General features: G+C 39.7%; 1 protein-coding gene across 3 annotated transcripts; it reads right to left on the reverse strand.

Annotated features, from left to right (window-relative positions):
- Positions 1-6,673: 6,673 nt before the first annotated feature.
- On the reverse strand, positions 6,674-459,196 carry zfhx3b (zinc finger homeobox 3b). Of its 3 annotated transcripts, XM_063067111.1 has the most exons (11): positions 458,986-459,196; positions 354,390-354,501; positions 328,588-331,283; positions 308,266-308,762; positions 201,879-202,110; positions 87,829-87,936; positions 51,961-52,085; positions 49,840-50,040; positions 21,736-21,862; positions 14,013-19,448; positions 6,674-11,456 (listed from the first exon to the last, which is right to left on the reverse strand). In XM_063067111.1, the coding sequence occupies exons 3-11, from the start codon at positions 331,235-331,237 to the stop codon at positions 9,916-9,918; spliced, it is 10,917 nt and encodes a 3,638-aa protein (XP_062923181.1). In that variant the 5' UTR covers positions 331,238-331,283; positions 354,390-354,501; positions 458,986-459,196; the 3' UTR covers positions 6,674-9,915. The 3 variants fall into 3 exon arrangements, with proteins under 3 accessions (XP_062923181.1, XP_062923180.1, XP_062923182.1); XM_063067110.1 differs by lacking the exon at positions 354,390-354,501; XM_063067112.1 differs by lacking the exons at positions 354,390-354,501; positions 458,986-459,196 and adding an exon at positions 456,860-456,935.
- Between the last annotated feature and the right edge of the window lie 117,520 nt (positions 459,197-576,716).

The following is a 576,716-nucleotide window of genomic DNA, read 5'->3' on the forward strand; positions in this document are numbered from 1 at the left end:
CAGCTTGACAAACAAGGGAGGGGGCGCACCTTATGAGACAGTTGGAGACCCCAAGGGATCAGGTCTGGTGACTGGGTGCCTTTCGCCACTTGGTCCATTCTTAACTGAATCACCTCAACCATTTGAATGCCCCCCCACCATGCCGCAAGCAGCTCAGCTGCCTCTCTAGCCGGAAAGTATAGGCAGAAAGTCCCCCCCCCCCCGCCGAAACGTGTTCTGCAACCTCGTCATAAGCTCCATTGGGCTTGCCATCATGCCAAACACATTTTCTAGTGCTCGCATGTAGCCACAGAGGTAGCAAAGGGGTTCAGTGTCTTTATGGATCTCACTAGGTTAGCAGCCAGCCCCCTCAAACTTTCAGTCGATCGCCGGCTTTTTATGTCATCAGAGCACTGCCACTCACCCAGCATCTGAGAGGTCTGTTCCACCCAAGTCTCATAGTCCTCTTCCCCCTCGGGGGTGGGCTTCACCCCTGAGAACATACTCAGCTTTCAATAGCTAGGACCCTCACCCTAAGGCCATTTATTCTCCAGAGAGGTAAAGGGCTGATACTAACTCAGAACTCTCACTGCTCACTGGGGGACTCATTAGACATTTCAAATCAGACGACTCCTTCCCAAAGCTCCGCAGAAATGAGAGCAACCTGTCTTTGAAGCCTCTGCCCCCATCTGTGGGAGACTCGGCTTGCGATTCGATCTGCTCGCCTACGCTCCCCTCCTCCCGGAAAGTACAGCCAGCCCACAGCCCCGCCTCTCCCAGGGCCCCAGTAGTATCAGGCAGTTCCACTGCCGTTACATCAGAGCTAGTCTGAACTAGAACGAAGTCTTTTCCTGCCATTTTGTCAAACCTCCGCTTAGCCCCCACAGCATCCATAACCGCGTATCATAATCACTTTACCGAACAATAGTTTAACACAGACTTAAACGCACAACTCACTGGATCAATGCTCAGTGCAATCACACTGCAACCATCGAAATTGATCCCGGACGAGCCCCCACAATGAAACGCCCAGGTTTCCTTGGCTACGTAGGTCTAGGAAAGACCCTCTCCAGTCCCGCCAAACTCGTGATATTGAGCCGGCTCTCCCACCCCAAACCCCGGTTTGTGTGGACGCCGTGTAATTTGCTACCCTGTTATAAATTAGTGCTACCAAGTAACAGACAGTACATGCATACAATTAAAGGAATTATGTTTATGAATCTTAACTAAAGGGTTAGTAAAGAATAACAAGAAGAAAAGGGCCCATTCTAATTAAACAGTCAAATGTGCACAAGTTGGAGCTCATCTTGAACTTCTCTGTCACTCACGCACTGGGCACTTGGACAGCGTGAATCCCCACACCACCTGCCGAACGTCACTCGCAATCCATCTCGAACAAACGGGTCTCCCACTGGATTGTATGCTACCACTGGTTCTCACCAGCATCTTTTCTCTTCATCTCCTCCCGAACAAAAGCCCAACCTTATTGTCCCTCACCTAGAGTACCTCCCGCTAATTGGGTGGCACACGTTCCACATCATCCCTTATCTTCAATAATAACCCAAACTGGCCGAAGGCACAACAAACAGCTCTTACAGAGCTGCTGAATGAAATACCTACAGCATAGTAGTAAATATGTGAACCAGGGCATTACACAGGGATAAGTGCCAGGAGAAAAAAGTGGGGAGGGATCAATTTTCAAGGGAATCGTGGAGGGGTGGGGGTTGGGTAGCTAAATTATGTGTTTGGTGGTAGAGACACTTTGGAGATGGCAGAAGTTGCGGAGAATGAAGTGTTGGGAGCAGAGGCTTATGGAGTGGTAGGCAAGAACAAGAGGAACTCTTACCACTGTTAAGGCGGCATCAGTGAAATGAAGGAGATGCGGGTGAGGGCACCATCAATGGTAGAGGAAGGGAAACCCCATTCTGTGAAGATGGAGGACATCTCTGATGTCCTGGAAAGGAAAGCCTCATCCTGGGAGCAGATGCGATGGAGACAAAGAAACTGGGAAAAAGAATACCATATTATTAAGAGACAGGGTGGGAAGCAATATAGTCAAGATCAATGTGGGAATCAATAGGATTATTAAAGATATTGGTTGACATTTTGTCTCCAGAGATGGAGATAGAGAGATTGAGAAGGGTAACAGAGAGGTCAGAGATGGACCAAATACAGAGTGTGCAAGAGGTAGAAACTTTGGAAAAGTGTAACTGGAAAATGACCTAAAGCTGAAGAGAAATGGTGTGAGAATTATGGAGTTCAAGGACTAAGACAGATGCAAGTTGTGTTCCTTACCTTAACAGTCCTGTAAGGGTTATTCTTCATCTGCCATTAGACATAGATTGCGGGTAGAATGCCGCATAATTGCTGACCTGTAATGCCTATCCATGCTGACAGAAGTGGAGAAGCTTCCTTCACACCTTTTTGTCACCTTAGAAATCAAAATCTCCTTCATCTTTCTTGACTCTGCAGACAGAGATCTCACAGCAGCAACTGAGAATCAAGAGTGGTAGTGTCTTGCTGCGTTTGGGCTAACTGCCTTCTGTATTGTAAAGCATGGATGTTATTAAGACGAAGTATGACTTGCCAAAGAGTTCAATTATTTTTTAACTGCTGTCACTGATGTCTTATTTCCTGATCCATAATGAAGAGTTGCACTTAAGCTCCAAGAAACGGTGGCAGCAAAATATAACTGAACATCTACTTTATTGCTCTCAGCAATGTCTTTACACCAATTTTCCTCCTTTTTTTCCCCATAAGTTACACTTTCTCCCCAGTAAGCCTTATAAAACTATGTCTACTCTTGTCAAGTTTCATTTTATTGCAGTTCTAACAAAAATGCTCAACTTCGATAGCCAAACTAATTTGAAATCCAGAAGTTAATGTATTATCGCAAACCCGAGGAAATCTGCAGATGCGGGAATTTCAAGCAATACACATGAAAGTTGCTGGTGAACGCAATAGGCCAGGCAGCATCTCTAGGAAGAGGTACAGTCGACCCTTGGGTCTTGGCCTGAAACGTCGACTGTACCTCTTCCTAGAGATGCTGTCTGGCCTGTTGTGTTCACCAGTTAATGTATTATAATCATTTTCAAATATACCTATATTCGTTTTAAGCAACACACACAAAATGCTGGAGAAACTCAGCAAGTCAGGCAGTAAATATGGAGGGAAATAAACAATCAATGTTTCAGGCTGAGATCTTTCATCAGGACTGGAAAGGAAGGGGGCAGAAGCTAGAAGGTGGTGGGGGGAGGGGAAGGAGTACAAGCTGGCAGGTGAAAGGTGAGTCAGGTGAGGGGGAAAGTGGGTGGGTGGGGGAGGAGGATGAAGTGAGAAGCTGGAAGGTGATAGGTGGAAGACGAAAAGCAGTGACGAAGAACGAATCTATTAGGAGAGGACAGTGGACCATGGAAGACGGGGAAGGAGGAGCAGAACCAGAAGGAGGTGATGGGCAGGTAAGAAGAAGAAGTGAGTTGGGAACTAGAATGGGGAATGGAAAATGCTGCTTCATTTGCTGAGTTCCTCCACCATTTTGTGTGTTGCTCAAGATTTGCAGCGTCTGCAGAATCTCTTAGTTTTATCATATTCTTGTTGTTACATTGCTATTTTGGTATTGCTTTTTTGGGAGTAATTGTAAATGTTTAACATGATAGCAGCAATAGAACCATGGAGTCAGGCTGACCACTAGACTATAGTTTAATGGTGAGACCATATTTGTTGCTTAACCTTACCACTTGGTCTTGTGCTTTGTGTCAGCGGACCATCTGCCCAGCTTTTTGAAGAACCTTGTTCTACTGGACAGCTTGGGAACTTGTTCTAGCATTCAGAGTGCACCTTACTGCAGCCACTTTCCTGGTTAACTTGGAAAATGTTTCAGAAGCAGCAATAATGCTTTGTTACTGATAAGGTGTGTACTATGCTACAGCCACCACTTACTATTGATCTGCCCTTTACAGGCACTGATTTAATGGCCTCTGAAGAGTTAGGCAGACTTGCAAATAATGGTGGTATTTTACTGAAAGCAAAATAATGGTGGGAAATGTCATTTGTGCCAATTTCAAGAATTTGTAGATGTGATTTCCAAAAGTTATTCTGGAAGACTGCACAATAACATATACACAAGTACTTTGTTATTGATTTGCTAGTTAATTGATTGTAGTTAATCACACCCCTGAACAATCCATTAAGGGAAAGGTGTCCACAAATTAGTATCTCAGTTTGCCACTTTTCCCAAAGATTTCCGTCACCTGAACGTAGTAATTATTCAGTCCTATTTTTCCTCTTGCTCCATTTTGAAGGTAATAATGATCTCCATATGGTAAACATATGTCATATTGTAATATTACCACATGGACATCAAAGGATTATTAGCATGACAAAAGAGATTGAGTTTGATGTCTACTGGTAAAAACTAAAATAGTTCTGCATATTTTTGTCTTGCAAAGATTGGGGCTGACATTTTCTATTTTATCCTAATGATCAACATATGGTCAAAAAGGGTGAAAAAGTAGGTTTTAGATACAGATGACTTATCTAGTATTTTTATACTCTCAGCAACTGTGAATGTAAACTGGAGTATGGATTTGTGGAAATTGAATACTTCATTTACAAAGATATGTTTTGCATACTGGGGGGGGGTGTAAAAGATTGACAACAAATGTAGTGTAATTCCACTATAAATTGAAAAGTGACTCTGGAGCGGGTCCAATGGAGGTTCATGAGAATGATGAAGAGTATTAAAAGATTTATTGTATGAGGACCGTTTGATGGCTCTAGGTCTACTACTCGCTGGAATTTCGATGACTGAGGGGGACCTCAAAACTTATCGAATATTGAAAGGCTTAGATAGAATGGACGTGGAGGAGATGTTTCCAATAGTCATGGATTCTTGGACCGGAGGACACAAACTCAGAATAGGGCGTCCCTTTAGAACAGAGATGAGGAGGAATTTCTTTAGCCAGAGGGTGGTGAATCTGTGGAATTCATTGGTGTAGATTGCTGTAAAGGGCAAATCATTGAGTATTTTTAAAATGGAGGTTGATAGGTTCTTGATTAGTAAGGGTGTCAAAGGTTATAGAGAGAAAGCAGAAGAATGGGGTTGAGAAGGATAATAAATCAGTCATGATGGACCATCAGAGCTGACTTGATGTGCTGAATGGCCTAATTCTGTTCCTATGTTTTATGATCTTATAGTATCATGACTACATGGCCATAATATTGCTGCATAAGCAATTGCTGCCCTGTCCATGACCAAGTCAACAAATGTATTCTAACAAACACATATGAAATTTCTTTCAACACACATCAAAGTTGCTGGTGAACGCAGCAGGCCAAGCAGCATCTGTAGGAAGAAGTGCAGTCGACGTTTCAGGCTGAGACCCTTCATCAGGACTAACTGAAGGAAGAGTGAGTAAGGGATTTGAAAGTTGGAGGGGGAGGGGGAGCTCCAAAATGATAGGAGAAGACAGGAGGGGGAGGGATGGAGCCAAGAGCTGGACAGGTGATTGGCAAAAGGGGATACGAGAGGATCACGGGACAGGAGGTCCGGGAAGAAAGACAAGCGGGGTGGGGGGGAACCCAGAGGATGGGCAAGAGGTATATTCAGAGGGACAAAGGGAGAAAAAGGAGAGTGAGAGAAAGAATGTGTGCATAAAAATAAGTAACAGAAGGGGTACGAGGGGGAGGTGGGGCCTTAGCGGAAGTTAGAGAAGTCGATGTTCATGCCATCAGGTTGGAGGCTACCCAGACGGAATATAAGGTGTTGTTCCTCCAACTTAAGTGTGGCTTCATCTTTACAGTAGAGGAGGCCGTGGATAGACATGTCAGAATGGGAATGGGATGTGGAATTAAAATGTGTGGCCACTGAGAGATCCTGCTTTCTCTGGCGGACAGAGCGTAGATGTTCAGCAAAGCGGTCTCCCAGTCTGCGTTGGGTCTCGCCAATATATAAAAGGCCACATCGGGAGCACCGGACGCAGTATATCACCCCAGTCGACTCACAGGTGAAGTGTTGCCTCACCTGGAAGGACTGTTTGGGGCCCTGAATGGTGGTGAGGGAGGAAGTGTAAGGGCATGTGTGGCATTTGTTCCGCTTACACGGATAAGTGCCAGGAGGGAGATCAGTGGGGAGGGATGGGGGGGACGAATGGACAAGGGAGTTGTGTAGGGAGCGATCCCTGTGAAATGCAGAGAGAGGGGGGGGGAGGGAAAGATGTGCTTAGTGGTGGGATCCCGTTGGAGGTGGCGGAAGTTACGGAGAATAATATGTTGGACCCGGAGGCTGGTGGGGTGGTAGGTGAGGACCAGGGGAACCCTATTCCTAGTGGGATGGCGGGAGGATGGAGTGAGAGCAGATGTACGTGAAATGGGGGAGATGCGTTTAAGAATTTCTTTGAAATTTCTTTGTCTGCAGCCTTTAGACCAGAGGTTCCCAACCTTTATTATGCCCTGGAGCCTTACCATTAATCAAGGGGTGTGAGGACCCCTGCTTTAGGCCTTCCTACATACAGATGAAAGTGAAGTATATAACTTTACGTTCTCCATTTGTACTAACTTGGAAGTGACACTGTTTTCTCTCTCTCTCTAGTCTGAGTGCATGATGGTGAGATTGTCTATATTACAGCTTTTGTTTGAATGTTATTGTTTTATTCTTTTTATAGTTGAATAATGGCCAAACAACAAAGTTTGCTCATACTGGTTTTTTTTTAATGTATCACAATGAGCAAGAAACATACTTGATGAAGTATTTTCAAAGGAGTATATTCAATTACCATCTACAATCAACTTAACTATGACAACAAGGTTTGTGACAAAATTTTTAAAGTTCGAAATCCACATGGTTGTTAGTTTCCATGATTTTGGTACAGTTGAAATTTTTTCGTTGTTACAGTAACAAAAAAACTAACAAGACTACATTATAGAAAAAACATCAAGAACATCATTTTTGGTTTAACTTGCTCTTTTTTTTTTGTACATTGCAAGGCTGGAGATACCTCTTTCACCTCAGGGTAATGTTTCCAAAGTTGCCCAAGATGTAAAAGTCAATGCTGTTCACAGTGGGCAGTTTCTCCACAAGAACGACAATAATCTTCTTTATTGTCCAAGAACTTAGATACATCAAGTATGCTGACTTGTGTTAATGCTTCTCTTGTCTTATTCTTTATCCCATGCCACAAAAAATGGACACTTTTAATGCGGCACCATTCTCATTGCTTAAAGCTTTGGCCACATTCATATATAGTTAAATAATTTTTTTCAAAAAACTGCTCAGTGCTTTTTTTCCAGCTCCGTGTTTCAGTACTGGTGGTGCCTTTAGATGCAAATATGTTCCGTCCACTTTTCACCTGTACGTCTTGCTACGTTAACTGTAAAACTTGGGTAGCCTGACCCACACAATTATTAGTCTTTGTAAATGGTAGAGTACAAGTGCTACTGAACAGACTTTGGAAACAAAGGTCAGAGTTCCAAGAAAATACAAACCAGAAAATTGCACCTTAAGAGGCCATGTCATAGTATATAAAGATAAAAAACATAAAACAAACCAGTATTTAAAATATAATGCTAGTGTTAAAATGTTAACAGTTAATGAGGAAATTATATATGATACAGAAACATACTAACATACAAATTAACAGTTAAATGCCGAATATATTTCATAGAGTCACATCAAAAAACAAAACAAAAACAAAAACTGTACAACCTTGGAATAAAATTTTTCATCTTGTGGGAGCTATTTTTTCTTAACCTCATTTAGAAAAGAATTTGAATTTTCCGTTTTTGAACGTTATCAGATATCTTTATGTAAAATAGGCCTACTTTTAAATGTAATTTAAATTTCTGTTACCTCTGAAACCAAAGAGTTATACTATCTGCATGTTATTATTACAAAAAAATCATTTTTGCACTGTGCACAAGCCTGATTATGAATATGTACAACAGCTTATTGACTACTTCAAATAAAACAAAACAAAAAAAAACGATATTAAAACAAAATATCAGTCCCTGCAACAAACTCCAAGTTGATAGTTTGGAATGAACTGGAGTTCTGCATTTTTTGTTGGCTTTTGACTAGTAAAAGCATCAACTAAACTGAACCATGGAAAGGTGTATTCACAGTCTAAAAATGTTCCATTTGCAACAGAAAGATGAAGAAAGGAATATCAAAAAGGGGCTAAAACTGATTTATTGGTTTCCAGTAAAGCTTAGCAAAAAGCAAGAAATAAGCAAGCATCTATTGTGGGACTACAACATTTGCAGCAAAAAAGATTTCTTTTTAAAAAGAGTTGACCTTTTTATGCTAATAATGAATTTTTTTGACATTAATGTGACTACAGAGATGTACATAACAAGTGCCCAAATAACAAAGACATTTTTTTTTAAAAGATCTCTATCTGATATCCTTGGTAGGAGCAGTGTCTTCTAACCACCACTGCACTTATTCCACAATACAAGGACAAACCTTTAAGTAAAAAGTTTTTTTTGGTATTTTTATTTGTTTTGTCTTGTCACTCCTTTGCTTGCAGAAGAAGCAATGGCAGTGACCTGGATATTACCATTCCTTTTTTGTTAAATTTTTATTAAATCAGAAGAACAAATTCTCAAGTATAAAGATGCCTCTTTTCACCTTTATGCACCAATGGTGAAAGTGTATGTCTTTGGATTTTGTTAAAGCGCGAGAATTTTTCTCTTATGTCAAAGAAAAAAAATAATTAATTTCCTCCCCCCCTCCCCCCCAAAAGAAAAATCAGACTGCTGCCACACTACACAAAAAAACAAATGTCTGCTTCATAGGAAAAAATTCCACAGCATCTACAAAAGCAGAGAGGTAAGTGCACAAAGGTTACAGACACAGGTAAATAATCATTATGTTCCTTAAAGGTTCACAAAAAAATTGAAAAGGACCCTATCCACAAAAAATCTTTAAATTTACTTTTTTTTCTTCCTTCTATAAAACTAGAGCAAACCACCTTCAAAGAGGAAGGTGAGCATTAAGGAAGGTGTCAAGGTTGGAAGGGGAAGGTGGGAAAGGAAGGAATACGACAGAAAAGCATAGACCAGTAACTTGATTCAATCTACCCTACAGGAATGAACAAGACAACATCAAAATGAAGAGCTTTCTGTTGGACAATACAAAAGCTAATGTACACAAAGGTTTTCAATCTACCATACTGTTTAGGTCATTTCCAATGCAACAAACTACTCAACACCAAAATGTTCATATCTATCATAAATACAGAAAGTTAGTTTTTCTTTTAAACTCATTGTTATCTCAGTTACAAGTCCTCAACACTCTTGTGTTTTGGTGGCAATGGGAGTGCTCAATTATCCCTCAGATTATACAGCAGAAGAGCTATTCTTTGTAAATCCCCAGTTAAGATGTGTTTCGTATTTTTAACTCTTTGAATACTTTCTGCCAGTTTGGAAAAAAAAATCATCTTCTGGAACAAAAAAAAATCAAAACAGAAAAAAAATAAACAAAAGTAAAATATGATTCAGAAAACAGAACAAGGTGTGAGCTATTGACCTGAGAATACAAGACATTACATTTTTTAGCTAGCCATTGGTATCCGAATGCTTACATAGCAAGAAATCTAAACTGTAAATGGTGGATTGTCATCCCATAAGGTACATGCTGACATCTGCTGTGCTATCAACTTAGGACATGTTTGCACTGGGGAAATAAAGGGTTTCAGGTTCAAAGACCACTGTAATTGAATTGAGGCAGTTCATTGCTTTCTGGTTTCTGTCATTGCTCAGCTAACCATAGTACCTTCTGACAACCAGTGTAACAGGTTTAGATGTTGCCAGCATATCAATATGAGACAACAATCCTGAAAGATTTTATTTTTTTTGGTTAGAAGCTTTGGAATTGCAGTTAGTCTTTTTTGAAATTGGTTTGTTTTTTTTTATTAATCATATTGTCCATCTTCAAGCTTACAATCTGAAGGTGTCCATTCCTACACTAGTCAGACTACTGTCTCTGCGGCAGCTGGGATCATTTGGACCCTCCAGCGGGCAATCCAGGCCATCTGACTTCTGGCTGAGCTCACTGTCAGACTCATCTGAATAGCCGTCTGTTGGTATAGAGGTCTGAACCCCTGAGGTGCTGCATGAACTTGAGGTAACTGTTGAAGATGAGGAGAGAGAAGGTAAAGAAGAGGGCTTCCTGACTGAGGCTCGGGAAAGAATGTTAGGCCAAGATTTTATGGAGGCATGGGGGGACAGGCTGGAGGAGGGGCTGTCGTTAGAGTGAGTGGCAGACTGCGAGGTAGATGCGGTGTTAGGATCGGGGAAGCAGGCTGAGTGAGGTAATAAACTAGCGTGCTCTTTGGCGTATCTTGCTGCTCGTTTGATTGTTCTGTGTTTGTGCAAGGTTGACTCGAGATGTTGGCTTAGAGCTTCATCCCCGCTCAGTGTAGTATCACAGGCCAGGCAGTGGTAGGTGCTGGTGGGGACACGAAGCACCATCTCTTGCAGATTTATCACAGACTGACCGAAGAAACATATTGACTGCAGGTGGCTCATGGCTGTCTCTTCATCAGTGAAGACCATCTGACACTTGCGACAGACCAACTTGTACTGCACCTTTGGAACAATGAACAGGTCAAGCGAGTCCGTACTTTTGCTTTCTGTTTGTTGTCGTTCTTCAGGTTTTGGAAGGGATGGTTCTCTGGGAGCACTGGCTTGCTCTTCTGTTTTGGTAGATTCTTTGGCGGATTCTTTGTCTGGGGAAGCTGTTAGTTGTGGGGCGGGGACTTGGCTTGGTTTAGGTTGCTGCTTTGGCTGTTGCTGCTGCAGTTGCTGCTGCTGCTGGAGCTGTTGCTGGAGCTGCTGCTGGAGCTGTTGCTGCTGCTGTTGCTGCAACTGCCTCTGTTGCTGCTGGAGGGCATCTTGTAGACTTTGCTGATATTGCTGATACTGTTGCAGCAAAGAACCTGGTGACAGCCCCATCAGAGCTTGGGACAAAGCTGGGTTGTAAGGAAAGAGACCCTCCATCCCATACATCGGCTGTAGGTATCCTCCTTGAAGGGCTCCAGGAATTTGAGGGGCATAATATGGAGAAAAGCCTGGCACAAAGTACGGCAAGAACTGGCTGGTGAGCAGGGCAGTTGGATCAGAAGCCAGTGCAGTTTGCAGAGCCTGAAGCTGAGCCGGGTCTACCACATACTCCATGCCAGGAAGGGGAACTGATGTACCAGTGCTGTTGTCATTTTTCTCCTTGTTCGGTGTGGGCGCAGGATCTATCTTATCTTTTTCCTTTTCTTTTGCCCTCTCGTTCTCTTTGCTTTTACGCTGTTCGGGTTGTGGCTGCGGGATCGTTGATGCTGGACGTGGAGTTGTAGTGGTAGCCTGTGTTGGGGCCTGGGATGTCAATGAAGGAGCTTGCTTGCTTGGCAGTCCAGTGGTGGGAAGGCCAGGGGAGGGTACAGTTGAAGCAGGAATGCCCAAAAGGTTAGATTTAGGAGAAGTTAAAGCTAAAAATAAAGAAAAGGCAGAAAAAACATAAACAATTACAGGACCACCAAACTACTGAGGAATACAAACATACATATTTCAGTTTATAATACAATATTGTTAAATTTTCATTTAATCGATTCAAATTCTGCAAATGCTTTAAGACCATTTACGTTTGTATAATTTTGAGCTAGCTTTCAGGGGATTGACAAAATAAATAACAAACAATAAGCTGATCAGAGCCACATACATAAGACATAGAGGTGGCTATGGTTTATTTCAATGCTGGTGCCATTTAGTGTTTCCACAATGCTGTTCATCCTATGCAGCATATAAGATTATGCCATTTTATTAGTGAAATACAGTACTTCAAATTTTAACTGTTTGAAGTGCTATTGTCTGTTTTGTAACACCTTAACCAGTTTTGTTTTGTAATGTATCACTTCTTACTCAGTACTTTCCTGAGAGAGCCTTAGTGATATCAAGAAATCTTTCTGTACATGTGCTGGAAGGGGGCTTTCACATAATATTGTGCTACTAGTTGCACACAAATTATTGCCACCAGCAAACTCTAATAAACAGAGGCAAGTATAAACGTGGTGTTTCAGGCTATGATTAACCGTGATATCCCGTTCTCTTTTGGAAAATTTTACAATGGGTGAATTGTTAAGATATTAACGAGCTCAGAGGCAAAAAAAATTAGTGACGGGCTTGAACAGTAGTCTGTGCTGAATCTTATGTAATTCCAAAATGACACGCTGGGATTTGTGTATCATTGGCATGGAAGAGCAACTGGTATGTATTCTGCTTCTGAAAATCATCTGTTAACTATTGCTGGAATTTGATTACGGAGCTGAAGTGAGATTACTTTCAATGAGGAAATAGGGTGCCTGCACAAACAATGCAATATCACCACAGAAATATTCGAAAAGCAGTTTTGTTAATGTGGAATTTATTTCCGGTCTCTCTACAGGTATAAAATGACTAGAACATGACAATTTTTATAATTTTGTATTGTAAATTACAGTACTAACATAATTCAGATCATTGCAGGATTAATGTTAAAATATTCTGCTGGACATTATTAACATGTCCACAGAGGTTATGAACAGGAAACATCGGATCCATAAGCCACACAAAAATGTGTATGGAACCTGCTAGGAGATGTATAATGCTTAAAGCACCTTTAGCTTCAAGACAGAGGTGGCAACTCATGTGACATTAGCAAGCAATATGTCAACATGGTGTATTAAAATAGGCATAACCCAATATAGGCATAACGTCAAAACAATATATTGAGGAAACAGCCAATAAGCTTAAAAGTTACAACTCTACTATGCAGAATTTCAATTTAAATGAGCAGCACTTGTATAATTTGATGGATATGAACCTATCTGGGTCAACAGGCAATTTAAATGCAAGTTGAAAGCTTTAAGTAAGCAGCAATTCTCATTAGTAGTGCAAGAGCATCTTAGAATATTGTTTGAATTGTAGTGGCCTGATAAAGTTCCTGCAGTCTATCTGAACCTAAAAATCCTAACAAACATTTCTTCGGATACACCTGAAGAAAGGTCTATCTCCATACCCCTGCCACTGGGTTTGGAATGAAGTTTGTCTGTTTTTAAATGAGCTGGAGCACCTTCTGTTTAGAGTATTTGTAATGCATTGAACATTAGGGAGCCAACTACATGAAATATCTCTTTTAAGGAATGCAATGAAATATTCTTTTTTAAAAAAGCCTTTTATCATTGTGCACTATAAAGTATGCAGTTTTGTAACTGAAGCACTGGCTATTTATTTTAAATATGGGTAGAGATTGGGTAGATATAATTGAGTATAACATAAGGCAGTATTTCTTAGTAAAACAATGAAAAAAACCTAATTTGTCGTATTAAAAGGAGAGTAAAGCTGTATCAAAAGATTTCCTTCTTTGCAGCCTGTTCCATTCAATATTATACATGCTTTAATGAAATAGTTTTTTTTAAAAAAAGATCATGTAGACAATTTAATTCTGTTCTAAAGTATCAATGATCTTAATTTTATCAATTTTTAAAAATGAGCCATCCATATTCAGGTCTGCTCTATCAAAAAGAATGAGCCTATGTGTTAATTGAGTACTTTTTTCACAAGAGTCAGCTGTTATCAAGGTTACATGGATTATTCAGTAAATATTGTTCCTACTTTAAGATGATAATTGAAGTGATATGAACATGTAACAGGACTGAAAGTTGGTCGTGTTGGAAAGAGATCCTCCCATTTAACAGATAGTTTGAGTGGACCTGAAATATCGTTATCCCCACCTCAGAAAAGATTTCCCAATTCTGCACTCTGCTGCTTTCTAGGTTGCAAAAGAAGTCCTAAAACTTGCATCAACGTATTATTATGCATTTATATTCTCTGCATTTGTGTTAACTACATTGTGAGCAGCCTTTAGAGACAGGACACCTTCATCCTATCTGTTGGGCTGGATTTGATTCCAGGTGATGCATGTCAAATTTGTACAGTAGGCAAATATCAGATTGAAATCTACCAAGAAATCTATGACATATAAACTTAAAACTATTAATGCTACCCACCTGCATTAGATGAAGTAAAGCCAGGTAAAGATGAAGGGCTGCCCACACCTGGCAGTAATACAGGCGAAATCCCTGGCAAAGTTGGGTAGGCAGTAGGAAGATTCAGAGCTTGTACTGGTGGATTATCAAACAAGCCCTGTTGCTGTAGTGTTTGCTGCTGCGTCGCTAAACCAAGAACCTCATTAGCTTTTTTAATACGGTCTAGTTCTTGTTGAGCCATTAGCCGACGGACAGTAGCAGGATCAATATATTCGACTTCTTTATCCAGCTGGCTTCCAATGGTCTCCTTCACTTTGGAGATATGTTGCTGAGAAAAGATATGGTCTCGTACAGATAGCCGGGCACTATACTTGATGCCACACAAAGTGCATTCTGCTTTGGGTCCTTCATAAGTAGTCTGATTAATACCAAAGTGTTTTGCCATATTAAGTTTGGATTTCTTCTCTTTAGCCCGAGCATTCTGGAACCACACTTGAACAACTCGTTTTGGCAGCCCTATTTCATTTCCTAAGACCTCACACTCCAGCATGGTTGGTGTTCGATAATCATTAAAGCAGGATTTCAACAGTTTTAGTTGGAGATTTGTCATCTGGGTGCGGAAGCGTTTCTGTCCTGGACGTTCATTGTCTGTATTCCTTGACACTGAGCTGCTTCCACCAGGGCAGGGCGAACAGGGATCAGCAAGACTAGATGTCTCACTGTAATCAATTGTACATTCATTTTCCATTTCCTTAGCATGATAACTAGGTGATGGACTGACCAAGCCCGATGATATCCTGTCTTCATTTTCCTGTCCTAGTGATGGCATTGTCTTCTGAAGACCCTCTGTTTGGTAGAGGGCCTGTTTTGAGTCTGCCATTAACCCAGTTGCACTGTCATTGTCCGCATTTGCTTCATCTCCAGTTGTAGTGTCAGTAATAGCTGTGTTGACTGATGAACAATCATCATTATCAAGCCTCGTTTGGTCATAACCCAAATTGACAGAAGAAATTGTAGGCCCATCAAATTCTTCAAGTCCTTCTACTTTGATAGATGATGGACTTAGAAGAGCTTTGGGTGAGAATTCCCCACTTTTGTTCACTGGTGAAAGACTTGCACACTGGCTATCACTATTTATTGATGAAAGCTGGGCAAAGCTGGAGCAGTCCATGGAGTCAGCCTTCAATAAGTTTCCCCCGTCGCTGTCAGTTGACAAAGCAGAAGACATGATCAGGCTGTACCCAGCACGTTTCGCTTCATGCCAGTGACGGGATCGGATGTGAGCTTCGAGTGCTGTCTTAGCCTTAAAGAGGGCTCTACAAAATGGACAGCGTCGATGAGCTTGTGCAGGTCCAACTGCTCTAAACTGGCCCTTTCTCTCTCTAGCACGAGTGTTCTGGAACCAAACTTGAACTACTCGTTTTTTGAGGCCTACCTCATGTGCAATGTGATCCAACATTTTCCGTGTTGGGTTTGAATCAAGTAGGTATTTTTGATAGAGAATTTCTAATTGTTCTGGGGTGATGGTTGTCCTTAAACGCTTATCTCTCTGAGGCTCATCTCCATTATTTCCACTATCATTATCCCCAGGACTGACACTTGCCTTTTCTTCCAGTTTTCTTTTCAAGGTGTTCATAGCAGAGTTTGGTGTTGAAGGTGAAGATGAAGAGCTTGTTGGGATCTGAGGTAGAGTTCCAGAAAGTAGCTGACTGGCAAGCAGAGGGTTAGTGGGGTCAAAAAGCATGAAGGGCATTTCTATTGGGCGGTCTAAGAACTGAGGATGGACAAATTGGTTTTGTCCAGACAGGAAGTGGAGTTGCTGATGTTCCTGCCAAAGGTCAAAGGTTGGAAATGCCAGCTTGCATTGGTCGCACTGGTAATGAACCATTTGGGGAGGCAGGCTTCCAAGCTGCTGAGGTGTTGAAGTGTGAAGTGGATTTAAGGAAACATGAGAAAGCTGAGATGGGCTAGTGATGGTTTGGGATACAGAGCATTGTGACTGGGACTGCTGGGGAGATGGGATTTGTGGGGTCTTCTGCTGCGTTACTTGTGGCTTCTGATCTTGTTGCTGCTGCTGCATCTCAGGTTTTGGTTGTAACAGCTTCTCTTGTGAATGCTGCTGCTGTGTATCAGGGGATTCAGGCTGCTTTGGTTTCTCCTCAGAAAATTCTGGGTTAGAAGGAGCTTCCTCTTTCTGAGTTGAAGTGCGGGGCAGATTTCCAGGAGGAACATTTGCCGTTGCAACTGATGATGAACTACAGACAGCTGAGGTCAAAGGAGTGTTGCAGGATGAAGCAGAGGGTCCGATCATCTCTGATGCATCCATGGAGTCCTCGGTCAGACTGTCATATTGACCATCGTCATCTTCATCTTTGTAGCACAGTTTTTTTTGGTGTTTAATGAGGTCAAAGATACGTTGAAAAATCAAACTGCATTTTTTACACTGATAATTCAAATTACTTGTGCGAATGTAACGGTCATTTGACAACTCGCGACGCTCCCCCTCCTTTCCTTCACCCTGATTCTCATAGTTTTTGCGTGCCTTCTGTCGTGCATTTTGAAACCAAACAACTATCACGCGAGTTGGGAGGTTTAGCAAATTTGAAAGTTGCTCAAATTCATCATCTTTTGGATAAGCATTGGCATCAAAGAAATCCTGCAAAACCCGCAACTGATAGTCAGTAAATCTTGTCCGAGTTGACCGATTACTTCTGTAATACTCAGTCCTTGCAGGTTCTGGAGAGGATGGCTTTGAATCTACCTTAATGTCCTCAAGCGATGTAACAGGAGGGTTGTTGAAGTTGTATGGAGAGTCTTTGTTTCGCTGTCGTTCTTTGAACAATGTATTTCGGAACCAGTGCTTTATCACTTTCTGTGGCAGCCCTGACTTGTCAGACATTTCTTTGATTTGATCCTCGTTGGGGGAATTATTGATATCAAAATACCCTCTGAGGATCTTAAGCTGTTCATCTGTGATTCGTGTCCGTGGCCGTTTGTTTTGCTGTTGTTGAATTAGATTGGGATTGAGCTGCTGTTGATAGAGCTGAGCCAGGTCAGTGGGTATTGGGTCCACAGGCGTTAACTGGGAGGGCATTTGTGGCGGCAAAGACTGCAAAGGCATTGACTGCATCAACAGAGGTGAAAAGATAGGCAAGTCCATCGGCATGGAGAGCTGCGAAATCGACACAGAGGGCTGTGGGGTTGAAATAGCAGGAGGCGTGTGAGGTGGGGCCGCTGTAGTTGTAAGGTTCTGAGTTGTAGATGCTGGTGTTGGTGCAGGTGGAGGGGGAGGAGGTGGGGGTGGTGGTGGTGGTGGCGGTTCAGGTGTTTGTGGCCTTAAGGGGTACAGTTTGTCATAGTTGACTCTATACTGTTTAGCAAACTGCTCCAGCTCTTCAAATGGTAAGAACTGCTGATGCACATGCTCTTGATGGCTCTTTAGTATTAAAATATTTGAGAATAATTTACTGCAAGTGTCACACTCTAGTTTGTCCACCTCGTCGCTCAGGCCACTTTTACTTTTCTTTTGAACTTTTTGTTTGTTTTCATTGTACTGAATCACAAGTTCAAACCCAAAGTTTTCCAGCAAGGCTTTAGTGGCATTACCACGAGCATCGGATGGAATTCGAGGAGGCAGCAAGGAGGATTCATTACTGCTCAGTGGAGTTTGGTCTTTCCTATCTTTGGATTTATGTACCTCCAAGGACATTTCCTTGGGCGTCAAACTTTCATCAAATTTTTCAGAGTTTTCTTTGTCTTTGAGCCCATCCCTGTCTTTGTCTTTCACAACCGTTTTTGGTTTCTTGTCCAGCTGCTGGGTTTGTTGCAGGAGAGATGTATGTTGCTGTGCTAGAGAAGATTGCTGCCCTTGTTGTTGAAGTAATTGGTGTTGCAGATTCTGAGTATGGGGTTTCACATCTTCCAGCAAAGTATTTGTTCCTGGCATTGTCAATGCAGCACTGCTTGCTGGTATACTGATCTCTGGGTTCAACTGGAACTCTGTTCCCGGAATATAGAAAGGAAATAACAGCTGCTGTTGTTGGAGCTGCAACAGAGCCTCGGTGGTCATGGGGAAATGTGGGAGCAGGGCCGGATTGAATAGCTGAGGCTGAAAGAGAGCAGTTTGCTGAAGTTCTTGTTGTAGTTGGGCTTGTACCTGAGCCTGCGCCTGGACTTGGGCCTGTGCTTGGACGTGCGCCAAGGTCTGTGCCTGCTGCTGTTGCGTCTGTTGCCGAGATGTTATCATGTCTGCTATCTTCCTTTTGCTAGCATCTTTTTGTTCTATAGATGTGGTAATGCTGCTTGCAATGGAATTGCTGACTGTAGATGTTCCAACGGAATCGGCTGCAATCTGGTTTCCACTTATTAAACCTAAGCCAGAGGTAGCACTGTATGTAACACCACATCCACTGCCACTTACACCAACATCAATATTACCATTACTATTGCCACTTGGACTTGGACTAGATGTTGACAATCCTAAAGTAGTATTATTGTTACTAATGGTACCACTACCCACTGTGCTGCTACTGGCAGCTTCTAACTTTGCTGCTCGTGCTTTGGTCTGGTGTAACACTGAACGCATATGGATCTCTAAGGTCGAACTTTGGCTGTAGGCCACGTTGCACGTGTTACACTTAAAGGGCTTGTTATCTGGGCTGCTTGTTGGCTCAGGCTGACCAGTAGCTGATTCCTGAAGTGCTCGTTTCAACTTGTGCAGGTGAGACACAGAATTATAATGGACAAGCAAGATGTTCTTTTGTGTAAATGACTCCTTACACACTGTGCACTTGTAAGGTCGAGAGGGATCCAGAAACTTCTCCATTGTGAAATTGGGGCCTTTCCTAAATGGCAGAGCCCGTTTTGGCTCAGAGCCAGAATCTTCTTGCACAGATCCAGAGTCACTTCCAACAGGACTTTGCTTCTCATCCGAGTCACTTTCTTCATCTTTGTCCTCATCTGCTCCCAAGGCTTGATCTTCACTAAGAGCTGCGTCACCCAGTGCCATAACATCGCCATTGACTCCAAGTCCACTGTACAGCTGCTGGATGTCACTCTCACTCAATTCTAGATGGCTGGTTTCCAGATGTTTTTTTAGGGCTTGGAACGTACGGAAGCTACGTTGGCACAAACTGCACATGGTGGCAGCTCTAATAACATGATATTGAGAATGCAGCTGTAGTTTCTCAATGGTTTTGAAGGCTAGGCTACACTGATTACAGCGGTATTTGTAGACATGACGATCTGATACTGGTAGCTGTGGCCTTTTTGCATGAATCTCATTGAAATGGGCTTGAAGTGCAGTGGAAGTCTTAAATAACTGGTTACATCCTTTCTTCCAGCACAGGAACCCAGCATCGTCCTTCACTAAACTCTGGTCAACAGAAGACTTTGGTTCCATGCTACGTTCTGTATTTTCTGAAGGTACACTGCTCTTTTCAGGTGGATCTGATGTTTCTAATGAAAACAAATTTAATGAGAACTATCAGTGGGTATTGTAATTTCTAGTCAGCCCACTTCTACTTTGTTTTACAGTATGAAACTTGTTAATGCCATATTGACTAAAAATTTAGATTTACCGTACCATCTCGGTATGTACTCCTGAATACCAAGATATTATAAATTACTATTTTGTTAAACTATCTTAACTGTTTTATGGTCAATTGTATTCAAAAATTTTAGAAATGGATCAAACTTATGCAAGTTACTGGAAAATATTTCTAAATTGATAAATCAATAAATAGAGCCAATACCCACATAAATTCAGGATGCAGTGATGTTTCTGCTATTTTGTCCTTTATTTGTACAGCCATTGAGCCAATCATATCAAATAAGCTGGTCTTCAATATGGTACATTTCATTATAAAACCATTAAAGGTACTTTAATATTAATTTTATTTTTCCACCGTGCTGGAATGCAGAGTAATATGTCTTCACCCAATTCTGATGCACATACTGCATTCTGAACATGGCAAAAAAAAACGTGTTTTAGGAGGCAATGCTGGATGCGTAGAATCATTTTAATTGTTAAAATAAAACTACTTTTAGTTAGCACACCAAATCAACACCCAGGAGGGAAAACATTTCCAAAACAGTGGTGACTCCATAATCTGACATTTGCCAAAGGTAGATTCTGTTGAATTTACAAGCCTGGATGAACACAAATCAGGCAGCCCTTCAATTAATACATGTATAGAAATAGCTATTGCATTTCCCATATTAAGGAGTACATTTCCAATAAGTTCCTTCTACAGATACTTTGTTCTTCAAATTCACTACTGTTGGCTGATTATTTCATTCATTTTATATTGCCATTGAGATTCACTTCCTGCACTCTGAATCCCAAAATAATTACAATAAATGATCCCACATAGTATTTGTGTGGAATAAGGACTTGGCAGAAATGAAAAACATGACATATTCAGTAGTGAAGGCGTTAAAAGGGCACAATACAAATGATGGTGCCCTAAACTAGAATGAAGGTGTCAAAAGCATAAATATTGAACTGCATTGTAACACTGAGATTAGACTGAAATTCAAAGATGTTAGATTACTGAGACTATAAATACAAAATCATGAAAGAAAAATTTAACCTTGGTTACATGTATTTAATGTGAAATATAGTAATGTTTAGTCCTTGAACTTTATTTCTGAAATTCAGTTCCTTTGAAATTAATTTCAAAAGGGAAGTCTAATGGGTAAATGCTACTATATTGCATGTTCAGCCCTTGGGTCAGAGGATAAATTTTTACCCTCAAATTTGCAAGCTTGTAACACACTTGCTCACAGTAATCTTTCAGGAGACAATAAAACTTTAAAGAAAGTACAGATTATGGGGTTCACACTGATAATCAGATGCAAGACTTTACATTGAGGCTAGCATAAAGGCAAATGAATTTGAATGCTCAAAAATAAGGCAGTGCCACAAACATTACATACTTCTTGTAAGCAGTACATGCTCTAAAACAATCAACAAGCCCTGAACACAATACAGCTAATTTTTATTAGGTCTGATGTAAAAGACTGATTTTAGATTGGATTACCATCAAGTGTCGATCCTGTTTCTCCTCACCGTTGACTAAACTTTTGGAATATGCATCTAACATTTAGTTTGCTGCTTCTATAGATGGGTTTTCCATCCAATACATGGACTTCTTTTTTCCATTCTGAATCTTACCCTACTGACACCATGTTCTATTTGAAAAATGAAGGGCTATGCAGAAGGGAAGGGTTGGATTAATTTTAGTAGATTAAATGGTCGGCACAACATCGTGGGTCGATGGGCCTGTACAGTACTGTTGTGTTCTATGTTCTGTTGGAACATTGGAGCAAATGTATTATCACCCACATTAATGAACAGTTAACTGATACATTAAGACAGTCAACAGGAGGAATTGGAGAAAATACACAGTAGGATTGGGTCTTCTTAACTTGCAGTTGCTTTAGCATGGATCTAATCCATGAGTTTGATGCTAAAAAATAACAATTATGGATCACCAAGTTACATTTTGTTTGTTAATGCAAGTTTGATGGGTATGAAATGATGCTTATCCCCCCAAAAATAATTGATGGTTAATGTAGATCCATGAGACATTAATAATAAACAAATCAATATATTTGATCTTTAACCTGATAATCCAGTTATTATACAGCCGGTCATATAGAAATAATAACAACACGTGTTGCAGGTAGACCTTGTATCCAAAGATATATTTTGTATTGGCAAAATTTGTATTCAACATACCAAGTATTTTTGCAGTGTCATCTGTATTGGAGCTTGTTGCTGTCTGTGAGGCCACATGGCTTTCCCTCTCTGGAACATTTGCAGGGAGAAACATTGTGCTTGGCATCATCATCTCTGGAGTAGTTACCTATGTGGAAGTATTTCAGTGATTAAGAAGCAGCACTTCATTCTGTGGGCTCAGCCTGCAACACTCTACATGAAATAATGTGCCAGGAGCACATTTTTATTGTCAGAAAAGGATAAGAAAACACATTGAACCATTTAACACATGGAAGGCACGCATCTTGTTGCATAAAATTCATACTAGCATTATTGGTTCCATTTCTTATTTGTTCATGGCAAGGCCAATAGGTACTGTCCATTACTGAGAAGGAAGTGGTGTGCTGGACCTTCACATAATTGCTCAAGATTCAGCATCTCTGTGCACCTGGATATACAATTAGGCCTGGAGTCCTGCACTGGCCAAACTAGGTAAGGATAGTAAATCTTCTTTAATGAAAGGGATTTGTACATCAGACAGGCGTTCACTACACTTTCATAGCTTTATTGTTATTATTGCCAATGCTTCTTATTCCAGATTGAACAAATTTAAATGCACCATCTGATTTGGATGCAACTAAACTTGTGCCTCTGGATCAACCATCTTGGCCTCTGTTTTCTTATTCAGTAAAATAGCTGCAGTGCTACTATATTTATTAATCAAATACTCAGTCTTTTTAATTTGATGTGATATATATTTAACCTTAACTTCTGTTTTAGAAAGGTGGGATCATTCTTTTAAAGTATAACATCCAACATCTACACAGAGAATGAATTCAATGCAACTTTCCCCCGGTCATTCCAATAATAATTATTACTTGTATTTCATTGTTTTACATTACAGTGAAATCTCAGAACTTCCATCTAAATTCTTAGTAGTTCACTTTATGGGTAGACATCTCTCACAAGTAGCTTTCCCTCTCTTTCCTTATATGACATCTTAAAGCAGGAGTTCCCAACCTTTTTTATGACATGGACCCCTACCATTAAACAAAAGGTCCAACAAAGGTTGGGAACCCCTGCCTTAAAGGAAAACCCATAGGTTCTGACAAGGTCTGCTTCCTGAGAACTGTGCACAAGATGGAAATGAACAGAAACAGCTGTAGCAGGAGAGCAAGGAGTCATGGTAAGAATAGCTGTCAAACTCATTGAGAGAATGATTGAGTCTACTTAGTGCTCCCAACTCTGCTTGGCTTGACCAAGCTCCAGCTCCCAATTGTTACTGTTGGGTGGTGGTGGTTAGGCAGGAAGAGAGGCATGCAGAAATTCCCATTGTGAGAGATGTCTGCAGCCTTACAACAGCCAGAATATCTATCCCCACCCATCCTATGATCTCTCAAATGCTTGTTTGTACATACAGGCTATTCATAAGTTGGGTGTTTTTAAATTGTGGAGGACCTGTGCATGCTGTCTACTTTGTAACTTTGTTAAAATCATGCAGCACTGCAGGATCTCTTTCATAGACCCTTCCATGAATCCAAAGAACACTACTTCCCTTCTCTTTCTTTCTGGAATATAAAGGCCCGTACGATTTTAACTTATAATGACTCATCTTAATGTTTCGTCAGATACCACAAATGTATATCATAAAACAAATACAATGTTATTGCAACAACAATGGTCGTTCCTATTAACTCAGAATATGTTTGAAGTGTCAGGGTAGCATGGCATCATTCTAGCAATGATAATCAAGAATGGAATCCTTTATTTGGCCTTCCACAAGTTTATAAGTAATCCTTCTTAATGGATAATCAATGGCTTGTTGGCTTATGTGGATAAGGATTTGTTAAATTGGTGAAGTCTGTTTAAAGGGAACATTTTGAAGGTGTTAGTATAATCAGGTTAAAGACATAGTTTTCCAACTATAATAATAGAACAATCTATGTTGGAATACCTAGTTCGATTGATTCTTTTCTGAAGTTATTCTACCCTATAGGTACTTTAACATACTGCACTGAACTCCGGACAGATAATTTTCATGACTCATTTGTTTCCTTTAATTAGCTAATGGAAGTACACTATTTTCAGCGACATATACTGTGTTTCCATTGGTACGTCTAGCTACTTGAACCTGCCCAGTTATGAATCAATGAAGTCTGTCGCAGATATACTTGAAGTTAGCAGCGACAACCATACTTTTTTTTAAACAACTTTAGTCATAAAACATCTTTCACACACATGTAATGATAAGACACTGGGAAGAAGGGTACGGACATTTGATTATCGGTAATTAAAATATGAACACATCAGAATTGTTCATGTAAAGTGCATATTGATTTGATTTTGTCAGATATCACAGCTGTATATCATAAAACAAGTACAATGTTATTGCAACAACAATAGTCATTCCTATTAACTCAGAATATTTTTTGAAGTGTCAGGGTAGCATGGCATCATCCTAGCGATGATAATCAAGAATGGAATCATCGGGTTTGAAGAAAAAAATATTTCTTCAGCTCTTATTTATATGGTGATAAAGTATCAACTTTTTTCATACAGAAGTCAGCAGCCCCACAAATTGGTAAACATAACTTTTCTGGGTTAAACGGATGAGTAAGACAGCCTCACTAGGAGCAACCATCTACTGTCTTGTTGAATAATAATTATTTTTCAAAATTCATTTTTGCCAGTGAAGTCTGAATTGAAAAATATTTAGAAATTCTAATGTAGTATTGAAATTAAAAGGTAGCATCAGTTGTCACAATGCAATAAATGACTTTTGTACTTCAAAGGTGAAAACCAGTCGTGTGTGAATGACAGCAAGAATAGACAAAAATTCATCAACTCTGTTATTACACAGAACCTATTTAATCATAATCAGTGATTAAGTTTAGAGAGAGCAGTGTGGCTGTACAGAGCTTGCCATCACTTTCATTCAATTAATTGTTGAAAAATAATAATCAAGTTCTCTTGCTACTCTGCATTTTAATCAGAGGGCACATTTTATAATCATTAACCCTTGTGCAAAGGAATATCTAATAACTGGACAGCCTTTTGTTGACAAGGAAAGAAAGGTTGAATTCAGGGGTTTAAAATGAAGAAAGTGTAAGATAGATACTGAAACATGAACGAAGTGAATCATTACTTTGTACAATTTTTATTTTCACAATAATTGCATGCAGTAGGTGTTTATAATATTGGAGAGATGTTTCAGTTTAAGGAAGCCTGGATCAACCAGTATGAACTGGTGAGTTCAATGGGAATGATGAATTGTAACCCTGGGGGAATGGCAGTGGTCCAATGAGAACCGCAATGATTGCCTTCTCTCAAGATGTCAACACATTTGCTCCTTTTTCGCCCGTCAACCAAGACATCCACTTGTCTTTTATTTGGTTAATATGGAAGTAGAGTGACAACTACAATCTTAAGTCAGGTAATTGCAGCAAGCATAATAGAGTATATCACTGTGTTGCCTTCATTGTACTTGTGAATTTTGCTTTGAATTGCTGAATGCCAGCTGTGGATGACTATAGGATTATTCAGGAATTTTTAAAAAATCCTTTGTATGTCAGCTAAATGCATCTGTGAGGATTTTCTTTGCCGTTGCCATGGGGTTTAGTGGAAGGTAACAGCAATGATCTTCTGCCCTTTTTGCAAGATGGGTGTAGTTTCTTATGAACTCCATTTGCTTTTTTTTAGGCTTCAGGACTGGAATCACACTGTCAAGAGTTAAAGGCACGTATTCAAAGCAGCTTGTATGGATCCAGATGTTGTTGATGTTTTGGTGAACAGGAAGATAGTCCTTTTTCTTTTGGAGTTCCTGGAAGACTGTGATAATGTACTGAGTAGATGGGGAAATAAACAGAATAACCAACCATGGTATTTACATACATTGACTTGGAGGCTCGGTTATCTAGCTGCATATAAAATCAAATAGAACACAGAATATAGAAAACCTACAGCACAATACAGGCCCTTCGGCCCACAAAGCTGTGCTGAATTATAGTCACTTCTGGTCTGTACCAGTGTTTAGCTGCTAAGTACACAAGTTTCATCAGTGACATCTAAATAAGAAATTTAAATCTTTGACACTGATACTGTTCAAATTGTACTTGCCAGTTTTTGGACCAGGTTGGCCTTTATCTTTTGTTCTGGCACCAGTAAATATTTGGAGGTGGTCAATGTACTGCCAAACCCCGCTCACAATGCTGCCACTTTCAGTGATGTTTCCACCCTCCTGTCATCGAGGTGAGTTACAATAACTGTAGTTTTGTGGGGGTTTGAGCTGAATTACCTTTCTTGGAAGTATTGTACTAAGTTGCTTAGGTCTATTTCAAAGCACATCCGTTGCCACCGAAAGGGACTGCTTATTCTACTGAGAAAAGATCATGTACTGTTGTGAATGTGTAGCTTCGTGGATGGCCTGGTGTTCATGTGGATAGAGAAGGGTATATAGTCTGAGTATTAAAGCTTATGGAAGTCTCCTGTAGAGGAATCAGGGAGAACCCTTGGTTCTTTCACCAGTACCTGCTGCTGAATGCCTTCCACGTACTGATGCACAGTTTTCAATCCACCAATATTGATCACTCCCCACTGATAGGAGTCATAGTTTTCATCACCTCCTCTAATAACTAAAATTAACATTGGCACATCACAGAGGCATGGATAATTATTCTCTCCGGGTGCTGGTGAACCTCTCCCATCACAGGGAATCAGAATCAGTTGGCTGAACATCTGTTTCATTCTGTAAACCTGGATCTCCAGTGTCCACGTTAGAACTCTAGTTAGACCATGTATCAGACAAAGGATATTGGAATATCCAGCACAAAGTGAGATTTTTGATCACAGCACTGCATTTCAGAGTTCAGGGAAAAATTACAGTACAGTCATTGAGCCACATAATGAGTGCCAAAAACCTTACCAAACTAAATCATTTCTGATCAGAGGAGAAATTCTTCAGTGGATAGTGTGATACAAAGCTGGTCATAGTTGTTGGAGCCCAATCATCTTAGCACTGAGCCATCACTACAAGAGTTCTTGAAAGCTGTACTATGGGCTCAAATATCTTTCACTGCTTTATTAATTGCTTTTAAGTCAGAAGTGAGGCTGTTTGCTGGTAATTGTAATCTTCTTTCATCAGATACTGAAATAAAGACACTTGCTTCATCAAAGCTGGACAGAATTCACACGTGGGTTTCACAAACGCAAAGCAATGTGCGCCTTTCACAAGGGAACACCTAACAAGTTTCTCTGGACATTCAGCAGTATTAACATTATGATTGTCACCAACATCTCTCACACAGATTCCCATCCACCCGAGCACAAATGGAGTGTAATTGCAGCATGTATATGTCATAAGACACAGGAGCAGAAATTAGTCCATTTCAGTCTACTCCAACAGTCAAACATGCTGATTTATTTTCCCTCTCAACTCCATTCTCCTGCCTTCTCCCCATAACCTCTGATGCCCTTACTAATCAAGAATCTATCAACCTTTGCTTTAAAATACCCAAAGACTTGAATTCCACAGCTAGTGACAATGAATTTTACAGATTTATCACCCGCTGGCTAACGAACTTGCTTCTCATTTCTGTTCTAAAGAGACATCCTTCTATTCTGAGGCTATGTCCTCTGGTCCTGGACTTTTTTATTATTGGAAACATCTCTCCATGTCTTGTAAACCTCCTCTGGACCCTCTCCATTGCCAGCACATCCTTCCTTAGATATAGGCCCAAAACTGCTCACAATACTGCGAAGGTGGTCTAACCAAAACAGACATCCCACCCTGCAAAAACTCATTTCAGGGAGATAGCACCACCGTTTCAGGGAAGTAGCACCCTCGCCGCCCCCCCCCCCAGGTGACCTCCAAGGGCGCATGTATACGGGATATTTGATTATGAACTATCACAACAATTTATTTGACACATTGAAACTATTTACACACACACATATATATGTATATTCCTTGTTGAGTAGTTTGTTGGCAATCTCAATGTTAATGCAAATAGCTTTTCTATTTCTTTTGCAAACTTTCCTTGTACTGTGATGTGGCTCTGCTGAAAAGAACTGTGAAATACTTGAGCAGCCTTCCCTGCAATTAGCCTCCCTAATATGTTGTGGTCCCTAAAAGAAATAAAAGCATAATGTGTATCCTTATTATATTGTCTTATGTAATACTTTGTTTAGTGATTTTGTCTAATCTGTAAACCAATCTGTAATCTGTAAACTGGGTAAATGCAGAAAATATGACAATAAAATATGTACTTACATATTATCATGGAGTAGTTTTTTAATTCTATTACAACTTTAAGCACGTCTACAGGGAGTTTGGCCTCATCACGTAGGACATCAATAGAGTAGCTCCTTAGCAGCTAGCCAGCTAGTTTAAATAACGTTAGCTATGCTAATGAAGGAATGACACCTGTTAAACTCACATCAACATGTCTTTTACAGTCCTAACCCACCATGGGCAATAGAAAAGTCACTGTTGCAAACAGTGCAGCGAGCAATACTGTCATTATTTTTGACCCCTATTAGGCAGGGGTACACTTTAGTGTAGTCTCGGGTCTGGGGTGATGTGCGTTTTATATTTTCTGTTTTTGAAACACTCTGCCATGGCGGTGCAGGACACTAAACTGAACTGATGGAGAGACAGAGGTCGACTGTAAAGCCCACCCACACAGAAAACTGATAGGTCTACTTAGCACAAAGAGAAACCAATCAGGATGCTTGCTCTCGCTCTCCCTCTCATTTCTGGGATATTGTATATAACTTGCGGGCATCAGGGAGCTGCTATTAATATGTGGGAGACTCCCAGAACTTCTGGGAGAGGTGGGATGTCTGTCGATGCCTTATAAAATCTCAGGATTACAACTGGATATTGAACTTTTTGCTGTTGGACTCCGGCCATATTCCACCAAGATACAACACTGGGCATAATGGGAGGTTATTTCTGCCTATGGCCATTGAACTTTGCAGCTCCTCCCATGGAAGGTCAGACACCCTGAGCCAATAGGCTGGTCCTGGATTTATTGCCATCTGGTATAATTTGCATATTGTTGTTTGATTGTTTGTGGTTTTTGTATTGCTATATTTATGCTCTATTTTTGGTTGGTGCAGCTGTAACGAAACCCAATTTCCCTCAGGATCAATAAAGTATATCTATCTATCTACCTATTGAAATCCACTTAAAATGAATGCTAACACTGACTTCTCTAACTTCCGTTAATCCCCCACCTCCCCTTTGTACCTTATTTATTTATTTTTTCTTTTCCCTTTTTTTCTCCCTCTGTCCCTCTCAATATAACTTCTTGCCCATCCTCTGGGCTCCCCCCCCCTTCTTTATTCCTAGGCCTCCCGTCTCATGATCCTCTCCCTTCATCAGCTTCGTATCCCTTTTGCCAATCAACTTTCCAGCTCTTAGCTCCATCCCTCCCCCTCCTGTCTCCTCCTATCATTTCAGATCTTCCCCTCCCCCTCCCACTTTCAAATCTCTTACTATCTCTTCTTTCAGATAGTCCTGACGAAGGGTCTCGGCCCGAAACGTCAATTGTACCTCTTCCTATAGATTCTGCTTGGCCTGCTGCATTCACCAGCATTTTTTGTGTGTGTTGTTTGTATTTCCAACATCTGCAGATTTCCTCGTGATTGTATTTGCTTCCTTACTAACAATTTAATCCTTGAATTAATCTTTAGGGAAAGCTGCATGAGGTCTCCCAAATCACTTTGCACCTCCAATTTCTGAATTCACTCCCCATTTTAAAACTAGTTTACACCTTTATTCCTTCTACCAAAGTGCATGATGATACACTTCCCAACTTCCCATCTGCCACTTCTTTGCCCATTTTCCTAATCTGTGCAAGTCTTTCAGCAGACTACCTGCTTCCTCAACACTACTTGCCCCTCCACCTATCTCTGTATCATCCACAACTTGGCCACACAGCCATCAGTTCAGTCATTGGGATCATTAAAATATAATGTGAAAAGTAGCAGACCCAATACTAATGCCTGCAGAGCACCACTAATCATTGGCATCCAACCAAAAATGATCCCTTTTATTGTCACTGCAGAGGGTTATAAATTTAGTTGGCTCCATCTTGGGTACTAGCCTACAAAGTACCCAGGGCATCTTCAAGGAGCGGTGTCTCAGAAAGGCAGCTTCCATTATTAAGGACCTCCAGCACCCAGGGCATGCCCTTTTCTCACTGTTACCATCAGGTAGGAGGCACAGAAGCCTGAAGGCACACACTCAGTGATTCAGGAACAGATTCTTCCCCTCTGCCATCCAATTCCTAAACGGCCATTGAACCTGGGAACACTACCTCCTGGCACTGTAGGATGGTTGGAGGATGAGGTGAGACTATCCTCCCAAAACAATCCTTTTAAGGACAAATAAAAGTCCAATTTGCAAGTAAAGCATACAGCTCAAGAACAATTTAATAAAAGAAAATCTTTGATGAATTCAGAAGCATTGCGAAGTAGAATGCTTTTTGTCGGGGTTTTTTTTGAAACTATGGCCATATTCCACACCAAGTCATTCCACTTGGGCTGGCAGTCTGCGGTGAATGACTGCAGTCTGGTTGGGAAATAGCAGATCTCATGATCTCATATTATCCATTTGATAACATATAGTGGATGAAAATTCACTGCATAGTAAACTCATTAACAAGATTCATATTTTTTAACCAATATCAATTTAAATTTAGCTTTTTTTAACTGTGTATAGTAAAACAGAACATACTACAAAATCTCCTGGCCTAATATTAAAACTCCAATGTTAAAGAATTTTACTGGAAACGTTTGGAACTTTGGAGTATTCCAAATAAACACTCTCAGGCTTCCAGCCGGGTGCAAGTAAAATTTGATAACTGTACCCGGCTGGAAGTCTGAGAAGAGTTTATTCATCATATATGCCGGGAAAGCACTAGATCCTTTTTCACTTTGGAGTATTCTTATGGAAGAACTACATTTAGGTAGGTTAACTAAACACAGGAAACTTGTAAATCAGCTTCTGGCAGGTTCTGTGCACTACTGGATTAGTGATCAATTAAACAATAAATAAAACAAACCCATATGGCAAATTTCACTGTTGGCTTGTACATGGGATACTTATTCTTGTAAAAGGTTTGGACTGGAAGAAGTTAAATATTTTTCCCACATTAATTTCCAATTTGAGGTTGACTTACTTAGAAACAAAATTGCTTCTTTAGCTAACAGATGGCAACAACCAGAGAAATCCTGAGGTCACTTTTAATTTAGACTATTTAATTGGCAAGCATACTTCAAAATGGCTGTCATGTCACAGGATTCCTGCTTAATGAAGCACAACCATCTTCATTACCTATGTTTGAACTAGACAAAAGAACACCTTTTTGTTTACTTCAGAAAGACATGGCATTCCTTCTTTAGATCTAAAACATGTAAAATATTTTTCCGTATGGACTGTGATGAAGAGATTGATGATTCATTAAGAAGCTTAAGTTTTGCCTGCAAAAATCTACATTGCAGCTGAAAAACAAAACTGATGGTTAAACCTTTCCTTCACTTAGCCTCTCCTTCCTTTGGTGAAATAGTGCCATACATTTCTAAATTTGCTATTCAAATATAGCTGGAACTCAAGTGAATTTGATACGTTTTACCAAAGTAATTTGTCCGTTTAAGTAAGTTGTTTGTGGAAACTCCTGTTAAAAGGAGGGGCTGCAAAGAAGACACTGTATATGTTATCTGTGTGCTGTCTAGGTAAACACACAGGAGGTTTGCTTATGTTCTGTAAAAAAAAATGTGCATCAGAGAAAATAATTTACTTCAGATCTCCAGCATTTTCTTGTGGAAGTTCTTACACAAATTCAAGGTGGAGATATCACAGGTGTTGACCTATGCTTACTTAATTTGCAAAAGTGATTAAAACTTAATAATCTAACACGATTTGTTGCTCAATTGCTAGTTTATTGACCCCACTATGATATCATATTATTCTGTCAAAATCCTAAAAAAAATGGCACAACTGAACTTATCACAAATGTAATGAATGAATTGAGAGGTACACTGTCAAAAACTGATTCCCCTGTGCAGGGACTAACTCATCTTTTTATCGCGATCTTCATGGGCTGCCATCTTTGGAGCAAATTTTCATTATTACATAGAAAATAGGTGCAGGAGTAGGCCATTCGGCCCTTCGAGCCTGCACCGCCATTTATTATGATCATGGCTGATCATCCAACTCAGAACCCTGCACCAGCCTTCCCTCCATACCCCCTGATCCCCGTAGCCACAAGGGCCATATCTAACTCCCTCTTAAATATAGCCAATGAACTGGCCTCAACAGTTTCCTGTAGCAGAGAATTCCACAGATTCACCACTCTCTGTGTGAAGAAGTTTTTCCTCATCTGGGTCCTAAAAGGCTTCCCCTTTATCCTCAAACTGTGACCCCTCGTTCTGGACTTCCCCAACATCGGGAACAATCTTCTTGCATCTAGCCTGTCCAATCCCTTTAGGATTTTATACGTTTCAATCACATCCCCCCTCAATCTTCTAAATTCCAACGAGTACAAGCCCAGTTCATCCAGTCTTTCTTCATATGAAAGTCCTGCCATCCCAGGAATCAATCTGGTGAACCTTCTTTGTACTCCCTCTATGGCAAGGATGTCTTTCCTCAGATTAGGGGACCAAAACTGCACACAATACTCCAGGTGTGGTCTCACCAAGGCCTTGTACAACTGCAGTAGTACCTCCCTGCTCCTGTACTTGAATCCTCTCGCTGTAAATACCAGCATACCATTCGCCTTTTTCACCGACTGCTGTACCTGCATGCCCACTTTCAATGACTGGTGTATAATGACACCCAGGTCTCGTTGCACCTCCCCTTTTCCTAATCGGCCACCATTCAGATAATAATCTGTTTTCCTATTTTTGCCACCAAAGTGGATAACTTCACATTTATCCACATTAAATTGCATCTGCCATGAATTTGCCCACTCACCCAACCTATCCAAGTCACCCTGCATCCTCTTAGCATCCTCCTCACAGCTAACACTGCCGCCCAGCTTCGTGTCATCCGCAAACTTGGAGATGCTGCATTTAATTCCCTCATCCAAGTAATTAATATATATTGTAAACAACTGGGGTCCCAGCACTGAGCCTTGCGGTACCCCACTAGTCACTGCCTGCCATTCTGAAAAGGTCCCGTTTATTCCCACTCTTTGCTTCCTGTCTGCTAACCAATTCTCTATCCATATCAATACCTTACCCCCAATACAGTGTGCTTTAAGTTTGCACACTAATCTCCTGTGTGAGATCTTGTCAAAAGCCTTTTGAAAATCCAAATATACCACCTCCACTGGTTCTCCCCTATCCACTCTACTAGTTACATCCTCAAAAAATTCTATGAGATTCGTCAGTCATGATTTTCCTTTCACAAATCCATGCTGACTTTGTCCGATGATTTCACCGCTTTCCAAATGTGCTGTTATCACATCTTTGATAACTGACTCCAGCAGTTTCCCCACTACCGACGTTAGGCTAACCGGTCTATAATTCCCCGGTTTCTCTCTCCCTCCTTTTTTAAAAAGTGGGGTTACATTAGCCACCCTCCAATCCTCAGGAACTAGTCCAGAATCTAACGAGTTTTGAAAAATTATCACTAATGCATCCACTATTTCTTGGGCTACTTCCTTAAGCACTCTGGGATGCAGACCATCTGGCCCTGGGGATTTATCTGCCTTTAATCCCTTCAATTTACCCAACACCACTCCCCTACTAACATGTGTTTTGCTCAGTTCCTCCATCTCACTGGACCCTCTGTCCCCTACTATTTCTGGAAGATTATTTATGTCCTCCTTAGTGAAGACAGACCCAAAGTAATTACTGTATAATGATAATTTCATGATAAAACATGATACTAGATCTCCTATTAGGGAATGAGATGGGGTAGGTGATAGAAGTTTGTGCAGGAAAACACTTTGTATCTAGTGAACATAATGCCATTAGTTTTAAGGTAATTATGGATGGTCAGGTCCTTGGGTTGAGATGCTCAATTGGAGAAAAGCCGATTTTCATGGTATCAGAAAGGATCTGGCAAATGTGGACTGGAACAGGCTGTTTTCTGGTAAAGGTGTACTTGGTAAGTGGAAGGCCTTCAAAAGTGAAATTTTGAGAGCACAGAGTTTGTATGTTCCTGTCAGAATAAATGTCAAGGATAACAGGTTTAGGGAACCTTAGTTTTTCAGAGATACTGAGGCACTGATTAAGAAAAAGAAGGAGGTGCATAGCAGGTATAGGCAAGCAGGACCAAATGAGGTACTTGGGGATTAAAAGAAATGCAAGGTAACACTTAAGAAGGAAATCAGGAGAGCTAAAGTAAGACATGAGATTGCTCTAGCAGACAAGGTGAAGGAGAATCCATAGGGCATCTACAGATATATTAAAAGCAAAGGATATCAAGAGACAAAACTGGTCCTCTAGAAGATCAGACTGGTAACCTATGCATGGAGCTGAAAGAGATGAGGGAGGTTTTAAGTGGATTTTTTGCATCTGTGTTTACTTGGAAGATGGATACAGAGTCTATAGATGTGAGGCAATGCAGCAGTGAGGCCATGGACCCTATACAGATCGCAGAGGAGCTGTCTCGAGGCAAATTACGGTGGATAAATTCCCATGGCCTGACAATGGGTTCCCTCAGACCCAGTGGGAGTCTAATGCAGAAATTGTTGGGGGCCAAGCAGAGATCCTTAGCCACAGGTGAACAGCCAGAGGATTGGAGGAGAGCTAATGTTGTTCCAGTGTTGAAGAAACAGGGCGGCTGCAGAAGGACTTATTCAGATTAGGAGAATGGGCAAAGAAGTGGCAAATGAAATACAGTGTTAGGAAGTGTATGGTCATTTACTTTGGTAGAATGAATAAAAGCATAGACTGTTTTCTAAATGGGGAGAAAATTCAAAAACCTGAGGTGCAAACAGACTTAGGAGTCCCTAAAGGTAAATTTGCAGGTTGAGTCGGTGGTGAGGAAGGCAGGTGCAATATTAACATTAATTTTGAGATGACTAAAATACACAAACAAGGGTGTAATGCTGAGGCTTTATAAGGCACTGGTGAGGCCTCCCTTGGAATACTGTGAGCAGTTTTTGGCCTATTATTAAAGTAGAGTATACTGACATTGCAAATGGTTCAGAGGGCGTTCACAAGTTTGATTCTGGGAATGAATATGTTAACATATGAGGAGCAATTGATAGCACTGGGCCTCTAATTGCTGAAATTTAGAAGAATGGAGGGGGAGGGGATCTCATTGAAACAAATCAAATGTTGTAAGTGCTAGATAGAGTGGATGTGGAGAGGATACTCCCTGTGGTGGGAGTCTTGGATCAGAGGGCACAGCCTCAGAATAGAGGGACGTCCATTTAGAGCAGAGATGAGGAGGAACTTCTTTAGCCAGAGAGTGGTGAATCTGTGGAACTCCTTGCCACAGGGGTCTGTGGAGGCCAGGTCATTGGTGTATTTAAGGTCTTGTGGTCTATGAAAGGCCCTAAGAATAAGCCAGGAAATTATAGGCCAGTGAGTTTGAATTCAGTAGTGGGAAGGTTATTGGAAGGTATTCTAAGGGACCAGATATATGAGTGTTTGGATAGATAAGGACTGATTAGGGATGTCTAACCAATGTTATTGAGTTTTTCAAAGAAATTACTAGGAAAGTTGAAAAAGGCAAGGCAGTGGGGCTGAGGCAAGGACATTCAAAAGGGAGGTTGGTTAAGAATGTTCAATCGCTTGGCATTCACCATGAAGTAGTAAATTGGATTAGATGTTGGATTTGTGGAAGAAGCCAGAGAGTGGTCACAGAGGGTTGCTTCTCTGACTGGAGGCCTGTGACTAGTGGTGTGCCACAGGTATCGGTGCTGGGTCTGTTACTGCTTGTCATCTCTATCAACGATCTGGGTGATAATGTGGTTAACCGGATCAGCAAATTTGCTGATGACATTAACATTGGGGATAACTGACATTGGAAACTATCGAAGATTTCAGTTAGATCTGGGCCAGCTGGTGAAATGATCTGAAAAATGACAGATGGAATTTAATGCAGACAAGTGTGAGGTATGGCACTTTGGGACGACTAACCATGGTAGGTCTTACACAGTGTGAACAGTAGGGCACTGAGGAGTGCAGTGGAACAGAGGGATCAGGGAATACAGACCCATAATTTCTTGAAAGTGGCATCAAAGGTGGATAAGATCATAAAGGAGGCTTCTGTCACATTAGCCTTCATAAATCAATGTTACAGGGATGTTGCCAGGACAGTACAGTAGTTGGGATGGTATGTGTAAATTGTATAAGATGTTGGTGAAGCCTAATTTGGAGTATTGTCTCCAGTTTTGGTTACCTACCTACAGGAAAGATGTAAATAAGGTTGAAAGAGTGTAGAGAAAATTTACAAGGATGTTACCAGGATTGCAGGACCTGAGTGATGAGGACAGATTGAATAGGTTAGAACTGTATTCCTTGGAACATAGAAGTTTGAGTGGAGATTTGATGGAGGTGTACAAAATTATGAGGGGTATAGATAGGGGGAAAGGCAAACAGGCTTTTCCACTGAGGGTGTGTGAGGCTATAAACAGAGGTCATAGGTTAAGGGTGGAAGGTGAAATCTTTAAGGGGAACATGAGAGGGAACTTCTTCACTCAGAGGGTGGTGAGGATGTGGAACGAGCTGCCAGTGCAAGTGGTGCATACAGGGTTAATTTCAACATTTAAGAGTAATTTAGATAGGTGCATGGATTGGAGGGGTGTGGAGAGTTATAGTACGGGTGCAGGTCGATGGTACCAGGCATATTAAAGGTTCAGCATTGCGAGATGGGCCCAAGGGCCTGTTCCTGTGCTGTAGTGTTCTAGGACTCTATATCTGCCAAAAATTTCAAACTAATCAATAATAATTAATATTAGCAGTATTAAGAACATTAAAGTTACCTGTAGCATTTACAGTACATCCCATTATTGCTTATTTATTCAGCAATTTTGCTGCCAATCCTGTGCTAGAGGCCTCCTTTGTAACTGGCAGCCAGGCCAAATAAACAAGCTGATTCATAGGAAAGTACAGCACAGAAACCGGCCCTTTGGCCCATCTAGTCTGTGCTGAACCATTTAAACTGCCTACTCCCATAGCCCTCTATACCCTCCAATCCATGTATCTATCCAAACGTCCCTTAAATGTTGAAATCAAGCTTGCATCCACCACTTGCACTGGCAGCTCATTTCACACTCTCACAACCCTATAATTGATTAATTTTTCCCTCATGTTCCCTTTAAACTTTTCACTTTTCACCCTTAACCCAAGAGCTCTAGTTGTAGACCCACCCAACCTCAGGAAAAAAGCCTGTTTGCGTTTACCCTCATAATTTTGTATACCTCTATCTAATTTTCCTTTTGTCTTCTACGTTCCCAGGAATAAAGTCCTAACCTATTCAATCTTTCCTTATCACTCAGGTCCTCCAGTCCTGGCAACATCCCTGTAAATTTTCTCTGCACTCTTTCAACCTTATTTACATCGCTCCTGTAGGTAGGTGTCCAAAACTGTACACAATACTCCGAATTAGGTCTCACCAAGGTCTTATACAACTTCAACATAACATCACATCTTTTACACTCAATACTTTGATTTATAAAGACCAATGTGACACCCCCCCATCTACCTGTGATACTACTTTCAATGAATTATGAACCTGTATTCCCAGATCCCTTTGTCCTGCAGCCCTACTGTTCACTGGGCAAGAACTACCCCGGTTGGTCCTACCGAAGTGCAACACCTCACACACTTCTCTGCATTAAATTCCATCTGCCATTCTCAGCCCATTTGGAAGTCATTTGGGATGATCTAAAATCACTAGGCTTGTTTGGCTGTTTGTATTAATCACACATACGAACCTTGGGGGCCTGTTGTACAAATACTGCTGAACCACAGATTGAAGCATTCTAAAATTTAATATGTATTTCATAAACTTTCACTTGTACTTAAAAGCTGTATGAATTTTGCATTACAGAACCTGGTCATTATACTGGTGAGTTCTCTGAAATGCTAGTGACTGCGTCGGCATTATGACCTTACTGCTGTGTACATACATCTACTGATGCTTCTGGACACATCTTCAGTGATGTTCCTGGAATCGTCCGGTGTTTCGGGTCTTTCAACATCATACAACCTCCTCCAGGTGACCCAGCCGGGGCTGATCAGACCCCAGCTTGTGTCCAGATGGCTAGCTACTTATGACACCATGGCTCCCCTCTTTTGAGCCACAGCCATCTTGAGGCCCTCTCTGCCGCATCGGTGGTACTGCGGATGGCTCTCCTCTTCCTCTCTCCCTCGATGCCCAAAATGCTGAAGGCTCTAACTAAAGAACAGGCTACGAATCCTCTACAACCAACCTCCACTGGGAGACACCTCGCTCTCCATCCAGCCTGCAGACAGTTGCTGACCAGTCCTGCGTACTTGGAGAGCTTCCTTTCAAAGGCCTCCTCCAAGCTATCTTCCCATGGGACTGTCAGCTCCAGCAGCACCACTTGCTTAGTAGACTCAGACACTAGGACAATGTCTGGTCGCAGGGTGGTGGCTGCAATATGGTTACAAAGTATATGTGCATTTTATGAACATATACTCCAGCTTTAAAGTGTGCTTATTTGTAGTTCGAGTGTTAAAACAACATAATGGTGTTCCATCTGTTACTCTACTCATCAAAGTGTTCTCCAGAAGAGTGAAATGAACAATATGGAAACAACTTCATGAGTTGTACTATTAGAGAATCTCAGTCATCAGGAGTGAATTAACATACACAAGCCACACGCGTAATAATAGACAATAGGTACAGGAGTTGGCCATTCGGCCCTTCGAGCCAGTACCGCCATTCACTGTGATCATGGTTGATCATTCACAATCAGTACCCTGTTCCTGCCTTCTCCCCATATCCCTTGAAAAAATTCTTGTCCCTTTTTTAGTATGTATTCTAAAAACATCTACAATGTAGACTCTTCAGAAGTGGCAGAAGAAGAAATAATCTCCCAGAATGTTTCTATTATTTTCTTAATAAACCAGAACATGTTAAGCACGCTCTTATTTAGTGGTGTGGTTCAGAGACGTCATTTGAGGGCACTGAGGGCTTACGGGGAGCCATATGGATTAAGTGTACTGCATACTTTCATTAAATGGAATTGAGGACTCTGGTGCTGCTGGGAGCTCTGCAGCATAAGCAAGAAGCAGTAACCATGACGACAACCACATTAGGAGCTCTTGAACACTGACTGCCAAATCAGCAGCTCAGGTATATTCTCCTCTATTTGACAAACACAATGCTGCATTAATTGGTGATGATGAAACCTATATTCTGAATTAAACAGTCACTTGCTGTGCTGTGCTTCAAAATAAGCAGGGATTCCCTTTTATGAGTATGGGATCTTGCAACAGATATACAGTTGATTCCGGTTAATTGAGCCATTGCTTAATCAGGGCATCTGCTTTTTTGGGACAATTGTTAAAGAAGAAAAACAAATCGAGAAAATAGCTGGGATTTCCATAGTTTCTTTAAGACACTATAGCACTTAAATAGGACAGGAGACGGTTGCTGAACAGTTTCTATCCAGTGTCAGTCGCCTGCACTCGTGTGGCCATTACACAGTGCACCGAACTTAGAGCAAACAGTTTTTAAATAGCATCCGTTGTGTGTGTTTGTATTCAAAAAGCAGTGATTTGTGTCACCGATTATGAGCATGAAATAAGTGGTAAGACAACTTGGAACTGTGTTGTTCACCTTGGAGATGCCAGAAATGGCCAGCAGTGAAAATGAAACAATTTCACTTTTTCAACAAGACCTATGAAGAATTTGAACGTATCGACAATCACCTTGAATGCTACAATGAAAATGAAGTTTTTGAGGGTGCAATCGTCGAAAACATTGTATGAAGGTAGTCCACATCTGCACTTAGTGTCTGCACTTATGTTATTTGTTTGGAGGTGGTTGTCTGTCATATCCAACAACAGGGGAACCTGTGCGGGAAAATTTTTTAAGTGGAAAAGCTGTTGCATTGGGGCAGTTCCACTCTCTCAATTTCATAATTTCAATTTCAGTTGTAATAGGGGACTCGACAGTAAGGGGGTCAGATAGGCGATTCTGTGGACGCAGTCCAGAGACCCAGATGGTAGTTTGCCTCCCTGGTGCCAGGGTCCGGGATATTTCTGATCACGTCCAAGATATCCTGAAGTGGGAGGGTGAGGAGCCAAAGGTCGTGGTACATATAGGTACCAATGACATAGGTAGGAAAAGGGAAGAGGTCCTGAAAGGAGAATATAGGGAGTTAGGAAGGGAGTTGAGAAAAAGGACCGCAAAGGTAGTAATCTCGGGATTACTTCCTGTGCCACGCGACAGTGATAGTAGGAATGCAATGAGGTGGAGGATAAATGCCTGGCTGAGGGATTGGAGCAGGGGGCAAGGATTCAAGTTTTTGGATCATTGGGACCTCTTTTGGCGCAGGTGTGACCTGTACAAAAAGGACGGGTTACACTTGAATCCTAGGAGGACCAATATCTTGGCAGGGAGATTTGCGAGGGCCACTGAGGTGACTTTAAACTAGAATGGTTGGGGGGTGGGAATCAAATTAAAGAGACTAGGAGAGAGGAGGTTAGTTCACAACAGGGGGATGGGAACAAGTGCAGAGAGACAGAGGGGTGTAAAATGAGGGTAGAAGCAAAAAGTAGTAAGGTGAAAAGTAAAAGTGGCAGGCTGGCAAATCCAGGGCAAAAATCAAAAAGGGCCACTTTTCAACATTATTGTATAAGGGCTAAGAGTGTTGTAAAAGCGAGCCTGAAGGCTTTGTGTGTCAATGCAAGGAGAATTCGTAACAAGGTGGATGAATTAAAAGTGCAGATTGTTATTAATGAATATGATATAGTTGGGATCACAGAGACATGGCTCCAGGGTGACCAAGGATGGGAGCTCAACATTCAGGGATATTCAATATTCAGGAGGGATAGACATGAAAGAAAAGGAGGTGGAGTAGCATTGCAGGTTAGAGAGGAGATTAACGCAATAAAAAGGAAGGACATTAGCTAGGAGGATGTGGAATCGATACGGGTAGAGCTGCATAACACTAAGGGGCAGAAAACGCAGGTGGGAGTTGTGTACAGGCCACCTAACAGTAGTAGTGAGGTTGGGGATGGTATTAAACAAGAAGTTAGAAATGCGTGCAATAAAGGAACAGCAGTTATAATGGGTGACTTCAATCTACATATAGATTGGGTGAACCAAATTGGTAAGTGTGCTGAGGAAGAGGATTTCTTGGAATGTATGCGGGATGGGTTTTTGAACCAACATGTCGAAGAACCAACTAGAGAGCAGGCTATTCTAGACTGGGTATTGAGGAATGAGGAAGGGTTAATTAGCAATCTTGTCGTGAGAGGCCCCTTGGTAAGAGTGACCATAATATGGTGGAATTCTTCATTAAGATGGAGAGTGACATAATTAATTCAGAAACAAAGGTTCTGAACTTAAAGAAGGGTAACTTTGAAGGTATGAGATGTGAATTAGCTAAGATAGACTAGCAAATGACACTTAAAGGGTTGACGGTGGATATGCAATGGCAAGCATTTAAAGATTGCATGGATGAACTACAACAATTGTTCATCCCAGTTTGGCAAAAGAATAAATCAGGGAAGGTAGTGCACCCGTGGCTGACAAGGGAAATTAGGGATAGTAACAATTCCAAAGAAGAAGCATACAAATTAGCCAGAAAAAGTGGCTCACCTGAGGACTGGGAGAAATTCAGAGTCCAGCAGAGGAGGACAAAGGGCTTAATTAGGAAAGGGAAAAAAGATTATGTGAGAAAACTGGCAGGGAACATAAAAACTGACTGTAAATGCTTTTATAGATATGTGAAAAGAAAAAGATTGGTTAAGACAAATGTAGGTCCTCTATAGACAGAAACAGGTGAATTGATTATGGGGAGCAAGGACATGGCAGACCAATTGAATAACTACTTTGGTTTTGTCTTCACTAAGGAGGACATAAATAATCTTCCGGAAATAGTAGGGGACAGAGGGTCCAGTGAGATGGAGGAACTGAGGGAAATACATGTTAGTAGGGAAGTGGTGTTAGGTAAATTGAAGGGATTAAAGGCAGATAAATCCCCAGGACCAGATGGTCTACATCCCAGAGTGCTTAAGGAAGTAGCCCAAGAAATAGTGGATGCATTAGTGATAATTTTTCAAAACTCTTTAGATTCTGGATTAGTTCCCGAGGATTGGAGGGTGGCTAATGTAACCCCACTTTTTAAAAAAGGAGGGAGAGAGAAACCGGGGAATTATAGACCGGTTAGCCTAACATCGGTGGTGGGGAAAATGCTAGAGTCAGTTATCAAAGATGTGATAACAGCATATTTGGAAAGCGGTGAAATTATCGGACAAAGTCAGCATGGATTTGTGAAAGAAAAATCATGTCTGACAAATCTCATAGAATTTTTTGAGGATGTAGCTCGTAGAGTGGATAGGGGAGAACCAGTGGATGTGGTATATTTGGATTTTCAAAAGGCTTTTGACAAGGTCCCACACAGGAGATTAGTGTGCAAACTTAAAGCACACGGTATTGGGGGTAAGGTATTGATGTGGCTAGAGAATTGGTTGGCAGGCAGGAAGCAAAGAGTGGGAATAAACGGGACCTTTTCAGAATGGCAGGCAGTGACTAGTGGGGTACCGCAAGGCTTAGTGCTGGGACCCCAGTTGTTTACAATATATATTAATGACTTAGATGAGGGAATTAAATGCAGCATCTCCAAGTTTGCGGATGACACGAAGCTGGGCGGCAGTGTTAGCTGTGAGGAGGATGCAGGGTCACTTGGATAGGTTAGGTGAGTGGGCAAATTCATGGCAGATGCAATTTAATGTGGATAAATGTAAAGTTATCCACTTTGGTGGCAAAAACAGGAAAACAGATTATTATCTGAATGGTGGCCAATTAGGAAAAGGGGATGTGCAACGAGACCTGGGTGTCATTACACACCAGTCATTGAAACTGGGCATGCAGGTACAGCAGGCGGTGAAAAAGGCAAATGGTATGCTGGCATTCATAGCAAGAGGATTCGAGTACAGGAGCAGGGAGGTACTACTGCAGTTGTACAAGGCCTTGGTGAGACCACACCTGGAGTATTGTGTGCAGTTTTGGTCCTCTAATCTGAGGAAAGACATCCTTGCCATAGGAGGAGTACAAAGAAGGTTAGAACATAGAACATAGAATAGTACAGCACAGTACAGGCCCTTCAGCCCACAATGTTGTGCTGACCCTTAAACCCTGCCTCCCATATAAGCCCCCACCTTAAATTCCTCCATATACCTGTCTAGTAGTCTCTTAAATTTCACTAGTGTATCTGCCTCCACCACTGACTCAGGCAGTGCATTCCATGCACCAACCACTCTCTGAGTAAAAACCCTTCCTCTAATATCCCCCTTGAACTTCCCACCCCTTACGTTAAAGCCATGTCCTCTTGTATTGAGTAGTGGTGCCCTGGGGAAGAGGCGCTATCTATTCCTCTTAATATCTTGTATATCTCTATCATGTCTCCTCTCATCCTCCTTCTCTCCAAAGAGTAAAGCCCTAGCTCCCTTAATCTCTGATCATAATGCACCATTTTCCTAACACAAAGCCATCATAACTATCTCTTATCAGTCAGTCCATATCCAATGATGATGGAGTATTAGAAGCAGTACAAAAGAGATTCACCAGGCTAATTTTTGGGAAGAAGATGGCTGAAAAACCAAAAGAGACTAAACATTTTATTTCTGCAAATTTAGATGATGGGACTCGGTGGGACTAGGTGAGAGTAAGAGTTCGGCACGGACTGGAAGGGCCGAAATGGGCTGTTTCCGTGCTGTATTTGTTATATGGTTATATGGTCCTTTTAAAGGAAAGATGAGGAAGAATTTCAATTCTTTGGCAAAATCAAATTCTTTGCATCCAGAAAAAAATTTGATTGATGACTCTAAGCAAAATATATATGTTCAAGTCATTATATACAGTTGAAGTCAGCAGTCTACATACACACCAGCCAAATACACCCAAACAACAGGAATTCTGCAGATGCTGGAAATTCAAGCAACATACATCAAAGTTGCTGGTGAACGCAGTAGGCCAAGCAGCATCTGTAGGAAGAGGTGCAGTCGATGTTTCAGGCCGAGACCCGTCGTCAGGACTAACTGAAGGAAGAGTGAGTAAGGGAATTTGAAAGTTGGAGGGGGAGGGGGAGATCCAAAATGATAGGAGAAGACAGGAGGGGGAGGGATAGAGCCGAGAGCTGGACAGGTGATTGGCAAAAGGGGATACGAGAGAATCATGGGACAGGAGGTCCGGGAAGAAAGACAAGGGGGGGGGTGACGCAGAGGATGGGCAACAGGTATATTCAGAGGGACAGAGGGAGAAAAAGGAGTGTGAGAGAAATAATGTGTGAATAAAAATGAGTAACAGATGGGGTACGAGGGGGAGGTGGGGCCTTAGCGGAAGTTAGAGAAGTCGATGTTCATGCCATCAGGTTGGAGGCTACCCAGACGGAATATAAGGTGTTGTTCCTCCAACCTGAGTGTGGCTTCATCTTTACAGTAGAGGAGGCCGTGGATAGCCATGTCAGAATGGGAATGGGATGTGGAATTAAAATGTGTGGCCACTGGGAGATCCTGCTTTCTCTGGTGGACAGAGTGTAGATGTTCAGCAAAGCGGTCTCCCAGTCTGCGTTGGGTCTCGCCAATATATAAAAGGCCACATCGGGAGCAGCAGACGCAGTATATCACCCCAGTCGACTCACAGGTGAAGTGATGCCTCACCTGGAAGGACTGTTTGGGGCCCTGAATGGTGGTAAGGGAGGAAGTGTAAGGGCATGTGTAGCACTTGTTCCGCTTACACAGATAAGTGCCAGGAGGGAGATCAGTGGGGAGGGATGGGGGGGACGAATGGACAAGGGAGTTGTGTAGGGAGCGATCCCTGCGGAATGCAGAGAGAGTGGGGGAGGGAAAGATGTGCTTAGTGGTGGGATCCCGTTGGAGGTGGCGGAAGTTACGGAGAATAATATGTTGGACCCGGAGGCTGGTGGGGTGGTAGGTGAGGACCAGGGGAACCCTATTCCTAGTGGGGTGGTGGGAGGATGGAGTGAGAGCAGATGTACGTGAAATGGGGGAGATGTGTTTAAGAGCAGAGTCGATAGTGGAGGAAGGGAAGCCCCTTTCTTTAAAAAAAATCGTTCAACTTGGGTCAAACGTTCCAGGTGGCCCTCCAAAAGCCTCCCAGAGCAAGCCGCTGGAACTCCGCTCCATTCCTCCAGACAGAACCAGTGCAACTGAGCCAGGCCCGTTCACCAGATTGATTCCTGGGATGGCAGGACTTTCATATGATGAAAGACTGGATCGACTAGGCTTATACTCGCTGGAATTTAGAAGATTGAGGGGGGATCTTATTGAAACGTATAAAATCCTAAAGGGATTGGACAGGCTAGATGCAGGAAGATCGTTCCCGATGTTGGGGAAGTCCAGAATGAGGGGTCACAGTTTGAGGATAAAGGGGAAGCCTTTTAGGACCCAGATGAGGAAAAACTTCTTCACACAGAGAGTGGTGAATCTGTGGAATTCTCTGCCACAGGAGACAGTTGAGGCCAGTTCATTGGCTATATTTAAGAGGGAGTTAGATATGGCCCTTGTGGCTACGGGGATCAGGGGGTATGAAGGGAAGGCTGGTGCAGGGTTCTGAGTTGGATGATCAGCCATGATCATACTGAATGGCAGTGCAGGCTCGAAGGGCCGAATGGCCTACTCCTGCACCTATTTTCTATGTGTCTATATAAGTCCAGGTCTTCACAACTTTGTTCTTCCTTGTTTGCTGTGGATGACCGTGAACTTCTTCTGAGTCTTGTAATGCCCTTGGCTCTCCATGGAGCATTGCTGAACCACCTTCCTGCCTGTTGGATCTCACTGTAGATCTCATCCACCCAGTCCACCAGAGCTGTCTTTATTTACATTCAATCAACAGATGAATTCCTCTGCTGATAACTGTTAGGAACGAATACAATTTTATAGTATTGTAGAGGTATTGGTAGTCTTCTAATTTGTTCTGTATTTCATTTAGCTAAAAAAAAATTGTTACTCAGTTAAATAGTAGTTTGTCTTCTTTCTACCTTTCTAATTATTTCCATGTAATTTTGGTTAATTGGGGCAGCTGTTTAATTGGGCCAAAATGTACTGGTCCCAATGTGCCATGATTAACTAGAATCTACATTATATAGCTTTTTTTAAAAAAAAAAGCAAGCTGCATGTTGCACACACCACCTTTTAAACAAGCAAGATAGAAAATAAAATATAGTGGAAAAAAACAAACACGATTGGTGTCAGAGTGCTAACACAAATGAAATCAAGCAGTTTATAGGAAGTTCAGAAAAGTAAAAAAGGGCATATGAGAGGCAGAGAGCAGGAGAAAAGATTTCTACCAGTCACAACGTGGAATTAAGAATATGTTGCAGGGTTATGAACAGAAAATAAAAATTGGTGTTCAGTGGAGAAAAAGGAACCAATCATGAATATAAGCTACTGATGAATTAACAAAGATGGTTGATGAAGGAAATATAGTCAATGCAGTATATACAGACTTCTGAATTACTTTTGATAAGGTACTACATAATCAGCTTGTTATCATGGTTGAAGGGCATATAATAAAATTAGCATGCATACAAAATCAACGAATTGACAGGAAAGTAGTGGAAATAAAATCTGGAAAGAGAGTAGCATTGAAAGTTGATTCTTAGATAAAAGGAAAATGTGCAGTGAATTTTCATAGAGGTCTGGTCAAGGACCACTACATTGTTAATATGTGTTAACAGACTAAAGTTTGAGTAAAAAGCACAATTTCCAAATTTGCATATATAAAACAACTTGGAGGAATTGTGAAACAAAACGAGAATTATGAAAATTTCTAGGAGGAAAGGCTGGTAGAGTGGATGAAATTTAATGCAGAGAAACACTGTGTTACATTTTAGAAAGAAGATTACGAAGAGGCAATGTAGGCTTGAGGGCATAATTCTAATTGGGTACGAGAATAAAGAAATTTGGGATTACATGTAGTCAATATGGTGTGGAAGGACTTCCAGAAGGCTTTTGATATGATGTCACATAATTATTTTATCAATAAAGTTGAAGCACATGACATAAAGGAAGTATTGACAATATAGATACAAAAATTGGCTAAGTAACAGATTTTAGTAGGTCACGGTGTATGGTAGTTTATTAGACTTAAGGAAGGTGCATTGTAGCATTCCACGCAGATCATTGTTAAAGCCAATGTTTCTGTTAACCTGGCAGTATTGTAAACTATAAAATTGATAGGAAAGAGGATGGCTTAATGCAGCAAAATGTGCGTTATTTCATTCCAAAAGGAATTATGATGAAAGGCAATAGAGAATAAAGGATACTGTTCTAAAACATTCACAGGAGAAGGGGTAACCATAAATCAATGAAAGTGGCAAGGCAGGTTGAGAAAGCAGTTAATAAGGCATTCGTCATTTTGGGCTTTATGAATAAATGCAATGACTATGAATGCAGGGAAGTTATGCTGAATCTTTAGGAAATACTAGTCTGGCATCAACTGATTTTTGTTCTCAATTCTGATCATTGTATTATAGGAAGGTGTCAGAGATATTCCAGAAAAGGCATGTGAGCATGGTTCCTGGGATAAGGGACTACAATTACAAAGGTAAATCAAAGAGGCTTAATGTAATCTTTGGTGTAGACAGGGCTCAAGGGGATATTTGATAAAAATAGAGAAACTAGTGAGGAAGTGGGTCTGATTAGATAGTGGAAAGCTATTCCCTATGATGGAGGATTCAAGGAGAAGAGATCACATAAGGAATGACACAAGGGTGTTTAATTAACCTGCACATGGTTGCAATGGGGAATCCATTGCCTGTAAACTTGCATTTCGGCCTTCAAAAAGAAATCGAATAAATACATGGCGGAGGAAATTTTACAAGGCTACGAAGAAAGAAATAGGAGAAGAGGTAAGACACCTGGTTCCTCAGGCTTCCCCTGCCATTCAATTTGACATGACTGATCTGCCTTAGATTTCAACTCCTCTTCTGTGCCAGTTCCTCACAGCCCTGGATACTCCAATCTATCAAAGATTTCTCTCTTTAAATAGCTTCAATGATCAAGCCTGCATAACCCTAATGGGTGAGAATTTCAGAGTTTCACCACTCTCTGCAAGAAGAAATCCCTACACATCTCAGTTTTTAATGACTACTCCCTTATCTTGAAATACCACCCATTGTTTAAGACTCTCCCATAGATGGAAACACCTCAATATCTCTTCTGTTTTGCCGCCTTAAGACCTCACGTGCCTCAGTGAGGTCACTTTTATTCTTCCAAGAGAAAAAGAATACAGGTTCAGCTGCTCTTGTTGCTCAAGATAGGACAATCCTCTCATCTGAAGAATTTGCCTAGTGAATCTCTGATAATGGGTCGAAACATCTGCACAGCACTCCAGGTGTGGTCTTACCTACGTCCTGTAGGAGGAGTCTGAAAGTTATTCTGGTAGATGTGTTGAATGGCTTTGTTTGGTGCTATAATCATTCAATGATTTTATGAAAGCAGCACAATGAAGTAATTAAAAATAAGCACACACTATCCTACACTGTAAAATAGAGGCATAAAGAGCCAGAGAGATACATCGATCCTTTATAAATCATTGATCTGTGTCCAGCTCCAGCCACTGTACTCTAGGAATAATATTTACCAAAATGATGGCAGATTCAACTGTGACTTTAAAAAAGGAGAAAAGTGTCTAGATGCCATGGGAGGGAGGCAGAGGGATAGCATTAAATAAATTAATCTTAAAAGAAACTGGTATGGACTCAGTAGGCTAAATGTTTTCCTACACTCATTTGTCACTTTGTATTTATTCTTAAATGTCACCATCTAAATGGTGTTAAAAATGTCATGATACAATTTTATGCCTTCATTGTGTGATTCAGAAATTAATCAGACTCTTCCAGATTCTTGTACACAGCTGTCATTATCTTCCTTTTCCATTGTGGCAACAACACTTTGCAGGTTACTGTACTATAGTCGCACATGGTTAGAAATGTAGGATATCGCAAACAGGAAGATTTCTTTTTCACTGCAGCTGTAAAACATCCTTCAAAGACATCAGTTGTGCAACCGCATTTAAAAATGATTATTTATTTAGAGTCCAAAGATCCAACTATCTAGACTTCCAAATATTAAATTATCTTTAATTAAAACATTTTGCACAAAAGCTAACAGAAAGTAAATAGTAATTCACATTCAATACATATTTCCTCAATGACAGGAACACAATCAGGTTACATAGTCCTCACACAGTGTACTTCTCTATGTATGTTGATATTTTCTTTGAAAAGTTGTTTAGGCTAAGTTAACAAAAGGTATATATGGACTCGAAAATATCACACTGCTAACAATGTTGATGTACATTAGACATTCAATCTTTATGCTGAATTAGACATTCAATCATTATGATGAAAATACAGCTCTGATTTCCTCTATTTACAGCTAATAATCTTAAATCTCTTCATTGCTAAGATGAAATTGACAGATATTATAGGTTCAGACAATTGCAATAATATGAAATTGGCTTTTCTATTGGCATTTATGAGTGACTCCAGTGCTTTGTAATCAAATTAATCCAGAGGCGAAACGCTTTGCCTGAGCCAATGAAACCAAGACATAAGATAGCCCTTTCCAGAGAGTATCTTTCATCTATCTCCCCTTCTCCCTTGAATTGTTCTAACTCTACTGTTGAAGTATGGAGTAATAGAGAAATGCACAACTGAAATGTCATTATTGAATAATACTGGTGTTGCATTACTTTGTGCTTTTGCTTATTGCAGATAATGGGAACATCTCATTTCTACTGCAGAAAACAGAAGACCGAAATGTATCTTGCAGTTTAGATTTCCGCTGTTGCTATTAAAGATTTATGTTTCAAAGATTTATCATTTCGACTGACTGCACTAAACATTTTGGTGCAAAAATGCAACTCTGCAGGGAAGCGGAAGTTTCAAGTCTCATATAATTGAGGCAATGTATCATGGACTTGGCACTTACCGCCATGATGAGTTTTTCAACACAGTCAGGAGCCACACTGTGCAGGTGGGTCAGGTGTAACTGTAGGTGGATCTTGTTGTTCAGCATATCCTGACAGAGAGGGCAGCGCAGCATGGGCTGCACAGAGTGCTGCGACAGTACATGCATTCTGATGCGGTTTACATCAGTGTTACTGTATTTGCAGTATGGACATTGGTACATCTATGGATAGAAGAGAAAAGAAAGTCAGAATTTTCCACAACGCTATTCCAAATACCATCAAACAGCTTTTCCTTACAATGCTTTATCTTACAATATTTGATTAACGCAACCTTTTTCCTTCCTAAAGCCATCAAATTTATCCACCATTCCCGTTCACAGAGAAAATAGACAATGTGCTTCTAGACTCTAAATAATGCTTGTTTACAGACTTCTTGAAAGACTGTCAGAGAACCCCAGCCAATCTCCTTCTAAGCATATCTTCCCAATGATAAACATCCAGTCTTGTCTTCATCTCAACCATCTTACCATCTTGGAATAAGATCACGTTATTGCTAATTGCTGCATTATTTACAAAGTGTATTTTGATTTGTTTCTTTATTTTGACACATTATGCTTTCCCAGGTATTTATATTTTGCATTCCATCTACTTCACTAGAAAGAAAATATATTTTCTTTTTTCTCTGCCTGAAAGCTATGCTTTGCTTCCCCTCTTTCCCAGCTGAATTACACTCACTCACTGAGACATTGGTCCCATCTAAATTAAGGCTTAGCATTGACTGAGCTAATATGGAGAGCTCTGGCCTCTGAATATTGCTTGTCATCCAGCGGGTTAAAGCTGCAGAAGATATGGGCTGTCTAATGTGCCACTTGGCCCAGAGGAGAGGTGATGCATTGAACTGCCCTCGGAGCTAAATATTTGATATTGGAAGAGTAGTAATTGCAGTTTTATTCTACTGTTCTAGATTGCTCAGAAATACCTCAGTACTCACAGAATCACAAAATTACATTCATCCTGTTATGGCTGTGCTGGAGACCTGCATCCTCTCTTCATATGATTTCCCATGATTTTATTTAGCTTTCTTCCATATTCCCTCTCAGGGGTTCCCAGACTGGGGTCCATGGACCTCTTGCTTAATGGTATTGATCCATGGCATATAAAGTGCTGGGGACCCTTGCTCTAGATAGAGCAAACTGCTGTGAAATCTACCACTTAATTTGTTAAGAGAAATTCGTCAGGTATTCTACATGCCGCCAAATCTCAAAAATTACAATGATAAATGGTTTATTAATTTGGTTTTGCTGGTGTTAGCTGAGAGAAGAATGATGACTAAGATGCTGAGAAACTCATTCTTCTCTCTCTAATGCAGTGTTGTAGATCATCATGGTACATCCTAAGAATAATAACACAATTGACTTAATATACAACTGCAGGAGCTAAAAGAATGATGAGCTCTTTCGAAGGAGTACTAAGAACTGAATTACTGGGATGAAGAGGTGTAAGAGTTAAAATTCAGCATAAATCTGCAAGACACAGGGTAAACAGCAAGTGCACTTGCATCCTAGAGAGACAGTAGGTTAATGTTCCATTTACAGAGTCTACCATAGCCTCCCATCCAAACTTAGAAAACCAAGGTTATGGTTTATATGTGTTGGATTAAGCTTTTCTCATTCCCCCTTTAGTTACCAATAAAGCCATTACAGACTTCCAGCATTTTGCCGCCTTATTGATAACTGTTAAGAAATGCTTTTGCATTGTAAGAATGAGCTTGTCCTTTGTATCATATCAAAGAATAAAAAAAAGATACAATGGGCATGAAGAAATTTACTTCAGAGACAAAGAAAAAATACCATTTGTTAAGAAGGATAATGCACAATCAACAGAAACCAAATAAGGTACATGTTCTTAAACAGCAAGTAGTGAAGTAAATGCACTGCAAGATGTAGAACTTTCAGCTGGCACAGATAAGGATGAAAGTGTTGAGGTGCTTCAAAATAAAAATAAGGTAAACTGGTGTATAAAAAGACAAATTATAATAATTATACATGGAGAAATGAATTAAGGTGACTCAAGTTCAAAGATTCTGAGATCCAAATGCAATTTGTGATTTCCCTCTGGTCCTTGATATCCTTGATATCTACCTGTTCTGTGCTCGTTTCTTCCGATGACCGAGGCCTTTTTGAAGAAAGAGGAGATTCCATGCTTTCTGATAGTGACGGTCGCTTTGTGGAGGCCGAGTCCAGTTGTTCTTTGTCCCCTACAGATACTGTAATCAAAGACAGAGGTAAGTTTAGGTCCATGCCACTAAACTGATTGATATCTATATTGAAATAGATCTTGCATTTGTGATGTGAGGAGATAAAGACAATGCCTGCAGGATATGAAAAAGGGACATATTAAAAAAAAATCACAATTTAGCTATTTTCAAACAATACTAAACTCTCTCACCAAATATGCCAAAATCCCAAGTCATTTTGATTATAAAACTTGCTTCATCCAAACCAGAAAATAAAAAAGATGCAATTTTATACAGTGAAATTATATGTAGATATGTGTGGCCCCAAAGACTCTAGGCCCTCAGAGAGAAAATATTGTCAAATGTTTATCCTAAATGTTTGTCCCTTTATTTTTACTGATCCCTATTTCTAGATCCTTCCACAAGAGGTTACAGCTCCACATCCACTTTACCTAGATCCTGAGGAACTTATATATTTAAATATAGATCCCCTTACAATCTTACAAACTCTAGCAGAAATAAACAAAAAGCCTGCCTAATATTTTCTCATGACCTTTGCCAATTCCAGTTATTAGTCCAGTAAACCTCTGAACTGCCTCCAAAGAATTTACATCCTTTTTGTATAACGTACACAGAATTCCAGACATGATTTCACCAATGCCCTATATAACTGAAACAAATCCTGCCTAATTTTGAGACACAAAAGAAAGTAGATGCTAGAATCTGGAGCAACTCTCTGCTGGAGGAACTTAGTGGGTCAAGTAGCATCTGTGGAGGTAAAGAATTGTTAATGATGCAGGGTTTTGACCTGAAGCATTGATAATTCCTTCCCGCTCCCCCCACCCTTAAGATGCTGCTTGACCTAATTTTGAAATCATTCCTCTACCAATGAACAGCAACATTCTGTTAGTTCTCATAATTAATTGCTATATCTGCATACTTTTACAACTCGTGTTTTGTTTCCAATTCCAAAACAGAATATTTAACAAATTTGTACAATGTACTTAATTTGTCAACTTATGAGACTTTTTATCCACCCTCCCACCTGACCTTTTGCTGTCATTTAATACATCCCCTTCAAAACTTATTTCTCACCCACCTTTGTTCATCAGCACATATGCTTACTGCGCCATGTTATCTTTATGCCTTCTATCCAAATATCGAAAAGCTAAAATTTCAAAGTTGATAACTACAGTTTACTACAAGCTACACATTTTAACTTTGGTTTACCACAAATGAGGGATTTTTTTTTCTTTCTCAGTGGAATGCATCTACTCTACATATTTGGAAAAATTCACTTAAATATCTGACACAGCATCGTGATTGACTGATCCCTTAACCTGGTTTGCTTGTTCATTTCAACTAATTCTGCCTTTCGTGCCCTCAAATTCCATAATTGTGAATTAAATTAAAAGTTGATTTATTTATACATGCTGAAATTTGACAGAAATTCTAATGCACATATTTACGTTTCTATTTCACTGAAGTAACTTCATATTGATTGATATGAATTACAAGACCTATGATTTCACATACTACAAAATATTTAACATTTTATTATAAATATTCTAAAATATTGTGCTGTGATGAACTGGGGTTGTACTGACAGGAATTATTCCATTTAATGGCTGGACCTGAATTCAGTCCAGTTGTTGATGATTCAAAAATAACAATAAGTTGGAAATCATTTAATTTATTAACGTCATTACACACGGCCATAAAGGATACATGATTCAGGAACGGGCCATTCAGCCCAACCAGTCCATACCTGCATTAATGTTCTACTTGAGCTTCCTTCTGTTTCCATCTGGCATAACCTTTATTTGCTTGCCCAGCCTCCTCTACGTTACTTAAAATGGTTGAAGCAAATTCTTTTTAGATAATAAAATGTCTTTTGAATTCCCGGTTGGATTTTTTGATGACTGTCCTATTTTGATGAACTATGGTTTTGCTGTTTCACACAGTTGGAAAGTTCTGTCTGCATCCACTCTTTTAAAACTTTAAAAACCTCTCTTCTCAAATGAGGCCCAGTCTGTTCATCCCTTCTAGGTAACCCCTCCTTGTAACTCCTGTATCTCCATTTTCATTCTATGCTGATCAAAACTGCAAGCAATATTCCAAGTATAGTGAAGCCCAAATTCAACAGAAGTTTGGTGTATCTTGTCCCTTCATTCCAATCTTTCTAGTGTTTGGTTTGCCATTTTTCAGTGTTAATAAGGTTGTGCCACAAATCAGCATGCGTGTATGAGCTCAGTAAAATGAGCTGACTGATATATGAGACATAAGCAGTACATGTGGTTTCAAGAGTTCCTAACTGACTCTTTCTGAACTAGAAACCACTATAGAAAGAAGTTAGTTACAGACACAATCAACATAGCAACCTAACAATAATAATCATTGCTCAACACCCACGTTACATTTGAAGCAATATTTCCTAACAAATAAGAAAAGTATAATGCAATTACAAATGTTAAAAGTTTAGCTGAGTTACCGGTTGCCACACTTTGATTGCAACAGTGCTGTTGTTACAAATGTTAAAACCACAGATTCACCCCGTTTGGGAGATCGTCTAATTCTGGACCCAACAATATTGTCTCACCATGAGTCTCATTACAGTAATCAAATTTGAATGATAGATGAATTCGCTTCAGTAACATATTTGATCTCACAGACTTGTTATTCTCCCAGGTATTGTTCATTGGGACTAAGTAGACTTAAATGCAAACTTTGATGAATTTTTCTTCATTTTCTCTAGATCATTCCTAGACCTATAAATATCACATATCTCATATCCCATCTCATCATCTAAGATCTATCAGGAGGGCACAATGCATGAAGTCTAAATTGTGCAGACTGAACCCCTTTTGCTTATGGGTTTTGCTGTGGCGATTCTTCTGTTTTAATTGCTTCTCTTTACCTTCTCTTTAACAATGAGATTAATGATACTCATTTGCTTTGAGTATTGAATTTCTTAGCATTTTGCTAGGATTAAATTCTCTTGTATAGAGTGGCATTCTTCCGTAGCTTAAGTGTCGCAACTTGATGTTTCAAGCAACCTTCTGTAATCTTTATTGCTTCCCTTTGGACCTTTTCACTGCCTCAAGAAATTTAAAAAACTATTCTTAGCTTCCATTGCTAACCCATAAAGTAAAATGACCTAACCTGCGAAAAGGATCTGGTGCTTTCCCAGCATATATGACAGATAAAATCTTCTCGGACTTGCAACCGGGTACACAGCTTCTGATGAAGATGGCAGAGTTTGTCATCAAAATGACAGTTATAATTGATACCAATACTTGGCTGGAAGCCCGAGAAGAGTTTATTCATGATCTAACCTGTGTCCTGATACACTTCAATCAGGATTTCTCTGTTTTGCAAAGATGGACCTTAATTCCTCTACTATCAGCCAGCTGGTGGTGTAGTGGCATCAGCGCCAGACTTTGGAGCAAAGGCTCCCAAGTTCGAATCCAGCTGGCTCCCTTGCACACTTTCCATCCGTGTTGGGTTGAACGTCAAGCTAGCAACTTAGCCTCGTAAAAATAAGAAAGCCTGCAAAAAAAAAACGCCGTCATGACGGCGTCCCGATTACTCCATTCGGAGTTAAGGGCTTTCTTCTTCTTCCTCCTACTCTACTACGTTCTGCGATAATACATGATCCTAAATGCTTGACTTCAAATGGGTACCAATTACCACTAAGAAGTTATCCACTTCCTTTTCACAATAATTAGTAGGCCACTTCTGTGCCTAAAAATTGTGTTCCAACTCTATACCAAATGTATCAATAATCTATAATTTTGTTCATACCAGATTAATAGACAAATCTGCTAGCCACTGCCTCTGATATAAACTATATCAAGTGTTCTACAAGGGGTAGGCTTCGTAACCCTCATTTACAACTTTTGTGTTAATATCTTTACACTGGTAGACAGTGTTTGCTAAGTAATGATTTCATATCTCCATTCAGATATGGTTTTGAATCTATCCATCTGTTTAATCTGCATCCAAATATTTTTTTCTCAATGGAATCTTCCTGCATGACTCATGCTCCTTCTACTGCCTCAACGAGTTTAAATTTTGTTTCCTTATATTAAATTCTTATGAGGTTTTCATTGGGCATTTAAACAAGACATCCATCATGGTTCTTAGCCTGGAAGCTCTGTACTCAATGCCATTGCCATATCAAGACAAGAAAGGAGTCCCACTTCTGCATCCGGTTTCATTTATAATCCCTCCTGCATGCTTTTTCTCAACTCTTTGTTGGAGTTTGTTGCTTCGTTCATAAGAATGTTGTCTATTCTCCACCCCATTATATCCAATGTTGGCTTCAGCTGTTAAATAATGGCAGTGGGTCATTGGCAATAAAATGACTTAATATAAGAGATTATCCTGGAGGAAGCACCTCTGCCCGGGACTCAATAGGAAAATGGATTGTTTTCAAGAAAATAGCAATACCAACGGTTTTCTAAGAATGTAACCTCTCTGTCACCTATATCTGACCATATTTCTGCTAACAAGAACAATTTATTATATTTGCCTATGGGCTCATTTGAAGCATTTTCCTCTTCACCCTCACCTTCAATAATATAATTAACACCTATTATTAATTAATAATACAGCTGACCCACCAAAGTAGTCGTATAATCAAATGATGTTCTCAATGTCCGTGACTATTCACTATCTTCATCTTCAGTATACGGTATATGTTCTGTGGGCTGTTAAATCAACTAGAGAATATTTTAAGCGTATGCAATGGGGAACTCAAACCAAGAATTGAAGGTTTTTTTTCATAGGCTGCTTCTGCAATTTTCTGTAAAACACTGTTGCACTCTATAGAGTCGCTGGCCACATCATACAATCTTTACAGGAGTGACAGTCTAAAATAATAATCATTCTTCATGACCACTGCCGCATACATAATATGAAGGTTTATACAGCACGAACTTGAAGAGTCTTCAGCAGCCTTGGTTTTTATTTGTACCAGAGGCCAAAATCTATGAATGCAAGTTTCTCGTTCTACTGACCAAAGCCTATTTACTTTGTTCTGTTCCATCCCAAAGGAATACTTAAGAATAGGTACTTGAAAATATTTTGTTCATATATTGGCATTTTTAGTAAGCAGGGTAGTTGAAAGAACAGGTGGCTTATAGTTCATTGACAGGCTGGATTTGGAAAGGATGTTTCCTCTTGTGGGAACCTGAAACTAGGCGTAACCATCTAACTAGAGGCCCAACATATTAGCACTAAAGGCAAAACTGAAACATTTGCGACTATGTTCAGCCAGAAGTATTAAATAGGTCATTCATTGTGGCTTTCTCCTGAGATCTCCAACATCACAGAAGCCAGTCTTCTGTCAATTTGAATCACTCCACTTGATATCAACACATGACTGAGAACAAAAACAGAAAGAAATGATATCCGTAAAACTGTAAGACAAAGGAACAGAATTAGGCCATTTGGCCCATTGAGTCTGCTCCACCTTTCCTTCATGGCTGATTTATTATTCCTTTCAACTCCATTCTCCTGCCTTCTCTCCATAACTGTTGATGCCCAGGCTAATCATTAACCTTTCAACCTTTGCTTTAAATGTACTCAATGCCTTGGCCTCCACAGCCACGTGTAGCAATGAACTGCACAGGCTCACCACTCTTTGGCTCACGAAATTCCTCTTCACCTCTTCTCTAAATGGACGCCCCTCTGTTTTGAGACTGTGCCCTCTGGTCCTGGTCTCACACATTATAGGAACCATACCCTCCACATCCACTCTGTCTAGGCCTTTCAACTTGATAGGTTTGAATGAGATCCCCTCTCATTCTTCTAAACTCTAGCGAGTACAGGTCCAGAGCCATCAAATGCTTCTCACTTGGTAGCCCTTTCATTCTCATGAACCTCCTCTGGACCCTTTCCAATGTCATCCCAACTTTTCTTACATAAGATATGCTGGCCTTTATAAATCAGAGCATTGAGTATAGGAGTTGGGATGTAATGTTGAAATTGTACAAGGCATTGGTGAGGCCAAATTTGGAGTATTGTGTACAGTTTTGGTCACCGAATTATAGGAAAGATGTCAACAAAATAGAGAGAGTACAGAGATTTACTAGAATGTTACCAGAGTTTCATCACCCAAGTTACAGAGTTGGGTCTTTATTCTTTGGAACGTAGAAGGTTGAGGGGGGACTTGATAGAGGTACTTAAAATTACGAGGGGGATAGATAGAGTTAACGTGAATAGGCTTTTTCCATTGAGGGTGGGGGAGATTCAAACAAAAGGACATGAGTTGAGAGTTAAAGGGCAAAAGTTTAGTGGTAACATGAGGGGGAACTTCTTTACTCAGAGAGTGGTGGCTGTGTGGAACGAGCTTCCAGCAGAAGTGGTTGAGGTAGGTTTGATGTTGTCATTTAAAGTTAAATTGGACAGCTATATGGACAGGAAAGGAATGGAGGGTTATGGGCTGAGTGCAGGTCGGTGGGACTAGGTGAGAGTAAGCGTTCATCACGGACTAGAACCACCGAGATGGCCTGTTTCCGTGCTGTAATTGTTATATGGTTATATGGTTATATAAGGGGCCCAAAACTGCTCAAAATACTCCAAGTGTGGTGAAGTGCTTTATAAAACCTCAGCATTATGGCCTTGCTCTTATATTCTAGTCCTCTTGAAATGAATGCTAACATTGCACTTGCCTTCCTTATCACTGGCTCAACTTGCAAGTTAGCTTGTAGGGAATCCTGCATAAGGAGTCTCTTTGCACCTCGGATTTTTCAATTATCTCTCTGTTAGAAAATACTCTACCCCTTTTTTCCTTCTACCAAAGTGCATGACCATACACTTCTCTACACTATATTCCATCTGCCACTTCTTTACCCATTCTCCGAATCTATCTAAATCCTTCTGCAGATTTCCTGCTTCTTCAATAATATCTGTACCTCAACCCATCTTTGTACCATCTGCAAACTTGGCCACAAAGCCATCAATTCTGTCATCCAAATCACTGACGTAGAACATAACATATACCTGTAGCACTGAAGACCTGCATTCTAGAATGATCTGCACATCCAGCCAAGCAGTTTTAGTACAGTCACAGTTCTGATAACTACACACAATGTGGAAAATTTCTCAGAAGTATCCTCTTTACTTAAAGCAGGACAAATCCAGTCTGGTTAAATACCATTCAATCAGTTTACACTCAGTCATCAATAAAGAAATGGAGGGTGTTGCCAGTAGTGTTGTCAAGCAGCTTTTACCAACATCCTGCTCACCAGTGCTCAGTTTGGGTATTGACGACTTCCAGAGCTAGACCTGATCACAGACTTGATCCAAATGCAGACCAGAGTCCTGAATTCCAGAGCAGAGATGGGGGTGACTGCCCATAACAACAAGCCTGAAACACTTAGTCAAATTTGGCATCTATGAGTCCTTAAGTCAATGGAAATTGTCCCAAAACTGGAGTTACATCTTGCACAATGGATCAAAGTTTTGGTTGTTGGAGTCACAGGGCATCATTGCAAGAGTTTCTTGTGGCAATTTCAGAGGCCGAAGCAGCTTCCAGCCTTTCATCAATGACTCTACTTCCATTATTTAAGCAGATGTGGGCATGTTTGCTGTTGATTACACAATGTTCAATTCTGTTCACATCTCTTCAAGCAAGCAGTACAGTGTATGTCTGCACGCAGTAAGGGGGCAATGTTTAGGGGCAGTGTAATAAATTATAAATAATAATTATGCCACAAAAACATCAGACATTAACCATCAAAACAACAAGTCTCAATCATCTCTCTTGGCTAACACCTCGCACCAGCATCCTGGACTAACCACATAAACAATGTTTACAACAGTACGTCAGAGACTGGGGTATGCTGTGGTGAGTGGCTTACTGCCTTTACAAATCATGTGGCAGGATAGTCATTGAACACTCTCCATCTGGCTGGAGAAGTGCAGTTTCAACAATACTCAGCAAACTCAAAACAAAGACAGACAAGGGCTTCAGGTGCTAGGTGCAACCAGCTGCAATTTCCCCTGTAGGATATGCACCACCCTGACTGGAAATATGCTGCCATATCTTCACTGTCACTGGATCTAAGTCCTGGAATTCTCTCAGTAGTGGTGTGGGAGTACCTCAATAGAGAGGCTGAAGCAGATCAAGAAAGTGACTCACACTGCCTTCTCAAAGGCAATTAGAAATGGGCAATGATTGCCTGCCTAGTCTCTGATGTCTAGATTTTGAAAAATAAATTTTAAAAAGTCCAAAGTTCAAAACTTGATACAGGCTAAATTAACTGTTCCCAGAAATGACAAGGGAAGCACTTCAATTACAGCATTATAACAGCAGTTATGCTACTGGCCAAGTAATCCAGATGCTTGGATTAACGATCTGATGACATGATGAGCTCAGATCCCATTATCGGAAATTCAAATTCAGTTAATTAAATAAATCTGGAATAAAAGTCTTGTATAGAGATTTGCCTTTGCTGCTTGCAGTAAGCATGCACAATGGGGACAGCTGCCTGTTAAGATTCTGTATCTGCAATTTGAGGTGCTTGGCATCTCAAAGAAATGGCATACTCAACTCATGGAACTACAAAGGACTACGTGCATCCTTAACCAGAAAGGACTGGCCCAGAGCTTTGCATATTCAGACATTACTGCCAAGCAACTGGTGGATGGAGGTGGCAATGTTTTGGGTCCCATCTTCAATGGGAGCAAAACACGCATATAAATGCAAATGATAAGGCTGAAGAGTTTTCCTCCCTTCTTACTTAGTGCAGACGGATGTATCATCACAGGTGCCAGCCTTCATCTATTCTGATATACTCCATGTAATGTCAAGAAACAGCAGTGGACGAAGGATATAGCAGAGGCAACTAGTTGTGCCTTTAACCTAACTGTTTCAATGTAGCTACACAGTGATACCTGCCTGACAACATGGAAAGTTGCCCAAGAATGTCCTGTCCACCAAAAAAAATCCAATCTGAGAAATTACCATCCCGCTAGATAACGCTGTGTAAAAAAAATGATGGAAGGTGGTAGCAATAGTGTTATCATGTAACACTTATGAATAATTAACACTGAGTTCCGCAACTATATCGTTCAGCCCCAGTTTCATTGTAGCCCTGGTCCAAATACTGCCCTTTTGTTTAAAGAAGTGAGTTAAGAGTAACGGCCCTTGACATCAACTCACCATTAGACCAAGTACAGCATTTAAGGAGCCTAAATAAATTTAAGTCAATGGAGTCAGGCAGAAAACTCTTCTTTGGATTGACTTACACCAAGTAAGAAAGAATTAGACAAGCCACGTAAATAACTGGCTAAAAGAGATGGTCAGAAGCTCGGTGTTCTGCAGCGAGTGACTCACCTCCTGACCCCCCAAAGGTAGAAAGTCAAGAGTGTGATGAAATATTCTCCACTTGCATAGATGAATGCTTGCCACTTGACACCACCAGGGTAAACCAGTCTATTTATAGGCAATCCATTAGTCTATCCATTCACCCATTCACTGGCCGTGTGGTGTTCTGGAGAACTATTTGTTTCAGAGACACTGGTTGTACCACCTATGTATGCTGGCATACTCGTTAAAAGTTTCTTTGAGAGGACTTCAGCATCACCTTTGAAACTTGCACTCTCTACCATATGGACAAAGAAAACAAATACACACAGGATTACTACTATCCCTCCACTTACCAACAATTAACACAAAATCTGACCTATACTGTAAATGTATTGTATTTTCTCCTATTTTCTTATAAGGGAGGTGGCCATTTGGTCCAATATGACGGTGTTGTTTTCAGACCATTCCCATCAATCCCAATCCCCCACTTTAATCCCTTTATTTTACATCTTTGCGATGTGCCTGTCAACTCCATCCCCATTCCATCCATCTGCACTGGGAGTAATTTGGTGTAGCTAATTAATCAACTTATCATCACCTGGTCAAAATTTTGGAAAACTTAATCTGATAACAGTGGATGAGTACATTTATTGACCACAGCAGCACAAAGAGGCAGTTAATAACTATAATCAGAGGAGCTGTTTGTGGTCAACCATTTGTTTCCCAGCAGCACCTAAATCCTGCGAATGAAGATAAAACTATTGACATGGTCAGTCTGGACTCTTATTCCTGAAAGCTTTTCAATCAAAAGGTGCCACCTTATGTCATTGTTCGAGGACATGATAAAAAGTATATTGGATTGATGTAAGTATGCTAAATATGGGTTGTGAACTTGCATGCTTTTGGTCTGTTCACTAAACTACACAATGTGCTTCCCAACACCTACCACAGGAGGTTCAGAAAGGACCTTTGATACTTGAACACATCTTTCCTTCTACTTATATCCCAATCACTTGCTCAAATCCTGTACAGTTCTTTGGTCTGTAGTTTTATTTAAATATTTTTTTCAATCCACTGATGATTTTGCTTGGCCTGAACCCTCACCAACTTTTTACTAAATAAGATTTCAACTATAGCTTTAATTGGAAACACTTAAATAATTGAGAAGGAAAATTATATTTTTAGTTAAATATGTAAAATTACAGAATGTATCCCCTGTGACAAAGACTATAATTCTTTACAATATCAGCTTGTTGCCATATAAACCAAGTAATAGATTTGCCCCGAAGTTTCACTGAGAAATAATTCCATGGAGATACTCAGCGAAGGCAATTTAAATTTTAACATTACAAGAAAGTTTTATAAAACCATTTTGCCACTCATAAAATGGGATTATTTGTTAAATTCAGTACTGGTTCATTATATCATAAATAGACTATCCTAGGGCTCAGGCAATTCTTGCGGAGATTGGACACAATTGTGCCATGAGTATCAGAAGCATGGAAAAATGAGCAAGGTCTTTTTTCTTCAAGCAAAAGTAGTATTTCAGTCTCCCTGACACCCTCAATCTGCCTGCCAACAAAACAGTTCCATGGCTGATGCAATCTCCCTGGCCCCTAGACTCATCTCTGGAATATTTGTATAGTAAAGACACGCATCAGCTTACCATAAATTGACTACATTTCTACCTTCAATATTGTAATTTCAACCAAACTGATCTCTAAACTCCTAAGCTTAAGACTCAATACCTCCCTTTGCAACTGGATCCTTGATTTCCTGACCAATAGGCCACAATCAGTAAGGATACACAACAACATCGTAGCCATGGTTACTCTGAATACTGGTGCTCACGTGGCTGCATCCTCAGTCATCCACTTTACTGCTAATTGCATTAACAGTTTGTAATTCCATCTACAGACTTGTGGAAAACACCACCGAAATGGCTCAAATCTCAAATGATGAAGAGTTAAGAGTTTGGAAAGGAGATGGTGATTGTAGTGTCTTGGTGTCATGACAACAGCCTTTCTCTCAATGCCAGCCGGTCATTGAAGACAGGAAGAGGGGCAGTGCATATGGTCCTGTTTACATCAACAGCTCTGAGGTCGAGAGCATTGAGAACTTCAAATTCCTAGGCGTAAATATCACCAATAGTTTGTCTTGGTCCATAAAATGTCCCTGTTAATCCTCACTAATCTTTATAGATGAACCATAGAAGGCAAACGATCCAGATGTAATAGGGCAACTGCTCTGCCTGAGACTGCAAGAAACTGCAGAGTTGTCGGCACAGCTCAGCCCATTACAAATATGCGCCTTCCCATCATGGACTCTAACTACACTTCTTGTTGCCTCAGTAAAGCAGCCAATAGAATTCAAGCCCACCATGGACGATCTCTCTTCTTTCCCCTCCCATCAAGCAGAAAATACAAAAGCCTGAAAGCATATACCACAAGGCTCAATGACAGCTGCTATCCCACTGTTACAAGACTACTGAATGGTAAGTTCCCTTACATGAAAAGATGGGCTCTTAAGCTTAAAATCTACTTTGTTAAGGCCTTGCACCTTATTGCCTGCCTGCACTGCACTGCACTTTCTCTGCTACTGTTGAATGGATGGCATTCAAAACAAAGTTTTTCATTGCACCTTGGTATTTGTGACAATAATAAATTTACCAACTTATTCCACTTTAAAAAGAGTCAGCATTCTTAATACATCTTTATATATATTTAGTTCCCCAGTAGACTATTCAAATGATTGTCTGCAAAAACCCCTTGAAGCATCTGGCTTAACACATTTAAGTAACAGTCAACTTATCACATTAAAACAAGCAGCCAACTTGTCTCCATCATATTGTTATTTTACAAAGTGGCAAAATCAGGTTATAATCTACATTACATTTTTCACATTTTTATTAATATTCTCCTTTCCTGTAAGTCACCTCGAGTTCCTAGTGGGTCAAAATATATTGGGTATTTCACTCAATTACTATTACTGAGATATGGGTGTTGACAAAAAGAGTTAGCATGCTATTTACTGAGAACAAATCCATGTCATTCCTACTTTCATCAGGACTACTTTCATGGGGTGTATGGGGTGTCAGGGAGGGGCAGCACCTCTAGTGGGGGAACATGTTGCATCCTTTTCAAGGTGGTTTGTCCACCTTTGGTCCCCACCTGGTACTCAGCTCTCACGTGTGGCTCCCCTTAGCTGTTTGCATGCGACAACGGCCACACCCCGGGCACCGGCTTCAACAAGCCGGCAAACCCAGGTGAGGGTAGCCGACGGGTCTCAAAGCCTCGGTGAGATAGGGAGATGTCTATCCCAGCATGTGAAGACAGACTCCGGCGGATTGAGCAGACGAAACCAATGGATGGTCCAACGGTCAAGAAGGCGGTCTCTGCAAGCGTCGTGGAACACGTAGAGCAGGACAAGACACAGAAGACAACCTGGTCATCTACTGAGTCTAGTCCCATCTGCAGCCGTTTCCACTCTATCTTGCCACTGGATCCAGATGGGAATTGGGAAGAGAGAGTGAGGCTGATGCTGCGCAACTCTCCCTCACTTAAATCCAAATCACGCGCTAGTCTCGACATCATCATAATGGTGTCGAGGTCCCTATCGACGCTGACGATGGACGAATGCTTTCATCGAGACTACTTTCAAGGGCTTCTTGGTAAATGCTAGGAGTGAAAATTCTGAAATACTTACTGCTCCAATACTAAATTTTAACTTCTTTATAATGGCCCCGAATGAGACCAGAAACTTCAAAAGGAGAGTTGACTCTGAAGTGAAACATTTATGGCTTGTTTTTATCAACGATTCACTGGATAAACTTCCTAAACCATCTGAGGTCCGATCTACCAATCTCAAGGTTCAGTAAGTGTTGGGATAATAATTTATAATTACCATTTAATTGTGATTAAAAAGAATATTCAAATAAATTTCTTGTACAAGGAGATTTCTTTAAAGAACGGCAAAATATCATATAACAGACATGCCACCCTGCAAAAACTCATTTCAGGGAGGTAGCATCCCCGCCCCCCCACAACCCCATCTTCCCACACCCCCCACCCCCACCGGTCGACCTCCAAGGGTGTATGTAATACTTTGTTTAGTGATTTTGTCTAATCTTTAAACCAAGTTGGGTATATGCAGAAAATGTGACATTAAAATATGTACCTATATTATATTATCATGTTTATTCTATTACAATAACGTTAGCTACGCTAATGAACAAATGACACCCGTTAAACTCACCTCAACATGTCTTTCACATTTTAACCCACCATGGGCAATAGAAAAGTCACTGTTGCAAACAGTGCAGCAAGCAACACTGTCATTATTTTTGAGGTCGACTATAAAGCCCGGCCACAGAGAAAACTGATAGGTCTACTAAGCAGGGGACCCCAACCTTTTTTGCACCGCGGACTGGTTTAATATTGATAATATTCTTGCGGAACGGCCGACCCGGGGGGGGGGGGGACGGGTGTTAATCACAACCGGAATATAGGTGATAATTCAACTATAAATCACTTATAAGTGGCTAATACACTCAATTTCGTTTCTAAAAGGGTTTATCCAATGATTTTAATATTAAACACACAGCGCATATTTTCCTCACATGAATACAGTGAGAAGTCAATTATAAGTCATAACATTTTAAGTAACGGTTGGATATTAAACACACAGCACATATTTTCCCCGTATGAACATATAAAATTATTGCAACACACCAATATCGCTGAATTAGTGCGAGCCCTGGGCTTGTTTTCCTGCAACAACACGGTCCTATCGAGGGGTGATGGGAGACAGCGATACTCGAAGGGGGTTCCTTATGTCCAGTCTATTCCACAATTTAGTTTTCATTGCATTCATTGCAGAAAATCCTGCTTCGCAGAGATATGTTGGAAATGGAAGCAACATTTTCAGTGCTTTCGTGGCTATCTCAGGATATTCAGCCTTGACTTTGATCCAGAATGCCGACAGAGATGTTATGTCAAGCATACTTTTCAGCCTGCCGTCATTTGAAGCTTGAGGAGTTGATCTTCTTCCCGCGCTGACATGGATGATGCGTGGGTCATGACCTTGCATGCGTTCAAGTACAACAGTGCGTGACAGGGAATGAGGAAAGGTGCAGCTGACTCATATCGCCAAATCATATCGTTTCCTCGAAGCGAAGAGAGACCAAGCAGGATGCTCGCGCTCGCTCTCCCTCTCTTTCTCAAAAAAATCTATTTCCTGGATATTGTATATAATTTCTGGGCATCAGGGAGCTGCTATCCATATGCGGGAGACTCCCGGAAATTCCGGGAGAGGCGGGATGTCTGATATAATAAGAACAATAGGTCTATATACCATCTGAAGATAGTAATGCAATCAAATGTCATTGTTCTCATCTTGCTATTCAATGACAAAAGTACCCTTACACAATTTCTGTGGATTCTGAGGGTAGCTGACAAAGCCAGCTTGGAGACCCTCACAAATGGGACAGAATTCCTTCACAGGGTGGCTGGTTGGGTGATTTGCGAGAGGAGTAGTTTATGCTGAGCTTCTATCTGCTGCTCAATGAATGGACCAGAGGTACTCAGTGCGATCCTGAATGCTCCTTCTTCACTTTGAATGTTGGTGGGCCAAGCATTCCCATGAATGGGGGGGGGGCAATGGTACACTCTTCAAGAAGGCTTTGAGGAAATGCTTGGATTTTTTTGTAATAATCAACTTAATAATTATTAAGTACCATATTTTTGAAAAAGATTTTAAAGAGAAAAGTTTCTATGATCTACCAATAACCACTGATATGAAACAATTTATTTTGTTTTTTTTCGATAACACAGAGTCCATGGAAAACTCAAACTTCTTGACATGAACAGATTTTTGAATGGTTTCCAAATACAGCATTATGAGAGCTAAATATACTTTATTGAATGTATTCTTAGAATTGTCGTACATACAGAGCTTGCGTAGAATTCCAGAATCTGCATTCTTTGGCAATTTGCACCAGATGTAAATTTTGTTTCACTGAATGGAATAGCCTTTTATACTTATCGATAAAACTTTTCTCCTTTAGAAATGATTATTAAACTAACATTTCTTACATGATAATGCTAGATTCAGTTGCTAGAGATGTTACTCTGACTCTGTATAATATATTCATGATCAATGGTTAAAATCAAGTTCATAAGTGATTGTGGAAACCTGCTTTTTAGTTCATTAGAGCTTATCTTTCAAATACTGAGTAATGATTTCTGCAGTAAAATCAACAAGACTATTTGGTAAAGAAAAACAACATCTGATGAGTTAGAAGGTCATCTATTAAGTTTAGTTAATAATTAGTGAGGTGTGGAAAATGAAAATGTTTTTGTAAATAGGCTCATATCATCATGCAGGTTTTAAGTCCAAGTAACTTATTTTAGAAAATCCAATGAAAAAAATGCACCTTTAGATATTATGAAGTATTTTAGAAACCTTAGGAATTTTACAAAAAGGGGATTAAGGATGTAAAATATAATGTAAATAGTTCTCATCATATATATTTGTACAAACAAGTCATTTTAAAATGTGATTTACTGTATAGAATTTTAAATGAGAAAGAAGTTAAATCAACATTAGCAGCTTTGAGATGGTGGTCAGGAGAAAGTGAAAATAAAAACAAATCACTTTTGAATTCTTTTCTTGTGTTTTTAAACTTGTTCAGATTCTCATAATTGATTTACATCCTCCGTCACATTAATCTGCTTTTTATGCCTCTTGTTTCTTTGACCCTCTGCAAAGATTTATTAGGCAGCTTTTCTCCTGCTACTATATGACCAGGCCAAACTGTACAGTAAAAGTCACACCATCTAACAGATTGCTTTAACCTTAGCATAGTTTTCTTTATTAGCCCTTTTTCATGCCCAACAGCTGCTACAGCAGCGTAGAAGTACTTACATCTGGAAAGAGACTAAATAAACTCATTTTCTACTTTTCAAATTCTGTTTAAATATATAAGAACTGACTGAAACCGCAATGCATTTGGATGCACAGTTCAGATGTTATAATGTACTGAAGAAATTTATAGGGGCAAAATTGCAAAGCCCCCAAAAGTAAGTGCTTGAGGCATAATATGCCCAGCCAACTCATGCTTAATGGCTAGGAAATTTTGTGCTATCTGGTTAATTACAATCACCTCTGCAATATCTAGTACCAAGTGTGGTGGACTCAGAAGAGGGCCAGTATCATAACCTTTGCGGTGAGATGCAGGTTATGTCTGGTTATGTTGCATTTGTGAAATACAATGTGTAAAAATGGCTTATACAGTTCCAGTATAATCTACCCATCTGTCAGACATTACAAGCATGTATAGGTAGGTTCTTTGTGTAGCTCAATGGGGCAATAATCTTTGTTTTTCATACTTAGCAATTCTCCAGCCATCCATATTATTTCATTGGTGGCTTCGCTGCTATCTGTTTGCCAGTCAATGCAACATACAGTTATTTTATGACAAGACAACTGTTTACCAGCCAATCCAACATATTGTTATTTTGTGACAACTGTTTGGCAGCCAATCCAACATACTATGATAAGCTTACCCTAGCGGGCACTTTTCAATCCTCCTTTCCACAACAAATGTTACAACTAATGAGGGCAGCACAATACAGGAACTCCAGGGCAGACAAGGAAAATTGAAAATTCTGAACTTTTTTGGAATGCTTATCTTCTGGTGCCTTTCAAAGCTGTGCCTCAAGTAAATGGCATCCATTGGTAAGGACTCTCACCATTGAGGACATGCCCTCTTCTCATTACTACCATCAGGGAGGAGGGGACAGGAGCCTGAATGTGCATACCCAATGCTTTAGAAACAGCTCCTTTCTCTCCACCACCAGATTTCTGAATGCTCTGTGAACCCATGAAAACTACCTCAGTATTTTGCTCTTTTTGCACTTTTTAAAATTTATTTCATATTATAAGGTATAATAACTATTAATGTACTGCTGTCATAAAACAAAAAAAATCATGACATACGTGAGTGATAATAAACCTGATTCTAGTTCTGTATTGCAATCAAGTGAAACTAGCAATGGTTGGTAGCACAGGTATAGAAACAGGACCATTGGCGAATGAGCAATTGTAGCGCTTATGGATATTGTCCTCTGATGAAATCTTGCATGGCCAACATGGGAAAAGTGGTGTCTTTTCCTTTCTCTTACTCCTCGAGCTCCTATTCTGCAAATGCTTGTAATAGAACAAGACCTGGCTTGGTCAGTACACACAAGAGTGTCGTGCATCTTGGCATCTGTTCTACCAACAATGCATGGCTCCTCCTCCAGGTTTGGAAACTGTTGCTTTAGCACACTGATGAATGACCTGTTCACTCAAGATTCAGGATGGAAGCAATGCTCCCATTGCATGATACACAGATGAATGATGGTCATACACCAGGGCCACAGACCAAAGCATCAGCGTGCTGCACTTGCCATTCAGTCACCAGCTGTAGTTGGTATACAAAAGCATGATAACGGCCTGCAGGACAGCAATAGCTAAATAAGTCATACAACAATTGGATATAGGAGTGCCGTCTATTGTAGTTTCACAAACCAATCTTCCTTCCTTGGACTCACTTTACACCGCACGCTGTCAGAGCAGTGCTGCCAGGATAATCAAGGACACGACCCACTCAGCCAACACACTTTTCGTCCCTCTTCCCTCCGGGAGAAGGCTCAGGAGCTTGAAGACTTGTACGGGCAGATTTGGGAACAGCTTCTTTCCAACTGTGATAAGACTGCTGAACGGATCCTGACCCGGATCTGGGCCATACCCTCCAAATATCCGGATCTTCATCTTGTTTTTTTTGGACTACCTTACTTTCCATTTTTCTATTTATGATTTATAATTTAAATTTTTAATATTTACTATCGATTTGTAATCCAGGGAACGGAAAGCACAGAATCAATTATCACTATGATGATTGTACGTTCTAGTATCAATTGTTTGGCGACTATAAAGTATGTGATGCTCACAAAACAATTTATATACAGTTAGTGGAATCCTTCTGTGGTATGAAGACAAAGTCCGAACAAGTCATATTTTCTCTCTGTTTCCTGGTTTCTGGCAAGAGAGAATGGAACATAATTAGCTAATTTTGTTAACTGAAAATCTCAGTGAGCTCCCTTACATAATACCACAAGATGCTGCAAAAAATCTCTCCAGCACTGAGGAACCTAGAGCATAAGGTTACAGTCTTGTTATGCAGTCCTTGCCCTGGTTGGTGTTGGAAATTCAATGAAGATTTTTTAATTGAAATGCAAATTTCACACTTCGCCAACTAAAACCCAAGTAGAGAGCTGATCAACTGCTATCAAAGATGGGCATAGCCTTCCTCCTTCATCCTCTTCTAATTGCTTGTCCTGCTTTGGGTGCCCGTCACGATTAAGGAGTGCCAATGTGTGGGAATCAGTTTAAGATCTTTAAGGGCCTCTCACAAAAATTCTTGCAGTTATTCCCAATGTTAAAAAAAAGAGCTATAGAAAACACCATACACTTGCTGAATCAAAGCAACAACCACAAGAATTCAATCGGCATCTGGCCTGTTAATCATAGATAATCTCTTTAAATGGGGCCCCATGGGTCCTTTCTGCTACAGAACACACTCCCAGCAGTTACAGTAGTATGTAGCTGGTAGGTACTATCATACTGGAGTGATATATGATTGTCATCATGATCCGGCTGTTTTCCAGACCTACTCAACTGATGTTCATTGACTACATTGCATCCAATGCAACAGAGACATACACACTTGTGGTGCAGACACCAATTTGCAGCTCCAAAAGCACTGAGCTCAATATCTCCCCAAATAACTGCATACTTGCAATGCTTTGAATGAATGGAGCATAAACTGGTTCACAATACGCTTGCTTCCCAACCCCCTCATGCCCTCCCTCGCCAGATTAGATTTCACACATTAATTTCCATCATTGTTAATTGTCATCTGCACAATACTGCTTCATACATTCATACAGGCATAATTTAGACTCAGCAGTTCTGATGTTAAGTAAATATAAAATAATTAGAGATATATTATATGGTGATGTCTGTGGCATATGTTAACGTATTCTTTTGTTCCAATTAGCAGATTGTAAATGGCATCTTTAACACCCTGTCTTACAGCAACACAGCCCACACAATGCAAATGGAAAGAAGCTGGCAGGTATCCAAGAGTGCCAAAGGCATCATCAACAAATTATGGGTCCAAAAAGCTCAGTTATATGATAAGTGTGAGGGTGCAATGCAAACACAGCTGCTTCATATTGTGCAACAGGCTCACTGGGGCAGTCAGAATATGGACGATGGAAAAACAAACAAAAAAAAATACAACTTTAACATTAAAAGAACTTCAGCTCATTTCCACCCATGAATTTGCATATGGTGAGTACAACAAGTTATCTAGGAATGAGAGTGTGCCACACATTAAGAGAGCTGCCACATACAAGCTGTAACCTCCACTTTTCAGCCATAGCTCCTTTGGCCTGGCCAAAATAAAACAATCAGAATTATCAATAGCCCTCAAAACAGAGTTGCGCACTTACGGCAGGATCTGTTAAATTACCTGATACGAGAATATTAAAACAGATCACAAGTATGTAATAGTCTTCACTGATGCAGTACTATAACATCCTTCAGTCTGATATGCAATTATGGCGTCAGAAATAGTTAAATGGTCAGTAAAATGGATGGATTTAAACTGCAAATGGCTGGAAGTCTGGCCTTCTGGAGCCATATTTTGGTAGAATAAAAATCTAGGCTGGAAAACATTAATTGAAAGGAAAATAATATCTACTTCAGCAATGCCTTCCAATGACAGGGCCTCAACACATCTTAAATTAAACAAGGTAGTTGCTGAATAATTGCTGAGAGTATAATGAGCCCTGTGGTACTGAACGAAAATTGTAATCTAGACAGAACAGTTAATGTGGCATCAAATGTATATGAGAAAGAACATATTTTAACATTTAATAATTTAATTGCTTACATGACTCTTACAAGATAGATAGATTTGTAAGAGAAGTATTCTATACTTCTCCCTGAAATCAATATTTATTTTATTTATATTCATTCGGACATACAGCATGGTAACAGACCCTTCAGTGCGGCCCAGTTACCCCCCTGTGGTCAAATACCCCACTAACCTGTATGCCTTTGGAATGTGGGAGGAAACTGGAGCACGTGGAGGAAACCCATGTGTGGTCACCAGCAGTACATACAGATAACGGCAGTAATTGAAACCGGTGCTGTAATAGCTGACGCGGTTAATAGATGAACAGCTTCGCGTACCTTCCCGAGCAAGATTTAAAAGCTCCTTTTCTGACCAGACAGCTTGTGTGTGTGTTTTTCAAAAACAAAAACTGATGGATGACACAATTAAACCCTGATTTTTAAAAGCCCAGTGATGGCATGTTCTGTCACAAACTGCCACTATCACAGCACTGATAACAGATTCAGAATCAGAATCAGGTTTAATATTATTGGCATATGTCATGAAGTTTGTTAACTTGGCTGCAGCAGTACAATGCAATACATGATAAATATAGGAAAAAATGAATTACAGTAAGTATATATAGGTATATTAAATAATTAAATTTAAAATAGTAGTGCAAAAACAGAATTTTTTTAAGAAAGGTGAGGTAATGTTCATGCGTTCAGTATCCTTTTAGGAATTGGCAGAGGGGATGAAGCTGTTCCTAAATCGCTGAGTGTGTGCCTTCAGGCTTCTGTACCTCCTTCCTGATGGTAACAGTGTGAAGAGGGCAAGTCCTGGGTGATGGGATCCTTAATGCCAAGTCTATATGAAGGTAGTCCTGCATCTTTGATCTCGACTCTGGCAGGATTTATTGTATTTATTTTATAATAGGTAGGTTCTCTGTAAATGAGCACCTTTGCTTGTGCGTGCAATAAATAAGGCCTTCTGCAAGGCCACCCATATGCGGGCAAAGAAAGTATAATATTTACATATTTCTGATGATTTGTCAGCAGTAGTACAAATGTGATCAAGCTCCAACTTCTTGAGGTTCCCAGATCATCCAAGAGGTTTGCAAGCGGGATTTTAACTTTATTCTCTAATCACGACATGAAAGGAGAGAACAATACCCTAGATTCATTTTCTCAACCAAATGAGAGAATCTGAAAGCACTATTACTCCAGACCTGGGGGAAATAGTGATGGAGGAAGTGTGATGGTTCTGATTCCTATCATGGACTCAGATGTAGGAAAAGGGAACACAAGCTAGTTAGTGCTTCTGATTGGTAACCAATGGCAAAGTGGAGGAATTTCAGCAAAGGTTCTGTCCTCTATTCAATGAATTTTGCTGGATCAAATGGGTATAGGGTCAAAATCAGCTGTCCGTCTTCACGAGGTCACCTCTCATTCCATTCAGAGCAAGGACAGAATTCCTCATGGTCCCACCTTCAACTCCACCAGCCTCTACGTTCAATGACTCAGCCTCTGTAATGTTCTCGGCCTTTAATGAAATGCCATCACCAAACACATCTTCCCCTCCCCTTTCAGCATTGAGCAAAGACCATTCCCTCAGCAATACTCCTGTTCTCTCTTACATCTGTACTAGCACCTACTTCCTGGCCAGATTTCTGCAGCTATTCTCAAATTTATGTTGGATTAAACTAGGAAAGGTCACTTGGCATCACCCGCAATTATAATAACACTGCAGAAGCAGATTAATTATCCGAAGGGTAAAAATTTGGCAAATGACAATTGTAAGAATAACCTCGTAATCCAGAAAGAATAAAACATCTAAATGATCAGTTTTGATGTTGATACATACTTCTGACTTTGGATCATTTTCAAGAGAAACTAATAAATAAAAAGCTGGACTAAGGTACTTCAGATGGCTGCCAGTCTGGTACATACCAATTTGAGGTCTGAAGTCTCTAGAACTGAAATTCCCTGGAAATCCAATGGTATGCATCAGCCTCATCTATCATAAATCCTCATGCCTACATTTTTAAATGGAAAAAATCCACATAAACTCATCACCCCTGCTGTTCTGTTTAAAGCCATGGAGCCCTCAGTTTCTTAATGCATTCTAAGCCTTTCCATGTCGGAATTATTTCATAACCGAACCTTCCACTTTCCAAAATAAGAAGGTTTAATTTGAATGTATATGTCAAAATATTACATATTTTACTACAAATTATAAAAAATTTGTCCAAAGTAAAAGAAAACCTGCAATCTGACATGAAGAATAGAAAATGCTGGAATGACTAAGAAAGTTAGGCAGCATCTGTGGAATGAAAAACGGAGTTAAAATTTCAGGTCAAAGACCCTTCACCAGTCTATTCTGTCAACCATAACTGTAAATCTGTGTAATTTGGGGGGTGGGGGGGTAACAGACACAATTATTTTATTAGGGATTTGTATTTGAAATTGACCACCAGGCACTTCTGGATCACCTGGATCAAAGGAGAATCTGAAAACGGAACCAATTCCACTCAGAATGAGAGTAAAACACAGTGGGAAGGTACAAGAGTCAAAGATGGAACATTAATGATGCTTATTTGGGGTTTATAGCTCTCTCAAAAATATGGGTTTGCTGTTGTGCTGCAAATTAAATTTAGATTGTCGGAACAATTGGCATATCCAACGGCCCAGAATATATCAGTTCATTCATTTATTGAAAATGAGGAATACTTTCCTTTAGCTCCCTGTATTTTCAATTCAAAGGTTTTCCTAAATTATTTCAAGCAGAACTGGGAGACATATGGCAATAGCATTGCCAGAATGAAAGGAAATTTATTTTGTAAAAAGGCTGTGCACATGAGAGGAAGAAAAAAAATTGCAGCATTCTGGTTGCGCAGTTGTATCTTTTGTTTTATGCTCCATGTACTTCAGTGTGAAGACAGTGATAAACAAACACATGCTAGACACAGGGAGTGACTGGAAACAAGAACATATCTTTATGAAAAGTGAGCTTTATGTTGGAGGAACAGAAGCTGAAATTGTGGAACGATTTGCCTTGCCTGTTTTGGGTGGCAGATGGAAAAGACCGATGTTAATGGCAGAGATGTAGCTGTGGAAAGGACAGGGAAGTACAAACACAATGACAGTTTTGCAGTTTCTTCCCTCATTCTAATGTTTTTTTCAGCTGTGGTCCAAACTGGTCAGAGGCAACAGATCTTACTGGAGGAGGCAGGGGGAGACGTTAGAGCTTGGATGGACCTTTGATCTAAAACTCACCCTCTCAGGGAAGTGGTTTGGTGGGAAAGCAGACAGACAATGCTGAGTGAGGTGAGTGACATGAAGGTGTGGTGGCAAGGTGGAAAAATGTTAACAGCCCAAAAAAGAAATGCCGGTTTGTAGTATAAAGATGAGCATAGGAATACTGAGGAGAAGCAACGGTATGCAGGTTGAAGCCCAAATGTTTAAACAGAAATGAAGCTGCTAAGCATGCTTTCCCCACAAACCCCACAGGTGACAGCTGCTGCCCCCGCAGTCTGGGCCAGGTCATCTATCAACTCAAAGCTATAAGGAGACAAAAGCATATGACAGAGGAGCAAAAGCCGTTGACAGAATCACATGAGAAAAGAGAAGCAAAGTAGTACCAGAGAAACAGTATCAAGAGAGACAAGAGGAAGATGGAATTCTCTAAATTTCCACTCATTAATATACATCTAAAGGATCTTGTAAAACTAATCACTTCAGTCAGTCATTTCTATTATAAACTCCTTCTGGATGTTTATAATGGAAACTGCCTATATGATATTAATGATATTAATGTAGCGTAGTGGTTAGCACAACTTGAAATACCCGCCACTGCCTGTAAGGAGTTTGTACGTTCTCCCTGTGATCATGTGGGTTTCCTCTGGGTGCTCTGGTTTCCTCCCACAATCCAATACGTACAGGTTGGTTGGTATGTTAATTGGTCATTGAAAATTGTCCCGTGATAAGGCTAGGATTAAATTAGTCTTGATGGGCTGGAAGGGCCTATTCCATGCTGTATCTCAATAAATAAATAAATAGCTTGATCGATTAATTAATTATTAGCCCATCCACAGAAATACCACCAGTGGTGGGAGAATTCTTTGCAGCATGATATATTTACACTGACGTGTCCCATTACTAATATAATGGAAATATTGAAGCAAAGTAAATATAGCAATAAAAAAGCAGATTTAATGATTTGAAAAAGACTTAATTATATCGACACACCTTGGTTCAATTATCTTTGGCCTGTAACTCTGTTACACCTAGAGATTACATTTGGCCTTGCTTGTCCATGTCCTTTCCTATCTCTCAGGCACTTGCACATCATCTGTAAATGTTTTCCATGGCGTGGGTCCTAGTGAGTCATGGGACAATGGTATTGCCTAACAGCAGTGGTATTATGAAGAGAGTACAATGAGGAAAATGTGACGGCAAAGTATTATTGGAAATAATTGTGTCATAGGACATGCACACTATGTGACCAATGTATTAAAAAAAATTACAATTTTTCCAAAACTCCAAATTAGCCAAAAAAAAAACAATAACAAACTGCCTGTGAATAATCATGGGAAGATCAAGATGAGTTGATTGAATGTGGCATACCGCTGTGGGCGGAATGAAATCAGAGCTAGATCTTGCATCTGTACCAAGCAAAGTGATGGAATAACAACCAATCATATGGAAATCTGCAGATACTGGAATTTCAAGCAACACACATAAAAATTGCCGGTGAACGCAGCAGGCCAGGCAGCATCTATAGGAAGAGGTACAGTAGACGTTTCGGGCCGAGACCGTTCACCAGCAATTTTTGTGTGTGTTGAATAACAACCAGTAACGGCTTAGGAATGGATCACTTATGAAAATTCCAGTTTTGACAATTCCATATCTTTGCTTAATCATATCAGTTAGTTAGAAATGGAGGGATGCCACTTTTAAGCTTAGGAATTAAAATAAATAATGAACTTAATAACACATCCTCCTTTATCAATAACTTTTGAAAGCAGTTAATTGACCAAAGCCTATTTAACACTAATATTAAAATATTACACCATTTCAATAAATATTAAATATTCTAAACTACATAAAACAAATCCTTGGAGGATTCAACAACTGAATCAGTATTTTCCGGAATATCTTTCCATAAAGGGGGAACCCATAACACTCTCCATATGGGTGTCCTGACTACTCACAGATGGGCAAGACCATGACAAGCCTCTTCTTTCAAAATGAGAGGGACAACTGAAAGGGCATTTTGCCTCCTCTGAAAATCCGTTTCTGCTTAATGATAATTATCCGTTTGCACCTAATAAAAATAATGTATGACATCTGGATATTTCAAATGATGGAGGAGGCCCAGAATAAACATGTGTTGAGACAGTCATACATCAGAAGCCTCAGGATTCTCTCCTGCCAGGAAAATAAATGTCATCATCTAAATACTACTGTATATTCTGGATCTACTTCAGACTAACTGAATAAAATCCACAAACATAATGCTATTTTTCACTCATACCCTTTCAAATTGCACACCTTTTTAGGCAGTTGCTTGAGTGATTGTCATCTGAGTGAATAAATAATAAATGAGAGAAGAGGCCTGAGTGCCAGATGTGGCCGGAACAGGTCAAACAGGACAACAGTTACTGCAAAAATTTAGTGTCAAGGAAACATATGTTGCAGGAATGTGGCTGCAAGTAAAACTGCCCATCTCCATTGATGTGCTACAATCTTTCATCGGACAGCACAACTCAGAGACTATGTTTAAATTTTAAAGTTATATTTTTAATTTACCGCATCCATATGGTGTTCCTGGTTAACATGTCCTCGGAAGGGTGCCTTCACACCTCAGATGGATGCTTTTCTTTAAGTCCTGATTTAAGTTAATTTTCCAATCCTGCTGGCCAAATATTCCACGTGTGCCCTTTTTTAGTGGGTCCGAGGCACACGTGTCTGCCTTTAAAATGATGTCCATCTCCGACCAGCTGACACAGCAAGGTCAGCGTTGAAGCTATGGAAGAGTTTACAATCCTTTGTGTGTGCCAAACTGGAAGTTAATGGCAGCAATGGAAAAACCTTAAGGCCAAGAGAACATACCTTTTTATTCTGTTGGCTTACTGAACTATATGTCAAGTGAGTAAATCAAGCTAACCTGTTGCTTTTTTTTTAAATTGGTGTGTGTCAATCGTACCACAGCACTTTCACTGTACTCTGATGCTATTGCTCTCTTGCACAGCTTTACAACAACAGGACAAATAAGTGACTCCAACAGTTAACTTTTATGACAAAATAAACAGCAGATTTTTCAAAAACAAAAATTAGGAGTGGGCAGAAAGTATGCCACAGGGCTTGGCCAAATATAAATTAATTTTGAATGAAAGGCACCAGTCAATTTATTTGTTTTTTGAATGGACATGCATTTGACAGACTACTTGGACTCCTAAGAACGAGTATAATGGACGGCACATTCGAAGAGCATCTGCACAAGTTTGGTTTTTCAGTTTAACTACTTTGTAATAAAGATCAAAGGGAATACCAGCTTCATTGTACCACTGAGCTTTGAGTATAGCATGCAAACTAGGGAAGGTGCAGTACACATGTTCTCTCTAAAGTACCAGTAATTACACGAGAGCGAGTACTCCTATTTAAGGTACCACATGTCGTATTGGATTGGCCATCATCCTATTCACAATGTTCTTGAAATACACCTCATTCTTTTACTTTACTGCTTGTGCCACTTCAAAAAGCCATCGTCTTACTGGTCCCCAGATCGTAAAGAGTTAAATTTAGGCTGATTAAATGACATTGCTTTTGCAAGTATAGGGAGGTTAGAAACCCAGGTTAACCACATCTGACCTCTTGCACAGCTCCAGACATTAAAGTGTCAGTCTCAATCAAAGATCAGGCGTCAAAAATGATTACATTGCAGACCTGACATTACCCACACATAACAACAATCTGTTGTAGCACCATACATTATACTAAAGCCACACAGAAAACCTACCCAGAACACAACCCCACAGGAGTGTGGGGGTTATTTTTCTCTCTTTTGCATCTACATCAGTCAGCTAAAGTACTTTTGACATGGGCATCACATAAACTTCCATCTCACAGTGAAAAAAAATCCAAGAGCCAATTAGGTAATTATTAATTCATGCCATTTTCCGTAAGTCCCATGTTTTCAGCATCGTGTGCCTATAATACAATACCGTAAACTAATAAACTTTTGTGGCTATAAACTTGCCTGCCTTTCTCTCACTTATTAATAATAAAAATTCACTGCTGTGCAACACTTTAACCTTTTAATCACTGACTGCTGTTATCACTGTGGAGATGCCGGATATAATTCATTTGTTTATTGGCCTCGGCACCAATTCTCAACTAAAAATAGTTCAGGTTGCTTTCAGTAATGGCAAAAAGAACTGAGCTCTTCAAAAGGAAGGCAACTTGTGTGATGACAGCTTACCACAAAACAGAAATTTGGTTGGGCAGACTTGTGTGGGCTCTCACCTTGTACCTCCACAGCATCAGTGTAGGCCAAGTAAGGGGTATGATTTTTGGCAGCTCCACGCCAGATCTCATTTTCGGTTTGAAGGTCAGGGAGGAAAGAAACCACTGCCATATATTGTCCATCTTGTTCAAGCAGACTCTGCTGAAAGGTATGTAAGGTTACCTGGATATAACCTGTTTCATTAAACAGTGCACTCATCTGTACCACTTAAATGTGCTGCTGGATACTCTCGTGGATTAAGTGCTTATGTGGAGAGTATTATAAATGAAGCTTGTTATGCTATCAGATGTTACTTGATGCAGTTACTTGAATGACTGCAGTTATGCAGATATTACATTCCTGTCGAATAGTTTAGGATATGAGAAAATTGAAATTTGAAAGATATTTGCACACTGTAAGTATAAATTTCATGCTGCTATCGTTATGGTTTAGAAGGTAATAATATGGATAAAGGCATCCAGGGATAACCTGACCTATTTGCTTTGGATGAAACAGATGCTACAGAGCACAGAATATGGGCACATGAAGCAAAATGATTTTTGTTTAAAGGTGAGACAAGAACACGCAGGTAATAGAAAATAATGTAAATCATATTCAGACATTTACTCATCACAACTGCTACAGGAGAACTCAGGAAAAAAAAATTGAACACCTCACAGAGAATTTTTTGTATGAAATGGAACACTAAAATTGTAAATGCAAGAGATTCTGCAGTTGTTGGAAATCCAGAGCAAGACACAGTAAAAAAAATTCTGGAGGAACTCAGCAGGCCAGGCAGCATCTATGGAAAGGAATAAACAGTTGATTTTTTTCCATCTGAGACTCATCTTAAGGACCGGAAATGGTCTTTTGCAGTCAGTGGCAAAATCCAATGCAAGAATAAAATAAAAGCTAACTGGTTCATATGGCAAACACATCTCTTTTGCATTTATCTCAACTCCCAATTAATTGCTACCAAGTAGAAACAAATGCTTTAATTGAGTGATTTTTTTTTAAACAAGTAGTGCTGAAGACATATTTAATAGGGGTATTTTTGCCAAATGAAGTGCAGGCCTAAAAATATCAAGGACCTCCTGTGCTCCATCTGTGATTTACAGGAATTACACAACTCATGTTGTGTATTGTATCTCCCATTCCTACTATTACGGACTTTGTTATTTACTCACATGATAGACACGAATTGGATCAGATTGTGGATTCTTTTATGACCCTGAAAATCAATGTTAATGGCATATCCGTCAACAGGCAGTATTTAAACTTTGGAGTAAGTTGGAAATGGGCACATTTTCCTTCCCAACTGGAACATTTCTGCAGCCAATGTATTAGAGATGGTCAGAGTCCAGATGATAGGGCTATTGAGCCAAGAAGTCGCTATCTTTTTTTATACCAATAAGATTCCTTTTTCTAGAAGACTAAGTGGTAACTTATGTCCAGAGTAATTTCTAACATACATGATCTGTGTGTCTATAGTGTCCCCATTACTTTCCAGCATAAGCATTTTGGTTGATTTAATTTTACTCCGTATAAAGCTATGTTTTTTAAATTACATCAAGAATGATGCATTTTTTATGTAATCTTTTAAGACAGAATTTCATCAATCATTTGTTACCTATTGGATTACTGGTATTTTGGTTGCACTTCAAATAAATCAATTTCAATATATGGCAAAAAATGAATATTAATCAGTCAGCATATTTTTATGAGTAGCATTATAATGTGAAATACAAAGATGAAATTCCTGCCATTAAACATGATTCAGAATACCAGATTTGACCAATAAAAGAGATATCTATATCATAAAAGCTTGCTTTGACTTCATATTTTTCCAGGGCATTATCAGCCTGATTGTATAGAATGGGAAAGTGCTGGGAATTCAGACAGTGTTGTATAAAGCCAAAGGTTCAGAGAAAACTATGTCAATCAGGTACATCCTTATTCAGACATAACGCTTTCTTGGATTAAATTGTCTGAAGTGTTTAAAGTTTATTATTTATCTAGAGTGGAAATATTCTTCTCTACCACGCTCCAAGCATTCTACATCATTTATAAAGATGGCAGACCTCTTATTGATGTACGGCACTAATGATAAAAACTCAAACAATCTAACCCTTATGACATTTTCCTTCACGATTCTCTGCCTCTCAAAAGATTTTAGGTATCATCAATTAGGTTAATTTTTGCTGCGGAAATCATCTTGCATCTTTATTTATGGCTCTGTGGAAAAAATTACCCTTGAGTGATTTAATTGAATGTGAAGGCTATGGTATATTAGACAGCTTTAATACTCGTTACTTCTGATTTTGCAGTCTAGGTAGGTCATTAAACAGGCACCAGTGAATAGGATTCAAAAATCATACCTACATTGCATCTTCCTTCAAACGCCTCAGCTGTACAGTTAACTTGGCAATTTATATTTTGTTTTTAAAAAACTGACAGTAGGGATGCTTTCAAGAGGTGAGTTTGTGTCTTGGTAGCTGCAACCTAGGGCTTCTTGCTCCTCAACAAAGGGACCCAATTTCAGATTCCATTTGCAGCTGATTTTCACACGAAAGGTTGCTTACTATTGCTGGCCTTGGCTATGCCATCACCGAGTGGAGGGGAAAATCTGACTGGTGAAATAAGACTGCATGGGATAAGGGGCCTAATCAATGGTGATTCATGCCATATATGGAAAAATCCACAGATCTGATGTTTCTCCTCTCCCTCATCTAAAGTGCGGAGCAGAAGAGAGAAGACAGAAGGGATACGAAGTCTAAAAATGCCACTATAAACAGCTCTCAGTTTATATTAATTTGTTCTTATGTTTCTGCACTGCACTGCATGCTCATGTTGCAAGCAGCAGTCCAGCTTAACATACCATTTGCTGGCATATAAGCAGAGATTTAATGATACTCTTCGCTATTAAAAGATACTGGCTTGGCTTGTTCATTCTCTATGCCATCAGCAGCTGAGAGCAAAGTTAAAAATTCAATTTAGACAGGAGATCCTTTGAAAATAAATTATTGATAATGTATAGATCTGATAATTAAGGAGTGTAGAACAAAACCTAGTTAAAACCATAATAAGGAAGCTGGGTACTTGAAATTCAATTATAAGTATTTAAATAAATAATGCAATATATTTCTTTTAATGCGAAACAGTGATTTTTTATTCCTACATAGTATACTAGAGTGGCTCACAGAAAAAATGATAAAATAGCAAAATATTCTCAGGCAGATGTATTAGAAATTAAGTCTTGCAATGTCTTCCTTTTTTATGCTGGCCTGACAATTAAACTTGGGTCCTTTATTCTTTTCTTCTTTATAGAGATTTTTAAAAAAAATAAAGCTCTGGACAGATTAGCATAAAAAACAACTTTTCTCCCCATCATTTTTTTGTCCACCTTACATTCTCTCTGTCCTTTCAGCTGTTTGTCCAGCCAGTTCATTGTATCACAGATGTATTCTGCACATCAAGCACTCAGAGAAGGAGAAATACTGCTGTTCAAGTAAAGATGCGCATGACCTATTTTTTCAATTTCAGTAATTAGGGAGGCATGGGGCCTGAAGGAATTATTCATGAATGCAGGAGCCCTGCTGTATACATTTATGTTAAACATGTCAAAGCCTATCGAAATCATGCCTGCCAGCACTATACACCATAAACACACTTCCATGACAACTTTCCTTTGCTTGCAGTCCATTAATACCATCTTTAATAGCTATTGCTGCCTTCCTCTCTCTCCAACTCAAATCAGAAACGGTCCATTTCACTAATCGCACAACGTTAGGTGAGCAACTCCAACCTTTAGGCCATGGTTTCATAAATATTTTATTTTTAGTACAGGAACTGGTGGAGAAGAATAGGGCACAGCAATGATTAGACACTTTCAGAGAGAGTTTGCTCTAAGAAACCTCTTTTATTAGTCAAGTAATCAATGGGTTTGCTAGTGCTACTTCCTAGCCTTACTATTAGCTTTCATTTTTCATGTTGCCCATTCATATATTCAGCCCTTGGTACCACTTCTGTTGAAATATCAAATGTGATGATAACCATCCAACACTATTTTAAAATATTAACCTGAAGAGCCTGCATTATTTTGCCTACACTAGCATTTCCTCATTTGTTCGCCAAGGAAATGCATCAGCAAACCACCTTCAAAGGTGTTGCTTGCTGTGCCTATCTATTTCACCTCCCATATTCTGATGCTTCAATCTGATATTCATTGTCCCTAGATAATGAAACACTTGCCATCTTTTATGATTATTTGCACCCGGTTGGTGAATTTTACCCTATTTTCTGACCAGGAAAGCTCACCATCTCCATTTACACACATTTGAACACAACTGCCATCTTTTTACTGAGGGTTGCCCTTTTTTCTCTGTAAAGCAAGAGACCTTGGTGAGGCTGAATTAGCAGTTTGGGTCACCTATCTACAGGGAAGATATCAACAAGCTTGAAAGGGTGCAAGGAAAATTTACAAGGACTTTGTCAGGACTTAAGGACCTGAGTGATAAGGAGAGGTTGCATAGATCAGGACTTCCTTCCCTGGAGCAGGAGAGAATGAGAGGAGATTTTATAGAGATACGCAGAATTATGAGGGGTATAGATAGGGTGAATGCTTGCAGGCCTTTTGCCCTTAGCTTGGGTGAAATGAGAACAAGAGGTCAAGAGTTTAGGATTAAAGGTGAAATATTTATGGCAAATTTGAGAGACAACTCTTCACTCGGAAGGTATTGCAAAAGCATGGAAGGAACTGCCAGCAAGAGTGGTAGATTCAGGTTCAGTTGTAACGTTTAAGCTGAGCTTGAATAGGTATATTGTCTGAGAGGGTATGGAGGGATATGTCCAGGTGTAGGTAGATGATTTTAGAAGACCAGGTCAGTATGCACTATGTAGGCTAAAGGGGCTGTTTCTGTGCTGTAGTGTTCCATGACTCTATAAGTATGAAAAATTTATGGTATGAGATGATGGTCTGATATGATTAACTCAATACACCTAACTGGCATGGTCCATGTCCCTTCCATTCCTAGCAAGTGAAATATTTATCATACTTCATTTCCTTTTTTGATAAAAAGGCCCTATTTTCATCTTTTAATTATTGTCCATTATGTAGAAGTTGACAACATCTGGTTTTTGATTTCTCTGCAAAGGAAATTGTGCGGAACTTCATTCATTCTTCATGAAAAAGAAAGAAGGCGAACAGTGAGATATCATAATTTTGGCAGTAAGAAAAGTTCAATATTTACCTCAATGCATATCAAAGACTCAAAATACATCATGACATTATATATAAAATTTTTACTCCCTAAATTAATTTTAATGATGTAGGCAGGTTCTCTCTAAAGGATCAAGTCAGTCAGCTAACTTCCAAAAATATTCTGTTCAAGTTTACCAGTACTAACATCAGAACCAAATAAAATCTAGCTTTTTGGCCCGAAGCCAGAGTAGCTACTCTGTAAATGCAGCAGCAGATGAGTTGTTTGGTGTTTTATAGACCAGTGCTTTGCTATGTGAAAATAAAGCTGTAAACTTGTGTTAGCTCTCAGTGAACAATTGTTAGATTCATAATTATATTAAGTTGCAAAGCAAAACGCTTAAAAAAGACTTGCAACTTGTGGCTGAATAACATATTATTCAAGGCTGGTATGATTTTATGTAATGCTACTGGTATTGGAAGTTAGATTGCAGTTCACCGAAAACTAGTCCTGATCTCCAGTGCTGAGTAAATCTTAAATCTCTGAATGAAGACAGGAGTAGCTGATGCCTGTGTCTATGTGTCCCCAGTATTTCTGCTCCGTCAAAAGCTAGTCAACAGAGGAAGAATTTAAGAGAGTTTTGTTTGATTGTAATTTGACAATTTGCATCTTGCAATTTGAAAAGTTATGTGAAGAAACCTTGGGCTCCTCCTTATCCTAAAGGGGTTTGCTCTTAAAGATGGAAGCCTTGACTTTACCATATGGAAGTGATCTTAGGTCAGAACCTATGGCGATCTGTTGAGGATAGGGAAGCAATACTAGTAATCAAAAATAATTAAATGAAAATATAATTGATCCAGTAAAAGTATTATGTGTCACTGGTTTTGGGTTGTGAAAATCAGAGATTGTTACATCCTTCACCTTCTCACATGTTACCGCCACTGAATTTGGAATACTTATACAGTGGGCCATTTCATACCATGCCACCTCAGATGGATTCGGGACTTTGGAGCCATATTTAAGTATCCTTATCAGGGGCATACAGGCTACATTTCATGTTCTGACTTCCATATTTACATGCACAGTAATCTCCTCAACCAATCAAATTGTAAATTGGCACTTTTTATGGACTCCTCACTATCAACTGACAAAGGAATGCCTTAGATGACAATTTATGGTATACAAAATGGTTATATACCAAGAAGCTGCTATTTGTATGGTATTGGCAAACATATACATTATTCATGAGCAGCTGAGTTGAATTCGTGAATGTATGGAACAGGGGTAAATTTTGCACTCAAGATGTTAAAAATCTTAAGTATGTAACAAATCAAATAAAATACAACAATATTTGTGAAATTCAAATTGGACTGAAGGGAGATACCAAAGTGTAACATTTTTGTGGCACATTTCATGCAAAATAAAGAATGCAGATGAAAAGACCATCACAATAGTATTGTTTAGTTTATAATTTAACTAATCTTTAAATGCCCTAAAACTTCATAAATAGTTTCATTAAAGTAATGCCTCATTTTAATAAGGTTTTATTCGTTTTTATGGTTTGATAAAGCAATTTTCATCTAAAAGAATTACTATGCAATAACAAAGCATTTTGTGTGAAAAACTAGTTATTATGGAAATTGTGTTATCAAAGAGTAATTTTTTGTATAACAAAATGAAGCCAGACACAAGTGGAAATTTAATAGAAGCGTGGCGTTGAAGTAAGCAGCCATATTACTGAGAATGCCAAGCTAATACTTTAGACCAATTTCAGATAAATTATTTTTTAAATTGATTGGAAATATTAACAAAAGCTGCCTTTATGCAAAATCCCAATCTACTTCAATAATGTTCTTTTGATTTGTAGCCATTCATTTTGAACATAGATTTCATTTTACTAAGGCTACTTTAAATCATATTGACTATGTAGTTATGACACTTTTTATTTAAAAAGTCTCTCAACCTTCCCTATATACATTTGAAACAATGAGCATTTAAATGTTTCATAAACTGAGAATCATTTTAAAGAAGGTGTTACTTTAGGTAATTTTCTGACACCGTGCCCATGATTATTATGCTACAACTGAACTCATCTCCATGTTGTCATGTCAGCTTCCTGAGTAGAATGATGCATCAAGGTGCAAACACATCATTGGCAGCTTTATGGTTTAATTGTATTCCTGTGTACAATGTTATCCATGGAGAAAAATAAGGAAAGTTCTGCGGTGACTGAAATATCTTTGTTTCCAAAACTTCATTAAGAATAACTGTTTCAAGTTAAAGCATAATTCTAACAGCCCTTGCAGATGGCCAGCCTGTGACCTTCCATGCCTAATCTCATCAGTGAAGTCCTTAAAGTCATAACTCATTCAACGTAATACAAAGAACCACATAACTGCTTAGGGGTAAAATGCTTCATTGTCATCTGGCTATCCAACAAGTGACCCCCGTACATTATGAATATCCTGACAAAATGATGAGACTGAATGCATTGGGCTGCATACAATCGAGAAAGTTTTAGATCCAAGCAACTTCAACTTCTCAAGGGTGGACTGGTGTTATTTCAATCATGTACACATGCACTTCAGCCTGTGTTTGTTTCGACTTATAGACTCACAATAAATCCAAGTCTGAAATGCTGGATCGAGTTGTGTCCGTTCATATCAAATGCACATCAGTTTGGTGGGCCGATGCTCTTACCTTTGATTCTGAACCTCTTGTGTCCTTGCATAGGCCTATTACTTATAAGAAAACAAAATAGGCAACAAAAATTGCCTGTCACCTAAGCAGCATGTAGTGCTCTACCTGTTTCTTTGCTGGGTTCCTTCTCACTGCCACTGTCTTTGTCTTTGGTAGAATCTTCTGCTTCCTGTGTGGACTCGTTAAGCCCTTCCACATCTTCATTGTTTTCTTCTGGAGGGAAGAGGAAAAATGTTAATGAAGAGTGTGCTTCTGAAGAACGCAGAAGAAGTACAAAGCACAGAATGGGATATCCCACTTTGGCCACTAAGGGCTCCAAGCTGAACATGCAAATTCAGAACATTGCTGGGAGGACTGTAAGGAGAGCCTAACTGGCTTGTATCCAAAATAATCAACTTACTATGATGTTCATTTATATTTTATGCTGAACCACTGGAAGAGAAAACATTTAAGGCCCCTTTAAAAAGGAACAGTGTGTTCAGAAGAAGGGGATGATATAAAATATGTCCAACTCATCCTGAGTACTACAAGATTTTCAGTTCATGAGGAAACAGTTGTTTACGAGTCTGCCCATTTCCATCTTTGACCTATAGGTGTCACTCTAAGCAAGCAGACGCTTAAAGTCAACCTGTTCCCCGAGACAACCCCCACCACCCCCACTAACCTGTGCACATGGTAATAATATTCCTCACCATGGTGTCTGGATACCAGGCATGATACAATAAAAACAAACTGATTTAAAAAGAGAATCTTATAATGCTTTCTGCACGCACCATTTTGGACCACATCAATTAATCATATTAAAATCTGAGTTCCAGTGTAGGATTCCAATAGGCAGTCCCTGTGGTGACTTGGATATCCAGCTCCGATGGAATCCATCATATGAGAAGATATTTTACCACCTCTTACCCTGCTGTGCTGCATTGATTTTTAATAAGACTTTTCTTACCAAAGTAATCTACTTTGTGGCAGTTCTAAAAAAATCTTTTTTTAAACCCTGGACTTTTAAAAAAAAACAAAGATCAAAGGATGCAAAAAAATAAATCAGGTTTGTAGAGAAAGCTGAGGTACCTAACATACCAATACCATCAAAAGCTAATACTGTATGAGGTAACTCAGGAAGGGCAAAGGTCGGTTGGCATCCGCATTTCATCTTTCGCTCATGCTTGTAAAATATCTGTGCTTCAGCCACAAGCGGGATATTATTCCTGGAGGCCCAAGTTGCCATCAGTCATTCAATTTCATTACACTGTGACAAGAATAACTAAGATCTTTTTGCAAAAAGAAACAAACAATTAACTATTTGTGAAAATAGCGTTTCTCCACTTGTGGATTTTAACTAGCAATTAATTGTAGTTTCAAAGTAAGAGTAATCACCTAATTTTTTGAGAAAAATATATAAAAAGAAATTGCTTTGTGGTTATTGAAGTGACAATCCTTGCGCCTTTTTATTGTAATAAAATGAGAAATGACGTGTACCGCTGGCAGGAGTGCGCTCAGAGACAATGAGTGCTGGCTTTCATGCTGTGATTCTTTCATGCATAGTCCAGGGTCTTTTTTTGATCTTGTGCACCTCTCCACCTCTACATATCTCACTACTGCTGTACCACAGCTACACTTTCTTGTAAAAAAAACTGAGCATTCTGGCTGAACGTAATATACAGTCCCAGAAACTTCACTCTTTAAAAAAATACAATAACCACACAACAGTAATCTGCTGCATTAGGCCTTGTAAACAAGACCTTCAAACACAGGAGATGGAGGAGGAGGTTACTTCAAACAAAATGACCACAGTCTGTTAAGGTATCAAGCAGAAAGACTGTACCCACAGCTCTGGACTCTCTTACTTGCTGGTGCATCTTTTCAATAGTTCCTGGGACATGTTTCAGTTGAAAATAAGAATCCCAGACATGCCTCTCCTTACATCATTACTAAGTCTGACCTTAGACTGACCCCTGGAGCTGTTAGACTAATCTAAATGTGAATGAGCACTTTGTGCCAATGCTGTGAAGGGGCCGAATCCAGCAAACAGCAAAACTTTACACATCAACTTAATCACAAACAGCAGTGACTGGGGGCCCCAGAACAATGACAATCCTCCACTTCCCAAAGAATGAACAGTTTCTTCAATGCTTTAATGTAAGTCCTTATTAAGGACAATATGCAAAGTCAGGTCAGGTCAGGTCAGGTCAGGTTAGCTGATTGAGATTTTTGCTCATTAAGTTCCCCAGCTGTTCGGTGAGAAAAGAAAGTAAGTATTCTTGAGGCTCCTTGGCATAACTTTTGAAGAACTTAACAGCAGCTGCAACAACCTCATCAGAGATAATGTAACCTGTGTAAACATGATCAGAATGTTTTGTCAGACGAGCCATACAGTGAACTGGATGGCCCCAAAATTGTCCCAAGTAAAACTATTTTGCATCTCTCTCTCTCTCTGCAGGTATTTCACAGTGCAGCTTTCGATTGCCCCTTCCATCAGTTTTATCTACATGCTATCAAGTCAGCCGAGCCGTAGACTAGGATGTAGTGGGCATTACATTACACAAAGGCGGGTGGAAGGGCGATTCCATGGTCTGAGAAGTACATCACGAGGAGTAGAGTACGGTGATCGGGAGTGGGGGGGTGGGGGTGGGTGGAGTGTGAGGTGAAAGATGGGGACAGTGAGCTTTATGAAGGAATTTATCACAGGGGCTGGTGAGTGAGAGCTTGTGCATTGATTCACAAATTCTATATACAAGACATTCTCTGTAAAATAAATCATAGGTATGAGGAAGTTTGTATGGATTCACAACTGCTCTGGTGAAAAGCTGACTGGGTTAAGAGATAGATCAATATACTGTACACTACCAGTGAGTGCATTTGAATCTCCTTTTGATCTGAAAATCAGGTATAATTAAACCAAAATATGAATCGAAGTCTGAGAAGGAACATGTTTCATGGAAATGGACCGTGCCTTAAATAATTTAGTGCCTTAAATAAACAGTAGTGTGGGCACAATTCATCCATGAAGTCCAAGTCAAGTCAGCCTCAAAAAAGGTGCAGGTAAAACTGACTTGAGTTTTGCACAGTTTCAGTGCACCTTCCCTTCTGCAAAAGGTGGTGTACTTTAACGACTTGCAGAATTGTTACTGTGCTGGATACCAACACTCAGTCCAATACTGTACATCCGTACCGGCTCCTTGCAGATCAATCCTGCTATTCTGCTATTTCTCAAGTTTTGTAACCTTCAAGTATCAAATTCCTGTTGAAAACCACAAATGAAGCCGCGTGCACTACAACGCCTGTGTAAATGACAAGTTTCCTTGCACCATCCCGAGGGTTTTGTCAATTATTTTAAGTATGTCCTTGACCCCTCTATTAATGGAAGTAGATTCTATGTACCCTATGAACAATCACTTTTATACATTTCTACCCTTTTTACTCCAGGGTAGAGATTCCAGAAGCTCTAGTCTATGATCATAATTGAGATCCCTCGCCATGGAACAAGAGGTGCATTCTGGTATTGGTCACTTCCCCAGGTCATTCTTTGGAGTTCTGACTACAAACATTATTGGGTGGCTTGATTCAGAGATCAAGCTCTCCATTTCTTGAAGTTCTTAATTTTCAGCTGAGGGAGGTGTTAAGCAAGTGTGCAGAGAAGGAGGGAAGTTAGTGTTACAGTCACAGCAGTATGTTGCCGTTCAGGTTTTATTGATCTGGTCCGCATTGGGAAAAGCCCGACAAAAGATCAGCTGCCAACCAGCTCAGTTACTTGCAATCTCTGCTGGAGCCCAGGGTAACAGGAAAATACTAATCACTTTGAAAAGTCGAACTGGAAACCGAATGGCAACTCCCCACACCTCAGTATAAAATAATAATGGAAGGCTTGAAGATTTGCATTGAAAAGCTGCAGTTTAAATGTAAGTAGTTAACCTGCACAACATTCATGCACAGAACAGCAAATAAATATGCTGATTGAGGGTCCCGAATTCGGTATGAATCATGGACTTCACTATACTGTCACTTCTGTGAACTCAAATCCACTTCGTGCTGATGCCAGACTCATAGTTCAATTGCACCTTCAGCTTAATCGTACAGGAGGAATCTCATTAAAGCAGTGGAATAGATGGTAATATTTCAAACAGTTAGTTCAAAAGTCAGCTTGATGTTGGAGTGGGTGAAACATCAACTTTTCATCTCTGCGTCTGTGTTCAAATTCAGCCCAGCTCAGATGAATGGATTGGAAGTACCCAAAAAGGACATGGATAACAAGGTTTTATTAATACTCCAGTATACTTCATGTTGACCTTCAAGAAACACATTCTCAAGTGCAAATCTCAATGCCTAATATCTTTAAAGAGTCAACAGAGTGAACTGCTGAATGCATGAAAGCAAAAAATAGGATACAAATGTACATATAATGCTGTTTAGGATGGAGAATACAAAAGCAAAAAATAACAAATGCACCCAAAACACTGTTCCCCCATGAGTGGCAATATGCACTCTCCCCTTCCGCTATTCCCCACTTTGACCTTGTACTTCTTCTCACAATCCCATTAGGGTCCCCTCCCTCTTCCCTTTCCCTTATTGTCCACTCTCCTCTCCTATCAGGTTCTTTCTTCTCCAATCCTTGACCTTTCCCACCCACCTGGCTTCACCAATCACCTTCCAACTAAGCTCACCCCCCCCCCCCATTTAATTCAGGCATCTCCACACTTTCCTCTCAGTCCTGAAGAGGGTTCTTGGCCCGAAACGTTGACTGGTTGCTCCTTTCTAGAGATGCGGCCTGGCCTGTTGAGTTCCTCCAGCATTTTTTACGTGTGCATATCCAGTATCAGCAGATTTTCTCGTGTTTGTGATACACTCCACACTTCTTAATCAAACCAAGGGAGGCACTTAGCCCATCCAGTTGGTCCCATTTGTCTTATTCTCACCCTTTGGGACGTAGAAGGAAAACAGAGCACCTGGAGGAGATTCCCACGTGGTCTCAAAGAAACTTTGCAAACTCCCCACAGGCAGTATCCAAGGTCAGGTTCAAAACCAAGTCTCTGAGGCAATGAGTTGTGACTACCTTGAGCTTTGTAATTGGAATGTGGTGTCAATTACTTAAGTTTTTGCTGCACAGTAGGTTATTTTATGTGAGGATCCAATAAGTAAATGGATTGTGTCCCCATTACTACAATTAAAAGGATGAGAAAATGGGGTTGGATTCTTTATTTCACTCCCCTATCCAGACACCTCATCTTGCTTTTTACCATAAAGACATTGAATTCATCAGCATAGCTCAACCCAATGGCATCTTACTGTGTCATTCTAAGAACAAGCCCTATTCATTTCTAACCTCTGAAAGACTCACATTTGGGTGCAACCTTTTGGGTGCCGAAGACCCATTGGTGTCAGCAAATTGCTTAGCCAAAGAGGAAATCACAGCTCTGTCAGGAAGGTTGGTGTGATCATCATTCCTGGTCACCTTATTCCCCTTTCTTAGCTGTGTGAGAAACTGCAGCTCACCAAATGTTACCTTTGCTAACTTCTCCTGTCTTTTAGAATGAATATTCTTGTGCTGCATTGGCCAACAGCTTTATACATTCATTAGCCAGAGGAGCCTTGACATCTTTTAGTGGAATTTAAATAATTTAAACTGACAAATTTTCCACTGAAGTGTTGACTCCTTACAGATTTTGTGATGAATAAGCTGACGAGCCTCTAGTTTGAAACCAGCCACAATAACTTCCTCCCTTTTATAGAAAATATCTTGATTGACTTATCATTCCCTGACAACCACATTTCCAGGAATTATATTTTCATGAATGGAATGAGAATTTTACCATCCTTGGGTCACTTCAGCATTAACTTAGTGCTTACTAAACGGACAAATGAGACCACGATTAAACATACAAAATGTACGGTGGAAACAATGGCAAGTGTATTGCAGATGCTGATGTTAGTGTGAAAGTCATTCAGCAAATTGAGGCAAGATTAAGATTCTGCTTGGTTAACTGGTCTAGTGCTGATCAATTTGATCCAAAGCACTATCAAACTTTCAAACCAGAATCTTGACTTCAAACTCTATTATTATGAAGTAAACATACTGCTGCTAATAAAAGTTTTATTGAACAATGCAAGGACCTATTTATAATCTGAATATGTTACTATTTTGCTGTTCAACTGCCTTACATCAACCCAGAGAGTTGTGTTGATGTGGGGGAAGCTGAAGAGCAAAACATGAAATATGAGTCCCAATCCCACAGATCGTCCGTTGCTCTCTAAATAGATCAAGTACTCTTTCCCTTGCTTTATTTCATCTCCAAGATGCACTCTAGTTTTACCCTCTTTAATCCAAGTCAAAAATGGGGAAAGGAGGAACAATGACATTCAATTGTTGAGGGGATACACATTTGGTCCCATGGCTCAATGAGGTGGCATACCCCACCTGGTTAGCTTCACCACACTATTATCATCAGTTGTTGGAAGCTTCAGCCCGTTTCCAACAATTGCGACTAAAATTCTTCAAACCAAATGACAAGATAATATAAAAGATGGGCATGTTGTGAGATTCTCTGCAGCAAATTTTGAGTCATTGTTTATCTTGGAAAGGGGATTTAGAAAGCTGAACTCACACGGACAGTTTCTCCTTTTTTTTGCTATTTGTTTGAGTGCATGCATTGCAATTAAAACTGGTTTGTGGTGAACTGTATCTGCAGGGGATGAGCTATTAACAAAGGGATCTGACAGTTTCAGGTTGATGATTTTTATTCCAAATGAAAAATCAATATGTTTTCTGGGTTATACATATTCAGAATGGGCTGATATCTCCATCATAATGGAAAATTGGTGTCCTGTTACCTCTTTTCTTGCCCTATCTGTACCAGTGCATTTTCCAATCCACTGGCAAATATTTCAACATGATTTGATTGCAGCTCATGACAGTGTTAAATGTCCTCAGCCCAAAGTACACTTCAAGTAGCTGAGCGATGCCAGCCTTTGGGTAGTGTTTCATGCTCATTGTGCAGAAAATAGCCTGCAGGAAGAGCGATGAGATATCTGCCTCACAGTCCTGGAGGAAATGCCATCAACTTTGGTGTATTTTTGTGACGCAAATGTGCACTCTGACCATTTTAGCCAGGGTCACCGTGACAGGTTTTCATCAAAGGCTTTCTGTTATTTGTAAACCATGGGCTTATGTTGTGCAAGGCAGCAGCTTCAAGGATACCTATTTCCTGTGGTATGATGCAGATCTGTGCAAGTGCTATCAAAAGTATACACGCAATGGTCACATTAGTTAGTACCTACAGTACTTAATAAAGTGGCCATTAAGCATATGTTTATATTCTTCTGCTGCTGTAGCCCATCCACTTCAAGGTTTGATGTGGTGTGTGTTCAGAGATGCTCTTCAGCATATCACTGTTGTAATGCATGGTTATTTGTGTTACTGTTAGCTGGAACCAGTCTGGCCATTCTCCTCTGAATTCTCTGATTAACAAGGCATTTTTGCTCAAAAAACTGCCACTCAGTGGATTTTTTTTTTGTTTTTCTCACCATTCTCTGTAAACTCTAGAGACGGTTATGCGTGAAAATCCCATGAGATCAGCAGTTTCTGACATATTCAAGGCATCCCTACCTGGCACCAACAATCATTCATGGTCAAAGTCACTTAGATCACATTCCCCCCCCATTCTGATGTTTGGTCTCAACAACAACTGAACCTCATGACCATGTCTGCATGCTTTTATGCATTGAGTTGCTGCCACACAATTGGCTGATTAGGTATTTGCACTAATGAGGTGTACAGGTGTAGCTAATAAAGTAGTCACTGACTGTACATTTACAATTTTTCTTCAGTAATAATCTATCTGGATTCTGCCCTCGCCACTTTACCTTTCTTTTTAAAAAAGAACCAAGAGATCCCCTCTTTTATTTCCCCCTTATTCCCACTTCCATTCAACTCTGTATATTCTACAACGGCAGACAGACAAACAATATTCTTTCCCTGGTGTTGTGAGCAAGGACCCAGGTGATTCCTCGTTCTACGTCTCTTCCTTCATGAAGGACTGCCCTGATTCTTCCCATTTCATTCATCTTTCAATATTTACACTGATCGCCGAGGTGCTTTCCATTTTTACTTGCAGCACAGTTTTAAGTCTTCAGTGCATTTGGATGTGTCTCGTTTATTCTCTGGTCCAGCTCGCATTCCAAATGCATGAAAAACATTGCTAACCAGCTGAAATTTTAACTCCAATTTATGGTATTTTCATTTTTAGCTTTGCCAACATGTCAATCCTGACTTCAGGCTGGCTCTGTCCATACACAAGGAGAGAAACCCCACCCATGCTGGAAGTATGGAAGGGGAAAAGCTGGACATCTGGTTCATCTACCTGTTGTGCTATCCCCTCATTTTCTGATTTTGTTTGCCGTTTGCAGAAATCTGCTGAAGAATGGCTCATTTAACTCAAGTCTTACAGTTTCTGAATTTTAGTCAATGTTCTCAGTCCTTTCGAGAAACCATTAGCAGCCTTTATTTTTCACTCTGTTGTGCTGGAAACTGATACAACATGCAATCAGATTAAATGGACAGCCTATCACATCAATTAAATGTCATAATCTTAAAACTAAACATGGAAGATGTGCCAATTCACAAGATACCTGCAAGCACTTGCCTCTCATTATACTTAATAAAAGTGTTTGACTAATTCCATAAAATGCACTCTAACCCTTGTTTTTGTTCATTGTGATTTCTTAGTATGTCTGATTAAGTCACTTGAAAATTATCCAACTTAGAGAACAAGGAAACCACCGTAAATAAAGAGGGTACCTGTGTATGAGGATTAGTCATATTTTGATGAAATAGGCCACAGAATTATGGCTGAAAGGTAAAAGGGAAAAGGTCACCATAAACATTTTTGCTGTATACTTGCATGGGCTACTGCGGTCAAATAGTAAGCAATGTTTTTCTGCATATCTCTTGCTGCCTCTCTGGACCCTAGATCACTGATTTGCTAATTTCAGTATCAAGAGTTATCAAAGATGCAATAAATGAATCTGATGGAAATGTTTAAATAGATATTTGATTATGCTCTGCAATTTTAAGACAGTTTGTGTTGAAGGATGGTAGGCCTGGAGAACAGTGACGATTCTGTTTGACAGTTTCAGGAGTTCCTGGTGACATATAACATGACAGAGTTTAAATCCCTACCACTTTGCTTCAATGGCAGGTCTCACCTCAGTCACATCAATACAACTTTTATCCTTCCAAAGGCCACACTGTTTGTGGCCTGAGAGAGTCTGTAATCAGTGTTAGTTTGAGTACAGATTTGCTCTTGGGACTGTTTATACTATGAACTGATCCATTTTCTTATTGGATCATTACAAAATGAAATCTACTGTATAATAACAGTATAAATGCACGAGTCTGATTCTGATTACAGGCTGTCCCTCAAGTAACAAGTGGTTAATATCACATGTCCAGAAGTCAATTTTGTCCCAAATTGGAAAATACACAAAAATCACTCAATATGGTAACCAAACACTTAGTGGCCACTCTATTAAGTACAGGAGGGGACCCTGATTTGGTCTTCTGCTGCTGTTGCCCATCCAGTTTAAGGTTCAATGTGTTGTACATTCAGAGATGCTCTTCCACAGCCACTACTGTAAGACCACAAGGCCACTATTGTAATGTACAGTTATTGTCACCTTCCTGTCAGCTTGAACCAGTCAGGCCATTCTCCTCTGACCTCTCTCATTAACAAGCCATTTTTGCCCACAGAACTGCTGCTCGCTGGATACTTTTTGTTTTTCACACCATTCTCTGTAAACTCTTGAGACCCAGGAGATCAGCAGTTTCTGAGATACTCAAATCACCCCGTCTAGCACCAACAATAACTTCACAGTTCAACGTGCTGTACATTCAGAGATGCTCTTCTGCACACCACTGTCGAAAGACCGTAAGGCCACTATTGTAATGCATGGTTATTCGATTTATTGTCACCTTCCTCAGATCACATTTCTTTCCCATTCTGCTAATGTGGCCACTGAGTGGACATCCATAGTTCCACAGGATTGTAATGAGTGGCATCAAAGCACGTAAACCTGGTAACAGGAATTACTAAAAGTGAATCATTATCACTGAGATACATCATGAAATGTGTTGTTCTGTGGCAGCAGTGCAGTTCAGGACATAAAAATTAATATAAATTACAACAATAAATAAATGAACAGGGCTAAAGAGGAATAGTGAGGAAGAATTCATGGGTTCATGGACTGGTTCAGAAATCTGATGGCAAAAGGGAAGAAGCCATTTCAAAAAAGTTGAGTGATGTTCTTCAGGCTCCAATGCCCCTCCATGATGGTAGTAACGAGGAAAGGGCATTCCTGGGTGGTGAGGGTCTTTCATGATGGACACCACCTTCCTGAGATACAGCTTTTTGAAGGTGTCCTTAATGATGGGGAGGCTTGTGCCTGTCATCAATCTGGCTGAGTCTATAACCTCTGCAGCCTCTTTTGAGAGAACCAGTTCTGTCATCTGCAGGATTGAACCTGTGTGCACACATCAACATTTTGAATCTAATAATATGGAAGCACATTCAGTCAGCTGTTCAGGACACAGGGATAGTCTCTATACAGCTCAATCATCGGCTTTCACTGAGAGACCAAGTGTTTGCTGCATTTCTTATTTTTCACTGTTCTAGTCTGCTTTAACATATTCATTATTTCATTCTATTGATTATTCAATGATGTTGGGCATTGAAGTTTGCACTTGAGAATGTGTTGCTAGAAGATTAAGATTAAGAACACTGGAGTAGTAATTAAACAGTGTGATGGCTGTGTGTACAGTCTTGCCAAACTGAAGACAAACTCGACACATAAGGACAAAAGTGACAATCCAGCTCATATATTACAGATTCTATCATTCAATACTAATGCACACAAGGGGAGCTCTTCTGCTTGCTAACCCACAAATGTATTCTTTATGATTTTTTGAGAATTAATAATAAAGGAACATACTGTTTGTTGCTGCCACCTGCCCAAACCTTTAACCCTTATTTCAGCCCTTAGTCATCCTGAATAAATTAGTCAACAGCTGGGTATTTCACCTCCACATCTCCACCAGCACTGTGCTTCCAACTACCCATCTCTAATGCACTTACACCCAAATTAAGAACCTTGCATGAGGTGCATCATATTATTCCCAATCAGCTCTCAACATTCAAACTGGACACTATTTAACGCAAACCTGTTATATATATTTTAGGAATGCTTGAAATGCTCTACTACTTAACAATCCCAATAGTGAGATTCACTTAAACTTAATGGCACAAAATGTTTAATGTGACGTATAAGCAGTGGGCTGTCATCACCATGGCAACACACTTCATACAAAGAAGAGTGCTTGGTGATAAGGATAATGACACCATACTATTGTTATTCATCTGACTGTGATGCTTGAGACAGACTTTATTTTATAAAATAAAAACAGCACTTGCACTCAAAAACTAAAAATGAGAACGGAAGAAAATTTGGGGCTGCAGCATGTATGATTTCCACTAGGCTGGAATCCTCTGGGGATTTGCTCCTGGTATTTTCAAAGCCAGCTGGCTGAGTACCTGAGCTTGTTCGAAGCTTACCAAGTGCCCCTCTAAAAGGGCAAATGAAAGGTCAGATCACTTGCAGCCACAGTATATCAAAGATGCACTGTTCAAGAGTGGAGGGAAATAAACGGACCCCACTCCAGAAAGAGTTAAAACTAAGATAGTTTTCTTACAAGTGCACAATGCCCACTGTTCTGTCTGTATACCTGTGGGTTATTTTCTAGCAGTTGGTGTACAATGTTTGAGAATCAAATGAAAAAAGAGAAAATAATTAACTTTCAAGTTTCAGCACATCTGTCCAAGTATATTCTTAGTGGAGCAGAGATGGTGAGTTTAGTAATCATATATCAATGTCAAAACCTTAGCAGACAACCCTCTCTATTTTCCTGCTTTATATGACTTATTGCCTGTTTGATAATTTCATCAGATTATAAATTCTTGAGACATTCCAGTGAAAGCACAAGAATAGGAATGAAGCTACATACTTCTCTTACTGATATTTTATGATTTTCAAATTACCCACGTTCATCGTTCAGTAACTTTTGTGTGATCTTCTCATATACAGTAGGTGCTAACATAGCTGCTTTGCGAATTGTCCAGGTATATGCTTCAGCATTACAAGTCTTTTTCCACTGGAACAATGTATACTTGATGGTACTTTGGTCACTTCAAGTAACAAACTTCCAAGATAGTATGACAGTGTCCAAGCACATTACTGCAAAAATAGGATGATCTGACAGCACAATCTAATGGTTCCCCCCACTTCAATATTGTAGAGAATATTTACTCTTTACCTCTCAATGAAGCCCAATCTTAATCACACTTAACTAATGCTTTGTGAATACATTTACAGAAAAGTACCATATGAATTTATCCATTTTTGAAAACAAAATGCAGAAATGATGAGTATTTTTTATTAAATGTGAGAGCTAGAGAAATGTTGATGTTCAAATGGACTTGGGCTCTCTCATACATGCATCACTGGAAGCTCATATTGAGGTGCAATTAGAAACGTAAGTGGTATGTTGGGTTGTTGGTGTAGTGGCATCCACACTGGACTTCAAAGTGAGTGGTCCTGGGTTCAGATCCAGCCAGCTCCTTCCACACCTTCCATCCATGCTGGGTTGAGCATCGAACTAGTAACTTGGCCTCATAAAAAAACAGACAAATGCTAAAGAAACAGCAAAGCTGCCACCCAAAGTGCCACAAGACTTGGAAAGGAACATCAATGACAACAACAAATATAATTCTAAAGACCTTATTGTGACTCCACTCGGACTACAGCGTACGATTTTAAGGCCTTTATCTATGCAAGGATATACTTGCTTTAAAAGAATGCTGCAGCCAAGATTCTTCAGTCTTTTCTTGAGATGTACCTATGATATATCTAACATATTAGCAGCAATTGAGTATGTTAGGTCTCTTCGCTGAGAGTTCTAAAAAATGAGCGGTTGAAACACAAGACTCTTAGAAGGCTCAACAAGGACAATGCTTCTGCTCTCTGTGAAGAGCAAAACTTGGGATCAATGTCAAAATAAAGGGAAATTACTCAGGACCAAGAGGGAGAATTTTTTTCATTGCGAAATTGATCAATCCGTAACTAAGGACTAAGTAGGCTCAGTTATTGAATGCTTCCAAAACAAAGTATTCTACAGATTTTTTGGATATTGGAAGAATCAAGGATATGGGGACAGGAGAGGAAAACAATGATGAAGTAAGAGATCAGTCAGGATCCTGCTGAATAGCAGAGTCGTTGAGGGATTCTGCAGTTACCCTTGCTTCTCATATTCTGAAGTTCCAAAATTGTTTAAAGCCACATTTTGTTTGAGCTGTTTGTGGCACTCATTTCTAACATGCAGTTACAATGTAGATACTGACATTTCAAAAAATAAGCTTGCTGGATTCCTCCAGTTTAGCATTTTGAAAGCTCTTGATATCAGCATCTCTTAGTTAACTCAAACTTCAACACATCTGCAGATCCGCATTATCTTGGGCATACAATAGCTTCCCTAGCCTTGATTCGTTTACATCTAGGAGCACAGCTCTCTGAGATAGTACCGAACTGTTTATTTTTTTTCCTTCATCTTTCAATATTGAGAAATACTGTTTCTTATTATAGTTCAAAATGAATGCAACTTATTACTTTGAACAAAATGTTAATATACGTGTCCTTTCACTTAAGGTTTTCAGCTGTTAAGAAAGAAACTTGGCTCATTATATGACTGGAAATTAAACTCCATCTTGACAAGGTAAGAAAATGCAATTATGTGACAAGTAATGAAGAGTTGGAATAAATATTGTTTTGGATTGGCAGTCTGAACAAGCTGTTTATTTCAGTATTAGTGGTTCAGCTGTTTATGCTCCATGTCAATGGCATGGATATAGTAATCATAAAGGCAAGGTCTAAGTCTGCTGATTTTACAAGCATGCCTGGTATAGGAATGCACAAGAGTGAAAGGGGTCTTTAAAATGATCTAGAAAGGTCAAATGAAGGAGCAAGAAAACAACAGATGGACTACAAGGAGAAGGAATGAGGCAATTCAATAACAACACTTAAAAGACATTTGGACAGGTACATGGCTAGGAAAGATTTGGAGGGATATAGGTCAAATTCTGGCAAATGGGGCTTGCTTAGATTGCCATCTTGATCAGGATGGATGTGTTGGGATGAAGAGCTTGCTTCCTTGTCATATGATTCTATGACTAACTCTTCCATTGATTAGAAAAATATAAATGCGGAGTTTAAAAATATGGATATGAAAAGGGCCTGGGAGATGTTGCACATGAGTCGCAGGTAACAGGGAGGTAACTACAGTGTATCAGCTTCACTATGAAAGGACTACAACACTAGAATAAAGAATGCTTACTGGAAATATAAGGGGCTTTGGCAAAATAACGTGGATTATGAGCTAGGGTTTTAGCAACTCAAAGAATATGCTTGCCTGTGGGTATGCAATGAGGACCAATTTTTGGATTGAGGTGATTGTCATGAGTGGAGAGGTTGAGTGGACCAGCTCAATATTTTCCAGAAAAATTCAGAGTTGATTTCTTCGAAACATAGAATATTCCTAAAGTACAAGGTATTAAGATGATGTTTCTCCAGCTTACAAATTTAGAATTGACTTTATGGTTTCAGAACAAGAGCCATTCACCATTGAGATGAGTAGTAATATTTTTCCTTTGACAATTTTGCTTTTGACTTTTGGAAATTTTCAGAGGTCTGCAAACACTTAATCAACAAACATTTATTCAAAGATCAACAGATTTCTGGACACTAACCGGACCAAGGGATTTGTGGGCTGGGGTGGAGGCAAAAATATTATGATTTAAATCGTATGTTGTAGAAACTCAAATGCCCTGCTTCTGTTCCTATTCTGTATACCTTTTTGTCCATTTACACAACAAAATGAACAAGAAACATGGCCACACAGCATACCACAGGAAGGACCTGTTTTTATCCCACCTGACATTGCATAGCACCAGACTGGATTCTAAACAGAACAATCTAATATGATGTAGTTGAACAATGAACTAATAAAGAGAAATGCAGTGTAAATGACAATAAGCACATTCCAAACAGCGTGCGAAAAGGAGACAATTGAATGAGATAGTCAGGGCTCTAAAAAATGATAAGAGGAGTGAGGGCAGAACGATTAATGCGAAGTTCATGGCTACTTACAAGCTAAGGCATTCAAAATGGTCATGACAGATCCATTCACACCTATACAAGATGTGAAAAATTTAAGCATATATTAAATAGAGGCTATTTTCAAGATACTTTTAATCCAGCCATTAAATTAGGTTCCACTATGGTATTAACAGGCTAATTTATGTTGGAATTAACAAGAAGTTGCTCGTTTTTTTTGAAATTCAAGGATAATAAGCAAATTTCACTATGATACAAATGGTCCTTTTTAATTTTAATAATTTGAATAATTATTTATTCATGATGTTGTACGTTTTTTCTTATACAGTGTATATGGATATACACTCTAAGCCATTTATATGCAAATCTTATCTAAGGAAATTCCAGAGATAAGCACATTTTCACCAAGTCCTAATTTGTTCCACAGAGCCTGTATATCTAGCCCTACTATACGTAAAGCTAATCTGGATATAAGCAATTTATTTTGAAAATCTGTGCCCTGCTGCATATGAAAGGTTTCCATTTCGATGTAAGTTCTGTACTAATTGGCCACAAATAACAAAGGGAGCCAATTTATTATGTGGAATCGTCAGCACACCAAGAAATTCTCTTTCAACAAGCGGCTGTTCTCTCCACACCACCACCGACACCACCACCGACACCACCCACCCCCCCCACACATACACACCTCCTCCCACCCCAACCATCACCACAGTGTGCAGTAGGATTGTGCATTGAGCTACATTTAGACTTCAAATATTGAAAGAACAATATTCTCAGCCTTAAATCCAAGTAATAAGCTTCATACACTATTTTCAACTGACCTGAATGATGTGGGACAGAACACCCAAAGCGTGCAATCCTGTAAGATTAGTTACATAAATAAAATAATACCAAAGCTGAAAATTGAAATAAAAGCAGGAAACAATTAGAATCTGCCAAAACCCCACTATTACTTTCTTTGCTTTACATTCTCATTGTGTTAGTTACTTACTTTTCCTGCCTTCCATTCTATCAAACAACTCATCTTCTGCCCTTTTCTCAGTGCCACACTACCTGATCCAATCCTGATGAAAGGTCAATGACCTGAAATATTATCTCTTGCTTCTTTCTTCAACATTGCCATCAAGGTGTTCTCAGGGTTGGAGGTATACTCCTTTGTAATGAAAGAACCCTCAGTCATCTTTACATTCCTTTCAGATCCCCAGGTAGGCCAAATAGTTTTCCTAAGGATGCAAGTGAGTTGTGCTCTTACTTGATTGCCAAAGACAGGAACAAACTTTTTCTTGCTGGTAATCTCAAATCAGAAAAGGGCAAGTATCACAGGTAAAGGGGGAGAAGAAAAGGATGGGCATTTACATTCTGCATGCACACAAACTTGGTCATCATTACTCCAGATGCCAACCGATTATCACACTGGGAGCACAAAAAAATATGCTTATTTGGAAAATGGCAGAGCTTATAATGTATTTCCTGTTGACATAGACTTGGTTGCCTTTAGCGTGTTGCATTGGGGCAAAACTGAAAATGTTTGAAAATAATTAAATTTGGCAGCACACCTTCCATATATTATTTTATAACAAGTAGTTTGTGCATAATTTTTACTCTAAATCAAATTATCCAAATAGGAGCCTGACCTCAATGTGTTTAAAATAGTGGCTAATTATAAATGTTAAATCTAGGTGCACTTCTATTTTCCTTAAGCTTATACAAGGCTTTCAAACAACCAAAATAACTTTGGATGCAGTGTGAAATATGGATGTGCTATTAAAATCCCAGCCTTTTTTATTTTTTGAAAAGTAAAATAACCCATCTTAATACAATGAATAATTATGTGCCTCGGTTTCATTCCTCCAAAGCCAATAATCAGAAGCATATTTCTCTTAATAATTTTTACATCTGTCAGTTAGGCAGCAAGTTTTATTGCTAAATACGTTTAACTCCTTCATCTAGCCAATAAAATATGTAGTAAGGAGTTAAGGGTAAACAATGGTCATATCTTAATCAATTTGCTGGACTGATTAGGTGCTACCCTGAAATGCCATATATCGCTATTCTTTACCAGCTGTATACGTTTTTTTCCATCGCCACTTAAGCTAACTTATGTGCTTACTGTCTAGAAAGGCTGAATATATTCCGGGTCACAGTGCAAAAAACTAGCCTGGCTAATTGCATTTTGCACTTCACTTCTGCAAACCTTCCATCTCCTACAATAACAGCATGCCTGAAGTGGTAGGAATATTCATCAAGCAGAAAGGCACAGACATCTCCTTGTTACGATTCTGCAAGACCAGTGCCTGCTGCCCCAAGGTCATTTGTAAACCTCAGCCATAACTAACAGCAAAATAAGTAAGTGACGTGGCTCCTCTTTTCATATTAAAATTACACATCAGCACACACACACACAAAAAATTCAATTTCCTAAAACATAGAGAAAGGCTATTCATAACATGGATCAGGGTCAGTAGTCTGGTTGAAAAGCAAACCACTTTCTTTGTTTAAACTATTACTATAGCTGAGAACTGAAGAGAGACAGTAATTTGACCATTTGTTATTTTTCGCCTCAGTCATACATGTGCATCTGGTCAATGCACAAAAATAAGCAAATTCTAATTGCGTAAACCTGACACAAAAAACGTGCACCTTAGAAATGGGCTTTTCAGTATCCTACTGACATTAAAGCAGCCAATGAAAATTATTCCATGCTTCGAAGTCGCAGTTTTGTGCAGCAGTATGCAAGAGGAGCGGAAAGTGGATCAAACTACAATCATGGAAAATTAACATTAGATTCTGTGCTTAGCAGGGAGACCCTACTGCAATTCACTCCAGATCTTTTTTTAAAATGTCAATTTAAATTGCCCACAGAAAATCATCAGAAAGGGAAGCAGATGGCACTGATCACCTCTCAAATCAATTAAAAAACTACCAGTGTAATTGAGGATTGAAATGAGGATACGAATTGGGAGAGTGAAGATCAAGTCAGTATCCCTCAGATGTCTTGCTAATCGTAGACAGGTAGCATACACAGTGAGATGGATTTACAGTGGAATTACCAACTTCTCCCATGAACAGTCAAATTGGGTATTATAATTCAGAATGTGATTATAACTTCAAATTGCATTTCTTAAAGCTGGTTATTGTAAGTAATACGCTACAGAATTAACTTCTGTAGAAGGTATGGTTTTATTGCTTATTAATTTAGCGTGGCTATTTCTCGGGCATACATTTTACTTTGGCTGGGAACTGCCATTTTTCTAGAACAGCAAAGAACCTACAGGATGTCTAAGAAAGCCCGATGCTAACAGGAAGTAGAGTGAAGTAATGAGCCAACATGCTTAAATCTGTCTTGCTTCAGAGGGATGGAAGGATCTGAGTAATTGCATTTCCACTCTCTCCCTCCCCCACCACTGATAATCATTTCAGCAGAGGAAGAATTCAAGCTTCCTCTATTCAACAAAGACTTCCCTGGAAAATAATCATCTGAACTGGCTGCAATTTCAGCCCTTAGTCTGGTGCATTTATCTATCCTAGTGAGGTCACTGATGTCAAGTACATGCTCTTCAATTCTTACAATTTTGCTGTTCATGACATTCATTTATTTGCTTGGCTCAAACACACAATGGGAGATGGTCATTGTGTGAACAATTAAATATATACATCAGTTGTGTGGCTTAAGGAAATGTGCTGTGCTGCACAAATGTGACTATGATTATCTGTTATTCTGTTGTTGAATAGTTGAAAACAGCACAGTTTTTCATTAACAAACCAAAAAGCTCCCATTTTCCTTCCGATTTTTTAATTTAGATTTTTCTTCCAGCAAGCTAAGTGATCAAAACCTGCCTTCTATGCTTTGTGGCAGAAAATGCAGAATTTTGTCAGTTGTCGTTTTTGTGCTTCTTCGAACACAAAGGACAATCTTACACTGCTCACCATCCTCTTAAGAAATTCCTTCAAATTCTCATTCTCAAGTTAGCTTTATGCATTTTACATCAAATGAACTATGGAATTTGAACAAATTGCAACGTAAGGAGCCACAACCAAATAAACCGAGAGTAAAATGTAAATCAATTGTTGAATCGGGCAGAGCTGAATAATATAATTCTGTGAAATTAATGGCAGTAATATTTATTCTGCTGTTAGTTTTTTCATGGGAACAGGAATAGAACACATTCAACAACAGGGGAAAATTCTTGCTTCAGTGGGAAAAGAAAAAAAATTTGCAACAGAATGTATAGTTAGTTTAAATTACTCATATGAATCAGCTTTTCCTTTGTCTCTGTCCAATCCAAAATTGGGACTATAAAACACACCTACAATGCTCTGCGATTGACAGAAAGGAATCTGATTCTATCTAGGACAGAAATGTCAATGGAAATGTTGGAATCCAGACCAAGAAAATGTTGCCACTGGGGCTCTTCAGCGATCTTGTGCAAATCTGTTGCTTGCCATCAGGACCAGGAAATCTTGGCTGTCTTTGAACTGAAATTCCATGTTACCTTCATGAAGTTCAGTGCCACAAAAACAAAGGACAAATTGGTGTTATTATCTCTGTCACATTTGAAAAGACAATTGTTTAAAGGGGATGTAGACTTTCTGGTGGCAGTTCCTAATGCTTTTCAATAATCTCATGCCACAGCATTCCTGCTTCAGTAAAAAAATGCTACAAAATAAATATCATCACTACTGTTTCTGTAATGATCAAAATTAACAAGGATTTTCTTTAAAAAAAAATGTCAAATTGTTGCATACCCACAACTGAACTGGATGGAATTTTGAGAAAATGAGCTCTAGCAGCAAGTGTAACTATTTTAATAAGTAACTTAAATATGTACATGTTAGAGTGTTTGGCACTTCCAAGGGAAAAAATACATTTTTAGAACAACCTCCATAAACAAAGCTTTTCTTCGCTCAGTGATCCAGGTAAATGCATCAGACTAAAGGCTGAAATTATGGCCAGTTCAATCGCACACTCTCTGCAATCCTGTTTAAACACAGCCTACAGATTTTGCTGAGTGTTGTAAAGAATTATTTCCTTCAATTAGGTGCTCATGTGCCCAGTCTCAGTTCATCAGTTCAGTGCAGTAAAGTCAACACAAGGGGTGGTGATTAAGCAATCAGATGCATCCTGGCTTCTGAGCCCTACTTTAGTTATCACAGAAAGACAGCCTCTTTAATAACATACTGGAAAGACTTGGTTACTCCATGACATGGGACTCAGGTAAGATCAGAACCAGGGTCAGAATCAGGCTTACTATCACTGGCATGAGTCATGAGATTCATTGGCTTTGCAATGCAATACATAATAATAGAGAAAAAAATCTGTGAATTACAGTAAGTATATACATATATTAAAGAGTTAACTTAATTAGTGCAAAAATGGAAACAAATCTGGTTGGTGGGGGAGGGGGGAATGAAATGAGTAAAGAGAAACCTCACTTCAGAGGGAAACAGCAGAATGAAAAGTCGAGTCTGAACCAAAGAAAAAGTGGCAGGCAGCAACACAGAATACATTAAGGCTGATTTATACTTCTGGGTCGAATGGACGCCGTAACCTACGCAAGTGGCCTACGCGCGTTGCGAGCATTTATACTTGCGCGTTGGTGTGTCTGCGTCACTCTGCAATTCGGGCACGTCGTGCATGCGCACATACCGGCCCGTGCAAGGCTTCATGGTCATGATAGGTTTTCTCGGGGTAAACAAGTTTAAAGCGAGCGTCTTTTTTTGTAAAAGCGAAATGTGTCCTCCATAATTTCGGAGGTCTGTAAAGCTTCATGGAAAGCATTGCAGCCAGAGTTCCTTCCCTGCCCTTCAGTCGCCCAAAGGCAAGCTATTGCAGCGTAGGAGGTCATGCGATGCTACCAAGCAGACCAATCACAGTTGTTGCGGTCTGCGTTGCTGCGACGCGCAGTTGCATTTTGAGAGAGGTGCACGTCAGGCTACGGCGTAGGGATCCGCGTAGGCTCTGTGTAGGGTTCGTGGCTACGCCGTACCTATGGCATCGAGTTGACGCACAAGTATAAATCAGCCTTTAGTTTTAAACAGTCTTTGAATATACAGTGAACATTAAAACTGTTAGAATCACGTTAGATTTACCCATCATGTTCATTCAGTATTTCAGACACTGGATTATGTTGCAACAATCTACCACTGTGTTAATTACAAACAAGAGGCCCAAAATGCAATGGCATTTCTTTGCTGAAATCTTTCACAATTGTTGTTAATTCATAGTAAAAAGGGAAACTAGGAATAGGAGTCCGCCATTCAGTTCTGTAGGCCTTTTCCACCATTGAACACAATCATACCTGTCCATTCAACACTATTCCTGCCTTTTCTTCCTATATCTTATTAATAAGAAATAAGTCAATCTCCTTCTTGCTTTTATTTAATTCTGGAAGTATAACTACCAGACCTTTCACAGTACATCCCTGAGCCAGTTGCTAGATGGGGTTAAATAGCTGCTAAGCTCACTGCTTCAGAGCAATGGATTCAAATAGAATCATGACCAAAGTCACATCTGTCCACTCAGGGTCAAGTGTAGAAATTCTGCTCAGGCCTTCAGCTACCCGAGTTCACCGGTTGCTTCCAAAACCCATTCCTTTTTGGACAAGGCTCTCAACACAATCATCTACTCAGAACCCAGCTATTAGTTTATCAGTGAGGCTCAATGCAGTACAAGCAATTCCCCAGCAGAAATTCCAGGCCCATCCAGAAATACCATGGCAACCAGTTATGTCATCCCCATAGACAGTCAAACTTGTCAAGGTAGTTGTTTATCTGCATATTTCTACAAATATTAAAAATGCATTAAATATTAAATAACTTCAATGTTTTAAAGGTTTTTTTTAAAAAAAATCCCTAATAAATACTTGTAAATAATTAAATACAGCTAAGCCAAACCAGTACAATTAAAATAATCCTGTACACATTCGCTGTCAGCAGCTGTTTCTTCCCACTGAAGTCAATAGCTCCAACAGACTTGTACCTGGTTAACCTGGGGCAGGCCCATTGGGCAGACTGCTTAACTTTAGTGCCGGGATATCTGTGGGAGACTGCACACCACTGCTGTATACTGAGAAATCTGTTGGTAAGGAAACAGTTGCAATGCCCCTTTGTTCAGGAATCCAAAACATCTGGCCTATTTGCACGTTAACGAAAGTAGTTCTGCTGAAAGCTGATGGCTTTAAATCTATAGGTCTTTCCCAGGGAAGTTTTGGTTGTTATTCTGTAGAAAGGCAATTTTAACAATGAGTCAATGAAACTTGTGTGTAGAATTACATCTGAATTGTTGAAGTTTTGAGATTAGGCCATTTTAGTTTCATGAGTTTAAAAAGCTAAATTTGAAAGTTCTAGAAAATACCAAGGCTTGACCAGCCAAATGCGTATGAATAATATCCAATGATTAATAGGTACTGAGCTTTTCATCAAAATATTCCTGGGATACCTGTGGCTATTTAATGATGTAACAAAATTCTGACTGGAATTTACAAATTAAACATCAATTGAATGATAGATTGCATTATTTTAAGTAAATCACCTGTTGGTGTTGTCCAATCATCAAATTTCTCGTGTGAGACATCACTGGACAACTGTGCTAGCTAGACACTACGTTGAAAGCATGATCATCTTTCCCTTTCTTGTTCATGATAGAGAATTGAAATACTTTGTTGCTGACTTCAACTTGTGTGATTTTCTGTGAGGATGCCCTCAGCCTGTTGTATAAAGGAGTGACAAAAAGAGTTGCCCTTCAGATGCATGAAGGACTTGTGAAGAGTCAGGCACTTGCACCATTCCCAGTGCTTGCAAAGCTTAAGAAAAGCTTGGACTAAAGTACCTTTCCCCTTTCAAAACTGATCAATATCTTTGCTTCTGTCTTGTTTTATTTAGTTTTCTTTTGCTGACAGACATGAACAATTCTCAACTCAAGACCCCTTATATATGAAATCAAACTCTGATGGCTCAGAGGACTGCTACCGGGCATGAGAAGCTTCCAAGTATCTGGTGGAAGGATAACAGATACTAAAAACAGATACTCAAGCTTGCCGTTTCATAATATCTTCAAGTTTCACATAAACAGGACAAAACTCATCTTTATCTTGATAAGGCTAAAGGAATTATTGCCTCCAAGTAAAAAGGTTGTGATTTCAATACCAACAAGACTTGAACTTGTACTTGAGTTAGATAGTCAAGAGGAATGGAGTGCATCTTCTCCCCTTTATCCTAACTCTAAACCAAAGTTTGATCCTTTTCTTCAAGCGGATATATAGAAGAATAGTAGCGTAGAGGTTAGAGTAACACTATTACAGTGCCAATGACCTGGGTTCGATTCCACCACTGACTGTAAGGAGTTTGTACATTCTCCCTGTGACTGAGAAGGTTTCCTCTGAGTGCTCTGGTTTCCTCCCACATTTCAAAGACGTACGGGTTAGTAAGTTGTGGGCATGCTATGTTGACGCTGGAAGCATGGCGACACTCGCCCCCAACACATCCTCAGACTGTGTTGGCTGTTGCTGCAAACGCAGCATTTCATATTATTTTTCAATGTGCGTGTGACAAATAAAGCTAATCTTTGAAGAAATCTAACACAGCATATCAAAGAGCAGGGATTTCTTCAAGTGGATTACCATCCTTTCCTCAACCAAAGCTCCTAAAAGCAATCCAAGTTAATTTGCAGCATTCATTAAGATGCTACCAGTTTACAATGTACCCTGCAAAATTGCCACGAGACTTCAAAGTATGCCACTTAAGTCCAACTTCCTCTCTTTGCCCTTTAAAGCAGGGGTTTCCAACCTGGGGTCACAGACTCTCTTGTTAATGGTAAGGCTTCATGGCATAAAAAAATTGGAAACCCCTGCTTTAAAGGAAGTGTTATTCTCAAAACCATATGTTGCCAAATTATGTATTAAAAATTAATGTCATGCCATCACAAGTTCTGCCAGCTTCAAATCACCATAAATTTGATGACTCTTCTCTTGCCTTACCTGCTACTGGAACTCATCCATGCCCTTGTTACCTGCAGAATCAACTATATTGATGCTCTTCTGCTGGGCCTTCCCCTACTCTCTTTAACCTTGAGGTTTACTGAGGCTTTGCTGTTCATCTTCAACCAGCAGCAGATCCCTTTCATCCATAATGCCTTGGCCATCATGATGCTAAAATTTTCATCATCATTTTCATATTCCTCTAGGGCTTTGACCCTTCCTGTGTCAGCATTCTGTACCAGGACTACCAGCCTCAGGATATATCAATATTCTCCAATATTGCACTCTTCTCCAGGATTTAACATTGCTTCACTGACTTCAATTGCAAGTCCTATGTCCCTTTGTAAAGTTGCTCCTTGAAATATTTCACTTGACAGACTTTGGTCATCTGCAAGGTGATCCGACAGTCCTCTCTTACAAGATCTTGCAATCTTCTGTTCCACAAAAAAAACTCCACGCTTATCAATGTTGTGCTTCAACTCTTTGGGACAACATAGATTTGTTTATCGCATAGTATTTATGGCTGAAACATCATTATTGTTTTCATATTAAAACTATCCTTTGGAAGAGCATCTAGTCAACATCATTGGTATGGAAATAAATCAAAGAATGATAACAAATGCAAGACTGCTACAAATATCCCCCAAAACTGAACACTGTTAGCAGAGATTTTGTCAGAAGTCAAGAATGGATGCATGAAGGAAACTTGGTTAAATTGGCCAGGACAATAGAAGGACTGCTTCAAATTGCATGAGGTTTAGTTGGATTTTTGGCTCTTGATTGCCATCCAGTGATCCTTTTGAAGCATGAAGTGTGGAAAGAAACTGGATTTGAAGAGCTTCCTAATATTAGGTGCTTTGATACTTCCATTGCACATGATACCACTTAGCCAAATGAAATGCCCATCCTGAAAATCATAGACAGCATAAAGATTGTGGTGACAATAAAATCCTGTCAATTTTCTGAATGAAACAACTGCGATAATCTAAAAATCGAGCCCAATCAAACAACTGTTCTTTTCACTTTATGTTTGCAAATCAGAATGGTTAAGGGTATTCTGTTTGCTCATTTTCATGTTTCACTCCAAGTTTAAAGTTGACATGTCAATTTTCCATTGTGCTACTAAGAAAATCTCTCTCCGCAGGTTCTGAGCAACAATGGTACTTAACTGCTCTGAGTCATTAACCTTTAGTGCAGTGTGGTGTAATGTGATGTACTACACTGAAGTCTACTGAAGGGCCCTATTGATCCAGCTGGTCTTTTCCACATAGTTTGTGCCTTCAAAGTTGTTTATGATCAATATGCAAATGACTCACTGCATTGATCCAATATTAATTTTCAATTAGGAAATCCACAGGGGTCTTGAGGGTCAATATATAACAATTCAAAGAAAAATCTTGAGCAGGTGTAGGCATCGACATTCTCCACCGGTGAACAGCTTACTTATTTCACATTTATTCCTTCATTTCCTTTTTACTCTGTCATGTACACTTCAGCACAAAAGAGCTTTATTTCCTTACACGGACATCATTGACACAAGTGGAATATACAACAGCACCATGCCATGCTGTCAGTCCCATGGATATTCAGACACTGCTCGCATATAAATAGCAATGCTTTGAAAATTAAACGTGCTGGTCAACAATCTACTCGCAAAGACCTGGTATTAACGACCTGGTACAGTATCCCAAAATCTTAAATCTTCAGTAACTTAACTAGTATATCTTCTACCAAGACTAATTAGTTTATGGAAAACATTAATTACCATGTTTCTCATTAATGGATGAAACCTTTATTGGTTCCATTGATCAGCGTGACTTGTTACCCATCTTCCTAACCAATGGCGGATATAACAAGATCATTTATTGGCATATCAATTAATGTAATCAATTCTTAGCTAGCGGATGCCATTCGCTGTAAGGCTTGTTTAAAACATACAAGGCAAAGGTGCAGAGATACTGGCTTCAATTACATCGTGCGTGCGCGCACACACACACACAAACACACACACACACACACACACACACACACGCACACACACACACACACACACAGAGAAATCCCAACACATTCACAAGCATCCACACTCACACACATACTTAGCATTGAATCCTTGCTCAATGCTTCCAATTTAGATTTATTCCATAAGGCATTATGATTTAATATTATAGATACCCAGAATTATTTTCCAGGCAGATTATAGCAAATCAATCAGAAAAAGCTTGTCACCGTATTGATCTGATTAACTTTATTCCGATATTAGCATTTGCACAATCTTTAAGAGATTTTCACATGGCTATTTAAAAACCACAAGTCAAAACAAAAAAGGCAGAAATCTAATGTCTTAGCTAATGGTTTAAAAACTTTAAATAAGTGCAGTAATATAGGTTACAACTATTGACTGTGCTGGAGGGGCAATTGTAGTTAACTGCTGACCCAAAGGTTATGCCTATAACCCAAGGGACAGCAGTTTGTCTTATAGTCTGGTAAGTACAGTGAAGGTTAGTTTAATTATTGGATGCAAGTTTATTTAAAAACTGTTAAAACCTTTCTATGTATTATGAGCACTCTGGCACATTCTGACCCTAGTGGACACCAGTCTCTGTTCAATTGGCTGCCACTGACATTCACACATTCATTGAGAGACATTGCCTGTGCAGTTCAATTAGTGGGAAATAGGCAGTAAAAACTGTTGTTATAGGACAGTCACCATTACTACAGACGAATGGCATTGGAAGATCATCACAATTACACCCTTACTTATTTATATTCTTAATTGGTTCCTTAAGGTTGTGATAGCCAGGGGTGGTAGTGGGGACAAGCTCCCACTGCCTATTAAATGCTCCCAGTGGCATGCGCCTCAAATAGCCTCCGACAACCAGTCCAGCTCCTGGCCTTCATGTGTGGCTTAGCTACTAAGCCCAGCGGAACCATTTCTACGTAGGACAAGGGGCAAAGACAGGTTAGTGGCACCTTAAGACCATTCCCTTCAGGTAGATGGGTTCTTTAGCCATGGCTGGCCGCTCATCTAGGAGAAGGAATACTCTGATCACTAACCTCTGCTGCCTTGTGGCTATACTGACTCATGACAAAGGCTTTGGGAGTAAACACTGAGGAAGAACCTGGAGCTAGAGTCCCTAAGGCAGTTCTACATTGAGTTCAACGCTGACTAGCGTATCCTGTGATGCTGTTAGTGCCAAACTGTATCAGTCTCTGCCGTTCCTTTGGGTTCATTAGATGCATGGAGAGGGGGAGTTTGCTACATGGGCAACAGCTTGCTCTCCATGTTGTACTGCCCAGGCTTGCATACCGAGACAGCTAGGATGCAATATCCAATCCATGGTCTTCCCTGACTGACAGATGCCACGCTTAAATTGTTAATGTCTGTATTTTCCCCACAGCAGAATGCAAGTTTTAAACCATTTGTTTGTAAGAAAAACTAATATAAACCAGTCTGTTGATATATGCATTAGTTATTTGTGCACATCAGATAACATTAGGAGATAATGAAAGAAGTATGGTAAAAATATTATTTTACATATGAGATGCAGAAAATATTTATCAGGCTCAGATGTTCTTAGACTCTCATCCCAGGGTAAGAAAGTAGACTACAAAAGAATTCTTAATGCACTCAGCATAATGCCATTTTCATCCATTTTGCTTCCAATAGAGTACATTTTGAAAGTACTGGGACACGCGCGTGGTATTTCTATAGAATTTTAATGAAGTGGCATTCTTTATGTGCCAAAGTAAATGGCAAGAGACAACTAGGTTTCAGCACTTAAACCACACATCATGTCAATGTCAGCATGATTGGAAAAGGAGAAATAAATATTTTCTGTTCTGGGTACTTCTGAGGCCAAGATTATTGTCTCAGGCATCACTTAGGTTTAAAAATGGAATTTAAACTCAATTAAGGCAGATAAATTTACCAGTCCAGAACTGATATTTTGTCCATTCGCTGAACCATTGAGTTACAGCATCTAGAAGGTACAAGATTAACATACATAGCCCCAATGTCAAGTGTCCAGCACGTGGACAAACAATGTACAATTCATTAATTCTTTTTCAAAATGCTGGAGGTACTCAGCAAGTTAGGGAACATCTGTGGTGGGAAATAAACAGTCCACGTTTCAGGCCAAGACCCTTCATCAGGATTTGCAGATTCTGCAGAATCTCTCCTGTTCGTCATTGATTTTGTGCAAGTTTTCACAACACTGAGCTTTCTCAAACAACCAACAATGTAGTTGTGTTCTAACATGCTTCATTGGACCAATGAAGAAATTCATTATTGCAGCATATAAGATATTAGGTCAAACGTGGTTATTGAGGTAGGTTTTAAGGACAGCCTAAAGATGGATCGATAGATAGGGAGTAGTGGAAGCTAGGAGACAGAATTTCAGAACTTGGAGATTTATCAGCTGAAATCTCAGCTGTCTTTGATGGTGTAATAAGATCAGGGATTTATAAGAGTTCCGAAAAGGAAAGTGAAGGTATCCTGGAAGTGGAAAGTTACAGAGATTTAGAGGGAAGGACCATAGCTGGATTTAAAAAACAAAGGTAAGAAGCTTACAATCAATGGAGCTTAACTGAGAGCCAATCCAGGCTAGTTAACAGAGAGGTTGGAAGTGGAAGAAAGCTGATACAAATTAGGACAGGGCCAACAAATTTTTGAATAACCTCTGGTTTAAGGAGTTGAACGGTGGGGGGGGGGGGGGGGCGTAATTACTGAAGTTTCCTGAAACACAGAATGCATGTAAAAGCTTGGCATAAGATTGATAGACCAAAGCTATCCATGATCATTTACCTATTGGAAAATTTCTATTGTCCACAAACATACATTTAAATTTATTCAAAGATGCAACAGTTTTTTGAGTTTTTGAAGTCCAGAGAAGATCTTTTAAATCTTCACATGCAATAACATCTCAAAAGACTCCATATGTTTAATTAAGTATGATATGCTTTTGTGTTGCAACTTCTTAGTGTTGCATAACAAGCTACAAATGGAATTCACATGCTTTGGAAATTAGACAATGAGTATCAGCATTGACTGTGAAACAACTAACTGCTGTAAAACAGTGGATGAGAGAAAATAAACAACCGCAAAGCAAACTTGACAGCAACAGTAATTGTTTTGGAGAAAGATCATTTTAAATACCCTTACTTCTCATGTGTAACACTGACCTCTGCAAGGTCTCATGCAGGCAAATCACCAAAAACCAAAAGGTGACCAACTGCCCAAATGTGATCTCATATGTATCTCTAAGTGGCACGAAACCAAAGGTAATAGCAAATGTAATAGGAAAAAGCCAGTATCCCCTCAATTACCTTGTCTCTTCTGTGTGGATTTGAGCGTGCTCAATGATGATGCACCAGTCTTCTTCAACACTCCCACGCTAAAAGCTCTAAATTATGGACAGTCTCCTACATACTTTCTAAGTGGTTATTTGACACAAGTTCTCTGTTACAATATAGTTTGACACAACAGTAATGCAGAAATAACACTTAAACTGCCAAGCCTTCTTACTAATATCCATTCTTGTCCAAAACAGCTGTTTTATTGTATTTGATAATCTTGCAAAAGGTGAATTAGAGATGCCAAGAATAATGTATTCGGGTCTGTCGCAAAGCTTGTAATGGAACCTTAACGCTATTTAAATGGAACAACAATACCTTTTATTTCAAATTTACAATTCCACCTCTCAAAGAGCAAGCCTGCTACTTCTAGTTGTGACAGGTTCCAGTTTTAATGTTATACTGTTAGAATTCGAGAATTGGGACTTTCAGGCTTAGCACATAATTACCTAATGAGCTATGGTTCATTTCACTAATCTGGTATTTGTAGAAATAAAATGCACTATTATCTGAAATTGATGTCCACACGACAAACTGAATGATGGTGGCGTTCTAAAACTTCTATTACACTTCACAAAGTTTTTGTGCACTGTGCGACTGAAATTCATTCGAAAATGATCACCATTGATGATCATTCCTCAGTGCACATAGTGATCCCACTGCAGACTACTGATACTTACATAGGGCAGTTGCTGAGTGCAGTGGAATGGCATCGAGCAATAAGCAATATTTGTCAGGGTGCAAAAGTGTAGCAAGCATGTGCATCTCAGCAATGGACACAAGAATGGGACGGGCTCTCAAGGAAGGCCTGTTCCAATGTAAGGGTCAGGAGTCCGTACTTGCCTTTGTACTCAACCTGAGTATTTGCACAGATAATCCTAATATCTTTGATCTGGCAGGCAAGATTTCCTATTGCTTTTTGGATGGGGAGGTTATTGCACTAGATGCCTACTTCCAATGGCATGAAGCCCACAGGCATTTCAGAAATGTGCAGTGCCCACTCCCACCAGTCACTGCTGAAGAGAGAGAAGTTGGCCATTGGAAGTGGGCACCCAGTACTATAGGAACCCACCCCAAAGAACGACAGGAAGCTTTGGCTGCTAGATCAAAGACATCGGGACCATCTGTGAAATTGGGTACAATGGTAGACAGTAGCACCTCGGGAAGGGTGGACTCCTAACTTTACACTCGGACAGCCCTTCCTCACCAGCTCCCTCCCATTAAGATTTCCTGTGTACATTGCTGAAATGCACAGACTTGCCAGATGATTACACAGACAGCAATCAAGCATTACATATTGCTTGATACTATTCCCCTGGCCCCAAATGACCCCAAACTTATTAGGGAAGCTTTTCCCTAAATATGCTTGTAAAATTTGGAAAGTCACTTCCCTGTTGGCCATATGAAACTTGTGCATTGCCTTTTCCTTTGCACTTCTGCACATGTAGAAGAAACCTTGTGGCTACCGTTTTGTTGAAGCAGAATATTTCAGCACTGTACACTTGTGGCAACCCACAATTATTTCCAGAGAGAACAGTAAATTAGGTTAGGATTAAAAAAAACTCCTAAGATTAAAATGCTTTAAGAAGTTAATGGAGTCAAAGATGCAATTATATTTATTTGAGTTTCACTTTTGAATGGCCAAAGGAAACTGCAAAAATATTTAATACTTTGCTGAATGCATGACATAATTTTCAGTTAAAACATAAGCAAAGCAATCAAAATAAGCATTTGATGCATCTCTAGTATTCTACACTAAGCTGTTCCACTACCAATTACATAAAAGTGAACAATCCCGATTCACCAAGAGCAGAATGGTAAATAATGCACTAATTAAATGCTAAATTCTAAAAATTTGGGAAGTCCTACTGTTGCCATTTATTCACTGATTCTCACAGTTATCTCTCTCTAAAGTGACAAAAAATGTTTTTTAGACTAAGAGGGATGTTTATGCAGAGAATAAAACTTGCAAACAAGCTTCTTCTATCCATTTATCCAATGGAACGACACGTTTCTTTGTAATCATCAGTAATCAACAACGCAGCTCCCTAGAATTTATAATGACAACTCAGTACACTGCAGAATTTAGTAACAACTGCTTTTACCATTAACTAGCTTAACTGGTGAGTTGTCCTGTGTGAGTGAAGACAAGCAGGCTATTAACACTAGAGAACTTAAAAATTATGCTCACCTTTTATTTCAGTGCCCAGTTGCATGGACTTTACAAAGGGGATATTATGCAGTGGAAATAATATCAGGAGAGGAAACTCAGATTCTTCTCTTAATAGTCTGATACATGAAAATATGGTTAACCCCCATTTGGCTGACACAGCATGAGTTTACCATCAAAACTTGAGCTTAACAGTTCTGTATTATATATTACAATAGCAAGCTATTGTATTTAATTATTTTTCTGATGTTAACTGCATATAATTATTGGGTTCCTTAAATACCTGATCAATAATAATTGATTGAGAGATTCTAAAATGTTGGAGAAGTTTGTAGGAGCAGGGAAGTCATAGTTATGACTGGTGCAATGTCATCATTTTCTACTGTCAGTTACTATTGCAGTAAATCAAAGTCAACAAAGCTTAAAAAAAGGAATGAAGACTGTAGTATATTTAACATTAAATAATACTGTACGTATGTTGTTTGAATAAGAATTCTTTGCTTGTTTACATAATTCTTTATTTATATGTAAGAAGTATGTGAATTGCATGCGTCATTACGCCACCACATCACATCTGAACACCTCACCAAAAGAAAAAGGAACTAAGCACATGTATCCCAGCTCCCATGCTTTTCTTTCAACGAATTTCTGCAGGTACAAAACATAACAGTTGTGACAAGTAAGGTCTGAAATGAACACGAGACGACTACCTACCCACTGAAGCATAGCATACGTTTTAGAAACATAGAAACATAGAAAATAGGTGCAGGAGTAGGCCATTCGGCCCTTCGAGCCTGCACCGCCATTTATTATGATCATGGCTGATCATCCAACTCAGAACCCAGCCTTCCCTCCATACCCCGTGACCCCTGTAGCCACAAGGGCCATATCTAACTTCCTTTTAAACATAGCTAATGAACTGGCCTCAACAGTTTGCTGTGGCAGAGAATTCCACAGATTCACCACTCTCTGTGTGAAGAAGTTTTTCCTAACCTCGGTCCTAAAAGGCTTCCCCTCTATCCTCAAACTGTGACCCCTTCAGAAGGGAGAGAGAGAGACTCACATTGAGTTTAAAAAAAATGCAGTAGGTGTTTCTTTGAAAAGGGAGAGATACAGTTGAGTTAAAAATATAATGGAAAAAGGACGAAATTAACAAGCTACATGTACAACCATGTATTCATAAACAGTGAGTACTGGGTAATAATCATAAATGGAATAAAAGCAGAAATGGCTGGCTATATCGGTAAGATAAATGTGTTTGAGTGTACAACAAATAACTGGATGATGTATACTGAACAAATTGATCAGTATTTTGAAGCAATGAAATAGTGAAAAATGAGTGCCAGTGTTATTGAGTGCAACAGATGGAAAAGCATACAATTTGCTTAGAAGTTGAACTGTTCCACCCAAACTAGCCAAAATGAGCTTTGCCTATATTTTGAACATAATGCAAGGACATTTAGGACTGAAACCATTGTTGATTGCAGAACGCTTTAAGTTTCATAATTAGAATCAAAAAGAAGGAAAATCTATTTGAGCTCATATGGATGAATTGAAGAAATTGCTTAAGCATTGTCAGTTCGGGATGGGTTTAATGATGCACTGAGAAATCATTTAGTTCATGGACTTTTTACAAGAAAGCATTCAAAACGGCTCTGAATTGAAGCACAACTGACATTTAGGGTGAGGGTGAACAAAATGGCAACATCTAACAGAAACCTGCCTGTCTGAACAAATTGAGTTACAGTTGTGGCAAGGGTCACATAAACCAGACCAATGCAGATTTAAAGGTGAAAACTGCAGAAAATACAACAAAGTAGGACACATACAAAGGGCAGAAGTAATAAATGGACTGCACAGGGAAGAATGCTGTTGATGAAAAATCTGATAATGATGAGAGTAACACAGTAGCTTTCAGATTTACAATGTGAAAACTAACAAGAGACAAGCGATATGGCTTACACCGGAAGTGAACAGCAAATTAACTAAAATGGAATTCGACGTTGGCTCGGCTGTTTCCACAACTGTGTTTGAACAGCATTTCAAAGATACTGAATTGAAGCTTGCAGATATCCAACTAAGAATATACTGGAGAAAAGATAACTCCTGTGGGAATGACATTTGTAACAGTGAAATACAACAACCAAAAGGGCACATTAGGCTCGTATGTGGTAAAAACAGGAGGGCCAGCATTATGGGAATGTGAGTGGCTGAGACAACTACAACTTGATTGGAGATCCATCCACTATTTGCATGTCACACACACTGTAATCTAGTCAACTGAAAGTGAATTAAGGAAGGTACTGGATGATGTCACAGCTGTATTCAAGGATAGCAATGGAAAACTCAAACATATCAAGGGTAAAATAGTGTTAAGTGAAAAGTCACACCCAAGTTTTACAAAGCTCATCCGGTTCCTTATATCATCCGTGATAAATTAACCGGTGAGCCAGATCGCATAGAGACAAATGCCAAGAAGAATGGGTCTTTCCAGATCTCTGGTGATTTTAAGGTCAACCCTGTACTGAAATAGATTTTTAAAAAACCCCTCTGCCCAGGATAGAGGATATCTTTGCAAACCTTTCTGGAGGGAAAATATCAGCTAAGTGGTCTTAGCTGAGGTTTACCTACAGATGGAGAGTGAAGAAGAATCCAAAGTGTTTCACACTATAAACATTCACAAAGTGCTTTATCGCTATATTAGGCTTACCTTTTGAGTAGCGTGTGCACCAGCACTCTTGCGGAAACCTGTGCACCAGATCTGCAAGGCTGCCAAGGCAATCAGTGTTATCTGGATGACACCATTGCTACCAGTGAGGCTGACAAGGAACATCTCCAAAATCTCAAGCTAGTGTTAAAAAGATTAGAAGATTATGGGCTCAGAGCATGATGTAACAAGTGTGAATTCTTTAAACCAAGCATCACTTACTGCGGTCACACCATTGATGCACAAGATACACAAGTGTGCTGAGAAAATTCAAGCAGCGGTGGATGCCCCAAGGCCATAGGATCTGTCACAATTGTGGATCTTTTTAAGATTTGTCAATTACTATAGCAGGTTCCTGTCAAGCCTGGCTACTGTGCTCCACTTCTTGAACTCACTACCTTAGATCAGGAAGAATTGGTAATGGACAAAGCAGTGTGAGGTGGATTTCTAAAAGACAAAGGAAATGGTGACGTCAGACACTGTAATCATACATTATGATCCACATTGTCCAGTGAAGCTCATCTGTGATGCCTTGCCTTATAGCATTGCTGCAGTTATGTCACGTTATGTGATGGAAGTGAACGCCCCACTCCTTTGCATCACGTTCCCTTACTGCTGCAGAGAAAAGTTATGTACAGATTGACAGAGACACCTTGGGTCTGGTTTGGGGTGTACAACCAATACATGCATGGGAGAGAGTTTACCCTTATTACTTATCATCAACCACTGATGCCCATTTTCAACCCACAGAACAGTGTTCCACTAACAGCAGCAGGACAAATGCAGAGACGAGCTACATTTGTTGAAGGACACAATTACAAGGTGGAATCCAAAAGGATACCTAATCATGGAAATGCTGATGGATTGTCCTGTTTGTCCTTGGAAAAGGAAATAGCTGAAAAATTTACAAAAAGGACATTCCTGTTGACATATTCTCGCCAATGCAAATTGAATATCTCCCTATTATGGCAGTGATGATCCAAAGGGAATCTACCTATTGATATGCTGAGAAGTCTCTTTTCAAGGACTGCTGTTCCAAAACACTTTGTCAGTGACAATGGACCACAGTTTGTTGTGGAACAGTTTCGGTCATTCCTGAAAATGAATGGAATAAGACATATTACGACTACACCATACCACCAAGCTACAAATGGCTCGGCAGAATGATTTGTTCAGAGAGCCCAAAGAGTGTCCCGCAGGCAATGTCAGCTCTACACACTACACTGAATCAAAAGCTCACCAATTTCCTCCCTGTATATCACAATGCAGAACACCCCACAAGTAACAATTCACCAGCAATGCTGTTCCTGGGTTATCACCTGTGCTCACACTTGGACCTCCTCAAACCCAATCTCAGAAAGAGTATGCAGCGTAACCAGCTGAGACAAACTGAGGACTCCTCAAACAAGGAGATCTGATCTTTAACTCCTGGACAAGCTGTCCTGGTGAGGGACTGCAGAGATGATCAAAAATGGGTACTTGGAAAGATTAAGGACCGAACTGGACCATTCACCTATACAGTGGAGATTGCAATTGATGCCATCTGACACATCTATCAGTTGAGGAGAGCAGAATTAATTATTTGAGAAGAAAGGTGTCCTAAACTGTCAGCTTCACTTCCTGTAGTCCCAGAATCGACTCCACGGACAACGACCCAAAACCTGAGATTGCTTCACAGGCAGAGTAACCCCCATGTCAGGAAAGACATTTATGATAACCTGAGAGCTATGTGTTGCAATGTATTCTATTAATTAAGTTGGAGCTGGTAGCAAAGCAGTGAGGAGTGTAGTGTATTTAATATTTCAGCAATATTTGAGTAATATTGTAAATATATTACTTAATTAAGCATTCTTTGTTTGATTACATAATTCATTATGGGTTATATGTAAGAAGTATCTCATTAAGCCACCACGTCATATTTGAGTGCCTTACTAAAGAAAAACTAAGCAGACAAGTTATCCCAGGCTCCTGTGTTTTTCTTTCGATTAATTTCTGGAGTTACAAAACATAACAAAGACCTGTGGCCGTATATTGATTGTTGAGAGCCCAGTGACAGGCTGGACCCTTGCTTAGTGCAAACTGATCAGATTTTCAGATTTTCCACTTATGAATTACAAAGCTAAACACAAGAGGATTGTTCTTCAAAGAGTCTGATTTGTGATTTGAAAATAATTGGAGAGTTGGGTATTTTCTTGTGGCAGCTTTTTGCAGGAATACGTGCATTTATTTTTAAAGTTGACAGAATATAGAGGTAAATCTAGATTCAGAGAGTTATACAGCACAAAAGCAGGCCCTTCAGCCCAACTAATCCGTGCCAACCAGGATACCTATCACACTAATCCCATTTGTCTGCCACCTACCACCATGCCCACATCAATCTTCTTGTTCACTTCTTTTAAAACCCCAAATCAAATTTGTGAGACACAGTTTTCCATGAATAAATCCATGCTGACTCTCCAATTAGTCCTTGCTTTTCCAAATGCAAATAAATCTTATCCCTCAGAAGCTCTTTCAGTAAGATTCCCATCATTAAAGTAAGACTTATTGGCCATAGCTCCTTGTTCATCCTCACAGCCCTTGCTAAATAAAGGCACAACATTCGCCATCCTTTAGTTTCTGTCACCATACCTGTGGCTAATGAATATTCAAAGGACTCCGCTAGGGCTCCTGCAATCTCGTCCTAGCTTCCACCAACGTCCTATGAAACATCTGAATAGGGACTGGGAATATGTGCTTCAAGACCACCAACACCGCCTACTTTGTAATGTCAATATCCTTCTGAATATCGCTATTCTCTTCTCGGAATTCAACAGTTTCCATGTCCTTCTCCACAGTAAATGCAGATCTTACAAAAGTGCTAAGCAGACAAAATTTACCCAGAGTTTGGTTTTGCTTGACCAGGATGAAATTACAAACCACCACAATATCAGATTAGGGCTGCCTGATTGGGATCCAAACTAAAGCATTTGATCTAACACGGCTTCAGATGCACATACAATGGTGTCAATAATTCAGCACTGTGCCCTTCACCTCTTACTCACTGATAATAGATTTCCCAGATTGAGAGAACAACTGTCACATGATGGTCACACAAGGAGCAAGAACCCACTGAAGATCAACTATGATACATGAATTAAAGAGTCAATCTGTTGTGTACAGAATCTGCCAGCTCCAATTTACAGAGCTGACTACATACATTGCATATTCATCAATGGTTACAGTCCTTTTGGTTAATGCACCTCCTCATAGCACTGCCACACTGATCACCCTACACCTAGCAGTGGCATGAGGCCAGTTGCAGGACAGGACTGCACCAACATACAAGTTCATGTGCAAGGAGTAGGGGAGGGTGGTAGGAGGTGACTGGCCACACAAACAGAAGACCGCCATGTCTCCCTTGTATTCTTCCTCACCTCAAGCTGCAGTAGAGATGGGTTCTTTTTAGATCTAACAATCTTCCTCTGTGATCAATGCAATTGTGAGATTCTTAAACAGGTTTCAGTAAGAAACACATAGCCTGAGACTTCATTTGAAGTCGGAAATTGTGTGATAGCTAAGTTGACCACTATTGTATGCTACATTCTCCACACAGGAATCTCCAATTTCTGCATGAGCATGTATTGCTAGTTTCCTCTTTTAATGCACATTTTTTCATTATTTCTTGGTTTTACTTTTTCTTAATACATATAAGAGGTTCCAGTGTCTAAGTTAAAAAGTGAACTTAAGCATTACTAGAGTGGCTAACTTCACCAGCAACTTTGATGTGTGTTGCTTCAATTTCCAGCATCTGCAGAATTCCTGCTGTTTCAGAATTCTAGGGTTTATTCCCCAATTTGTCGCCTAGTTTACTTCTTAAACATATTTTTCCAGCAATAAAGAATTGTTTCCATTGACAGTTATGGCCACTGACAAGAAAAATTTATTGCCTATAAAATCTTTTAATTCTGTCCCGAGTGATAAGAAACAACTTTTTATCTCCATCACATGTCACAGGGTTTGATGCCATCAGATATGTCACAACAGATTTTTGTTTATAAAATTGGGACACTTTATTAAACCAGCCTGGTTCTTGTCCACAGCTCATAAAAATCAAGGAGAAATGAATAGGAAGATGGACTCTGTGTACAAATTATGAAGTAGGCTATTAGAAAACAGAAGTGAGTTGGCTGTTCTGTAATGAAAAGCTGGCGCTTTTTCTAAGTGTACTATACAGCTTTTAATGCATTAAATATTGGTCTTCAACAGCTGTAAAGGACGAGAAACATCTAATCATTTGTCAGCACAGTCATGCACTAGAAAGAAACTCAATAGACACAGTGATGTTGCTTTCTGTTATGCTCTGTCATCATACGATCACATGCTAACAGCACAGACCACCACAAATTCAAACAGCTGCAGGCCACATCACCAGTATTTACAATCCAACATTTTCTGATATTTTTCCAATTTAATTAAATTGGATGAGTCAGGTTTACATTTTGACAAGGACCACTATCAGATCACCATAAGAAATGATTTAAAGGGGTGAAAAAGAAATGGGTAATACAATTTCTTTAAAACGGCATTTTTATGAAGGAGCCCAAAGACACCGATGTTGAGTGAACAAAAAGTGTCCCTTTAAATATGACTAAGTAATATAGTTTCCACTGAAGTCCTGTTATCGGCATGGGTTGCAATTTAACTCTGTTTTATGAACTAGCTGTTAGTTTGATTCAAGTCAGATCAAATCATCAGCCAGGGACTACCAAACCAGAAGTGTTGACCTTCATGCTCCAAGTACAGTTTATCATGGATTTACTAGTCTATGGAAGAGGGCTGAACACAAGAGGCCCAGTCTACTGAAACATTAATCCACACCACTTCGCCCGTCAATACCAAAATGGATGTGAGGTTAATGAATTTAAAAGAGCCAGAGATATTACACATTGAGTAGAATGAACTGTGTGATCTCATTTTTATATTTCAACACCAGTGACAAGTATCTTCCTTTAGGGCAATAGACCATCAAAATATTCAGTTACCTGGACTACACTGCTAAAATGTGAACATCTTTACTTTACACTAAGAGCTTCTTGGAATTTTTTTTTGGTAGAGTTCCTAATTTTATTTAATCCAAATCTAATAGTTCTCACAGGATTATCTACAATTTATCCACTATAAACCACAAACACTTGGAAACAACTAATTATTCTCTCAGATTCAGAGTGACTCCATGCAAAAAATGTACAAGTGAATCTATTTGTTTACTTCAATGACTACAACAATTTTTGTTTTGTTTGCCTAATCCTTGTATTACTGCCACATTCCAAGGATACTTCCCTATGTCACACGAAGGAGCAGATGGGTAGACGGAACAGCAGTCAATGGAGGCTCAAGATGAGTTAGGAGGCACTTGGGTGGTCTTTTCGTAAACAAAGATACAGCAACCAACACATCACAATTTCTAATGTTACCTTTAAATACGAGTCTTTCCATATGCTTTGTGACATTGGCTGCTGGGAAAGACTTGTACTTAAAGTTCTGACCCATGCTATTAAGCAGATGTACAGAGTATATTGATCTTCAATTTTTTTCTGTCCTCTCTGTGCAGGGTGACCTCACCTTTAATTTATACCCTTGTCCAATTAGAGTAGTGACTCGATTCCAGTCACCATTACTTTGTTCAGTCACATGCAATGGAACACCACCATTTTTCCTTAATTTTCTTATTCTTTCAAATACTGTGAAAATAAAACCAAATAAGCTCCAAATACCACCACCTGCGCTTGGACTAATATCGTTCCATTAGTTGCCAGTACTGGCAAAGATAATCTTGTGCATGTTTTTCTGATCCTTAATATGGTAAGAAGAGATCACCTGGTTTACTGCAGATTACTTTACAATGTAGTAGTCATACAGAATTGATAAACTGATCTCACCAATCTCTCAGCTTTCCTATTTCTCAACTGGGAGGCTGGCCTTGTAGGGCATTTCCTTCATTATTGCTCAGAATGCTCTCACTAGTTTTACCATATTAAAACAAACTGATGTTTTTATTTCCTAACATGAGAATTTTTTCAAAGCAGTGGCCAGCTTTCACAATGAACTGGAAGAGAAAGTCAGACAGATCATGCACATAGAGTCATAGAACACTACATTATACAAATAGGCTCTTTGGTCCATCTAGTTCATGCTACCCTTTTTCTCTGTCCTGTACCATCTATTCACACCAGACTATAGCCCCCTATATCCTTTTCATCTAAATTCTCTCCAATTCCCCTTAAATGTTGCATTGAACCTGTATCACTTCCACTGGCAGCTCATTCCACGCTCACGTCACCCTCTGAGCGAAGAAGATCCCCCTCAGGTGCCCCTGAAATACTTCACCTTTCACCTTTAACTTATGACCTGTAGTTCTGGTCTCACTCCACCTCAGGGGAAATATCCTGTCATATCTATACCTGTCATATTTTTATTATCTCCGCAGTATCTCCCCTCATTCTCCTACGTTCTAGGAAATAGAGTCATAACTTATTCAAGATTTCCCTTTAATGCAGGTACTCAATTCCCAGCAAAATCCTTGCAATACGTCTTCAGATTTATAAAGCACATATTATACTGTGCAAACTCAATGGAAGCATTGAGCATAACTGCTGGCTATGTGTTATCCTTTCCAAATTTGGAAATTCCTTTCAGGGATTCAATCTCTCGCCACCCTTCATGTTTAACTGTACAGTGATAGTTAACAGACTCTGCATTACAAATGAAGACTGGCATCCTCCTGGCAAGCTGTCATCAGGATTAGAAACCCAGCTCAATTTCTACCCTTTAACCCAGAGATACAGGCCAATTTTGCTTTCTTATCACCATCTGTTCATGACAAAATATCCAGCCACAAACTGGGAGCTGTCTTGACAAAATCCAATGCAATTACTCAGCTTCTCCAAAGAAATAAAGCTTAAGGAAACCTTAAGCAAATCATGCAACAGGTTAATCTTGAATCAAAGGTACTACTTTCAAACAGAAGGTAGCAGCTGGCAGTCCTTGTCATACTTCAGAGACAAACACAAATCAAGGCTAATACTTCAGAGCTGCACTGAATGAGAATCTTACCACCCTAGCAGGTACCATCTTGCGGGTGTGGTATTAAATCAAGGTCCTCTTTGCCCGAGATGGAAATTAACATTCTCAACAGCTAGGTTCTCTCAGTATCCTAATGCATTTCTATCACTCAGATAAAACAGATTATTTTATTCTTGCTGCAAAAACATTTTGGCCAAGACTAAAGTCATGAATGTTGATATGCAAGTTGTACTTTTGCTCATCTTTGCTAATGGGATATATCATTTTATTGAATACTAGCTCCAAAAAATGTTACTAATTCTAAAAGGCAAAGTGACCAAGACTCTTCACTGATGATATTTCCAACGTAAACCAGCCACAATTGTAACATCGTTGACTTTGGTCAGCCATAATGGACAGGCAGAGAGAATAAGTGTGTTACAGGTACAGGGACCATGTCAGTAAATGGATCAAGTAAAATCTACCCTGATGTGGAGACTACTATTCATAATGCTTCAAAATCCCTGTTGAGACTTAAGTGGCCTTGGTACAACTCAGATTATGGCCTCTGCGGACTCTCTGTTGACACGCTGCCCACACGTTACCACAGCTAACAGAGAAGAAAGCATTCTTACAAACGGGATTAAAAGAAAGCTTATTTAACCTTTATTACATCTGGATCAAAGGATACACACCAGAACAAAGTGCAAGACTACATCATGTGGCCTCGAACACCAAAACTTCAGGGATAGTTGTCACTGGGTGCAAATAAATCTTATACACCCATTTCACTTTTGGTTTTACCACTCAGTGGATTCACTCAGCAGACTTGATAGCCTATCAATAAATATGCAAAAGTGGGGTTCAATAGCTAAGGATCATTAGCAAATATTCTTCCCATGGTAGATGCATCTTTTCACATGAGGTCTGCAGTCACCTGTACAGAAATAAAGCTTCTTAAGAAATAATTTAAAGAAATAACTCAGCTGAAATTCTCATGGTGATTTTTAGTGACTGGCTACATCCCTGATTTCTGGTTATTTTCTGACACAGTTCTTAGTTGGTACATAGAAACAGACTTGCCGGGTAAGATGACCGAATCAAAAGTTTGTACTAATTTAAACACACTTTCCATGCAGTAAAGCACTCTAAGGTATTTGACAGGAGAGACATTAACAACAAAGTGAATTAGCCACAGGAGGAGATAAAAGGAACCGGGCATCAAGGAGCTGTTTAAAAGAGGAGAGAGTCATGGAGGTTTAGACACACAGGGGTCTACGGTAGATGTTCTAGTCCCTTGGTCCCAGAGAGCAGAAGGCACTGCAACCAATGGCAGAACAACCTGCCAGAGGCATGACAACAGAGATCTGAAGATGATGAAGGTTAGAGAAAGAAAGGTGGTGGGCCGTGTAAGAGTAGGTGATGAAAGACCAAGGAGGGAACAAAAGATAAGATTAATCAGTTTAAATCTGAAGTGGACTTTGGGCAATTGTAAGTGAGCTAACACAAAGCCACCAGTGAAATGAATTTGATAGAACATTAGGTACTGAAGAGTTTTGGACGAGTTTAGTTCCTAGTTTCTTGGACCAATTTAGAGAAGAGAACAACATAAACTCTGGAAATAACAAAAGTTTCAGCTGTATTTAAGCTGAGGCAGTTAATGATAGTAAGGAGGTGGAGGGAGGCACATATAGCAGGTGGTTGCTACCAAACCATGAAACACACTCTAGCTCTATTGGAAGGTAGCATACCCAAAAGAAGAGATAAAGCACATACCACATTCCAGTAGCAACAACTTCCCCAAATATATAAATGACAAGTAGCTCCTCAATTAACTTCCCACCCATCTTGCAGCAATGGAGCATCACATGGTTTAGAAGCTTGTGCCAATGTGAATTCAGCAGGAGACAAGCAGGGTTATTATTGGCATTATCTTTCTTGTCCACTGATACCATTTTTGCTTAGCATTTATGCTCCTTTTGGTTGAAAATGAAAGCTATCAGCTTGAATAAAAAAAACAGATCTTCACACGGTTAAAAATAGTGAGATCTCACTGACACCAATGTTGACACTTACACTACAAGACTCTTGCAAAGGACTCCTCAAAGAAAGCAACAAATAAGATGTTACAATTCAAGATTTGTTTGGAATGTTCTTCTGGGGGAACACGATTGACTATGATGAGTCATTAGCAAGAAGGAGTTCCATTTATTTAACAATTATAACACAGCATTAAAAATGTACCAAGGTGCTTCACAGAAGTGCAATCAAACCATAGGTTGAAGTCAACCAACATGGAAGTATTAGGACAGAAGACCAAAGCTTCCTCAAATTAGTACCATACAGGAATGCTTAGGAGGAGGAAAGCAAACAGAAGATGCTAAGTATGGACAGCAATAATAAAAAAGGAGCTTAGCTCCTTCGCTGCTGAAGGTGAGGCAACTAAGGCTAGGGATAAGCAAAAAACTGGGATTGAGGGGCGCACCTACCTCGGATGATTGTCAGGCTGAAGGAGATCAAAGGTACAAAGAACCATGGAGAAATTTTTAAATAAAGATGAGAGCTTTAAGATTTAGACAGGAGCAGGCATTAAGTCAACTGGCACAGAGATAATGGGTTGACATGCAGCAGGTAAGAACAGGGCTGCCAAGTTTTTGATGAATTCAAGGGTACAACAAAAGACCAGCAAGGAGAGAACCAGAATACTCAGATCCTAAGGTGATGAGGCAAAGATGAGGGTTTCACTCACAGATAAGCTGAGATATGAGGGGAGAAAGGGACCTTGCAGAGGCGGAAGTAAACAGTTTTAGCAATGGCTACAGATTAGAAGCCCAAATACAAAGGAGTAAAAATGGGATCAATTGATGAGTGAAGAGGATAAATGTCATTCTTTACGAAGATATTTTGTAAAAAAAACTAAACAGCAGTATTGGAACTTTGAATCTTCCCCATTTCCACGGCTTGGGGAAATCGCCAGTCTAGGAAAAGTATAGCATGTAATCCTTCACACCTTAAAACTATTTCTCATAAATTAACAAGCACACTGAATAAAACAGCCCAAAAAAATGCAAGTGCATAAAATATTTGCAGGAATTCCATTATAATTGCAGTGGATTACCATCTTTTAGGTTCTTTTAAAGATTGTCCATTCCATCTGCAGTAGATGATTGTCTATGTAATTAAAGTGGCCAAGAATCCTATGTCATGTTCACTTCATGGGGAAAGGACCATTCTGTACTCAGAATCAGGAAAGGGGAAACCTGTTATTTCCGTGAATTCCACCACTGCACACAATTTGCCTTCCACCTCCTTAAACGTTTATTATAGATCTATGTTACATTTTAAGACTCATTGATCTGTGCTTACATCACAAGCAACATTTTTTAAAAATAGCAAACCAATTCTGCTTTCAATACTTTCCACTAGCATACATTATTTACTTTATTATTAACTTGATGCAAAACCTTATCATCTAAACATTCTCCGCATTGATGTATTTGACTATTTAACATTATCATGGTTTATTAGCATTGGTGAAAAGCATTCTGGCATTCTTATAAAACAAAGCAGTAGTTAAAAATAATCATTTGTATACGGCAGGGACCTAGCACTAACATAAGGGTCCTACTGGCAATTTTATTTGCAGGATTTGTCCCTGGAGCACAGCATAAGTAGGCTAAGCAATTAAGAATTTCATGCTGATTGCCTGCAGCATGTTTTCCTATGCTATAAAGATAATAGCATGGACGACTGAGCCTTTTTTTCCTGCATTCATATTAGTACTGTGCTGGATATCTAAAGCCTGTTTGCGCTTTATTGAAGTCACACTCAATTTTAAACATATAATGAAATTTGCCGCTCCTGCAGTGTCTCCCATCACCTCAAACAAACACAAACGTGCCTCAGTGATTTCCACCACCACCATCTTTAGAGCTGTTGCATATACAGTAAATTTTTAAAAAGGGGGGAGGATAAAAGATCTCATGAAATCACCTGCTTTGGGTGAAAACCTAATGATTTCCCTACTTTAGCCAGCCAGTTGAGGCAACTAAGGAAAATAAATTGAACTGAAGGTTTTAAGTATTATGCTCATTCAGAATTTATCCTTTGATCAACACTTATACATGCACACACAAAAACAACATTTTCAGCAAAGCTCCTCTATTTCATTGCATTTACATTGCAGTCACATCACCTCAGAGAGTGAGTGATAATTGTGGCTGGCCAGTAAATTACAACAGCCTCCACATCAATTATAAGCATCACGACTAGCAATGAAGAAAATGAGATCTAGTGACAAATTTCATGAGCCTTGCTACCCAGAAGCTTTCTTAACATTCCACAGATAGCAATTCTTTATCTGTGAGAGGTAATGGGAAGGTACAGGGGGCGAGATGAAGAACGCAACACGCTGACAGTCATTTAATTAAAATAAGGGGGAAATTTTGTAATTTATTTTCAGGTACAGCAATGTAGAAATTAGAAGCATTGTTGAGTACTTTTTTTTAGTAACAGGGTCAATGTTATTAAGCATTCTTCTAAAATGCAAAACAGCAGTTTGGTTTGTTATACAGCAAACAAATCAGAGAGCAAGGATTAAAATTGAGGACGCGTGCTTGGATGCCTTTTTTAAATTTAGAAAATGATGAGAATGCTCAGAATAGCCAGCTAGGTTGTAAGTTAGTATGATAAAAATACAAGATAATGTCGTGTGGCAATTACAACAATCAAATCCAATGCAGACAGAAAGCAAACTTTACATAAATGGCATTTGATTAATTATAACCACTGTCAGAACTCCTTTATAGAAAACATGTGTACACTCACAAAACTAAAGGGTACAAAAGAGCTGCAAGCTAGCCCCGTGCCTCACAATGGCTGGAACATCAAGATGAAACACCCACCTACTCCCACAACAGCAACCTGCTAAAGGCAAAATTGTAGGGAAACATATACCGAAAAATTCCTTTCAAACCAGTCAAAACTATGTTATTCCTGCCAGCTGGTCCCTGTTCTGCATTATGAAGCACCTTTATAGCAAGATCATTCACATGAAGATCTTTCTGTTGAATTACATAGTCATGAGCTTCACAACTGATGCTCCCCTCTCAACGTTAGGTATGCCAAGTCAGTGGTCCATACAAGTCATATCAGATTAGTGAGTGGCACAGTGCACAAATTCAAACTTCACTGTATTATAAATTGTTCTGTGATGATTATTCTGGTTCCAATTGCTGAATACAGAGGAGTGAGGAAACTGGAAAATGGCATAAAAGTTTGGTGTAACAAAGATGCTACAGCATATACAGGAGCCTTGATCAGTATTGCTGTTAGCACCACAGAAAACTATCAGTTGGATGTGTTGCATGTGTCAGAGGATTTTAGACTTGTGAGTCGGATCTGAGAAAACTCTGTCACAAACAGAGCTCAAGACACTCGATACTCTGGATCTCGCCCCTGAAATTTATGCCAGATGTGCATCAATCTCAGCCACATACATTTGAACAGGATTTCTTGTGATCTCATTGAAAATATTTAACAAAGTTTTTCTTTTTCTTTGCATTGTTCTGAAGTAATTCTATGTTTTTATTGTCTACAGGCATTCTTCACTCAGAGAATGGTGTGCACATGGAACGAACTGCCAGAGGAAGTAGTGGATGCGGGTTCAATTGCAAATTTAAGAGAAGTTTGGATAAGTACATGGATGGGAGGGGTATGGAGGGTTATGGTCCAGGTGCCGATTAATGAAGTTAGGGAGAATAATTTCAGCACAGACTAGATGGGCTAAAGTCCCTTTTCTGTGCAGTAGTTCTCTATGATTCGATGCTAAAGAAATTTACATGTTATTGATCAGCAGAGGTTTCGATATGGTAAAACAAGGTTTTGATAGCAGTGAATTGTTTTTTGCTATCAGGGAGTGAAGCCAAAGAAAGTGAATCCTGGTCTACAGTTGTGACACAAGAATGGAATTGAGACCTTGAGATTACTACAGGCCATGTGACTACAAATGGTGACTGTGGCCATACAGCCAGCACAGGCAATGGCTGGGCTGAGTATGATCTGGCCGATCACTGCAGACAGCCAGCTTGTGAGAGGGAATGGGAAATCAAGCCACTGTACTTTGGCTAAGATGCCATTGAAATTATGCTGCATGAAATTAGTAATAAAATTAAAGTGGGGATATTGCTTTTTAAAAAAATGATGGAGACACATTGATTACATGTGTTAATATATTTGTTATGACTGTTTAATAATGCAATTTTAGCTCCACTGTGATTAGTAAGCTGTTCAGCATTTTGGAGGTGATGGAGTAATGTAAGAAGTATGATCTATAAATTAAATATTCTTTGTCATAAACTGTTAACATTTTACAGGTATTAAGAAAGGCTTGAGTTATGAACAAAGAACAAATGGCAAAAAATGCAATGGACTTCGGATAGAAAATCTGAGAAAAAGCTTATTAAGGCTCCACAGATGCAATCTACAGGAGTGAAAAGATTATGTTAAAACACAATGAAAAATTCAGACGGGAAATTAAAAGAAAAACCAGGAAATAAAAAGAAACGAAGCATGTCAAGGCTATAGAAATGAAACGGAATGGGGAAAAAAGAACAGCCAGAGAGCGAGATTGCAGGGCTTGTACAACAGTGAATATATAAATCTGTGGAATGTTCTGAAACCTACTGAACACAGAGCAGTACAGCACAGCCCCTCTGTTCACCAGGTCTGTGCCAACCATGATCCCAGTCTAAACTAATCCCATCTGCCTATACATGATCTGTATTCCTTTATTCACTGCTGCTTCTTCATGAGTCTGTCTAAATGTCAATCAAACATTACCACTGTTATGTGTTTCTGCCACGTCCTCTGGCAGCGTGTTCCAGGCAGTTACCATTAAATGTGTAAAAAAAAAGCATCTTACCTCCAATCTCTTTTAAGCTTACTCCACCTCACCTTAAACCTATGCCCTTCAGTACTGGACATTTCCACCTTGAGGAAGAGATTGTGGCAATCTACTCTACCCATGCCTCTCATAGTTTTACAGACTTCCATCATGTCGTCCCTCACCATCCAACAATGCAGAAGAACCAATTAGTCCTGACAAAGGGTCTCGGCCCAAAACGTCGACTATACCTCTTCCTAGAGATGCTGCCTGGCCTCCTGCGTTCACCAGCAACTTTGATGTATGTTGCTTGTCCATCCTCTCCTTATTGCAAACACTCTCTAATCCAGACAACACTTTACTTCCCTCCACTTCCTCCCCATTTTAATTACTGTACCCCCCTTCTGCCTCATGCCATTGCCAATCAAATCTCCCAGGTAAGTTTTCGAAGTTCAAAGTAAATTTACTGTCGAAGTGCATACATGTCACCCTGAGATGCGTTTTCTTGCGGGAATACTCAGTAAATCTAAGAAACAACAAAAGACTGCGTCCAACAGGACAGGCAATCAACCAGTGTGCAAAAGACAACAAACTGCGAATACAAAAAAAGCAATAAATATCGAGAACGTGAGATAAAGAGTCCTTAAAAGTGAGTCCATAGGCTTTGGGAACAGTTTAGTGATGGGGTGAGTGAAGTTGAGTGAAATTATCCCACTGGTTCGAGAGCCTGACTGTTAGGGGTGAATGGTTTGTAGCTTCGCCTGTAATTCCCCCCTTTCATAACTGGGTATGTTTTAGTGCAGATAGCAGATAAAAGCCCACAGAACATGCCTGCATTAAATGAGAAAATATTGTGTGTTTCTGGCAAAGTTAACAGCAGTTGCTAATGTTACATGGTGTGAGATTCTTGTGTAGTTTCACACTATTGTCTTGTGTGTCTAACTAGCCCAATTGTTGTCAGCTGCTGAGCAACACCCAGCGATCATCAGCGGTGAAGGTTTTGGGCATTTTGTTTTGAACCCTGGCTGTCACATTAACAGTGCTGGAGGCTAAAATCCAACAATAGTTAAGGGCTTAGCTCTACAATCATGGGCAGAGTGCTGCAGAACTTTCTGCCACACAGACTATAAGGAGTCTGAACCGAAGTCAAACATACCTGCAGTGAGCAATTGCAGTCTGCGCAACTTCAGCTCAGAGTCGAAGCGCAAGAGATTGGGAGGCTACTGCATCAGGAAGATATGAAGTTACCTGGGCCTCTTATTCCAAAAGACAGTTACACTCCTGGGATTAAAATGTAAAAGGGACAAGAGGATAGGGCTATGAGTGAGGAAAGCATGGCCTGAAACAGGTACCTGATGAGGGACAAAGCCAGAAGAAAGAATAATGGAGCACAGCACCTTGGTTAAAGTTAAAGCCTGTCACGAGCCTTGTGGCCCATCAGGCCGGTGCTTATGTCAGTTTCCATGGCATGAAGCGACTGAGAGGACAAGACTTCCCCCCCCCCCCCCCGGATAGGACGCCACTCTATTGCAAGGCTAACCCCCAGTATTTTTGCCGGTACCCATTCTCAGCTGGGTAGACTGGAGCAGTGTGTGGTTAAGTGCTCAAGGACGACTCGAACCCACGACCTTCAGATCACTAGTCCAACGCCCTAACCACTTGGCCATGCGCCACACGACAGCACCTTGAATCAGGAGTTTAATGGACTGTAGTAGTGATAGGGAACGCTTCTGTAAGGGGTGCATGCATTGCGCTCTGCAGCCATGAACGCTTGTCTCAAGAACTGTGCTTCTCTGGTGCCAGGATTAAGGTAATTTCCTCAGGGCCTGAGGGAAATTGTAGTGAGACAGGAAAGATCCAGCTATCATGGTCCTTGTGGAACCACATGGAAACCAATGACAAGGATAGGATGAAGGATGAGGCTCAAGGAGTATGAGCTGTCAGGGCTTCATTTTACAAAGCAGAACTATAAAACAATAATCTCACAATTACTGCATGAGTCACTTGCAAATTAACATAGATCAATAAGATCAGAGAATTAAAAGCAACGTTCAAAGACTAGCATAGGAGAAAAGTGTTTCAATCAACAGGGTACCAGCAGATGTGGTAGAGAAATTTGTTCTGGCACTATTCCTAGTCCACTCTGTAGACAGTTGAGAGGGTGGGTAGTGGAATAAGGAGCAGTGGAAATGGCAAGGTAGGATTCTGCTGAAGGCAAGTTTAGAAAGTTGAAAAAATGCATGAAGCAGGAGTTCCTGTTAGCAACATGGGTTATGATAACCCATCAGAAAAGGACAGAGCATACGAACCAAAGAGGAGACATCCACTTGAGTCACACAAGAGAAAACTGGCAAAAGACAAAACTGAAGCTTCATTTGCAAACGCAATCAACATTCATAACAAAGTAGATTAATTAATGACATAAAGAGAAATTAATGTACAAAACCTAATGGCCATTTACACAGACCTGGGTCCAATGTAAGCAATGTTGGGAATTAAATATTGCAGAATACACAACTTTTAGATAAGGTAGGCAAAGGGAGCATGGGATAAAAGTCTGAGAGCTTGGGAAATCAAGAAATTGTATCAATTTGGGTGCAGTTAAAAAACTGCAGGAAATAGAAGACATTACCAAGAATTGTCTGGACTCACAAAGAGTAGTAGTATCAACAGGGCACAGTTTAAGTAAGGAAGTTAGACATACGTGTAAGGGAGAAATAAAATAATCATGCAGGACTTTAATCTACAGCCAGATCACAGAAAACAATATGGAGGCTAGTTCACAAAGTCTACATGGGTTGCTTTTCGCACATGTTGAGGAGCCAATGAAGAAACCGGCTATTTTGATTAAGAATTGTATCTTGAGAATGATTTAATTAATCCTGAGGAAGGGTCCTGGCCTGAAATGTCAACTGCACTCTTTTCCATAGATGCTGCCTGACCTGCTGAGTTCCTCCAGAATTTGTCTATGTTGCCTGGACTTCCAGCATCCGCAGATTTTCTCTTGTTTGTTTATTAATAATCCGGTGGTTAAGGTGCCTTTAGCAAAGAGTAATTATAATCTAGATTGTTTTTGAAAAAGTCTAGGAATTATTTAATTCAATTTGAAGCAAGGGTCTTCCTTCCACACAAAGCAACCTATGAAACTAGGAGGCACACTGAATAAACAAGCAATGGATAACATTTAAAGTTTACAAGCAATACCTTAAGGCACAAACCCCAAACAAGAAGAGTGGTCCAACTAAGGCTAATAAGAGAAGCTATAATCAGTACTAGTTGAAAGAAAAGGGTTTAATAACATTGCCAGAAAAAGCAAGAGGTCTGAGGATTGGAAAAATGTTGGGAAATTGATAAGGGAAAGGAAAGTAGAATATGTATGTGAGTTATCCAGCAAAAATATTTAAACACAAATAATAACTATGTAAAAAGAAAAGCATTAGCAAAAATCAATGTGAATTCCTTATAAACAGGCTTGATGTAAGGAAATAAGGAAAATGGAGATAAATTAAACAAATACTTTGTATCTGTCAGAACACTTAGAAAAAGGATTAGGTTTAGTCAGCAGAGATTAGCAAAAGGAAATCATGTTTGACAAATATGTCAGAGATTTTTGAGATAATGAGCAGAACAGATAAATGGAGGGGAGGAGGAGGCCAGTCGATACAATATATTTCAACCTTATCTGATAAGTTATCAGATAAAATGAGCAGGGGGTTAGTATACAGGCAGGGAATAAAGCTGTGCATGTAAATGAACATTTCTCTCCCCTCAGATGCTGCACGACCTTCTGAGTGCTTCTGGAATTTTCTTTTTTGTTTTAGGCTTCCACTATCTGAAGGTTTTTTTGATCCACCTAAAATAATGGATTGCACGGCACTGTGCGATGCCAAACCAAGTGTAAGGATGTAATTCCTAAGCTGTATCTGGGCTTCGCGAGGTGCATCAGATGGATGACATTGATTCTATTGGCGAATTAGAAGAGCACTGCATGATAGATTCAGGCATTTAAAGACTGAGTTTCCTGAAAATATTGCTTACTCTGGTACTGAGCTCTCTGGGGAAAAGATTGCCAATTTTCAAAGGTACAATGGATTTAGTCCAGGAAACTGCCTGGGCAAATCAACAGAGACAAGGAAAGCATTTAAATACAAGATAGCCAAAAGTATACAGAAAATGGAAGTAACTTTTTTTTTGTTTGGTAATCAGTGCCAGCGTGGAACATTTTACCAAAGGATGGTAGAGCAGAAAACCATGGCAGGTTCTTAAAGCAGAGGAATCAATTAATTCTTGTAGGAATGGGAACACAGTACGATTAGCTGTAGGATCACATTAAGGAAACTGGAAAAAAAATTGAATTAGGCAGTAATTTTGATTTAAGCAATCTTTAATTAACAGCAGTAGACTGTATGTTCCTAATAAAAACTGGCACCAAATAAAATGTCACTTTATGGGAACTGCTGCATGAAAACACACCACATGTCAGTTTTGGCTGTTAAGCAACTAAAAAGAGGGGAAGATCTAAAATATTCAAATTCTGCCTTAATTTTCTAGTTAATAGAAAAGCGCACAGATTAGGTAGTTTACTAGGTTTGCAGAAAAGGTCACTGTCATCACTCAGGAACCCAAACCAGTTTATTGGCCAGATGTGTGGATTTGAAACTTTTTAATATAACCTACAGGAAGCAGTTGAGGGAAGAGCAATGAGAGGTGCAGTGTTGGAACAAGACCAGTGTCACACACTTATTAGCATCTGCTGACAGCAGAAAAATTGTTGCTGCTTTGGGCAGACTGCTTATTTGTTTTTCCTATTTTTAGTGAGTGCAGCCTTGAAAGCTGCACAGGTCAGGGTCTTGATTAAAATTCATTTTCCAAAGAGCCTTAATCAGGAAGGAGCAAAGAGGAGAAAGTAACCTGACTGCCTTAAACTCTTGTAACAGTTGTGTAATGGTTGAGTCAGCTGATGACTGTGTTGACACCAAGGTACTGACATGGTTGTGTTTGACATTCTCTCCTTGGACATTGTGAAGATCAACAAATCATAGATCACTACAAGTCATCAAGAAACATCCAAAGTTACTTTTTTTTAAAGTTTGTCCTTGAATAGACTTAATCTGATCTATTTTTCCAAAAGTTTATTCTACTGGCTGGAAAAAAAATTCTTCCAAATTTCTCTGAGAATTTGAAATGCTCTAGGACCTATGTTACATAGCCAAGTCTGGACATTTTATTTTATGAAATATTTAGGCATTTTTGAAATAAGAAATCAATCAATACCTGGAAACATAAATCCTCTTCAGCAGTGCATTGCTATTATTAAAGAAAATTAGTATACAGCATAAAACTTTCATTGGGCGAACTGTACAATTAATCTCCATGGCAACCCAGCCTCATCCTTTCACAAATTTTTTTTTGCCTTATGTATTTTTCCCAAAACTTTCTTTGCAAGTTAAAACTACCTATTTTTTTTTATTGCTCTTTCACAATTCCGATGAAGGGTCTTCAAATTGTAATGAGAGTTTTATTCTTTCCACAGACGCTGGCCTGATTTGCTGAGAGTTCCCAGCGTTTTCTGCTTTTGTTATAAAATTTCTCAGGTTATCAAAAGTCAATGTAGTCAACCACAATGACCTCAGTCTATCAGTTGAAATGACCTGAAGGTTTTGGCCATGCAGTTGAATGCTACTCCTTCAACAATTGGCCGGATACAAACTGGTACTCCGTCCATTAATGCACGTACTTACAGCTGAAATAGTTCACAAACAACACACAGCAATTAGAAATACCAAGTACATAATTTAATCAGGGTTAGAAGTTGGTTGTAAATTGCTCAAACTTCACTCTTATAGTTTATGATGTCATCTGAACCCTTCGTTTACATTACAGCCTCATAATCACTCCCAGATACCTACTATTCTTTGTTTAATTTGAGTGTTAATGGTAATATTTTTAATCTAAACCAGAAGTTCAAAAAAACGATGTGTCAGAATACAGCTGCAAAGGTTCACTCACTTGCCAGCATTGACTTAAAATGAGTTAGGCGAGTGGAAAAATAACAATCAATATTAGCAAGGCGGCATTCGTTTTCCAAGATTTACAGAAGGCATCTTAAAGTTAAAGATTTTAACCTTAAGGCATGATCCAATGGGAAATGGATGAACTTCCAGCTCAATGTAAAAAGATCAGTAAACAAATTCCATTCTGCAGAGTCTCCCTTTCTAGTATTTCACTGAAAATAATGGTAAAATTAGAGAGGAACAGTTCCCCAGCATGGACAAATTACATATTTACATAGTGTCATCTACATTACTGATAGTTAATTGCAGCCAAATATAATGACATGAGAGCTGAATTTAAAGGTGCATTTTAACACCGTAGCAGTCATTTCTCAATGCTCGCTTATACATTTCATGCCTCGTAACACCATTCCGTCAAGGCAGAAGTCACTGAAAAGCCCTGACTTGTGCCTTGCATGTTGCTGCCTCGGGATTAGAAGCAAGACCAAGTCTCATGGGCTCATCATACATCAGCATAAACACTGATGGTTTTGAAAGATAGTACTTGTTGTTTACTCTGCTACTTTTCCAGATTATCAATTTTTAATATTGATCTGCTTTGATTAATAGCTCTGAGATTTATGTAGAAAGTGCCATAAATACATAGGTTTGTCAACATCTCAGAGAAGGATAGGTTAATAGCCACTCTGTTAGAACTCAGTCATCTTGTAAGGATTTAACTCAAAAGACAAACTTTCCCTTTCCCCCCGAGGTGCAAACCACTCTCATACCCAATTCTAATTTTGCAGGTGCTCTTTAATTATAATAACCTTTGTGACTGCCATTGTAGAACATGTGAGAAATTCAGGCATAGAATGCCAATGACTTCCTGTTCAAAACTAACAGAGAATGACAGCCCAAGCTGCTATATTTTACCCTTTGCTTTAAGAGAAGGGCATGATCCTCTTTTTTGAGGATTACTTTTCCCCAACTTGAAAACAAGATGGCAGGCACTGCAACTGGTATGAACATGCAAGTGTTAAAACATTTAACCAATCATAACATTCCACAAATAATGATTCTTTTGGCCACCTACCTCTGATAGGTTCAGAAATTGATCTGCTCCAAATGTAGAACACCAACACTTTTCAAATTATCAAAGGACTGCAATTACATGCAATCACAAAGGGACAGTTGTTTTCTTGACACTTAAACTGTTCTGTCCAAATGAAAACGCTCAGTATAGTTTTGCACGTTTGCTGACTTTTGGCAGCCTTGACTTTAGATATCCTGCCCTGAAAAAGGGCCTCCATACAGTATGCACCACACCAATGTGTGACTGTTGGAAAATGGCATGTGATAAAGACAGAAGGGAGGGAAAGCAATTGCCCAGATTGATGATCAAGACCATGTAATTTTATTAGAGGGAATTCAGAAGAGATTCTCTTTGCCAGAACGGCCTGCTAGAGCAACAGGGAACGCACTGAAAGGAGCTACAAGTCCCAGAATGTGGTGCAATGCAGGAAGATGTACAATGAACTCACAGAGAAGACTGCCACACTACTCTAGATCTATCTTTACTTTCTGAAATTCCTTCTCCTGTTGAAAGCTCCGAGCAAGGATGCTTTGCCAAGTTTGTTATGTTGTCCAGTAAGCAGCACAGAGGATGATAAATTTGAAGAACCCGTCTGCTGTGCACTTTCATAGTGATGTGGACAGTAAAATCTCACTTTGAGGGACGCACCAGCGATCTCCCCTGAGGCTTTGGTGATGCCATGGCTTTTACAAAGTGGGGCTCAGCAGTAGGATGCGCAGGCCCATAAACAAGAGATGACCTTTACTCCCCCAACATCCGTCCATCAGGAGGTAACAGGTGCAGAAATTCCTCTCAGGGTTGGCAACACTTTGGGCAAGGAGAGGTTGAAGACATTGTGATTAACAAAGAGACTATGGTTCTGAATGAGAACCTTCAGAGTCCAACTGCTAATGGCTGAAGCCTCAGGGAAGCCATCAAGGTTGGCACATCCAAGCTCTGACTATGCCTCGCTCTCTTAACAAAAAAAAAGTAATTTCTCTGAGATTATGGAATAACAGTAACCTAATGAGGTAAGTTAACATTTCAAAGTAAACGAATCATTGAAGTACATATATGTTACCATATACTACCTTGAGATTCATTTTCTTGCAGGCATTTACAAGAAAAAGAACAATAGAATTTCATGAAAAAATATAAACAAACAAAGACTGACAAACAACCAATGTGCAAAACACAAATTATGCCAATAAAAATAAAACTGAGAACTTGAGTTGTAAAGAGTCTTTGAAAGTGAGTCTGGATGTTGTGGATAGGCCATAGTCCAATCACGGCAAGCTGAACCTATTCTGAGATGTGAAGATGAATGTGAATGTGACATGGTGCAAACCTGTGGTCAAAGCCCAGGAGGTCGCTGATTTTTGTGTCTTGGTAAACCTTAGTCTTTTTTATAAAGGACGTCAGGGTAAAGAGTGTAATCCCAGCAGTTGAATAAAGTCTTTGGTAATAAGCCATTGTATGCTTTCTCGTTCAAGGACTATATTCATGTCTGTGGCACAATCAATGTTTGTGATCTAGTTCTTCCATTTTTATGAACAGCAAAAGCAGCAATGCACCCATGCCCATTGCATGGGATTTCCTAGTGCCAGTGGAGATTTGTAAAAATCACACTGTTGACAGGGAGCAGACTTTAGAATCAACAGGCAATAGAATCAGAAGTTGCAAGTGTAAGCTTGGCATTCCTGTAAATTATACAGTAAGTTGATCAAACTACATTGGTCTATGATTGGCCACAGCAATGGAGCTTTGGATAAAGGTGAGCTTTATTTGTCACTTCTACATTGAAAGATACAGTGAAACACATGATTTGTGTCAAATCAAATCAGCGAAGATTGTGCTGAGGGCAGCCTGCAAAGTGTTGGCCACCATGCTCACAACTCACTACCTGTATGTCTTTGGAGTGTGGGAGAAAACACACGTGGTCCTGGGGAGACTGTGCAAACACCTTACAGACAGCAGCAGGAATCAAACCTCGGTTGCCAGCGCTGTAAGGTGATCGTACTAACTGCTATGCTGCCATGCCCTCCAGCTACCAGCACTCAACAAAACTGAAACAAACAAAATTACATGAGGAGCGATGTCATTCAGTATCTGTCCAGTGCTGAAAATATTTCATTTTAGCAAGTCTAACTCACTTTGGAACATGCCCTGTTAACTTCACAGACGGACACAATCACCCGGAAATAATAGTTATCCTATTTTATTCTTGGAAAAATTTATTTCCTGTTGCATAATGTTGATAAAAGTATTACAAAGTTGAATTTCTAGGCCATATTTTAACGAAAGGACAGCTACTAATTATTTGTAGAAGTCGGGTACTAACTCAACAAAATATGTTGTCACAAATCCTGTCGATAAATTGCTGAATCTTACTGGGATTCAATACTCAGAAATTTTCAAATTGGGCAATTTGAAAATGCACCTGATATAAACAACAGCATTGTGTTCAAGGAAGAATGTGAATTAATGTCATAAACCAGATGTGTAAGAAGGAAATTTGCATTGCATAGAGGTACAAAAGAAGTTGCAATGGACTGGAACACAGGAATAATAACGTAGGAATGAAGAAAACATCAACTCTGAGAAAAATCGAGTTCTTGGAAATTCTTCTATATTGCTTAATGATGGTTTAATAAATTCCAGGATCTCACAGTCTACCAGAAGCTTAAACATTGAGACCCAGACCCATACCAGTCTTGTATTAAACTACAGATTATTCAATGCTGTGACATTCCATTGAGTAAGAACTGGATGAGGACTATACTCATTGACTCCTTTTGGGAAAGCCAGAAGTGGAGTTTAATTCAATGTGCATAGGGTGCATCATTTAAAACAGTATCGGTTGGGTTTTTTTTGGAAAGATGGTCACCCAAGTACATCGAAAGGAGTATTGCTTAATGAGTTCTTTTCTATATTTTGAAAGGTAACATCCCTTACATGAATCTGAAGTGGTCTGGCTAGCTGAAGAACAACAGTACTAACCTTGATGATTTCTTACTATTTATAGTACTTGCAACACCATAATTTTTGTCTCAGTACTGAATGGAACAACTGACAAATTCTATTATTGTTCTCAGTCCTGGCTATAGCTCTACTTTTGATACTTTCCTTCTGAACTATTGAATGGGGAGTTTTTAGCACCTGACCTGTTAAGTATTTCCAACATTTTCTGTTCTGAGTTCAGATTTCCTGCGTCTGCTGTTTTCTCGTGTTTGCTCAGTGTAGTCCATGTAAGATGGCAGCATGTTCAAATGTAGTAGCTTCTCTGGGGCCAGAAAAAGGTGTTTTGTTTTATTATCGCAAAACAATGCTAGACTCCGAGGACTTCAAGTACTGTTGGTGTACCCCCATCAGTGAGCTGCTCTTTGATCAGAGTAGCTGGACCGGGAGTCAGAGGAGTCGGCCTGGGTACAGACCGTGATGCTGCCTGCTACTCGAAGGCATCAGAGTTGGAATGCAAAAGCGCCATGCAGTGATCATCTTGGACATTTCTCTTGTGATTGTTTGACCCTGTTGGACAGTGATAATGTAAGACGCCACAGGCCAGTTACCATCGTTTGGTGGCATGACAGGTGGTGGGGAAGTTGTGTAGCCTCAGTTGTAGCGAGTATTGGGCCTCAAGCCGTGGGCTTGCCTGCTGCTGCAGTCCAGGAGGGAGGACGCTTGAGGTGGCACAGCGTGGCTTCCATAATTGGTTGGAGGCCAGCCTCTCCCATCGGTGCTGCCCTCGAGTGTTCAATCAGTCAAAAGACAGGCTGACGATCAACACTGGCGCACCTCAGGGGTGTGTGCTTAGTTCACTGCTCTCCTCTCTATATACACATGACTGTGCGACTAGGCATAGCTCAAATACCATCTATAAATTTGCTGACAATACAACCATTGTTGGTGGAATCGCAGGTGGTGATGAGAGGGCGTACAGGAGTGAGATATGCCAACTAGTGGAGTGGTACCACAGCAACAACCTGGCACTCAATGGCGGTAAGACAAAAGAGCTGATTGTGGACTTCAGGAAGGGTAACACGAAGGAACACATACCAATCCCCTTAAGAGGGATCAGAAGTGGAGAGAGTGAGCAGCTTCAAGCTCCTAGGTATCAAGATCTCTGAGGATCTAACGTGGTACCAACATATCGATGTAGTTATAAAGAAGGCAATACAGCTGCTATACTTCATTAGGAGTTTGAAGAGAGTTGGCATGTCAACAAATACACTCAAAAACTTCTATGGAGAACATTCTGACAGGCTGCATCACTGTCTGGTATGGAAGGGCTACTGCACAGGACCAAAAGAAGCTGCAGAAGGTTGTAAATCTAGTCAGCTCCATTTTGGGTACTAGCCTACGAAGTACCCAGGGACCTTTAGGGAGCGGTGTCTCAGAAAGGCAGCATCCATTATTAAGGACCTCCAGCACGCTTTTCTCACTGTTACTATCAGGAAGGAGGTACAGAAGCCTGAAGGCACACAGTCAGTGATTCAGGAACAGCTTCTTCCCCTCTGCCATCTGATTCCTAAATGGATATTGAATCTTTGGACACTACATCACTTTTTAAAAAATATATAGTATTTTTGTTTTTGCACATTTATTTTTACTCTATTCAATATACATAATTGATTTAATTGTTTATTAATTTTTATTTTATTTATTATTTTTTTTTCCTCTCTGGTAGATTATGTATTGCATTGAACTGCTGCTGCTAAGTTAACAAATTTCACATCACATGCTGGTGATAATAAACCTGATTCTAATTCTGATGGATTGCAAAGGCTGCACACTGCCATGAACTGTATCATCAATTTGCAGGACATGTTGCTCAGGGTCTTGGGTTATATATCTGCTTTTTTTGCGTGACCATGTTTTTTTGCGTGACTGTGCTATTTTGAATGTGCTGTGTTTGCTTTGTACCTTGGCCCCAGTGGAACATGGTTTCATTTGGCTGTATTCAAGTATGTTTGAATGATAACTAAACTTGAAGTTGAATTTGAATTTGAATTTTTTTGAATTTGCATGTACAGTTTAAATTAAATATTTCAAAAGATGATTGAAAGTTCAAGCAACAGCTCACCTGAATAGCCCACATCAAACATTAACTATATTATTTAACACCTCTTTTATAATTCGTACACCTTGCTATTAATTAGTTCCAAAACCAAACTATCAAATAGTTATATTCAATATAATGTAAATGATCACAGTTACTGACATAACCTCTATAATAAAAATGTTTGTAATTATGAAATGCATTTGAAATTTTGTAATTTTGCCACTAAAAATCTGTAACACAACTGTTGCATTGGAATAGATGACATTTAATCCTCTGCAAGACTTCATATTATTCATCACCATTTTGCACCTGATTGTCCATACCCGTCCCTTTAATAGTTTTCGTTGACAAGTATGACCTTAAGTGTGCCCAATATTCCTTCCCAGTAGTTGCATTGCAACACTTTATCTCATCTTGTCATTCAAATTAAGACAGAATTCCTTTACTCTCCATGCACTTATCATATTTCTTCCTCTTCAATATCCAATTTGAAAAGTTAATCTGGCTTTGACTCAAAGGCTCTAGTCAAAACAGAAAATTGGTTTTGCTTCAGTTAAATATTACAAGCAGAAATGTATGTGAAGTAACTTATTTTTTGGAAAGGTGACTACCAAAAGTTAAATCTTCTCGGTAACATTAACTCTATTTTTCTCCACGGATGCTGCATGACCTGCTGAGGTCCTCCAGCATTTTGTGTATTACTCTGGATTTCCACAGCATCTGTAGAATCTCGTGTTCTTTTCAGTAAAGTTGGTTGAACATGTTTGCATCCAGTACTAACAAAGAAGTTTTAGTAAATGATTAGCATGAATCAGTAATTAAATTTGCTTTGCCTGGTCTTATTCGGTAATTTGTAGTGTCTAGACGACAAACAGGGTAAGCATCTTCACTAAAATAAATACTGGAAAACATTTTTTCTTGAACTTTTTCATACTTGTGATTAAAAACAGTAATTAATTCTTCCTGATGTCTGATTTGAGAATGAATTTCAGATTGCACTAGGTTGTCTGGAACTTTTGAAAATGTAAATTGAACTAAACTTACACAAGTGAAATAGAGCCCCTCGTGCCTGCCATGCCATTTCCTTAATATCAAACACCTATCAATCTCTGTCTTAAATATACACAAACACTGAGTTTTCTCGGCCCTTCTGAACAGAAAAGGCTAGAGATTAATTATTTGAATGAAAATACTTCTTATTTCAGTCTTCAGATTTTGCTTGAAAACATCTTATGGGGTACCTTATCAAAAGCCTTCTTAAAGTCTACATACACCACATCCACTAACTTGCCCTTTGCTACCCCACCAAACTCAAAAAAATTCTAACAGATATACCAAATATAATATCCCTTTAAGAATTCACGATGGCATTTCAATTCACAGTTTTTAGCAACAGGTTCTAGTGTTTCCCTACTCTTCACACTCAGCTGCTCAGCAGTTTCCCATTTCCTTTCTTCCTCCTCTCATTTATGGTGGAGTTAATTCGTACCCTGCAGAATTCTAGAAGATGACAGAGAACTGGACAGGTCATTTGGCCCATGATGCTGTGCTGATTAAACGAGTGAATATGAAGTTTTGAAAGTATTGGTATCAGTCAAGAGCATTGTACTTGTAACACCAGCAACGAACTGATCTCACTTCATGCATGCTTAGGATAAGGGTAGACTGCAACACCACTTCAGGAAAAACTTTGGCTTATTGTCATTACTTACGTCATGTACTACCTACATTTGAAAGTTAAGGGTGCACGGACTCACTAGTATACTTTGATTTTAAAAGCCTATTATTCCACTCTGCAGTTCTGTGTCAATGTGAGGCTTTATATGCTCAGGTGCTTCACTCAATACTTCACTTTCTGACAAGATTCAAAAGCAACTTTCAAAAACAGGAGGTTAATAAGAGAACAAGTCCCCGTCAAGCGGCTGAGTCTAATTCAACTGACACTGATGAGAATCAATGTTCCTTTGAATGCATTACTTGGCAGAAACAGGACTTCATCCCAAAACCCAGCCAGTGAAAATGATGCCCTTCAAACATTAGTGAGAGGTGAAAATAAAGAGACCAAATTCCAGTTTATTCTCTTTCATAGAGCAAATGGATTCTGTGCACTTTATACATTAATCAATCAATAACATGGACAGTGCATCAGAAACAAGGCAAAGTTATGAATGACCTTTTAAACAAAAGGACACTCTAATGCTCATAAGACTGTTCATGGATTGGCAACTTTCTGGTTTTTATTCACATGATTAACCCTCAGAGGCATACAGACCTTGTTACTGTAGTAAATAATGTGATGTTTAGCAGTTATTTGTGCTTTTGGAAACCATCAATACTGAGCATTTCTTGCTCATATTCTGATTCCTTTTCAATTATTCAAGGCTTAGGAAACCACTGCCAAATCAGTTAAAGTGAGTACACTATGCTCACTTCTGGAAGCATGAGTGGGGAACACTGTTTCAGAACTTGAACCACCTTCCCAGCATTTCACCGCCTGTTTCATGGCCTGCACTGACACTTAACCCCTATCCCCTCAGCGGTAAATGAGTAAATCAGGATAAGAACTCTGTGGACTTTACACTTCATTAAATGTGGGTCAGCCAGATTTACTGTGCTCCCAACCCGATGTAGCTCATTTCATCGTCGGACAGCACCACTGTCCTCAAACAGCAGTCTGTGGTGACTGTCCTAAGCTCCCGTCTGACTTGTTACCTAATTCATAATCAATCCGGAGAACATCACAGTCTCAACTCTGCCCTAGTCCGAGGCTGGTAAAACATCACTCATGGGAATGTTGACATCCGTGATGACAGGTACCCTCCAAATCAAGTAGCGAGTTGCCTATTTGAAAAGTTACGTTAACATTCGTCAATCTAGCAAAAAGTGTCAATTCTCCACGAATATGCATCTGTTGCTAATTTGCATAAAGAATTTGTAGCATTTATGCAGAGCTGGTTATTATATTGCAGAGCACAAGGGTATACCCGCGGAAGCAAAATCAATATTAGAAGCTAATATAGAATATAGCATAAAAAATCATTTAACTGCAGAGAAGTCATTAGCTAAGTGAATAATACAATTAAAACAGTATAAAATATAGTGCAAAAAGCTTTTTAATAGATCTGAGCTTTCTTAAAAGCCCTTAAGCAAAGAGATTGAACATGGTGTAAATATATGACCCTGGGTGATTGACGCAAATCACTGTCCTCAGTCACATGAAAGCTAATGAAAGTGGGCCACAGTAATGAATTTCAAAGCCAATGAAGAAAAATGGACATCTGCTAAGAGTCATAATGCTCATTGTCCTTCATCCTTTGTAAACCAGATGTAAACAGCATTGGGAAAACTGACTGAGATGCCAAGGTAAATTCAGCAACTTTTCCTTTCTGACTTGGAGTCCTCCCATGCTCCATAGAGAAAGTACACTGCAGGTTAAAAAAAATCAGTTGCAAGATCGTATGAGGTCGATTGTGAGGTCAAGGGTTCATTTTATCGTACCAGGGAACAGTTCCTATCGTCAGCAGAATAGAAGCTGCTCTTGAGCCTGGTGGTAAATGCTTTCAGGCTTTTGTGGGGAGAAGAGGAAATACCCAAGCTGGGTGGGATCTTTGATAAGGCTGGCAGCTTTACTGAGGCAATGGGAAGTGTGACAAAAGTCCATGGAGGGGAGACTGGTTTCTGTGGTATGCAGATCTGCGTCCACAAGACACAGATGTAATCGAGGCACGAGTGGGAACAGAATGCAAGTACCTTTACTCAGTATCCACACAGAGAATATTGATACCGACACCAGTTATTGACAAGGAAAATGCTTCCCTTAGCTTGGCAAACATAAAATTTGCATCAAAACCTTCAAGTCCAATGATTATCAGCAAATTGATTACAGCTTTCAAATAGGCACTGAATAACTTGTCAATCACAAAGTTGCATTTATCTAACATCCTTAATGTAAAGTGATGATGTATATTGACTATTGCAGAGAGAGATGAACAGAAGAATAAACTCTGCTTTAAGGCAAAGATTAGGAAGGATGTCCAAGTGGTTGGTTGAAGGGATGGGTTGTTTTGAGACTTCTAATTGTGAAGGGGGAAGTACAGCGGTTGAGATATCTGGTGATATTAGTTCCAGAGAACATTGTCAAGTTGAATATTTTGACCTTGTTAATGTTAATAGGTGACAGGAAGAAAAGGCTTTAGAGATCTCAACGGGTCTCAGTGTTCATGCTAAAATGGAATGAATAAAGGGCTTTGCTAAAGGGTGTTACTTCATTCAAATACATTGGATTGCAACTATACAAACATTTATCTATAAACTCGTGAAGATGGTGAAGAAAAACCACCTCAAATACTCCTAAAAAAGCAAATGTTCAGAATCAAGCTCAACACTAGCTCTAACTGGTCAGAGTTAATGTTTAGTTGGGTTCGGGCAGTCAGAGGTGCCAACACTGGGCAGGGGATTCTATTGTAATATTTGGTGCAGGCCTGCCACTCAGATGTGACTGACAATATTAATGTTCAGAAAGGTTTTAGAGCTGTGAAAATACTTGGAGAAGAAACAGTGACTAAACTGAATTTAGAAGGAAGAAGGATGATTCTAATTGTAAAGGAGGGACTATCAGTGAGCACAGAACTCGAGTGTACAAGTGGCAGAACGTCAGATGGGGAATGCTGCAGAGGAAAACGTACAGATGACACTGAAGGAAAGAGTAAATCAGCCGGGAGAGCAGTTAGGATATAAAATGAGTTTGAAATTCAGATTGTTGGGGGGTAGGAAGGTTATGGAGGGAGAGGAAGAGTTGAATGAAATGCAGCAGAGGCAGCTAGACTCACGGCTTTAAACCACATTGTCAACAAGTTAATATTTAGGATAATTAGAAGCAAGATGGAATTAGTTTAGGGAAATAGAAAAATAAGTCTCTGTAAAATCAAGTTCATGAGTTAGATTTAAATTCAGAATGGTTACGACGTTTAGAAGGCATTCTATCCTTAATTTCCATGTAACTTTGCAAGTATGATAACTTAATTCTAGGAAATTAGTGAATGATAAATTAAGTGAATTTTCTTTGATTATTTATGTTTTGTTTATCTGTTTGCCTTGTGTTCCAGCTTCTAAACCACACTTTTTACTATTATCCACTGTTCTCCTCGGTGGGAATATGGCTAAAGGCTGCATATTTGAGAAAATCTGTTTAAGAACAAATCACAAGAACACACTGTTATCATTTGGGCACATGGATTAAGTTACTGTTAATAGTACACTTCTGTTTTCAATGGACAACAATCCCATGTTTCATCTCAGCTTTGATACAGTTAGTGGAAACATCAATAAAAGCACACAGAAGCTTTAAGCCTGAGTAATGATGATTGTCCAGCACTTGTCAAGTGCTCAAAAATTGGGGTGGTGGGTAGGGACGAGGCAAGATGAATAAGTAAATATTTTTCCCATCCACTCTGCTACTAAGAAGAAATAGCACAGTCCGACCATCTTTCATCGGTTCTGCTTCCCAAGTATAGCCTGGTCACTAAACGTGTGAAACCCATAATGAAGACTATTAAGATCTGGCTGGAGGGGGCTGACTCTGCTCTTCAGCACCAATTCCAGTACACAGACTGGAGCGTGTTTGCTGCCCATGCCACCACAGACTCTCAGATTAACATTGACTTCTATACCAACTCTGTCCTTGAGCACATCAACAAGTGTGTAGATAGAGTGACATCACAAAATCAAATAAAAGTTTTCCCCAATCAGAAACCATGGATGAACAGAGAGGTTCGCTTTCTGCTCAAAGCCAGAGATTCAGCCTTCAGGTCTGGAGACCAGGAGGCTTACAGCTCAGCCAGGGCCAACCTGAGGAGGGGCATCTCTCAGGCTAAACACATATACAAACAGAGAATTGAGGAGCATTTCAACTCCTCGGACCCCCGGTGCATGTGGCATGGCATACAGGTCATTACAGACTTCAAACCACCTAGTACTGTGCCCCCTTCCAGCTCTGCTTCCCTCCCCGATGTTCAATTACTTCTACGCTCACTTTGACCAAGAGAACAAGGAGGTCACCCTCAAAGCAGATCTCCCACCTGGTGAACTGCCTCTCTCACTTTCCACCTCTGATGTTTATGCCACCCTGAGCAGGGTGAATGTACGGAAGGCAGCTGGTCCGGATGGAATACCTGGCCGTGTGCTCAGAGTCTGTGCAGAGCAGTTAGCTGGGGTCTTCACGGACATTTTTAATCTGTCCCTGGCCCAAGCATTTGTCCCCACAAGCTTCAAGATCGCCACCATCATGCCAGTGCCGAAGCATTCCACTGCCATGGGCCTGAATGACTTCCGCCCAGTTGCACTCACCCCCATCATTGCAAAGTGCTTTGAGAGACTGGTTCTATCACATCTGAAATCCTGTCTGCCCTCTACCCTGGACCCCCATCAATTTGCCTATCGCACCAACAGGTCTACAGAGGATGCCATCTCCACGGCACTTCACTCTGCTCTGACCCACCTGGACAGCCCCAACTCTTACATCAGAATGCTGTTCATTGACTTTAGTTTGGCATTCAATACTGTGATCCCCTCCAAGCTGATCACCAAACTTCGTCAGCATGGTATCAGCGTATCCCTCTGCAAGTGGACCTTGGACTTTGTGACTAACAGACTTCAATCAGTTAAGTTAGACAACCTCTCCTCCTCCACTCTCACCCTGAACACCGGCGTGCCTCAAGGCTGTGTGCTGAGCCCTCTTCTGTACTCCCTTTTCACCTATGACTGCGTTCCTGTACCTGGTTCTAACTACATAAGCAAGTTCGCAGACAACACCACGGTGGTTGGTCTGATCGGGGGGATGACGCGACAGCCTACAGGGACAAGGTCCAGCACCTGGCTGCGTGGTGTGCTGACAGCAACCTGACCCTTAACACCCAGAAGACCAAGGAGATCACTGTGGACTTCAGGTATGCTAGGAGCCACACTCACGTCCCCATCTACATCAACGGAACTGTAGTGGAGCGTGTATCAAGCTTCAAATTCCTACGTGTCCACATTTCCGAGGATCTCACCTGGTCCCTGAACTCCTCCATCCTGATCAAAAAGGCACAACAGCACCTTTATTTCCTGCGGAGCATGAAGAAAGCTCACCTCTGTCCCAGGATACTGACGGACTTTTACCGCTGTACCATTGAGAGCATACTCACCAACTGCATCACAGTGTGGTATGGCAATTGTCCCGTATCGGACCGCAAAGCACTCCAGAGTGTGGTGAAAACTGCCCAGTGGATTATCGGCACCCAATTGCCCACCATTGAGAACATCTACCATAAACGCTGCCTGGGCAGGGCGAAAAGCATTATCAGGGATGCATCTCACCCTAACCATGAACTTTTTACTCTCCTCCCATCCGGTAAGTGCTACAGGAGCCTCCGCTCCCGCACCAGCAGGCACAGGAAGAGCTTCTTCCTTGAGGCTGTGACACTGCTGAACCTCTCATCACAGCGCTAAGCAGTATTGCATCCGTATTGTACTGTCTCAGTACTTTTATATTTGTGTGCTGTAGCACTTTTTTTATTCGCAGTTATTTTGTAAATAACACTATTCTTTGCATTTCTGGTCAGCTGCTAAATGCATTTCATTGACTTTGTATCTGTATTCGGCATAATGACAATAAAGTTGAATCTAATCTAATCTAATCATAATTCAGGAGGATTAAGGGTCCTGACGAAGGGTCTCGGCCTGAAACGTCGACTGCACCTCTTTCTAGAGATGCTGCCTGGCCTGCTGCGTTCACCAGCAACTTTGATGTGTTGCTTGAATTTCCAGCATCTGCAGAATTCCTCATGTTTAGGATTAAGGAATGCAAGCTTTCAAAGAGTGGCCTTAAACTTGCCCTTTCAAAATACCTTGTTATCACATTGTAAACAAAAGAAATCTAGCCATTAATCTTAGATCCTGTGCCTTTTCTTGGAAAAGAATGCAAAGAAAATTGAAGAAAGACTAGCCTGCTGGTGCATCAGTATAATGATGCATCAAAATATTGCAGCATGGGACAATGGCACAGAACAGCAATGTGGCCTTTCTCCATGGGACAGAGGAAAGATATGGTGCTCTCTGGTACTTGCTTCCTGTGGTCCAATTATCACCTGTCAGCTGAAGGATATCAGTTTGGGGGGTGGTTGGGGAATGGTGGGAATTAAGGGAGGCTTGAACCAAGTTATAATAATGCACATCTTTTTGTTGCCATTGTAATCACATTACATGAGTCAGTCAAACTGCACAATGGATGTCTAACTTGCTGTTGCTATTTAATCATTTATTTTAACATTTTTAGCCAAAACGAGGAACTTAAAATGCAACAAATGATGGGCTTGCATCACATTGCATCCAATTGACCAAACAAAGTATTTCCATCCAAGATAAATAATATAATAGTGATCCCACACAGGAAACCGACAACTATAGATGATAAGCGGAAGTGGTAGAGGAAAAGGGAAAGAGACCAGGGGAGTCCAGAACATAATATAAACAACTTGCATTTTACATCTTGATTGCCTGAACCAAATAACTGGTAATAATTTTCTTTTCTCCAATCTGGCACTACATACATAAACAATCCATGATATTTTTACATCTTATAGCTTTAAGTTATGCAGCTGTCTGCTAGTTATTTCTGCAACCCTACTGCCCATAACAAAACATTTCAATGCAGTATCGCAACTCTCAACAATGGTTGCGAGTTAATAGGATTTATTACAAAAATATAGGAAAGGGCTTTTGAAAATTCAGGACTTGAGACAATGGAAAGGAGCAGAGATTGGTGAAACGAGTGCAGATAGCTAGCATTTTCCTCCTGGCTGACTTAGGAAGTGAAGTGTGAAGACTGAGTGGAACGGACAGGCTCTGCACTATGATAACTGAAAGGGAAGAATCAGGTTAAGAGCAGAAATTAGTGCTATTATGTGCTCACAATAGAAACTGCCCAATGACTGCAACCATGAGAAAAAAAAAGAAAGATGGAGTTTCTTATCCATTAAGAACAGGCTCCAACTGTATTATTTTTTTAGCAAATGCAACTACCAACATGTTTGCGACAATGAACAAATTTCTGTAGTTTGGCTGGAAGATTACTCTGATTCTGTTCTGGGACCAAGCCCTGAAAGTACGACCATCTGCAGTGATTCTCAGCTCCACTGATCTTGTGGCTTGATTTATACAAAACAGAGTTTTTTTAATGAAGTAATCTTATGACAATACTGTGGTTACAATTGAAAAATAAGCTCTATTTAATAACATCTGTTTTTCTCGCTTCAAATAAATTCAAGAATTACTTGTCAAACTAATATAGCAGTTGCAGAAAACCTATTCTGCAAGATGGTCTTCAGAGTTGCAGCTTGCAGTGTTACCGCATCATGAAATACATTTTTCTGAAAGGGTTTTCGAATGTTTAAGTTGACCTCTCGGAAGGGCATTCAGTAGAAATGAACCCAAGTTTTTGGTGATACCATTCATCATTTTTGGCGACTCGGGGACTGATTTGAATATTTGAACAGTTTAGCCACTTTAATATCTAAAATCAACATTATCATCAGCTTTTGTGGAAGAGAGATAAATAATTTGATCTCACAGTCTAACTTAAAATTTGATTCTTTGGACTCTATGACATTAAGGTCAAGTGTCCAACATATGAGAAATGAAATAACCTTTCCATTCCACACAGCCCTGCTTTTCCCTTGCATATGCTAATTGTCACATCAGCTTTCAGACAAAAAAAACAAAGACAGATGTGAATCACATTGCTGTCACACCTATTAATGAAGATACAAAGATACTGCAATAAACCATGATCACATGTAATGGCGCATTCAGAAAACACAACATCAAGACATACCATTGAGGAACAGGCATTATATTTCTGGCAAATCTCTATGGAGCTTAAACTGCAATTAAAATATGCAAAAATGCTCAGCTGCCATATAGTAAAATTAAGGTAGGACCACATATTTTATTCAATCACATGGACTATCAACAAATGCACCCAACTGGTGCAAACTTCAATAAAATATATCTGAACTTGCAATATCCTCTGTTCCTGTGAATGAATATTACAATTATATTTTTGAAACTCATTTGAATACGAAAGGCCCTTGCTGCTTTCAAAATGAATGCCTTTCTATCAAGATTAGGTGTAAAAACACAAAGCTGCGAATCCTGTTTGGTGAATGAAACAAACTGAGTTTACTTAAGTACCAAGAGCCTGCGACTATTTTTTCATTTTGAGAAACAAATCTGCTTGAATATTTCTTAGAGTTAAGATAGAGAGGGGAAAAAATCCTGCAGTCGTTAAAAGGTTAATGCGACACTGTTGGAATTCTGTAATTTGCCCTTAATAAGGTGAAGGAACAGTTTCCTTTATTATTCTGGAATTATCAGTTACATTGCATCAGTTTTTTTATCGTGTAGTGGGTGTGAGATTACTTGATTAAAGATTCATGGAATCATATTTTTCCTTGTTGCTAGGCTGCCTTATCAGTCAGCTACTTATTCATTTATTGCAAAAATCAGAGTCAGTGGTAGCTGATGAGGGAAAAAAAGGAAATTTGTGCATGATCTGATCTCATTGGTGCCAGAAGTTACAGTTGGGGGTGCATTTACTGCTCTCTACTTGAAGAAATCAAAAAAAAAATCAAGACAACACCAGAAAACATTGCGTACTATTTCCACTGTCCGACTGCAGCTGATCACTGAGCAAGAATATACAAAAGTATAGGGTGGTCTGTGGAGTATAAATAAAACAAAGACACCTTATGAAATATGGCAAGCATGTAAAACCGTATCTCAAATACCTAGAGGCAGCCTTTATTGTATTGTAAAATGAAGGAAATATAAAAGCGACTCAACACAGCTTACTCCCATCATTTCTGAAAGGTCACTGGGAGACGGCAGCGACCTTGAATCTGCACCTTTGCCTGATTAGTGACTCAATGGAGTGTGCCAATCTCTGGGGTCAGACAGACAGAAATGAAAAATGGCCTGATATAACCTCATTTTTTTTTATTTTTAAGGCTTCATCATGCAACTGGGAAGATGCTACAAGCAATACTCTGTTGGATATTTTATGCACCTTCAGAATGGCTCGTCAAGATTCTTGGTAGGCGTGCATGTTTAAATAAGGCAATGTGATCACAAAGATTAAAAAATTATGCCACCTCCTGACTTTAATCAATAACTGCAGGGTTTCAAATATTATCTGTGGTGTCCTCGATATTATCCAAACAGTCAAGAATATTTGTGTTTCAAAAAATAGAAAGAGGTTGATTCAAATCGGATTTAAATGAAGGAAAACAATGGGCCCCTATTTATTTTGAAGTGAATGTATCGGAATTTCATTCCATTTATTTTGAAAGAATTTATTTGATTCTATGGTTGAAAGTATTCTATTTGTTCACTGAAACCTGCATAGAATAAAATTGTGAATATCATTAATTTTCTTTTATATTGCTTAAGATTGAAAAAACTGAGAAACCAATTAATGGAATATTAGAACAGATCACATTTACTAAATATTACTTGCAACACTATCTTTCCCAGTAAACAGATTTAAAATCCCCATTGACTATTAAACATTACTGTGTTTTTAAAGGGACCCCTTTTATTAATCCTATAATTTCCGTTACAAGATAAAGGTAACTTTCCATATGATGTTAGTTTTCAGTTAATAATTATCATGCATGAGAATCATGGAGCAACAACCTGATCCAATCTCTATCATCACAAATAAATGTGAAGACCATTTTATAAATCTGCGAATTTCACAAAACTCATGCTCCCACCGACATAAATGCCTTCCGTGAGACTCACTGTTTTGCCAGTTTGGCTTTGGAACTGATGACAAACCATGAAACCACCAATTCTTTAAACAGTGGGTTATATTTTTATTTGCTCATCAACATCAAGTGACTTCAGCCACAGCCTTGGGATTGGGTGGGGTGATGGGTGTGGTCTTTCACGAATGAACCAAATGAAGGGGTTCAGGATAGCGAAGACCCATTTCATTAACTTGGCAACAATCAGACAGTCCAATTGCAGGTTTATCTTGAAAAGGCCTGCAATAACATAGAGGCTGTCCTAGGGCATCAGCAATTAGCATCTTTGTTTATTTTTCCTCCACCACATTATAGATTTTGATTAATTTTTTAAACATCTCAGACACTTGATAGGGCTCCATTCATTTTTGTGAACCTTTATGCAGCTTCCTAAGTTACTTAGGTTAGCTTCCTAGATAGATTAGGTTAAATCTTTCTTATAACTTTTTTTCCCTTTATTGTGTTTCAGTGTAGGACCTTTGGTTTAGCACGACTTGCATTTTTGTTACTGAGGCTTCATTTTACTAAAGGCAAGTGCCTTACAAATGGGCATCAACTAAATTTAAGATTGCATTATTATTGGCAGAATTTCTGATGGTGACGGGGAGGCATACAGGAATGAGACAGGTCAGTCTGGGTGGTGTTGCAACAACAAGCTTTCATCCGATGTCAGTAAGACCAAGGAACTGATAGTGGGCTTCAGGAAGTGGAAATCAAGGGATCGACAGTGGAATGGTTGGGTGGTTCCAAGTTCCTGGTGTCAACATCTCTAAAGATCTATCCTGGACCCAGCATGTGGAGGCAATTACCAAGGTCGGCACAAATAACGGATATATTTCATTAGGAATTTGAGGAGATTTGGTATGTCGCCAACGACACTAGCAAATTTCTACAGGTGTACTGTGGAGAGCATTCTAACTCGTTGCATCACCGTCTGGTGTAGAGGGGCCACTGCACAGGATCGGAAAAAGCTGCAAGCTCCATCATGGTCCAGGACATCTTCAAAAGGCAATGTCTCAAAAAGGCAGCATCTATCATTAAGGACGCCCTATCATCCCATTCAAATTCAAGTTTAAACATCATTCAACCGTACACATGGATATACCCAAATGAAAGTGCGTTCCTCTTGAGCCAAGCTGCAAAACACTGTAACAACCATCAAACACAGCACACAGTGCATATCGCACATACGATTATGATAGCAGATAAGATAGTTACGAGAAAACTAATATAAAAATAATAACGGAGCCGAAGTCCCTGAGCGTCATGGCCAGGAGAGTGGTTCTGCAAGAAGAGGCCTGCAGCGCTTCCTCACATCACACAGTACAGCCGCAGGTGAATGCACCCAGCTTGTCTTCCACTGAGCAAACACTGGAGAGCAGGGTTGATGGGAGAGGCCAGCCCCCAACCCAGGGTGGAATCCAAAGTACATATATGTCACCATATAGAATGTTGAAATTATTTTTCTTGCAGGCATACACAGTAAATCCAAGAAAGGCAATAGTATCAGTGAAATACTATACCCAACAGGACGGACAAACAACCAACGTGCAAAAGACAACAAACTGTGCAAGCACAAAAGTAAAAAAAGAACTAATAATATTAATAATGATAATAAATAAATAAGCAATAAATATTGAGAACATAAGATGAAGAGTCCTTGAATGTGAGTCCATGGGTTGTGGGAATAGTTCACTAATGGGGCAAATGAAGTTGAGTAAAGTTATCACCACTGGTTCAAGAGCCTGATGGTTGAACCTAGTGGTGTGGGTCCTGAACAGTTATTACCCCTCAACCATACCTCAGCGGTCACATTGGGTAAGCCTGAAGCATGACAGCCACAACTAAGACCACAAGTCTCCCCCTCCATCTGTCTGCCAATGAACCAGTGAATCGAACTCGCATTGCCAACTTCCAAGAGGGTATTGTGACCATAATAAAAATGTCTGAGACAACGCTGCCTGTTGGAATGCACACCATCTCTGATGCCTTTTTCCCTGGGTGGCTGAAACAGGCTGAAACACGGTGTGCATCAAGTCCAGCTCTACTGCTATCGAACAATTTACGAGTGGAGTAAACCGGAACTACCTGATGTCCTTGATAATAACCAACAGTGCCTTACGATTAAGAAAAAGCCATGAAGGACGAACAATTACACCCCTTGGTTGGACCCAAAGAGGGCAATGCTTCTGAATGCATTGCCATGTTACTGGAAATCCCCATTGCTACCTTCAAGAAAGAGGTTCAAGAGCCTGAAGACAGACACTCAATGCTTCAGGAACAGCTTCTTCCCCTTCATCATCAGATTTCTGAATGCACAATGAAATCATGTACACTACCACATTATTTTTCTTCTCTTTAGATACTATGCATTTAATATATATTTCTTCTTATAATTTATATGTTTTTTAAATTTATGCACTACACTGCTGCCAAAAAAACAAACTTCATGACATATGCCAGTGGTGTTAAACTTCACTGTGCATACAGAATACTGCAGACCTTACAACAAAAAGTACTTGAATGTTTAGTCCATTAATATTTTTGATGGAATGGAAATCAATGCTTTAGTGAGCATTCCTCCCTCAATTACCCTGTTCAAAGGCCATGTATGAAAATAATATTCAAAAACATTTCATATCTCGGCATCCAGTCTCACATTTTTAAGTTAATGACCTGTGTGTAAAACTATGATAAACCTTAGAATTGATGGCAGCTGTAAAAAGAAATGTGTTCGCAAAACATCATGTTTTTTGAGGGGCTCTTTTGTTCAAGGATTTTGAATTTCCTATGCAATTTTGAATAGTGATACTGTCCACCCAAGTAGTGATCACTGAACATGTAAATGGCCATCTTATCGAGCACTTGTTTGAAAAGGTACAACTAATAACCTTGTTCTTGGCAGTGGAGTTCTAGGACATTAGAGGAAAAGATCTGCTCAAAGCAGAATTTTATATTTTGTGGGGGCTGACAGTGAAAATAATTCTTTAAACTGAACCATGCCTCCTTTTATGCAAAGTGATGCTGTGAACAGCACAGACACAATAAATTGTAGCATCTAAATTCTACAATATCCCACTTCGTTAGAATTAAACACCAGCTGGTCCTTTCCTTGACAAATCTCAGATTCCAAGCATCTGATTAAATATAATAAAAACTTGGTCACAAGGAGGAGGAAAGTAAGGTATGTTTCTTCTCAATAATTCCCAGGTTTGAAAGCAAAATTAGACTCTCTTAACTCCCTCTTTCTCTCATTTTTGTACACTATTCATGGTGAAAAATGCCATGGTCCTAGAAAACGCAAGTTCATCCATCATTTACGTGACATTGAAAGTTAAACATAACAGCTTATGTTTTGTTTAGTGCAAGCATAAAACATCTGCTGTAGATTGTGGAAGAGTGACTGACAGTGGAAAGGACAGAATAGTTTAATTGCTTTCATTTATTAACAAAGAGTACATTGTAGTCTATGCACAGTCTGTCTGTAGGAGTGTAGAGGGTGTGCTTATGAGGGGATAGGCATGATCTTCTCTCATGTTCTCCATATCACAGGTGTAAAACCAGATCACGGGTATTCAGAAACAAAACTGGATGATTAATTTTTGACTCGATCCTACAATCTTGGGCCTGATAAATGAAGCAAGAAGAGATTAAGAAGATACCTTTGGCATCAGAAGAGTAAGGTCACTCCAAAAGAATGCAAGAAATATTATTAAAAGTTTACTTATGGTATGTGATAAAGAGCAAATCACAGGTATTGTTGGTAACACGTCAAAAAGGCCAGCATAAATTAACTGTTGTCATAAAGTGCAATTTAAAGGCTCCACTCGGCCCTTAGTGGGTTGAAGTACAAAACCCAACTGTTAAGTCATGATTAGTAGATCAAAATTTTGAAGCCAATTTGATCAGATGTTACTCTTGTAAATAGCGAATGGCTATTTGCTTCTGGTGGTCTATCAAAGCCACATGTGATCATATTCTGTTGAACAATACTGAATCACTCTGACTGGTCAGAATGGCCCAGAACTCAATGCAAACAATACAAAGATTCAAAATATCAAAACATCAAAGTAAGAAACTAGTGATTTTCTTTGTTTTAGTTTTCTCATTGTCTAAGAGGGGAACTCACTGAGTTTGAGACCTATTCTTAAATCCACGCAGGACAAATAGGATAGATGTATTCACTGGCTCCAGATGGTTGAACTAAATTCAGAAGGCAAAACCTTTGTCAATAACCCAGTGGCCAATCGAAATAAACATTAAGATGCCCGTATGTTCTGAAATTGAATCCCCATCTCGGAAGGGCCCTTGGGTTGTACTCCTGGCCTCTGGTTATACTCATGGATGGGAAAGTCACATGGTAAAAACAGAAGATGTACTCATTTAGATCCAGTAGATCCTCACTATTTAATACTCCACATCTATTGAATATTAAAAGGCCTAGGTAGATTGGATGTTGAGAGGATCTTTTCTATAGTGGGGATATCTAGGACCAGAGGGCACAGCCTCAGAATACAAGGACATCCCTTTGGAACAGAGGTGAGGATGATGAGGCTGGTGGATCTATGGAATTCATTGCCAAATGGCTGTGAAGGCCAAGTATACTGGGTATATTCAAAGCAGAGGTTGATACATTTCTGATTAGTAAGGTGTCAAAGGTTACATGGAGTAGGCAGGAGAATGGGGATGAGAGAGATAATAAATCAGCCAGGATTGAATGGGAGAGCATATTCGGTGGGCTGAGTAGCCTAATTATATTCCTATATCTTATAGTCTTATACCAAACACTTCCTAAACCTCCATTTCACTCCATTTATACATTCCTTCACTACTTTCTTTATATTTATCCAGGTTCCCCTGGAGGCATCTGAAGTTACACTCTTGCCTCTGATTTGGAAGCCTCTGAGTTATGGGTCATGGTCCAGTGCTTCTGCTCAAAGCTATGGATTTGTGGCCTTTTACGAAAAAAAATGATTGCATTGCCAATCTGACAGCCAGCAGACCAGGCAATGTATGCTCAGCAAAGCGTCAATGGTGATGGAAAAGGCAGAGGGAAACCTGATAAGGCAACAAAAGACAAAAACACCAACAGAGAAATTGTCTTCATTGAATGAATTACAACTCAGACAGACATCTCACAGCCTTAGCTCAGTTGAAGTATTTTTCACATCTTTCATGAAATTTTCCACCACCAAGCTGTGCCGTAGACAACAGGCAAGGTACTAAAAGAGTGAAATCAAAACATTATGGGTTTGAAACCCGTTATATGTGTGTGTAATGCAATTTTCTCTGACACTAAATCCAATTGGAATTTACTTTAATAGAATACTTCATATTATTGGTAAATGTGAATGCAAAGCACTGTATTGAAATGAATGCACACGTAAGACCGTATTAGAGTAATTTATTACAAATAAAAGGAGATATAGCTTGTTCTCAGCCTTGCGACCTCCATCATTCAACTAATATCGAGTCAAGTGTCATTGATTCCATTTGGGAGCCTGGGGCAAGAGGAATGAAAGAAAAATGAGGGCTAAATTGTGTAGCCTTGGAACATGGGCTTGGGGTTCACAATGTGCAATTAATCCATACCTGTTGATTGCAATGCACGGAGCACTCAGAACCTCATGCTGCGATTACATTGAAATGATTTTAGCATGCTAATACTAGCTACACCTTTGACTGGCTGTATTCATCAGCAGGATACCTGATATCATTTAATACTGGAATCTGTTAAAACTAATACGTATGGATGGAACCCACCCCCCCCCCCCAACTCCTCCCCTGACTAGGACCGGGAAACAATGAAGAATTTGACACTGCTATGCAAGCGGTTTTAGTGAAGAGGTGGAGAATAGAAAAGGTGTCCCGCGCTCAAGGAGGTCAGAAGGTTCCCAAGCTGCCTTCAAGAGAGAGGAGGAAAGGAGAAAACGAATGTTGAGGAGCTCCAAGTCAGGAGTACAGTCTGAGGGTCAGGATGCAATGATTACAAACCTCTCACAAGTGGAAGCAAACCAAATGCCGTATTCTGCCAACTGGCCTCAGATCCGCTAAGTTCTTTGCAAACACAGCACGTAGTGGGGGCAGTCCACAAGTGTCGCCACACATCCCAGTGCCAACAGATGCCCACCTTGCTCAGCACTATCACACAGAACACAGCAAAACAGAAGATACCAAGAGACAGGGCAACAACTGGCTGCGCTTCACCTACCACCAATAAGGACCTATGACCAACAGTCACAGACTTCACTCTCACTGCATCTGACACAAATGGAAGCTTCAAACAAACATCGCACAGCTTGCACAGAAAAGGCTGTAATGCAAGTGGCCGTTGGCTCCTGCACTGAGACATACTCTCAACTTTCTCACTGTTTAGCCTCTTGCGATAACTGAGATAAGGAAGACCCATCGATCTACTGTCAATTACAGTAAGAGGACTGGCACAGAGCAGCATCAGGAGTGGACAAGGACATGAGGAATCCTTGTACAACTCTTGATCTATGCACCAATACTGGGGATCTTCTGCAAAAGATAAAAGGGGAGAAATTTACTGAGGACCACACATGCCAAGCACAAACCGGTTTCTGGCACCTTCCCCCTTCCTTTCCAGTCCAGATGAAGGGTCTTAGCTCCAAATGTTGACTATTTATTCATTTTCATAGATGCTGCCTGGCCTGCTGGGTTCCTCCAGCATTTTGTGTGTGTCGTACTCACCTCTTCATACCTGCTTAGAGGTATTAGATGCAGTGACCAAGAGAATCCTTTCCAGCAGTTTAAACATTATTGCTGGCGCTTGATTGACTCCTCACCACCGGAAAGTTATCAGTTCATTTGTCTTCAGCTACAGAACTGAATCCTCCACATCTGATCTTAACTGAATTGCCCAAGTTCCAGACAAACGTCCACCAGTGATATCATAACAAAAAAAATAAATCAAAATATGGAAAAGAATGTAGCAAATTGAACACGCATGTTGTTTCAAATGATGTATGAAGAGTACCTGATGGCTCTGGACCTGTACTCGCTGGAGTTTATAACAATGGCGGGGGGGGGGGGGGCGGGGATCTCATTGAAACCTATCGAATATTGAAAGTCCTAGATAGAATCAATGTGGAGAAGTTTTTGAATAATGGAAAAGTCTAGAACCAAAGGGCACAGAACAGAGATGAGGAGGAATTCCTTTAACCAGACGATGGTAGCTGTGAAGGGCAAGTCATTGGATATATTTAAAGCAGGAATTGATAGGTTCTTGATTGTAAGGGTGTTGGAGGTTGGGGGAGAAGGCAGGACAGCAGGATTGAGAGGGAAAATAAATCAGTCCTGATCAAGGATGGAACATATTTCATGGGCCAAATGACCTAATTCTGTTCTTATGTCTTATGCAAACAGCTTTGGGTGAACATAGACTCCAGCAAACTCCAGATTCTGCCTACAAGAAAGGAGCATTTCATTTGGCTCCCAAAGGCTTTAGAAAGTTCCTGTCTCAAGAGTGAATGAAAATATTTTGTGTAGTTATTTGGTGCCAGCAGTGCCAGAATTGGCATCTGAGATGGCCAGAGGATTATGTTGCAAATGACATCACATTTTGTTACTTTGCAAACCAATCCTAAAGGGCAGCACCCCTTCTACTGTAAAGTAGAAACATCTGTAAAAGATCATAGTCCCAATCTAAAGACTCACATAAAAAGATATTGAAGAATATACTGTAATTAGGCTACACGTTTCTCTGTCATTTTACCCTCTCACCATAAAAGAACTTCAAAAATCATTCACAACATTTCAACTCTTCTTACATTTCAGCATATACCTTGATCGGCCGAGTTTTATGCTGACCTCCAGTGTGGTCTTTGCGTAGAATGCATGCTCTCCCCATGACTGGGTCAATTTCCTCCGGGTACTCCAGCTTCATCCCTGGCTGGCAGGGTGATATGTTGTAAATCACCTCTGTAACTGAGTGGCAATTATGGGGAGTTGATAGACATTGTAGGAGCCATGCCTCAGTTCTTAATCTGCATTGTTGCGCTTACTCATGCTTTAAGTTTCATCGCTTCAAAATTGTATGTTTGCTCATTCCTAATAAAGAATCAAATATATATCTTCGACTTTTGGAACAATCATCATTGGAATGACTGGAGGGTGCATCATACAAGTATTGCAAACCCGTGGGCGGGGGGGTACCAGCAGCGACAATTGGTTTGTTAGAATTGGCTGCTACAGAGTATACATTACCGCAAGATAATTGAGGGACTGGCACTAATGGGAATGCTCCAAAAGGTGAACGGACACGGTCAATCATATGGCCCCTTCCTCTGTTGCAAGATATCTCCGAATATGGAATAAATGTAGCAAACGAGTGCCCTGATATCAAATGCATCACCTTCAACACATTTGACATTTAAGACTCTCTATACCATGGCACTATTATATACCATGTGAGCAAGGTGTCCTTAGCATTTGGATGTCTACATTAAAGATGATGCAATCTGCATTTAATTTCAATAAAACATCCATCTTGTGATGTAACATTTCTGTGCCGCTCACAATATACATTTTACCCAATGTACAGAATAAAATGGAAACATATAAAAAGAATATCATATTCCCTGTCTAACCATTCACATAAAAAGATATCGAAGACTAGACTGCACCTTTCTCTGTTACTTTACCTTCTCTTCATAAAGGAATGTGAAAACCATTCACAACACTTCAACTCTTCTCACTCGGTTCCTATTTTTCACTGATTTCTTGCTCATCAACATCACTCAAGTTTCCAAATGGACATTATCAATACCTAACCTGACCTAAAAATTATTTCTCTTCAATTCAATTCCCTCCAAATGATATTCAGTGCCAACTAGACAGAGATAATTAACAAGTAATTATAATTAAGATTTGAGCTACTGCTTTTGGTAAGCCTCACTAATGCTGTTCGCTCTCCATCAGCCCCATTCCACTCGCAGACATCCATTCAAAGCACTATCGGCCGTCTCACAGACGTACTGTCATGTTTAGAGGCAGCACAAACACAGCATCATCTTCATCTAGATCACCTACTTCAAAGCTCACATCACTAAACTCCACACGATCCCTGTCCCTCTATCTTTCTGCTAAAGCTTTCGTGGCCCTGTCCCAACTTACACAGTCTCATTCAAACCTGCCCCTGTATTTACTGACCTCCCATTTATCACAATCTAAATTTAAAATTCACATCTTTAACATCAAATTTATTTCCGTTCTGATCCCTTTCTATGCCTAACCTCCAGAAAATCCACTGTAATACCTGCACTCTTCCATGTCTAGGCACGTTGGTAAGCCAAATTTTATCATTCCATCACTGGCAGCCTCATCCTCTACGCCATGGTTTTTGGACCTCTTCACTGAATCTCTCTGTTTTCCCACCTCTCTTTGATAATGTTTCTGTGAACACTCTGTCCAGGAATGTAGTGCCAAGCAGTACCGCTCCTGTTGCTGGATCTAAACTTGCCTTCTTAGTTATAAGCAACATAATGCTTTACATTGGCTCTACGCCAGTACCCACAAAGACTTTTGTAAAAATGTTATTGACCTATGTTGGTAAAAAAAAATTCACTTCACAACTGAATGTATAAACTATTCAGCTCTGATAAATAGAAATGGTTGAAAATGTAGATTGAACTTTATAATCTTCAATATTTAGATTGAACATTATTATATTAGTTATTATTTCCACATGCAAACATTCCCCATTGGAAAACTCCTCCACTCAATCCAACTGCTATATCCGATGCCTTTCCTGTATTGTTCATGCACCTAATGCTATTACAAGTCATACACCACGCATCCCTTCTATAATTACATATATCACACCCTTTGGGTGAAACTGCAACCTTTGTTTTGCATTCACAAAATTTCTAGGAGCACCATGCACTTAGATCAGCAAGAAGAAACTGACTGAAGTGTTTCTATTCTAATATTTATACCTTACATGCACCATCAACTAACCCATGTCTTCAGTGTTCAGGACATTTGGAATCAGAATCAGGTTTGTTGGCACTGGCATGTGACATGAAATTTGTTAACTCAGCAGCAACAGTTCAATGCAATGCATAATCTCGCAGAGAAAAAAAAATACAAAAATAATAATAATAAACATTTAAATCAATTAAATCATGAATGATTGCACCTTCACAGATTTCAGCCTCATTTTGCTTCATTGATGTTTCCTCAACTAGCAGCAGCAAGAGTGGCAACTAGGACCAATGGTTATATGCTGACATTCCCACACCAACAGAAAGTCAACGTTTACACCACTCTGCCCCAATCCCTAAGTCTTTTTCTGTCATCTCTGCAGCAGCTGTTCTGAAGCTGTTATGGGGAAGAGTCTGACGTCGTAATCAGTGATCAAGATGGTAAAGAGGGTGCTTTTCATATGGATCTGGTCAGGAGATGCACTCTGCTCTTTTTTGAGCATGTATCTGAATATAAACCATCCCAGTACAGTATTTGCTGTCACATATATATTCGTGATCATTTTGTGTTAGATCTGATTGGATGTCAGAAGAAGCACGTATCCAGCACATGAACAAAGACTGAAATCTAAATTGTATTCTCTTTGGCTCTTGTCTACATGACTGAGTGAAATGGATAAATGGTTTTGTGGCTGAACCATATCTCAATCTACCAAGTGGCAGGAAAAGCTTTAAGGACTAAACTGGTTGAACACCAGCTTTTTTTTCCTTACACTCTTATGTAAAATTCATTTTAAAATAATCTAAAGCAGAAAATATATGTGCAATGTTTAAAGTTTAGTTTTGGACAAATGTGAATCGTTTAGCTTTAGATGAAATGCCATTGCTTCAGTGGAACATAACTTATATCACAATTAATTCAGGTACGCTTTTGCAAGAGGCAAATACTATATTTTAGTGTCTGAACTTTGGTAGTAAAGAAGTTGTTTCAAAAAATACTCAAGAATGGGTTCAAAAGCTGAAGAGGAGAAACTTGCTCACACCCTGATGCCACTATACAGGCAAGAACCTATTTTTCATACATACACAGATAAAGATAAATTTAGCTAATGACTTATTTTATCAAAAAGAGCTCTCTGGCTTTCATTATCTATTTAGAAACACTTTGTGCTAATGACATTGGAGACTAAACAACAAGCAATTCAAGAAACAACTTTAAAGTGATGGTTTATGCTTTCAATTAAAATCACTCATCTTTGAGAAAATAAATCTGCTCCTATAATAACATTCATTCATTAAATTCTTTGCATATTTGGGAAATACTTCTGTATAAGTGAATTGGTTCAACACGAACAGGATTTAAAAACTGCCATATATAATTTTGGGATTTTAATTACCATTTCATTCCGATGACAAACGCTGAACAATACATGCTTATCTATTCCCCAAATTACTGCCACATTCTGGAATACATAGACACAAGGTCATTCTGAACTACCGCTGCAAAAAAAAATCAAACAATTTCCTTTTGAACAGACGTGTTAGATTAAGAAGGATTTATCTGGACCACAGTTGTTTTTCATTTCAAAAAGAAAGCAGGATGACAAAATTTAAAAGATATTAAAAGTTAATTTCTTTTCTTTCTAAGTCCTTCAGGCAAAGATTTATAAATGGCCCTACTGCATGTACTGTGGTTCTTAAAGAATTTCAAAATAAAATTACTCAGCTGTGCATGTGATGGGAAACAATCAGAAACGCAAGAAAATTTAGCCCACACCGCCCTCCCCCATTTCAATTCCAGCATCCTCTCAGCAACTCCAAGTACGAGTTTTATTTTCAGTTAACGTCTTCCTTATGTTGAAAGTTGTATTTATTTTTAACTGAACTGAATGATAATTACATTGAAACACTATAGAAAAATCACTCCTTGAGCTTATAAGAAATGAGAACCAGATAACTTTTAAATACAAAGAAAATGTAATAAAGTCAAATTAAATTTACGAGATTTATGAAGGCAGTTAGCTAGAATGCAATGAAACAAATGTATAATTCTGATCTTGTGATTAGCTCCTGTTTTGTGCATTAAAACCATAATGATTTAATTTACATCCTGTGTTGATGAAATGGAGCAAAGTATCAGTGTGTCTGCACATGTGAAACATTGGTCATCTCTCATGAGGCAGATTAAAGTTTGTAGCTCTAACCATATTTTGGATTATTAATGCCTTTCAGTACCACCTTCTCTTGTGGACAAAGATGTTGGCCCAGTATGGCACAATGAAATTGGGCTGTGCAATTAAAATAAGATGTAGTCAGTAAGCATTGCCTTGCCAATGTTGCCTGCATTTCATAGATAAATGGACCCATATCATAGTTAGAAATTGTGGTACTTCCTGGCTTCAGAAGGGAGACAGTGGAAATGCTTGGACAACAATTTTAAAAAATTCTTAAACATGAGAAATTCTGCAGATGCTGGAAATCCACAAAAAGCTGAAGGAACTCAGTAGGTAAGGCAACATCTATAGAAATGAGTAAGCAGCCTTCTTCAGGACTGGGGAAGGGTCTCAGTCCAAAACGTCGATTGTTTATTTACTTTCACAGATACTGCCTGACCTGCTGAGTTCCTCCAGCATTTTGTGTATGTCAAAATAAAAAAAAACACTGATGGATTTTGCTAATAACAGCCTGGTAAGTGATTACCAGTAGCTACATAAGATCCTCATCTTTAGATGCTTGCTTCTATCTAAAGCAGTTACTGAAGGAACCAGTGCTGGTATAGTTGGAGGAATACAACAGTGAGTTGTGTAATTTACATTGAAGGAGTGGGTAATTTGTTATAAATCTGCACAGTTTGCATTTTGCAGGTCTCCTAAGAGTGTCCTCACAATAAGAGAGATGTAATGGCTTGGAATCTGGCTTTATAGAGTCGGAACAGGAAGCCAGAGTCAGTCTTAGTGCTGATCCTGGGGAAAGCTGCCAGCAGCAACTGTTGACCTGTTGTAGAACATTGTTCAGCATATTGTGGTCAAATCACTATTCTATGACTAATCAGTACAAATAGATTCTATAAAAAAAACTCACACAGATTAATACATTCACACTTCACAATAGTTTTAATTGCACAGGTTGGTGTCTGCAAAGTTTAGCAATAATTCCAGATCATTTTAAAAAATAAAATGGGAAAAAATACAACCAATAAAGTATGAAATAATATGAAAAATGAATGAGATAATCAAAATAGGATGCCCACTTGGAATTTCAAGTCAACTCAAAGGGGAATGCTGGTTTTATTTAGTGCTAAATAAAAAGGGATAAAACATTAGAGTGCACTTGAACTTCAGTTCAGCAAATAAACAAGCTGCACCCCGAAAACATCAAAACTAGACACTGTCACCAATTCTTGTGTTTGAGTAACAGAGGTAGCTGTTTCTAATTCTTAGGAGATGCCTGTCTGCTTTTTTTTTGTGCATGCAAGTCTATGCATTATGAAAAGGAGACAATGCTGCCTTCTCTCCAGCCAGCTCAATGTCTTCCAGGCAGACTGGGATTTCCTAAATAGATACCAAAGACGTTACGTTTCACTGATCAAGCACAGCAGCTGTCAAGGAGGGGTAGGCTGCAATTCAAAACTTCCAGTAATCCAAATTACACATCATCGCAAGCCCTATAAAACTAGCAACAATCCAAGTATTTAGCATTTCAGTTAGTAACTAAGACTAGAAAAAGGTAGAGACTGATATTCAAGTTAAATGGAAAACAAGCCTCCCAAGGGAAGACAAAGTAAGCCAGAAGCAGCCCATTGCATCAATTGGCAGAAGAACTAAAGAACAAATATGAACTAAATGACCAATAAAATAAGGATACTTAAACAGATCAACTCTTCTCGATGCCTTGGCAATATATTAACAACTACAACACCAATGGAACATTCATTCTGATGAAGGATCATTGAGCTGATACATCATACTGCTTCTCTCTCCGTTGAATGCTGCCTGACACGCCGAGTATTTAAATCATTTTATTTTTATTGCATTTTTTTTCATTATCTGCTTCAAGAGCACGTGTTTCAGCGTCATTGTTCCAGAGGCACTAATATGTTATTAGCATTTGGTTGTTTTATTGAGCTGGAAATAAAATTCATGACTGCATGTTATTCATCAAGTTTTAAATAAGTACAGAAACAGGAAAGAACAGAAAGATAAAGAAGAAAGAGAGATGGCGGCAGGCAGGAGAGATGGAATAACCAAAGGGTCATTGTTGCAAGCTGATGGGGATGGCAATGGGACAAGCAAAATGCACAAGATTGGCTTAAATAACTTTAAATGGGAATAAACTTGTAACATAAAATATGGCAGATGCTGAAAGTCTGAAATAAAACAAGAAAATGCTCAGCATATGAGGAAGGTTCTGTGGAGAGATGATCAGAAGTAATACTTCAGATCAATGACTCTTCCTAACTCGGGGAATGATTGAGAGAGAAAAAAATAAACATGCAGAATGAGGGCGCTTGTGGGGTGGGAGGATGGTTTTGGCTATTTTCCACAGGTCTCCCTACAACAGGTAATCTGCTTCTCATCTGTTCCACATTACAAAAATCTCTACATTTTCTGTATTCCCAGTGGAAAGGGAATGAAGTTTCTGGTGCGGCAAAGTTAACAAGAAAATAACTGGCAGAATGGGATTGATGGGGACTGCTCTGACAGCTGACTTTGATTCAATAAAATGAATGGCCTCCTCTCTCACATAATAATGTGAGATACAAGTAGATAAATAATAGGCAGTGGACAGGCAAGATTAGCACCGAATTATAACTGCTCTACTGTATTCCATGAGCAAAGGAATTGTTCAAAGGCTGTACTTGTCACAATCACAGAAAATACCATTTTAGTAGGTGAAGAGGGTGAAACTCTCAGGTGAGGAGGCAAAGGAAGCAAAGGGGACTCAGAATGCTGGAATTTAGAGCAAAAAGGTTTTGCTGAGGAGATCAACAATTTGTCATGGTCCCAGGACACACTACTTGAAAAAAATTACCATCCTGGGTTTCCTAACATTTTGGATCCACTTCCTGTCACCCACTCAGGCTAAGGTTAACAGGGCACGACTGTGTGCACTCACACGAAATGTTAAAAGTTTCACCTCCACCAATATTAATTGCAGACTATTTTAACAAAGAAAATGATCACTCTGAGGTAATGAAAGTCTGTAAAATAATATTCCGATTGCATCATGCAGTAAAACAGGAAGCACCTGCTAATATTGGGGAGAAAAGAAAATCATGCCCAGGAACTCTACTGTGGCATAAAAGTTGCTCTATCTAGAGCGTTACCCACCCTTTCAACCGTGAACCCATCAATGCAATTTTTTCTGTGCTGTTTTGAAAACTGTGGCAACATTAGATTTTTTCCCCTTCATATTCAAAGCTCAAAGTAAATTTATTATCAAAGTATTTATGTTACCATATACTACCTTGATATACATTTCCTTGCAGGCATTTACAAGCAAAAAGTACCAGAGAATTTACCATCAGCCCAGTAGGAAGGAGCACTCATGTGGAGCAAGAGAGGCCATGGATCAGAGACCCAATTAGTGCCCATGAGACCACTGCATGATTGGGCCTGGAAGGGGTATTCGAGGACAGGACATGAATCACTTGAAGTAGACTAAGTGTGGAATCAGGAACACAATTAGTCCTCACAACAGGAAGGGCTGAGTTGAATTTTCCAGAGTGTCATGGAACAATCTAGAAGGTGTTGTTAGCTTCACTTTCAGCTATGTAAAGAGTATCACAGTACATGATGAGCTTCCTCAGCCTCAGCATTGAGGGTATAGCCCCTGATTGAAGTTTAATATTTTACTGACTGTTGCTAGATTTCGCTGTTTTCATTTCATGCTTTGGCAACTGCTTGCTAATTAAATCAATATGTTCTCCAAACTGGCTCGCCAATGATGTCATTAGTACTTAAATAATGGAGACTCAGAAAAGAACAAAAGAATGGTCAAGTTCCCAAAATTAAAGAGTATCTGTGTTTCAAAAATAATCTGTTTATGGAGTTTGAATTCTAATTGATGTCAATGGATATACACAAATTTTTTAAAAAGAGGGCACTGCCAAACAGTATCAGTCGAACAATGTTGAAAGCAACGTGGAATACAACTTGACCAGTATGTCATACATTTTCATGATGGTAAATTTATTTGCCAAGTCAACAGTTATGAAATTCAGCAAACAATACTAACTGTTTACAGAACAATGCGCTTCAAATAATGACCTTAGAAACATGGGGGGGGGGGGCACAGTAGTGTAGCAGTCAGCTCAACACTATTACAGCTCGAGGTGTTCTCAAGTTCAGAGTTCAATTCGGGCACCGTTACGAAAGGAGTCTCTGTTCATCCTTCCCTGGGCTCTCCTCAGGGTGCTCCAGTTTCCTCCCGCACTCCAAAGACGTACTGGGCAAGTAAACTGGTCATTGCAAAGTGCCCTATGATTAGATTAGGGTGAATCAGGGTAGTGGGGTTTCTAGGACAGCATGGCTAGAATGGCCAGAAGGGCCTACTCCATGCTGTATCCCAAAATAAAATAAATAAATAACTATAACATTTCTGAATGCTTTTCCATGCTTGATGCACTTGATCTAGGCTGGCAATTCATTGAGTACGTGAAGTGTTAACTTGCCTACCTGTTCCAGTGGTTAAACCAGACACCAAATACCTCATAGCACGATTTATGAGGGGTGATTGATAAGTTTGTGGCCTAAGGTAGAAGGAGTCAATTTTCGAAAACCTAGCACATTTATTTTCCAGCATAGTCCCCTCCTACAGTTACACACTCAGTCCAGCGGTTGTGGAGCATACAGATCCCTTCTTTGTAGAAGTCAACATCTTGGACCTCCAGAAAGTGGGCCACGGAAGGGGTAATTGATAAGTTCGTGGCCTAAGAAGGAGGTGAGTTATACAGCTCTAGTTACATGCACCTGCAGTTCAACTCTTTGCATAACTATGCAGAAATCTTGAAGTTAATAACTCATCTCCTTCTACCTTAGACCACGAACTTATCAATCACCCCAGCTGTGGACCACTTTCTGGACGTCCAAGACGCCGACTTCTACAAATGAGAGATGTGTATGCTCCACGACCGCTGGACGAAGTGTGTAAATTTAGGAGGGGACAATGTTGAAAAATAAATGCGCAAGGTTTTCTAAAATGGACTCCTCCTACCTTAGGCCACAAACTTATCAATCACCCCTCGCAGAGAACACCATGTTCTCCTGGTGCTCTGACCCACGTTTGTACCTTAGATTACACCGTGAGAAACAAATTCATCAGTCCTTCAACATATTGCAGCGAGTGAGATCCTTCCATATATAACACGGATGCCATATTTGCAGGAAGTCACTATTTTGATTCAAAAGAATTAATTACTGTCTGCATTTGAGATATAGTTCAGGGGCTAAAAAGTAGGGGTTTTTTTACACGTAGTCTTTTTCTTTTCACCAGGTTATGGTTAAAGTAATTTACCACCAAGATAATAAAAACTAATAGTCAAATAAATTGTACAATATGTTTGTATATTTTTTGAAAATAGTTTTGAAAGTAATGGACTCAAGTGTGAGTACAAATTTGTATTTGTCTAAGTCATGTTTCTTCATAATTGTATCTAGCATAATTCCATGCCCAGTGAGCAGCATGATAATTCATAAAACATACAACAGTACACCACTCGACAGGCCATATAGTCCACCATGTTGTGATGACTTTGATGCCAATCAATACTAAATGTCTTTTTTCCTCTGCATCTCCCATATCCCTCTATTTCAAGAGTGTCCAACCTGGGGTCCACAGACACTTTGGTTAATGGTAGGAGTGCATGGCTTAAAAAGGATGGGAAATCCTGCTCTATTGCCTTCATATTCATGAATCGATCTTAAACTCCACCAAATTGATTCTACTACTACCCACATAATTTACTCCAAGTATCTATCAATCTCTTCATAAAAAAATGTTGCCCCTCACGCCACCTTTAAACTACCCCCCCCCCAACCTTAAAAGCATGTCCTCTGGTGTTTGAGAGAAGATTCCGACTGTCAGCCCTATCTATGACTCTCATTATTTTAAAAACCTCTAGTAGGTCACTTCTCAGACTCTAGGGAGAACGACACAAGTTTGTCAACCTTTCCTTATAGTGCAGACCTTCTAATCCAGGCAGTATTCTGGTAAACCTATTCTGCACCCTTTCCACAGACTCCACATCCTTCCTATAATGGGACGACCAGGACTGCATGCAATAATTCAAGTGTGGACTGACTAAGGAGTCACACAGCCGCAGCATGCCTTCCTTATCTTACACTCAGCCCTCCTCACCAATGAAGGCAAACATGCTATATGCCTTCTTTACTACCTTACCTACCAACCTGCAATGAGGGTCCCATCAAACATTCATGCAGATATCCTCCACTGCCCTAGCCTCATCAAATTCTTTTGTCACCTCCTCAAAATATTTGATCACATTTGTAAGGCATGATCTGCTCCGCACTAAGCCATGCTGAAATACCTTCTGATACACCATTGTTTAAATATATAATATGGAAACCATGATGCCTCCCTAGCAATGTGAATCGCTAAAGCACTGTTGTTATTGATGCTTTACTGTCATAAACTCTGGTAATCAAACCACAGTGCAGTTTTTACCAATTTCATCCATTTCTACTCCACACACCCAAAGAATCTTTCCTCAATAAGGAATGTCGGGTGGCATTCAGCCTCTGTAATTTGATTCACTTTTATGATTGCAGCCTGCTTGTTGTCCCACATATTTATTGAATGAGATCTCCCCTCAATTGCTGTTATTTGAGCAACACAGGCTGAAATTAAAAACCGCCAAAACTTCTTAACAGAAAACATTAAAAAGGAGCTATTTTCCCCTATGGCATTTCTGAAAAGTTGTCTATTTATATAAAAAAAGAGAATTCAAGCCCAATCAGAAAAGATGGCTGGTTAGCATTCACCGAATGTAACATCAATTTTAGTGTAATAATTTAAGATATAAGTCAAAAATTATGTATTGTGCAATTTAAATGAAACTTGGTCCTTGCAGTCTAATGGCAAAGTAGCACATTTTGTAGTAATTAAATGCAAAAGCGTGCTTTTAGAAGACTAATATTTCTTTGGGAAATTCATTTATCTCTTATCATAGCTCCCTTGATAGTACAGTTGAAGGCATCGGAATGGATATTTGGAATAGCGAGGATGAACATGGAAAGACATATGGATAAGAATTCTCAGCTGACACCATTTTCCAACCTTCTTCCTGTTCCAACAAAGAAAGCTTTGAGGAAACTTGGCTTTGTTTTTTAAACCATTCAAAGGCTTCTCATTCCTGACATTCAAAGCTGCAACAATGACTTTGTGTGTTAGACAAAAATGGCTGCCAAAGTTTTTGCAAAGATTAGCATAAAACGATACGTCTGCCATGAAGTTCTGCTAAAAAAATTTAATTCTTCTGTAAGACTCAATTGCAAAAGGCCTTCTTAAATCTCATTTTAAAGAAATTGTAAATATGCGAATCATCTTTTTTAAAAAATTAAAGGTAAAGACTGTGCAGTAATATTGTTTTTTTGGAAAGCAACTGAAACCTCATTTGTACATGTATGGGATCACAGCAAAATTTCTATGAAGAAACAGAATTGTGAAAAAGGATCTATGCTTTCCTGGCGTATATGACAAATAAACTCTTCTCAGACTTCCAGCCAGGTACAGGTATCGATTATAAACAGAATTGTGCGGCAAATAATATTTTATCTTTTAAGGGTTGACCAGACATGACAATTTGAGAGAAAGGACAATTATCTGATACCATTTTACACTTGAAATCTAAAATAAAGCCATTAGTTAAACTGAAAGCATATGTCTGAACTGAAAAATATGTCTTAATATACTATAAAATATACTATATTAATATATAGTAATATTCTATATTACTAAGATAGTATTATCCCAGCAATATAGAAACACTAGGCTTGTGTCAAAGAAAGAAGAGCTTCTTTTAAACAAAATGGTGATAATTCTATTTATCCTGTTACTGCTTGCCCACAAGCTATCTTCTCACTTGTGCACACAGATAGAACAGGAATGTAATTAGGTAAACTGTTTGATGCATCATTTCCAAAAGGATACAATAACTATTAAGAAAGAGAAAGACAGAGCAATGCACACAAAATTGAGGAGGAACCCAGCAAGTTAGGCAGCACCAATGAAAGGGAATAAATAGTCGACATCTTGGGCTGAGACCCTTCATTAGGACTGTTAAAAAATTGGGCAGATGCCAGAATAAGAACGTGGAGGGTGCGGGGGAACGAGCCACAAGCTGGCAGGTTACAGGTGAGATCAGGTGAGGACAAGCAGGTGGGTGGGTGAGGGTGGATGAAGCAAGAAGCTGGGAGGGGATAGGTGGAAGGAGTAATGAGCTGAAGAGGAACGATTCTAATAGGAGAGGATGGTGACCCATGGAGGAAAGGGGAGGAGAAGAGAACCCAAGAGAGATGATGAGCAGGTGAGAAGACGAGGTGTGAGAAGGTGATTCCAATGGGGAATGGAAAAAAAGAAAACGAGGGAGGGGGCAAAATCAGTGGAAATTAGAGAAATCGATATTCATGCCATCAGGTTGCAGGGTACTCAGAGGGCATATGAGCTATTGCTTCTCCAAACTGAGTGTGGCCTCATCATGATAGGTGTGAAGGCCATGGATAGATGTAGCAGAATGGGACTGGGAAGTCAAATTGAAATGGGTAGCCACCAAGAGATCCTGCCTTTTGTGGCAGACAGAGTGTAGGTGCTCTATAGGGCGGGTCTCACCACAGTAGAGGAGGTAGACAGCATTCTTCAGAACAACATCTTAGTACACTCTGCTGTGATTTGTGAATTATGATCTGCAGTTTCACATTTTTTGCCTCACAGAACATAAAATGCAGGGAGGGTGAAACATTTTCTTCACAGTTGTGTTTATAATTGGGGGAAAAAAAGAAAACAGATGTATCTGTCTGAAATAAGCACAAACTGCAAGTGGAATTTTAATTCCCCACCCCTTCCTGATCTAAACTGAGCAGGAGGCCTACTAACTATCACACTACATTCAGAAAGTCAAGCAACATCTGTGAAGAAAGCAATAAAGGGCACATTAAAAATAGAACCACATACTTGCCCACTGGTTTGCCATCTGGCTGAATGTAGTTTTTAAAAGGACAACAACTCAAAGCCAACACCATCCTTCTTTAAACATATAAACTGGGTCCTAAGATTGCCACTGCAGTGGAATGTGATGGGAAGAAAGTGTGAGCTTCCAACAGGGAAGCCAGTTGGCATTTCAGGATGAGACCCTGCTTCAGGATTGAGAGGGAAGAGGGAAGATTGACTGCGTATACTGTAACTATATGAAGGAAATGGGCTGGGATAGGGGCTCATGGGTAAAAGGTGGAATCAGATGGGGAGGGGATGATGGGCTGTTGGAATGAGGTGAGACAGGGGTTGCTGGGTAACAGGTGGAGCACGATGGGGAGGGATTGGAACCAAGCGGGAGGAGGGGATGGGAGGTATGAGCAAAGGAAGAAGAAATTATGTGGAAAGATGTGTGTGTGGGAGGGGAACACCAGGAGTGTGGAAAGATTGATGTTCATACATTTCTACTGCAATCCCAATGTAGTACATATCTAAATTTCACAAGGACATCTTGCAGCTCTTCTTTCCACTCTCAACTCTAAGAGGCATGGAGTGATACAGAGATAAAGCAGAGCCAACTGAGCTGGTGTCAACCATCAAATACACATTTCTACACTAAACATTCTCTAACCTCAAATGCAAACTCCTGCTCCAGATTCTACCACTCATCAACAAACTAGAGGAAACTTACAGTGGACAATTAACCTATTGACATTTTTGGGACACGGGAGAAAACCAGAAGGGACTTGCACAGTCCCAAGTGAGAACATAGACATAGAAACATAGAAAACCTACAGCACAATACAGGTCCTTCGGCCCACAGAGTTGTGCCAAGCATGTCCCTACCTTAGAAATCACTAGGCTTACCTATAGCCCTCTATTTTACTAAGCTCCATGTACCTATCTAAAAGTCTCTTAAAAGATCCTATCATATCTGCCTCCCCCACCATTGCCGGCAGCCCATTCCACACACTCACCACTCTCTGAATAAAAAACTTACCCCTGACATCTCCTCTGTGCCTACTCCCCAGCACCTTAAACCTGTGTCCTCTTGTGGCAACCATTTCAGCCCTGGGAAAAAGCCTCTGACCATCCACATGATCAATGCCTCTCATTATCTTATACACCTCTATCGGGTCACCTCTCATCCTCCGTCGATCCAAGGAAAAAAGGCCGAGTTCACTCAAACTATTCTCCCCAAGGCATGCTCCCCAATCCGGGCAACATCCTTGTAAATCTCCTCTGCACCCTTTCTCTGGCTTCTACATGAAAACTCCACACACACATAGCACCAGAGGTTAGAAATGAACTCAGGTCACTGGAGTTGTTAGGCAGCAGCCATAACTAACTGCTTTCTTGACATATCTCTCATCTGATAACACTGCTGGAACCTCACCCTCCAGACAGTCACCTCCTACTGCCCAATTTTACAGCAAGGCAGCCTACAAGCTATTTCTACAGTCAACTGAAGCAATGTTGATAATACCTGTCTGATAGCATCTGTCCCTGATAGTGCCCTTGAAAGGGTTGACTAGTTACTAGAACGAGTCCCTGTCTGGGATTTTAAACTGACACCAATATATATTTTGGTTTTATACATGAATAATCAGATAACAAAAAACCTTTCACATAATAGGGAGGAAATTAGTCATTTTAAAGATACAACCAGTTGAAAAACTGACAACAGAGGAAACTAATTGAATTGCTTAATGTTTACTTTCTAGAAAAGTTTACTGAGAAAGAAAATGCTTATTTACCATCCAAATACCATGGTGCATTGAACATCACAAATTGCATTACAAATGGGTAAACTACAAGTTTAAAAAAAAGAGTTGAACTCTAGCAAGTCTCCTGAGCCAGGAAGAATACACCGGAGTGAGATGGGGGTGACCATTTGTAGAACTGGAAGGGCACTGGAAGATTTATCAAGTATCATATAGAAACAGAGGTGGTTATAAATATTCAGTGTCAGACATATCTGTGCAGAGGGAAACTGTGATAACTCATGACTATTCTTCAGAATTATTTCTCTCTCATCATGTGCTGCTCGACCCACTAATCATTTCCAGTATTTTCATGTTTTATTTCAGGTTTCCACATCTTCCATAATTTTGATTTCATGTCAACGGCTGTGGTGAATTTTTGCAAACAAGCACAGCAGGTTTAAGTATGTGGTAGATCTGATTCAACAAGAATAAATCCCTTGGCCTTGCATTAATTCTCAGGAAGACAATGGAAACAAAGAACAGTTATAGGGTCACATCTGCTGCAGAGGCTTAACAACAGTAACAATTAATTTCTCCTCACTTGCTTTGAAGATATTATAAGGAAAACAGACAATGAAATCCCAATGGTTCACTTGGACGTAATGGTCTTTTGAGAAGATCCCACATGAAAGGGTAATAATTAATTTTAAATCCATGGGAATGTAGGATAGAGGGCAAGACTAGATAAGGAACTGTTTGAATAGGAAATGGCGCGTTTGTATACGAGGAATAAATATCAATTTTTTACAAACACACACTCCCACAACCAAACAGGACGAATCTTGGCAATTTAACTTCCTGCAGCTCGGGTGTATAGCAGACGAATCAACGTGTGGACCCCTGCATGTGGTACAATCAGTTAGGCACAAAGTTTGGTGAAACATCCCCAGTAGTATCAGCATTGGTCAGCATAAAGTGACACATAAATCAGCGCTTGATACTATTTTAATCCACATGGATTTCCCCATTTGCAGAGAATGCATGCAAACTTGTCACATTAACAAAAAAAAGAACACTTAAACAATGGAGAAAATGAAGGCTTGCAAACCTTGTGGTATTAGGTAGACAAATGGCAATATTCTAAATGCAAAGTACAGTGCCTTGGAAAGGTACTCAGCCCACAACTATTTTCACATTTTACTGTTTCATTTTCTAAATTTAAAATATATTAATGTAGGATTTTTGAGCTAATCTACAAAATATTACGCAGCATCTAAACAAAAATTACAAAACCCTGTCAACTATTAACTAAAAATTAAAAACCAAAATTGGGAAGCTGAAAAACTATTCATCCCCTTTATAATTATTACTTTCCTCGGATCCAATATTGTATATTACCTTACCAACTCATCCAGTTTGTTGATGTAGAAAATTGGAAGATCACCTGTTTTTTTTAAATAAATTCATAAGATTAAATAGCCCCACTCTCTGTACGGTCCAACAGTATGGTAGCTTTTCAACAGACCAAACTAAAATGAAGACAAAACAGCATTCAAGACAAGTCAGGGAATATTAATAGAGAAGTACAAATCTGGGGACAAGTAAGAGACTATCTTAAAGGCACTGAATATACCTTGGAGCTCAGGGATCCCCACACTGTTTCCAAAATTTTCTAATGATTAGAAATATTTTAAAACATCAGAATAATTTAGATAGTTATAAAAATAAGTACAGTATACTTATTCTAAAACACCAACTGTTTTTAATTAGGAAGAAATGCGCCATTAAATAAAGAAAAACAAACATAGTACCAACTTAAACTTGTTTTCTAATAAAAGGCAGGGACTTTTTTTTAATCAAATAGTTAGACCAGCTGTGACTGGTATAGAGCTGAGGGGCCAGATAAACACTGTGCTTGGTCTCCTGACTCTGAAACTTGTGGAACATTCCCAGATACAATGGATTTGTAGAGCACAGGTGTAGAAATCTGGACCTACACACTGTGTCTCACACACACACACACAGTGGCTGAGGCTTCCCAAAGGAGTTGTTGACTCAATGGTCATTATGTGCTAGCACAGTGGCTTCTTTCTTCTGCTATTGAGTTGGAGGAAATTTCTGGTCAGCCATTACACGGTGCCTGACAACCAGGATAAGGTGAGGACATTACCTTGAGATGTAGGTGATGGAGAGCAGAATGTTGTGAGAGCAAAGAATGGCAGGCTACAGATCAGAAATAAGAAGGGGTGTGGAGGAAGAAGACTGCTCCTTGTAGCACATCAGAAGTAACAGTGTGACTGCAGAGCAGAAGTTATGTGCTGGCATTGGATTGGGTCAGAGGAGGTTTACGAGAATGATCACAGCGATGAAAGGAGGTGCGTTTGATGGCTCTGGGCCTGTACTCACTGGAGCTAAGAAAAATGATGTGAGGTTTCCTACTGTGGGTCAGTAGGACCCAGAGGACACTGCCTCAGAATACAAGGATGTCCCTTTAGAAAAAAGATGAGCAGGAATTTCTTTAACTAGAGGGTAGTGAACCTGTGGAGTTCACCACCACAGATGACTGTGGAGGCCAAGTTATTTATTATTTAAAGGAGAGTTTGATAGGTTCTTCATTAATAAGGGCATCGAATGTTATGGGGAGAAGGCAGGAGAATGGGGTTGAGGGGGGAAATGTCAGCTATGATTGAACAACAGAGTAGATTCAAAGGGCCGAATAGCCTATTTCTTATGGTCATTGTTGGTAGTTTTGAAGCTTCAATTGGATGGACTGGAATGGAATCAAACAAGTATACAAACATTGCCAGAAGAATGAACAGTTTTAATATACAAGATCATATGCTTTATTTGATGTGGTGAGAACTGACAGCAAATAACTAAATTGCATGTCACTATATCCATTAAGCTCTGCGCTCCTTGAATATCAGAGACCAGAGATGTAGAGACCACTGGATGAAGAGCCATGGTGAGAAAGAGAGTAAATTGGATTGGTCGTGATGAAGGGAAATGTGGGAGGAAACTGATATGGAAATGATAAGAGAAGGCTTTACCCAAGAATGTAGCAACAGCAAACGGATGAACATGTTCCCAGAGTTTCTAAATAAGGACATATTTTGTAGAGAAGAATAAATAGTGGTAGGGAGCTCGAAACAGGCACTCAAGGCTTCAGAAGGACTTGAAATGTTTATGTTTTAAGCTGCTGTAAACATTTTCATTCACACTGATATCAAAGAGGAGGTGAAAACCCAACCTGAATGTTAATATTAACCTTTCAGTGCACAGAATAACTTGGCTTCTTAACTAGAATGGAAGTATGGAAAATGTCTTCACAACAATGCACCAAATGTTTATGCTTAATTTTTATTAAAATCAACTTGACTGCTCACTACTGTTCCAAAGGGTTAGGACTTGTTGGCATTATTCTTTCATTGTTCAGGTTGAACAATTATCAGTTCAATTAATAATAAATTTTTCTGCTATGTTAAAGGTGCTGACTTGCAATGGCGTATATGATTTCACAGTTGCCAGCGGGCCTCAATTAGCTAATTTCCACATGAGACCCCAGGTGGTGAGTGGTAGCATTTCTTTTGAAAGTGGAAAATATTGCAGCCTCACACCATGCAACTTAAAAGTAGGGCTCACTGGGTCAGAAGCAGTAAGCCTGGCAGTGCATTCTCCCACATGCTTAAGGGCTGACTGTAGTGATTGTAGTGTTTCCTTGGCTGAGACTCAGCACAAAATACATTGTGAACCAGTAATGATTTTGGGCACTGGGGCACCAAGTAGTAGTGCAGATACAAAATAAGTAACCAGAGATTGAAAATCTAGCTGAGTGGTGCCACAACAACTTCCCACTCAATGTCAGCAAGACCAAGGAGCTGATTATTGACTTCAGGAGGGGGAAACTGGAGGTCCATGAAGCAGCCCACATCGGATGGGGGGTGGCAGGGATCAGAGGTGGAGAGGTTCAGCAACTTTAACTTCCTTGGTGTTATCATTTCAGAGGATCTATGCTGGGCCCAGCACTCAAGATGAATTACAAAGAAAGCATAGCAGTACCTCTAGTTCCTCAGAAGTTTTGACAGAATCAAAACAGAACCAAACAGAATCAACAAACTCATCCGTAAGGCCAGTGATGTTGTGGGGATGGAACTGGACTCTCTCACGGTGGTGTCTGAAAAGAGGATGCTGTCTAAGTTGCATGCCATCTTGGACAATGTCTCCCATCCACTACATAATGTACTGGTTGGGCACAGGAGTACGTTCAGCCAGAGACTCATTCCACTGAGATGCAGCACTGAGCGTCATAGGAAGTCATTCCTGCCTGTGGCCATCAAACTTTACAACTCCTCCCTTGGAGGGTCAGACACCCTGAGCCAATAGACTGGTCCTGGACTTATTTCATAATTTACTGGCATAATTTAGATACTACTATTTAACTATTTATGGTTCCATTACTATTTATTATTTATGGTGCAACTGTAACGAAAACCAATTTCCCCCGGGATCAATAAAGTTTGACTATGACATGACATCTAAAAACTAGGTTTGGCATGACAAACCTCGATGAATGTGTGGCGGAGAGTACATTTATTTGTTGCATCCCAGCCAGATATGGAAATATCAATGCCCTTGAACGAAAAATCCTACAAGAAGTAGTGGATATGGCTCCGTCCATTTCGAGTAAGCCCTCCCCACCACTTATCGCATCTACACAGAGTGCTGTTACAGGAGAGCATTATCCATCATCAAGAACCTCCACCGTCCAAGTCCATGCTCTCTTTTGACTGGTGCCATCATGAAGATTCAGGTCCCACAAAAGGAATACATCTAATAGGATGCAACCTTATTTGCCATGGTGAAAAGCTGCTGAAGCCATCAGACCATGCTCTCTTATCATTGCTGCCATCAGGAAGGAGGTACAAGAGCCTCAGGACCCACACCACCTGGTTCAAGAACAGTAATTACCCCTCAACCATCAGGCTCTTGAACCAGGGGCGATAACTTGCCCCATCACTGAACTGTTCTCATAATCTATGGACTCACTTTCAAGGACTCTTCATTTCATGTTCTCGATATTTATTGCTTATTTATTTATTATTACTTCTTTTTATTTTTTGTATTTGCACAGTTTATTGCCTTTTGCACATTGGTTGTCTGCACTGTTGGTGCGGTCTTTCATTGTTGCTATTCTGGTTGTTGGATTTATTGAGTATGCCAGCAAGAAAATGGATCTCAAAGTTGTATGTGGTGACATATATATATATACATTTAGTTAATGAACTTACTTTGTACTTTGGTATATGCACACAAATATCAAGATTGGAATGTGCACAAATATCAAAATTTTATCACCTCAATTAATTTAGTGTCTTGGTTTTGCTGTGCCGACATGCTAGCATTTTCAGTACAAGCACCATAAACTTCAGGACTCAGGTGCATCTGAGGAAGTGCCAAGCTTACTGTGCAAGCCCTGCTGTCAGTTTCCCAGGTGTGGCCTCCTGCCGGTTTCCTAGTGGAGTCCAGCAGAGGAACAGGAGCTTGCTGAGCTTTGCCCATCACTTACACTTGGAAGTCTGCCCTCAGAGCTAATTGTTAGGTTCAGCTTGGCATGGGATCCGGGAACCTATTGGTTAGAATAAGAATGGTTGGGCTGCAGAGATGAAAGGCAAGAATGATTGGAGCAAAAATTTTAAGCTATATGCATTTTGTTTAACATCAAAAGTGTTTTAATTTGATTGTTAAGTAAGAATATTATGAAATGGTGTTTGTTTTTTAGTAGCTTTCAAATATTTTATTGGTTTGTCCATCTGTTTAAAGTTTTTCCAAAGGGGGTTGTGGACAGATCTAGATTGGGGCTCTCCAAGTAACAGCATTATATCACTTGAACACCTACCACAAAAGAAATCTAGAATTGACTGGGCTAGTGAAATTAACTTACCAATTCGGAGAAGCAGCTTCGATGGACTGGAGAGAGTAAAGGGAAGCACAACGGGTTTGACTCAGGAAAATCCCAAGTCAGTGTTATGTAAGTCTCAGTTTTCTGCGTTATATCTAAACCAACTCCCAATTATATCAGCCCTTTAAGAGAAATATATCCCAGTCAAGGGAAAGGCAAGAAGGGTATCCATAAGCCTGTCTGGAACAATTGTATTTCAATGCAGTTTTTAAAAGGGAAAGTTGAATAGATGAAAGCGTTTGTATGGGGAGGAGAGGAAATTCATTTAAAGGTGAACATAGGAGGGAAATATAAAAATATGTTCATCTGACAGAAAGCAGAAATTTAATTGACATTAAGCTATTTGGAATCATGCTGTAGTCCTTCAAACTACAGTACACATTCCAAGAACTGAAGCCATTTGTTTTATTATGATAAGTGAAGGTTGCTTTCACTACTTGTAATAAATTCAGTCTTTACCAATTACTCAAACATTTTTATACGATATTTAAGATTTCTTTTCAAACAGCTTTTGAATACAGTACCTGCTGCCCTCAACAGCAATGTCATCAATAAAATCAGCAAAATAATAGTTTGCATTGAAAAGTAACAATGTCAGTCCCTGCACTATTAATAGAACTAAGATGATTGAAGCAATGTATTTTTGCCAGTGTTGTTTCAAGTGAGACGTTGCTCTAGCTTCACCTGTGCATAGTAATATTAGCATATTCCTAATGGACTCTTGTTACATGCCTGACCAACTAGCTGCTCATTAACATTTCCCAGGAGGAGTTGGGGATGGACCCAAATCTCTTCCAAGGTTGAATTTAGAAGTTTTCGATGGGAACCAAGCAGTAATTCCAGGAATTGTCAGCTGGGAGCTCCTGGCAGGAGCTAAGAGTAGGAAAAGGGCTAGAAATGGCTTTTAATTTATGCTGCAACTAAACAAAAACCAAACTTTTAAAGTTTTGGCTTGAGGAGCAGTTAAATTTAGTTTTGCCAACAGATATCTTACAGGAGTAGCTGTAGGAAGCGTTAACTGGCTCTCAGGCTTGTTCCCCATTTGAATCTAATACCTACTGTATATTTTAGTGGGAGGCGGGATGAAACATCAACAACTATTATTTTCAAGCTTTTTGCACTTTTAAGAGCACAGTAACTTCTGAGAACTTACTGCAAAAGACACTTACCTTAACTTTTAAAGTGCATACTCTTGGTTCTCTCTTGTGACAGTACTAAGATTGCATTTCTTGATCTAGTGCATGGGAGACACCCTGTTCTAACCCACCATAACAAACTTAAGTGCTTCCAATAACTGTTCTTAATTTACATTGAAATTAACTGATATCCAGTATAAATGGTTGTTCGTTAAATCTGCTATCACTTTCAATTCATCACAGAGGTTGGAAAAGATTTTCTTTCTTCTAAACCCTTTATAAACTGGTTTACAATTGTGTTCTCGAGAGTATACAGGAAATCTTCCAGCATGGGCCCAGTTGCACAAATTAAATTGCTCATAGTTCCCAGCAAATAGCATGTGCAATTCCAAAATTCCATAGAAGCTGTTTAGCTGCACTGCTTTGAATGTTTTACAAGAGGAAAGTGGTGAAGTGGGGGTGGTCAATTCATTTTTTAAAAACTAATTTAGTACCATCCATCAGGAATGCATAGCCACAACACAATTTCTGGGAATGTGATTTTTTTTTGGTTTAAAAAAACAAGCACTGTCTTGTTTCTCATTATGTAAAGAATCAATCCTTTAGTGGCTTTCTCTTTAATGTGCTTGCTCTATGTTAAATGCAACAAAGTGCAATTTTTAGCAAAATTTCTGCCACTGGTAGAACAGTTTGGTAGATGAGTAAAATATCCTCTATAATGGAAAGAATATATTTTACAGATCTGGCAGAGCCCTTGACCATATCTCAGCTATTTCCATTACCCACTCCCCTTATGAATAGAGCAGGAACAGAGTTCTGTTTTCAGTTTTCACACCAGCCAGCCTCCACATTTGGAGGATTGTCCTCTAGCACCTTCAGTGAGGTTCACCACCAGAAATTTTCCCTTCCCGTATCCACATTGCAAAGGTGCAATCTCCCTGGTTCACTCTTCCTCCCCACCTGTCACTCCTCTTCTCACATCACTTTCCCATACAACTGCAGGAGACACAGCACCTGCCCTTTTACCTCTTCCCTTCCCACAATCTAAGGACCCAAACAATTCTTCCAGCTGAAGCAGTGATTCATCTGCATTTCTTCCAACCCAACATACTGTATCCCCTGTTCACAATGCTGGGTCCTCTACACTGGAGAAATTTCCAGCTCAGACAGGGTGACAGCATTTCAGTCTACAGAGTGATAAATAGTCTGATCACTTTAATCCTCCATCTTGCTCCCACACTGACCTCTAGGACTGTTGAAACAACGAGAACTTGAGGAGCAACATCCCAATTTCCATCTGGACATATTGCACACTTTCTAACTCAGCAAAAACTTCGATGGTTTCTGGTGACTGTGTACATCAGAACAGGCCAGTTCTACTGTCACTAAATTGGATTCTCTTTCCATAGTTGCTGCTTGACCTGCTGGGTGTTTCCAGCAACTAAATCTTTTGAATTTTCTTTATAGAAGTGATAACTGGATTGAGCAAATTAAATGCATATACTCCACTAATAATGTTAATCACTAAACAATATCAACTGGCAGACAGACAAACAGCACACCAAGTTTTCTTTTAAATCTCACACAACGTGGAAGAAATTTCTTAAAAACACCATCCTCTCTGTTGTGTATTTAATATTTCAGTAATATTTGAATAATCTTGTAAATATATTGTTTGATATTTTTGTTTGTTTAAATATTTCTTTGCAGGCTATATGTATAAATGCATGAATTGGATACTTCATCATGCTACCATGTGATGCCTGTGTGCCTCACTTAAAGTAAACATGAAGTTAGACTCCCATTTTCGGACTCCCATGTCTTCCTTTGAATTAGTTTAATGTTTTTAAGTTAAGAAAACGTAACACTCTCCCTGCCAGGAGGTATTCTTTTTACTGTTCCAAGCTTCTATTTTTATCACATCTGTTTAAATGTGGCCCAAGATGGACAAATGCAGCCTCTGGCTTGTCTAGAACTGAGCTAGTGAGACTGTATTATCCCAGGACTGTCCAACAAATGTCACAACATGGACAATGTGGTCTATTCCTGTGATGCTCCTAAACAAGAGCAGTAGGGGAATGACATCATCCTTATGCGTTGCAACAAGGTAACAGAGGTAAGGCTAATAAGAGCAATTCTTGCATACTGCTAATACTTTATAGCAATTACACTTGGGTAAGTTAATGCTTTTATCTAGTATGGAAACATAACGTAGAGATTATTCCATTTGAAGCACCTCTGCCAGTTTTGCATTCTATATTATAAATTTACTGCTGCAGACACAATCTAGTTGTTTTGCTGTACACTTACAGTACATGGGGCCAGTGGGAAGTCAATAAAATGGCTGAAATGGAAGGTGGCTGGTGATACAGGTGACCCGCATGCTACAGCTGTTCAGGCTATGGAAATTCATCATTACTGAATTCACAATTCACTGCCCAAAAATTTGAGATCTGGAGTAGAACTCAGAATTTATGTGAAAAAAAAGTAAATAAGTCAACACAGCAATTTTGTCTTTCAACTTGCATTTCTTGACATATGCATAGATGACACAGTGTAGCTTTACAGGAAATTGCACTGCTGACCCATTTCTCAGAATACAACTCATCCTCATTATGTAGGGCTCAAACCTATGAAGGACAGGTGGTGGTTGAAGAATTCATACTGGACTAAATACCACTCTTCACTCTGGCCAGCATCGTCTTGTTATCCCAAAATAAGCTCTGACTCTCACCAACGCCATGACAACGACGACCTGTATCCCCATCTTCAATGAGGCCTTGCTCCTCTGCTTGTCTGATAAACTCTTATTCCTGCTTTCATTACCTCGACACTCAATCCCTCCAATGCCCTAACTTCTCAATCTCCACCTTCCAAGAAACCTCTGCTGCCGATATTCCAACTTATATTGACCCATCGTCCAATTGCTCATCTTCGCTAACCTACAGTGCACTGATTCCCAAGACCACCAACAGTTTGATTTGATCATTTTTGCTCTTGAACTTCTCCATGATCTCCTCCTCAATTTTCTCTGTGACCACTGTCAATGTAAATTCTTCCAGTCCTTCTGATCTCCAGTAATTATGAACATCCAGTAGTGGCCCGCTTTAATTGATCCAACGAGACAAATAGATGTACATTGAACTTTCTGGGACTGGAAATGCCCTTCCTCTATCTCTCAGCCAGTCTTAAGGAGACTGTTGCTCAGACCATCTCTTGGTCCACTCATGTATTAGTTCGAATTGTGGTCTGTATGGGGTATATTTTGCTGGCTTGTAAATCTTAAATTCAAGGTGTTGTTGTGCTCTATGTGGATAAAGAAGCTTGCCTTTTACCTTTTTGCTATTCCAAAAACATTTAACATTATGGGCAATAATAAGCTAAAAAAAATCTACTCCCGTAAGTAGAATCTGAGGACAACTGAATCCTGCACCGATAAATACCTCCTTGACACCATTAAGGTTAATTTTAACACTAGGCATCCAGAAAAATTAATTGCACATTATAATTGGCATGATTCAATAGCCTTTTGACGCCAAATACTTAATTTAAACACTAACTCAGTATGATAAGTTACTAAATCTGCATAAATTTATAAAGATACTGAACCACAGTTAAAACAATGAAGAAAAAGTGATGAAAGTGTTAATGAAGCACACAACCAATCCGTGCACATTCTAAGCATTTTCATCGTACTTGATTCTTCCAGAAAAATCACTCTGGTGCTGACCCATAAATCCAGCCCATCTCTGTTTTAACAAGCAAAAGACCTTTGGCTGCTTTATGGCAGAGCCCCAACCACAATGAGTCTTGAGTTCTAACTGAAATCATAATCATTATGAGGAAGGAAATTAAACATAATATCAGTGGAGAATATTTTCATAGCAGAAACCTTTTGAGGCCCATTCCAGGCCAACTCTGCCAGCAGTGCTTACTAATGTCTTTGCCCTCTGATGGGGCTTGGTTCATTATCAAATTAATCAAATCAAGATGCCCAGGGAATGTGCATCAGTACTCCCTGTATGTTACAGTGAACTTCTGCACAGACATAACTCTTACGTACAGAATTATTAAAAAGGCAATATCCGACCTCTGTGGTAAAATATTTTTAAACTCCCCCAAAAGCAACAATATGAATAAAATATTATTAAAAAGATACATTAGCAATTACATATTTATTACAGTGTTCCAGAGAAACGCCTAAAAGGATTTTGAGCAACTATTTATGCAAGTACTCTGTAGACAACCTGTAAAGTTTAGTTTTAATTCTTGCCTGCACAGGATTTCCTTCATGTAAAGATTGACTCAAATCCACGATAGAGAAGAATTATAAACAAGTTAAAAGATGCATGAATATTAATGAAAAAGAATAGCCAAATAAAATTTATCAACACTAAAAGTGTTAAATTATACTAATTTACTAAATAATCATTTTCAATTGCAGCTAAAACCCTTTAAGCATGTTGGTTAGCTTTAGCAAACTTTGTAGTTGTTTGTCAGATCTGTGGCTGATTTCTGTAATCAATATCGTTACCCCGTGCTCAGGTTTCAACATTTCGTAGTTCTCAAAAATTAGAGAACTAACCTCTCTTGTGATCAGAAGTTCCTTCTTAAGAATGCACCTTGCCATCTCATGAGTTGACAGTAATTACTGATTCAAATCATATGTGACTGGCTGCAAGAAATAAATTTCATTTGAACAATGTTCAAGGCTGCACAAAATCAACAAGTTTTCAAATTATTTGCAATGATTAATTATGAGGACTTTCCTTCAGAGATGAAATGTTTAGCTGACACTTGTCAGTGGTTTGTTTTTTAAAGCAAATTCCCCAAGCTAGAACCCAGGCAAATTGCAGTTCAGTCACTTCAACTTTTTAGAATTGATTCATTCAGGAAGTGGATATTACTGTCCCCTCCTACTTGTCCTAAAATAAGGAGGAAGTTCAGATTCAACCACATCTCGAATAGCCTACCAGCAAATAAGGAGCCCACTTTTGAATACAGCATGATGCAAACAGTATGGGCTGATAGATGACAAGTACTATTTGTGCCATAGTAGCCAAAGACCCTCCTCCATCAAGAGAATACTCTTGCCAGTCAACTGCATTACCATTGCTGAATTCTCCATCATCTATATTGTGGGGGATCATCACTGATTAGTAACTCATCTGAACAGGCCCAATAAAAAAAAATACTCTGCAGATGCTGGGGTCAAAGCAACACTCACAACATGCTGGAGGAACTCAGCAGGTCGGGCAGCATCCGTGGAAACGATCAGTCAACATTTCAGACTGGTTTTTCACCTGGAACCTACCAGCCTTCTCCTTCTCAACCTCCCTCCACTTTCTTTATAGGGCCTCTGCCCCTTCCCTCTACAGTCCTGACGAAGGGTTCCGGCCCAAAACGTTGACTGATCGTTTCCACGGATGTTGCCCAACCCGCTGAGTTCGTCCAGAGTATTGTGAGCCCAATAAATAACATGACTCCAAGAGCAGGTCAAAGAATGGCTAATCCTGGGACAATCCCAAGACTTTTTCACCATTTACCTGGCACAAGTCACAGCAGAAAAAGAATCAGCACTAATTTCTCTAACTTCAGGTAACCTTCCCCTCTGTTTTCCTCCCTCCACCCCCCCCATCTTTGTTTTTCCTCATTCTTGTGTCCTTTTTACTCCTTCTTATCCCCTCATCCACACAACCGGCCTATCACATCCTCTTTGTTCCCCACATACTTCCCTTTATTTAATTGTCTACTGTCCCCTCTTATCAGATTCCGTCTCCTTCGACCCTTCACCTCTTACTTCCCAGCATCTCACGTCATTCCCTTTAAACCCTCTGTCCTCCATCCACCTGTCTTCTCCTTCTGACCTGGACTCACCTATAACCTGTCACCTTATGCTCCTCCCCACCCCTTGTTATTCTGGCTTCTGCCCTCTTCCTTTCCAGTCTTGATGAAGGATCTTGGCCCGAAACATTGACTGTTCATTCCCCTCCAGAGGTGCTGTCTGACCTGCCGAGTTCCTCCAGCATCTTGCTTGTGTTGCTGGTACAAAAGTATACTCTCCACTTGTCAGGATGAGCGCAGCTCCAACAGTTTTCAAAAAGCTCAGCAACATTTAGGACAAAGCATACCGTTTGATTGGCACCCCTGGTCGTTGCCCTGAACATGTATTCTCTTCATCATTGGTGAGCAGTGTGCACTACTTACAAAATGCAGATAAATCCGATTTGGAAAAATATCACCAGCCGCTCATCATTGCCTGATCTAAATCATGGAACTCCTTATTGAAGAAGAGCATGGGAGTAATTTTATCAGAAAGACTCCGGTAATTCGGGAAGGTTGTTCACCACTAGTTTCTCAAGGGCATCTAAAGGTTGGCAATAATTCCCAACCTTACAGTGGCACTAGATCTAAAAATGAATTTTAAAAATGGCAGTTTTTTCTCGCTGAAGGAGAGTAGGAAATTGGAGTGTATTTTTTTTTTAAATATTATTTCCACTGGTTTCATCATTTCCATTAGCAAGACTTCTATCTAATCTCCATATTTAATTACATGAATGTAAATTCCTTGTTTGGGGGTGAATTTCAACTCTGGGTCAATGACCCACAATAGGACTGTACCTTGGGTTGTCCCTGGATATTCAGGTGAAAGGTTGGTAGGATTAGTGCCAGTACTGGACTGGCCCCGTAATAGGGGAAGATTTATTAGAGATGTGCAGAGAATCTGCATTGTCCCATATTTTTTTTCTGATAGTATGTTAGTTGGCACAGTAAATCTTGATGTGTTCAGGACCATGCAGTGGCAGGAGAACTCAAACCCTCAGCTTCCATGCCTACAGTTGAAACCTAAGTGACACAATGGGCTAGACGTTAATTTCCCACTTAAAAAGCTCATTGAAAATCAAATCTAGGCAAATTAATAAACTTTATTAGATTCATACAGGACAGTCTTGAACCATTTCTAGTTCATTACAAATTGATAGTAGCACTTGGGCAGATCTAAGAAGATTATAGGGAATGGATAACAATTTATTACATGCAATGGATGTTGTTTGGACATCAAAATTGCTCAAACAAAATCAAGTGAGTTTGATTATATTTAGCTGACCTCCATTACCCGACAGTGGCACTGGATGACAGAAATCGAAAGGCTGTCAACCTTCAGTATTAATGTTGGTCAACTTAAGAAACTGGAATAATTTGGGATCGGGAAAGCAGAATTGAAAACTACTTGTTTTGTGAACTAACAAATAGCACCATGAATGTAGATAAAGGTAAATGCAGGATGAAATGTTCCAGCCCCCTAACGAAATGAGCTTGGCTCAAGTAAGGACAGAGTTGCCATAATGACTCTGAATTGTGCACTTACCATTGCCATACCTTTCACACAATGTCTCATTTATAGAGTTGTGTTGGTTTCTATGTTTCAGCAATTTTACTGCAATGTCAGCTTTTTCAAAATCTTCCAAAATCCATTTCCATAAAGAAGAGAAAACCAAACTGCATTAAATGCCTTGATCAGCTCTCTTAAAAAAGTTCAACCACAACAGTCACACTAATATACAAATTCGAAAAATAGTTTCAGGTTGATGTAAAAACTTCCATGCCATGAAATGAAGAGGGACATGGGAATTTTCAGGTTTCAAAGCATGCATTTATCTCTTGAGCAAAATCCGTCTCACTGTGATTTGTGTGTCCTTGTGGTGTGCAGTACTTGCAAGATTTGCCCACATTACATAAGTGAATACACTTCAAGAAGTGCTTGAGGACATCTTAAGAATAGAGTATCCTTTCTTCCTTATCTCTGTGAAATAATACAGGATAATCCACACTCAACTAAAGTTTCGCCTGTCAAAACACTTAAATGAAAGCACATCTGTCAACTCTTAGGCAGTTGAGTCATTTTCAGATCTACCATTTACATTGTTTTAAAGATAAAGCTGTTCCCAAATGAGCAATTGCCCAGGCTTTCTTTTCCATTTCCAATTAGGTCATCTGCTAAATTACAAAGATTTTATAAGCTTGAATTGCTGAGAATTACATCAGAAGTGCCATGTCATAGTTTCTCATGAGGGAAATATATTTAAGATATTGCTGCATTTCTCACACTGGGCTGAACTGTACTTGGAACACTCGAGTTCAAATATTGAATAGGTTTTGGACTTGCAATGCATATACAATGCATAGAATCATAGAGACCAACATCAGAACCCAGTCTTACTGGGATTCCTCAGGATTCCTGTTGGTAAATCACCCCTCGGACCCTGATAATGATCTCATTTTCAATGATAATTGCCAGAAGTAGCCTGAAAATCAAAGGCCAATTACTTTAGTTATTTATAATTTGGCTTGATGTCCTCACTGAGTTGAGAGATGCCACTGGATATAGAAATAAGCATTTCAGCATTCTCCTGGCGCAAAGGGATGCAGTTTGCAGATTATTCTCTCCTTTGCAGACATGGAGATGCTACACAGCAGCAGATGGCTTCCCAGCCTGAGCATGGAGATGCGTGTGGGATGGCCTCTCACGCGGGTTCAGTCCCATGCCTAATGTTCCACCACCCATACCTATCTTCATCATCAGCAAAGTCCTACTCCAATCATGCAGGGAACTGCTTCCAAGTAGAAGGCCGCAGACAGCACATGATCAGGGTCTGACAGCCAATATTAGCTCCAGGTCTGCAGGATGAAACGATGGGGCAACTTTCTGCGAGCCAACAGATATGGAGCTACGCTTACGCTATCCCAAGTGGATGGCGATCTCCTCCCACAGTGTTATCACTTCACCTCACACCTCTGAGCAGTCGCTGACTGAAGCCAACCCATGTGGCGTATGCATCTTCTGTGTCATCAAGGACAATTATGAAACTTTATTTTTTGGCGTCTGCGTGCATGCATGCGCGTCTGTGCGTGTGTGCGTCCATGCACGATGTTGGCGGGACGATGTCTTTTTCATGCCTTTACTAGGCACAGATCGAGAGAGAGACTATGTGGCACACCATTCCTCACACAGACACTCACACAGACATTTCGCAGTATTTTTCCGTTTATTTTACGAGGTCGAGTTGCGATCTCGACACTCAACCTGGCACGGATGGAAAGCGTACTCGGGAGCGGCTCTGACTGGATTCGAACCCGGGAACCTTCGTTCCGGAGTCCGGCGCTGATGTCATTGAGACACAGCCGGCCCGACAATTATGAAACTTAAGATGAAAATCAGCCTTGCAGCATCCACACTTTGGACAATGTGACACAGTATACAAGTTTGTGAAATGCCTAAGGCATAAAGGTGTTTACATGGCACCCCAAATGTTAAGAATGTTTTAATCACTTGGTTTTGTTGATGTTATAAATGATTAATGAACTCACATTAAAGACTTCTCTTCATCTCACATTCTCAATATTTATTGCTTATTTTTTATATTGTTTCTTTATTTTGCGTTTGCACAGTTTATTGTCTTCTGCACTCTGGATGAAAGCCTTGGTTTGGTGGCCGTTCATGGGTTCTGTTATAGTTACTATTCGGGCTGATGGGACTCGTCAACCAAGGTTGGCAGCTCATCTGGAAGGAAAACTCTGCTCGCAAACCTCCTCTGCCTTGCAGATATACCCACTCGTGGGGAAGGCTTTGGGAGTAAACCCCAATGGAAAAAGTCAGAGCTGGAGTCCCGAAGGCAGTCCCACATTGAGTTCAATGCTGGCTGGCAATTCCTGCAACGCTTCTGGTAACAGACTGTATCATTCTCTGCTGTTCCTTTGGTTCATCAGTTGTGTGGAGAGGGGGAGCTTCCTACACGGGCAACAGCTTGCTCTCCATATCGTACTGCCCAGGCTTGCATATCCTGACAGCCAGGACGTAATATCTATGGTCAACTTTGACTGTCGGAAGCCCTCACCTCACAATTCCATAGATTTGTCGAGTATATGGTGACATATTATGTACCTTGATAATAAAATTTACTTTGAACTTTTGAACTTTGATTTTGAAGACAGCAGCACCATACAAATGCAATCATAATTAGGACAACTCACATTACTCCTTGTCTCCTTGTGAAGAGATAAAATGAAACTCTGTGGCACTTATAGCAGACCCTGCCATTGCCCAGCTAGAAAGATTAATTAATGGAATGCCACCAGTGGTGTGGAGTGAGTACGTCAGCACTACATGCTAGGGAAAGCATCCTCTATTATTTGAGCACTCTCCATGAACTCCGAAGGACATAGGACATTCGAAGCTGTTCATTCAGATTTCCCCATTGTTAGCAGTGTCCCTTTAAATAACAAACCAATGCAAAGCAAGACTGTCATAGGCTGACACTTTTGAGTGATAATTCATCACACAACAGGGGGAAATGGCTGTTGTGAATAGTGTAAACTTAGTGTGTGCCTGATGCCAGTGAAACACCAAGTGTACAGAAGTGTCTAGTCCAAATGTGTGATGGGCACAATTTCATCAGGAAATAATTACTGTGTCAATCGCGCACTAAACAGTGGACATTAATCTATCAAATTTCTTGTGGTCCATGGCTTCATGAAGATCCATAGAACTATCTCAATTCAAGATCTGTTACATTTTGGGGGGAAATAGATCTCAGCATTTGTTTAACAGTTATGTCCAATGACCTGGATGTCCACATCTTAAATCATCAAAGAACTACCTAATGCCATTCTGTTGCTTCTGGACTTCTTGTTCTTACTTACCTCAGGACATGAGGGGCACATCACTTTGCGTCAGTCTGCAACCACAGCTACACTAGGCTAAATAGGTCCAGCCAGTTTCATTTCCGAAAAGACATGAGTAAACCAGCTTGGATTCGCTGTAACCGGGCAATGTTTGACTGAGCCCAACCCACAGAGATACATTGAATCCAATGTCACACTTTTCCATGGCAAGCTTTGAACTTGCAGCTTCTATTTTGCTTTTTAGTAGCCTACAATCAGAAAATTCACTAAAGGGCTATTTAAAAATACACTTAATGGCCCACACTACCAGGTAATTCAATTATTTCTAGCTTTCAGCATTTGCTTTGCATTGTGTTCCTTCCCTTTGCCAATCCCCCTTGCGAAACACTGTTCAAGTGCATTCATTTCAGCCTGATAAGTCATTAATGTTGTCATGATACACAACTTTTGTTGCTGATATCTTTGTTCACTCGATGGCCACTTTTCTAAGTACTGACAAGTATGGTAGAGCAAAATATGTCCTCCAGGTAATGTCATAAAAACCTTTTGTTGTTGGTAGAATTAAGGCTTGCATTTTATTTTTTTAAACATATTTTACTTCAATATTTTGCACACTTAACCAAAATAAATTTGGCACCATTATCCTGCACAAAAGTCATTATACAGGAAGCAAATGGTAAGGCTTAACAGTGATCAGTTATTGTTTTATAATTACCCCAAGACTATAGGTCTATTGTTTTACATACAAGAAGCATTCAGCTTCAATACGTCACTGGGTCTCACTGCTGTAATTACTGTCATTGGTGCCAGTACCAGTAGAAGGTGAGACAAGGGTAACAGAATCACATTGAAGGCCCTTCTGCTGGTCCAGAGAACAGGAATATCAAATCATATGATGTTCGTGGCTTTGTAAGAAGATTATTTTTAAAAAGATGAGGCGATTACCTCAAGATTGGTTCCTATTTTTAACGTGCTCTCCATAAAAGAAATAAAATCTACTGTAGTGGTTAAATTGATTTATTCCCTTTGGAATCTACATCAAACATATTCCACTATCTGAATTATTTTGATGAATTAACTCGTGTCAAGAAACAATTTTCTTAAATGAGTTTATTAACCTCTAGACTTTGGCAGGTCAGTGAAAGAGATTTCGACTAGCCTTGCAGGACTTGTGTTGAAAACCAGTGGGTACTCACCATTCTCAGCAGCAGGACACTTGCGAATGGTGAAGATCTGCCCCAGGTCATCGTCGTCCTCTGGCAGACCCTTCTGCAGCCGCTGTAATTTGCGCAGGCTCTCGCTGCGCTGGTGTTTCATGGAGCGTACGTGCTGGATCAGGTTCAGCTTTGCCTTGGTAGAGTAGTTACACAGTGAACAGTGGTAGTAACACGCCTCCGCCTCCACCGTGCTGTCGTGCTGCTGCAAGTGCTAAATAACAAAGGAGGAAGAAATAGTATTTAACACCTTTCATATATACCACCATTTCATTATGCATTAGAAACCTGCGTTTCTTTCTGTATAAAAGACCATTCTTTCTTCAGTTTCCCCTCATGGGAAAGGCACTGAGGTACAGAGACACCATTTACAAATAACTTCAGTCCAGGAAGCCACGTTCCACAGACCAACAATGACCAAAACATGAAGTGTCCATAAGCATTTTCCCCACTTTCTCTTCTCAAGACAGATCTCAACTACACCTTCCATACTGAAGATTTATTCTCGACTCTAGACCCTCATTTACAACAACTGGTGTTTAGACAGCTTGTTTAATGCAGCAATAAGTGCCAAGGTGCTTCACTGAAGCATTCTCAGGCAAGAGGGCTCAGCACTGCCATGAGGAGGGATGATTAATACTTTGGTCAATTGGATTGCTTTTAATTAGCATCAATGAAGGCACAGGAAAGGTGCTCACAACTTAATGCCTTGGCAACTGATGCCACAGCTATCAATGGTGAAACAATGACATCCAGGAATGATTATGAGACATACAGTAGATATTGTAAAAGATTGAAAAGCGGGAGGTGATCTCAGAGACTAGTAACGAGCACCATGGCAGGACATGGATAAATTTTGAAAATCAAGATGCTGTTTAAGTGGGAACCTGTGTAGGTCAACAAAAAACTGGCAATGGATGAGCACGAAATGAGAGTTACGACACAGAATCTTGTCCTTCTACACTATGACCTAAAATGCTGTTGAGTCCTTTGTATCTAGTCAACGAATTCACCAAGAGTGTTGAAATAAACTAGAGGCAGGCCAGATTGTAATTGACATATGGTTTTGCTTTTATAGGGGTACTGATTTCTTCCCCTACACTGCTGCTGGATCTCAGGCTAACTTATCTTTGCTAGGTATGTACTTGAAGCAGTATTGGGGAAAGGTTGGAAGAAAGAGTTAAAATATCTGATCAGTCATAATCTATCTGGATGCCTGTACATGCTCAGAGGTTCGAATAGCCTACTTATTTTTCTACTTTTCTACAAGTTCCATGTGACAACATGGTTTAATTTACTTGAATGTTATTCAATTCCATTCAGCCAATGGCTGAAAGGGAACATTATTTTTTTAATCCTTTTACAGACTTCAAACATCAATTTTTGCCATCGCACTTTCATGTTTTATTGCCCGTTGTCTTGATGTCCTAAATGAGTTTGAATTTAGATGCAAGCTTGTCCTTCTCATCAGTGCTTCACACTTTGTTGACTGACTATCTTCCATATCAATTCAAGTGCTGTTGTTTTATTCAGGACTACCTTCTTCTCTTTCAGATAAATGCACTAAGCTTACACCAATTTCATCTAAATACCTCTTCAGAAGTACCCCAATACTCCTCTTTTCAATGTGGGAATCTTTCTAAAATCTCTTACTGAAGTTTAGTAAGCTAACACTCATGCTCTGGGCTTTCTCTTTCCATTCACTATATCAAGGGACCTCATTGACCAGCTGTCCGCTCACCCCAGCCTTCACCATAATGCACATACGTGCAGCATTAGGTTTATGCTGCCAACCTTTACCATTTTCAGAAATTCAAAATTCCAAGCACACCCAACCTCCTTTCAAGGTCTAAACTGCCCATTTACTAAACATTGCCATTGCTGACGCCTTCCTCACTTCCCTGTGAAATGTCTGATCACTATCGGGTGTTTGGTCTGAATGTCTGCAGTAAGCTACCACCAGCAGCGTTCCCTCATTTTAGTACATCCCAAGTGAATCTATCTCCCCTGAGACCTCTCTGATGTTGTCTCTTCCCGGACCTTTATGTTTATTTTTTATGTAACTCCGTCTCTATGCAAACATCTTTCACGTCTGAACTGTTTCCAGCCTTGTGAGTCCACATGTGCTCTTTCCCCTGCTGCTAGATTTCTAGCATTTTTGAACAACCTACTCCATTCACACACTCCCCATTTATGCTAGTCTTTTAAACTCATTCTTGGGAAGAGAACATTGCTGGTAATGCAGACATTTATTCTCCAACTGTAGATACACCTGACTGGTCTGATATATGATCCAGATTAGCATGGAACAAGTCACTGGCATCCAGAGATTTGGCAGCACTCAATGTGCTATATCGTGGCAAGTGTATGTTTAAAACTGCTTCCAAAAGTGTATTACAGTGGAATAACATACTACATAAACATCAGAGGGCAATGGGTAAGGTAAGGTAAGAATTGCAGTTTTCCTTCCTTTTAAGATATTACTGAACTAATTAGATTTTAATTAATCTACCGCCTTTATAGAACATAGAACAGTACAGCTCAGGAACAGGCCCTTCGGCCCATAATGTTTGTGTCCAAGATGCTGACAAATTAGATGAATCTCTTGTGCTTTCACAAGATGCCTTTTGCTTCATCCCTTGCACACTCATGTGCCTATCCAATAGTCTCTTCAGAACCACAATCATATCTGCTTCCACTGCTACCCCTGACAGCTCGTCAAAATACTTACCACTCTGTGCAATAAAAACATGCCCCGTATATCTCCTTTAAACTTCCCCATAACCTATGTAATCTCCCCTACTGATACCGATTTTGTTTCCAGTATTTTCAAAAATAATTTCTCGAACTTCTGTGTTGAATTGTATCTGAATTGAAGTTCTTTGGATTACACATTCAGTAACACAATCACCACTGTACAACATCCTTTATCGTCTGTTTCGTTTTAACTAATGTTTTATTTTAGTTCAGCAAGGCCTTCTTCCTTCATCACATTAACCATCTTTTTTATACCCCTATTCAAAGCGTATAATACACACACACACTAGTGTAAAACTTTTCATCTTCATCTTGGTAGCTTATCAGCCATCTCTCATAAACAGAACCATATTTTGAGTATATTAAAGTTAACCTTGTTTATACAAAGTGCAGTCACTACCAACTTATCAATGAATCCCATTCCAGGTTTTGTTACTTTTTCTGGATGTGGGCTTGGTTCCTGTGGCTTTGGTCCCTCCCCGAAGCTTTTTGCCTGAAATTATTTTTGAGGATTTTTGGGATTCTTAAAGTTTGATTCCAATTCGTAGGTTCTGGGTAAAATTCAATTTGAAGGTATTACAATGGTGGCAATATGGGTGGGTAAGAGCATTAAGATAGGCCTCTTCACATGATTACTGAAATTTTTAGACAGCTATGCAAGAAGGCACTGGCACTGATGTGCATGATAAGAGATTAGATTTTAAAAAATGCAGGGAAGAACCCAAGCTCATCCTGAGTGGAAAAAGAATCATAACAGACAAGGGCACAATTCTGTCATCACCAGTTTACATTCAAAATTTGACTGAGACTATTTACCACAAGCTACAACTTCTTGCTATAGAATTTGGATTCAAGATCTCTGCAGCCAGGAAATTTGTATGAAGCAAATTCTAATCTGAGGCACATGACAGGTTTGACACAAGTCAGTTCTTGAATACTCAGCTTATTTATATAAAATCTTTGGGAAACTGGATAACTGTGACATGATACACAAATTTGCAAAAAAAAAAGTCATATAGATTATAAACTAAAAATAAATGTTCTATTTTCCCACACCAGCAGTATCTTTATTAAAATACAAAATGGCACAACAAAATGCAGAAGGAACTCAGCAGGTCAGGTAGCATCTTTGTAGGGGAATAAAGAGTCAATGTTCTGGGCTGAGACCCTTCATAAGGACTGGAAATGAAGTAGCCGGAAGCCAGGATAAGAAGATGGGGGAAAGGGGAAGTCCCCACTTTCTTATTCTGGCTTTGCCTTGTGTTTATTGCAATTTTAAAAAAACCTCTGTATGTCAATACCAAGAATCAATATTCTACAGTACACTGGCCAAGAAGTATTGAAATATTTAAAATGAATACCACTCTAGCCCTACTGTAGCCTTATGTTTCAGCATCTGCCAAATTGAATATGGAAATATTCTAAAATTTGGGAAAGACACTCATTTCAAATTGATTCAATGTAAAAACTATAAACTAAAGGGCTGGTGTTTATTTACTGCCTCAGAACCTTGGCAATGGTTATGAAAGAGATAGATTATTGCACGATAGGACATGCAAGGATAGCAGAGGGGACAGGACAGGAAATTAATGTATAAGGGTATCACTAAATAAGGTATTTTCAAAGCAATTTCCCTGCCACTCATTCAGACCTCCGCTCGGTTACATTTTCACTAACAGCAACAAGCTAATGAACAGTCCATCTCTCTAGCTAGAGCAATTTACTGGTAATTGGTAAGCTAGGAGTTGAGAAAAAGTGGAACAGTTACTGTTCTGACATAGAAACGGCATCTTAAGGGAAAAGTCTAAATAATATATAAGAGTATCAAGCTTCCGAGTGGAGGTGAAGAAATGTTGTTGGAGTTGAACAAAATGATCAACAGACCGTTGGTAAACTCTGTAGGGGTGGTTCCTGGCAGTGGACATACACAGACATATGAAATAGGGGAATAATTGAGTGTTCGCTTTTATTTTGAAGAAAAACTGACATCAAAATGCATCAGCCATGATCTACACATACCTAAACAGAACAAAAATCATTTAAAGTTTATTCTTCTTGTAACAGATGATACTGCCATTAGTTTGAAATACTTTAGATCATTTTGTGCGTTTTCAGAACTACGCTGAAGTTGGCTAACAAGCTTAAATAATTTGTTATCAGCTTCTCAATGTACAAGAAGTTTTAATGAATTAAATATTTCAAGGACAGCACCTAATTTTATTACAATTCTCTTTAAAGGGTTAGTTTAAAAATGTCAGCTTTGATCTAACATATCTATACTCGTGTTCATTAGTAATTGCCCAATGCAGCATCCTATAAACACAGTGGTTACAGTTTGCTCAAGCCCAAGACAAGCTTTAGGCACAACATCCCCTTGAGCTACACACGATATTCATACCAGCAATGAAGAAAAAAACAAATTCAATTTGTTTGATCTATTTGTGGCATTGGGGTGGTTTAGAGTTGTGGAGGGGTGGATAATTCTTCAAGTCTTCCCTTTCAGCTGGGGCTTAATGTGTAATTGCTGTTAGTTAAGGCCTCAGAAATTACCATGATGAGATTATTTAAAAGAATGCTTTATATCTATTTTGACTTGTGAAATTTTAAAAATTGCACATCATTTGTCCATTCAATGTAGGACATTGTAGGACTGATTCACATGCACTGTTCCCTTAGTTTATATGTACTCAACATGAAATAAACATGCTACAATAAAATTGGGTCCAAGCTAAATACACTCACCTTTGATAAATTTTGCCCATCATTTTACACATAGGGTCACACATACAGGGAAATGCACAAGTTATTTCAGCTACAGCAAAAAGGTAGATACAGGGGAAAAAAAAGAACCACAAGATAGCATAACTATCCAGCAGAATTATAAATATTGAAGTAAGTTTACTTCCGTCTAAATGCACCAATCTATATTTTTTTCTTCTTTATCAATGTTAAATCAAACAGCATGAAGGCTTTTACGACATGCCATTTTTCGATAATTCACTTCTTTGCACATTAAGATTAAAATATCATTCACAAGCAAGGTCATGCTGCTTCCTTTCTTCAGACATAATTATTATAACAGTTCCCACCAAGTCCCTAACGCCACTGCAATACATTCTTTCTTTATGATTTCCTTAACTGATGTTGCTTTCTTCCAGCAACATTAAATGTTCTTCCATGACCGGTTTTAAATCTGCATTAACAGTTGGATGAGAATGCAGATTAATCAATTCACTTTCTCATTTTACAGACACTACCTAATCCGGATTTCAAGCCAATAGATTTGTGAGCTTTGTCTTCTAACTATGCACATTTTGTTAGTAGCACAAGCAAGTAGATAGCATGGCCAGTGTGGAACAGACGTTCAGTGTTGCCTGATCATTTTAACCTTGGCAACTGGCTTGCAAATGATGCTGTGTGATGCCAGTTAGACATTCGTGAAAATATTTTTTTATAAACTATGCAGAGCTTTAATTTTACTTTTGTACCTAAAGAACAAAAGGACATTCATCGAACCTCCAGTCTTATTCACTATAGTCATACCGGAATATACATAAAACAGGGAAGACTGGGGCCTTACAGACATCCACTGGGATTTACAACCCAGCAAAGGTTACTTCCGCATGCTGTTCAAGTAAAATTTTAATTTGAAGTTGGCAAATGTAATTTGTTTGTATGTGCACCCCCTGCACTAATTATAATGTAATCATCAGGGATCAAAATGTATTAAATTAAACTCACTACAAGTGATTTCCTTAGTCTTCTGAGTGCGGACACCTCATTTCTGCACTCAGACATCTCGTGCAATAAGGCAACCATTTTTAAATGTATCCCACAGAAGACCAGTCTTCAATTAACTTTAATTTTTGATCTGATTACTTTTATTCTCATTACTGCTTTAATATTTTTACATTATGAAAGCTACCTTCTATCAGAATTAGTATTGTTGAAACATAAGAATAGATTGTCCATGATTGCCAGTTAAAGACTTGCATTTTCTAGATAAAAAAGAGTTGCATTTATAATTTGTCTTTAAAGACTTCAAAAGGTCCCAAAGCATTTTACAGCTAATGGAATAGCTTTGAAGAATATTCACTTCAGGAATGTGGGTAAAGCAACCACTAGTTTCAACGACACAAGTTCTCAGAAACAGCAATGTAACAATGGACAAATAACCTTGTGTTTTGGGGTTTTGGTTGAGGGAGAAGGACTGAATAGTGGTTTCCCCAATTTTGTAACACTATTCTGTTATAATACCTGAGAGCCTCTCAGGTTAACATAATCGCTGAATGACAGCACCTCTCCAAAACATCAACATCTCAAAACTTCAAAACTCAGAGGTTTGAATGGCAAAATTGACACTACTTTCCCATTGCAAATTGTTGCAATAGTAGGGTTGGGAAGGACACTTTATTAACAGTCAACTGTTTACCACAAAAGGGAAGAGGCAAATTTCCTCCAAAGCCCTCCAGTGCTGCAGGTTAAGTCAATACCAACACAATGGACCACCACACAAACATGTGCTAGATGACACCGTTTCATAAAAATTCAATAACTTCACTTAGAAAGGCAACATAAACATCAAGAATGTTTGATGAAACCAATCGTTGTTGCCAGGGTCACATTGCTGTTTAGGAGTTAACATTAAGTGTGTAAAACCTAAGAGAACCAATAGGTATTGCATTGAACCAAGGCCAATTTGTTGGGACACAATCATTAGCATATTCAGGGTCACAGAATACCAGGGGTGTTCATTACATTGGCACCACCTCCAAGCAGGAACTGTTCCCATTTCACGTGCAGATGATGCAAGTACCTTCTATGTAGCATTCTGAGTGTTGATTAAAGTCCTCAAAACACCTTTGTTACATGGGATCTACTCGCATGTGTAATGGATGGAATTTGCAACACACTCCGTTAGCTCTGCCGATTTAGCATAGGGGTGGTTAGATGGGAGATTAGATCTCACAAGGATAAAGGGTTGACGATCTAATTTCCTGCCTCAACAGAACTCCAGCAGGGACAGGTGTCACCTGTTTGGCTCCATTTACTAAGGGATGCTCAAGGAATTGGAAGCGCAATATGTCAAGATTAATATTAAAACAAAAAAAATGAATAAATAATTTAGAATTCTTATCTGTTATTATTTCTCTTCTTGGATCCTCACTTCCTTTGTCTCTGAGTAAGTTAACTGATAATCTGGTAGTTAAACACACTTTGGGAATTTGGATACAATTCCGAAAATACTTTGGCTTATTGAGATTTTCTCTTTCAAGTCCCATTTTTTCTAATTTTTTTTTAAACCCTCTATGATTGATGTGGCTTTTAAAGAATGGGATAGATTAGGTATTAAATGCTTTCAGGACTCGTTTGTAGAGGGAAGTCTCTTTTCATTTGAACAACTGTCAACTAAATATAGTTTACCCAAAACTCATTTTTTCGATACCTACAAATAAGAGATTTTTTACAGTCTCAAATAAGTACATTTCCTAAAAGTCCTGATAAGAATCTACTAGATGTAATTTTTAATTTGAAATCTTTTTATAATGGATCTATATCTAATATTTAAAATATGTTGCTGGGAATGAGAAGTGTTCCTTTAGATAAAATTAAAAATCTTTAGGAACAAGATTTACAGACTTCAATTTCTGAGGAAATTAGAAATCAAATTTTTAAATTGGTCAACACTTCATCATTATGTGCCCGCCATTCTCCCCTACAATTTAAAGTGGTCCATAGGGCCCATGTGACCAAGGATAAGTTGTCTCATTTTTATTTAAATATATCTCCGTATTGTGATAAATGTAATAGTGGAGAAGCTTCACTCATTCATATGTTTTGGACATGCCCGAGTCTTTGAAAATATTGGAAAGAAGTATTTCAAACTTTCTTGATACTTTTCAAAGTAAGCTTTAAGCCTAATCCTTTGACCACTTTATTTGGTATTGTTGGAGGAAAGGATATTATTTTGGAGCCATCTGACTTGCAGATTTTGGCTTTTATTTTTCTTACAGCCAGAAGGACGCTTTTGCTTAAATGGAAAGATGCGACCCCTCCCATTCACACTCAACGGTTATGTGATGTCATGTCATGTTTAAATTTGAAGAAGATTCGATGTTCAATCTCTGAATCTAGCCAAGACTTTCAAACATTGTGGGGACCTTTTTAAAATTTTTTTCCTTTTTTTCTTTACTAATCAGCTTCGGGCTTGGTGGTAGGTTAGCTAGATTTTTTTTATATAATAAAATTACTATATTTCAATGTTACGAATTAATTAATCTGTGTGAATATAGGGTAAGGTGTCTTCATATGCGATTTAGTATAATGTATTGATATATTTTTTTCATGTACTCTGTATTCTTATATCTAAAATTAATAAAAATATTGGAAAGAATTCTTATCTGTGTTTGAGTTGGAGTAGAAAACATGTCAACAAAGTGCATTTTGGGAAACTAATTTACCACTATCCCTTAACATTTATCACTTCGGAACTTCATTCAAATAGACAAAGACATCTTCTTTAGTACTTCAAGTACGTCTGTCAACTATTGAACAATAATTTACTTATTATTTGAGCAAGGCATCAGCTACTGTGCAATGCCAGATCCACACTAAATGTGGAAGGGCTCTAATGTAGGAAGATCTGTACTAGCAGTAACCCTGCTGTAAAAGAAGGTATCTGTATGGCTTTGATAAGCCGACACAAAATCTATGTTTGTAGCTGGAAATCAGAGATGTGGCTGTGTGGCCGGTTTATTTTTAATTACAATTGCTCCCTATACTTTCCTTTTTAAACAAACCTGTTGTGAGAATGCAGAAGATTAGATTCGACCTCTGCTTTAGAGCAGCAGTTTGACTAAATTATTATTAACTAATTTTGAAGATAGACCTTCAGTATTTGAAATCTGTTTGGGTGGGGGGGGGGGTGAAATCTCGCAAGGCCCAGAGTTGACATGCAATATTTGCAAGTGATATGTGCAGACAATGCTACTCTGCACCATGAGTAACCCTCAAATCCTGGTAAATCCTTCTATTCACATTCGCTGCAGTGCAACAATTTTTCCATAAAAGGCCCTTAGTGCTCTTCCTCTCATAATACTAATCACACATTTTGAGGTACAGCAAAAAATTCTTCAACTCAAGGCTGGAAGGGTTCCCATGATCAGCTTTGCAACCAACAGAAATGCAGATCTTGCCCTGATTTAATTTCCATACACACTGCCCGATCTGTTGAGCATTCCCAGCACTCTGATTTTGCTTCAGATCTCCACATGTACAGTTTTTTTTTTAATTCTGTAGTTATTCCTTAATTAGAACTCAGAACAGAACAAGAAATGGTCCTTTAACCAACAAAGATACGCTGAACTTAGTAAATTAATACTCAAAAGCCCAAATAAAATCATCCATTCTGCTTTCCAAATGTCCACATCCTTCCATTTCCTGCAAATTCATTAGCCTATTTAAAAACTTCTTGAAAGTCTCTGTTGTATTTGCATCCAGCAACACCCCAGGTAGTAAAAAAATTTGCCCAGCATATCGCCCATGAACCTATCCCCTCTCACCTAACTTTCAACACTAGGAAAAAGACACCAGCTGTCTATTCTATCTATGCCTCTCGTAATCTTATAAACCTCTATCAAATCTCCCCTTAGCTTCCACCACTCAGGAGAAAATAAATCCATATTTATCCAACCTTTCATTATAGCACACACCCTCTAATCTGGGCAACATTCTGCCACCCTCTTCTGCACCCTCTCCAAACCTTAACACCAAGTGCCAATGAAACGACCAGAATTGAACATACTACTCCAGATGCAATCTAACTAAAGTTTTATAAAGCTGCAACATAAGTTCCTGACTCTTGAACTTAATTCCTTGATTAATAGAAGCAAGCATGCAGATGTCTTTTTTTTAATCACCCTATCAACCTGTGTAGCCACTTTTAGGGAGCTATGGGCTTGGACCCCAAGATCCCTCTACACATCAACACTGTTAAGGGTTTACCATTAACAGTGTGCTATCCCTTTGCATTTGATCTCCCAAAATACAACACTTCATGTTTGGCCAAGTTAAACTGCATTTGCCATTTCTCTGCCCATATCTGCATATCATCTATATCATTTGTCAGTCTTCACAACACCACCAATCTTTGTATCATCTTCAAACCTACTTAACCCACCCAACTATAATCTCAGCCAGGTAATATATAAATAATTAATCACAAACAGCAGGAATCCTTGGATGGATCCCACAGGAATACTACTAGTCACAGACCTCTAGGCAGATAATTCCCACTGCGCTCCACCAGGTCTTCTATGGGCAAGCAAATTCTAAATCCAATGTATCTTAACATTCTGCATGAGCCTCCCATGAAGGATTTTGTCAAATGCTTTACTAAAACCCACGTAGGCCATATCCACAGCTCTACCTTCATCTATCACCTTCACAAAAACTCGAAGCGAGTTAGGGAGTTTTCCAAATGCTCATAATCCTCTCCTCTCCCATAGGTTACAAAGCATTGTGAAAATGCTTGAGGATGTGAAAAAAAAATCTAAAAATCTGTTCTCTTTCTTGAAATCTATCTGTTGTATGCAAGTTTGGAACATGGCTATTAACACATCACCTTTGTTGACAGATTATTACTGTTTAATATTCAAATTACAGTGAAAACAGGAAACTTACACAGCAAGTGAAGCAACTATTCACTCAGAATCTAAAACTAACTTTTTTTAATCGTAGATTTGAACTGTCATGACAATAATTAAGCTGTTATCTGGAGCTGCATCATTCTTTATTCACCTTCCTAAAGAGAGCCAGTACCATCATCAAGCATACATTCCAACTCTTGTTGTGACAGCTACACTATTAAACAGGCCCACTTTAACTGCAGGATTAGCTGCTGAGTGTGTGTGCGTGCATGTGTGTGCATTTATGTTTTATTTTTATTAAGATGGGAACAGGCCCTTCCGGCCCCTTGTACCATGCCGTCAAGCAGTTCCCTGATTTAATCCTAACCTAATCTTGGAACAATTTACAATGACAAATTAACCTACCGAATGGTATGGCACGGTAGTGTAGTAATTAGCACAACACTTCCCAATACAGACTACCCTGGGTTCAATTCCAGCTGCTGCCTGTTAGGGGTTAGTACACATCTTTGGACTGTGGGAAGGAACCTGATCACCTGGAGGAAATCTACGCAGTCACAGGGTGAACCTACAAACAAATTACTGACAGTCAGCAGCCTAGGTTGCCTGCCCTGCAAAGCATTGTGCTAACCACTACATTACCATGGGGTGGGTGGGTGGGTGGGGGGGGGGGGGTAAGTGTGTGCGCGCGCACGCACGCGTGTACGCGTTTTTTGTATAGACTTACAATTACAGCCTACTTAGTTTAGATGAGTCTGTGCTAATTTATGAAATACTAAGGCACCACACTCTGGAAAAATTTACAGATTGTAAATGCCTTCTGCTGTGCAATGTCTTCCGAGTGACAGACAGCAGCAGGTTCAGAGTTAGCCAATTAGTTTCCCAGAAAGCCAAAATACACATTTAGCAGAAATCACACATGAAAAAGTCAATTTTTTTTGGTAAATTTATATATTTAACTAAATTATATGTTTCTTTCAAGTATTGATGCAACATGAAATAACCGGTCAATTCCATGATCATTTTGTCACAAAAGATGTTCCAAAATTCTATTAATGTAATTTTATCATCTTGTTTTGAATGCAAAGTGTTAGTGGGAGAGTGAAAATTGGACATTAGTAATGTAATTCCACACACTTTCGACTCTTTCTGCTATTATGCTTTGGCAAGTCACAAGAAAATAAATGATGAAAGGAAGTTGGCAAAATTAACACACATAAAGCAGACGGTATTATTTACAGGTGGAACTTTTGCAGATTCTTTATACAATTGGGGATTTTACTAATTTTTCCAATCTCAGGCATGCTGCGATGGGACATTATGCACTTTTCAATGGGAAAACTCAGGTAAATTTCAACATCCATAAATTTTTAGAATAGCACCACTGTGGTGCTAACAATAATATATGTAATTTGTGAAACTTTGGAAACTAAATTGGACAGAATTGGAAAATGGGATCACAATGTACTGCCCACGTGATTGATCACCTCTGTACCTTGCCAGAAAGTCTAATTTTGTAGTGGAGAGCATGTTTAAGCCAGTGTCTCCTTATGAAAACTATTCTATAATTCTTAAAGGGGGGATGCAGTTGACTTCAATAGCTCAGGGAGGTCTGAGAGAAACCATAAAAGAGATGGTAGGTACAACATGGGAGAGAGGAGGCTCTGTTGGGACAAAATGTGGAAGGATTTCTTGTATCCATAAAAAGCCAGCATGCCCCACGTGATTGAAAGTGCATTGGGGGAGAGACAGCCATGGGTGAATGGCAGATACCAGCCCCTTGATCCTGGACACAGCAGTGCAACAAGTTCAGTGCCCCTTATAGTTGCAAAGCCAGAACATGCATCATGAAATACTGCATTCCATCAAGTGCACAACCAAGTTGGACTAGTACCCACTCTCTTACACTGCACCAAACCTTCAAAAACTTACCACTAACTACTTCTTCCACACACCATCAGTTATTAATTACAAAAACTGTATCAAAGTTACATATGGCTCAACTCTCATCAATATACCTGAACTACAGTGCACAACCCCGTAGCAGTGGTGGCAGTTTGGTGGCAGCCAATGAGGCTGCATCACATTATCCTATGGCAGGGGTTGCAATCCTATGGCACAAGTGTCCAAGACAGCTTATGAAAAAAATTTGTCAGCGTGTGGCATGTGGTTCCACCTTGAATCTTTAAATCCCACCCACAATAAAAAGGTACAAGATGATTATCATCACTGCTAAATGAAGCAGCGAATGATTTCCTACAACCCGAGTGCAGTGAAATGTTTTTACAGTAAACATTTCATGCCGGTTTGGCGTCAGCTTGATGGTTTCGAGAACACGTGACGTTGGATGATATGCTTTGAAATCCTCGCAGACCTGGACATCGGTATTTGGCTAGAAAACGACTGAGCATTGGCTTCGCTCTGTTTATATTTCTCCTTCTGTCGTTTGTGAGTGAACTATGAATATTCAGTGAGAATAACAGTAAGTACAGCATGTAGTTCATCACCTCCATGAATACTTATTTTTCAACTGTCTTTTCAAAAGATAGATATTGATAATTTTTGAACAGGTTTTCTAAAATGCTTCATTTATTTCAAATCATCTCTGTTATGTATTTATTAATAGTAAAACAATGCACTCACTTAAATAAACAACGGGAGTCATCCTAGTCCCTTAAAAATGTCCACAGTTACCATTACTAATTCATAAATCAGTGGCAATCTCGACTCAAAATTGCCGTGTCATGCAAGAGAATTTTTTTTAAAAAGAAAATTATCACCAGTTTGGGAACACACTCTCTAAAATTGGGGTTCCCAACCTGGGGTTCACGGACCCCTTGGTTAATGGTATCAAAAAGTTGGGAATTCCTGCTCTAAAAAGTCGTATCTCATGTCCTACGGGATACGAGACAGAATCTCACCAGGACCAAGATGATCATAAATCAGAATGCACTCATAATTAATCCTTTTTCATACCCCTACAATCATTCTGAGCTACAAATAGGGCAACCATGTATACTGTTCCAGCAGCACAATGTTTCCTCTTAACCACTTTCAAGTGGCTGAGGATTACAATGTGGCCTGACAGTGATCAAAGAACAAGTCACGGGAAGGCATGTTGTCACTCAGTTCGACACCTATCGCCACCAACCCTGGTTCTGACACTTTGCTTAGAGATGGGATTTACTACTGGTCAATTACTGAGCACCAATAACCTGTTGCCTAGGTAGGCATCCGGTTAATCCAGGAACTGGCTCTACTGAGACTGAGCTCAGCGTTGGGTCCCAAGAACACAGAGGTAGCATAGCGCACAGCTGGTACAGCAGCTCTGGAGACCTGCATTCAATCCTGAGTTTAGGTGCTGTCCATGTGCCACTTGTTTATTTCTCCCTGTGACTGCCTGGGTTGAAGAATGTTTGGAACTTTGCTCTTCCATGGAGGATCTCCTAGCTGCACTTCTAATCAATACTTGTGTGTCGAAGACAAGATAACAACTACATCGTTGAGGTCCTGTTCAACATCTGATAATATGGTCAACACTTGTTCACAATTCTCATATGCATAACAGATTTACTCAAGTGATCACTGTGCTAGGCAACCATTGACTGAACGTTTGTATGTCATATTTAGCTGGTCGTTGATGTTTCAGCATGCGACTGCAAGCCCAAAACTGGCATGATAAGGCTTTAGATGAAACTCAGACAAAAACACCGTGCTGCAGAAAATATTTCTAGGCCTTAGTTTCCGCTACACCATAACCTGCATGCCTCACAGATGGTAATGAGGTCTGGGAAAACCAAACAACAGTTAGTTCCAATCACCCAATCCAAAACAAAATCAATCAGCAGGAAAACCCACAAATAATTGCTGACTTTTGTTTTAAGCAACACAGGGTGAGTGTTAGGGATCCTTCCTGCTAAACTTGTGAGTGGAACACATGATATTAACTACATCCTTTAAGTTCTATTCAACAGATCTGATAAATGGTCAGCACTGCACAGTAACTGATGCTGTCAGTTCTGTACTCAGCGTACTCATGCTGTGTGAGAATGTCACTGTCTGCCTTCCAACATGGCAGCAGTACTGAGTTATGTTACAAATGTACGTGGATGCAATGAACATTAATCTTCACTCAAGTGATTCTGCCTAATTTCACCATTTACTTGTAAGGGATGGAACAGCCAAACTTAGTCATTGCTCAATTTTCAAAAATAAAATCCTTTCTACATTACAAAGCAGCGGCTTCCGATTGCCCTGCGTAACACGGATTGTTGGTAAATGGGCTTGTGGTACATTTGACATATTTGGAAACTAGCCTTGAAGACACGCTGCACAATATTACTACATTAACCCCAAATACAAATGTATTATGTTATTTAGATACTATCTTAATGACTTAATGGTATCATTAGTTTATTTGAAGTAAATGCTAATTTTGTTAAAATGGCAAATATGACCAATAACAAAGACCCAGCAACTGAAGACAAACGACATTAAGCAGGTGTTTCCATTCACATTAACATTCACTTAATTTCAAACTGAGATTATCAATCTACTTCTGACAAATACGTGTTAAATATTTGTTAAAGGTATTGAGCATCTATTAATATAGTAATGCTCTTATTTAAATTTCAGATGAAGCAACATTATCACAGCAAGATCTATGAAACAATCATTTCAGTATGGCTACCAGCAAATGAACATCAGGAGATGCTTGCCTTACATGCTCCAGCTTAATATTCAGAATGGTTGAGGTTATAAATAAATTTCATCGATTTTTTTTTCAAATGGTACCCTGATCAGATAGCTCACTTGGATCTATCATTTATGTGGGATAATGGCTGTTTCTGTGGGACGACGGGAGAAAATGTTTGGTGGGTGGGTGGAAGGAAGCATAAAAGCTAGCAACATGGTGGGGGGGGATAGAAATCAATTTAAATATGAGTAATTTGTTTTTGAATCTTTCATACATTTCCAATTTTATTTTGTTATTTGTCCAGGGAATGCAAAATAATGGTGTATTTAAATTCATAAAATGAAGAATCTCTCTCGTATTAACCCTCAAGGGAGTATGTATGTGCTGTTGGTTTCATTACTACACTGAGTTCAGGTTTGAAGCCCTCTCTCATGTAGTCAAGGATGGTCGTAAAGCCCCTCTGTTGCCTCTGCTCTCGATGTTATTACAAAATTATTTTGCTTAGTTCCAAAGAGAACCTGCAACCTGCAAAATCACACCCCATGAGTGGAACATAAAGTAGTGTTCCTCTCTCACCTCCGACTGTCCCAGACTGTAGATGTTCAATCAACCACTTACGCTGGCGAGATATTTAGACTGATCATCTGACTTTTGAAACAGAGTCAAATGCTAAAAAGACTAATCCATTAGAAATGGACCATTAAAACTTCTGTGTATAGGTCAAGTGGCTGTATTGTTAAACCACAGAGTGCTGTCGTGCACGGTATCTGACAGATCTAATATTTTATTCCCCATTGTATTGTCAGAACTGTGCACAAACTGGAGCTTGAACGGTGTAAATAGGTACCACTGAATCACATGCTAGTCTTTGAGAAAATGTAAAATAAAGCACTGCTGCTTTCTCTAGGGCAAAATGTTGTCAATGGTGATAAGATTGTGGTATCGAACCCGACAACATAGTCAGCACCAACTCAATGATTTGACCACACTTGTTCCTTCGGAAATGGCTTGCTGCAAGATGGTTGCCACAAAGTAGAAGTTAGATTTCCACCGAAAGTAGTAAAACACAATCAGCTGGTTTATCATGAACCTCAAAGCTGCAGGTAGATCAACACCATTAACTACCTGCTGAAGAAACAGTACACAGCTTCCTAAACTCCCTCCATGGATGATTCATAGTGTCAATTTACTTTCCTTAGCTAGATGACCAACATAAGCTATGAAAGTAAGTTTCCTTTACTATCATTTAGAATGACGAATTTTCTTCTGCAGATATTTGGTTAAAACTGCAGTGAAGCTGTTAACTTTTTGCAATAATTTATTGTGAAAGTCCATTATGGCTCTAATTCATTAAAGTACTCTTTTTCACAAAAGTGTATCTTTACTGATTACAATGGAGTCTTATTCTGGCATCTTTTACAATAGAAGATTTGCATTTTCAAAAGTTCTATCATACAACATGTATAGGAATGCAGTAATATGGACAGTATATTTCTTTTAATTAACAATGCAACCAAGGCAGAATCACAATCAGGTTTAATATCACTGGCATATGTCAGGAAATTTGCTGTCTTTGTCGCAGCAGTACAATTCAAATACATAGTTAAAAAACTGTGAGTTAAAGTGTATATGTTAAACCATTACAGTAAATTAAATAGGTAGTGCAAAAATTGAAATAAAAAAGTAGTGAGGTGATGTTCATGGGTTCGACGTTCTTTCAGAAATCAGACGGCAGAGAAGAAGATGATTTTCCTAAATCGTTGACAGAGTGCCTTCAGGCTTCTTCCTGATGGTAACAATGAGGACAGCGCATGAGCTGAGTGATGCCCATTTTAAAATTTAACCTCCTTTACCCAGATATAAAAAGCTGACATGATAATGAAAAAGTTCCAGCTTTTCCCTTTTGCCAAACAGCAAAAGGTCTTTTCTCAATTTTTTTTTTCTCTATCATAGTTTTCTTCTAGGTGTCCCTCATTTCCCTTCTGACCCCGTAGACAGAATACAACAGGTTCAGGTCCAATTCCAGAACTTGAGCATGTAACACAGGTTGGTATTCTAGTCACAAACAAGAGAAAATCTGCAGTTGCTGGAAATCTGAGAAACACATGCAAAATGCTGGAGGAACGCAGCAGGCTAGGCAGCATCTATGGAAAAGAGTACAGTCAACGTTTAGGGCTGAGATCCTTCGGCCGGACTCAAGAAAAAAAAATGAGGAGTAAATTTGAAAGATGGGGGCAGGAGAGGGAGAAACACAAGGTGATAGGTGAAACTGGGAGGGGAAGGGGTGAAGTAAAAAGAGCTGGAAAGTTGATTGGTGGAAGGGAACAGGGCTGGAGAAGGGGAATCTAATAGGAGAGGATAGAATGCCGTGGAAGAAAGAAAAGGGGGTGGGGGGAGGAGCACCAGAGGGAGGTGATGGACAGGCAAGGAGATCAGGTGACAGAAGGAAAAGGGGATGAGGAACGGTGAAGGAGAGGAGTCGGGCATTACTGGAAGTTTGAGAAATCGATGTTCATGCCATCAGGTTGGAGGTTACCCAGACCTGGGAATATAAGGCCTATTCTAGTACTGGACAGAGGCTCACAATCAACCCTATATCTTCCAATTCCAAACTAAAAATAATTCACAGTAAATTCTCTTGCTTTTCTCTGACTTCTACAGAGAATCTTTCAAAGAAACAACTCAACCAGCACTAGAAATTACTTGAAATTGCCCACAGAAATGGAAAAATGTAAAAATGAATACAAATTACATGTTCACACAACAATGTCCTCATTTTTCTTCTATGACTGTCTCCAAGCATTGTGCCAAAATAAGACAAAAGCTAAGAAATATCTTTAGAATAATCAGACACTTAAGTGTATTTTCCAAGTGTTTCTTAAAATCAGCAGTGTTGAATTCAGAAAAAAATAGGTATGTGACTTAAAACGGGATTGGTATACTTGCTCAATTGTTTTAGTGAACTTAAACCACCATAATGTATCATGCAAGTCACAAATCTAATTCCATGCTTTTCAATCTACTCTGTCAATATTTACTCCATTTTAGAGCATAAAATCTAATTTTACTTCCCAATTTTTTTCTCCCCGCAACTTTTAATTATTTCCTTCAATTGTTCACCTAGAATGCTGCAATGAGTGCAACTTCTACAGCCCATTTCTGCTACCACATTCTTTATTTTAATAGCCGTTGGTATGAACATTTCTTTCAACTTACACCATTATTAAATCTGAACTACTGCTTCCTTGTTAAACTGATGCACTGAATAAAGTGAGGGAATGTGAAAAAGGTGCTGGTATCCTGGAGACTGTGATCATGACGCAGCTGGGCACACGCCCTAACTCATATCATGTGCATTTGTGATGACTGCAACCACTACAGGCCAAGTTCTACGATCATGCAATGGGGCGTGTCACAAGACACTTCTGCTGATCATATGTGAAGCTGAGTATAAAGTGACTGGAAATCTCCTGTTGTTGCTTCAGTGATCAAACCAATTCTCGTCACTGCAAAATTCAAGTTGAAACATCATGAAATCTTCTCAGTAAACCAGCCACGATCTCAGAACCTCAGCAAGTCTATTGAACACGGGAATTTAGTCTGTGTAACATTTCCCAACACTGCAACTCTGCCCTGTTGTTAGATGAAAAATATGCAAGTGATACCATGATGACTTATTTTCTTGGGTTTGGTGGGGGTGGTGGGGGGGGGGAGATAGCATTTTTAATAAGAAAGCAATGGAAAAAAAATCCCTCAACATTTCCAAGTGATAATTATTTTTACTGGAATAGCTTTCATGATCGGATCAAGCAGCTTCAAACTGTGAGGATAGTTTTCTTGCCTGCTTCCTCCCTCAAAATGAAGCAGATTTTCTCTCACAGCTGAACCCAACGATAAATTCCATGCATCACCTTTGCTCACACCCGACCCAGCAATGCATAGTGACAGCACGGCCTGCAATCCGTTTTATTTCCACAAGGACAGGTGTTGAGCATGTAGCATCCACTGGTCTGGTGGACACTTCAACAGCTCCCCCGCACCCCCTCCCCCCCCACCGTTGTTCTTCACGAGCTTCGGAAAATCTGCTAAGGTTGCAGGTGTGGAAGAACAATGCGACTGGCTGAGCCAAAACACGGATGGACTTTTATGGACTACACAAGATGAAGCATTACTGGCCGCCCACTTCAACATGAGGTTTTCGTTAAGGGTCTGAGTTCTCTTTTTTTTCCCTCTGCAAAGTTAAACTGATTTATCTTTACAGACTTCTTAAAGTCAGAAATAAAATGAGGAAGCACTGATCTGTTGCCAGTCTCATGCAGCGCCTCCAGTGGTCACGGTTTAATGATACACATGGTTCCACGTAGCACTGCTGAAGCTGTAGTGCACAACAAATAAAAGGCTTTTTGCTCCTCGTATTTCATGCTCCAGTTATATTCACCTCACCGTATAAATTAGAGAGTAGCACAACCTGTGCTCTCCAACTGGGCAAAGCAGAATCTCTGGTTGATTGCTTTAAAATACACACATCTAGAAAACTACTTCTGAAATTTCTATTCACTAAAACCTCTGTGGCTGTTGGCTCTGCCCAGACGAGAGAAATATGAAAGCAGTCTGCCTGAATACTTCATCAAGGTAATATTTTCATTTTTGGACGTTAGGTTTTGTGGCAGTCTTCAATTCTGGACAATTTCAAGTATTTTCTAGCATGTTTCTTTCAAAGATTCCCTCTAGAAGCCTAAGAAGAATGTGGTAACCTGCCTCAGTGACTATTGTCCAGCAGCACTTACATCCACAATGATGAAGTGCTTTGAGAGCTTGGGGAAGAAACATATCAACTCCTGCCTGAGAAACTACTTAGATCCACTCCAACTTGCCTACCGGCGCAACCTGCTCTCAAAATATACCATCTCATTGGCTCTTCACTCAACTCTGGAACATCTGGACAGCAAAGTTGCAAACATCAGGATGCTCGTTATTGACTACAGCTCAGCATTCAATACTATCATCCCCTCAAAGCTAATCAATAAGTTTCAAGACCTTGGCGTCAATACCTCCCTGTGCATTTGGATCCTTAATTTCCTCACTTGCAGACACCAGTCAGTTTGGATTGGCAACATCTCCTCCACAATCTCCATCAACACAGGTGCACCACAAGGCTGTGTGCTTAGTCCCCTGCTCTACTCACTTTACACTCATGGCTAAGTGCATCTCCAGTGCTATATTCAAGTTTGCCTACACACTGAATCAAAGGTGGAAAGGAGGGAAAATGAAAAACTGATTGAGTGGTGCCACAACAACAACCTCTTACTTAATGTCAACAAGGCCAAGGAGCTGATTATTGAATTGAGGAGGAGGAAACCAGAGATCCACGATTCAGTCCTCATCGGAGGGTCATCAGCGTTTATTTTCTTGGTGTTATCATTTCAGAGGACATCTCCTGGGCCTAGCATTTACAAAGAAAGCAATTACAAATAAAGCACGGCAGCATCCCTAATTCCTTAGGAGCTTGCAAAGATTCAGCAGGACATCTAAATCTTTGACAAACTTCTATAGATGCGTGGTGGAGAGTTTGTTGACTGGTTGCATCACAGCCTGGTATGGAAACAACAACGCCCTTGAATGGAAAATCCTACAAAAACTAGGGGATATGGCGCAGTCTACCACTGAATACATCTACATGGAGCGTTGTCGCAGTAGAGCAGCATCCATCATCAGGGACCCCCACCACCCAGCTCATGCTCTTTCATAATAAATTTATTTTGAACTTTGAACTTCAGATTCAGAGAATAGAGAAAGAATCCATCCTGGATTTTTTTATTTAGAATTGGAAAATATGGGGTTGATTGATGAACCTCTGTCTTGAACTGGTGTCACACGTTCATGTTCTGGAAGTGGACCTGAACCCATTATATATACCACTTTGCTGCTTGTATACTGTTTACGCTGTGAACTTCACGAGAAGGAATTTAATTTCAGTCTGCTGTCTATGACAATAAACTAGTCGGAATCTGAGAAATTACCAGAATCCAATCAATGACTGGAAAGCTCACACTTCCCAGTAACATCACTACCTTAACATTGTGAATTCTGAGATACTGTCCGACTGTTAGTACAAAAGGCAGCATTGATGCAAAGTTCAAAGTAAATTTATTATAAAAGTACACATAGGTCACCATATACAACTCTGCAGGAATACTCAACACATCCATGATTGAATAATAACCATAATAGAACACCAAATGAGCATTCGGCCATTGTGCAAAAGACAACATACATACATACATAAATAAATAAATAAGTACACAAGCAAACAAGTGGTAAATATCGAGATCATGAGTTGAGTCCTTGAAAGTGAGCCCATAGGTTGTGGGAACATATCAGTGATGAAGCAAGTGAAGTTGAGAGGAGTTAACCCTTTTGCTTCAAATGCCTGATGGTTGAGAGTCCTGAGACTCCTGTGCAATCTTCCTGATGTAAGCAGTGAGAAGAGAGGATGACCTGGGTGGTGGGTTAATCTTATCAGATATGAATTGGTATTATCCAATATTCTGATAAGATTAAATGCTTTCTGATCTGAAACAGATTATTTCGTTGTGATGCTTGCTTGAGTTTTTTTTTCTCAAGCCAGCTTTGGAGTTTCCTCCATTTAACTTGCTCTCACTGTTCAATTGACAATGGCAGCAGCAGGTTCTCTTTCTGCACCTTGACTACTGGCAGGGTATCTGACACTGGGTAATCTCTTGTCCAAGTACATAACTAACATCCAAACACATTTCCCCCTCTCGTTCACACCATTCCTGAGTGAAGGCACGTTAAACCTGGCTAAAACTGGTTTCCAAACTGGGAATTCCCCAGCCAACATTAGACACAGTCAGATTGCTCCATCTTGAAATCAGAGACAAACAAGTCTCACAAGGGAAGTCTCACAAGTCACCCAGCAGATACTGATGTACTTCTGCTTTGCTGATAAAGTATGCAGCTTTTAAAACATTGTTTCCTAATGAAAGGAGGCCAAGTTTGAATTTACCCACTTGCTAGCAGTGGCTGTGTTCAAAAATTTCATGTTGCTATGCTGTGCTGGGGTGGCAGCAATCATATAACCCTGCAGTGTGCCTTGAAGAGAGCCAGTAAAAAGATGGCACTGTAATGCTGGAAGTAAGAAACAACTGTAGCATGGAGAATTAAGAGCGGAGATGAGAAAAATGGAGCTTATTAAGTGTGCACTTTTTCTTCTGTACCAGATGGTAAGGAGCAGGTGCATGATCAAAGGTTCATGTAGAAGGAAGGGGTCATATTCTTATTTTGTAGGAAACATTTGCTTGTAATTCAAGAGCTGGTAAACCAAATTAATTCAGCAGTTGATAAGGGGTCTTCATGTTGCTTGTCTTTTGCTACCTCTAATTATAGTAGAACATGGACAGATGAACAGAGAGGGGTTGGCACATTACCATAATATGATTTGCAACAAAAAATAAAATGCTGACAGCATTCTGCAATCTGTAAAACCAATTGAACTTACTTGACTCATGAAGCCACCTACATTTGCCTATTATTTACTGACTACAGCTCCACCTTCAACATCATAATTCCAAGCATCTCCAAGCCCCTGGACCTTTTTCTGCAACTGGACCCTTGACCTCCTGCTCAGCAGACTACAATCAATAAGGACAGGGGGCAAAACCTTTGCTATGATACAAGTGTCCCACAAGACTGCCTCCTTCGCCACTTACTCTACTCCTTAGATACCCAATATTGCATTGACACATTCTGCTTTAACTCCATCTGTAAGTTTGAAAATATACCACCGTAGTAGATTCTGTCTGTACCTCTCAATGCCTCAGTAAAGCATCTCGCACAATCAAAGACCCCAGCCATCCTCAACATTCTCCTTTGAGCTTCTTCAGATTGGGCAGAAGATACACAAGCCTAAAAGCACATGCTACCAAGCTCAAGGACTATTGATCGGTTCCCTAGCACAACCTACCTTGTTATGACCTTGCACCTGCAGTGCACTCTCTAAATGTTACACTTTATTCGGCACTCCGTTTCTATTTTATCTCATTGTACTGTTGCAAAGAATTAGTATGTACAACTGGTATGTAAAACAAGTTTTTCACTATACCTTGATACATGTGACAACAATAAACTGATTTATCAATTTAATTTGCCAAATTGACAACAATGCTTATCCCTAAAGACAGAAACTGACTGTACATAAGTTCAGGTAGCAAAGTACCAGGTATACTGGAGATAACTGAATGACAACCAGTGGCATTGGAGAAAATCTTGACTTAAAGGCAAATACTTATATTTGTGCATCCATTTTAGATGTAGAAATGCATTCAAAGAGGCTTGACTACAGCATTAACTTGACACAAACTAGGCCAATAACTGCAATAAGAAATGCAAAAAGAAATTCTGCAGAGCTTCAGAGAGGCCTAAGGAAATAAAATGGACAATTCAAGCACAATACATAAAAAGGTATGACTCAAAGCAAGGTCAAAGTGATTCAGTTTTAAGGAAGGTTTCAATGCAAAAGGCATGAAGAACAGTCCAGTGTAGAGATATTTAAAAGCTAAAGGCTGTTGTAGCGTGGATGAAATTATCGGCCAGAGTCACTGGTAGATACAAAGCAGCTTCTTTATTCAACACAACAAGGTACAGCAGGCATCTTAACGGATGGAGACGCTTTCCGCAGAAAGGTCTGCTAGCTAAAATGTGGGCTTGATATTTATATGCTAAACACAAAGGCAATCGCTACTTAAAAAGTTACAGACAATGCTTCCTTTTGAAGTTACATACAAACATCACACCTTCGGATTTCATCCTTTCCTACTGACGCCAACATGTCTATGTTGGTATCCACAGCCTTTAGTTCAATCCACAATATATTTATTTGGCATTTTACGTGCTAACATCGAAGACAATTAATATTTATAATATATAGATAAGACTGTCTTCGAAACTACAGCATCAGGCACCAGAAGCATTTGGTATTTACACCTTTTAGGAAGCCCATTGTGGTGGACTCAATCCACAGTCCTTTGCCAAACAGTTAAAATAGAAGTCTGGTGGCCAAAGTCATTTACGTGAAAACAAATCATCTACCTAAAAAGAAATCCACTCTAACAAGGCAACTTTTAATGACAGAACAAAAGGATGGGAAATGTCTATGACCCTGTGGTCAGAAGAAAAGGAAGCTTAGGGGGAAGGTGTGAGGTTTCTTTAGGTTGGGGGAGCTGATGGATTGGGGTGAGGATTGTAATGTAGGAGGCTAGAGAGACATGAGATATTACTACGCTGTCTTTGTCAGTGTGCTCCTATCCCAGAAGCAAATTTATAGATAGATTGGGATGAAGCCAAAACAGGATTTGAAGAGGATAAACAACAGAAATCCTGCAGATGCTGGAAATTCAAGAAACACACATAAAAGTTGCTGGTGAACGCAACAGGCCAGGAAGGGTCTCGGCCTGAATCGTCGACTGCACCTCTTCCTAGAGATGCTGCCTGGCCTGTTGCGTTCACCAGCAACTTTTATGTTTGAAGAGGATAAACCGTATAAACCTGAGATGGTGAGATACCAGGATCCAATGCAGTTGAATGCAGATGACTTTGAAGTATAATCTGTGTGACGATGTTTTGAACGATCTGACTAATACAGATGACGGGCGGATACATGGATAGAAAAGGTTTACCGGAAAATGAGCCAGATGCAGGTAAATGTGATGATTTCAGATAGACATTTTCATTAGACAGACAATTTTGGCCAAAGGACCTGCTTCTATACTGCATGACTCAATGACTCTCCAATGGAATGTAAAGATCTTTGCTGGAAAATGGAGGAAAGTGAAGAGAGTAGGATAGCAATGAAAGGATTATTGTATTGAATTAAAACTACAGGGACCAGAAACTCAGTGTGAACTTTGTGGACAGAAGAAAAAAAATTGTGCATGTCGTCACCAAAGTTACATCTGATCGCCCTAATGCAGAGGGGAGTTTATCATGAGCAGCAAATACAGTAGATTAAATCGAAAGCAGTACAAGTGAAACACTTTTTCAACAAGAATATACTAGGCAGCTGAGAGGATAAAGACAAAGAAGCAATTGTTGCGTGAAGAGGTATTTGAAAATGGAAATGGGAGTGACAGATGAATGGGGGGGTGGGGGGGGGGAATGCCATGGAGCAGTGGATCCTTTGGAATTCCAAAAATGAAAAAGGGAAGAAGATGTAGCTCAATGGATCAGAAATGGGAGAGGACAATCTACTGAATGTACGGACTGGTAAGGTGGTAAATGAAGTTGGGGTGGGTGAGTGTACGGTAGAGTACAATCAGTAAAAAGTGGAACAGAATGAAGTTCTGTCACAGTGGAATGCCAGCCAAACTTGCATCCCTTCTTAGATCTTCTTCAACCTCAGTAAACAGTTCTTTTTGCCTCTGAAACCAGTTTAATCTCTAAACATTTTCTCAGAGCTGGAGAAAGCAGTGACATGATGCATTAACTTTGCTTGTCACTCTGAAGATCCTGCTTGATCTGCTGAATATTTTCAGCGTGCTCTGCTTTCAATTCTCAGACTAATACCTTGCATCGGCATTTTCAGTAGTCAGGTACTAAAAGTACTGACAACAGGATGTACTACTTGACTGTTTAATAATGTGCTATCAACCATTTTTTCCCCAACCTGCTGCCAACTCGCTTAAAGGATGACCACATCGCCTAAAATGATAGATTTTCATATAATTGTGATTAATAACTGCTTCCTCACAAAAATGCCAATAGTTAATAATGGTTCAACTGTAGGAAAGTTTCTTTTAAGATGTAACCCTATTGCGTTAGGCATTATGAGGCAGAACAGGAATCAGCAAATGTAGGTAGAGGCAATAGCTTCAAAAAATCATTGTTTGTTACAAAAAAATAACGATAAAAGACCTTTCAATGTTTTTTTTAAAAGTCTTTGAATGCATTCCAGATAGTTCCCACTGCGTTTCACCATGTAATTATGCTCTTTTCCCCCTATCTCACAACCATTAGGTACTGAATACTTAGGATTACGTATCAGCAATGGTATGTAATTCTGTTGCTCATTTTGCACTTGCAATGGACCAACACAACTTTGGCTATGTTCAGCTGTAAATGTGGTTCCAGGCTCAAAAACAGTAATATTATAGAGACTTAAGCAATTCAGCTTTGAGACTTTTTTTAAAAAAAAAACTTCTGCTAGGATCACTAAGCCTTCCACACCCTTTCCCTTCTAAAGATGTGATGATAGAGTAGGTTCTGGAAAATGTTCAAAAAGCAGTAAAAATGTCAAGAGAAGAAATAGTCTCAAATAGAATAGTTCACAACTTGAAGGGGTCACATTTTAAAAGCTGCAGTACGGGGTAAATCCTGGGTCATGTTTTGGGGTATTCAAGCTGATTTACAGTTTGGATATGTCTTCTCAATATTTCTGTGCCTGTGCTGAGTGTCTAATCAGATATGGATTATGAAAATTGAATCACACCCACAAGTAGCATTAGCATTATTCTGGCTAAAAAAAAAAATGCACAAAGTGAATACCCTCTGCCTTACAATTTTTTAAGGTAATGATATTATGGAAGAACTGACTTGTAAATCTGTACAAGAGCAAGCAAATATTTTACACGTGGATACTAAATCTTTGTGGATATACCTCCATTTCTAAACAAAGTATTTTCCAGAAGTTAAGAAAAAAGACATGAATTTTTTTAAAAATTAGTTTTAATAGATGCTCTTAATTCATTAGTGAGCAATTCATTGTCTTCGCTACCATGAAGACATCAAGGGAAATCTAGTCAAAATTTTTTTAAAAACTAGAATTTAAAGGAACATTAAAGTATTGACCAACATTTCTTGAAGGAAGTAATATTATAATTTTAATTTAAAATATTGCTTTGACATTTTGAAATGAAGTGATGCATTATTGTTGAGAATCAGACAAGGAAAACCAAAAAATAAATCCCCCAATATTACATTGCTCTGGCCAAAGCAATGGAATTGAAAATCAACTTGTTTTTATCTCTTTTGAAATAATGATTGCCAGGCAAACTCTTGACAATACTTAAAGTAATTGTCAATACCATTTTTGTTCAATAAATAAAACAAAATACATTGAAGAGAGCTGATATTTCCTCCTCAAGGCCAATAACTGATGGGTAAAGGATTATGTCCTTGCCAACAATGTTTATATCCTAGGAAAGAATAAAAAGAGTATTTCCTCCAAAATATTTATTTCAAAAATAAATTAATTTAATGGGATTGTACAATGTTCCAAAGTTTCATCAAGGTGATGCCATATCTAATCTGGTAATTGTTCTAGAATGAAATGCACAGTTCCTTCACTTTTTCAACCAGTGCAGAAGACTCACTCTGCCAGTCAATTTCCTACAGCAGTCACTGGCAGTATCTTTGACAGCGAAGACCTCACTATCCTCCCCGTCTCCACAGGCGAGAATTGCTGACTGGGTAGTGCTTTGAAGCGGCAATACTCATGTTGTTAATCTGGATGTAATTGGGTTTCAAAAGAAAAGCTATGTAACTGCCTGGTTACAAATCATGGAACTGGAATCACTCCAAGTTCCACAGGAAAAAGGTACAGCAACTTATTAAATATTAGCAACTCTATATTCACAAATTAGATGAATATAATGTGTGTGTTTTGAAGTTAGAGGAAAAAGTTAAGCGTTTTCAATGTCACAGTTCCACAAAAGCAGCTTTGATCTCCGCTCTTTTTATTCATTTGTGTTTAAATAAAAAATTCCATGTTACCACCTGTGTTTATAACCTTCCTGTTTGATGTCACTTTGTGCGGCTGCACTCTCCCAACCTACACTATTTGTTAAATTCCTGTTACATACTGCCATCTGCCATTCCCTCACATCAGCCACTCTCTCAAGCATCTGGCCAATGGCACAAGCACAGTTCTCCAAAACAATATTCCATATATAACTCTCTCTGCATTCAAAAGGTTTAGATTTTATTAGTAATATTTTCCAGAATATTTCAATAGCTGCTATCATGAAAGCTAGCTCTGTAAATAAAAATTGGTATTCTAAGAGATATTAGGCCATTTCCTTAATTAGCTTCTTCTCCAGCTTTCTAACTGCATTAGGCATCTTATTTCCCTTGGGTAAATTTTTTTTTCAAGTTAGTGGACCACTGTTGGAGAAACAACAAAACTTGCACACATTTTCTTACACAAGAAAGACCTGATGACTTTCAGTGGTGAGCTTTTTCAGGACTCACGACGCAGAATTAATGATGAAATAGTTAACTGGATTAAAAATTGGCTTGGCAAGAGAAAACAGATGATAAATGGGGAAAAAGGTCGAAGTGGAGGTTGTTGATGATTGAAGTTTGCTTGCAGCTCCACTGTTCTCCATATTCATAAATAATGTGAAGCAAGGCACTTTTAATAGAATTATAAAATTGGCTCAGCACACGCTGCTAATTTGGTCAGATGATGAATATAAGCAATTTCAAATGCATTCAAAGAGATCTAAACAATTAAATAAATAGGCTAAGGAATGGTGGATAGATTTTAATGCAGAGATACAGGATAAATGTAAGGTAATGCATACTGCAACAGGAAACATATGCCAAGTATGCCAAATGAAAGGATGTCCATTAACAAAGGTGGAAAAGAAACGCACTTGGGTGTGATTATTGATGATTCACTGGATGTTTCCAGTCAGTGGAAAGCTGTTACCAACAAGATAATCAAGTATTGGGATGTATCTCAAGGGCATTTGATTACAATTCAAAACAAGTTATTTTAACTTTATGCAGATCTGGAGTACTGGAAACAACTTCAAAGAACATCTCTGAGAAGAAGGGCACAATTTTTTTCAGGACTTTATGACCAAATTATTAAACAAAAATTTACAGGACTAAGAGAGGAGAATGGAAAGCACACATAACAAAACTCTTGAAAAAGCTGCAAATAGATTATATAAACACAGCCAGGATATCTGATTAGTAACATCAATACATAACTGGAGAACACCCACATAAATTTACGAAGTTCAAGTTAGTTTATAGGTGTGAATTTTCTCCACATAGGATAGAACACATGAAACTCAATCAAAGCAATTAACTCCTTTAAGGAAATAGTTGGAGAAACATCTGGTTTGATGGTTAAGAGTTACATATGGAATGAAAATTGCTCAAATGCTTCACAGAACATTATGATTTATTACTTTCAAAATATCATTTGTGAAAAATTAAATCAAAACTCTGCAGATGCCAAAAATCAGAAATAAAAAGAACAGCAAATGTTGGAAACAGTCAGCAGGTCAGGCAGCATCTGTTATGGCAGGGGTTCCCAACCTTTATTATGCCATGGACCCCTACTGTTTACAGAGGGGTCTGTGGACGTCAGGTTGGGAACACCTCTGTTAAGGTGAAATAGATTTAACATTTCAAGTCAAAGACCATTTAAAAAAAAAGAAAGCAGCTAGGACCAAGTTCCAATGAGAATTGGGAAGCAGGGATAGGACAAATCAAATATCTCAAATTTCACTGAACACCTACGCTCTGTCCGCCAGAGAAAGCAGGATCTCCCAGTGGCTACACATTTTAATTCCATGTCCCATTCCCATTCCCATTCTGATATGTCTATCCACGGCCTCCTCTACTGTAAAGATGAAGCCACATTCAGGTTGGAGGAACAACACCTTATATTCTGTCTGGGTAGCCTCCAACCTCATGGCATGAACATTGACTTCTCAAACTTCCGCTAATGCTCCACCTCCCCCTCGTACCCCATCCGTTATTTATTTATACACACACATTCTTTTTCTCTCTCTCTCTCTCCTTTTTCTCCCTCTGTCCCTCTCACTATACCCCTTGCCCATCCTCTGGGTTTTCCCCCCTCCCCTTTTCTTTCTCCCTGGGCCTCCTGTTCCATGATCCTCTCATATCCCTTTTATCAATCAACTGTCCAGCTCTTGGCTCCATCCCTTCCCCTCCTGTCTTCTCCTATCATTTTGAATCTCCCCCTCCCTCTCCCACTTTCAAATCTCTTACTAGTTCTTCTTTCAGTTAGTCCTGACGAAGGGTCTCGGCCTGAAACGTCGACTGCACCTCTTCCTAGAGATGCTGCCTGGCCTGCTGCGTTCACCAGCAACTTTGATGTGTGTTGTTATCTCAAATAATTCTAGTTTTGGGGTTACCCTGAGAATAATTTGGTCAATGAATTAATGGAAGCTGACGAGAATGAGGATATAGTCCTTTGTTCATAAAGACAGTAAGAGAAGAACCCAGCACATAGATGCAATCACAACTACTCAGAGAATTGTGCTCAGTTCTGGTCCCTCATTATAGGAAGGATGTGAAAGCTTTAGAGATGGTACAGAAGAGACCGAACTTGATGCTGCCGGAATTAGAAAGCATGCCTTACAAGGGGAGGTTAAGTGAGCTAAGGCTTTTCTTTTTGGAGTGAAGAAGGATGAGAAGTGACTTGAAAGAGGTATATAAGGTGATAAGAGGCAAAGATTGAGTGTATAAGACTAATAATTTTAAGGTGATGTGATGAAAGTATTGGGGGAATATCAATGGTAGTTCTTTTTTTAAACACAGAGAGTGGTAAATGTGTAGGACATATTTCCAATGGTGGCGGTAGTAGCAGATACATTAGGGACATTTGAGAGGCTCTGTGATAGACACAGGGATGAAAGAAAAATGGAGAGCTATGAGGGAGGGAAGCATTAGGTAGACCTCAGAGTAGGTTAAAAGACTGGCACAATGCCTTAGGCCAAAGGGCCTGTACTATACTATTTTCTATGTAAAGGAAAACTGTGCCAGTATCTACATTCTTTGAAAGTTTAGGAAGTTCGGTATGTCAGCAAACACTCTAACAAGCTTCTACAGATGTACCATCGGAAGTATCCTGACTGGTTGCATCATGGTCTGGTGCAGCAATTCGAATCCACAGGAACGCAAGAAGCTGCAGAGAGTACTGGACTCAACCTAACACATCACGGCTACCTCCCTCCCCACCACCAGCAGTATCGAAAAGAGACACCTCCTCAAGAAGGTTATGTCTATCATCAAAATTCCCCAACATCAGAGTTATGCCATCTTCTTGCAACTACCCCCGATGATCGTGTGGTTTCAGTTTTCGAGGCTGACGCGCCCCGGAACCCATGGAGAGCAAACAGTCCAGATGGCCAAGTACAAAAGACCTGTGTTGATCAACTGGCTGGAGTGTTCACTGAGATTTTTAACCTTTCACTCTAGCAGTCTGAGGTACCCACCTGCTTCAAGTAGGCTTCGAATGACCGATGCTCCAAAACAACCTGCCTCAATGAATATTGTCCAGTACCACCTACACACACAGTGATGAAGTGTTTTCAGAGGCTGGTGATGAAACAGGAGAACTCCTGCCTGAGGAGTAATTTGGATCCACTTCAATTTGCCTACCAGCACAACAGGTCCACAGTAAATGCCACCTCAATGGGTCCTCACTGATCCCTGGAATCCCTGGACAGCAAAGATACATACACTAGGATGCTCTTGAACAACTACAGCTTGACATCCAGTAAGTCATCCCCTCAAAACTAATCAATAAGCTTCAAGACACTAGCCTCAATATCTCTTTGTGGAAATGGATCCTCAATTTCCTCACTTGCAGACTCCAGTCAGCTCTGATTGGCAATAACATCTCCTCCACGATCTCTACTCATATTACATTTACGACTGTGAGGCTAAGCAGAGCTCCAATGCCACATTTAAGTTTGCTGAAAAGACTACCATCGTTGGCCAAATCAAAGGCGGTGACGAATCAGTATATAGGAGGGTTTGGAAATCTGACTGAGTGGTGCAGCAACAATAACTTCTTACTCAGTTTTAGCAAGACTATGGAGCTGATTATTGACGAGGCAGAGGAAGTCGGAGGCTGTGAGCCAGTCCTCATCAGAGGATCAGAGGTGGAGAGGGTCGGCAACTTTAAATTCCTCAATGTTACCAATTCAGAGGACACATCCTGCTGCCAACACACAAGTGCAATTAAGAAGAAAGCACAGCAGCACCTCTATCTCCTTAGGAGTTTGTGACGATTCGGCATGACATCGAAAGTTTCGACAAACTTCTATATATGTATGCCCTTGTATGAAAAATCCTCCAAAAAGTAGTGGACACAGCCCAGTCCATCACTGGTAAAGCCCTCCCTACCACTGAGAACATGTATATGGAGTGTTGTCGCAGGAAAGCAGCTTCCATCGTTCGCGACCCCCAACACCTAGGCCATGCTCCCTTCTCACTGTTAGCATCAGGAAGAATTTACAAGTGCCTCATGACTGAACACCAGGTTAAGGAACAGTCAGTACCCTTCAACCATCGGGCTCTTGAACTGAAGGGGATAGTTTCACTCGTCCCATCACTGAAATGTACCCACAATCTATGCACCCAATTTCAAGGACTCTTGGTATCTTGTGTTCTTTATATTCATTGCATATTTATTTATTATCACTATTTCATTTTTTATTGTATTTTCACAGTTTGATGTCTCTTCCACACTGGTTGAACATCTCATTGGTGTGGTCTTTCATTGATTCTATGATGGTTATTATTCCATTATGGACTTACCGAGTACGCCTGCAAGAAAATGAATCTCAGGGTTGTATTGAATCTCAGTGCAAATGTACTTTGATATTAAACTTACCTTGAACTTTGAATTTGGAACCACTGGGTAAAAGGTACAGATTCCTGAATTTCCACACCACTGGGCTCAAGGACAGCTATTTCCCTTCAACCATTCAGTTCTTGAACCAACCTGAACAACCCATATACATAAAGTGTAAAAGAGAGCTGAGGGTGCATATCGGATTGCTGGAAAACGATGCTGGACAGGTAGTAATGGGGGACAAGAAAATGGTGGACGAACTGAATAAGTATTTTGCATCATTCTTCACTGTGGAAGTACAGTGGAAGTTCCAGGTGTCAAAATGCATGAAGCGTGTGAAGCTACCATAACTAGAGAGAAGGTTCTTAGGAACCTAAAAGGACTGAAGGTAGATAAGTCACCTGGACCAGATGGTGTACACCCCAGAGTTCTGAAAGACGTAGCTGAAGAGATCATGAAGGCATTAGTAATGATCTTTCAAGAATCACTAGATTCTGGAATGGTCCCAGAAGACTGGAAAATTGTAAACATCACGCCACTCTTCAAGAAGGGAGAGAGGCAGAAGAAAGGAAACTTTCAGACATTTACTCTGACCTCAGTGGTTGGAAAGATGTTGGAGTCGACTATTAAGGATGAGGTCTTAGGGTACTTGGAGGCACATGATAAAATAGGCCATAGTCAGAATGGTTTCCCCAAGGGAAAATCTTGCCTGACAAATCTATTGGAATTCTTTGAAGAAATAACAAGCATGATAGACAAAGGAGAATCGGTTGATCTTGTGAACTTAGATTTTTAGAAGGCCTTTCAGAAGCCCATGGTATTATGGGGATTCCAGCATGGATAAAGCAGCGGCTGAATGATTTGCAGAAGGCAAAGAGTGGGAATAAAGGGAGCCTTTTTCTGGCTGGCTGCCAGTGACTAGTGGTGCTCCACAGAAGTCCATGTTGAGACCATTTCTTTTTATGTTATGTGTCAATGATTCGGCTGATGGAATTGATGGCTTTGGTGTAAAGTTTGCAGACGATATGAAGATAGGTGGAGGGGCAGGTTGTGTAGAGGAAGTAGAGAGGGGTTACAGATGGACTTGTACGGATTAGCAGAAAGGGTGAAGAAGTGGTAGATGGAATAGTGTGTTGGGAAGTGTATGGTCACGCACTTTGGTAGAAGAATGAAAGGGTTTGACTATTTTCTAAATGGAGAAAAAAAAATACAAAAACTTGAGGTGCAAAAGGGACTTGGCAGTCCTTGTGCAGGGTTCCCTTAAGGTCAATTTGCAGGTTAAGTCTGTGGTGAGAAAGGCAAATGCAAAGTTAGCATTAATTTCAAGATGATTAGAATATAAAAGCAAGGATGTAATGTTGAACCTTATAAAGCACTGGTAAGGCTTCACTTGAAGTATTGTGAGCAGGTTTGGGCTGCTTATCTTAAAAAGGATTTGCTGAAACTGGAGAGGTTTCAAAGGAGGTTCATGAAAATGATTCCAGGATTGAATGGCTTGTCATATGAAGAGCATTTGATGTCTCTGGGCCTGAATTCACCTTAATTCAGAAAAAATTAGGGGTGACCTCATTGAAACCTATCGAATGGTGAAAGGCCTTGATAGAGTAGATGTGGAGAGGATGTTTCCTATGGTGGGAGAGTCTAAGACCAGAAGACACAGCCTCAGAATAGATGGGCATCCTTTTAGAACGGAGATGAGAAGGAATTTCTTTAGCCAGAGAGTGATGAATCTGTGAAATTCTTTGCCACAAGCAGCTGTGGAGGCCACGTCTTTATGTAATTTTCAAACAGAGGTTGATAAGATTCTTGACTGGTCAGGGCATGAAAGGATATGGGGAGAAGGCAGGAGATTGAGAGGAAAATTCAATCAGCCAGGATGAAATGGCAGAGAAGACTTGATGGGCCAAATGGCCTAATTCTGCTCCTATATCCTATGATCTAACCCAAATCACTACCACAGTATAGCAATACCATGAGCTCTTTGCACTGCAATAGACTTGCCTTTGTTCTAATTGTGTTCCTTTGTGTAAAAATTGTTTATCATTTATGTTTAATTTATGCTTTTCCTGTGAATGTTGTGCATTTGCTGCTATGCGGCTGTGACTCTGCTGAGGGTTTACCATCGCACCTCTGCATACAGGTACTTGTGCACATGACAACAAACTTCACCATGACTTTGAAATGAGGATAGTTGGGAGAGTGAGAACACAAAGGAATGTAAGAATTGTTAAAGCAGTTAAGCAGAACATCTGCAGCATTAGCACAGGCTCACTTGCTGTGATAATAGGAAGAAAGGTGTACTAAATTTTCATCAAACTTTCAAAGTGGGACCAAACAGCAGATGGATACTTATCCAGGTCCCACAAAGAAAGCTCTGACTTCCGCAAATCTGAACTCCGTCTTATTTTTTTAATCACCATATTCTTCAAGACGATTCAGCAAATCAATGATGGCATATCGATACTGTTCCTACAACCCCAGCAACTGATTCCTACCACTTTATGTTCTCTTTTGAGCAGCCATACCTGCAAACTTCAGGTCGAACAGCACTGCTTGCTCCAAGACAGCCTGCGAGAGCTGCTGGGATACATTTTCATAAAACAAAGTCGAGCAGCATCGAAATGTTTTCCACTTAACATCTATCAGTAAAGGGGTACGAGAAAAAAATGAACGCACCTTGCCTTTTGTAGGTAAAGAGCTTGCATGTAATGTCCGCAGAAACCTGGGCCTATACTGGTGTGCACAGCCCAATTTAGAATACTACACATTTCAGTGGTCTCCTTACAAAGAGTCTGATGACCCCTGTGCACAGTCTGTGTTATACAGATGTCCGACTGATAGCATAACTTTTGCTTAGCACATAAGTAATGACACTTGGCATTACTTCTATTCATTGTCTGACTCTGTTGGGCGCAGCTTCAAAATAAAAGCTATGCCTGGTGGGCCATTTATAAAGAAAATACTTGATATCAAATGCAGCTTGGATAACACAGCTTATCTGGAATCATTTGCCACTAGGGAACCTTTCTGTTACAATGTCACAATGGAGACAAAGTGGAAAAAGTCTGTTTTAAAGATAGCAAAATCAGAAGTATGGCAGAAAAGAAACAAATTGCTACCTTCTATTGGAGGTTGAAAACCTGGTGTTTGGGTTTGTGAGAATTTTAAAAGCCTAGCAAAATGATGCTGAAGATTACATCAATAATGGTGTTTATTTGCACCACTGTTTACTGCATTTCAGAACACTAGTAAATATGTCTCAGTGCAGGAACGAGTTACATAACCAATCATTATTTATGTGCCTCTTTACTGGTACCAGATTTTAGATACCTTTACATCAATTAGATTTAGATTGTTTTGAATGGTCCTTTTAGGGTAAGTAGAAAGTTACATATGCAACACATTGATTTTAAGTAAAATGTAAATATTGTACTATGATGTACTATATCAGTGGAGTGAAGTTGGGGAAGGGAAGGGCGAGGGGAAGAGGAGGAGAGGGATCACAGGAAGGTAATAAGCACATCCAAATGAGACAATAGACAGGTATCTATACTTCACCCATGAACTCAAACAATGGAATATGAGAACTGACTCAGAAAGTAAACTAGACCAATGATTTCAACTTTCAGTTAATGGAAGTTACGATTTGCAATTTTTAAACTCAGACATGCTTCCATGTGACTTTCTGTGCTTTATCTTCTTCAAGCCTTGTTTTGTAATTCTAACTGGTCTATTACTTCTACTAAAATAGACAACAGAAAACTGATTTTTATAGAGAAATGTCATAAATAAACTGAAAGCCTTTGATACTCTTAGGGCTGATAACTAAAATAGCAGAGGAAGCACCAGTATGTTATTTTCTATGTCCACTCATAGTTTTATTTCAGACTGCAATTAAACCTGGAGATGTTATTAAAAATAGATTCAATACACTAACAAAAGCAATCAACATACTCTGTAAAAGAATGGATTTCTATGCTCCAAGGATGATCTGGCTCACTGACCTGAAACGGTAGCTACTTTCCCTTTTGCCTGAGTGTTTCAGTCATCTTCAGTTTTATTTTAGACGTGTTTCAAATCTGCTTCATACAATATTATTGCAACAAAGTCAGACATTCAGAGGAGATAAAGATATTGAATCAGTGATAAAATTTTATGCTTGACAAAGCTAATGATAATATTGGCATGTGCAAAGATTAGGCTAGAACCAAGATCTAGGAAATGTTAACCTGAACTGACCCATCCTTCTCATACAATAGTACTAAAGGACTCAAATATGGACTGAGTTTGATCACCTTTGTGTAAAAGCAGTTTTTAGCACCATATAGACCAACTGTGATATTTAAATAATGGGAGGGCCATACAATTACAAGCACAAGAATTCTATGTAATAGTCACATATAAACTGCTTTATTAATCAAAACATTTTTAAATTAATGTCAAATTCACAAGATGAATAGTGTCTAGACTGCTCTTGTAATGTGACTGAAGCAGATAGCAAATGAAAAGCTGCATATTGTTCTTTGCCTGGTGAAGCCTTTAATAAGTCTGACTATATTTACACCACTGTGGGTCACACCCACAGAAGCAATAGTCTCCTTTTTTGATGTAGCTATTGCATCTAAACAGCCTGAAAAGTAGGAACAGTAAAATGATAATAGGAACTTGCATGGGCTTGAATCTGTATGAAAGGTGGTTGATATAGGTGTAAAGGATTTCAGATTTCCACCAACTCTCTGTACATACAAGGCTTGAGATAGAGCCAAGATCTGGAAGTATTGTTTTAATAACGACTCCTGTACGGTCCACCAAACTTTACTCCACAAATGGTTCCTTGGCACTCTGCACTCACAATGATGACACTTCACAATATTCTTTTTATACTACTTTTTTCAAAATCAGCTTTAAAGCAATCTTTCTAAAGAAGCAGTTGAGCATTGGTCGTCTGTGATTCAGACAATGCGCTCCAGCACAATCTCCCAGCTTCCCTGCTTTGGAGAGCACAGACTGCGATCTCTGCCAAGAACTACTTCTGTTTCAAATTACTATCACTGTAGAACAACACATTCAGATGCTGCAACGCAGCCAGCTTAGTCAGAGCCCTGCTGAAACATTAGCGTCCTTCCTGTCAACTCACTGGGCTTCACAACGTCTGCCAAACGAGCAGCTGTCAACCCACCAATTCAAAGCTGTGGCAACACAGCCTGCTGATTCTGTTCTGATACATTGCAAGGATTCACGAAGACTGAAACTCACTAACAGTACTGCAGTGTATCAAAATATATTTTTGCCGGGTAGCTTATACATAAGCACATACACATTGTCAAGCACTCACAGTAACAAAACAAATTTACTTGATAGGCAAAGCTGGAATTCAGAAGAAAAATTGAACTATTCCTCTTAAAAAGTATCTGTATTTTTGTTTTCAAATCACTTAAAATCAAGGTCTACAATCGCCAACAATTTGAACAGATGCAACTCAAACACAGTAGATTTATCCTATGACTTTTTAAAAAAATGGGAAGTATTTGCTCTCTGCTATTTGATCCAAATATTATTTTGGACAACAATCCATTATTCATCCATACTGTGGTGACTCATATCGCAGCACTTACACCTTATCTCTGGCTTCCTATCAGAAGACAGAGATTATGCTCTATTGGAAGCTGACAACGACACCACAGCTATCTGCCAACATGATCAAAGCGAAAATTGGCACAACTGATACCTCAGAGTCAAAAAGCCAAGGGTTCAAACTGCAATCCAGAAATTACTGTACTTACTACTGTGCAACATTGAGGGAGTGCAGCATTGTCAGAATTACTATTTGGCAAATGAGTTGCAAAATTGCTGCTCGACAGAAAACTACTCTAGCTGCTTAAATGTACTGTGACTTAGACAGGCACTTCCTTTCTAACAAGAAAATGGGAGAAGGCAGACAATATAAAAATTTATTGAACTAGCTGCATAATCAACAGAGGTGATGATGATGTCCATTTTACAAAGCTTCTATTACGAAGATGCCATTGCCCTATCTCCAGGAAGATGGGCGAGAAAGGAAATAGCCAAGATGGGTCAGCTACATTTACTTCAATAGTTTTCTCCATACGTATCTAAAATTCCCACAGACAACAATCTCCAAAAAACATCCATTTGTTTTCTGAAGTTACTTTCCTTAAGTGTTACTTTTATTCTCCTTGTCTTCCTCAGCTTGGCTGAAATAGCAGTAACTAATGGACTAGCAGTAACTAATGGACGAATTCTGAAACTCCCCACCATGCCCTAATGTTTTGCTGCCTTGAGTGATTGAATGAGATTAACTCTACTGGTCAGCAAGATCTGGTAAGGCAACCTACATCAAAACCAGTCAAATTCATGTAAGATATTACCACAGCAAAAACGTCATACGGTCTACGCGAAGAATAAGTTAACCACATGCCAACGCAAGCAAATGAACAGCCTTGATAAAGAGAATGTTTATTCAAGTGAATACTAATTAAAGCAGGTCAAGCCATTGTTACACCACCAACTTTGTTTTACTTCTCACCATGTGAATGTGTCAAACTCCAACCTAAGTAAATATCTGAATCACTTTGACTCCAGCTTTGTTTCTCAGAGTAGTGACTTTATACCAAGTAATATGAGGCTTTTGACCTTGCTGGCGTACAAAAGTGAAATCAGGAAGAACAAACAATTTATCTTCTCAAGCCCTATTACAGGTATCGGCAGACATTTTATTCAATCATATGAAACATTATTTAAACAAACCCAGTTTTGAAACAATCAATTTATTCTTTAAACATATTACTTTAATAATTTTAAATTCCTCAGTGTTGTCATTTCAGAGGACCTGCCTCTGGGTCCAGCATGAAAGTGCAATTACAAAGTAAGCACAGCAGCGCCTCTACTTCCTTAGGAGTTTGCAAAGATTTAGCATGTCATCTAAAACTTGGACAAGCTTCCATAGATGTGTAGTGGAGAGGATATTGGCTGGTTGGATCACAAGCTGGTGTGGAAATACCAACACCCTCAACCAGAAAAAGCTACAAAAAGTAATGGATACAGCCCAGTCCATCACAGGTAAAGCCCTCCCCACCACTGAAGTAGCACATCTACATGGAGTGTTGTCACAGGAAAACAGCACCTATCAGGAACCCCTACCATCCAGGTCATGTCTCTTCCCGCTTCTGCAATCAGGAGGAAGATATAGGAGCCTCAGGACTTACACCACCAGGTTCAGGAACAGTTATTACCTCTCAACCATCAGGCTCCTGAACCAGGAGGGATAATTTCACTCAACTTCACAGAACTGTTTCCACATTTGGACTCACTTTCAAGGACTATTCATCTCATGCTCTATATATTTATTATTATTTCTATTTTTTTCTTCCTTTTCTATTTGCACTGTTTGTTGTCTTTTGCACATTGGATGTCTGCCCTTTTGGTGCAGCCTTTCATTGGTTCTACGTGGTTAATGGATTTATTGAACATGCCCACTGAAAGTGAATCTCAGGCTTGTATCTGGTGACATAACATGTAATTTGATAATAACTCTAATTTGAACTTTAATTAAAATGACCAAATACTCTGATACTATGGACAGTCCCACTTCAAGCCTTTGGTTCCAAGCTGACGATTTCAGATTGCTGATTTAATGTGCACGGTGCTACCTTGTTCCCTCAATGCCCACCAGAGGCATCAGACTGAATGACCAAATTGGCACAAATGCCCAGCTAACCTCATTTTTATATTCATACATTGAAGAACTCCAAGGCTGTAGATTTTATTAGTGGATGTTGAACAAAATCTTAAATTGATCCTGCTTTCTAACAGCACAAATTAATTATGGTAAAAAAGCTTTCAGGACTTGCAGAAAAAGACAACAGGAAAATCACAAAGGATTACATAGGGGAAAAAAACTGCACAGAAATGGACATTTTGGCTCAACTATTCCCTGCTGGTCTTCAATCTGCATTCAAGCCATCTTCGGTCTGTTTTTCCTCATACAAACCCTCTATTCCCATCTCCCATATAAACTCGTTGAGCCTCTGTTTAATGCATCTGTTACTTAAACCACTCCCTCTGATCGGGAATTCCACTACCAGAGGGAGTGGCCTCTGGTTATGCTTCCTCCCCCCCACCCCCCCCGACGATATGAGAATATTCTCCTTGCATACACTCTATTAAACTCCATTGTAATTTTAAAGATCCAAGATTAGTCCAAAACTTACTTTTCTCAAGAGGGGAAAACAACAGCCTATCCTTTGTTGACATATCTGGTTAACAAAGCTGTAAATCTTCCTTGCACCTTCTCAGAGTCTCTATCGTCTTCTTATGCCAAACTTGAGCTCAAGAAAAACAACTAGATTTCAATGAAGGCAAATATGTTTTACGACTAGGTAAGAAACTGGAGCATTGCATAACCAAAAACACAAATTATATTTACAAGTTTGAATGTTTTATTGCATAAATGTACTAGTCTCTGGGTAATTAAATCCATGTTCTGATAAACTGCATTAAAAGTTTGTTTTAAATTATCAGCATTTGAAAATGTACCATCTTCTGTAACCATGTGGGAGTGACATATTTTATAAACTTACTCATTTGACAGCATAGGCTAGTGATTCTAATCAGGAATATAATCTGATTTCTACCACATTTTTATCTACACAAGCCATTAAGACCGAGTCTAAGATTAATGAAAGTCACCATTAAAAGTCCAAAGCCTTGATCATTTGCATCTCCAATCTATTTCAAGATGCAGAATTTGATGATTCCTTTTAATTTTGGTTTTCTCAGCCAGATTTCAGAAATATCAAACACCCTTTTATTAAAAAATCGCTTTCACATTTAGTTTTCTATATATGTGGTCACTGCCTTTTACTCTGCTGGACTCAGAACTGTGTCACAGAATAAGAATTCCTCTTTAATATTTCAAGTTAATGAGAATTTTTCCAGCATTACTTTGAATTCATACCATAATTAGGTGGAAATGGTACAAAATCTGTAGTTCGGAAGATGCATATTTAATGGTCTAAAATGTTAATAAATGCTTTCAATCGCAATTATACTTGCATAATTGATCTTAAACTTACAGAGTTCCCACTGTTTCATATTCCAAAAATGTAGCATATTTCTGCAAAATGAAACACATCTGTGGTAACTTTACATTTACTTTTCTTTCCAATTCCTTCTCAGCACATTATGCAGACCATAAAATAATTCCCAAAAAGGAACTAGCTATATGGAATTTATAGCCACTGTGCACTGCAGATCCTGTGTTTTGCCAGATCAAGAACCTGGACGGCGCATTTTCCAATACACTGCTCCTCCGGTAAAGTAACTGTCCTTACTTGTTTTACTAGCCCCCATTCCGGACAACCAACTTCATACTTTTTGTAATGTGTCCAAGTTTACTGATGATACAAAGCTTGTGAGAAGTATGGGTTTTGAGAAGGATACAGTGAGATATAGGGGAGTATATCTATGCAAGCTAATCGAAAGAGCAGGCCATGGAATTTGATGTGAAAAAATAGAAGGTGAAAGAATTTTTTTCTAAAAAGTCCAAGAGATTGAAAGGCATTGATGTTCTGAAAGACTTGGATGTCCTTGCACACAAGCGATTGAAAGTTAAAATGCAGGCAAAATAAGCAATTAGAAAGGCAAAACATTCTGATGAAAAATTACTGATGTAAAACCTAAACACTGCTTCTTACACAACACTGATATGCTATTGTATTTCTGTTTAAGACAATTATTGCCTTTCACTGCACAAAGATTTAAATACAGGAATAAAGGCCTCTTTGCTCATTCCTTATTGTGCTATGTCATATGACGTAGGTGTCCTGGTCTGGCTCGGTGGGGGGCGGGGGGGGGGGACTATTAATGTGACCTCTTAATGCATTTATATCATGGTGAGACTGAACCTGAAATAAATAAATTTAAAATAGATATCTATCTATATATCTATAAACAGAAGGAACCCAATGATTCTTTGGATGACGAGAGATAGGATGGGGAGTGAGGAGAGAAACTGAGTAATCAAAGTTCATTCTCCATTGAGTAAGGAGAGAAAGATAATCTCAGTAAACCATACAAAAAAAAAGACAGCTCTTTGAAACATACAAAATTCTTCCTTGTTTTGATGTGGTAGATGTAGGGATGATGTTTTCTGTGACTAAGGTGTCCAGAACTAGCAGACTAAAATAAGGACCTGACCATTCAGGATTGTGATGAGAAGAAATTCCTATACAACAGTGGAATGTATGTTCTTAAGGGGGCTGTCAAGCTTCTGTCACTGAGTGTATTCAAGGCAAAGATTGACAGATTTTTGAATATGAAAGGAATCAAGGGTTACAGGGTCAATGCAAGACCATAAAGGGAAAAGATCAGCCTTGAGACTGAGTGGCAGAGGAGGCACAAGGTGGCGAATGGCCTACTAGTGATTCTATTCCTGACGTTCCCATGTCCTCACTTATTGACTTGGTTCAAGGTGGCAGTATATGAAACAAGACAACAGAAGTTATTTACAGCTAAATTGATGCACAGGGAAAAAAAATACCCAGAGAAGCTATAAATTATAAAGTTACAGAAAATCTTTTATGGCCACAAAATGCACAAACAGCTATTATTAATGGCTCATTTTGTAAATGTACTGCTAGTATAAAACACCTTGTAGATGAGGCTTGGAAGGACCGAGATTTGGACAGCATCTGTATTGATTTAGTTCTTCTCAATAGGGGCAAAGCAATTTGTCACCAGACTTAGAAAGGAGAAAGATAACCATAATTCTTAATCTTGATTACTGTATTATGAAGCATGCATTCATAAATGTAAATTGATACCACGATCAGCCTTAACTAATAGTTTCCACTGAGGTGGAGCCAAATTATATTTAACAGCTTAGCTTATATTTGAGAATGGGTGCTCATCAGTGCCTAGTGAAGTATTTCCAAACTTGACATTGGAGCTACAACAAAACTAGAAGGAAAAGATAAGAGAGAAAGAGAAAAAAAACATCTGCAGACATTTTGTAATACCTGTGTGCACTCCTTTTAAACTGTTTTGGATCAATTTAGCTTTTGCCTAAGATCATTGTCAGAGTCTATAGTCTTTGCCAAGTGCAGTAATTATGTTTATTTTAATTATAAAGCTGTAGCTTTATACTGTTTTGTTTAGATTAAATCATTCTGATGTGATTGTGCTGATTACATTGAATGGGAATCATTTAACAACCTGTGTTTTCACAGTCCATGATTAATCTATAGCATCCAATATTGCATTGGTTTCCCCTGGATATTACCCTCTCATTTCTGCTACTTAAAATAGCACATTACCCCATACTTTTTACCCCGGAGAGGAACAGATTTTTATTTAAACTTCAGCTCAGCTGTATTGTATCTGCTGTCGCTCCTCTGATTCTTACTTATATCTCAAATTCAGAATCAGGTTCAACATCACCGGCATATGTCATGAAATTTGCTAACCTAGCAGCAGCACGACAATGCAATACATGATAATGAAGGGAAAAATACATATACAAAAACATTTTATATACATATAAAATCGTTACATAAGTGATACAAAAACAGAAATAAAATAAAAAAAGTAGTGAGGTAGTGTTCATGGGTTCAATGTCCACTTAGTAATCGGATGGCAGAGGGGAAGAAGCTGTTCCTGAATTGCTGAGTGTGTGCCTTCAGGCTTCTGCACCTCCTTCCTGATGGCAACAATGAGAAGAGTGTATGATGTCCTGGGTGGTGGAGGTCCTTAATGATGGATGCCACCCTCCTGAGGCACCGCTCCTTGAAGATGTCTTGGATACAACAAAGGCTCATGCCCATGATGGAACTGATTAATTTTACAATTCTCTGCAGCTTATTTCAATCCTGCAAGCACAACTGCACGAAAAAAGATCTTGCTAAAACTAAAGTGCCTTCCCAGCTCAATTCTTTGACTCCAGCAGAGATTAGTCTCACCCCTGGCCTCTCCTTTTTACTGTCTGGGACCTCGGTGATCACCGGACAGCTACGGGACTTCACGTAAAAGAGTACAATTACCTGCAGCTACACTAACAACTGTCAGATTTGCAACAACTGGCACCAGGAAGAACAAACAACCTGCTGGTAGAACTCGGTGGAACAAGCAGCATCTGTGGGGAAGGGGGGTGGGGAAGGAACTGTTTCAATCGGAAGTGTAGACGTCCTTTCCTCAGATGCTGCACGATTCACTGAGTTCCTCCAGCAGGCTGTTTATTGCTCCAGAGTTTATGCTCTGCTGTCCCTCGTATTTTCCACCCGAAAGAACACAGATTTCAAATTCTGAATTCCCAGCCACAGTTCGCTGCAGTTTCAACAACAGAAGGGACTCATTTGGCCCACTGCATCCATTCCGCATCTCACCTTAAAGCAATCCAACACTAACTCAGTTACCTTGAGTTCTTCTAGTGATTCTGGATCATCAGCAATGCTTGCAATTTCACTTAAAAGGCGAAAAGTCTCTCAATCATTCACTGTGGCAAAACATGTAGTGTTTCAAAAGCAAACCCCCTCCCCAACCAAAACCCTCCCCCATCATCTTAGTTCAGGTGAACACAAAATCATTTTGCTCCAAAGGCAGTGGAACGGTGTACATAGAGCAGCCAGCCTGCAGAGTGCCCCCCGTTGTTCCAGCTTGAGTTCCGCCCTGCCAGCAACACCCTCTGCTCTGTTAACTGGTTGAGAATGCCAGTATTTTGGCATTAATTTGCTTTCTGACCTAAATTGCATTGATATTGCTTTTACAGGGATAGGAAGTGGTTTGTTGATACTGCAGTTCAGGAGAGAGGAAATATGCAAATGTGACTCAAACTGGACCTCAAACCTGAGCTGAGCAAACTTCATATTAGGTAATGTAACAATTATTGAATATCTTCCTTAGCAATAAGACCCTGTAATGTAAACAATACATAATTGTAGAAGGATCAATAGCTGCGATCATTTTGGCCATGTTAATTGTAAATAAAATTGCTATAACATGTCAACCTCATTTCCTTTCTCTCAGCATCATCCTAACAGACGACCATGCCAGGTTCCCATTATGTGCTCGGAACTTTATAGGTTCTCAATCAGACCTGATCAATGTGTCGAGATAATGCACGGAGTAAGTAAGACTCCTTCAAAATGCAACTTTAAAATCAATGGAGGGGACAACATAATGAGTGGTGTCCAATGCCCAGAGGAAACCATACACTGTGCTGCTGGCGATTATATTTTATCATGAACCGATAAACAGATCACTTTTAATGAGTACGCAGCATATGCACGTTACTCAGGTCTTTTAGTTTCCCAGGAGACCAAAGGTATATTAGTGCTGTAAATATCTTGAGTGGTCAGCAGTTCTACAGGTGCAAGCCTCTTAAATCTTAGAAGAATGCCAAAAAAATACAATTTTTAAATCCATGGGAATCATTGACATGAAAATCAAAGAAGTGGATGCATCTTTTTCCAGACGAGCAGCCTTCAATAATCAAATATTTCATTCTGAATGCAATCGTGTTTTGCAGTGTAAGAAGAAACTCTTATGCTCTAAGAAACTGCTTTTGTAGATGAACCCTGGTTTTATTTGAAATGGGGACACATGGTAATAACACAATAAATCCAGGAATCTCAAGTTGAAAGAAATGACAACTGAGGTAAAAAAAAAATTTCCCAATTATGATGTTTTTCACTAGTTAGGTGATTTCATTCTTTGCATTGGACGGTGTTGCTAATGCCCATTTAAGTATCACAGCCCTTCTCAAATTTTGCACACTTTAAACCCACAGATACTATCATCTGGCCTTCCTCATTTCTCTGAATCTTTTTAGCCACAGTGAGGCCTTGATTAGCTCCTCGTCTACCAGATTTTTTTTTGTAGCCAAGGTCAAGACATATCACAGCATTTGATAATTCTGATTAAAATAAGCTTATCTACACAGGAGTTTCTATTCTCAGTTAAAAAATGCTAAGTTTGCCGATGATTCTCAGAAAAGGATTTTTTCTTCTTTTCTTCCGCACCCACAGAAGTGCCAGGATTTCCAAGCAGAAAGCACTGTGATCTCACAACCAAAAACGCTTAACCTACTCCCCACGTGATGTATTGCTACAATCACTCGCTAAAAAATACTGATGTATAAACAAAATTGATTAAGTTAACACTAAAAATTAGATGTTCATGGAATTTTCTGGGGTTAGGCAGACCCTAGAGTAAACCAGTGGTCTAAAACGGTCCTGTGAAGGGTACTGTACCCAAGAAACATTTTCAGTATTGTCACCATGTTGCATTCCGTTTTAATTGCCACTTGTCATTTTTAGATAGCCATTTGCCACCTGGCCACTAGATTTTTATCCATTACACACTAATGAGCACTAAAATGTAAATGAATACAAAAAACTGGACCTATTTAGATAAAGACAATTGCGTTCTTGAGACCTGGGGCAATCACACCCATTAGTCAGTCACAGACACAGTGATGTGTAACAGACATTTGCAAAGACAGGGCTGTGATGCTGTCCAGCTGGGACCAAACCTGCTATGAATTTGGCAGGGAATAAAATTCATGAAGGGTCAGGCTGTGCTGAAAGGCCCTCCGTTTTCTCACACTTTCCCTTTGATTCCAGCCAGTGAGATGGCAGATTACAGCACTTCAGCAAGGACCAATCTGAACAATCTCAGGTCAAGTTCAGAGATGTAAAACACAGCTTTCTCACAATCAGGAGTGATGGGTTTTGTGGCTTACCGTGATGTTATTTATTGAGAGAAAATAATGTAGATAATGACAGACCCAGATAATAAATACACTTCATACATTTCAAGCAAAGACCCGCAATGTCTGTCTTCATTGATAGTCTGCTCCAACTCCGTTGGAAAAGTCTTAGAAGTAATGGATTCCAGGCATTGTTTAATGTCATAGGTAGCTACCAAATAACAAGAAGTTGGAATATGTCACAGTAATTTTAAAGCCATTAAGGTAAAGTTACTTACTGTTGTGTGAACTTGGTGTCACCATAGCCTGTCAAAACTGTAAAATTGAATATTTGGATTGGGGAAGATTTTAAATGCAGTTTGTGGAAGTAAATACTTTGATGCCTCATTTAATCAAAATTATGTTTGAAATGCAAGACATAATGCCGTAAACAGGAGGAAAGTGAAAGACTGTTTTACACCATATTGTGTTTTTTCCCCTACAAGGAAAAGCATACAAGCCTGGCTGCTGGTAAAATGACTTACACTATTGTTGTTTACCATTTTCAAACCATTATCTAATTAAAGGCTATGCAAGTCTGACTTCAGCTTACAACTACAGAACCACAGCTCTGTAGAACTACTCCTGTCAATCAGAGGACAAGGAACAACTGGACTTCTCATAGAGATCCGTTCCCCCGAATAGGAGAGCAAATCAACTGAATCAAAGCTCTTTGAAACAATGCTTCTACAAACAGCACACTTTGATGATAAAACCCTGAAACACTAGTAGTTATTTGTGAATCAGGCCAGCCAATTCAATGAAAGAGATTCTGACCCTGTTCAGAGAAAAGGAGGAGGTGCATTTTAGTTCCTGCACATCCAAACTAGTGAACAGCAACCTAGGACCACAATCAAAGACTGCAGAGGAAAGGAGTCAATTTCCTTCCCAGATAGGGCCTCTCCCCAAGGAATAGCAAAGCCTGTAACTTAGTTAAAAATATAAATTTTAAGCTTCTCTTGCCGTTCTTATTATAAAATGAGGTTGAATATTTCTATATTGCAATTAAATTATGGCTCTCATGTACTTTGACCTTGCTCTTACTACACTATCAGGGTGTAGCATTAAAAAAACTGCCCCTTTTTTTAAACAAAAAAAGGAAAATGACACCAGCCCGACAGTCTGTCATGTCTGCCATTTGTCATACAAATGAGTCACTGGGACAATTGTTTGCATTGACTGCTGGGATTGGCATTAATGACAGATGTGGGCTACACTGTCAAAACTGAACTCGCTATTACAACTGCACACTCCTAATGATTAATAAGCTGCGTGGAAATTAAAGGCAGCACAAGCAACATTAGAAGAACGTCATTCGTCACTGACAATAAATTTTAAATTTTAGTCCCGGAATAAAAAAAATCTGGTTACTTGGTTCCTTCAAACCTCGCAGTATAACTTGTTAAAATAATCAAAACATGGGGGCAGTGAGTGAGAATAGTGCTGGTGTTGGAAAAGCAAGGCTGTTCCTCATCTCCACAGATTCTCTCTGATGGAAAAATAATTCTCACTAGGATTTAACAGAAAAATTCTACTTCAAATAAAGGAATCTAGAGAAGGACAAGCAAATGCATTTTAAATAGCATTGAAAACTGAAAAAAAAACTCTACCTACTCTAGCTTTACGTCTTCATACTTGAACATATTTTAATTGCAAATATTTGCAATAAGAAGTTCAACAGCTTGCCATGATGGGAACATCTCCAATATAATTTTCATAAAAATGTAAATACATTGGGGCTTTATAAACGCAGAGTCTTCATGTGGAGATGCAACACTGCTCCACAGATGGTGATGTTCAGTTTGTTAGCCTCTTGGAAAGTTTCACTTCAGCTGATGTATGACTTGTATGATTTACTTTTCTGTGACCTTTGGGACGAAAGTCATTTACTGATGGCCATCTGGGCAAATTTAAACCAAGCCCTTCACCCCAATTAACGAAGTTTGTAAATTTTTGAAGGTGTACTTGTTCTTTGTTGCGAGATCCAATGAAAACAGGGGATAGATATCGCTAAGTAACTCACCAAACTAACCATCACCTAACACACACACACACACACAAATATGCGCGCACGCAAAACTGATATTTCAAAATGGCAAACTGCATTGGGTATTCAAGAACAACAGAAACTGATGGATCTTGAAACAGTGGTTTTTGTACATTTCACGTCCACAGCCATTGGAAGTATTTGAATTATCCCTGCACTAAGATAACAAGAGTTTACTAATGCGATTTCTCCCTCAAAGAAAGGGTTTGAATTGTTTTCTGATCACTTCTGAACAGATTATATATTAACAAGAAATACTGATGGCAGGAGAAAAGGTGCAATAAATGTTTAAACTGAATTACTAGATTCAATTTGGAGAGATAGTCTTCTAATACTTATTATTTGGAGTAGGAAGTTTAAAGCACTTTAGGAGAGGAGGGGTGAATTGACTGATTAGAGCTGTCTACTGCAAATGTCAGCAATATTTTTCCTATAACCTAATGTCTATTGTCAAAAAATGGAGAGCTTGGAAAAAGTTTTAATAGAATGAAAGCAAAAGCATCACAATATAACAATGTATTGCATTCAGCATAGACTCTGAAGTCAGTCCAAACAGGATACACACAGCACAGGGACTACAAAACAAAAAAAAACTTATTGCAAAAAGTCAGCAAAGCTGCTGAATAAAATGCAGGATAAAACCAGTTCTAAGAGGTTTAGAAATAAGAAAGAAATGTCAGCAAAGCAAAATCTGAACTCTTCTAGTAGAAGCACCAAAATTTACAGGTTTGAAGGAAAGCGTTGCCAAATTCAGTTGTTGTGCGATGGAATTTCTAATCAGCAATACATTTCCTGGTTGCTGTGGTGCAGCAAGCTGTGGCAGCTGATCAGTTTGTTGCCAGTATCTTTGAGAATAAAATATTACAGCGTACGCAAGAAAAGTAAGTTAGCTGAAGTCCTTGCAGGTCATCAAAAGGCACCCTCAACAACACCTGCCATCGGCAATACGCCTCCAACTAAGCATTAGCTTTTTTGTAGTTTTGCCATACAGGCATCTCCATCACCATTAGAGTGTTGGAATAGGGGAGGGAATGTGTCCTGATTGTTCCTTCACGTCTCCTTTTTGTCAAGTCTGATCCATGTTGTCTTGAGCCTCTGAGAGCAGAACTGTGGCCTTGTTATTTGAAAACATAGGTTAGCCAAGCTGCTTGGCAACACAAATTGATAGACAACTGACATTGCCCCAGTGCACTTGGAGAGGAAAGCAGGTTTGGGGGGTGGAGGGGGGGGGGGGATGGCGAAGGGAGGTTTGTCACATGATGACATACAGGACAGCAAATTAGATCTTCAGATATTAAGTGTTCTTTTTCCATAAATCTAAAAGAACCTATTTAAAGAAATTAACATAAAATCAAACGGACCTTTTGTCAACACATAATATGAAACTACATTAAGATGTCCCAATAATTGCGTCTTTAAAAATTGTTAAAATATTCTGTGAAAGGAATATAGCTTCAGTTTAAGTTTTGTGTCGAACACACTTGTAAAAGGAAATGACATAAAGTTACTAATTTGTTCTGAAGCAAATTATTGTTATCTACTAGGCATGGGGTGCAACAATTTTACATAACTACCCACCTTGAAATCTTAATATTCCTCTTTAAATGGCCATCTCATTAAGGAGCTCGATCAGATTCCTTTGCCAAAATAAATATTTAACAGGATCTCAAATTAAAAGCTTTAATTTTATCACTATGCCAACAGTGGAGTGCAAAGCCCTTGCAGAGATCCCATCCTCAAAATGCAAATATGAGAGATTAAAACACAGTTAATATCAAATAAATGAAGGCAATTTACATATCGCATTAATCGTACTGTCATAGTGTATTTGAGGGGATTAATCCTATGATATTTGCAACACTGGCACAATACACAATGGAAATTTTTTTGAAGTTTGCAGTGTTTCACTCATCTTATTGCATTTTAATTGTTTTCATTGGGACAGTAAGACATAATTAATAACTTAATGAAAATGCCAATAAATGATGAAAATTTGCACTGTTTTAAATCAAAATTCATTTTAAATATTTCCTTCCCTTGTGTGCAAGATTAATATCAATAAAAAATTTTTTAAAAACTACTAATACATGTGAGCTGTTATTCCACAGTCCATACTTGACATTCTTTTGGTTTTTCTCATTCATAGACAAACAAACCCATCAATGGTACAGTCATATTTATGTAGTTCTGCTTACAGCTTGGATAGCACAACTTACCCAGGATCGTTTACTCTGCCAAATTCTTTCAACATCTGCTTTCTCGGCTCTCACAAGAAGAAAGTCAAAACATTTCCTCATCTCCTGTGCCTGAATTGTACTCCGCAAAAAGGTGGCAGAATTATGGAAGAAGAAAGAGACCCGTTTTTTGACATGTGAAAATAAATCACACATCAGTGAGTATCCCAATGGATCAATTAGTAATTACTGTGCCCGCTAATAAGATTAAACCACACAAATTATCATCATACAGTGAGATAGAGAATTACCCATCCAGAATTCCAGACTGAGCCAGAGATCCTAGAGAAGGCCAAAGGATGCTGGTGCATTCTTTGTCACAATGTAGGCCGAGTCCTAGATTCTAGCTCCCAAAGGCACGATGAAGCACTGGCTTCATTGCTGAGTGGGCAGTCAGAAAGCAGCTGCCTTAGTGATCAGCAAGCTTTCCTGCCAATCCGACCACTGCCTGATCAGAGTCTAAGTTAATTCTCACCAGTAACCCCATTAGCTGTCGCAAGTGCAGAGGTCAGACGATAAGACTCAAGTCGTCTTATGAACTAAAAGGACATCGGCCCCTGCCGTAAATTTTCCAGCTTCGCACAATATTTGAGAGGAATCACACAGCTAAAGGCAAATTCCCAACTACCAACTTTGATGGGCACTTTTGCCTGAGAAATTAAACCTTACAGAGCCCTATCCCGTGACACAGAATGTAGGAGCAACTATTAGAATTAAGATTTCAAACCTGGCTCCAAACTTATGGTTTAGTGGGCATCATTGACCTCATCCTTCCTTTTTGTTTCTGACACCTGAAGCAGGCATTGAAATGACTGAAAAATTACCACTGATGCTGGCTGTCTCTGCAAAATCTTCCAAGTTCCTTGAAGTGATAAGCAAACCTATGTTAATACCCTTTCTCAACCAACATACCCAGCGTGAGACCCAAAGCTGTGTTGGGAAGACCATGTTGTTTGCAGGCTTGACAACAGATTTCCAAAGTAGACCTTACTCTAAGCTCTGTTATGGAAGGACATTACCAGTCAAACAGAGATTCAAGGATGTGCATAAAGCAGCATTCAGGGTGGCATAAAGAATCTCAAGGTCAGGCAATGGGACCTCACACAGGCCCACATAAACGAACTGCCGACCTGCCCTATCCTTCACCAGCATGCGAGGGCCCATAGTTCCAACATCAGCTTCAATAGTTACCTCAGAACCCACAAAGCCAGAGTGGAGATTCGAGATCACTGATCCCAAAGGACCGTTGAAGAAAGAGAAGAATAAAGCAAGTACACTGCGCAGTTAATTCCTGGAACATATCGGTACTACATATCTGTGCTAACATATTCAGAAAAAACATCTGAGCTACTGAGAAATACAAGGGTATTTCTGTACATAATGTAGCACATCTTATCAAAAGTATAATAGATCAGGCAGAATTTTACTTCCAACCTTCACATATGTATTTGCAACATTAGTAGTGTTCTAGGAAAAATTGATAGCTCAACCTTGCATCCAAAAAGCCACATCTTTGTAAACACATTTTACATTGTCAGCAAGCTTTGCTTTATTTTACAGATGTTACTGAGTACTGAGCAGAATTGCCCCAAGGATTACTACGACACTAATCAAATGGGTATTTGTATCTTCCCAGGTCTGAAATTGATCAAAACGATCAATGGCAGATCAGTTCTACAAGGCCTCATTAGCTTTGTGCAAACATAGTTAACAACTGCTTTTCAACCATTTCCAGAACCCAGACAAAAATCATTCAATTGTGTTCAGTTTTGTGATGCTGAAGTGACCAATGGGCTACAGTTTTAAAACAGGAAAATGAATGCAACACCTGTAGTTTTGTATACAGTTAACAGATCCTTCTGATGATTTCGATACATTTAGAAAAGAAAAATTCATTAACCAGTGGATTAAACAGTTTTTCTCAGGTACCTGATCTGAAATTATTTTGAAATATTATTGCAATCAAAAGTGTTCCACAATTATTCAGCATCCTAAATCCAACCACTGAACAGTGTGCCCAGCGAGGGTATCCTATGGCCTTTTCCTCTTTAGCTGACTGGGATACAGCAGAATTGAAGGAGCATTACAGAACACAGAACAGTACAATGCAGTACAGGCCCTTCTGCCCATGATGTTGTGCTGTACTTTTAAGCTACGTCAAGATTAATCTAACCCTTCCCTCCCGCATGGCACTCATTTTTCTTTCATCCACGTGCCTAGCTAGGAGTTTCTTAAATGCTCCTAATATATGTGCCTCTGGCTGTGTGTGCCTTGCACTTACCAAACTCTGTGTAAAATAACTAACTCTGACATCACCCAAACCATATCCACGCCGACCCTATGATCAATCAACCAAGATGTAATGAAACTTACTGTGGTGAGAAGCCTCGTTGGTACTTTGGAAATAGCAAGGAATCATGCCCTTTAATTCTTCACCTCTAGGGTTCACATGACAAAGACTCATGGTTCAGTTAAATCCAAGTTATTCTCTGTGTCCTTGAATCGCCGGCAAAATAACTGATCCCAGAGACCTCTAAGAAGACTGGAATAATATGCTGAATTTTCTGATAATGAATAATTTTCATTAAGATAACAAAGCCTCAGTTTACCCTTCTTGTCTCCTTAGTTAACTTTTTGATAACCAAAGAATCCAACAGTTTTTGGAGTGCATCCCCCCCCCCATTGATTTGCTTGTGTTCACCATTAACTACCAGCTCTAAAATTTCCAGCTACTCAAATGCCAAATATACCAACAGATTCCTTTCGATATCTTTGTCATCTGTGTTTAAACCATCCCCAAATAAACAGTTTTCCTGTCAATGTGTTGCTCTTGCTTGTAATGAGCACTGCTGCAAATGTTACCAACGTATATCCGGTTTAAATTTCTCCTAGGGATGAACACTATGTGTACAATTCACTCAATTCACTTCTGCCTATTATTTTTCCAATCAAGAACCAAATGTGTTCCTTCTTTACCAAATTCAATATTTCCTAAATTCCTGATGTTTTCAGTTTTAAGTAGCAGTATTTTGCTGAGAACTTTATTGATTTTGTTTTTATCAATGTGGACATCACTGGCAAGTTGACATTTATCATCTACACCTAATAGGTCCCCTCCAAGTCAACCACGAACTTGTCATAGGGTTTGAAGGCTTGCATGCTTCAATGACCTGGAGAGCTATGTTGGCTGGAGTCAGGGCCTTGGGCTGTGGCTCTTGGTAGGGTCACCCATGCTAAACAGGTCAAAGCGTAGAGGCCAGACCAAGAGTGGTCCACCAGTCCTCTGGGTTTAGGGGCTCAGCTCAAAGATAACAACCCTGACTGGTCAAAAAATAATTGTTATGGAAAGAGCAATGAAGAATTGTTTTACACAGACAGCGATGGGGGAACCTGCATCGCTGCCCTCAATGCCAGCAGTGTAACGGCATGAAGTAAGTTTATTGAATTTGTTTTATGCATGGGGATATCACTGGTAAATTGGTATTTATCACCTTAATCTAATAGCTCCAGAAATAAGGAGGCATTTAAGAATCAATCACCTTGACTAATCTTAAGTCACAAATGACCGTATCAGACGAAAATGGAATATTTCCTTGTGTGAAGGGGAAGAATAAACCAAATGGATTTTGCAACAGTCAAGTAGTTTCCTTGTGACAAAAATGGGTATAACTTCTTTCATGCAAATTTTTATTTAAATATTTGAAATTAAATTTCTCCAACAGCTCTGCAGTGATTCCAATGCAGAATCCAGAACCATTGGTCTAGGAATGGGAAGCTCATCGATAAATATAAGGATAGCAATCCTTTGATTGAGTTTACAATTTCCCTACCTGCTAACTGTAAGGGGCAATTACAAATAACTCCAATGCTTGTTTTTAATGGGGCCTGTGGGAGAAAAGTAAAGCTATTGAGTTTCATCAGCAAAACTAAAAGTTAAATGCGAACACAACCAGAAATAAAAAGTGGCAAATCCAAATAAAAATAACAGTGGAATGAAGGGAGAATAAAACAAGATTCAGCTAGGATTAGTGTGAATGGATGTTTGATGATCAGTGCTGACTTGGCAGACCATCGGGCCCGTTCCCATGCTCTGTGATTCCAAGTACATTACCTGCAACATCCTGCCCCACATTAGCACCTGCACAATTAAAATATGAATTTTCTGGTGCTATGAACAAAAAGGACTGAGAGGGGTATTCTTCTGAAAACTGGAGTTAAGGCAACTTCTCAAAGAGTGGGGGCAGGAGGTAGAGGTTGGGGCAGTGGATAACGCAAAATCAAGGGAGCTTCATTCAGTAACAATAACACCTGATTAGGAAGAACCTAATTTTCTTTCTCTCTTCCTCTTTTGGTGCTATCAAGCAAAGGCTATGTAGACCTGATATTAATTTTAGATTACAATTGCATCAATAAGACAAGTCCTACTTTTTACTGTTAAAGAGAAGCACTTTGTGCAGTCAGATTATTTGCAGCGTTTCCACGGTTACACAGTCAATGAAGTAGGCCTTTAACCATGATTTGAACAATTATGGGCAATGAACAGATTTCTTATTGCAGTGCGAAGTACAAAAAAAAAGAATCCCTGAAGTAAAATGGCTGCTTTCACCAATGATGAAAGGTCACTAATCTGAAATGATAACTATTACTCTCTCCACAGATGTTGCCGGACGTAATAAGTATTTTCAGCATTTTCTGTTTTACTTTTCATTTCCACATACTTTCCATTCAAAATGCTGTGTTTAAAACTGATTTAGAAAAAAGGCTAGTGAACAGTGTACATTAATATAACCTTTTCAAGATCTACTGTTCTGTAAACCCTGGCTGGTCTACTGACATTATCAGTGAATCAACAGAAGGCAAAAAGGTTTCAGGTTTTGTCCACTGTGACTGTATGACTAGCATGAAAGATAATGCTTTAACACAACTCAGTGGAAGACCATCTCAGATCAGCTGTTCCTCAGTCTGGGGTTTTCTTCCCACTGCTCATTTTCCAACCCCCAGAGAGTTTGGCATAGTTGTAGTTACTTAAGAGCCAAACTTCTTTTAGTATGCAGTCCAAATGAGTGCAGTCAGCTGCCAACTGAGACTGCAAATCGATTGTGGGCATTGCTAGAAAGCCAGGCATTTCTTCACCACCTCCTGCAGAGGATGGTGTGTGCTGGTACACCATCTCAAACTGATGCAGAGTATCCTGCTGTGCCACAATGCGAGCAGTTCTAGGATTTGGCCCAGCGTTGAAGATGCAGTGATATCTCCATCTCAGGATGTGCAATTCAGAGACGGGCTTCAGGTGGTGAAGTTGTCACACAATTGTTGACATGACCATTAGAAGCTGCCTGTTTGGGAAATGCTTGCACACTAGTGCTCTCAACCCAAGCATACTATTAAAGAAATACTCTGTCACATCACGTTTATGTAAAATAGATGACCTGTGTCAACATTAAAATACATTTGCTGATTCTAACATCTTTAAAATATAATGCATCATATATACTGCTTACAATGTGGTCCATTTTTGTCTCATTAGCAAAGAGAGGGAAATGGCTGTTAATCCCCTCATCTACATCATTTATAATTAAAATAAAGAGTTGACATCTAAACACTAACGTTTCCCGGACTGCCACCATTCACATACTGACAGCTGAGTATCTACCCAATTATCCCCGCTCTGATGCCTCCTGCTCAGACATTTTCCTATCTGGGTCAATATGTTGCCTTCCGTTCCAACTCAGCCAGAAGTCTTGGAGGAGGAACTTTATCAAAATCTTTCTGAAGATAAAATCCATCGACAACGTGACCAACCTCTGCTAATTCATGTTGCCTCTCTCTAATTAACAGTGGATACAAATTATAAACCAGAAATTTCCCGACCACAAATGTTAGTCCATAAGACATCGGAGCAGAATTAGGTCATTCAGCCCATCAAGATAGCTCCGCCATTCCATAATGGCTGATCCTGAACCCCACTCAACCCCACACACCTGCCTTCTCACCATATCCTTTGATGCCCTGACTGATCAGGAAACTATCAACTTCCACTCTAAATATGCTCACGAACTTGGCCTCCACCACAGTCTGTGGCAGAGCATTCCATAGATTCACCACTCTCTGGCAAAAAGAAAAAAATCCTCTTTACCTCTGTTCTAAAAGGTTGCCCATCAATTTTGAGGCTGTGCCCTCTAGTTCTGTATACCTTCACCATAGGAAACATCCTCTCCACAACCACCCTATCTAGTCCTTTCAACATTCAGTAGGTTTCAATGAGATTGCCTTCCCCCCAGCCACATTCCTTTAAATTCCAGTGAGTACGAGCCCAAAGCTGCCAAATGCTCCTCATATCTTAACCTCTTCGTTCCTGGAATCATCCTCGTGAACCTCCTCTGGACTCTCTCCAATGACAACACATCCTTTCTGAGATATAGGGCCCAAAACTGCTGGCAATACTGCAAGTGCAGCCTGACTAGTGTCTGACAAAGCCTCGGTATTACCTCCTTGCTTTTATATTCTATTCCCCTTGAAATAAATGCCAATATTGCATTTGCCTTCTTTACCACAGACTCAACCTGTAAATCAACCTTCTGGAAGTCTTGCATGAGGGCTCCTAAATCCCTCTGCACCCCTGATGTTTGAACCTTCTCCCCATTTAGATAATAGTCTGCACTATTGTTCCTTTTAACAAAATGCAAGATACATTTCCCAGCACTGTATTCAATCTGCCAAGTTTTTATCCATTCTTCCAACTTATCTAAGTACTGTTGCAATCGCATTGCTTCCTTAGCACTACCTACTCCTACAACTACCTTCATATCATCCACAAACTTTGCCACAAACCCATCAATTCCACTGTCTAAGTCATTGACAAACAACGTGAAAAGTAGCAGTCCCAATACTGACCCGAGGAACACTACTAGTCACTGGCAGCCAACCAGAAAACACCCCCTTTATTCCCACTCACTGCCTTCTGCCTGTCAGCCATTCCTCTATCCATGCCAGTATCTTTCCTGTAACGCCATAGAATTTTATCTTGTTAAGCAGCCTCATGTGTGGCACCTTATCAAATGCCTTCCGAAGATCCAAGTAAATGACATCCACTGCCTCTCCTTTGTCCACCCTGCTTGTTACTTCCTCGAAGAACTCTAATAGATTTTTCAGGCAAGATTTCCCTTTACAGAAACCATGCTGACTTTGCCTTATTTCATCATTAACTCCAAGTACCCCGAAACATCATCCGTAATAATGGACTCCAACACTTTCCCAACTACTGAGTGTTAGGCTAACTAGTCTATAATTTCCTTTCTTTTGCCTTGTCAATGGTTTAATTTCTCCACCTTTTTAAAAAACAGTGTGGTAAGTACAATTTTCCAATTCAAAAGAACAGCTCTCAAATCAAATAATGTTTAATAAGGTCCTGTTTAGCTCATCTGAAAAGTTCTCTGTAGCACCCTTTAAGCCGCTGAATGGAAACCATCCATCCTGGGGTTCTTTTAATCTCAAGTGCCTTTATGTTCTTCATAGTGGTTATTTTTCTTATGTAAATTTTCTCCAAGTTCCCTTTCACATCAACGTTGGTTTCCCTGAGAGGTCAAGTGTATCATCCTCGTACTCTACTGTACATATTGACAAAATATGTCCTTATTTTAATCTACAATGTCATTGTTAGCGATTTTCCTGGGATCCACAAAGCTCCTGACCAAACCTCTTTAGAAACATAATTGGAAAAACTTTGTTACTAGTTCTCACAGGTCACTTCAGACACCCTTTACCATCTGATATCTCTCCGTTTTTCTGTCCTAATCACCTTGATCTGCACTGGATTTTGTACCTAGTATACTTTTAATTTCTTGTCATTTCTTACATTTACAAACATCCATGGTTATTTAGTTTTGAAAACTCCTGCTGTTTAAGGTAACAACTAGTTCTTATACTGTTATTTGAATCTGTCCGACAGATTCACAGTTATTTTATCATTAATGGGTCTACCTAGTTAATCATACAAAGTCAGTGAAAATCCAAACAAAAAGCTGCAGATGCTGGAAATCCCAGATAGAAAAACCCAGAAAATATTGGAAACAGAAGATCAGGCAGCATCAGGGAAAACAGAAATGTAGTTAACATCCTAACATCCAAAATACTAGCTCAAATTCTCTTTCCAATGCTGCTGGTTGAAGTACCAAATGCTTCCAGGATATTCTGATTTTACACAATATACCTTCCCTATCTCCGTACTGAAGTCACCCACCTAAATCCAAAGTCTGAGGAGCTATCTTGTGTTTCTCTTTCAAACAGAGTGTTGAGCTTAATCACATTATGATCACAATTAGATAAACGTTCATGCACCATTGGGTCGCTGGTCACATTAAAAAATATTAATATTAAAGTTTAAAAACCATCTTTTACTCAAGTGGTTTGTACAATATAATTATGCAAACATATCTACTATTTTAATCAAGCCAGTAATGTATTTAAAATTAACAAGTTAACAACTATATTAAAATGATAGCTTAAGGAATTTTCTTGGCTTTCAGTGCCCATCTTCCTTCTTGCAATGTAACTTAAAATACAAATTATTGTTTTTAAAATTATAATAGGACAAAATAGCTGTACAACAAAATGTTCAGATATAACCTACCTTCTGATTAATGACAAATTCAAACATATTGCCCTAAAGCCAGTTAAAATTGTTACACAGAATAGTACCAAAAAGTAAAAAAGGTATTAACCACAAATATGCTCACATGAGAACAAGTTACATATATCCTCAAACTAGCAATTGTTGCCAGGCTCAGTTACATAGATGATAATAATCAAGGAACTCCACCAACAGCCCTAGGGGTTTATCGTATGTACAATAACCACAAACTTTTTGAATGACTCACATATTTACAAACCAAAACGTGCCACATACCAGAATATGCATCAACACATCGGCTGCTGCAGTTATAAACCAGAGTACAATGATCTATCCAATACTTGCACTACAAAGCTCTCTACATTAGATCACTTTGAACAGCTTTTATTATCATTCAAAAACAAAGGGCAGCTCGCTTTGACAGATCCCTGAATGGACAGAAGAGCTTCTACTGGTTTCATCTGCTGGATCGCACTGAGAGCTATATCATGCTCCCCAAGTTTAAACAGGAAAAATGAATGGAACCAGATGGACCATGCAAAGTGACCTAGGCAATGCATTCAGACACTGCCCCCCATCCAGTCAAACTTGCAAGGTCATCCTTGTGAACAGTTAGGCACTGGTGTCTAAATTTGGAAACTGTCTCACAGACAGATCAAGCAACTGGCTAACATGGTCATACTTACAGAATCAAAGAATACAGACAATTTGCCAGGTTCTTCCATCGCAATCCCTGGTACGCCATGGCCCGTCAGCAGGATAGACCCAGCTGAGTAGGGGGTAAGACTATAGTGTACATTAGTGGGGTGTATAGTTAGGAAATCTTAACATTGAATCCACACCCTTGGCAGTCTCATGGCTTCAGGTCAAATACAGACCAAGAGACCACCTCCTGATTACCATCTTCCACTTTGCTGGAACTGATAAATCTGTGAACTTTCATGTTGAAAAATACTTTGGAAGTAGCAGGGGCACAGAAAGTACACTGGCTGGGGAGGCTTCAATGTCCTGTGTAGCACCTCAGTGGTCTGAATTGGCTAAGTGCAAAAGGATAAACTCTGCTGCCAGTCTGGGTTAATGGCACATAGTGAGCAAAACTGACAGGAGAGAGAAATTTGCTCGACACTATCCACATCAGTCTTCCTGCTGCATACAGCGTTTGTCCATGACCTCACTATCAGGGGCGACTATTGCACAATCCGTGTGGCAGCAAGTTCAATCTTCACACCAAGGATACACTGCATTTCATTACAATAGTGCCAAGTAGAATCGACTTATAAAAGATTGAGCAGCTCAAAAAATGAGCATTCAGGAACAGAAATGACAGAAATTCACACTGAACTGAGAAGCGACAGTCTGGCAGTTAGCCATACGCGTCACTTAATGAGTTCAAGTTTTAAATAGGGTCTTAAAATAAAGAGTGATAGAGATACAAGTAGACTTACAAACTTCAAGCCACGTCTGAATGCTTAAACTACATTTCAGATTAAAGCTGTCTTCCAACTATCTTTTATTAGGGCAAAAGAAGTTTTCTCACCATTGCAATGAGGTTTAATGTAATGTTGTGCCTTGAAGTTGAAAGAGTGCTACAGGATAGAACGTGTCGAACAACACAGGTTCTGAAAATATATAAAAGTTGCTGGTGAACGCAGCAGGCCAGGCAGCATCCTAGGAAGAGGTACAGTTGACATTTCGGGCCAAGACCCATGCTACTGACGAAGGGTCTCGGTCCAAAAAGCCTGCTGTACCTCTTTCTAGAGATGCCGCCTGGCCTGCTGCGTTCACCAGCAACTTTTATGTGTGTTGCTTGAAATTCCAGCATCTGCAGATTTCCTCGTGTTTGCGTTCTGAAAATATATAATAAGTTATCAAATATTTGACTGCTAGAACATTAATTATCAATTTGATTTGCAATATGGCAGTTAGTTAAAAATATTCTGCTGAACTTTTTCTCATACTGGTATTAGATTGGACCAGAATTCCCTGCCAACTGCTGACATTTTCCCTCATGAGGGTAACAAGTTCTGGACTCCCTCGTGAATGAAGAAGTCCTAAGTGTGTTGGCCAAGCATTGCTCCCAACTTCATGGCTGTATCCTACTACTGAACTTGTAAAGAGTGCAGTGGTGGTGCATCAACATGCTGGTTTGCCTAGCACTTACGGTGGAGGAACTGGACGATCAGTGGTTTCATTTATTTGAATGGATAGGAAGACCTGTGAAGAAGAACGGCCAAGGATGAACTAATTCACACATTTTCCAATTATTTTATTACCTTCACTTTATAAAAAAATTTTTTAAGTGCTTTTAACTTTTTATATATCAAACTATTAAACAATTAAAACAATTTAAAGATTTTTTAAAAGTTATATTTATTGCTTTGAAAATCTTTAAATCATTTTAATTGTTTAATAGTTTGAATTTCAATAGTTTTGTGAGTATTAGATGACAAGACATTCAAAACCATAAAGAAGACGACAGCTGGCAGACAGTAGGACTGTGTATATGGCTTTGCTGACTGTCAAAGACACAGACATAGCCTTATGTGTGGTGCTTATGTTGCTCATAACCTTGACATCATGCAGGGCTTCGAGATTTTGCACCTGGACTCATCTTTTGGAAAATTTCTCCTTCCAAATACAAACTTGGTGACTTTGCAACTGAAACCACACTCACTAAGTGGTAGCGATTGTTACCAGCAATTTAAAAAACCATGGACTAGGATTGCTTGAAGCTGCCCAAGAGCAGTTGCAGGAATTGGCCCAACTGTTCTGACAAAAAGGTCCTGACCTGAAACATTAACTCTGTTTTTCTCACCACTGATGCTGCCTGACCTGTTGAATATTTACAGCTTTTGTGAGTGAAAATATACGGGAGCTGAAATTGAGTTTGCAACACTATCATTCAACCTTTTCCAAAAATGATAGCTTATTCTCTTCTATCGCAGGGAAAATCTTCACAGAGCATGAAGTTGTTTCATCTCTATGGGAGATCAATAAACATAGCAAGTTAAGTCATGTCAATGCAAATTCAAATTCTCTTTGAATGATCTGTTAACTGTTAATTACCATCAATCGACATTGCTGACACTGCAAATTAACTATAACTTGTATGAAGCCTTGCTCTTTCAGATTTTAATTGATGTTGGTTTTTTTTAATGTCAAATGTTTAAAGAAAAATAATTCGCATTTTCTTTTTCTCTTTTCTATCCTAATCCAATCATCCCATACCTTTCTGCACCTGATTCAGCATCACATGGACCAACTTGAACTGAGTCCTTGTGCCTATTTCTCGATGTTTAATGTCAATTGGTTAAGGAAATACACAATTCCTTGTCCAGTTCGCTCAAGAGTCAGAGGCTGTGGTTTCCTCACTGATCAGCGCATTCATTCAGCAACTAGCCTTGCAAAAGAATTGAAACCCTGTGCAAGCAAGGTCTGTCTGCCGAAGACATTCAGCATTTGTTGACCTTAAACCGCACATACCAATCTATGGTGTAAACGCACTATCCATAGTTATTGCCCAAGAATAAGAAAGTCTAACAATTTGTCAATGCATGCTACTTGGTACTTTAAACTCCTCTGCCCTGCATGCTAAATTAACTGATCTGAAGGGTAGTGCAACCCTGGACTCTGATAATTGCCTTTCATTCTGCTAGGTTAATGAGAGGGAAAAGTAATCAAAGGGATTCCCATTACTTACATCTAGATCGTGGGGGAAAAGAGGAAGGTGTAGAAATGCGCAAGTCAGATAACGTTAGGTGAGTTCCTCATGCAATCATGGAATGCCTTGTTCAGCATTGCACAAAGAACGGTCCACACTGCCAGGGAACAGTCAGTGTGTACAGTATGCAATAAAAGAACACAAAACTGAGAAGCTGAAGGTGATCCCTCAACACAAAATTCACTTGTACCCTCTCTGTCTCTCCTATTTACTTACCAACAGAATCAGGTGAAACTATTAAAATTCTGGTTTATTAATGCAGACAGCTTCTATATGGTATTTACTATATCCCAGTTCATATCAAATGGAACAACTTCTGCCTAAGATGCCAGCAGAGGCCGGGACTGCAGAACTACCAGCTGTGTAGATGCCCCAAACTCTCTAACTGCTGCTTCATTACTTGGAAAACATTAAACAACTGTGCATTGGGAGTAGAAAATGAGACTGTTAAACCAACCTGATATAATTCTCATCAACAAAGGAAAAGAGCACAGATCAATTAAGCCTTCACAGTATAGCAATGAAGCATATCTGAAGCTGTGAGACTTAAAACAAATTGACTGCAGAAGACTCTATTGGTCTGAGTACAGGAGCAGAGTGCATAAGGGAAAATAAGTGGCAGGAGATGTGGGTAAGAATGATGGAGAAAGATGAAGACTTAAGAAAAATAGATCTTTTTGATGGCTCAAAAGTCCAAAGACTTTCGACAGCCTTTACTATTAAACCAAGTGAACATGGGGTCAAAAAAACAAGAATATCTGTTATAGAAACAATTAACTAATGGTTTTCTACAATAATCCTTAACTGTACAATAGCCATATATACATGTCCTATACTAACTAAATTCAGTCAATATTATATACACCATTACTATGTGAATTGTAACAGCTCACCTTGAGATTTTCCAATTAATAAAAGTAACCCATTGCCTGAGCAAAGAATGTACTGCTGAACAGTCTATGTGAATAGGCAGTTAATCAAATGACTAATAGATCACCTTGAGTAAATGTGTTCAATAAAATGTTACTCACAGTATATAATAATGCACTCCTGAAAGTAAAGTAAGTGTATCAGGAACACATCTGGAAATATTTCACAGCAGAAGTGCTGATTTCCTGTGTGTGTGGACCCTTGAGAAAATATCTTCAATAAAACATTAGACCCATGTTCATCATAACAATAGCTCCCTGTAGTAAATGGGGTTCACTAGGAAAGTTTCCGAGTTAAAAAATAATGTTTCTGCTGTAATTTTCTTTGGTGTAATTACACAGCAGTTGCTCATAATATACATATACACACTGAATGTGGTTTTAAAGGAACATCGTGTATGCAAAAATATGGAACTTCTGAGGCCTATCTTTTTAGTTTACATGTACAGCTTCCTTGTAATAAAACACTAGAACATCGTAGACTTGGCTTTCTTTTCTTAAAGATCCATCAGCTATTCCTCCAACCTGATCGCATTTTGCAGACAATCCACATCTCTCTGAAAAAGCAGAAATCTGGCTTTTATTTGAACACCAGCCTCCTCAGCATCCAAGGACACCTTCAAAAGCAATGCCTTAACAAAAGAGGACACATTTATTAAGGGCTCCATAACCCAGGACATACCCTCTTGGCAATGCTACCATAAAGGAGGAGGTACCGGAACCTAAGGATACACACTCAACATCTCAGAAACAGATTCTTTCCCTCCATCAGATTTCTGAATGGACAATGAACACTTCTCCATTTTTTTCCTTCTCTTTTTGCACTACTTACTTAATTATAGTTTTTATTATTATGCATTACAATGGATAGTTTTTGCTATTATGCATTACAATGGACTGCTGCCACAAAACATCAAATTTTATGATTTATGCCACTGATATTAAACCTGATTCTGATCTTTTTAGATGGTGATGAAACCGATCAGCTCCTGCCTGAGAAGTGACTTCGATCCATCAAAATTTGCCTTCCAGTGCAACGGATCCACAGCGGAAGCCATCTCATTGGCTCTTCAGTCAACCCTGGATCATCCAGACAGCAAAGATGCATACACCAAGGTGCTCTTCATTGACTACAGCTCAGCATTCAATGCCATCATCCCCTCAAAACTAATCAATAAGCTCCAAGCTCTAAAACCTTGGCCTTAATACCTCCTTATGCAATTGGATCTTCTCAACTTCTTCACTTGCAGATCCCAATCAGTTTGGATTGGCAACATCTCCTCCACAATCTCTGTCAGCACGTGTCTACCACAATGAAATGTGTTTAACCCCCTGCCCTACTCACTTTATACTTATGACCATGTGTCAAGCTCAGCTTCAGTGGCTTATTCAAGTTGATGGCGAAGTTGTAAAAGATATTGGCAAGGCCTAATTTGGAGTACTGTGTGCAATTTTGGTCACCTACCTACAGGAAAGATGTAAACAAGGTTGAAAAGAGTACAGATACCATTTACAAGGATCTCACTGGATCCAGTGGACCTGAGTTATGAGGAAAGATTGGATAGGTTAGGACTCTATTCCTTAGAATGTGGAAGATAGTGAGGTGATTTGATGGAGGTATTCAAAATTATGAGGAGTATAGATAGGCTAAAGGCAAGCAGACTTTCCTCACTGAGATTGGGTGGAACTAGAACCAGAGGTCTTGGATTAGGGTTGAAAGGTGAAAAGTTTAAGGGGAGCATGAAGGGAAATTTCAGGGTTGTGAGAGCGTGGAATGAGCTGCCAACACAAGTGGTGTATGCAAGCTCGATTTCAGTGTTTAAGCGAAGTTTGGATAAGTACATGGATGATAGGGGTATGGAGGGCTATGTTTCAGGTGCAGGTTGATGAGAGTAGGCAGTTTAAAAGGCTTTGGCATGGACTAGATGGGCTGAAGGGCCCGCTGCTGTACTGTACTTTTCTATGGCTCTAAGTTTGCTGACGACATCACAGTCATAGGCCGAATCAAAGCTGGTGATGAATCAGCACGTAGGAGGAAGATGGAAAATCTAGCTGAGCGGTGCCAAAACAACAACCTCTAATTCAATGTCAGCAAAACCAAGGAGCTTCAGGAGAAGGAAACCAGAGGTCCAGGAGAAGGAAACCAGAGGTCCATGAGCCAGTCATTCCCTAACCAATAGCTTCTCTAGCCAATGGGCTTGAACCTACTGCAATCATAGCCGAAACAATTCCATCGAGAACAGGTTTGTATAGCTCACCGACCCACTACATTAGCTCTCCAGTCTATAATTACAACTTCTGCACAGCTTTGGCAAACAGGAATACTGTATTTCAGATCTCTGTACTTCTCAAAGGAAACAGTTAATGGTAATACAAATAGTCAAATTTTAGAAACTACACAGTATCTTTCCATTATACAGCACCATTTGCTCAGGTCACCTGGATATTTCAGATATCTGTGTAGAGATTCATATTAAATAAAAGCAAACATCCAAGGCTATTTCTTTGAATGTGTTTCTTTGATTGAGCTTGTCATGATATTCAGTAAAACTGTAATTCGGATCATTCCCTCATCTTGCCTCGTCTGATACCGAATATATTTGATCTATCTGTTTATCCAGAAGGACATTAACAAGGAAACCGATTAAACACTTCAAACCTTGAAAGAAATTTGAACCTTAACAGCCTCCAATCTGGTAAGTTCATGAGTACAAATACTCAGCAGAAGAGCTCCCAAGGATATCTTTTAAGAGAATGATTTGTGGGAATAAACAACATTAATGAGCCATGTTTATCCAAAGAAATGGGTGCCTAAATGATAAAACACATGCATCAAACCAAAAGATTTTGAATTCAAGAAAGGAGAGAGTTGTCTTGCTAAAGATGAACTTAAAAATGACTCCATTTATCAAACCAATAAAAGAAATCAGCTTTAAAATATACCTTTAGATAGTTGGCTATCAATCATAAACAATTGCATGATAAATCACTAGGCTGTGTTAGTACGTTGGTGATTGGAAGGATCCGCGCATGAACTGCTAGATTTTGACCCAGTCCAGAATTCCAGATGTCACTCGGGGTTGGGTATCATCATGAAGGGCAATTAATCTCCCTGAAAGAAAATGTCAGAAATCCATCTGAGGATTACATGACCCTCCACACTCTGCAAATGGTTAAATTAAGCCACTAACTGCATTCAGCAGAAAGCAGAGAGCCCATTCATCACAGAGCCCTCGTGAGGTACAGCATGGAAAAAGGCTTTCTGAGCCCACCAATGTCCATGCCAACCATTACCACCATTTATACAAATCTAACATTAATCCCATTTTTTTAAAACTCCTCATGCCCCAATCAACTCCCTGGACTCTATCATTACCAAAACACTAGGGGCAATTTAAAGTGGGCAATTAACCTACCAACCTGTGTGATTTTGGGATGTTGGAGGACACTGGAGAACTTGGGGGGAGGCTCATGCTGACACAGAGAGAACATGCAAAGTCCACATCTTCTCCCTGTGACCGCCTGGTTCCCCAACCCCATCCCTCTGGTTTCCTTCTACATCCCAAAGACATGCACCCAGATCTTCTGGGGTATCATTGTGCCACCATGAAGTAATGTTTAAATTCTCCATCTGTTAATATGTAGCTTACCTGAACCAGTGACACCAGCCAAATAAATAAAATAGTGACGCCCAACAAAATCACAATGGAAGTGGCTAAGTGAGTAACAAATGAGGGTGAGTCAGGGAGTTACTTGTTGGACTTTTCTATTTATTTAATCTTCACAACTAAGTCTAACACAGGGAACAAGTAACTAGAAATAATCAAAATAAAGAAGATGCTACAAACAATTCAAACACGTTTATCATTGTTTTAGCTGTGTGTGTCTGTAGTACTGTCTCATATAAAAATTAAGAACCACCAACAGAATGCCAGAAACTCTTCAAGTAATCAGATCTCTCAGCTGTGCTGTGAAAATTAATTATGGGTGTCTCACAGCACTGAGAATTGTTTAGGTGAACATAAATCAACCTACAAGGCCTTTCTAATTCCAGAAGCTTCACTCTTTGAGTTTCTCTACATCTGAGTCATTTCTGTTCTGAGTTGAACAGGTCATTTAAGTTCCACCACTTTGAGAAAGTGATCCGGATTCAAATAATCATTTAGATAATCATTCAAATAAAAAACTCAAAGACTCAGTAAACAGAAACACTCCAGGGTTCAGAGAAAAACAAAGATGATTTTCATGGTGAATCGCAAGTCCCTGTGAATAATGTACTTCCTCTGGTATCCTATCAATCCCAAAGACAGGCAGGACGGTAGATACATTAGCCCAAAAATGTACTGTAGGTGAATGGTAGAATCTGAGGAATAGTTTATGGGAATGTTGGAGAATAAAATGGGATAAATTCGATGATGAGCATGGACACAAGTCAGCAAGAAAACCTGTTTTTACGCTGTATGACTCCATGACTGGAGGAGCCTACTAAGGACACTGGGAGTTGAAAGGCTGGTTCACATCCACGAGGGACAAATTTGATGATTGTGATCACTAGCAAATCAATATTTCAACAGAAATCCTGAAAGTTGTTCCCCATCCTTCTATCACATCTGAGGTATGAAATTCAAGTAGTTCTGGAGGCCTGCTGTGGATGTTGGACAACCAACCGCCCTATCTTACCACATATTCCATGAATGAAGAGGATTTGGAAGTACTGGGGTACTGGCAACTATTGGTCAGTCAGTCACAACTCTACAAATAATCAACAGAAGAAAATAAAACACCGCTGTTTCTAACAGTTCATCCTTAATTTTCCAGTCACTTCACTAATTAAGAAATTAACATCAAGCATTTTTGCTGTCACTCCCCCCCTGTGAACTGTACAGTTGTTGCTGTTCCTGTGATGGTCTGGCATAGAAGAGCAAAGGTCTTTTGCCAATCCTGTTTTTATTAACTTTGCTGAGTTGCTGGGAAGTCCATCCCTGAAGCCTAACTGGTCCTTGAGAAGGTGGTGCTGAGCAGCCTTCAGAAACCTGTGCAGTATTCCCATATTAGTGTTGTGTCGGGTTTTCAGGGATTCAAACCCAGCAACAAAGACGAAATGGCACTGAATTTCCAGTTGAGGATGATCTGAGATTGAGAGAGAAATTCACAAGCCCATGGTGCTCCCGCACACTTAGTGACCTCGTCCTTCTAAGTTGAAAGGTCACAAATTTGGTCAGAAACTAGGGAGAGCAATTGCAGATGGTGCAAGCAGCAGGCACAGTGAAGCTGGCAGTGGTGGAAGTTAATAAGAGAAATATCCAATAAACTGGTCTTAGAGCTATCATGTACTTTAAACTAAATCATTTAAACTTCCACGACAGTTTGGTAGGTTTAAGCTTTCGAGCTTCAGTTTTGGAAATCCCAGGGTTGATGTAGTTAACTGATCTCTAAGGCATTCTATTTGTATGGGCATCAAGTAATGACAGGTCTGAGCTCTACTGCCAAAAATACTGTTGACTGATATTGCCAAGTTCACAGGAGAATACACCACACTTGGCCAAGGAACCATAGATAAAGATTGCCTGTTTTGTGTTACTAAAATGGTAATATTGTCATTGCTAAAACAGAGTATCCATTGTTTGTTTTGTTGTAACTTCAAATACAATATTATGGTGGTCAATAATAATCCTTTCATACCAGTTCCAAGTAACCAAACCCTAGGGTCTGTTGCTTTCTGGTGCCAGCTGACCTTAAGGCACCTCAGCTATACTTTCAATTGAGGAGAAAATATTTTAAAAAGGAGTTACTATTAAATTATTTCTCTCTTCCTTTTGGAGTAGCAAGTACATGGTAAAGGCAGAATTACTCAACCACTTATCAGCTGAATATGGGCCAATCTTGGTAAAGTGTGCCACAACTGCCAGATTTCATTTGGTAATTGAGAAACCATCACTTTCATCTCCTATTTACAGCTTTCCAGTTCTGGGAAACATTACCTCATTTACCGAATTGCAAAAAAAATGTGAAGACTGCATAATCTGATATCCTGGGTCAAAGAAGTGAAAATATTTCTTTCCCCTGAAATCAGCAGCTTTCTTCTGGTGAACAAAAGTATCGATGTGCAGAATATTACTTCAACAAGGATCCAAACCAATAATTCGGGACTATTATTTGCGTAAAATACAATAAAAGGCTATTTTATTTTTTTGTGCTGTCATTATTAAGTGAGGAAAGAGCACATATTACCCCGCATACTCATTCTTAACTAATGCGCTCTGACCTAACCTCTGAATGCTATCAGTTTCCGATATAACATCTCTATTAGGTTGTAAAATAAGTAAATATACTCCTAATGACCCAAGTGCTTAATGATGCTATTGAACAAATCAATTCTCTCATTCCCTTTGTCAGTCGCAATCTCTCCTGCCCAGATTTAGCCCTTATCTAATTCTAACAGCGAGGTAGCACATTTGTAACTTTGTAAACCTGGAACTTAATACACAGGCCTATATTTGAGGCTCAATTTCATTATACATTTAAATAAAATATTACTGTGAAAATGCTGAAGGACATTTTTTTCCTGTCCTGGCTATCGTTCATTGTGTTATTCCTGGAAAATGTAGGAGAATTGGCATTTATCTCTCAAACTCTAAATTTAGAGGCACAGGGAGCAAATTCTCAAGGTTTCCTTTCACAATTAATCCTTAATTTTTTTAATGCTTCTGCTTCTATTTCTGTTGAAGTTACAAGTGGGATTAAACGCCATTATCATTTTGAAAGTTTTCTCCAATCACAACAGTGAATCAAGGAAAATTCAAATTGATTGGACCACACTTGCAACAGGATAATGGAGAATTCAGACCCATTATCCCTTGGATTGGGAATTCTACCCCTCAGTAACACTGTTTTATCATTGTACAGTGTAGTTGGTGGGGAGTGAATGGTTACCTGTGTCCTCAACAGATTCCTTTCTGCTTATCCTATTTAATGTTACTCTCCATGGCTCCCAGAGGAAAGACGGCAACAGGGCACAGGAAGCAATGATTATGGTCTTCCCAAAGTAGGCATGGGCCTTGACTGAGTCACACACCATTTATTCAGGCTCCGAAGGTTTCTCTGCCAATAGCCTTCTTGCCTGAAGTGTTCTGATGGATCATTGGCCTGATGGTTGATATATTTTTTACAAGTTAAGATCCTTCACCAGTTCAGCCATGTCCCCATAATGGTGCTATCAATAGCTTTCTGACAAGCTCCCTCATGCTGAAATATACCTGCTGGGAGATCATTATCAATTGCTCATGAGCCTTACCCTAAAGAATTTGGATAGAGATGGAGAAAGAGCCATACACCGGAATATGATCCCAAAGAGAACAACCCTGGTTATTTCAGGGCATTGCTTGACCAGTACCTGATGCCCACTGGTTCCTCAAGCTGTGTGTAAGATGAGACAGTGCAAACCAAAATCACATTTGACAGGGAATAGGTACCACCATGAAATTTAACATTGAAAATACTAATCAAAAATTTACTTTAAGACAATCAGAAGTAGGAAATTAAGCTGCCGTTCCTCCTGTCAAATGTGATATCCTTTTTTCATTGCCTGAGAACATGCCAAACAGACCAAACAAAGGGAATTATTATAGAGTATTTCTGGCATGTACGGTTATTCAAAAAGCATGCATAAAGGCAGGCATCAGAATTGCCTTTGAAACCTTCTAGAAGGCACATGTCCTGTTTCTCTATGGATTGGGAGTTTCAAAATCTAGTATGTAAACATGGTAATGGAATATTGGCATCTTTGATAAACGTTGTGCTAGTTGAAAATTCCCCAGAGAAGTAAAGCTAATTACTAAAAATGTATTCTTGGGATGCAACTGGAATCTGGTAAGGCCGTTAATAATTCCCATTTCTAGCTTCCCTGAAGACATTAATTTTCCATCACATCTCGGGAACAGAAGCCACAAAAAGGCAATACTGGTTAGGAGTGGAAATTCCCTCCCCAAGAAACTTGAGGAAACCTGCCGGTGCTTTATGGTAATCTGACAGTTTGCAATGTTATTTTACTGATCCAACACTATAAATGTACTGAACTGAATATTTTTAAAAAATCAGGAACTCCAGATTGTTAGTACAGTGAAACACTAGACATCTAACCATGCCAAAACTGCATGCTACAAGGGTATAATCAGAGCAGGAAGGATCTTGGTTATATCAAACATTATTGCTTCAACAAGCATTAAAATTTACCCCTCCTAACATATCTTCTTATACACAAGCAATATATGCCTTCTGAATCATGGCACTTGAACTGAGTATCCCCAGGATAAGAGATACAATACTGATGGCTAATTGATGAAAAATTTGGCCTGGATTTTGCTGTGAAATTTTAACTTGAAACAGACACCAATCCTGGGATTTTCACAGTCACATGGCTTAACAAGGTAAGCTCCAAGTAGCCATGTTATTTTATAGCCTTCTCTAATAGAATCAAAGGGGTCAGCTGAACTGGCAAGATCTTCAGGTATTTACAAAAAAAAAGTTTCCTTACCAAGAATTTCCCTGAAATACTAATGTTTTGCTGTATGAGATAGGAGAGGTTTTAAAGTGACATACTTGGGCTTAGCAAACTCTCAGACCTTAAAAAAAACTATCTGTAAATATGTAATTAGCTCTCCCACATAAACAATTCAAAATAAAATGGGCTTTGAACTAAAATTATGTCATGTGTAGACAAACTGTTTTATGATATCCAGCCTTATACTTACCTTAATTGTGTGTGTGTCTTTCAATCTTTGGGTTAAGTTTTGCAAAATAATGAAACCTATGCTATACTTCTTTCTGGTTTGAGAAATCATGAATGTGATCACTCAGCCATATTGAACTGATGTCTGAGAACAACCAGTGATGAAAAAGGGGAAACCCACAATGCAGAGATCTTTGGATCATTAAAGGGCAACTTTCATCACAGTCAGAGGTATCTCTGTTCCCTGAACAGAAAAGTGATGTTTAGAAGTTCATACTTCAGGGAACAAATCTAAATTTTCATTAGAACACCCGAAAAATAATATGGACATTCATTTCAATCCAATGAGCTCTTCACTAATAATTGATGATTTACAAAAGTACATTAGTTTTGAATATGTTCTTCTCATTTGAATCCCCATTATATTTTTCACAATATTTTTCATTGCATTTCCAGCTCCAATGCATCTCTACAATTGCCGCGAAGCATGCACTGCAGTTTGCGATTGCTCCACTCCTGATTCCCCTCCCTCTATCAGCATTCCAGCTGATATCAGCAGCTCAATGCATGAAATTCACCTACAGGAATCAGCTTCATGCCACTCAAAGGAGCCGTGTTCGCAGCTGCAGTGAAAGATATATAACCTACATAATCAAGCAGGAAGAGGATTAAGTGTAGAGCAAGCCCTTTCCATAATGCTGTCATAAGGTGGCACAGTAAAAGCATGCAATAACAAGAGACAACTTAAAAGGCAATGTCATACTTGGCCCTTAATATTAATCTGTGCAATCCCACAAATAAATTTTCTGCTGTTTTAATGATGTTGTTAATCTGTTTATTTTGATATTAACGCAGTGTTTCTAAATTAGTAAGGGAGCAACAAATCATGTATTTTCCATTTGAGTCAGGAGTGTATCAAAGGAAGTTACAGGGGAGAACAATTAGAAAAAAATGTAGAAACTGACACCATTAATGGGGAGTGGTCCATAAATCTCAAAAATCTATTCCCAATGCTATATCATCAAATGGAAAATAACTTATTTATATTAAGTAAACATCACTTTGCCCTTTCCAACCTTTCTCCAGCCAAGGCTGAAATCCCTTGCTTATTATGACCTTTTAACAATCAGTGGAGCATACAGCTGACCCCCTCCTGTGAGCAATTGCCTTTTTTCATATTAATAAATTGCACAAAAAACATAATCTGCAGTCTGTATTGAAATACAGTGCAGCGCAGCAATTAAACAGGCAAGCAGCCACGGCAGCATCCTCATTAACAGCAGAGCAGGGTCATCCGTCTGCAGCACCTATCAGGCAACTGGACCACAGGCTCTCATCAGTCTTACAAATGCACCTCTGCACTTGGCAGAATTAATGTAGGTATGAATGCTCTAATCACATCACTGAGCATTTCATTATCAACTTTGCTATGGGAAGTAGTTCAGGGAGGTGGGTGGGTGGGTGGGAAGAGGAAAGATAAAGCACGCTTTGTCAACAAGACTAGAAAATCGGCCATCGCAGTTCTATTTTAAAACTGAGCACCTTTTAAAGATAAAACAAAACATTACATTTTCTTTTGCTATTACTGATAAGCCAGCGGCCAACACACGAAAGCGACAAGACTTTTACGATGCCAACTGCACTTTTAAAATAAAACTTTCTGAGCAGCCTGTGCTGTGGGATCATTAGATCCACTTGATAAATTATGCCATGTTTCTACTAATGAGGTCTTCAGTTCATTGTTGGGCACCAGTAGCCTCTCCCAATTACACAAACTGTCTTAACCACACAAGCCATCAGACGGAAACTATTGCATAGAGAGCTGGGGGAGGAAAAGAGTGCCTGTCGTTCTTAGGCCTTGACAATACAAATCTTTCAATAATCAGAAAATGGTTTACGATGAACATTCTCAATTAAGTAAGTAAAATGTGGCCAGTTTATGATGCAGATAAATTGATGGCTTCTATCACTGTAAGAGAAGCCTGACTTTTATTTTCATACATAAATAGCACCAAATATTTGCTAATGAATGTAATTTAATTAACAGTGCATAATTTAACTACAAAAGTCAACCATTTGTTAGGAGTAGGTAAATCTGACACATCTTCAGACGAAAATAAAGACTATGATGATTTTGCTGACACATTTTATATTCCTCAATTACTGCTTGGTATCAACAGAAATTCTACAGACATTTTGTACAAAGTAGCAGAATACCGTATGTCTTCCTACCATTCGTTTATTGCGCGAATGGGTCAATGTCACCCATAAATCTATGGAAAATGCACGCGCTCAAATACATAAAAGGTTCTGCTTTCGGGGGCAAGTGAGGGAAGAAAATAAATCCCAGTGATTTGGTGTTATTCCATATTAGAAAACCAAAACCTTTGTACACCATCCCTTGGGTGAAACTGTGTTACCTGTCAAATATCAGGTTTGCCCACTCCTTTTGATGAGCTGTTAGTTAGCACATCTAATTGCACTGACAAAGCTCAGCTGATTTGCAATTCATCATTAATTTTAAGCCTCTTGTCCCAATATTAAAAATGAATACTGCATGTCTACAGAGGACTGCTCAACACTCTTCCACTAATCTCTGGGCTAATTTGCATCTGGCTTATCTCACACAGACACAGACATACAGAAAGATACACACACACGCACGCATGCACGTGTGCGCACACGCACACACAACATACACATACACGCGTGCGCGCGCACACACGTACACACACACACACACACACACAGAGTAACGACTCACTGAGAAATCTGTCAGTGAGAAATAATTACCCCAAGTATGTCCTTTAACCTCTTTACTGCTAGAAATGAACAATACATTGCTGCATTTTAATCAAAGCACATCGGTCAGTTCACTAAAAACCAGGCACTGGGTGCTTTAGATATGCAAAGGCCCAAAGCCCAGATTTATATACAGAAACATTTCTCAAGAGGCTAGGCTGTATGTATCTCAATTCAAATCTTATATTTGTTTTAATATCTCAATGTATTTTGTCATTGTATTGATCAGTATTTTTTTGCTATTAAACTACTGCAAAATAACACACTTTGCAATTTTGTTCTTCCAAGACATTAGAAAATAATCTTGTAGATTTTTGGAAGTAACTTCTATGTGAAACTTCAAAATGAGTTGCAAAATACAGATAACAGGGAATATATTGAGAGGGATTTGTTTTTCCCCAATTAGTTTTTAAAAATAAAAATACTAGTTTGACCCTCACCCTCTTCCAGCTATCAAATCATTACACACAGGCAATGAAATCCAGTTTATTCTATGCTGTTGCATTGATAAGGAAGTCATAATATCTAAATCAAGACTCAGCGTAGTATCTCATCAAATGTAAGAATGAAATCTACAGGATATTTACTTACTTCTGCATTTTGGACCAAGTTTAAGTTTATGGACAAAAGTTATTGGCATATAATTTACAATACTATTTTACACATTAATATCCTGATTTTTTTTCTTCATAGTCAAAAAGTAAAGATTATTATTTATTTTCTCTGAAATGGTTATTCTTTTGACATATTTATTTGAAATTACTCAATCATTATGACAAGATTTGGGAAAGATCTGCTTGGCGATACTAGCGAAGAATAACTTATTTAGACTCTAGATAAGGGATCCTGTCTCTTTAAATACTTCTTCTTTAAATATATTTTAGGACATGACAAAGATTTCCCTATTTCCTTTTATGACTGCTTCACTGAGCAGTGTAGTTCAGAGATCAATGCAGTGATTGGCAGCTAATGTATTTTCCCTGTTATGTCTTAGTAAATTCAGTCTGACAGCTGTTCTTACTGATCAAAATGGCAAAGGTGGTTTGATTTTTGTATATAAACTGCAGTAAATAGCACAGGGGAGATGTCTTAATTGTGTTTAATGACTTTAAAAGGCAATACCCAGCAGATAAAAGTTTAAAGTTTAGTTGCACTCCTGGTGTCTAGCATTGTGCCCAAAGGTGTTTGAAGTCCTGATGAAGAGTCTCGAACACAAATATCTTCTCTATAGATGCTGCCTGACCTACTGATTTCCTCTGGCATTTTGTACTGTATGTGCTACTCTGGATTTCACGCATTTGCAGAATTGCTTGTGTTTTTGAAAGCACATTGTATGCTAACAAAGTTCTATATACTGAAATCTTTGTAAAAGCTAAATATAATTAAATACAAATTCTTATGATTTAGACAAACTGCTCACAGTTTCACATTCTACTATTGAATTGTGCATGATAACTATTTACAGCTTCTTGTCCTACCCTGATATAATTCATTCATGGGCAGGGTTACTACACAGCAGATAGTTTGAGATTGATTAGTTACACAAACCAATGGTGAGAATATCATAAGGCTGTGGGTTGTTTATATTAGTCAGCCTCCCATAAGGAATAGGAAGAGATCAAATAACATGCTGCGCAATAAGACTAAAGTTATGGCAACAACGGGAATGCAGCCTGAAGTAGCTGAAATCAGTGTTATATAAATGAAATGAAGAGAATTCATTGTTGGAGAGGGAGCAAAGAATGACCAATTCTACCAATGACAACAAGAACCATCAACAGTCCAACAGATCAAAACAGATGTATTACTAAGTATCTGAGAAGTAATTCGGTTTTACATCATAGTAAGTTACCCTGCTGGAGAAGATGAATAAAGACAACTCAGATAGTTTTATATAGAATGATCTGTGCATAAATTGATCAAGAAGAGTGTGATATAGTCATGTTACATTTTAAATTCTGTCGGAACCCAGAGTGAAAAACTTATCTGACATTGTGAATGCAGTGTGACAAGTCTAGTTCATTATGAGTGAAGTAGGTTTTCTTCAAAAGGGTTCTAATCCTGTGATTCTGATGTTCAAAGACTCTAATGATCTGGTACAAACTAGCACTACGCTAAGTTCTCTACAAAGGCTGAAGGGATATCTGAAATGGAAAATAAAAATGCCATACTGGTAGAGCTATAAGGGAATCCCTGTTAATTCTGAATTAAGTGAATGGAGTTGAACTGCATTTTGTGGGTCAAAGTTACAACACAGTTAGCAATGCTGCATTCAACTTGCGAATGATGAATGTTGATATTGCCACTGGACTCCAAAAATATTTTTAATCCCATTCACAAGCATCTTTATAAGCACAAAAGAATTATTTTTCAAATTGCTGCCTCATCATTTGTTGCAACTCATTTTTGGCACAATTTCAATTTAAAATATTGATTATATTTTAACAATGTGATACAATATATTTGCACTATTGATTTTACAAATTATCTACTGCACTGTGATTCATACATTTCATCAAATTAGTTAGATTAGTCATTATATATTTATTTGCATGGAAGAAGTTATGAGACATCTCACTATTATTCACTTGCAAAATGCGAACATTGCTTACTGGCAGTGGCATAGTCTCTTGCAAACCACCTCCTTCAGGCTGGGTCTGCCAAAAGGTAATCACAGTTTTCAAACATCAGCAAACCCGCTGTCGTTAGCATTTGCATTACTTTCCTACAGAATCACAAAGGTGACTTGTAGTACTATTTGGTAGTACAATGTAAAAGTCTGGCTCCACATGGAAGGATCCCCAATTAGTGAACATTTGTGCTAACTAAACAGAATTGCTTTCACAATTATTTCAGAAACACAGGAAAAAACTTATTAATATTGATTGCAAATTCCCAGAGTGTGTTCAAAAAGACAGCAAGTATCAACAGTAAACCTACTGGTTCTTCAAAACATTTATTTATTCTGGTCTTCTCTGAAATCAGCCAGCAGATCTCACACAAGCACATTTGAAGTGGCTACTTTTACTTCACAGAGACTGGTGTAACCTTTTCCTGTTAGACAAAGAAAACCTTACTAACCCTCTGATTTCTAAGGTTGCATTCTAAGTATTCTTAATGGGATTTTATAGCATACTGTAGCCAAGTTCATCAAAATTATCAAGATTATTTAGGGACACCTCTTAATTTCATGCTCATTTCATTTTCTCTCCAAATGTCTACAGGTGGAAGTGATTCAGCTCCAGATTTGCTGGCAAGTGCTGTTTTTTTTTTATTCCACCTACCAAACTGACTGGCTCAAATCGTGGGCTCACTCACGAACTCTGTTCCCAAGTTTATTTTGCATCAGTGGACAGCAAGTAGAAAGGCAATTAATTAGTCTGGACTCAACCCTGTTTTTGAATCTTTCTAACTAAAATAGCCATTTAAACACAGTAAACAAGCACTAAATGCAAAGGTGGAGTGGCTGAAGCATTTCAGGATTTTATGTTTGACTGCACTTTCTCTGTCCACAGGGAGCAATCTTCTCCTACCCTAAGTCCCTTAAAGCCCTTGGCTTGTGAACACATCCCTCACAGAGATGGGCGAGTCTCCTTGCTTGGAGCTGGTACACGGTTTTCTTCTAAATGGTCTTTTAACAAGCATCCAAATGAACCCTCAACGGCCCTTTCATACCTCTTCTTAAGCACCAGGTCAGGATGGGAGCAGCATTTTCAGAATTCAAAAATACCTGCCCTAGTTGAAACTCTGGTTTGATTTAAAGGGACAGATCACAAACATTGGGGTGCCTCAACTACCATGTTTAAAAGAACTCCCTCATTATTAATAATTTAAACATTGCCATAGAATAAAGCAATGAAACTAAAAGAAAATCCTCTAATGCAAAAGGGACAGCTGTTATTTAAATTGTATTTTAAAACCCAGCTATTATCTTGTCTGAGGTTCACAGAAGTTAGGCCACAGGATGCTTTAGTAACCACAGCAGGCACCACAGACCTTAAAAGATAACACAATTTATATTAATTCATCTGTTACCCTGACATTAGTCCTGTAGCTGGGTGTGATACCCAACGCCCCAGCTTCTACGCTTGCTGTCTTGCTCATTATGCAATTTGACCAATTTGCTGCCAAAGGCAAACTCTGCCCTCAGGCGAAGGAGCAGTGGCTTCACACACACAAAAAAACAATGACAACTAAACATAAAACAACAGCGCTCCAAATTATTATGCCCCACTCTATTGTTTGCAGAACTCAGTGAGATCTGTCAGGGGAGGGAAGATGGAGAAAGGAAAAATAAATGGCTTGCACTGATATAGCATCATTTACCTCAGAAGGCCCCAGAGCACTTTACAGCTAACGATGTGTTGTTTTAGAAGTGTAGTCACAGTTGGAACATTGGAAACACTGCAGCAAATTTGCACACAGCAAGATCCCACTACAAATATAACAATGAAAGGATTTTCCTTTAGTGAAGTAGATTGAGGGGTGAAAATTAGCTAAGACATCAGGGAGATTGCCCTCACATTCCTTAAAATACCACATAGGAACTTATACCTCCTCCTGAGAGAGCCTGCGCAGTGAGATACATTCCCAGTAGTGCCGCATTCTGTCAGTGAGACAAGCTACATTTTTGTGCTCGCTTTAAGTGAGAGTTTGACCCCAGAACCTAAAGCTGAGCAACCAGATCAGCCACAATTGACACTGGGAACTGAACTGTGAAGCAGAAGTCAACAATGATGGGTGTACCACCTGAAACTGCAACAGAATGTCAGGGCTCTTCAGTGGCTTCTCCTCATGGTAGTCTGGAAATTAAAGTACAATGAATGGAGGGCACTGTAAGCATGACACGCATCCTAAAAAATGCACTGCAAACTTATTACCTCAAAGCCTGAAAGTAAGAATCCACGCAATTCATGCCCCTGCCTTACATGGACAATCTTCACCTCCCTTTCCTTCTGACATTGCTCCTTTCTTTACTTGCTCTTCAATAACCAATACTCATCAACCACTAACCCCCCCATGGAACTGTCTATCACCGCAGCCTGTTATTAACAATCCCATTAATAAGTGGCATTACCGGTATCCTAGAACTTGTGCTAATATGTATGGCCCCTCAGAGAACCATCTTCTGCCTCTGCACAGGAGAGTTCAGTCAATCTAAAGAGCTTTTTTAAAACAAAGAAACCTTCATGCTGTTAGGCATTGAAAAGTGTTGCAGATTTTTAATTGTAGTCTTTGACAGGATTATTGAGTTTTAGATATTAGCACTGTCACTACTGAGCTAGAGATATAGAGCACAGGAATGGGTCCTCAGTACACCAAGCACCCATCCACATTCATCCTATTTAATTTGCATCACATTTCTCCTAGAAATATTTCTAAACTACACACCAGTGGCAACTTATCGTAGACAGTTGATTTACCAAGCTGCATGCCTTTGGGATGTGAGTGGAGACCGAAGACACTGCCTGAGATGGGATTGAACCTGGGTCACTGGAGCTGTGATGCAGTCACTGTACTATCTGCACGACTTCCCCTGAAGTTTTCCCACAGCTTCATGTAAGCTATCTTCTAGTCAATATGCTGTACAGCTTTACCAGAGGAAGAAGAACATTGATAACATAACGTTACCTTCAGAATCAGACGTACATCAGCTCTGGCACGTTTTGCAGGCCATTACTTCCTACAAAGCAAAGCCTAACATCCTGAATGGTGGTGATGCTTCATTCCCAGATGAGCTCAATGTGTTTTTTTTTAACACGCTTTGAAAGGGTGAATAAAACTACGTCTGTGCAAATCCCTGCAGCATCTGGTGACCCTGTGATCTCTGTCTCGGAGGCTGATGTCAGAACATCTTTCAAAAGGGTGAACCCTCACAAGGTGTCAGGCCCTGATGGTGTACCTGGTAGGGCACTGAAAACCTGCGCCAACCAACTGGTGGGAGAGTTCAAGGACATTTTTAAACTCTCATTGCTGCAGCTGGAGGTTCCCACCTGTTTGAAAAGGGCGACCATCATACCAGTGCCCAAGGACAGGATGAGCTGTCTCAATGACCTTCACCCAGCAGCACTCACGTCTACAGTAATGAAGTGCTTTGAAAGTATAACCATGGCTAGAATCAACCCCTGTTTAAGAAACGACCTGGACCCACCGCAATTTGCCTATTGCCACAATTGGCCGACAGTAGATGCAATCTCACCGGCTCTGCATTCAGCTTTGGATCACCTGGAGAATTGTAATACCTACATCAGGCTGCTGTTCACTGATCACAGCTCAGCTTTCAACACAATTATACTATCAGTTTCTAATCAACAAGCTCCAAAACCTGGACCTCAATACTTTCCTCTGCAACTGGATCCTTGACTCTCTCACCGGGAGACCACAGACAGTATGGTTTGGAAGTAGCATCTCCTCTCCGCTGACAATCAACACTGGCCAATCTCAAGGATGCGTGCTTAGCCCACTGATCTACTCTCTCTACACCCATGGCTGTATGGCTGGATACAAATCAGACACCATCTATAACCCTGTCATTGACACAACTATTGTTGGCAGAATTTCAGATGGTGACAAGGAGGTGTACAGAAGCAAGGTAGATCAGCTGGTTGAGTGGGGTCATAACAACCACCTTGCACCCAGGACATGCCCTCTTCTCATTGTTACCATCAAGGAGGAGGTATAGGAGCTTGAAGACACACACTCAACATTTTAGGAACAGATTCTTCCCCTCCACCATCAGATTTCTGAATGGGCAATGAACCAATATACACTACTTCATTTAATTTTTTTGCTTCCATTTTCTTCTTTTTTTGCTTTTTTTTGTCCTACTTATCTAACTTCATATATATTTCTTATTGTAATTTATAGTCTTTTAAAACTATTATATATTGCAATGCTCTGCTGCCACAGAACAACAAATTTCACCACATATGCCAGTGATGGTAAACCTGATTCTGATGTCCACAATTTTCTTCAAGGCTTTATTGAAATTATTGAAACTAACTGAAGGCATTGGATCATCAATTCTGGTTGCTTTATTAAATGCCATGTGCTGCTCTGGCAAGTTTAAACCAAATAAAACTGGTCTCAGCTGAAGTAAATGGCATAGCTTAAATTCAAGTATTAATATGATTATATAGACCCTTAGCAGAAGTTTCCACGGTGACAACTGGGGTATAATGATCCACAGCCCTATCACAACCTAAACAGCATACAAAGCATTGTGAAAGTCAGCACTGTGTTAGCCTTGAGAAAGGGAGACATTGGCCAAAAGAGGAATAGGTAAATTAGATGACACCTTTAAAGAGTTAAAGGTGGTCCAACAAGGTGGATGATATCCCTTTATCCGATGGAAGTGTAAACATTATTTACATATCGGACTATAGTGCTTACTGTAAAGCACCCTGCTGCTTTTATAAAATGCAAATGTGTGAAACCACTGAAGTGAAAGTTGTCTGACCTTTTTCAACCATCTGCATCTGTAAAAAGAAAGAGAGGAATTCACAAACCCCTTTCTGCTTACCTGCAATTTTAATTACCTCCTCTCTTAAATCAAATCACATGGTTCCTATAAAGGTACTGTATTCATTTAAAAAATATTTAAAAGAATATTTCTTGATGAGAAAACAAGGTGTGAAGGATATTTTCCAGAGCAACAATGAGAACCAGATGACAATCTTTCTACCACAGGAGAGCTTTATTACAAAAGGATGTAATCTTCAAACACTTTTCGGCTGCCTAGGAACGAAAATGGAGAAAACATGAGTGCACAATGGCAGGTGATTTATAGACTGCAGGCATGCACAACGAAAGCAGCCAACAATTAAGCAAAAAAATTGTTAGTATTACACGAGAAAGGCCTAATTCATTCCAAGGACACAGAAGCCCCAGACCAAGAGGGAAAAAGAAGTCAAGAAATTAATTGGCATGGAAATATTTGGTATTGTCATGGATGAAGATGGAAGTAAAGTGATACAGAAATATTTTAATTCTTTCAGGATTTAAATGCATATTACCCTATCTCCTCTTTTCATAAAGGTGCCACAGTACTGCTTTTAACTTCCCTCTCCACCTTTCCTAAATAACGTTATTCAGTACAAAACAAGTTCATGGTATGGTCTTGTCTAAAGCTAAGAGGGACAGGGGAGAGCCTTCTTAGTGGTAAAATATCATTTCTAATCCTCAGCTACATATGTGATATTCTATTTCTTTTACATCTGTGGCATTTCACTGTTAGTTCTGTTGCTTAAAAAAAGGGGGGGGGCACAACGAGAGATTAATGGACAGATCACATTCCATACAGCTGTTATGCACATGAACCAGTGTTATAAACTTGCCTCAAAGGATAACGATTGACCAACCATGAGAGGGTGATAGTGCACAATCTATCGGATACAATGGATTTTCCTTGCACAGTAAACTTATTTTCAAAGGAACTGTTGCATGACTTCATTCTCCTACTGCCTATCCTACCAGTTAGAGGATCGGAAAAAAATATTTTTTTAAGTCTATGGAATTCAAGACCTAACTAAGCGAAGTACAATTGGGAGCATTATAAAAAAAATCAGAGCTTTCCACCTCACTGTGCTCTTGCCAAAATAGCCTTGATGAACAAAGTGCCACATTTATTGATTTTGAAGGAATACTCCTCCCTCAGAATCAGTAAATGTTTTGTCTTCTCTACTTTTCTTGTTCTAAAGGAGTGTGTTCATAGTTGCTTATTCTTTTTTTCCACCACTGTCTTTGGTTTCCATTTTCCAAACGCTCCTCCCTCCCTGAAAGTGCTGCTGATTTTTCACTGTCCGGCTACAATTGCTTCTGCAAACGTTCTGGGAGCCACACGCTATATTCTCTATTCTTGTTCTGCTCTTCTGGACATTGGAAATAGTAAATTTCTTGGATCACACAAGACATCATAGCTGTCTCTCATCTTGTGTTCATCTACTGACTGTAGTTACACTTTCTAGAAGAGGATAGTGGACATTCATCAGGCACATAAATCTGTCATTTCATGTCCTCACCGATTATTAATGACTCTACATCTAGTCAGGAACTAGATCAGATCTATGGTTACTTTTAAAGATAAATTAAGGGAACATACAGTTGGTTTGTTGGCTTTATCTATCTTTACTCCTCCGTTTCCTCCCTTACATTTTAATATAAGGCAGACCTGTGATATCTCAAGCCAGTGGACATAATTGACTCCATTTCTCACCAATCTCGCCAATTAAAGCGTCAAGGAAGATTGAAATCAACTAAGATGAGAGCACAAGGTGCGAGCGTTCAGCACTGTCTGCCTGTGTGTGAGTGGTCTCTCTTCTGCTCCTGGAGCAAGGTACCTGTGTTCAGTCAGTCTCTCTCCCTCTCGCTTGGGTCTCGGGCAAGGTTTAACCAATGCGATTTGTGGATTGGACTCAGCAGTTCATGTTATGGTGTGTTTCTGCTTTCTGGTCACTCCTTTTTTTAAATTCCTATTCTCTACGATTTTGATCAGGGCAGAATGGCTCTGCGGCCCACAGTCAACGAATGACACATCACTAGATTGAACTGAACTGAGCTGGACTGAACATTTCTCAACTGTTTCGATGACTCTGTGGTTTGATGTTTTACATTCTGTGTTTCTCGCTCGTTTTTTTTTGCCATTTGCATGATTTGCTTTTTTTTTGCACGCCGGAGGTTTGATGTCTGCCTTTGAACGGGTTCCGTGTTTTTCTTTGTTTCCTGCCTGCCTGTGGGAAGACGAATCTCAGGGTGGAATACTGCATACATACTTCGATAATAAATGTACTTTGAACCTTTGAGACTGGTCAAAATGTGACTATTTGCTGACCATCTGAAGATGCAGAGAAATTAAAACAATACCTGAAGCAGATGCAGTTGCACCTTACAACCATATTTCTTAAGATTTGGATAAACTACGTGGAACAAAAAGACAGAAAATGTTTAATGCTATACCCTTCTGTACCTCACTGAAAAGCAAGTGACATTTTGTTTACCTCTACTCTGATGAAATAACATCACATATACTGTGAAAATCTTACTCAAAGACACTGAATCAATGACAGAATTTGAAAGCTCAACAAAGAGAAGCTTAAAATTCAATAATCATCTTCATTACAACAATATCCTTGATAGTTAGCAAACACCTAGGGTTGCCAACTGTCCCGTATTAGCCGGGACATCCCATAAATTGGGCTAAATTGGTTTGTCCCATACGGGACCGCCTTTATCCCATATTTCCCCTGATAAGGTAGAGCGTTCCTAAGAAACCGTTCGTAAGCCGAAATGGCATAAAGCGCAAAAGCAATTACCATTAATTTATACGGGAAAAATTTTTGAGCGTTCCCAGATCCAAAAAATAACTTACCAAATCATACCAATAATACATAAAACCTAAAATAACACTAACATACAGTAAAAGCAGGAATGATATGATAAATACACAGCCTATATAAAGTAGAAATAATGTATGTATCGTGTATCAGAATCGGGGAGATTAAGCCAAAACCAATTTGTAGAAAAAAAAATCGGCACATACATGCATGCGCAAGTCATGTATACACACACAGGTGCCCATGCAAGGCTTCATTCTCATGGTAGTCTTTCTTGGGGTAAACACAAGTGTCTCGTATTTGACTGCCACTTTTGTCCCTTACTTGGGAGTGAGAAAGTTGGCAACCCTACATACATCCCCTTGCTAACTAAGCAAAACAACATACTAGAAATAGAGTTTTAGAAAAAAAAATAACAAGTTACATCAAATGTGTTGGCATGATATATAAAAAACACCCAGGCTTCTAGTATGTTTTACGTCAAACATCTTAACGCCAATGTAAGTTAGCTGCAAACAAATGAGTAGATTATAAAGCTAAACTTGTCTCAGTGCAAATGATTGGTTTCTATAAAGTTAGGTATTTATGCAAAGTCACAATTTATTGGAACGTTTTCTGAATGAAATGGTGCTTTTATTTAGTTATTTTTCATTCTTAAAGGAAACAATTTAATTCAATCAAGAGATTGTTTCAATTTATTTTTCTGAGGCAGCTGTATAACTATTAAAAGTGCTCCTAAAATAGACGTAATCTTAAATCTTAGTTTCCTTAAATATGTCTGGTGACTAGTTTTGATGAAGGATTTTCAACCTGAACTATGTTTCTCTTTCTACGAATGCTGCCCTAATCTGCTCAGAGTTCTCAGCTTTTTTCTGTTCTTATTTCAGATTTCAAGCATCTGCAGTTTTTGTTTAGTGAGTCAAAATGTTTCTTTGAGAGACTGCAATATTTCTTTTCACGAACACATCTAGTTAGCCTCAATGAATTTTTTATACTCTGCCTTAATATTTTGTTACAAAAACCAAACGAAGGGGATCATCTAGCTGCTGCATGAAGATTTTACATGGAAAGAACATACAAACCCTAAATATCATATTGCGTCTATTAGCTTTCAGATTCAGACTCTATCACACAGGGTCCTCATTTGCCTTTTGTAATTGAGGTCAATTTTAGGTAATTCTTTTGCAAAAGACATTTTTTGATTAAAAACAAGGTGTTAACTTAGCACATTATATTGATTCCTATACAAACCAACTGCTGTATTCTACTTAGCAATTCTTCAAAGCGATTTTAAAATAAAAGAAGCACATTCATTAAAAATAACACAATACACAACTGCCACCAGAACCGCATGGTTTAATTCAGCAATGCAGCCGACTTTACACCAAAATAAAACTCAATGGCTTTGTGAACTTCCAGGTAATACATTTTTTTACCTGTTTGATACGAAATGATTTCACATCTACATATTGTTTTCATCTATTTGATACGAAATGATTTCACAACTCTATATTGTTTCTTTTTAAGTTCCCTTAATGCAACGTCATGACTTTCAAAACACACGAGGCATGGCATGCTATTGACAAAATGGTGATAAAACTATTTGTGATTTGGATCATAAAAGCCCAAGTCACGAAAAAGTAGTAATATAGGAGTTTTCTGACAGTAGATTAATAGGAAAATATATTTTGATTAGAAAAGGAGCAAAACTGCCTTTTCCGGAACAGTCAACTATAATATTCTTTGTGCATTATCCCATTCACCGGAAGTGAAGATAGTTTAATCTTGAAAGTTAATCTCTCAAGGCCATTTAGATTGCGGAATGTGTTGATCACCTTATTTGAACATTTCAAATTGACGGCTTCTGAATTTTAGGCATGACACCAAAGCTACATTCCCATCTACATTTGCCCCCCCCCCCCCCCGGATAATCCCTGGTATAGGACACAAACTGGGTTTGGGACACTCTGTACTTTAAGCCTAAACTTGGGCTGATCCACTCAACAATACAAACATTCTATAATGCCACAATTAGCTGACAGCAGTCCTGTGTGCGCTGTTCCTTTACAGTTTCTTCAGACAAAGGCTTGTCAAATAGCTTCTCCAGAGTCACATCACAAAGTTCAGAGCTATGTTGAGAAAAAATGTTATGTTGGTGTAAATTTATAGCCACCATGAATTAAAATGTATTCTTGGCCACAAGCTTTGCTCCTGCTTTGATATCATCAAGGCAGTAATTATTACCTCATCTCCAAAACAGCCGTTTATTTACAATTGCGCAAAAAAAGAGATAACAGGGCATCAAACAGAAAGAACATTTTTAAAAACCCTACTATTACAGCACGCCAAATGCAGCACCATCCCTTTAAAATAATTTCATGTCGGCATTGAGTTAAGCAGCAAGATGCATATTATCCAGCGAAATGTGGAGAAACCCAAACAAAGAGTACACACAGAATTAACCCCTTTCACTTTAAACCAATATTCTGATAAAACTGGGGATGTTAAAGAGGCTAATCTCCCAAACACACCCTGAAGCTACCTTTAAAGTACCACATACGTGCCTTAGAATAATGTCTAGACATTCACCTCCGGATCTGTGTTGATGTGTAATGATACTGGCAGACCACTAAGCTGCTCTCTCTCCTCTTTCACAGCTCAGGTTCCAAAGAGACTGAAGAATGCCAACAATAAGAATTAGACAGACAAATCATTAATTTATGAGTACAGTGCATCCGCTCGCTAATTAAAGTATATTTTCAACAAAGTTCCAATTATTAATCAATGACCTCATCCTCAGGCTAACCATTGTATTTGTGTGAAGGTGTCACTTGCAAGGATAGTTTGACTACCCTCACTGAATTAAATTTAAAAAATGATGCACCTTTTATTCTTTCTATAGTACTTTCTTATTAAGATTTGGACCAAACACTTTTATTGCAATTATTTGTTGTTGATTTTAAGAATTTAGTTAATACTTCTTATAGAGAGGTACATTTTAACCAAATAGTTGCCCAATTTAATATTCTTCCCTCTTTTCACAGTAACTAGTTGATTTTGAAGGAGAACACAAACAAACAATTTGAAATGCACTTTGTAATTTGCAGAGAAGAGTGGTTCGTCTAAGGAGTAAATATCACATAATGGAAAGCTGGAACTAAGTTTTTTAAAAATCTTCTGAAGTTTAAGTGCTTCTGGTTCTCGTTTAACCAAAATGGGCATAAAAGCAACTGTTTGTGAACGTTATCATAGGTTAGGCGCTTAAAATGATAAGATGTTTACTTCATTTTTGGCAGTAGTCCATCAATACATAACAGTTTATTTGTCAATAAACAACAGATAAAACAATAAAACAGAAAGGTTACTGTAATCTGCAACTTTCTGCACTTTCATTTGAAACTAATTTGCCTTACCATGCAAGATGAAAGATTTTTGCCAGAAATAAGCTGAACTTGTGAAAAGGTTATGGCTTTCATGCCACAGAGAAGTCTTTCTATGCAATGTGTGGGCTGTATGCATTTTACAGATTATGACAAATAATGGGCAGGATTAGCACACAGTCATCAATATTGCAAAATGTAATAATCATTACTTTATTTTCAATGACAACGATTTTATTTCCTCCATCGCCCACATTCAACACTGCAGCAGCATCCCGATGACTTCCTTACAGGACTGAAAGGGTTACCCAGCTGTCTTACCTTTTAGTTTATCAAGTCTGCTGTATCACCACGTTCACAGCCCAAACCCAATCTCAGTTAAGAAGAAGCAATAACATTCAATGTATCATTGTCACACAGATCTTACATTGGCTGGACGTACTGCTTTCACGTTGCTGCACAATTATACAATGCAAGAATATATGAAGCAGAAACAGTTCTAGGCCATTAAAACCATCTGCTTGTTCCATTCTACAAGATCAAAATTCATTCTTTCGCTTCTGCACCACTTTTCTGCACTAATGTAGCATCCTTGACACTTCCCCTACTATCTAAAGATCTCTTAAATATACCTAGTGGCCCTCTTAAGTGGATAATTCCAAAATTTCTCTGTCCATTTTGTGTAGGAATTTCTGATCTTAGTCCTGAGTGGTTAAGGCCTCTTAGTTTGATACTCTAACAACTGGTTCTAGTCTTCCCTGCCAAGGGAAACATCAAATCTGCAACTACTGGACTAGAGATCGTCGATCGCTCTTCTAAAATCAAAGTCCCATCCTTGGAACCGAACTGGTGAACTATTGCTGCACTCCCTGAATCCCAAGCATTCCATTCCTTAGGTAGTGAGACAACAAATGCAGACAATACTGGTATTTTGGCCTCATTGGAGCCTTATATAATTGGAGCTTTGTGTCTCGGATCTTGTACTTCATTCCTCTTGCCACAGTCACAACCATTTCATCTCCCTTCCTTATTGCCTGTTGTAAATGCGTGCTATCTTACTATGACTTGTGTACAAGAACACCCTTCTGAACATCAACGCTCCTCAATCTCTCCTTGATGCTTTCTATTTTCCTCCTTAAGTGGATGACCCTCATGTTTCCCACAGTATACTCTATCCATTATCATCTCGAAACTTCTTCGCATCGCTGTCATCGCCCAACAGTGCCACACGAATCAGTATTATCAGTAAACATGGATACATTGGGCCTCCTCATTGAAATAACTAACACAGCCTATTAACAGCTGGAGACGCAGCACCAGTCACCGCGGCAGTCCACTGGCTTCCCAACCTGAAAACACCGTGTTTACTTCTACTCTTTCTTTTCAGTTCCTTCACAAATCTTTTATCCACGACACATTTTCCCCACCTGCAAGCACTCTAATCGTATTGAATAATCTCTTCAATGCAGCTTATTGAACCGCTGAAAATTCAAGTATCAGATTGTTTGCACTTATTTATTCTGCTAGTTATAGCCACAAAAAAACTCCAAAAAAAGATTGTCCAACTTAATTCCCCTTTCATAAATCCACATTAAATCTTCTCAAACCTGTTATTATTTTCTACAAGTTACCATTTCCATATTAATTGAATTCAGCAGTTTTCCCACTTTTGATGTTGGGTTCATTGGTCTACAGTCTCCTTAGCTTTGTTACATAGTGGGATACAATCTTCTACCTTCCAATTCGTTGGAACCAAACTAAAAATCTATAAGGGAACAACAAGTGCACCCATTATTTCCATCGCCCTTCCTTCAAAACCCTAGGATGAAGACCACTGGCTTCTGGAGATTTATCACCTTTCAGCTCCATTAGTACCCCACAGAGTTTGAGGAAGAAGCAAGTTAAGCACACGATAACAAAGGTGTTACTCACAAAATATTTGCATTAAAAGTATATGTTCAAAGTGATTTATTGACATTTATAATAAGCAAAGATATGAGAGTCGGGCGTGTGATGAGTGGTTCAGGCCCCAGATGTGAAACAATTGCAAATGCTATCAAAGAAAACTGACATATTATAAGACATGGCATTTAGCAATCCATCATGAGAATGGTTGCATTGGCGCTGATGTCAATTTTATTGCATTAAACCAACTCTAAATAGTCCCGCGACAAGCTTTGTTTCTAACGATCTTGAAACAAAGAGAATGCTGCCATGAATACACGAGACTTGGCTTTTCACAATCGAATACTTGCAGAACTTTTGAGTCTTTTATGACTGCACCTTCACCCCTTTCCAAGGATAAGAATTATAATATTACTATGCCAGAAACACTGCCGTGCAAAGCAGATGTGTTTCCAAATAAAGCAATGCAGAATTTCTCAGCATCTGGCCACAGGCTCATCCATGGATTTTGACAGCAAGACCTGAGGGATACCAAGATGATGAGGGGCAAAAAAAAAGCAATACTTAAAAGTCTGTATTCAATCCATGTGCATATTGTGAGCCCAGAACTAGGGGTCAGGTCGATCAGAGCGAGCACTGTATACAAAAGAGCGAGAAACATTGGCTTAATGGATCTAATCTGCAAGGTGTTAAGGCAGAATGTGGTTGAAAGTTTATACTGAAACCCCCAAGGAACTCAATATCACAGAACTGATGGAGACTTACTGATGCTCTTTCACATGTGTGAGAGCCATTATAATGGCTGCTACTGCAGGAAGATTTTATTTTTAACAGTCTTTAATGCAGAATTTGTGGTCCAAAAGTGTTAGTGTGTAATTGTAGAATTCACAATATTGCAGCAAATAGCTCCTGAAATACACACAATAGACACACAATAACCATTATTGTTCTTCACAATAGAAACATTACCACATTTTAATTTTAGCCAGCCGCTTATCGGGTTAAGCATTTCGAATGAAATCAGCTGTTACTTGCTATTGATATACTGTATTTAATTCAGCTGAAATATCTTGATTGTGAAATATCCCTGATCTGAGCTAGTAATTCATTTAATCAATAGGTTCAATGTAGACCTGGGGCATCACGCAAGCCTGTCAGGTCACATTCAAGCCTTTGATGTAACAAAAGCAATTATTACATTGCTGGTGATGAGCAGTACCTGTCTGCTGTACAACAGAATTGCCGCCTGTATCAACATCCTTTTCGCTGTGCAGAGACCCTCTGGAAAAAAGAGACACACGATATTTCTACCTAAACATAAATATATCCTTGTAGCTGGCTGCCATATCTAAGCAGGTCCTAATAGAAACCACATCTCTCTTATGGTTCATTGCTAACATTCATTTATTTGACTGTCTCTGCATAAAGCAAATCACTCTGCAGAAAATATATATCACTTAAACACGTGGTGGCTTTAGCAGCTCAGAGAGGCAATTTTTAAAATAATTTATATATCTACCTCTCTAAAACCGGTTAATCTTCAGGTTTCTGGTAAAATTAAAATGTACTATTGTTTCCATGGAAAAGAATAACAATGGTTAGTGAGTGTCCATCATTTCAACGTCAGGGCTATTTGCCACAGTATTGTGAATCCTATGATCACACACCAACCCCTTTGGAACACAAAGCATTTTCTGTACATTATTAATTCTTCAGGTTACAGAAGAGAATTCACATAGATCTTTTTTGTTTAAAATGCAGCAGACTATCTGGAGAAGAAGAATTTCAGAGTTGTGTACTTTGATAATAAATAAACCTTCGAATGGAAGTTATAGATGAGACAGACAAAATGTTCCAAAGCAGTGGAAACCAACCAATCACTGAGTAATTTTAGCCCGGGATTGATGAAGAAAGGTTGAGTGGAAATGCAGTGGAGTTAGGATAATACATTAAAACTTTTTCTTGTCTGGAATAATTCAGAAATACTCCCCTCAGCCTAAGTGAGTTCCACACTGAAAGAACTCTCTAAGGGTTAACAAAGTAATGAGAATTAGAAAATTTAAACCACTGTGCCAAAGAATGCATAAGTTAATAAGAGACAATCCTCCCTGCTAACATCGAATCATTCCTATAAATATAGAAAGCAATTTAATTATTTATCCTATTTATATATAAAGCAATTTAATGACGACTTTTAAAAGATATGTTTTCATATAGGAATATTATCATTTAAGCTGGGGAAACTCTCCAGCCCCACAGCCCAAATTAAATTGGTTACTAACATGAATAAACAGAGTAAGCCAACTTCAGCCAATGCAGACAGCAGGAAAAGGGAAAGGGAGTACATTAGAGATTTCATCTGTGATAGGACCCATGCTCACACTCATTCTGTAACTGGCATCTGGAGCAGATTTGCTACAACAGACATTGAAGAACTAGATTACATCCAGTTAACTGAGCTCTAAACTGATTATGCATGTGCCAAACTAATGGATTACATTTGCAAGAGGAAAAATAACATCCAATCAATCTCAATTACGGCAGGACCACACCAGCCCAGATAAACTTGAAAGTATCCAGCAACTACCCACAACTGTCCCTCCTTGCCTTACCAACAGTTCTACAGAAAACAATTGGTATATTCATTCAGAAATAAAAGTAGCTGATAGAGAAATACCATCACAGCAAGGCAGCAAGTGTTAGAGAGACTGTAACATTTTTTTTTGAAGGTTTTCTGGCTCAGTATTTACTAATTTTAGAAAGCATTGGCCTTTACGTCTCCGTGGTTTCAGTTTGTTAAGTAAGAAGCTTTTCTTGATTAATAAGAGCACCAAAGGTTATGGGGAGAAGGCAGGGGAATGGGGTTGAGAGGAGTAATAAAACAGCCATGATGGACTCGATAGGTGAAAGGCCAAATTCTACTCCTATGTCTTACGCTGTAAGTCAACTGCCAGAGGATATTGGGTACCAATAGGGTGAAGTTCACCTTCTATGATGGGTGTGTGGGGTAGGGGAAGTGGTGCTGGGCAAACGAATGGACTAACTGAGAACAGTTTGACTGCCTGCTATTCCCCTGCTTTATACATGAAGACTGACCGTGCCTTATTCCTGCCGCTTGTTTTCACCCAATAGAGTTGGGCTGAAATGTGGTTTTCGGGGATTTTAGGAACAGAGGCTACCAGAGTAATTAACAAAAACCAGGCAAATGTAGTTACTCCCGATTTTAAAATCATACACTGTCTCTGTAATCTCATGTTTTATTGTAAATTCCTGACACCCACATTTGTAACAGGAAATGCCTTTGTAAAACCATAAGGCTATAATTTTAGACGTCTGATTGCCATGGTGTTCCAATGCCTCTACTGGCAGGCCAGTGTAAATGTTTTGAGAAGATTAAAAGACACAGGAACTACATTTATACTGATGTAATTTTATTTATACAAGACTGGCTAAAAAAGTTGGTTTAATGGGATCTAAAATGGCTCCAAAATCAATCATTTTACAAAGAAAAGTAGTATAGACGTCACAGGCAGATACACTGAGTTTTGGCTTGTTTTCCCTTCAAAAGATGAAAATCGACAAGTCCCATCCTAGCCACCAGGAGGAGCAGTTTGTGCTTTTAGAATGCTCAACCACAGGAGAGCGGAAAAGGAGATGAGAATGGTGGAGAAATCCATTTCTTAGACCTTCTCAAATCCTAGAGATCAGAGGATGAACAGCAGATGAAGGGAGGATTAAAGGCCTAAATGGAAACTGTAAAACTTTGAAAAAGTTAAACATTAATAATATGCATAGGTTTAGCAATCTGCTATTTCTTTAACCCTAACAAAACATTTCGAGTAACTTATACAAGAAAACGGGTCAAAGATTAGAGTAAAATCAAAGATCAGAGCTAAAGCATTAGCATTAAATACTAAAGTGAAGTGCATTAAGAAGCAAGGAGTTTCGGCTTATGTGTATTTACATACATATATACACACTCACAAGCCCGTATGCATACGTACACACATGCATGCACTTCCACACACTTCTCCCCTAGCTGTTAAGCAACCCCATCCTTTTCATATCTCCATCCCATTCCCTTGTGAGCTGCCCAGGCTGACACTGGAATGAAGTTTGAGAGATTGTAGATGAACAATATCAACAACCTTTTGTACAAGCACTGAAATAAAACATTCAGATCCTGTCATAGTTATTGAAAGTTTTGCACAAAGTAATAACGATGCCTGTCTTATCACAAATCTTTTTAAAGATCAAAGTTAAAATTCCCTTTCCATTTGAAGCAACAAACCTCCACCTGCTTCCTATCTTAAAACTTGGGCCCTCAGAAAAAATAAAATATTCCATGTCTGCAAAAAAATGAAAAGCTCTCTATTAGATGTCCCAATCTTCTTCTACTCCAAAGGATAAAGGCACAGTGAAGATCCTGATCCCAGGGAAGCCAACTTCATGGCCACTTCATCCAATAATTTCACAAGTTGGCCGAACACCTACTCCAGATGTGGCTTCAACCACAGCAAGATATAATTTCAAAAAACATATCCTTCCAATGATTATAATACAAATCAACATTTGGTTTGCTTTATCACCAGCAAACATGGTCCCTACAATTTTAATCTTTTACCTCATAATATTCCCATTAATTATTTGCTGTTCTCTACCTTATGATTTTAATATCTTACTTCAATCTACTTATCTGCAAGATGAAACATTAAACTCTGGTCCTGTATGTGTATTCAAGTGTATAACCAATGTACTATTTAAACATCTGCTAAGTAGTCCTATCTAATATTTATCCCTGAGCTAATGCAGTTCAATATAGACTACTATTTTCTGATTCTTGTTGGTGTTTCTGTGATCTTATTGTTTGTTACTTCAAAGTTATTTCATTGGTTGCTATGTACTTTCAGATGTCAAGGAATTATGAAAAGAGCTAGATTAATTCCAGGATGTTTCTTTAGAGTGTTTTCTGTGGCAATTATCATTCCACTCACCCGATATACCAACCAGTGCAGAGTTGAGTGATCACGGTCACTCAGTATTTGCATCTGGCTTGTCCAAACTCTGAAGATGTGGCTAAGCCAGAGGCAGTGTGAGCCACGGTGCTTTCTGCATGTCTTAACGATTTCAAATTCAGGCTCTTGGATGAGGGAAGAAAAGGATTCCATTTTATACACAACATCCCCCCTAAACTCCAACGCAGCATTTTTTCCAAGCAGTTTAACTCAGGTTTTTTGTTGGTCCTACTTAACATTATGTTTTGAATTACAATCCTATTTTTAAAGAAGGAGCCATAGTCACATATTCTGACATACGTTTTGATTATTGTGTATTGTTAACAACTAGTAGATGGAAAGCAATTAAGCTCCATTTACTCCAAGTCAGAAAGCAGCAAACAATTAACGTGTTTGCCCACTTTTCTTCCTTTTCCCACATAGCGATAAAAATCATAAGTTGCGAGAGATAGCACTCATTCCATACATTATTTACTAATGTCAATAACTGGTTAGCTGTGGACTCATCCTGACCAAAATCCTAGATGACAAAAGATTGGAATGGTTTCTGTAAGATGTATGCTAAGGCTGCTTCTGCCCACTTATTGACCACAGGCAAGAAGTGGACAAAAATGTTATACAATCTAATGATCTTCCAAATCAATGGAAGTTCATCGATTTTTAAAAGTATGTTGTCCGTTTGCTTCGGCCTTGAAAAGTTTGTTGTTTTCACAAAGTCCATGAAAAAAGAAGAACCCTGTGGGAGGGGGTTGGTGAATGTGTCCTTCTCACCTGCATACACAATGACAGGTTCACATCAACCGTTTCAGTGCCCAGTCTCCATATTTCATGTTTACGAATGGGGTGATATTCCAAGATTAGCTGCTTACTTGGGAGATGCTAAAATCAACTCTACAAATGTGAAACATCATATGAATAAATAATTCACTCTTGTTAACTTAATTCCCGCCATTTGGCTGTTTTAGAAGCAGAAGTGCAAAGCCACAGTTTATTGTACAGGAGATGCATTTGTCATACTTCATTATTTAAAAATAGGACAATTTCTAGCACATGGTAATCTTTGTCAAGTTTTCATGTTCAAAGCAACTTTGTGTAGTCTTTTTTTTAAACGCAAACAACAGGAATTCTGCAGATGCTGGAAATTCAAGCAACACACATAAAAGTTGCTGGTGAACGCAGCAGGCCAGGCAGCATCTCTAGGAAGAGGTGCAGTCAACGTTTCAGGCCGAGACCCTTCGTCAGGACTAACTGAAGGAAGGTGGTCAGTTAGTCTCCTTCAGTTAGTCCTGATGAAGGGTCTCGGCCTGAAACGTCGACTGCACCTCTTCCTAGAGATGCTGCCTGGCCTGCTGCGTTCACCAGCAACTTTTATGTGTGTTGCTTGTGTAGTCTTATACATTTTGCCCATATCTGCTGTAGCACCACCACCAGAGTGAGGATTTCATTGCAGTATTAGATTGTACGAGCAATTTCCATTCTAACATACAGTAGTTGTCTAAAAATCCATCTGTGGTCAGGGGCACCAAGTATGCAATCAGCCCCCAAAATTCATTCCATTCACTTCGATGGAACCGAAGTTCAGATGTAATGTGCAACATTCTGTTGCTACAAAACAGCACGTTTTGCACTACTGTCTAGAGTTGAATTGCTATGCAAAGTGATTTGTAATGCAAAATGAAAATTAAGGCAGGTTGGTTCATTCTAAAATTGGATTTGAATTCCATTTATGATTGTTGGTCCATCATGTGCATCTCTAGTTCCTAACTGTGCCTGCAATGTCAGGATGCATGAATTTGCTCGGGTGGTAACTAAAATGAGAAAGCATTTTATACTCTTCACAAAATTAAGAATTTGCTATACTGGGGAGGGGGGAGAATCATTGCAAATTATTAGATTGCACTATTAAATTGGCGGCAGGGTAGCGTAGTGGTGAGTACAATGCTTTACAGTGCAGGCGACCCGGGTTCATTTCCTGCCACAGCCCATAATGAGTTTGTACATTCTTCCTGTGACCGCACGGGCTTCCTCCGAGTGCTCCCTTTTCCTCCCACACTCCAAAATAGGTTAATTGATCTTTATAAATTGTCCCACGACTAGAGTGGATTAAATCAGGGGATTGCTGGATGGTGTGGCTCGAAGAGCCTATTCTGTGCTGTATCTCAATACATTAAAAAAAATAAGCATGGTGCTTGAATTCAGTACTTGACTCCTGCATTCTGATAATCAAGCCTTTGGAATGATATTTCAAATATGTCACAATAAAGAGCTCTGTTGCAGAGTTGTTCTTTGACAAACTATGCAGTCAGATTAGCACAGAATCAGCTCCCAAAATACAGAGGCTGCTCTGCGATCCAATCTCTGCTTATTCTTAAATGAAACAGCTTTACTGGCAGGAAAGCGGCACTAAAAAAAATGTCCCAAAGCTACTGCCAAGTTGGGTTAACTACAAGTCTGTGCCTGACATTGAGTGGAAGGTAAGTGGAATAAGGCTGGTAGATTTATGGCCATTTGTACCTGATTGTTCATACTAAAGCCATTATGGAATGATTAGAGAAAAAGGTGAAGCTTTAAGTCCAGTGAAAATCAATACAACTGTCTACAGCAATTCAGCTGCCTGAGTCGAGTACCATTAACTGGATCTTTATCCCGTCTTAGGTTACAGGGAGCTGGGTACAAGCTTGCTGCATGCCCACCTGAACAGTTTTCTCAAGTCAGATTGTTAAGCTATTTTTCTCTGTTTTCATAACCATGACATTTTCCTTTTACAGTTGTTGAAGATGTGAAACTGTACCCAATATCACCGAGATTATTTGAAAGCTGTATGAAAACTACTTCTTAATGCTTCCCTCCAATTCCTATGGATCTCTCCTCTCCTCAATATATCATATTTGTCTGTAGCAGAATCTTTACCACGGCATCATAATATTGATATTCTCTGTCCGACACAAAAGCAAACTGAAAATCACACAAAGTATCCTTGAAGAATGTCTGTATATTACACTCCTTATCCATAAATATCAATCATGCAATTTATTTAAGTACCATCAGAATTTTGGTCGTTTGTTTTACTTGTACCTTACAAATGTCAATTCTCATTTCAGCAGTAACGTACCATGGATGAGGTGAGAAGGGATGGAGCAAATATGTTCTCCAAACCAATTCCACTGAAAACTTTTATATCCATTCTCAGATTTCCTACACTTCCTTTTTCAAAGAAATAATCAGTAAGTTGATTAACAGCACAGATCAACACTGCCACAAAAATCAAACAACAAGCATGTTAATACACTCAGTGGCCACTTCATTAGGTACACCCATACACCTGCTTGTTAATGTAAATATCTCATCAGCCAACCATATAGCAGCAACTCAATGCACAAAAGCATGCAGACATGATCAAGAGGTTCACTTGCTATTCATACCAATCATCAGGATGGGGAAGAAATGTAATCTAAGTGACTTTGACTATGGAAAGATTGTTGATGTCAGACAAGGTGGTTTGAGTATCTCAGAAACTGCTTATCTCCTGGGATTATCACACGCAAGAGTTGCTGGAATTTACAGAGAACGTTGCAAAAACAAAAAAAAAAAATTCAGTGAGTAACAGTTCTGTGGGCGAAAATGTCTTGTTAGTGAGAGGGGTTAGAGGAGAGTGGCCAGACTGGTTCAAGCTGATGGGAATATGACAGTAACTGAAATAATCATGCTTTACAACAGTGGTGTGCAGAAGAGCATCTGTGAACACACAGTGTGTCGAACCTTGAAATGGATGGTCTACAGCAACAGAAGACCAATAGGTTCATTAGGTACATTTAATGTCAGAGGAATGTATACAATTACAAACTGAAATTCTTTTAGATATAGAATAAAGTGGCCACTGAGTGTATATTCATGTTTATTAACCCTTTAAAGTTCAGATACAATACAGAGACTTCAGAGATTATGGTCAAGGATATTTACCGGTCCATTTCCAGAAAAGTATTAGAGTGGATGGAGCAACTAATTCTGCAGCTGAGTGGAAACCCTTCCTTAATTTATACCATGTGTGATCTTGAAAGAAGCTTAAAACAAACAGTGTGAACCTCTGGGATTTCAAGTAGGACTCTGCTCCCTTCGGTCAGAAAGCTGTCCCGGACCTCAAAGTCAGAGGTATTTCTGAGAGGTCTGACCTTACATTAGTCAGGAGAATCGTCTCCAAATATGTGGTGCTGCATATTTGTGTAGCCAGCAACAAAAATAAATTGAACATTAGTTGTCTTAGCTGAAAACCCTAACAATTAAAACCTTTATGCCTCATGTTATAAAAGCTGCAACCACATACAGTAACTCTTAAGACCCAACAGTCAAAAATAGAATAGAGTCTGCCACCACATCCCCACCAGGAATTCCACCCCAACTCCCCAATTCACTTATCAACAAAAGGTATGTTAAACACAACTCTATGGAAAAAGAACAACACATTCACACATAGCACAGCATTTCAGGAAAACTAGATCTTTTGGTGCAAGAAAGAGAATTAAATAATGGCATCACATCAGCTTTACGTCTGTTGCCTGAGCAGGTCCACGAGCCTTAGTTTTGTTTAGAATCGAGGACAGCAGTCTGCTAATTTTAAATATAGTAGTATATTCACCCATTACTTCACTCATCAAAATTCACCAACACTGCTATGTTTTGGACACGGGAGCAAAGGAGAGGACTTTTGCAATTTCAATGCACCAAAAAAAAACACAAATCAACATGAATATGTTGACGATGTCTATTTTTATCCTTCCAGAAAGATCATTCCCATATCATGCTTCTTCTCCTGCTTCATTAACTTGATCTGTTTGGTTCTACGATTCTTTTCCATGCAATGAAAAAGATAGATATAGACAAAGTAAAAGACATCAAAAACCAATGGAACAGAACATCATGAACAAGCAGAATAGAACTGCAGGGGAGCAAGTTGGAAGGGGACATGGAGAAAATGCTATGGGAAAGAGGTCAGAGGAAAAAGAAATGGAAGGCATTTAAAGAATACTGCAACAAATGAAAAATAAGGTATCTGTGCCAGAGGGAGAGATGCACCTACACTTTTCCTTGTGTTGCCTGCAAATGATAAACACAAGACATGTCTCTCAGTCAAGCAGGAATATTGGGATTGATCGTGTTTGCCAGGAGGAAGGTGGTGAATTCCAGGTAGATTTTTTTTAAATGTAATTCGGGATTGTGGGTGTCGCCAGCAAAGTTGGCATTTATTACTCTGCCCACATCTTGTAGTTTATGAGCATTTGACTGGCTTGTTTAGTCATTTAATAACACAGGTAGGAGCAAAGTACAATAGTGAGATGGAATTACATACACACCAGATATAGCAAGAAGGACATGATTCAACCCTTCGTGCAGATAATTTACAACAATCTGAATGTTTTACGGTCAATTTTACCAAAACCAGCATCTTCTTTCCCGTGATTCAAGGAATTCTCACCTGACAGTCACGATTTGTACCACTATAGTCTGAATTACCAAAGAGTGCACAGGAAACCAAAGAGAATTAGTATGAAATGAAGACAGAACATCTTGAACTGTCAAGATAGAAAGGGTAGATGTGAACTGCAGGGGACTGCCTGTGAGGAGCAAATCAAAGGGAGTGTTGAAAACAGTAGATATGCTGCAGGTTACATGCTGAAGTGCGTTCATGTTTGTGTCTACAGAAAGTGAAATGGGGCTGAGGGAATGAAAGTGATGCAGCATGGCAGATGTTAGAGATTTAAAAGTACACAGCAGGTGAAGTTATTATCTGAAGGTGAATTACTTGGGTACAAGATGATGACCCAAGCAGATAGGTTCAGGCGATCCTGCTATTACTGACCTAAGTACAAACCCTAGACCCAGAAGCACTAGAGAAGCAATTTACACATGATCGTAAACTGGGAGGGATGGAGTGGGAAGTAGCAGAAACCCTTGCCAGATAGAGCAGTCCACAAATTTCAGAAGAATCCAGACAACACTTGTATTTGGGCAGAACTCCAGCAAAAAGAAGAAAGAAGGGGGTAGAGGAGCCTCAGGACCAGCACCATCAGGTTTAGGAACAGTTATTGCCCTTCAAACCATCAGGATCTTGAACTAGAGGGGATAGCCCCTCTTATTCCATCACCGAAGAACTGTTCCCACAACCTATGGACTCACTTTCAAGGACTCTTCATTTCATGTTCTCAATATCCATTGTTTATTTATTTATCAATTTTTTTTTTGCATATTGGTTGTTGTCTGTCCTGTTTGGTGCGGTCCCTTGTTGATTCTACCGTGTTTCTTGGATTGACTGTGTATGCCCAGAAGAAAACAAATCTTAGGGTCATGTATGATGAAATGTATATATATGTGTTTTGATAATAAATTTAACTCTGAACTTTGAATGTTAAAGTGAAGTAGAAGGTCAAGTGCATTTGTTGAAATGAAAGAATACTCAACTAGATAGAGAAGCGGGATAAGGGAAGGTAACTCAACAATGAACTTGTCTGGGCACAACACAGCTGCAGTCAACAAACCTGATTAATTTCTGAGCTACACTAGTAAATAAGTAGACAATATGTTTGAAGCCAAGAAACTAAAGCTGTGACATTGCTGCCCGTATTGCATTCCTGGGTATCAGGAGAAAGTTTCAGAGCTTGAAGCTGCTACAGAGGGGGGTTAAAAAGGAGGGTTAAATGATCCTCGAGGACTGAGTAATGAAGAAAAGCTAAAACCTGAGAATCTTTCAGAATAGAAAAAGAGACAGTTTGGATATGTATGGCACCCAGCGGAATATGAAAAAGGCAAATCCTAGGTACTAAATCAAGCTAAATGGCAACTTTATGACAAGTAAGCAGTGAAAATTAAGAACTTCACAGACAATGCAAGAAAGCATTGCTTCGCAGTACAAACGGGTGGGAAAGGTGTAAGAGTTACATCAAATCAGATTTCAGTTCCTTACAATAAATGGGTAACGTATGCCAAATGGCCTTGTCTTTTGAACTTTACATTCAAAAATACATGAAGCACATACAGTACATCAGCAAACAGGATTGATATGGGGTAGCTGCGAAGAGAGGAATATGAGTAAGAGTGTCAGAGCCAAACCGTCCAGAGTCAGAATAACATAATGCAATAATAAAAGCAGAGGCTTTTTCCCAGGACTGGAATGGCTAGCACGAGAGGGCACAGTTTTAAGGTGCTTGGAAGAAGGTACAGAAGAGATGTCAGGGGTAAGTTTTTTTACGCAGAGAGTGGTGAGTGCGTGAATGGGCTGCCAGCAGTGATGGTGGAGGCGGCGGATACAATAAGGTCTTTTAAGAGACTCCTGGATAGGTACATGGAGCTTAGAAAAACAGAGGGCTATGGGTAACCCTAGGTAATTTCTAAAATAAGTACATGTTCGGCACAGCATTGTGGGTCGAAGGACCTGTATTGTGCTGTAGGTTTTCTATGTAATGAGGTCACAATGATATGTCATGCTAATCTAACCAATTTCATATTAACTTTATGTATAGTTTTCTATAAATCCTAGGAGGTGCTGCATTGGGAGTCAACATTTGTATTCTAGATTTACTTAATTGACTAAAATGAATCAGAGTATTGATTAATGAGTCAGGCAATCAGTCATGTGAAGCCTGTTGAACAACAGCCTGAGGGGCCAGTCTTCAGAAAGCTTGATGTTGAACCCTGATTAAACAGGAAAGTTTTTCTTTAAATAAAACAAAATAATTTGCTCTCTTGTGTCACTCCCTTATGCTTACATTAAATGTGGAATCCTCAAGCCACCTAACCTTATTGGATCATTAGAACAGCCAGATGAAAAAAAAACAACTTTCGCCAGCTCCATATATCAAAATATTTCTAACTTCAGCAATAATTTTTCTTATCTAAGGACCCTTCTTCTAGGTCCATCATCTTCAATTTTACCTCAAACTTTCAAGGAAATCTGCTACATTCTTGATGAATTTGAACAATACATGTTATTTAATTGCTATTTTTTATAACGTCAAATATATAAAGAAAACCTTTGCAGACAACCTTTCACTGACAAACATTTGCTTTGAAAATAGTATATATTGAGAACATAATGACTGCTATTCACTATGATTCAGAAACACTGCATGGGGAGGATGTTACTCTCCTTACCTTGTATAATTTCAAGCTGGCTTCATGCCTTGAGTTGACAGTGTGCAATCGCAGCTTCTCAATGCTATTGGTGTAGTAGTCGCATGCGTTGCATTTCAAGTGCACTGGGTTCCCAATGGCTACACATTTCAGTCGCCACTCATTGGCCTTCCCTCCTTCCTTGATGTGTGCCACAAGCTGATATTTCTGTACATGCTTATCTGTCTTACAGTGCAACTGGAAGTTGGCCTTGAGCTGGGTGTTGTAACGGCAGAGCTTGCACTGGTAGGAATCACCAATGACAGCCTTCCACTCCTCTTCGGGCAGGTGGCGCTCAATGTTCATGTGCAGACCCAGCGTCTCCAGGTTGTCCGTGGTGAATCGGTTGCAGACGGCACATTGAAAAAGCTTCAAGGAAGGGTCATTCGTGGTTGTGAACGTTTCGCCAAGGTTCATGAGTTCCTCTGACACCAGTTGCCCGCCTCCCAGTCGCATGTCAATAGGAATCTCACCGCCAACTGCATAAAACCAAAGAATAAAAAGCAAGAATGAAGTGCTTGTTTACAGTGCCAGGATGTGATGTCCAAACCCTGAAAGAAAATCTTGAGTGATCAGCCTGAACTCTTCTTCTAAAGCCAATACTGACAATGCTGCGTCTGTTATTAAGGTCCAATCTCCTATCATTGTCTAGGGATAAAATCAGCTGCATGGTAATGCTTTATGCAAATTAATTGGCCAATCTCCTGCAATGTTCAATCCGTAGATATGAGAGTGAGCGATGCCTATTTACTTGATTTGTTGATGGTAAGCCGTGCTTAACAGTTTACTTTATGCTCTTGTCCCTGACTACAAGACTGAGATGGTCAAAACTCATTTTACTTCTGATCAGTTATTAGTCTTCAGGGACAGTGATTCCTATCAGCTAATGCCAAATTAGATTTAAACTTTAGCTTGTACAGATTTCAAAGGTGAGCACGCAGTATGCAAGTAGAAATAGAAAGAAAATCTCTGAATATGGCCAAGCAAGCTCAAAATTGCTTCTATTTGTATTATTTGATTGCATAATTAAGTGTAACACTTTGTTAGGATGCAACCTAAAATGGAGTTTAAAAATATTTAATATTCATTTCAACTCCAAGGATATTGGCAATGGTGACTACTTTGATGTTACATAGCAATAAACCAGGACTGCAGAACACACTTCATACTAAAGTCATTTAAAAGAAACAATAGTTTAGTTCAACCCAGGAGTTGTTTTCTTTACTGTGGATTTTTCCATCTAACCCCCATCTTGGTTGAGGACTGCAAGATTTCCTCATCTTCAATAGGTCAATAGGTACATTTAATGTCAGAGAAATGTATACAATATATATCCCAAAATTCTTTTTCTTCACAAACATCCACGAAAACAGAGGAGTGCTCGAAAGAATGAATGACAGTTAAATGTTAGAAACCCAAAGACCGCCCCCCAGCTCCCCCCTCCCACGCACAAGCTTCTTTTGAAAACTATAGCAAATAAAATGCTGGAAATACACTCAAGGTCAATCAGCATCTGAAGAAGGAAAACACTTTTGAGCAAAAATCCTTTTACTGAATTTCAGGACAGTAAATTGCCTCTTTTTACCAGAAAATGTGGGTTCTAACTGAACAGAAACAATATGTTTGTAACACTGTTTTTATTTCAGACAGACACCATGAGGAATTTTTGGTATCATCTTTAAGTCAAATATTGTCAAGGTAAAATAAGGTTTTTTTCTTAGCCAACCTAACATGTTGAACAGAAATTTAAAACTGATCTCGATCTGCCGATCAGCACAGACAGAAGGAAAAGAAAAAAAAAAGCTCTTAATGATTTTAGTCAGGAGCTGAAAAACGGAAGGCTTGGGAAAAAAGAAGCAAGTTATAGAAATACACTCAATGTAGAAAACTGTTTTAAAATAGCTGCAGTGAAACTTGTGCTACGTCTCAGCAACAGCAGAGGTAGAGCTAATTATCCCATTACTGTGTCAATACATCCATTTAACAGAGTTGTGTCAGTGCCACTGCGATGGGTGAGCTCATCAGTGGAAGGTGAAAACCTCTGTGCTGTACAGATCTGTCTAATGCCTCTTACTACACAATCTTTAATACATCATTGACCAGACAAAACCAAGAGCTGACCTTGTCCAACTTACAGTAAATTAATAACAACAAGATCTTTATTTATAGCACAGAAGCTCTGCAACTGTGAATGGCACTTCCTAATTTCAAAATCTTCAATTCCTATGAAGAGTCAAATTTAAATTCAGTTTATGGTTTCATGCTTTTTACAAAAAGGTAAATTTATTCTCCACCTGATGTCCTCCACCAGCCCTGAAGCTCTTCCTTGCTTTCCAGGCTTTGTTCTCCACAGTAATGAATTTCTACCATCACGTAATCCTCCATCTAGTGGTAGGGCTGAGAACTAGAGGATCCCATCCACTGAGAGCATGCGTCATTTGGATTAATTGTTACACTTAGGATCCAGAACTCCTCTGCAACCAAGGTACTGCTTGATGAAAAGTGAATTCTGGCACTATCCCTAGCATTAAGTATTTATTGGCTCTGGACCTGTACTTGCTGGAATTTAGAAGAATGAGGAGGGATTTCACTGAAACCTATCAAATATTGAAAAGCCTAGATAGAGTGGATGTGGAGAGGATGTTTCCTATGTGGGGGGAGTCTAGGACCAGAGGGCACACCCTCAGAATACAAGGACATCTCTTTAGACAGAGATGAGGAGGAATTTCTCTAGCCAGAGGGTGCTGAATCTGTGGAATTCATTGGCTGTGGAGGTTAACTCATTGAGTATATTTCAAGCAGAGGTTGATAGTTTCTTGATTAATGAGGACACCTCAGTTGATGGGCAGAGGGCAGGAGTATGGGGTTGAGACGGATAATAAAACAGGTATGATAGAATGGTGCAGCAGACTCGATGGGCTGAAAGGCCTAACTTTGTTCTTGTGTTTTATGGTTATATGGGCTTATTAAAAATGCAAATCTGTCAGTAGAATCAGCCAAAAAAAAACTGCACCAGAGGATTATGATGGTAAAAATTAACCCTAGCATGAGATTTACAAGCGTAGAACTATCTCTGCTGAAGAAAGCAGGCAATTATAAACAAAGCCAGCCCTGAGTAAAGCAGATTCAAAGGCTACACAACCTATTCCTGCTTTCCTTTCTTCTGTTTATTGACTACAGCTCAGCATTCAACACAATCATACCCTCAGTTCTAATTTAAAAACTCCAAAACCTAGGCCTCTGTACTTCCCTCTGCAACTGGATCCTTGACTTCTTCATCAGGAGACCACAGTCAATGCGGATTGGAAGTAACACCTCTTCGCTGACAATGAACACTGGTGCACCTCAAGAATGTGTGCTTGGCCCACTGCTCTACTCTTACACCCACGACTGTGTGGCTAGGCACAGCTCAAATGCCATCTACAAATTTGCTGATGACACAACTATTGTTGGCAGAATTTCAGATGGTGACAAGGAGCGAGATAGTGAGTGGGGTCACAGCAACAACCATGCACTCAACTCCAAGGAACTGATTGTGGACTTCAGGAAGGGGAAGTTGAGGGAACACATACCAGTCCTCCTCAAGGGGTCAGAAATGGAAAGGATGAGCTATTTCAAGTTTCTGGGTGTCAGAATCTCTGAGGAACTATCCTAGGCCAAACATATTAATGCAATTACAAAGAAGGCACAACATCGGCAATTTTTTATTTGGAGTTTGAGGAGAGTTGGTACGGCACCAAAGGCACTTGCAAATTTCTACATATGTACCACGGAGAGCATTCTAACCTCTGGAATGGAGGGGCCACTGCACAGGATCAGAAAAAGCTGCAGATTCAGCCAGCTCCATCATGAGTACTAGACCCACGCCCCCCCAGCGTCGAGGACACCTTCAAATGTCGATGCCTCAAAAAGGCAGCATCCATCATTAAGGACCTCCATTACCCAGGACATGGCCTCTTTTCATTGCTGCCTCAAGGAGGAGGCAGAGAAGCCTGAAGACACACATTCTTCATTTCAGGAACAGATTCTTCCCGTCTGCTGCCTGATTTCTGAATGGACAATGAACTTATGAACACTTCCTCAGTATTTTGTTTTCCCTCTCTTTTTGCACTACTTATTTACTTTATTCTTATTGTGATTTATAGTTTTTATTACTATGTATTGTAATGTACCACTGCTGCAAAGCAACACATTTCACGACAAATGCCAGGGATATGAGACCTGATTTGGATTCTAATTCTCTTTCAAAAAGAATTAGGAAAGTGTGTCTTTGCCACATTGCTTATGACCAATGAATGATTCTCTTCAAAAGAGCAGGAGCTGATCTGTTACTTAGTCCAAAGACTTTGATCTTCAGTCATCTGATAGGAAGCCTAAGAGATGACAGACCAAGGTTGATTCACCTTCAACTTTCCCATTCAGCAAGTCCCTATTCTCAAGATACCCTGTGCTACTTCAGAAGTCATTGAGAAATCCACTAAATTTCATAGTGCTAAAGGACCTTTATCAAATGGGTGCACTGCTGTCATCTGAACCTTCAACTGTTCTAAGCCAACAGTATGATCACACTCGTATCTAAGCCGGCCTACAGGCGTTCTCTACAATAATGGTGCCCGGACTTACTGTTAGATTTAGATTCCTTTAATATCAGAGAATGTATATAGTATACAACCTGAAATTCGTACTCCTCACGGCATTATTTATTGAGATACAGTGTGGAGTAGACCCTTCCGGCTCTTTGAGCCACACCACCCAACAAACCCCCAATTTAATCCTCGCCTAATCACAGGACAATTCACAATGACCAATTAACCTACGGCTTTGGACCGTAGGAAGAAACTGGAGCACCCAGAGAAAACTTACATGGTCATGGGGAGAGTGTACAAACTCCCTGCAGGCAGCAGCAGGAATCGAACCAGTGTCACCCTTACAGTAAAGCATTTTGCTAACTACCATGCTACCGTGCCGCCCATATATTGTGTTTCAAATGCTGGATCCATGCAGGTTAATACTAGGCACTTAATAATATATTTCAATTTAATCTAGCCCAGTACTACGAGAAAATGTTGGCTTCAGTTCCAAGTATATTTTATGGGAGTTGTGATCATCTTGTCAACACACAATGAGTCTTGCTTTTGGACACCTTCACTGATCTTGTAGAAATTTAATGAAGTGAGATTTTTTGTATTGTTGGCTCTGCATTTACCTGCTGATTACAGCACACATAGTTATATTTATTTGCTCATGAGGTTCCTGCCAAATTAGCTGATGTACAGTGACATGCAAAAATTTGGACACCCCTGGTCAAAATTTCTGTTACTGTGAATAGCTAAGCGAGTAAAAGATGAACTGATTTCCAAAAGGTACAAAGTTAAAGATGACACATTTATTTAATATTTTAAGAAAACTTTTTTATTTCCATCTTTTACAATTTCAAAATAACAAAAAAGGAAAAGGGCCCGAAGCAAAAGTTTGGGCACCATGTATAGCAGTACTTTGTAACACCCCCTTTGGCAAGCATCACGGCTTGTAAATGCTTTTTGTAGCCAGCTAAGAGTCATTCAATTCTTGTTTGGGGGATTTTCACCCACTCTTCCTTGCAAAAGGCTTCTAGTTCTGTGAGATTCTTGGGCCGTCTTGCATGCACTGCTCTCTTGAGGTCTATCCACAGATCCTCGATGTTTAGGTCAGGGGACTGTGAGGGCCATGGCAAAACCTTCAGCTTGCACCTCTTGAGGTAGTCCATTGTGGATTTTGAGGTGTGTTTAGGTTCATTATCCTGTTGTAGAAGCCATCCTCTTTTCAGCTTTGGCTTTTTTACAGACGGTGTGATGTTTGTTTCTGGAATTTGCTGGTATTTAATTGAATTCATTCTTCCCTCTCCCAGTAAATGTTCCTCGTGCCACTGGCTGCAACACAAGCCCAAAGCATGATCGATCCACCCCCATGCTTAACAGTTGGAGAGGGGTTCTTTTCACGAAATTTTGCACCCTTTTTTCTCCAAACATACCTTTGCTCAATGAATTTTAACTTCATCAGTCCACAGGACTTGTTTCCAAAATGCATCAGGCTTGTTTAGATGTTCTTTGAACCTTTTGAATAGAACTTTTTGGCCGCAATGAGCAAAGGTATGTTTGGGGGGGGAAAGGGTGCAGAATTTCATGAAAAGAACACCTCTCCAATTGTTAAGCACAGGGGTGGATCGATCATGCTTTGGGCTTGTGTTCCAGCCAGTGGCACAGGGAACATTTCACTGGTAGTGGGAAGAATGAATTCAATTAAATTCCAGCAAATTCTGGAAGCAAACATCACACCATCTGTAAAAAAGCTGAAGATGAAAAGAGGATGGCTTCTACAACAGGATAATGAACCTAAACACACCCCAAAATCCACAATGGACTACCTCAAGAGGCACAAGCTGAAGGTTTTGCCATGGCCCTCACAGTCCCCTGACCGAGAATCTGTGGATAGACCTCGAAAGAGCAGTGCATGCAAGACGGCCCAAGAATCTTACAGAACTAGAAGCCTTTTGCAAGGAAGAATGGGCGAAAATTCCCCAAACAAGAATTGAAAGACTCTTAGCTGGCTACAAAAAGCGTTTACAAGCTGTGATACTTGCCAAAGGGGGTGTTACTAAGTACTGCCATGCAGGGTGCCCAAACTTTTGCTTCAGGCTCTTTTCTTTTTTTGTTATTTTCAAACTGTAAAAGATGGAAATAAAAAAGTTTTCTTGCTTAAAATATTAAAGAAATGTGTCATCTTTAACCTTATGCCTTTTGGAAATCAGTTCATCTTTTACTCGCTTAGCTATTCACAGTAACAGAAATTTTGACCAGGGGTGCCCAAACTTTTGCATGCCACTGTATATGTATATGTGAAAAGCAACTAACGTATGACGAACATGGCAGATTTTCTTGTTGGCAACACAGAGGGTGGTTGTTGGAAGACAACTTTGAATTCAAAATCTCTTTGCAGTTGTTTACGACATTTGTCATTTCCTGGCAGATTGTGAACACAATTCGACATGTTTGCACTTATCAAAAGGCTTAGAACACTGGAGGCCTACAAATTGAAAAGCTTAGAAGGTAGGTTCTTTCCAAAGCAATTGGCTGAAGTAAAATGCTTAGAATTGTTTGGTGGAGAAGAATCCTAAATTATAAACTAGACCAGAGAGCCAAGAGAGAAATTGGTGAAAAGGAGATGGAAGTAACATAGGATGCATAGAATGGATGTTGAAAAATCAATCTTCAGCGATCACTCAGTAAAGCAGTCAGCATAATCGAAGACCCTATCCACCCCAGACATTATCTCTTCTCCCCTCTTTCATCGGGCAGTAGATACAATAAAAACACGTAGACAAGGCTCAAGGACATACCTCGCCCTTATAAACTATCAAATGATTCCCTAGTATGATAAGAAGGACTCTTGACCTCCCAATCTACCTCGTTATGACCTTATTGTCCACCTGCAATGCATCTCCTCTGTAGATGTTACACTTTAGTCTGCATTCTCTTACTCGTACTACCTCAACGTACTGTGTAACAAGTTGATCTGTACGCAAGACAAGCTTCCTATTAAATCTTGGATCATGTGTCAAGAAACCTAAATCTAAACAATTTAGGAAGAGTGAAAGAGACAGTTCTGAAAAGACACTTTTGAAGAACAGCAGAGAAAAAGATGAAAGCATGTAACTATATGGGATACTGTCATCACACTACAGACCTTGTACGCTATTCGAATCAATGGAAAGGATTAAATTAGGGGGCAAATTAGAGGGAGTCACAATGGAGCAGTTAGCTCAAAACTGTATTGGACACTGCCCAAGAACAGATTTTAAGCCTTCGGTCTTTTTTTCCCCACCATGTACTTAGCAAATTTCCCCTTAAACACATCCATGTCATGATTTTTGAAAGCAAGTTCGACATCGCTATCACTCTTTGGAAAAGACGTTTCACCTGGATTTGTTGTTGGATTTATTTGGGACTCGCTCATACCTATGCAACCACAGACCATAAGATAAAGGTCCAGAATTAGGCCATTGAGTCTGCTCTGCCATTTCATCATGGCTGATCCAATTCTCCTCTCAGCTCCAATCTCCTGCCCTCTCCCTATATCCCTTTATGGCCTGACCAATCAAGAATCTATCAACCTCTGCCTTAAATGTACATTCAGACTTGGCCTCCACAGCTGCCTGTGGCAAAGAATTCCACAGAGTTGCCACTCTCTGGCTAAAGAAACTCCTCCTCCTTTCTGTTCTAAAAGGACACCCCTCTATTCTGAGGCTGTGTCCCAGGTTTGCTTTCTCTTGCAAGTGGAAACATCACTTTTTAAATCTATCCCTTCAAACTTTTCCATAACCAAAAAGGTAACGATCGGATCATCTCCCGATTTTCAGGAAAGAATCACATCTTTTTTATTTTATAATACAGAGCGATCACAACTGGGCAGAATACCCAGAAGTAGTCTGTTGGAAGTTTAATTCCAGAATCAACAAAATCTTTTGTCTTCAGAACTTGTCAAAACATTTTATGACTTTAATATGACTTCACTATTTTAAGTGACTTTTATTTGTGTCATTAGATCCTTTTGGGACTTATTACCTGAGGAATATTTGACCTTCATTTCTTTTTACCAAACTACAGTGCATTCCATTGTTATAAAGGTGACTCATCCATGTAAGAGAGAAACAAAACACAGAGCAACTTTATCAGAACACACCAAGTCTGCACAAGTTTCTTAAACTTTGGATTTGAACCTACCACCTGCCATTTAATACTCCCAAACCAACAGAATGTATGATGAAGCAAGGAAGAGCTTTTCAATAGTTTGTGAATTGAAGGGTTAAATAAATAGCGAAATCCTGTTCTGCAGCTAATGCCCATTGAAGGCATCTCCAATGTGAATCTGACAGAGAAAGAAGTCCTGCCAAATTCAATAGTGCTCATGTGAAATTGAAGTTCTATAGAAACAAACAGGCCAACATACAAATTATGAGCAAAAATGAAGCAATATTTTTTCCCACACTTTTTTTTTCTTGCACACATGTAGAAATGCACATGCGTGGGAAACTAAGATGGGTTACCGCAGCTCTCCAAGGCAGAGTAAGTAAAAAACATGAAAAAGAGAGAGAACTAAAGAGACTAAACACAGGGACATTCATTTGCTGGCATATTTTCCAGTGAAATATTTATAAATGGTAAGTTGTCTAGAAATCTAAAAAATGTGTACTATTTCCAAACATTTAAGACACTAATATTACACGTTTTGTGAAAAGTATACAGTTGCTATCTGTATGGGTTTAATTCACCTGGTTTGTATAAAAGTTTCAAAAATTTGTTTTACTTTGTACCGCTGAACTACGACTGCAGTAACAATTAAGGATTTGTAAGTGAGAAGAAGAGGTAGCTTCAGGTGACTATTAACATAACGTGGATTTCCCACTTCCCCCTCCATTTTCAATCAATATTTCTTATGATATATCAGCATGCACAAATGGAGTCTGTGGTTTAAAACATTTGTTCATGTTTTAGTGCTATTAGAAACTCAGAAGCTACAAATTTACGAAGAATAGGTTCTGATTATTAGTTCAGCAGGTATGGAAAAGGGAGAACAAGCGCTAAATTCTTGAGGATTTAAATAAGGATTGAGAAGGAACTAGATTGTAATTTGGATATACGCAATCACCAGAATAACTCTTCCCAAGTGGTTAATAAAATATAAAGATAGGTTGGCATATTGAATGGATTTCTCACAAGGCATTTCTCTGGTCAAGAGCATTAGCTTTAACAGAGTATGTTCTTTTTAAAGCAAATATTGTCAAGAGTTCTTGCTATACTATTTTTATTCCATGGAATATGTATTCAGTTTTAGAACACTATGTTCATTCCCATATTTGGATAAAGCAGAATATGCTTAAAATCTCAGTAGTCATTTTTCTTTCACCCACTCATAAGAAACAATTGCTAAATGTTCCCTTAGCAACCAGCTGGTTACTAATGAACCTAACTATATTAACCTTGCAGTCATTTAAATTACAGAAGAAATTATAAGTCTTTTTGATTTACCAACTCATCACTTATATTCTTATTTTCTATCTTATTCTGTGTAATGCTACAGCCTAATGATTTTTGTTGTATTTACTCTGGGACTCGAGTCATTTGGTTAAGCATGGTTACAGAGCAATTATCACTTTAAAGGGACCTAATGCCTCTCCAATTTTTGTCTCATTATACCCTTCTACATCTATACATATGGTTTACTCTGTTTGAATGAGTAGAGAAGGGTCAAATAAGGACAACCTCAAAGATACTGCCAATGTTCCTGTCCATCTATCCGTGCCAGTGTTGAAATGCTTCTCCAACAAAATCTATTCACTAAATATATCTGTCTCACTCAAATTAACAGGAGATTGCATCATTGGCCTGGGTTTTGATGTACTGACAAAGCATTGCTATTTGTTCTTGACCTTAAAGAAATCAGACACTAAAACTTCAGAGGAATCTCTGCTATACTTCTCTCATTTCCAGAAGCCAAGAACCTTCTGCAGGCATCTGTGGAAAGTAGCTACAATGATATCATTAAACTGGCAGCATAGCCAGTCATATACAACAGGAAAACTATCAAATTTTCATCCAATTCTGGAACTATTTAACAAAATCAAACTAGGGATTACAACATTCAAATATATACAGGTGAACCTGAAATATGAAACAACTAAAGTTTATTATAGTCATAGGCTCTATGATTCTACAACACTTTACGATCTTAAATTCACTAAATTCTGACCTTTTTTTGATAATTTTCAGAATTGATGAGGTCAGTCAACAGTATTCATGGTCTACCACACTGCTAAATCAAAGCTCAAAGTTCAAAGTATGTACATATCACCATATACATTTTCATGCGTGCACTCACAGCAGAACAAAGGAACACAATAGTATCAATGAAAAACTATCACAAAGACTGACAAACGCCCACTGTGCAAAAGAAGACAAACCGTGCAAATACAAAAAAAGTGATAATAATAAATAAGTAAATAAATAATATTGAGAACATGAGTTGTAGAGGCCTTGAAAGTGAGTCCATATTTGTGGAATCTGTTCAGAGCTGATGCCATCAGAACATCAGACATCATTTAACAAAAATACAAAAAATTCTGCAGATGCTGGAAATCCAAAGCAACACAGATAAAATGCTGGAAGAACTCAGCAGGTCAGCCAGCATTCGTGGAAATGAATAAAGAGTCAATGTTTCGGGCCAAGATCTTCTTCAAGACTGGGAAGGAAGGGGGAACGTGCCAGAATAAAAAGGTGGGAGGTGGGAAGGGAGGATAGCTGGAAGGTGACAGGTGAAGTCAGGCGGGAGGAAAAGGTAACGGGCTGGAGAGGAAATCTGATAGAAGAAAAGAGTGGACATTAGGATAAATAGAACAGACAATAGGTGCAGGAGTAGGCCATTTGGCCCTTCGAGCCAGCACTGCCATTCACTGCGATCATGGCTGATCATCCACAATCAGCACCCCGTTCCTGCCTTCTCCCCATATTCCTTGACTCCGTTATCTTTAAGTGCTCCATCTAATTCTTTCTTGAAAGCATCCAGAGAATTGGCCTCCACTGCCCTCTGAGGCAGAGCATTCCACAGATCCACAGCTCTCTGGGTGAAAAAGTTTTTCCGCAACTCCGTTCTAAATGGCCTGCCACTAATTCTTAAACTGTGGCCTCTGGTTCTGGACTCCCCCAACATCGGGAACATGTTTTCTGCCTCTAGCATGTCCGATCCCTTAATAATCTTACATGTTTCAATCAGGTCCCCTCTCATCCTTCTAGATTCCAGTGTATACAAGCTCAGTCACTCCAATCTTTCAACATATGACAGTCCCGCCATCCCGGGAATTAACCTCGTGAAACTACGCTGCACTCCCTCAATAGCAAGAATGTCCTTCCTCAAATTTGGAGACCAAAACTGTACATAGTACTCCAGGTGTGGTCTTACCAGGGCCCTGTACAACTGCAGAAGGACCTCTTTGTTCCTATACTCAACTCCCCTTGTTCTGAAAGGGAAGGAGGAGGGAACTCGAGGGGAGGTGATAGGCAGGTGAGAAGAGGTAAGAGGCCTGAGTGGGCAATAGAAGAAGAGGGGAGGGAGAGGAAAACATTTTTACTGTAGATAGAAATCAATATTCGTGTCATCAGGTATTCTGTCTACCCTCTACCCCGACAGAATACAAGGTGTTGTTCCCCTATCCGAAGGGTGGCCTCATCCTGATACAAGTGGAGGCCATGTCAGAGCAGGAACGGGAATTGGAATTAATATGTTCGGCTACTGGGAAGCTCTGCTTTTGGTGGACCGAGTGGAGATACTCCATGAAGCGGTGTCCCAATTTACGACAGATCACAATGACATAAAGGAGGCTGCATCAGGCGTACTGGATACAATACACAACCCCGGAAGATTCGTAGATGAAGCATTTTCTCACCTGTAAGGACTGTCTGGGACCTTGAATGGCGGTGAGCGAGGAGGTGATGGGCAGGTGAGCAGTTTGTCTGCTTGCAATGATAAATGCCAGCAGGGAGATTAGTTGGGAGAGACAAAAGGACAAGGGAGCGATCCTGGCAGAAAGTGGAACATGAGGGAGGGTGGGGAGGTAAAGATGTGTTGATTTATTTATTGAGATACAGCACAGATCAGGCCTTTCCAGCCCTTTGAGCCACACCGCCCAATGACCCCAATTTAACCCTAGCACTATCACAGGACAACTCACAATGACCAACTAAACTACCAATGGTATGTCTTTGGACTGTGGGAGGAAACTACAGCACCCAAAGGAAACCCACACAGTCACGGGGAGAACGTACAAACTCCTTACAGGCAGCAGGGGAAATTGAACCCGGGTTGCTGGTATCGTAAAGGGTTGTGCTAACCCCTGTGCTATTATGTGGCCCCTATCCCTGTAACCATGCTAGAAAAGGGAATCGCATTTTTACAGAAGACAGGGTGGGAAGATGAGAATACAGTCAAGGTGGGAATTGGTAGGAATCGTGCGAATCAGTAGGCTTATAAAGGATGACAGTCGACAGTTTGTCTCCAGATATGGAGACAGAGATTGAGAAAGGAGGTGGAGTTGTCAGAAATGGACCAAGTGAATTAAAGGGCGGGGTGAAGTTGGAGGCAAAGTTGATGAAATTGGTGAGATCAGCACGGGTGCATAAAGCAGCACAATTGCAGTCATCAATGTAGCGCAGGAAGAGTGGGGGGGGGCGTTACCAGGGAAGGCTCAAAACATGGGCTGCTCCACGTAGCCAACGAAAGGCAGTCATAGCTGGGTCCTATGCCAGTGCTCTTGGCTCATTTAAGATTGGGATACACAAATACATTGAAATCTACCTAGAAGTTAAATGGTGGCATGGCAGCAGAGTTAGGCAATTTGGTCCATTGAATCTGCTCCTGCATTCCATTATGGCTGATTTATTATCCCTCTCAACCCCATTCCCCTGCCTTCTCCTCAAAGCCTCCAACAGCCTTACTAATCAAGTAACCATCAAACTCCACTTCAACTACTGTATACCTACGACTTGGTGTCCACACCCATCTGTGGCAATGAATTCCACAAGTTCACTATCTTCTGTCTAAAGAAATTCCTCCTCATCTCTGTTCTGATGGGACATCCTTGTTTTCTGAAGCTGTGCCCTCTGGTCCTAGACTCCCCCACTATAGGAAACATCCTTTCCACGTCCAAACTATTACCAATATTCAATAGGTTTCAATGAGATATCCCTCATTTTTGTAAACTCCAGTGAGTATAGGCCCAGCGATATCAAATGCTCCTCATACATTTCCAGAAACTTGTTTTGGACCCTCTCCAATGTCAGTACATCCTTTCTTAAGTAAGAGGCTCAAAACTGCTCACAATACTCCAAATGTGGTTTGACCAATGCCCTATAAAGCCTCAGCATTACACACTTGCTTTTATAGTCTAAGTGAATGCTTAGACTGCATTTGCCTTCCTTACTACTGACCCAACCCGCAAGTTAACCTTTAGGGAATCCTCATAAAGACTCCTAAGTCTCTTGGTACCTCTGATTTCTGAATTTGCCCCCTGTTTTGAAAATAGTCTATGCTTTGATTCCTTCTTCAAAAGTGCCTGGCCATACACTTGTCTACACTGAACATAGAAGTCCCAGGGCATCTGTATAACTTGCTGTTTCTTAAAGTTTGTCAACTGCAGCATTAAACGCTGCGTCAGGACAAGTTCCAACCAGAATTGAGAATAATAGTGTTACTGATATCATACATCTAACAATGTATGCATTCCAATTCATATGAGAATTAAATAGATGTTAAAAATTAGTTACAGCGATCAATTTTTAATTATTGTGAAGAAACACGGGTTATACAAGCCCATGCAATAACACGTTGGCACTAATCACGTAAACTTCTACAGGCATCTACATTAAAATGTAATTAACTCTTTGTACTCTTGCTAAGACATAGCAACATTTATTACCTCAATTCAAAAAACATTGATAAGCCACCCAAAAGTATAATTATTTCAATCAAATGTGTATGTGTAATAAATCAAAGTACACAGGTTTGAAAGCCCACGAGTATTAAACAGTTACCAAAACTGCATGAAACCACTAAGAATAGAGTTGTTACAAAGTCAAAGTATTTTGGATTTTATTACAATTTGGATTATTTTGCGACCATCTATATATCTGTATAATTTTTTACATTATGCCTAATTAAACCAAGGAGCACCTGAGCCCAATTTTGCAACCTCTTTTTGCTTTCTTTTTCCCCTATTTTGGAACTGTGCCAACTTTACCACAGGGGAACTGGAAACCCCACCAAGCAACATTGGTCCTATTTTCCAGAAGCCCTATTACCAAGAGATTCTTTCTAACAATACCACTGAAAATAAAACAAGAATCCAGATCCTACCACGAGCTCAATGGCAGATGTCATGAGATTCAATGCAATGCGTTAAAATATGCTCGGGCACTATGATCTTTTTAATCACTTTGCAGGAGATTACATTTAATGTATTATAATGTGCTCTGGCAGGAATCCAAGTCCAATATTCTTGTAAGAGCATGTTAATAATACAGGACCATGGCTCATTCTCCCCCTACTGAGAGCTACTGTAGCAAACAGGGGGAAAGCGCTGCGATTATCAGAGGGAAAATTTTTTGAATCTATAAAAAAATGAAGTAGTGTATAATTTTTGAGTTGCTATGTAATGGAATTGGTGGGATAGGGAATCAAAATGCTACAGTGAGGATGGAGTTGTGTTTTTAAATAGTATTATGGACCATATTACTTTTTCCAATAAATTTATGTTCTCTTGTTTTGAAACCTTAACTCCTGGCAAACTCTGCCCCCAACCAACACTTCCAAAATGGATTTTTAATTGTACTGACCTGCCCTAGTCCAATACAGCTTCTATATTCTGTTTTTTTTTTAACTAAATACAACATTACCACAACAGTCACCAACCAAGGACAAATTTTAACTGTGCCTTGGTTAAAGTTTAAAAAAAACAGCAAACAAACAAGTACTTGACTGATAGAACTGGGGGCTATATGGCCAATTTGCGATTTCTTATGAAATTTACTTTTTGGCAAATAAAACAGCTAATTATTAGGAGAGTGGCACTAAATCATTGGGTGAAGTGTTATCTTGATTACAATGAAGGGTGGGATGAAACATCCAGCTTAAGATATAGTTCAAAAGCCTTGCCAGGCACACATAACAAATATTTTAAATCTGAAAATATTCAAGCACTGTACAGCAGTTCCTTATTAAAATAAACTATCAATGCTTGGTAAACTTTCTATGAATTATTTCTAACCCAAGATTAGACTATAAGAGCTTATGATTTGTGCAATATATTAGGAATACACATTACATCGTGATAGTGGCTTTTTGGTTGTACCATTATGGTGCCAGACGTTCAATTAGAGACCTTGACTCTGAAACCTAGCTTCTACGTATTTAACTGGTCCTCAGCCAATCCCTTTGATGGTACGTAGTACACCCTGTCGTACACAGTGCTCCATCCTGGGACAAATGATAGAAATAATAGGTAATATTTCAGCCTGGACTGCTTTACCTCAAATTATCCTAAGTACTAGAGCTGCCAGCTGCTTATACTCTTCTTGCCCTGATGCACTCCATGTGTAAGCACCAAGCAGTTTAACAAGAGGTAATAGTTGCTGAGACAAAAACCTAGAATCCATGTCATATAGCACAGAAAACTGTCCACCCATACAGAATAGTTAGCCTTGGTACAATAATAGTCTTATCCCGTCTGATGGTATCCAGCTCAACTCACAAGACAAAGGCACCATACTAACAACGAACAAGCAGGTGTCGCCATTTTAACTTCAACTAATTCTTTTCAAGTGTGATACCAATTCAAGAGTCTCTTCTCTCAGGTAAAGGTACGTCTTTAATGGTTGCTCCAGTTTGCAAATCAACAATAAACAGAGTAAAACAAATTATCAGGTCTTTTATTTCAAAGCAGTTTGTGGAACCTTGATGTTGTCACCTAGGGTGCTACATATATATGCTTTAGAACAGTGACTTAATGCTGGAATTATTTCATTATTGGTGAAGTACTTAGATGAAAGATTTTATATTGCTTATTGCAGAGATATTTCAATCGATAACAAACAACATTTGTACAAGAGCAAATATCCAAATTATTTGCTGGTCCTAGATAATTCTGCTTTCTGCATGAAACTACACACTGTGCGACATGGAGAATAATAAATAAGCATCTTTACTGCTACCTTGGTATTTAGTAGAAAATATATTCATATGTGTGACTCATTATAGATTACAGTTTATAGAAGTCTGTATATGACCTCTCACTCTCTTTATTCCTATAGTAAAATGTCCTTAAAATTATTGGTTTGAGAGTGATTTCTAAAATCTACCTTATACAGAAACTTGTGGAATTGAGGTAGTGTTTGTAAGTCTACACTTATTGATCATTTCCATTTCTCTGATGATGATGGTAATTTCCTTTACAGGGCTTCCCTGGCTTATGACATTTGAGTCAGTTTAGGTGAGATACAGTAGCTATGGCAGATTCCCTTCCTGAAATTTCATTTTAAATAAACTAAAATGCAATATAATGTATGGCTCTCCCATAGACCTCAATGAAGCTGAAGTATTTTCAGTTTGTTATATGGCCATACTCATTTCCTGCTTCCCCAAAGTTTTCGCGCGTGTGTGTGTGGGGCGGGGGTAAGTAATATCTCTATTTTTAAAAACATTTCTTGTGTCAGAACCAGCCAGTCCTGATGAAAGGTCATCAGTCTGTTAAGTTGACTCTCTGTACTCTCTGTTGAAGCACAGTTCAAACTTTGTTTTTTTTTGTTCTCTCTCCTCATTCATCTCCACTACTTACACCCCTTCCAGCTCAGTGCTGTTAACAAGCCTTCTACAGCTTCTCTCACCTGGTGACAACATCAATGTGTCATCAGTTTCTCTTGACATATATCCTATCATTCAGACATTCTGTTTACTCCATCCTCCACCCCCATTTTGCCACAATTAAAATACACTTGCTTTCTTACTTACACAGAGGGTCATCAGGTCTGAGCCACCGCACAGTGGAGCAATCTCATCAGTTTCATTCTCCCTCTTCATATTTCCTTATAACACTGCAAATTATTCTCTCTCATATGCCCATCAACTCTTCTTTAATTCTTTTCCCATGTAATTACACCAACGGATAATTTGAAAAAAAAATGAATTAAACTATAGCATGCCTCTGGGATGCAGGAAGAAACTGGAGCACTCAGTGAAAACCAACACAATCAAAGTGAAAATGTACCAACTCCAAACAGATTGCAACTGAAAGAATGGTTCTTAACCCCCTCCATCACTATGTCACTCATTGTGACACAGATTCTAAACTTTCCTGATTCTGATTAAAGCATCAACCTGAAATATGAACTCTATTTTTTCTCTCCACAGTTGCTGAGTATTTCTAGCATTTTAATTTTTTTTTTGTTTCTGTATTGCAGATTCTTCTTTTCATTAATGACAAATATATTGACAAGGACGTTGAGGTAACTTTTCAATCCTGTGATTTTTAAATGCTAAGACTTGCCCACAGACCAGTATAAGAGAAAAGTGTGTCTGATCTCTAATATCCCAGCTGTACTTGGAAATTTAATTACTTTGGAAGAACATGGGCGCTTGTTAAATGCAGATACACTTAAAAAAAAGTTAATGATATAAAGAGATGCCATGGATTTGGCGAAGATGTCCAAGGTAATAATGATAATTTAACAAAATATGCAGAGAAAGTCTTCTATTAGATGAACATTTTCTTTTCCCACAGTAGCTCATGAGGCAAATACAAAATCTTGTAATTCTCTCAGACGTTTTTTTTAATCCTTAAGAGAGGAATACTAACATAACAAGGAGGTGAAGCACACCAAGTACAATTTTACATTCACAGAAGGTAAACTATGCTGTACTGAAACTTGCTGTAAAGCCCTTTGTTTGTTTAGTTATTTAGAAATGTAGAAAACCTACAGCACAATACTTCAGCCCACAAAGTTGTGCCAAATATGTCCCTACTTTAGAAACTACTAGGCTTACCCATAGCCCTCTTTTATTATTTATTACTTTTATTTAGAGATACAGTGCAGAACAGGTCTTTGAACCCAATGAACCACTTCGCCCAGCAACCCACCTACTTAACCATAGCCTAATCACAAGAACATTTACAATGGCCACTTAACCTACTAACGGGTACATCTTTGGAATGTGGGAGGAAACTGGAGCACCCAGAGGAATCCATGCATTCCTATGAAAACTTTATACACAGGATGTCAGAATTGAACTCTGAACTCCGACATCCCGAGCTCTAATAGGGTCTTGCTAACTGCTACGTTATCGTGGCAGCCCATATGCATATCCAAGGGGTTAAAATTATTAAAATGTAAACAAATAACAGTGACAATGGAACAGGCTGAAGTGGGCTGTCCAAGTTACTTTTTCCTTGAAAGCTCACACACGAGTATTTTATTTACTGACGGGCTAACTCCAACCATTCTCCATTCTTCATAAATATTGAGAAATACCAAAGTGTAGGGAGGTACTTTCTAAATATTTGCAGACATGTATAAATATCTGGTTGGTCTTTTTTCAGTCAAACTTTTCATGTTCATATAAAACAGCCATTATAGAACTGGCAACAGCACTGGATTGCCAGAGACTGAGGCCCGTTAACTGGTGAATGTACTTTCACCCAAGAAAAGCTGTTGAATGGCATCAATTACAGTCTTGTGCCATAAATTATTCAAACTCAAATTACATGGCATTGTAAAAGTGGATTAGAGCCTGTAGATCAGGTTCATCTCTGATTGGTAGGGCTGGGATTGTTTGCTCAAGGCTACTATCTAAACAGGTCAAAGAGACGCAAAGACCCTTAATAGAATGGCTTCTAATTATTATATTGCATCAATAATCTTTCATTACCAACTCATTCCATTTTATTCCTATGCAGATGAAACATGTAAATATGAAATCTCCAACCACCCCCCTTCCTTTTACACGTTACTGAGAACTCTACTAACTAACATAGCAAGTGATACATGAATGTTGCTTTTTAAATAATATACACATTACAGTGCCACCCAGTCTCATAATCAAATTTCACATTAAAATTAATGGGCAACTTGTTGATAAAGGAAAGTCAGCCTAATTTACTGGAGACACTTTCGGAGAAAGTCTCAGTTACATTACAAAATCTGGTTTCAACATTTTTTTTATAAATCAACAGCTTTTGATGTCATCTTTAAAACATAACAGTTTTTTTTTAAACCTTTGTTATTTTCACTTTATTTCCTGTCTGTCCATCTGGCCAATTTAGATTAAACTGTACAATAGAGGTCAATGTATCCCTTTTTTAATACTGATTTTGGTTTACATCACTGCTATTAATTTATAGACCATAACATCTCATGTTTTTATGAGAAGTGCAATATCTTACTTCATTCTGAATTTATACTGTATAAATTAAAATGCAACCATGGACATGTTCTAGAACAGTTATCACAAGAAAAGCTTTGGAAACTTGCTCAATTCAAGGACAAGGCCTATCAAACCGAATGTTCACTTCTCAGTGAAAACAACCACCTAATGACTTTACTCTCTGTGATTTGTAAACAGGCGCTTGAAAAGCATTTCCTGAGCGATTGAAACAGATGTATTTATATATCAATAGTCATAAAAATTTAAGTGGAAAATACTTGAAATAATGAAGTTATTATCTATTACCTAGTGCAGGTGCAAGTGTTGATACTGCATTTGTTGGGTCCATTTGGAATCCACCCAGCATAAACTGTGTGTCAGTTGCATTTTCCAGCTTTAGGCCCGGGAGGTTCATGTTCTGGGCCAGGTAGTACTGGTAAAGCTCGGCCTCTGCGGGTGCCAGGTTGCTGAGGCCTAAGTGCCTGTTGTGCTGGATCTGGTTCATGTTCTGCTGGAGCAGCATCATGTTGTGCATGTGCTTCTCGCTGGTCATGTGAATGCGCAGGTTCCTGGCTACATTCGTTTCATAGTCACACACCTCGCACCGCCAAGTGGGCTTGGTTTTTGGTTTGGTGGGCGAGGAAGCCCCGCACGAGCTCATATTGGCGGCAGCAGCGGCCGCGGCCGCCACCGCTGCTCCAGCAGAGTGGCTAAAAACTTGGTCGCCTCCGCCGTTCTGTAAGTTCTGCATGTTATTGAGATGCTTGTCGGACTGCATATGAATACTGAGATTGCCTTTGGTTGTAGTGGAGTAGTTACACACCTCACATCGGAAAGGCTTGTAACCACATGTATAACTCTCGCCCCGGGCTAACCGAGGGTGAGGTTGCCCAGATTTGCAATACGCACATGAGCCACCGGATTCGGGGTGCTTTTCCTTCATGTGGGCCTCCAGCGTCTGCTGGTACTTGTAGTGCCAGTTGCACTTTGGACACTTCAAGGTCTTGCACGAGTTCCGAGAATGCATCATGGTCATGTGCCCGCCAAGGGACCGGGAGGAACCCAGGACCGTGTCGCACTTCGGACACTCAACGGTGCTTCCAGATGAGCATTCCCCACCCCCCAGGTTGCAGGGAGTGCTGGCATGCTGGTGATGGGAGGCATAGTTTCCTTCCTCGCCATCGACAGGTTCATTTGGTTCAGGAGCTGTGGCACTGTCTTTATTGGCACTTTCATCTACAAAGTCCGTCCTATTACTCTCAGCATTACCGACACAGCTGTCGCCGCTTGCACTGTCGTTTGACAAGCTCACTGCATTCCTCCCATTTGCACCATCGAAAACAACAAAGGAAGAAGTAGAAGAAGAAGAGGTGCCCCTCGGAGAAGGGTTCAGCACATTAGGCATTAAAGGAGATTTAGAAATGCTTTGGTTTGAGAGAGTGAGTTCCTTGTTGCTACATGCATCAGCCTCAGGGTCTTCCTGGGGCTCATCATCATCCTCATCTGACTCGTTTGGGAACAGTTCTTTGCACTCCTCATCTTCCTCTGCTTGCTCAGCAGAGTCCGCCTTTTCCATGAGGCTACTGTCAGCGCTAAATTCTCCACTGGCTTTTTTCTTCTCAATTTCCATCCCCAAATCCTTGCTCTCTGACGTTTTGGTCGGCCCGGAAGCAAGGTGGCCCAGAGGGACTGAGGTAATTGGGGTCTTTAGGGCTGAGCTCGTCAACCCTCCAAGATTCAACAGAGCACTTTGTGCCAGCGGGATTGAATGAGGCTGCTCAGATGCACTCGCATTACTTTCAGAGTCTTTTAATAAAGCCAAACCAGCCTGGACAGCCTCATCACCATCAACATGGATTCCACTGAAAGTACCGTAGAAATTCTGACCAGGGCCAATGAGGTTAGCTGTGGAAACTAAAGGGTTTTGAAAGTTTTTGTTTTTTGGTTCCAGAAAGCTTATAAGAGGTTCCTTGTCTTTGCCTATCCCTTGGATGATAGCAGACACGTTCTTATTACTTAAGAGCTTGTGCTCCTCTTCACTAAGGGTCATTCGGTGGTCATGCACAGCATGCGTTACAAATGACCTCACATATCCAAAAGACAACTTGCACAAAAAACACATTAAAATCGGCTTTCGTTTGCCATAGAGCACGAAACTGTCAAACTTAGATAAGTCCACATTGTTAGGGACATCTTTGGATACACAAGAGTTTTTGGCAGAGCCATCACTGTTCAGGTAATCCTTGTTGCTTTTGTGTCGCACATCAAAAACACGGAAAGTGTGCAAGACAGGACTGATGCCTGTCAGTGCTGAGGTATTTGGGAATGCCTGGTCAGAACCAAACCACTTCCCAAAAGATGAGGCTATGTGAAAAGTGTTGATGATCTGTGGATAGACCGAAACGGATGCTGCAGAGGTGGACTCCCCTTGCTTATTCCCAGCGTTGGACATAGAGTTCATGAACAATGCTGGGAGAACACTACTGCCACTGGGCCCTCCAGATTGGATACTTTGCATTAACTGGTTCACATTCTCTACAATGTAGGCAGAGCCATCTGGCTGATAGACAATCTCCCCAACCAGGTTCTCCACATCGCTCTCCTCTGCCTCGCTCATTTCACTGTCACTTTCCTCCTGGAGGAGCTGAGGATGTGAGTTCGGGCAATGGTGTTCCATGTACTTTTGTAAACTTGAGAAAGAGGATGAACACTCGTTGCAGCTGATCTCCTTGGTAGACAACGTGCTGTGTGGAACAACAGCCGCCGCAGCAGTCTCTGAGCTGCACTCGTCGAAGGGTGACCTTAGGTTCTCACACGGGATGCAGTTCTCTTGTGCAGACTCCATTGAACCAACTTTATCAGAGACCTGGGGGTTGGATTCAGTCCATTCCTGATGCTGGGAGGTGCTACACCCATCCTCTTGCCCAGTGATGGTAGGGGAGTCACAGGTTTCCATAGTGATGACTACATGGGCGTTTCATTGCATCCAGTCGGGCAGGGGCCTAAAAATTGAAACAAAACAGTAAGTGCCTTGCATAAAGAAATAAACTCTTACATTTGACATTTCACTAATAAATACTTCATAACAAATTGGCCCTTAGAGTAGTATATTCCTTCTACATTTTTCCTAGAAAGAAAATGGAGTATCTACAAAATTAACACTCCATAAAATCTGAAAGTGTGAATCACTGCTGGCAACTCAAGTAGACAAAGGCTCAACTATTCTGTATGAAATTTCTCTGCCCACTTTTTTCGCAGGGGTGTTAACTCCTTTCGTAAATCACTCAGCGCTGGAGTTAGAAGACCAGTCAGCAAAATGTCATACGATTGTGTCAAATCCTCACCCACTAATGGTGCCTGTGATTTCTAAGCAAATACAAACCAGAATCATTCCTAAACTGTTTCTTCAGAGCACCTCCAAAAATCAATAGAAACCCCACATAAGGAACAAATAGTACAGCATAGTCGCCAAACTCTGAGGACCATTTATTATGGCAGCAGGTCTTGGGCCTGTGAGGAGAAAGTGAGAAGGAAGATACCTTGTGTGTTGCAGTCCTGCATTTAAACTATGTATTTGCGCACACCATATGTTAAAATTGTTTTTCTCTCTGCATAGTCCGGTTGCATAGTGTTAAGTTACTGTTGGACTGATATTCAAAAGCCTGGACTATTGATCTGCAGACATGAATTTGAATCCTATTATGGCATCTGGGGAATTTAAATTCTAGCAAACAAATAAAATGTGGAATAATCTGTTAGTATGAAAATAATGAATGTTTTAAAAACCCATTTGACTCATTAATGTCCTACAGGGAAGTAAATCTGCCATCCTCACTTGGTCTGGCTTACATCTGACTTCAGATCCATCAATGTGTTGACTCTGAACTGTCTCCTCACTTTAGGGGCAATTAGGGGGTGGCTACTAAGTGCTAACATTGCCTGCAATATCCATATCCTCCATTCTCAATCCTACGCTATAGTGATCAGTTTAGAGATGCAGCCCTAACAAGCCGTGCCAACAACCTGTCTATATTAAAGCCAGCCTAATCCCAGGACAATTTATAATTGAAACCCACATGGACACAGGGAGATGTATAAACTCTTTACAGACAGTGTGGGAATGAAACTCAAACTCTGACCCTGAAATGTAACAGCGTCGCACTAGCTGCTACGCTACCGTGGCACCCACATGTTGTTACATCCTCATCTTTGAACGGACGAAGAGTCTTGTGACAATTAAAAAGCAGGGAGGTTAAATGGTTTCCAACATTTTCCAGAAGCACAAACCTGACACCAAACCAACAACACGGAGAGTCAATTATCCATCTCTCAGCAAAGAATAGTGATTTTTGCTTCAATATCAAAGCGGGGGGATGGGGAAGTCATTTACAATTTTCAAATTTCCAACTTTGCACGGTCTTTTTTCTGGCAATTGCAGAAAATTGCAAGGCAACAGAAATACTTCTACGCAACCTGGATATAAATGATGTAACTGAGCTTTAGTGTCATTGAAAATGCTGCAACCATTACTGATCAGCAGTGGGCTGGGACTGCTGGACCCTTCTTCACCAACTGACAGCGTGATGAACTAGTGAAGCAAACATTTACTTAACCCAAGTTCAATCAATATACTTTATTCACAAAATTTCCACTCTGGAAACCAGTCCAGCAGGCAACTGGCTGAAGGCTAGGTATGTCTGAAGCATTCTAAGCACATCGCTCTCCAAAATGAGATTATTTTAAAAAAACAACAGAGCAAGTATCACTAATGCAATTACCAATGTTTTTTACAGTCTAAAGTGGATTGTCTGTAGTTCTACCTTGCAACAGGACTGGAACAGTAATACTGTTTGCCCATAGTGCTTTACTTTGACTGACATCTGCTCAGTTACAAGTGCCTAAAATGTCACTAATTATAAATGAGATTTATAGTGCGTGCATTCAGTGCCATGTATGACATTGCAGCTTTCATAGAAGGTGAATATTCTATAGCAATCATTTAAATGAAGCCACAGAAGATTTCAAAGGCATCAGCAATTTCCTAAACTGTTGGAGTTGAATAACATTAACTCTTCTTGGCCGTAACAGATGAACAAACTTGAAACTACCTAGCTTTTATTATGAAGTCTGAACGTTTTAAACTGCTAATGAATGCATTGGATTTAATTTGGTGTTCAGGTTCTTCAGACAATGGGATAAATCAGGAAGTATTCTACTTCGGTTGGTGTTACTTTGGCAGTGATATCTGAAGGGCCCCCTTCTTCAAAATGAGGCACGGGGTCTTTTACATCCTTCCAATCAGGCAGTATTGCCATGCAGAATTTTCAGAAGATGCTATCTCTGACACCATGCACTAGACCTAGATTTGAGGAGGCATCAATGAATCCTGGAATTCAGAGTAATAATGTATATAAGAAGGCCAAAATTTTCACATGGATTTTGTGCTTATCCTTCTTAAAACTAGTTCCTTTAGTCCGAATCCCATTCCTTTCCCATATGCTTCTCTCTCATGTACTTGTCAATGTTGGTAATGGAACTGCATCAACCTTCTACTGAGCAATGCGAAGACCGTGAAAAAGAGTTTCATCTTGTCATAAATCTTTTGCCTATGTACTGAATCTTCAGCTTTCAGAAACTAATTTGCTTTGACCACTCCATTTGAGCATCTCCAACAAATCTCCTCTGAATCTTCTCTGCTGTCAGAAGTACAATCCTTATTTCTCCAGACTATCTACTGATTTTTCTATAATCTTTCATCCAGGAACTAGTCCAGTAAAGTTCCTTTGTACCTTCTTCAAAGTCTTCTGTCCTTCCTGGTGGGCAGTGGAGAATTTGAAACTATATTCGAACTGTAGTCCAACCAGTGACTTTATATAGCTTTATCAAGAATACCTAATAAATACTTTATATCATAAACATGAGAAATTCTGGAGAGGCTGAGCATCCAAAACAACACACTAAAAAATGCTGGAGGAATTCAGCAGGTCAGGCAGCATCTATGGAAATGAATACTGGTTGGTATTTTGGGCCAAAACCCTTCTTCAAGACAGGAAAGGAAGGGGGAAGATGCTAGAGTAAAAAAGTGGAGGGAGTGGAGGAAGGATAGCTAGAAGATGATAGTTGAAGCCAGGTGGATAGGAAAGGTATAGAGCTGGAGAGGAAGGAATCTGATAGGAAGGGAGAGTGGATAATAGGAGAAAGGGAAGGAGCAGTGGACCCGGGGGAGATGATAAGCAGGTGAGAAGAGGTAAGAGGCCAGAATGGGGAACAGAAGAGGATGGAAGGGGGAGGGATTTTTTTTTAACCAGAAGGATAATCATGACATCATGTTGGAGCCTACCCAGACAGAATTGATCCTCCATCCTGCGGGTGGCCTCATCATGGACCAACATGTCGGAACAGAAACTGACAGCCCACTTCGAGAGCATAGGACACAATAGATGACCCCAGCAGAGTCACAGGTGAAGTGTTGCCTCACCTGGAGGGAGTGTTTGGGGCTTATCTACACAGGTCTGTGCACAACCACAACCAGAGTACTGTTTTTGTATCTGCTGAGGCATTAAGTGATTATTACCTCTTCTGACTGTTCTCACTAAAATGTTTCATGTTATATTATTCTGAGCTGAATTCCATCTGCCAGGTACTTTGTTGTTCTACAAGGCAGTTTATATCCCTTTGAAGTTTCCTTCACTACATTTACATATCTTCTGTTCTCTGCAAATTAAAAAAGCTAAGTCATTAACACACATCAAAACCAAAGCACTCCCAGGACTGAATCTTGTAGTGGGCCAATTGAACTGGAAAAACAACTCCGTTTTCCATCGAATGAAGGGTTTGTATTTACGCTCCTACCACGTTTTTTATAGCATGAACTTCAGTTTTGCCAACAATCTGAATGAGGGGAACATGACCAAAACCCTTTAAAGTCTTTAATTATTTACTGCAGAAAGATTTCGAACAGCTGCAGGAAGAACACAATGCAGGAAATATGTGCCAATATCAGTAAGGTTTTGTTGGTTCAAATGTTACTGAGGTTTACCATTCCGGATTTAATATTTCAAGAACTCAAGACATTATATTCATTTATTAAATCCAGTTAAAGCAATGGAAGCCCTTCACGCCCCACAAGTAAAGTGCATTCAATAAATAGACTGCTTACAGGAAAAGGACATGCCAGAGCAGAGTGGAGTTTGTGTGTGGGAAATCCTGTGTCATGAATTTGATTGAGTTTTTTTTTGAAGAAGTAACCGAGAATATTAATCAGAGCAGGGCAGCAGACATTGTCTATAGATGGGCTTTAACAAGGCCTTGGACATGGTTCTGCATGGTACCTTGGCCCAGAAAGTTAGAACACATTGAATCTGGAGTGATCTTATCAAGTGGACATAAAATGGACCTGGTGGAAGGAGCTGTTTTCATATAGGAGGTCTTTGACACATTGTGTGCTACAGCGATCGATGGTAGGTCCATTGTTGTTTGCTATCGTTGTTAAAAATTAAGGTGAGAATGTAGTTGGCATGGTTAGTAAGCAGGCAGATGACATGAAAATTAATGGTAAAGTGGACTGTAAAGGTTATCTAAGATTATAAAGGATCAAGATCAATTGGGAACGTGGGTCAAGGAATGGCGGGTGGAATTTAGCTTGGAGAAGTGTGAAGTATTGACTTGGGCAAGTTAAACCAGGACAAGATTTACACTGTAAATGGCGGGGCCCTGGAGAGAGTTGCGGAATAGTGAACCTAGTGAACATAGAGGTACAAGTCCATACTGTAGTTCCCTGAAAGGGACAATACAGGCAGACAGGGATCTTTCAAATACAGGACCACATCAGAAGGAAGAGATCTATCCTGCTTCTCATCACTGTAATTAACACCTGTATTTTATTGTGTTCAATGCTCATGAAACTGGAAACTCTGATGAACTTTGCAAACTTGTTATGCAGACAGCCAATACCATTAAAAAGCTTAAACTCACTGGCACACATGAACTGATTCTAAAATTCATGTAAACTCAAAAATTTTTGAAATTTCTAATTCTCTTGTCCAAAGGAAACTTTCACATAGTCCTGAAAGAAGCCCAAGCTCTTGTTCAAATTCAAATCTCACCAATGTAATAGAGCTGGCCGTATCACATATTAATATTATGAATTATTTAATTATATCTATTTCATGGTGTGAACAACATTAAATATTTCTTAATACACTACATGCTATCTATATTTTAATACTCCTCTAATGTTCACTAACTGTGGACAAAATTGTTTTAAGGATTTTACTTGCTACCACACCAGCCATCTGAGAGTTAATAACCTTATTGAATAATCAATGCCATAAATGGTTCTCAATTTACAGGAAAATGTGCTCTGCTAGGACAGCTATTGATAAACTGGCATGTCTTTGATTTTGCACTGGGATCTAGTTTACTGAAACTAAGTACAGCAATTCTGAGGTAGAACTGGCATAGTATTTTGCAGAGATTAACAGATCATACTTAAAATCCCTTTTTTTAAATCTGTTATTCTGTAAATTGTCCAAAACTGGGATTACAGTCTTCACCAGCAAGGTTATCTGCCATTTTATTCACTAGTCCCACTTCTCTTCCTCTGACAACATCAACTCCAGTTGAAGTATGGTTGCAAATATGCTGGCCTGCTTTTAGCGCCTGCTCCTTATGAATAATGCAGACAGTGAGTTTCATAGGATACTGAATGAGGCGGGGACATCACATCTGTGACAAAATCTGTTTTCATCCTACATCCACACTACCAGTGAACTGTCCACTTGGCACTCAGCAGCAGCAGAAAAATTAGACACCTCTCCATGACTTAGAGCAGTGGTCCCCAACCACCTGGCCGCAAAGCATGTGCTACCAGGCCGCAAGGAAACGATATGATTCAGCGAAATGAAATGATACGAGTCAGCTGCACCTTTCCTCATTCCCTGTCACGCACTGTTAAACTTGAACACCCACCACTGTCCCCCCCCCGCCACCATCGGCCAATCCACAAGAATATTAAACCGGTCCATGGTGCAAAACAGGAAACTTAGAGCATTTTCTGAAGCAAAATTTTTAATTTCTTTTTCAGCCGATTTAAATGAAATTGGCACACATTTATGATCTCCATTTCACTTAGCCTCCACTGAGAGAATCTAAAATGGCTTTGATGAGGGAAAAAAATTGTACCCGTGCAAGCTTCAGTGTCACTGGACGCCTGCCATAACATCCATAACAGGTCTGAAGAAAACATCATCAAAAAGAAAATGGTTTTAGTTCAATGTATAAAAGTTGTTCTGCCATACAGTAAGCAACTTTACTTTTAAACTTGTATTTCTTCCCCAAATCCTGTGAATCTCTTTAGTTATGGTGTGAGATGTCAATCAATGTCCATTCTAGCAATGTTGCATTGTTTTTTTTTTGTTTTACTTCACATGGTTCCACAGCTGTGGATGGCAACATTAGTATTTACTGTCTTTCCCTATCTGCCCCTAAATGAAAAAGGCAGTTCGGAGTTAACCATATTGACGAGTCCAGAGGCCCAACTACAGGCCAGACCAGGTATGGATGACAGATGGTAAAAACTACACAGGGTTTTAAGACCAGTCTGAGAGCTTCATGCTTATCATTGCTTAGACTAGTTTTAATTCCAGATTTAATTAATTACTTGAATTTAAATTTCCCAAATGCCATGATGAAATTCAAACTTGTCTCTTGGGAATAATGGGCTAGAGCTCTGGCTGATACCTCCATAACTTAACCATTGCACTGCCACACCCCATGCAGTCCAACAGCACCCTAAGCTTTGCCTTAAATCAACTGATAATGGTGAGCACTGAATGTCACAGCATTCAGAATTAATATTTTACAAAAAGTTCCTGTAAATGGTCCTTTCTGAAATTTTACATCTTTGATTTGGATGTTCTAACTTGGTCCGAATGACTATTTCAATACCATTATCCATTCAGTAAATACCATACTCCCACATATTTCTTCAAATGTCTTCCTCTTTTATAATCCGCTCAATATCCCTATGTCAGCTATGCTGCTAGATCAATGCAGATCTGGATTGGGTTGCATGAAGGGAGAAAGAAGAGATAAATAAACAGGGTTGGGGATTGGTAGGAAATGACAGGCAGGGGTGTAGTGAGAGGGGGGAGAGGGAGAGGGGGAGAGGAAGAGGGAGAGGGGGAGGGAGAGGGGGAGGGAGAGGGGGAGGGAGAGGGGGAGGGAGAGGGGGAGGGAGAGGGGGAGGGAGAGGGGGAGGGAGAGTTGGAGGGAGAGAGGGGAGAGAGAGAGGGGAGAGAGAGAAAGAGAGTGGAAGAGTGAGAGAGTGTGTGGAGAGTGAGAGGAGAGAGAGAGGAGAGAGAGAGAGAGAGAGAGAGAGAGAGAGAGAGAAAGAAGATATATATATATATATATTTAACTTATACCCTTTCCCTGTAAATCAACATCCTCTTTCAGGCTAAGTGAACTTCTCTTGAACTTATTTAGAGAGATGAAGTCTCCTGTCCTGTTCTGTTGTAGTAGTATGTGTAATTGTGCCCATATGCCTCTTTTAATGACTGTGCGAATAGATTTTGATTCAAGTCCTGCCTGCTGGATACCACTGAAGTGGTAACAGAGGCTTCAGTCTGAAGTCTTCAGAAAGCGCATCTTGACAGCACTCTCCGATTAAAGTTTGGAAAGAGAAGAGAACAGCTGCCAAACCTCATCCTGGGCAAAGTGACAACTTTTACTCAGTGGAAAAATGAGTGAAATCACAAATGAGAAAATAAAATTAGACAAATATAAAAAAGGTTACTTCTTGCAGTATGGGAATTAACACAAACTATGAACCATTTCTGAAATGGCATTGATTCTGAAAGTGGTTGTAAATCTATGATGAACTTCAGGTGACTTTGAACAACCAAGAAAGAATCTCATAAGCAACACAGGCAAAATGCTGGAGGAACTCAGCAGATCCTTCATGGTCTCGGCCCGAAACGTTGACTGTTTACTCTTTTCCATAGATGCTGCCTGGCCCGGTGAGTTCCTCTAGCATTCTGCGTGTGTCACTTTGGATTTCCAGCATCTGCAGATTTTCTGTGTGTTAGTAATCTCATGATCTGCTTGCTATAACTCCAGGATAGTCTGCCAGGTAACTATCTCTTCTATATCCTCTTGCCCTACCTAGGAAGCACCTTGTTCAAACACCAGTCTATCTGCTAACATTTGCAATGAATTCAACAGCAGGGCCTACCAAAGTGCAAACTGCAAAACAAATAACATTGTGAAGTCTGCCCATGTATTTGTTTGTGAGAATACCACTGCTGGCAGATAATGTCCAGAGGATAAAGAGGTGACACTAATGCACGAAGACTGATAAGAAATGCAAATCAAAATTACCATGTCTGATAGCACTATCCTGTCACCCCAGCATGACATCTAATTTTCACACAGTATGGTTTATCCTAATTACCTTCCTCCATAACACTGATTCCTGGTGATGGAGGATTGGTTTCTCAAGACAAGGATGAGATAGAAACATAGAAAACCTACAGCACAATACAGGCCTTTCCGCCCACAATGCTGTGCCGAACATGTACTTACTTTAGAAATTACCTAGGGTTACCCATAGCCCTCCATTTTTCTAAACTCCATGCATCTATCCAGGAGTCTTTTAAAAGACCCTATCATATCCGCTTCCATCACCATCGCTGGCAGCCTATTCCACGCACTCAGCACTCCCTGTGTAAAAAACTTACCCCTGACATCTCCTCTGTACCTACTTCCAAGCACCTTAAAACTGTGCCCTCTCGTGTTAGCCATTTCAGCCCTGGGAAAAAGCCTCTGACTATCCACACGATCAATGCCTCTCATCAGCTTATACACCTCTATCAGGTCACCTCTCATCTTCTGTCGCTCCAAGGACCACTCCATCTATTCTCATAAGGAATGCTCCCCAATCCAGGCAGCATCCTTGTAAATCTCCTCTGTACCCTTTCTATAGTTTCCACATCCTTCCTGTAGTGAGGTGACCAGAACTGAGCACAGTACTCCAAGTAGGTTCTCACCAGGGTCCTATATAGCCTGTAACATTACCTTTCAGCTCATAAACTCAATCCCATGGTTGATGAAGGCCAATGCACCGTATGCCTTCTTAACCACAGTCAACCTGTGCAGCAGCTTAGAGTGTCCTGTGGGCTCAGACCCCAAGATCCCTCTGATCCTCCACATTGCCAAGAGTCTTACCAATAAATCTATATTCTGCCATCATATTTGACCTACCAAAATGAACCACCTTACACTTATCTGGGTTGAACTCCATCTGCCACTTCTCAGCCCAGTTCTGCATCCTATCGATGTCCCGCTGTAACCTATGACAACCCTCCACACTATCCACAACACCCCCAACCTTTGTGTCATCGGCAAATTTACTAACCCATCCCTTCACTTCCTCATCCAGGTCATTTATAAAAATCATGAAGGGAAGGGGTCCCAGAACAGATTCCTGAGGCACACCACGGGTCACCAACCTCCATGCAGAATATGACCTGTCTACAACCACTCTTTGCCTTCTGTGGGCAAGGCAATTCTGGATCCACAAAGCAATGTCCCCATGGATCCCATGCCCCCTTACTTTCTCAATAAGCCTTGCATGGGGTACCTTACCAAATGCCTTACTTACATGTTAATCATTGCTTGCCAACTATTCCAATTGACAGTGCTTGGAAGAAGATGAAGTTAACTGTATTGCAAAGCAAGGCAGTCTGAGGACCACTAAAATTCAACTCTGTGGTGTTCCTAGGTTCCAGGCAGATCACAGTTAAACTGGGCTATCAAGGGGATAGTTCTGAGGGTTCAAAACAATGATTTGGATGTGATAAACTCACTTCTATGAGTTCAATGTGCCTATTTACTTCAGAATCATTATCAGGCTTAATATGTTGTGAAATATGTTGCTTTGTGGCAGTAGGTCACTGCAGTACACAATAAAAACACTATCAATTACAATAAATAAACATCATTAAATTAAATATCTAGTGCAAAAAGAAAGCAAAAAAAAAGAAAAAAAAAGTGAGGCTTATTGTCCATTCAGAAATCTGATGGCAGGGGAAGAAGTTGTTCCTAAGATACAAAGCCAAGAGATCCTGCCGATGCTGGAAATCCAGAGCAACATGCACAAAAAGCTGGAGGAACTTAGCAGGTCAAGCAGCGTCTATGGAAATGAACAAACAGTCAACATTTTGAGCCACGACCCTTCATCAGGACTGGAATGGAAGGGGTGGGGGAAGATGCCAGAATGTTCCTACAATATTGAGTTTGTGTCTTCCTGTACCACCTCATTTATGGCAGCAAGAAGAAGAGGGCATGTCCAGGGTGTGGGAGTCTGTAATGATGGATGCCAGCTTTTTGAGGCATTGCCTTTTGTATACGTCCTCGACCTGGGGAGGCGAGTGCCCAAGCTGGCTTAGTGTGCAAATTTCTACAGCTTTTTCCAATACTGTGCTGTGGCCCCTCCATACCAGATGGTGATACAACCAGTCTGAACACTCTCCACAGTACATCTCTAGAATTTTGCCAGTGTCTTTGGTGACATACAAAGTCTCCCCAAACTCCAAATGAAATATAGCTGCTGTTGTGCTAATTCTTTGTCAGTGCATTAATATGTTGGGCTCAGGACAGACCTTCAGAGACCCACGAATTTGAAAGTGCCCACCCTTTCCACTGCTGATTCCTCGATAAGGACTGGTACGTGCTCCCTCAATGTCCCCTTCCCCGAGGTCATCATTCTACACCAAAGAAATTTTTCAGAGGGGAAAAGGAAGCAGCCTCCTTCTGAAGTAAACAAAAATAAGGCATTCCCAATGCCCCTCATCTTTCCACTATAGCCCAACTACTTCAACTTCCATAAAATCAAATTACAACCCCCCAGCTTCATCTGCAATAAATAGCACAACAGCCATGGGAAATGCCAATTGACTGTTCTCAGAATTCATGCTAACAGCTTTGGTAAGTATAATAATTTTTTTTAACCCATTTTCAGAGCTTTCTGCAATTTGCACTCCTTGCTGTGGGCTGTTTACAATGTGTCGATATAATGCTGATTCAGCGGTTAACCTAAACCACTGTATTCCAATGATGTAATACTGTAGTAAGCTACACTGATAGCTTGAAATGTTGTCTTCCTTTCTTAAAGATGAAACCAACCTTCTGTAAGGCCTAACTTCTCCACAGAGTAGAAAAGCTCTACACAGTGGCCTAAGCAAATAATAATAGGGTAATTCTAGGGCTAAATTAAGTAAAAATTTAAATACTTTACTACAGAGGACCGAGAGTGACTGCACATTTATGCTTTGGTTTCAGTCTGTGTCCAACTTCAGTTCAACCTTAGTCGGCTGTTTCCTTTGTCCAAACTCATAATGATATAAAGGCATTTATAACTCAATATATTAAATATATATATATTACATTTTACAAGGTTACAAGGTAAAAGAAACTTTTTTAAATGAAAATCTGGAGCCAACATATTTTTGTTTTCAAGCTGAAAATTCATTTAAGAAAATCACAAGGTCTGACAGCTTTAACAAAGAGAAACTTTCATTTTAGAGTTATTGAACCACAAAGCACAGAAAACAAGCCATTTGGCCCATCCCAATGATTGAGTTCCCATCTATAACCAGTCTTGTTTAACGCGAGTTGGTCCGTAACCTTCTATGCCTTAGATATTAATTTTGCTCATTTCTTAGAATGCCATGAATTGGCAATCCTGCTCCAGTTCAATACACTTCTAACTGTGCCATAAAAACAGCATCAGGATTTTTGATTTGTAAATATTCCATGATTTTAAAAATTGATGCGAGCTTCGAAGGTAGATGTGAAGGTCGTTCAAAATCTTTTTGAAGGTGAAGCCACAATAATGGTGAAAGAGATTGTTATGGTTGGTCTATACATGTGTGAATGTGTGAATACATGCATGCAGAGACAGCACTTTCTGACACTTAAGTGCCTTACTTACACTTCAGTGATGTCATGTCATAGTAGAACTCTAGGCTAAGAATTCCTTCAGTAAATATGTGTAGTAACATTGTAAATCTGTCCGTGAAGATTTCCTCTCTTTGGCATCTCTCGCAGATGCAAACACATATTCCAAAAGGATGTGTTTACAATTTCATTGCACAAGGTGACCACAGGAATCCTTACCCATCCAAGTTTGACAATCTGGAGTCTGTATGTTGTGTGGATTTGAAGGGAGAGGGGCTGGGTTTATTCCTTCCTCCTCCAACTCCACAATACACCAGGGGAAAAAGGTGATTTCAATACAGCATATGTGTACATAAACATAGTACAAAGTCAAACTTTAAAATCACTTTATCCTCTACTGGATATATGACATAGAAAAAGGAGGAAGAGCTTACTTATACTCCTGGGCATACTTAAGAGACTCCTGAAGTTCAAGCTGTGCACTGATATTTTGAGGTAGCATTCAGATTGTAAACATCTGTACTCGGGCATGATATTGAAAAACACCTTCAGTTCATCATAATCTTTATTTCCTTAAGTTTTTTTTACTAAAACCAGTGTTTTTTTTTAAACCAACACTGAGTGCATGTCACTAGCTCCTCAAACATGCAATCAGGTACTTGCTTTTCAAAATTTAAACACAAACAACACAGGAAGAGATTGTCCTTTCTGTGACTTTGAGGGTAATGTATTTGGGACATTTGGACTCAGATTCAGATATGTTGTAGATAAGGCTGCTGTCACGACTGCACGAATAAATGCACTAACAATTAGGCAATCTGACATTTTCTGCTTGATCACTCAGAGCAGCCATATTATCTTTAAGCAAGTGTTTTGCTAATGCTAAGAATTGATTAGTGCCAAAACTACCCAGTGTGTTCCAATGCACACACTTCTTCACTCTCAACATCACAGTGGTATCAAACTGAACTCATTCAGGACTCGTTATATTTCCACAACTGCAAACCGGAGAGACTTTCCGCTTTTCTAAAGATATTTTAAGGTCAGTGCAATGCCAAGCCATTTCAAGCTGTTGCTGACCAGTCAAAAGTGGAAGTGAAAGGCCAGGCACATCAGAAGAAAGCAGCACCCATCATCAGGGACTCCGCACCCCACCCCTCCAGGCCATGCTGTCTTCTCACTGCAGCCATTGCGAAGGAGGTACAGGAACCTCAGGTCCCACACTAACAGGTTCAGAAACAATTATTACTCTTCCATCATCTGGCATGGATGACCTTATTCACCTCAACGCTGCACTGATTCCACAAGCCATGGACTCACTTTCAAGGACGCTACAGCTCATGTTTGCAGTACTTAGTTATTTTTTTGGCTTTCTTAATTTGTTTTATTCTTGCTCAGTTTGTCTTATTTTGCACATTGGTTGTTTGTGTGCAATTTATCATCAATTCTGTTGTATTTCTTTGTTCTACTGTGGGCTGTTCTACTGTAAATGCCTGCAAGAAAGTGAATCTCAGGGTAGTATATGGTGACATATACGTACTTCATAATGAATCTACTTTAAACTTTGAAGCCCACTCCTCCTCATGTGTATACAATGTAAGTTCAATGTGCCCTGGAACGTGGTCAGATTTTAAATACAGGCACGGCCCAGCTTCTTAACATGCTTCATTAGTACAAAAGTAAGATGGGAAGAGTAACTAAGTGTAGCAGTAGAGACAGAAGAAGAAGCTGTCAAAGACCAGGGCAGATTATAATGTCCAGATCTTGTTCGATAGTTTGCTTGCATTTTGTGGAGAAGCAGTTTACAATAAAGCAATGTCTACCAATATGGACCTCCTGACAAGAGATCAGAAATACAGATGGAACCTTGCACTCTGAGACATCTGGGTGCAAGTTTCCAATACCATCGCCCATTTAAAGATGATCAGGCACGAAACCAGGAATCGTATGATCCTGGACTCAATGTTAAATGGGTGCAAGTGTGACAGAGACCATAGATTGGGTTACATTCATTGTAACTGTCTCTGGACTGAGTTGAAGTATTAGATCTTCAGCAGCAGTGAAGTGAACAAGGTTGGCCAGTGGAAACTATGCATCTGGTTTCTTTGACCTAATCATTTTAGAGCAATGGTTCCCAACCTGGGGTCCATGGACCTCTTGTTTAATGGCATTGGACCACAGCATAAAAACGGTTGGGAACCCCTGTGTTAAAGCATCTCATGGAAAGCTCACCAAATCAAATGATTAGTGGGAACTTTATGTATAGGATACCACGATGTATATATTCAATTAAACTGAAAAGATCAGAACATGTAAATGATGAGAACTGTGTCCAAGTAATGCTCAACAGAGCAGTTGCTGAGGATAATACTTCTGGTTATACAGTAAAAGGCATTACGCTGGGCATCACTGAAAAGTTTTTCAAGTTCATTAAGAGACTCGTAGCCTGAGGCACACTTAATCCTCGTTCGTGCGGCACTCCTAAACTGGCAAAAATTCCACTTCATGCCACTTATACTTTCTGTAGATTAAAAGATTGCATTAAGTGCAAATGCTCATGAATATGGAGTCTGTTAACACAAGCTTAAACTGCATATAGACACCAGCATCGGTACCTACTTTATGTATCTACAATGCATTAAAACTTGCATCTGAACTCTCTACTCTTCATTAATGTGATGCAGCATTGCTAATGTTTTACAATTATTTTCCTTTTTGGGGATCCAACACTTGACTACTTTTCGCTTAAAAAAAGGGGTGCCTTTTATGAAAATTCTATTCTGCGATTGGAACACAAATCCTTCACATTGTTAGCACCAATCTGGTTTTTCTTTTGCATTCAGTGAGCCACTGAGCATATATCGTAGTTCTATCCCCCGAGAACGAAAGTGGGATTTGATGTTCTGAACAAAAATATGAACTATTCTCATTCCAACATGCAGTAACCCTGCCAAGTGCCAAGAATGCAGAAAAAACATGATGAATTGCCTCCAACAATACTGTGTCCTGCTCAAATAGTGACGGCATGATGGTTTATTTTAAGAAATTAACAGCAGCCCATTAAAATTCTCCATTCTCAGTGTGTCTTATTTTCCCCCAGGGGTAACTTTACAGAAGAATTTCCTAAGCTGCTTCGCACTAAGCATTTGCTTGAAACCTCTCTCTTGCTTTTCAGTCAATACAGGAAAGCAGAGTCAATTCTTACTTAAGAAGGCAAAAGTCAACCTGTTGGTCGATTATTTGTACGTCTGTGAACATGGATTCCCGTAAAATCAATGATCTTCAGTTATTGCTATCAGTCTGTTTCTAAAATAGACTGGAAGCTGTTTAAGTTCATACATGCAGTCAGTGTGCCCAGGGCAACATCAGTCACTTATCTTCCATCCATCTATCCCTCCATTTATTAGAGTCTGTGAGCTCTTACTCAAACAGAACACAAATCTATAATATTAAGATTACACTAAAATTACTTCAGAGAATGACAGCTAATTTGATTTGCAAAAGTACCTGGTATTTAAGAACCTGACAACTCCCCTAGCTCACCAGCACCCGCCCCCAGACTGCAAGTTACCTAAAGAAAGGCTGATTGATTATAGTATAGCTTTGTTTTACAGAGTTACTGAATATTTGTACAAAATTGGATAAAGAACTTTGGGCAGTTGGTGGTGGGGTTGAGGGGGTTGGGGTTAAATGGGGTGGCACGGTTAGCACAACGCTTTACAGTGCCGGCGACCAAGGGTTCAATTCCCTCGCTGCCTGTGGGGAGTTTACACGTTCTTCCTGTGACCACGTGGGTTTCCTCTGGGTGCTCTGGTTTCCTCCCACAATGCAAACTGGTAGGTTAACCGGTCATTGTAAATTCTCCCGTAATTAGGCTGGGGTTAAATCGGGGGATGCTGGGCGGTGTGGCTCAATGGGCTGGAAGGGCCTATTTCATGCTGTGACTCAAAAATAAATAAACAGACGTGGAAAGGCAGGTGAGGGGCATGGGCCTGTGCTACGAAAGAGATATTCACATCTCTCTGTACCTGTTAGCTAAAAGGAAAATGCCGACTACTGTGGATATGATCCTTTTCAAATCGCTTTGACAAATTTATTCCTACATTCAGTAAGATTCATCTAATGTTCCATCAAGAGGCAGGAATGTCTTTGCCCTGCCATGAGGAAGTCCTTTTCTCTGCTGCACATTCAGCAGAAGATTCATCACACCACATCAGGAGATTACGGAAAGCAGGGGATACGGAACCAATGCCCAGAAAGCCAGCACGTGTATGAAAGTGTAAAGAAATTCAGCAGGTATAAAAGTAAAGAGAATATTGGATAAAAAGCTGTGTGTTTTCAATAAGGTAACCTTCATTTCAAAGTACAAACTGTGGCATCCTCTCCTGCCAGTACTTTGTGTCTCACTGTTCAAAATTTGCATTCCTAAACAGAGGACATGTAGAAACACGTCTACTGGTAGACCTGAGCATTAAAGGCTAACTATTTTTTAAAACACAGTGAAAAATATATCATACCACAAAAACCTGTCTGGCAATGTCACTACTGCTCATATTAATGTCCTACTTCTATCACATAATTTTAATATTTGAGCTCCACACACACACAAAGCAAGCTCTGAGGGATTGTGTGTCCCACTGTCATAACACGGAGGTGTCATGTAGGCCTAGACAGCTCCTCCTGAGTATAAACATGCATAGGTTATGACTTCTCAACCCTTCCTTCAGCAGAATATCTTCCTTGGTTGCCCCCAGCTAATTCAAATGCTAATGGGCTATTTCAAAACAAAATCTCAGATGCAACTAATTTCAAGAGGGGAAGAAGCTCCCTACGCTCAGCTTAGATCGGTGCACTTCACCGAACACTGTTTCAAAGTGGCTTACAGCACTGAGCCCAGAGGAGGTGGTGCCTCCATTTCCTATGAATTAAATATTAACAGCACTAGCGTGTAATTTTAATCATTAATTAGCACTGGGTTAATTACGTACGTGACTGGCAAGAGCACTGTAAATGTTGCTGGTGATAAACTAACATTGAAGAAAGCATGAAATTGTAACTGCACTGCAATTAGCAGGAAATCAGCCCCTGTACAGTTAACAGGTAGGCTGAGAGAAAGGCCCTTTCAGACACTCTTTGTACCCTCTATGTTCAGACAATATGGAATTGCAGCCAATTTAAACAAGGATAAGGCAGAAGATAAAGAACAAAACACTGCCAGAGCAGGTGAGAAAACACAAGGGAACAGGATTTAGCTACCTTTAGTTGCTCTGCACTCACCTCAGGCAAGCAGACAGCTTGTCCCTCTGTTTTACCAATGTTTAACAGAATCTGGATCAGAATCATGCTTACTATCACTGACAGAGTGGAATTTGTGAAGCAGTACAGTGCAAGACTAAAATTACTATACTACAAAAATAAATTGTGCAAAAGGTGTATAATGAGGTAGCCATCTTGGACCATTCAGAAATCTGATGGTGGAGGGGTCTTTAGGGTTCAAGTAGCTCCTCCGTGATGGTAGTAATGAGAAGGATGCACCCCAGAGTGCCACCTTCTTGAAGATATCACCGATGGAACTGGCTGAGTCTGCAATTCTGCAGCCTCTTTCCACCCTGCACATCCTCCACATCAAGGAGTTGTGCAATGGTCTCCACCATACCCTTGTAGAAACTTGCAGGAGTCTTTGGTGACATACCAAATCTCCTCAAACTCCCAATGAACTACAGCCTTCTGCATGATTGCATCAGAGTGTTGGGCCCAGGACATATCCCCGAGATGCTGATGCCCGGGAACGTAAAAATGCTTACCTTTCCACCACCAACTCCTGAAAGAGGAGTGTTGTATGTGCGTATTTTAACATCACATTGAACTTAATCACAAGTGTGCTCTACCTAAAAACAGTGCAATTCTAGGAAGTAGACTGGGCATCTCTAATTATATTTATTTAAATACCTGTGATTTATTTTTTACAGGCTCTGTTATGAAAGTGTCAGTTGTGGAAAGAATGTATTTAATTTCTTGAGCATAACCTTCAGTTTATACATGGGCTACAGAACTGTGCACACTTCCCAATAAAACGGATCATGGAACTTCCAAATTCTTAGAGCAATCAAGGGCTATTCTGAACTCAGAATTAGTGCCCTTAGAGTTATTAGGTGAAAGAGGTGCAGATTTGGGAATTGGTTCACACTTGTGCTAAGGTTGTCACTCCTTAAATTTCAGCAAACACACAGTCATGGGCATTTTCCAATTTCAGGAAACATTTTTTTTATTTTTCACTTGCTGATCAAATGAATTTTTTTTGCGTACTTGTGGTAGTGTCTACAGTCTACTAAAATACAGCAATTATACCTGCATCACCAATTTTAGTAATAGTGTGAAGACAAAAGAGCAGGTGTTGGAATTTAGAACTCAGCACAGTCAAGCAGCATCTGCGCTGGCAAAAGTTATAGATGGATGTTTCCGCTCAAGATTCAAATTCAAAACTTACTTGTGAGTTCCATCCTTATGTTAGTGGCTGCCTAATATACAACTATATTTTAACAATTCACCGTGCTGGGAATATAGCTGTTGAACTGCGGTAAATTTTGCATGCTAACTATCTTTGATCCCTTTCCACTTCTCAAGAACATGCTTCCACTTAACCACACCAAACTGAAAGTATAGTGTCGCTTCCCACATGTGTGCTGGCCATGTCCAAATCTGCATGATCTTTAACCATTCCTGAATCCTCCACTGTATTGCAGTTGCCTAGTCAATGTTCAATGCTGACCAACTGCTAAACTGTAAAACGATCTTTTTTTTAATTACCACAAAAAGCAGTAAAAAGTCTGAAGCTAACATTTTGGGTTCCATTAACACCACTCTGTTGCCACTCACTCCATCCCTCTCTGGTGGTCGACGACTTTAAGGTGAGCTTCAAAACACACAACTCTGTCACCAAGGCTCTCTATTTCCATTTCTATAATGTCTGCCCACTCCACTGCCTCATCTCATCTGCTGATAAGACACTCTCAAAGTCTTTACTGCATCTAAACTTGACTAGGTCAGCTGCCCAGCATTCTACAAATGAGGACATCTGAACCTTTACTGTCCATAACCTAACTTGTGACCAGGTCCCATTTATGCCCCTTGGCCTTTGTGAGTTCTTGGTTAAGCAGCCACTACATTTTAAATTCTGCACCTTTTGTGTTCAAATCCCTCTATGGTCTCATGCCTCAATACGTCTGTAATTCCCTCCAAGTATCTGCATTCCTTTAAATCAGGGGTTCCCAACCTGGGGTCTACAGACTCCTCAGTTAACGGTAGGGGTCCATCGCATTAAAAAAAGGTTGGGAACCCCTGTTTTAAATGAATTTCTCATCATTAATGAATCGCCCCACCAATGGTACTGTGCTTTCATCCTGTGAGGCTGAAATTGATCAAAACCTTCAAAATTCTGTTTCACTTTGTTGCATCAATATTTCACCAATGGCAAGTACACATCAGAACTGATCATCAACTAGCATTCATTATGTGTTTTGAATGTAATTTATAATATGCTTTCAGTTTAACAGATAGATTTTGAGAGAACATTATTAAGACTAGGAAATGCAGACAGGGTAATATCCGTAAAGCAGCAAGATACAAGTCTGATGTTCTGATTCATAAATTGCATAACACACCTTTGCAACTTTAATTCACCGCTTAACATTCACAAGAAGCCAGGAATATACAAGCTAGCTCTGACTGGTACACTTTCATAACAGACTATGATCACGGATATCATCTCAATGAATGGTAGCTGCAAGGACATACAGTATACGTCACTGGACTTCATTCAAAACAACTCACAGCACAGACTGCAATGGCACGTACAAAGTGGTGGAACTTGGAGCACCAATCTTAAGCATGTGAGGTATTGCAAGCAAGGCAAGGATTTGCTGACACTGGAGAGGGTCCAGAGGAGGTTCATAAGAATGATCCCAGGAATAACAGGGTTAATGTATGAGGATGCTCTGGGCCTGTACTCGCTGGAGTTTAGACAAATAAGAGAGGGATCTCATTGAAACCTATCAAATATTGAAAAGCCTAGATGGAGAGCACGTGAAAAGGACTTCTCCTACAGTGGGGGAGTCGAGGACCAGAGGGAATAGCCTCAGAGCAGTAGGACAACTAGTCTCGAAGAACAGAGATGAGGTGGTATTTCTTTGGCCAGAGGGTGGTGAATCTGTGGAATTCATTACCACAGACAGCTGTGCAAGCCAAGTCATTGGGTATATTTAAAGCAGAGGTTGGTAGGTTTTAATTAGTAAGGATGTCAAAGGTTACAGGTAGATGTCAGAACAATGGCGTTGATGGATAATATATCAACCATGATAGAAAGGCAGAACAGACTTGATGGGCTGAATGGCTTAATTCTGCACATTTGTCTTTTGTCTTATGTTCTTATGGCACCTGCCCAACCCTAGCTCAGCACCTCAAGGTTGAACAGCAAGCTGCAATATAAAGGAAGGGAAAAAAAACACACATGGAAAACCATTGCTCGTGCTGGCAGTTAAACTAAAAAGCAGGACTATTTATTGCTGCAGGACCATTAGAGTACAGGGATTATCAAAACTGGCCAACAACCACAAAATAAAACATCTTTAATGTGAAAAAAATATATTGCTTGTTGCTCCACGGTCGCTTTCCTATATAAAAGTTGACACCAAGCTGCAAGGAGATAATAAAGGTTGAAGGGTGGGTTCCGGAGGAAGGTGTTTGTTGAGGTTTAAGAACAGAGCGTTCCAGCACAGTACAAGCCCTTTGGCACATGAAGTCTTTTCATCTACTCTAGTATTAACCTAACCCTTCCCTCCATTTGAGGGCAGAAATACCAAGTTTAGGTCATCTGAAGGAAACTCTCACAAACAACAGAGGAATTAAAATAAGGGATTGTCAAGAGGCTGGAATTGGAGGAGTGAAGACAACTCACAGGAATTTCATGCTGGATAAGATCACAGCGATCAGGAGAAAACCAGAGAGGAGTTTGAAAACAGGTGAATGGGTCGCATTGTACGTCCAGAGAACGGGAAGGAAAATTTTGAATGACCTCATAATTAGGGAGGATTGATCATGGGAGACAAGCCAGAAGGCAATGCTCCTTTAAACCACAATTACGTTTTTTTCTAAAGAATAAAACTTCCTTAGATTAAAGTGGAAGTGAAATATGCTAGGCTCATCATATTTGACTGTTCATTGTAGAAGCACAACTGTAAACCTGGGAGTTCCATTTGAAAGCCTCAGTCCCTCTATATTTGAGAAGATCCTCAGTTGTCCTGCTCACTTGGCAAAAAGGTGCCAGCACTGGCAGCATGTCAACATAAACAAGCTTTGCTTTGCACACACTGATTAAAAAGACCAGGCGCTTTCAACACTAATGAGTTTATTAGCATAAACAGCTTCACAACCAGCAGGAAGCCAGCAAACGCCTAGTCTAAACAAAGTAGGAGTGACAATTGAAGCCGCTGGTAAGTACAGTGAGAAAAGCAGGCTCATCAAAACTCAACTTTCTCCACAGACAAGCTTTTCACTTCTTCAAACTGGAGAGCGCACAGAAATAGAGATCGAAGTTTACTGCCGCTGCTGTTCTGTCTGGCATTTGGTAATCACTACTTTTAATCTGGAAAAGTGACATTTTTCAACAGATCTGACAATACGTTGATGCTTGGGCTTGGTGCTGCTCAGGGCTCACCCATCAGTCAATGCTGATATGTAATTAGGCCTTATAATATATACAAACAGTAGGTGACTACAAGGGGGCCCAGTGTCAGGAGATTGATTAATGCTGTTCAACACAAAGGCTTCCATTCACATCGTACCTTTTCCCAGTTCAACAATTAAAAAGCATGGATCTTTTTACTGAGTGGTTGAAAGAACGCCAAGTAGGATTCTCACTTAAATTTACAAATGAATCATTCCCTATACAGGAAAGGGAAGAGCAGAAATGTAAAGAGCCAAGCATGGGGAATAAACGTGTTCCAGAAATGGAACGCGCTGAGGAAATAAAGTGAGTATTTGGGGTGGGGGGGGGGTGAATTGCCAAGCATATGATTGTCAAGATCATTGGACTGCAAGCAATGGGTGCTTATGTGAAAAAAATCTGAAAACTGGAAAATAACAGTGTATTGAATTTGAGGTAGCTGCCAGTTTTTAAATGAAGTGGAACTCAACTAATGCACACTTCAGAAGCTAGCATTAAAGAAATAATTAAAGTGCCTTTTAAGAAACTCTTTCTGTGCTCAAAATGGTCAGATGAATTACTATCCTTTCAGTGATGAGGTACAGATTTCCCTGGTCATTCAAATATATATATTATATATATATATATATATTATATATATATATATATAAAATGGCTTTATTAGGTTCTAAACAAACAGATTGAAACTGCAAGAAAAAGCAAAGGCAATCTGACTCTGTTTGGGCCTGTGTTTCTACAAAGCAGAATGCATATTCTTTCCAGTTATGAATGTAGTTGTGGGAAAAGGGCAAAGAAAGTAGATTGCTCTCCCCTTCCCCTTTTAAATCCGTCTTTCCGGGTTCCATTACTGAACTGTTTGTCATCTTCAATATTTTTCATATTAACACACACACAAATTAAACTCACTGTTCTGATTCCTATCTGGTTTGATGTTAATCTCTATGTTGTGAAACTATACTCCAATTCACATTCCCCATTCCTTAACAGAGCAAAACCAAAGTAAAGACAGAAAATGATGGAATGTGGAGAGAAAGTTCAAAATTCAAAGTAAATTTATTATCAAAGTACATATATGTCACCAAATATAAAAGGGATAAGCAAATGCAACATTTCAGACTGATGAACTTTTCTTAATGGGGGGGGTGATAAGAATTAACTGATTCTAAGCAGGTTCAGAGGCAGAAGGTTGAGGATGGGCTGTGATAAAGAACAAAAACTGGAAAAGTTGGTCAAATGAGAAAGGAGAAGACTGTGCAGAGGAAAAAGGGAAAGAATCAGAGAGGTAAAGTAACAAAAGAAGCATCCAGAGGGACTTCAATCTTAAACAGAAGATTCTTACCAAGAGGACTCATCTCAAAAATGACAATCAAAGGTTATGAACCGAAATAATTGAATGTAATAGTGAATACAGGAGGCTGTCAAATACCTAATCAAGAGATGACTTGTGTGACTCTCCGTTTCCATCCACAGATGCTACCTGACCTGCTGAGTTCCTCCAGCATTTTGAGTGATGCTGTTCCTCAAGTTTCCAGTCATCTCTGGCAGGAGACCCAAAATAAAGAGATCAGCAACAGTCAACCAGGGAATTAACATAGCCAAAAACCAGGGCTGAACAGAGGTCCTTCAGAAAAAGGTCACCAATTTGTATTAGACGTCCAATAAGGATTAAATCAAAAACACAAGAAATTCTGCAGTTGCCCGAAATCCAAAGCAACACACAAGACGCAGGAGGTACAATGCAGGTCAGGCAGCATCGATGAAAGTGAGTAAACAATTGACTGATTTGTTCAGTCCTTCTTCAGATTAGATCATGAGCAGTGATCACAGCAGCTCTTTCAGGTTGTGATACTGCTTCACTTGGAAGAAGAGTTTGGAGCCTTCTTGGAGGAGGCAAAAGGGGTCATTACAACTCTTGAACTAGCACAGAAATGTGCTGTGGCAGAGAGAGTGAGAGTGACAAAGAAGGAAATAACTGGAATGGTCAAGGTGCAGGGGAAGATTTAATTGGTGGGAACTTCTTGCTGGTAATGCCAAGTGCCAAGGGGGTGGGACAGGACAACAGTAAAATTAAACAGAGCACACACGTTTCAGTGTTCAGTCAATTTCACTGGGGATTATTTACTGAATTACTCCAGAAGTGATGTTCACAGGGAAACCACAGCAGTACCGCAGCCCAGCAAACGAGGTGCTGTATTGTTTAAGCCACAATGCCAACTTAGACCAATGTTGCGGTGGTACCCGACGTAAGAAATTGCTCCTGAGAGGGTCAGAAGTTAGGTTAAATGAGTGGAGTTTTAATACTGAGGTGGTCAATTGCACACTGGCAGCTTCCGATGAAAACATCTGGAGAGGCCATGAGACCATGTGGGATGAGAATTCCGAAGCAACAAGGAATTGTTGTCAGGCCTAGATTGAGAGCTGGAGGGAAAAACAAAGGAAGAAGAGCTCAGCTATGTGCTCAGATCAGAACTGATTGAGATGGGTATGGCATAATGGGATGAATCTATGGCTTCACGTGCTTTAGAGGTCAACGAGGAACAGCAGCTTAACATTTACTTGGGCATTTGGGAGCATTCCAAAAGCAATCATTTTGGACCATTACCACTGCTTCCATTTTCTCAGGCCGCAGGAGCTGACAATGAATCTACATCAGCTGTCTTCACTTTCTCTTAATCCATCTCCCATTTCTTTACTTATAGCTTATTTTCACCATGTGCCATCATCTCTTTTGCCATTTAATTTCTCTCCTTTCCACTCCATTACATCTCCTTGTTTTTTGCTTGAACTGCACTGTCCATAGTTCTCTCCACCACAAAATTTACTAAATTAAAATCTTTACAACTTAGATTTTATCATTTCTGACAAAAGATCGCTAACATAAAACGTGAACTATTTCTCTTACCACGGATGCTGCCTGACCTGCCAAGTTTTCACAACATCTCTTGCTCTTCATTTTAAAAGTTACAAGGTGAAAATTTTCCACTTGTTGATAATTTTCTTCTGGCATGAAGCAAAAATCCATGATATGACTGCCGAGAAATTGAATTGCATAGTTGCACACATGGCGAGCTATGTGATCTTATTTCAATGTAATCAAATACAACTGAAACATGGGACTTTTTACTGCACAGTGCGCACAGCTTTTGTTCCATTCTGCCTGATACACCAGCACACACAGGAAGCTCCAGATATGTGTAGAGATATACAAAGCCCAGTTGGTATTTCCATTATTTGCACTATCAGCAAGTCATTCATACAGAAGCTTTCACAGCAGCCATTGTCTACTTTAGTGTGACATCAAGGGCAACTGCCTGTGCAGGTTAGAGTTAAACTTTATTCATTTTCCAAACTATCCCTGATTTACCTCAACTTCTATTGGATCATATCAAAAACCCTTAGCAGTCCTCCATCTTTTAAATGCTGGTACAAATCCTGATTTTGTGCCTTTCATTCCAAGCTTATTTTCCATAATTTCTTTCCTACATACTGAATGCTTAATTACTTATCACAGTGTTCCTTCAAAGAATGCAATTTTTTTCAAATATTCCATGGCCCACATGTTCCAACTTCTCAAAATTTAGCAAATACGTCAGCTTTTCAAAGTTGGTGGTGAATCAAAAGTATGCCTGTGTGTGATTAGAGTTTAATACGAGTAATCTGGACACATACAGCACACACACCATGTACAAAGTGTTTGTTGCTTAAAGTTTGGTCACTCCTTGATTTAGCTCCTTTAATTCCCATGTCCCAAACAACACTCACTTACCGAATGTTTTAATCTTGCTTAAGCAATGACAGCATTTGTATTCAACCTCGCCCAGCAAGCCAACATTTGGGATTTGAATACAGGAACCCAGGACAAGCAATACTGAAGTTTTGAAAGAGTTTCATTGCAATTGTGGAAGAAAAGTGTGAAGATAGTCATAATCACAAGAAAGTCTGTAGATACCGGAAATCCAAAGCAACACACACAAAATGTTGGAGGAACTCAGCAAGTCAGGCAGCATCTATGGAAATGAATAGATAGTTGATGTTTTGGGCTGAGTCCCTTCTCTGCAGTACTGAAAAGTTGCGGCGGGGGGTGGGCAGATGCCAGAATAAAAAGGTAGGGGAAGGTGAAGGAGGCTAGCTGGAAGCCTCCAACCTGATGGCATGAATATCAATTTCTCCTTCTGGTAAACAAATTCCAACCCCACCCACCCCCCGCCACCCCTCTATTCTGACCTTTTACCTCTCCTCACCTGCCTGGTACTTCCCCCTGGGTCCCTCCTCTTTCTCCTCTGGTCCACTCTCCTTTTCTATCAGATTCTTTCTTCTCCAGCCCTTGAACTTTCCCACCCACCTGGCTTCACCTATCGCCTTCCAGCAAGCCTCCTTCACTTACCCCCACCTTCTTATTCTGGCATCTTCCCCCTTCCTTCCCAGTCCTGAAAAAGGGTCATGAAACGTTGACAATCTATTCCTTTCCATAGATGCTGCTTGACCTGCTGAGTTCCTCCAGCATTTTGGGTGTGTGTCATAGCATAATCCAGTAGTGAATGTGCACTACTGTACTTGGGCTCCCGTAAACTCCATTGCTAAAGAACCTCCCAGTCATGCCGCTGTGCTAATGGGGTGCTGTTTTCACAGAATATCTTTTGTTTGAGTGGGGAGAAGGGCCACAACAGGCATGTTTTCATCTTAGAACATGATAGTAACAGAGTTCTAAACAGATATATTTTAGTACAGCTCATGGCATTGTTACAAATACGAGTGGGGAGACATTTGCCGTCTTTTATAACTATTGTGCAATTACAAATCTTGCAGGACCATCTCAATATGCTAGCTTAAACGAATTAAAGTAAAATTCAAATTTAATGCAATTAATTAACTTTATCATGTCATTCCATGGTCCAGTTCTTCATAAAATTTTATGCCACTTCAGTTCTGGCCATACAGAATTTAGTTTATACAACCAATTTCAGGACCTATTATATACAGCATTAATATCAAAACAAAGGATACAGATTTAACATGTTACATTTCAGAGTTTAGCTGGTGTCAAGACTCCCTCATTTGTCACTTAAGATATTAAATGAATCCAGAGCTGCGTTATTGTCTTCTAACGCACACTGCCCTATCAGTAACACAGCGTGCAATACACAATAGTCACATTACCGAGGTAAAAATTCTGGAAGCTGTTTACATTAAAGACACAAATTTATTGTAGTTGAGTGTTGTATTTTCCTTCAGAAAATCTTGTTCCACTCAAACCAAAAGAACAGAATTTCAAAACTCAGTGCACAGCATGGACACTACTGTGTTACCCTTTCTGGCCCAGTGAGTTTACTACATCATTGCAATAATTTACGTGCAGGGCCTTGGTCCACCAACACATTGAATTTAAAATCCTTCTCCTGCATTCTCAACCCTGTATGGCCTCATCCCTTTTTCTCTGGCCCTACAAACCTCCAAGAACCATGTTAATCCAGCTCTGCCCTATTCAACCCTTGACTTTCTTCCTTCCAGGAAGTGGGAGGAACAGGGAGGAGTTTTGTAAAGAATTTTTCTCCACATCTCCCCCTCGCACATAAATGCAGTAACCTTTAATTTGCAAAATTCAAATTATGTTATAATATTAAACCGTCATGTAAGATATATAGATGATATACTTAAAAGGAAAAAGTTGAAAGAAAACTTCACTGCTACCAGCGATGAAATAGTTAAGTCACATTACAAACTTACTGGAACCTCCACCAGGGAAACACTCAGACTCTGTCTAGTCGCAATGAGCAACTGATGAACTAAAGCAATTTAATTTTCATTGATCAGAAATGTAGATCACTGGGTTGTAATGATGGGAAATTCCATTAAAAAGCCACATACACTCCTTGTATGCAAGTATTTTGAATTCTTAATGCAGTTCTGAAATGTGTGAAAGTAGTTTCAAAGCGCTGGCCTCTTTAATGAAAAATCAACATTGTGGATAATAAAAATAGTTAACCCAAAGTGTTATAAATCATTGTTTTATCTACTCACCCCATCCCATCCCTCTGCCCAATTCCAGCAATTTCCAGTGTTTCTATTTACTTTATTTTATTCACACTATTACAGAAGCTTCATTCATCTGCAAAAATAGGTTATCATTCAACATTCTAAAATATTTACATAGCATCTAACCAATCAGAGGTCTTCGTCTTGATGGTTGGGAGATGCACAGAATGTAGTCACCGGGCTGCAGCATGGTGTGTATTCCAGCCAACCAGGCAGAAGTATGCACTTGGCTTCCAGCCACCACTTCATCGTTGGGTAATGACTGAGCTCGGCTGTCACTTCCTTTGTGACCAGTTCCCTTGCCAGTAAGCAGCAACATAAAAGTATTGACTTGTTTTAGTTCAACATTTTTCCAATTTTGGTGGAAGATCATTGACCTGAAATGTTCATGATCTCTCTCTCTCTCTCTCTCTCTCTCCCTGTTTCCACAGATGTTGCCTAACCTGCTAAATATTTGCTGCATTTTCTGTTTAATTTCGGGCATATGCAATGTGATTTTGAAATGAGTTAGCTTTGTTTCAGATTAAAATATGTATATTACCAGGAAAATATGACAAAGTGGAATAAAATACACAAGTTGCATGAGTTATAGAGTATTAGTTGAACTTATAAGCTAAGTTATTACCAAATATGCTCAAGAATGAACTCATCTAGAAAATATCTACATTCTTAACATTTCCGTTTTGGTTCACTGTGATGGGTCTACCATGATACAGAAATAATGTTCTGGAACAGGCATTAAGATACTCAGATCAAAGACAGCAAAACCTGCACTGGAATAAAGACCTACAGTGATTATTTTGGGAGTTGCTGATTACAGAATATATGCCATTATTTGCTGAATATCAGGGCAGATTTTACAGACTGTATGGTCTACTCCGGCTCCTATTTCTTACATGTTGCCCGAGAGATAACTTGGTAACAATCTGATTATAACAGGAATCTCAAATAAAAATTAGAAAATCTTGGCCACAGTCAGCATCTATAGAAGGAGAACTAGAACTGACATCTCAGAGCAAAGACCCTTCATCAACACCCCAACTAAAAGTCTCAGAACTTAACATCTCAGGATCGGATGTTCCATGGACAGATGATTACTCCAAATAACTCAGGTTTATATATTTCAGAATATGCCACTTTGACAAATCTATTAAGTCCCAGGCATAATGTTAGCCAAAAGACCTACTTATCTACATGACCAAACAGTAAACTTAACCATATTACTACAATGAAGAAAGAGATGCAAACATTTTAAAGCACATTACAGCTAATTAAATTTCAGTGTCATGATCTCTGCTATAAGGTTGAATACCTAATAGCCCGTTTCCACACAGGGAGATCCCACAACCAGCAATCTAATAATGCCAAGTTATCTCTTAGTTTGTGGTTGTTATGTCGGGTTAAATGTTGGCAAGGACATTTCTGACAGTGCAGCACTTCCTCAGCATGGCAATGAAAAGTTAGCCAAAGTTTGCACTCTTTCTCTTCCAACAAACTAATTTTATTTTTACTTTTCAATCATTGCCTTCAAAACCCTAATATCACTTTAAAAGTCTTCTTCCTTAAACCACTCCCAACCCATCTTTGTCCTTCACAATTTGCAACTCACTTACAATGGTTTATAATGCTTTAGGGCACTTGCAGTTCATAATGAGTGATACAGAAATATCATCTGTTATTTTCTCATTGTGTTATGTTGGATTAAACATCAATAACATTTCTTGATTTGTTGAAAACAGTGGTCATTTAAAACACTTATCTTCCTTAAACATGCGTAGTAAATAGCCAGATTTTAACACGTTCTTTTTCAACTTTGGCAAGAACAGCTTAGAAAGTATTTTGTGTTTCTGTGTGCCTGCATTTAGTGAAATAATCCTTCACTTTATAGAATTTGAAGCATTCAAAACACGCCTCAACAAATCTGCATATTTATCTTCATATACCACTTTTATAATGTAATCAAAACTGCTTACAGACCTGTAAAGTGCTGCAGTGAAAAACTGTTATCTTCCCTTAGTGGGTCTGTAAAAACAAATTGCTTAGTGACAATTTGAAACCTTTCCAAAGTATTATGCAATCACTGCTAAGACTGCAGAGCTATGAGAAGACTGATGTTGAGAAAGTGGCCCACCTCAATATTGAAAAGCACCAGCTCCAGTACCTTGCCTTAATGTTAGTGAGGGGGCAAAGGAGAATTCTTGCTTGAAAACAAATAACCTATGACTGTTTCTTTCACCTAATTAAACAATGCAAAAAGTGAAAAATTTGAACTAACAGTTTTAAGTAATATAGTCTGGTTAATGTAAAATATGTACCATCCCCCACCACCCCTCTTTTCTCTCTACTTCAACACCCTCACCCTCCACATAAAAGCCAAACTGACTGCACGCTTCATTGAAAAATACCCCGCAAAAGTGATTAGAGAGAGGCATGATCTCATCAAGTTTGGAAGATAAAGTGAAGATGAATACTGTGTTTACTGCTGTGTTAAGTCACTAGAAAGAAAGGGTGGTGAATGAGAGAGAAAGGAGCTAAAGCTACTCCTTTGTTTCTGGAGCTGCAGGTTCTCACAGGCTTTGTTTTATCACAATGAGCTCCTGAAAACTAATTTTACACAACCTTTTGAAGGAAAAGGTTACTTAATCTTCTTGATCATAGATGCAAAGCCATGAGGGTGGAGGGCTCTGCCATCTTCACAATCCAATCTGACCTTTGCACTTAAAAATTCAAGCAGGGTTGATTTTCTGTGGTGCACGATTCACTAACAAGAGCAACTAAAATTTTAGCTGTTACATGATATTAATGAGTATGAAAATACTTCAACTGAAAACCAATTAAAGAGACGGGCAGATTTCCTATGTCTGACCTACTTAGTTTGCACTTGTCATCAGTTAGAACCAAAACTAACATTGTGCTCTTAGTAAAAGATGTTTTCTATGCTCCATTGTCTAATTTCAACTGTGTGCAAAAGCTTTCACTGTCATGATTTTTGGGTTAAACAGAAAGCTCAGTTTTATAGATATTCTGATTCATAACCTTGAAATCGCCCAAAATTCAAACAGAAATTTCAAGAAATAAATGATGTGTAAAGAAAAATAAAAGCAGACAGTATAGTCAGGAACAACAAAAGCCACTCTGCTCCTTCAGCCAAAGTTAACACCCTGTGTTTTCCTGAATCAGACACAGTGGCTTGGATAGTCATGGTAAATGCAGTCGTTTCATTCTCTATATTGGAGCTGCAGTTACAGCATGCCTGGTGATTTGACAGCGCTATGAGTCCTGACTTTACGCTTTCCCCAGGCCCAAACCCCATTTCCAAACCCCCACACAGGCTACTTGCATCCTGCAGCAGGCTGGAGTCAGCAAAGCCAACACACCACCAGCACCCACTTTCAACCATCTCGGTTGTGATTTCAGAAGCTAAGCATAGCTGGCCCCAGTCTATAATAAATGGGACCGAGGGCTACAACATGGGGGCAGGGCAACTGGAAGAGAGACGGACCTTCAGGTGCAGCATTAAACCAAAAACTGTTAGGAAAGATCTTATGGTGGTATTTAAGAAAATGGGAGTTTTTAAATGGTACTCTAGTCAACACAACCCTCCAAAATGGATGAACTGGTGTGTTACCTCAATATTGTTCACTGTAATGTTTGGTTATAGCAAGCAAATGTATCTTGACTGTAGAAGCATCCTAAAAGTAGGAGCGATGTCAGATAAGTGTAACCTTTTCCTTTGCAAGAATGAGCTGATCACAACTGTTCAATCTAAGACTCTTTACATCTGTAGCAAAATGATGAGCAAATCAAGAAACAAAATCATTACTGGCTTGCAAGGCATTCAGTTCCATCTACAGAAGAACTTAACTTAAACTATGCTGAAAGGAATTAAACATATGGAAGGCCCAGAGTAGGCCCTAAAGCCTCTGGTCTCTATGCCTCCATGACAACGATGTCAGAGTAAGAGGAAAATGCTCACTCCATCTCAATAGAATTTACCAATCAGTTAACTTGGAGTGAAATCACAGTGCATCAGGAAAAATATCAAATCTTTTACCCTCTTTTACCCTGGAAGTCTTGATACCAGGGTCTCAATTGGTTTATGCTTCTCTTTCTAGTTGAGAGAATTTTTCAAGTCTAGATTTTCTCAACAGTGCAAACTACTAAATATCAGTCAACCTATCCTGTTGTTCTACTAAGTGACAAACTTACTAATTTCCAAAGATATACTTCTGAAACACAATCAAGAAACTAACTGAAAATCCTGTTTGCTTGCATTCCAAACATTGCTATCCGACAAAAAATTATAGTGAGTACCTTTACACAAAATAGTAAGTAGTTAACTGCAGAAAGAAGAAATGCAATTGTCTTACCTCTGCCTGTAACCTTTGACAGCCTTACTAAACAAAAATCTATCAACCTCCGATTTAATATACTCAAAGACTTGGTCTCCACTGCTTTCTGTGGCACTGAATTCCACAGATTCACCACCCTCTGGTTAAAGAAATACCTCCTCATCTCTGCTCTAAAGGGACGCCCTTCCATTCTGAGACCTCTGGTCCTACTCTCCCCCACTACAGGAAACATCCTCTCTACATCCGATCAATTTGGCCTTTCAATATTCCATAGGTTTCAAAGAGATCCCCCCTCATCCTTCTAAACTCCAGCGAATAAGGCCCAGAGCCACAAAACAATCCTCACATATGTTAACCCTTTCATTTCCAGGATGATTGTCATCAACCTCCTCAGGACTCCTCACCCATGAACTCACATCAGGAGTTAACATCCCATGTTCATCCAGACTGACAGTTCAATGCAGTAGTGAGAGAGTACTTCATGGTTGGTGGTGATGAGAGTACTTCATGGTTGGTGGTGATGAGAGTACTTCGTGATGTTGAAGTGATGCTGCCTGCATGCTTAGCAATGACTTCATTATTTCAATTGTGTCAATAGTAACAAAACTTATTATCTGGTTATTATCATTTTGTTGTTTGAGGGAGCTGCTGTTTGTAATTAGGCTGCCACTCTTTCTGCATTAAATGGTGACAATAATTCAAAATCAGCATATTGGCTGTGAAGCACTTGGGACATCCTTGAGAATGTGAAAAATGCTAAAGTGATTGGCTACTCTCATTCTTGATGCAAGGTCCCAACTTGAAATGTCCACCATCCTTCTCCTCCATAGATGCTGCTTAATTGGCTGAGTTCCTCCAGTAGTGTTTTTGTGCTGGAAGTCCTACAAATCTTTCAATTCTTCAAGTGTATTTTATTCCCCACACTGAAGACAGGATTACCACAAAGTACATTCAATCAGACCTCCAACAGGACCACAACCTTGCCACGGTTTGGAGGCTTGACAGCCTCAATAATTTGGAGAGCTGTGTTGGATGAAATTTTGGCTTTATGCTTTGGCTCTTGGTAGGGTCACCCATGCCAAATGGGTCAAAGGGTAGAGGCCAGACTAAGAGTGGTCCACTGGTCCTCCAAATTTGGGGGTTCAGCTCAGGGCTAACAATCCTAATTGGTAAAAAAAACATTGTCACGGAAACAGCAATGAAGAATCCTTCTACATCTGAGTGCGACAGTACTCCTGAGTCTCCACTTGTGACTTGCATTACTGACAGTAGTGAAAACCAACAGGAAGCTACTGACATGATGAAGGAAGCCCTGAACACCCCCAGAGATGGAGGACCTTCATTGCTGCCCTAAATACCAGCGGCATAACAGGCAGTAAATAAGTACATCCAATCAGAATTAAGAGTAATGCAACTTAAACCACTGGGCCATCAGAAATATTTCAACAATTTATTTCAAAAACAAGAACTATGCATCACAGGAGATGTCCTATTAAAATCTTAACCAATCCTCTTGCTCATTGTATCAGCAATTCTGTGAAGACAAATTTGTTTTCATAAATAATCTGAACAAAGTCATATTGTCTCAGCATAATAGAACCCAGCTCCGTCTCACTCCCTCTCTTAAACAACTATCTGTGGGGCACTCGGAAAATGGTATTGGACATGTTGGATTTGAATATTGGTTAATAACATTTGCCTAAATACATTCCTGACACAAACAAACCTGCATAACCACATATTAACAGGGAACATACTATAACTAAAAACCTGAAAACACTGAAAAGTGACATGGCCTCAATGAACAATCTTAGGCAGCACAGAAAGAGAAAGAATCTTTTGCCTTTCAAGTCTGCTCTTTATTAAATTACAATTTAATCAACTCAAAGCAAGTTTTTTTCACAATTCTCAATGTAAATCAAAAATAAGTTCTTCTAACCTCACCTCAAAATTAGAGCAAATCCTCATCTTCTTCGCACAATCATGGTGTCCCACTGTACTCCATGAGCTATTTGATCATCGTGTCCAACAACCCTTTAACTGGGCTACCTCGGTAATGTTTTTGAAACTAAGCACCAATGCACCAACTATCTCATTTGGGACTCTGCTCAATGCTTCTACCACCATGTGTGAGGAGCATCAATTAGAAGTATGTTAAATGCCAGATATTCAGTTCTACACTCATAATACAAATGTATACAACCTCTTTGACTGACAGCATCAAAACCACTCCACTGTGAACAGCTGAATCAGATGTCTTTTTAAATTTCAGTATCAATTTTTCAGAATAATGCTCTGACCCTTTTAAAGACAACCTTTTTCACAATATGAATTCAAATTTTAAATGAAAAATATTTCCTTATTTTGTTATGGCCTCTCTGTAAAATTCCTGATTCCTGTGCATAGTCCTGAAGCTCAGACGGAGCTGTTTGTAGGATATAGTCAGGTTGACATTAGGGTAACAATGAAAGCTACCATCATGCTCTCCCGTTTCAGCCAGGATGGAGGCCGAAGACTCTCTGCAAGATAGAGGAGAAAGAACAAGAGAAAAGGAAGGTGACAACTAAAGGGAAGCATGTCATGGACTCAAGTTCAATGCGTGTGCAAGGCAACACTCATGATTATACTGGAAGCCACAGTTACCACAAAGGTAAAAGGAGATGGAGCAACACACACAAAATGCAGGAGGAACTCAGAAGATCAGGCACCATCTATGGATATGAATAAACAACTGACGTCTTGGGCCAAGTCCCTTCATCAGGATGGTCTGAATATTGATTTCTCCTTCCAGTGAACAAAATTACCCACCCCCTCCTCTATTCCCCACTCTGATCTTTCACTTCTTCTCACCTGCCTATTACTTACCCCTGGGTCCCCTCCTTCTTCCCTTTCTCCTCTGGCTCACTCTCGTCTCCTATCAGATTCTTTCTTCTCCAGCACTTGGCCTTCCCCACCCACCTGGCTTCACCTATCACCTTCCAGCAAGCCTCTTTCCCCTCCCCCACCTTTTAATTTAGGCAACTTCCCCCCCCCTCCCCCCACCCCAGTCCTGATGAAGGGTCTCGGCCTGAAACATCAACTGTTTACATTTTTCTATAGATGCTGCCTGACCTGCTGAGTTCCTCCAGCATTTTGTGTTTGTTGCTTTAGATTTCTGGCTTCTGCAGATTTTGTCGTGTTTGTTAAGGAAGGGGAAAAAAACTAGATTAAGAAGGTGGAGAGAGGGGAAGGAGTACAAGCGAGTAGATGATAGATGAAGCCAGGTGGGTGGGAGAGGGGGATGAAGTACAAGCTTGGAAGTGATAGTTAGAAAAGGTAAAGGGCTGGATAAGAAGGGATAGGATAGGAGAGGAGTGAGCCATGGGAGAAAGGGGAGGAGCGGTATCAGTGGGAGGTGATAGGCAGGTGAGAGGGGAGCCCAAGTGGGGAATGGAAGAGGGAAGGGGGATGGGAAAAATACTAGAAATTAGGGAAATCAAATGTTCGTGCCATCAGGTTGGGGGCTACCCAGGCGTACGTGAGGTGTTGCCCCTCCAACCTGAGAGTGGCCTCATCATGGAAGTACAGGAGGCCATGCATTGAGATGGAAAGTGAATGGGGATTGGAATTTACATGGTTGGCCCCTGGGAAATCCTGATTTTTGGAGAACAAAACAGTCCCCAGTCTACATCAGGTCTCACTAACGTAGAGGAGGCTGCATCAGGAGCACTGGATACAGTAGACAGCCCAAAAAAATTCACGGGTGAGGTGTTGCCTTGCCTGAAAGGACCTGAATGGAGGTGAGGGAGCAGGCGAGTGGACAGATGGTGCGACACAGTGGTTAGCATAAAGCTTTAGAGTACGAGTGACCTGGGTTCAATTCTCACTCCTGATTGAAAGTTTGTACATTTTCCCCCATGACCTCCCACAGTTCAAAGATGTACCAGTTGGTAGGTTAATTGGTATCAGTAAATTGTCCCGTGATTAGGCCAGGATTAAATGAGGGTTGCTGAGCAGTGCAGCTCGAAGGGATGGAAGGGCCTCTTCAGCACTGTATCTCAACAAGTAAAGAAAAATGAAGCACTTCTTCCGCTTTCAGGGATAAGTGCCAGGACAGCGATTACTGGGACAAATGGACAAGGGAATCACAGAGCGAACAACCCTTGTGGAAAGCGGAGAGTTCTGAGGGAGAAGATAAAGATCGGTTTGGCGGTAGGATCCTACTGAAGATTGTGGAAGTTGCAGAAAATGATGTGCTGGACGCGGAGGCTCATGGGGTGGGAGGTGATCGGTGGTAGGTAACTGAAATGGAACAGGGATTGCCAAATTGGAGAATATTTTGATCAGATTCATGACTTTTTCCCCCCAACACAAAAGATAAAGTAAAACTCCAATCAGCACGCTCAATGGACTCACACAAAGAATGCTCAAACCATATTCTTGCAACACACATAAAAATTGCTGGTGAACTCAGAAGGTCAGGCAGCATCTATATGAAGAGGTACAGTCGACGTTTCGGGCCGAGACCCTTCGTCAGGACTAACTAAAGAAGAGATAGTAAGAGATTTGAAAGTGGGAGGGGTTGGGGAGATCCAAAAGGATAGGAGAAGACAGGAGGGGGAGGGATAGAGCTAAGAGCTGGAAAGTTGATTGGCAAAGGGGTATGAGACAATCATGGGACGGGACACTTAGGGAGAAAGAAAGGGGGGGAGCCCAGAGGATGGGTAAGGAGTAGAGTGAGAGGGACAGAGGGAGAAAAAGGACAGAGAGAAAAAAAAATAATTAATTAAAATAATAAATAAATAAATAAATAAATAGATAGATAGATAGATAGATAGATAGATAGATAACTGATGGGGTACGAAGGAGAGGTGGGGCATTAACGGAAGTTAGAGAAGTCAATGTGCATGCCATCAGGTTGGAGGCTACCCAGACGGAATATAAGGTGTTGTTCCTCCAACCTGAGTGTGGCCTCTTTACAGTAGAGGCAGCCGTGGACAGACATGTCAGAATGGGAATGGGATGTGGAATTAATATGTGTGGCCACTGGGAGGTCCTGCTTTCTTTGGCGGACAGAGCGTAGGTGTTCAGCGAAACCGTCTCCCAGCCTGCGTCGGGTCTCGCCAATATATAGAAAAAACCATATTCTTGTAGGTATTGTATTCAGACAAGTATAAACAGGTTAACACTGTAGTTAGAGTTGATCATAAAAAAGACAATAAACATGTTAAGTTTGGATATGTAAAACCCAAACCTAGAAATTCTTTATCTATTATCTATTAACAAACAATTCACTGGGCTTACAGTAGTTGTAGTAATGGTCTCAGAGTTATTGGCCTTTAATAAAAATAAAATCAAGTTTGTCAGCCCTGTACAGATATTATAAAACTATTTTTCAAACTTTGTATTCATCTTATGCGGCAATCTTAACATTCCATGTTGATTACAAGCATCAACTGGCATGCATTTTATATCTAAAAAAAGTTAAAAAGTTGTCATTAAATAAATTTAAAAGTTCAGTTGTAAAAAGATGCTCTTATATAAACTTAAATCCTTAAGTCTGCTCATATGGCAAAAGTTATTTACCTTCCTTTTAAACTGGAGTTGAATGAGTTTTTAAAAACTGTTACAACACCTGCAAAGTATAAATCATAATATTGTTGTGGCTGGCAAGTCAGGAATTAAGTAAAGCATCACTGGAGAAAATGCAGTACACATGAAGTACAGCCATTTACTAAACCGCAGCATACCAGGCCTGACCCAAGGACTTTTCTTTTCTATCTCTTTCCTTCAGACTCTCCACAATGTGTCCTGCAGATGTTGTGTTAATTCACCAGTTGAACTCCTGGAGGAGTTATTACAAAGCTGAGCACAAATCACAATTATGCAAGACAAACCCACAAAGACACACAAATACAACAGTTTGTGTGTACGCTGACAAACACATACTATTTTGATTTACCCGCAAACATGATTAAAGATTTACAGCTTACTATGCATTTAGCAGAAAATAATAACAGCAACAAATTTGATAATGAAAGGGTTGCCTTGTACCGTAAATTGACAATAAGGAAAGGCTTTGGGGCAACTTCAGACTCAAGTGGGGCAATAATAATCTCTTCAGTTGATTCATACCTACTCGCCACACCTAAACAGGACTCCTTGGGCAAGCTAAGCCAACAAGTGCCTTCAGAAACAACATTAGTGATCTTCCTTGTCTGATCTACTACAAGATTCACTAAACTGTGAGATGTCTTTCTTGTTCAATTTGAGGCAGCAATCCAACAAGTGCTTCAATGGGTTGTAATTACTTTTAACAGTAACTATTCTTTTTAAAAAGTAATACTTCAAATTCATGATCTTTTTTTTCAAAATATTCCACACGCCCACCAACAACCACCCCTCTCCTCCCATTCCCCACCACCCCACCCAATGTATAATAATTTTGACACAGTAACACACCAATTGACTGACACTTTCATCTGAAATATTGGAAGCTGACAAGGGCATGGAAAGATGCATTTTCCTGCCCTTTGGCTCTCCTACTGTTTCTAATAAGGGAGCAAAATCTAGGTCTAATTATAAATCACAGTTTTAAAAAAAAACAATGCAGTTAAAACTCCTGACTTCAGCAACTAAGCAGCTGTTCCTAAATACCTAGCTATTTTTAGATAATAGATTTTTTCTTAAACTACATGCAGCTCAAGAATAGCAGAGTTAATTCAGTTTGGAGGTTTGTTTAAAATAAAAATAAAACTTCTGAAGTTTTAAAAGCAAAATATTGTTTCAACATTTAAACAAACTAATATTCCCCAAATGTACAAGAGATTTTTCGAAATTGCTTTTTATATAAAACCAATGGTCAGTTCACTTATTGCTTACTTCCTCGTTAGCATTTCAGAAGTAAATCTTACTCAGTTACGCAAATCATTTACACAAGTTTATTCTGTTGATAAAGTGCAAGTCTGTGGAAGTATCAGATCGACAGTCCTGTGAACTCTTCTCTCTGCATAATAGGGGTGCAAATCTCCATTAACTGCAGCCAAATTTCTCAGAATACACAAACTCAAGGCTTTCTCTGTTGCAGGCTTACAATACAGCAGGCAATGTTGAAATGTCAAATGTGATGGCCCCCTACTTTGTTTAGGGATAGTCTTATAATAGGGACCTTTTAATCTTGATGGATTTTGTTTACCTGATGAATATTCATTTTAAGGACTTTGTTCTCAATTTACTTCTCCACCCATTGCTTGAGCCCAGCAGCTGAGCAACACTGCCTCACTTTATGCTGAGCCGCAACTGACAGCAATCCTGAAGTGAGAGAGAGATTTGGTAAAAACTGAGCTGGGATGAGGGTGAGGATTGCTGGTCACCCTGCCTACACAAATTTGGGAATCCCATGGGTCAGCAACTAATGCAGCGTGGACACTGCATTCCCAGAGACAGGAGTTGCCTTCTCTGTCTGTCAGCTGTACCCAAGAGCTATGGGACCTCCTGCAGTACAAGACAGGCCGCACACAGTTCAGACCAAGGCACCAGGCACTCGGTGAAAGTGGCTCACTTGAAAGGGGGTTGTTGATACCCAAGAAGTGATGATAACCTGGTTGATGATTGGAGGGGCAGATTCCAAACAACCCCCAGTAGCTGCAAGCCAAAGGTAACCCTGGGAAAGGAAGGAGGTGTGCCAGAAACTAAAAACCTCCATATATGTCCACTGACACCTTGGAATTACAACACCAGACCCAGCTGAAAAGATTTTTTTTAAATCATCCTGAGTCTCCATATTCAATATTAGAACCCAAATACCAACTCTCTTGCTTCGTGGAATGCAGAGGATGTACAGAAATAGAACAACAGAATGAGTCTGAGATTGACCACAGTTTACCAAAACAATTAGCCACCAATAGAGCCTGGAAATGCCCTGAAAGTACTGTGAACAGAGTGCAAGTCCAAGAAAAATAAAAGCTGAACAGGGGATTTTGTGTTTCTTTCCGTGAACAAAAAGAATGCTGCACTATGGTGGATTTTGGTAATAATTAGCCAGACATCCCATTGGCACAAAGAAGGAAGCTCTATGGGATCTGGGACAGAAGAATTTTAAAGAACATAGAGCATTCCAGCACAGTACAGGTCCTTCGGTCCACAATGCTGTGACAACCTTTTAACCTATTCTAAAATCAAGCTAACCCTTTCATCCCACATAGCTCTCAGTTTTTCTATCATCCATGTGTCTATCTAAGAGCTTCTTAAATGCCCCTAATGTATTTGTTTTTTTTCCCCAAAAATACTTTATTCAGATATATTACAAAATAAAAATAATTACATACAAGAAAAGAAAACCATTTGTTGACTGTGAGTCCTTATTCAATACAGTTATTAACAATAAAAATTTTGCGTTGACTCTCTGTTCATTTACAAATGAAAGATGTTTACAGTAAAACATGCGTTTACTCTCAACCCTTGTGTATTTGCCTCTACCACCATCCTCGGCAGCATGTTCCATACACCTACTATCTCTGACATCTCCCCCTATACTTTCCTCCACACACCTTAACATTATGCCCCTTCATACTAACTATTTCCGCCCTTGGAAAATGTTTCTGGCTGGCCACTCGATCTATGCCTCTTATAACCTAGTACACCTCTATCAAGTCACCTCTCGTCCTCCTTTGCTCCAAAGAGCAAGGTCCTAGCTTGCAACTTATCCTTTTATGACACGCTCCCCAATCTAAGCAGCGTCCTGGCAAATCTCCTCTGCACCCTCTCCGCATCTTGAGGTCTCCCTAATAGCTATTTCTCTTAGAGTTTCTTTCCCTTCTTACTTTCTCCTGAACTCACACTGTTGGGATCTGATTTCACAGATCTTTGCAGCTCCCCCATTCCCACATAACTCTTACTTTCGATTTGAAATCTTGGACCTACACTCATCATGGCCACTTTATTAAGGATACCTGTGCACCTGCTCATTAATGTAAATATCTAACCAAACAATCACATGACAGCTACTTAATACATAAAAGACATGGTCAAGCGATTCAGTTGCTATCCAGACCAAGCATCAGAATGGGGAATAAATATGATTTAAGTGACTTTGAAATATGGAATGATTGCTGGTGCCAGAGTCTGAATATCTCAGAATCTGCTGATCTCTGAGGATTTTAATGCACAACAGTTTACAAAGAATCGTGCAGAAAACAAAAAAAAAATCGAGCAAGCGGCAATTCTGTGGGCAAAATGCCTTGTTAATAAAACAGGTCAAATAGAATGGCCAGACTGGTTCAAGCTGTCAGAAAGGCAACAATGACACAAATAACCACACACTACAACAGTGGTGTGCAGAAGAGCATCTCAGAATGCACAACACATCGAATCTTGAAGTGGATAAGCTACAGCAGCAGAAGACTATGAACTTACACTCAATGGCCACTTTATTAGGTACATGAGTGTAGTTCAGTTGAATTCTACCTTCATCCCAAAGACATGCCTTCATGTTTCAACAGGAACAAGAGTGGGAACCATGACTAAATTTCCTTCATCCTTTGCGTAGCCACACGGAGGTGGTCTTTCGTTACTCAGCAATTTCAGCCCAACCTACCCCAGGAATTTTTGGAGGCAACGTTTCTAGAGAAAAGTTTTTACAATTAATTGTTATGTAAGAGCCACAATTCATTAAGCAGACACTCTTGCCGATGACTCTTTCTGCAGGTGAATAGGGTTTCAATTACAGCAGCCATTTAGAAGAAGCTAAAAGTACGCTCACAAAGCAGGTGTGATAAGATTTTAATAAAGTGGATGCGCGCAGGGAAAACGTTCATGAACTGTGATGGTAACTGGGGAGTGATTTTTAAAAAGTATCCAGAGAGGACACAAAAGGTGGAATTTGAGTCACAGAAATGATGAAGGTGACATACAATGTCTTACACTGCATCCAGCGTGAGCGTTGGAAGTGAGAAAGTGGCAAGGCCAAAATGCAGCTGCCAGTCACTCACCACACACAGTTCTCCAACACCAAGACCACAGCACTCAGGCTACATGTGCCATGGTAGCAGGTGCAGGCCCAGTTGTTCACCTGGCTGACTCCTGCCACGTGGACAGTGATAGCACCAACTCTGAGTCTGAACTCCCCCTGGGTATTCTGTGCTACTTCAAACCTAGATACCTTGCTTCAATTCACTGAAGAATCTAGGTCCTTTGAGTTTGGAGAGTGCGCCGACAGTGAAAACATTGGTTCTTGGCTTAATGCAGAGCCTGTTTCTCAGTGGACATGAATCCTGATGGTCAGAACTGCAATCTCAGTGGAGAGTACTTTTGCCATCTGAGGGAGTGGGAACTGATTATAATTAGACACTGACAATGTAGCTAACGTCACAAAGCCAGATATGGTAATATGGGCCTGATTAGAAGTCTGGCCACTAGCATTCACATCTGCCAAAAATACAAACAGACTTGACAATACGGATAGAGATGGGAGCTACCAGCTGTTTTTCTTTAGCATTGCTTTTTTCCATTGTTCAATGTGCAGTGGGAGATTTTTCAAGTAAAGTCATCCCATGATCTCTGAGTCCCATCTCCTCACATCATTAAATCAAACCCAGTCTCCTATCATGTGCAAGCTCTGAAAACTGAACACTTTCACTACCTTCTTGACAAGAAGAATGTAAATGAGCATTGAGAAATCAGGTGAGAGCATTCTATTTCCCTCCAAGTAGGAGAGACTTGAGAACAACTATCAAGACTGACACCCGAGTGCAGTTCTGAGCAAGGCCAAGGAGTTGGAGGTCTTTCCTTTTGCTGAGAGGTTAAACCAAGACCCGTCAGGTGGTCTCTCAGACAGACATACAAGAGTCTTTGCCAGCAATTCACTAGAATAGCAACAGCCTTTTTCCTGGCCAATATTTACCTCTCACACAACATTAAAAAAACAAGTAATCTAGCAGTAGGAACAAGCTATTTATAATAACTTCTAATATGGAAATTGGTTATTGCCAAATTGACATTGCAATGGTGACCACATTTCATTGGCTGTAAAGTGCTTTAAAATTACCTGGAACAAAACATTTTGTATACATGTAAGCCATACTTCCACCTACTAATTCTATGCAGTTTTTTTTTTATTTATTCAGTTTTCAGGACCTATGCATTGCTGGTAAGGCCAACATTTATTCAGTATCTCTAATCAACCTGGAGAAGGTGTTGGGAAACCACCTTATTGATCTGTTGCAGTGCCGCTGGTGAGAGTATCCCAGAATGCCACTGCAGTTCCAGGCTTTCCACCCAGTGGTTGTGTTCCCATACATCTGGGAATTCGCGAATTCAAAAAAAAATTGTGCTTGGTAGTCAGAACAAGTGGCTGAAGTATTAAACAAGCATTCCGTTTCATTATTTTACTGAGGAGAGAGATTTAGAGGATAGTGAAGGCAGAATAGGCATACTAGTTTAATTTTACTTATCTAGATGTACAATGTGGTAACAAGTTCTTCTGGCCCAACGAGACCAATTATAGCCATGTGACCAATTAACCCATATATCTTTAGAAGGTGGGAGGAAACTGGAGCACCCAGGTGAACCACATACAGTCAGAGAGAGAACGTACAAATTCATTACACAGAGTGGTAGAATTGAATCCAGGTCACTAGTACTGCAATAGTGTTATGCCAACCACCACAATACCAAGCCACCCATCACTTTCCTGATCTGTGTTCGAGAAAGGCTTCAAGCTATCAGATGGTGAGTGGTAGACCGCAGAACATCCAACCTCAGACTTGTTCATATGGCCACAATGCTCCTGTGGCTGGTGCAATTCCATTTCTGGTCCTTGTTTACCCAAGGCATGTTGATGATAGGAGACAATGCAATGGTAATGGTAATGGTAATGGTGCAGCAAAACAGCAAGTGCAACGACTTACACTGACAGTAGTAAGATCAGGTTCAACTCCCGTTGCTGTCTCTAAGGAGTTTGTATGTTCTCCCCGCGACTGTGCGAGTTTTCTCCAGGCGCTCTGGTTTCTTCTGACATTCCAAGAAGACGTACAGTCAGGGTGAGCGAGTGGTGGGCATACATGTTGGCTCCAGAAGCGTGGAAACACTTGCCCAGCACAAATCTCATGGATTTGATTTGACACAAATGAAGCATTTCACTGTATCCTTTGATATACCTGTGACAAACAAAGCTAATCCTCATCTTTACCTTCATCTTTGAATGTCAAGTCTGTTGGACTCTCCCTCATTGATGATTATTATTACTTGGCACTTCTGTGGTGTGAACATTACCTATGCCCGTGGTGAACGTTATCCAAATCTTGATGAATGCAGGCTTGCATTGTTTTACTTGCTATAGAGTTGTGCATGAAATGAACATTGAGCAATTAGCAAGCATCCCAACTTCTGATCTAGCAATGGAATGAAGGCCGCTGAAGAAACAGCTAAAGATGGCTGGATCTAGGACACAGCCCTGAGGAACTCCTGCAATTATCCCCTGCATCTGGTGTACTGACCTCCAATAGCCAACAGCTTCTTCTTTTCTGTGAGATTTGACTGGAGCTTTTTGGATTGCTTTCTCCTTGATGTGCATTGAATTTATCAGGGCCTCTTGATACCACACTGTCAAATCCTGTCTTGATGAAAAGCCAATCATTCTCTCCTCATCTCTGGATTTCAGTTCTTTGTTCCATGTGCAATCCACACCTGTCAGGAGGTCTGGAGCCAAAACCTAAAGTGGGCACTGGTGAGCAGGATTTCAGTGAGCAAGTGCCGACTGCTAGTTCTGTCAGCATCTCCTTTCATTACTCTATTGATCAGAAGTCAGGAGTGGTCATTAGGAATGACTTTTAAAGGGATTCTTCGCTGCATCTAGATAATTGAGTACTCCAGGGTATTTGGAGACATTTTCAACTAACAAATTGTGACTGAATGTTTTAATCGTTAAAGATCTGAAATGCTTGAACTTGTTGCTCCTGAACTCACACTGTTCAACATGGTTGCAGTGACGATAATGACTAAACTGCTGGACTTATCATCCAAGGTCCAAGTCTTGTGATAGTCATTTTTATACCCTTGCAAGTAAGTGGCTTATTTAAATTCAGTCAATTAAGTAAATCAAGGATAAATAATTAGTATCACTAGGAAACTACCAGGATGCTAAACACCCATCTGCTTCATTAATGAACCTCAGATAAGGTTCTGGTCTAGCCAAGAGATAACTCCAAACTTACAGCATCGTTGTTAACTCTGAATTGAAACCATTCAGTTCAGTTATGACACCTTGGTCCTTCTTTATCCAGATTATGTTACATGCCAGCATTATCAATAACAGTAACATTTGCAGATTTTGTGTTGGCAATATGTATGATTGAGGACCAATGGCCGGGGTGAAAGTAGATACTGTTCCAGTTCCCACTGGTTGTAATGACAGCTGTTGTGTTGGCTCTAGCCATTTATTGCTCAAATACAAAAATCATCTTGTATGCATTTAATGGGGAAGACATTAAAGTATCTGCATAGGATCTGCCCTCCAACATCGGTGACTTGCTGCTCCAACTAGTCACTGGACTCAACAGCTCTAAGAAAAATTAAGGAGGTCCTCAATATGTCATTAAGTTCTACCCTTAGAATGATTTACTTTACAATAGAGTTGAGCAAAATTACACCTGAGCAGAGGATCCTGTCCACAAACAGGCTGGAAATTTACTGTACTTGTAAACACTTACTTCATATCAATTGCATTTACTCACTAGATTCTGTCATAGAAATAGCAGCACAATGAATGATGACAGAATAAACCAGACAGCTGCCAATCATGCACCGAGATGAGACCAGCAGCAAAATTAATTCTTTAATGCCACATTTTATTCTGCTTGCTAACTTACACCGATGTCAATAATCTGGATTTCTTTACTAGAAAAGCCGCTTTTGACTTCTTGTCTTTATTGTCCCTGCCTTTCCCTTTCTCTGTTCTGACTCTGAACTGTTTGCTGGTCTCTCTTCAGGTGCAGTTGGAAGGCATACATGAAGAAACTGAGATGAATTGTCTTCCCTGGGACTCAATCAGAAGCCCTTGCTCCGCAAAACATGCATTAAAATCACAATCCCCTGCCCCTCCCCCATCCAACAAGCACAATTCTCCTCATTTCTTTGTGGCATTAACCTTTCTTTATTGAGAACTCTTCATTTTCAATCTCCGATTTTCCTTAATGACCTAATTAGGATGTTTCCATTCAAAACATTCTAAACTAGTGGCCTTTTGTACAATCGGTCAGCTTGAATATACTTGTAGTATGCTTGTTATGTACTTTTTGCCCTCCTTATAACTTCCACTTGTAAAATGCAGTACTTTTATTACCTGAGACTTGGCTGCTCTAAATCAGAGGAATGGAAACATCAATGAATATCAGTCTAGATTTATCATGTTTGGAAGGCAGGCTCTCCATTCCAATGCTGTCTGTATTCTCAGCAATTTTACAGCAGATTTTTAACACACGACTGCCTTGAGGAAGAATATGTGTTTTATACAAATGACAATAAAGACCCCATTTCTCTGAACAATGAGGAACAAGTGCATATGTATCTATGAAGGAGAAGGTGATCACATAAATATACACCAAAGCCTGTCTAATTAACTTTTTCAGAAGCTCAATCTCTGCACTTAGTGCTTTTGACTGCTGCCCCAGGCCATCACAACTGCTCCTATGCAATTACCTAGTCTCTCAGCCTCATATTGCTATGGAGTTTATTAAAGCTTGTATTAAAAGCAGCTTTGCGGAAAAAAAGATTGCTTCACTCCACAAATGATGTTTGTTACCGGCTGATTTTTGTTAAAAGTATCTTTCAATTTTCTTTATGCTCTAAGGCCTTCCGATCAGCCAGCACACTTGCCCTGGCAATGGAACATGACTTGACACTGTAAAGAGGTTACTTAGGAAGGGGTGCAGCGTGACCTTTACTGAAACAGTGAAACATTCCCATGTAAACCGAGATAAGGCAGTAAGGAGTGTAATTAGCTGCAGGCAGTAATTGTGGCTCAAGATTGCACAGGACGAGTAATGCAAGGATTGCTACTAAGGCTTTGAAAGGTTTTAACTTACTGCCTGAAGTACTCGCTGAAAAGGAAACATTTGGTGACTTTTACTTCATTAACCTCCACAAGCTAATCAAGATGCTTTATACTTCTAATTCATCAGACCAATAACGTTTAAGTTTTTGTACTGTGTGCATCTGCACTGAAGGAAATCCATGGAGACTAGAAAAAGTCTTTTGGATCCCAGAAGACAACATCTGTTCACTTTCATGTGACTATTATTATTTTTAATTAACAGTTTCCCGCAACTCAGCAGATTATATGCGCTGAGAGATTCTATCAGTTCCACTAACAATTGAGGAATAATTGCAACTTTTTGGTAAACTGCTAAGGGGGGGGGGGGTGGAATATCTCCTCATAGCCAGTACTGTATTGAGTACAGTCATTTTCTACCTGGTCCTTATGTGCCAAGAAGGGCCCACAGTTAACACTGGGCTGAGACTGTGAAAAGGGCTCCGGCCAGGGTTCCAGTCAGGGAATGAGGGTGTTACTTGCTGTTTTGTGTTGATAGAGGAAAAAAAAAGACAATTTGGCACTTCGCTACAGCAAGTTCACAGATAGCAACGTATGGATATGATCTCATAGCTATTACAGACACACGATGGGTGACTCGGACTGGATATGTCATATTCCAAGCTAAACAGCATTCTGAATTAACATGCCTGGAGGGAAAGGAAGTGTGGTACCATCATTGGTCAAGAAGGCATTAAAGCTGTATTGAGTCATGATATAGAGGCAGTAGATAGTAATGTAGGACTGGTTTGGGATGAATTTAGGAATCACAGGAGAAAGACACAGATGTGTCCTCTCACTAAGACAGAGCATAAATGGGGAAATATCTGAGGAATGTTTGAAGGGAATTGCAATTATCATGGGAAATTTGAACTTACATATTGAATGTATGAATTATGCTGGCGAGAGTACCATAGAAGAAGAACTTGTGGAATGTGTCAGAGATAATTCCTTAGAAGAATATGTAATGGAACTTAACCAGGAACAGACATTATTAAATTTGGTCACGATTAATAAAGGAGAATTTGCAAGACATTTTGAAGTTATACATTCTTGAGGAGATAGTGGCCATAATATGACAGAATTCCAGATACTGTTTTGAGAGTGAATACCACAAAAACCAAAGCCATTGTCTTCAACAAGGACAGGTATAATTTCATGAAGGTAGAGTCTTTCAAGGTGGATTTGGAAAATAATCTTAGAGACAGGTCAGTCGATGAACAGTGGCAAATATTCAAACATCTGGTCCATAACATTCAGCAGGAGTCCCTTGAGTAAGAGGCAGAATCTATGTTTAACAAATAAGGTCAAGAACTATGTTAAGTTGAAAATTAGAGCATACGAAGTAGCAATGGCTGGTGGTAGGCCAGAGGACTGGGAAGATTTTATGATCCAGCAGCAAAAGACTAAAAAGCTTCTAAGAAGGGAGAAAAATTGATTTTGAAAGAAAACATGTTCAATATCAAAACAAACAGTAAATGTTTCTTTGATGTATACATAGGAAAATGGTGACTAAGGTAAGTGTAGGATCTCCAGAGAATAAAGCTGGTGATTTAATAACAGGATACAAAGGAAGTGTAGATATGTTAAATCAGTTTTTTGCATCAGTTTGTAACATGAAGAACACTGTAAATATCCCCAAGATAACAGATGGGCTAATTTTAAATACCAGAGAGGAAATAGTAAAAATCCCAATTGCAAAAGAAAAAGTATTAGGAGAAACTCAGACAGCTAAAGATGGACAAATCACCAGAAACCAGCAGCCTGTACTCAAGGATTTTAAAGGTAGAGATGGTGGATCATTTGATGAAAATTTTTCAAAACTCATTAAATGTTGGGAGGGTACCACATGGTCAGAAAACAGCCAATGCCATTTCCTTGTTCAAAAAGGGAGGAGGACAGAAGGTGGAAAAGTACATGCCAGTTAGTTTAACAATGATTGTTGTCAAGATGCTTGCACCAATAATCAAAGCAAAAGTAACTAATCATTTAAGAAAGCAAAATATAATCAAACCTAGTTCAAACCTAAAATCTAAATACGGTTTTATGAAAGGTATAGAAAGAGGAGCTAAAGATGGCGCCAGAGGTTTTTGCGGACCTAAGCGACTTCTTTCACTTCATCTGCGAAATAGTTTAAATCTTCTGTTCTCATGTCTCTTTTTGCCTTTTCAAGTGGCTGGGGTCTTGTCGGAGTCCATGATCTACAGCTGCGCTCAAATTACGTTCTTCATGGGTGGAGTGTTCTTGCTCTTTTGAATTCGCCAAGTGGCCTGGCATTTCCGGATCTCCAGAAGCGGCTTGGAAGATGTGTGCCTTCAGAGTGCAGCTGTGGATGACCTGACTCCTCACCAATGTTGCCAACTGAAGTGTTGAGGGAAATCGAAACATCAAGACAGCGGGCACAGCTATCAGAGGCCTCTGCACTCGAGTGATATCTCTCTCTCTCTTTCCTGATTCTCGAGTCAGAGGAACTTAAATTAGCAACACTGCAGAGTGTAACATCAAAACAGCAAGCTGTTAATCTCCCCTCTCATTGTGGCAGAAGCCATATCTCTCTTTCCCTTGTTAGTGAGAGAGAGAGAGAGAGAGAGAGTGCCTGTTGAGATGTCGAAGTGTTGGGACGGACATTCGTTTTTGATGGACTCGCGCTCACAGTCAACGGGGGTTTGCCATTGCATGGTAGGTGGTGGGGGAGCTGATGCTTTTTCTGAAGTGGGGGGAGGGGGAAGGGGCTGGCTGATGCTTTTTCTGCTGCAAAAGGGTTCTAACATTTTTCTGTCATTCATTCTGTCGGATTTATTTTTCTCTCTGCTTTGTGGATGTCTGCAAAGAGTAAGGATTTCAGGTTGTATACTGTATACATTCACTGACATTAAACTGAACAATTAAGACGTTTGTTCAAACTCTTCGACGATGTGACAGGGATAGTTGATAAATGGGAATATGTAGATGTGTTGTATCTAGCTTTCCAAAATGTATTTGACAAGGTACCACATGAGAGACTGGTACATAAACTAACAGCCTAGGATATTGGAGGAAATGCGTTAGCATGGATGGAAAACTGGCTGCAGAGAGAAAATGAGTTGGAATAAATGAGTTACTCTCAAGCCAGGGAGATATAACTATCCACTATCAGTTCCAAAAACATTTGAGGAATAATTGTAACGTTAATAAACTACCAAGGAGGTACATCTCCTCATTGCTGACAGTGCTTTGAATACATTCATTTTGTAGCTGATTCTTATGTGCCAAGAAGGGGCCAGACAGCCTGTGGAGTACTCCAGGTATCAGTACTTGACCTTTAATTGCTTACGATTTATATTAATGGTCTGGAGGAGGGTACAAAATGCAAGGTTTCCAAGTTTGCTTATGACATGAAAATAGATGTAAGGGCATGTTCTGATGAGGATATTGTGATTCTGCAATTGGATATGGGTAGACCAAATGATTGGAGAAAACCTGGCTAACAAGAGTTTAATGTGAGGTCAGGCACTTCGATAAAAAAAATACCAAAAAGATGGGACCAAAATCAAGAAACATTGCAGAGAAATGAAATTCAAAGAGATTTACACGTTAAATGCATGAATTGCAAGTTAGCAAGCATGTCCAACAAGTAAACAGCATGTTGACTTTTATTGCAAAGGAACAGACAGCTTTTGTTGTGGTAGTACAGGGTATTATTGAAACCTTGTCTGGAATACCAGGCATGGTTCTGGTTCCCACACTTAAGAGAACATTGAAGAAAAATCCAAAGCAGATTCAGCAGGTTAATTCCGAGGATGAAAGGATTGTCCTATCAAGAGAGACTAGTCAGTTGGGTCCATATTCCTAGGAGTTTAGAAGTAATGGGGAACTGGTACAGAAGTTAAGTTGATGTCAAGCACAGAGAGGCCTAAAGGCTTACTTCTGCTTCCTATTTTCAAGTGCATGTGTATTCAGTGCCAATTTTCAGTTTCAGAGTTTGGACAGAATAATGGCTACCAACTACTGCCCATGAAACTATACTGACTAAGGAGGCCAATGTCCTCTGAAGAAATGTAGTCTTTAAGTTTTAAAAGAAAAAAAGTAGCCTTATCCATTTCATTCATGAAATCTCTCTTCATCCCTCTACCTCACCAAATAAATCTCTGGAATGTTAACCACGTCATTTTAATAAAATCACTCATTTTATCCAGTACAAGAGGCTGGTTCTGCAATGACAAGCATCAGATGACTCAAGTGCAACCAAAGAAGATCTAGTTTAATTTGGTAGTGAAATCAGAATATGCAGGAAACACTCAACAGGTTGGGATGCCTCTGAGGAAACAGTTAACATTCCCTTTCCTCAGATACTGCCGAGTGCTTGTTGCAACTTCTGGGTCTATTTCAGAATTCCAGTATCTGCAGATTTTTGACTTTCATTAACTTAATAGCGATTGTTTTAAATTAGTCACAATAAAATCTAATTACATTCAGGAATGAAATGGCTTGCATTTATACAGAGCCTTTCACATCCTCTTTAGCATGTCCAGAACACATTACAACCAATTAAGTACTTTTAGACATATGGTCACAGTTGCCGGAAGTTCAGAATCTTGTTCATGGTCTAAGTTATACTGGCTGGATTGATCAAGCAGATGACAAGGGCTGAGCCAAGACATACAGTTCAAATACGAACAGCAGCATCATTTGTTCAGACTGGCATTAAACTCACTGAAATCAACAGACAGTTACTTAAATTCATCACACCCAACAACTGATTTGAGCTGCTTAATCTTTTCAGGCAGTTGAAATCAGAAATTAGTGAGGAACCTCCATCAAATTTAGTTAGTTAGCTCCTTCAGTTGGCAATATTACAGGAAAGTGAAAACTGCATGTTACACAATAAAATGCACAAGTATTTTTAAAGTTTAATCATTTAATGACGTTCCAAGTCAACTGCAGGTTTACTTGCATCATTGCAAGTGCATTTTCCCAACCTGTATTACAGGACTATCTGCTTGCACTATAATAACAGAGCACAGAGTGCACTGGAGTCAGACCCAGCAATCACCAGTGCTGGATTCCCTCACAGCAGAGTACTTTGGTGACTCCTGCCCATAAAAAGCATTTGCAGAATTTGAAGATACAGATCAGAACTGTGAGACCCGACCTATTTTCAATAGTAGGCCATACTTGTAGCTGTGTGGAGTGTTCCCACACAAATTCCTTCCCCTGTGTCCATTAAAAAATAGTATCTGTTATCACATGGGCTACAACAGTGTAGTGAATGAACCATATACAGACTTGTCCATGGGTTAAGAGCCATGGGAACTGTGACATCGAGGTCTTGCATATTCCTTGTGTTCATTTCAATAATGCTGCATTTCACACGGCAACCACCACCACAACAAGAAATTGACAACACCGAGCAGCAACAGCCAAAATAATGCCTTAAAGTACACTTGTATGTATGATGAGTGAAAAGCTGCATCATTGCATTAATCTCCATAGAATTTGAGGTTAACAAGCCAGGAATCTTTTCAGGGACAGGTGATAGAAGCTGGCATTGAAGCAATGCTCAACTCATGAGAATAATCATATATTTTTTAAGAAAGGCAGCAACTGTATATATTCCTCATCCATTTTGCAAACAGCAGCAGGGCTTGACTCGAAGGGGAAATAATTTCCAACTAATACCATGAAAGAACAGAATACAAAAAGTAATTAAAAGGCAAGTCTATCACAAATGGGCAACGTTTATGTATCACACACAAAAATTCTGGAGCAACTTGGGAAGTTCGGCAGCATCTATGGAAATTAATAAACAGTTGACATTTCAAGCAGAGGCCCTTCAAGACGTAATGAGTAACAGGAGAGGGATTTATGGAGAGGGTTCAGGATGGACAACAGATTTACAAGACAAGCAACTGCAACACTCCGGATCTCTGGATGTCAAGTTGCTCAACTGGTAGCTTCTCCTGAGTCCAAAAAAATAGGAACTTAAGTTCACTCTTGACTCCCAAGTCCTGAACACAAAAATCTGTACGGCCACTTCAGTGCATTTCAGAAATTCCCTGTCTCGTGTACCTCCTTTCAAAAGGGACATTAGAGCAAGACCATGTTTGTTCCACTGAGTGGATGTAAATGATCATACAGAACCATTTCAAGGAAAGTTCTCCTCTGCATCGTGATCACTATTTTTTTCAACTAATATCACTGATGATCTCCTAATCAATTATCACACTGCTGTTTCAACATTGACAACAATTCAGAAGCATGACATTTGCTGTGAACCACTTTGGAGTATCCTGAAGTCAAGAACGTGATTGTAAAGTGCAAGTCTTTTTAAAATCTAATTTTGGGACATACACAACTTTAGTAGGATGATAAATGAAACAAATCTAGGCTCTACTAGGTCAAAAAAATGCTGAAATGACGCACTGCAGATTCATTAGTAAACTGCTTAGCACAAGAAAAGAACACAAAGAAAGACTGAAAAAACAATTTATAATAACAAAAGAGCAATAAAGGAACGTGGCAACAAAGTAGTGATATAATTGGCTGGAGGATAAATAACATCACTGGTTGGTTAGGTTGAAAAGCCAAATCCTGTTTTGCAATTTCAATGTAATTCTTCATAGTTAGTGAACTTGATGAGGTTGGTTTGATTCACTAAAGTGGAAAGTAATGGTGCCAGAATACTGCCAGAATCACTATCCTCCAATACTATGAAAAATTAAATTGACGGTGACCATAAAAAGGCCTGTCATATTCGCAATATAAGAATCAGTGAAATTGTTATGTTACTAACTAATCTGAATATTGATTGGTTTATTAGATAATTTATTTTTATTTGTTTTATTTAGAGATACAACGCAGAATAAGCTCTTGCAACCCTTCGGGACCTGCCACCAGCAACCCCCAATTTAACGCTATCCTAATTACGAGATGATTTACAATGACCAATTAACCTACTGTCTTTGAACTTTGGGAGGAAACTGGAACACCCGGAGAAAACCCACGCATTCCATGGGGAGAACGTACCAACTGCTTAGAGAGGACGCTGGGATTAAACTCTGAACTCTGACTCCCCAAGCTGTAAAGTGCTGTGCTAACCGTTACGCTGCCATGGCCCCCCTGGCCTTTGTGTAAAGTACATGGACTTGTATTGGACATGATGCCTATCCTGTACTGGAAGGAAGCACTGAGCAAAAATAAACTTAAGCACCCAAGTAAATTTGTCTCCACACCATGTTGCCAAACCCTAATGACATCCAAAAAATGCACCCTTTTACCAAGCAATCCCAAATCAATACCATTAAAATACATTTGCCTAGAAAACTGATTTCTTCCATAGCTACTGCACTAAGCAGATCCTACAGCAGCACCAATGTCACATCAAAAACCACCAGAAAAATCATGTAAGCTGGACATTTGTACTTTGAGATTTTGATATTGGGGTTCACTTTCTATAAGAAATGTTAAAACCCAATCTTTGTGCTTCAGAGGAACTGCTTTAGCTTGGAATGTAGCACCAACATCATTAGGGAAACGTGTCAGCTGTGTTTAAGTGATTTTAGCCTGAGGCTGTTATAAAGAGGTCAAGTGTGAGCTGGCCAATAGATAAGGGAGATACACCTGACAACTGGGGCGGGGAAGGGGAAACAAAGGGACCTTGATAATGGCAACAGGTTATCCTGTAAGGAATCTAATCCTGAGCATGGAGTGGGTTGATCGCACCCTGTAAGCACTGACCAGGCCCCACTGATCAAGGTGAGCACTGGGTCACTATTTGAGGGATCTGTAGCTCTTGATTAGTACAAGTCTGCTGGCAGTAAAGTTTTATATCAATAATGATTGCAGGAGATGCTTTTAAGCTGATAAATTGCTATCCGTGAGGGACATTTAAAATCATGTATGTTTCACTATTTCAAAGTTCAAAGTTCAAATTACATTTATTATCCTAAGTATGTATACATTAACCAACCTTAAGATTCGTCTTCTTACAGTCAGCCACAAAACAAAGAAACCCCAAAATAACCCAGAAGAAAAAAGACCAATCAAACACCCAATATGCAGCAAGAGAAAGAAAAAAAATTGTGCAAACAAGAAAAGTAAGCAAGTAACTTCACAACTGGAGTTTTACAAAAGGCATGAAGCCAGGTTTTCTGACCAATAGACTCTTTGTGGACACAGAAATTAATCCAACGAGGTGATGACTTTTTGATACAGTTTGTTGGTAAGTAATTAATGCTTTCCAAACGGTGCTAGGTAAGTAACTAGTGGACCCGATAGGTGTGCTGATTACATCACGTGTGCAAAATCCAACAGGTAAATGACAACAGTATCAGGATAAATTGAGGGAGGAAATGACCAGCACAATATCCCCATGGAAATGGACACAACCTTGCTACGAACCTGATGTACACTTTGGGAAAATGCAAGGTCATCCACTGGCATATTTGACCACACTACAGTTGACAAAGGCAGAAGAACGTGCATTATGTGCATAGATCACAACATCCCAGTGACAACCATCGCTCATTACGGTGATCAGCAAAATCAGCACATATTAAACATGGCAGAATGGACTCCATTTAATTATTGTGGAGAATGAAACAAAGGGGCTACCAAACTACTGAGGCAGATTCTGTTCTTGCAGCATGAAACTACAAGCTCAACCAGTAACATCTAAGGCTAAAACTGATCCACATATTAACAGCACTCAAACTGATTTTATTTTTTATATATAGTGACACAGCATGGAGTACACCCTTCAGGCCCTTCAAGCCATGCCGCCCAAACAATTCCACAACCCCAATTAACCCCAACCTAATCACGGGACAATTTACAATGACCAAATAACCTATCTGGTTTGTCCTTTGCACTGTGGGAGGCAACTGGATCACCCAGAGGAAACCCACACATTCCACGGGGAGGACCAACAGAGACTCCTCATAGAATGGCACCTGGACTGAACCTGAAACTCCAGAGCTGTAACAGCACTGCACTAACCGCTAGGCTACCATGGCGACTGTGATTTTCTTGTCATCTAGACAAGAATTACTGGAGCTAGGCAAGGCTGCAGTTGCTAGAATCTGGAGCAACACACAAAACACTGCTGTGTTCTTCTTCCAGAGTTTTGCGTGTAAACAACAATTACTGTTGTTTTTGGGAGCTCTGAGTGCACAGATGGGCTTTTCCATTGTCCTACACAGCAGTGATGCTTCAAAGGTATTTTATTGGCTGTTAAACATTTCAGCATGTACTATATTCTGGATAATCCAAATTCTTCCTTTCATTATTATGATCAATATAAAGATGAATAAATGGGATTTTTAATGGAAATAATTGGCCACAGTGCCTTTGGTCTTTTCCCTTAATTATAATGCAATAACTGTTGCCAAAGAAGATTATGGAACGATTTGGGCTGTATCTGCTGCCCTCTATAATCAAGTTGCTGACAGTTAATATTTACATGGGCAAAGTATTAAATGTCTATCGGTGACTAAAGAACCAATGAATCATTTCTTTCGGAGGAAAGGAGAAATCTTATAAAAGTGTAGCGGACTCATGCCCCTCATAACAGAAAAAGCAAAGTTTTATTGACAGCTGTTATTTCTGCAGTCAAACAATACAAAGTTCATTGGATTGCTGGTCTAAATTACAAACATGTTGCATCACATTAAATAGTGAATTTGTGCAATATATTCTAGGATATGATCTAGATATTTATTCTAGATCTCTAAACAGTGCCAGCAGTACAGCCTAAAGCTATGCCTTGGTCTGATCTGCTCAGCTCTCAGTCAAATGTAAAAGAGCTCCTCTCTTCTTCAGCTCATGCCAATGTCAAAATCTGGCTCTGTGCCAACCTAACTTATTTTCCAGTGTTCCCACGTTGTCATTACAAAATACTCCAAGCTGGAATCAAGGAAAGCCAGTGTTCTGTTTATTTTACTCAGACTGTTCACACCGGTTTAGTCAGGGTTGGAGTGGGGGAGTTTGGAGAGAAAGGGACAAGTCAGCGAATCTGTTTTAGATTTGTGCTGAATTCTGTCAGAAATATTGCAAAACGGCTGGAAAACTATGCAGAGGTTTCTGTTATTTTCCATTAGATTTTTTTACCTCAATGTGGTGATATATTGACATGGATTTTCTCCACAATATAGTTCCCAGATTGTAGTTTGCACTGCAGCTGAACCAATGTATGAAAGGAATCCTGGATTTCTCTTCTGTCTCAGGCAATGATTTCCAGTATTGAGGCTGCCACTGAAACTTTTCACTGAGTCATAGTACTTTCTAAATGTTTCTGTTTTGCCTGATCCTGCAGCTCAAAAAATCCAAGTGAATACAAAGGTGAAGTGCCAATAGTTTTTTTTCTGTCTGCTTTCAGATCCAATCACCTCCCTGGCACAAAAATGCAGAAGTAGTTTTGCATCAAAAAATATTCTTTGTACTCTGTTTTGTAATGAGCCTGGCATTCACAGAGCACATGCCATTCAGGATAGCTTATTACTTGAAAAGCCTCCTTGAGGCTATAATTTCATCAGACATGTTAACCATAATGTCAGCATATTTTTTAGATAATCCAAGATAAACATCTGAAGGAAATTCTCCTGATGTTTCCTTTTGTTCTTCCATGACGACCTTAAACTTGGATTAGTAACACAACCAAGGAATGAAAAGTTTTACTTCTCAAAACTTTTTAGTTTCAAAGAGTAACCCTAAACCTTATGTCCCTTTTCTTTATCTTTTCTCTTCCATTTGGCTTTGCATATTTCCAAATCACCTGTAAACTGAGATGTAACAGTCCAATGAATCAATCAATTTAGGTTCCACCCAAGCACTCTGCATGGTTTAGCGAAAAACACAATGTTCATGATAGCAGAAAATTCTGATGGCGGCCTAACACACAAATTTGAAGAATTTCATTAAATTAATTAATTAATTTTGATGTTCAATCTATGTTGTTCTGTCAGCAAAGAAAGTAGTCAACTGCATACACAGAAGTCAGACAAAGAACAAACAAGAAGAATGACTAGTTTTGGTCAACTTGACTGAAGTGACTGGGACAACAAGAAAGTATTTCTTTCTTCTACCATTACATTTATGTGCAGAAGCATATCTAATTGTTGAACTGTTGAACTGAGCCGCTGTAAGATGGCTTTCAAACACCCAGAACCATTGGCTTCTGGGCTTTTATAGTATTCCCCTTTCCCCAGAGATTGCCAGCGTTTCCATCTACATTATTCCACATGGGATTCAATCAGCAAATGATCTTCTCTCTTGCAAAAACAAACAAGGCATGGACAGCTGGTTAAAAAGAAGTCCCACAATCTGTCAATCTGAGTGGTCAGAGTTAGAAGACGTACAAACAGTTAACAAGGAGCCAGACCACTATGTCAATAATATTATGCAATTGATAAAATATAAATAGACAATATATCAGATCTTCCATGGGTGGGATCCATAACCCACATCTGCTCCTGTTGGTGTGTTTGAATTACTAAAACCTTACTGTAAACCACTTACTAAATGGACTACTGTATCTTGTATAAATATCTATGGAAACACACATACCTTGGCAGCTTCAGAGTTAGAAATAATTACTATTTCTATATAGTCTGAGTTTCACAAAAATATTAAAAGGGGTGGTTTATTTCCACGCAAATGAAGAATTAAAGGTTTCCATAACTTCATAGCAAATGCACTGAGGAAGTTCTAAAGACTTGATGAGAAAAATGGCTCCTTCTGTATTATATTGATGTTATAATCCTACAAACTAGAGATTAATGCACTTGTATATATGATGTGTATGTGTATATATAAACATATATTATATATATATATATATATATAGTAATTTTTAAACTTTTGGTAAAAATTTATACCATCAACACCGCCCTACTTCTCCCTCACACTTGGTTCCTTTTAACAATTGTAATCCTGTCCTCTGTTAAACAGCAACACACATAAAAATCGCTGGTGAACGCAGCAGGCCAGGCAGCACCTATAGGAAGAGGTACAGTCGACGTTTTGGGCCGAGACCCTTCATCAGGACTAACTGAAAAAAGAGATAGCAAGAGATTTGAAAGTGGGAGGGGGAGGGGGATGAAAGTCAACGTTCCAGCTCTTAGCACCATCCCATCCCCCTCCTGTCTTCTATCATTTCGGATCTCCCCCTCCCCCTCCCACTTTCAAATCTCTTACTATCTCTTCTTTCATTTAGTCCTGATGAAGGGTCTCCGCCCAAAACGTCGACTGTACCTCTTCCTATCGATGCTGCCTGGCCTGCTGCGTTCACCAGCAATTTTTTGTGTGTTGCTTGAAATTCCAGCATCTGCAGATTTCCTTGTGCTCTGCTAGAGAGTATTTGTGAGTCTGAATTGTTGCACTCTCTCTTCCCACGACTACCATGCTAAGTGGTTAGTATTATTGAAGAAGAATCACCAATTGACTGAGATGAGAGCAGGTAATGATCTTCAAAATGGGTTCACAAAAAAATCAATGCCTTTGGGGTGGGGGGAGAATATTGCTGTTGAGTTCCATTCTTGGACCGAGCATTAATTTTGGAAGTTCTCAAAAAAGGAGTTTTGCATGGAGCTACAGCAGGAAAGGTCTAGAAATTCAGGCACTTAACATTGTCTTTTTTCCCTGTCTTTTGAACTTTGGGGAATACGGTCTAATCTGCTTAATTTCTCTTCTGAGTTTGACCATATCCCCTGAAGATTCCTTACAGCCTCCTCACCGCCCACACCACAAACTTGCATTGCTTTACTGACAAACTTGGTTATGTTATCTCTCATCAAGATCAGTAATGTGGATTGTTAGCAATTGTGTCCTCAGTGCTGGTTCCTGCAGCACTCCACTAATCACAGCCTTCCAATCTAAAAATTACCAGTTACTCGTAATCTGTTTGTTAATCAAAACTCAGTCTATGCCAATATATTAACCTCAGTCCCATGTTCTCAATTTTTGTTTAATAACCTGTTATCAAGAACCTTCTGAAAGTTCAAATGCATTTTGTCTATTAGTTCCCCCTTATTTATTCTGCTAATTACTATTTCAAAACAAAAATTCTTACTGATTTGTAAAACATGAACTCTCTTTCATATGGCCATTTTGATTTTGCCTAAGCACATTATTTTCTACATGGCTTGTTACCACTTCCTTAATAATAGATCTAAAATTTTCTTTGGAATATAAAACAGTAGAGCACAGAAACAAACTCTTACCATTGATGTCAAGCTAACTGCTCCCAATTTCTCAAAGGTTCAAAGGTACTTGCTCCTTCTTTTCTTAAATAGTGGGGTTCTATATTACCATCCAATATGTGGGAATCTTTCCAGAACTTAGAAGAGGACAATCAGTCCACCAGCTCCAACATCACCTCTTGAAAAAGCTTGTGTTGCAGGTCATCAGGCACTGGACAGTTATTGGCTCTCAGCCCATTAATTTCTCTAATGGCTTCTTTCCATCTACTACAATTTTTCTTCAGCTACTAAGCTTTTGTTTCAGTCTTTTTCGTTCTCGAGTATTTCCTTGAGGTCTTCTGTGCCTTCTTCCATAAAGGCAAACATAAAATATTTATTTTAATTTCTCTGCTATTTCCTTATTCTTCAATATAATTCCTCCAGGCTCAAACTGTAAGGGTCCCACATTAACCTTTGCTAATCTTCTTAGAATGTTACCTTTTATATGAAAAGGTATTGTATACTCTTACGTGTCTCACTGATGTAAGCTTATATTCCACTTTCCCTATGCCTCTTGTCCTCCTTTAACTAAATTTGCAATGTTCCCAATCCTCAGTTTTTTTCGCAATATTTTCAGCTTTTTCTTCTGAACTTGAACTATGCTTTGATTTATCTCTTCTTATTGGGTTTTTGTGCTTAAGGAACAGAGGCAGGAATTAGCCAGATGGCCCCTTGAGTAAGATCATAAATGATTTAATTTTATTTATTTATTCTAAATGTTGGATTAATTTGTTACATTTCAGCCATTTCATATTTGTTATCATACTTTTGAATACAGATTCCCAATCTACTTTAACAAACTTATGTCACTGTAGTTTGTTTCATTGGGACTTAAGACTGAAGTAAATCAATGTTGTTCATAATTTAATTTTATCCATCATATTAAGATCACTCTTCTTAACATATCATTATGAATGATCCTTTCTCATTGGGCAAAGTAAGCAAAGAGCAGGTTTTACTGGCCTTTACTTTCATTAGCAATAGGAATCTTTTGAAACACATGAGTTGGTTCAACATGATAGTGAAGACTAGGTCTGAAAAATCTCGTTCCTTGATTGGTTCTTCAACATATTGATCAATAAGTTCATCCTTCATGCAGCAGCGGCTGGTTGGAGGCGTAGTGGCATCAGTGCCGGACTTCAGAGTGAAGGTTCCTGAGGTTGAATCCAGCTGGCTCCCTTGCACACTTTCCATCCATGCTGGGTTGAGTGTTGAGCCAGGCACTTGGCCTCGTAAAAATAAGAAAGCCTGCTAAAAAGCTCGGAGTTAAGGGCTTTCTTCTTCTTCTTCATGCAGCAGCAAAATTGTCCTCTATACTATTATTGTTAACTGTTTGCACAATTTAATTTAGACTGAAGTAGTATTACCCTTGCTCTAAATTCTTGATTTATAGTGCACCTTGCATTACTACTTCTGTTTCTGGACCAACAAACAATTCCCACCAACCCCTTTAGCTCCTTGTTGTTTCCTACGCTGATTTTGAGCTGACATCCTTTTTTCTCTATTGCCTTTCGCTCATTCTCTATAATCAAGATATCCATTTTCTCCTAGAAACGTTGTTTCTTGTGCCTTGTGAAATATCAGGCTGCAGAAAGGAAGAAGAACAGTTTGTTGTTTCTTTTTTTTTTGGAGGCTGAGTTGCTAGTTTGATGCTCAACCCAGCACGGACGGAAAGCTTGAGAGAAGCTGGCTGGATTTGAACCCAGGACCACCTGTCAGATGCCACTACACCACCGGTCAGCTCTGGAATATTTACTTCCTAATACTGACCACTTTACAAATATATCTCGGAAGTTGTTATCAGATCATCCCACTGATTTCCACAGTGCCATTAACTTATCTATCTTGTTATAAAGTCAGAGAAAGAACATTTAGTTTCGCCTTCTTACCAATTTGACTCTACACAAAATAAACCAAGTTTATCTTAACTCCTAAAATGACATTTTTGCTGTGGTAACCTCAATCAGTTTCATTTATTTGGGGTTAAATAGCCTGCAAAAGTTTTGTATGAGAAAACAAATTTAAGTTAATGAGGATGCTATAAACATTTCCAACAGAAATACAAGGACCAATGGTCATTGCACTTTAAAAAAAACATAAAATTGTGTATATTTCACTACTAATTAAAGTAAACTAATTTATTTCAAGCAAAAATTATCCATTTTCCTTGCAATTCTGTTCCAGGTGTGATGACAACAAACTGAGCCTTTTGACATGTACAGTAGTTAAAAATCAAAGTCAATCGACAACTTAATCCAGGTGGAATTCAAGAGGAACACACTCCTCTTGGTACTGAATGAGACTACCAATAAAAGCTGCTCATCTCTTAACTCTGACAAGTAATGCAACAAGCTTTAATGCTGCTCTGAGTTCCTCTGAAAAGGATCTGAATTTTGAAGAAACAACAGTACTGTATTTCTACTAAACAAACACAAAATGCTTCATCACACATTAGGTAGAAAGGCTCCTACAGAGCTGCTATGGGAAACAATATTTTTACATCATTTCAGACTTTCCCCAAATTACCATATAAAACTCATTCCCTGAGCCACTGGATACTCTATCACATATGGGCACTGTGTTTAAGTAAGCAAGGTTAATGGGGGGAACGTTATAAAACAGCGGTCCCCAACCACCGGGCCGCGGACCGGTACCGAGCCGCAAAGCATGTGCTACCGGGCCGCGAGGAAACAATATCAATCAGCTGCACCTTTCCTCATTCCCTGTCACGCACTGTTGAACTTGAACATAGGGTTGCCAACTGTCCCGTATTTGCCGGGACATCCCGTATATTGGGCTAAGTTGGTTTGTCCCGTATTTCCCCCGCTAAGGTAGAGCGTTCCTATGAAACCTTTCATGCCAAAATGGCGTGAAGTGAAGAAGCAATTACCATTAATTTATATGGGAAAAATCTTTGAGCGTTCCCAGACCCAAAAAATAACCTAACAAATCATAACAAATAACACATAAAACCGAAAATAAATAACACTAACATATAGTAAAAGCAGGAATGATATGATAAATACACAGCCTATATAAAGTAGAAATAATGTATGCACAGTATAGTCGGGAAGATGAAGGCAAACCCGATTTGTGGGGGGGGAACATCGGCACATATGCACATGCACCCATCACATGTGCACGTCACGCATGCGCACACAGGTGCCCGCGCAAGGCTTCATGGTCATGGTAGTCTTTTTGGGGTAAAGTGTCCTGGAATTTGACTGCTACTTTTGTCCCTCATTTGGGAGTGAGAAGGTTGGCAACCCTAACTGTAAAAGATATGTTGAGGTGAGTTTAACCCTACCTGAACACCTCCCCCCCCACCCCCAGTCGGCCGGTCCGCAAGAATATTGTCAATATTAAACTGGTCCGCGGTGCAAAAAAGATTGGAGACCCCTGTTATAAAATATTCAATTTATTAAAACTTGCTGAGATGACAAATGGAATATCTTTTCAAATCTTATTTATCACTACTTAGGAAATAATATATTTTATACCACTTGAGCCAAGAGTAGTCACAAACGAAGATGGTGAGAAAGTAAGATGATGCAAGGCCTTGTACCTTGCTGGTTAAGGGAACAACCTGTAAGAGTTTGCGAATAGTCTGAGCCCTACCCTTGTTTGTCATCAGAGCAAACATCCCACCCTATCTTACTACTACCTGAGAAGGCTACACTGACAGGAGGAGCCTACACTGCTCCAAGCACTCTCTAAAAGAGAAGAGTAATACTATAACACAGTGTCCTAGATTTTGTAATTTGCTATATTTACACATTATCGCAGATCCTTAAAAGAATGCTTTTCCGGCCCCAGATGAAACCTATCTGGAAATAGAGAAAGAAAAAAAAAGCAAAATTATTTAAAATTGTGAGTGTTGCTTTTCTTATCCGTCAAGTTGCACCACCTTGTAGTGACAAAAGTCAGCAGCTATGCTTCCTGAAACTAATGCGAATGATTCCGAAGATCAAGTTGAAGGACTGCAGTTCACCAGAGTGTGATTGCCTGAATAAAGCAGGTTTGAGTCCTTTGAAGGCCACTGATTCAGCTTAGTGGTCTCTAACCAGTTTGTCCCCAGGGGCTTAGTTCTGATCTGTGCACACTCCTCTTAGTTCCTGCTCTGCCACATTCATCTCAGGTGACCAGGTTTCCTGCATTTTTCCGGCCTTGACTCTAAAAGCCATTCATTAAGGGGATCCAATTCCATGCACACTGAAGAAAATAATGTCTTGTATCATCTTAATGGGGAATAATTATAAGGTATATACTCACAATAGGGTAGACCAGAGGCAAGGAAAAAAACACACACACAGGGGAAGGAACAAAGAGGCCTATAATTATCAGTCTATTTTTCCAAATATAATAGACTGCAGCATTTGGTTACCTGCATGGGATTAAAAGTCACCATCTTTCTTTATACTTTTTGTTATACTATATTGTCAGGGTGCTGCATTGGCTTCAGTTACACACAAAAGTCCTTCCCCAATAGAAATAAACAAAAAGGAAACTCAAAGCCAAGGACAGTATCCTGTAGTTAACACCTTCACAATACTGGGTTTATCACCTGCTCAACTGTAAATTTGTACAGCAAGATCGCAGCACCCAACTTCTCAGCCACATTTCTCGAGATATCTTGTTACACAGTTGCCAAAGGTCACAACTGCTGGTTAGTTTAAAAGCTCATTTGCAGCTGAAGTAGGAAAGAACCGTCAGTACATGTTGGAGTACACTTTCACAAAGGTGATTCTGTCTGTGCTGAGATTCCTGGATCTCCACTCTATGTGGTGTATTTATTTATTTACTGAGATACAGTTTGGAGTAGGACTTTCCGACCTTTCGAGCCACGCCGCACAGCAAGCTCTGATTTAACCCTAGCCTAATCACGGGACGATTTACAAAGACCAATTAACCCACAGACCGGTACGTCTTTGGACTTTGGGAGGAAACCAGAGTGGCTGGGGGAAACCCACGCAGTGATGGGCAGGGGAGAACGTACTAACTCCTTACAGGCAGCAGAGAGAATTGAACCCAGGTCACCTGTACAGTAAAGTGTTGTGCTAACCACTACACTACTGTACAGTTCGACTCATAGTGTACCAATGATCCACAAACCTTTATCACTGTTTCCTACGTTAGTAGTATTTCAAGAATGTCTAAAGATACCTGAAAAAATGGCAAATTATTGCAAGGTGATTATACTCCTATTTTTCTTAAAATCAGCCTAAAGGGCCAGAGTTGGTAATGGGCTGATGTCCTATTAAAATGTTGATATAGTTTCCCAGTGTGTCCTGTATCTGCACTCTGCAGAGGATAAACACTGACTAAATCATTTGTTTGAGGCTGCAATGAAATCCCTGGAGTAGCTTAAACGTGTAGTCTCAAAGCACTGGAAGGATGTTTACCTTCACAAAACAACCAGCATATGACTAAGAATGAAATCTCTAATAATGAGCACCATTTATCCGAAATGCCAGGTGTCGTGTTTCGGATCTCAGAATATTTGCATCTATATAATGAGATACCTTGGAAATGGGACCCAAGTCTAAACATGAAATCCATTTGCATTACATATACAGCTTATACATATACTCTGAAGGCAGTTTTATATAACATTTTAATAATTTTTTTGCTTGCAAAAAAATGTGTACACTGAACCATCAGAAAGGCAAGCTATTACTGCCTCGGCCGCCTAGGTAGACTGTCAGCAGCTGGCATCACCATCATTCCTCACTCTGAATTTATGTGTTAACGGTAAGTAGTCTTTGTTTTACACTTGTTCATCACACATAACAGTGCTTATAAAAAGTAGTCCCCCCCCCTCCCCGGAAGTTTTCATGTTTTATTGTTTTACAACATTGAATCACAGTGGATTTAATTTGGCTTTTTTTGACACTGATCAACAGAAATAGACTCGTGTCAAAGTGAAAATAGACCTCTAAAAAGTGATCTAAATTTATTACAAATATAAAACACAAAATAATTGATTGCATAGTATTCACCGCCCTTTAAAATGACACACCCAATCATCGCTAGTATAGTCAATTGGTTTGAGAAGTCACATAATTAGTTAAATAGAGATCACCTGTGTGCAGTCATGGTTCTTCAATTGACTGCAGTAAAAATACCTGTATCTGGAAGGTCCAAATGCTGGTGAGTCAGTATCCTGGCAAATCTACACCATGAAGACAAAAGAACATTCCAAGCAACTCCATGAAAAGGTTATTGAAAAGCACATCAGGAGCTGGATACAAGAAAATTTTCAAGTCACGGAATATCCCTTGGAGTATAGTTAAGTCAATTATCAAGAAATGGGAGGAATGTGGCACAGCTGTAGATCTGTCTAGAGCAGGCTGTCCTCAAAAACTGAGTAACTGTGCAAGAAGTCCTGGCTGAGTTGGGAGATACTGGGTATACAACTGTTGCCCAGGTGCTTCACCAGTTGCAGCTTTATGGGTAAATGACAAAGAGAAAGCCATTACTGAAAAAAACTCACATGAAATCTTGGTTAGAGTTTGCCAGAAGGCATGCAGAAGATGCTGAAGTCAGCTGGAAGAAGGTTCTATGCTCTGATGAAACCAAAACTGAGCTTTTTGGCCATCAGACTAAATGCTATGTTTTATGTAAGCCAAACACCCCGTATCATCAAAAACACACCATTCCTAATGTGAAGCATGGTGGTGGCTGCATCATGCTGTGGTGATGCTTCACTGCAGCAAACTCTGGAAGGAGGGTAAAACAAATACAGGGAAATCCCAAAAAAAAACCTGCAGCAGTCTGCAAGAGAACTGTGACTTAGGAGATTTGTTTTCCGGCAAGACAATGACCCCAAGCATAAAGCCAAAGCTACACAGGAATGGCTTAAAAACAACAAAGTTAATGTCCTAGAGTGGCCAAGTCAGAGTCCAGACCTCAATCCAATTCAGAAGTTGTGGCGGGACTTGAAAGTGGCTGTTCACTCACGATCTCCGTGCACTCTGACAAAGCTTGAGCAGTTTTGTAAAGAAGAATGGGGAAAATTGCAGTGTCCAGATGTGCAAAGCTGATAGAGACCTAACCACACAGACTCAAGGCTGTACTTGCTGCCAAAGGTGCATCTACTAATTACTGACTTGAAGGGGGTGAATGCTTACACAATCAATTTGTGTTTTATATTTGTAATTAATTTAGATCACTTTGTAGCGATCTGTTTTCACTTTGACATGAAAGAATCTTTTTCTGTTGATCATGTCGAAAAAAAGCCAAATTAAATCCACTGTGATTCAATGTTGTAAAACAATAAAATATGAAAGCATCCAAGTGGGTGAATACTTTTTACATCGGCACTTTATGTGCTGACACAGCCATTCAGCATGTTACATTTTCATCAGAAACAATTTTGGCAAACTCATCAATGATTTTCTCTGCTGCTTTGTAATCAGAAGATGCTTTATCGCCATAAATCTTTCAGGTTAAAATGCCTTGCCTTTTCTTAGATTTCTGCAACCATTCTGCTGAATATTTACAATTACCTTCAATTTTCAATTCATTATGATAGATCTTTGCTTGTTTCATGATCAACCATTAAGTGGCATATGTTCACTCTGATGCTGACAAATCCACTCTTTCAATACATAACCAAGATCTTCATTTTTCACTTTCAACAGTGTTTCTTTATTTTTCATTAACTTCTGTTTATTACGTACATGAGGTTACTTCTCAGAACTGTCTGTGGTGTGCAAAGTCCTGTGCTTCACCTCGGAACATTCCCAATGCCCTGTGGAATTTTCCAATTGTGACGTCATGTCAGTGCTCAAAAAAAGTTTGGATTTTGGAATTTCAGATAAGGGGTGTTCAACTTGTAGCACTGTAAGTAACTATATTTGGAATGTGCCTTGGTAACCATCTGTATTGGGCAAGGTATAGATGGAAGAAACCAAACAGAAAAAAAAAGTCATCTCACTTTCTTGGCTGTGTGTGAAGTACAGACTGCTATCAGGTTGAATTATTTGCGTACTAAGCCACAAATTGTACAGAATCTGACTCAATCTGATGGCAAAGTGCATAACAATGATCCCAAGTCATTCAGTTAAGAACAATTTCACAATCAAGCAAACATAATTAGCTGGACATTTATGTACAAAATCGTCAACTAAAAATATCAAATAATGCATAAACAAAAGTACTTAATACTAGAATGCAGAAAAGGAACTACCAGAACATACCCACTCTGTAGGGATGTTGCTTATAGTTTAAGGATGAATAAGACTGAAGGTTACCGAGAACATAAAGATTTTTGATTGATTGAAAATGTCTAAATTTTCTACAGTGGGCAATACCACCACAATTCAGTTTATACAGATCCTTCAGCATATTAAGGCTGTTAAACATAACAGGAAAAGTGCTGTACTGCTTTGCTGTTAATTGGAAACTTACAAGTGTCCCACAGTAAAGTAAATCACTTCACTGTCTAACACAGACACAATGATGTCACATCCATTATCCAAAACACTCAGATCTCGTGCTGGTTCAATATGAAGCTGGAAATGGAAAAATTTTACCTGTGTTGTTACAACAATTCTACCTTCGATTTGACTCAGCTAATGAATTTATCCTAGGTGCAAAGGAGATTTCATCTGTTCAGTGCTACATTTTTTGTTTCAATAAAGAATTAGCAAAAAAAGTATTTAAACAAAAAAAGGCACATAATAGAATTTTAACTAACCAACTTTGAAGAGGAGTTTCCAAGATCAGCCCATTTTAACTGGTCAGATTCTGACTTTTATTAAAGGAGGTAGCAGGCGACACATGGTGTCTTAAAATAGCACTCAAATAAATATCACAGTTCAATTAAATCAGTGATCACACTCAGCACTTATTTACAAAGGGGCTTTTTCTACATACACTAGATTCACTGCATAACTATGATTGTCCAACTAGGGCATTAAAAGTCTTTTATCCCTATTTGTTGGATACATTGATCGGTTCCCATTCTGTATAGGAAAGGTTTGATTCTGCTTATGTACAAATCCTTTCTTTAATCCAAAAGACAATCAAGGAACTTAAAAAGATTTTCCGATTATGTGCTGGTATTCTGTATAAATAGATGGAATGACACAACATCAGCTTTCTAAAATAGAAGTATGAAGGATGGGACATATGAAGACGACTATACAAAAACATTATAAACGGTTTCTAAAGTTTAAAGCAGCAACTATATATAAATGTGTTATTTATTCCTAAAACGTGCTCAAATCAAAACAGATTGCCCATCATTAACTGGCCTTGAGATGGTGATAGGTACTCTTGAACTGTTGCAGTGGCTATGGTGTGGTCACTGCACCAGTACTGTAGTGAACATTTTATCCAGTGACAAAGAAGATTCGAGTACGCATTCCATCAGTGCCGGGTTGAGTGTTGAGATCGCAACTCGTAAAATAAGGGGAAATACTGTGAAAGATGTCTGTGTGAAGAGTGACGTGCCATACAGTCTCTCTCTCTCTTGCTCCGTGCCTTGTATAAGACATGAAAAAGACATCATCACGGATGCATGCATGGACACACAGACACACACGCACGCGCACAGATTTGCATGCACGCAGGCACACACCAAAAAAAAAGTACATGTTAGGTTGGGCAAAAAAGTATTTATGTACATAGATGTTGGAATGCAATACAGAATTATCTTTTATATAGATCAGTTAATGGAAATTTTTTTTATACTTTCCTTAAATTTTTCAATTTATATGAATGGATTTGCATTAATATTTGAATGAATAAGATGCTCTCATCAGTAAGTGCCACACAGGTTATTATATGAAATATTCATTCTTTGCATCATTGCAAGGCGTATGAGCTATCTTCCAGTTTCTTTGACAGTACCTCCTCAACCCATAACCTCCAGTATCTGGAAGGAAGGCAACACTTGCTTGGGAACAGCACCAGCAAGTTCTCCTTCCTGCCATGGAAATATACTACATTCCTGCCACTCTTGTCGGTTTGAATATCTGAATACTGGAACTTTCTACCAATAGCAGTGTGAGGATATCTTCACCACATGAGGATTGCCGTGGCCCAACACAAAGGCTTACCTTCTCAAAGGTAATTAGAGATGGCCAATAAATTTTCTTCATAAGGGTCTCCCACACTCTTATGAGCTAACACAAGGATAGTAATCATGATCTCTAGCATCAGAAAGCAACTTCCAGAGTTTATCTTCAAATTTCCAACTCTGATCTATTTTATTGCAGAAAGAGAGTGAGATCACACAGTATGAAGTGATTATACCACAGAATGACACAGGATTAGGCCGAAGAGGAGGCTTCTTTTCTGCCTTCTTCACCATTTCCTAATATTTCAAAGTGAGAAAAAAAGCTGCAGGTGTTGATAATCTGAAATTATGAACAGAAAATGCTAGAAATACTTAGCGGTTCAGGTAGCATCTATACAGAGAGAAGGACCTGATGTACCAGATTATCAACCTTTCATCAAGACTCAAATTCCAACATTTTCTGCTTTTATCCTTGCCTTAATGTTGGATTTTATCCACGGGTGCATGAAATGGATGCTATGTTTTATAAAAAGAATTGCTCAGTTGGGACGGCCTCATTTTAAGAAATCTTTCATGAGGTTTTCTCTTGATTTAAAGGCAGTGGGAGGCAGGCAGCAGCTGTGATGCGCTAAGTGCCAGGCTGCCCTCTCATTCACATGCTGCCTGACAGGAAGTAAATCAGTACTGTGGGTGAACGCTCCTGGGATGCCATGGCAATGAAAGAAACTCAAGTGAGGGGAGTGGTGGACAGAAAAATGATGAGGGGACGACAAGGGAAGAGCCATGGCTGGGGGAAGCTAAACAGGGCAGGTGAATGGATATCAGGCCTCTACCACAGAATTCACCATGGCCACAGACTGCACTATCTGGTTCATAAAAGGTAGCTCCTTGAAATCAACACTGGGGAAGTCAGTGAAAATAGAAGTGGTTCAGCAGGGACACTTTAAGTCATGCAGGGTTCCCAATTTGTTGCATGATGTGCTATTATTCAATAACAAAGTTTGTGAGCATTCAGACTGAGTTATAACAGTCTCCGGGTTATGTCAAGGTTCCATCCCTAAGAAGTAGCTAAAAACCAAATTTTCCATGTCATAGGTTCCTACATCTTACCACTCTATATATAGTTGCTAATAATTCTTTAATTTCACTGAGTAATTACCCTAACACTAGCCATAATTAAACTAATGGAAGATATACTGCATCCAGTTGTTAATAAATAGCATGAAACATTTTATTATTATTGTAGCTTGAAAAGTGCTTAAAAATGTACAGGGGTATTTGCATGAAAGTTGGATTTTCAAAAGACAGGTAATTCCTAAAGCAGAGAGCCTTTGAACAGTTGCAAGTCAGAAACACATACCACTTACATTAAGGCCATCATCCCAAGCACGAGATATGACAGAAAAATGATCCCATTAATGACCTATTCATTCCATGACATGGAAAATACATGTAGAAAATAACAACTAACTTAACAAACCGATGAAAACTGACTAGCAAATAGTAAACATTGCTCAACTTTGGAGATGTTAAAACCTTTTAAGTACAATTTGCACAAAATTGTACAATGAATGGTGAGACACTCATGAAATAAGCTAAATGATACTAATGCAAAATTGTTTTTCAATTTATTTCTGTATCCAATGCAAGGTTAATAACAGTTAAATGCCAACATTCATGGAAATCGTTTGGCACCAATTTGCCATGTAGTTAAATTAAGCTTGTTAAAAAGAAAAGTTACGTTTATTCACACCTTTATGAAAGTGCTGAAATGACAGGATGCTTTAAAACATTTGAATAAAGATGGCTACTGAATAAAAGCAAATGGAGCATCACGTGAATGCACGCAATCCACTGGTTAAGAGATACCCAGCGTTGTTCACGTCAAACCAATATGAAGTGACAAGTGTAAAAATGATAATATATCACAAGTTTGAAAACATTTCATGTAAAACAAAACAGCAATTGACTTTTCCGCAGTATGGAACAAAATACTTGATTTAATGTTACAATGATATTGTGTTTCAACCAACACTATTAAACAAGTTTCTTGTTAAAGTTAACTTCATTATTTCAGAAGTTGTCATTAATCCAAAAATAAGCAAATGGATACCATGTCATTTCCACTGAAGGTGGGAAATATTTAGCCAATATACTTGTTCAATTTTCTTTCACAAATATGGTCACATCGTAAATCATCATTGTATTTACATTTTAATGAGCAATGAATATTAATGAATTACAGTTATCCCTTTCCAGAAAGGAACATCTGAAGGCTAATCCAGAAATTGTATTAACAATTAAGATTTGCCAGTGAGGAGTTAGTAAACACTGCACCTAGAAATTGCTTGCACTTTCTATTTGTACATTCAATTGGTGCGATATTATGTCCTAATGCTAAACTAGGGGTCACAAAAAGCCCTATGATATTGGGACATCATTGCTTTAAGAGATCACTTTTGAGGTCTCTGTTGTGGAGGTGTTGAAAGGTGAGCTGCACACATGAAGCCAGCAATTGCAGAGTTTGTTGCCACCATGTCACTTGCAAATTCACCACTGGGCATTGTTCATTAAGGGTTCACAACCTCAAATGCTGCTGTGAATATTAGAGAAGGTGGTGCATCTGGTGGTGAGGGGGTTGGGGAGGGGTAGGAAAGGGACAAAATTGAGAGGGGATGGGGAAAACAGGAAAGGTGGGAAAGTCAAAGGAAGGGCTAAACTTGGGGTGGGGGAAGAGTGACACACAGGGCTCTTGATAAGACCTCCAGCACCATGCTGCAGCAATAGTCCAGCCTCTCCCTGTGCTAATCACTGAAACTATACTGTATGTTTACAGCAATGTGCACTGAGCTTCAAAATACAATGAGATATCAGCTTTCCTCAGTGGTGCATGGGGTGGCCGGGTGGAGATACGTCTCTACGGAAGGAGGTATAAGGTGCTTCTTCCCTCTTGGGCAAGGCATAGAACCTGCTCAGCCTCCCCCCGATCAGGGTCACGAGAAACCACGGGAGCAGGTGGTGGATGCTCGTATGAGCAGCCAGTGCACCTGGTAGTGAGACCAGTAACGCCAAACAGACAATCCCTGAAGAGTTTTGATAAAGAAACTGCCAAACCACTAGCAATGGCAAACCATTTTTGCCGAACAATTTGCCAGGAACTATCATAGTCATGATAGGTGGAAGACCATGATCGTCCACGTCATACGACACAGCACTTAATGATGAAGGTGATGGTTGCTCTATGCACAAGGGCAGCACTTGAAAATGAATACATGTGAGTCAGAGAATTACATGGTGTTCAAAGGAGTGAAGCGTGAAGGTGAAATCACAGCTGAAACTGGCAATTTGAGATAGAATGCGCCCAGTCCAATTTCTCAATGGATGGGACTTCAACAGGATAACCTCATAACCATTTCGAAATAAGCACAAAACATTTCTCAATCATTATTTACACATGCAAAACTGGTACAGATGGGTCCAAGTTCTTGACTCTGGAGTAGCATGCCAACATCAGAACAAGAAAAGCAAGTTAAATAAATAAACAGTTAAAAAGACAGATCAATAGATAGATTGATAAATACAATCACACACACAGAAAACAAGGCACTGACACTGAATACACCAAGACACTTTTAAGTTTCATTTGTATTTTCCATTTATCAGTAGGTTATGGACTAGTTTCTGTGTTTAGCTGTCAAATGAGATAGGCCCCAGGCTTTATAACATTCACAGTTACGGGCTGAGCAATCACCTGAATGGAAGTGGCTCTTTGCCTATCCTTTGTTTGCCCTAGGCCCATTTCCCTTTGCCAATGTTTGTTTCACCTGAGTACTTGTAACCTACACCAGAGACTAAAATAGGATTTGGCATAGAGCCTACTTCAGTGCAGCACATGACTCAGGAAGTATTCTGTACCTTTGTGCAGGAAAAACTCTAAGGAATGTGAGAAGCCCTTGGATGCTTTGAAAATGTATTAAATAGTATTTCCAAATCGTGCTAAAATCTCAACTTTTTCTGCCAAGCTAGAGCATGAACACCAGCTTGTCACCACCTACTCTAGCTAGTCCAACTTGAAGCCCATAAAGAGGAGGCAAGTGAATTGCATTTTAAAATACACAGCTTATTTTATATCTGTGAATTGGGCACAGATTCAAGGCCTAGAAATGAATATATTATAACGCACTTTCACACCAATAAATGGATAACAACACATGCAACAGCAATGACAGATGGACATTTGTGTGCAGCATAAAAGCAAGACAGGCCAGCCCTCTCTTCATGAAGTGATTGAACCATGGTTGACTCAGAAGGACAGCTGTTTATGTAACCTTGGCCCAACACAGAGAGAAAGAAAGACAATCCAGGTTGCTGCCACAATGTAAGGTTGGTAACAATTGGCACAATTTGAAGGCCAAAGTATGTGACTGCTCTTTGGGGCAGAAAATCTAAATGATTATTTCACTAGCCATTCTCAATTCAGTGGCATGTGAGAAATGGGTACAAAAGATATATATTTGCTCTTCAACACTAACAATGACAACAGTTTTTACTGCAATATTACATATATTACTTGGTATATTTTTTAGTTCATTTGATGGACTTCTGCCTATATGCTTAAATTTCCCTCCCCTCCCTCCCACCCCTCCTATATGTTTAAATTTCAAAAGTGGGAAATAAATGGTCTTTCACAGGTTACAAATAGGTCCTTTTCCACTGAAAAACAAGTTTCCTGTGTAAATACAAAGGCTGGTTTAGGGAAATCATATGAGGGAAACTGTGGCCAACCTTCCTTCAATTCTAGCTGATAGAATTTAATATCCTATATGGTGAATGAAAAGGAGAACCTTTAGGCTCCTTCGGGTTGCCTGAGGCTGAAGTGAAAGTTTCTCAGAGGATTAACCACATAGCCATTGGTTGGTCTGTGGATCGCTGAAGGCATGCTCACTGGGTGCCCAGTTCCACTTCCTGATTTCTATCCTTTCGTCTTCTCTTGTGCTCTTTGCCACAAACCAGAAACACAGCCTTGGAAATACAGTACACTAGTTTACAAAACAAAACTGCTATGATTTTGAAAAGCCTTATTGTCTGTGTTTGAAAATGGAATTTCCACATCTTTACTTAAAGAGAGTAAGATAAAACTGGAAACTTATGCAAAAGAAAGATGGAACTGGACAGAACCTGAGTAGCAATACAGCTCTTTGACAGATATCATGCACTATGTGAAGTCCTTTGATGATATTATGTAATTTGATTGGAAATAATGCTATTGCTTCAACAGCTGAAGCTCCAAACTGTACAATTTAAAGTGCGTAATTTGAAATATAATAAAGGTAAGTCCAATATACCAAGATGCAATGCTAACCATCAATACCTTATGCTAACATCTGCATATCTTGATTATCAATTTCACAGGCCATGTGAAACCTTATCTTTCCTTCCCTCAAACAACCTCTCCAACTCTTGCTTAGCATTACTCCTTGTACACGGAGTACGTAAGTGTTCTATTTACAGCATTCCCCCTCATTTGGTAGCTTCCCTGCTCGTACATGCAATATAAAACTCAGAAAAAAAGGCAAGGAATGCAGATACATTTTGGTTTAAATTCTTCCAATTATCCAAAGCAGCAAAGATTCACACGTCACACTAACGCACCCGCAGCTCTGCCGTCAGATATATACTCACAGTGAATGGGTAATCACATAGGGTAAAGACTTTTTCTTAAACCAGTGTAGTGGTTACAGTACCAGTGATTCAGGTTCAATTCCCGCTGCTGCCTATAAGGAGTTTGTACATTCTTCATATGACCGCATGGGTTTCCTCCAGGTGCTCCGGTTTCCTCCCACAATCCAAAGATGTACTGGTTGGTAGGTTGATTAATTATTGTAAATTGTCCTATGTACAATTAGGATTAAATTGAGGGATTGCTAGGAGGCGCCCATACCAAGCTGTGTTTCAATAAATAAATAAATCTGACTTCACACCAATGTTTTTGAGAAGCTCTCATCAGAAAATGATCCCTGTACCATTTTCTGTAGCAAAGCCACTTCCCCACTAAAACTGGGTTCCTAGAAAAGTCCTGTTGGTTTCGTCTGCAATTAACCAGGTAATGAGTTTACCTCAGATAACGAGGTGACTGCCCAGCTTTTCATTTGCCTCAAAATGAGCAAGTATAACGCTGTATCTACATCGAATGGAATGTACAGGCTTGGTCACGATACCTTGTTACATAATCTATCTTGTTTCTTTTTAAAACTGTTGGGACCAATGTTAGGCGGTCTTCCTTTGTGACAGGTTTTACGATACAAATTAGGGCTCTGATAAAGCCAATTCCCCTATGCCAAATAAAAGCTGACCTTACCATGGTTTTTATGCAATTGAGGGCAAAAGTGCATTAAAGCAATTAGACCCAAAATTTGATCCTCCTAGAGCTGACGTTCAGTGGGTGCCAGTGAAGTGGAATGTTGGTTTCTTAAGTCTGAAGATTCAACAGCTTTAAATCTGTCAGTGTTTGGAGTTCTTCAACCTGACACAGATTGCAGCCAACTGCCTATATTGGCCTGTAACACTGACAGCTCTCAGACTAAGTTTCACACAAAGTATCTCCAAAATCTTTTATTCAAGACTAAAACGTGCATTGCATCCTGAATGTAATATAAACTTCAGCAAATTCTGCTTTTTGACAAGGAGAAACTATCAGAGAGGTTGGAAAAATCTACCCAAGATCTAAAGAATGTAAATATAATGCAGCATTGTGCTGTCTTGTGTGTGTACCATACATGTAACATGGTTAATAGGAGGGAATTATTGAACAGAAACAAGCTATTCAAGAAAAGGGGTTTACCCTTTAACTGGGATTCAATTGCTACTGCATAACGTTTGTGTCAAACAATCAAAAGGATGCTTCATTACCAAAATAAGCAGAAAAGTCTTGAGATACTCAGCAGCCCTGTCACCATCTATAAAGGGGAAAAACAGAATAAATGTTTTTGATCTAGATCTCTTCATTAAAATCAGAAAAAGTTAGAGATACAACAAGCTTTTAAGATACAGCAATGGAGAAAGGGAGGAAAGAACAAAGGGGAAAGAGTGTCAAGAAGTTAAAGACAGGAGAGATTAAATGACAAAAGACAAGAAATCTTCTGCCTTGCACACCATCTTTCCAACCAAAAAACGTTTTCTTCCCACCTCCTTTGACTGTATCGTAAAAGCTTGATACAGTATTTTTCCAGTTCTGATGAAACCATTTCATTCTTTACAATTCCTGCTTGACCTGCTGAGTATTTCCAGTACACTCTGCATACCTCAATTATGAGATTAGAGTTATTATGATTAATAACGCAGCAATATTATGATTATTGTAGGGAAATAAATATTTTTCCCAACCAAATGAGTGATTATGTGTAAAGAGACAGCATAAAATATATTAAAGATGTAACATTTGGCATAAACTTTTATTCAAAAGGCAGAGAAAGAAAGAATGCTCAGCATTCTTAACCAGATATTAGCTCTTGCTGTATCCTCGCAATAAAGACAGCATTTTAGCAAACGGTTAATCGAGGGAGAGTAGCTGTGGGGAACCAGTCTGGGATCAGAAAGACTTCAAGATCTCACAAAGTGTTTAAACAATTTTTCATTACTACTTGTTGCACATTGCTCATTTGTCTGTGTGTGTGTGTGTGTGTGTGTGTGTGTGTGTAGTCTTGAACCTCAGGATGGTATATGGTGACATATACGTTCCCTGATAATAAATTTACTTTACACTTTGAACTAAGAATGAGCCCGAGTTGACCACAATCCCAAGAGCAATCAAAGTGATCTGAATGCTTAAAGGTGACACTCAAGACACTACAGTTCAAGTTTGTAATGTTTCTATTTCAATTGAGAGAGATTACAGTTAAAAAGTCAAATAAATGTATAGATTAATGGATGGTCAGTGCTAATTTCTACTCCAGTCATCTCAGTTGTTACTTTACTTAATCGTCATTTTTGGGCACATCGGGACAAATAACAAAATATGCTGCATGACAAAGTCCAAAATAGACAAACCCAATTGTATGTTCTGAGATATTTTTAAATTATGGTGTAATTCGTAAACACGCATATTTGACAACAGGAAAAATACCCAGTAGGGTCATAAAGTCTGAAATCTAAAAACAAATCTGCCTGATAAATGAAATGATCCTTGTTACACTGGACCCACAACAGTTTGGCTTGTATGAAAAGGGAAGATTTCTCCTGTACACACTGGCTTACAATGTTCTCCAAGCTTAAGGCATGTGATGTTATTTAACTGCAGTTTGCTTTTGTGATCAGAAAATGTGACGGCAAATTCCAAAAGCTGTTTGCTAAACAAGTAATTAAGAATTTCTCTTAAAAAAAACAGTATCTGCAGGTCAATGCCATGCAGGAAAAAAAGTTGGTAAACTAAAAAGCAAATTTGTTGATTGCAGAGACCTTCAAACACGAGAGAGAAATCAGGATTACAACACTGATTTTTCATGCAAAATGCAGGTCATTTGTCATTAGCATCAAAAAGAAAATTAGATTGATGCAGAGCTTGGAAAAGACTGTCTAGCTTAATGTAATCTTATACTAAATATGAAATTAGCACAGGTTGGCAAGGGAGAATGAATGGCTCCAGGACCATTTAGGAAACAATAGATCCCAGCAGCACAAGTAGCACTTCATTAATTCTGAGGGTGTGACTATTGGTTGTGTGGTTTCTATCTCATCTTTCCAAAATCAGTGATATATCAGCTTCTCTAGGGGAGAGAGGCATTCACACTTAGCCTCCTTCCTGGGAATGAATAGCAGAAATGGCAATGAGTGAGCTAAATTCATAATTACTGATTCCTTTCAAAATCACCACACATGGCACATAATCCAACTGCGCAGATTCTACACATGCTTCCTCTCTTTCCTTGGGGGGATTTTCATGTCCCAAAACAGGTACATGAAGCACTGAAAAAAGGTAAGTAAATTAATCAGCAGCCGCAAATCCACTTGACCTAAATTAAACAGCAACTTGCATTTCCCCACAGATATAATGCCCAAGTTGTCTGGGGAAATACTGCAAGGAGAGCGACTCAAAAAGCAACAAGGAAAGAGCACAAGCTCAGATTGTCTGCACCTAACCACTGGCACTTGACTCAGAAGACAGCCACTGAGACCTGAGAGCAAATATCCCTAGTGCTCAATTGGTTGGAAGCTGAACAAAGAAAAAGAAAAATGTGCCATGAATCAAAATAAACAACTTTGTTGGACTACCAGGAAATAAATGGAAACACTGACACAAAAGGTCAAAATCTGAAATAAATACCTGAAGCAGAGAAACGCACTGCAATGCCGGCAAAAAGAGGAAACAATAAAGAATGGATGCCATTGTTTCTGCTGATGTGCCTTCACCAGAAATGGGTTTCATTTTACCAAGTATTGATAAAACTGTGGTGTATCTTAATCACTTTCTCTGTGTATTTGAATTAAATGAACAATAGCAATGGACTTAATATTAAGGCAGCTTTTATAGCTCATACATGAAGAAGAATCACCCTTCCCCAATGTCATCAGCGTCACAGTGTTTCAAATACGCGGGAATCAGTCAGCTTCTGTTTCATCCAGTTTGTGAGAATCCAAATTACTATTGGCTTCTCCATAAGAATCTACAATGTGCAACATTTTTACTTGAGTTCTGCTAGTTTTTTGTTTACTCAAAAGAACATTATTGACATCACAATAATGCAATTCAACACAACTAATGCTAACTCCTTTTTCTTCTGGAGCACTTACGTACATCTCTTACTGAGTAGGCCATTTTTTTCCCCTAACAATTTACAGTCAAAAGATTGAAGGTTATTTCCCCTCTCCCATGGTCAACTGGCAGCTTTAATTGTTAATTTATCTTCATTTTTATTGGTTAAAAATCAATAATGTAAAACATAGCCCAAGAATTCAGTACTTTTAATATCTTAATTATACATGCTCAGACAGATTGATAATTTGCACTGTATTTAAAGGAAGTAAGAGAATTGTACTCTTCACATGTTATCAAGCAAGCAGAACTCAGTCACTTGACACATGAGCACATAATTATAAAGAAAAAGATTGACTATGTTTGAGAAGGAACAGCTACAAATCAGCTTTTACACAATTCCATTCGACGATTGATAGTGTTCCATGGAACAGATCTCTGCTTCCCGCATCAACCTTGGTCAGAGTGTGGATGAGAAGCTGGACACATCGTGTCAGCCATTTTAACCTAAGCAACGCCAAAGAAAAAAAAGAGAAAAATAATTGTGGGATTAACATAGTGATCTTATTTAAGAGTTTCATGTTCACTTTCTACTGAATATGAAGGTGGCCTATATTTATTTTCCAATACTGTGATAAATTAACACGATTGCAATGCATTGGTTTGATTTTACATATTCTTTGTGATTGTGCAAAAAGATCAAGGTTTTGCAGACCAGATAGATGCATGTCTTTTCTTTCACATTATTCCATGGACTGCTATCATTCACACCATATATAAAGCCAACAACAGGGCCTTCTCTGTGCTTCCTGACAGATACTAATGGTTGTTGGCCTCTGACTCTGTAACTAAACTGCTAGCTCTGCATTCCTGACATTAATGAAGACTTTTACTTAAGTCTGTACCTCTACAATGTAAACACAATGACTTAAAACTCCTCCTGTAATGTTTCTTAAACACAATACTGTCTAGATGTAAACAGCTTTTGTAATGGTCATTAAAGTTGAGCTACCAAAATATAGACTGATACAGCTTACACGCACCTCTCAAGACAATACATAAGCAGAATTCCAGGGCTATTTCAACATGGTTAATACTTCGGCATTTGATTAAAATATTTAAAAAGTAGACAATTGCTCATCAGTGCACAACCTGAAAACAGTCATTCAATGTTAAACCTGTTCTTATGTAATAGTCAATTGTACAATGTCAGTAAGATCAGTTAAGGATGAAAGGGTGCATTCATTTTATGAAGCAAATCTTTCTTCAAAATTGCAAAGTTAGAAGATACAGTTCAACCCTATATTTTCTACATTGTAAACAGAGTGCTTCTCCTTTTTGGGTAGTGATAGGGGTATAAATGCATGAAAGGATGTGTATTACAAGCAGTAGAATTATCCTGCTCATTGATTTTGGCTCTGGGGTATTACAGAGAGCTTACTCCCGACTTTTAAACCTAAACGAGACTTTAAAGGCTTATCCACAAAAGAATCTATTAAACACAGCATATTTGAACCTTGAGTGTGAGCATTTAAAGATACCATCTTTTGTGATCAAACCACACATTAACATTACTGCTCCCACTTTCACCAGAACCGATCAATGTACACTTAAACATTTCTTCTAAAGCAAGCCTATCCTATACCCTATTCTATTAATTATACAATGACTCACAACTTGTCAACAGAAAAAAATTGTTTGCAATGGACCATATCTACTAAACTGATACAAGTGTACTAATGCCATTTTTTGCAAAATACAAACTCATCAGTAATCTTGATAAAAACTATACCTTCACTACTGCAAGGTTACAGATAGCAACCTTGGAATTCATAAACTATTAGTGCTTACTGCCAATATTTTTTGACCCGAATTGCACTGCATCATAATGAAACATTCAAGACACAAAATTATAGCATTAATACTATTTAAATACTTTTTCTCTCCTTGATATTCTCACTTCCATTCATAAGAATCTGTTGATATCTAAAATGACATTCCATGAGTACAATCTGGGTAATATGGGACGTTATTAACAGTGACATTGGCAGTCACTAAGGCATTTTTCCAGACTGTTAAGGTCAATATGAATATTGCACAGTTCAGTACGGTTACAAAGTTCAGAAAATGTAAGTAATTCCATGAGAAAGAGAATTTTGCCATAGTTTTCTAAGTATCATGGTACAAAGTTCTCACAATTACACCATACATTCTGTGAGAGTAATAAAACATCTGTATAAAGCTCTTCATAGACACAAGAGATTTCGCTGTTGGGGCAGAAATAGAGGGCAGCAATTATCGGAGGTTAGAGAAATTGAGGTTAGTATCAGTAGGCCAAACTCAGGGTGGAGAAGCAACACCTCACATCCCGTCTCGGTAGCCTCCAACCTGATAGCATGAACATCAATTTCTCTAACTTCCAGTTATTGCTCCCCTCTCTTTCCTCTTAACCTCCCTCACCCCCTTTTCCTTTTTTCTAATCCCTGTTCTGGTTAACCTCTCCAACATAACAGCCATTGGCTCAGAATCAACTTTTATCCAATAATTTTTCTGTGATGTGCCTTGGGACAACATCCTACTAAATAAATATGAACGTGCTAATATTAAAAAGTAATGCCATGGTCAATAATTATTCTATATCTTTATATATGCAATGTAATATTGTTGGTTAATTACAATGTTTTACATACTGCCATAAAGAAATCAAGGTCAGTCTAAATTTAAAGAAGATCTGTATGTAAAGAGAAACACACTCTCTTTTATAAGTGCTACCTACATACAAAAGGCTTCAAGTAGTTGGTCATTAATGAGATTTGAATTTGGACCTCCACTCATAGTAGATCTGGAACAGCAAAGGGACATCAATCGCAATCAATCATGTGTCTGTGGACAAGCCTAAGCGATAAGATTGGTTGCTTGAAACTTGCACACTCAAGTCAATGGACTGCAAAATGCTCTTTTGATATTATATATTTTAGATGGTGTCCCAGGCTCCCTGGATATGTACTGTCGCACAGACTGGCAAAATCACCAATTTTCACCTACATTCCATGCATACATGATGACATCTAACTCCTCTCCTCAGGATAAATTGTTACTTGGTCCTAAAGTAAAGTTCAGAAAAGGAATTGGGACCAATGTCTCCTCCTTTCCTGCGAACTTCAGGTGTTAAAATCAGTCAAATTGCTAATAGTACACCGTGCAAACATTTTGTCAACACGTCTGCCTCCTAAGAGGGTGATATATAACATTAATGTATTTCAAGGAAGGATTCCTCCTTTTTTCAGCTTTTGAGAAAAGGTCACTTCAACAGTTGTCATAATTATTACACATTGCTTAGGATAAAAAATTCCTGAAAAACATATCACCAAATCCACCTCCAATACCTTGCCCTGCAATACACTGACAACAGCATGCATATGCACTCGTTAAAACCACTACAGAGTATCTAGAATAGGCTGAAAGCAAGCAATCCATCTTCCTGCTGTCCTAGTTCTGTACAGAGCTCGTTCTACAAGAGGCTTTTCAAATTCTTCCTGCAAGAATAAGTAGCTTTTGAGGATCTCTTAGACTTACAAGACTTTTTGCACCCACACACCAGTGATTTAAAAGGCCCACAGGCATTGCCTTGAAAAGTAGAGGTCAGCTGCTTGATTTAAAAGCCTGGGGTTGCCATAATTTTAACTGGAAGGTATCCAAAGTCCTGGTGTTCTTAGAAGCTTGACTTAGAAAAGACTGTGTCCAATTCAAAACCCTGATAGAAAAACAGTTTTAACAGAAAATAGTGATTTGTTTTCTGAAGAGGAAAATTTAACATAATTTTAACAGACCCAGGCTGTAAAGACTACTGAATTCCCTGCCACCACCGAGGTCTCAACACATATGAAACACCAGAAGAGTAGTACTGTTTACATTTTAAATTGTATCATATCTGCACCTTATTATTGGTCAATCTATTTGTGGCAATATTAATTCATGTGTTACCTGTGTGAGTGACATGTACTGCGTTGCGCACCTTGGTCTGGAGGAATGTTGTCTCATTTGGCAGTATACATGTAAGGTTGAATGACAATGAACTTGAACTTGAATCTGAACAGGTGCACCAGTTAACAAAAGGAGTGGTGGGAGGGGATGAATTGACCCTCACAGAGGGTTACAAACAATGACTGAAATATCACCTATAGCACCCGTGTGAATAAGACTGTGGTATTATCTCATTTAAGACTTGGTATGTGTAAAATTTATTAGTTTTTCAGAATTGTTCAGCTTCAGTTTCACAACTGCTGGAGGAACTCAAGAGCATCAGGCAGCACTTCTGGGGGCAAACTTTTTGGGCTGAGACCCTACATCAGTAAACAAAAATGCAGCTAAAATAAGCATTTTTGTTCTGAAGTTTCATCCTTTGCATCCTGCATCAGTGAATTTTTAGCTCTAACTGACGAAGCAAAGGAGCTCACCACCTTCTTTGTGAGATTGAAGTCTTTCTCCAATCCCTTCTGTTTGTGATACGTTACTGTTCTGTGTTGGAAAAGCTGCAATTGACCTGGATCCAAGGCTGTTCCAATGGACAGGTGCATGGAGAATTTAAACCCCTCTTGCACAGGATTCTACTCTGACAACTTGCCTCACAAATCACCAGTGAATATAGTCTGCTCGTTCAATAAAGTGTCTCTATATTTTCATATTGATAATTTATTTTGCTCTTCTTTTTACTTTGTTGAGATACAGCACAGAATAGGTCTGGCCCTTCGAGCCATGCCACCTAGTAACCCCCGATTTATCCCTAGTTTAATCACAGGACAATTTACATTGACCAATTAACCTGCCAACCACTACGCCTTTGGACTGCGGGCAGAAACTGGAGCACCCAGAGGAAACCCACACTGTTACAGGCAGAACGTACAAACTCTTTACCTGCAGCTGCAGCAGGAACTATGATAATGCCTGATTAGAAAATATAGATAATCAATATGTGACATTTTAATAATTCCATTGTTTATAAACAGCCAATTGGCAGATTAACAGAAATATGTAAATTGCAAATGACATCAGATTTGGTAAAGAAAAAGTTCAACATTAGACTGGGACAGTAGCAGATAGGCCATGAATCACACAATGTCACACACAGTAAGTCATCTTCACATTTTATCAATGAGCTTTGCCACTTTCAGTAAACTATGCGATCTCTCAGTTTTTACACCTGTATGAACTGTGCTCTTTGGTTTATGTTGCCACTTCTCATTCTTTCTACCAATACGTATATGTTGCGTTCCTTAGCATTAAATTCCACCTGCCACCTCTCCACATCAGCATATCTCAGTGTACTATCCTCCTCACAATTCTGTACACTTCCAAGTTTTGTGTTGTATGGAGATTTGGAAATTATGTCCTGTACACTCAAATCCGAGGCATAAACATATGCAACACACATCAAATTTGCTGGTGAACGCAGCAGGCCAGGCAGCATTTCTAGGAAGAGGTACAGATGACGTTTCGGGCCGAGAACCTTCGTCAGGACTAAACATATATATTGAGTAGTGATCTAGTACAGACCTAGCAGAATTTCAGTGAACACATCTACCATTCTGAGAAACAACCTCTCATTATCAATGTTACCTGTCACACATATCGAGTGCAGTCCTTTAGTACTGTGGTCTGAACTTCAATACAAAGCTTACTATGTGACACTTTATCAAATGGTCTTTGTAAGTGCATAGACACCATATTTACTACATTTCCCTCAATGACCTCTGTCATTATTTCATCAAAAAACTCTAAAGACCAAGATTCCCTACCTTTGTTTTGCCGGGGATCCCTACCATTAACTGAGGGATCAGTGGACTAATTGAAACAACTATATTTGATTTGCCATCAACAGATCTATGCTGTTCTTCTCTAATCAAACAATACATTTTGAAGTGACTCCTAATTGAATCCATGGTGATTGTTTCTCAAGATTTCCCTACCTCCGATGTTAATTAATTATTCATCAGTTACTGGGTTTGTCCCTGGACCCTTGCCAGCCCTTGCAATTTTCCTGAACTCTGACAGAACACCTGAATCTGCAGAAGGCTGAAAGCTTGCAGTCAGGGTTTTTGCATTTTCCTTCTGTACTGACCTTGACAACTTCGGATATATTTTGACTGAACCAGGTGATTTATCTAACTAGCACCTCTAGTACTTTCTCTTTATCAAATTTTAGCCCATTCACAACTGTACCTACATCTGCCTTTGCTGAGACTCCAACAACAACTCCCACAGTAAGTTCCTTATGCAATCATCTAAAACCGTGTAATATTATGCAATCTACTGAGACTCATGTTACCATGAGATTGAATGGAATCTACTTATTAGGACCTCACCCTTGCCCTCTGTCCCCTTATGTGAATTTCCATTTTTGGTTTATTGTTGACCCCATTTCACCTTTTCTTCTTTACATTCTTGTAGAATAATTTTGGACTCCCTTTTTATGTTTGCTGCCAGCTTTTATCTCACTCTCCTTGCCTTGCTTACTTCCTTTTTAACTTCCTCTCTGACCTTTTTTCTAATCAATCAGGTTCTCATTTCAAAGAACAACCTAATACCTCAATTTTGTAATCTGTTTTACTCTGTATCTTTCTGTACATTAGGGAAGTCTCTCCACCCTTCTCCATTATGGAAAATTAAATATACTGCAGCTGAAACATCTCCACCTTAACGGCCTTCCATTATTCAATTACTGTTTTGCTTGCAAAGCTTTGATTCCAATTTTCCCAGTCCTGAACTAATCTCATCTCAACAATGTGACCTTATATTCCACCTCATGCATCCTAATGCATGAATAAAATGCAATAAAGTGTGACATCCCGCGATGCCATTCAATGTCGATCAGCTCACACACTGATATCCACTGATACAATGTAGCTCATCAAACCCATGTATCATGCAACACAGCACAGACCATGCAATCAATGATACTCTGTAAGACAGCGACATTTCTCAGGCCCCAAGTTATCTCAGGACCGAGTGAGTCCATCCAGCCATTCTACCACAACATTACATGGCTGAGGAAGGCCAAGCATCGCAAAGGATTTTCTGCTCTATATCCAGCAGCGTCAGTGATGAACAATCTCTTGATATCAAATGTGCTTTTGAGCTTTTTAAACACAAATTCGTGTCTAGCCTTCACTTCACTCTTGTGATATGTTGCAGAAATTGTTTTGATTTACATTTAAGATTATGTACAGAATTTCAGCAGTGCACGTAGAGAAAACCTGCCTGAACTCATTCGAGTAAAGAGTCAATTATGAGGTACTAGTCTAATGTGGGCACCAAATACGCTACGCCACACGCACTGTACCATTTTACTGGGCTGAAGAATACGCAGTCCTACAGTGAGTCGGAGCTGGAGCCAGCAGCGTACCGTATCTTTTCTATGGATCTATGGAGAAGGTTCCTGCTCTCCATCAAGTTAGAATCGTAGGTTGATAGTCACAGAATAATACAGCATGGAAACTGGCCCTTTGGCCCAACTAGTCCATGCTGACCCCAGCATCTTCCCTGCTAATCCCAGTTACCCGTGTTGAGCCCACAACCCTCCAATCCAATCTCTATCCCCTTAATTACCTCTTTGAAAAACTCCAAAAGATTCTTTGCACGTGACCCCCACTCATGCCCAAAACAATGCTGACTATTCTTGATCAGGCTTTGACGATCCAAGTGGTGGTCGATTTTGTCCCTCAGAATTCCCTCCAATAAACTCACTGCAACTTAAGTCAGGCTCATTGGTCAGTAGTTTCCTGGCCCATCTTTGCAATCCTTCTAGCCACCCTCTAGTCTTCTGGAACTTCACCAGTGCCTAATGTCAAAACAAATATCTCTATACCAGCCTTGCGATTTCTTCTTTGGCCACCGATTAGTTCTACAATGAAGAACAAACGACACAGGAGCAGAATCAGGCCATTCACCCTTGAGTCTGCTCTACCACTTCTTCATGGCTGATTCATTATCCCTCTCAACCCCATTCCCCAGCCTTCTTCCTGTAACCTTTGATGTCCTGTCTAATCAAGAACTGATCTACCTCCGCTTTAAATAAACTCAATGACTTCACCTCCACAGCCATCTGTGGCAATGAATTCCACAGATTTACAACCCTCTGGCTAGAGAAATTCCTCTTCATCTCTGTTCTACAGCTGTGCCCTCAGAAATTTTAGGAAACATCTTTCCCACATCCACTCTGTTTGGGCCTTTCAATATTCAATAAGTTACAATGAGATTTCCTGCCCCCCCCCATTCTTCTAAACCCAAGTAAGTACAGGCCCAAGCCTCAAAGGCTCATCATATGTTAAACCTTTCATTTCCAGAATCATTCGTGTGAACCTCCTCTGGACCCTGTCCAACGCCAGCATATCTTTCTTAGATAAGTGGACTAAAACTGCTCGCAATACTCCAAGTGTGGTCTGATCAATGCCTTATAAAGCCTCAGTATTACATACTTGCTCATATACCCCAGTCTTCTCGAAATGAAGGCTAGCACTGCATTTGCCTTCCTTACCACCAAGTCAACCAACAAGTTAATCTTTAGGGAATTCTGCACAAGGACTTCCAAGTCTCTTTACACATCTGATTTTTGAATTTTCTCCCCATTAGGTAGATTACGCCTTTATTCCTTCTACCAAAATGCATGACTGTACACTTGCCTTCACTATATTCCATATACCACTTCTTTGCCAAACTAAGTCCTTATGATGACTCCCTATTCCTCAACACCAACTGCCACTCCATCTATCGTCATATCATCGGCAAACTTGTCCACAAAGCTATCAATCCCGTCATCTGAATCATTTACATATAACAAAGCAGTCCTAACACTGACCTCTGCAGAACACCATTAATCACCAGCAGCAAACATGTAAAGACTCCCTTTGTTCCCATTCTTTGCCCACTGCCAGTTAGCCAATCTTCTATCCATAATGTGGGTGCCACAGTGGCATAGCAGTTAGCATGACATTACTATAGCTCGGGGCGGCGGAGTTTGGAGTTCAATTTCGGCATCAGCTGTAAGGAGCCTGTACCCTGTGGAATGCGTGGGTTTTACCTGGGCGCTACGCTTCCCTCACACAGTCCAAAGGCGTACCAGATTAAGTTAATTAGTCATCGTAAATTGTCCCAGGATTAGGTTAGAGCTAAAGTGGGATTGTTAGGGGTTACAGGGGAAGGTCTCGCTCAAAGGACTAGAAGGGCCTATTCCACTCACTATTACAAAATAAATACCATGGGCTCTTATCAAGTTATGCAGCCTCATTTGCAGCACCTTGCCAAAGGACTTTTGAAAATCTAACTAAACAACATACACTGACTCTCCTTTGTCTATCTTGCCTGTTATTTCCTCAGACAATTCTAACAGATTTGTCAGGCAAAATTTCCCCTTGAGGAAACCATGCTGACGTTGGCATATTTTATCATGTGCCTCCAAATGTCCCGGACCTGATCCTTCATAATGGTCTCCAACATCTTCCCAACCACAGAAGTCAGGCTATCTGGTCTATAAATTCCTTTCTTTTACCTTCCTCCCTACTTAAAGAGTGGAGTGGCATTTGCAATTTTCCAGTCCTCTGGAACCATTTCAGAATCTAATGATTGTTCAAAGATCATTACTAGTGCCTCCACAGTCTCTTCAGCCACCTCTTTCATAACCCAGGGGTGTAATCCATCTGATCCAGTTGACCCAGTTGATCCTACCTTCAGACCTTTCAGCTTCCCAAGCACCTTCTCCTTGGTAACAGTGACAACATTCACTTCTGCCCTGACACTCTCACATTTCTGACATCCTGCTTGTGTCTTCCATGGCAAAAATTATCTCAAAAAACTTAAGTTCATCCGCTATTCCTTTATTCCCCCCCACCTCCCATTACTACCTCTCCAGTGTCAATTCTTCAGTGGTCCAATATCCAATCTCGCCTTTCTTTTATTCTTTATATATCTGAAAAAAAAACTTTTGGTTTCTTTTATATTACTAGCTAGAATATCTTCACATTTATCTTTTCTGTCCTTATGGCTTTTTAGTTGCCTTCTGTTGGTTTTCAAAAGCTTCCCATTCCTCTAACTTCCCAATAATTTTTGCTATATTATATGCCCTCTCTTTCGCTTTTATGCTGTCTCTGACTTCCCTGGTGAGCCACTGTTGTCTCATCCTCCCTTTAGAATACTTCATCTTTGGGAAGTATCTATCCCAGGTGGTCCAAGTTGCTCCCAGAAACAACAGCCCTTGCTGTTCTGCCATCATCCCTGCTAGTGTCCCCTTTCAATCAACCTAGATCAGCTCCTCTCTCATTCCTCTGTATCTCCCTTTACTCCACTGGAAGTCTGATGCATCTGACTTATCTTCTCCCTCCCAAACTGCAGGGTTAATTTTATCATATTATGATCCCTGCCTCCTAAGAGTTCCTTTACCTTAAGGTCACTAATCAAATCAGGTTCATTACACAACACCCAATCCAGAATTGCCTTTCCCTAGTGGGTTCAACTATAAGCTATTATAAAAGGCTATCTCACAGGCATTCTATAAATTACCTCTCTGGGGATTTAGCATCAACCTTGTATCCTTGGACATTACAACTCCCAACTGTCATCTTCTTTCACACACAATGCCATATGTGCCAATCTGTAACTGCACTACAGGATCATATTTCTCATTCTGTATACAATGTGCATTCAAATATAACACCTTCCGTCCTGTATTCATCTCCTTTCTGATTTTGTCCCCATGTTACACTTCAATTCATCCCTTTGACTGCAATTTTGCCCTATCATTTGCCTGTCATTCTACACACACCAACTTCTTGTATACAAACTGCCCCACCCTCAGCCCTATCATTCCGGTTCCTATCTCCCTGGCAAATTAGTGTCACCTCGCCCCCCCCAAGGTTCAGATATAACCTGCCATTTTTGTAAAGGTCATACTTTGCTCAGAAAAGATCCCAAAGATGTAGAAATCTGAAACATTGCCCCTTGCACCAATTCTTCATCCACACATTCAAATACCAAATAATCCTATTCTTACCCTCGTAGGTGTGAGGCTCAGGCAGCAATCCAGAGATTATGACCCTGGACGTCCTGCTTTTCAGCTTTCTATCTAATTCCCTATATTCTTTTTCAGGACCTCCTCTCATTTCCTACCAAGATATATCATGACTTTCAGTTGCTCATCTTCCCTCTTCAGAATGCAGAGGACCCAATCTAAGACCTCCCTGGGCCTGGCATCTGAGAGGAAAATATACCATCCAAGCTGTCTTTTTCACATCCACAGAATCTCCTGTCTGCTCCACTAACTATGGAATCTGCTATCACTACTGCACTCCTCTTCTGCCCCCTTTCCTTCAGAGCCAGACAGTATATTTATTATAGAGTGGAGCAGCCACAGGGCTACTAAGCACTGGCTGCCTATTCCCTTTCCCCCTCCTGGCAGGCACTCAGATACCTGCCTCCTCCAATTTAGGATTACCTCCTTGTAGCTCCTATCTGTTACCTCCACATTCTCCCATGACCCAAAAGCCATCAAACTACAGTTGCAGTTCCTTACAGTCTCCAAGGAGCTGCAGCTCGATATACTTCATGAAGTTATCAGGGAGATTGGAGGTCTCCCAGAGTTCCTGTATCTCACACAAAGAACATACAACTAATTCTAGGTCCATTCTTAGCGCACTATGTACCAATACACCAAGAAAGAGAGAGAGAAAAAAAACTTACTTAGAATCTCTGCCTGTGCTTGCCCAAGACTTTTGAGCCAAAGGCAGACCACTCTGCAGCTGGCCCACTAAGACAATGGCTGCTCTACTTACACCCACTTCTTCTCATTGGCTCAAATAAAAGTCATTCCCGATGAGCCTTGCAATTTTTGAATGCCTCCCACCCGCTCTCTCACTTGCTACTTCAATGTTCACAGCAATTTGAAGGAAATTATGGTTATTACTGCACTGCTCCTAAGGCTGTTCAGTCCCAGGGTAGGTGAAAGAAGTGAGATTAGATTAGAAATACAATTGGGACCTTAACTATTTAAAAACCTTGATTTTCACGATAAACACAGCTGACACCTGAAAACAGGCAGGCACTTCAGTAATCCCAATGCGAAGTCCCTTTCTAAATGATAGCAAACAAAGCTTCAGTTTTAATGGGGCTGTAAATCCACTGCCCTAATTTTAAGGTCACCACCACCACATTAACACCGATTTTGATCAGTCAAAAATCACCTCACACCTCTCAGACATCTTCTTTCAAGCCCCAAATCCCTCCAAGTTTAGTTTATAACCTTGACCTTTACCTGAAGATCTAATGGCCTCTTCTTGCACTGTGTCCAATGCCCGAATGACTCTTTAGTTTTAGGAATGGTCAGAGTGCCCCACGTGTGGACTGACCTACACTTCAGCTCTGAGCACTTTGATTATGCTGTTTTCTTGCTTCTCTTCTGTCATTTTGCCTACAATAGCTCACTATTTCAATGATTTTATTGATTGCCTGTCTACATAAGTTGGAAACATTGAACACTGAAATTTATATCAATTGTTCTTCATCTGGATTTAATGAAATTTGCAAACAGAACTTCAACAATACACGCTGTAGTAATACAGTGGATTCTGGTTCACTGGGCCATCGGTTAGTTGAGGCAGCCATTTATTTGGGACAATGATAACTAAATCGAGAAAATAGCCGTGGTTCCCTTTGTTTATTTGGGACACTATACCGACAATTAGGGCAGAAGACTGTTGCCAAACAGCTTCGAACTAGCAGCAGTCTCGTGCACTTGTGTGGCAGTTAGACACTACACCGTGCATAAAGCAATTAGTTTTTAAATAGTATCAGTTGTGTGTGCTTATTTTCAAAAAACAATGATTTTTGTCACTGCTAGTTCATGAGGAATAAGCAGCAAGACAATTTGGAACTGTTCACCGCAGTGTCAAGCATTCAGTCTCGGAGATGCCAGGAACAGCCAGGAGTGAAAATGAAAGGATTTCGCTACTCAACAAGTTGGGAATACAAATAATTTGAAGGCATCTTGAATGTTATAACGAAAATGAAGATTTGGAGGATGCAATCGTCTAAAGCATTGAAGATAGTCTGTTATCTGCACTAGATGTCTGCACTGATTTTGCTCATTTACAGTCAGTCATTAAAACGCAACAAATTAATTCAGTCAATAGGTATTAGGAACTAATAGTTTTACTGTACTGTAGAGACATTGGTAGTATTAAATACTTGTTCTGTATTTAATCTAAAAATGCAAATTGTTACTCAGTTAACCAGTTGTTTGTCTTTTTTAAACCTTGTAATTATTTCCTGAAAGTTCAGCTAATTGAGGCAGACACTTAATTGGGCCAAAATGTACTGGTCTCAATGTGTCCCAATTAACCAGAATCCATTGTACATGAATTATACAGGCCAAAAAATGTAGAATAAATTCAGCATAAGACTCCACGTTACCCATTTTATTTACTGTCTGTTGTATATAACTGAAGACAAGCTGCCATGTTTGTCAGTTGCTCTGAACCATGACAACATTTTGAAAGCCAATCATTTGCTGTGAAGCAATGAAGGATTCCAAAGGAATTAAATTTTAAATAAAGTCGATGGAGACGCAAGAGAGACTGCGGGTACTGGAAATCTGAAGTAACGCAGAAAATGCCAGAGTAACTCAGCAAGTCAGGTAGCATCTATGGAGGGAAATGAACAGTCGACGTTTTGGCCTGAGAACCTTCGTCAGGACAGTAAAGGAAGGGAGCAGAAGCCAGAAAAAGGTGTGGGGGTGGGGGGGGGGAGCACCAGCCTGCAAGTGAAAGGTGATATGAGGAAGAGGCAAAGTGCTGAAGGAAGAGGAATCTGATGGGAGAGGATCGTAGACTATGGAATAAAGGGAAGGAAGTCGGAAACTACAAGGCGCAAAGTGAAGGTAATAAGCAGTTTGTGAGGGCCGGGGAGGGGAAAGAAAAGGGTAAAGGAGCCAAAAGATAATGGAAAACATATCCCTGTTGGGGGGGTGGGGGGAAGACAGAAAGGAATGGTTACCAGCGGTTACAGAAATTGATACTGTTGTCAGGTTGCAGACCACCAAAACTGAATCTGAGGTGTTATTCCTCTCATCTGTGTCAGATCTCAGCGTGACAGTGGAGGACACCTTGGTGTGATAACAGCCGACAGAAGATTCTGGCTGTTGTGGCTGATGGAGCAAAGGTGCTCGATGAAGTGATCCCTCAATCTACGTCGGGTTTCACTGGTGCAAGAGGGAACACCGGCAGCCCGGGCAGTTTGGGGCCACGGATGGCAGTGAGGGAGGAGGTGGAAGGACAGGTGTAGCACACCACAGTTACTGCAGGGAGATCCGTGAGGAGGGACAAGTGGCCAAGGGAGTCGTGAAGAGAGTGATCCCTGCGAAAAGCAGAGAGGGGAGAGGAGTGGAGGATATGCCTGGTAGTGAATTCAATTCCCCCCCCCGCCCCAAAGCATGAATGGATCAGGTGATCATGTTTACTGCCATCTCTCTTCTGTCTGAAGTGCATCAGATACCACTGATTTGCCACTTAGATCCCCACCCCATAAGAACATAAGAAATAGGAGCAGGAGTAGGCCATCTGGCCCGTGGAGCCTACTCTACCATTCAACAAGATCAAGGCTGATCTGGCCATGGACTCGTCTCCACCTACCTGCCTTTGCCCCATAACCCTTAATTACTCTACTATCCTCATTCCTGTTCTAGCTTATTAATCACTCACAATAGAATCAGATTGCAAGAACATGATCACATTTTCTCCTCCTTACAAACGAGTATTCAAGTGTTAACAGTTTTGGTCCTTAGCCATATCCTCATTCAGAAAACTCCCACCTGACTCTAAATTATCCATTTCTTGTATCTGAAGTCCTCATATTACCTCAGGGTTGCAATTCCTTCACTATTCACATGCCTTTTGCTTAGCATCAGAGTGCTTCTACCTTTGACACAACGAAATCTTTCCACAAACAATTCTTGTTCATTGGTTTTATAGTCACATTTTCTTCCTCTCAGATTGTACTGATACATATATTGACCAGTTATTTCTAAAGCAATGTTATGTACTCAAGTGCAAGGTAATAAGTTACAAATTCCAACATTTTCTAAAGTTAAACATGAAAACAAAATAAATCATCTGCACCAATAAGTGGGGGGGGGGAATAAATTATTGTGTGACTAAAAGAATAAAAATAGGCCTGTGGCTGTGAATTTCTGCGGTGCTTAAGGTCCTAGTGAAGAATTCAACGACTCCAGCACTGAACTAGAGATGGTTAGTGGTCAATGGGCCTCAGAGATTGAGGCCTGAAGGATGGGGGTACCTGGAGTTCAGGTTTGGGGAGTATAGTTAGGAGTGGACAGGTTACTGCAGATATCTGCGGCAGCACAGTAGCATAGTGGTTAGCACAACGCCATACAGTATAGGTGACCCGGGTTCAATTGCTGCACCGCCTGTAAAGAATTTGTATGTTCTCCCTGTGACAGCGTGGGTTTCCTCCGGGTGTTCCGGTTTCCTCCCACGGCTAAAGGCGTACCAGTTGGTCGGTTAATTGGTCACTGTAAATTGTCCTGTGATTAACTGGGGGTCTGCTGGATAGCATGGCTCGAAGGGCCAAAAGGACCTACTCCATGGTGTAACTTAATAAACAGTTAAAAACTTCAAAGAGTAGCACTGTTGGGCTGAGCCCTTATCAGGAGGTCCCCTTTAGGAGGCAGTACTGAAGAAATGGTTGTTTGAGGAGTGATCAGCTGCAGACACACAGTGGAATAATGTGATCTGATTTCTCAGTTAACACTGCTGTGCAGAGAGAATGACATCATGTAGAGCATGGCTGAAGCAAAAATTGCACCACAAATAATGTGTGTGATTTGAAACTGGAATGTTCAGATGAACTAACCAATTAGCACAATTCAAGTTTAAAATGGTCACAAACACATTCTTCTCCACAAACACAATGGACTGGTTACTTAATACTGAAGAAAACTGAATTATGTATCTGAATCTCTAGCCCCAAGTTCTTTCTGCTTTCCATTGCCGATTACTAAGTGTTCTATAGAATACTACACAGACTAGAAATGGTGCATTTCCAATTCTCCACCTATTCTGAATAAGATTGTCACTTCAGGAAAGAAAGTTCTTCTTCATCAGTTAAAATTTCCTTTGAAGAGTGTCCCCATCTTCTCCTCTGCCCCACTTACTGGCCACTAGGGAGGAGACAAAATGCCTTGGTTTTATGCTTTATCCAAAAATATATATCTGTGGTGGTGGAGCACTTCTGCAATACTGCACAAGCCCACATAATGTGCCTAAATCTCTGAAACAGAGATGAGGGAGTTCTACTCGCTGAGTCATAGCTAACAAATAATTTAATATAGCCTACAAATTTTTTTTAAACACTAAGACTGATGTGTTTCTGCAAAGCAGCAGGTCAAACTTGAATTTTAAGTATTGGAGTTTTAGTTCAAGTTATATCTTAATGACTACAGTATTAATTAAAATTACATGCTTTTACTCTAAATCCAACTACTCACTTTAAATGATTCATGTTGATCCATTTTTTAAAGAAAGAATAAGTACATATAACCTAATAGGGATGGTTAAACATGATTATTTTAATGTTAAGTCTTCATTTGAAGCTTACATTTTTTTTAAGAGTCACATCCAAGTAAAATCTTCAGTTATGAATGCACTGGAGTCAGAAACAAATAAAAGCAGGGTAGAAAGGATTTGCAATAATAAAAAATAATGATCCTGTAGCTGCAGGCTCTGTGCACAATGTAAAGAATTGTGTTTCAACCTGTTTCTCGCATCAGCAATTTGTAGTGAGTGGGCAAGGCTCCAGTGCCTTGATATGGGAGACGGGGCAGGACAAGAAATCAGATCAGACAGTACAGAAGACACTCAGAATGTGACAAGACTAGAAAATATCTTATGTGAAAGAGTCACTTAAAACATTAGAAAGATTTCGTAGAATATGAAAAAGAAATAAGCAAAAATATAACATCCCTCTGAAACAGCACAAAATCATTCATTTTCATGAATTAGCTGGAACTTAAATAACACTTATGTAGACAAATATTCAATCAAATGAATTCTGCCATTGTACACAGAAGCAATTGTGCAGACTAATGTAAGAAAAACTGCACCTTGACAAATGTACCTTCTTTTTCACAGCTCTTTCACCACAGATTTTTCCTCATGGTTATAAGCAAATAAAGCAAAAGGTTAGTTGTTTTTGATTACAATCCCAACCCTGGATAAAAGGGCCCAGTTTGTTTCTTACAAGGCTTCACTAGAGATTTGGAGACCACATTTGGTGATCAGCATCCGATTTTGATGAAAACCTATTCGAAGCCCTATAACCACATTAATGCAAATAGGAGAGCTAAAAAGTAAGGATAACAGACTTTCTAGCTGGATAGCAGACAAGAATATATCTACTTTATGGAAAAAAGTATAATGTCAACAAGATAGAGATCTCTTTGCTTATATAAAGAGAATAATCAGGACACATGACAAACATCTGCCATTAAGTACAATTGCACAACACACTTACTAACACACCAGTAAATACATTAATCTCACAAAGTGGAATAAATCCCATTTGTGCTTTTGATTCACCTCACCCCTTTCATAGTTTTTAAAAAACTGTTATTTATAGCTGATTGGACCCTGACTCATTTTTATATTGTAGACTGAGTAACAGTTCATGCTGATTTAAGGTACAGTTGTCTTTTTACTCTGTACTCTGTAACTACTCTGCCATAGTTGGATGCATCAGCAAGGGAGATGAGTCTGAGTACAGGGCTACGGTAGGAAACTTTGTCACATGGTGTGAGCAGAATTATCTGCAGCTTAATGTGAAAAAGACTAAGGAGCTGGTGGTAGACCTGAGGAGAGCTAAGGCACCAGTGACCCCTGTTTCCATCCAGGGTGTCAGTGTGGACATGGTGGAGGATTACAAATACCTGGGGATACGAATTGACAATAAACTGGACTGGTCAAAGAACACTGAGGCTGCCTACAAGAAGGGTCAGTGCCATCTCTATTTCCTGAGGAGACTGAGGTTCTTTAACATCTGTCGGATGAGGCTGAGGATGTTCTACGAGTCTGTGTTGGCCAGTGTTATCATGTTTGCTGTTGTGTGCTGGAGCAGCAGGCTGAGGGTAGCAGACACCAACAGAATCAACAAACTCATTCGTAAGGCCAGTGATGTTGTGGGTATGGAACTGGACTCTCTGACGGTGGTGTCTGAGAAGAGGATGCTGTCCAAGTTGCATGCCATCTTGGACAATGTCTCCCATCCACTACATAATGTACTGGTTGGGCACAGGAGTACATTCAGCCAGAGACTCATTCCACGGAGATGCAACACAGAGCGTCATAGGAAGTCATTCCTGCCTGTGGCCATCAAACTTTACAACTCCTCCCTTGGAGGGTCAGACACCCTGAGCCAATAGGCTGGTCCTGGACTTACTTCCTGGCATAATTTACATATTACTATTTAATTATTTATGGTTTTATTACTACTTAATTATTTATGGTGCAACTGTAACGAAAACCAATTTCCCCCGGGATCAATAAAGTATGACTATGACTATGACCATGACTATAACTATTTAGTCAAAAGAGGCCACTCATACTACCACACAGTTCCGTGGAGGTGATCAAGTGGCAATACTCTTCTAGAGACACATTAGGCAGCTGGAAGAAAAAAAAACACAAAGCCAACTATGCTCTCATTCAAATATGCATACCTTCCTGTTGTAATAGCTGAATACCCATCCCAAGGAGAAATCTCAAGAGAATTGCTCCACTTGTTAGCTCAGGTGCATTGAGACACATGTAGTGCCTCCAGCACACATGAACTAAATTAACTTGACAAAGACCTTGGACCAAAATTGGGGTCTTACTGGTTTGGGCAGTTCAGGCTCCATTCCATATTGCAACATCTCGTGTACTGAAAATCTGAATAATCAAGAGAACAAAGGTAAGAGCTTTCATAAGGAATTCTATTTTTCACGATGAAAAAGTTCAACATTTCCCTCTATATACCTGTCCCACAGTCTTACACCACACAAAGCTGTAAATATTGCTTTTACAAGATACGTTTTTGCATCTATTTTGGCCACTCCTATACACTCCAAAAATCCACTTTTGTCCAACAGTACACAAGTGAGAAGAAGACAGACTAAATGCAGACGGTTTCACAGAAGACATTTGAGAAGAAATACTCTCCGAGCTATTTTAGTGGGATAAATCTAATCAATCTATCCCAAGCATTCTAATGTTGAAGATAGATTATGGTTTCGTAGTCAGCATACAATTAGTTTGAATTGTTCAACTGGACCCATTTCAGAACTCAGTAGTTTACCTTCCAACTATCATACATACATCAATATGCATATAACTATCTTTCTTATAAAGAAATCATTTCACATTCTGCTTAAAAATTTTCAGAACTCACTTCAAATTCACGCACACGAGCAAAGTGTGTAAGATGAATGATGAAGAAAGAGATTACATTGATGTCATGGGTAGTAGAGTTGTAAGCTGTTCTTAGGAAGAGTTCTTTGCATGAATGACAGTGATAGGATGTCGCTGACATTCACCAGCAGAGCACAAAACAGTAGGACAATGAGGGGAAAACTATGATAACATCTAGTGTGAATTTCATTTTACTTATGCATGGGTTGTGGGTTTCAGCAGCAAGTTCAACTTCCCATTGGCCATCCCCAACTCTCCTCACACAATCTGAGAGACGCATTCTTGATTTACTGTATTTTAGTGAATGTACTCACATACTGCTGTGAGGTAGGATTTTGACACAGCAACAACGAGTGGTCAGCAATATAATTCCAAGAGGGATGACATCAGAATTGGCTGTAGGTGTTCCAAGGGCCTTGTCTCTCAAGGTGGTAGATGTGGCCAGTTTGGAGGGCCGAATTATTTTAATGCATGTTGCAGATAATATATTGCAGTTACATGCATCATTTGACAGAGAATTCATGTTTGAGGTAATGTATGATGTGACAATTCAGTGAGTTATTCTGCTGTCGATCATGCCAAGCTTCTTAATTTTTAGGAGAGGTGCATCACCCAGGGTAGAAGAGACTATTTCATTGCATTCCTGACCTGTTTAGTAAAGGGAAAATGAGAAGATGAATTATTTGCCAACAACTATCCAGAATCTGACCTGCTTAAATGCTATAATATTGTTAAGACTATTCCACTTAGGTTTTTGATCCGATGAATAATCAAGCAATCGATGATGGGAGATTCAGAAAAGGCAAAAGTAGTAAAAGTGCTTGGACTATCAGTGGAGATATTGTGTGGTCCTTTTGAAAGTTAATACTCGTCAACCCAAATCTGAATGTTGGCCCTTTATTACCAAAAGCAGACATGTCATGTTTCATCATGTGGTGAGTTGAGAATGGGGCAAGCTTTGTTTTTACCCAGAGAGTGGTGGGTGCTGGAATGCACTGTCATATGTGGTGGTGGAGGCTGATACGAGAGATGCATTTAGATAGGCACATGACTGTGTAGAGAATGGAGGGCTACAGACCAGGTGCAGACAGAATGGATTCATTTGACACGACATTGTGAACTGAATGGTCAGTTCCTGTTTTATGTTCTATACCAGTCACTGATTGGTGTTAGCCCTCTGACTAAAAAGGGGTAATTGAGTGATATAATGGGCCACATGACAGCATATTGTGCTGGAACACAACTTTATTGATGCTGCTGCCATAGCTAACAGTTTGCATGGCCTCAAAGATTTTTCTTTTGAACACTTATAATAAATTAAAACTTTTAGTTTACCAATCATTTCATAAAACATACTGCAAGGGTGTGGTCAATGTGAAGACACCCCTAAAGACAAGGTGATGGTCATTCTTAGACAAATACATTTGTAACAGGTATAATAACATATAATGGAAAATAAGTTTTTTTTCCCCCCACATATTGGTTACCACACCACCTGCTATGTGGCAATTATTTCTAGGACTCAAGCAGTTCAGTCAATGTGATGCTACAAAGATATCCATGCTGATGGGCCGTGAAGCTCCTTTTGCATTTGCAGTTTGTGTCTTTTGCACACTGGTTGAACACCCAAGTTGGTGCAATATTTCCTTGTTCTATTAAGGTTATTATTCTATTATGAATTTATTAAGTATGCCCACAAGAAGATGAATCTCTCATGGTTGCATATGGAGTTATATATGTCCTTTGATAATACATTTCCTTTGAACTTTGAAGTTCCACAACCAATGCCCTTGATAGCCTCATCATCTTTTCCAGGTGGTATTAAACAGAGGAGTGCTGAGCATCAAATGAGGGAAATAGCAGGTTTCATACCCAGATCTGGCCTCCTGCCATGAGTTTTTGTCGGATGCTGTGGATTACCAAGACATTCCTTCCTGAATACATCCTATTTGCCACCGTGCAGTGAGTCTGTCACACAGAAGGGCAAAGGCACACCCAGGAACAGTTCTGGAGGATACTGAGACAGTATTGAGAGGCACAGTTCTATGAGTAAGACTACATTAGGCTGTTGCTCAGTAGTCTGTGAAGAAGCTCTCTAAATTTTGGCACAACTTCACAAATGTTAGTGAGGAGGACTTACCAAAGCTGGCTTCATATGGTGTGCATTTATTTTTGTTTAATCCACTGGTTCCTTATTTTAATTTAGGTAAAATCAAGTGACTTTCCAATCATTTCAGAGGACAGTTACAAGTAAATCGCACTGCTGTGTACCCTGAGTCATACACAGGCCAGACCAAATAAGGCAACAGATTCCCTTCATTAAACAACATGAGGGAACCAGATGGATATTTATGACAATCCAGTAGCTTCATAGTAATGGTACTGATACCAGCATTTTTTTTGCTGATTAAAGATAATTAACTGAACTTAAGCTCCCCAGCTGCCTTGCTAAGTTTTGCCATCCCATTTCCTGAGTATTTTTCCAAGCCTTCACTCTACTGCTCCTGTAACATAACCACCTCGATAAGAGCCAGAAGAATGTGAAAATGATGCAAGCATTGCCTAAAAAATGTAATGCAAATTAATAAACTCATTTATTATTTGAATTATATGCTTTTTAAAAAAGTACTGCTTGTTAATTAAAACTTCCATAGAAATCTTCCATGTCACCTGCTCCATATTGGTAATGAAATTCCAAGCTGTCCCTTGGAGCTTAGATCTCCAGTCAGAAATATGGACAAGAGCGAAGTATGTCTTAATTCAATGGAATGTTCTCACGATTCCATATTAACTTTCACATTTTCTAAATTGGCATCTTAATTTCTTGACATTAATATCTTCCTAGAAATATCTCACTTTAATGATTCTGTAATCACAGAATTTTAACTTGCCTATAGTTCATCAGCATGCAGAAATTAATGTTCCAATTAAGCAGCTCTAACTACCAATCCATCTGTATTGCATTATTTGCTGTCCAAAACCAATGCCATAACAAACAGAAACCATCCAGGGCTTTTATTTCCTTATTTACTCCACCAAGAGACTTGGCACATTACACACAGTATGTGGTCAACAGCAAAACATGAATAATGGGATTTCCATGGAGTTATGACAGGCTCAAGTCTTTCAATTAGTTGGAAATATAAAATGAAGCAAAAGGCAGAACAGTGGAAGAACTTAGTGAGCCAATGTGGTTGATTCTCAACCCAAAACATAAACATACACCCTCTGTCTCCAAATGGGCTGCTTGATTGCTAAGTTCTTCCAGTGTTCTGTTTTTTGATCCAAATCTCAACATCTGCAGTTTCTTTTGTCTTCATAAAATAAAGCAATCATATTGTTAGAATTTGGTCACTGCAGACGTTGGAAATCTGAAATAAAGGCAACAAATGCCATAAATATTCAGCAGCCCTGACATCATCTTTGCAGTGATAGAGTTCATATTTCAAATTAATGACTTTTCATCAGAAATAATTATCAAATCAGAATACTGATGAAAGATAACAGGCTTAAAATACCCAACTGACACCACTAACCCGGGTGGTACCTTGAATGGGTTGGAGACCCCCACCTGTATATCCACAGCCAACCATGAGACAAAAACGTATCCGATTGCTCACCTTAGTTAACCACCAAGTGTCTTAGGCAATCACTTGTTTCCTCATACCTGACCAGGTGCATCATTAGTTATGGTACACCACAACAGAATAGAACATGCAGATGGTGTAAAACAGATAATGGGACCTTGAAACATATTCCAGGCCCTAGAGCAACGAATGTAGGAATGAAGACACACGCCAAGTTTGCTCATTGTCCAAGAGTACAGGCGTACAACATACATTGAATCCTGCCATTGTTTGATGGATGAGGCTTTATGGAAAACTGTTTCTCAATCTATACATGCTACCTGACCTGCTCAGTAAATCCAGAATATGCTACTTTTTTTTTTATTTTCCCTGAATCCAAACATCTCCTTGTGCAAACAATCACCGATAAATCTGCACTAAGTCTTGATTGTTGAAATGGCAACTCCACATTTTCAAATGCTTGATGGTATGCCCTGAACGGTTTCTTTCTCATAAGACCTCTGCTCGGTTCAAACAGATTCTGATTGCTGTAATGACTCCGAGTGAGTGTGTGCCTAGAGTGTTATTTTCACCTGAATATGGCCGATGTTTGGAAGAAACTGGAAACCACCACTGGTTGTATTGTGGAGGTAATTTCTTTCTTTCTCTGTGGTACATCCAATATAAATTGTTCAGTATAGATTTTAGTTGACCTACTGCACAGTATAAAACACCGGTATAAAGTGAGATAAGTTGCGTCTGTTACTGATCACTGGAGGGTTTGATGAAATTCTATAGCTACGCAGAGTATTTGAGTTTTCACAAGCAACGAACTGTTCTGCACTTACATTATATATTTGCTATCACTGTTGACTTTGCCTATACACAGTCTAATTAACTGCTTCTAAAATTTCATTAGGCTGACACATTTATAACCCCATGGACAGATGGAATAAAAATTTTTTTCTATTGAGATAGCTTTAAATTATGGCTGATTTCTGATTATTCCAAAAAAAAATCAAAGTTCCTTTTGGTGATCATAAAAATAAGCAGCAAATTCCTCTTCCTTTCATTCAGAAAATAGTTACAAAAAGAACATTAAAAGGATAATGTGTTGTGCATTCACTATTAGTGAGTGTAAAATGTGATACATATTAGAAGAGTCACCTTAGCAATGGGGAGGAGGGCTTTGCTGCAGTCATCGCATACAGTTACACAATAACCAGAATATGTAATCCCATCCTCGATATTCTAAAATACTATTTCCATTAGCGACCCAAATATAGTTCAGTCATCTCCATTTTATAAGCTTTATCTGCCTCGATGCTGGCAGTAAACTGAATAGCTCATTGGTGATTAGCTGCCAATGTTTTTCTAAATTTGCCGCATACTTCAAAGTTGGATATGGTGAATTTTCAGGAGAGTCGAATGCTTTAGCATGCAATGTTGGCAATTGCTGATGATCAAAGATAAATAATTATTTTGAAATAAGATTTATAAACTGATGTAATACAAAGATGGGGAAGTAAACACAGAAATCACAGTAAAGGGAAGCTGAAACATGATAAACGATACATAATTATTTAAAAATAAGTATTTAAGAACTGTTGTAGTACAAAGATGGGGCAGTAGACACAGAAATCATTGTAAAAAGAAAAACTGAGGCCACTACATGCCATTCCAAGATCTGGGCACTGTACGACAAATGTACATGTTAGCAAACTTAGTCCAACCATTTTAAGCAATGTGGATCATTTTAATCTCCATAGAGACAACAGCCTACTTGCACAAAATGAAATGATTAATCGCTGCTTTGATAACAATGGCGTGAACCAGTGACCACAAGAGTGAGGCACTTAGTACTCTCTTGGGCTGTGTTACTCAGACACACAGTGTAGTATTCACAAACATGCTGCACAGGTTCTCAAAACCATCAAGGATGAGTACAATCTTACAAAAGCACACACGACTCATTAAATGCATATTGTCCATTTCCAACTGATGGCAGAGTCACCATTCCAACACAATAAAAAGAGAATTTCAATCTAAGTGGATTTGAAGGTCTAACAGAGCTTTTATGTTAGGTAGAATCATTGTGATATTAATTAGTTTAGTTGATGAAATAACTGATCAGAGAAAAATATTCCAAAACAAGTACACATGCTGGAAATATTAAATCCACAGAAAAAAAAACTAGCAATGCAGTGGATTCTGGTTAATTGGTCTATTGGTTAATCGGGACAGCCATTTATTTAAGACGCTATGCCCCATATCCTTTAACTGGGACAGGAGACTACTACTGAACAGTTAGTCATGTGAACTTGTGTGGCCATTAGACATGCTTAGAGTAAGCAGGATCAATTTGTGTTCAAAAAAAGTGATTTTTGTCACTGGTACTTGCCGAGAAATAATTCAGAATTGTTTTGCTCACAGTGGCTAAAAGCATCCAGGCTTGGAGATAAAACAAACGACCAGGCATGAAAATGAAATGATTTCACTACTTTAGCAAGTTAAGAACTACAATGAATTTGAAGGTATCAATCATCTTGAAAGTTACAATGAAAATGAAGATTTGGGGGATGAAGGCAATCCATTATCTGCACTGGGTATCTGCGCTGATTTTGTTCATTTACAAAACAAGGCTGCATACACTGGCACCACACATCAAAGTTTCTGGTGAACGCAGCAGGCCAGGCAGCATCTCTAGGAAGAGGTACAGTCGACGTTTCAGGCCAAGACCCTTTTGCGTTCACCAGCAACTTTGATATGTGGTGCTTGAATTTCCAGCATCTGCAGAATTCCTGTTGTCTGCATACACTGGACTACTTTTTCCAACAATAAAAATTAGGAACTAATACACAGTTTTATAGTACTGTAGTACTATTGGTAATGTTCTAAATTGTTCTGTATTTCAATTAAATATATAATTTGTTACTCAGTTAAACATCTTTTTTATATCTTTTTAACTATTTCCATGAAACTTTAGTTAATTAGGACCCAAATATGCTGGTCCTGATGTGTCCCAATTAACCAGAATCCATTGTACTCAGCAGTTTACTGCATCCAAAGAGAGGAAAACAAAGGGTAACATTTCAGGATACTGACTTTTCATCAAAGAACATGCCATGAACCTGAAACATTAACTAACTCTGTTTTTCTCCCCACATTTGCTGTCCGACTATCTGAATATTTCCAATATTCTGCCTAATATCTCAAACTAGTCTGTGAATTCCGTACCTATTCATCCACACCCCTCTATCAAAGCAAAGTATGTGCTTTTGTTCATGACATCAGGGGTTCCCAATCTGAATTGCACAGACCCCTTGCTTAAAGACATTGGTCTATGGCATAAAAAAAGTTCGAAACCCCTGATCTAGATTAACTACCAGGTGTTTTAGGTAATAACTTACTTTTTCATAATCAACAGCTTCCTAATTTGATTACGTAAAATCTAAAGGGGATTGTTCTGCGATAAAATTTCTAGGCTTACTCAGAAATACTTTGAAATACAGATTACAACCTAAAATAATCAGAAAGATACAATCACCTGGAATAAACAGACACATGTCTTGAGACCTGTAGTTGTTTTATTGCTGGAGGGGACTGACTCATGAATAATACAAATTCTGATAAACCAGTAATTTTAAATAGCCCTGCAGGCAGAGAAAGGATATAATTTTGTTTGTGTGAAAAAGATGAGAATGTACCTCTGACACACATGACATATCCTTCAGAGTTTTTCCAACTGATGGGAGTTACTGAACTGAAGAATTAAGGTACTTGTTCTAACCCACAAAATTATATGAAGTCCTGACTTAAACTGAGGGTGGTTGTCCATGTAAATTCTAACACAAAAATGTGTGTTTTTGGTAGAAATTAAATACGGCATCTCCCAACTATATGTGGAATTTGCTCTGCTGAAACTGCTAATGTAGCTACTTTCTCAGTAAAGTTGGCAGAGAACTGCAATTCAGTTCATCTGAGGATGGAAATACTTCTGACTTTCAAAAGTCTAGTGTTAGCACATTTTGCTTAAACCCAAAATATCTCAGTTCAGGATTCCAACATCCATAACTGTGATTAAGAACATAAACAAACATAGAAAAACGGAAACGTAGAAACATAGAAAACCTGCAGCACAATACAGGCCCTTCAGCCCTCAAAGTTGTACCGAACATGTCCCTACCTTAGAAATTACTAGGCTTACCCATAGCCCTCTATTTTTCTAAACTCCATGTACCTATCCAAAAGTCTCTTAAAAGACCCAATCCTATGGGCCTCCACCACCATTGCCGGCAACCCATTCCATGCACTCACCACTCTGAGTGAAAAACTTACCCCGATATCTCCTCTGTACCTACTCCACAGCACCTTAAACCTGTGTCCTCTTGTGGCAACCATTTCAGCCCTGGGAAAAAGCCTCTGACTATCCACATGATCAATGCCTCTCATCACCTTATACACCTCTGTCAGGTCACCTCTCATCCTCCATCACTCCAAGGAGAAAAGGCCGAGTTCACTCAACCTGTTTTCATAAGGCATGCTCCCCAATCCAGACAACATCCTTGTAAATCTCCTCTGCACCCTTTCTATGGCTTCCACATCCTTCCTGTAGTGAGGCGACCAGAACTGAGCACAGTCCTCTAAGTGGGGTCTGACCAGGGTCCTATATAGCTGCAACATTACCTCTCGGCTCCTAAATTCAATTTCACGATTGATGAAGGCCAATACACCGCATGCCTTCTTAACCACAGAGTCAACCTGTGCAGTTGTTTTGAGCGTCCTATGGACTCGGACCCCAAGATCCCTCTGATCCTCCACACTGCCAAGAGTCTTACCATTAATACTATAGTCTGTCATCATATTTGACCTACCAAAATGAACCACTTCACACTTATATGGGTTGAACTCCATCTGTCACTTCTCAGTCCAGTTTTGCATCCTATCAATGTCCCACTGTAAATTCTGACAGCCCTCTACACTATCCACAACACCCCCAACCTTTGTGTCATCAGCAAACTTACTAACCCATCCCTCCACTTCCTCATCCAGGTCATTTAAAAAAATCATGAAGAGTAAGCATCCCAGAACAGATCCCTGAGGCACATCACTGGTCACCAACCTCCATGCAGATTATGACCCATCTACAACCACTCTTTGCCTTCTGTGGGCAAGCCAGTTCTGGATCCACAAAGCAAGGTCCCCTTGGATCCCATGCTTCCTTACTTTCTCAATAAGCCTTGTATGGGGTACCTTATCAAATGCCTTGCTGAAACCATATACACTACATCTACTACTCTTCCTTCATCAATGTGTTTAGTCACATCCTCAAAAAATTCAATCAGGCTTGTGAGGCACGACCTGCCCTTGACAAAGCCATGCTGACTATTCCTAACCATATTATACCTCTCCAAATGTTCATAAATCCTGCCTCTCAGGATCTTGTCCATCAACTTACCAACAACTGAAGTAAGACTCACTGGTCTATAATTTCCTGGACTATCTCTACTCCCTTTCTTGAATAAAGCAACAACATCCACAACCTTCCAATCCTCTGGAACCTCTCCCGTCCCCTTTGATGATTCAAAGATCATCGCCAGAGGCTCAGCAATTTCCTCCCTCGGCTCCCACAGTAGCCTGGGGTACATCTCATCCGATCCTCGCAACTTATCCAACTTGATGCTTTCCAAAAGCTCCAGCACATCCTCTTTCTTAATATCTTAATAATAAAACAAGGAAAGAATGGAAGTTAATCATCCCCTCTGAGTTGCTCTAAACACACAACACACTCAGACATGCGCACATACATGCGCATGCAATATACCTGCTTGATCCTAAACCACAAGCCATTTGTTCTCTTGCCAATGCTTTGTGATTAGAGTACTCCAAAAATAATTGTTTTCTACACAATAGTTATATTCAACTAAAGACTTAACCATACGGCTGCACAGGGCTTTCCTAGATAGACATGTTATACATTTCGCAAATGGCACAGTCATTCTTTTAGGTACAAATCTATTCCACACATCTGGAAAAGTGACTGAAAAACATTTCTTCTGTACCTCTGTCTGTACTTGACATTTGTTAATCTAACATGCATGCTCTCTAGCTGTATGCCGATGAACAACCTGCCTCCATATACATCATTCATTCCCCTCCACACTTGAAGAAAAACTGAATTATGTTCATTCTCCAGCCATCCTTTAATAACAAGTCCTTTAATCAATCCAGATAATAAACCTGATTCTGATTCATTTAAAACAGCATTCATTCAACCTCTGATCAGAATGTCAACTTCTAGTAGCATTTACAAAGCCATCTTAGTTCTGCCAAGTATCCTCAAGGGAGGCAGATTCACAAATGGGATTCCCAACTGTTTCAGCCACTCAGATTCAAAGATAATTGAGGCTTTCCTCCTTACTACCTGAAGAGGTTCTTCAAACCCTCTGAAACAGAAGTTCCCAACCTTTTCTATGCCATGGACCAATATAATTAAGCAAGGGATCTGTAGAGCCCAGGTTGGGAACCCCTGCTCTAAAAGATCAGAGTCACCCCTTCTCTTCAGATACTCTGCCTGACATCGGTACCACAAACATTCTGAACTATAAATTTAAAATAATTCCAAATTTATTATTTGGGGGCTGCAGTGGTGAGGGTGGGGCATGAGGACATGGCCTACAACGTGAAAGTAAAGAAATGAGTGCTGTTTAGTTTTTCCCTATACCATGTGGTAAAAGATGGGAAACAATTAACTATGCTCAATGCCATTCTAAAGGATCTGAAGCCTATCTTATCTTGATGAATGGATAAGATAGACACTGCATGGGGAAAGTACGGTGTAAGGGTTCTGGTTCCACTGCATCACCCAACAGGTTCTACAGCAGATACAAGGCACTGAACTTCCAGTCAGTGAAGGATGAGATCGTTAAAGTTGATCTCTATAATTTCAATAAACACACAATGTAATATGAGGCTTTCCCAGCAAGCTCCGTCAATGCCTGGCAAATAATATACTTGCTGAACTTGCTGTGGTGATAAAGTTTTGAGGAACATATGCAATGGTAAAGACTTGATTTAATTTTTTTTTAAATCCTCATGGATTAACGGAATAGCTAACTAGCTTTTTTTTTTGCAGAATTCTTTCTCCATTTCTAAACTGAAGAATATCAATGGGAAAGAGCACACTAGCAGCTTTGAATGGCACTTCTGACATCTTAGTATTTCAAGGGAGTAAAGCATGCACTACCAAATGTAAATGGTTCAGACTTACTGACAGATTTGGAGGGCTGAAATTGTCAGTTTGCTGGGTTAGGTGTAATACACGATTCAAGACCCCAATGACATTTTGGGGGTTTTAAGGGCTGTGAATTATGAAGCAAATGTTGATGTTTTAATGTTAATTTCGTTCCAACGTTTTGTAAATTATTTATACATTACTATCATAAACACGAGAAAGTCTGCAGATGCTGGAAATCCAAAGCAACACACACAAAATGCTGGAGGAACTCAGCAGGTCAGGCAGCATCTATGTAAATGAATAAACAGTCGACGTTTTGGGCTGAGAAGGAAGTGGGAAGATGTCAGAATGAAAAAGTGGGAAGAGGGGAAGGAGGCTAGCCTGAAGCTGATAGATGAAACCAAGTGGGCGGGAAAGGTCAAGGACTGGAGAAGGGGGAAGTAATAGGCAGGAGAGAAGAGGTAAAAGTTAGAGAGGGGAATAGAAGAGGGAGGAGGGCATTTGTTGACCAGAGGAGAAACCAATTACACTATATTACTAAGTATTTTAGTTAATTTTAATGTTATTTTAATACTTTGATAGTTCTCGTTTTTGATAATTTCAATGTTAGAGTTTTTACATGTGTTTGAGACATTTAAAAACTACAGAAAATCAATCATTGCCCTTAGTGCTGTTGAAGCGAAGAGTGGTGTGGGGTTGGGTGCCACGTTATGCCAGTTGTGAAACACTTCAGAGCTCTATGAGGCACTGGATCGTTTCACTGCACTAGCAGCAGCCGTGCTGGAGTCCAAGATCATTCCAGCCAGCCTGATTGGAGCACATCAGTATGGGCAAATCATGTAAGGTGATGCAATATAACCTAGCCCACTGACTTTATATAGACACTACACCAGTTATGCTGCCTTTTAAAAAAATTAGCCCAGAAAACAAGAATCCCAAGTTCAAGTCTGTTTTAAATGACCATCAAGTACTTTCTCACTTGCTACCTGGTGACTGAACTATCTCAGCCTGTGACTGCTGCAACTATATTTATTGTCGTCCATACTGAGAAAAGTGTCCATCCTAATAACCACATGCCCTTCTTCCAGCAACGTCATTTGTGTCGTTATACTTCCCACACAAAACACACTGGGATTGTATGTGAAACATCCATTTCATTATTTAACATCAAATGAGGCTGATGCCACCAGCAAACCATAGTACAGACCTCCAGCCTACCCCACAGTAGAAGAATGCATTTGGAACACAGTGCTCAAAGCTCACTTTTACATGCAATACACGTAGAGTGCATTTATTGAGCTGAGGAAGACAGAAGAGCAGTTTGAGCCCTACAGATCACAAAAGAAAGATACTATAATTGGTAGGGATGTAAATAAGGTATGTAAGATGTGAACAAATATAAATTATGAAACTTTAAATGAAAGTCAAGACCAAAGCAAATGGACTCAGTGAAAGGCAAGCTTGAAATATGAAGGCTCAGGAAAGCTGTTATACTCAAAGGTGGATAAAGCTCAGAATAATGTCTGTCATGCGCAACAGTGAAAGCAAGTTAAGTGGAATGCTCAAAATGAAGCTGGGTGTTATAAAATGAATGTGAAATTATTGCAAGGATAAGCTTTTGTGGCTTGAATAGCATTTTTCTCATTCTGGATATTCAGCATTGACACCTCCTTCCTTCACTGCAAATTAACATCCTTCCTCTCATTACTTGGCCTGAAACCATTTAGCGTGTGCTAGTGTGGGCGATATCATTCAAGGTTACTGTATACAGGACTTGGAAAATAGCTGAAATCCTTATCAATACAAAAAGTAACCCTGCATGGTCTGACAAGGAAATTATTTACAGGTTTGTAATAAAAAAAACTATTGTTTTGAGTTTTCTGGAAATTATTGGAGTGTAATTGCAACATAATTGACAAACCTCCAGATGAACCATTAACCTTGTTGAACATAATAATATGCTATATTGCCAATTTTATATTGCAAAGAGGCGTTATGCCCTAATTTTCACTGTTATTTTGTCTCCTTTTGGGCTTCCATACACCATCCAAGATGGCGCCCACTCTGTTTCCCATGTCATGTACCCTGCAGCAGTTCCTGCACTTTGGCTCAGATACCCGCTCCGTTAAAGAGGCAGATCTGAATTAGTGTAGTGTAGTGATATGTCCAAGCAAAGAACACTGGAACAATTATCAATAGTTTTATATTGCTTGCCGCATGTTCAAGATCTTAGCAAGAAGGCCGTAACCCTTCTTTTCAAGAAAAGTTAGTTACCCTGGCACTAATCCCTTTCCCCTTCAAAATAATTGCTTAAACAAAAACATGGATTTCAATTGTTTATCGTTTGAATCAGAGTATTTTATAACTGCAATCTATTTTACCACAATGATTTCCTTCACTTTACACCACATAAGCTCGTGGAAAGCATAGATCACTACAAAGTTAAATTTTAAATAAAGCTTTGAGGAGAAGTTTTCTGAAAGAAAGAGTTTCATGAATTAAAACGTCACTGTTTGCTTTACTTTCTTGGTGAAATAAAACATTCAAATTCTAGTCAAGTAGAAAAACGTGAATGTGTTTATTTTAATCATTAAAAAAAAGGCTGGTGATTGTCCAAGATAATTTGCTTTCAGTAAATTTGAGAAATGCTGACCAAGCAGAGAAATCAGATGTGGAAATGCAGCCTAAGTAATGTCCTAAATAACCCTAGAACATAAGGACCAGCACAGGTCAGGCTAATTCTTCACTAAAGTTAGGTACGGTTTATATTTTTGAATACGGATCCGTCTTCTTCCAAACTCACAGCTGCCTTAATATACTGAACATAAAGTAGGCTCATTTTACTCTGGATTTCGAATCAACAGGATCTACCAAAGGCAGCCAGCAGACACTTGTGAGACTGACATTTGCACTTTCTGAACTCTTTCCCTAACCCTTCCTTTCAGAAAACTGCTTTGGCTTCCAATGAAAAACTACTTTTCATTATGTTAAATAGATGCTAACCCCGTCCTCTGGAGAGAAAAAAGGGCCGCTGCAGATGTTTAAAGCACTCTCAGCCCATCCTCAGTAGAACAATTACATCAATTTGCATTCCAGTTGAAGCTGGATTAGTAGTGGAATGCCTTTTCCAACTCTGTGCGGGTGAAAAAGGAGGGGGGGTGGGCGTTACTGCTGAAAGAGCTTATCTTTCTCTACTTCATTCCTAAATCTGAGACGCTATACTTTCATGAAACAAATGCCTATTGGAAACAATTTTCCAGTGCACTAAAGTTAAAAGGGAAAAACATTTCTAAAAAGCCAAGAGGACCTCAAGATCTTAGTGCTTTACCAAAAGGAGTGACTCCTGTTGCTTTGATCCTTCCTGTTGCTACAGAAACAGAGTCCGCTCCTTTTTTCGTTAATCAAAACCAAATTATTTAGGAATGCAGCAAGACAGGTTGGAGTCTCGGACTTCTTTTGTCTTCACAGATTTGGAAGAAAAGTATTAGTGAGAGAGAAAAAAAGAACATAAATGAAAGACTTTCTCCTGGACATGAAATGACAGTGAGGAAAAAATTGAAAACATATTTGTTAAATTTAGTCATCAGACAAATAACATATATCTAGAAACAGAGGAACAGGACCTAACAGTTATGCAGCACTTTTCAAATTATGCCCTAATGTATGACCTTTGCATTAAAGACCACATTTGAATAGCTTTAAATCAGACTTGTATTTCTGATAACAGATGTTTCTGATAGATCAATGTAGTCAATCGATTCCAGAATAACTGCACTGGACAAATGTAGCTTATTAAAAATAAATTCAAACTTTGTACTTTTTCTAACTGTCAGAAGTATTAATGTCACAGCAGGCATAGCTAGCAGGTCAAATTAAAGCAGATAAGGCATAAACATTGGATGATGGAACATTTGCGATTTTATTCATTGAGATACAACATGGAATCAGCCCTTGTGGCCTTTCGAGCCCCGCTGCTCAGCAACCCCCAAGTTAACCCTAGCCTAATCACGGGACAATTTACAATGAGCAATAAACCTACCAATCGGTACATCGTTAGACTGTGGGAGGAAACCAGAGCGCCCAGAGGAAACCCGCACGGTCACAGGGAGAACATACAAACTCCGTACAGACAGTGGTGGGAACTGAATACGGATCACTGGTACTGTAAAGCGTACCTGATGATTTCCAACTCATTTTTATTTAACCAGAAGAAAATATTAAATTGAAGCATTCACATTTTTATTTTTGTGTACTTGAAAGACAGGAATGTCTCCCAGGCTGGCAAGAGCAGGGGTGGCTGTGGGTATAAGGGTCTAGTTTCTGCAACTCCTTGAATTGATGCACCCAGACAACCTCTAATCTGTCCCTCAGGAGACACCTTCAGGAAAAGAGATCCTAACATGGGAAATCCTGCTAGTTACCAACATTGCTTTGAGCCAAGATCTGTTGCTAAATTGTAAACATGCAAAATCTCTCATGTTTTAGGAGCTGATATATTTTCTTCTGGGCAAGACAATTCAAAAAAGGATCAACCTTTATAATTAAACAAAAGTAGCATTCTGTGTAGGTCCTGTTTTAGTAGCTTTGGACAACTTTTGACAGCAACTTGACCTCCTACACCTCAATTTATGCTTGTTGGCTTTATTAAGGACAAAGGAGCTGGCTGAAACAGAAATGGTTATCATGCATACAACAGCCAAACCACCTCCATTTGTGCTCCCCCTTACATATTTTCTGGACAAAGGTCTATTAACAAATCAGTTTAAAAGTTCTATCTCAACAAAACAAGATTTAAGGAAAAGGACGTCAAAACTGATACTAGTAAGCCAGCTTTCTTTAATTAAAGCAATATTAAAATTGACAATTTCCTGATCCTTGGTGCTCAATTAAAAACAGTGCCACTGCCTACTGTTTAAAGAAATGATTTCAACAATTTCACACCTTCCTTTTGCAGGAGTTGTGAAGCCCCACACATGCAATTGGTTTCTAGGTCACATATCCTCACTGGATCTTGGCTGGTTAATTCATTATACTCAGAAAATAATACATGGCTTTTATATCAAATTCAGTGCTTGGGTGAGACATTATTGAATACATTCTTGTATTCAAGTTAGATTTGTTAACACTTGTAACTGTAAACATGATCACAGACAAATGAATGGAACTCACTATAGCCAAAAATACCAAAGGGACAGTCACGTTGATGGACAATGCTTAATTTTTACTGCAACAATTCCTTTAAGGAAAAGACAGAAGGCACAAACCAAAAATCAAAGGTTTATAAATTATATAGGTCTTAAGATTTTCTTTAGCAGTTCTGATTTATTGCCACAATGATATCCTGTCCACTTACTTCAGCTGGAAAAAGTGCCCCTGAAAGAGTTTTACAACACAAATGCTGGCTCTTGGATATTTCTGATACAGTTCACCCTTTTTTTTTCTGTACAAAATGTAGTCTTGCCGTGGGGGTGAGAGAAGCCACTTTAGTATGAGAAAGATGGTGAAAAAGCAACAGACATGCACGTAAATAGACTATCCAACTAGGTGTGAAATGGACAATCTGATTGTACAGCCAGCAAATGGTATCAGGGCAAAACCAAAGTGGCATCTACATAAAATGAGAGAGTACAGAAGCCAGTCACATCGAATTGAAGGAAGGAAGAGTGATATGTGTATGTTGAACACAGGAGAGAATGTGTGAGTGGGACCCACAGTGACTGGCTGCCCTGTGGGGACTTGTGCTGTCTCAGCATGTTTGCATTATGTAAAATGCCATAAACCTTCACATTCAAATTGTGTCATAAATTAGCTTTTCATACACAATTGGTAAACAAAATGTACATGAACAAAGAGAAAATCCAGAAACACAATATAACCTTGTATTTTTTTAAATCCTCTCCCTCAATCACTTCTTCAATCCACCATGAAACCTCCACTCCCCCGAACAGTCCAAGCCTCACAGATGAGACACACTAAAAAAAAGTGTTTTGTCATTCTCCAATTGTTCACTGCTGTTTAGCTCGCTCCATTATGGAGGGCAAGTCTTTACTGGTCTGTGGGATTCAATGAAATTGTCAGGGATGTTCTACAATTAATTGGGTTAATTGTGCCTCTGAACACTAAGTTCTTCTTAAGACATAGCATAACTGCTGTATCACCTGCACATATCTGGTGCAATGAGGGTCAACAAAATAAGACTTGCTGGAACAGAAACAACAAAATATTCAGGATAAAAGTATCTGATACGGAGAAAGAGAACAAAGGTTTACCCGATCAAAACTTTGTCTTGTCAAATGAAGTTTTTAGTAATAGCAAATGTCATCTTCTCTTTCCACTGACAAAGTAGAAAACAAGGAGGAAGTAAATTATAAAGCATGCAGATTGGACTTCCAATTCTCTGTTCCATTCACAAAAGTATTTATAAAATAAAATCACAATGCAACTTTAACAAGATCAAAACACCTGTGCCAGGCAGAAGTTATTCGATTTCCTCCTGAAGCAATGGTCAACTGTAAATAAATTGAGTGCACAAATGGGATTTGGTCAGAATACAAGGCAAAGAAGGATCTGCAGAATATTTGCAGAATTCATCCCTCTCTGTCTATTATGCTACAGGATTTTTACATATGACAATATCCCCTTACATTCCAATGTGCAAGACAGCTGACGTCACTTCAGCTGGATGGCCCCTTTGCAAGCCTGCCAACAATAACACCAACTGTTGAGAGGTAGATATGGTATCAGTGACAACGACCAACTGTTGGTTGAGATCCCATTCAGCATTGGGCAACTTGTGGAGGGGAGAAACATGAAATTTGCAGAAGTATAAGCAAAGCCTGATCTATAAACGTGCCACTTATAAAGTGCACCATATTTCACTGACGGCACTTTGCAGCAACAGACCACAGCAAACTCTTTCAGGAAGTAGTGCGTCTGTTAATGAAAAATTTCACAAATAATACTACAGTTTTTTAAAATCTGGTGGGTTTCTGCACAGGCCCCAGAGGAGGAAACATAATTAAAGCAAACATTAATTTATTCTTAACCTGCCAACAAAAATAACAGCAGTCTTCAAATACTGTACATCAAAAGATCATACCTGACAATTTGAAATACAAAGTCACATACACTGGGAAGTCTAAGAGTTATCTTATTGTGTACATGGAAAGGAAAAAAACATCAAAATGCAGACACACAAATTAACAGCTATATGGTCTCAAATATCTACTTCACAATAGTCTTGAATTGTAAACTATCTAACTTCGGTGTAAATTGCAAATGTCCTTGATCATGTTCAGAAACATGGCAAAGTTAGTGGTAACAGAACTCAGTAATACACCCCAGTTTGCCCATTCACCAGTCAGGAACTGTCATAACCTACAAGCAAATAAAATATAAAAACAGAAAATGATGATAGTATTCAGCAGATCAAGTAACATCTACTGAGTGTTCATGTTTCAGATGATGACCTTTGTCAAGCTGGCTGTTCAATCTCTATTTTATTTTACAACATACAAGTGATCAGAGCACATTGGAGGAATCCTCTGGCCGGCCACACTTGGGACTCAAAGAAAGTAAAAAGGAAAATGCAATTGCACTTAAGAGAAGTGTAAATTTACGAACTAGCTCTCTTGGCATTTTAACCCACTTCTTCAAAGCAAAAAAGGAAAGAAAATACCTTAACCTCTGAGCAGAAGCATCAGCAGTGTTCAATGAGGAAGATGACCATTGCTTGGACACAACTGGCTACTCTGCAGCTTGATATTAATATGTACGTGTGTCTTGTGAAATCCTATAGAACGCCCTGGGCTTCTTCCTTTCATAAGGAAAATCTAAACGCCACACAGTCTTATTCTTAAATACGGATCCCAGGACCTCACCACATTGTTATTCCCAAGTGTAAAGTTCCCAAAACATCACGAGCTTCTGATCATTCTCCTCTGCCTTTTCTCACACCCACATGGACAGTCTGAAGCTTTTTTAATCTACTTCCCAAAATATTGTGAATTGAGGCCTTTCAGGTAAAACGACAACACTTGGAAACACAGCCAACCAATAAAAGTCAGTTTAGTAGCAATCAAACCACAACTTAAAGTTATACCCTGGGATAACAGAGTGCAAAGATTTTTAAAATATGTGAACAAACACCATTCAGGAATAGTCACAGGGTGTGGGAGTAACGAACCCTTCTCGTATCTGAGGTACAAATATGCTCAGCTCACTAACTTGGCAGCATAACAATAGCTTAATGTAATTAAACCAGCTAGCAGTTGTTAGCATTTGCATATAAATGCATGCACAAATCACTGTAAAACAAGCCACAGCAAGTCACTCTATTAGCATACGCAAATGCACCCCGCACAGCCCTGTAGGTAGGTCACAGCATCACTCAGTTGGAGTGAGTGAGCCGACAGCTTCATGCAGGGTCAAAGCTCCATCTGTCAGGAACTTGAAACACAAATATTAATGTTCTACCTGGATACTGGCGCCGGCCATGATTGGCTCTTACACAGAATGAGAAAGAGCATTTTTTTAAAACTCTAAAGGAAGCAATATCATGCTTGAAATAAACGCAGGCAAACCCAGACTATAATGGCTAATCCAGCTGTATAGGTTGTTTGTAACTATATTCCTGTTTCAACTTTTAAAAAGAGAAACAGCATTCCAATAAAATAATAGCAGCATGAGGCTATATTAATGATAACTTAAACTTGTATCAGTGTTTTCAGACACTAATTGACCTCTTTCAAAGGCAGACTAGTTTGATGGTTTATTCATGCCTACTTCTCACCTAAAGGAAGATTAAATTAATCTTTATTTTGCATTGCGAGGTTCTGCAAAATGCCCCTCAAAAACTGAACTAAAATTGACATTAAGAGATTAATCACAACTGTAACTAAGGGCTACAAATTAATTTAGCAAAGCACATTCTTCTCAATAAGGTTCCTTGAAAGAGGCCTGGGGAAAGTAGCAGCTGAGTACACCAATTTCAATTAAATGCAGCCTGCATCCATAATTTTCCCAAACAGCTAGTTTCCTATCTTGTGTGAAAACCAGTAAGAGAAGCACAGAAAAGGGAATTTACCTTTGCCTTCAGATGAAATTGATGAAGAAGACTCCTGACCTACCAGCTGATCACCAAACAGGAATCACAAAAATCTCTGAACAGGCTAGCAGCCTATTCTATGAACAACTGGTTCATTCTATTAGTATGGATATAAATTGAAGTAGAGCTGAAAATATCTATTGCACATTTGGAATTATATACAGTATTCGACAATGATATTTCTTCCATCTATCAACGTGCAACTACTTGTATAGTATTCTCCATTTGATCTATTCTCTCATAAGTAAAATCTGTTTCTGTTCATTCTAACTAGTTATTTTCTACTGAAGCTGTTTATCAAATCACTTTCTTTTTAAAAATTTTATCCCAAGTTCATTTTCTCCAAAGGACATCAATTCAGAACGAATCCACCAACAAAAATCCCACCATATTAATTCCTCCCTTCTTCACAGTGCAACTTAATACAAACAGAGGAATAAAAATTAGTCACAACCTCATCTATACAGATAACATAAGTACTCACAAGATGTACAACTCCATTAAGTCCCCAAAGGAATTCACTCTATTGCCACCCAGCCAACAAATGCATGCACAAGGAAGGCTCGGTAAGTAGAACATTCACGCATAAGAATCCACTATAAATGTAAAAGATAACAAACTGCAAGCAGTAGCTGCATGGCCAAAACTACAATGCACACACTAACAAACATGCAGGCATTGGAAGAGAGAGGCAGGCAGTTCTGGTGCAAAATTCACCAACTCCACTTGAAGCAAGAAGTTTCAACCCAGAGTGGCAAGATCCAGCTAATCAAAATTAAACTAGAAATCCAGAGAACTCAACTAGTTATTTCTAAGTCACAAAGCACACAAGTATGCAATGCAGTTTTATTTCGGGATGCCAAACACGAGAAAATCTGCAGATGCTGGAAATCCAAAGCAACACACTCAAAATGCTGGAGGAACTCAGCAAGCCAGGCAGCATTTATGGGAAAAACAGCTGACGTTTCTGGCTGAGACCCTTCACCAGGACTGGAGAAGGGCCTCGGCCTGAAACGCGAACTGCTTATTCTTTCCCACAGACGCTGCCTGGCCTGCTGAGTTCCTCCCACGTGTGCTTACTTCAGGCTGAGTTGTGTCTTCAAATCACACTCTCTTCATGAAGCTGCAAATCACGGTTAGCTTGTTAATTTAACTGTGATGGACCACAGATTGAATGAAGGAAAACCAAGAAAATAAAGAAGAGAAAAAGAGCAAAAAATTTCCAAGAGCTAAATGTATCACTATTTCATATCACAATACCTTCATAGACTTCAAAACTTAAGGAAAACAACTTTTAGTGGTTGAAACGGGATAATATGAACCAAGGCAACATTTCAAGTGTTATAGGTGCTCAAGTGCACAGTGCTATGACAGTTAATTTCTTGATTATTTTCACATCATAATCATTTCAAGCCAGACAGTAGATCAAATAATATTGTCTGTGGTCATTGCAAAGATGGACAGATTCTGATGATGGCTTCTTTTACTGTACTACAGTACATGCATATTAAAATTGTTTTAATAGTTAACGGGCATTCAAAGAGATTTGCATTGCGAGCAGCATCCAGGTATTTACACTGCTACCCTTATTACTTTTGTTGCAGAATTTTTAAAATAAATCCCGAAGTCTATTAAGAGTCTATCAACCTACTAACCAGAACAGATCATCTGGATCCCTGCAAACTCAATTAAAGCAGTGCTACTACAAAGAAACTGTTAGAGAGGAGCTAAAAATCAGCATTAACAGTTCATCATAATCTTTCCAGCAATTAAGAATACAAATTGAAATTGGCACTTAAAACAACACCAGTGGTTTGTGACTATGGATTTCAATTCACAGTATGTCACTGTTAATTTGCAACAGTGCTGGAAATATCACAGTGGCATATGCCTGTCCACTTCAAGCACTCGTATTTTAGTTACTAGTACTTTTTAAATTTATTTTATTAATCAAAGTACAATGGAAGATTCGAGTTCCACTGCTACACCTTTCACTCTTGTTTCTTCTCCTTTGTTCTTCTGCTCCACTATCTCTAGAATCCTCACTGCACAACTCTTCCCATAAGACCGCAACAGGTTGTGGCAGAAGGTGCTACCAATATTAGGGACCAAAAGACAGGCAAGAACAGATTAGTATTGGGGTTTATCTCCCTGTCAAATGAACCTCTATTTCGTGTTTCCCCAAAATAAGGCTACTGTCCATCTTAACCGACAATGTGTTGGGCTAACATGTGATCCCTTAATTGTGCCATTTTCTCTTTTAGCCCATTCAAGAAAAGGAGGGTACCTGTCTGTGCCATCTTTCATACAAGGATCTTGAATGGATGATTATGCCAGAGTTCAAAGTCGGCATTTGAAGCTAAGGGAAGTGAGAATATGATAAGGAAGCATAATCAAAGTGGAAAGAGAGGAAAAAAAATTGGAGCCTATAAAGATGCTGCAAACTGGTCATGTGAATACTACAGCCATAATAAATGCTAGAGAGAGAGAGAAAAAAATAGAAATGCAGACACAGGCCAGTCTGAAACTACATAGGCCCTTTTAGACTGTGATGAACATTTCTGCACCAATGTGAAAGCAAGTACAGACTTGAGTGTTTACTGGGGAGAAAAACTGAATTCTGGGAAAGTTGATTTTTTCATTCCCTGAGGCGTTTCACAGTATCTATAACTAAACTAATATTTCAGTCATTTTTGTGGCTATTAAGCAGAAACCTGTGTGGAGATTATAAACACCATGAAAAAAAAGATACCCATGCGGAGAAACATTTTACCCAATTCCTCCAATCCCCCATAAGTCTCATTCTTAGAAAACTATTACATCAACTACAAGATTGGTTTTGCAGACAAAAATGAACACTATCCCTAAAGTGTCAGGTATTTTTCTAGTCTTTACATGGTAGTTATATTTTTAAATGCAAAGCTGGCTGAAAATAAGCATTGTCTAAACTGGCTTCAGTTCTCTTCCAACGCTAAGTATGTTTTAGGTGTATGTGCAGAGCTCAAAACCTGTTTAGCATAGTTTTGTCCCTCATACCAGCTCAGTTAGTCAAATGTTGGGTATCCTAGCAGGAAGTCTACACCAGGCAGATGTAAGCTATGCTCAAACTAAAGGCTGCTTCAGCCTATGTTTGTTCCCACCATTCCTGACTTTCCCCACACATTTTAAGCAAAAATGGACTGCAGACAAGGCTTTAGTAATTTCAGTTCTTTATTTTCCACTGTTTAGTTTCTGTTCAGCTCTTTAGTAACTGACATGGAGAAGAGGTAATGAGTGACTTCACTCATCAACAAAGGATTAGTACTACGCAGTTTACCTTATTCCCAGCTGCAGACTATGTATCATAATGTTAAACTCTCTCCACTGATTCAGTCTGACAATATATCCATTAGTTATTTATTGGATTGTCATATCCCCTTTCACAGAATAGAAACCAAAAATATTTTTTCTATTTACAAGTGTGAATACATTGTTTTTTTAGGAGAATTTAGATTTGATAAATGGGAGGGAAGACTAAACACAGAACATAATTCCATGTCCCCTACAGCAATGACCACAGCTACTATACCAAACACAATTATTGTAGTCGGCTTCAAAGCTTATGCAAATTTACACAAACATACATAATGTGCCAGCGTGCATTTCATTCAAAGCCCCATGTTAAACAATGTTCAAGCGAAGGTTAATCTGAATCATTCTGCCTTGCTGCTCAAATCGGCTTGCCGTGCAAAGCCTGACATCTACAGTTCTGTCTGGCATCGTCAAGGGCTGCATCATTTCCCACAGAGCCATTCAGCAAGCTTTCTCTTTACAGCGCAGGTACCTGAAAGCATGCACGGCCCTTTATTCCTGGCTTCTGTGGTATATTTTAGCTCTCTCATCAGTCAATCAGCCAGCCAACCAGCAAACAGAGGATAGCTTGCTACTTGGACGCTTGTCCAGGTTGAATTGGATTTGGCCAAGGAAGTACAAATAATCTACAATTCTGATTAATTGAGGAGCTGCTTCTACTTACTACAATATTAATTTTCACTACATACAAGTCAAAAGTTTAGACCCATTTTCTCAAAAGTTGGGATAAATTATCACATTGATTTTGCCGTGCTTAGTAAATTTAAAGCACATTTTCATAACACAGCAAAAATGATTAAATATATTAAACAGGAACACATTTTTTTGCATTTATCTTCACTAAGCAAATTAAAACCTTCAACTTACTGTATTTCCTAATGAAATACAACAATATGAAAGGTGCAGCCAATTTAAAATACTTCTAAAACAGCAAATGCACAAATACCACATTTGCAATATCATGAAAGCCACAGGCCACGTTGCAAATGATTTTGTTACAACGCTTAACATTTACTGTAAACAATGTACAGATAAGTTCCAATCGCTCCCAATTGATATAAAAATAGATTTTGCCAAAAAAATACAAACTGCTTCCACAAACATTTAATACTGACAGTTGTTGCACAGGTATACACATCACAAAGCATTCCATCAATGATCCACTTAAATCTGTTTTCGCTTGGTGCCCTTCTCTGTTTAGGTGGGAGAAGGCATCAAGCAAATAGTGACTAGCTCAGCTCTGTCTAAAGACAAGACAGCCTCTGAAGGCGTTAGGGATAGCATTGGTTTCTGACAACACTATGTTTTTCAAATACCAAATAGCAAGGAGCCCCTCCCCACACACGCGTGCATACACGTATTCACACACACAATTCTTGCCAATTTAAAATTACCAACAATTCACTGATAAACACTATTGTTCGCAATGAATGTGGACAATAAACTCCTTTACTATTTTATCCAACGTTGGGAACGATGAAAGCCCCACCGTGAGCGGCTTCAATTATTATCTAAAGGCATAAATTAGTAGAATAAAATGGTTACATCTCGGTATGGACAATGTAAGTCAATCGATGGAAAAAAAAGGAAGCCAAAACATTTCCACTCTTTTCCCAGTAGCTGACCCACTGAGGTTGCCCACACATTTGCAAGTGAATTGCCCGACTGTGGATGAGTTTACGGGTTTAAAGGCACCAGCTTTGATGCATAAAAAGAGATCTGAAGATGAATTAACATATAACAATACATACACTGAATAGCCACTGATCTAATCGGCCAGTGCATACCCTAACACTAAATCACAGTCTTCCGAGACACCTAAATGACAAATGGAAACTATCAAGCTTGGCGGGGGGGGGGTGCTGGTGAGGGGGATGGTGGTGCAAACAAACTCCGCTCACTTAAAATTCGTCAATCATTTGTGTGTATTAAAATGAATATAATTTGTCTTAACGTCATGTGTCAACATAACTACAAAACACCATACCCTAATGAAGCGGCATTTATAGTAACTTGTAGTCTTTAATTTTTAATGTCACTTACTTTCAGGTTACACAATCCAAGAAAAAAAAACGGAATATGGACGGGAATGCGTAATTTAATTTACGCTTCTGCGTTGTTTATTAAAAAAGACTAACTGCATACATTTCCATTCCATTTCTTATCATGTAAATGGATATACTGTACGGATCACTTACATTGGCTTGGAGATGCTTGTGAACAAACTGCACTTAAGAACCATTTCAGTCCACTCTCTAAATATTGTAGCTCCAATTAAAAACGCATCAAAAATAATTCTACCGTTCTGTATTGTCTGAGCCGACGACTCTCATTCTGGGACCTTCACTTTAAGAATTACAGGGTTAGGTACACGCACCAAACAGTGCTGATTTAAAAATAGGTCTGGCAAGGTATCTGCAACAGACCGAAATGCGGACGTGTGTGAAGAAGCAGCAACAAAAAAAAATGTACCGCAATTAAAGTACAACATTACAGTTTGGAAAATATAAATAAATAATTGCTCATCATTACCCTGACACCTCCCCTCTATGACCCCCACCCCCTCCCTTCCTCCACCTCCCCTCCCCGTCGTTAGCTGGAAGGACTGGTCGAGTGCGCAGCAGCTCGCTGTGAAATCGCATCCCCGGCGCTGATCGCAGTTCCCGAGCGCTCCCTTAGTGTCTGCGGGCCAGCACCTGACGGCGGCGGCAGGAGGCCGTCGTGATCGCCTCCTGACCCCGCACGGCGCATCCTCGCTCTCCCCTTCGCCGCCATGCGCGCACCTCTCGCCCGCCAGCGAACTCGGGCTGACCCGGCCAGGAGGGGAGGGGAAAGGGGAGGTGGGGTGTAGGGGTGGTCGGACTGGGAGGGGGGGGAGGAAGGGAGGTCAAATCTGCCCCAATCACCACGCAAATCGTCCCCATCCATTCAAATATTACAAAACAAAATACGATAGGGAATCCGATCTTTGGAGCAGCTACATGTTTTACTCTCGCATCGAAAATTTGATGTGTGTTTATACAATATATAAAATAAATACAACTTGCAAGGGAAACTCGTCGGATCTTACTATTCAATAAACTTTGCGTTCCCCATTGATTTCTGTATACAAAAGTAATAAAAAACGTCTTCGATCCGGTATCAGATGAACTGAAATGGTGTGTTTGCTGTACAAATGATATCAATGACTGATGTGTCCTCGTTCCCCATTGAGTCTCGATTATCTGCCCATCTCATTCCCACATCTCCCCTCCACTTCACTCCTGCTCTCATACTACTCGGCTCGTTTTATTTTTATTTCTCTCTCTCTGCTCCCCCTCCGTCTCCTCGTCGAGTCCATCACCTTGTGCCTTTTTATTGGTGTTGCCCCCCGACCCTTTCCTCCCCTGATTAAATCTGCCCGATGTCCCAGTCTCCCTGATGGGAGTCGATCCCATCCTTTGATTTCTCTGCGTTATCTCGTCCCAATTTGGGCTCCCTGCTCCTTGCGCCCTGCGTTGCTCCTTTATCCTCCCGGCTCTGCCAACAATACAGCATCTCACTGGCTCGCTTTCCCCTTCATTCTCCCCAATTTTCTTCTCCATTTCGTCTGTCGCCCTTTGCCCTTTTTTCCCTTCCTTTCATCTCGCCGTTCTCTCCCTCCCTCTCTCTCTCTGTCTTCTCATCTGCAGCTTCCAGTCCCCATTCTTCCTCTCTGATCTCTCTATTTTTTCGCCCATTCGCCCCATTTCGCCACTTCTCCCGGTCTGATCTTATCTCCGTCACTCACTGCGAGAGGTGCCCTTTTTTTTCTCTCTTTCATTCGCTCTATCTCTCTCCTTCCTTCCCTCCCTCCCTCTCCCTATCTTCCTCCGGGATTTCTCTTCCGATCTGAGTGCAGCTCGCTGACTCCCCGGCTCTTTTTAAACACATTCTCCAAAACCGATCGATCACATGTGACTGAGAATCCGAAAATAAAGTCAACACGGGATCAAGGCTTTCCTACACACCGCTCCCTCCACCCACACCCCTCCCTCAACATCCCAGGAACTGAGAAAGAATGAAAACAAAATCCCGAAAAAGAATTATATAAAAAATAGAGAGAGAGAGAGAGAAACAGGAATAAAAAAAATCTTAACCCCGCCGGCTCGCGATCCCAGGACTCAAGGAGGAGGGAGGAAAACAAAATGAAGAAACTTGGAAATCCAACCTCTTTTAGCCTACTGCATCCCAAGTAACACAGCCAGAGGCAGAGAGAGACCAAACGGCACGGAGAAAGAAAGCCGAACCCGGCCACAGCAACCAAGCGAAATTCCCCCTCGCTTCCCTTCCCCTCGGAGAAAGACGGAACCCTTACACCGAGCTCCAGGCTTCATCTCCCGGCTACGACCCCGAGCAGCTGGCGGCACTTCCAACCCTCACTCTCGCGCTCGCATCGTGGCGTATCCACCAGCCCAGCTCTCATCCACTCAATCCCAACCAAATAGATATGTATTTACTTCAACAGACCGCTCGCAAGCCCAAACATTGCGTTAAAACAATGCTCATAGTGGGGTCGGGACTCTGTTGACGGCTGGTCAAGATCAGGTTGGTGCGGATGTAAACATGCAGGTAAAATAATAATAAAACTTCAGTATTCAAAGTTCTGCTCGGATGCGATTGTATTTTGTCATTGACCATTTGCAAATAATTAAAAAAGAAAGTGCAAAGGGGGGGGAGAAAAAGCTAAATGCTGGCGGAGGGAGAGAGAGAGATAGAGAGGGGCGCTGGCGATTTACTATAATTAACACATCCACAAAGAAGAAAAGCAAAGTGGCAAGAGGAAAAAAAAGTTGAAACTTACGATTTTCCACCGTCTGCTGTCTGTAAAAAGGGAATGGTGTAATCCTGATCAGCTCGTAAAGATCCCATACAAAGAGTCCTCAGGGCCGGCGACACTCGCATTAGGACAGGCAGGACATTCCTAGAGCAAAAATTTCAGCGATCGCGGTGGAAAAGAGGGCGAAACTCGCAATGAAAAAAGTCGATGGATCTTTATTCTGCTAATTAGTTTCCGTGCAAAAATGGCTGTGATTAATTCAGTGCGCATGTGCTTCATTACGAAGGCACGACGGGAAGGGCTAATTAGCGACCTCGGATCAATATTCAAGTGACGCTTTTCGGAGTCAGCCACAAAGTCAGGAATATAGAGATATATATTTATAAAATGAAAAAATACTGACTGGTACACAAATGCAAGCGAGAGGGGGAGGGAATAAAGAATCTACTGTATATGTATAATAATAAGGCGATCTGCTTAAAAAACCAGCCCCTCTGCATAGATTCATTAATTCTATTCCTGATTAACAGCAGTCTCTGCTATCTCTTCCCAAGACGTCGTAGCTTTTTTTTACCCCTGCTAGCATTAAGCGATCGCTTTGTGGACAGATGATCTTTAATTTCTAATCCCCTATAATGTATTGTTTTAATTGTATTATCTGCAAAACAATAACAGCACGCGAACACTCTTGGAAGATTATAATTTTAGGGTTTTTTTTCCACAGCGAAATAATGATATTTTGGGGAGTTTTAGCGGAAAATCCTACAATTCAATATGATGGAATTCATGTATTTTTGACAGTTAATGAATTTCACAGAAATAAGTTAATTTAACTGTTTTTAAAGGAAGTTATATGAATTCCAGAGTGTTTATTGAACTCACTTTCCTTAAAATTCCTAGAAGTTTACGTTTGAATTGATTGAATTGAGAAACACACTTACGAAACTTGCGTTCGGCTAGGTAAATATCTCTCCCTACTTCGCTATTTCTTATATATTTTACTAAACCTATGTAAGATATAATAAAATACTTTCGTCTTTTTCAAAATAACTTAAAACTCATTCGCTTATTTGCTTCTAACATATTACTTTCATAGGTTTTTTTCACTCTTGTGTATTACTGGGAAACCACATCACCTGGAAAAGGGGTACACCGTTTCTGATTATTCGCCTTTCCTGTATTATAGGCAATGTTTATTCTGCCAAAAATAGACAGAGTTGTAAAATCGGTTCAAATACAATTTAAACTAAAATTATAGAATATTTTGCATTGCATGTATTTCTCCAACTTTCCCGCTGTACGCATTGTCTTGAGAGAGTTGATCATTTGAGGGGGAATAATAGAGAGAAAGACATTGCAGGGACCACATTTCAGATTTAAATATATCTGATAAATTTACTGGAAGAAGAGACAGGGATATCTGGGGAAACACACAGATTCTAGTCGGAGTTTTCCTATTGCTACTTCGCTTGAATTGGATTAGAAGGTGTTTTAGTCACTGTATTGAGTGGATGTAACGGAATTTGCTGCAATCGATCGGCGATCTTTCGAACAGTTTTCATGCTTGTTTGGAAGTTAATAAAAATAAACCAACAACACAAATAAAAGTCAAGAGTTTGAGCACAGTGTCGAATACTACGCGAAAACCTGTGTCAACCAGTAATTATTTTTTTCTGCTCAGCAATTATATAAAACGCTGGATCAATGGCTACTCTATGTACTTTAAATATACAGCTGGCTACGTGCCTTTAAGTTCAGTAACAGAGGCAGACAGCAAGCTATTGTCACTCAAACCCTGGTGAATATGCTCTGTATTTTATTTCTTACTATTTATACATTTTTAAACAAATATATACTGTTAAAAGTACTGATAAGTGTTTCTTCAGCGCTTGCGCCGTCAAAAAAAATCAGTAGATCTAATGTTATGCATTTCCTTCTTGGTCACAACAGAAATAACGCGTTGAGTTGTAATGTGTGTGTGTGTGTGTGTGTGTGTGTGTGTGTGCGCGTGTGTGTGTGTGTTTTTAAAACTGACTTATTTACAATATACCGTTAACCGCTAAGTACCCCGAGCTTCTCCTAATTAAACTATACAGTGCAGGAAAATCTGGTTTAAATATATGTTAAAATGATCAATTAGTATTTTCTCGCAAGCTTCCTTTTTAATCTATATGTTTAATACATTTTCACGTTATGTATAATGTGGCTTGATGAATAAAACATGAATTGTTCACAGAGATTGTGGATGGGCAAAGGAAAATCACATATTGGGGGGATTGGAAGTTGCTCTTAAAGCGACATGGCGATAGTTACCCAGGGCATTTGTGCTAAGATTTCAGATCACCCCGGCGCTTGTACGGGATAGCTTAACGGGGCCTGGGCTCTCTCTTTCTGATTCTCTTTGGATGAAATGATAGTGGAGTTGAATGAATGAAGGATGGGTCGACGGTGGTTGTGTCTGGCTAGGGTTTTGCAGGTGCAATGGCAGCGCCCTCTGATGTTCAACGCTGACCGCCCTAAGCAATTCTCGTCTCTCCTTCACAACCCTCTCCACACCCCCAGCTGTAAATATGTACACGCAGGCAACAACAAATCTAACATCTTCTTATAAATACGCCCGACTAGCTGAGCTATTACAGGGGTTTAGATTAGAACAGAGGGGGAGGGGGAAGACACTTTTGATTACAAAAACGTAACAAAATAGGATACGAAATATTTTGCGACGAAATAATTTGCAAAATATGTTCCGTTATAACAGCATTCAGTCTGTCGTGTTTTCCAAACATTAAAAAAAATTGTATGGTCGCACCTCTATACATTCAGAAATACCAGAATCTACAAATGTTTTCGTAACTTTCTGAAAACACGGTTTCTTTTTTTTAAAAAAAAGAAAAGTTATTAATTCATATTCAAGCAAATTGTAATACAATTTCGTATACTTCTTTAAAAAAAGAGTTAACATTTCTCGCGCTGTTTAGATTCTTCGCTGCCGCAGTCCGGGCAAGTTTGTATTTTCAGAGAAAAACCTTTAACCAATAATAAATCTTGGTTAATTAATTGGTATAACCAGAAGAATCTTTGTGCATTTATATAGGTTTGAACAAACAAACGAATACTTCAGTGCAAACGGGGAATTTGCGTTATTTACAACGCACCAGCGATTAAGCAGTTTGCTCAAGTTTAAATGATCCTCAACAGTTTTAGAATTTGACTTTGATGTTATAGATAAATGAAATCGAATCTTTACGCAGAAAATCGTCGTCTGCATTTCACAATTGAGGTGCGGGAGTCAAGTGCTACTTAAAGGGTATCTGCAAGTAGTTGACACTCCGTTATGTTTTCGTGTACGTGTTGAAGATGGGAAACAATAATAAATACTTGTGAGATAATCTCCAAAGTCGACTGAGCTTTTCCCTTCCAAAACCGATTTTTAAGGCATTGATGTCTGCTGTACAATTTTGGCAATAAGATTTCAATGATGAAAAAAAGCAGCAGTGTAGAGCGCTGATTCCTATCAATAACATGATGTATGATGCACATTTTAGCATTTCTGTCCAAAACGACTCTTCATTCCTCAAATGAAAAAGGATGCATCTTATAAAACGTTTACCTCGAAATAATTTATGCAAATCAAATCTAACAATTTTACCGTGGAATTAACATGCTTCGACTAGCTGTTGCCCAGAATGATACTATACGAAAACAAAACTTCGAAAGACAGCGAAGACCTGTAGTTATTTCTTATATTTAATACACGAAATCCACTTTCCTTAACTAGCTAATGCACTGAAATCTTCTTCATGCCGTGTTATAACTTATATTTTCATTGGACCTAGTAACAAGCAAAAACCGCAACAGATTCCTAAACTAATAAAAATATATACAAATAAGTATTAATTGTGCTAATTCATTTATTCCGTTAAAATTATATTTGTTTATTGCTGGAGATCAAAACACATGTTCATTCTTCGTCTGCATATCTTAATTATTATGAATACCATCGACTTAACTATTTCAGTAAGGTTGACTTGCGATAAAACGTTTGAAAAAAAACAGTGGACTGAGGGACTCCGGCACGAGAAACAGAGATTTGATTGGCTACAGGTCCCGAAGGTTGCTCTTGAGTTTCCTCAGTGATACAAATACATCGCAGTTTAAAGTCTCACTTGATACCTTTAAGAACACAGCATTTAAGTGCAACATACTTTACAGTATGCCTTTTTAAAGGCTGGGGCGCATGTTGCAAAAATAACTAACAGTTTAATAGATGATAGGAAATAGCTGTTCAGACATAAGGATTAGACATTTAAAAAAAAGATAGGTAGTTGGCTCAGACTCCACTACCATGATCATAGACAGGCAACGCTTGAAACGAGAAACAGAGCCGTGCACACGGGCGCGCACACAGACAGACAGACTAACACACACACACACACACACACACACACACACTCTCTCTCACACACACACACACACACACACACACACACTCACTCACTGAGAGACCTTGATAGAACCATATGATACATGTAAACCCTTCAATCCAATTCATGTATGTGTACACACACACATCTTTAAACATGTAACATACACACAACCAGACAGTAAACCGATTAAAACATTCGCATGTCTATACCGTGTAGATAAGTTATCGAATTGATAAAAATATGAAAATGTGCTACGCAATTTATTTTTAATAAGTGTATTACATGTCTCAAATATTCTTTATTTGTAGTAGCACCTTGTATTAAAGATGATGATACCCACTGAAATACCAAAATAAAATCCAGCCTTTTTGCTATTTGTCTTGCTGCCGTGGGGATGCAAACACACACGGGGAATTCCTTAGGCAGTGCTTTGAAACTGTTCGCTACATACTACGTTCATGTTTTGGTAGACAGGTCATCAGCTGCAAGTTCCCAATAGAGTACAGAGTAAAACTTTTATTTGGACACATCGTATCTCTTTCAGACGATAACTTTGAACTGCGAAGTTTCAGTAATGTGTACTTTCATACTTTATTACGCCAATTTTTACAATTGGCGTACATATTAATTTTAGTATCTTGTCTATTATTTTTTAACAAAATTGCACAGTCTTTCTCCATTTAATATTACTGAATTAGTTCGAAATTATAGTAAATTTCCCAATTAGCATTTTGGAAGATTATCTACTTGGTTACTATCTAAAAAACTGGAAAAAAAATGTCAAGATATAACTATGATATTTTTACAATTGGCGTACATATTTTAATTTTGCGCGGTTATAAATATTTTTACAGGTAGCGCGTGTTTACTTTTAACATTTACATTCGATGTTCGATGTTTCAGAGACTGATGTGCTACAAACTAGTTTTCTTATATATAAATCAAATATCATAAGATGAAAATATACCTTTCACGGAATTTATTTATCAAATATTATGTTGTAGAATCGCACATTTAAAGTATTTTTCTAGAAATAATATGCATCGAATGCAAGCCTTCTAATAACAATATATTCGTTTTTTTTTCAATTACATGCTGCCTTGAAATTTTATACCATATGCCAATCTTATTTATTAAAATCATTAAAATATTCATCCTATTTTAGACCGCAATACAATATGTGGATCAACAAGATAATTTCAAAACAAGCGAATTCAACTTGAGTTTTGATTGCAAAATAATTGAATATAGATAATCGGCGACGATTTGCATATTGCAGTTTGCAAAGCACTGATTGGAGTTAGCTGACCTGTTGCCCTAAAGGTCTATGGCGTCGGTGGTTTCATTGCAGCAACTGAGAGGCTCAGAATAGGGAATTTCCCTTCGCATCGACCTTCTAGCCAACCAACACCTCACCTGGACACCTCACGTGATTTCCCAGGACGGGCATTGTGACGTCTTCCATTGACAGGTGACGCGTTCGATCGGAAAGGTTGTCAAAGGTGCTGTTCGCAAAGGTTTGTGGGTGTTGTAGTTTACTTCTGTGCTTCAGTTACATTTGACTTGCTTGGGTTTCGTCCCAAACAAACTACAATACCCAGAGAAAAAAGGAAACAAACGCTCAGCCAGAAAAGTGCTCGTTTCCAGGAGTGCCTAATCTTTTTCTGTGAATGCACTTTAGTAATAGATTATTGGCTCTCTCTTTCAGTTACTGGTCACCATGCATTGATAATTAACTAACTGCTTGTTTATATACGATTCTTTGCAGTATTCGTTTTATCACCTGAGCATCCCCATCGTAATATTGAGGTCCGCTTACATAGAACGTTTCACTGTCCCTTATTTTATATATTGAATCTTAAACGTTTGAAGATAAATTATTGATAAAGCTAGTACTAAAAGGAAATTACAACGTCAGAAAGTTCAGGATAATTCAACGTATGCATAATACGTAATTTTCTGATTCGATCTGATTCTGACTTGTTACAGTCATGGCCATTTCTGCGACCAGGGACACCTACTATACATTACATCTAGCCTTATTTCATTGCACTTGAATATTTTGAAACTATCTACGAATAGTTTTTGTTGGCGATTAACTATCAATAGGAATCACACGACACTGAACGAAACATACTGCACCGTTGACCCATCTATTAAAATGAGTAACTGGTTTATGGAACAGTCAAAGTGTTGGAGAATTGTCTTTCTCTGGCTTACTAATTGACATCAACAATGTGTAAAATCAAAAGGCATCAGAAAAAAAAGTTCTAAGCTGATATCACGATCGAGAAAACATTTGTTCCGTTGCTGAAACATGTTCTTTTAGCATCTAGCTCCTCGATTTCTACATATATATGTACACAGAATTGAAAATAATAAATGACTCACGCATAAGACAATTATTATTCCCTGCGACTAAATGTAACAAATTTCATTGTATGCCTTACGTTACAGAAGCTCAGCTTGTTCTTGACAATGGTCCTCTGATAGCTAGACAGCAGCTATAGTTGTGAATCAACTATATAATGTTGTAGAAGTCAATCTTCTTCCCACTTAATTTTAAATCACGCTTGATAATTAGGACAAAATTACCATTAAACTTAGATACATCAGCTTTGAATTATTGAATTCTACTTCTCCCTTATATATAAAAAGAAGATAAAAGTACATTAATACAACTTAGATCAGATCTTTCAGATGTGCTTCTGTATGTATTTTGCAAACCACATTTGAGGAAACAACATCACAGTTTAGAATCCAGTTGCTGGGGTTGTTAAATTTGCTTCAATGCTGAATTACTATTATTCACCATTTACTTATTGATAGTTGAGAATGCACCAAAACCACAGAGTTTATGTTTAATGAGTGAGATATTTTCCACTCTTAATGCATATTGTATTAAAATTTACACAATCACGTCAGCTTGGTGATGAATCAGAAGGACACATGTTCAGCACATTATTCAGACTGAGTCTAGTGCTGCAGTGATGGACATCTTTTCACGAGATGTTAAAATGAAGGTCTTTCCACCTGATGAGATGAACATAAAAGACGCATGATACTATTTCATAGGCATGATCAATCTTCTCGAGTCCAATATTATGAAAAAGCAAATGTACTGACCAATTTTTTTCATTACTCTGTGCAAGTTGGATACTACAGTTATCTGAAAAAAAAGTGATTGCTCTTCAAAAGTAGTTCATTATTTTGAATTTCAACCACGTTAAATATATGGAGGCACTATATAAAGCAGACTCTTTCTTAAATTTCAACAGTAACCATATTTCTATATATTTAGAACTGTAACTATACCTATAAATTGAGCGTGCATTGATGTAGCACCCACTACTTTCTCCAGGTAGCCAGAAATACTTTGCAGTCAGTTGCATAATTTATAAGTTAAAACCGAAAATTGTTGGGTACACAACTGTTCAGATCATGCTGTAGAAAGAACAGGAACATTCATGATTCAAATGTATGGCTCCATCGTTAAGCTGCGAGGTATTTACCAATGAGCTGTATTTTTTTTTAAAGAAGAACAGTGATAGGGGACAGTGGAAAGGAAAACATTATGGTACTTCTCGGTGCGTGGCTATGGCAGCACATATGTAAGGTTATGCATGGGTAGAGTTTCAGAGGTTACTCCCACTGCCACTTAATGTTTTGCAAAAATGACCAATTGCAGTTTACCATTTCTCATGTTGAAATTAAAGTGGGAGACTGGGTGTGTCCCTAAAATTACTTTCTGAGTAATATATTAAGAAACTGAATTACATCATTTCCTAAGAGATCATAAAACAATTACTTGAATATTTATTTATATTCCCCAAAAATATTTGAAATGAGCCCCGTCTTTGTCAAATATTGCATTTCTTTACATAGACAACACAATAACTAAAACCACATCAAACTGCATCGCCTTGTCATTTGTGAAAGATGCAATTGTCATAAAAATGACAAATAGCATTTACACTAACACAAAAAGAACACTTTTCTCAGATGTTGTTACTCCTTTACAGTTCTAATTAAACTTATACATGCCATAAAGAAATAGATATGCTATTAATAAATCCATTACTTGATGCTAAACTGAAGTGTTATTGGAATGATGTTTTATATCCATCTATTATATGATGGGTTTAGCGCTGCTTTTAAAAATTGTTAACAATACACTTTAATGAAGAATATTTCCAGTAATATCCACATACTAAAGCTTCATTAAATTACTATGGCATGTTCAGGAGTGCACTTTCAAATTGGAAACAAAAAAAAAATTAACTTAATTTCAAGCCCAGGTATTTTTCCTTTTGCTGAACATCAGTGAATACAGTAAATGTTAGTTTTCCAAAAGGAGTCTTTAGTTTCTAGGCATTCTTAGTAGCTCTGTGACAGTGGTGTTCATTTTCCCACAAGAAAGCAGCTGCTGTTGGCTGTATAAAGAGTCTGAACTGGAAAGGGTCTATTAATATAATGGTATGCAGTTCTATGTGCTAACAATCGAATCTGCACATCAAGATGAAGGAACAATTCCAGTGATACTATATTTGCTTACTGGTTTTTATTTTTTTTCAAAATGATACAGAAATAAGATTTTTACAAAACCACAGGCCATTATAATATTAGAAACTTTTCACTTGAGAGTACAGGATTTTTTAGAGACAATGAACTGACTTTCAGTTCTGTCAGTATAGTTTATTGAATGAATAAAGCCCCTTAGGTAGACTGATATCTGCCACAGGCCACCCAACATTATGATTCCCAGAGATTCCTTTTTTAGGTGAAACTGTCAGAGATACCCTCCCACTGAATCAGTCTCTGGAAATAGTCAACAAGAATCTGGAATAGCTTGGCAGGGATTCAGTAACGATTACTAAATATTTGTTTAAATCCTTCTGTTTTCTTCGTTCCGAATAACGTTTGAGATTTCAGTCTTTACTCTGGAACACACGACAGAGGCTAGGTTGCCAGTTTTCCAGAGCCTTATTAGGAATACAAATTAGGTCATTTTCCAATCCAGTGCAGTACTTAAATAGGATCACAGTCCAGGACATCTTTCATGTATTCTCAAGCTACCTATGGCATCTAACAACCAAGCATACTTGGTATGTAATCATACCTCATAATGATCTTATTAAGATTGAAAGTAAAATTCAAACACTTCTAATACTTTGGCCATAATTTTACCCAGTGCATTTTGCAAAATAGTCCAGTTAATGTTGTTTGTTTTCATGGAGTGAAACACCTTCTTTTAAACATTTATGCTATTTCATTTTTTTCCTTTTAAAGTTCGTAATAAAATCATAAATACAGTATTTGGATCACCACTGCAAACATCATCACTTTTGCTTTAACTACTGAAAGAAACTATAGTTATATGAAAATACATATTTAATTTTGCTGGTCAGGCATCTTCCTTAGCTCTCCCTTTGTAACTTATTCTTGCAACCAAAATCTACATTTGGATAAACCCTAGAGAGAATAGCCTAAGGAACTTGGAATTAGGAATTTAAGCAAGTTTCATACTCTGGTACACAGAATGTCAACACCAATGTCCATTAAAACAACTTCAATATCTTGCAGTTACCTTTAAAGACACGAGAATGTAACATTAGAAATAAAAGTAGGCACTCAGCCACACAATCCTACTCCATTGTTCAGAAAGATACTGTTTGATCTTTTACCTTAGCATTGCTTTCTTAAACAAACCCTATATCCCCTGACTCCCCTAATCTACCATTCAGAATATAATGCACAAACTACACCTCATTTAGCCGTCAGTGATCCTGTGATTAATGCAGAGAAGATTTATGGATACTTCAGTGCATGATGTCGATTTAGAGTTTATCAATTTCCCTCTACATTTGACACTATTTTCATGCTTCTTATTTCTCTACTCTACTGTCCTTGTTGTGCAAGTTTTATTATTTTAATTCACATGGGTAGTCTTTCTCCAGAGAATCAAGCATCTAATTCACTGCAATACTGAAGGAATGTTGTAAAGTTGGCAGTGCTGTCATTCAGATCAGATGCTTAGCGATAATACAATCAGTTTTCTTAGATAGACGTGAAACATCCGAAAGCTTTACGCCAACAATATTAAAAGGTCTAAAGAAAGTGGATGTTTTCAATAGTGGGAGAGTCTAGAACCAGAGGACACAACTTTGGAATCTAGAACAGAGATGAGGCGGAATTTCCTTAGCCAGGGGGTTACGAATCTGTGGAATTCATTGTCACAGATGATAGTGGAGGCCAAGCCATTGGGTAGATTTAAAGTGGATAGGTCCTTGACTAGTAAGGGCATTAAAGGGTATAGTTGAGAAGGCAGGAGAAGGGGTCTGGAAGGGTTAATAACTTAGCCATTATGAAAGACTGGGCAGAACTGATGGGCCAAATGGGCTAATTCTGCTTTATGTCTGATAGTCTTATGCTATACTGAGAGATTCTCCTGATGGCAAAGTCAAAATATATTTTTCAATCACCCATGCCACCATAAACAGGACATCTAGCAAATTATTACACAGCTGTTTGTGGGATATGCGAATAAACTGCAGCACTTATTATAACACCAAGTACAAATCAAAAGTATTTCATTTGTTGCAAAGAGCATTGAGATACACTGAGTGTTAAAGCACAACTTTTTAAAAAAATCTTAGTTTAAATGAGGGGGGGAATAAGAACAAGTTAATGTATGTTGTTTATAGAATTGTGAAAGGTTTTAGTGTAATGCATACGGGCCTTTTCTGGACAGAACCAGAGGATCAATTGCATTACCATATGATTTTATGTACAATTGCCAACCCAAATGAGGTGGCTGGTAGGAAAGGAATCTGAAACTCATCATAACTCAATTAAGAATATTTCTTATTAAGCATATTTGGAGAAAATAGGTGTGTTTGAAGTGGGAAGTCTTGCACCTTTTAAAGAAAGAACAAATAAAGGACAGGATTTAGGAAGTTTGCAGAGCCTTGAGTAGAGAGTGAGGCAGAGGGGATTAGTTTTTTAGTTGCTCTAACAAAGAACATGAAAGGATTGGTTCAGTGATCTATTTCTGCATTTAAATATTTACAGAAATGTAAATAACTAGTTACCAACTTCACATGTTCAATTATAAAACAGACTGCCATCTAGTTTAGTGGATTAATTAAAGTACTCTGGAAAGGGCATTGGCAGGAGAGGGGTAGAGGTCCTGTCCAGTAAGTTTAGGGATTTAGGAAGGAAAGCTGAAGAGCAGGACCTCCAAGGTGGTAATCTCCAGATTACTCCCAGTGCCATGAGCTAGTGAAGGTCAGAACAGAAAGGTAGTGCAGATGAATGAGTAGCTGAGGAGATGGTGCAGGGGGCAGGGTTTCAAGTTCTTGGATCTTTGGAACCTTTTCTAGGGAAGAGATGACCTGTACAAGTGGGATGGGTTGCACATGAACCAGAGGGGAATCAATATCCTGGGAGGGAGGTTTGTTAATTTTTTTGAGGAGGGTTTAAACTAAATTTGCAGGGGAGTGGGAACCAAAATGAAGAGGCAGAGGATTGGGCAGTTGGCGCACAAGTAGTGACAGGTTGTAGGGAAGGATAGGCAGATGATAGAGCAAAGAAGCACTCAGCCAGATGGTTTGAGATGTGTCTATTTTGATGCAAGGAGTATCATAAGCAAGGCAGATGAACTTAGAGCATGGATCGATATGTGGAACTATGATGTTGTGGTCATTACTGAGACTTGGATGACTCAGGGGCAGGAATGCCTGCTGAGTGTGCCAGGCTTTAGATGTTTCAAAAAGGACAGAGAGGGAGGCAAGAGAGTTGGTGGAGAGGCACTGCTAATCAGGGATAGTATCATGGCTACAGGAAAAAAGGAAGTCATGGAGGGATTGTCCACTGCATCATTGTGGGTGGAAGTCAGAAACAGAAGGGGGCAATAACGTTACTGGGTGTTTTTTATCGACCCCCCAATAGTAACAGAGACATCGAGGAGCAGATAGGGAGGCAGATTCTGGAATGGTGTAATAATAATAGGGTTGTTGTGATGGGTGATTTTAACTTTCCTAATATTGGCTGGCATCACCTGAGAGCAAGGGGTTTTGATGGGGTGGAGTTTGGTAGGTGTGCTCAGGAAGGTTTTCTGACACAATATGTATGTAAGCCAACTAGAGGAGAGGCTGTACTTGATCTGGTATTGGGAAATGAACCTGGTCATGTGTCAAATCTCTCGATGGGAGAGCATTTTGGAGGTAGTGATCACAACTCTATTTCCTTTATCATAGCACTGGAGAGGGATAGGAACAGAAAATTTGAGAAAACATTTAATTGGGGTAGGGGGCATTTGCATGACATTCTGCATAGGTATGTTCATTGAGACAGGGAAAGGATGGTAGGGTAAAAGTACCATGGTGTACAAAGGATGTAGAAAATCTAGTTAAGAAAAAAAGACAGGAGTGCCAGCAAGGAGTTCAAGAATGAAATTAGGAGAGCCAGAAGGGGCCATGAGAAGGCCTTGGTGAGCAGGATTGAGGAAAACCCCAAGGCATTCTACAAGTATGTGAAGAGCAAGAGAATGAGTTGTGTGAGAATAGGACCAATCAGGAGTGAGAATGGAAACATGTGCATAGAGCCAGAGGAGGCAGTGGAGGTATGTAATGAATGCTTTGCTTCAGTATTCACCAGTAAAAAGGACCTTGGCAATTGTGGGGATGACTTACAATGGACTGAAACACTTGAGCATATAGACATTAAGAAAGAGGATGTGCTGGAGCTTTTGAAAGGTATCAAGTGAGATGAGTCTCTGGGACCAGATAAGATATACCCCAGGCTACTGTGGGAAGCAAGGGAGGAGAGTGCTGAGCCTCTGCCGATGATCTTTGCATCATCAATAGGGACAGGAGAAGTATCAGAGGATTAGAAGGTTGCAGATGTTATTCCCTTGTTCAAGAAAGGGAGTAGAGATAACCCAGGAAATTATAAACCAGTAAGTCTTACTTCAGTGGTGGGTAAGTTGTTGGAGAAGATCCTGAGAGGCAGGATATATGAGCATTTGGAGAGAAATAATCTGCTTAGGTATAGTCAGCATGTCTTTGTCAAAGACAGGTCATGCCTTACAAACCTGATTGAATTCCTTGAGGATGTAACAAAAACACATTGATTAACACATTCGTTAAAGAACAGATTAACGCAATAGAAAGGAAGGACATAAGCCGCGAAGATGTGGAATCGATATGGGTAGAACTGCGTAACACTAAGGGGCAGAAGACGCTGGTGGGAGTTGTGTACAGGCCACCTAACAATAGTAGTGAGGTCGGAGATGGTATTAAACAGGAAATTAGAAATGTGTGCAATAAAGGAACAGCAGTTATAATGGGTGACTTCAATCTACATGTAGATTGGGTGAACCAAATTGGTAAAGGTGCTGAGGAAGAGGATTTCTTGGAATGTATGCGGGATGGTTTTTTGAACCAACATGTCGAGGAACCAACTGGAGAGCAGGCTATTCTGGACTGGGTTTTGAGCAATGAGGAAGGGTTAATTAGCAATCTTGTCGTGAGAGGCCCCTTGGGTAAGAGTGACCATAATATGGTGGAATTCTTTATTAAGATGGAGAGTGACATAGTTAATTCAGAAACAAAGGTTCTGAACTTAAAGAGGGGTAACTTTGAAGGTATGAGACGTGAATTAGCTAAGATAGACTGGCAAATGACACTTAAAGGATTGACGGTGGATATGCAATGGCAAGCATTTAAAGGTTGCATGGATGAACTACAACAATTGTTCATCCCAGTTTGGCAAAAGAATAAATCAAGGAAGGTAGTGCACCCGTGGCTGACAAGAGAAATTAGGGATAGTATCAATTCCAAAGAAGAAGCATACAAATTAGCCAGAGAAAGTGGCTCACCTGAGGACTGGGAGAAATTCAGAGTTCAGCAGAGGAGGACAAAGGGCTTAATTAGGAAGGGGAAAAAAGATTATGAGAGAAAACTGGCGGGGAACATAAAAACGGACTGTAAAAGCTTTTATAGATATGTAAAAAGGAAAAGACTGGTAAAGACAAATATAGGTCCCCTACAGACAGAAACAGGTGAATTGATTATGGGGAGCAAGGACATGGCAGACCAATTGAATAATTACTTTGGTTCTGTCTTCACTAAGGAGGACATAAATAATCTTCCAGAAATAGTAGGGGACAGAGGGTCCAGTGAGATGGAGGAACTGAGCGAAATACTTGTTAGTAGGGAAGTGGTGTTAGGTAAATTGAAGGGATTGAAGGCAGATAAATCCCCAGGGCCAGATGGTCTGCATCCTAGAGTGCTTAAGGTAGTAGCCCAAGAAATAGTGGATGCATTAGTGATAATTTTTCAAAACTCATTAGATTCTGGACTAGTTCCTGAGGATTGGAGGGTGGCTAATGTAACCCCACTTTTTAAAAAAGGAGGGAGAGAGAAACCGGGGAATTATAGACCGGTTAGCCTAACGTCTGTGGTGGGGAAACTGCTGGAGTCAGTTATCAAAGATGTGATAACAGCACATTTGGAAAGCGGTGAAATCATCGGACAAAGTCAGCATGGATTTGTGAAAGGAAAATCATGTCTGACGAATCTCATAGAATTTTTTGAGGATGTAACCAGTAGAGTGGATAGGGGAGAACCAGTGGATGTGGTATATTTGGATTTTCAAAAGGCTTTTGACAAGGTCCCACACAGGAGATTAGTGTGCAAACTTAAAGCACACGGTATTGGGGGTAAGGTATTGATGTGGATGGAGAATTGGTTAGCAGACAGGAAGCAAAGAGTGGGAATAAACGGGACCTTTTCAGAATGGCAGGCGGTGACTGGTGGGGTACCGCAAGGCTCAGTGCTGGGACCCCAGTTGTTTACAATATATATTAATGACTTGGATGAGGGAATTAAATGCAGCATCTCCAAGTTTGCGGATGACACGAAGCTGGGTGGCAGTGTTAGCTGTGAGGAGGATGCTAAGAGGATGCAGAGTGACTTGGATAGGTTGGGTGAGTGGGCAAATTCATGGCAGATGCAATTTAATGTGGATAAATGTGAAGTTATCCACTTTGGTGGCAAAAATAGGAAAACAGATTATTATCTGAATGGTGGCCGATTAGGAAAAGGGGAGGTGCAACGAGACCTGGGTGTCATTATACACCAGTCATTGAAAGTGGGCATGCAGGTACAGCAGGCGGTGAAAAAGGCAAATGGTATGCTGGCATTTATAGCGAGAGGATTAGAGTACAGGAGCAGGGAGGTACTACTGCAGTTGTACAAGGCCTTGGTGAGACCACACCTGGAGTATTGTGTGCAGTTTTGGTCCCCTAATCTGAGGAAAGACATCCTTGCCATAGAGGGAGTACAAAGAAGGTTCACCAGATTGATTCCTGGGATGGCAGGACTTCCATATGAAGAAAGACTGGATGAACTGGGCTTGTACTCATTGGAATTTAGAAGATTGAGGGGGGATCTGATTGAAACGTATAAAATCCTAAAGGGATTGGACAGGCTAGATGCAGGAAGATTGTTCCCGATGTTGGGGAAGTTCAGAACAAGGGGTCACAGTTTGAGGATAAAGGGGAAGCCTTTTAGGACCGAGATGAGGAAAAACTTCTTCACACAGAGAGTGGTGAATCTGTGGAATTCTCTGCCACAGGAAACAGTTGAGGCCAGTTCATTGGCTATATTTAAGAGGGAGTTAGATATAGATTTAGCCCTTGTGGCTACGGGGATCAGGGGGTATGGAGGGAAGGCTGGGGCGGGGTTCTGAGTTGGATGATCAGCCATGATCATAATAAATGGCGGTGCAGGCTCGAAGGGCCGAATGGCCTAGTCCTGCACCTATTTTCTGTGTTTCTATGTTTCTATGAAGGTAGAGGAGTGGATGTAGTGTATATGGATTTCAGTAAGGCATTTGATAAGGTTCCCCATGCTATGCTTATTCAGAAAGTAATGAGGCATGGGATCCAAGGAGACCTTGCTTTGTGGATCCAGAATTGGCTTGACCACAGAAGGCAAAGGCTGGTTGTGGATGATTTGTATATTGCATGAAGGATGGTAACCGGTGGTGTTCTGCAGGGATCTGTTCCGGGACCCCTCCTCTTCGTGATTTTTACAAATGATCTGGATGAGGAAGTAGAAGGGTGGGTTAGTAAGTTTGCTGATGACACAAAAGTTGGGGGTGTTGTAAATCATCTGGAGGGTTGTCAGAGGTTACAGCGCAGCATCAATAGGATGCAGAACTGGGCTGAGAAGTGGCAGATGGAATTCAACTCAGTTAAGTGTGAGGTGGTTCACTTTTGTAGGTCAAATTTGAAGACAGAATATAATATTAATGGTAAGACTCTTGGCCGTGTAGAGGATCAGCGAGATCTTGGAGTCCATGTCCACTGGTCACTCAAAGCTGCTGTGCAGGTTGACAGTGTGGTTAAGAAGGCATATGATGTGTTGGCCTTCATCAATTATGGGATTGAGTTAAGAGCCGTGAAGTAACATTAAAGCTATATAAAACCTTAGTTAGGTCCCACTTGCAGTACTGTGCTCAGTTCTGGTCACTTCATTACAGGAAGGATGTGGATACTGTTGAGAGAGTGCAGAGGAGATTTACAAGGATGTTGCCTGGATTGGAGAGCATACCTTATGAGAATAGGTAAAGTGAACTTGGCCGTTTCTCTTTGGAGCAATGGAGGATGAGAGGTGACTTGTATGAGATGATGAGAGGCATTGATCGTGTGGCTAGCCAGAGGCTTTTTCCCAGGGCTCAATTTGCTAACATGAGGGGGCATAGTTTTAAGGTGCTTGGAAGTAGGGACAAGGAGGATGTCAAAGGTAAATTTTTCACACTGAGAGTGGTGGGTGCGTGGAATGCTCTGTCAGCGAGTGTGGTGGAGGCGGATACAATAGGGTCTTTTAAGAGACTCTTAAATAGGTACACAGAGCTTAGAAAAAGTGAGGGCTATGTGGTAGGGAAATTCTAGGCAGCTTCTAGAATAGGTTACATGGTCGGCACAACATTGTGGGCCAAAAGGCCTGTAATGTGCTGTAGATTTCCTACGTTTCTAAAGGAATTCCATTTTTTCTTTTTAGTTATAAAGTTATTTTCTTTTTCATCCTGTTCTTGTTGCGCTTGAATTAATGAGAAAGTAGATAAGTGAACTACCCATTCTTATACCTGTAACAATAACTAAGTCCAGGGAACAGAATCCTTTCAGATTAATTCATGCTCTAACTGTCCTTGTAAGTTACCTCAGCCGCTGAATATTTCCTTGCAGTGATGATCCAAAAATGAAGAATTCGCTGATTGTGGGGCGGAATGGAGCTGATGTAAAAGTGTAACACTATTCCATAATATTCCGTATTGGTCCGAATGCAGTAGATCACCAGGCATGGAAATAAAGCAGCTTCTCGCTTTCAAATGGAATGGAATGATTAGTGCCAAAGAATGAAATGGAAGGAAATAGTTTGCTTGGGTTGTCTGAACTCGAGACAATGAAATGAGTTAGATGGAATGAACAGATTCTTCCTATTTAAATCCTTTAAAGTCTTCATTTCTCTTCAACTATGAACCCAGTAGTATTTGCAGCTCTGGGTGAGGAAATGGTGTTCAAATTGTCGTACCAATAGGCGTGACTTTTTCATCTTGCCTATAACATCCAGTGCAGCTTTGATGGTGTACTTAATTCCAGGAAGTTCTGCTAAGAAAAATTAATATGTTTTTCACCTTCTTTGGTTGGATGTAAACATCCCCATGCACTACAATTAGAATAAGCTCACATTTAAAGTGCAACCTAACTATCTTCCCTCCAAAACTTCCTTTGCTGCTTGTGAAGCCATGTTGTATGAAAATATTTGTTATGTTTCCCCAAATTGTTTTTTTTTGCACTATTTATTTTAACTTAACTATTTAATGGACATAGAGTATACATACACTTAACTGTAATGCAGTTTATTTCTCTATTTTCATTTATCATGTATTTCGTTGTACTGTTGCAGTAAAGTTAACTAATTTCATGATATAAGTTGGTGATATTAAACCTGATTCTGTTTCCAAATAAAAATGGAGACTTACTTCAACAACAGCTTCAGAAATGCTGTGGAGAATTTTGAAATGTACTTTTGTAAATATAAGTCTTTCTATTTGTTGTACATCATTTGATTTTAATTATCCATTTGCAGCCCAAGTATGCAGATTTATAGTAGGATGACTTTTAAAATATTAAGTCTGAGACATGGGTTGTGCTGATAAGGTAAGGTGATTCCTGGCTGCCCTTGGGAAGATGTTATGGGTCTTTTCATCAACCGAGGCAGTCACATGCTGAAGGTGCTTCTAAAATGCTTCTGGTAGACTGTTCTGAAGGTACTTTATCTTCTGCATACATCCCATAGGGAACACATCCTACAAACATAGTTCACAGGCAGTACAAGTTGTAGGTGTTTAAGACACTGAAATAAAAAAAATGAAACAAGATTCTGAATTGCTGAATATTTGTTTGCTGTTTGTCAGAAAATGTAAACAATAAGTTCCTCTTTCATTGTCTCCCTGACTGTGGATCCCAGAGTTTTTCTCACCTTGATCTTCCTTGGGTAGTGCTACCTGTCCCTCACCCCCAAGCTTACAGGCGTCAACCAATAATCCCCCGCTACCACTTACCCAACCTACCTCACCCACTAATCTCCCAGCATCACACCTAGGCATGGACAATCTGTCATTACCATCCCCGTTTCTGGCAGTGAACCCCTGATATGAGCAACAACTAACCTCTAACCTCTCCCCAGGGGAATACAGATCACCTGACATGAGCATCTTTGACTTGCTGATCACATACCCTTGGATCACTGAGCCGTCCTACACCTTCTCCCCCCAGACTGATCATTTCAGCCTCCACACCTACCAACTAACCAACCCCTTTCACCAATCCTAGAGATCCTCAAGTCACCAACACCACAACCTTGACTAACAATCACAGACACAGCCATCAATGATAATCCACAGCACCTTTACCTCCTACATCACTCATACCTAAAAATCTATCTCTACATAAATATACTTAGCAACCTACCCAACTAATTTTAGTAGAAATTTGCAAAGAATCGTTACCACTTTTGGAGATTTTTTTTCTCATTTCCATCCTGAATGGCAGATATTTTATTTTGAAACTGTGATCTCTGGTTTCAGACAGATAGAAACATAATCTCTACATCTACTCTGTTAAGACTAGTAGGAATTTTCTACTTTTCAATGAAATGACTTCTCATTTTTTTAAAAATTATTAAATATGATCAGTCTACTTAAGTTCTTCTCACGGAATAAACCCACCAACCCAATAATCAGTCTGGTAAACCTTAGTTGCATGATCACAATCAATGGAATATCCTTCCTTGGGCAGGGAAACCACACTTGCACACAATATTCCAGATGAGGACTCATCAAGGAGCTATATACAAGATGATATTCCTGCTCCCATGCTTCGCTCATCCATAAACTCCTCCTTCCCTGATCCTGAACCTAGATTTACCAGGAATTCTCTGTATTCTCTTCGCTAGTGCAGCTGGTAAAGTTAAAGCCTTTTGTGGTGTGAGATCAGTTCAGAAAGGCCTGACATGGTGATCCACAGAAGCCACTAAATTCCCAAATGACCAAAACAATCACTTATGCATGGATTCTTGCAGGCACCATGGAAATTTCTGATAGCGAGATCAGTTCAGAAAGACCTAGAAAGAGTGGATGTGGAAAAGGTATTTCCAGAAGTGGGAGAGTGTAGGACTGCAGGGCACAGCCTTAGAATAAAAGCACGTCCCTTTAGGACAGAGATAAGGAGGAATTTCTTTATCCAGAGGGTGGCAAATCTGTGGAATTCATTGCCAAAGATGGCTTTGGAGGCCAAGTCATTGGGTATATTTAAAGCAGAGGTTCTTGATTAGTAAGAGAGTCAAAAGAGATAGCAGGAGAATGGAGTTGAAAGGGAAAATTAACCAGCCATAATCGAATTGTGGAGCAGACCTGATGGGCCAAAATAGTTTAATTTTGCTTCTACATCATCTGATAGGAAGTAGAATCATGTCAGGAGATTAAACTCCACAGAGCTCTCAGGCAGAAAATTCCAAAGATTCACTATCCTCTGTGTGAAGAACTTCTCTCTAATCCATAGCCAAACCTTTGTTATGGATCAGTGGCATTAGTTCTAGACACCCCAACCAGGAGAGAAATCACTTCTGTATTTATTCTTTTAAACCTGTTAGAATCATGTATGCTTCAATCAGGTTATCAATAAGGAAAAGGGTAGCAAGTAGATAGGAGCACCACCAGTCGCAGGTTCCCCTCCAAGTCTTACCTCATGCTGTTTCAGTATTTCTGTTACCTTATCATAGCTGGGTGTAAATTGTGGGACTACTTTCATCATAAGGATTGCAGCAATTTAAGACCAGCACCTTCTGGAGGATTATTGACTCAACGTCAGTAAGAGATGAAAGAGCTGACTGTGGACTTCAGGAAGGGTAAGATGAAGGAACACATACCAATTCTCAGAGAGGGATCAGAAATGGAGAGAGTGAGCAGTTTCAAGTTCCTGGGTGTCAAGATCTCTGAGGACCTTACCTGGTCCCAACATATCGATGCAGTTATGACGAAGGCAAGACAGCGACTATACTTCATTAAGAGTTTGAAGAGATTTGGTATGTCAACAAATACACCCAAAAACTTCTATAGATGTGCCGTGGAGAGCATTCTGACAGGCTGCTTCACTGTCTGGTATGAGGGTGCTACTGCACAGGACCAAAAGAAGCTGCAGAGGTTTGTAAATTTAGTTGGCTCCATCTTGGATACCAGCCTACAAAGTACCCAGGACATCTTCAAGAAGCAGTGTCTCAGAAAGGCAGCTTCCATTATTAAGGACCTCCGGCACCCAGGGCATGCACTTTTTTTTTACTGTTAGCATCTGGTAGAAGGTACAGAAGCCTGAAGGCACACACTCAGTGATTCAGGAACAGCTTCTTCCCCTCTGCCATCTGATTCCTAAATGGACATTGAACCCTTGAACACTACCTCCCTTTTTTATTATATATTATTTCTGTGTTTTGCACAACTTTTGATCTATTTAATATATGTATAACTGTAATTGATTATTTATTTATTTATTATTTTATTATTTATTTATTATGTTTATTAACAGGTTCCATGGTTTAATTTATTCTGTACACTATTATGTATTGCATTGAACTGCTGCTGCTAAGTTAACAAATTTCATGACACATGCCAGTGATAATAAACCTGATTCTGATTCTGATTATTAGAATGAACAATAAACACTGACGTCATCCACGAATAATAACATTACCTGAGTACTGTTGACAGGGAATGAAGGGCACCTTGAAAACTGGTGCCCACAAGCAATCTGAATGAGCGGGCTGATCTTGGAGCATCTCAGTAACATAGATGACAATTTCACTGAAACTCCCCACAACATCGCCTTGTATCATTGATGTTTGTTGCATTCTGAGCAGGCTGACAATAGCAAATTACTGTGAAACCAGAGAAACAAAGTAATAAGGAGAGTCAGAATCAGGCTTAATATCCCTGGCATATCAAAGCTCAAAGTGCACTTACTATCAAAATATGTATGCAGTATACAACCCTGAGATTTGTCTTCTCCACTGACAGCCATGAAACAAAGAAAACCATGGAACCTCTTCCAAAAAAATAACCTCCTTCCTGCTGTTACGTACCCCGTAACTGGGTTGCCAAACCAGCAGAAATGGATCACTCAGTTGGAGTCTGGAGTACTAGAACTAAGAAAGTTTTATTAAAGAAACAAGCAACACAGTAATCGAAAGGATAATAAATGCAACAGTTCAGTGATGATAAACACACATGTGCACAGAATTAAGATAACAGCATCAATCAAGCTCTATCGTTGTCTAGGGGTAAATGACCAATTTCAAAATGACTCAAAGTTCAGTCCAGTTTAGTAGTTCAGTTCACAGTAATCGTTGTCATGGCGATGGACAAGGTGGGGAAGAGAGACATAGAATAGGAACAACTCATCATTCAGCACAGCTTCACTCACAGACCAGCGAGATGGCTCACAAACAGCATTTGGGCGGGTCCTTGGTGATGTCACCTGAGGTCACCGACTGTGACCCCTCCTCCAGATGCGGTCGATCCTCTGCAGTGAACCCGGCACCCAGGCAAGGGCGGACACACACCGGGTTCCCGCTGATCGTACCTTTCCACCCTGTGCGTTGTCCGGTTCTTCTCACCACTCGTGAGAGGCGCACCGCTTCCAGGGTCTCGTTACCTCGGGTGGCGTGTGTCTCTGTCTTAGCGAACCTGTCCCTTTTTATCCCCCTGCTGGGGTATCGCCTGTCCATCACTTCAAACAGTTCAGGGCTCAAAGGGGGGAGCCGCTCCAGACAGCTCTTCCTCCCACATCCCTTCATTACACATCTCCAGACGCTGCTCCATTGTTCCTTATCTCTCCTTCCCCTGAGGGCAGGTGGCAGACCAACTGCTGATGCCACTGATGCTAGCCCAGGCCAGCAAACATCTTAATTTTATGTGTATTCTCGTAACACTGCGCATGCAAAAAAAATTGCACAAATGGCAACAAGAACATCCACCACCCCCACCCGCAAGAAAAACAAATTGCGCAGACAGGAGCAAGCATAAGTTATGAAATTCGTTGTTTTGCAGCAGTGTTACATTTCACTACAATGTCTATCACTCCTCTTATTTCCCAAGTGACCTCCACAGAGATGGAGGAAGTTTGTAATGGTCATGAAGGCTTGGTGGTAGAATGCAGAACTTCAGCTGTTGACCACTTTCAGCAGCTGCCCTACTGTTAACATGGATGGCATTGCTTCATGTTGCGTTGAGTGATCATGCAATAACCCTGGCCAAAAAACATATTGTTTCCTGAATACTTCTGGGTGTATCTTATGGATTTTGAGCTATTGATCATGAAAATAACCATGAAATTTCTCAATTGTGCACCATTTTTTTGGAATCACCTTTATTTGTTACTTCAATTCATAATTCAAGTCAATTAAAATGTTGCCCACGATGTGAGCTGAATAGTTTTCTATCTTGTCCAAGCATGCTTGGGCATGTTTTGTGATGCCAGCATGACTCAGAACAGTGGCATCTTTTTATTGATTCTTCAGTGTTAAGCCTGAAGGCTGAGCTGCTACACAATGACAATGTGCACCCTTCAACACCAATTGGCTCTGCAGTACACATGAAAGAAAACTACCGAAATTTGGAAGTCTTGTTGAAACACATACGGTACAGCAACTACAACTGGAACATCAGTGGTGACCTGAAAGTTGTAGTGCTGCTACTAGGAATGCAGCTCAGATATAACAAGCACTGTTGTTTCATTTGCGAATGGGATAGCCGTGCTAAAGAATCTTATTACATTAAAAAGGATTTAATATAAGTGGTTGGTCCTAGAGCAGAAAAGTGAGGCACATAAACCATGTAGACCCAACAAAGATATTTTTGCCTCTTCTTCATATAAAACTGGGTCTTCTGAAAATATTGTGAAAGCGATAAACACAGAAGGTGAAGGATTTCGATATTTACACAGATGCTTCCCAGAATAACTGGTGCCAAGATTAAGAAAGCCATTTTTGCTGATCCACAAACCAAACATTGAGATTCCATCAATGACAGGCAATTCAAAGAATTTCTAGTGGGACGGGAGAAAAGTGCATGGAAGGCATTCAAGGATGTTTTTGAAAAGTTTCTTGGCAACTACACAGTACCAATCTATGTGTAGCTGGTTGACAACATGCTTCAAGCATACCAAACCATGAAGTGCAACATTCATTTCCTGCATTCTCATTTAAACTTCTTCCCTGCACATCTTGGCACTGTCAGGCACGAGCATGGTGAAAAGTTTCACCAAGACTTTGCAGTCATGGAGAAATGATATCAGAATAATTGGAATCCATCAATATTAGCTGATTATTGTTGGTCATTTAAATGAAAAGTTTCAGACATTGAAAACAAATGAAGATCGTCAACAAAACATTCTTAGCTTAGTTGGACAGTTGCAAAACATCTGCACTGTTATGCAATTAAACATATTGTATTCAACACAAGTTAATTTCATGTTTCTCCAAGTTCTTATGGGATACAAGCAGAATGAAATTATGTTTGTATTCAGCTTCAAGTGGTCTATCATACATACAGAAAATATGTGATGAAGCAACATGTTGGAAAAAAAATCCTGTCCAGTAAGAGGGTAACATATACCTGTTACCTCGTGGCAATGCTGTGAAATTTGAATCCTATGTTACGGGCCAAACAGCTGCTTATCTGGAGGTGGACACCATCTACCCTCACACAGAATGGGCACTTCAAGGGATGGAAGTGCAATGTATACATTCAATCACAGTGATAAAACTGCAGTTAAAATCTAAAGTCATCCAGTTTTGGAATGGTACAGCACAAAAAATCGGTCTCCCAGCCCAACTTGTCCATGCTGATTATGATGCCTGTCTATACTAATCCCATTTGCCTGTATTAAGCCATATCCCTTTCCTACTTTCCTATCCAAGTTTCTGTCCAGATGCCTTTTAAACTTTGCAATTGTATTTGTGTATGTCACTTCTCCTGGCAGCTTGTTCTGTTAAACCACTACCGTCAGATCTTTTTTAAATTCCTCCCCTCAAATTTAAATCCTTTGGTTTTAGGTTCAACGTTAGTGCAGACCTCTTTCAACTCCTGCCCGTGTTTCATGTTATCTGAGCACAGCTTTATCCCAAAACAGTTTCTGGTTTAAAGTATCTGATATGCTGAAAGTTGCTCAATGCCCAGATCACAGACGTTCAGGAGTTAAAATATGTCCCGGGCCTGTTTTTGGCTGCCGCAGATGCAATTTGAACTGGCACTCAGGCGCTCATGGAAAATAGGCTCAGAATTAAACTTCAGGCATTACGTTCTCCTTTCCAGATTTTACTTGGATCCGCAACAAAAATATTAAAAAATTAAAACGATGGGAACGTCATCACAATGAGTTTGGGAAAACTTGCTGGGTAATGTTATTACATACATCGCCTCAGAACGTCTGACTGATTAACATTTGCAGTGTTGGAATAACAAATTTGTTACCCATGCAATGTGCTGTTGAACGTGTGTATTGGTCAGATGTATCTTCACTCCAATATTAAAAATGAAAGTTTTCAGCTATCTAAGTACTAGCTGTTAGAACCACCTTCTTTTTGATGTAGCCTGGAGGAAACACCACCCCTAAGTGATTAATTCATCACATTTCCATTTCTGAATGCTTAACTGGATATCTAGCACAGTAATACCAAACAGCAAATTGATGAATAATACATAACCAGTTAATAAATTGCTGGTCCTATCTAACTAGATGTTAATGCAGCTTTGTAATTCCTAATTAGATATGCTCTCCAATATTTGAAGTGACTTACTGTAGGAGTAATTTTAGATAAGCTGTTTGCAACTGAATGCTAAGCCCCCATTTGTAGAAATAAACAGAACATATTTCAATCACTTTTAGCACAATATTATCCATTGCCAAAAATGCATATGACCAGTGATAGCAGATTGCTTCTAGCTTATACTGCCAGCAGGTTTTAAGTTTCTAATACTTTGCCTTCTACCATTTTGGTGATAAATACATATTTTTGTTATTTCATACTCACTGAAGCTAGGGGTACAACAAACTCATTGTAACTAGCTACAGCTTGACAGAGTTATAATTCAGATGTTGCTTGAGGAAAGTGAAATGGAGAACTATTCTCATGTTTCTCTAAGAAATTCATTTGGTCTCTAAGATTGAAAGAGCTTTGAACGAAATAAAAGCTCATTACTGTTTACTAGCATCTACATTTTAAGTCCTGATGAATGGTCTCAGCCTGAAATGTCAACTGTTTATTCCCCTCTATAAGATGCTTCTTGATCTGCTGAGTTTCTCCAGCATTGTGTGTTACTCTACTTTGTAAGTGTAGTTGCTATATAATAGATTGTGTCATGCATTGGCTCACTGTCCTATCATAGAGGGAACATAGATTTTCCTATCCTTCATAAACCTGAATGATTAGAACCATAGAACAGCACAGAAAACAGGCCATTTGGCCCTTCCAGTCTGGGCCGAAACTTTAGTTTGTTAGTCCAATTAACCTGCATCCAGTCCATAACCCTCCAGACCTCTCACATCCATGTATCTATCCAATTTATTCTTAAAACTTAAGTGAGCCTGCATTTACCACATCAGATGGCAGCTCGTTCCACACTCTCACCACTCTCTGTGAAAAAGATCCCACTAAACCTTTCCCCTTTCACCCTAAAGCCATATCCTCTTGTATTTATCTCTCCTAATCTAAATGGAAAGAGCCTACTTGTGTTTACTCTGTCTAAACCCCTCATAATTTTGTAAACCTCTATCAAATCCCCCCTCATTCTTCTACGCTTCAAGGAATAAGGTCCTAACCTGTTCAATCTTTCCCAGTAACTCAAATCCTGAAGACCCGGCAACATCCTAGTAAATCTTCTCTGTACTCTTTCAATCTTACTGATATCCTTCCCATAGTTAGGTGACCAGAACTGCACACAGTACTCCAAATCTGGCCTCACCAATGACATCACCATAACATCCCAACTCCTATACTCAATACTTTGATTTATGAATGTCAGGATGCCAAAAGCCTTCTTTACAACCCTGTCTACCTGTGACACCACTTTCAGGGAATTATGTACCTGAACTCCCAGATCCCTTTGTTCCTCCGCACTCCTCAGAGCCCTACCATTTACTGTGTATGTCCTACCTTGATTTGTCCTTCCAAAATGCAACACCTCACACTTGTCTGCATTAAATTCCATCTGCCATTTTCTGGCCCATTTTTCCAGTTGGTCCAGATCTCTCTGCAAGCTTTGAAAGCCTTCCTCGCTGTCCATGATGTCTTCAATATTAGTGTTATCAGCAAACTTGCTGATCCAATTTACCACATTATCATCTAGATCATTGACATAGGCAACAAACAACAATGGTCCCAGCACAGATCTCTGAGGCACACCACTAGTCACAGGCCTCCAGTCTGAGAAGCAATCATCCACTACCACTCTCTGTCTTCTCCCACACAGCTAATTTCGAATCCAGTTTACAACCTCTCCATGGATACCTAGTGTCTGAACCTTCTGAACTAACCTCCATCTGGGACCTCGTCAAAGGCCTTACTAAAGTCCATTTAGAGAACATCCACAGCCTTTCCTTCATCTATTTTCTTGGTAACCTCCTCAAAAAACTCCACAATATTCATTAAACACCATCTACCACGCACAAATCCATGCTGACTATCCTTAAGCAGCCTTTGGCTATCCAAATACTTGTATATCCGATCTTTCAGATCACCTTCCAATAATTTACCTACTATTAATGTCAGACTCACCTTGTTTACTTTTGGAGCCTTTTTTTAAACAACGGAACAACATGAGCTACCCTCCAATACTCCGGCACCGCACCCGTGGCTAAGGACATTTTAAATATTTCTGCCAGGGTCCCTGCAATTTCTACATTAGTTTCTCTCAATGTCGGAAGAAATATCATGTCAGGCCCGGGGGATTTATCTACCTTTATTCGCTATAAGGGAGCAAGCACCTCCTCCTCTTTGATCTCTATATGTTCCATGACACTGCTACTTGTTTCCCTTCCTTCCATATACGCTGTGCCAGTTTCCTGAGTACTATTACTTAGCCAGCAGTAATCTGTGCTAAGTCTGAAGATAGTTTTTAGTACTTGCTGTTCATAGTAGACCCAAGTGTAACAATGTGAAAATGCTGTATCATCAGCAGTGCTGTCCTTCAGCTGAATGTTTTGAATATGTGTAGGAAGACTCTGTTTGTCAGAGTTTAGCTGAACATACAGACTATTAAAATACATCGAGCTCCAGGAGGTATTGTCTTGCCAGAAGCCAAGAGTCTTTCCCTAGATTGTATCTAAAATAGAAGTTGCAAGCCAGTGTCTGAACGTTTAGAATTTTCAATCCTACAAGGCTGTGCATTCTTACTCCTAGTGTGCATACAGGATACAGTATATCACTAAAGAGCACAAGAGACTACATGATAAGGTGGGAAAGTGAGGCAAAGCTTGGATGGAGATCAACTTTCATATATTGAATAATTAAATTACCTTGAGAAACTGTATGATCTACTGCTGCCCTGAGCACTTATTTGCAAAGAAGAAAGTGCTGATGAGATGCAAGATTAAAGCAAAACTATTAATAGATCTGAATAACCTTAAAATCTATTAAATACCTATATACAGTATATACAGTAATGAGTAATTTTATGCCTATATACAGTATACAGTATATAGGCATTACAATTACTCATTGGTGTAAAGAGAAGTATCACAAAGGGGTCAGTTTATAAATACAGAGTAAGATGTGGGTTAATTAACATTACTCCTGTCTCTGAAGCAACTTTGTTTTCCCAATATTTGAGCACAACAACATAGGCAGTTCAGTATCAGCACATTTTCCTGAATGTTATTTTTCTGAAGAAATGCTTGCATTGGGTCCTTACATACTTTCCTAGATGATTATAATATATCCCACGTCAATATTTCATGATAGATATTCCCGAGGTGCTGCTCAATATTTACTCCTCAGCCAACACCACTGAACAGTGTATCTAGTCTTTATCCAATTGCAGGAACTTCTTAAACATAAGGTTACTGCTGCAATCCTGCAAAAAGTAGTGGATATAGCCCAAGTTATCACAGGTAAAGTCCTCCCCATGACTGAGCACATCTTCATGAGGCACGGGCACAGGAAAGCAGCACCTATCATCAAGGACCCAGGCCATGCTTTCTTCTCACTGCTACCATCAGGAAGAAGATACAGATTCGGGAACAGTTATTACCCCTCAACCATCAGGCTCTTGACCAGTGAGATAACTTCACTCAACTTCATTTGTTCCATCATTGAACTGTTCCCACAACCTATGGACTCAATTTCAAGGACTTTTCATCTCATATTCCCAACACATGTTGCTTATTTTTATATTATTATTATATCTTTCTTTTATTTTGTATTTGCACAGTTTGTTGTCTTTGACATTGATTGCTTGTCCATCCTATTGGGTGCAGTCTTTCACTGATTGTATTGTTTTTCTTGGACTTGCTGAGAATGCCTGCAAGAAAACAAATCTCAGGGTTGTATATGAGTATATGCACTTTGAGAATACATTTACTTTGAAGTTTGAATATTAATTGGCTAATTTTCTTTTGTTTCAGAAGTATATCATCAGGTATATAGTGTTTTGAAACATTGTAAAAGGTGTGAGTCTTTGTAGTTTTCTCTTAAAATCAAAAATCCTGTTCCCAAAATAAGTTTCACTTCACTCCAACAGCTTGGTTTCACTTCTTTGTGACTATTTACATTGGCATAATCTGAGGGAAAACAACAGGACATTTCACTGAACTCCTTGTCTCCCTCACCCACTCCCTACAGAATGAATTTTAATTGTTGTGGTTATGCTTAGATCACTGATATCAGCAGGCGAAACACTTGAGGTTACACAACCAACCTCAGTGTCTTTTGGCCTACGGAGAGGAAAGCGATTAGATAGGAGTCTTGCTGGAAATAATGATAGAATTCCTCAGTTAACATTGCTTTGGTCAATGTTGTCTTGTTATAGCCTTTCCAGAAATGAAGGGAACATACATTCAGTGGCCACTTTATTAGGTGCAGTAGGTATCTAATAAAATGGTCACTGAGTGGATTTCTCTATGTTCATGATTTTTTGCTTCTGTTGCCTATACATTTCAAGGTTTGATATATTGTACATTCAGGTATGCTTTTCTGCACACCACTGTTGTAACTTGTGGTTATTTGAGTTACGGTTGCCTTCCTGTCTGCTTGAACCAGTCTGGCTATTCTCCTCTGACCTCTCTCATTAACAAGGCATTTTTGCCCACAGATTTGCTGCTCACCGGATTTTTTTTTTGATTTTTGCACCATTCTCTGTAAGCTCTAGGGACTGTTGTGCATTGAAAATCCCAGGAGATTCGCAGTTTCTAAGATACTCAAACTGCCCTGTCTAACATCAATAATCTTACTTTTTTTTTCTGTATTTTTATTGATTTAAAAAAAAGTGTGTATACAAACAGGAGGAGAATATCTCTGATATATATGTCAATAACAGTACATACAGAAGGTAAAATAAACAATATCAGAATCACACAGAGTGTTGATCTACAAAGTATAAATTTGATATAGAATGTATAATACAGAAAAAAAGAATGTAATTCATTCTCCTCTTATCAATTTCTGAAGAAAGGAAGGACTATTAGAAATTTTTATATTAAAAAACCCACTGTTCTAAACAGAAAAAAAAGGACTGGGCAGTCCATCCTGAGAGAAAAACCAAGATAAGAGAGACTGTCTGATCAAATCCAAGGTCCTGAAAAAATAGCTGGAAGAGAATCAGTACAAAAATCCAGATCATATGAAAATATTGAATAAAAGTTTGCCAGATTTCTTCAAATTTAAAGGATGTATCCAATGTCCGACTTCTTATTTTCTCTAGACTTAAACAGGACATGATAGAGGAAAGCCAATAAAAGGCAACATCAACAATCATTCCACAATCACTTATATCGCATTTCTTTCCCCATTCTGATGTTTGGTCTGAACAACAACTGGACCTCTTAATCCTGTCTGCATGCTTTTATGCATTGAGTTGCTGCCGCCATATGATTGGCTGATTAAACTATTGTATTAACAATCAGTTGTACCTAATAAAGTGGCCACCAAATGTAATTAAATGTCAATCATTCCATCAAATGAAGCTTTAATCCAACTAGAAATATGCAAGTTGAGGTAGAGAAGGATCATATCCACAAGTATTGACGAAACAATTGAGAGAAATCTTTTCACCATTTTGAAAAAGCAACGAAAATCTTGATTGATCTGAAAGAACAACATAACTCCAAAGTGAAGGTGTGAATTAACTATCAAAAAAACTGTTGCAAGAATCTTTATCAAAAAAAGTATACTAAAGCTGGTTCAGTGATCATTGGATTTCTTTTAAAGTTGTTGAGAAAAGGTGGGAAGAGAGATTACAAGAGGCTACAATTTTATCCTTGGAAAAAGAGTTGATTGATTCTGCCTTTCCTTTCTTCCAACATTAGCATTTGCCCCATCTCTACAGGTTCAATAGTCCACACTTGTGAGTGTTCTGTTCTTTAACTTAACATAATTATATATTTAAATGTATATTTAGAAATTCATTTTATTTAAGAAAGTATCATAAAATCTTTCAATTTTGTTTTTCTTATGAGAATGTAACTCTAATCTATACACTAACACTTATAAATTGATTAACGTTATTTTCAAAGTTCAAAGTAAAATTTATTATCAGAGTACATTCATGTCACAACATACAATCCTGAGATTCTTTTTCATACTTAACCAATCTATAGAACAGTAACTGTAAACAGAATCTGTAAACTGTAAACATCAGGAACTGTAAACTACAAACGAACTGTGCGAATGCAGATAATATATAAATAGCAATAAATAACGAGCATGAAACAATAAGATAACAAAGCCCTTAAAAATGAGTGTAGTCCCCTTTTGTTCAAAAGCCTGCTGGTTAAGGGGTAGTAGTCGCTCTTGAACCTAGTGGTGAGAGTCCTGAGGCACATGTACCTTCTTCCTGGTGGCAGCAGCGAGAAAAGATCATAGCTTTGGTGGTGGGTGGTTTGTTCAAGAAAGCAATGAAAAGTTGCTTTACAGTGATGTTTCCCACTATTTGGGAAACTATTGGGCTTGTGAAACACACCGCAAAATGCATTCAGTGACCGACACAGTCTGAGGGTGTGCTGGGGGCAGTCTGCATGTGTCACCACACTTCTGGCACCACATGGCATGCTCACACCTCACTAACACCAAATGTATGTCTTTGGAATGGGGGAGGAAATTAGAGCATCTGGAGGAAACCCACACGGTCATGTGGAGAATGAAATATACAAACATCTTACAGACAACGGTGGACATCAAGCCCCATTCGGTGATCACTGGCACTGCAACAGTGTTACGCTAACTGTTACACTATCTTGTGCGTGAGACAAATTAAAGCTACTTGTTTTCTTCTGAGAAATGGTGCTGCGGCAATGTTCTTCCAGCAGTACTGCCTCTTAATGAATGGATGCCGCAAAGATGGGGTGGGGATGGAAAAGTATCCCAGGGGAGTGTGTCAGTGAATCTGGGGTAGCTGACGAGATTAGTGTCTGCAGGAGGCATGGTCTTTGTGCAAGGATGCCACGGAGATCTACTACCAGGTGTTTCTGGGAGAAGATTACCCCTTTCTTCTTTTTAATCAGTTTCTCAGGAATAGATTCGATCAGTTTATTGTCATGTATATTTTCAATGTAATTCCTTGCTTGAATTTAGCTTACAGGGTAAATGGCCTTCTTTCTACATGGGACTTGTGGGTTCTGAGGTGACTAATAATGTGGGAGTCCGTGCACTCTTCCGCAGATAGGGCAGAAAGTGGCTGATGAGGTGAGTGCAAACTCTTGTGTGCTTCTAATTCACAATAACATCCTGAGTGCTCCTTTCCCATGTTGACTGGCCAGAAACCAGCAGTTCCTGGCCATCAGTAAGGATTGCATCATCTAGGAAGCTTTGAGTGCACCCCTGAGTTTTTGCTTCTATCATCGTGGTGAGGTAATCTTCTCCCAAATGGAGCTTGGAATAGAGTGACAGGTTGAGTGTGAGAAGAGTTGCCTTTGTGGGTCCTTGAGACCTCCATCGTTTATCTTCTTGAGGCAATTCTTGTGTGAAAGGAACAATACTACAGGAAAGCAGGGTATGAATGCATGCAATGCTCACTCTAAGTGTGGGCTGGACACAAAGTGAAGTAAATCTTGAGATGATTGAATGACTTCCCTGATATAGCACAGAAGACCGAATTGTGAAATGGGCAGAGGTCAATAGCAGTGGCACGAGGCTAGCAAACTAGGATGATCTCCCTGTTCAAAACAGCCCATCCACAAGTGGGGGACTGCAATAGAGTTGCAAGAGGTCACAGATCTCAGTAAGAGCAATGACTGCAGTTTCTGTGCTAGCCTTTATATAGAATTGTTTGAATGGAAATGGTGAGAGTAAAAATATTTATTCTGTGAGCTAGTAAGAAATCATTTTCTCACACCAGTCAGGTTGAACATCATGCTGGAACTGAAGTTTGCTTGATGCACTCATATTAATGCCACTTGGAAGAATTTTATGCTGGAGATAAGGTGTTCGGGCAAACTAAAATCTGGCTGAGAAATTAGGAGTTGAATTTCATGTGAGCACTGCAGAATGGGCAAAACATTACTCCACTTACGGTGAAATCAATTTTCACCTTCACTGCACCCATTTTGTTGGATATTTTAAGCCAAAGGTGTCAGTTGAGGTGGAAAAAGAGGGGCATGCAGATGTAAAGTTGAAATACAAATGAGAACCAGGATGAATCATGGAATATCTGAGGGGAAGTGGAAAGGGAATTAAGAACATCAAATATAAAAATGAATCTGAGCGTTCAGCATAGAAGTATGAACAGGTTGATGGGTGTTGACAATAACTGAAGTACTAAATGAATACTTTGTGTCTACCTATATCTAGGAAGAAGATGTTTCCAAATCAAAGAAAATGTAGTTGAGAAAGAAATGATTGGTCAAATTAGAAAAAAAGAGAAAGGACTAGAAAGGCAGGTCTGAACTAAATGCTTTCTAGATTACTGAGAGAACAAAGGAAGAAATCTTGCAGGAACTGGCATTGATTCTCAAAACAAAATATTCGATCCTTAAATGGAAGATCAGAGAATTGCAAAAGGTATACTTTTCTTTAAGGATTTATGAATATATACTGACATGCAGTTATCTTGATGACCTTTATAAAAGTAAATTAATAAAGAAAGGCCAACACGGGTTTTCCAAAAGGCTGAACTAACTTGACCTTGTTTTTAAATGGGGTGACAGAGTGTGTCAATGAAGTCCATGTTAATATTATTGACTTGGACTGGAACGCTCCATTGGGTATAGTTTCAAAAAACTTGTAAGTGTTGTGAACAATGAGGAGGGTAATAATAGGCTTCATCGGAATCTATGCAGGCTAATGGAATAGGTAGATGTGACAAAGATGAGAGAGTGCTGAGACGTGCAAGGTGATACATTTTGGTAGGCTGGGTACAATTCTGAGGTGGAAATCAGAAACAGAGAGACTGAGGAATACAAGTACACAAATCCTTGAAGGTAGCAACAAAGTTGAGAACACAGTTAAAAGGTATATGGGATTCTTGGCTTTTTAAATAGTTTATCAAATCAAATAAATTCTACAGAACATTTTTCAGACACTTGCTCAGTGACAGGTGACTATTGGACTCCACTTCTGGACACAATATTTTAGGGGGGATGTGAAGGCTTTTAGTGAGGATATAGTTGAAAGTTTAAAATACATTAATTAGCAAGTTATGTATATAGTACCATATGCTACAATTTCTTGTGGGCATTTACAGAAAAAAATAAATACAATAGAATTTATGAAAAACTATACAGAAACAGACAAAAACTGACAAACAACCAATGTGCAAAGAAGACAAACAAAGTGAGCAATTAAAAGAATAAGTTTTAAAGAGTCTTTGAACATGAGTTTGTAAGTCCTAGAATCAGAGCAGAGAAGTGGAGATTATGGTTTATGAGCCTGATGGTTGTGGGGAATTAACCGTTCCTGAACCCTGGTGGTGTAGGATCCTATGATTTCTGTACCTCTTGCCTGGTGGTAGTAGTGAAAAGGGAGGATGGCCTGGAATAGGCCTTTCTATTCTTTGATGATGTATATTGCTTTCTAGTGGTAGCACTCCATGTAAATGTACTCAATGGTGAGGAGAGCTTTGCCTGTGATGGACTGGACTAATCCACAACTTACTGTAGAGTTTTCTATTCCTTGGCATGAGTGTTTTCATGCCATGCTGAGATGCAGCCAGTTAGGATACTCTCCACTGTGCATCTATAGAAATTTGTCAAAGACTAGCAAGAGCAGATGTGGAAATGGCAGTTATATGGATGGACTGGATGGGCTGGGATTGTTCTCCTTAGGTCAAAAGAGGTTGAGAAGATAATTGAAATAATTGTACAATATCATTAATGTTCTAAGTATGGTAAATAAGGAGAAGCTGTTCCCATTGTTTGAAGCATTGAGAACCAGAGAATACGGACTCAAGGAGATGGAGAAGAAAATCAGAGGAGAGATAAGGAAAATCTTTTCATGCATTGAGTAGCTATTATCTGAAATACAATGAATATAAAGTAGGATGGAAGCAGACTCAATTTAAGATTTCAAAAGGAATTCCACAGGTACTTAAGGGAGATAGAACCTGCATGAATGCAGAATAAGATTCCAGTAATGGATCTAAATAAATGCTCTACCAAAAACCAAGGATAAGTTTAATGGACCTAATGGCCTTCTTTGATAGAACATAGAAATAAAACACCACAGCACTGTATAGGCCCTTCGGTCCACAATGTTGTACCAGCCTTTTAAGCTACTCTAAGATCAATCTAACCCTTCATTCCTCATACTGTAGCGCTCCATTTCTCTATCATCCATGTTCCTATCTAAGAGTTTCTTAAATGCCCCTAATGTATCTGCCTCTACCATCTGCTGGCAGGGCATTACAGGCACTCACCACTCTCTATAAAGAACTTAAGTCTGACAGCTCCCTCCATATATTTTCCTCCAATTACCTTATAATTATGCTCCCTGTTATTACCCATTTCCACCCTGGGAAAAGTCTCTGGCTATCCACTCTATCGATGCCTCTTATCATCTTGTACGCCTCTGTCAAGTCGCCTCTCATCTTCCTTCACTCCAAAGCAAAAAGCCCTAATTTGTCCAACCTAACTTCATAAGTTATGCTGTAAAAATACAGTACCATACTGTAACTCTTCTATGTCTTTATGGATGGCATCATGTTTCTTAGTTTCTTTTATGGCAACATATCATCCAGATAATGGTAAGAGCTCTCTCACACCTTGCAAAGATAGAAAGCCTTTTTTGCCATTTATTGGAAATGATTGATTGGCCATTCTCCTGCACTTGCAGCTGAAGTGTTGATATATATGATCCAGTTCAGTGCTGTTGATGGTGCCACTGGAACAGAGGGAAAGACAGCTGGGCTTTTGCTCAGGAATGCTGAAGCAGGACCTTTGAGTCCATTCCGCTATTCAATCAGATCATGGTTGACGGGTACTTGAATTCCATCTGCCTGGTTTTGATCTCATCCTTTCATTATATTAACATCATAAAACTCCATTTATTTCAGTATTGAAAATTTCATTTTTCGCAGGAGCCCATCATGCTGTATGGGGGCAAGTTTCAGATTATCCTTTGTGTTAATAAAAAAACTCTTGTTTTGAATTTCTTGAAGGCTTCGGCTCAAGTGGCTTTGGTGTGAGGAGGTGTAGTAAGAGCCCAGATGTGGAGAGTGAGAGCAGTTCTTTAAAAAAAAGGGCTCGGTGAGAAGGCACAGGTAAGATCAGTTGAAGTTTTATTTTGCAGATCATCCTTAGTCCTTGGTTCATTGGAGAGTCATGGCCTGATTAGGGAGTGCCATTTAACAATTTATTCAGTTCAGCACAACATTGTGGGCTGAAGGGCCTGTTCCTATTCTGTACTATTTCATGTTCTATGTTCTAATCCTGAGTGGCCTGACTCTTGCACTGAGATTATGCCCCTTCCCTGGATTCTCATGCCTGTAGAAGTCACTTTGGTATTTTCCCAGTCAAATTCCTTTCTTATTTAAATACTCAACCAATTAGATTTGTGGAGTTTATACAATCCTCTTCTATAATTCAACTCATTAAGTTCGGCTCAATCTTTACCCTTTACTGAATCTTTGCTCCCTTCAAAGCTGATATATTCATGCTGAGTTGTAGTATTTTAGACAGAACACAATACTCCAATGGTGTCTGAATGTGATCGTAGAGTCATAGAAGAGTACTGCACAGAAACAGGCCCTTTGGCCCATCTAGTGCATGCCAAACCATTTACACACCTGGACCATAGCCCTCCATACCCCTACACAAGGGAGAGATAAAATCTGAAACTTTCTCGAAATAAATGGAGTTTTATGATGTCATTTTAATGAAAGGATGGGATCATGTAACTATCCAAATTTCTCTTAAATATTGAGATCGAGCTTGCATGCATCACTTGCATTGGCACCTCATTCCACAGTCCCATGACCCTCTGAGTGAAGATGTTTCCCCTCATGTTCCCCTTAAACTTTTTATCTTTCACCCTTAACCCATGACCTCTAGTTGTAGTCCCAACTAATCACAGTAGAAAAAGCTTGCTTGCATTTTCCTTACCAATATCCCTGATAATTTTGTATATCTCTATCAAATATCTTATCAATCTGCTAACCTACCAAGGAATAAAGTCCTAACTTATTCATCTTTCCTTATAATTCAGTTCCTCCAAACCGAACAATATCCTTGTAAATTTTCTCTGTACTCTTTCAATCTTAATTACATCTTTTCAGTAGGTAGGTGACCAAATCTGCACACAATACTCCAAATTAAGCCTCAACAATGTCTTATGCAACTTTAACATAACATCCCATCTCATGACCTCAATATTTTGATTTATAAAGACCAATGTGCCAAAAGCTTTCTTTACAAATCTATCTACCTGTGCCACCACTTTCAATTAATTATGGATCTGTATTTCCAAATTGTTTTTTTCTACCACACTCCTCAATGCCCTACCCTGGTTGGTCCTGTTGAAGTGCAACATCTCACACCTACCTGTGTTAAATTCCATCTGTCATTTTTCCAGCTGTTCCAGATCCCGCTGTAAGATCTGATCATCTTCCTCACTGTTCACTACACCCCACAATCTTGGTGTCATCTGCAAATTTTCATATCGAGTTAACCACATTATCATTAGGACTGTTGATATAGATAACAAACAACAACGGATCTAGCATCGATCTCTACGGCACACCAGTAGTCACAGGCCTCCAGTCAGAGAGGCAACTATCTACTACCACTCTCTGGCTTCTCCCACAAAGCCAATGTCTAATCCAATTTACTACCTCATGCTGAATGCCAAGTGACTGAACCTTCCTAACCAACCTCCCATTAGGACCTTCGTCAAATGCCTTGCTGAAATCCATGCAGCCAACATTCGCTGCCTTCCCTTCATCCATTTTCTTGGTAACTTCCTCAAATATCTCTATAAGATTGGTTAAATATGACCTACCACACACAAAGCCATGGTGACTATCCCTAATCAGTCCCTGTCTATCCAAGTATTTGTATATCCAGTCCCTTTGAATACCTTCCAATAACTTTCCCACTACTGATATCAGGCTCACAGGCTTATAATTTTCTGGTTTGTTTTTAGAGCTTTTCTTAAACAGTGGAACAACATTAGCTATCCTCTAATCCTCCGCTACCTCACCTGTCACTAAGGATGATTTAAACATCTCTGTAAGTCCCCAGCACTTTCTGCACTTGTTTCCCACAAGGTCCAAGGAAATGCCTTGTTGGGCTCTGGAGATTTATTCACTCTAAATTGCCTAAATTGACAGAAAACACCTCCTCCTCTGTAATCTGTATAGGAGCCATGACCTCGCTGCTGAATTGTTCAACTTCTATAGATTCTATACTGTCTTCTGAGTAAATACTGATGCAAAAAATCCATTTGAGATCTCCCCATCTCTTTTGTCTCCACTCATAGTTTCCATTCTGATCTTCGAGAGGACCAATTTTGTCCCTTGCAATTCCTTTACTTTTTAACATATTTGTAGAATCTCTTATGATCCTCTTTCACCTTGTCTGCTAGGGGAACTTCATGCCTTTTTTTAGCCTTCCTGATTTCTTTCTTTAGTGATCTCTTGCATTTCTTATACTCCATAAGGACCATATTTGTTCCTGCCTGCCTATACCTGCTATGTATCTCCTTTTTTTCTTAACCAGGGGCTAAATATCTCTTGAAAACCAAGACCCACTAAGCCTGTCAACTTTACCTTTTATTTTGACAGAAATGTACAAGCTTTGTGCTCTCAAAATTTCACTTTAGAAGGCCTCCCACTTACTAAGTACACCTTTGCCAGACAACAGCCTGTCCCAATCCACACTTGCCGGATCCTTTCTGATACTATCAAAATAGGACTTTCTCCAATTTAGAATTTGAACCCATGGACCAGACCTATCTTTTTCCATATTTACTTTGAAACTAATGGCATTATGATCACTAGATGCAAAGTGTTTCCCTACACAAACTTCCGTCACCCATCCTCTGTCATTGCCTAATAGCAGATCAAGTATCGCACACTTTCTCATTGGGACTTCTATGTATTGATTACAAAACTTTCCTGAACACAATTGACAAACCCTATCGCATCTAGTTCTTTTACAGTATGGGTGTCCCAGGCATTACGTTGAAAGTTAAAATCATAACAACTTTGTGTTTCTTGCAACAGTCTGCGATCTCTTTACAAATTTGTTCCTCTGAAACCCCCAGACTGTTGGGTGGTCTATAACTATAGGCCTTTTAACATGGTCATACCTTTCTTATTCCTCAGTTCCACTCATAAAGCCTCACTAGACGAGTTCTCCAGTCTGTCCTGACTGAGCACTGCTGTGACATTTTCCTTGACGAGTAACGCTACTTCTCTCCCTTTATTCCCTCCCATTCTGTCACATCTAAAACAATGGAACCTTGGAATATTGAGTTGCCAGTCCTGCCTCTCCTGCAACCAAGTCTCACTCATGGCTACAATATCATAATTCCATGTGTTGATCCGTGTCCTGAGCTTATTTGCCTTTGGTACAATACTTCTTACATTGAAATACATACAGCTCAGAACATTGGTTGCATAATACTCAACCGCTTGATTCCTGGCTCTGTTTGAGGTCTTAACAACATCTGTCTTCACAACCTGTTCACTATCTGTTCTGGCACTCTAGTTCCCATCCCCCTGGCATTCTAGTTTACCAAACACCCCTTCCCATCCCCTGTGTAACATTAGCAAACCTTCCCTCCAGGATAGTAGTCCCCCTCCAGTTCAGGTGCAAACTGTTGTGACTATGCAGAACTAAATATCAATTAAGTAAAAGCATGCAAGCGGGAGATTGGTTTCACTGGTGTATTCATATTGCAGTGACAGAGGGAGAGAACTATGCGCATGCATGGACAACACTGCATGCGCAGACAAACAGATCAATACACAGTGCTAAGGGGGGGGGTCATTGCTCTAAAAGAAATAGAACCATACATTACACTTTCTCCCCTTTAGATTAACGTAACATAAACTGCTGTGTACAAAACATTCAATTTCCCTTTCATAACCCATATTCCAAATAAACATGCTGTCGCAATAACAGTCCCGAACTAACTTCACAGTTCTAAAGATTCACTCTTTGGGTGGTGCTCTATTTCTTTCATGATAGTGCCTCTGGACCTGTGGAGTGGCAATAGCTTTGGTGGGTGTCTTATTAACGCTAACATCCTGGTTGTGCCTCTGGACTTGTGGAGAGGCATCAGGTTTGGTAGGTGTCTTGTCTAAGACAACATACTCAGTGTCTGGTGTCACGATGCTGTCAGTGACATCATCACTGAGAGGAAAGTCTGGTGACGGTAATAAGTCCATCTTGTTGGATGCAATTGACTCAGGTGTGTTAGTCGGTTGAGCATCCAGTATCTGGTCCACATGATGTCTCCATGTCTGATCTCCAACATCCACTGTGTACATCAGTGGTCCAGTTCCTGCAGTTATCCTACCAGATGCCCACTTATCTTCTTGGTAATTACAGGCTAGGGCTTCCTGTCCAATCTTGAAGCTCCTTGCCGGTTCACTCATCAACTGGCTGAACTGTTTATTCTGTACTTCCCTCCGTAGATCTGGTTTCAGGAGGTCTATGCAAGATCTCAGATTCCTGTTTATGAACAGCATTACAGGTGTTTCATCTGACGTTGCATGAACAGAGTTCCGATACACAAAAAGGAAGCTGTCCACCTTATGCTGTAGAGGAATGCCCTCCTTCTCCATCACTTTAATGGCAAAGGTTTGGCTAAACCTTTCAGCTGGGTGGTGAGGAGCTAACTTGAAGTATCTGATGCCTTTCTTATTCATGAACTGTCTGAATTCTTCTGATGTGTTTTGTGGTCTGTTGTCACTCACAATTTGTTCTGATAAACCGTTACTGGCAAAGATAGTCAACAGGACAGAGACAGTCTTTGCTGAGATGGTTGACTTCATTGGTACAACCTTCAGTCACTTTGAATGAGCATCCACAGCAATCAGGAACATGGAATCCGTGAATGGCCCAGCAAAGTCACTAAGTACTCTTTGCAATAGTGAAGATGGCCACTCCCATGGGTGTAACGGTGCCTGTGGGGGTGCATTTTGAACTTCTTGGCATTTCAAACACAAACCATGTTTTCTGTGCAAGTCCCACCTTCCTTGGAAAATGATCCAAAATCTTATGCCCTCCTTCCTACACCAACTCCTTAGTCATATGCTTAACTGTATGATCTTATTTCTGGTCTCACTGGCCCCTAGCACAGGAGAAATCCTGAGATCACAACGCTGGAGGCTCTGTCCTTTAACTTAGCACCTAACACCCTGAACTCACTTTGCAGTACCTCGTCACTCATCCTTCCTATGTCATTGGTATCTACATGGACTACGACCTCTGGCTGTTCACCCTCCTACTTAAGAATGCCGAGACGTCCTGGACCCTGGCATCCAGGAGGCAACAAACCATCTGGGAATCTTGTTCTTGCCCACAGAACTTCTTTTTTGTTCTCTTAATGCATCCCCTTTCACAACAGCTAGCCTCATCTCCCCCCCTTCCCTCCTGAGTCACAGAGTCAGATTCAGTGCCAGAGATCTGACCACTGTAACTTTTCTCTGCTAGGTCATCCCCCCAACAGTATCTGTCCAAAATAGCATACCTGTTGTTGAGTGGAATAGCCTGAGAGCTACTCTGTACTGGCTGTTTAACACCTTTCCCCTTTCTGACTATCACCCATTCTCCTGTGTCCTATACCTTTGGGGTGACTACTTATCTGTATGTCCTATCTATCACCTCCTCGGCCTCCCAAATAGTCCTACAATGGTTTTGTGCAAATGAGGCACAATCTCTTCCCCTTTGTTATGTACCTTTATGGAGATAAACATATTAGCCTCTTTGAATCATTTTAAAAGAGATCTATACACTCACATGTGTACCTGCACAGCCAAATCCTTTCAGTTTTAGTGTTTCTGATCTTTGGCCTTAAGGAAATAGTCTGATTTGTCTTTGTAGTTCCTGAGTAGATAACCTCATACCTCCTAACAATGAATTCCATCTGACAAAGCTTTACCAGTGCACTTAATCCCAGCACGTTCTTGATGCTGCTTCTATAATCCACCTTGACCCAAAGGTTTCAAGGTGTGATGGTGATCAAGGAGTGAGGGATGTGATAGACCAGGAGGTTACAGATTGTAGTGAGATACAATTTTGCTGCTGATGCTGTTAGTTTGTATCTCCTCACAGCTACCCAGCTCCGAGCTGGTGAATTTCTCCTCACTTAGGAAAGTGGCAGGGTAACCTCTGTGAAGATAAAACTTTTGCCTTCATGATTGCTGTGCCATGACACTTTTGCTAAAGCTGTCATGTATAAATGTGCTGGCAACAGGTAAGTTAGTACGGTAAGGTTTGAGAGACTATTGTAAAATTTTGCAATGCTACAATTTTGTAATTGAACAAAATCAAACATTTTACAATTACAATGTTATCCAGTTGTAATATTTAAGAGAAGTTTGGATGGGAGAGGTATGGAGGGCTATGGTCTGGTTGCAGGCAGATGAGACCAGTTGGGCCCTGATTCTTTGCTGTAGTGCTTTATTACACAATAAATAGGAAAGTAAAAGCATCCGTTAGTCTTGCGAGACCATGGATCTGCGCCTGGAAAGTCTTCACTCTCCAGGGCGCAGGCCTGGGCAAGTTTGTATGGAAGACCGGCAGTTGCCCATGCTGCAAGTCTTCCCTCTCCACGACACCGATGTTGTCTAAGGGAAGGGCAAAGGCCGATACAGCTTGGCACCAGTGTCGTCACAGAGCACCGTGTAGTTAAGTGCCTGGCTCAAGGCCACAACACGCTGCCTCAGCTGGGGCTCAAACTCACAACCTTCAGATCGCGAGTCGATTGCCTTAACCACTTGGCCGCATTCCCACAATAAATAGAGTAGTCCTGGTAAAGGGTCTCATGCTGAAACGTCGACTGTTTATTCTTTTCCATAGATGCTGCCTGGTCTGCTGAGTTCTTCCAGCATTTTGTGTGTGTTACTACATGAATACTGCTTTGTAATATAATCTAGGTCCAGTTTGGCAGCTAAATCCTCCAAGACTCACTAGATTGTTTGGAAATAAATTCATTGAGGCACTTAGATTGAAGTCGATCACACCAGAAAGCATTCTGTGTGCCTGCCACCCTCAGAACTTCCTCACACGATGTGATGCTCAGGTCAATGCTGAGTTTAGTGAACTTTACCATTAGAGAAGAGACAGCTAAGCTGATTTGATTTCAACCTTTCATTACAAGACTGGTTAACCATGTACTATCGGCGTTCAGACATTAAGAAAAATGTTTGGTGCCTAAGGGTAAATAGATTTCACACATGCCCTAAAACTGTACATCAAAAAGGAAGCGGGAAAAATAATTTAATCAATATTTAAAATAACAAAAAGAATTCAACATTTCAGAGCATCATTTTGTTATTTTTAAAAAGCTTTGATAAATCTCACAGGACTGCAGATTTATAAGGAAGGTATTGATGCAAAGTTTGTGGATTAATCTTGTGGCCTGAAGAGCACTTTAAAGGGGTTCCAGTTCTCTGTCAACTGCACCATTTAATTGAATGCTGAGTGTAACAGGTTGATACGCCCTCAGATTTCTCTCCTCTGTGTTTGCATTTGGCACCTCTTCAAACAGCCCAGCTGAGACTGGGAATGCACAATGTAAGAGACATTGTGTGACACAGCATGTTAGGACACCAACATACACTGCCATCAGACCAGCACCCCACTGGAAGATTAATATTAAAACATGCCACTTAACAAATATCTCATTTCAAATGCAACATTTCTGGGACCAGCTGGTTGTTAGTGATGATCAGAGTCCTCTGCTGTATATTTTATTGATATAATTCTCCACTCTGCCAATCACTAAGGCTGGAAGCATGACTGAAGAATATTAGAACCATTCCAGAGCAAAACTGACAGGCTCAGAGTTCATGGAGGAGCTTCTTTAAAACAGAGGAACTTTGAACATAGTGCTTAAAATTTAAAAAAATGTCCTCCATAGCTTTAATCTGCAATGTGCTGGCTATAGAAACATTGAAAACCTACAGCACAATACAGGCCCTTCGGCCCACAGAGTTGTGCCGAACATGTCCCTACCTTAGAAATTACTAGGCTTACCCCTAGCCCTCTATTTTACTAAGCTCCATGTACCTATCTAAAAGTCTCTTAAAAGACCCTATCATATCCGCCTCCACCACTGTTGCCGGCAGCCCATTCCACACACCACTCTCTGAGTAAAAAACTTACCGCTGACGTTTCCTCTGTACCTACTCCCCAGCACCTCTAACCTGTGTCCTCTTGTGGCAACCATTTCAGCCCTGGGAAAAAGCCTCTGACTATCCACATGATCAATGCCTCTCATCAGCTTATACACCTCTGTCAGGTCACCTCTCATCCTCTGTTGCTCCAAGGAGAAAAGGCCGAGTTCACTCAACCTGTTTTCATAAGGCATGCTCCCCAATCCAGGCAACATCCTTGTAAATCTTGTCTGCACCCTTCCTATGGCTTCCACAACCTTCCTGTAGTGAGGCGACCAGAACTGAGCACAATACTCCAGGTGGACTGACCAGGGTCCTATATAGCTACAACATTACCTCTTGGCTCCTAAATTCAATTCCATGATTGATGAAGGCCAATACATCGTACGCCTTCTTAACCACAGAGTCAACCTGCGCAGCTGCTTTGAGCGTCCTGTGGACTCAGACCCCAAGATCCCTCTGATCCTCCACACTGCCAAGAGTCTTACCATTAATACTATATTCTGCTATGATCCTGCATTCAGAACAATGTTTATTGACACTTCAAGCATGCATAGAAAGTAAAATCTCTGGTAACTGATGAAAGGTTGGTATAGTTGGTATAGTTTAAAAAATATATATATACATGGGGTTTTAGAACTTGCCAGTGATTTTTTTTTCAATTAGACCTCTAACAAAATAAAAAATACAACTCTTGTGAAAAAAAAATGTCCTAAGATATCTACAATTCACATCAGGATCTTTATTAAGAAGATACCTACATTAGGAGAGGTTACAAAGCAGTAATTTAACCATGAGGTTCGGATGGCAGTCAAAAATCACTAGAACCTCACTCCTAGATGTGATATAATGATTTTTATTGTTATGTTTTGTCAATCCAGAAACTGATGAAAAGACTATCACGGGAGCACAGAATACATGGGTACCTAGTTTTTCTTTAGTGAGGTGTTCACATACGATGTGTTGGCATAGTGACATATGCCATTCACATACTGGTACATATTACCCATAATGAATTATGTAAACAAAGAATGCTTAATCAAACAATTCTGAAAAATTAAATACAAAACATTCCTCCCTGTTTAGCTGTAAACTCCAACTCAATAAAGAATGCATCTCAACTCAAATATGTAATGTATTACCCTTTTGCCATTACGTCTATACATACATATATACACACACACAGTATGCTATTTAGATAGACATTCACAACATAGTAAATTTTAAATTGTTCCATTCTGGTCTAGATATTTAATTGCTGTGGAGGATTTTTTTTATTCTTGTGGGATAATGCCTTTTCTGTCGGTGATGGCAGACAGTCCTTTCCCAGGCATATACAGGCAGTGTTCTTCTCATCTTTTGGACATGTTGGCATCCGAAACAGTGCATTGCAAGCTGCTCGATCTGCTGATCTACCCCGGCCATTAGACATAGCTTCAATCCAATGCTTTCATTTTGAAAACACCTAGATAACTGGCATGTAGCTCCACCCAACACTTTAGCTCTCAGCTTGGACAGTACAACAACTCTCAATCCCCACATAAGGCAATCTTCATCAATAGCATTTCGATGCTGGTAAAAATGGGGAACTGAAATTCCTGTTGCTCATTCCAGCCATTTTGGGTTGCCATGTAGACCTGAGACAGTGTAAGATCTTTTCAGGTTTCCCTTTGGATCATCACTGCCGTAATAGGGAAACTTTCAATTTGCATTAGAGAATACTTCAAGAGCAGTTTCCTTTTTTGCAAGTTCTTCAGTTATTTTCTTCTCCAAGGATAAATGGGACAATCCATCAGCACTTCCATGACTAGTTGTCCTCTTGAATTCGATCTTGTAATTGTGTCTTCCAAGAAACAGAGCCTATCTTTGCATTTGTGCTGCTGTTAGTCATACACCTTTGCAACAGCCTTCTTTGGATTGAAGATGGACACCAGTGATCGATGATTAGTAATGAGGGTAAACTCTCTCCCATACAGGTACTGGTTGAAACATTTTACACCCTAAACTAGACTCAAGGCTTCTCTGCAATCTCTACAGTGATAGAGTAATGTGATGCAAAGGCTATAGGGTGTTCACTTCCATTACTCATAACCTGTGGCATGATTGCACCTATACTATATAGCGAGACATCTCTGGCAATCTTCACTGGATGGGGTGGATCATAATGTGTAAGTACAGTCTCTGATGCCACCGTTTCCTTTGGCTTTTGGAAAGCTACCTCACCTTGCTTTGTCCATTGCCATTTCTTCCCGATCTGTAGTAATGAGATCAAGGGATGGAGCACTGTAGACAGGTTTGGCAGGAACTTGCTATAGAAATTGACAAATCCTCCAAAGGACCATAACTATGACACATGCTTTGGCCTTGAGGCATCCAACACTGCTTGGATTTTCTCAGCACACTTATGCAATTCTTGTGCCTCAATGGTGTAACCACAATAGGTGATGTTTGGTTTAAAGAATTCACACTTGCTGCATTGTGTTCTGACCCTATAATTTTCTAATCTTTTTAACACCGCCTTGAGATTTTCAAGATGTTCCTTGTCATCCCTCACAAATAACAATGATGTCATCCAGGTAGAACTGAGTGGCTGGGTAGCCTTGTCTATGGATTCCAGCCAGAGGGCAGGTGTATATGTTACTCCAAAATTAAGCCTATTGTGAGTGTTTAGAGAGAGAAACCGTTCAATCTCCATCTGCAGGGGGGCCTCAGCTAAGCCCACTTTGATGGAGTTTCCCTCCAGAAAGGTTTGCAAAGATACCTTCTATCCTGGGAAAAGGTTACTGATCTATTTTCAGTACTGAATTGATAGTGATCCTCACAGACCCATTCTTCTTGGCTACTGGGACCACTCAACTTTAGAAAGATTTCCTTTAGCCTCATTGAGATCTCACTCAATGGCTACTTTACCAGTCGGGCTTTCTAAAACTTGGTGTGGCATTTTTGTTTAACACTATTTTACCCTTGATAAGTTGGAGTTTTCCAATGGCATTATCGAACACTGCTGTGGTATTGTCCTGTACCTTATTAAATTCACTTTCAGTTGGCTCTGTTGCAGGGTATTTGGCATGAAAAGGGATCTCCAACCAAGTTGTAGTTGTCTCAGCCAATTACGGCCCCACATCATGTTTTTACCACATACAAACCCAATGTAGCTTGCTGGTCATAGTATTTCATTGTTGCGAAAGTCTTTCCCACAGGCATTATTTTTTCTCCAATGTAAGTTCTTAGTTGGATATATATTGGCTTCTGTCCAATATCTTTGAAATGCTGTTCAAACTCATTTAGTGGAATGACTGAAACAGCCGAGCCAGTGTCCAATTCCATTTTAATTAATTTGCCATTCACTTCTGATGTAAGCTATATTGCCTGTCTCTTGTTAATTCCACATTGTAAATCTTTAGGCTACTCAGTTCTGTGTCACTCTCATCATTATCAAATTTTTCATCAGCTTCATGCAGATTAGTGCACTTTTCAAAACTTCAGCTTGACTTCCTATATTTTTCTCTTCCTTGTGTAGTTCATTTATTATTGTCTGCCTGACATGCTTTTGTTTGAGTCCTACTTTGTTGCATTTTCTGTAAGTTTCACCTTGAAATCTGCATTGGTATGGTGTATGTGAGCTCCTGACACAACAGTAACACAATTTGTTCAGCCAGGCAGGTTTTGTACTGTAAATCAATGTGCCAACCACGACACTACTGTGCTGCCTTATTATCATTATCACCTGGAACTCACTGTTTATGAACCTGTGGTAGTACAAGTTGCTTGTTAATTTCATCTATTTTCTGTCTTTTTTTAAACTTGGACGTTTTTCTCCCCTTCTGAAGAAAATACCATGCTGCACTTCAATAGGTATGTAGTTGTTCTAGGTTTGTTTTGAAACTTCCTCATCGCCACTGTTATGTTTTGTAATTCCAGAAACTAATCGAAAGATAAACACAGAAGCCGGAATACTTGCGTCCTTAGTTTTTCCATGGCCCAAGTCTTCAAGGAGCTTATCATTTGTCCACAAATTTTTGCCGGTTAGAAAACAGAGAGTAGAAAGCTAAAAGAAAAATCAACTGCCTTTCAGGATTCAGTATTTTTAAAATCCAGTCCTGTAATACACGTGAAAATGAAAAATGCTTAACTATATACTGTTTTGTTCCTGAGTTGTGGAAGTTCCTTCCTATTCAATCGGTGTAGGTTGTGTGGGGTTGGAGTTGAGGTTGGGAGTTTTGGGAGGTGGTGTCACAGGAGACGTATTAGTCTGTCTGCAGATGCACTTCTGACATTGTGCTGTTCCAGAACTGGTTGGCTGACATTTCCAAATTTAGATCCCAGCTGGTATTAATGGGGGGAGGGGTGAGGGAACAGACATTAATGTCCCCAACCAAAGGAAAATAATGAGAACCAGTGGACATTTCTCTTGGTGACACCATAACAGGTGCACACTGCAACTCTGGCTGATGCTGTGTTGTCCTGGTTCTCACCTTATCTGATAGCACTGGGGAAAATCATTAAAGTACAAACATGCAATTCTTTTCAAACACACCAATAGGAGCTTGCATTTCATTAATGCATCAGCACCTGAGCAGAAGATTACTTGCATTATTGTAACTTCAAGACTAGTTAGGGTAACATTTACAGACTCCATTAGTTACTACCAAAACAAAAATGTTAATGAGGAGTTACAGTTCTGAATACCATTACAGTCTGTCCATATACCTGTTATACAGATCTGATGTTGTTAAGCAAGCTATAACCAGTATATTTTATAAGGTCATGTTTTTCTTAAATGTTGCACACATCAAAAACTAGTTCATACATGATCAATTGGCTCGATATTTTTGAAAGAGAAAAATCTCAAGGGATAAGCCACAATATTGAAGTGAGAACTCCTGACTCTTACCTGATGTTGTCTTCTAGCAGTGGGAGAGAGCCGTGTATTTCCTCTTTTAACTGACTCTTTTGATATGAAAAGTGAAAAGGTCCAGACTTCAAAGAATGGAGGTCAAATGAACGTGGAGCAGCAGGATGGGCCTTGTGGTGACTCCTCTTTAGTTCCTTTTCTATCCTTTCAGCAAACACCCTCTGTGTTTTGTACTTTGGTCCAGGGGAATACACCAGTTCATAGGCAGCAGCCTTGTGAAGGCAGGAAAATGGATCAAAATTTTTCAGTTTAGCAGCCGCTTTAAAACTTCCCTTGCTTAAAGCAAAATATTCATATCCCTGAGAAAAGAACAAAACATAGAGAATGAGCAATTTCTGTTTCATCCATTTCAGATGTAAACAAATATCTATTCACACATGAGCATTAATATTTTAGCATAGCAAGCTCACTTGGAAACAAAGAGCAGCATCAATACTATGATTTTGTGCTCAGTATTTGTATGAAGCACTGCTATTATTCCCACAATTTGACATTCGCTATCGTTTGCTATCTTTTTTTCTTCAACAGTAGAGTGTGTGAGGTCACTGTTATTTCAGTGGCTTCTAACACTACCTAGTTACTTTTAGGAGTGAATAGGAAAAGATGGCTGCCTACATGGGAAAAGCTTGGGCAAATGATCCAGCTTCCATCACCTGCAGAGAGAGAGACTGAAAGGGGTTCTGTTCACTGGCGGTTAATGTGTTTCAGGGCATTAATCTTCACTTATAGTAGGAGCTTCAGTGCAATCCGATTGATCCTATTCTGATTCGTCATTCCTCGTAAATATAATCAAAGGATGATACATGACAGAAACATGCCCATTGGGGCACTAAGTCCACACTGATCATCAACCATCACTTCCGCTAATCCATTGTTTTATCTTCTCTTCATAGTCTCATGAATACTCCCCAGATCCTATCACTCACCTAACATCAGGGACAATTGACAGTGGTTGGTGAACCTACCAACTCACATATCTTTGTGATTTTGGAGGAAACCAGAGGACCCAGAAGAGCCCCACAAAGAGAGTGTGCATATGGGATTCGCCTTGGGATCACAGTCACTTTAATTTCTATTATCTAGCCCACATACTGTGTTGAAGCCACCATACTTTGTTCACCATAGTTCCCACAGTGTCATTGCCTTCAAACATCCTCCCCGATATCTTTGAAAAGAAAGTCCATTGTAAAATAAAAAATGCGAAAAAAAGGATGAGAAGGGTGATACTGAGGTTCTACTCTGATCTCCAGTGATGTGTGTGTGTGGAGTTGACGTGTTCTCCCTATGACTGTGCGGGCTTTCTCTGAACACTCTGGGTTTCTCCCACATTTCAAAAACGTGCGATAGGTAGGTTAATTAATCCAGGTGTGCAGATGAGTGAAGGCACCTGGATGGCGGGAACGAATAAAAATGTGGGGAGAATAAAATGGATTATAGTAGAATTAGAAAATTATCGTAAAATGGGTGCTTGCTATTCTGTTGTATCTATAAATGAAACTGTACATCACAGTATTATCGTTATTTATTTATTCTCATTTATATTCTGAGCAAGGGTTAATACACTTCAGTGATAGGTTTCACAGGTGGCCCTTTGCATAATAAAATATTTATGCCCAACATTAATATTTGCTCCATCTAATTCTGTTGATTTCTCACTGTGATTATTCAGTCTTGACAGAGCTGCATTTTGGTAGTCATACACATTGATGCAATTAGAAAGTGGAAAGATTAAACAGCAAAGATCTAATCATCGCACAACCATTACTACACGTTCATTACAACAGCATGCAATATATATTCCTCCATCGTTTCAGCATGGATAAAGGCCAGCCCGAAATATTGGGAACGTACAGTCTGACAATGCAACCATTTTTACAGAATGACTTAAACCACCTTCATTCCTCAAAAAATATTGGCAGAAGTACTACATTCCTAGCTATTTCCAACAATTTAGAATCATATTCTTTAACTAACATCAGGTTCATTGCCTTGGCGTTTTCCATTTATAAATTCTGATGATGTACCCAATTGTGTCATCGGTTCCTATTAAAAGCACAAAAATATTCCCACAATAAATTCAGTTGCTAGATCCAGATCTCAAGCTGGGCTCTGCAGGGAAGTTGGCTGGAGCAAGGCATCACTCTGCAGGGAAGGATAAATATCTGACTACAGTCTGACTTAGCTGGGCTGCATCTTGCACCTCAAAGTTTCTGCTACAAGAACTGCATGAACAGGAAAGCCTAGAGGCAGGTGACCAATCTGTTTTCTTTCAAAAGATTTGGATGAGCTGCCTACTGGACAGAAATTAATACAAAATTCTAAGTTTAGAGAGATTCAGGGAAGACTTGCAATTAGATAGCACCTTCACAGTCCCAGGATGGTCCAAGGTACTTCACAAAGCAAACTAGTATCTGAGCTGTGGTATTTCAGAAAATGCAAGAAGCAAGCAATTCCCACAAACTGTAATGAAGTACACAAAATGCTGGAGGATCTCAGCAGGTCAGGCAGCATCTATGGAGGGGAATAAGGAGTCTTTGGTTTGGACTGAGACCCTTCATCAGGACTGACCTAATGAGCTCCTCCAGCATTTTGTATGTGTTACTCTGGATTTCCAGGATCTCTTGAGTTTTGTTAATCACTTGACAACTTGCATGGGTGATGCTGATTGAGAGGATAAACATTCCCCAGGAATTCAAGATAACTGTCCTGCTCAACAGCATAACGTCTGATTTTTATCCGAGATAATAGACCATAACTTTGTTTAACATCTCATCTTAAAGTTGCACTTTCCTCAGAGCCTAAATTTTGTACCTAAGACTTTGGTGGGGGAGTTGGAGATAACCTGGAGGTGTGAGTATACCCTAACTCTGCCTAGAACTAAAACACTAGGCTGGAGGATGAGTGGCAGAAGGCAGTGAGGGGGTTAATTTTGATCGGAATCAGAATCAGGTTTATTATCATTGATATATGCCATGCAATTTGTTCTTTTTAGGCGGCAGTACAGAACAAAATATTACTATAAGTTACAATAAAATAATAAATAGTACAAAAGAGTAATAGTGAGATATTGTTCAAGGGTTCCTACGTCATTTAGAAATATAATGGCAAAAGGGAAGGAGCTGTTCAAGAGTTAAGTGTGGTTCTTCAGAGCAGAATTAGGCCATTCAGCCCATCGAGTCTGCTCCACCATTCCATTATGTCTGATCCTGGATCCCACTCAACCCCATACACCTGCCTTCTCACCATATCCATTGATGCCCTGACCAATCAGGAAACTATCGACTTCACCTTAAATATATCCACGGACTTGGCCTCCACTGCAGTCTGTGGCAGAGCATTCTACGGATTCACCATTCTCTGGTTAAAAAAAATTATTTCTTACCTCCATTCTAAAAGACAGCCTCTCAGTTTTGAGGCTGTGCCCTCTAGTTCTGGATACCTCCCCCATCACATAGGAAACATATTCTCCACATCCACTCTATCTAGTCGTTTCAACATTTGGTAGGTTTCAATGAGATCTCCACCGCTTTCTTCTAAATTCCAGTCAGTACAGGCCCAAAGCTGCCAAACGCTCCTCATATGTTAACCCTTTCATTCCTGGAAGCATCCTCGTGAACCTCTGTGGACTACCTCAAATGACAACACATCTTTTCTGAGGTCCATAACTGTGGACAATACTTCAAGTGCGGTCTGACGAGTGTCTCATCAGGGCTCAGCATTATCTCCTTGCTTTTATATTCTATTCCCCTTGAAATAAATGCCAGCATTGCATTTGCCTTCCTTACCACAGACTCAACCTGTAAATCATCCCTTTGGGAGTCTTGCCCAAGGACTCCTAAGTCCCCCTGCACCTCTGATGTTTGACCCTTCTCCCTATTTAAATAATAGTCTGCAATTTTGTTTCTTTTTCCAAAATGCATTATCATACATTTCCCAACCTGTATTCCATCTATCACTTTTTTGCCCATTCTTCCAATCTGTCTAAGTACTGCTACAATCGTGTTGCTTCCTCAGCACTAAATATGCCCCACACTTATCTTTGTGTCATCTGCAAATTTTGCCACAAAGCCTTCAATTCCATTATCTAAATCATTGACAAACAATGTGAAAAGTAGCGGTCCCAATACTGACCTCTGAGGAACACCACTAGTCACTGGCAGCCAACAAGGAAAAATTCCTTTTATTCCTACTCGCTGCCTTCTGCCTGTCAATCATTCCTCTATCCATGCCAGTATATTTCCTGTAACGGCATAAGATTTTATCTGGTGTAACAGCCTCATGTCTGGCACCTTATGTGTGGCCTTTTGAAAATCCAAGTAAATGACACCCATTGCCTCTCCTTTGTCCACCTTGCTTGTTATTTCTTCGAAGAACAGATTTGTCAGGCAAGATTTCCCTTCACAGAATCCGTGCTGACTTTTGCTTATTTTATTTTGAAATTTTCGTTATTTTTTTTCTCCAACGGCTTTCTGAGAGGTGGGACTGCGCAGGCGTGTGACGTCGGGCAGTGCAGCGCGGCAGATTTAAAAGGGCAGACATCCTGCTTCGGATTTGATTCGAAGAAGGAGTCTGAGAGTCTGAGTGGGAGTGCCGAGAAAGAGATTTTTGAAATTTTCGTTATTTTTTTTCTCCAACGGCTTTCTGAGAGGCGGGACTGCGCAGGCGTGTGACGTCGGGCAGTGCAGCGCGGCAGATTTAAAAGGAACAGAGCCTCAGAGAGCGGGCAGCGTAGTTTGCGGGCGGCGGAGTGAGCCGGGAGCAGAGTGAAGACTTAAGGGCTTCGGCTCAACGGGCTTAGGCGGAAGCGGGCGAGGCGAGGAAGGTTTGACATTCATTTTCTGTTGCTATTTGAGGAGAGGGGCATTATGACTGTGAGGGCAGTTTGCTGTTCTCGGTGTCGGATGTGGGAGGTCCTGGAGTCTCCAAGCCTCCCGGACGTCTACATCTGCGCCAAGTGCATCGAGATGCAGCTCCTAAGGGACCGCGTTACGGAACTGGAGCTGCAGCTCGATGACCTTCGTCTGGTCAGGGAGAGCGAGGAGGTGATAGAGAGGAGTGGAAGGCAGGTGGTCACGCCGGGGCCACGGGAGGCAGACAAGTGGGTCACGGTTAGGAGGGGGAAGGGGAAAAGGCAGGTGATGGGGAGTACCCCGGCGGCTGTGCCCCTTAACAACAGGTACTCCTGTTTGAGTACTGTTGGAGGGGACAGCTTACCCGGGGGAAGCGACAGTGGCCCTGCCTCCGGCACAGAGTCTGGCCCTGTAGCTCAGAAGGGTAGGGCAAGGAAGAGGAGGGCAGTTGTCATAGGGGACTCGATAGTAAGGGGGTCAGATAGGCGATTCTGTGGACGCAGTCCAGAGACTCGGATGGTAGTTTGCCTCCCTGGTGCTAGGGTCCGGGATATTTCTGATCGTGTCCAAGATATCCTGAAGTGGGAGGGTGAGGAGCCAGAGGTCCTGGTACATATAGGTACCAATGACATAGGTAGGAAAAGGGATGAGGTCCTGAAAGAAGAATATAGGGAGCTAGGAAGGGAGTTGAGAAAAAGGACCGCAAAGGTAGTAATCTCGGGATTACTGCCTGTGCCACGCGACAGTGAGAGTAGGAATGCGATGAGGTGGAGGATAAATGCGTGGCTGAGGGATTGGAGCAGGGGGCAGGGATTCAAGTTTTTGGATCATTGGGACCTCTTTTGGCGCAGGTGTGACCTGTACAAAAAGGACGGGTTACACTTAAATCCTAGGGGGACCAATATCCTGGCAGGGAGATTAGCTGGGGCTACTGAGGTGACTTTAAACTAGAATGGTTGGGGGGTGGGAATCAAATTAAAGAGGCTAGGTGTGAGGAGGTTAGTTCACAACAGAGGGATGGGAACCAGTGCAGAGAGACAGAGGGGTGTAAAGTGAGCGTAGAAGCAAAAAGTACAAAGGGGAAAAGTAAAAGTGGCAGGCCGACAAATCCAGGGCAAGCATTAAAAAGGGCTAAGAGAGTTGTAAAAGAGCGCCTGAAGGCTTTATGTGTCAATGCAAGGAGCATTCGTAATAAGGTGGATGAATTGAAAGTGCAGATTGTTATTAATGATTATGATATAGTTGGGATCACAGAGACATGGCTCCAGGGTGACCAGGGATGGGAGCTCAACGTTCAGGGATATTCAATATTCAGGAGGGATAGACATGAAGGAAGGGGAGGTGGGGTGGCGTTGCTGGTTAAAAAAGAGATTAACGCAATAGAAAGGAAGGACATAAGCCGGGAAGATGTGGAATCGATATGGGTAGAGCTGCGTAACACTAAGGGGCAGAAGACGCTGGTGGGAGTTGCGTACAGGCCACCTAACAGTAGTAGTGAGGTCGGAAATGGTATTAAACAGGAAATTAGAAATGTGTGCAATAAAGGAACAGCAGTTATAATGGGTGACTTCAATCTACATGTAGACTGGGTGAACCAAATTGGTAAAGGTGCTGAGGAAGAGGATTTCTTGGAATGTATGCGGGATGGTTTTTTGAACCAACATGTCGAGGAACCGACTAGAGAGCAGGCTATTCTGGACTGGGTTTTGAGCAATGAGGAAGGGTTAATTAGCGATCTTGTCGTGAGAGGCCCCTTGGGTAAGAGTGACCATAATATGGTGGAATTCTTCATTAACATGGAGAGTGACGTAGTTAATTCAGAAACAAAGGTTCTGAACTTAAAGAGGGGTAACTTTGAAGGTATGAGTCGTGAATTAGCTAAGATAGACTGGCAAATGACACTTAAGGATTGACGGTGGATATGCAATGGCAGGCATTTAAAGGTTGCATGGATGAACTACAACAATTGTTCATCCCAGTTTGGCAAAAGAATAAATCAAGGAAGGTAGTGCACCCGTGGCTGACAAGAGAAATTAGGGATAGTATCAATTCCAAAGAAGTAGCATACAAATTAGCCAGAGAAAGTGGCTCACCTGAGGACTGGGAGAAATTCAGAGTTCAGCAGAGGAGGACAAAGGGCTTAATTAGGAAGGGGAAAAAAGATTATGAGAGAAAACTGGCAGAGAACATAAAAACGGACTGTAAAAGCTTTTATAGATATGTAAAAAGGAAAAGACTGATAAAGACAAATGTAGGTCCCCTGCAAACAGAAACAGGTGAATTGATTATGGGGAGCAAGGACATGGCAGACCAATTGAATAATTACTTTGGTTCTGTCTTCACTAAGGAGGACATAAATAATCTTCCAGAAATAGTAAGGGACAGAGGGTCCAGTGAGATGGAGGAACTGAGCGAAATACATGTTAGTAGGGAAGTGGTGTTAGGTAAATTGAAGGGATTGAAGGCAGATAAATCCCCAGGGCCAGATGGTCTGCATCCCAGAGTGCTTAAGGAAGTAGCCCAAGAAATAGTGGATGCATTAGTGATAATTTTTCAAAACTCGTTAGATTCTGGACTAGTTCCTGAGGATTGGAGGGTGGCTAATGTAACCCCACTTTTTAAAAAAGGAGGGAGAGAGAAACCGGGGAATTATAGGCCGGTTAGCCTAACGTCGGTGGTGGGGAAACTGCCGGAGTCAGTTATCAAGGATGTGATAACAGCACATTTGGAAAGCGGTGAAATGATTGGACAAAGTCAGCATGGATTTGTGAAAGGAAAATCATGTCTGACGAATCTCATAGAATTTTTTGAGGATGTAACTAGTAGAGTGGATAGGGGAGAACCAGTGGATGTGGTATATTTGGATTTTCAAAAGGCTTTTGACAAGGTCCCACACAGGAGATTAGTGTGCAAACTTAAAGCACATGGTATTGGGGGTAAGGTATTGATGTGGATGGAGAATTGGTTAGCAGACAGGAAGCAAAGAGTGGGAATAAACGGGACCTTTTCAGAATGGCAGGCGGTGACTAGTGGGGTACCGCAAGGCTCAGTGCTGGGACCCCAGTTGTTTACAATATATATTAATGACTTGGATGAGGGAATTAAATGCAGCATCTCCAAGTTTGCGGATGACACGAAGCTGGGTGGCAGTGTTAGCAGTGAGGAGGATGCTAAGAGGATGCAGGGTGACTTGGATAGGTTGGGTGAGTGGGCAAACTCATGGCAGATGCAATTTAATGTGGATAAATGTGAGGTTATCCACTTTGGTGGCAAAAATAGGAAAACAGATTATTATCTGAATGGTGGCCGATTAGGAAAAGGGGAGGTGCAACGAGACCTGGGTGTCATTATACACCAGTCATTGAAAGTGGGCATGCAGGTACAGCAGGCGGTGAAAAAGGCGAACAGTATGCTGGCATTTATAGCGAGAGGATTCGAGTACAGGAGCAGGGAGGTACTACTGCAGTTGTACAAGGCCTTGGTGAGACCACACCTGGAGTATTGTGTGCAGTTTTGGTCCCCTAATCTGAGGAAAGACATCTTTGCCATAGAGGGAGTACAAAGAAGGTTCACCAGATTGATTCCTGGGATGGCAGGTCTTTCATATGAAGAAAGACTGGATGAACTGGGCTTGTACTCGTTGGAATTTAGAAGATTGAGGGGGGATCTGATTGAAACGTATAAGATCCTAAAGGGATTGGACAGGCTAGATGCGGGAAGATTGTTCCCGATGTTGGGGAGGTCCAGAACGAGGGGTCACAGTTTGAGGATAGAGGGGAAGCCTTTTAGGACCGAGATTAGGAAAAACTTCTTCACACAGAGAGTGGTGAATCTGTGGAATTCTCTGCCACAGCAAACTGTTGAGGCCAGTTCATTAGCTATGTTTAAAAGGAAGTTAGATATGGCCCTTGTGGCTACAGGGGTCAGGGGGTATGGAGGGAAGGCTGGGTTCTGAGTTGGATGATCAGCCATGATCATAATAAATGGTGGTGCAGGCTCGAAGGGCCGAATGGCCTACTCCTGCACCTATTTTCTATGTTTCTATGTTTCTATGTTATCATTTGTCTTCAAGTACTCCAAAACCTCATCCTTAATAATAGACTCCAACACTTTCCCAGTCACTGAGGTTAGGTCAACTGGCCTATAGTTTCCTTTCTTTTGCCATCCACGCTTCTTAAAGAGTGGAGTGACATTTGCAATCTTCTAGTCCTCTGGGACCATGCCAGAATCAAATGATTCTTGAAAGATCATGACCAATGCATCCATTATCTCTTCAGCAACCACTCTCAGGACTCTGGGATGTAGTCCATCTGACCCAGGTGACTTATTCACCTTAAGACCTTTCAGTTTGCCTAGCACCTTTCCCTTTGTAATAGCAATTCACTCCTGCGCCCTGACACTCTCAGACCTCTGGCACACTGGTGATGTCTTTCACAGTGAAGACTGATGCAAAATACTTATTAAGTTCATCTGCCATTTCTTTGTCCCCCAGTGCTACCTCACTAGCATCATTTTCCAGTGGTCCAATATCAACTCTCACCTCCCTTTCACTCTTTATGTAACTGAAAAAAAACTTCAGTTTTCTGCTTTGTTGTTGTCCAGTTTACTCTCATATTTCATCTTTTCTTTCTTATAGATTTTTAGTTGCCATTTGTTGGATTTTAAAAGCTTCCCAATCATCCAACTTCCCACTCACTTTTGTTACCTTATATGCCCTTTACTTGGCTTTTTAACTTCCCTTGTAAGCCATGGTTGCCTACCCCTGACTTTTGAGAACTTCTTTGACTTCTCCCTGATGATAGCAATGAGAAGAAGGTGTATCTGGGTGGTAAGGATTCTTAATGATGAATGCCACCTTCTTGAGACAATTCCTTTTGAAGGTGTCCTCGATCGTGGGGAGGCTTGTCTCCATGATAGACCTGGCTGAGTCTATAACCCTCTGCAGCCTCTTTCAGAGGTAGAAATGTAAAAGTTTTCTAGAGACTTAGGTGACATACCAAATCTCCTTAACCTCCTAATGAAATATAGCTGCTGGCATGCCTTTTTTGAGATTCCATGATTGTGTTGGGTCCAATATAGAGCCTCTAAGATATTGATGCCCAGGAACCTAAAAATGCTCACCCTTTCCACTGCTGACTCCTCTATGAGGATTGGTATGTGTTCTCCCAAATTTCCTTTCCTAAAGTCCACAATCAAGTCCTTGTGTGATTATATAAAATTTTCTATACTAATTCAGCCTCACACTGTTGAATTTTCATTCACACTGCTAGTTTTCATTTCTACAGAAGCCAGTGATAGGAAAGGAAAAAGATTTTGCAACTTCCACCATCTTGAATGGGACCTCCCACCAAACACACCTCTCCCCCCCACCAACCACTCTTCATTTACTACAGGGATCACATCATGTCCATTCATCCATCCCCACTAATCTGCCTTCTAGCATGTATCCCTGCAACTGACAGAAACGCTACACCTGCCCTTTAACCTCTTCCCTCACCTCTGTTCAGGGCCCCAAACAATCCTATCACGTGAGGCAATACTTCACCTGCAAATCTGCTGAGGTCATCTACCTCTTCCAGTGCTCCTGATGAGGTCTCCTCTACATTGCCGAAACACAAAGTAAATTGGGTTTCACCAATTTCAACGCTTTTTTGAGTACCTCCATAAGCAAAAATCGGAACTTACTGGTGGCCAACCAGTTATCTCCATTCCTGTTCTGACGTGTTGATCCAAGGCTTCCTCTTCTGCCCCAATGAGGCCACTCTCAGGATGGAGGAGCAACACCTCATATTCCGTTAACGTAGCCTCCAACCTGGTGGACCAATATTGATTTCTCCAACTTCCAGTAATTTCTTCTTTCACCTCCACCTTCTCTCTTCTTCCATTCCCACTCTGGCCTCTTGTCTCTTGTCTCTTCTCCTCTCTTGCTTATCACTTCCCCCTGCTGCCCCTCCTCCTTCCCTTTCTCCCTTGATCTACTCTCCTCTCCTATCAGATTCCTTCTTCTCCAGCCCTTTGCCTTTTCCACCTACTATCTCCCAGCTTCTTATGTCGCCCCTCTCACACCCACCTGGCTTCACCTATCACCTGCCAGCCTGTCTTCCTTCCCCTCCCCCCCACCTTCTTATTTGGCATCTTCCCCGTCCTTTCTGGTTCTGATGGAGGATTTCAGTTCAAAACATCAACTGTTTATTCATTTCTATTGATGCTACCTGGCCTACTGAGTTCCTCCAGCATTTTGTGTGTGTTGCTCTGAATCAATAGAACCTGATTTACATTATCAACTGGTTAGGGGATCCATTTTTGTTTTTCTTTTCTTCTGTCTTTCTAGCTTTTCTTTCTGGAAACAGTGCAGCCAAGGGGACTGGGCAAGGCAAGTAGGGGGAAGCCAGATTCTGGGTCACTAGCAACACCTGCTCTGTGTCCATTAGGACACACAATTGTGATCTAGAGGTGGGTCTTCCTATTGGAAGATATCTGGCTGGTCTCACACTGAAGCACAAAGGAGAGTGAGGGTTCAGTTGTATGCTGCATCAAAGCATTGTGCCAGCAATTCTATCACGTTCAATCAGTGTGTCAGCAAGTGAAAGTGAAAATTTGAATGGGTTGAATTCTGTATTAGTATTAAATGTGTACAAGAGCATGATCTGTTATGTACAAAAGCAATAAACAAATGAGATAGAAATTCACCTTCTCTGTGCACGAAGCAGCAATGTGTGTAACTTGAAATTTGTTTGTGAACTAGAGAAAATCTGCAGATGCTGGAAGTCCAAGCAACACACACAAAATGCTGGAGGAACTCAGCAGGCCAGGCAGCATCTATGTAAAAGAACACGGTCGACGTTTTGGGGTGAGACTCTTCAGCAGGACTGGAGAAAAAAAGCTGAGGAGTAAATTTAAAAGGTGAGGGGAGGGAAGAGAGAAACACAAGGTGATGGATGAAACCAGGAGGGAGAGTGATGAAGTAAAGAGCTGGGAAGTTGATTGGTGGAAGAGATACAGGGCTGGAGAAGGGAGAGTCTGATAGAAGAGGACAGAAGCCATGGAAGAAAGAAAACGGGGAGGAGCACCAGAGGTAGGCACACCAGAGGGAGGCAATGGGTGGGCAAGCAGATAAGGTGAGAGAGGGAAAAGGGGATGGGGAATGGTGATGGAGGTGGGGGGACATTACTGGAAATTCAAGAAATCGATGGTCATGCCATCAGTTTGGAGGCTACACAGACAGAAGGTAAGGTGTTATTCTTCCACAGTGAAGGAGGCCATGGATGGACATATCAGGATGGGAATGGGAATGGGAAGTGGAATTAAAGTGGGAGATCCTGCTTTTTCGGAGAAGTGGTTTCCCAATCTACATTGGGTATCACTGATAAACAGGAGGCCAATTTGCTTGTGAAATTGTGAAATTCAGTTAGAATTCAAGAATTAAAGTCAAGGGGACCATGTTTCAGAGGCAGAGTTCAACAAACACACTTATCCCAGATTTACTGAACAGGACAAAGGATGAATTTCTCTACCACAGGGCTTTAACCATGTTCGTGCAAATTCTGTCCCAAAAATATTTCTTGCTTAATCATGTGCGAACACTTATAAAAATAAATAATGCTGACTAAAAATCAAGTTGTTTAAGTCACATTGAGAATAAGGAATTATTGAAAAAAAAAGCTGGCAGCCGGCTTAAAAAGGTTTGGATATAATTAGTGTTTAGCACACAATATTTTGAAAAACCTGACACATGGTTAGGATGTATTGGAATGCTAGAATATATTTGATTTTCATTCCTTTCCAGAACAGAATAACCTCATTACAATGTAATATCATTCGGCCCTATACCACAAATGAGAATGTGTCTTATAGGTTGATCAGTGCATTCATGTGATAACAGCCTTAAAAGGGCCATTAGGATATTTTATCAAAGTGGATTGACCTGTTAGGAGGAACAACAGGAATAATTTTCATTTGCAGAATGTACAGACAGAGGAGATGAAACAATTGCAACAATTGTCTGAAAGCACTCATGAGGGGCCAGATCCATTTTCATGGTTTAGCATCCATTTGAATGAAATAAATACAGAAAATATTGGAAACACTCAACAGCTCGGGCAGTGGCTGTGGAGAAAGAAATGGAAATTGGTACTTCAGATTGATAAGCATTAATTAGAAGGTGAAATTTATGATGGAACGTCATCTATGTGAACCACGAACTGTTCCTTTTGGGAAAGATACTGCCTGACCTTCTGAATATTTTGTCGGATTTCCAGCCAGAGCTCGCTCCACTTTCTCTGAGCTCACCACCCCTCTCCTTCAGTGATTAGTCACTAAAAATGGTTCAGGAACTGTTACCACCTCTCAACCATCAGGCTCCTGAACCAGAGGGGATAACTTTTCTTGCCCCATCATTAAAACGTTCCCATGCCCAATGGACTCACTTTCAAGGACTTTGCATCGCATGTTTTTGATATTTATTGATTATTTATTTATTATTATTTTTTTTGTATTTGCACAGTTTGTTGTCTACCGCACTCCGTTGATTGCCCAAGTTGGGCAGTCTTTCATTGATTCTGTTATGGTTATTATTCTATAGATTTATTGAGTATGCCCAAAAGAAAATTAATCTCCGGGTTGTATATGGTGACGTATATGTACTTTGATAATAAACTTACTTTGAATAATTGGCCCATTAGGCAATTTACATGACGTGCTTTTTAAAAAGTAAAAAAAAATGTTTCTAAGTAAAAGTGATTTGACATAACTGGTCTTTTTTACACTCCCTAGATTTTCTGCTGCTTCATCTCATTATATTTGTGTCAGCAATACTTCTTCATGAGTTGATGTAGGTGGGTTCTTTCAAAATATTTAGATTCAATTAATTTGCAGAAGTACTAAGTTTAATCTTTGTAAGGGTTCTTGTCCATGAATTGTTCAGGTCATTTAGTTAAGGGACAATTTGTTTGTGAATGCAATTGATAATGTGTAAACAGTCATTTCATGATGAAAGTGTCCTTTATTTGATCCCTAGGTACAATGGAAGAAAGAGAAATTGCAGAGCTGGTAATACACCTTCCCCGATTAGCAGGTCTATAACTCAAATAACTTATGAAAATATTTCTGGTGCTATCTTCAAAATTCTAATTGTTAAAAGGAATATTCTGATATCATCTCACAAACTACAATAATATTCACAGCTAAAGAATATTATGCCACCACAGATACAGTGCTAACATTTGGATATAACAGGGAGCAATGTGAAAATATATTTAGAAAATTAACACAGGGTTCACAGATCAACTTCCAATAGGCTGGAGCTAGTCCACCCATCGTTCTCTGACACATGCCAACCTGTTTGATTTTCAGCTGAGCAACAAGGTCCTGATGAAGGTTCTTGGCCTGAAACGTCAAGTATTAACTCTTTTCCATAGTTTGAAAGTCTTTACATTTCTGTCTACCTCTAGGCACATTAGATTCATTTCTTTCCACCTTTCGGCTTCTATAACCCCCTTATCTTGAACCAAACTTTTGGCCATCCTTACTTTTCTTAGTTTCAAATTTCATTTGGTAATGTTCGATATTTTGCTTCCCTGAAGTAGCTGTGTAAGTACTAATAGTAGTAGCTACAAGCGTTATTTGAATACAGCCTGAAACTGTGGAATATTTCTGTATGCAAAATGAGTAAATATAATCAAAATTCCAATCATTAAACATGACAGGGTGATCATGCACTTCCTTCCTGGTTCTCTGTGTGTTTGGTGCACTTAACCATAGAGGCGTCTAGGTTGGAACCAAATAATGTCAACTGTCATGCAACACAGATTCTGCTGTCATTTGCATAAAATGCATTTGCTCCAGCTTGGCCCGAACTGTATGTGATCCTTGTACAGAGACAAGCCTTCACTAGACAGGTAAGTCCTTCTTCTATGTGACCTGTCTGGCCATGTTTGTGAAATGAAATGAAATATCTTTATTGTTATTGCATAGTACAATTTGTCATGCACCAATACAGCGAAAATGAGTTTGCAACTCTCATACTCAATGCTATAAAACAACAAATAAAATAAATAAACAATAAATAAAATTAAGTAACCAGCCAGTACAATCAATGTCCAGCAGTACAAAAGCACAACTCAGATGCATGACAGCCATAAAACCAGTATTAAACTAGCAATATAACAATTTATGGATGATGCTTGATCGATTGGTTCAGAGCAATTATAGCTCTGGGGAAAAAGCTACTTTTCAGTCTGCAAGTGCGAGCATAGAAAATCTTATAACGTCTGCCAGATGGAAGAAGTTCAAACAGATGATTGCATGGGTGTGTATTGTCCTTACAGATGCTTGTAGCTTTCCTTAGGCAGCGAGAGCTGTTGGTGTCCTCCGGGGCTGGGAGCTGTGTCCCGATGATCTTCTGTGCACTAGAGATGACCCACTGAAGTGCTTTCCTATAAGCTGCTGTACAACTGAGATACCATACAGAGATGCAATATGTTAAGATGCTCTCTATGGTGCAGTGGTAAATGGTCACCAGCATCTGTTCAGGTAGACCAACTTTCTTCAGCGTCCTGAGGAACAACAAGAGTTGCTGTGCTTTCTTAACTATTGTAGTGGTGTTAGTGGACCATGTAAGGTCTTCTGAGATATGCATTCCCAGAAACCTGAAACTAGACACTCTCTCCACTATGTCTCCGTTAATGTAGACTGGAGCATACTCGTCATCCTGTGACTTTCCAAAATTGGTAATGAAAATTGACGATGAGATCAAGAATATTGACCTTCATATTTATTTGCCCCCTTTTAAGACTTTCACTTGTTTTATGCCTCCCAGAATCCCTCATTGTTTAGGACATTTGGTCCCACACCACTAGATCCAGCTCAGTTACAACCCCGCACCTCCAAGAGGACCACATCTTGTTGTAGTGTTTGGAGGCTTGTGTGCTTCAATGACCTGGAGATCTATGTTGGCTGGAGTCAGGGCCTTGTGCTTTGGTTCTTGGTAGAGTCACCCATGCCAACTACGTCAAAGGGTAGAGTCCAGACTAAGAGTGATCCGCTGGTCCTCCAGGTTCAGCTCAGGGCTAACGACCCTGACTGGTCTAAAATCAATTATTACAGAAACAGCAATGAAGAATCCTAGACAGACAGAGATGGAAGACCTTCATTGCTACCCTAAACGCCAGTTGCGTAACAGGCAGTAAAAAGTGCCATCCCACAGTGATTGCACCTCCAATTCACAAGTGACTGATGTGATTCCTGTTTCCTCTTTTGCCTCTGATCAGGCATTGACTCTTACCTACACCCCACTCCCTCAGAACAGAAGACCTGACTTTCACTGCAAAACCTCATTGTCTTCACTCATCCATGTTCCCCTCACAGTATATGAGTTTACTAGCTTACTTTGGATTCAAAATTGCTTTGTGTTTGATTCTGCCATGACTACAATTATGAAGCAGAAACATAGGAGAACGTCCTTTATATAAACTATGTTTTTAATTTTACTAATCCACTCACTGTGGCAATTTAATTCATGAAGATGAGTGCACTGTAGCTTATATTCCCTTCAGTTAAATATATCCTTAAACAGAGACTGCCACAAACACAAACAACATATTTCTTGATTTAGCTGAGCCACAACAAAGTCCGAAGTTTCTACAGATGGACTTGGTCAAAGCTATTTGTTTCAGCAGAGGCCGGTGATGGAGTGTACTGTTGTGTAAAGGGACTGGTTACTGAGCTCCCAGCTGTGTGCCAACATTTTGGCAGCTGCAAGAAATTTAACCAGAGCTTTTCAGAGGCACTGTCTCTTTCTGAACAAGTGCTGTGTTATATGAGAAAGCCCGGAAACACCATTTTTCAAATAGTGCTCTTGAATTTCATGATCTCATTAGAGCTTTTTTAAAAGCTCTGTTGAGCAGACATGCAACAATGTTGTAACACTGGAAAATAAAATGACTTATACTAATTTCTTGTCCTTAATATTTACACATTGTATTGTAAATTGACCAGTTTCACCAAAGGCCAGTCTACAAGAGAATGGGTGTCAGAAATAGGTTGACCTCATTAATCTCTTTATCATGTTCAATTACCAGAATGCAGAAAGCACTTCACAATAGAGGGAAGAAACAAGAAGAGATGGACATTTTTTGACAAATAAATCCATCAAATAAAGGACCGAGTACAAAATTTCTAACTGGTAGTTTGCAATGCAGAAATAGGAAAAAGTTGCATGAGTTTTCCTGTTGATGGGATTATTTCAGTGAAGCGTATTCCCATTTGCAAGAAGTTTGCAAATTTATACCATAATTCAGTTAGGTAGGAAGAAAATTATTCTCAGTGATTCCTAGTACCCAAAGTTGATGATATATCCTGAAAGAAAGTTCAGAAATTATTTTTTTTATGTCATCAAGGCAAATGGCAAGTTTCTATGAACTACTGATAATGGCCATAAGGTAACGGCAGCACAAAAAATGTAATGGTAGGGTTGGTGGGAGTGCGGGTGGGTGGTTGACATGCTGGTATCACTGCAAGGTGGATTCTGCAGTCTGTGCTAGTGAAGGGGAAGGAAGAGTTCCAGTGTTAATAAATACTTGGCTTAGAACATGCTAATTACTTTCTTGAAATGGAACTTCTGGCCAATTTTAAAACATTCTAAAAATGCTGACTATGATTGTGTTCAATTAAAAAATGTTTTGAAGAAATGAAACAGTTTTTTTGCAGCAATAATCAAAACCCTTCTATATTTAAGATGGAATTTCAGGAAAACTATGGAACGGCCAAGTAGAAAGTTAGTCTCCTAATGAACTTAAATATCTCAGCGTCTCTTTAGAATGGAATAATGTTCTGTTTGAAATCCTTTTGATGGATGTTAACAGTAAAATCTATATAGTAAATATCTTTATTATATAAAGTGAGAACCAGCTTTTAATGCTTCAACAGTTTATGCTCATTAACACAAGCTACTGACAGAACACTATGTCTTTGGGTAATATTGATTTTAAATGTTTTCCTGGCATTACCATCTGTCACCACAGAGCAGTTAGAGGTCCACAGAGTAAACTTTTGGCATACAATTTTAGTGCTAACAAACCTGTGATTATTTTTGGCTGCTTCTGCCTGCAGTGTAGTTTCTAGAGCCATCAGGGCACATTAAGAATTTGACTGTTAGTCACTTGTTTTTACCATTTTAGGAAATGCTTTGATTAAATTCTAATGCAGTTAGGCTATGAAGAATATGGATATCTGATCTGCATACTTACTGACCCCTTTCCTAACCTACTGGTTAAGTGGCCCATTTACTTCACTGGTCAGAGAACCTGAAAAAGTTTTAGAATGTTTAACACTGCCTCACGTCTCTCTCTCTCTCTCTCTCTCTCTCTCTCTCTCTCTCTCTGTGCACGCGCGTGCACACACACACACACACACACACACACACACACACACACACACACACACAAACACACTCTGCAGTCTGCTTAGCTACGAATCTCCACACCTTTTCCCAGCTGGAAAACAGTATTAAAACAAATGATTAAAACCCATCCTGTGTTCTTGTTGCTTGCTTAATTAAGTTCCTCTGGGAACAGCATTTGAAAAATTATAGGTCTAATAAACACTTGACTCTTTCGTTTAAACACAAATAAAAATAAATCCTGTTTTATCCTGGAGAGGATGGAATTCTTTACTGTCAAGGACATGATTTGCTATCTAATACCCATTAACTATGTTTGGATTTGTAACCTGTGCATTGCAATCTAATCAGTAAACACTTTAATTCAAGTTTTCCTAAATATATATTGGAGATTAGGACTATTTCTGTGATTTTAATTCATACCCAGACACTTTGTTACTATGCAAGTGGTCCTTTAAACTAAACCACTAAATCACAGTTAATGGGGTAGAAATTGGTTATAGGCTGTCTACGGGCATAACCAGAAGTATGCCATTACATTACTTGGGCAAGTTGCCAGTACCAATCCTGCTTCCATTGGCAGCCTGCCCAGTTCAAGTTGATAAATAGAAGTTCTGCTTGCCTTGCCACCAGTACTGGGTAGGGAATTAAGGATTCTGAAGGGACGTACATGGGAGAGATAATGGCTAAAGCTGTGGGCTCACAGGAGGTATGGTTGTATCTTCCCCAGCTCCACTGTGAAAACCTACTGTATGGGAATAAGTTCCCTTCTAGCAATGATGTGGTTTGTCCGTTAGATTACAGTTTAGCAGAAAAGTCAGACCTCTCATTCACAAATAATTTGCCAGTCATGGTTGCCCAAATATTAGGACAAGCCAACATGAGGTCTTTTTTTTTCAGATACAGGACTCTCCTCCCCACAAGCGACCCTTCTTACACCTCTTATTCCCACAGCACGACTGCAATTAAGGCCACTTTGATTTTAGTTTTACATTCTCAGAATGTGGTCCATGTTGATGAGGCATGCGTTCGTCAGCCATTCCCTTGTGCACTTGAGAAGATGAGAAGTCTTCTTGAGCCACAGAAGTTCAACTGATCAGGATTTTCATAGTTTGACCTTTCCTAATGACAGAGCAGGAGGCCATTCAGCCCAGTGAGTCTATGCTGGCCAGTCCCCACACAATATTTCATTAGCGCCATATTTCATTAGGTTTTGGGGAGAGTTGGCAGGCCACCAAAGGCTCTTGCGAATTTCTATAGATGTGCTGTGGGGAGCATTCCAACTGGCTGCATCACCGTCTGGTATGGAGGGGCCACTGCACAGGATTGGAGATAGTTGCAGAAACGTGTAAACTCAGCCATCTCCATCATGGGCACTGGCCTCCCCAGCATTGAGGACACTTTTAAGAGATGATGCTTCAAAAAGCGGCATCCATCATTAAGGACCCTCATCACCCAGGACATTTCCTCTTCTCACTGCTACCATCAAGGAGGAGGTACAGGAGCCTGAAGGCACACACTCAATGATTCAGAAACAGCTTCTACCCCTCCACCATCAGATTTATGAATGGACAACAACTCATGACACTACATTTGTTTTTAAAAAAAGGATCTACTGCTTTCCCGGGTACATATGATGAATCAACTCTTCCCAGTCTTCCAGCTATGTATCGATTTTTACCGAGGTATTTATGACAAACTCTACCATCTTCATCAGGAATGGTGCCTGGGCATGTCTAATCTGGTGGTATTTATACACGCATTGTCTGGCCCTCCTGATTGCTTAGCCCTCATCCAATCAGTTTTCCGCTGTCCCACCTTGTTTACAATCGAATTCCAGTTTTTACTTAGAGCAAAACCTTTGTCTTTGTTAAGATTATTTTTCTCTAGTTTTACTTCAATGGCTTCCTTCACCAGGTGGTCCCAAAATCCATTGGTGTGGTACAGTAGTTTTGCGTCATCAAAGTCAATCCTGTGGCCATTGCGAATGAAATGTTCTACTACCGCCAAATTCTCCGGGTAACCCAAATGGATACACTTCCCGTGTTCCTTGATCCAGGTTTCCACCGTGTGCCCTGTCTGGCTGATAGACACTGTTCTGCATTCACAGAGAATCCTGTAAACACCAGCCATCTTGAGTTCCAGGTCATCTTTGACCTGCATAAGCTTGAGCTTAATCAAAGATGACCTTGGATGCAGGATGGCAGGTGCTTATAGGATTCCCTGTGAACGTGGTGCAGAGTATATGTGGTGTGCAAGGTGGGACAGTGGAATTCCGATTGGATGAGGACTAACCAATCAGGAGGGACAGACAACGGGCATACAAATACCATTGGAATAGACATGCCCAGGCATTATCCCTGATGAAAGTGGCAAAGTTTATCATTAAAATGTCAGTTAACATTGATACCTGGACCAGGCTGGAAGTCCAAGAAGAGCTTATTTGATTACCTCAGTATTCTTTTTGCTCACTTTTTGCACTAATATTTAAATTTCTAAATATTCTTCTTATTGTAATTTATTGCTTTTTTATTATTATGTATTGCAACGTACTACTGCAACAAATTTCATGACATATGACAGTGATATTATATCCGATTCTGATTTAAATTTTTCCCTGGAACCAGTTCTCCACCAATTCCGTCAGTTCTACTGTCCACCTCCTCCATGTAGCCACAAGACTGTTAGATAGGGTTAGACCAATGGTTGATGAAAGACTGGCCTGATGGATTGTGTATTAGAATTGATGGAACTCCCGTGCACCAGTTGTCTTTCATAGCTGCTGAGAATGTGAGCTGTTGAAGTGAAACCTACACATAGTCTGCTGTTACTGCCTTTCATTTCAAACTAAAGCTGTGTATAACTTACAAAACACCTTGATGTGTTCAAAGAAAAATTTTGTTAATTTTAGGAGAACTTTGCTCGAATTGAATTGCAAATTAACAGAGGAAAACTTAAAATTGCTGGCAGTGTAAAATTAGGTTTGTGATGACAATGTAGCTACCTTTTTGTAAGTATATCATGTCTGTTATTTGAAAACTGTATCTGAAGACTTTGAGATCCCGGGCAATTAAATTTTACATGGAACAATTGCCATCTGTATTGTTTTTAAGTAACAGACAATGGCTATCATCCGCTCAGGATTTCCAGCATGTGGAACAGGTGCAGTTCAATAAAAACCTGAACAAAATGTTCACTCTTTACAAGACAAATGAACAAATGTCATATTCAAGTGTTAATTTCAAATTATTAGAGTCTTAGTCTGCATTAACATTTTCTGTGTATTTAACTGTAGAGTTTAGACGAGAAAATGACAAGAAAACATCACACTATAAAAAAAGTCATTAAAATGTAACAGCATACTTTCGAAACATACTTTCTTTAGTTCCCAGCAGGTGTTGTTGCTTCCTTATTTAGGAGTAATTATGTTTAAATAGATGCGAGTTTGCACACTACTTAGAACATGTGTAGATCATGGCTTGTGATGATGAGCAAATCTACAGAGTTGGAAAGGCTGCTGCTGCTTCCTGCTTGTCTCTCTGCACTTGTGTGAGCAAACATCGACAGCATGTTTGTGGGCAGTTTGCCTTCTAAACCATCTGCAATAAATTAGCCATAAATAAAGCGGGTGTTATCTCGATTCATTGCCTGAAATGCTTCCCTACCTGTTGGGACAATAGGTTGATCAATAACAAGTAGCGCAGCTGTGCATGAGATTGTGGGGCTTTACAGAGTATTTAGTATCGATTAGGTTGCCCTCTGCCAATAGAAATATGGTGTGAATGACAAGTAATGGAAGGAAAGAAATCAGTAGCCAGTGGCAGCTTTGGAGCACGTTGGAGATATTGAATGGCTGTACAGAACCACGTAAAACAGTAATTCCCATACATTACAGGACTATAATCTGCTTATAAAACTGAGTTTGGCCATGGCTGTCATAACATTTAGGTTTTCCATTGATGTTCTTGACCTTCATTTGATATTATTAAAGCAGCTGCTGTTAAAAATGTGAAATCACATTCAAAAATCCCACAAGTTGTGGACTCTGAGTGAATGCTTTGGAAAATGAAAATCCTTCCTGACATTAATTTTAACTGTGTAGCAACCACATGTCTATATTGGATATTGTCCACCTGAACGAGTGATATATTTACCTCCAATGACTATCTTTGTGATTTGCACCGATGCAGATCTTTTCTTTGATTCTCTCTCTGAGAGTTACATACATTGAAACTTCTTTTATTTCACTCATATTAACAGCTTTCTCATTTATTCCTTGCGATGTTCATCAAAATGGAGTTTTGCTCCAGTGTGCAGATTCTATGTTATTTACTTCTTGAATATGACAATGTACAAACTCTTATATTTCATATATATTCCTATTTGTTTTCAGTGTCGCTGATTGTTATTTGTAAAGCCAGATTTTCAGAGTCCCTGGTTATTTGCCAATCATCTTAGTGTGGTTGCTGCTTTTAGAGCATGTTGTTGGTCACTGCACATTAAAAAAAAGTAACACTGAAACTGCATTTCTGAATGATTAACATAAGGATTTATAGTAAAGATAGCAATAAACATTATTTGCCATATTGCAGATTGACGTGCACAACAAAGTTTTATATCATTTTCTCCAATGGTTTTACTTAAAACAATAGCCTCAAACGTTTGACACATCAGTAAATTTCTTACTCTCTTCATCTGTGAGTGGTTTGATCAAATTTTTCAGTTTGAAAAATCAATGTAAACTTATATTTGCAGACATTCTTAATTCTTTGTTACATGTCTGTGCTATATTCCTACTATACAACAATAGCATTCTTACTTAAAAAATATAAAGTTTTTGCATTGCGCTTCTATGGTTGAAGAAGTATTTGTAGCATATTCACATGAAGGCTATTCTAAATGAAGTTAATATGAATAAATTTAAACTTTTAATTATACCAACTATGCATAAATACAAACAAATACACCTGTTTTATCTTTAGATTAAATAACAAGTAACAAACACCTCACCTTTGATGATCTGCATAGGGTTTAAAGAGTTTTAACAATGTAACACTTTATCGATTGATATCTTAAGGTTCTGAAGCAGTGAAGTGTGTGTTGAACATATTTCACTGTCAAGTGTTGACAGCACACTGCACAAACTCAGAGATGACATGTTTCAGTCAATACATCTGCGAACCCTCAGGAGGAGAGTAAACCCCTTCAACTTTCAAAATTTATAGGCACCTTCTATAATGTAACATCTGCCCAAATTATCTTGTGTAATGTTCTTAATTAAGGATTAAGGGATGACTGTCTATTCTGGTAGGCAGAAGCCAAGTATAGGCAGATCTCTGTCGGTTGAATCTTTCAATCTGCCTGCTTTTTGCAGTTCTCTGATAATGTACAGCTGGAATCCTTCAAACTATTCAATCAGCTTTGACTACTGCTGAGTTGAAAACTTTTGTTTGTCTAGTCCTTTACAACTAAGAGAAACAATTGACTGAGCCCAGCCATTAGCTGAGAACTCTGCATTTCCAGCCAGTCACACACAAGTATTTCATAAAGATTTTCACACTAGGCCACGACTGGTCAACTGAATCTAAACAAATTAGCCAATGCGCTGAATAAGTTTTATACAGGGAAATTCCAGACCAACAAACACACAATTTTCATTCATCTTTGCCTTCAATGTACTAGAATGTTGTAAGACACAGTAAGATACGGATTATAATTGACATCACAGTAGGTGATCCAAAACTTGGTCAAAGAGTTAGGTTTTAAGTGACACCTTAAAGAAGGTGAGGGAGCAAATTTTAATGAGACAGGGTTTCAGAACTTATGACCTGACAGCAGACGGCATGCGTCATCATGTGAAGGTGCAAGTTACAAGACTTCTTTTCTCTTACTTATGTCTTCACTGAAGACAGGCTAGAAACTATGGGGATAGATCTTCTAACAAAACGTCCTTGGACCTGTTAATAGATGATTTCATAACTAGGCCAGTTTTGAGCGTAAGCTGAATGTTGAATCTGGCTCTTTGTTCTGGTCTGGTTCAGGCCCTCTGGTTAACCTGGTAGAGTAATACCATTAAAATGGACATGTGAAATCTGGGTAGCTTCCAACCTGATGGCATGAACATTGAATTCTCTAACTTCCGTTAATGCCCCTCCTCCCCTTCTTACCCCATCCCTTTTATTTATTTATTTATTTATTTATTTGCTCTCTCTTTCCCTCTCACTATAACTCCTTGCCTGTTCTCCAACTTCCTCTGGAGCTCTCCTCCTCCTTTCTTTCTTCCAAGGCCTTCCGTCCCATGATACTCCCCCTTCTCCAGTCATGTATCCCTTCCAATCAACTTCCCAGCTCTTGGCTTCATCTCTCCCCTTCCTATCTCCTCCAATCATTTTGGATCTCCTGCCCCCCACCCCAACTTTCAAATCTCTTACTATCTCTTTTTCCCGTTAGTCCTGACGAAGGGTCTCGACCCGAAACGTCGACTGTACTTCTTCCTATAGATGCTGCCTGGCCTGCTGCGTTCACCAGCATTTTGTGTGTGTTGTTATGTGAAATCTGTCACCAGCAGAAAGAAAAATAGAGCTTTTCTACTGGTTTGAATCTTAAAGTTGTTATTACGCATGTTTCTTGAGTTAATCAAGGACACGACCCACCCAGCCAACACACTTTTTGTCCCTCTTCCCTCTGGGAGAAGGCTCAGGAGCTTGAAGACTCATATGGCCAGATTTGAGAATAGCTTCTTTTCAACTGTGGTAAGACTGCTGAACGGATCCTGACCCAGATCTGGGCCGTATCCTCCAAATATCCGGACCTGCCTCTCGGTTTTTTTGCACTACCTTACTTTTCCTCTTCTATTTTCTATTTATGATTTATAATTTAAATTTTATTATACTTACGAATGATTTGTACTCCAGGGAGTGCGAAGTGCAGAATCAAATATCACTGTGATGATTGTATGCTCTAGTATCAATTGTTTGGCGACAATAAAGTAATCAAGTAATAAAGTATTTAGTTTTTAAAAATTCTCTTAATATGAACTCTTTTTAAACAGTTTCCAAATTATTTTGAATATCCTTATATGTCAGACATTTACAAATCTTCAATATCAGCGACTGCCTGTCATTTTGGGAATGGGACAGCATGAACTGTCAAAGCTGTTCTGGCATTACTGCTGGACGACGGCAGTAAGAGATGTCCTGTGCTGGAACATGCTGATATACAGGGAGCTGGGCTCACGGTGGGAGACTGTGTCTTGGATTGCAGTCAAAGAAACAGGGTGGACTAAAGGCAAATGGGCAGCAATCTTTAATAAGTGATGGATCTGCACCATCATTTTAAACCATACAATCCCTGTTAATTCATAAACATGAAACTCAAAGGTCGCATGATGCATGCATTATGGTGCAAAAATTGTTGCTGCACAGGACAGAGGATCAATTTGTAAAGTAGAAAAAAATGAATCGTAACTGTAGTAAAATCTGTAAGTTGGGTAACCACAGTCTTGAGCAATATTGGCAATATGGATAGTTTGAAATATGAATTGAGATGTAATAAGTGATACAATAAATGATGAAAAATCTCTGCAAGGAACATCACTAGATACTAAGTTCTCTCTGCGTGTCTCCTTCCCTCTCCCTCTTCCTATTTTTCTCTCCATTCACTCATTAAACGTAACACTGAGGATGATCAACTTTAAGTCATGATCAATTCATTTACTTACTTAATGACTAAAAATCATCCAGAAACATATAGTCTAAGCCAATTATATCAAAATTTATTATCCAAATATAGCAGGAAACTAGTACCATGTCTAAGTCTGCAACAACTGATTTCCCTTTATTTTCAATTGTGTGATCATTTTCACTCTGAAAGCTCTCATTAAGGGGTTTTGAGACACCACTAGTATTTCTAGAATTACAAGATCAATTGATTAATTACACTCTTTATCCAAAGTTGAAGTCGTTCCTCTGCGGAGTTTCTCCCCATACGTCAGCCTGCAAAAGGACCTTGGTACTACAGCTGGATACAACAAGTTGACTCCCTGTCAGTGACTCGGAAGTGGTAGATTTGTCAAGTTAAAAAGCTGCCCCTGATCAATTCCACTACAAATCATTATTGGAAAACCAGTCCCCAAAGGGTTAATCCTGATAGGGCCAATAAAATAAGTCATTGCTTAGGTGTTATTGTTTTTGTCAGCATATGGCATTGTCATACACGGTTTAGATTTACTGCCGAGGTTTCTAGCCAGAGGTGGTGCATTGGTAAATTAGACTTACAGCCAAATTATTGACCACTGTATCAGTGGCACATTTAGGTCAGTGTCAGGGCTAAAGGTCACAGAGGAGCAGACTGATAATAGAGTGCTTGTGGACATTGTCAGATTGCTCTAGTGGAGTAGGCTGGGGCAGCTTGGGCCTCAGGGTATTCATTTTATTGGAAGACTGCCTATCTCATAGGTGATGCAAGTCTGATAGAACTAAATACCTTTTGATTGTAACTGTGAAATCAGTTCAGTGGTCACTAACAAATTGAAAGGCAGTTTATTGACTGGCTCAACAGAGGCAGTTATTAACTGCTGTGTTTTCCCAGCTGAGGAAGCACATGGTGTATGTGTACCAGCAGCTGAAATACGGCGATATGTAACCGAGCTTGCTTTAATGGAAAACTTAAGTAAGAGCTTTAAGTAAAAGTATTATACAACTGCCCCACACACATATCAATTAAACAGAATGGAAACTACGTGCCAACATTATATTCAGAGATTTCATGATTTCACGTCAGGCTGTAAGCTCGGCACAGTCACACTACAAGTCCAAATGCATCGTCAGCTTTTGCTTCCTGCCAGAGGACGATAAGAATCAGTTTATTACGGTGAAAGAATTACAAATCTAAATGGATTAGAGTTTTTCAAATGAGCTCAAACCAAGCAAATTCCTTTTCGATAATTGTGTTATCTGGTACCTAATGGGAGGCAGTAGTTTACTAGGATATAATTCTCTGGCTATCAGAAGACAAATCCATCTTGTTTATTAAAGAGTTAGTGCATAACTTGGAAGGTGATTTCTACTATCAAGCAATGCTTCTCTAGTTGCAGAGTGATTATACAACCCTACTCACCTGATGTTTTAGCCTAAATGCTTGTTTTAAAGACCTGTCAGCTGATAGTATCCTATTAACTTTCTGCACGAATGGAAAATTCATCTTCAGAATCAGAATCAGATTCAGATTTATTTATCACGTGTTCATTGAATCAGACAGTGAAATGCATCATTTGCATTAACAACCAACACACCCAAGGATGTGCTGGGGGGCAGCCCACAAGTGTCACCACACATTCTGGCACCAACGTAGCACACCCACAATGCTCAGCAGACCAACACATAATCACAGCAAAATGCTGCAAAGCATCAATGAAACATGCCCCTTTCCTCTCTCCCACCCACGCATACGGACAGTCCTCCGACTCCAGGACATACCACCGGGCCTCCTGTCTGCAGGCTTCAGCCATCAGGCCACGCTGGCAACTCTGCCGATGTCTGGAGTCACTGGAGTCAGCATTTCCTCTTTAGAGCAAGATGATCATTCCTCAAGCACCAGCCCTCGCAGCATGAGCAGACTGCCTGATCAAGGTGGGTGCCTCATTCAAACCTGATTGACCCTATTCCCTCCTGACGGCATGATAGCTTACCAACATGTGGCATTGAATAGATATTGAGAACAGGAAACCCACTCGGTTTTCTCTTTCCATAACACACACCTATCCTGGAATTTCTAAACAGACTAAGATCAACCAAAAGAGCGCTCCAGCCTTTCATCTCTTTCACCAATCAGCTTCCCAGCTCTTTATTTCACCCACTTCCCTTCTCCAAGTTTCACCTATTACCTGGCACCTTGTACTTCTTCCTCCCCACCCCCCCACCTTCTTACTCTGACTTCTCCCCTTCCTTTCCAGTCCTGATGAAGGGTCTTGGCCTGAAACGTCGACAGTTCCTCTTTCTCATAGATGCTGCCTGCTCTGCTGAGTTCCTCCAACATTTTGTTTGCGTTGCATTGAACCTGTTGTATTCCTGTTTCTATCCTTTAGAGCCAAGGAAGAGAAGGCTAAGGAATTAATGTGGGTAACTGGGATCGGAGTAGGTAGGTGCAAAGGGCAGCATAGATATGACGGGCAGAATGTCCTGTTTTGGTGCTGTATGACTCCACGACTTGAACACAATTTCACACAGAACTATTGATGGAGCTCCACAAAGTCCTTTTGAAGATGACGTCAAATGGCTTCAATTGCCAGTGCAATGACTATGAAAATAGTGAAAACAAGAGATCTTAGCAAACTGTTTCCATGTATAAACACCAGTTTTGGAAAGATTGTGTTTTGCAAAGCACATGGCAATGATAAGCATTGACAGAATAAAACAAAGATAAACCACTGGAATGACAGATGAGTTTTCAACCAAATTTGCAGTGTTATGCAAAATATCATCTAGAGTATAATCAGAGAATTCTTCAGTTCATTATGAGCAACTTAATTGTGCATCTGTTTGAACTTAAGATTTTGTTATATGTGGTGCATGTCAAAAATTTTCCTGAACATTTGGGATGGGCAGTCAAGATGTGTGCACACTTTAATGCAGAAAGCTATAATAATTTGAGAAGAATTGTTCATCCCCTATCATCTCTGATTCCCAAGTTTCCAAGTTTTGCCACGGTATCCTTTTTCTCATATTCCTTGCAAATAATATTCATGCTAGATCATCTCATGTCCCCTCACACCACAGATTTAGTTTAATCTAAAAAAACCTAAAAGGACGTCTTATCTTGAACTAAAAATGAACTTATTATTTTTTAAACATCCTTTGATTAAAAAATAAAAAGAATCATTTGTGTTTATAAAGCTGTCCAGAAGATTTAAACTTGCTTTTCTGACATGTTCTATTCTCTGATTAATCTATTTTTTTCTCTCCCTATGCCCTCCCTCCACACCCCAGATTAATTTTAGCATCTCTGGATTAATTTTAACATCAATTATTTTTCATTGTAGGTATGTTAATCCAAATTAAATCCATGTTATCATGTTGACAGTCCAGATGGTTTCTGCCATTCATTCTTAAGGCAAATAATTAAAAACAAAATCAGATAATAAAACAGAGAATGATGCCTTATAATGCTTGTAAAAAGAAATAAAATCAGATGTTTTATTAACTTGCAATATTCCATGAACCTGGCTGATATTATACTAAGTCATCAAGATCTTATCCGTATTAATGTTGTACTATAAGCATACTAATCCTAAATAAATCTGGATTAGTTTTACCCTACTCTATCCAGATGCAGTGTGTGATGCAAATGTTCTTATATTCTACATAATACTGCTGTTGGAAATTATTAATAAAGATAAACTTTCAAGTAATTTGATCAAGGTTTGGGACAGGCCCGGCTGCTAAACCAGAGCAATGGTCTAAATCTTCCACCATTTTAGTGGCCTACTCATGATTTCCACCTTTATACTAGAGTGGCTGGTCCAGTCAACTTGGGTTGGTTTTAGTATCATATTGAAATGTGTATTTGTTTTCTGTACAGTGGAACCAATTCTTAGATGCCTCGATCATTACTATCATGGACATGGTAGAGAAATTGCCACCAAGTTTTAGTTTTTGAGCAGGATTGGAGAACACGCCTGCATAACAACAGACTTACTTATTGACAAGTACTGCTAGTGACACAAATTTCTAAAAAAAGTCATCTGAATTTATTACTTTTAAATCCCATCTGAAATAATTTGATCACGTCCTGCACCTACATGCGGTCAAGAACATAATAATATTAGAAGCATCAGCTAAGCCATAGATCCTTTGAATATGCTTTGTCATTCAGTAAAATCTTGACTGGTTTTATATGGGGCCCAAACAGACTTTCCCAAAACCCTTTGTCTGGCTAAAAATTAGGTGATCTCAAACTTTAATTTATTGAGTTGATCCACAACTCTCTGAGATAGAGAAATCCAGAGATCTTCCACCCTTTGGGAGAAGTTGCTTCTCATCACTGCCTTACATAGGTGACCCCTTATTCTGAAGCTAAATGTCCTCAGAATGTGTCTGTTAAAATCAATGAAATCTGACAAAGAAGAGGGTAATTTTATAAGATTAGAAATAAAGAAATCAGCTAGCTCCATACCCAAGATGCGGAAAGAAGGAAATGTCTCTGGAGCTAAAATTATGGGTGCTACATTTGTATTTTCTGTGGTGTTGACACTCCACACTGCCTATTATAAATTCACAGTGCTGCATGTTAAGGTCAAAGTCTAGAGAATTTGAGTTCTTGTCCATAAATTGAACACTTATCACATGTTGGAGAATTCTCTGCTAAAATGTGACTAAGTGGTTTTGCCAAGAAGTTCAAACATCTTGTAGCTCTGTTTTGTGTCTGTTAATTCCAATGTTTTCTACCAATGTTGACAGTGATTTCAGAAAGTCAGATGGGAGGGAATGTGGCTTTAAATATTTACTTTAATTCCTGAAGTGCTGAATTCCCTTTGTACTTTGTAAAACAGATGTGATTGCCAATGAATTATATTTAAACATATCACTTCAAAGAAAATATGAATACTAAAGTTGACTTACTTTTTCCTTGAAATCTATTTTTTTCCATTTTATTTTTGTAGTTGAATTTAATGTGGACAAAATAAAATAATCACCATTGAAAAATGTTCAGAAATAAAATTAAACAGTTCACAAAGTATTCATTTTTACTCAAACAAGTGTCAATAGCTTTAAAAAAGGAAGTAATTCAATATTGCAGTTTTAAGGCTTCCTCATGCACTTTTTTTTTCATCTCATGCAGATAACTTGTAACACTGAGGTTACCAAGGTGCTACGAACTGAGAAACACTATGTTTTTTAGATTACATGGACACAATCAGTTTACAGGATAGGGTCTGGTCTGCATAAATGGGCGAGAACCTAATTAAAGATAAACTGAAAGTCCAGTTGTGATGATCAGAGCTATGACAAGAGCAGTCATAAACTGGACACTAGAATCCTAGTTCTACCAATCTTCAGCATTAAGGATCAAAGTTTTGGGATGTGTCACTTGCCTGAAATAGAGCTTTTATATATAGTGTGAAGGCCTTTGTTTATTACCAGTCTCTACTACAATAGAAATTAATGTACAACAGAAGACCATTCAGCTGCTTTTAAAATTTTTTGTGTGTGGATGCATTAGAATGGAATCTCAGCCATCCTGGTATGGAACATGAGTTGGATAAGTATCTTATTTGGATTCACAAGGACTTTTCAGTTCCAGGAATACTGTGCAGAGATGCTTTGTAAAATAAAGCACCATCTCATAACGTGCATCTTTCATGTAACACTAGACAGATGCTCTTAACAAAATAGGTCTTGCAAAAGAAGTGTATTTCATGCTTTGGCTGAAAGCATGATGTGAGGCAAAGTAGCAATTCATATTCAAATATCTGCAATAGCTACTCAAACTGAGTTTGAGAAGTCAAAAAATATTCCTTGTGATGGACATTAAGACATTATTTTAAATACTGACCAATTATGTTGGCTTTTAGAATGTGTCTGTTTCTTCACACAACTTTGCAAATATAATTTTCAGTAAGATTGCACATTCACAATGGGCTGAAGTAGTCTCTTTCTGCTTAAATGAACAGATATTACAGAAATGTGTTATTTATTTTCTTTGACATAGAAATAAAATATAATGATAATTTTAATGAAACCTGCTTGTTAGAACCAAGAATTACTTCAACGTGCAGAAGTTCACCCCAAGGTCTATACTATCCACTCTACTTTGTTACCAAAGCACAATTGAAAAGAGCTTCTCAGACAGACAATTCCTTAATTTGACAAGGCATTTGTCTTTTGCAATATGTTGATATGTGCAGAATGCAGCAATGTCCTTCAAAATTAACTACAGACTGAGAACATTTTCATGAGGTATAAAAGGAGTTTCCTCATTGTCCATAGCTGAATGGAACATTTAGGCATTATGTTTTGTTTAAGTGGCCGAACGTGCGGACATTTGTGCCACATGTAATTGCACCATGGGAAATCCTGCTAAGCTGAAATTGTTGGATAGTGGTACCACTTTGGCAATAGTTTTCATCTATATAATTTCAAATAAACTGTATAATTTATAGTGCTTGTCATAAATTTGGAATGCAGTGCCTAACTCCAATCAAGTTCTTTAGTAAAATTATTTATTTCTTGATCTGAGTTCCACTAGCACTTTATTTTGTGACTGGTGAACACAGACATTTAAAATATTTATGATGTTTGACTGGAAGGCTTGTACCATAATTTCACAGCAACGTAAGATCAGGAGGGGGCCATTCAAACTCACAAGACTCTTCAACTATTCAGGTATATCATGGCTGATCTGTCCTTCAACTTAACCTCCATATCCTTTGACATACAGTCGCTACCCAAGAAAACCCAAGGGTGGTACAGGAGCATGCTGGTTAGCACAATGCTTTACAGCACAGGTGGCCAGGGTTCAATTCCCAATGCTGTCTGTAAGGAGGTTGTACATTCTCCCCATCCTCCCTGTGGACTTCCCCTGGGTGCTCTACTTTCCTCTCAGTGTCCAAAGATGTACTGGTTGGTAGGTTAAGTGGTCATTGTAGATCTTCCCGTGATTAGGCTAAAGTTAAATCGGGGAATTGCTGGGCGGTGTGACTCAAAGGGCTGGAAAGGCCTATTCTGTGTTGTATCTCAATAAATAAACTTTAAAAATCTACTGCTTTTAGACTTTAGCTGTTGTAACATCCACAACATTTGGAAAAGAGAATTACCAGTGTTCCACTCTTTGTGTGAAAAAAATTGTACTTTATGATTTTTCCCCTAAATGTTTCTAATTTTTATATACTATCTCTTTGTTGTTAATTTCCTCATTGGAAGCGATTTGTCTCTGTCTAACCCATTGAATTCTTCAAACAGTTTAGAAAATCTTGATTAGTTAACTCTTCAAACTTCTCCATTCTTGAGTGTAAAAGTTTAAAGGCTGATTTGGTCGATGTGTTGTTTGAAAACTGACATTTCGGCATTGGTAACAGAATGTATATAATTAAAGAGAGAAAGAAAAGGATTTTATGTGGTTCGCCTTTTCTGTGGAATCATAGTGATGACACATAAAACATTTTTGAAGTTTCCAGCAGAATATAGAATGCCTTATTACGAGAGGTGGGGTGACAAGAGAAAAGGTCTTTTCTGAATAGGTGCTGCTTCATGCTCAAATAGAGGAACTCATATGAGTTAAGAAAGCCCATATTTTAATGCAACTCTTTTTGACTACTATTGATACACAGTGGCGAAGAGAGGCAGCTAAAATATATCTTGCCTCAGGGCAAGTTGACTTGGAGCAGACATTTGTAGTCTCTGACAGGAGAAGAAAGTGTTGATGGAAGTTGTTCTGCTGTCACTACACTTTACAGAGGAACTTATCCTGTTCCTTGTTGTGAGGGAAGTGCTAATTTCATACTCAGTTTACCAATAAACACCGGAATGATGTGATCTTTCTACAGTAACATGATTATTAAATAGAGGGGCCCAGAAATTCTGTCTAAATAACAGCCAGAGTTCTATGCAATGTCATTATATTGCTTCGTAAAACTGTTTAAGAACCTGTTAAAGAACCACGAAATTTGTTAGTACTGGTTTAAAAACATTGTAGTTGGCTCCCTGGTGGAATGTCACTGATTTGGGAAGAATGGGCTTCATTGGCTAAATTTATCATTGTTTTTAGCTCTTAGATATACAATGGACAGCTTATCAGCCAGCCGTAGTCACCAGATTCAGGAACAGTTATTACCTTACACCTATCAGACTCCTGAACTGTGCAGATAACTTCATTCACCACCATTCTGACCCATTCTATAACCTGCAGACTCTGTTTCCAGGTCTTTTTACAACTCATGTTCTCAATATTATTTTTATTTGTACAGTGTGTCCTCTTTTGCATGTTGGTGTTTGTTAATATTTGTATGTTTATGTATTGTTTTTTTTGTAAAATTCGATTGTATGTCTTTTTTCCTGTAAGTGCCTGCAAGAAAATGAATGTTAAGGTAGTACATGATAATATATATGTACTTTGATGATAAAATTACTTTGAACTTCAAATATTGGATCCATTACACTCACCTATTTAAGTGTCCATGTCAATGGCTCTTAAATGAAGTAGCTGTATCTGATTCCACCATTTTCTCTTTCAGCGTGTTCCAGTTAACAAGCAGTCTCTGTATAAAAACCTTGCCCTAAGATCCCAGTCAATACTCCTTCCTCTCACCATTAATGTATGTCCTCTTGTTTCTTACAATTAGTGGAAGAAGTGACAACCCTCACTACCACTCTGCATACTCATGATTTGCTCTGCAATGCTCACAATGACGATGGACCCTCCCTTATATCTTCAAGCACTTTTCTACAAATGCTTGCCTTCCAATATGCACCTTTCTAGACCTTAAATTCATCTTCCTAGAAGACAGGGGTATGGAAAGACACCAGGAACAGGCACCATTAGGTGTAAGGTCACCCTCACTCATACCTTCCTGGCTTCAAGAGCATTCCAAGTTTAAGTTCAGGTTGAAGTTTATTCTCATTCAACTGTACACATACACATGTATATCTCCAAATGAGACGACAATCCTCTGGACCAAGGTGCACAACACAGCACATATAACTCTCACAGGTAACACATGAATTAATATTACCACAAGTAAATTAACAAATAATAAGGTGCATATATGATGCAACTTAAAAAGTAAACAGTATAATGCTACTGACACTTTGTACGTTTTGAAAACTGGGTTCAGCAGTCTTACAGCCTGGGGAAAAAAGCTGTTTCCCATGCTAACAGTTCTTATCCTAAATCTATGGTACCTCTTGTCTGATGCTGGGGGGGAGGGGTCAAAGATTCTTGGACAGATGGGAGGGATCACTGGCATTTGGCCTGTCCCCTAAAACCCTCACTAATTTTTATAGATGCACCGTAGAAAGCATTCTTCTAGGGTGCATCACAACCTGGTATGGAAGTTGTCCTGTACAAGACCAGAAGAAGCTGCAGAAGATCGTGAACACAGTGCAGCACATCACACAAACCAATCTTCCATCCTTGGACTCACTTTACACCGCACGCTGTCGGAGCAGTGCTGCCAGGATAATCAAGGACACGACCCATCCAGCCAACACACTTTTCATCCCTCTTCCCTCCGGGAGAAGGCTCAGGAGCTTGAAGACTCGTACGGCCAGATTTGGAAACAGCTTCTTTCCAACTGTGATAAGACTGCTGTATGGATCCTGACCCAGATCTGGGCCTCCAAATATCTGGACCTGCCTCTCGGTTTGTTTGCACTACCTTACTTTGCCTTTTCTATTTGCTATTTATGATTTATAATTTAAATTTTTACTATATTTACTATCGATTTGTACTCCAGGGAGTGTGAAGCGCAGAATCAAATATCGCTGTGATGATTGTACGCTCTAGTATCAATTGTTTGGCGACAATAAAGTAAAGTGAAGTAATTGGTCTGAATACGCAGCAATCGTGATAAATACTGTATCTCTAAAGAGTGCAAGAGACCCATCCTAGAAATCCTTTGTTGGGACTTCTGGTCAGATGTCTCGCCATTCTTGCGCCAGCTGATGATGCATCTGGTCAGGACATACTCAATGGTGCCCCTGTAAAAATGGACTAAAATGGTGTTGGGGGTGGCGGGGACCCTATCTGGCTCAATCTCCTCAGGAAGTGGAAACACCATTGTGCTTTTTTTGACCAAAGAGATTACAAGGAGGGCTCAAGAGAGATCATCTGTTATGCACACTCCCAGAAACTTGGTGCTCATAACTGTCTCCATAGAGACCCTTGTATATGCAATGAGGAGTGGACTTCTGAAAGTCCACATTCATCCCTTTGGTCTAGTTGAGATTCAAGTTGTTGTGCCATATCTACCGGTCCTTCCATTTTAGTGCATTAGCGATGTTATTGATGCTTTTTACTCCTGAATTCACTACTTTCCCTTCAGCCAACCAAAGCAGGCAGACTGGGCTCAACGGGTGTGTTCCGGTAGCACATGCAATCTAAAGCGCAGGCATTCAGAGATTGCACTCGGCTCTTCAGACAGACCTCTCAGCAGCCTGCATGGATCACCTGACTGTAGTTCCATTCTACAATGCAGATTTCCCACCCCTGTGCTAAATCATTACTTTGTTTTTGAAATACAGTGGTGATGGTTCAAGTCTCCTGTTTGGAGAACATCCTTCATGCAGGTGATGTGATCCACTAGTCTCTGGAAATGTCAGTCAGTAACCCTAGAAACAATCTCCCTTGAATGCGAGTCCGTAGATTGTAGGATCATTTCAGCGTAGTGGCGAATGAAGATCCAGAAGCCTGATGGTTATAATAACTGTTCCTGAACCTGCTGGTATGGGACCCAGGGCTTCTGTTCTTCTTGCTTGATGGTGGTAGTGACAGGAAAACTATGGATTGGATGGTTTTGAAGGTGAATGCTGCCTTCTTGTGGTAGTATTCTTTGTAGATGTACTTAGTGGGGCAAATGGGATCAATGTAAACACAAAATACTTTGCAGATGCTGGGGTCAAAGCAACACTCACAACACGTTGGAGGAACTCAGCAGGTCGGGCAGCATCTGTGGAAATGAACTGTCAACGTTTCGGGCCGGAATTCTTTGCCCGAAACGTTGACTGATCATTTTCCACGGATGCTGCCTGACCTGCTGAGTTCCTCCAGTGTGTTGTGAGTGTTGCTGGGATCAATGCACATGGGCAAAAAGAAATGTCTGCCGATTTGACATTCATCCCAAATATTCTGCTGTGCAAACAGATCAAAAGCCAAAACAACTTGTTTCAATGTAAATAGATCAGATTGAACCAATAATGAAAATCTATACAGAAACACAGCCCCACAAGATACTGATGCCTTTGTAATAGTTAGTCCGATTGTCCAAGCTGATCCGGTCACTGGCAATAAGAAACTGTTTTTTCTACTCTGCAGCCTGTATATAATCCACATTTTATGGTTTTCTCATGGTTCTCCACCGTTCTACAGATCAAATATAAATTCCTGGTGCCATGACACAAAGGGAACAGGATATATTTCATAGCAGAAGGTTACTCACCTGCTTAGAGTGATTACTGCCCTAATTTAGAAAGACTGGATTATTAAGGATGAAGATTTGATATTGCTATATACTGTACTTCCTCTTGGCAGCAATGAAAAAACTGACCTCATTAAATCAAAGTAAATATATCATTGTTAACAGAGAAGTAATTTAAGGGGAATTATTTTAATGAAATAAACTTTTCTTGTCTTGCATAATACTTTTGACACCAGTACAATTTAAATCAATAGGTTCAATAGGTACATTTAATGTCAGAGAAATGTATACAACGTATATCCTGAAATTCCTTTTCTTCTCAAACATTCACAAAACAGAGGAGTACCCTAAAGAATGAATGACAGTTAAACGTTAGAACCCAAAGCCCCCCCAGCTCCCCCCTAACCCACGCACAAGCAGCAGCAAGGGAATGCCCACCCCCACCAGCAAAAAAGTATTATTGCCCCTTACCGAGCACTCAAGTGTGCAGCAAAACATCAATAAAGACACTGACTTGCAGTACCCCAAAGACTACACATTCACCCAGTATTCTCTCTCTCTCCCTAATAAGGGAAAAGAGGTGTCCCCGTTTCACAGCAAGAGGGGAGACATAACAAACAACTCGCTGATTTATGATATTAAAAGCCCGTCAAGGATTGTCAAAAGTTCCATACTTAAATTGGGATCAACACTTAACTTTCTTCTTCATGGGTGAGGAAGACTGAGCAAGTAGCTGCCAGTGGCATTGGCCTTGCTAAGCAGTTGCAATTGGCCCTCTGTTTACCCTCTCATTCAAGTGGTGGTGTTTGCTTGTGCAGTCAGTGTTTCAGTAATCTGTGCTGAGAGCTAAATGTGCTCTGAGGGATATCCTCTGTATATTAAACAAAGTGTCAGCATCTGCTTCCCCTGCCATAGAATAGTACTTCCTGTACAAGATCAGTCAACAAGGCAAGCTTACTGTTACCTACTGTTGCATTGTAACCATTCCTAACCTTCAGTTCTGAAAATGAAATTAAGAAATAGGTTATCTACAAAAGTTATGAAAGCAAATTGATTTACAACTTTGCTCAAGTGCTTGGCTTCTTTGTTAGTGGATTTTAAAAGATCAGTGGTATGGACATTGAAGCTCAAAAAACATTAGTTTTGTTTGTCACATGTACGTACATTGGAACATGAAAGCCTACAGTGAAACGTGTCACTTGTGTCATTTGTGACATGCCAGGGCAGCCCGCAAGTGTCGCCATGGTTCCGGCGCCAAAATAGCATGCACGCCGCTTACTAACCCTAACCCATAAGCCCTTTTTGAATGTGGAATGAAACTGGAGCACCCAAAGGGAACCCATGCATCGTGGGGAGAACATACAAACCCCTTACAGACAGGGGCAGTAATCGAATCCTGATCTTCTGATCGCGGGTACTGTGATAGCGTGACACTAACCACTACGTTACAGTGCCACCCTCTCATTACTAAGTTACGTCAGATTTTAATATGCTTCTGTTCTCTGATGATAAGTCTAAAACATTCTGAAACACAGCCTGGAATTTTGCCTTGGATATCTAGTTACCTTCGAATTGAGAGTAGAAGCAGTTGTTTTCAAACAAGCAGGTAAGTTTATCCTATTGTTGGGCCAAGCAGTGGTCAAGCCAAGTCTGACTGACAATGGGATAAGGATAAGGTTATCTCACCAATCACGATTCCACGGGGACCCTCATAGGACATTGAATCTGGAGATGGGTGAATAAATAATGGAGGTGGGCAGTGGTAGCGGATATTAAGATTAGTCATGGTGAAATAACTGACACATGGTATGATTGTTTCGCCTGACAGTATAATTCCTTGCAGAAATGCCTGTGTTGCTGCCTGTGATGCAGTCCAGCTCCCTATGGTGTACCCTTCAGGACCTCAGTGGTGGAGCTGGTGGAAGATGATGATACATCACAATGGCAGTGAAGGCTGAGGAAGGCTGCAGAGGTGAAGGGTCCCTAGTCACCTTGCCTTCCACGCCATGGGACCCTGACCCTGATCTGTCAATGATCATGCAGTGGCTGCCAAAGCATCAGCCTCCCTATGTTAAACAAGTCAAGCACAGGCACTCTCCATTAGGGCAATCCGTGATTAAGTCCCATGGTGACCCACCGATAGACAACCCCTTAGGAGAACATTATACTCGACACAAACGATCGCACAATTGCACAACCCTTTGTAGCCTTATGCAGCACAACAAAGGGAAAACAGCTACATTGGCATGAATTTCAGTTACTTATGAAGACTCACTCAAAGGTTGTTAATAAATGTTGTGGTAGCCATGACATTGTGATTCTTTGGCAATTTGACCTCCTGCCTGAGGAGACTATCACCAATTCTGGCACATCTGTCTGCTTCCCTCTGTAATATGACTTCACTGCTGGATACTATCATATCCTGGACTATCACTGATACCATCTCTAGTGGAAATCTTCCCAGCTTACCTTCCAGCCTCACACCCAACTCCTTCTCAGGATCCATAAACGCAGCTATCCTGGAAGACAACTTGTTTCAGTCTGTTCTTTTCTCACGGATCACAGATCAGTCTCTTATTTCTTTTGAACATCTATCTAGCACTATTTTGTGCCCCCTGGCTCATTTTGGGATGATTCAATATGATTGTTTGCTGGACCAGTTTGATGACATGCCACCTGTTGGAATCCAGGAATTCCATTGAACTTTGAATATTCTGTCGAACCTAGAAAGTACAGGACAGGAAGAGACTCTTTGGCCCACAATATGGTACCAAACTAATTTAACTAGTCATTAACTGTTTAGTTAAATGAATCCATTCTAACTACACAATGTCCACATCTCTCTCCATTCCCTGTACATTCATGACCTCTTAAATACCTCTGTTATTCTTGCTTCCACTGCCACCACTGACAGTGCTTTCCTGTGTGAAAACTTACCCTGCAATTCTTCTATGAGCTTCCCCTTTCTCAACTTAAAAGCATCTCTCTGGTATTAGTCATTTTGACCTTTGGGAAAAGATGCCAGCTGTCTACCCTTATCATATTTCTCATAATCTTATAAACTCCTGTCAGGCCTCTCCTTAGCCTCCAATGTTCCAGAGAAAGCAGCTATGTTTGTCCTTCCTCTCCTTATAGTATATACCCTCCAAACCAGGCAGCACCCTGGTAAACTTCTTTAAAGCCTCCAGATCCTTTCCATAATGGAGCTACCAGAATTGCACTTTTACTGATCCAGGATCATTTCTACTCCAGAGATAACCATATCTTTGTTGGGAGCTTTTTTTTCAGGGTTAGCGAAGAGTGTTCCTGCTTCGCCAATAATTCCAGACTCTTGGTCCTTGGACAATAACTAATGGTGGAGTTTGTTTCAGCTGAGTTGGCCTGATGTGCGACACACTAATTGGAATCAAATTGGAGATGAGATACCCTTTACTGACACTAATGAAAACCTAACGCCTCATGGAGATAGTTGGGGGGAAAAAAAACTGGCTGAACGAATTTCAAATTGAAGAATTTTTCATCTGTCCTTGGGAAGCAGAACATGGGACAAAGTAGGCTCAGCAAAGTCCCCTTTCTCTCCACAATTTTCTGTTCAGCATATAATGGTTCTATACATAACTGAAATGATGTAATGTTGGAAGCTCTTTTCCCTAGCAAATTTGAGTTTAAATTTATTTATTTGGACAGGTAATCTGAACTAAAATAAAAAGAAAAACAGATTTCAGTATTTAGTGTACTTAATCCTCATTTTAATAAGTCCAACTATATGCACGGAATATGGTTCCAATTACCCCACTGACCCTGAGAGGGAGTTGCCAACCCTAATATTTATTTCCAGGGTCTGCATTTTGTGCTCTGACAGTCAAAGGTTGCAGAATACAAATGCTGGAAATGCCAATAAAAACGAGCCTGAGTTTGATGATACAGTGTAAACAGTCCATCAGATATATTGCAATAACAATATTTGTCTTTACCAAAGTAGAACTTTATGATGATTGCAACCAGGCCTGGCCTTCTTTGCTTTTACCACCAGATTTCTTACCTGCTACATTCATCTTAGTTGATGAAACTACCTTGGTTTCAGTGTTCATTTTAATTTACATTTCCAACAATTTACTTTTTAACAATCTAATGTTGAAATTTAGCCAATCAGGATTGGGATTTTAAATTATTCCATCCAATGGATTATAATGTGGCCAGAGCTACAAAACCTGGCAGAGCAGGAACAAAGGGGAAACCAAAAGCCGAAAGACCCAGAAGATGGAAATGATGAAGAACAGAACATTAAGAAAATAGGCTCAAGTTAGAACAAAGGAACATGAAAAATAATCAAGGCAAGCAAGACAGAGAAAAGAAGCAATTAACTAATACTAAGTAACAATAGTGGAAACAAAGAATAATGGAGAAAATATATTTCTAATACTGTATATAATGTTGGTTGAAAGCTTGCCTTTATCTTCGCCAATGTTTTATTCTGAAGAAGAGCCCAAGTTAATGCCACACCAAATATTTAGGGCTTATTCTTTTCAAGATTTACTGAGGCAGATTAATCATCAATAGGCGATTTATGGAAGAAAACCATGTTTCAGGATGGTCTATATCATATTTTATCAGTCACTCTGTGGCCAGGCTGTGAGCAACAAAGTCATACTTCAGCTTGAACCAAATAGCATCAGGAATCTGGTTTGTCTTCTAAACCATTCAAATGGCTCAAAGGAATTTAGAAAATTATTATAAAAAAATTGTACAGAAAAGGAGGAAAAATAACTTGACATTCTTTCATACCTGCCTCATAACCAGCATGTAATTGAAATCTGTTGGATGATTAATACAAAGAAAGAGTAGTCAGACTATGTACTCAGGGTCAACATCAACTCTTTAAAAGTGAAATAAATTCTGTAATAATTTCAATGATGTGAAAAAGATGGTTACCTTGTCCAGCTGGAAACAATGAATAAAACCAATTAAATTACATATATTTGTAAATGTATGAGATTCATTCAAGAATTGTGCTCTCTTTAGGCTTCTCCTTAGTCTGACCATGAAATATTTCTGAAAAGAATTTGAAAAATCTGAGTGCAATACAATATTTTTCTTTGCTACTTCAAATCCTTCCTGAAAGTTCAAAACGTTTAAGTAAATTTCAATTACTGAGATGCGTGTTTCACTCTATGAAGCTGTTCTCATTAGGTATTTGTAAAGTCTGAACAATGTTGCCTTAGTTTCTCAAACATAGATAGGACCTTGAAGCTGGTGTTCATTAAAAGTCATTCAAGCCACCAACTTCCTTAAAAAATGCATATCTTATGATATTTATCAACAATTTCCCTTTTTACAAGAATATTTTCCAACAAGCACCAACATTTTTATATTAAAAATAAATTTTCAAGACCCTGTTAAAAAAGATTGCTTATAAAATCTTCTGACACCAATTGAAAATTGTTAATTACAAGAGTTTGACTATGAATGGGGTTCGTTATCCATGCACAATCCCTTAGAGCAGGGTTTCACAATCTGTTTTATGTCGTGGACCCCTACCATTAACCAAGGGGTCTATGGACTCCAGATTGGGAACCCTGCCTTAGGTCTTTCTGTAGCCTTTGACACAGATGGATTTTGCCATCATTCCCATTGTCTAGCTAAATGGAAATGGTTCCCATGTGGCTATGATATCATTTATAACCACATTTATGATATAATTTAACAGGTTGTAGCTAGTGCAATGGTTTCTGTCTCTTAATTCACACCTCTACAGCTGGGGGAAATACAAAGATCCTGCAGACTCTTCTTCTTCTTCTTGAGCTGCATGGTATGCCTTGGTCATATCATGTGGAGCTTCACTTCACCTCCCACCTATCTCTCTCTCTCGTGTCTCCTTTATTTTATCTTCGAAGGGATCTATGTGTCTTTATACACTTATCATTGAACGAGATCATGAGGGCACAGCTGCCAATGGGATGACAACTGATACAGGTCTTTATTGCAAGGAATTTGAGTGCAGGAGTACAGGTAACTTGCAAAAATTATGATAGGGCTCAGTAACACCAAATCTTGAGTATTGTGTACAAGTTTACTTTTTTCCACTTTATTTAGAGATGTAGCTGAGTAACAGGCCCTTCCAGCCCAGTGAGCCAGTGCTGTCTAGTTACACCCAAGTGACCAATTAGCTTAAAACCCGTACGTCTTTGGAATGCGGGATGGAACTGGAGCACCCAAAGGAAAGCCACACGGTCATGGGGTGAACGTTTTATTTCCTTACCTTAAAACATTAAAACAAAAAATAGTTTTGATTGACTGATTCCTGGCAGAGCACATCAGTCAAAAGAGGAGAGGTTGAGAAGACTAGGCTTCTATTTTCTGCTTTAGGAGAATGAGTGGTGACCTCATGAAACATACGAGACGCTTAGGAGGCTCAATCTGGTGTCTACAGGGAAGCTGTTTCCCCATGCTGATGAACCTACAACTGCGGCGGGGGTCATCATCCCAAAATAAGGATTAGACCTTTTCTGCAGATTCTGGAATGGTTCCTGAAATTGGAAGGTATTTCCTTTCAATGCACAGATGACATCTGAAGAATGCTATGAGACACATGCAGAGATTTATTCAGAAGGCAGCGCAGAAATTATTTACACGTTAAACCTCTACGCCACTGGCAAACGTTGATTGCTTGGAGACGAAGTTCCATCATTGCAAGGATAACACATGACTCTCACCAAATACTGTGTTTCATTCTCCCTCTCTGCAGGCTATGCTGTATTGATCTCTCTGCCTGCTCACATTAAGTGCTCTGCTGTCTTTCTTTCCAACTCTTTATCACATTCCACCCTGCTTCTGTTTCTCCCCACTCCTGTGTCAAGTGGCCAGAAGTTCAATGAGTAGAGATGGGTGGCTTCAAGACCCTTTCCACCTCTCTCAACCTTTCTCTTTCTTCAGGCCTGTCTTCTCAGAGAACACCAACACTGAGAGGAGGGCCATTTTCAAGTGTTAAAGTGTACTGTGTCCAACCAGCTGCAGCTGAATTTTGACGTGGTAGGCCAGCAACCAAATTATTTATTATTCCGACACACTAATCCCACTCCAATAGACCATAAGACCATATGGCAATGGAGCCTATTTTGACATTCAGAGCATTGAATTTGCTCTGCCATTTCATCATAGCTGATTCATTTCCCTCTCAACCCCCTTCTCCTGCCTTCTCTCCGTAACCTTTCATACCCTGACTAATCAAGAACTTATTAATCTCCACCTTAAAGGCACCCAGTAACCTTGCCTCCCCAACCACCAGTAGCAATGAATTCCACAGTTTTATCTTTTCTCCACCCTAAAAGGATGTCCCTCTATTCTGTGGCTGTACTCTCTGGTCCTAGACTCTCCCACCACAGGAAACATCTTCTCCACATCGACTCCATCTAGGCCTTTCAACATTTGATAGGTTTCAATGAGATATCCCCTCATTCTTCTAATTTCCAGTGAGTAAAGGCCCAGAGCCATTAATTGCTCCACATATAATAAGCTTTTCATTCCCAGAATAATTTTTCTGTCAGTACCTCCAGTTGAACATTGTCTTTTTGTGAGTTCTCCCCCAGTCTATGGTTTTGTATTACCATGTACTCGTTTGTCTCCATGCCCCATGTGCTCTTGTCCCCGCTCCTTCTCTACTCCGGTCCCTGTATTACTGAGTACCCTGCCTCTCACCTGTTTCTCATTATTACCTGTTTTGCTGCCACTTCTGTCTCATTGTGCTCCATCTATCATCTGCCTCTCTGTTTATTGCTCAGTGTATTTCACTAGATTGTAGCAGTGAATTTTTCTGAGTCTTTCCAGCATTTATATCTATACTCTACCTGTCTGAATATCAGCTCTGCCTGATTCTGACTTTTTGGATTTCTCTGGATGTTTTGATCTCTGCCTGAACTTTGATGCTGACTTTGTTTGTACTTTGGGATTTGTTACTCAATTAATATCACTGTGTGCACAGTACTGGGACTGTGACTGGATCCCTGCTCCAGCATCCTGACATCTTGGGAACCTCCTCTAAACCCTTTCCAATGTCAGCACATCCTTTCTTAAATAAAGGGCCCAAAACTGCTCACAATACTCCAAGTAAGTTTTCATTAGTGCCTTGTAAAATCTTGGCACTGCGTCCTCTTGAAATGAATGCAGACATTGTATTTGCCTTCCTCATCACTGACTCAACCTGCAAATTAACCTTTAGGGAATCCTACACAAGGACACCCAAGTCTTACTGTACCTCAAATTTTTGAAGTTTCTCTCCATTTTGAAAATAGTCTACACTTTTATTCCCCAAGGTGTATGACCATACACTTCCTGACACTGTATTCCATTTGCCACTTCTTTGCCCTGACACCCAATCAGCTGAAGCTCTTCTGCAGACTCCCTGCTTCCTCAACGCTACCTGTGTTCCACCTATCTTTGTATTGTCCGCAAACTTTGCAACAAAGCTGTCAATCCTGTCATCCAAATCATTGACTTGCAACGTAAAAAGCATTGGTCCCAACACTGACCCTTGTGGTACACCAGTAGTCATCAACAGCCAATCAGAAGAGAGTCCCTTCACTTCCATTCTTTTCCTCCTGCCAGTCAGCCAATGTTCTATCCATGCTAATCTTTCCTGTAATACTATGGGCTCTTATATTGTTATGGAGCCTCATGTCTGGCACCTTGCTCAAAGGCCTTCTGAAAATCCAAATACAACACATCCACTGATTCTCCTTTGTCTATCCTGCTTGTCATTTCCTCGAAGAATTCTAACAGATTTGTTAGGCAAGATTTCCCCTTAAGAATACCATGCTGACTTTAGCCTATTTACCATATGCCTCCTAGTACCCTGAAATTACATCCTTAGCAATTGACTCCAACATCTTCCCAACCACTGAGGTTAGGCTAATTGGCCTATTATTTTATTTCCTCTGCCTTCCTCCCTTCTTGAAGAGTGGAGTGACATTTGTAATTTTCCAGTCCTCGGGAAACGTTGCATAATCTAGTGATTTTTGAAAGATCATTAATAATCCCTTCTCAATCTCTTCAGCTACCTCTTTTATAACCCTGGGGTGTCGTCCACCTGGTCCAAGTGACTTATCTACCTTCAGACCTTTCAGTTTCTGAAGCGCCTTCTCCCTCGTCGGTAGCAACTGCGCTCACTTCTGCCCTCGAACAATCTTGAACTTCTGGCATACTGCTAGTGAAAACCGATGGAAAATACTTACAGACCATTTAGGTTGCACTTGAATTTCAAATTATTTAGTTGGTATTAAATCCATTTCCAGTAACATTTTTTTTCAAATTGCACTGAGATCCCACTCTGAAATATATCGAGGAACATATTCTATTTTTTAAAGACAATTTCCCCTGGAGTGTTGTCCATCTGTGGTAATTTGTGGCAGATTGGTTGATATACAAATGAGCTTGAGTGGAAATTTGAAAGAATAGTTTGTAAATAGATGCAATTTTGGGAGCGTTTTCTGAACATTGACAATTATGTTGAAAGCTGAAATTCAGTAGTGGCCTCAAATTTCAACATCTCACCAAGACTGCCATTTCTCTTTTCCTCTACCTTCGGGGTATTGTGACAGTTGTATGTATCCTTAAATTACTCTGCTCACTGACTCTTCAGATCCTCTTCCTTAAGGTTCACTTCTAAAAGTGGTAACTAAAATTGTCTCTTTCTGTTGGTCACAATCTCCTGCGAAGTGGCACTGGTTATTACTGATAAATAAAAGCTGTGTAAAATCAGAATCAGGTTTATTATCACCAGCAGGTGTTGTGAAATCTGTTAACTAGCTGCAGTAAGTTGAACGCTATACATGATAATATAAAAAGAATAAAAATAAATAAATAATTTGATTACTGTAAATATATACATATTGAATAGATTAAAAATAGCACAAAAACAGAAATAGTATATATTAAAAAAGTGAGTAGTGTTCATGGGTTCAATGTCCATTTAGGAATTGTCGGGCAGAGGGGAAGAAGCTGTTCCTGAATCTCTGAGTGTGTACCTTTAGGCTTCTGTATCTCCTACCTGATGGTAACAATGAGAAAAGGGCACACCCTGGGTGATGGGGATCCTTAATAATGGATGTCGCCTTTCTGAGGCACTGCTCCTTGAAGGTGCCTTGGGTATTACGGAGGGTAATACCCAAAATGGAGCTGACTAATTTTACAACTTTCTGTAGCTTCTTTTGGTCATGTGCAGTAGCCCCATCCCCAATACTAGACAGTGATTCAGCCTGTCAGAATGCTCTGTAGAAGTTTTCAAGTGTTTTAGTTGACAAACCTAATTTCTTCAAACTCAAAATGAAATATAGCTGTTGTCTTCTCTTCATTATAGCTGTGCTAATATGTTTTTCTTCCCCCTTACCCTTGCATATTGGTCATAGTTCAAGTTTCACAGTCATGTATTACAACTTGAACATACTGCCAACTATTCATCTGCGACAGACTCACTGCTTGACTCCCATTGGCACTTTATCTCTTGCCAGTTCGAATGGTGGAATGGTCATCCACAGCTGCACAATCCTACCTGGTGAAACAGTGCTTGGAGTGGCTGCAATTGTCCTCAAACCTAATTCTTCTGAGCATTATAGGCGAAACAGACCGTTGCCCCCGGCTGTCGGATATAAGTGCATCGAGGAGCTTTCAGAGCACAACTCCAGCTTTGCAGCCGATCTATCCGGCATTCCAGGGATTTGTGGTTTGCCCTTCCACGACAACAAACCTGTCATCACTGTGCTGCCACTCCACCAGTATTTCCTGTGAGCCAGCAAGGTCATCCATGATGAGATGGTGCCGTCTAAGCCAGACCATTTGGGCCCAGTCCTGTTCAAAGTTGACCTTCATCACCTTCTTACCCTCCTACCAGGCTTTTCAGCTCCCATCCAACCTTTCCACATAAGAAATTGCAGGCATCAATTTTGCTAACTAAGATCCCAAAACATCAGCAGACACTGGAACTATGAAATATAGTAGGAAGCCCTGGAAACTCAGTAGGTCAGGTACAAGGCAACTTAGAAAATTGGGTCAGCTTGAAGTGAACACGTGTTTTCGCTTTTCTAATCTCCAAGCTGAAATGTTAACTCTATGTAGATGCTACCTGACTTGCTGAGCATTTGCAACATTGTATTGTCTGTTTTGATATCTCCTTTTAATTGCCACAACACTTTTAAAAACAGAAACCAACACTGTTTGTGATACTTTCTATACGGTCTCACCAATGCCCTATATACCGGAGCATAATCTCCCTAACATTCTGTTCAATTTCACCCACAGTATATAGAAACATTCTATTAGCTTCTTCATAACACAAACACACAAAATACCCGAAGAGTTCAGCAGATCAGGCAGCACCTAAGGAGAGGAACAAGCAATTGATGTTTTGGGCCAAGACCCCCAGTTCGCTTCATAATCACTTCTTGGACCTGCTACTAGACTTCTCTGAATCCTACAGGAGGATTCATAGATCCTAGAACTCTTTCATCTCTCAGCATGTGGATAATACGTATTTTGTACAGAATTTCCTGTCAAAATGGAAAATTTTACATTTCCCCACATTTTCATAACCAGTGACCACATGCACACCACTTTACATGTTAAGGTTAATGAGCACACTGACACTATTGTGTACAGGAAGGCATTTCCAAAGCAGTTTATAAGTGGAAAAAAATCATTCAGCCTACCCATAGACTGTCTATTGTACTTCATGCTTGAATCTATTTACATTGGCCTTGTGTAGAGGGGCTCGATTCAATTATTAACCGCCTTGGTGTTCACACAGAATGTTTGCAGCCGGAAAATACCTTGGATTGGCTTGAATTGCTTAAATGCAGAATGAAGGTAGTAGCTGCTGGGAGGATGCCTGGAGGTAACTCATATGAGATGGCCATGGTACAGGCCTCACAGTAGCGTAGCGGTTAGTGCGACCCTGTTGCAGTTGGAGTTTGGAGTCAATTCTAGCGTCACCTGTAAGGAGTCTGTATGTCCTTCCTGTGGAATGCATGGGCCTTCCCACAGTCCAAAGATGTACTGGGTAGGTTAATTCGTCAATGTAAGGTGTCCTGTTATTAGGTTAGGGTTAAGTTGGGATTGTTGGAGGTTGCGGGGTGGTGCAGCTCAAAGGGGCAGAAGGGCCTGCCCCATGCTGTATTTCTAAATAAATAAATAACCGGAAAGAGTGTAGGTTATGGTAGATCCAGAGCTAACGTGCAAGTGTGATGTCCCTGGATGTCCAGCCCTGATGAGGGGTCTGCCCAAAAAGCCAACTTTATTCCTTTTTGTGGATGTTGCTATTCAGCTGAGTTCCTTCAGCATTTTGTGAGTCTTACTCTTGATGTGCAAACTGATGTACATATGGCCGTTGGGGCCCTGCGCCACGGGGAAACCTATAATTCTCACAAAGCCGCAAAGTTGCAGTCAGCCCACTTTGATTAGTCAGTCAGTGGCAAACTGCGAGTTGCTGCAAATCTCTCAGGTTCCTTTCAGCCTGGAAGCAGCCAAAAGCATAATCAGTAAAGGTCATGGTTACCCTGAAAGCACTGGGTCTTTTGGATTTGAACCAGTGCCCAGTGTACTCAATATTGCAATGCAGAAGTTGAAGATCTCTATCATTAGAGATTTACACAAGAATAAAAAAAATGTACTTTAATATGCATGTTGTAAAAGCTGAGGAGCTACCTGCTACAGGTGACATCATGTTATTGCCAGAATTGATTGCATCATCAGATCTTAGCTCCCTACATTGTAATCTTTGCATTGATACAAACACTACAAAATGAAACATAAACATCAATAACACAGTCTATGGAAAGAGATATGGCTGGTTATTTCCCTCAACAAAATTGGCTGTGGGTCAGTGAGAAGTCCTATTTAGCATACAGTGTTGGATCAAACTGTAAGTACAACACAAATAAGTAAATGGAATATAGAAGCTACAATAAGAATCAATACATCATTTTCACATAATACTTGGCTCGAATGCAGCCAGCCTGTTCATATTGCCTCTACATTTATGACTCACTGAAACAGTGCCTTAAAAAAGCAGACAAGACAGGCAGAGTTTAATCTATCTGTTATAGACAAATTGAAAACGGAAGATACAGAGGGTTTGGACAGTTAAATCTGACTAGTTTTTAGTTCTGGAAGATTGCGCATCTTTAGGAATTAATGAAACAAGGTTAGAACTTCCTAAAGTTCTGCTTCAGGAATTACTTTCACTTCTGTGAATCAACGCTCTCCTAGTATCAGCTGCTCAAAGTGGTATTTCTAATATAGTGAACTAGCAACTGTTTAAATGAGGCTGCTAAGATGGACGTGAATTTAATTCTCTGTCACATTCCCATTCTGACCCCACTGAGTGCGAACTGTTCCAACAAGATCCAACACAAACTTAGGCAACTGAATCAAAATCAGATTTATTAACACTGATATGTGTCATGAACTTTGTTGCTTTGGGGCAGCAGAACTGTGCAAGACATAAAAAAGTTACTATGAGTTACAATTAAAAGAAAGTGCAAAAGACGAATAGTGTGGAAATGTTCATGGACCGTTCAGAAATCTGATGGCAGAGGGAAAGAAACTGTTCCTAAAGCACTGAGTGAGCCTCTTCAGGCTCATGTAGCTCCTCCCTGAAAGCAGGAATGAGAATAGTGCGTCGTGTCCCATCTTGGCACACTACACCCCCCAGGACACCACAGTGAACTCAACAATTTCAGATCACCAAGTTACCACTGTTATGTTTTGTAACTTCCAACTATTAAATTAATTCAAAAGAAACACAGACTCCGAAAATGTGGGTGTAACTTTGTCTTTGCTTTAAGCGAGGCGCGTGTGTATCATGTGGTAGCGTGATGATGTATGCAATTAATGTATTTTTACATATAACCTGTAATGAATTATTTAAATGAAAAGGTATGCTTAATCAACCAGTATATAAATGTTACTTAAATATTAAATACAGAAAAAAAAATTATATCAGAACTGTTGCAATTGTAAGTCCATTTTAGAACCATAGAATCATAGAACATTACAGCACAGCAACAGGCCTTTTGGCCCTTCTTGGCTGTGCTGAACCATTTTTCTGCCTCGTCCCACTGACCTGCACCTGGACCATTTCCCTCCATACACCTCCCATCCATGTACCTGTCCAAGTTTTTCTTAAATGTTAAAAGTGAGCCCGCATTTACCACTTCATCTGGCAGCTCATTCCACACTCCCACCACTCTCTGTGTGAAGAAGCCCCCAGTAATGTTCCCTTTAAACTTTTCCCCCTTCACCCTTAAGCCATATTCTCTGGTTTCTTCTCCCCCAGCCTCAGTGGAAAAAGCCTGCTTGCATTCACTCTATCTATACCCATCATCATTTTATATACCTCTATCAAATCTCCCCTCATTCTTCTATGCTCCAGGGAATAAAGTCCTAACCTATTCAACCTTTCTCTGTAACTGAGTTTCTCAAGTCCCGGCAGCATCCTCGTAAACCTTCTCCGCGGAGACTGCCGAGCTGCTGAAGAATTTCTGGTTGCTCCTTTTAATTCCACAGCAGTTGCTATGCTCTGTATTTCACTGCTCCAGCTCTGCTATTTTGTTCTCTTCATTCCTGTTCCACTAATTACACCTTTCCCCACCCCACCCAAGACAGATCAGCAATGATTAATAAGCCTCTCTCAGCTCACACCAACATCACTGGAGTCATTCAGTGTCCCTTGGTCGCCACCCTATCACAAATACTTCTCTCCACGCCTCTCCCTTCTCTGCGATTTGGATCTCAAGTTACAAGTTTAAGTTTATTGTCACGGGCATCCATCCTCATGAAAATTAGTTAGCACTATACATTACACACAAGGCAAACATGAATTACATAAACCCAGATTAACATAAATTACACATAACTTACATGACAAAATGAACAAAATTGAGCTTAAAGACATTAGTGTAAATGGAGTGGAATATAGTCCAAGGTAGATTAGAGCAGCAGGGAAGAAGCTGTTGTGGAACTTTAAGGTGTGGGTCTTCGGGCTCTTGTACCTGCTGTCTGATGGCAGTGCCAGCAAAAGGGCATGACCCAGATGGTTGGCTCCTTGGTATGGAATGTAACCTTCCTGGGACATAGCCTCTTTGAGATGTTCTCTGAAGTAAAGAGTGCTATACCCATAATAGGAATTGCTTTTTGTTTATCTTTTCCTGGTTCTGATGACGGATCCTCAGCCCGAACTGTTGACTTTCGTTTTCTCCCTACACAGGTGATGACTGACCTGCTGAGTACTTTCATCAGTTTAAACGCAAACAACAGGAATTCTGCAGATGCTGGAAATTCAAGCAACACACATCAAAGTTGCTGGTGAATGCAGCAGGCCAGGCAGCATCTATAGGAAGAGGTACAGTCGACGTTTCAGGCCGAGACCCTTCGTCAGGACTAACTGAAGGAAGAGTGAGTAAGGGATTTGAAAGCTGGAGGGGGAGGGGGAGATGCAAAATGATAGGAGAAGACAGGAGGGGGAGGGATAGAGCCGAGAGCTGGACAGGTGATAGGCAAAAGGGGATACGAGAGGATCATGGGACAGGAGGTCCGGGAAGAAAGACGGGGGGGGGGTGACCCAGAGGATGGGCAAGAGGTATATTCAGAGGGACAGAGGGAGAAAAAGGAGAGTGAGAGAAAGAATGTGTGAGACCGACGCAGACTGGGAGACCGCTTTGCTGAACATCTACGCTCTGTCCGCCAGAGAAAGCAGGATCTCCCAGTGGCCACACATTTTAATTCCACATCCCATTCCCATTCTGACATGTCTATCCACGGCCTCCTCTACTGTAAAGATGAAGCCACACTCAGGTTGGAGGAACAACACCTTATATTCCGTCTGGGTAGCCTCCAACCTGATGGCATGAACATTGACTTCTCTAACTTCCGCTAGGCCCCACCTCCCCCTTGTACCCCATCTGTTACTCATTTTTATGCACACATTCTTTCTCTCACTCTCCTTTTTCTCCCTCTGTCCCTCTGAATATACCTCTTGCCCATCCTCTGGGTCACCCCCCCCCCGTCTTTCTTCCCGGACCTCCTGTCCCATGATCCTCTCGTATCCCCTTTTGCCTATCACCTGTCCAACTCTCGGCTCTATCCCTCCCCCTCCTGTCTTCTCCTATCATTTTGCATCTCCCCCTCCCCCTCCAACTTTCAAATCCCTTACTCACTCTTCCTTCAGTTAGTCCTGACGAAGGGTCTCGGCCTGAAACGTCGACTGCGCCTCTTCCTATAGATGCTGCTTGGCCTGCTGCGTTCACCAGCAACTTTGATGTGTGTTACTTTCATCAGTTTCTGTTTTTGTTGGTGAATTTATTTCACGGACAAGTTGCCCTCACCATGCAGTGGGTTAAAAACTCAGTACAGTACACTTTAGCTGTGTGGAAGAAGATTGCTTTTAAAATTCAAGTTTCTTTCTTCATGCCTTGCTTTTGATTTATATATAGCATTTTTAGAGTTGTAGGCACTACTGACGATCCTTCTGCTCCTTTCTGGCCATTTGCACATCCCCTGTTTTAATTGCATTTGTACCGATGGTAAGATCTACACCTTCCAAGGCTCTAAATTCTGGATTCTTAACTCTTTTTAAAACCATACTCCTAGACTTAATACTGGTCAACTTCCCTAATGCATGATGCAGCTCAATGCTGAATTGGAATAGCCTTTTTCTGTGTTATAATGACACCAAAATTCTGTGATATTCCTGGGAAGTAACTTGGGAAGGTTTATTAAGTTACACTTCTTGCATTTCATGGTACCACAATTTATTAATATTAGTCCATGATATTAGCTCTCTGATTGTAAAGGAGCCTTGACTCATGTCTTGGTCAGGCTAGTGTAATGATTACTTGGAGGAAATGGTGTTTCTCCTCCTTAATCATCAGGCCTTGTAAATAGAAATCTGGACCAAATGATTAAGAAAATTCATCTATTTAGATGATAATTGGTTCCTCTTCCAAAGACATTGGTTTTAATTATTCTGAATGTGTAACATAGCTGTGGTGAAGTACAACAGGTATGGGCTGGTTGCCTTCTTCTATTACCGGGACATGGTATTTTGCCCCATCCTTTGTTCCTTTAAATAACTGAAGGTAACTCAGTGAATTTCAGGAAAACTATTACAGCTATCTTGATGGGAATTCCAACAGCTTGAGCAATTGTAACCATGAAATCATTTTCCAGAAGAATTGAATTCCTTCACTTTCTCATTGATCTGTAGGTATCCCTGTGGCTGCTGTAAAGTTCTAACAAAACGCTTATGTTCTCTTTAATCAACATTCGTGTTTCCTGACACTGCAGCAGTTTAATCTGACACTGGATGACCTTGCTTTTACACTCAGAATAGCCAGACAGACAATTGTATTTGGGTTCCAATTATTTCACTGGATATCCAAATCTAATCTGATCAATCTGACTATTCACACATCCGCTGCCAATGCATGAGATCTGATTATTCACACACCCACACCAGGTTAAGTTATTGAAGAACATAAAGTCTGTTTCACTTAGGTTTAGCAGCTGTCAGTGGATTTTCTGTGGGATCAGCAGCTGATTAGCTTCACTAACATTAGGTTTATCCTGTACTGCAGTCAGAGAGCCAGTGCTGCCTTTTGATCCTTTCACGAGTGAGATTTCAGTTTGCCAATATTTGGGCCTATTGGGCCTCACGTTTTACCAACGTGTTTTAAATCTCCTTCAGATTAGAGCTGCTGCCAAAATGGTTCTACTGGGGTGCTGATAGGAAAGGATTATGTGTGGCCTTTGCCAGCGGTGTGGGTCGCTCTTGGTTGAAAATGCCATGTACTGTTTTCAATGGGAATGGAACAGAAGGCCAGTTTTAAAATGTGGATTGCTGTCCATGTAATTTTTAAAAAACTTTCATTAACAAATTTGGGGTTTGAAATTGGTCCCAGATGTACCTGTTTTACAGTCATAAGGGAAGGAAAGCAGGAATTAATCTTCAGGTGACTGTAGGTCTAGGTGTGTATGTGGTAGACAATATCTTAGACCGTGAAGAAGTATTGGAAAAAATTGAATTGGTTCTTTTCAGGCATTCTGAATAGCCACCTAAAGGAGCATTAGGCCCCTGGTACATAATACTCATTGCTATTAAACTTTTCCAGAAAGTGGGATGCCTCAAATATAATTATTTAATTTTCTGAATGGGGTTATGCCCAACACTGAAAAGGCAGATGCTTCAATTTTAAACTGGAGTGAGAATTCTTCAGCCATTCCTGACAGATGCAATCAGACCTCTCCCTCAGTCCTTCCAGGACTTACCCAAAGAGCCATGCCAGAGGGGAGTCTAGCTTGAAACCAAAGCATTCCCTTAGCCAGTGGAGACTGGACAAGTGTTAACAGCTCATCCAAATATGCAACCAAGGCTGATATTCTCTTAAGCTTTGAGTGTTCAGTCTGTTCCCACTGATCTTGGTCTAAAAGCGGGGTCAGAATAAAGATTTCCCTCTGAAAACTGGAAGAGTTAATCTCCTCTTTAAAAAAAAACACAAATGTGACCCGATCAGGTTGCTCTCACTTGAATTATGTAATAGAAACTTAACTGCACAAAAGCACACTCCGTGAATTGATTTTAACAGTCTGAAGCAACCATCTGCTAGAGATAGAGGTGCAGCAGCATCTATGGGAGGAAAGGAATTGTTGATGTTATGGGTTGAAACTCTGCATCAAGTTAATCCGATCTGACTAGGTACATTAAGCTGAAGAGGAATGATAGAATTATAGAATAGTACAGCACAGAAACGGTTCCTTATGCCTTATCTCTTCCATGCTGACCGTTGTGCCCATTTGCTTGTCTATTTTCCTGCATTAGGCCTTTGTCCCTCTATACCTTTCTTATCTGTCCAGATACCTTTAAAATCTGATCTGACTCCATCACCTACTATGGCAGCTCTTTTCAGATATTCACCACCCTCTGTGAGACAAACTCACCCTTCACATCTCCCTTAAACTTTCCCCCTCTTACTCTAAACCTGTGCCTTCTAGTTCTAGACTGCAACTAGAAGTTCCCTGGAAACTTCATGAAACCATGCCCTGGAAGATTACTTTATTTATGTGATATTTATCTTTGATAATTTTGTAAACCTCCTACATTCCAGTGAGAATAAACCTATCAGATCCAGTCTTTCTTTATAATTAGAGTCCTCCTCTCCAGACAGCAACATTGTGAATCTCTTCTAGACTCCCTCTTTCGCTACCTAATTTTCTTTAGTGTCACAACTGAAATTGTAACTTTAAGTGCAATTTAATCTAATTTTGTACAGTTGCTATTTGACATCCCAACTCGAAGCCTTGTCCTATGAAGGTAAGCATACCAGATGCTTGTCTCACTCTCCTAGTCATCTTCGAGGTCCCTTTTAGCATCAATGCTCCTGAGAGCCCTGCCTTTTAATCTAATGTCCTACAAGAATTTGACTGTGCTAAGTATATTAACACAATGTAAGTATGTAAGTAAATTAATTAAATATAATATTTCAGGTCAAACTCATTGGAATTGGAAAGATTGTTTGAAAGTTTTTTCTGACTTCTTAGTTGCTGATTTCTAACAATCTGAATTTTGCCCATGAATCAGACATCTAAACAAGAAGTTTTGGTTTGGCTCCTGTTTGAAGCATGCATTGTTTTAATCTTTCTCCCTTGTTTGTATCTGACATATTACCATGATCAGGCCTTTACCCTGACTGGGCACCAGACAAACTGTGGCACTGTGTCAATGTGATTAGATAAGACTTGTTAAAAATGCAGCCTGTGTTTAGCTCATCTGAAATGGCATGGGGAGTTCAAATTTCATTACGGCTGTTGCAGTTTTTTCCATGTTTCTCGGCCTCGACTCTGCTCAGCAAGGTGAGGGCACCGGAGCTAAGGTGATTTATTACAGAACAGGCTTTCCCTGATATTGCCCTGAAAATACTCCCTGACCCTGACCTAAGCAAAACCCCTCTTCTAATCTCACCCGTGCAAAATACTCACATCTCACAAGCACCATAGGCGCCAATGAATTACACAGCTCTTTCAGGGGATCAGAGGGACAGCCCTAACTCAGCCATCCAGTCTGAAGTCCTTGATTAGCACACAGTAATTTTTCTCTTACTTTCAGGAAGGAATGCATGTTATATTGCAGTTATCACATTCTCCTTCCAAATGTGTAAAATAAGGTTTGAGCTTTGACATTGTCTCTGTACCTTGAAAATAAACTGAGTACATAGTATATATCCTTTGTTGTGTACATTGCTAATTAGAAAGTACTGATTTCCTGTTGCAATAAAGGGAAACATAAACTCTTCCATCAGCTTGCTCACCTGTGTGAAAGCAGAATTCCTTCCAGGTGTTAGCAGCAACAAACAGTGGCAAGGTGGCAGCAGATGCAATAAAAATATGGCCAGCTATATTTTTTGTAATACCATTTTCATCTGTTATTTCTCCTTAAAGGACAGGGCAATACAACTCTTCGACAATATCACAGATTCCAGATACATAAACTGCCTCTAATCAGATAACAAATGCCACTTGATAAAGAGGAACTTGATGGTTTTAGTGCAAAGGCCCTTAATAAATATTGCACCATCAAAAGCACCTCAGTCAATTCCCAGGCATGTTAACTTGGTGAACGTAGTTCTTAAATTCAGTCCCTCTGAAGGTCAAGTCATTCGCAACACATTAAACTAACTTTCTTTCACTACAGCACACAAAGAGCACACCTAAAACCGATGTAATTTATAGAGTAGAATTGGACATATTTAAATTCAGTAGTTTGTCCATATGTGTGGCACTTGGAGATTTAATAAGATATTTAGTACTTGTGTAGGAGCCCAAGTGGGAACTCGCTCACTTAAGGTTCTTTGCTCACTTAATGTAACAGTGATAGAAAAATTATAAAGACTTAAATGAACAACAAACATTGAACTTCTGCTACGGTGGGGGGCCACTCCTTGGTATTGAGTGTCTTAGAATTCATTTCAAATTCACAGCCTACCAACTGGAAATGAGATCTCTCCACAGATACCTTCCAGATACTACAGCATTTCTTGTTTCATATTCACATAATTTTGCTATTGAAACTAGAGATGCAAGGATTCTTCTTTTTCCTTCCAATGGCTTATTTTCCAGAAGAATAAACTCAAATCATTACCATTTATGTCTTCAATTAAGATTAAAGTGAGTTCAAGATTTTATAGTAAATTTTGAGGGAGAATAGTTTAGGCCAAAAGCATTAAAACGTAATGGGGTAGAGCTACTTCCACTAAATTGTTAACTCAAGATCCTCAAAAGACTAGAAAACAAGGGTTAACGGGACTTTTTATTTTCTATGTGTATTTCTTTTGACAGCTTTTAAAGATTGGCAACTTAAGACAATATGATTATAGTGTAGAGCTTTGTCAGGTCAGTCTGTTGAGTGTGTGGTACAGGTGAATATAATTTATCTTATGTCGTTGGTGTTTTGGTTGGCCTGGAGAAAAGAAAGCTGTGGGGCAAAATTCCCCTACTGACAACATACCAGAATAGGTTTCTCATGAACGGCAGGTCTTTCACACATCTCCCCCTCCGTTCTTCAGAGTAATGGATAATTCTAAAGGGACAAATTATTTTGTGGACTGCGTTTTTGAGAAACTGATGAAATCTATGTCTAAACTTGCCAGTTAGTACTGACGTTCGGAACCTGTCCCTAGACAACACATTGTGCTGTCCATAATTGGTTATTGAACAGGTATGCAGTATTAATATTATCCGTTATGTGGGCAACCATTAGCATGCACCAATTGCTTCTTGATCAAGTAATCAAGGTGCTGAAATTCTGCCACAGGGCATTTGGGCACAGGCAGCTTGTTGACTGACGGTTTCCCTCTCCAGGCATTGAACTGCATTGTTATTTCAGCTGAGAGAGGCTCACCAAGCCAAAGCATTAAACATTTGTATACTAGAATCCCACAGTGTTACTTCGGGGCTGTTTTTTAATAAAATGAAGGGAACTCTGGAAGGATTGATGCGATGACAAACCAGCAGAGCCACACTCAAATAGTAAGTAATCTCATTTTACTTATATCCTGTAGTACATGATATAAGCCAAGTACTTTTATTGTCATCTACCCAAACACCACTCACAATATAAGACCACCTCTCTTAAAGCTGAAGGAAACCTCTCATCACTACAGTTGGTTGCTCGCCTCCACAGCTGCTTTACAGGGAACAACGGACCATGACTTGCATGCGTGTGCTACTCTGAACTGACTTATCTCATAGGACAGTGATCAATGAATTATTAATAGGACAGTAGTGCCCCCATCTACAGGAAGGGAAAACATGTCGAGTTTGTACCCAGAGTCCTTATCCCAGGTAGCCCGCCCCCTCATCACCAGTCCCCCTCGGGTGAAAGTGTCTGCATTATTTGGCATATGGACCATCTTGATTTAGTCTGAACGCAGTAAGATCTCATGGCTGTAAAGTTTACAGCAGGAACTGAATAAGAAACATTTGATAAAAGCTTGCCAGACGCATACCAAAAATAAAAGTTATACAGAGCAGAGGCTGTGTTATGACGGTTCTAAATCTACCATAATCCCTAGAGGAACTTGCCAAATTAAATGCCCCGGCATCCTTCTTCCTTGTGTCAGTTGTTCCTTCCCATGCTTTATAAGGAGCTGTTTCATCTGATGGATCAAAAACAATGTACAAAACTTTCCCATGCCACTATCCCTTGGAATATGTGCACAGTGCAATGTTTACAGTGGACAGCACTAATGGCAGATTTGTTTTAATTTCCACTGCTTTGTGTTTAAAATTAACCATCACCCACAGGCAGTCTTTTCATGCCTTATTGTCTGGGTGTGTTGGATCCATTCACAGGAAGATGCGTACACACAGATTCACAAAGCGTCTTAAATGTTTACTATTCTATAAAGCAGCTCTAAAGAGAGCTTCAGTAAGTAGACTGAACAATGAGAAACAAGGCAGGCAGCGTGCCAGCATGGGCCTCCTGCCAAGCCACATATCATTAGCCCAGGCTTGCTATAAGCAAGGAAATGAAAAACACATGTTGGGGAGCTGGGGTGAGCCATACAGGACTCCGGGTCACTGACAGTCGTCCTAAAGCTTTCCCTTCCCCTGCCTCTGCCCATTGATGTCAAATGTCAATGTGATTGTCTAAAGTTCTCAGGGAATTTTTTTAAAGTGACTCTTGAGTTATGATTTTCACAGTTATGGGAAAATAACAACCTTGTTCTCTGTTATGCTTTATAAATTCCTCGCCACTCCTTCGAATAACATGTGTAAGTGAGGTTGGAATGCTTGAGAGGGCCTTGGTTTCTTATGTGAGGCGTTCTGTACTTTTTAAATATAATCAGCTCTGCCTCATCATTAAGTTACACAGTAGGCTCTTTTTCCTTGCACTGTGTTTTGTACAGGCCACAACATGCGTAAGCATGCAGTTTTGCTTTTTTTTTTGTGTGTGTTAATTTTGGCCTGCCTGAATACAGTCAGCAAAGATGTATCTAATAACAGTGCTTGCTTTATTTCCTTCTAAAGCTGGATTCTATTGACATTTGACCTTTCAAGCATTCCATAGATAGTGCAAGAACATGATAATTACTGACTGGTGGTGAGAAAATCAAACGGAAAGGACCCAGCTTTCCACTAACTGTTCTAAATATCCCATTAAGCACGGAGATATAAATCACTGAACATATTTAACAATAACACGGTTTTTGCATTGAGCAGCCTTCCCTTCATGTGTATCCATGATCAGCATATTAATAATGTCCTGACCAACAAACATTACTTTGAAGTCTGAGCCATTTTTGGCATGACTAAATCCACACTAGGAATGCACAAGAAAAAAAGATTCGAATAACCAGAGGAGGAGGGATTCAGAGCGAAAGTGCTATTTTTTTTATCCTCTCCACCCCCTCCCATCTTATTATTTTGATCAAATATATTTTGAATAAATCTCATTTCTATACCAGAAGACAAAATTTAATTTTAATCTAAAAGAAAAGTGGGTTATCTTATACTTAACTCTGACTGGAGCCATGTCTCTCTTCAACAACCTGCATTGGCAGCTTTATTTCTACTGCATGGTTAAAGCAATTACACTTGGTAGGAAAATCCTAGTAAAGTCAATATTACTTTCACAAACATCTATTAACACAATAGAAACTTATTTCCCTGTCTATTCTGATCGTGTTCATTCGGCTCAGTTGTATTTAAGGCACAATGTCCATTTTCCCCCCTCTTTTCTTGTTCAAAAACAGTTCGTTACTTCAGTAAGTAACTGTGAATATGGTCTGAACACCTGTCCCTATTAACACGCAGTATGATATCTGTAGATTGCTTAGCCGAATGTCCTCTCCCGCCTCTTTAAAGGCCAAGCTTCAGGTAATTGGTCATGCGTCATGAAATGGATACTTTGATAGCAAAGTGTGAAGATACCAGGCTTTGTGCAGAAATTACAAATAAGCTATTGTTCTTCTACATTTGATTATTTCCTTTATTTCTCTCACGTTGAAATACAGATAGTCATTATGAAATCCTGACTGGAATGCTGGGTAAAGCAATGATTTATGATGATTTTGTAACTAAGTGGATAAAGATGACTCTATTTGTCAGGTTGACGTGTTTAGTGCACCATCTAGTCTGAATCAAATTGATTCAGTTAAACATGATAGTCTGTGGGGACTGGGTGGTGCAGTGGGTTACTTTGCAGCACGTTCAGTTCTGGGGCTTGGTTTCAAATCCAGCAGAGACTAATAGGATAAAAGTGTCACTTCTCTGATGGTTTTAGAAGAGCAAGGCGAGGTGCATTTAGACACACTCCGCTTCCTGTGGAAGATGGCCTGCAGAACAAAGCTCTCCAGATCAGCTGGTGTGGGGAATGGAAGGAAAAGGACCCATTGTTCAACATTTAGCTACCCAAGCTGAAAAGTACAGAGTACACATGTTAGGTTAAGACTGGGGTCAGCTTAGTTGTAATGGGCTTCTCCCACATCCAAGCAGTTGTTGCATTAATGCATTCATGAAAGGTTGCATTTGGGACAGTCGATGATGGTATCCAAGGAAATATTCTCACCTATAAATTACTGACTTGAAATAGAAGAAAATGGCATTAATAACCTACTTTGCACTGGAATACAATATGACAGGTTTCACAATTGGAAGGCTGGAACCAAAAACCAAGAACAACTAACAAATCAAAGAGATTATTCTCCACTTTCAGATGTGCAGAAGTTTGCTGGAATATTATTTGCATTTCAGTAGAGGTTTTCACCTTCTGAGGAACTGCCAAAAGATTTCAGTAATGAATAAAGACGAGAAAATCTGCAGCTGCTGGAAATCCAAGCAACACACACACACATACAAACACACACACACACACACACAAAATGCTGGAGAAACTCAGCAGACCTGGTGCATCTATGGAAGTGAATAAACAGTCGATGTTTTGGGCCGAGACCCTCTTCTTCAGGGCTGAGAAGGGTCTTGGCTCGAAACATCGACTGCATCCTCTTTTCCATAAAGTAGATGCTGCCTGGCCTGCTGAGTTCCTCCAATATTTTGTGTGTGTTGCTTCAGTAATGAATAAATCATTTTGAAGTGACGATGCTGTTGCTGACTTTTGAATGTTCGCAAATTATCTTTGTTGTTTGCATTACCTCAGTCAGTTACAGCCTCTTCTCTCAATACAGAGAGAACCTCCATCTACATTCACTCAGTCAATATTGGTAAGAAACTCCACTGGACCAATCACATTAACACCATGCCACCGAGAACAGATCAAAGGCTTGTTGTCCTGTGATTGGTCGACTCACCTGTTAATTCCCCAAAGACTTTCTGTCATCTGCAATGTTCAAGTCAGTAGTACGGTAAAATATTCCACAATTACCTGATTGTGTGCATTGCTGACACCACCCACATCATTCAGAACAAAGCACCTGATGAGGGGTACTTGTCCATCGGCCTAAAAATTAATTTCTTTTCATTGTGGCTCTAGTGTCTACAGAATGCATGGTGTTAACTCAACAAGGCTACTTTGATAGCATTTTCTAAAACTATGAATTCAACCACAAAGAAAGACAAAAGCAGTGGGCGAGATCTTCATCTGCTAGTTTCTGTTCTATTCATGCTGTCTCCTGGATATATTCTGTGCGTTCCACGTTGAGCTGAAATTCTGGAACTCACCTATCCAGTAAGATTGGACAATAAATACTGAGCTCGCAGAGATAGCTACAACCCAACAATGAATTAGTAATAAGTACATTTGTAGATTGGGACCAGGTACCTGTCAGTGCTATACTATAATTGACCACTAGGTGGTGCAGGAAAGTGGCCAATAGCATTACTGAGGCGGTCACACCTAGAGTGCAGGATTCAGATAGTAGATGGGTGACCATCAAGAGAAGTGAGGGGAGTAAGCAGTTAGTGCAGGGTTCCCCTGAGGCTATTCCCCTTAGCAACATATATCCATTTGGATTCTGCTGGGGCCCCCTCCCAATCAGGGCACAGCAGCAGCAGCCAGGCCAGTGGCAACGTGGCTCAGCAAAGAGGGGTAATGTAAGGTAGTGTGATAGTGATGGAAGACTCGACAGGGGAACGGACAGGAGATTCTGTGGCCGTGTGAAAGCTGACAAGATGGTGCGTTGTCTCCCAGTGCCAGGGTGAAGGATGTCTCAGAGTGGCTGTAGAATATTCTCAAGAGGAAGGCTGAGCTGCCAGAAGTGGTGAACCTTGGCACCAATGACAGAGGTAGAAAAGGGTAAGAGATCCTGTATAGTGAGTATAGGGAGTTACGGAAGGTTGAAGAGCAGGACCTCCAAAATTGTAATCTCTGGATTACTCCCAGTACCATGTGCTAGTCAGGGAAGGAACAGGATGAATGATCGGACAAGGAAATGGTGCAGGGTGCTGGGATTTCTCTATCATTGGAATCTTTTCTGGGGAAGATATGACCTGTACAATAAAGATGGATTACATCTGAACCCAAGGGGCACCAATATCCTTGCGAGTTATACTGGAGCTGTTGGGGAAGATTTAAACTAATTTAGCATGGAATAGAAACCAGAATGACAGGGCTGAAGATGCGGCAGATAGTATACAAGTAGATGCAGTGTGTAGTGAGACTGTGAGGAAGGACAGTCAGATGATAAGGCAAAACCGCAGTCTGTGGGATCAGTTCAAGTATAACATGGGGACAAAATCGAAAAGGATGATGAATACAGGACTGAAGGTGTTATATTGGAATGTACACAGTGTATGGAATCAGGTAGATGATCTTGTAGTGCCATTAGAAATTGATGGGTATGACATTGTGGGCATCACTGAGTCATGACTGAAAAAAGATCATAGTTATGAGCTTAAATCTAAGGATATCATTGTATTGAAAGAACGGGAAGGTAGGCAGAGAGGGTGGGTTGGCTTTGTTGGTAAAAAATGAAATCAAATCCTTAGAAGGAGGTAATATAGGGCTGAAAGACATAGAATCCTTGTGGGTAGAATTAAGAAACTCCAAAGGTAAAAAACTCTAATCGGAGTTATACTCAGGCCTCCGAAGAGCAGCCAGGATGTGGGACGCAGCTTACAACGTGAGATAGAAAAGACAAATAAAAAGGGCAATGTTACGATAGTCATGGGAGATTTAGATATGCAGGTAAATTGGGAAAATCTGGTTGGTGCTGGATCTCAAGAGATAAAATTTGTGGAATAGCTGTGAGATGGCTTTTTAGAGCAGCTTGTGGTTGAGCCCACTAGGGGAAAGATTGCATTGGGTGCTGTGTAATGAACTGTGTAATGGTTAGGGAGTTGAAGGTAAGGAACCTTTTAGAGGCATTGATCATAATATGATAGAATTCACCCTGCAATTTGAGAAGGAGAAGCTAAAGTCATATGTATCAGTAATGCAGTGGAGTAAAGGGAAATACAGAGACATGAGCGAGAAGCTGGCCAAAGTTGATTGGAAGAGGACACTAGCAGGTATGACAGCAGAACAGTAATGGCTGGTGTTTCTGGGGGCAATTTGGAAGGCACAGGATATATACATTTCAAAGATGAAAAATTATTCTGAAGGGAGGATGAGGCAACCATAGCTGACAAGGGAAGTCAAAGACAGCATAAAAGCAAAAGGGAGGGTATATAATATAGCAAAAATTAATGGGAAGGTAGAGAATTGCAAAGCTTTTAAAAACCAGCTGAAGGCAACCAAAAAATGAGTGGCAGATGGAATGTAATGTAGGAAAGTGTACCGTCATGCACTTTAGTAGAATCAATAAATGGGGAGAAAATTTTCTCCCCATATTTTCTAAATGTGGAGAAAATTTTAAAATTAGAAGTGCGAAGGGATTTGTGAGACCTATTGCAGGATTCCCTGCAGATTAACCTGTAGTTTGAGTTGGTTGTAAGGAAGCCAAATGCAATGTTAGCATTCATTTTGAGAGGACTAGAACGTAAGAGCAAGGATGTGATGCTGAGACTTTATAAGGCATTAAAACCACACTTGGAGTATTGTGACCAGTTTTGGGACCCTTATATAAGAAAAGGTGTGTTGGCATTGGAGAGGGTCCAGAGGAGTATATGAGAATGGTTATGGGAATTAAAGGGTCAATATAAAATGAGCATTTGATGGCTCTGGGCCTGTACTCATTAGAGTATAGAAGAATGGGGGACGTTGATCTCACTGAAAGCTGTCGAATATTGAAAGGCCTATACTGAGTGGCTGAGGAGAGGCTGTTTCCTACAATGGGTGAGTCTAGGACCAAAAGGCACAGACTCAGAATAGAGGGATGTCCATTTAGAACAGAGATGAGGGGCAATTAATTTATTCAGAGGGTAGTGAATTGGAGCAATTCCTTTCTACAGATGGCTGCGGAGGCTAAGTCATTGGGTATATTTAAAGCGGAAGTTGGAAGTTTCTTAATTAGTCAGGGCATCAATTGGTGCAGAGAGAAGACAGGAGAATGGAGTTGAGAGGGATAATAAATCAGCCATGATGGAGTAGCACAGCAGACTCGATGCGCAGATTCATTTAATTCTACTTCTTTGTCTTATGGTCTTATGGCATCTGAACTTTGGCTTTGTGATCAAGATTGGGGGAGAATGTTACCTGGATGGAACATGGTTGAATGGATCAGTTGAAGTCATAGATGCTTTGCCTGGTGAAGTTAAGATTTCCATTCAGCCTATTTTTTCACCAGATTTTTCCAATTCCAGAAGCCACTGATTGGTAGTTACACAACAACACTGTGTGCTTTTAAAACAAAATATGTTGTGACATGGTCTGTTTTATAATATTTAAAACTTCACCATATAATTTTAAAAAGAAGTCAATTCAAAGCAGCTTGCTCAAGGAACTCAGTGGGTTAGGCAGCATCTCCATAGAGAAATGGACAGTCAACCTTTGGGCTGAGACCCTACATGGAGCACTGTGCAGAAAAGCAGCATCCGTCATCAAGGATCCCCACCAGCCAGGCCATGCTCTCTTCTTGCTTTTGCCATCAGGAAGAACATATAGGAGTTTCAGACCCCACACCACCAGGATCAGGAACATTTACTATCCCTCAACCATCAGGCTCTTGAACCAGCGGGGATAACTTCACTTACCCCATCACTGAACTATTCCCACAACCTATGGACTTATTTTCATGGACTCTTCATCTCATGTTCTTAATATTCATTGCTTATTTATGTTTTATTATTATTATTTATGTTTTCTTAGCTCGAGCTGGTAAAACCTGAGGTACGAGCATAGCCAAGTATGCTCATTTGTCAATTGTTAGGAACTTTTAGACTATTCTAGTGGTGTTTAGTATTGTGGCTTTCTGAAGATCTACATGGGTCTAACTGTGTAGGCCAAATTGTTTAATACTATTGTGTAGTGACTTTGGGATGATACCAGCTGCAGATATTACTATCGGGATGATGTATACTTTGTTCATGTTCCAAAGTCTTTCAATTTCCACTTTTAATTCAGCATATTTTTGGTGTTTTTCACTTACTGATTTTTGTAAGTCATATGTGTTTGAAATGGCTATATCTATGAAATAAATTTTCTTCCTTGTGTATCCTGTATTAGTGTATCTGGATGATTATTATGGATTGTCCTATTTGTAATGACTGATTGGTCATAATGTGATTTGATATAATGTATTATTTTATTATTTTCTTTTTGCATTTGCATAGTTTATTGTCATTTGCACATCAGTTGTTTGTCCATCCTATTGGGTGCAGTCTTTTATTGATTCTATTGTGTTTCTTGCATTTACTATGAATGCCCATAAGAGAATGAATCTCAGGGTTGTATATGGTAACATGTAGATACCTTGAACTTTGAACTTCATCTGGGCTTCTTGGGTTGGAACTCTTACAGGAATCTAGGTTGAGTGGGTCAAGATCC

This window comes from Mobula hypostoma, chromosome 14 (genome assembly GCF_963921235.1).
Source record: "Mobula hypostoma chromosome 14, sMobHyp1.1, whole genome shotgun sequence".
Classification (NCBI taxonomy): Eukaryota; Metazoa; Chordata; class Chondrichthyes; order Myliobatiformes; family Myliobatidae; genus Mobula; species Mobula hypostoma.

What these genes read in the sequence shown, in the direction of transcription:
- zfhx3b (XM_063067110.1), bottom strand. Translation starts at nt 331,237, where the DNA reads ATGGAAACCTGTGACTCCCCTACCATCACTGGGCAAGAGGATGGGTGT. An exon ending in GGAACCCAGCAAAGAAACAG is followed by an intron (nt 52,086 to 87,828) that starts GTAGAGCACTAC and finishes CTTTGATTACAG; the next exon opens with TATCTGTAGGGGACAAAGAA. An exon ending in AAGAAACGAGCACAGAACAG is followed by an intron (nt 50,041 to 51,960) that starts GTAGATATCAAG and finishes TTCTATCCATAG; the next exon opens with ATGTACCAATGTCCATACTG.